This window comes from Chrysemys picta, chromosome 10 (assembly GCF_011386835.1).
Source record: "Chrysemys picta bellii isolate R12L10 chromosome 10, ASM1138683v2, whole genome shotgun sequence".
Lineage (NCBI taxonomy): Eukaryota > Metazoa > Chordata > Testudines > Emydidae > Chrysemys > Chrysemys picta.
Genome location: NC_088800.1, coordinates 16,564,248 through 17,140,963, shown reverse-complemented (window position 1 = coordinate 17,140,963; position 576,716 = coordinate 16,564,248). Strand labels below are relative to the sequence as shown.

Genomic DNA, 576,716 nt, shown 5'->3' with positions numbered 1-576,716 from the left:
TCACTTAAAAACTACTTGCTTACAAAATCAGACATAAAAAGACACAAGTGTCACAGCACACTATTTCTGAAAAATTGCTGACTTTCTCATTTTTACCATATAATAATAAAATAAATTGACTGGAATATAAATATTGTACTTGCCCTGAAATGTATAGTATATAGAGCAATATAAAAAGGTCCATTATCCATATGAAATTTGCTTGTACTGACTTTGCTGGTGCTTTTTATGTAGCTTGTTGTAAAACTAGGCAAATATCTAGATGAGTTGATGTGCCCCCTTGAAGACCTGTGTACCCCTAGTTGAGAACCACTGAACTAGACCACACAATACAGTAATTTTGGTAAAGCTGCAGTCTTTCAGTGCTTCCTACAGTAATTCATTTTTAATGCCATAAATACTGAATACAAGGCAAATAAAACTTGGACTGAAACCTCCAACCTCTTGAAAACATCTTAACAGAAACTAAAAGCATTTGGCAAAAGGTCCTTTTGTAGATTCATAATACAGCTACTGACCTAACTCTGACCCTGACCCTGGGAAACAGGGTCTTCTTTGTGTGGCCCCAAAGCATTGGCTTTGTTCCATAGTGCCACCTTCATGGAAATGTCATGCCCTCTTGTGATCAATGAATGAGTTTGGAAAATTTCAGCTAAAACGGTTCAGCCATTTCCAAGAAAGAGGCTAGGGAAAATATATTGTTTTGCCCATGTTAAAACATTCTGGTGATGTTTTCTTTGAAAAGCTCTCACAGTCCCATGTTTTGGAGCAGGGGCTCGAAATTTGGCAGGGCGGGTGGCCTTTGTGGCAGGAATGTGCCTTTTGTTGACCCTGTGAAAATCTGCCTAAATTTGACGAAGCTATTATAAGCCTTTGAAAAATTGCATTTTGCACATGTTCAGTAGAGACCTTGGATTTTAGCAGCTGATTTCTTTGACTGCTAAATAAGGGACAGGCATCACCTACTGAACAATGGAGAGATAAACACTGTTGAATAGTGCTCATTAAGTGAGCAACATCCATCTTGTGCACTGGATGAGGCAAGTGTCCTGTGGGAAAAATAGTATGTGGTCTAGATAATACTTAGTCCTGCCATGAGTGCAGGGGACTGAACTAGATGATCTCTTGAGGTCTCTTCCAGTCCTATGATTCTATGATCGTGTAATTTAAGTTTGTATCATAAAACATGTGCACAATGGGGCCAAATTAAGGTTACACAGACAATCTTAATTCTGGCATTTCCTCACTTTTTTTTTTTGAATGTTTGACTTTTCAACCTTAATATTCTTTTAATGTGTTTGTCCGAGTGATACAATGCACAGTACGCATAGTATCAGGAACATGACTAGTTCATATGAGAAATGTAGTACCATCGGGAGGCCACCTCTGTTAGTGAATGAAAAATGCCCTTTTAAGAGTACAGTAAGCACATAATGGAGTTTTATTATTTGTTCAGATGTTTTTGATCAACTTTGCCACAAACTGCAATTACCGTACAGAATCTGCACTTTATAAAATGTGCAAATGATAATCAGGTGTGCGAGGGGAAAGGATGATCTTGTGGCTGAAGCACAGGACTGAAGATCAGGAGCCTGGGGTACTATTCCTTCCTGCCTTCCTGTAACACCTTGGGCCAGTCACTTAGCCCAACATTTTCCAAAGTGTGCAATAATTTTGGATGCCTCAATCTTTAGGTGTCTCACTTGAAACCTGAAAGAGATCTCAAGCTTGGCAATCACAAACTGATGACATGATTGTTAGAAGTGTGAGGGCTGAGTATTCCCACTAAAGTCAGTGGAAGCTGCAAGTGCTCAACATCTCTGAAAATCAAACCCTGTAAAAGGGGGATGAGATTTCCCTGCCTCCCATGGCTAAAAAAATGGATGCTAGTAATGTGCTTAAAGATCCTCAGAAGGATGGTGATGTATACATGGACATTATTTATTATTTTTACTATTGTCTTGACTCAACTGGGCCCTGGGGAAGAGTTGTGAGTGATTATATAGCTTCTATTTTACAGCCCACAGCATTTAAATGGATTATGTATAGCAGTACTGCGCACTGTACTGGATTTTCATAGAACCTGTAAGTTTCATCAGAATTCCATTTTTATTAGACTTGGAAAGATTTTATTTTTAATGTATTCCTATAGGTCACGAATATTTTCAATTTTGTGTGTGTGTGGTGTGTGTTTTTTTTTTTTTTTTTTTTTACAAAGAAACAAACACCTTGGGTGTTAATTCTTTACCAATTTAATGAAAGGAATTCAAAGAAATATTTCATATTTCTTTATATTTTGTATTAAAGCATCTTGAATCATGCACTGAAAGCAAGCCAACACCCACATATGCATCACTGCCCCAGACTTAGCATAATCAAAGTACGGGCCTATAGTCCTTAAATTTCACTCCAATGTGTTTTCATGACTTTGGGCCAAATCCTGGTCCCACTGAAATTAATGGTATTTTTGCACTGCTAATGAGCTCACGGTTTGGCCATTGTTTAGGATTCTTATCACTCTCAAACACCACTTTTTTTCTAAAGCTTTTCCTTCACACATTTTTGTCAATAGAATTTTCTACCATCTGTTTTTGGGTGGAGTGAGAAGTCAATTAGTGATTAAAGTATCTCCCAGTCTATCTATAATTCAAGCTCAAAAACATGCGATTTGAAGTGTCATTGAGTTTATATGCAAATTGTGACCAGTTTAAGAGTATGTTGAGTGCATGTGGTGACACAGCTCCAAAATGTGACCCAGCACTGCCCCTGCTGTATCTGTATTCCAGGGGTTCAGTGGCATGCCAAACCATTTCCACTAGGTCCAAATCCAGAGGTCTGTAACAAGAAAACACATCTTCTTAAGCAGAACCATAAGGAAATACCTGAGTCATATGGACAGTACTTATATAATACATTTTACTGAATAAAAATGCTTCCTACTTAAGGCTAGGGAACATTGTTTATTCAGAGTTTTTTATCCAGTTTATTTCTTCAGCTTTGAACCCAATAAGAGTTTGATTTGGGTCAGTACTATGTAAGCGCCCCCCACCCCCCAAAAAAAAAGTGTGCAGGGGGAATTATATATAGATTACAATTGTTAATAGTGAAATACTGTGGCATTCTGGTAACACATTTGTGCTTACAGTATTTTTTTTTTTTAAACTTGCATCTGTTTTGAAGAATTTGTACTCAGATACCACAGTGGTGGATGTAGAATAAGCATCTGAAGAGAACAGAAAAGAGAGATTCCAAAGGAGGGACTCGTGCTCCTGAATGAAGGCACAGATCATGATTTCTGTGCTATAATAGATTAACATAGGTGAGAAAATCATTACACAAGATATGTACTGTATGTATTTCAAGCAAGAGAAGAGCTTCAGGTATTCCAGAGGACTCTAATTGTATATAACAAGTGCTTACGTTTCTACTTTACATTACAGTGCTATTTAGAAACAGTCTTACAAAATGTGCTCCAATCTCTTGGACAGATCATCAGAGTATGAGTTGCTTTATCTTCCATTACTGCATTTAGTGGAGTGGCCATGGAGAGGACTTGTTTTTTTCACCTCTGATCCCTCTGTTGGAGAGGAAGATAGAGGTCTGATTTCCGAATTGCAAAGCTTGTGTGAAATGCAAAGCCCCCAGGGCTCAAATAGCTGCTTGCTTTCTTGTACCTAAAGCAGACGGAGTGCTATCAAAACTAAACGTTACAACCACATCCTTTCAGAATTGCACCAAATATGAATTTCCAGAGGGTGCTTTAGCTTTGGTTTCTGACACATCTTCACACCATTTCTGCGTTTTTCTTGTGCTGGCCTCCTGAAGCCTCTCAATTGCTGTTGTGGATGATGGGGTACATCCTGAAGAACAAAGCACAGTAGTCATACACTGCTGTGTTGTGCAGCCAAAATCTGATCTCAAACACTTTGTGCAAAGATTCTATTCTAGCCCTGGAAGAGGTGACTAGCTAATGACACACCCAAATCCACATGCATTTCCTAATCAAGTCTGTGATAACTGATGTCTCAACAACCTTTAAGCTAAGTGACTTGTGCAAGTGGCAGGTTTAGAACTCAATGGTCCTAGTACAAGGCTCAATACATTAGACTGCACTGCGTCTTTATTAGGAGAGTGAGGCACTGAAGCTGAGTGACAATGGACCTGTAGCACGAAATGTTCCCTTGGATTGAACATCCAGCATGAGGCTATTTAGATAAAGAACAAAATGTCTTGTGCTTCTATTTGCTGTATTTATTAGGAAGGAAGCCGTATGGTATTTAAAGAGCAGATGGACTCTCTGGAAATAACGTTGCTTGTATTTTTCCAAATGTCAAAGACCCTCCAAACCATCAAAAGACTACATTGCTTTTCTATGATTCTTATCAAAAGGTTGAAGAATTTAGCACTTCCTCCTTTCTCCAACCTCTCCTTGTTTAATATTAAGTTTTATTGACAGGAGGGTTTCAGATTTTTGAAAGACAAGGTGGATTTTCCATGCACTGATGTGGAGCAAATCCAAGAGCAGAAAATGCCAAACTGTCCACACAGCTCTAATGCAAAGCAGCCTGTAAAGTTCTTATCTTTCTCACTAGGTGAGCTGTAAATTTTCCACATTAATCATTCCAACTGAAATGTGTTTAGTACCTTGTCTTGTGTCTGAAATCAGGGACTTAAAAAAATAGTCTGGAAGGGGGCTAAAGCTATGGGTTTGATTTTGGTGGGTCAGACAATACTAACCCAAAGTGAACAATATATATCATTTGACTACCTCAGTTGTTTAAAATTATATCCCAGTTAACTCTTCAACACAATTCCCTCTTAGGGTTGCCAACTCTCATGGATTGGCTGGGAGTCTACCGGAATCGGCATAGATCTCCCAGTGGCTATTGAAAGCAAGCTGGGAGATTTTAATAGGCCATTAAAAGTCTGGTTGGTGGCTCAGCAGGGCTAAGGCAGGCTGCCTACCTGCCCTGGCTCTGCGCAGCTCCCAAAAGCGTGTCTGGCTCCTAGGTTCAGGGGTGGCCAGGGAGTCTTCTGCATGCTGCCCCCACCCCGAGTGCTGACTCCGCAGCTCCCATTGGCTGGGAACCGCGGCCAATGGGAGCTGTGGGTCAGTACTTGCAGGTAGGGGCAGCGCGCGAAGCCAGCTGGCTGCCCTTGAGCCTAGGAGCCAGAGGGACATGCTGGTCGCTTCCGGGAGATGCCGGAGGTAAGCGCCGCCTGGCCGGAGCCCATATCCCTCACCCTCACCCCCACCCGAGCCCTGAGCCCACTTCCTCCCAGCCCTTGCATCTGAACTCCCCTCCTGCACCCCAACCCACTGCCCCAGCCCTGAACCCCCCCTCCTGCACTCTAAACCCCTCAGCCCCAACCAGGAGCCCCCTCCCTGCATGCCAAACCCCCCAGCCCCACCCCAGAGCCCACATCCCCAGCTGAAGCCCTCACCACCTCCTGCACCCCAACCCCCTGCCCTAGCCCAGAACCTCCTTCCACACCTTGAACCCCTCATTTCTGGCCCCACCCTGAAGCCCGCACCCCCAGTGTGAGCCATCACCCCCTCCTCCACCCTAACCTCCTGCCCTAGTGAGTGAGTGAGGGTGGGGGAGAGCGAGTGATGGAGGGAGGGGGGAATGGAATGAGCAGGGGTCGGGGCCTTGGAGAAGGTCAGAGCAGGGGCATGGCTTCTGGGAAGGGGGGGGTAGGGGACGGGCAAAGGTGTTCGGGTTTGTGCGATTAGGAAGTTGGCAACCCTACTCTCCTTCCTTTTCTCAAGAAGGGTTTCAAATAATCAGGGAATTGATCTCCTTTTCTAATGTCTGAGTATAGAGTGGTGTGTTTTGTTGTTTGGTTTTTAAACTACTTCAGGACCTAGATTTGGAAGAGATTTCCTGGGTCACTGAGTCCAGTCTTCTGCTATCAAAGACAATCTTGTCATGTAATAAAACTTGAAAATGTTATTCCCTTTATGAGATTTCATAAAAAGCAGTCTAATGAAAAACAAAGCTTATTATGTATAGGTGTCTGGGGGCTTAATCCCCAGTTGGTATCTTAAGGAACATGGACACTTTCCTTTGTCCTTTCCTATCCTAATACCAGCAGGATTAAGTATTTCTGGAGGCAGTTAGCATCTGGCACCCAGACTTTTTAATAAGCTAGAAACAAGATTGGAGGAGTGGGGTGAGTGCCAAAATGTCTACATTACTTTTGAACCACCCACAGCAATTACTTGAGGTGATTTGTCCTATCGTTGGTCTAAAATATGTCTTTCTTCTCCAGGTATTTTTTGTGTGTGGGAATTTCAAATTGACTTAAAATATGTTGACAAGCCATTTCAACTGCAATCTGTTTTAACAGTTCCATTTAAAACGTAGTCTCCTGTGTTCTGATCCTCAGTTATCCACATCTTCCATTTTCATGGTATGCATTGCAATGGTCAATGAATCTTGAAATAATCAGAAATGAGATTCAGCTTTTTAAAAAATGTTTTTGTTTATGCAACTGAGGACCTTATGGCATGGGCTATAGTACAGGTGGGCACTGTGAACAAAGCTTCCCACAGCATAGCTGGATCAGTGCACCCCATTCTAGACTGTCATTTTTCCATACTCAACTATCTGCTTTCAGTCTGAATTTCTTTTGTTTTATGTTAATATCTTAGGTTGTGATCTCTGCTCAGGGAGAGAGGGGTGAAAGGGAGCTGGTAAAGCTGCCACACTCTCTATCCATCCCTGGCACAGGTTAGAAAAGCTAATCTGCTCCATCTGGCAGTGGTTCCCCAAGGGCTGAATGCCAGTTGAGGATAACCACAGCACACCATGTTCTGGCCACATTCCTCTCCATTCTTAGAGTCCCTGTGGCCACCAGAATATAAGTTAAAGGTGGTGTAGGAAGTGACTATACTGGTTGGTTGCCCCCTGGGGTGATCTCTATGCTATGAGTATGTCCAGAAGCTGACTTGGAAGGGGACTGAGTAGGCATCACTATGGTAAGTACATTCAGCTTAAGGAAAAAACAACGAAGGGGGGGGGGGGAAAGTAAAGGCTTCCTAAGAGATTTCAGTGATAACATATAGCTCTTTTATGCTTGGCTATTTCATCCGCAGATCAAAGCAGAGTAAGTTTCATGACTTCTACTTTACAAATAGGGAAACTGAAGAACATAGTGTGTGTGTCTCCTCTATGTAAGCAGTTGCAATCTGAGAACAAAATAGCAGCTGTCTCTAAATCAGGCAAAAAGTAGTAATTAAAAAATATCAAGTTATTGCTCTTTTAAACTATGTACACCACAGGTTACAGCTCTCATTTCTATCTTGGACCTTCTCCTGTACCAATTGTATAACATTGTGCTAATTTTGCAATATACACAGGGTCTGCAGGAGAAAAGGCTGGATATTGAGGAACATCAAAGACACTTAACTGGTTGTCTGAGCTATACCCAGACATGAATATTAAAATCTGGCCCTGGAACACAGTCAGTTCCCATGGTCCAGGGAATAAACTGATCATTTGGGTAAAGGAAGAAATTTGTCGTCTTTTGACCACTGCTATGCACTGAGCAGATGTTTTCAATGATGTGTCCACACTGATGCTAAGGTCTTTATCCTTGGGGGGAGGGATAGCTCAGTGGTTTGAGCACTGGCCTGCTAAACCTAGGGTTGTGAGTTCAATCTGTGAGGGGGCTACTTAGGGATCTGGGGCAAAAATCAGTACTTGGTCCTGCTAGTGAAGGCAGGGGGCTGGACTCAATAACCTTTCGGGGTCCCTTCCAGCTCTATGAGATAGGTATATCCTGAGTAGCTACAGTTAACTTAGAACTAAGCAGTGCTAGTGAGTAATTTAAATTGTTCCTTTCACTTGTCTACACTGAATTTTGCCTGTTATGCTACCCAGTCACCTAACGTATTTAGGTTCTTCTGAATTTTCTCAGTTTACTGTAGTTCTGACTAATTTAAATAATGTATAATCTACATACTTTGCTAATATCACTGTTTACATTCTTAAAAAATGTATACTATTATTTATTACAGGAAAAAGTGTGCCCTACTTTGATATAATTTAAGTTGATAAAAAATTAACTTATTTTGGTTCCAGATACTGTATAGAAAAGCACTAAGAAACCTGGAACAGTGCACAGTATATTCTTCCAGTTCTTTACTGAAGCAATTTAGAAACACATTCTTGGAAGTTCATTTTTCCAGTGGCTGTTTTAGAATTAAAATGTTTGTTCTCTTTCACATGTTAGTGGATAATTTCACATTGGAGTTTAGTTTTGAGGACTACGAGTACTCCTGTAGGTCATTCAGCTGCTTAACAGTATCAGGACTTACATTAAATGGTAGCAAGGACTAACCGCACTAAGGGGTTAACTTTTTTGTTTGTTTCATGACAGAGGGTTCCTAAAGGTAAAATATGCTATATTATTTCTTCCTATGTAACTTTTTGCTCAAGCCAATGTATGCTCCTAGTGTTCCACTGCATACAAGGGTCTGTAAGGGAAATATCATACAGTCTGACAACTTGGCTACCTCCATCAAGAGCTTTTTTGCTGTAGGCATGAAAAATCAATCAGCTGAGATCACCTTACTGCTTTGGCTGACTGGCAGCAGCAATTAAAAGAACTGCAACCATTATCAACTCCTAATGCTGAAAAGACCATCAGTGCCAACTCCTACTGAAACTATTGAAACAAACCACTTATTTGCTTGTTAGTTCTAGCATATTCTTAGCTATGATTATGCAGATATAGGGGCCAGATTCTGCTCTTAATATAAATCTGGAATAACTTTAGTAGACTTTCACTGGTGTACTTGGGACCATAATTTGGCTTACAGTCTTCATGAACATTTTAACTAGATTTTTTTCATGTTCATTGTCCCACTTTGAATGGAACTGACGCGTAGTTGGAATTGACAGATAGCTGCTCTTTGGACTTTAGAATGATATCCTACAAGGTTTGTAAGTGATGTAAAGATGCCAAGGGTTAGCTGTCCTTAAGAGTGAGATTTACAGCCCCAAGGAGTGAGATTCAAGACCAAAGACTTTCCAGGTGGTGGGTTAGGTCGTTAATTAAGTCAGGGGCTCTCACCTTTGGTCCTTTAGTCCAGGTTTTTAGTCCAATCAGCACAGAATAGTTTGTTTTAAAAGTTACACTGCTTAATACTGTATATGAAACACTTAAATGTCCTAATTCATACTAAAGTCTAGGGCACGTGATAATTCTATATGCAATGCAAACCAGGGGATTTTAATAAAAAAACAAATATTTGGTGGTGAGATCAAAAACCTGGATGGTTGGAGATCCCCGAGGACCAGAGTTGTTTACTCCTGGTATAGGCACACAATCAGTGGACGGAACAAAACAAATCTTCAAAAATAAACTGTTTATATAAACCTAATAAAAAGAGAACTGTTTTAGCAATACAACCATGCTTATTTTGCATATCATCTTATCATAGTAATCATCCATTTGGAAAACAATTTACAGTACAAATTATTTGGTTTGTATATTATTGCTCATATTACATTTAGAGCAAACTAAAATAATCAGATTCCAAAATAAAATAAATTCATTTAAATTAAAATAAAACACAACCAAACAATACATTAAATGGATGTAAAAATAACTAAAGTTGTTAAAATGGAATTTAATTAATTTGAAGCTAACAATCCATAGATAAAGGAGTCAGATTCCACATTTCTTTTAATATCTAATTTGGTTTCACATTTTCTTCATATGCTTTGTTATATTGCCATGTGGCCCTCTTGTCTGTTTTTTATATATATATAATATATATAAAAACAGACAAGGGGGCCACCTGTATAGTATAATATATAGTTTATATATTAAACTTATTTTGGTGGCTCAAACTTGAAACATAGCTGAGGATTTGCCAGCTTCCCTTGGATAATAGAGGACTGTCTCGTCTAGTTCATGGTTTGGTCTGAATGGTGTCTTAGTCTTTCGAACAAGACTGAACACTCTCTTCTTCTGCATGTGAGGGGGGTAAAACTAAGACAAGCCTGGCAACCCGGATTGGAACTTGAGAAGACCACTAGGGCTTTTGACATTGCTAAGATATGCCCACACAGTGTCCATCCTGTCTTGCACAGTAGTGTCAATTTGTAGTGCTGCCTCATCCCATACACGCTGTGGGATATCTGATTTCTGCATCAACTGGTAATCAACTCCTCTTGCGGCTTCTCTATCTCAGATAGAGATTGAACATGTGCTGGTATCTGCCAACAAAGTACTGCACCTGTTCAAACGTGTAGTTTCCCCTTATATCAAAGTTCAGAATGCTGCCATCTTTAACATTTCATCATTCAAAGGTTGCCTCACACATGCATACTTGGCTACACTAATGTAGAATACTCTGGCTGCACAAAGGAACTTCCCTTTTGCAACAGGACTAATATCCCCTTGCTCTTCCAATTTCTATACAACCTGTTTTGTGACCAAACCTGCAAATACTGTTTTGTCCCTTTCAGTGCCTGAGTAAAAATATTTTAAGTCTTTATATATTTACTCAAAATGAGTGAGATAAACTTAGGAATGTATGTCAGAGTGACGTAGCATTCTAATGAGTGAGTCTCACACCCGATGAGTGAGACTTGACTTGATGATGCGAAGGTTTTCTAACACAAACTGGGAAACCTCATTTGCTGCTGTGCTGGTTCCCGTCCCTCCCGCAAATTTGTTTTATGGTCAAGCAGTGAGAACTTGGTGCTTAAAAGTTATTTGTATTGAACTTCATGCAACCTCCCACCCTTTTAAAAGTATATTACGTCAAGTAAACGGGATGCTGTTTAACCTAAGATTTTTTTTTTCCTTTTCCCTTCCCTTTTACTTGTGTATCATTTTGCATTACATAGCTACACCCACTAAACAGGACCATACTAGCATTATTCTGCCAAAGTGAAGACAGTGGTGGCTTTGGGAGGATTTTGACCTTTAGAGTCTCTCAAACTTTCCTTGGGGAAGCAATAAGAGAGTTGTATTAAAGCGCAAGTCTGAGCCCTCTGTCTCCTTCCTCTCAACTTACTTTTTCAGTTGCCACTTTACAGGACCAAAACATCTTTGTTTTAATCTTGTTTTACTCAGGACTCTGGTGAGCTGTTCATTGGGAAATCAAGCTCTTGACAAGCTGTCAGGCTTTGGTTCACCTGGAAAAGCTTGGGAACACTCTGGGTAATAGTGTTTGACCCCTTCTTCAACATAGGAGCATGGAGAGTTGTGTGCAGAAGGTACTACTCTGAGATCCTGGGTGGAACAAACCCTATCCTTATTTACGTTCAGGAATGTTTTAAGACAAAGAGGTGCATGGATTATTAGAGGTCCATGGAGCACATGTTGGTGGAGACTTGGTTGCTTGTCACTGTTTGTTCAGAAGGTACATTGCTTTAAAGACTGTTTTAAAAACTCACAACGTTATTTCTATAATGCAATGTATTACTTTTCCATGTAAACGTGTGTGTGTGTGAGAGAGAATTTTAATATAAAGTTGCGATGCATATTATTAATAAAGCAAAGTTTCCCAAACTTAAATTGTAAAATCAGTATTTGGACTATTGGCTATTCTTTGAGGTATACAGTTTTAAAGTGTGTCTTGGAGTCACTTTCAAAATTTCTGAGCTGTATTCTTTTGCAAATGACTTCAGTAACGTGGTCTCTAGGTTTGATGAGCAATCTTGGAGAGCTGGCTGTCTTATAGGAAGAGTTTTCTAAGTTGTCACCGCTTTAGTATGAATGGATCTTGAATTCCAATGTAAACTGAGTTCAAAGATGATATATAAGCTTTTGAAAGGGGCTTGTTACATTTTTCCCATCACAAAGAGCAACCATGTACTTCACCTGAAAGGACTTAATTTTAGATTAAAGAAAATGAAGGAAACAAGAACATCCCTTTCACGAAGATGTTCGTATGTGTCTTCTCCAAAGTTGCTGAATCTTGCAGTTGTATTGTGAGTCTCATGATATTTGGTGTTTTCCTTAAGGATCCAGATCCTGGAGTCATGAGATTATGGCAGAATCTTGGTTTTAATTTTGTTAAAAGTAAGTTGGTTTTTGTTTTTGTTTTGTTTTGTTTTTTTGTTTTTGTTTTTAGCCCTCATGCTTATCAGGAAAAGGCTGAAAATGTATGTGAACCCTAAGTGTTCAAAAAACAGAAGGTAAAATAAGAACCCCAATTTATTTTCAAAATCCCATGATTTTAAAACTAGTTTCATGCAAATTAGACTGTCCTTAGCTGCAGCCACATTATTCCAATCATGGTCCTCTTTGAGAGAAGACAGTCAAACTGGACTAGATTGTATTCAAATGTCTTTTGGGAACTACATTGAAACCACTAAGCCTCTCTCACTTTTGACCTAAGCTAAAGTTGAATGTACATTTCTGGAGGCAAGAGGGGAGTAGTGTGTTTCAAAACACTTGAACTAGACAGTCTGCAAGAAATACAGGCTGAACGTTTTCTATGAGAAGCTATTGTCATACCACAGCGATGATTTGTAAAGTAGTTTGTCTTTTTTGAAATCATAATAATAAAGTCAAAACTGACAAATATCTATGCTTGAGGACTGTGGACCAATGTATTCATTTTTATAACTGCTTTCAGACAACATTCTAAAGTGTTCCCTATTGCATCATCTAGTTGGCTTTTTTTGGTTTGGATTTGTTTCCCCCTTTGGCTGCAGTGATTTGAAGTTAATGGAAATGCAATACTTATGAAAATATTCCATGTCTGAACTTAACTGGAGCACTCCTCCCAGACTATAATAGTACAGTTTGGGGGAGAGGGGAGAAGTATGTTTGTTTCTGATGTTGTGCTGCAGTTTGTTTAGAGAAGTACTAGCCATCAAATACTTTCCCCACAGGCCCCTCCAACATACCATGGAATCACAAATATATGGCTGGAGACTCTGAATTGTGTCACTAGACATCATTGCTAGAAAAAAAAATCTGTCATAAAGTGAAGGTTTTGTGAACATGCAGATTTCCTATGTCAATGTGGATGTATTGAATTCCTAGCAAAACTTTTCTTTGGAAAATCAGTATTGCAAATGGTCTTTTATTGCTTTTAATGATATTTAGCCAATGTATAGTTTAGTTTCTCAGTTAAACTGCACTGTCAGAAAAGGCTAGTTTTTCATTATCCAGCTGTTCCAACTGTGATCCTTTATAATGTTCCCAAAGTCCAAATGAGCGCAACCTGCATGGTTTTGTTTATGAGGAATAATAATGACCTCCCCATATAATAAATGCAAATTGTGACTAATTTAGTATGGATAATATAAAAGAAATCACTTACCATTTTTGAGCTTTCCCCCCCTCCCCCCTTATGTTATCTCACACTTCTTGGAGTGTTCTGAAGATTTCTTTAAATATAAAAATACAATGTAATCAACAAAGCTTTAGGTTTGTTTGAACATTGCTGGCAACCTATTGATGTCATGTGAAAGAATAATGGTCCTCACCAGCCAAACGCTTTAGATAGCCAATTTCAAAAGAGCTGAGTCAGTGTACTGTCAAAGTTCTTTGACTTGTGTTTTCTATGGTAAGATTGATACTACTGCAAGAACATCAGCTGGCAGATAATGCTATATCTCATTCTAATGTCAAAATATGCTACAGTAGGTTGCAGTATAAACATGTCAGCGCAATTTTGTCTGACAGACCCTTTAACTCCTGGATAATTTTAAGTACTTTAAATTAAACCCAGGGGAATTACTGTAAATCTTCACCTAAAAAGTTGCAAGCTATGCTACAATCATACTGACAACAGCTTGAAAGACTATAAATGAAAACACAAAGAAACAGGAAATAATTGGTGGTTTTCTAAGTAGTAAGCAGGAAAAGGAAACTATGAAAATAAACTAAGAATTTGATTATAAGTTTTGCCATTAAGTGCTAATAGCTAATGTGTTTGAACTTGATCTAGATTTGTAAACGGAAGCTATTTGGCAAACACAATTTCCCATTTGGAAAATGTTCTTGATTTTTCAATTGTTTTGTTCAATGCACCCCACAAATTGACATGAAACAGTACCAAAATTCTGTTAGAGCTTTAGCACACTGAGAACTCAGTGTAGCCAAAGGAATCATTAGCTACCCTTAACAAGTGCAAATAGGAGAGGTCACATTCCTGACCTGGCAGTCTGTTTTGGAAACCAACCAACCTGCTTCTTGGCAGGCTGTCCAGTAGGACAGCTGGACCTCCCTATCGTGAGCTGTGAAACTCCCAAATTGGATAGAACCTTCCCCGCATCAGCAGATACCCATGGTAAATATTACAAGTGTTGGTGAATCTACCAAGGCCAATCACACGACAGCTTTCACTCATTAGCCACTGAAGCCAGTGGGAGTCTCTCCATTGATTTCAATGAGTGCTAGTTTGTGGCCTAAAGCTGTAAAAACCCTAGTGGTAAATAAACACACTTAAACATAGAAAATAGTCTCGGCAAACTGTAGCTGGATCAAGACAGTGTGAAGTGAGTAGGTAACTGGAAGTGTGTCAACTTATGGCAAAAAGAGAGGCAGCAACTTCCAAACAATCCCTTTTGGCTCCGCTCTTTGCCTCTAAAAGCCACAGCCTAGAGATGTCAAATATGGCAATCTCAAAACACACAATGGAATCTTCGTATAACTGATCATGTGGTGCATGCTGCCTCTGATGCACCCACACAGCATTTTGATAAAGTAGTACACCATTAACCATATGAACAGAAACCCGTCTATCTCTACTTAATTTTAACAGAATATTTCAGAAATATGACAGCACTGAATGTGCCCTCATGTGCAAGCGATTGTGCTGCACAGCCCCATCAAGTAGTGTTGTGTGGGGGCATGTTGCCTCCACATGAGCCTTGAGGAGTATAGGATGACGGTAGCTGATGTCACTTTTACCAAGGGAGCAGAGTCTAAACACCTTTGTGCTTGGGATACAGTGTGAAGAGGTAGAGTGTGTTAGGCATCCCAACTACAACACTAATCTCCAATAGTCTCTGCACGCAAAAGTCTTGTCAATTCTACACAATTTGACACAGGTATATAACTGGTGCACTAGCGGCAAACTGTTCTTTGTAAAATTCCCTAGTGGACCCTGAATTCAAGTGCTGCTCCAAGCCTGGGAGTGCAAAAAAGTGAATCTTTACTATTTTATGCTCCCATGAAGTGGCTGGGCACAATCTTGTCTTAAATGTAGATGCACAATATGACCTAAAGAGTCACCCACATACATTCTATGATTACCTTACAAAAAAAATCTATTATTTATTACATCATTTGACTTTAGACTACCCTGGCGTGATCCATTTCCTTCCATTAAGGCATTATCTACTGAAGTCTTACATGCATCATAAATGAAATATTGATTTTTTTAACATCAATGGCTTTACTTTTTTTCATAAATAATTCCTATAACGCAAAGATTTATTTTAAACCAAAAAAGAAAAAAAGGGGGGGGGAATGCTATTTAACAATAAGGCTTGGACTAATTGTTAAAATGTGATCACATACATCTGTACCTGTAGGTCCTGTGTGTGAGTGCATATGTGTGGTTAATATCATTGCAGGTGTGTAATGATCACTTAAGATTCGTCACTGCAAAACTACAAATAATTAGGCAGTCTTGGATATTTAATTTAACCAAATTAAAAAAGGGAAAATAATTAGAGATTATAGATTTGTTCCCATAAAGGTGATTACTTTGTACTAAATGCTTCCAGTGTATGAAATAAATGTTAACATGTAATTATGCAGAGCAATGCAGGATAATATCAATTCATTTAGCAATTGTTCTGAGGCCAGTTTTCTGCATAAAGCCTGAAATTCAAACATTTTGTTCTTTGATTTTAAAACTTTGCTTTGAGTATCCAAGACTTTTTTTTTTTTATTGCTTTAAAAAGATGTTTTAATGTCACTGCTGTCAAGGTTGTCTTGAAATAGTCATTTGCTTTAGTATGAGTTTCTTCTAATTGGGAGAGAGAAGATCAAATTAGGGTCATGCAGAAGCTTTTAAATTGGGCATGGAACAATTATTTTTGAAGAGTCTGCACTTTCATCAAGTGACAGGGATTATGGTCCAGGTTGATAAGAGAAAAAAATCAATTGAGATCTTTTTCATGTTTTATTGCATTAAATTGGTCTTCATTAAAGGAAGAATTAATTTTATGGCAGCCACCACTGTAGAGTTGCGTCTACAGGGGAAAAGTAGAGTGCAATAATGTTGACAGATTTACCAAGCTACATGAGTTGGAACTTGTTACATTTTGTGAAACTGATCTTGTATTCAGTTCATAGATGTATTTAATGATAAAATATCCAAGGATGAAGAAGCTACTAGAAATGGATTTGAACTGATAGATCCTGCTATGCCCTTTTGCTACTGGTGGCCTGAATAAAGATTTGGAAATACTATAGTGATGGAAGAAGAGTTTGATTGACGTTCATTTTTATTATTCACGCTACATGTATATCCTAATAACTCTTTAACTACAGTGTGTCTCTTCATACTGTGCTTTGTACAGGGACCTAAGATCAAGGCCTAGACAGAACTAATTCACAGGCTCCTACGCCTTTTGGAACTTTTCAAAATCACACCCTTTGTGTCTGGCATTTATGGAAATTGCTCTAATGTGGTTGTGGACAACAGTCCATGTCTTATTGGAATATTATGGTTCCAGGCATAGTGTGTTTGTTTGTTTATTTATTTTTTACGTTACCTCCCAACTCTTCATTTCATATAAGAAATCAGTACATTATAGATTTTTTTTCCTTCCATTTTATCGTTTTCCAGGACACATTTTTCTGTGGTCGGTTAAGGGCTAAGGTTTGCTACCAATTTTTATACAAAATTGTTCCTTCTTGTTTTGGCCTGTATATCATTAAGCACCAACTGCTCCATGTATCTCTAACATCAGATTTAAGAATGCTATGCGTTAAGATCAGATATTGGATACTTGGACAGAAAAACAAGAATGCATCAGGCTCCCCCCTCCCCTCCCCCAACTGCTCAGTTCATAAAATCTCAGGGTTGAAAGGGACCTCAGGAGGTCATCTAGTCCAACCCCCTGCTCAAAGCATGACCAATCCCCAGACAGATTTTTTTTGCTCCAGATCCCTAAATGGCCCCCTCAAAGATTGAACTCACAACCCTGGGTTTAGCAGGCCATGTTTTTGCATTTAAAGCTGATTTTTTTTTTTTTTTTTAAACAAAGGAAGTATTATTTGTAGTTTGTTTCTGGTCACCATGTCCTTCAAGATTGTTAGAACTAGTAGATCTCATCCGTTCCCATGTAGTTTTTATTCTTAAATTGGAAGTGGGAAATAAGCTTTCCTGTGTTTTCTATTCCCAATTATTTTTTCTGCTTTGAATGAACTAGTCATTGAACTTAACTAGTTGAATAAAAATGAAATGAAGAAAAAATTCTGTTTGTGCCTGCAGAAGAGACAGCCACTGTCAAAAGCTGGTTTAGCACTTCAGACTTGGGTTTCAGGAACTTAGCCAGTCACTTCTACCAGTTCAGTGGTTTGACTGTCATTGAAACTTTGGGAGCAAATGTACTGCTTAAAATTAGTATTTTTATTTAATACAGTATTAGGTCTAATCTTACTAAAATCTAACATAAATTGTCCTAATTTAATGTAATTTTAATTAGGTTTATTTTCTAAAAGAAAAATATATTGAATTTATGTTTAAAAATCCAATTTAAATAAAAATTGATGTTTATTTTGTAAAAATATATATATTTGTATTCATCCTAACATATGTATGGGTCACTGGTTTGTACCAAAGAAGATGGCACTGCACTGGCTCTAGTACACCTGTAGTAGATGTGTCCAAACCATCAGGGTTACTGGAATACTTGTTTCACTTGAGAAGACTTTCCATACTAATTTAATCAAAGGCTCACAACTTGCTTCACTTGCTGTTGCACAAGTAGTAGCTGTGTTCCCTGAGGCTAATATGGAATTGCTGCATTCTGGCTTGTGATAGACTTTCTATTTCCAGACAGATTAAATCATTAGCTACAGCAATGGTGGAATGGTTAATCTAAAAATCTTTGCTTGCATGGTACTGTAGAAGTGAACTGAATGTGTAGCCTTAAATAAGCTTAGCTTAGTTCCTGTTCCAGTACTGGCTTGGCTAAAAGGAAATTCCCATTTGGCTCAACTGGTAAAGCTGCCTCTTAAGGATTATAAAGATCTCAACGGTGAATGATGATGTCTGGTTAGGGTCTGTTTCTAATAATTGCTTAAATTCACTATGTTTGGCAGACACAAAATTAGCAGGATAGGCTCCAATATGCATCTCCCAACAGGAAAGTGTATATGCTGAAATAGAGCTCTCTTTAGCACTCATTACTGTGGTATGTATATACCTCGCAAATTCTCAGTTAAGGATTGCAGCTTCTTGTTCTTTCCCTCCTACCCCTTGTTTATAGGAATATTTTTTTAAAAAAACAAGGAAAGCTAAAATGAAGAAATTAGTTTTTTCCTGTTTGTTCTGAAGGTGATGAAATTCCTGGTCCAATCTAATCCCTTGCAGAAGTGAATGCCACAGTGGTAGACAACCTGCTGAGAAAGCGCTGTTTCCCATACTCACGAATATCAGCCTTGCGGCTGACAGCTTGATTGTTGAGGAATGCAGCTATCAAGGGAGGCCATTGTTGCAGGGAGAGGGGCAGTCTTTCAGGTGGTTTAGGACAAGCCTATGGAAGGCTTTGAAGATTGAATAGAATTCATCGTTTCAGTTCTAATCTTCAATGGAAAGCTTTCAGGGCCATGCATGGAGCCCTTGGTTACCTGTTTACTAAGTAGGCAGACTATATCATTCAGAACAAACTGGAGTTTTGTCAGAGTTGGTGTGTTAATTGCTAGGTAGAATGTGTTGTAATAATCAAGCCTAGAGGCCACACATGCATGATCACTGTGGCAGAGTCCAAATCTGATAGGATGGAGCTTAGTTTCCTGGCCTGTCATAGTTGGCAGAAGGCATCTTTGGGAGGCACAGCTATGTGGTTATTTAATAGAGGTAAGGAATCTCTAAGAACTCTGTGGCATCTTGAGAATCAAAGAGTAGACCTCAGGAAAGATGGTTATATCATGTGGTGGTGGTGGCGGTGGTGGTCTCTTTTCACGCCAGCATCATTTCTAACTTCCCTGCGTTCAGTTTCAGCCAACCGCTCTTCAATCAAACGCTGCTATTGCTGAGCACTGAGGTAACAAAGATGGTGCTGTTGCATTTGTTTTGAGGTATAGAGCTGCTGTTGTCTCATAATCCCGCTAGTGGCTTCACATAGATGTTGGCGAGGACTAAGCCTTATGGAACTCCCTAAATCAGAGGCTGGGGGCAGATAAGCATTTGCTCATCAGGAGCTTTTGGGCTCAGACTGAAAAGAAACACCGGAAGGAAGTTGGCTGCATTGAGCAATGTGTTTTTTTTTTTTTTTAAGTATTAGTCGGCCTATTTTGTGGTGTTAGTGGGCGGCAGGTTTCCCGCTTCAGAGGAGGAGTTAAAAATCTCAGTTAGCATGGTCCCAGATGCACTTGAGTGGTTTCCCTCCCTCCCCCGCGAGCTTCTTTTTTTATAAAATTTGTCCCTGTCATGTCGCACACTCTTTTGTCTCCCCCTAGATAGCAAAATGCAGCCACTGCAAGCCGCGCCGTTCATACACGAATACATTTTTATGCCATCTCGGGGCAGGCATACTTCCAATTTTACAATTAAATACAAAATTTATTTCCATACTATTTCCAATTTACCTCCTTCAAGACCAATCAAAGGAGATGCTCAGATCCATTAACTACTTCCTTTTTCTTATTCTGCAAAGAGCAGCTGCCTCCACAGCTGAAATGAAGAATCAAGGTCTCCAGCAACTTGGGCTTCAAGTCTCCCATCTCCCTCAATGTTGACAAGGGCTCAGATAGTGGGAGGGGCACAGCTACAGCTGAAAATGCCTCACGAGTAGACCAAGCAACTCTGATAGGGAGGTAACTTGTCCCTCTGGTGGAGAAGTGTTATTACTGATGAAGCACAGAGGGAGAATGTGATTTGTCCAAGTTTACACAGGAAGTCTGTGGCAGAGCTGGGAACTGAACCCAGATCTCAAGTCCCTTAACCACAAGACCGTATTTCCTGAATGGGGTGGGAGGAACAGATAAGGGAGACTGAGACAGGGTCTGTGGTAGGGAGGGCTGGTGAGCAGGACTAGGAGGGCTGATTCATGCTCCCTTTGACTCCTTAGCCCTGCTGCCCATCCACTCCTGCTGCTGAACAAGTCTGGCAAGTCTGAATCCCTAGTTTTTCATGGCCCCTTTCATTCTCCCCTACCTCCATTCCACAGTTGGGTGCTTCCCTCTCCCCATACGTTTACTATCATTTTTATTAACATTTTGTTTTTCTTAACAAGGGTTTCAAAAACCTGGAGGGTGGCTTGTAAGAGAAGACTTTTGATCAATCCTGGTCTTACCTAAGATCACTAGGAGCAAGTCTTCTACCCCGAAGCCCAACTCTGTCTTGGTCCCCTTTTCTTCAGTGGGACCTGTTCCCACATAACTATGAGTAGAGAGAACAAGTAATTTTCTGAAGAACCATCCCTCTGTCATAACCTTTAAAGTGTTCCCTGGTCCCAGCCACCATGGGCAGCCAAAATGGTTCAACCACAGAATGTGAGGGACCCAGATCCTCTCTACTCAATAAGTGTGGTATATGGAGTAGATCAAGAGAATATGATGGCCAGATAGTATGTATTCTAAATTACATGTAAGGAAATTCTTGAAGAAAATTCCTTTACTACCAATAAAATTAATAGGAAAGGTAAAGAAGAGTAGAGCACCAACACAGATTTATTTAAAATCCAGGTTCCTCTGAAGGCCAAAATAAACAAAGCAAAAGGGTAATAATTGATTAAAATTTCTTGTGAAGTGGCTAGTGATTTTTGTGTGCTTCCAATTTTGGGCTCCCAGCTTGAGACATCTTAAAGTCAGAAGTGCTGAGCTCCTACAAGTGAGGCACCTGAAATCATAACCACCTTTGAAAATCTTGACCTAAATATAACCAAAGAAAACCAAGTTGTCAGTAGGGAGCAGAGAGAAAATACGTATACATGTTAAAATGTTACTTTTGGTATTTAACTAGAATCCCAGACCATGATCTGGGAGACATCCTGGAATACTGTACAAGTGTTATTCAACTCTCTGTTCCATAAGTGATTTACAATGACTATTTGGTACTGTTCACATGTTAAAGAGGTGTTACACGCTTTTTGATTTTTATTCTGTCCTCTTAAAAAAAGATGAAATTTAGCATTTCATATAAATTGCCCTTGAAAAGTAACTGTCCTCCCATTATGTAACTCTCAGAAACCTTAGACAACCTCCAGCTCAGAGGGTTGCAGTAATTATGCTAACCAGCCAATAAAAGCTTCCATTTACATGGTCTGTCTACAGCCTTGATGCAATCATGCCCAGCCGCAAAATACATGTAGCAATTGAAAACCCAAAGCATTCTTAGAATCCATTGACTCTACTCCCTACTGCTGAAGAAACATTCTTCCCCTGCAATACATTTTCCTAACCATTTTGGGACTATTGAGATATACCCTAGAGTCAGTTAAAATGATCTCCACTACACTAGACTCCAGCTTTTAAAGTGTTGTCTAATAATACACGTGAGCAGCACGTATCTAGATTAATTATGTATTTGATGGTTTTATGAACCAGAATTTATATTCTCAGCATCTCAATTCAGAATGGAGTTCTCATTCATTTACTGTGATTTCATTTTACTAACAGCCCTGTGCCTGAGCCATTTTTGAGTACTATACAGCAGTACTATATTCCACTCTAAAGAGTGGGGAGGAGGGCACTTTTTGCATTTGAGTTAGTATGTTAGAGGTGCTAGGTGCAGGGGGGAAAAGTGCACTTAGTTCTGCGTAATACAAGAACCATGTTACTAGCAAAATGTACAGAATGTTTATACATGCAGCGTTCAGTTCCTATAGCCTCATTCCTCTGTGTTTCCTGACTCCTTTTGTCTCCGTTCCCACCTTAGCTTTCTAACAATTTAGCTATGAACCTACCACTGGACACTATTAGAGCAATTATGCAGTTGTGGCTGGACCATGAGATCTGAACATAGACCTAGTTTGACTTCTATATTTGGGGGGGACAGAGGGAGGACGCATGGGGGGGTGGCACATGAGGTCATGTGTCCCCAGAGGCAATGTGTGGGGGGGGTGGCACGTGGGGTCACATGCCTCACAGAGGTGACATGTGGGAGGAAGCATGTGGGTTCACGTGCCTCCCCAGATTTCTGCCTTCCATTTAGCACGAGGTTTGAAAACCACCGCCTCCTGTGCTAAATGGAAGGCAGAAATCCAGGGGGCTGGGAGGGGGGACATGACTCCCGTGGTCCGTCCCCCTGCATTGCCTCTGGTTTGGGGGAGAAATGCCCCACCATGGGGTCCCCCCCAATCTCCCTCCCTGCATCTGAAATAACACTACAGTCAAACAGCTGAGTTACAAAGAATGGTGGAAGATGGGCCACAGCTATACGAGGAAGTAGGCTTCTGTATTCTTTGTAAATTGACAGAAGAGAGATTTAAATTTAGATCTGCACTTCAAACCAGACTTGTGTTGCTTTAAAAAGGGGCAGTTGGCAAAGAACAACAAATGTTGCTTTGTTTGAGTTTTTAGAAAATCCCATGGTGATACCTGGGATTATATTATACAATGCTGAAACAAGACTGAACACATTTTTACATGGCTGGATCATGATGGCTCATTATTGTGAATGTCACAAGGGATTATGAGATGGAAATTGATGTTCCTAGTTCTCGTTTTATTTGAGGGCTGCTGGAAGTTTAATTTAGTAGTAGTAGCATGTGATATTAGCCAGACAGAAATAATATATTACTTGGGCATAATTTGTGTTTTTTAGAGGTAGTTGGAGAGATTAGATATCACTTTAAAAGGGACATTTCCTGAATAGTTTAGAGAATGATTCACTCTGTCTTTTTAATAGAGGTTTCTACATGGGACATGTGTTACTTTACACATCAGATATACAGTGAATCTGAGGTGGTTGTAGTCAATATTTTTTCTAATGTTTTGGGCATTATCTAGTATACGGTGAAGTGTTTGTTCAGAAATAGTTCATTAGACTTCTGTGATCTCTGGCATACTATCCTCTTATGGGTTTACAACTATCAGTCTGGTCACTTTGTTCTACAGTGCAAGCCTGAGAATTCCTCCAAAAAAGTGTACTACAGAAGCAGCAGGAAATTCCCACACGTAGGGATAAGCAGTAAAAGATGTACTGGATTCAGAGAGATCATTTCCTCACACTTCATTCTTTACATGACTTTTTCTGGGGAGTGAGAGTCAACCTGAGACTGGATTAATTTATACCAGTGAGAGATAGGGGAAGAGATAGGAAATGGGGGCTGATCTAAACTGAAAAGTTGCATTGTCATAGCTAAATCTCTCAGGGGTGTGAAAAATCCAACCACCTGAGACATAGTTAAGCTGACCTAACCCTTGGTGTAAGTAGTTGATGGAAGAATTCTTCCTTTGACCCTAACTACCGCTTCCCAAGAACCCCTCCTGTCTCCAATGAAGCACTAGAGTAACGCATTGCTGCTGTGCCAAATTTAGACCTCTGGGTTCGATTCTCAGATGGCACAAATCAGCATAAGTCCTTGACTTCAATGGAGTTAAGCTGATTATACCAGCTGAGGATCTGGCCCACAATTTTTAGATGTTTTGTTTTTTTAATTTTTTCTTAAGCATCAGCCAAAAATTTGAAAGTTTGAATTTAACAAGTAAGGTCCCATCACTTTTAAATGTTTTCGATCCATCACTGAAGTACCCTAACTATGTAGCTGACATGGAAATCCTAAATGCCCATACCTTAAAATGCAGTGGATAATTCCAAATGTAAAGTGACTGGTGACATTTGGCCTTTTGCTGGTTTAAAAATAAATAAATCTCTCATATTTCTGAGCACCTCATCTCTTCTCCTCTTCTTCCTTTCAATAGTAGGCCTGGCTTTCAGTCTACTTGTGTGTGAAGTTCAATCTTCACACTCAGTGCTCTCCACAGGGCCACAAGTTTTAATCCTCATTTCTCCCTTCACCCCTTCTGTTCTTAAAGTCCACCCAAAATTTTCTCCTTACTGCTTCATCCTACTGATCCCTTCCCACTCCCATTTTTGCGTTGCTTGACATTCCACCCTTGTAACAGCCTCTCAATTAATGTGCGACAAACACCAACACGTTCCATCCTCCAACTCTCATTTGTGGTATTCACCCTATTAAAGAGGCTTCAGAGAGGGCAGCATTTGGGATCCAGTGCCATTGATTAATGTGGCTTTCTGGAGTCTGAGACGTTGCTGGAGTGTTAGAAAAATATCTCTCTTGAATATATCTTAGATCACTTTTGGCTGAATTTTTCCATAACAGAGGTTATTAAAGAGGAGACAAAAATGTTGACATGTTTTTTGTGAATAAATTTAATTAAGCAAGGTTTTTTCTTCAAATAAATTGTTGATGTTTGCATCCTTTCTTCTGTTGTAGTCGGAATACATTAAACGGTGCCAGGAAGAATTCTAAATAACAATTACTTTTCTTGTAAAGCATTTTTTAAAGAAAGGAAGCTTGGGTTAGACATAAAATGAAACATTTAATGATTTATGCCCACAATAATCTTTAGATAGGCTTTTATTAAAATCATAATTAATTCATTACTACTTAATTGATACAAAAATACAGATGTCACCATTACTATCAGCACTGGGATGCAGGCAAATGCCTTGTTCTAGCAAATAAGGGACCTGTTTATTCCATACTTTTGTGGCTTGTGTAGTCATTTACATCAGCACAAAGTCAGGTAAGGTGCTACTGCTCTGATACGGGAACATTTTATACCCTTTTGTACAAGTCAAAAATAACTGCACAAGATGTGAAGCAGGGACAATCAAACCCAATATGTTTGATAAAATAAACAATTAAATCTGTTTGGCAGCACAGATTATTTTTTAAGATTTGTCTTGCACAGTAGTGTTGAAATGTTAGGTCTGGTCTACACTTAAGTCAAGTGGTGCTCAGGGGTGTGAAAAATTCACCCTCCCCCAAGCATTCTAGCTATGCCAATCGAAACCCAGGTGTATCTGCAGCAAGGTCAATGGCAGAGTTCTTCTGTTGACTTGGCTACAGCTGCTCAGAGAGGTGGATTACCTGTTAGATGAGTTTCTGTGCTGCACTTCAAAGGCTTTGCTGATACAGGGGAATTGCTATTATGGAATAGCTACCCAGGTGAACACTGTATTCTGGAATAAATCACTTTTATTCTGGAATAGTGTGCTCACACAAGAGAGTTGCACCAGAGTAGCTATTCCAGAATAGCTATGCCGGTCAATTTCCTCTGGGTGGACAGACACCTAAGGCACAGCCCTAAAGTGGCTTATAACCCTCTTTGTGCCCTCCCAACCCCGGGCTGCTACATGGCTCCTCATGTAATTTAGACAGCCCTGGGGATATGTCTAAGTTATGGCAGCCTCTCTAAGCTACTCTATGGGTAGCCATGCTGCCTGGAATCTCTGCAGCACATTGTACTGTGGTCTTATGGTCAGATCAAGGACTTTTAGAGTTCCCTTTTGGGGCTGGGACTCTTTTACCTGGCGTAGAGGGGCCACAGCAGAGGGGCGAGGATCTCATCCCTGAAGTAAGTAAGTAAGTAATTAAAATCCAGTATTGTTGAAAAGGTATGAATACTCTCCTAGATGGCACAGTTACTGACGCATGGTTCACAAAAGGTTTTTTGTGCCCAATTATTACATCTGGGGGAGAGGTGAGCTGAACAATCTGGTTAAAAAGTCCCTCCAGCCTGATCTTAATTTATATCTCAGGATTTCACCATGTTAATGGTGTGAAATGGCAGAAGCCATAATGATTGTTTCATCGTATCCTAATCCCCCTCAACCTTTTCAAATAAACACTAATTCTACTTGATTAGATTTTTTTTCAGACAATGCAGTAACCTTCTTTCTCTTTAATCCTCAAGGACGTTGAATTGAATTCTTAAATGGTCTAAATTTTCAGAGGTGACTAAAGATTTTTTTGAGTATCTGAGGTGCCTTAAAAAAGGGTCTGATTTTTTCAGAAAGGGTAAAGTACTCATCCTCTGAAAACCAGACCCTTTTAAGATGTATTAAGCTAGGCACCCAAAATCACCAATCATTTAAGAAAATTGTTATTGATACTCACCCCTTCTTGTCAACTGTTGAGAATGGGCCACATCCACCCTAACTAAATTGGCCTCGTTAGCTCCGATCCCCGACTTGGTAAGGCAATGCCCATCTTTTCATGTGCTGTATATTTATACCTGCCTACTTTTTTTCACTCCATACATCTGATGAAGTGGGTTATAGCCCATGAAAGCTTATGCCCAAATACATTTGTTAGTCTCTAAGGTGCCATGAGGACTCCTAGTTGTTTTTAAGAAAATTGTGTGTGTATATGGGCACACATTATTGTTCTATTGTGTGTTTGGAGTTGTGAGGCAGTGGTGAGGAGATGCCCCCTGAAAACACTCAACCTTATACACTGGCAACACAGGCTCTTATGAAAAGCCCTGCAATAACTAACCAAGTGTACACATACAGGGAGGAAAATCAGATTTTAAACTTCTAAGGAAAAGTTATAAACAGTGCATAAGAAATCCATTAAAAATGTTTATATCTTGATATTTTCTTTTTAACATGACACCTTAATAAATACACATTCCTTATTAAAGCATTTGGTGGGGTGTACACTGAATGAACAAGGAAGATGACTGGGGATTTCTAGCTGGTACGGCTAGTGCCATATTTAATGGTGTATAATTGACTTGACCAGACAGCACTGTGTGAATTCTGTCTCTGCACAGTGCAGCGGTGTAGCTGTGTGGATTGAGAGAGAAAACTGGGATAAAGTAGGGGACTCTGAGGAATCAAGAAATAAACAGGTGTTAAAAGTAGTGAAGGATAATGGAACCAATAATGGTGTGTTTCCAGACACATTCTTTACAAGTGGCAGCTTGGAAATGTAGGTTTATAAAGAAACTGAAAAGAATATTCTGGGGAAAAGGTCTCAGCTGTTAATTAGCTATAGAATTTCAACAGTTTGAACTTGTGAAAAGCAAGGAAATGTCTTCACGAGGCCAAAGGAAGAATTCATTGTCTGTTAATGTAACTGACCTTGCACAGAGTTCAGAAACCTTTCAATACCCTGTTCAGGAAGATGAATTAAAAAAAAAATGTTATTACTACTGGCTTCCTGGGAACGGTTCTCTGTGTTTGGATTGACTGGGTCATGGAGGGTAAAGACTTTAATACACATATGGCTAAGGCATTATCTTGATGCGAACTGTAAAGGGACTTGCTTCATGAGAAGATGCTAAACAAATAACACAGGCAGGAGAAAAAAATGTACAACGTAGCTGGATCATTCATTAAACAGGAACATTAGATCTGAACATGGCATGAAAGTGGGACATCATAACCTAAAATGGGTCACAAGCTGTGGAGGAAGCTAGGTCCTTGAAAGAAAAAGATCTCATCTTGTTTAGAACAGAGCAAAAGAATTTGTATCCATGATAATTCAATCATAATCTAATTTGAGAGCACAAATGTACTCTAGCTACAGGAAAGCTTAGTGAAAACAGGTCAGCATATACAACTAAGGAAACTTTTGTGAGCTATTGGGGGTCGGGGAGGGGGGGTCAGTAATGCAGAAAACAGTCCTCCGTGCCATTGTAAATATTCCACAAATCAGGGGAGAAACAAGTGACAGAGTATACGGAAAGTATCCCTGAGGTAGCATATAGGAAACTGAGAAATAAACTGTCTTGTATTATAGGGTTAGAATAAGAGCACTGTTTTGGAATTGAGAGGAACAGAATATTAAAATAGAGGTATACATTAACAAAATGGCTTCTTTTGACTGAATTTGGGATTATGCACAATAGTTTTTTTCTGACAATCTTGTCATATTAAGTGCATCTGCCAGGCCTAGAACTTAATGCTGTCTGTTCTTAATAATAATAATACTCCATACTTTTCAAACAAACAGCCATGACAGGTAGGTAGGTTTTATCCCCATTGATGCGGAAAATTCGGTAGGGGGGTTAGTGATTGACCTAATGCCTGGTGGGGAGTCGGTGCAAGAGCTAGAGTTAGAACTCAGGAGTGCCCGTCTTGCAGTCCTGTACCCAGGGTAGGTCTGCCCCTCTGAGAGGAAGGGATGTTGATTCTATTGGAATCTGTGTAGTATTCGCGAACTTAAAAATATACACATAAATAGAAATATTTAACAACATCGGGGGGGGGGGGAGAAATGGGCTACAGACTGCTCTTTTTAAAACTTTCAATTTCTTCTGTGTCAGATTTTAGCAAATTTGAATAATCTTTTACTTTTAGTTTTAATGATTATTGCTTCTGGTATTGTATATTACAATAACGTGAATAACGCAGTGACTTTTTTCAGTCGTCCTCTTTTGCTCTTGCCTTGCCCCACTGAGATCACTGTTAATTAGATACAACAGTATATCTAATAGTATCTTGATCGCTGTTAATATTGCTGAATGTGGTGTTCAGGTGAGTCCAAATTGAGAACATACTGAGAATTTAAATAGTAAGACAGATGGTCCGGGGAGCAGATATTAATGTATTATGAAGCACTGTTGTCTGACTTATTTTTAATAAGTAACTATGTCCCTTTGTGACAATGGAAGGCTTTCCTATATACCACCAGCCACTGTCAAAATGAAGTTTGTGAAGTCAGCTCATTAGACAATGGACCTGCATTTTCCTCCTTCGAGTGTTTTAAAAATAAAGAACCACATTGTGTTATATGTGGCAGACTTTCAAAATATCTCAAAAATGAATTGCCTTTTTCCTTGTGTCACACAAGATGTGGATATACATCACTGCTTAAAGATTGGTGATCAGATTTGGTACAATGGGATGCACAGCTAAAAGTGCAACTTGTTTTTGTGATAGTGCTGGATTGTGAAAACTGGCAGAAACACCCTAAGCACATTTCAGAAGCTACTGTGGTCTATAGCTTGTGGAAATTGGCATAGCTCCATTGGAGTCGATGAAGCTACACCAGTTTCCATCAGCTGAGGATTTTGCTGTGCATCTTCACGTGTTAAATGCACGTGTTCTGTGACACTCTGATGGATAAGGTTTGTTTATGTTCAGACTATGATGAATAAGGTTCTTAATTCATATAGAGATTATCCATCATTTGCTTCCTTCTTAAAGTAGATGAAGCTGCGTACTCCATGTGGGTGTATATGTCCCATATGCTGGAGCCAAAGAACTTTGCCTAGCAATACCCATAGGGGTGGCACTCATGCCCTGAGGCCATAGCCCCGTCCCTGGCTGTATGAAAGTGGCACTGCTCCTATTGTCTCAGTTCCTTCTCACTGTCCAAGGCGAGAATCAGAGCTCTTTATGGGGTCTTCACCTCATATTTTCACTCTGTTTTCTGAGAACTTTTATATAGTAGTAGTACCATTAGTTTAGAGTTGGTAGTTAGCTACTGTGTGTGATGCCCTCACTAGAGTTAAGAATTGTCATGTAGGAGGGGCCATCCCCAAAAGCGACCCCCACACAAAGGTGCTCATTGTGTCTGTGCGAAGAACACATGAATGAGAGGTGTGCCATCTACAAATCATTCACAAAGAGAACTCTGGTGCTGGGAATCTCGAGCAGGCCATGAGGCCTGCTTCGGCACGGAGGCCCTCATCTGATCATCAGTCGCCTTCAGATCTGGCAAATGCTGCTGCTCTGCGCTTGGGCTCTGGCATTTCCCCCAAGAGGAAAAAGAGCCATTCACTCTCCACTGGTGCAGTGAGAAGGAGGTCCCATAAAATGAGTCAGGACTATTCCAGGGCTCAGGGAGAGGACTCCTATTTTAGGAGGAGTGCTGACTGGCATCATACTCCCTCTGACGCATGGGATGGAGCAAGTCCGATACTGCACCAAGAGCAGCAAGGGCCCATACTGTCAACTTCAGTTCCAGCCGTGGGACATCTGTTGAGTCAGGTACCAATAACATCAGCACCAGTGCTGACAGTCTTTCACACCAACAGCATACGAGGCGTCATCAGACCCGGTTTGCCTCTCGATACCAGATTCTCTGTTGATTCAGGAGTTCTCCAGTGCAATGGCTTCTACTGACTTGTCCTCTGTTGTGTCATTGGCACCTTCTAGCCATGTCACAGAGCTACTTGGTCCACCAACACCGCAGCTCGTGCTGCCTGGGCTGCAGACTGATGTCAAGGCTAAGCCCAGCACTGAAGGACCCCTCGACACTGGTGCATCCTTTGCCACCATCATTATCTTGGTGGCAGATACATCATCAAGTTCGGTCACAGCGTTGGTGCCAATGCTCTTACCCCATCCCTTTACAGGGATCCCTCTCCTGAGACACTGCTCCTTGAGCAAGTTTAGTCTTTACTGGTTTGGGGGGCCAGAGAGTTCCCCCTGCAGCACTGGGGCCATGGGTTCTATTTGCAGTATTTCCTGGTCCCCAAACCCCAGGGAGGGATGAGACCTACCCTTGGCCTCCATGATTTCAACAAATACATCAGATATGTGAGATTCTATTTGGTTACCCTGGCAACTATCCTCCCTGCCTTGAATAACAACAACTGGTTTGCTGTCCTCTGCCTGCAGGATACTTATTTCTCCATAGCAATCCTCCCGAGCCACAGGAGGTTCCTCAGAGTTGTCATGGCTGGCAGGCACTACTAGTACACAGTGCTGCCTTATGGCCTGATGGTTTTTCACCTTAGCTGGGAATTGGCACTCCTGTATGCCTTTCATCCAAATTCCAATCATCCTTCAGGTCATTCTCAAGCTGAACTTGGACTGTATCAAGCTCATTCTTATTGTCTCAGACACTCTGGAGCAAGGTTGGTTCTCTGACCTTCTCAAGTTATTAGATTGGTCTTCCATATCCCTTCCTCTTCATCCTGAACTCCTGACTTTGCATCACAATTAGGTTTTGCATCCAACACTCAGTTTTCTGCATCTCACAGTGTGGATGCTGCCATGGTGAGATGCGGTGGAGGAATGATGATCAGAGGTGGTCCAGCAAGTCTTGCTCAATAGTAGGCCAAGGGGGAGTGATTCTCGGTATAGTTAGCCCAGGAAATTAAATTAGCTTGTATCAAGGACATCTTGGAGTACCCGTTACACCATCAGTCTTCTGGTCTTTCACTTAGTTCATTGAGAGTCTACCTGGCAGCAATTTTGGCATTTCATCCACCTATCCATAGGAAGTTGGTATTTTTCAAACTCCATGGCAAAGAGGCTCTTCAAATATGTCACTCGTTTCCACCCACCAATTAAAAAGCTGGTTCCTTTATGGGACATTAATACTGTTTAGCGGCTCTTGTGGGACCTCCATTTGAGCCTTTGGCAACTTCTTCTTGCTCCCTTCTGTGTCAGAAAATTGCTTGCCTGCTGGTGATAACATCTGCAAGGAGAGTGTGCAAGTTGTAGGCTTTGATGGCAGAGCCTCCTTACATGCAATTTTCCAAAGAGAAAGTGACTCTGAAGTTGCACCCTAAATTCTTATCTAAGGTAGGTTCCAAGCTTCACTTGAACCAAGTTGTATATGTATCAGTGTTCGTCCCTCAGCCACATTCAAACACAGAGGGGAGCAGTATCTTTTCATATTGCATGTCAGGCGAAGTCTGGCTTTTTATCTAGATAGAACTTTCCATTCCTCACCTCTCTGTTTTTCATATGCGGCCCAAAAGAAGGGTCAAGTGGTTAACTTCCTTTATCATGACAGCACACAAAGTAGCCCAGCCTGTGCCTCCTCAAGGGGGAACATTCCACAAGAGCTCATGAGATGTCAGTGGCATTTCTAAATGACATTTATATATTGGACATTGGCAGGGCTGCCACTAGGTCCTCTGTGCGTACCTTTGCAAATCCCTCTGCCATTACACTGCATCCAGATTGGATGCAAATTTCAGGAAGGCAATCCAGCAGTTCTTCTTTAAATAGACTCCGAACCCCATCTCCTGTGAGTACTGCTTGCGAGTCACCCACATGGAATACCTGGCTGCATCTACTCAAAGGGGGGGGAAGGTTACCTACTTGTAACTATCGTTTGTTGAGAGGTGATGCAGTTGTGTATTCCATGACCTGCTCTCCATCCCCTGTGCATCAGTCTGTACTTCTGCTGTTCAGTGCAAAGGAACCGAGGGGGTCAGGGCAGTGCCACCCTCATACGGCCAGGGGAGGGGCTATGGTCGCAGGGCTTGAGCACCACTCCTAGGCAAAGTTCTTCAGCTCGGGTGTATGAGATGTGTACACTTACCTGAAATACATATCTGCATTGCATCTTGTAGCTGTTGTTCTTCAGATAGGCAACTGTTGTTTTTTTTCCTCATCAGCAGAGGTGGTCAGAAATGGAAAGTATTTTCCATGAACATTTTTGAAAGAAATGAAATCTTTTAATTCTTTTCATGTTCAGTTTCCAAAGGCTGCAAATGTCTGTTTAAATGGTTTTGCTGAAACAGAAAATATTGAAGGAAATGAATAATTTCCATGAAAACGTTCACTCTGAAAAAAAGGCTAATTTTCATTTAAAAAAAAAATTGCAAACAAAAAGGTTGAATCATGATCAGACCCATATAAGCCTCTGACATAAGGCTGCTATTTGTGCATGCCTTCTTAGTAATACTTATTAATTTGAATAGGTGCAAATATTAAACTCACATAATATCCCAACCTGCATTATCTGTGTGGTCTCATAAATAAAGCTGGACATTAAGAAGCTGGCTTCAGAGAAGTAGTGTCAGTTTCCCCATTGATGAGCCATCCCTTGTAACTCTTAAGACATATTTTGACTTCCTGTGTATTTTTTAAAGCATTCTAAATAAAAAGTTCTGCACATTTATCTCGGATGAAAGCCCTATATAAATGTATAGGCAAAGTAGTTACAGCTCCTGACAATGTGCCAATATAGCCCTCAGTGCTGTGAAGGTGGACACCACAGATCTCACCCTTAGGAGGTCTTTCTTTTTTTGTCTTTTGCTTAATTTAATCAAAGCAGTTGCACTCAGATGGCTGCATATTTTAATGACCTTTTCTATTTTGTTATTAAAGTGAGAAAGTACTTCTGCGTTTACTTTTCCAGCTGAACACAATAATATAAAACTAAGTGGCTCTGAACATTTTAGACTTGAGTGAATGTCCATTCCTGCGGGTCCTAGAAATGCATAAGGGAAACAGCAATCTGCAGAAGCTGTATATTTATTCTCTACAGTGTGGCACTATAGAAGTCTTTTTTGCTTGCCTTTTACTATCCATCTCCAGCAAACATATAGTCACTGGTCCATTCTGTTGATGCATTGTGCATTTCAGTGAGCTTCTGGAGAGAGAGAGAGAGGGAGAGATCATATTACAAAACTATATTCAACATTTGCTTATGAAGTTAAAAATCTGGAAACAGGATCCTCCTCTGGGTTATGGTTTTTGATTATATCTCTCTAATTACACACGTCTAGTGAGATTACATCACACATTCCACAGACATGACCAAAATGTATGGCTCAAGATCTAAAAGATAAAAACTATTAATACAAAACTTAACTGCAGAGTAATGTCAGAAAAAATTGGTTGAGTCTTTCAGACTAACCACAGTTAGGTCCAAAATAGAGGGGGAAATGCAAATTTTCCCTCGTGCTGTAAGTGCCCCATTTTACAGATGACTCTATGGGCCTTTTGAACTGCTTTCTGTACCCACTGAGTTTGTAGATACACTGGTCCTTCTGTGGGATCATGCTAATAATGGGTGTGGTGATGGTTCGGGGGTGGAGGGGTGGGACAGAAATTGCTATGGGATTCAAAGGACTTAGAATTGCTGCAGTTTTCTTTCGTATGTTCTGTAAACTCTACAGTCATGAATTTCCAGCTGTTTTGCCACTCAGCTCTCAAACTATGGTATATAGTATCTTTTGTACTGCTGGGATCAGGAATAAATTGATGCTTCAGTTGTAAGATATGCCTTTGGTTTTAGTTCTTGAGCTGACAGGGAAAAGGACAAACAACCTAATACAGGGCAATCTGTTTAGGCTGTGCAAACAAAACAATGTGTGAGAAAATAAAATAATCAAATGCTGAATTTTAGTAGTAGGGAGGTGAACATAGTTTTAACCAATTGTTTTCTTTTTATTCTACGTGTCATATAAATAAATTAATTAGACATATTCTATTAATTCTGGTCTCCTTAGAGGCCTAAAGTTAGGTCACTAAATCTATATTGAGGTACCTCAGTGAAAATGGCCTGATTTGTGGAGATCTGAGCAATTGTGGGAACAAATGTTAGAAAATGTAAGTCTATAAATATGAGATGAAAACAAGAGGGCTTGAGTATTGGAGAATATCAAACAATGAGTTATGTAAAAAGCCCAAACCATTTGGCCCAATTTACTTATGGGGACTCCATTTTGTTTAAATAGAAAAATAGGCTGAACCATAATACGATCCAATCAATTCTCAAACGTCTCTTCTGAAAACACTGTATTTGAGTGTTAAAAAAAACAAAAAAACGAAGTTTAAATGGGTTCATTTTACACTGGTCCAACATAAAATTGGCTAAGCCAACATTAATAAAGTGTCTGTCTTAAAAATAAAAGCCATAAAAACTTTGAGCCACGTTCCAACCTGAATTTTTTTTTTATGGTCGTTATAAAGTCTGGAAAATATGGGTATGGAATGGAAACACTAATGCTACCTTAAGTATAATAGCATGGCAGTGCTGCTATAAAACATGGTAGAATCTTAAACAATACAGTTAATACAGTAAGTCTGCCAAATCCCATTGACTGCAGGGGGTCTTCCATGTTTGGCTGTCTCTCAATTTCACATTAGACACTTTAAATGACTGCATCTCTTTCCAGTTTACAAATGACTGCTGGGCATCTAGTTTTTCATAATGTTGACTTTAGCATTCTTCGGCGCTCTTAACATATTCTTGATTTACAGCCATTTTATGACTGCAGTGAATTGCCACAAATTGGGGAAAAATCTCATAAAATGACAAAGAAAAACATTCCTGTCTCACAGTATAATCAGAGTCTTGGTATTTTTGCTTTAGTATTGTTTTTGTTTGTTTTCATTTCCCAAGGTGAGCTTTAAAGCTGAACAATGTATTGGGCTTGATTCTCAGTTACAGTAAGAGCCCTTTGCACTGTTAGGGTAGCTTAAATGAGACATAAATGGTCTCCTGAGGGCGCACCCTGTGGAGGGACCCTCTGTGGGTGATGCAGAGCCAAAATAAGGGTTCTTTGCTAACCTTGTTCAAAGCCCTTAGGCAGTGTGGTGGTGTGACCGAATGCACCCCTGTATTAACACACTACACATCACTGTAATAAACTTTGTACAAAATATGCCTTGTGAGGTATCATTTGGTCAATAATATCATAATGAACTGTGTGTAGCAACATGATATGTAAAGTTATGAACATACACTGAAGTTATGACTGAAATGTGTTTACCCATTCCTCAGACTTGTCTGGTAAACCAGTTTCTTGAAGACAAAGTACAAGCTGATGCCTGTATCCAGGTGTCAAAGCTAACTGGCAATCACCAGTCAAGTGACCATTCTTTGGCGGGGGGGGGCAGGGAAAGATGGATTTTTGCATTTTAATAAACAACAACATGGGAACCTCTTTACCCATAAAGACCCCATGTATCCATTCTCACAGCTGGAAGGAATGTTATCTAGAGGTAACCCTCAGGAAAATGCATTTCAAATGGTAATTGGATTATAAAAGGGACTAAGGGAGGGACAAAAACACTCCAAGTATTCTGTCTATTTCTCTCACTCTTTTTCACCTAAGAAGCCAAAGGAACCAGCATGTGGACTTTCGAAGGTGTTCTGACCTAAATTTGGACAGCCGTATTGCTGGGAACACGTGATAAGAATTTCACCGTGAACCAAGTCTAGTTGAAGTTTTAGTTACTAGAAAGCATTTTCTTTTATTTCTCTTGTAAATATTTCTAATTTTAATCCCTTGTACTTACTTAAAATCTCTTTGTAGTTAAATAATCTTGTTTTATTATTTAATCAAAACTAATCCAGTGTTGTCTCTAAACTGAAATGTGTGAGTAACTCCATTTAATGTAGCAGACTTTTGTATGTTAACCCCTTACAGGGGCCAGAGACCTCCAGATATCTGAATGGTCCAGGAGAGGGCTGGATAGTGCAGAACACATCATTTTTTTGGGGGGGGGGGACTTGGGACTGGGAGTTTGTTGGGGTCGCCCTGCAAGTGGTAACTAAGCCTGGTAGGCTGCAGCTGTACACAGACACTCAGGATGTGACCGGCATGCTGTTTGAGAGCCCCAGATTGGGAGTTACAGCAGTAAAGTATTGTGTCTAGGGCAAGTGGTGACACAGCCCTTTGCTGGTCTGGATTGCACCCTGGAATGTCATAGCTGGGGATGTATGGGTAGGCCAAAGATGAGATGAGTGGGATTGCTGTGTACTGAACTATGCTATTTCCTGCTTCATATGGCCCATGGGGGGGCTGTAGGAAGAAGACTGTATATTAGAGCAGCTTTGAGGCTGGTCTGACTTACACCAGGGCCCGGACAGATCCCCAAATGGCCCCAGAATATAGGAAGTACAAAGATGGCTGAAAAGTGGGTTCTCTTTCCCCCTCCCCCCCATGCAGGAACAGAGTAACTGAGAATCAGGGAATAATTCCAAATTATTTATAAATCCAATAATGTGACACATCCTGGTTTTTCGTGCACCAGCAGCTAGTTCCTGTTACTGTATGCATTTCTACATGCAGTTATTGCCGTGTCCGAGCTTCATTGCCTGTTCCTTCTTGTTGCCCGCAGTTTAAATCTTGCTGCTTGTTGTATATTGCGGTTTAGAGTTTTGTGTACATGTATATGCATGCATGGTTTGTGCCTGCATACGTACCAAATCTACATACACAAGTAAGGCTGAAATTCTGAACCCAGCCTATAGCTGGGTAGATGCATGGAGCAGCTAAAAGGATGATTCTCTCCCTTTAGTCACAGAGCTGCCTTATCTGTAGATCTGGTAGTCCCCTAGGAATGGAACTTCTGTTATGCAATGGGATGGTGGTAGATGTTGAGGGGAATGCTGCGTAGGGTGACCAGACAGCAAATGTGAAAAATGGGGACAGGGGGTAACAGGAGTCTATATAAGAAAAAGACCCAAAAATTGGGACTGTCCCTATAAAATCGGGACATCTGGTCACCCTAATGCTGAGTGGTGGGGATTCCTAATCTGTGCAGGAAGGTGTGGGGCTGGAGAACTTGCTGTTATGTAGATTCTTCTTTCCACTCTCTCTCAAACATGGGGGAAACCAGGAAAGAGTCTATGGAGACTCATGGAAGAGGGAAAGCTGCAATGAGGCCTAGGCAGTGGGATTCCTACCCCTGCTCATTAGCCCAGCAACCAGTCCAGATTGTTGGGCCAGAAACTGGCTCAGAATTTGGGCCCAAGTTAAGAGAGCTTTTGCAAGTGACAGCTATGCTGAGCAAACCTCAGAATCATAGAATATCAGGGTTAGATGAGACCTCGGGAAGTCCTCTAGTCCAACCTCCTGCTCAAAGCAGGACCAACCCCACAAAATCATCCCAGCTAGGGCTTTGTCAAGCTGGGTCTTAAAAACCTCTAAGGAAGGAGATTCCACCCCCTCCCTAGGTAACCCATTCCAGTGCTTCATTACCCTCCTAGTGAAATTTTTTTTCCTAATATCCATCCTAGACCTCCCATGCTGCAACTGGAGAGCGTTGCTCCTTGTTCTGTCATCTGCCACCACTGAGAACAGCTGAGCTCCATCCGCTTTGGGACCCCCCTTCAGGCAGTTTAAGGGTGCTATCAAATCCCCCCTCACATTTATCTTCTGCAGACTAAATAAGCTCAGTTCCCTCAGCCTCTCCTCATAAATCATGAGCTCCAGCCCCCTAATCATTTTTGTTGCCCTCCGCTGGACTCTCTCCAATATGTCCACATCCTTTCTGTAGTGGGGGCCCCAAAACTGGTCAAAATACTTCAGATATGGCCTCACCGGTGCCAAATAGAGGGGAATAATCACTTCCCTCGATCTGTTAGCAATGCTCTTACTAATGCAGCCCAATATGCCGTTAACCTTCTTGGCAACAAGGGCATACTGTTGATTCATATCCAGCTTCTCGTCCACTGTAATCCCCAGGTCCTTTTCTGCTGCTTAGCCAGTCGGTTCCCAGCCTGTAGCAGTGCATGGGATTCCTCTGTCCTAAGTGCAGGACTCTGCACTTGTCCTTGTTAAACTTAATCAGATCTCTTTTGGTCCAGTCCTCCAATTTGTTTAGGTCAGTCTGGACCCTATCCCTACCCTCCAATGTATCTCTCTCTCCCCCCAGCTTAGTGTCATTTGCGAACTTGCTGAGGGTGCAATCCATCTCATCATTCAGATCATTAATGAAGTTGTTGAACAAAACCAGCTCAAGGATCATCCCCTGGGGCACTCCACTTGATACTGGCTGCCAACTAGACATTGAGCCATTGATCACTACCCATTGAACCTAATGATCTAGCCAGCTCTCTACCCACCTTATAGTCCATTCATCCAATCCATACTTTTTTAACTTGCTGGCAAGAATACTGTGGGAAACTGTATCAAAAGCTTTGCTAAAGTCAAAGGATATCATGTCCATTGCTTTCTCCATATCCACAGAGCCAATTATCTCATCATAGAAAGCAATCAGGTTGGTCACCAAGGACAAGTCATGCCTGAATCTATGTTGACTGTTCCTAATCACCTTCCTCTCCTCCATGTGCTTCAAAATGGTTTCCTTGAGGACCTGCTCCATGATTTTTCAGGGGACTGAGGTGAGGCTGACTGGTCTGTAGTTTCCCGGATTCTCTTTCTTCCCTTTTTTAAAGATGGGCACTATATTTGCCTTTTCCCAGTCGTCAGTGGAAGGTTCAGTGGAAGTCCGAGTTATTTGACCCTCTTAAGTTTGCAAAATTGGGCTAGAAATCTCATTAGAACAGACTTTCCTTGGGGTATTTCCATAGCTTCTACTCTTGGTCTTAGCCAGAAACTGGAGGTGAAAACATGGACACCAGAGGGCTACTTATGTGGACACTTCACAACTCTAAATGTTCCTTCTAAGCTTGGTTCTAAAGATGGCGGAGGCTGTATTTGTAGGATGAGGGAGGGAAGACTTTCTTATTTGATCACAAATGGGTTTCCCCCATTCCTAATGAAAATTTATTTTCACCACATGTGAAAGCTGTGAAGAACATCAGGCAAAAAAAGCAAACTTCACTTGTTTAACTTGGTGTGAAATTTAACTTGCAGCTCCATTAGTACATCAATCAAAAGTTCACTCTGAGAATTTAGAAATCCATCTCAGGATTCTTGAAAGATTATATATTGTTTTAAATTGTTTAGGAAAAGGGACTTTGAGGCTTTTTTAGTATCACTTGTAGGGACTATTATATAATCAACTTCAGTAGAATATATATCATGGATCCACTTATCATGCAAAATAGATTTTAAAAAAATCCTTTCTCTCTCCTCTGTTTTTTGAAGCTTGACACATCTGACTCCCATTTTACTGTCTTTCAAGGAGGACTTTAAATTTTGTAGAACTTGAGAAATGTATTTTGGAATATGTAAAACATTAGGTAATTGACTAAATGAAGGCCTGATTCTGAGCAAATGTAGACTGAAGTAAATTCACTGAAATCAGTGCATATACACTAGTGTGAAACCAGAATCAGGCCTAAATTAGGGTAACTTTTTGTATGCCTGGCACTAAAGGGTATTCAGTTGTATAGCCTACTGTACCTGTTCATCAGTGGAGATGGGAACCAATATTTTTATTAGCTGAGACAGTAACTTGACCTCAGTTTTGCAAACACTTTGACACAGAACTAAATGTAATGCATGTGAGGCTAATTGAACCACTCACACACATGAAGTTGTGTGCAAGTTTTTGCAGGGTTGGTGCCTTAAATTATTAACCAGTGTACTGCTTCAGCAAATTATCCAGAATACTTGTAATATTTTTGAGTCTTCAGACGTTGTCAGCGTAAAAGCAAAGCCATTTTTTCAAGAATTATGTATTCTATAAAGGTTGGAGGCATATGAGAATATAAATTCAAAGCTGTAACAGCATTTATTTAGTTGGAAGACAACAGTAAGTGGAATGTTTTTAGACAAATGGTTGAAGAAAACCTTTTGACCTATAATACAGACTACAGTTCCAATCCAAATTTATGCCCTGAGCCTTCAAACACTTTCTCACGTGGTTAATTTTACTTACATGCTTAAAGTTAAGCATATGTGTGTTTTCAAAATCGAGGCCTTAATTATATTTAAAATTAGATAAAGCTTGGGAAGACTGGATAACTTAGGCATTAGGAACCATTTGTATTTCTTCACATTTAAGGCAAAAATACACGTTTTGTGGGTCCTCAATGCAAATATTAAAATCATAATTGATCTGTCCAAACTGACCCCAGCCCACAAAGTATAAATTAAAGAACCATCTGGAGTACAAACTTCTCTTTCCTCCAGACCACTCAAACTCTGCACAGAGGAACAATGCAGCATGCCCTAAAGGTCAACACATGTGGCTATTTTGGACCATGTGAGACAGTGAGTTTCAGGACCCATTTTGGGAAATGCCCTGTAAATTGTCCTTTCCCTTTTAGGCCCAGTTGTTGACAGCTTGAGTGCCTTTGCTGATTATAATTGAGGCAGAATCACATGAGAAGAGAGGCATCTCTGTAAGACAGGTCCCACACCATATAGGACATGGTCACTGTTGCTCGTTGATCACCTGAGAGTCAGCAATATCCCAGCTGGCAGGAGAAGAATGGGGAGGGAGAGCCTGGACAGACTGATCTGAAACTGTTGGTGTTGCAAGCTTCCGTCCCCCATGACTGCTGGTGTTTGGGGTAGGCCCTTTGGTCCCACAAAGAAGCTCCAGGGCTTCCCCTAAAAATCAGGTGCAGCTGCCCCCAATACCATCCAGCCAACAGGACCCATAACGAAACCCTCCAAACTGTGACCCTGAGAAACAAGTGATGGGAGTACTCCTCCAGGCACCCTTGATAGCAGTCTCAAGAGGCCAACCACTGAATGGGCTTCAGAGCTCCAGCTGAGGCAGTGACAGAGTGGTGAGGGGAAAATTTGCATTTCCCCGAGCAATAAAGTCACCTTAAAATGCCACACTGTTTTTAAAGTGTAAGAATAAAAAAAGTATCTAACTGTTAAAAAGGCAAGGGCCCAATCCAACAAAAATAAGCTTTCACAGCTAATGATTTATGTTAGCTCCCTGGCCCTTTGGGATTCCACTGATTTATAGACTACTCCCTCTTTGGGAAGTCCTGTCCCCTTGCTACAAGCTTTGGAATGTTAGAAGAACTATTGAATGGCTACTCCTGGCCAAATCACTCCACCCAACCCAGTGGGCATATATAGCAGTCATGCTCTTGGTAATGCTTTTGGGGGCCGGGGGGGGAAGAGGCAGATGAATGCAGGGGCAGATTCTTCCATAGCTGCTTGAATATCAGTCAGTCCAGAGAGACTTTTAAGGGAACCACAACCTATAGGTATTGAGCTCTTCCTTGGCTGACAGAGCTATGCTAGAGTTAGGCCAGAGGAGGAAAGAAGCATGTGATTTGAAAAAAAAATGAAGACCGACTAATTAATTTATAAGCAAGGGGTGCAGATAAGAGGAGGAAAGAATGATCGCACTCTTTAACCTGCTCTCAAGAGTCTTCAATGATGGAGGGGGAGAGTTTTGGAATAAAAACGTAAGGTGAAGTTGCCTGACTTCCAAGCAAAGCTTTTATAGGCCAGGTTCTGGGCCAATTATTTCCTAAATTCATAGTCACATCATGGAATTATTAAGCATATAGGGTGCTGTTGGTGTTATATAAATATTATTGTTAGCCCAACACCATGACTCGTGGCGCTGGTAAAATTACAAGGAGACTTGAACTGCATGGGAACTAGATATCTCATTTGCAGGAGTTCTCCTCCTGCCAGGCATTGCCACAACCCTTTGGTAAAGAAGAGATCTGTTTCGTTTTCTTTGGGGCACCTGAAGCAGGTCAAATATACCTCAGATGTGGCTGCTCCGGTGCAGTCAGCATTCATAGCCGTTTTGCAACTTGAGCAGCTTAGATGAAAAGTAGGTATTTTGAACTACATCCAGCCCCAAAGGTTTAAAAGAAGAGAAAGAGATGAACAAGAGAAGAGCACATATACCATGAAGAGTGCATGCAAATATTGTGTGTCTGCATGTTTTGATATATACACACCTAAGACTTAAGGAGCCAGATCCTACAAGCCTTCTTGCACCTGCTGTTAGTCCAGTTGGACCACTAATTTAGTGTGCTACTCAATTTATTTCTTCTTTCTAAGAGTTCCTGTGATGGAAATATTTTATCCTACTTTTACACTATTATTTGGTTTATAACTGATGTTTAATATCTGAGCACTTAAATATAAGTAACAGAACAGCAACACTTATCGTTTTGTTTTGCAGCATATGAAAAAGAATCCATATGAACTGTCAATAAACCAGCCTATTTCTTTGCACTCTGCTCTTACTAGACTCAACCAGCAGATGCAAACACAGTGCAGATAGTTGCAGTAATTATGCTACCCAGCTGATAAAAGCGTCCATTTACATGGTCTATCTTCAGTCTCAATGAAATCACTTTCAGCTGCAAAATGCATCTAGCAGTTGGAAACATGGAACATTATTAGATTCTATAGACTCTGCTCTCCACTGCTGAGGTAACATTCTTTTTCCCTACAATCATTTCCCCAACAATTTCAGTACTATTGAGATATACCCTAGAGTCAATTAAAATGGTCTCCACTAAGCTGGGCTCTGCCTTCTAAAATGTTGTCTAAGAGCACAAATGTAGACTGCAGTTACTTCAGGACTACAGTGTATTTGATTTTTCCAAAACATGATTTACACACTTGGAGCCCATCTGTCTTTATCTGCGTTGAGTTCAGGTGGTGGGGGGAAGGGTCAAAGTGGCTCCTTTCCGCTCCCCTAGTCCTGAATCAATTGGAGACCAAAACCGTTCCTACCATAATTTAGAGTAGTTATGTTGTCTGTAGCCAGTGGCTGAGAATCTGGTGGAATGCATGTCTCTGGTGTGTCCCCTGTGCCCAGGAGGGTACACACATGGCATAGATGCAGCTACACAGACATTAAAAATCATGATCGATTCATAGCTATGTCTGTTAAGAGAGGAATTATTTAAAGTGGTACATTGCGGTATAATTAGGAGCAATAGGATTTAAATTTAAAGGGAAGATTTATATTGAATATCAGGAAAAGCTTCCTGACAAGGGAATTGGTGAGACAGTTAAAAGTAGACATGAGAAAATACTAGGAATGTATTGGAGGCGGCAATCCAGCATTGTTAAGAAGATAAACAATATGTCCTAACAAGTCTTTGCCATGTGTAATTTCTGGGGTCAGAAAGTAGCTGAACTGTTGTTCAATATAATTTTAGGGATTGGTGTGTGGGTAGCAAAACAGGCAAATAATATACTACAACTATTCAAAGATTTTGTCTCTATCGGTTTTAACCCTCAGGCATGTGGTTGCCTTCAAAAATTATGAGTTGGCCTCTTGTGGTCATCAGTTCTTCTTTATGCATAAGATAACTTCCTTTACCAATAATATATTCATTAAACTAAGCAGGAACTGTGACAAAGTGGGAATCCTCTGTAATATTTTTTATTCCAATGTGTCCCTCTGTTTCCCTCTGTACTTTGCTATGTAGTAGGCGCATAAGGGCTAAAATGCTCTTGGGGCAGCCCAGGAGACATGGGGTGTGCCACCTAGCTGTCTAGGGTAGAATGAATGCCTCGCTAAAGAACTAGTTGAAACTGATCCATGTAAACAGAAGACCTAGAAAGACAATAGGAACCCCAATGGCCAGGATATTCACACCTAGAAACCAACATCCAAATTAGAGATTTTCCCCACCTCTCATCAGGGAAGCAGAGGAGAGTCCCTAGCTCAGAACAAAGGGGAAGAGGTGTCAGGTAATGGAATTAAGTGTTGGCCTTTGGGGGAAGAGAGGCTCTCACCCTGGACTTACAAAGAGCCAGATCCAGAAAAGGAATCCATAGCAGGTATTCTGGGTTGGCCAGAATGAATTATGTCTTAACCTTTTATTTTTCTATGCTAACTTAAGGACTTCCTGAAGTTGTGTTCCACTTGACTAATAAACCCTACTCTGTTTTGAAAAGGCTGCCTGGTGTCACAACAGATAGTGGCTGAGGTGCTGTGACAGAGTGTGAAAGTTTCGGACCCGGAGTCTGTCTCAGCTAGACAGTCAGTTGATGGGCAGAGCTCATGGTCTGAAGCAGGAGTGCTGGAGCTCAGAGGCTCAGTCTTGGAAGTGGTGAGGCTGCGTGGCCTGAAGGAAGAGTGGGACCCTTTGGTGGTCTGCCACATAGAAAGGGCTCATCCACGGGACTGTTTAAAAGTTGGCTCATATCACAGATCCAGTAACAGGAACAAATAATAATTGTTAGACTTGGTCAGGTTTTTGAGCCCCAAATAGAAATTATTTATGGCTATTTTCTCATCGTCTTTAATTTTACATCAGTCTATGCCCAAAAGAAACTGGCAGACTTCACATTTTTAATTTAGATCTTGAAGCTCTGTATTAGGGCCTGATCTAGGCTCTCACTGACTTCAGTGGGCTTTGGATCAGGCTCAAAAAGAGGTTATTGAACATTTAAATTCCTTCGGTTGTCTGTTTCCCTCCTAAAACACTTATATGCATGGCCACTGTATTCACTCTGGGCAGTGATTTTTGAAGGCTTTTTTTTTTTTCTTCCATTCAGGGGCCAATTAGTTTTGGTTGGCAGTTATATGTCTGAGATTTTACAAGAGTTACACCCATGAGGTCAGCTGTCTGCATGGGAGTGGGGGAAGGGAGCAGCATATGTCTTAAAGAGAAGAAAAGCATCTCTATTGTCTTCTAATGACCCTGCACTTGAGTAAATCTTTATTCAAAAGCAGTTTTCTGCATCTTTTTCTTGTTTTAATTTAAAATGAACTCGAAAGAAATGCAGAGAAATTAACCTCATGATTGGTAGCAACATGGCCTTCTGTCCAATGAATGATAGTAATAATTTCCACAGATTTGGGCTATTTGACTGTACTCTTACTCTTGTCAGCGACAAAGAAAGGGGAATGCCATGTGCTGTGGAAAGCACTTCAGATATTTAAACTATCTTCACTGCATGTACACTACAGAAAAACACTGCATAGAGTAACAACAAAGAGTCTGGTGGCACCTTAAAGACTAACAGATTTATTTGGGCATAAGCTTTCGTGAAAGTGAGGTTTTTACTCACGAAAGCTTATGCCCAAATAAATCTGTTAGTCTTTAAGGTGCCACCAGACTCTTTGTTGTTTTTGTAGATACAGACTAACACGGCTACCCCCTGATACTTGACAACATGCATAGAGTAAGTGTACTGGTGTCAGGTTAGAAATTCAAACCATTAAGGCCATGTCTACACTACCACTTATGTCAACAAAATTTAAGTTGCTTGGGGGTGTGAAAAAAACAATCCTTATTAGTGACATAAGTTTGGCTGGCATGAGTAATAGTGTACGCAACGCTATGTTGGTGGGAGAGCTTCTCCCATCGACATAGCTAATGCCACTCGTGGAGGTTTTTATTATGTCGATGGGAGAGTTCTCTCCCATTGGCCTAGAGTGGCTATGCAAGTGATCTTACATCACTGTAAGCTTGCTAGTGTAGACATGGCCTTAGAGAGATATCCTCTGTCATTTGATTTATAATACTACCTTTACATTCCTATACATTATTGCATCAAAGCTCAGTAGCATTGTTTAAAACTGACATGTTAAGAAAAAAAAGATTATGAATCCCAGATAGCCCTCAATAAATAATAATAAGCTAATATGTAGATTAGGATTTTAGTCATCAGATGTTTTTTTTGGATTTGCCTCCACCTCTGCATGTCTGAATGTTGCTTTATTACATAGGCCAGTGTCAGATGCAAATTGTTACAATAAATATTTTGTATCCACATGTAGGTTAATTTTACTGTGGGTGATAGTGCTGAGATTTTAGCAAAGTAAGCCTTTTTTTGTTTCTTTATCATGTATAAAGAAGGTTTGAAAGAAAAGAAAAGCCTGTTTTACCTCTGAAAAATCAATAATATGAAGTTTGATCTATCCTGAGCTTGCTGATGACTCTTTGTGGAGAGAGAAGGCAGTGATGTCTACAAAAACATTGATAATGGTTAGGCTATGGGTGTGCTGAGACCACAGTTGTATCATGTCCAATATTGTGTCATTACTTTGTGCCCATCCCATTCTGTATCCACCCACTATGCCTTGTCTTATATTTAGATTGTAAGCTCTTTGGGACAGAGTCTGTCGTTTTGTTTTGTGTTTGTAGAGTGCCTGGCACAATATGATGAGCTCTCCTATCTTAACTGAAGAAACCGGGAATGAAACTTTAACAAAGACATCCATTCTCTGAAATGTTGATTATCCACTGGAGTTGCATAGGCATTAACAAAAAATAATCAGGGTTGTCAGAGTTTTAGTAGTTCACCAGTCGTCGTGGAGTGTTCCAGAATAGACAAGTTCTGAATTTCTAATGTGTATTTAAAAAAAAAAAAGAAAAGAAAAGCACAACCCTAAGTTTTGATACCTTTGCAGGTTACTTTTATTACTCGAGGCTATCAAACATCAGTATTGTATTGTTAAATAGCAGCGTAGAAAATGGAGATCAGATATCTACCAGTGAGGAGCAAGGGGACAAATAAACGGCAAGAGTATGAAAATTGAGAGTCTGCACAATTTTATGTATAGACCTTTTGCAATCTTACCTCAATTCTATAAAAACTAGAGGGATCACGTTTTCAGTATCTCTAAATATTTAATTACTATCAAAACATTAATGGTCCATTTCTAGGAAATGCATTAGGCTTCTATCACTGCAAGTTGTAGTGCAGTAAATTTGTCAGAAAAAACCTGCTGTCTACTTTATTATTTTGAAACATCAAGCTAAGGTTTGTTATAAGTATTTCCTGATGTAGTTTTTACATGGTATAAAATGTTTTCCTTTGCTCTTGTGTCTTAAAATGAATGGCTTTGAAGTCGGGGGCATGAATAGAGACTGTAATAATTGTTAGCAAAATGCAGGGGGCCATAGCAAAATCCAGTCACATAATTTAGATTTCAGTTCACTGGAGTAGTAGGCATTAGTTTGGGATTCCTATGCACATGCATCAACTGAATTGACCCCATCTTTTTCTTCTGCTCGAGGCATTTTTCTTTCCTGTGTAAAAGTCATAGTTAAAGCAAAGAGCTACCTTTTGTTTTCTGCATATTTTTAACTTTAGAAATGCTTTTCACAGTGACTTAATGGAGTCTAATGAGCAATTAATGGCTTTAAAACCAACAGGGCTCCTGGATTGCTCAGTAACCTGAAATTAATTATTTATAGCAGCTTTCAGTCCTCCATGTTGTCTTTCATTTCAAAGGTGGTATCTATGCCACTGCAGTTTCCCAATCAACAATTGGCCTAGAGTCAGATTCATAGACCTACTTCATCATAGTATAAAGATATGGGCAGTTCACATTTAATTATGTTGGAAGAGATAATACAGTATAGTGTAACTGAGTTACCTTGCCCTCAGAACTCAGACAATTGACATGCAACCCAAGTCTTGTCTTTAGTTGCAATTTATCTTGAAAAATGTCAAGATAGCTTAAATATACATAGTGTTAATCAGCAATTTAAGCAAATGAAGAAATCTTAACTTAGAAAAATTCCGGTTTTCTTTAATTAAACTGTTACGTGTCCCTCATTAGAGAGTCCTTCTGGCTTACAAGGAGTTGAAGAGCTTATCAAGAGAGATGGCTGAGGCATTATCTAACCTGTTCTTTAATAACTGAATTGATAAGACACTAGTGGGAATGGTGTAAAGAAGTAGTTCTGCAAATTGCTGGGGGTCAGTGAGTAAACCATGTCATCTCTTTGGTGACTGCTACTTTTGTTCTTATGATTCTCGCTGTACTATGCTGAAAGGGACAATTCAAAGTAGTAATAGTGCTTTGCTATAAAGCAAAGATCTTGCAATATATTAAGTCTCCAAACAAGAAGGATCATTTCACCCACTTCTGAAATGGTACAATGTCTGGGGTGAAATGCAGAACCCAGTAATGCTACAGGACAGATTGACTGGAAGCTCTAAATGACATTTCGAAAGGGAAGTTAGGGAATCAGGCAATGATCCTCTTGCCTCTGAGTCAATAATGAACTAGTAGCCAAGGACTTTGTTATCAGATGCTATATCATTTTTTGAATGATATTAGGTATCAGTTCATAACTGCTGAGGGCCTAATTCTACATCAGTTATGTTGAGTAGTACTCAGTTATGTGAGTAGCAAACACTGTTGAGGTTTACCTGCATTACCTAGTTACTCGTTAGGGGGTTTCCCAGCCACGTTCTAACTTAGCCCATGGGTTCTGTTGGGATCACAGCATCAGTTGTTCTTATGAGGTGCATAATTCAATAGCTTTGCAGATGTTTACTTCTGAAATTGTGGTTTTTTTACAGTACTTTTGAACATTCTTGTTCCTCTATTTGCTGGTGTTTCCCTTGGGCATTATATAACAGTGAATTATTGTGACTTTACAGCAGTGTTTAGAGAAACATGTTGATTATTTTAATATGACACTTAATAAGAAAAGAAGGTTGAAGTGGTTTTTTAGAAATCCTTTACTTCTAATACCTTACTCCACTCTTAGAAATCTTATGTGGATATTATTAGTAATATGAATTTTGATTCCTTCGTTTAACTACATTCCCAATGATAATGCGGTATAATAACCAAAGAAGGCTGTTCCCACTCTGATATTTCAATTTAACATCTTAATTGCTTTGCCTGTACAAAGCAGCTTGAAGGATTGTGGCCCAAAAGATAAGCACATTGAAGACAAGATGTGCTGGGAAATCCAAAGGTGAGGAGACCACACATGTATTAGTGTTTACAAGCTATAAACTCACCTCTTAGGCCTTATGGAAAAAGTGGGTATTGACTAAAGAGAGAGAGGCAGTATCTTGGTGAACAGAGATGAAGAGGCAGCATTGAGTTAATTGGCATGCAGGAGGAAATCACTCTACAAAATTGCATCGGTACTCTAGATTTGGAAACTCATACTGGAAAAACAATTGTGAGGGGTGGTGTTGATTCCAGAGTCTGATGCTTTCGATCATTATTTGAGAAGCACCTCAATTTAAACCCCCGTATCTTACCTGCTAACCATGGCTCTGACATTGTGGTGCCTCACAGCTGCCCCTATAATATGGTTACAAACTACAGTATTTTTGAGCCTGTTTTACAAGAGATGAAAAACTGGTTCTTCGCATTTACCCCTTTTGAGGGTGACCTCCCGCTCTGCTGTCTAAACATGTGGCACTCTCACATGATGGTGGGGAGCCAATAAACAAGGTTTCAGTTTTCTGACAACAATCTTTTGCTTGAGCATCACAGAAAACTGGGGGTGGAAGTGGGAGGTCGGTATAATGACAACCCCAGATTTGTAATGCATTGATATACTCAGCTCAACATAGGCTTTTGTCCTGTATTATCTAGCGATGAGAAAGGTGATAGAAATGAGAGACTTGGGACTGCCAAGGACTGGATATTTTTCATAGTCCACAGGGCTGCCCAGAGGGGGGGGGCAATTTGCCCCGGGCCCCACAGGGGCCCCCACAAGAATACAGTATTCCATAGTATTGCAACTTTTTTTTATGGAAGGGCCCCCTGAAATTGCTTTGCCCCAGGCCCCCTGAATCCTCTGGGTGGTCCTGATAGTCCAGTGAAAGGTGATTGGCACCACAGGGCACCTTCTGTCTTTGCTGAATTGCTTATTGCTTGAACAGAATATGTATGACTGAGAGATACCCTGACTGAATCCCAGCTTAAGGGCAGGATATTGCAGAGGGCACAAGAATCTCTCCCGTGGTGACTAGGGTTACCATATTTTGTGCCTCCAAATGGAGGACACTCCACGGCCCCCGGTCCCGCCCCCAGCCCCGCCCAACCCCGCCCCCTCCCCAAAGTCTCCGCCCCCTCCCCTGCTTCCAGCGAATATTTGATTCGCGGGAAGCCTGAAGCAGGTAAGGGGGGTGTGGGGGGAGGAGGCGCGGCCCAGGCTGGCCCCCCGGCGTTTCCAGCCTGGGTCGGCTCGGGCCCTGGGGTGCCGGCCCCGGCCGACCACCCCAGGCCCGCCTAGCACTGCCGGCCCCCGCCGGCCCGGCCGACCCGGCTCCCCGCCGACCCGGCTCCCGGCCGACCCGGCTCCCCGCCGGCCCGGCTGACCGACTCCCCGCGGGCCCGGCTGACCTCCTGATTTTCCCGGACATGCCCGGCTTTTGGGGATTTCCCCCCGGATGGGGATTTGAGCCCCCAAAAGCCGGACATGTCCGGGAAAATCCGGACGTATGGTAACCCTAGTGGTGACCAATCAAATGTGTTGCTGGATTACTGGTGTCAAGGTGGGCTGAGTATTGCTGGACATGGCAAAGCTGTCCCCCAATCGCAGATTTTGGGCCTTTGCCATATTCATGGGACCTGCCATTCATTTCCTGAGGTAAGGGAGTAAGAAATATTTTCCTTAGATGGTATCATATTGCAGCAAAGCCAGAAAGGCATTGAAGGCTGTATATCTCTGCCATAGTTCATCTGTTAAAGGCCTGGGGATTTTTTTGGTAAATCCTTTCTAATTTTGTCTTCCAGTTTAAACGCTCTGGAATTCAGTGTAGATGCATTAACTCTAAGGTGGAAATCCATAACAAATGCCAGGCGGTGACTAAGGAATTTAGCTAGGCTACTGGCTAGGCTCCTCTCTCTGTCTTTCCAATGTCTGTATTCTGTCAAAAGGGGATTCTAAAGCTTTACTGGCTGAAAGAAATTCTGTAACCAATTGGGAAGCAAGCATCTGCCATGGAGGGCCAGCTTGCTAGACCTCATCAGATTGTGAAGAAGTTTCAGCCTATTTGCACATCACTCCTCTGCAGGCTTATTCCAGAAATCCCAATGATGAATGTGTCAAAACCTACTTTAGTTATCAAAGTAAGTGGGTTATGGAGACCTATGGAATGCCCCATTAAGCATAACCAAATGAGACCTGCTTTCAGTCTTAAATCTCTCAGCAGGTTACTGATAAACCGGACAACGGTACTGCAGTGTTTTACCTAACTAGAATGAACTCCTATGATGTAGTAGCAGTTGCTCTGAGGTGGATGCTGCTATTACAAGTTGGGATTCAGAATTCCGTTCCTCAGTCCTGCACTATTGGAGTCTTCCCTATGTCCGCCCATGTATTTCCCCAGGTTTGGCACTGAATGAACATTTAAAAATATTTTTGACTGTCCTATGCTATTATGGAGAACACACTGCTTCCCGCTTTTTTGAAAGACATAGTGAAATTAATTTTTAAATGACTAAAAAATCACCCATGTTACTGTCCATATTAATCGGCAGCAATTTATAATTAAGTCCACTAAAATTTTACTGCATGCTATATAAGAAGAGCTGGAAGTTAAAGCTAGACAAATTCAGAATGGAAATAAGGTGTAAATCTTTTAACAGTGAGGATAATTAGCCATTAGAACAATTTACCAAGGGTCGTGGTAGATTCTCCATCACTGACAATTTTTAAATCGAGATGGGATATTTATCTAAAAGATCTGCTCAAGGAATTATTTTGGGGAAGTTCTATGGCCTGTGTTCTACAAGAGGTCAGACTAGATGATCACAATGGAACCTTCTGGCCTTGGAATCTATGAATCTATGTAACCCAAACTATAGTGGTTTAACATCAGCATTTAATTTTGGAATATTTGTGGCAGATTTAAGTTTTCCATTTGCTAATCTCGGCCATATAACTTTTTTTTAAATAATGCCATGGTCATTTTGTGGAAAAGGAGCTCATGAAGTTTCACTCTTATGAATTGTCACAAGAAGATTTAAGTGAGTCAATCTCTTTCCTATATAACCATTTTCCTATTCATGTTTGGTATCAAAGGAAAAATGACTTTAAATCAGTCTTTGTGCTTGAGCTCGAAACATGACTTATTTGTCATATACAGCCTATGAAAGTGCTCCAACTAAATGCACTTTTCTACTTCATGCCTTTTCTAGAGGACTCAGAAATTTATTTCTAATGTTTTCTAACTGCTTTACAAAAATGAAAAGAATAATAGACGACAGGATGGAAGTCATTGTGCTATAGCAGCGGTCGGCAACGTTCGGCACGCAGCTTGCCAGGATAAGCACCCTGGCGGGCTGGGCAAGTTTTATGTACCTGCTGACGCGGCAGGTTCGGCCGATCACAGCCCCCACTGGCCGCAGTTCGCCATCCCGGGCCAATGGGGGTGGTGAGAAGCGGCGCAGACGAGCGATGTGCTGGCCACGGCTTCTCGCCGCCCCCATTGGCCCGGGACGGCAAACCGCGGCCAGTGGGGGCCGCGATCGGCCGAACCTGCTGCGTCAGCAGGTAAATAAAACTGGCCCGGCCCGCTAGGGTGCTTGCCCGGCCCGCCAGGGTGCTTACCCTGGCGAGCCGCGTGCCGAACGTTGCCGACCCCTGTGCTATAGGGCAATTCATAGGAGATGGGAAGAAAATGTATTATTTTGGATTTTCTGATGGCTGCCAGAATTATAACTGATATAGGGCCTGACCCTCCTAACACTGAAATCAATGGCAGCACTCCCAATATCAGGCCCATAATAATTTGCCGGTCTTTTTGTCTGACCCAAGTGCAATGTAAACTCCTTGGGTCAAATTATACCAGATTAGTATAGGTTCCCTAAAAGAAGCAGAGGTAGCAAGAAGCAGGGCCGCCCGGGGGGTGAAGGGGAGGGGCAAGTGGGGCAATTTGCCCGAGGCCCTGGGCCCCCGGCGGTCGGGGTCTTCGGGGGTGGAGGGCCCTTCAGTGCTGCCGAAGACGCGGAGCGACTGAAGGGCCCTCCACTGCTGAAATGCCCCGCGAGCCCTGGACTGGCGCCAGTCCGGGTCTTCGGCGGCATTTCAGCGGTGGGGGCCCTTCAGTGCCGCCGAAGATGTGGAGTGACTGAAGGGCCCACCACCGCCAAAATGCCGCCGAAGACCTGGACCGCCGCTGGGTGAGCATAAGCGCCGCAGCTCCCCCACTTTGCCCCAGGCCCCCTGAATCCTCTGGGCGGCCCGGGCAGGAAGCTCCTTTCTTTCAGCACATATATGCAGGAGCAGGAAGCAAGCTCAGGGCTGCCAAGTGTCAAACATCTCGTGTGACACGTGTTCCAGCATCCCATATGAGAAATCATGGATCCAGCTGGAATGCAGGAATGGCCTGCAGTTGCTGTTTCTGGCCATCAGGGGCCACTGTGGAGTCAGCTGACCTGGAAGGATAATGGCCCCTCTGCCTCCTGTCTTGCTCCGCCTCCTGCTGGATCCAAATGGGAGGAAGAGCAAGTGGTGACAGCAGCAAGCTGAGGAAGCATGGACAGAAGCTAAGAGATTGGGATATCTAGGTTCTTCTTCGAGTGCTTGCTCATATCGATTCCAATTAGGTGTGTGCGCGCCGCGTGCACGATCGTCGGAGAATTTTCTACCCTAGCAACATCCGGTGGGTCGGCTGTGGAGCCCCCTGGAGTGGCGCCTTCATGGTGCTGGATATATACCCCAGCCGACCCAGCGCCCCCTCAGTTCCTTCTTACCACCCCTGACGGTCTTTGGAATTGTGGAGCGCGGCATAGCTGTTCTCCACTCTCCCTAGCTTATCCTGTTAATTTTGTAGATAGATGTAGTTATAGTTGTGATATAGTGTTAGATAGTTATTCATCTTCGTTTTAAATAGTTGTAAATAGTTAGCAGGGGTTAAGGGGGTTGTTCTCCCCCCTTTTCCCCCCGGTGCATAGCCGGGCTCATGCCCAAGGCTCCTGGCTTTAAGCCGTGCGCGTCCTGCGCCAAACCTATGCCTACGAGTGATCCGCACGACTCGTGTCTGAAGTGTCTAGGAGAGTCCCATCAGACAGATAAGTGCAAGATCTGTAAGGCCTTCAGACCGAGAACCAAAAAGGAGCGGGACTTTAGGCTTAGGCAGCTCCTCATGGAGGCGGCACTTAGCCCGGATCCTCCCTCGGCGCGCCCAGCCCCAGCACCGAGCGCCTTGGTGCACAGCGCCCCTGCGGCACCAACCGGTACTGCACCGCGGGCAGAATCAGATAAGGCCTCCTTCGGCACCGTGACCGCCACAGGGGCCTCGGCACCATTCCCTGTCTCCGGGACACAAGAAATCCCACAAGGCGCAGGAGACTGTTGTCCTGCAGACGCCAGCTCCCGCGGTGCCGGAGGTAGAGCCGCATCCTCCTTTAGAGCGCCAGAAGCAAGTACCAGCTACACCGTCGACTCCGGCACCGCACCCGTTGAGTCCAGTGCGGACTGGCTCACCACCTCGGTTGGCGGTGGAGCCTTGTCTCCCGTCCACTCCGGAGACCTTCGCGACGGCGAGAGACCTTATCGCTCTCACGGAGCCGGTGCCATCTCAACCACCAGCACCGTCGGCTCCTCGCACAGTGCAATCCAGGGGCAAGCCTGCCCTGCTACGCCCGCCGTCTCCGGACATGGACTCACGGCACCGCTCCAGGTCTCGGAGCAGGTCCCGACGCCGCTCACAGTCCCGGCGCCGACTATCACCTCGGCACCGGTCGTACTCGCGGCCGAGATCCTCTTCACGGCACCAGTCTACGTCTCGGCACCGTCAGGATCATCGGTACCAATCGGACTCAAGACGTAGTTCTCGGCTCCGGTACGAGCTCTGCTCCACTTCGAGGGGCCGCTCCCGGTACCACGTCTACTCGCGGTCGTCGTCTTCTAGGTCCAGATCCGGATCTCAGCACCAACATGGCCACCGGCACCGATCCCAATCCCGGTACCGCTCACCGGCACCACGCAGGGACCGATCGCCTACGGACCAGCACCGGTCGGCACCGTATCATACCAAGCCAATTCCAGCTCGTTCGGCACCGCCTTGGCCCTCGAGATCAGCGTCTCGCTCCTCCGACGGGGCTTCGAGATCAGCGTACCCTACTCAGGCCCAGGCTGCTGCGGCTGACTTGGGCCACTGGCAGGAGGCGGCAGAGGACCCTGTGCAGGACCCTACGCATTGGTCTTTCTGGACCCAGTGGGCATATCACCAGGTGCAAGGGGCTCCACCATCAGCCTCTCGCTCGGCACGCTCTGAGCCCAGAATCCCAGAGGCCACCATCTCCCGTCCTCCCCCAGGGGGCATGGAGGCTCCCGTGCCTACACCGCCTCAGGCCCTGGGTCCAGGGGCAGGTGATGCTCCGCTTCAGGGACCCTTAGAACAGGACCCTCCATTAGACCCCTTGATCCCTGAGGCATCCTCCTCATTTTCCCCGGATGAGGCGGTGGTGGGTACAACAACCTCGGGCCCACCCCCGATGGATCTTCATGCCCACCAGGACCTATTACGTAGGGTGGCGCGTAATATGGACCTCCAGGCGGAGGAGATAGTAGAGGTGCAGGACCCGGTGATGAGCATCCTCTCGGCTGATGCCCTATCCCGGGTGGCATTACCAATAATTCGGACAATTCAGGCTAATGCCACTACCATATGGCAAACTCCTGCCTCTATTCCACCCACAGCCAGAGGGGTAGAAAGGAAGTACTTCGTCACTTCCAAGGACTATGAGTACTTATATACTCCTCCCCCACCGTGTTCACTAGTGGTGTCATCTGTAAACGCAAGACAGCGTCACGGCCAGCAGGCTGCAGCGCCCAAATCGAAGGACGCTAAGCGCTTCGATTTGTTCGGGCGTAAGGTGTACTCGACGGGAGGGCTGCAGCTCAGAGCGGCAAACCAGCAGGCACTCTTGAACCGCTACAGCTTTAACTCATGGAACTCCATGGGGAAGTTCAAAGAGTTGGTTCCCCAGGACTCAAGGGAAGAGTTTGGGGCCTTAGTGGAGGAGGGTAAGAAGGTGGCGAGGACCTCCTTACAAGCCTCATTGGACATAGCAGATTCGGCCGCCAGAACGCTGGCGTCAGGTATCGCCATGCGGCGAGTTTCCTGGCTCCAGGTCTCGGGCTTGCCGCCAGAACTGCAGCAGACCCTGCAGGATTTACCTTTCGAGGGCCAGGGGCTGTTCTCAGAGAAGACAGACTCTCGGCTTCAGATCCTCAAGGACTGGAGAACGATCACGCGCTCCCTGGGGATGCATGTCCCAGGGCCCCAACGCAGACCCTTTAGGCCCCAGCCTCAAAGGTTCTACCCTACCCCGCCTCGTCCGAGACAGGACTTCGCCAGAAGGCGGGGACGAGATGGTAGGCGAAGGTCGACCGGCCCTCAACCCGGTCAGAACCAGGGCCCGCCTAGACCACCTTCAGGTCCTAGGCAAAACTTTTGAAGGTGCGGTTGAGGACGGCGCCCCAGCCACTTCCCAGGATCCATCTCCCTCCTTTCGGGATCGCCTCTCCCGTTTCCACCGTGCTTGGTCCCTCATAACATTAGACTGTTGGGTCCTTCGCACGGTGGAGAGGGGTTACGCTATCCACTTTTCTTCGTTTCCCCCCCCCCACCCCCTTTCCCCGTCCCTCTTCAGGGACCATTCTCATGAGCATCTCCTTATACAGGGGGTTTCTGGCCTCCTATCTATGGGAGCCATAGAGGAGGTGCCACCAGAGTTAAGGGGCAGGGGGTTTTATTCCCGCTACTTCCTGATCCCCAGGTCAAAAGGGGGTCTGTGACCCATTTTAGACTTACGCGGACTCAACAAATTCATAGTAAAGTTGAAGTTCCGCATGGTCTCCTTGGGGACCATTATCCCTTCCTTGGATCTTGGAGACTGGTTCGCCGCCCTCGACAAGGACGCATATTTTCATATAGCGATCTATCCCCCTCACAGGCGCTTCCTTCGATTTGCGGTAAACAAGGTGCACTACCAATTTGCAGTCCTTCCTTTCGGCTTGTCCGTGGCTCCGAGAGTGTTCACAAAGTGTATGGCTGTCGTGGCAGCATACCTTCATCGACAAGGGATACAGGTGTTCCCGTATTTAGACGACTGGCTGGTACGCGGCTGCACCAGAGAGCAAGTTCAAGCTCATGTCCACATAATAGTACAAACATTCCACGAGTTGGGCATTCTACTCAACAAAGAGAAGTCCACTCTAGAGCCAACCCAGAGGATAGAATTTATTGGGGCAGTCCTAGACTCCAGACTTGCCAGAGCTATTCTACCAGACAATCACTTTCATACCGTTACAAGCATCATTCGAGGGCTCAGGGCCTTTCCGATTACCACAATAAGGACGTGCCTGGCCCTATTGGGTCACATGGCCTCTTTCACTTATGTAACCAGGCACGCCAGACTTCGACTTCACCCACTGCAGGCCTGGGTATCGTCAGTGTACCGCCCTCATCAACACAGCCTAAACATGGTGGTCACGATCCCGACCTCGGTCCTGGCCTCTCTCACTTGGTGGCTGGACCGCAAGGCGGTTTGCGCAGGAGTGCCATTCCACGCCCCTCAACCCTCCCTGCACCTGGTCACGGACGCCTCATCTCTAGGTTGGGGCGCTCACCTTGGAGAGCACCATACCCAGGAATGTGGACCGCACCCCAACTAGCCCTGTACATCAATGTTCGAGAGCTGATGGCGGTGTGCCTGGCCTGTCAGGCGTTTCTCAGTCTCCTACAGGGCCGTTGTGTGTTAGTCCTCACCGACAACACCACGGCCATGTTTTACATCAACAAGCAAGGAGGAGCCCGGTCGTCGCTTCTATGCCAAGAGGCCATTCGCCTGTGGGAATTCTGCATCGCCCATTCAATACATCTCACGGCATCGTTCCTTCCTGGAGTCCAGAACACACTATCGGACCGTCTCAGCAGGTCCTTCCAGACACACGAGTGGTCGATTCGCCCGGACATCATCTATTCCGTCTTCCAGAGGTGGGGATTTCCCCAGGTCGACCTGTTCGCATCTCGAGCCAACAGGAAGTGCCACGCGTTCTGCTCCCTGCAAGGGCGATCTCTGGGCTCTCTGTCGGACGCGTTCCTTCTAAGCTGGAAGGACCACCAATTCTACGCTTTCCCTCCATTTCCACTGGTCCACAGGGTACTGCTCAAGCTACGCAGAGACGAGGCACGGGTGACTCTAGTTGCTCCGGCTTGGCCAAGGCAGCACTGGTACACCACGCTTCTGGAGCTATCGGTTCAAACACCGATGACGCTTCCCCTGTGCCCAGATCTGATCTCTCAGGACCACGGCCGACTATGTCACCCTGACCTACAATCGCTCCACCTCACAGCGTGGATGCTCCATGGCTGAATCGGACAGAGCGGCAATGCTAGCAGTCCATCCAACAGATTCTGCTGGGAAGTAGAAGACCGTGTAGAGGGCTCACTTACTTAGCCAAGTGGAAACGGTTCTCCTGTTGTTGCGAGCAATGAGCCACGCCCCCCTTGCAAGCGCCTATTCCTCTTATTCTTGAATATCTCCTATCCCTAAAACAGCAGGGCTTGGCGATATCTTCGGTTAGGGTTCACCTGGCCACTATTTGGGCATTCCACCCAGGAGAACTCACTTCCTCGGTCTTCTCTAATCCGATGGTTGTTAGATTCCTCAAGGGCTTAGACCGACTGTACCCACAGCAACACCAGCCCGTTCCGACGTGGGATCTCAACCTGGTTCTCTCAAAGCTCACAGGGCCTCCGTTCGAGCCATTGGCTACCTGTTCACTCCTGTACTTGTCTTGGAAGACAGCCTTCCTTGTAGCCATCACTTCAGCAAGACATGTTTCTGAACTCAGGGCGCTTACGTCTGAGCCTCCATACACTGTGTTCCATAAGGATAAGGTGCAGCTTCGCCCCCACCCTGCCTTTCTTCCCAAGGTAGTTTCACCTTTTCACGTGAACCAGGATATATTTCTCCCGGTCTTCCATCCTAAGCCACACGCTACTCGTCAAGACCAGCGTATGCGTTCCTTGGACGTACGCAGGGCCCTGGCTTTCTATATTGACCATACAAAGCCGTTTAGGAAGACGACACAACTCTTCGTTGCAGTGGCCGACTGGATGAAAGGCTCACCGGTCTCCTCACAGTGCCTGACCTCTTGGATCATGTCCTGTATTCGTGCTTGTTACGACCTGGCCGGTGTCCCGACGCCGAGCCTCACCGCTCACTCCACGAGGGCCCAGGCCTCCTCGATTGCCTTCCTGGCTCAAGTCCCGATCCAGGACATTTGTAGAGCTGCAGTTTGGTCGTCAGTCCACACATTCGCCACTCACTATGCGCTGGTACAGCAATCGAGAGACGATGCTGCATTCGAATCAGCGGTTTTGCACACAGCGATGTCTCACTCCGACCCCACCACCTAGGTAAGGCTTGGGAGTCACCTAATTGGAATCGATATGAGCAAGCACTCGAAGAAGAAAAGATGGTTACTCACCTTTGTAACTGTTGTTCTTCGAGATGTGTTGCTCATATCCATTCCAAACCCGCCCCCCTTCCCCACTGTCGGAGTAGCCGGCAAGAAGGAACTGAGGGGGCGCTGGGTCGGCTGGGGTATATATCCAGCGCCATGAAGGTGCCACTCCAGGGGGCTCCACAGCTGACCCACTGGGTGTTGCTAGGGTAGAAAATTCTCCGACGATCGTGCACGCAGTGCGCGCACACACCTAATTGGAATGGATATGAGCAACACATCTCGAAGAACAACAGTTACAAAGGTGAGTAACCGTCTTTTCCTCCTTAACAGTCGATAGCCCAGACACCTAGCACCTTCCAAATATGCTCCAGCATCCTCCCATCTACCTAGTACTCAAGACATTTTCCATCCCACACCTTCTGAGGTGCAGCTGCCAAGATTTATGCAGTTCCATGCCCTTACCCTGGCCCATGGTGAGAGGAGGAAATGTTGGCCAGAAGCTGAAATTTATGGCTACATGCAAATTATTTGCAAAAATGTAAATTAGCTCTTTAAATAAATGGGGGAAGGGAGTGGCACTATATGTGAAAGAAAGCATAGAATCAAATATAGTAAAAATCTTAAATGAATCAAACTGTACCATAGAATCTCTATGAATAGAAATTCCATGCTTGAATAATAAGAGTATAATCATGGGTGGAGCCCCACTTCAGGGAAGCTAGCTCATGGCTCCGCCCCTTCCACCCACGGCCGGAGCCCCGACACCCCCTTCCCCCCCCACATGGCCCAAGTCCCCCTCCCCTCAACGTGATCAGAGGGGCCCTGGGCTGGCCAGAGACCCCGCAGCCACGCCTCCCCTCTGCAGATACCAAGCTGCCCTGCAAAAATTCCAAAGCTCTTTTCTTAGTCTCTCTTCCAGAAGAAGAACCTGAGCTTTTGCTATGCCCCATGCAGGTTCCAGGGTGGCTGAGGAGGCGGTATGTGTTACTCAGCATCCCGGGTTCATCAGTAATCTCCTTGGAGACCAGGGAGATTACTGATGAACCCAGGAAGCTGAATAGCACATACCATCTCCTCAGCTGCTCCAGAACCTGCATGCGGCATAATAAAAAGCAAATTTCTCCCTCTCACCCCTGCAACTGGGGTCCCACAGCAGCAGCTGTGCTAGGGGAGACAGAGGCTCCCCTGACCTATTATACCCACTGCCCATGAGTATAATAGTAGGAATATACTACTGATCACCTGAACAAAATGGTGATCATGATTGTGAAATGCTCCAGGAGATTAGAGAGGCTATAAGAATAGAAAATTCAATAATAATAATGGGGGGTTTCAACTATCCCCATATTAAGTGGGTACATGTCACTTCAGGATGGGATGCTGAGATAAAGTTTTAACTGTTTCTTGAAGTCATTAAGAGAAGCAATTCTTGATTTAGTCCTAAATGGAGCACAAGATCTGGTCCAAGAGGTGAATATAGCTGAACTGCTTGGTAATAGCGACTATAATATAATTAATTTAACATCTTTGTGGGTGGGGAAAATACCAAGGAAGCCCATCACAAGAACATTTAACTTTCAGAAAGGGGAACTATACAAAATGAGAGAGCTGGTTAAATGGAAATTAAAAGGTACAGTCACACGAGTGAAATGCTTACAGGCTGCATGGAAGGTTATAAAAAACACCATAATAGAGGCTCAAATTAAATGTATACCCTCAGATTAAAAAACATAGAGGACCAAAATAGTGTCACCAAGACTAAACAGAGTGAAAGAGGTGGTTAGAGGCAAAAAGGCATCCTTTAAAAATGGGAAGTCAAATCCTACTGAGGACAATAAAAGGAGCATAACCTCTGGCAAGTCAAGTGTAAAAGTAGAACTGGCCAGGCCAAAAAGAAATTGAAGAGTAATTAGCAAAAGAAACAAACTAACAGCAAAAACCTAAGTAAATCAGAATCTGTAGGGCCACTGGACAATCGAGGTGCTAAAGGAGCACTCAAGGGAGTAAAGCCTGTTGTGAAGAAGCTAAATGAATTCTTTGAGTCAGTGGTCATTGCAGACGATGTGAGGGAGATTCCCACATCTGAGCTAGTCTTTTTAGGTGACAAATCTAAGGAACTGTCCCAGAGTGAGGTGTCACTAGACATGGTTTTGGAATACCAGATGGAATCCCAAGAGTTCTGAAGGAACTCAAATATGAAATTGCTGAACTACTAACTATGGTATGAAAACAGTAGCCTGATATCATGAATATAATAAATTAGAAAAGAGAGGCAGGTATACGAAGGTTTATTTTACAAGGTATAGAGTTAAGCCAGGGGTCAGCAACGTTCGGCACGCGGCTCGCCAGGGTAAGCACCTGATGTGCTGGCCGCGGCTTCTCGCCACCCCCATTGGCCCGGGACGGCAAACCGCGGCCAGTGGGGGCCGCGATTGGCCAAACCTGTCGCGTCAGCAGGTAAATAAAACTGGGCCGGCCTGCCAGGGTGCTTATCCTGGTGAGCCGCGTGCCTAACGTTGCCGGCCCCTGAGTTAAGCCATTGTAATTTTGATTAGGAGGTTAAAATAACCTTTTATGTGATCAGTTTCTTGTAATTTATTTTATTAGTTTGATTATCTCCCAGTTATTGGCCAACTGCTGATCCTATTGAAGTCAGTACAAAAATTCACACGGACCTCAGAGGGAGCAGGAGTGGGTCCATTATGAGAAAGTGATGCTTGTTGACATTAATATCTTTGTCCTCAAGCTATGAAAGTACAGTCTGTATAAAGACTAATAAAACAATTATTAGGGTAGTGGCATGTTGTCATCCACTAATTCCTTTTCTCATAAATGCAAAGATCAGACTTCAAGGATCTTTCAGACACTTGGTGGGTGTATTTTGATCAAAGTTTCATGTATCAGCTAACGGAGTCTCTGACATAGATCAAGTAAACAAATCTCTCTCTTAATTTTCATGTGCAGTCAGTCTGTTTTCATCTACAATGTGTGAAAATTTTCAAACAAGCTTTGTACATCTCGGGTTTTGTCCTTTTATACCCTCATCTGTATATTCTGATTTCTGTAGCCTCATTCAATACAGGCCTTTCTGGGGGGGTGTAAAGGGAATTCCCTTACTGAAGGTTATCTACGGAGCATTGTTTGTTTTAATAAACTGTATGTAGTGTATTAAGAATTGAAAATCTAACCACAATTCATCTGGGTTTGGATTTCATTAAAATTTCAGAGCTCAGAGAAAGTTAGTCAAAAGGTTCACCAACCTTATTGAATATTCCAAGTGAACCTGGTTTATGTTTTGTATCACCTAAAATTCTAAGCAACTCTTTAAAAATGTGCCTGTTATGACTTGTTATTTTATCAGTCTTTGAGAGAAGAGATTCTTATAGTTATGAAATCCTGACTGTAGAGAGCTCTCCACTTGCTTGTATCATACATTGGATTCAGACACAAATTGAAATCTGAATGCAAATCAGAATTTGAAAAAAAAAAATGAGGCTTTGATCTTGTGGACCTACTAGGCCCTCTACCTCCTCCAAAAACGTCTTGAGAAACAAGATCTTGTGGCTACAGACAGGAGTGAAATGCTCACTCCATTGAAGTAAACGTCAAATCTCCCATTGACTTTAGTGGAGCCAAGATTTCACCTATGGGCTCCTTTATTCCTGTCTCTGTCACTGACCTGCAGTGTGACCTGGGACAAGTCACCTCATCTTTCTCTGCCTCTTTTTCCACACTTTCTCTCTTACTTGCATCCAGCTCTTTATCCCTCCAAAATGTAGAGTCTTGGTATTTTTTTAAAACTTCCTAGAATATATAAAAATTGTACAATAAATTGAATGACAAGAAAAACATTAGTTAAGGGGGTAAAAAATCTGAAACCAGGAAATAAGCTGTTACGATACACATTCCTTTCTAAAGACTGTAAAATAAAGTCTGAAAGTTTGCATGACAGATTAATATGAATATACGAATGCGGTTCTTCAAATGATTCTTGGTTGCCTTAAGAAAATAACATAGTGAATGGGGACTGGATGGCTCTTGACTGGTAACTGATACAAAAGGCCAAATTCCTCTTAGGTATTTCAGTGCAGTTACACCAGGGATGATTTTGATGCAAAGATTTTTATATCTAGGAAGTAGTATTTCAAGAATGACTTGCAGATTTTAGGATAACTTGACTAACAACCAGAAACAATATATAAGGTTACAGTACAGTAAGGCTACAGTATGGGAACAAATCTACATGGACACACCCCCAGAACCCCGACCAGGGGTATTTTATCTGCTACCCAAAATCCATAAACCCGGAAATCCTGGACGCCCCATCATCTCAGGCATTGGCACTCTTACAGCAGGATTATCTGGCTATTTGGACTCTCTCCTCAGACCTATGCTACCAGCACTCCCAGCTATCTTTGAGACACCACCGACTTCCTGAGTCGGAAACTACAGTGCATTGGTGTTCCTCCTGAAAACACCATCCTGGCCACCATGGATGTACAAGCACTTTACACCAATATTCCACATGAGGATGGACTACAAGCTGTCAGGAACAGTATCCCTGATGAAGCCACAGCAAGCCTGGTGGCTGAGCTTTGTGACTTTGTCCTCACCCACAACCACTTCAGATTTGGGGACAACTTATACCTTCAAGTCAGTGGCACTGCTATGGGTACCCGCATGGCCCCACAGTATGCCATCATTTTTATGGCTGACTTAGAACAACGCTTCCTCAGCTCTCGTCCCCTAGTACCCCTCCTCTACTTGTGCTACATTGATGACATCTTCATCATATGGACCCACGGAAAGGAGGCCCTTGAAGAATTCCACCTGGACTTCAACAATTTCCACCCCACCATCAACCTCAGCCTGGACCAGTCCACACAAGAGATCCACTTCCTGGACACTACAGTGCAAATAAGTGATGGTCACATAAACACCACCCTATACCGGAAACCTACTGACCGCTATACGTACCTACATGCCTCCAGCTTCCATCCAAGACACATCACACGATCCATTGTCTACAGCCAAGCCCTAAGATACAACCGAATTTGCTTCAACCCCTCAGACAGAGATAAACACCTACAAGATCTTTATCAAGCATTCTTAAAACTACAGTACTCACCTGGGGAAGTGAGGAAACAGATTGACAGAGCAAGATGGGTACCCAGAAATCACCTACTACAGGACAGGCCCAACAAGGACAATAACCGAACACCACTGGCCATCACATACAGCCCCCAGCTAAAACCTCTCCAGCGCATTATCCACGATCTACAACCTATCCTGGAAAATGATCCCTCACTCTCACAGACCTTGGGAGGCAGGCCAGTCCTCGCTTACAGTCATCCCCCCAACCTGAAGCAAATACTCACCAGCAACTACACACCACACCACAGAAACACCAACCCAGGAACTAATCCCTGTAGCAAACCTCATTGCCTACTCTGTCCCCATATCTACTCTGGCGACACCATCAGAGGACCCAACCACATCAGCCACACCATCAAGGGCTCATTCACCTGCACATCTACTAATGTTATATATGCCATCATGTGCCAACAATGCCCCTCTGTCATGTACATTGGCCAAACTGGACAGTCCTTCCGCAAAAGAATAAATGGACACAAATCGGACATCAGGAATGGTAACATATAAAAGCCAGTAAGTGAACATTTCAATCTCCCTGGTCATTCTATTACAGATTTAAAAGTCACTATCATTGAACAAAAAAACTTCAGAAACAGACTTCAAAGAGAAACAGCAGAACTAAAATTCATTTGCAAATTTAACACCATTAATCTGGGCTTGAATAGGGACTGGGAGTGGCTGGCTCATTACAGAAGCAGCTTTTCCTCTCCTGGAATTGACACCTCCTCATCTATTATTGGGAGTGAACTCCATCCACCCTGATTGAATTGGCCCTGTCAACACTGGTTCTCCACTTGCGAAGTAACTCCCTTCTCTCCATGTGTCGGTATATAATGCCTGCATCTGTAACTTTCACTCTATGCATCCGAAGAAGTGAGGTGTTTACCCACGAAAGCTGATGCCCAAATAAATCTGTTAGTCTTTAAGGTGCCACCAGACTCCTTGTTGTTTTTGTAGATACAGACTAACACGGCTACCCCCCGATACTTGACACAATGTATAAGGTGTAAGTCTATTGATGCTGCTATGATTTAGCCTACCTCTATCCTCAATCTCTGCAGCTAGTTTTTACCTCTGTGTAAGAGAGTCTCTGAGAGTCAATAGAAAGCATGGCACTGCAGAATATGCGGCAACTTCAAGTGGTAGAAAAACTTTAACATTTAAAATGTTGATGATTTTTTTTTAATTGAAGTGAAATTCCCAACCCTCTTTTTTTTTTTTGAAAAAAATCTACTGAAATTTTATTTTGTTTCTCAGTCACTGTTAGTGGCAACTTTAAACTTCCTGTAGAAACATAACCCTTTATAGTAATAGGTCACTAGTTTGAAAGTGATGATTGGACGTGGTGATTATCTTTTGATCACTCTCTGGTGGCCTAAGACTTCGGTTCTGGTGGACAGATATTGCCATAACAAAAACCAATGTGGCTGAAACTGTTTGGCAAGCCTGCTAATAAGCAGGGAGGACAAGGACTTAAATGGGCTTGAGGAATAAGATACCCCCTTTGTCCCCTAAAGGTGGTCCATCTTGTGTGGAAGTTTGCATTGCTTTTAGCTTTGCTGTTTTTGTTGTGTGAGGAAAGATAGAAGACTTCCATTTCCAGACTGTCAGTGTGACATCTTTCACGAGCACTAAAATTCACTCAAGGCCAAACAATTAAAACCAGACTAACACAATTTATGCTGACATAACTGTTGTTATGTTTGCATCCATTACACAAGGGCCAGTAGGGACCCCTGCATGAGCCCCAGGAAGTGAGGTCAGAGAGTGGGGTGCTGTTATAGCCTTCCCCTCCGCAACACCAGACCAGCTGCCTCTCTTCACGGGTCCTCATAGCTACTGAGCAGGCAAACATCCGGAAGAGTGGGGTATTGATATCCTTTCTGTACCCAGTATGGACCAGTTACTTCTCTGGAGGGAATCTGTCACACCCCCTGCTTCTTCAGGTGATGTCACAGAATAGGTGTGGTGGTTATAACCAAACCAAGGACCTCACCAGGAGGTGACATCTGGGAGAGAGCAGCATAGACACCGACTCTGTGGGTGCTCCGGGACTGGAGCACCTACGGGGAAAAAAATAGTGTGTGCTCAGCACCCACCAGCTGCAGCTGTTTGATGGTAGTGCACCCAGTCCGCTGTTTGGTGCCTGGGGAGAGCAGTGAGTGGACAGGGCCTTAGGGAGGGGATGGGTGGCAGTGGGGCCTGGGGAAATGAGGCCTCAGGGCAGAGTGGGGGATGGAGCAATCCTGGGGAAAAGGAAAACTCAGCGCCTGTGGTGGGCAGGCTTTATAACTGCTCTCTCTAGAATGGGAGAGCCAGGCTCTATGCGTTAGTGTAGAAACAGCCCCAGAGATTGCATTTTCATTAGCTATTTTTATTCTAAACATGTGAATCATCTGTTCCAAGATGATTTAAAATTAAGCCAGTTGTGAATATTCCTTACTTCAAGGGGAAGGAAATAGTTGAGTTAAACAGGCTTTTGTTTAAATCAAACAGCTGACAGACAATAACATTTGGTGTATATGTCTCTTACAGGAATGTTTTTCAAGGGCTCTTTGTTACATTAATTGCTGACTAATCTATTATGTCAAGCTCATTCCCAGATGAGCTTTTCTCTCAAAAGTACGTTTAGAAAGGTTAGTTCAAAAGACTCTTTGGGAGTATAGATTCCCAAGTTTACAATACAATGCATACTGCCTAGAACAGACACATCGGTGCTCCTTACTTTTGTTCACTCCATCTAATGTCCCAGTTTGGCAGACAGGCATTGAGATAGTCTGAGCTACTAGAGTTTGGAGAGAGTGAAAATAGATTGTAAAAATAAGAGGCTACTTGAAATCCTAGGTAGTAACCTGTTTCTTTATACTATGTCTAACTTTGTATTGTCAAGTCAGATGGGAATTTCTCTTCGCATTTCTTATGTCATTAAACTAGTGTTGAATCTCAAGGCATCTATTTTTAAAACTGTTTAAAGCTTATTTGGCTATGATTATACAATAGAACAGGGTTCGGCAACGTTTGACACGCGGCTCGCCAGGGTAAGCACCCTGGTGGCCCGGGCCAGTTTATTTACCTGCTGACGCGGCAGTTTCTGCCGATTGCGGCCCCCACTGGCCGCGGTTCACCGTCCCGGGCCAATGGGGGCGGCGGGAAGCCACGGCCAGCACATCCCTCACCCATGCCGCTTCCCGCCGCCCCCATTGGCCCAGGACGGTGAACCGCGGCCAGTGGGGGCCGCGATCGGCCGAACCTGCCGCATCAGCAGGTAAATAAACTGGCCCGGCCCGCCAGGGTGCTTACCCTGGCAAGCCACGTGTCAAACGTTGCTGACCCCTGCAATAGAATCTCAGAGTTACGAACACCTCGGAAATGGAGGTTGTTCGTAACGCTGAACAAAAAATTATGGTTGTGCTTTCAAAAGTTTCCAGCTGAATATTGACTTAATACCACTTTGAAATTTGACTATAAAGAAGAAAAATGCTGCTTTTAACTATCTTCATTTAAATGAAACAAGCACAGAAACAATTTCCTTACCTTGTCAAATCTTTTTTAAACTCTCCCTTTTTTTAGTAGTTTACATTTAACACCATACTGTACTGTGGGTTTTTTTGTCTCTACTGCTGCCTGATTGTGTACTTCCGGTTCCAAATGAGGTGTGTGGTTGACTGGTCAGTTCGTAACTCTGGTGTTCCTAACTCTGAGGTTCTACTGTAGAATCTACTGTACTGGTCTTACTCTTCTGGGAGCTTCCCAGCAATACCTAAATACATTCAAGATTTCATTATTGCAACATAAATCTCTATTTCTTAACAGAAAGGGTAATACCATTAACGACAGTACAAACTTTCAAACCTGTAGTTATGTTGAAGTACAAAAGTATACAGTTTAAAGCAGTGGTTCTCAAACTGGGGCCGCCGCTTGTGTAGGGAAAGCCCCTGGCGGACCGAGCCGGTTTGTTTACCTGCCGGGTCTGCAGGTTTGGCCGATCGCGGCTCCCACTGGCCGTGGTTCACCACTCCAGGCCAGTGGGGGCTACGGGAAGCGGCGCGGGACAAGGGATTTGCTTTCCCTACACAAGCGGCGGCCCCAGTTTGAGAACCACTGCTTTAAACTATATACTTTTTTGGGCTGAAAGGTAGAGGTGGGTGAGTACTTTTGAAAATGGGCTGATTATATGCCTGTATTTTTAAATGAATGAACTTGGGCCATGCTTGTGTCCCTTTTGAATTTGCTTTCTATGAACATTTATGCAATCGAGTTGCACTAGCATGAACGTTAATGGAAAGCAAATTTCAAAATCCCATTCATGATTACTTACAAGAACTGAATTTGAAATGCAAATTGTCCTATTTGTAGGGGGGAGAGAGGGGATCACCAAATGTCAGAAACTTTTTCACTAGATGATGGACCAATATTCCAGCTTTGGTACTTGAGTCTGATGACTTTGATCTCATCCTAGTTCTCACTGTGTGTGTCCCTGCCCAAAACAAAACCCTATTAGCAAGGTGTAAGAAAGGGCCTCAGAAATGGTTTTCAGACAGTTCATATGTGAGACAATGGTGTTCTGGTTTCATTTCCTGAAGGAGGCAGATACTGATATTCCAGTAGTACAGGATGGTACACAGATGTAGGAGCAAACTATTTTTAAAACCATACATTATGGAATGAAGCCCAGCAGGTAGGAAGGTGCCAAATGATTTTGAAAACGCATCTTACTTTCTGTGCAAGCTCACACATTTAGCAGGCTCACGGTATGAAAAGTGCTCCTTATTGGAGAAAGTCAGACCCTAGAATTTTCAGCATAAGTTTTCTGTTCCTGAACACACATCTTTATCCCAGTTGTACCCCTTTTTTTATTTTTTAGTGTGACATCTTTTTATCATTGCAATAACAAAGTGTTTGTTTTTCTTTGGCAGTCAGAGAATGAGCAAGTAAAGCTATGTTAACTGATAAGCGTATGCTGTTCTACTTTACTTGGTACACACCCTCAGCTATCCTGTGGAAGGAGTCAGGATTGCTTTTGGGGTCTGAGCCAAAGCCCAGCACAGCCAATGAAAAGTCTCCCATTGACTTCAGTGGGCTTTGGGTCAGTTCCTTGGAGCCCAGTCTGCTTTCATACGGACCATCATCTATTGTGAGGTGATACATGTTCTTTATTATTTGACTGGTGCATAGATAGTTGCTATATTTTAAATGCAATATGGTTTAAATAAAGAATTAATTTTTTGCATTTACCTGAACCTTCTCCTTTCAGGTATGTTAATCACAAGTGAACAGTATACGGAAAGAGATAAACAAGGACAGTGAGGCTCAATGAAATAGTCGTGGGGGAAATAATTTAGGAACACGTCTTAGACCTACTTTAAGTGGTGTGTACACATCTGTTGCATGTCCAAAATATGTGCATTTGACCCCACATATTGTACCTCTTAAATATTTTAGATAGCCAATTCATTTGTCTCTACCAGCTCTGTCTACTCGACCGTCTGTATTCAGAAGTCCCCCAGTCATCACATCCCTAACCCAAAGCATTGTTTAATTTACCACCTGGAAAGCCATTCCTTCTAGAACATATACAGCTAAGAAATGTGTGTTTTATTTTTTTCTTTCAGACAGGAAGGACACAATTGTCTGAGGATACCTGTATTACAGGCAGAAACGCTCCTAATGTCCCAGTCTGGCAAGGTGCTGTGCACCTCCACCTCCTTTGTTCAGTTTGTCAGTGAGTCAGAAGACACTCAAGGCCTGATCCAGTATCACTGTTATCAATGGGTGATTTGATACTCAGACCTTTGCAGGATTAGGCCCTCAATGAGACGTTGCTTTGGAGTAATCCAAAACTTTGAGTTTGGTATAAAGACTTAATTAACTAGCCCATGGGTCTGAGCTTTTGGGGCTGCCTTTTCATTTTAGTCTTTTTATTATTATCTGCAAGGCTTGTGTGAGCTGTATGATCTGCCGACCAACAGATATTTGAATCTTCATTTAAAACTACGTCTTATTCCCTTCAAAGTGTATCAATATATATACAGCTTCCATACAGTGGAGATATATACAACATACACCCACACTCTTCAATAATGCCTTTCATCTGAGTATCTCCAAGTAGTTTACATACATTAATGAATTAAGCTTCATGATAACCTTATGAGGTAGGTAAATATCTCTTTCCCTTTTGGGAAATTGAGGCACAGATTCACACAGCAAATTAGTAGCAGAGAACCCAGATCCCTGACTCCCCCTCATGGACCTTAATCATTAGAATCTCTCAGTGTTGAAGAGTTTGTGACAAGTTACTGTTTCCTATATACTGTGTTATAAATGATATTTCTGTTACAAAATTAGCCAGGGAATCTCTGATGATTTATGGATTTCAGCTCTTAGCCAAGTCTGGGAAACCTTGAGGTTAAAATTAGGGAAGAATAATGAGTGGTTTTATGTAATATGGCCATGGGGAAAAATATATAAAGATCATGAAAGATAATAGAAAATAATTTAAAATGTGGTCAAATTTTACTTAATCAGGAAAAACAAACTCCTTAAAAGACAAACCTCAAAGTAGGGTTTCCTTCTTTGGTTTCTTCTTTTCTTCCATTCTGAAATATATTTATACATGACTTATGACCTAAACTGAATATACACTGAATATGATGGACTTCATTCCATTGGTGGAATACAGACTGTGGGGCCCTCAGTAAGTTAGGTAGTGCAAACCACCCATAGACCCCGCTCTCTGGGTGAAGCTTGAAGGTGGATGAGACATAGCAGGAAGTGGGGAAGCCAGCCAGGGAGACAGCTGGGTCAAGGAACTCCGAATATGTACTGATTCAGCACATCCCCCAGGCATCTTCTGCTGGCCAGGCTCATATGATGCCCTAGCTAGAATGTAGAGGTTCTCCCTTACATACATACTTGTCTTGGGAATGAATGTCTCCTCAGAGCAGCTGCTCCCATGGGCACAGGAGTGTGTACATCCTCTGCACTGCAGAGTTAACTCAAGCTTGATATGGGTGGAATTTTGGGTGGAAACTTTTAATTCTTTTTAAGAAAATGGGAATAAATAAATAGCTGTACATAAGGCTTTAGAGAAGTCAGTATTGACAACAGTTAACTAATTGGGTCTTGAGCACACAAACCTCATATCTGCAAACGAATGGACCTGTTTTTGAGACAGAAGGTGTCCAGCAATGCTAAACACCAACACTACCCCCTCTTTTCTGCTCTCTCCCCACTCCATCCCCCCCAATTCCTTCCATACAGGAAGTGATGGGAAATGTGGGTTTGTGGCATGGTGACTTAGGTATCCTATCCCTAGGTTGAACATTTGGGGGCTCCATACTGTAACATCACAAATAGGCAATAGTTTAAAGGAGGCTGTGAGGTGCATTTAAACATGAGTAACAGCCAATAGCATTCTAGTCAATGTGTGTCAATGGATTAGCAATCCTATTAAGCAATATAGTGAAGTGTGTGGTGTTGATGATCTGATTACCAGTCAGCTGTTAACAGGCTGTAAAATCATTCCCTAAAACAGTTTCTCCATGGTGACCACAATGTGAGATGTGGGCCCTCAGTTACAGTGGATAAAACTCCAGCAGTCCCCTTGCTGGACCATACTGTGTATTACTCCATTATTTGCTAGCTAATTACTTGGTGGGGTGGGGCGGTGCTAGAGAGGGGCTCCCTTTTCCAAAATTCCCACACTATTTTGAAACAGCAGCTATTCTGGGGGATATTTCTGTGTGAATTTCTGTGAAGAGGGATATTACTTGTCTCAGATTCAGGAAGCTGCAGAGAGAGAACCAAGGCCACAAGCCCTGTTTTCCCTGTCAGGAGTAGGAAACCAGGCAGAAAGGAGTTAAGTGGCTGGGGGATCGGATGCAGCTGTGGCTTGTGTAGCTACAAAATCTAACCGACCGGCATAAAAGGAGGGAAAGGAAAGGAGCAGGTAGAGTGGAGGAAAGCAATGGTTGAAGCTGAAATGAGACTGTCCAGATATGGAAGGACTTTTTATTTGGACTTGTTTATACCCTGGAATAATGGAGAGTGTTGGGGGAGGGGGGAGCGGTTTTGTGTTCGGAGAGGAATTGTTCTCAGTGCTGTTAAGGCATGTTGTGACTGGCCTCACATTTTGAAACCCCTGAGTATTCAGGTCCAGGCACAACACTAGCCATTGCTAACTATTGTCCCAGTCTTGCATTTGGATTCTATGGGACTCCACTGAAATCAGAGGCTCAGTGAATGGGTGTATGGGTCTGCCACTGTATTTCTCAGTGCGGTATTTATGCCTAAATATGCTACAACATGTAACTTTCTACCAGTCACGAAGCTGAGATTGAGGCCAGTCTATGCTGTAGCTGCTTTCAGGAATCCCTGGTAACAGCCCTTTTATGTTATAACTAGTAGCTGAAAACCCATGCTGTTGCACAGGTGTGGCAGTTGGGCCAAGAAATCCACCATCTGTACAGCCTCCCTCAAACAATCAATTAAATTGTTGCATTATAAATTAACAATAGAGTAAGAGAGGTGATTGACTCAGTTACCTCTGATCATCACAATGGTCTAGGACTCTTGGCATGGCATAGATACTTGCCTTATTGTAGCTGTACACTGCATGGGTGTAATTTGTAAAGTCAAAATGGCTGAGAACTAAAAAACTGGGTGGTAACAGACCGCGAATCCCAGTGATGATTGAACCTGCTGATATTCTAAACAAAAAGAGCTTTCAACCACGTTGGTAGCTGTTTTCGTCACTTCTTATTGACTCAACAGTCTTTCTATATTTTAGAGTGACAGGTAGAGAGAGAATCCTGGTTTCATATTACAAAATGTTACTACTTCGGATGGAGGAACTACTTGTTTTAAGATAACTAACTTGAACCTCAACCTCTTTCTTTGAACTGGACCTAAGCCTAACCTTTTATTAAGAGATTTAGTTAAAGAGACCTGCCTCACTCTGCTGTTCCTATTTTCCTCCAGTAATCTCCATAGGTTCCCTCCTGTTCCACTGTTATCTCTTGCCCCTACTTTGTTTCATCCTTCCTTCTAGTGTGACCCTGTTCATACAAGCTTCGTCTGTGTAATTTTCCACATACATATGGTTGTGTCCCCAAATATTGTGGGAGTAATAAAGAAGTGGCCCATTATGTTGGGTATTTGGGAGAAACCTCACTGAAGCTGAGGGGCATAAACAATGCCGTTCATTTAGGATAAATGTAAGGAATAAAGGAACCAGATAGCTGAAACAATAGGAGCCATCCAAAACACAGGCACGTGGCAAGGCCTGAATAGAAGCTGAACCATGTGTTCCAAAGGGGTTTCCCTAGAGACATGTATAACAAACACAGGGACTGAGGCACTGATTGGTGGAGCTGTTTGTTTGAGGGAAGCAACAGAAACACACAGAAGGAGCAAAGAAACCACAAGACACATCCAGAGAAGGCCTGGTAGTGTGACCCTGATTTTAAAAAAAGCGGGGAGAGAGAGTTTTTGGGTAAAGTGCTGGCTGAAAGAGGCTTGGAACTATGAGCAAAGAAACTACTTCCCATTGTTTTGATTCCTCCAGTGTTCAGGGATACTGGATTTTGTATGTTCTTTGTAAACAGAATTGCATCAAAGAAATATCTCAATGCTATCATCACTTTCTCCTCCTAATGGAAACAATGGCTAGACCCCGAAAATTGGCTAACCGCTCAGGTGCAGGCCCATTACAGTTCTTCCCTAAGGGTCTTCTCAAAGTGGTATATCACAGCATGACAAGGCAGAGAATGCACATATTCTCCAGTGAATAAATTGTTTTTTCCTTTGTCTCTTTCAGATTCTTGTCTCTTTTTTTTTTTTAACAGCTTGCTCTGTATTTCAGTAGTTGCCATGGAAGCTAATAGTTTATTGAACTCAGTAATAGTTGTTTTATAATTATAAATCCAAGTAAGTTGTTGGCACATTTATTTTAAAACATATGCACTGATTCCTTGTATGTTGATCTTCCTCCAGAATGGAGCAGTTAAAATCTTTGATTTACATCTCCCAGCTCCCAACTTTTAGCAAAATCAAGCAAAGCAGTCCAATAGTAAATCTTCAAATAAGAGGGAGAAGTCCTGGGTTCAAGTCCCTGCTCAAGAGTGAGGATGTGATCTTGGGTCTCCCCCAGTCCAGGTGAGTGCCCCAACCACGGGGCTATTGGATGTAAAGCAGGCAGAAGGGCACCTCCACCACCACCACCTCCATTTTTGTGAATGGTGCTTAAGTCCCCTTGCGAATCTATCCCCAAATGCATTTTTAGCAAATAAACTATTTATCCACTTTTTTTTGCCCAGTTCTACTTGAAAGACTCTTCTTTTCCATGTTGCCTACAAAAAATCTGACAATGGTTAGGCTACCGGTGTGCTGAGACTGCTGTCTGTCATGCTAACCAATATTGTTTCCCCATTTGTCTGTCCATACATCTGTTTCTTTTCTTATACTTTGATTGTCATCTCTTTGGGGCAGTAACCATGTCTTCGTACTCTGCGCAGTGCATAGCACAATGGAGGCCTGGTCCATGATTAAGGCTGTTGGGTGCTATAGGAATACAAATAAATAATAATGAACAGAGTAAAATCTTGATGTGGTCAAAATTAGGTTGTGTGCGCAAATGACAGATAATATTCTTTTCCTGAAGGGGAATATGTTCTAATGAAACTAAGTGCTTGATAGATAGGAAGCTGGAAGTTGCATATTGCATAATAAAGGTGTCTGAGCATATCCTTTTCATAGAAAAATTTCTTAAGAGCCCATGCAAAATTTGTTTTGCATGATGACTACATGATACACTAATCATCACACACCAGATGGTTATTTAATCATTGCAAAAATGTCAATCTAAAAGAAGCTAGCAAAGCCTGGGAACTAGGTTTTTGTGACGTCACAGTGTCTCTCTGTCTCTCTCATCCACAACTATTGCCAATTTTTAGACCATTCCTGGTTGTGGCAGGGCTCCCTCACCTTCTTGTCTGTCTTTCCAGTTTCATTTAAAGTTTTGCACAGCTCTATGCTACTTTAAAATCAAGTTGTCATAGGACCAAATCCTTCAGTAAGAGCCACGTGGGAATTGGGACCTTAGTTTTTTATATTTAATCTCCTGGTTTATGTAAAAACAAAAGATTTTTTTAAAACATCCTGTGCTTAATTGCTAGCATTTAAATGTTCCCAGTTAGGCTGTGGGTTAAGTTTACACATTTTCTTCTGTTCCTGTTCGGGTGGAGATAATTGTCAGTCAGTTTACACTGTGACTGTATCTTTGCATTGGAAAAAGAACTTAATTCTTTTAAAAGGTTGAGATCATAAAATTTGCAGATTATTGTAGGATTTGGCAAAACTGCAGTAAAGAGCTGACTCAGTGCAGTTTTATTGCACTCATAATTTTCCCGTTCTCTCTAGTGTTAAGTCTACACTGGGGGTTTGGGGAAAGATGATTCTACTGGGTGTGTAAATATCATATTGAAACAATTTCCCGCATGTTAATTGTCCCAGCAACAGTCTGAGAACTAGAGTCCCTGACCTTCCCTTGCTATAAGGGAAAGCAGCAGCTTGTGCATGGACGGCTTGAGTAGGGAGAATACCCATGTAGTGGGTAGAACCTCATTAGGCTGCCAAACTCTTAGCAAATGCTATCACTTTAATTCCTCAAACTGGCTGCACAAATGTAACACATACTAGCCACCGAGCATATTGGCACCATGATAACCAGTGAGGCTCAAACTGTGGACCATTTGGCTCCAGAAGTATATATTCCTACCTACTCCCTCAGCTCAGAGAAAATAATAGGCTGTATAGCACCAACCACTAGAGGGAGTCATGACCAAACACAGTAAGTCAGTTTTATTACATACTACCCATTAGACAAGTTTGTCCCATGTGTCTGAGTCGACACAAGTTCAAATCCCATCTAAGGCGGCATTTTGTCATGAAACATGCCTACCTACTTTCACAGGCCCACCCATGCAATTTTCATTGCAGGATCATGGCCATCAGTGGGAATTTAATTTTAGACCTTTAGCACTAAAAGCAAAATCCCTTGTTCTTTACTGCCTCTTGGCCTTTATATGCTAGTAGGCAGCAATTTGCAGGTGTGTATGTTACTTGTGCGACTTCCAAGTCCTGTCAGTTCCCCAAGTCTGCATAGTGGAGTTGCATAGCCCTCGCTGTGTCTAAGCCTGCCGTGGCCAGAGAAAGGTAAGCACAGTTTATGTCTCTGAGGGGAATAGAAGCACTAGCGTTCCAACAAGGCAAAGAGATGGGGAAGCTTTTTAAAGAGCTACTTTTCATTTCTTTTATGGCAATGGCAATGTTTTTAGAATTTTTTAAAGCTTATGTGATCCATAGCGTTGGCAGCTGAACATCTGAGTCTGCCTTTGCTCCTCCTTAAATGTCTTAGGTCTTGTCCCTTGTCACAAATAACTAGACGTATATTCTATTACTGTCATCCAGGCCCTGACTCAGACTATCTTGTTTGTAACTATATTAGCTCAGCCCTCTGCTTTCTATTATCATACACAGCAAGGAGAGGGCTGGAATCACAACTGCATCTATTCCATTACCCAGATATCTCATTTCCTTTCCAAGTGCCTTTTTGGTTTCATTAGCACTCACTTTCTTCCAGGGCTTTCTCCTCTAGTGACTCCAAAGTATAGTTTGCTCATGTTCCATTTTAATTTTGCAGTTAACGTGTTTGATTGGAAAATGTTTTTATAACCATTGCAAGAACATGTAAGATAAAGAGCACAAATGATGGGTAAGCTTATTCCATGACGTTTGGTTAACTGAAGATAAACGAATTTATTATCTTGCAATTAGTGCAACTTGTATATTTAAATAGATTTCCAGCAAGTTCATCAAGTTCAGTCAATCTGCTTCCCTTGATGACATGTTTCAATTTACTCTACTTTAACTATGTCTTGAAGGTGCTTTTCTCCCCCTGCTTTAAACCGTTAGGGCAGGGGTGGCCAACCTGAGCCTGAGAAGGAGCCAGAATTTACCAATGTACATTGCCAAAAAGCCACAGTAATACATCAGCAGCTCCCCAGCAGCTTCCCCCACCTGCTCCCAGTGTCTCCCACCCACCGGCAGCCCCACCAATCAGCGCCTCCCCCTCGCTCCCTGCACCTCCCTTTCAGCTGTTTCGTGCATACAGGGAACTCTGGGAGGGAGAGGGAGGACTGAGGGCATGGCAGGCTATGGGGAGCGGGCGGGAAGGACTGGAGTGGGGGGCAGGGCCTGTGGCAGAGCCAGGGGTTGAGCTGAAAGTTGGCACCTGTAGCTCCAGCCCCAGAGTCGGTGCCTATGTAAGGAGACGCATATTAACTTCTGAAGAGCCGCATGTGGCTCCGGAGCCACAGATTGGCCACCCCTGCGTTAGGGGATATGACAGAGTAATGGAGAAAAACCTATGGGCAGATGTAACTGTGCCTCAGTGAGTCACAACTGAAGATGCCAAATTCAGGACAAACTGCTGAGAAATAGGGCAGATACATCCCAAGACTGGTGGCTAATCCCCCATAGTATATACCAGGGGTTGGCAACGTTCGGCACGCAGCTTGCCAGGATAAGCACCCTGGCGGGCCGGGCCAGTTTTATTTACCTGCTGACACGGCAGGTTCGGCCGATCGCGGCCCCCACTGGCCGCGGTTCGGTGGCCCAGGGCAATGGGGGCGATGAGAAGCCGCGGCCAGCACATCGCTCGCCCGCGCCGGTTCTCACTGCCCCCATTGGCCCGGGCCGGCGAACCACGGCCAGTGGGGGCCACGATCGGCCGAACCTGCCGCGTTAGCAGGTAAATAAAACTGGCCCGGCCTGCCAGCGTGCTTACCCTGGCGAGCCGCGTCCCGAACGTTGCTGACCCCTGGGATATACCAAACCAGCAACAACAGTAAACTCCTATTTCATCACACTGGCTAACAAGAAGACATAAAGGCAGTTTCCTCAGACATTACAGTTCTTATATTACCACCAAAAACACTGGATTCAGAGATGAGTGGTTCTTTACAACCAGTCTAATCAAATAAAAGGTTCTTCTGATTCCAAAAGACCAGCCACACACCCAGGTCAATATATAATTTAGAACTTACTGAAAAATCACATTGATGCCAATCCTTTAGTATCTAAAATCTAAAGGTTTATTCATAAAAAGAAAGAAAGGTGAGAGTTAAAATTGGTTAAAGGAATCAATTACATACAGTAATGGCAAAGTTCTTTGTTCAGGCTTGTAGCAGTGATGGAATAAACTGCTGGCTTAAATAAAGTCTCTGGAGTTTATCCACAGCTTGGATATAGGTCATTCAGTCCTTTGATCAGAGCTTCAGTTTGTAGCAAAGTTCCTCTAGAGGTAAGAAGCAGGATTGAAGACAAAATGGAGGTGTTTCCAGGGCCTTTTATAGCTTTTGCCATGTGGAGGGCATCCCATTGTTCTTACTGTGGAAAATTACAGCAACAATATGGTGTTTAGAGTCACATGGGCAAGTCACATGTTCAGTATTGCAGGAAGCCATTACCTACACTTCAGACAGCACGTTTACATGATGATCCACTCAGTGTAGATGGGCATCTCCCATGGTCCATTGTCAACCAAGTGTTTCTTGATGAGTCACTTAATTTGAGTAGTCCCTCCAAGATGTGCTGGCTAGCTACCTTGTGGTAGTACCCCAGGTACCAACCTTTGAAATCCAAGCATAGAGCCAATACTTATAATTTCAAATACAAAAATGATACATGCATACAGCTAGCATAATCATAACCAGCAAATCATAACCTTTTCATAGACACCTCACTTGACAACCTTTGTACAAGATTTGCTGCAAATACAGAACAGTGGTTGCAACAATGTTCTATATGGTCATATTTTAATCAGATAAAGGTCACAGCAGACTTTTCAGATATTGGTACCTAAAATTGTATGTAAATCTATAATTAAGCACCTTAATATATGACCGGATTTTGAACTGTGCTGAGTACCTGCAGCTCCAACTGACTCTACGCCTCTGAAAATTAGGCCACTTATTTACCTTAGCAGCCTAACTTCAAGCACTGAAGCTGGAAAATCTTGGTCTACATATATCGTATCAACAGTTTCTTCCTAGAGAAATTGATAAAATTTGATGTGACCTTCTCCATCTCTCTTGGCTTCCTTTTCCTTTCCTCTCTGGCTTCCTTGTTCCCTGTTGCAGATGCAAAAGTAGGTCATCTGCTCTCCTCTTCTCACCCTTCCACTTGCCCCAGTGACCCCATCCCATCCTACCTCCAGATTTCCCTTGAGCTAACTCTCTCTACCTCCATTACTCTTCCCAAACTTTCAGTCTCCTCTGGCTCTTCACTACAAGCATATTTCAGTCTCTCCCATCTGAAAAAAACCCACCCTTGCTCCACTCGCCTATCCAACTACCATATCTCTTCTTCCTTTCATGGCTTAACTCATTCAACACAGTTAAAACTTTTACTCCTGTGGCTCCCTTGACTCTTATCTCCTGTGTCTCCTCTTACTCCTCTAATCACTCCTTAGTATGCCTCTCTATCCTTCTTCCAACTTTCTGTGAAGGTTTGTGATGTGACAGAGTAGTCTGCCCTCTGAAGGGTAGTGGTGCCTTGTAGTCAGCCCACCCCATCTTGGGGCTTGGCAGTTTAAGGTTTGAAAGATATTTTGTGTGTGTGTGTGTGTGTGTGTATATATATATACACTAGGGGTTATTGATAGGGACGATGTGGTCCTTGGAATGCGTGGTGCTTGGGGGGAAAATCCTAACAATGTATCTTTGAGCCCAGGGTCGGGAGCATTTCAGAGAGGGCAGGGCAAGGCACCCCTCTCCCCCCACCAACTGAGCTGAGAGAAGATCAACATAAATGCTGCTCCCTCCCTCATACAGGGCAGACAGCAGCAGTAAAAGGTTGCCTATTGGATCCTCCTAGCCTGAGGATTAATTGAGGGCAAAGGGGCCACCTGAGGGAGAAGTGGCTAAGGATTTACACCTGGCTAAATTATAACCCAGCCCCAAGGTAGACAGCTGGGAGTGCCTGCCATAAAGAGAGACAGAGTGTCTGTTTCATTGATGTATACCCAGCTCCAGGAGGAGGGTTGGAGCTCCTGCCATAAAGAGAGATGGGAACTGGTTAACTCATGATCTGGTTTCAAAGAGGAGAACTGGAAGGGTGACCTAAATTCCCTCTAAGCTGCATGGCTGCGCAGGTGCGCAGCAGGGAAAGGCGCCTCTCCCCCAGCCCCGACTGCTGTGGCAAGAGAGGGCTGGGGGGAATTCTCTCTCCCCGCCGCAGCACCAGGGCAGCCTGCACCCAAAGCCCCTCATCCCCAGCCCCACCCCAGAGCCAGCACCCCCAGCCAGAGCCCTTATCCCCCAACCCTCTGCCCCAGCTTTGAGCCCCCTCCAATACTCCAAAGCCCTCAGCCCCACCCCCACCACACATCACCTACATATTGGTGCACGTAACATTCATTCTGCACATGGATGTAAAAAATTTGAGGGAACATTGGGGGGTGACTCCTGTTTTGAGGGAGTGACCATTTGAAGCTCAATCTCAGCTCCAGGAAGGGGTTTGAGGGGTCTCCTGAACCAGGACAAATAGCCAACCAGAATTTTTACAGGGACCCAAAGCATGGTGCCCTGAGGCAACTAACAAAGTAAGTTACACTTTGGAGAACTTAATCAATCAGATCCCACAAAGCGGGTGCAGGTTTCCGAACCAACCCAAGTCTGGTGATTGATTGAAAGAGCCTTAGTGGTGTCAGCGCACCAGTGGGGCCATAAAGGGGTGTTCTGCAAAGGCTCCCCCCGTGACAGGGTTCCACGGGGCTCTGACCTTGTACCCTTCCCATCTCCCTCTACACCGTATCTCTAGGTAATCTCATCTGCCAACCCACATTCAATTATCTATGTTGACAACTCAGATCTACCTCTCTGCTCCAGACCTGTCTCCTTTTGTCCTGTCTGTCTGATATCTCCTCATGGATGTCTAGCCATCAGCTCAACATAACTAAACCAGAGTTTATGGTCTCTCTCCCTTCCTTCCCCACCTTAGGCCCTCCCTGCTGCCTACTTTCATCAATCACTCTGAACAACACCATCATTCTTCCTAAATCTGGTTGTCCTCTTCAAATCTAATTTCTCTCTAGCTCCTCACATCCAGCCCATCATAGAAATGTAGGGCTGGAAGGGACCTTGAGAGGTCATCTAGTCAAGCCTCCTGTGCAATGGCGGGACTAAGTATACCTAGACCATCCCAGACAGGTGTTTTTCTTACCTGTTCTTTAAAAATCCAATGACAGGGACTCCACAACCTCCCTTGGAAGCCTATTCCAGTACTTAACTATCTTTGTAGTAAGAGATGTTTTCTGATATCTAACCTAAATCTTATTACTACTTGTCCTATCACCAGTGGAGGGGGAGAACAATTGATCACTATCTTCTTTATAACAGCCATTAACATATTTGAAGGCTGTTATCAGGTCCCACCTCAGTCGTCTTTTCTGCAGAGTAAATCTGTCTAGTTTTTTTAGCCTTTCCTCAGAGCTCAGGTTTTCTAAACCTTTAATCACTTTTGTTGCTCTCCTCAGTAATCTCTCCAATTTGCCTACATCTTTCTTAAAGTGTGGGATCCAGAACTGGACACACTACTCCAGCCGAAGCCTCATCACTGCCGAGTGGGGGGAAATTACCTTCTGTGTCTTACATATGACATTCCTGTTAATACATCACAGAATATCAGCCTAAATCTTGCAGATGTCTAAGACTTGCAGATCCCTTTTGCATAAGATGCAGCCTTTCCTATCTGTCCACCCAGCTAAAACTCTCATCCAGGCTCTCATAATCTCACATCTCAATTATGACAACATTCTTCTCTCTGGCCTTGACAAATGTCACCTTACTCCGCTCATATCCATTCTGAATGCTGCTGAAAAGCATTCCCATTTTTCTTAGCCTGCTGCTTTGGCCAGATCACCCCACTCTGCTTCCCTTCACTGGCTCCCCTTTCTGGATCACATTAAACATAACCTACTTGTCTTCACCTTCACAGCCTATCCCCACCCCATCTATCATTTCTCATTCACTACTGAGAGGTCATTTCCCACCTCTGATTGGCCAGTGGTGCCAGCCTCCATCACTCACTTGTTAAATTTTCGAACAAGAACTTTTGTGTTTTCTCCCATGCTGCACCTCATGCTTGGGAGGAGCTCCCTGTAAACATCTGCAACGTGATCTCGTTATCCTCCTTCAAAACACTCCTTTTCCATGATGCCTACAAAAAACTTAGCAATCGCTAGGCTGCTGTTGTGTTAGGACCACTACCCACCATACTGCTAAATATTGACTCATTGGACTCCTCTGTCACTGATCTGTTAGGGCTCCCCCTACTGGCAGATCACCAGGTTGCCGCAGGGGGGATCTAGACACTGAATCCCCTGTATATTTTAAGCTTCTCTTGGGTCTCAACAGGCTGCAGCACTGTTTCCTCTCTTGGCTTCCCTGGCACAGTTCCTGGGTACTGACCCTCAGTCTGTTGCCCCTTCATGGAAATGGAGCCCCGCAGCCCCATTGCCTTGGGCCCCCGGAACCAGCGCTGACCCCCAAGATACCCTTGTGCACCCAAAAGTGTTAGCCTTCTGGTTTACCCCTTTAAGGGGATATGCGGTAGGGGTAGCATATAACACACACACACTTCACACAGAATTCTAACACATCATTCCTCTTTACTTCATTCATCATGAATACACAGATCCATTCAAAACTAACAAAACACTACACACATTTCCCTCCCTGTTTCCTCACCACTCCAGAACATTCTTTGGGCTGGGGGTCAGGTTCCTCTGTAGAATCCAGGATCCTGCCCCTACTGCTGCATGACTTCTCTTCCAAATCATGAAGCCTCCCTAGGTCAGGTTGCTTCTTCTGATCCTGGCCAGTCCATCTCCTTCCTCTCTCCTGCCCAGAACTTCCTGTATGTTTCTCTGGGACTGTTCCCTGACCCATCCAGCCTTTGTGTTTTCGAAAGATTAGCATTGACATCTTGGTGTCTTTGTTCTGCATTTTGGGGATTTCCTCACTTTTCATATCCGTTCCCTGCAGACCAGCTTGGTCAAAATGGTTTCCCAACCCTCCTTAGTATAACTATAGTATGGTCAAGACACCGTCATTAAGTACTCCCCATTATCCTCTGTCTGAGGAAGATGTGACACAGCCTTGCCTGCAAAAGTGAAATCCATGTACACAATACAGCATCTTTATAGTATCAACCAGAATTCATTGGATACCCCAAAACATCATAATCCTGTTGGTCTGTATCCATTTGTTGTCTTATATCTAGACTGTAAACTCTTTCAGCCAGGGACTGTCTTTTTGTTCTGTTTGTACCACACCTACCACAATGGGGTTTTGAGCCATGACTAGGGGCTCCTATGCACTATGGCAATACAAATAATAAAGACAGTGAGAGCTACAGTGCTGGAGCCTTAAAATTCCACTTTTCTTACGGGGGATATTTATACCTTTCAGTGTGGATCCTAATAAATAATACTGAATTTCTGTTAATATAAGAAAGGTCAGGCCTGCCTTTCATGTAGCATAGGAAGATTTGATAGCTCCAGGTTCATAGGAAGGAGTGGAGTTAAAATGTGTTATTCTCAGTGTTGCACTCTGTCCGGTGGGAGTAGCACTAGCCATAGCTATGCCGTTCACCCACGAATGACCTTTGCTTTTCAAACAAAAAATTTTGGACTCTATCCTGGGAAGTATTTTGCCATTGATGCTATAAAATTGAACGCAATATATTAAAGGTCTATCATCACTTGTAGCTAGGGATTAGCATGATGACTAACATGGCTGCCATAGTCCTGGCTGTGCAGGGATTTTTGCGATGGGTGTATCATGCAGACTTTACATATACACCCTCTGTCCCTTTTAAAAAAAAAATCTGTGTCTGTGCAGTGCTCAGAGGTTTTACTAGCACTAGCATGTATGCAATCATTAGGCCTGATCCTGTAAGCTACGGAGTGCCTCCTGGAAGGTGCTGTGTATCCTTGCCTCCCATTGAAGGAGCACAGCACCTTGCAGATTTGGGGCCATAGACTTTATTATTGTAAATGTTCACATTCATATGTGGGTTTTTTCCTACTAAGGCCTGGTCTACGCTAGAACTTGTATTGGAATTGCTAAGTCTCTCAGGGGTGTGAAAAGTCCACACCCTTCAAGGACATAGCTACAATGACTTAACCCCTGGTGTAGACAGTACTAGGTCAACAGAGAAGTTCTCCTGCTTACTTAGCTACCACCCCTCAAGGAGGTGGATCACTTACGCCAACAGGAGAACCCCTCCCATTGGCATAGGTGGTGTCTACGCTGAAGTGCTTCAGCAGTACATCTGCTCGGCTGTAGTGTTTTAAGTGTAGACATACCCTAAGCATGTAGTGAGGCCTGCTTCCGTTTCCATTGCCTTCTTTGGCATTGTACCTTTCAACTTCATGAGTGCATTATTGGGCTCTAAGTGGGCAGGAGGATTCACCAACTCCTTCCCTCATTCTAAGCTCCACATTGCAAGTGATCAGTTGTATGAGACTCTTTTGCCTTTCATCAGCATGGCTTGTTGGGTGAATAGTGTAGATCACTATGCAAGGGGCCAAAGTGATCACTTGTTTCATTCTTAGTCAGAAAATCTCCTATAGAAGAGGAAAAAAAAACACACTTGCTGTTTGTGTGAATCATTTCATTATAGTAAAGTTTAGTTTATTGAAATGAATACCTGCTGTAATAAAGAATAGATTTACTATGGCTCCTCAGTTCTCTGGTTATATAAATAGTGAAGCCCTTCAAAACACAACCCTGTTAAAAGAATAATCCTTATAATCCAAAGAACTATCTTTGATTAGTCTTGTAAATGAACCGTGTCATGTGATGTGATACACTAATGCTGTAACACACTAACCTTTTAATAAAATGGGCAGTGTTCTTGATAAGCTAATGGCCCCAAATGGTAATTAATACACTAAGTCTTTGCATTTAAAACATTTCAGATAATTCCAACCCCACCCCGTTACCCATTTTTAACAACATAGTTTCAGATATTTTTTTCGTGTCTAGTCAATTTTATGGTGGCATTTCATGTTGAGCAAAAACTTCATGTCGTTTGTGATGAATATGAATATCAGTATTTGTGATGGGTTGGACTCCTTGAGATGCCACCTGATGTGCTGAGATACCACTGAGTCTACCTGTTCTGCCAGCATGGGCCCCCTTTAACCTGTCTTGCTGAGCCAGGCTATTAAAGCCTCCTCCAGCACACACACAGGCAAGGCCACACCCAGCTGCAGTTCAGCTCTGGGAAGACTCAGTTTAAGGGACTTGACCCAGCACACAGATGTCCACTTCCCTTGTAGTGTAGACCCAAAGATATATTATGAAATCTGTCTCCTCCCTCACTGTGGAGGAAAGTATGCACAACTTCTACCCCCGGCCCTCAGTTAGAAATTACAGAAACTGGTTTAATAATAAAACAAATTTTATTAACTATAAAAGGCAGATTTTAAGTGGTAAAAGGGATAGCAAACAAAACAAAGCAGATTACCTTAGTAAATAAACAAATGCCGTAGACTGAGCTTAACACACTAGATGGGTAGGATACAAATTAACAAATTCTCACCCTGAGTGATAAACAGGCTGGCAGATTCTTACAGCACAATTTGCCTTGCCTTTCCCAGCTTTTCTTACACAGGCTAAAGATTTTAGCCTGGGACCATCGCTTTTCACAGTTCAGTCTTTGTTCCTCCGGTGTTTTCAGGTGTAGGGAGAGTGAGGACCCTTCATGTTGTCATTGTCCCTCTTTTATATCTTCCCCCCACTTGCTGGAAAGCTTTTTTTTTTTGCTGTGATCTGTGTCAAACAGTTCCCATTGTGTAGAGCTATCTCTGAGAGGTTTCTATTGCACACAGTTCCTAGGGTAATCCTTATGGTTGTGTGCATTTCTTCAACAAGCGACTAACATTGTTTGGCCTCATCCAGCGTTGCGCATTTGAAATATAGAGGAATGGTCAATATTCCTAGCTTCAAATACAAAAATGATACATGCATATAAATTGGATAAACACATTCAGTAAAGTATAACCTTTCTAATAATATCTTTCATGAGCCATCTTGCATAAAGTACATTTCAGTTATGACATATCCATAACATAACCATATTTCCATGAAGAATATGGAGTGCAGCATCACAGTATTAGTATCTGCTTTGGCTGGGAGATGGCAGAAGGGGGAATTCTTTCTGGATTACTGCAGAATAATAATAAAAACACTTTTGAGTTTTTACTTTACTTTCCTCAAAGTTATAAATGTTTCCACAGACAATGGTCTGATTGTTCAAAAGAGGCAGCTTCCCAGGTAACTTTAATTTCAAATCCTTGCCTGCATAATTAAAACACAAACTTGAGACCTTTTTCTTCAACACTTCCATTGTCTATTTCTCATTATACTTCTTGATGAGATTTTTAGGCTTCACAGAACACCGTCTAGGCAGCTAATCCGATGCAGTGCTAAGATCACAGCACTTCTTGTGTAATTCTTATTAGGTTAATCAAGAAACTTACTGAAGCAGGAGGTTTTTTAAGGCCTGCCAAATTTGAAACCATAGATCAAAGTTCATAGCCCTCTGACCCTTTTGCCCTAACTTGCCTCAACAAAGTTTGCATGAATGGGCCTTATTGTGAATATGGCAGCATCAGAGGGCCTGTACATTTGTAATTGTTTGGGCTTAGAAGAGGCACTGTAATGTGACAGATGAAATGCATTTCTTCTTCTCTTTCTGAAGTCTAAAGGTTTTCACCTCCATTGCCTATACAAGTGCAGTGGTGATCACAATAGCAGTTAGGTGATCATTGTTCCTGTCAGGCTGAGCCCCAAGTTTTATGACAGAATGTAATTAAATGGCTCAGAAGGCAACATTAGGAAAACAGCAGCGAAGAGCAGGGGAAAGCTTAATTTCCATATGGTCAGCCAAGCAAGAACAACGCCAGCATTGTGTCCTGGAGTAGACAGATTAAGCACTATTAAAGAGATGTCTATTCTTTACATTGTCTATCAAATGCTACTGCACTTTTTGATTGCCCTTCTTCCCGGTCAAACCCTCTCCTTAACCCGAATGTTTTTACGTGGCAGTAGTTCTTAGCCTTAATAAATATTTTATGATCAATTCCTAATACATAATAACCCTTATTTTCAATAGTAACACTGAGTTTAAGGATGGAAATCAGTCAGTTTAATTTACCGAAGTTTGACCCAGAAAAGCTTAGGACATTTTAATGGGTTACCTTCACAACATTCTGATTTACTACTTCCTTTTTTCCGAGCGAATTACGAAGGTAAATGCGGTCAGCAACGTTGGGTTTTTTAGAGGGATTCGGGCAGAGAGGGCAATAATTGCCTTTCTGAAGAAGAGCTTATATTCTCTACAGCTTTACTTCCTCGTCTGTGTAGGTGAAACTATGCCCTCACTTATTTTTAAAAAATAATTCTCTTTACAAAGATATCCAGGGAAATGTAAACCAACCACTAGGATTCAAATTTGTCACTGTGATTTTTTTCCCCCTAAAGTTCTTGGGTTATTAATGGTTTTCCTCCCATGTGACACTGGTCCCTTGATTTTTAGATGTTCATAAAGTCATTTACAGTTATTGTACTGATAGAAAATGATGGAATGACCAGTGTCTCAGGGCCTGGTACTGCTACCATTGAAGTCAATGGGAGTTTTGCAGCTATAGGCATGATTCATTGTCTATGGGAGATGAAGGATATCTTGGTCTGCATCCCTGCTTGGACAAAAGGGTGAAGGAAAATCTGTGTTTAGATGCCTGGTCTGTGATGCAAAACTAGAGAGGAAACAAGAAAATAGAGCAACAGAAGGTTTTTTGTGAAGAGTTAAATTGGAAGCAAGGTACTTAAAAATGAATTGTAATACACCTCTACCCCGATATAATGCTGTCCTTGGGAGCCAAAAAATCTTACCGCATTATAGGTTAAAAGCACGTTATATCGAACTTGCTTTGATCCGCCGGAGTGCGCAGTCTTGCCCCCCCGGAGCGCTGCTTTACTGCGTTATATCCGAATTCGTGTTATATTGGGGTAGAGGTGTATTTATTTCCAGAGAGGCTAATTCAGAAAGTCAATGTTGATCTGACACTTCTGGTGATATTCTTATGGTGTTTCCATAACGAAGCATGTGAACATGCTACCAAACCCTACAGGTGAGTTATTAAAATATGAGAAATTTTGTTCGGATTAGAATTCTGTTAATTAGAGAATTGATTAAGGAAAGCAAGATGTCCAGTTATAAAGTAAAGTTAATAAAGCAATTCTGGCAGTTGTATTCTTGATCTCTTTCAAGAGTTTTCTTACTCTAAAGTATGGAAGAAAACAAAACACAAAGTTAACTCTTGTTTGTTAAACCTAAGTTGTTCAGTTGAAATGATCCTGTCTGTGCTTAAAACGTATGACATGTAGAGGGTTTAATTTAGAATAGGAGTACACGCTCTGCAGGGCCGGCTCTGGCTTTTTTTGCCGCCCCAAGCAAAAAAAAAAAAACATGTGGAGGGCGGCCGGAGCCAGGGTGCAAATTTTTGGTGCCACTTACTTGGTGGCTCGCAGCTGCCTCTCCCAGCTGCGCTGGCTAGCGGGACCCCCTGCGCTGCAGACGTGCTCCAGGCAGCGGAGTGCGTGCCCCAGCTAGTGGGAGGGAGGGGGGGAGAGAAGGGGGGCGGCCAGGGCTTCCTTCAGTCGGGGCGCTCGCATCTCGGCCTCTCCCGCCGCTCCCGCCTGCAGGTGAATTGAAGGTCAGCGGGGAGGGAAGGACGCGGGCTGCCAGGCTTGGTGCAGAGCTGGCACCGGCTGGGGCAGACGGCGCGCGCAGCCCGCTCCCAGCAGGGCGCTCCCCTACCTCCACGCCGCCGCCCCCTACAGGGCAGCCGGAGCGGCAAACCAAAAAAAAAGGGCGGCCGTGCCACCCTAGGATTGGACAGAATGCCGCTTCTTAGAATCTGCTGCCCCAAGCACGAGGTTGCTCGGCTGGTGCCTGGAGCTGGCCCTGATGCTCTGAAGACTAGGGAGTGGGTGGGTTTCAGACCCTGAGCTCCAGCCTGAGCTGCAACATCTACATGGCTGTTATCAGCACGGTAGTCCAAGCCCCACCAGCCCAAGTCTGTTGACTGGGCTCTTAGACTCTCAGCTGCTTGGCTGGGTAGATGTACACTTAATGTATTTAAGGTCTAGAAGACATGACCTATGATAGGACAAGAAGCAATGGGGTTAAATTGTGGCAAGGGAGGTTTAGGTTGGACATTAGGAAAAACTTCGTAACTATAAGGGTAGTTAAGCACTGGAACAAATTGCCTAGGGAGGTTGTGGAAACTCCATCATTGGAGGGTTTTAAGAACAGGTTAGACAAACACCTGTCAGGGATGGTCTAGTTATTACATAGTCCTCCTTGAGTGCAGGAGACTGGACTAGATGATCTATTGAGGTCCCTTCCAGTCCTATACTTCTGTGATTCTATGTATGATATAGGAAATTTGCAAGTTAAATACCCAGTGGTGTATTTTTTTTAAATGTTATTACTACATTGACTGTTGTAAACCACTGGAAGTGTTAATCCTATACATTCTCAACAGGAAAAGTAAAAGAAGGAAGTAGCAGAAATGTTATTGTCGTGGTCTTAAACTCTTTCTCCCCAACTCACAATCTTGACTGCAGCTGACCTTTAAAATATATCCTTCCTGATTGTTATAACCAAGGCATTTCCCCCTATATATTAAAAAAAGGAAGTGTGGGCTTTATTTGATCTTCAAATGTTGACTATAAAGATGCTTTATTATTAAACGGGCAAAGTTTATTATTACATTCAGTTACATTAACTAGAGTGTAATCTGACCAGTAAGCTACACACACATGCTGTCTATGTCCATTTAGGAAAGAGTATATATAGAGAGGCACATGTCATACCTCTCAGTAAAATAAATGAGGCATAGCTTCTTATTTATGGGGTTGAAAAATTGGAGGAGACAGTTAAATCTTACTGTCAATCAAGCTCATTTAAAAGCATCAGCCGTCAGTATTCTGGAACCAACTTGTATTAAGACTTTTTATCCTTTTCCTCTTTATATACACACAATGCCTAGACACTTTTTAAACAAACAAAAAATACTTTCCTTATTCCTTGCCTTATGTTTCCTCACCAATAATAAAATAAAGAGAGACTTGTTCTGGGAACATTATTAAATTACTGTCATTTTCACAGTTGTAATTCCATTGCTTTTTATTTTGAATATATTTTCTCACTTGCATAGCCAGTTGAGCCAAATGGGATTTAGCGATTTACCTCTGGAAAAGTAAATGGCTTAATGTTCTTCTATGGTTATCTTCCCTTTCAGCTTGTGGGATATATGCTTTACCTTCTGCCCGCTTAGTGCCCTGTAGATAAATGTGTACAGAGTTTCTTTAGCTGTCACACTGATGGATGGGTGGGACAGTAGAACCTGCTCAGCCAGAGCAAGTGGGAGACTTTCCGATTCATCACTCTTCCTGCTGTCAACACACTGATCAGGGCTACAGAGCGGGTCCCGACTTGTCTAGGTCACAGAGCCACAAGAAAAGCCATTAGTTTTTCAAGGATATACATATTTTAGTCATAGGATATTTGACACCTGTGCTGCAATTCTCCAATTCATTACATCAGAATTTTATTGTGTGTTCTTTTAAAGTGGGGGCACTGTGCTTAGCTGAGATTGAACCACATCAGACTGAATTATTTTTGTCATTATGATCATTTATAGTAGCAAAGAACAAAGGGTAGTGTTTCACGAAAAGGAAATTGGGGAGAATGGTGTTTGCTGACACATGTGCAATGGAGGTGGGAGTATATTTCAGCAAAGTGGTTAAGTACCACTTTCTTTAGGATATATTCTGAACAGCACTAATTTGCTAATAGCTGTGGCCAACTCTGGATAGTTTCTGTTCCTTTTCTTGGTTGAACTAGTGAGGGTACTCCTCTAATTCAACAAGTCCAGGCTTGTATTTATGGAGTGAAAGTAATAAGCTAAATCAGAGTTTTTGTGCTGGCATACTGAGAAAATACAGGCCTTAGTCAAATATTATATATGTAACTGTAAATCATTAAATTATACAGCCAGTTTATGGCTAGAATTTCTGTGCACGAGCACCAGTCAAGCTAGTCTGCACTGACTGCGTCTTCATTGCGGAGCTAGCTTGATTTGTTACTTGGGCATTGTCCCTAAATCTAGGGTGACCAGATGAGAGGAAGAAAATATCAAGAGACACATGGGGGGAGGGGGGTGTCGCTGGCAGAGCAAAAAAAAAGCTGAGTGCTGCCCAACACACAAAACTTTCACTCTACTTTTTAATGGTATTTCAACCCATGCTAGCTGGCCTTTCTAGGCATGTGGACTGAGCCTGAGTTTTGCTCTGTCTTGGGCTGGTAACCTACCGACTTAGCCTGCTCACTGCAAAATCACTTGGGTATAGGCAGTCCTCCAATATTCTCCCTGAAGAAGGACAGACAAGTTCTCCCACAGTTCATACAGCAGCTCAACTTACTGCAGCAGAAAAGAACCCTGTGATACACCACTAGAAGTCCTCATGACACACATGGGTGAGTGCAGCATCAGCGAGGACACAAACTTGGGTTTGCTTTGCAGTGTGACTGCTTGCACCAGGCCTAGGCATAACTGCAGTGAGGACAATTTGGACCAAGAACTCTACCTGATGTAAAAATATCTTCCCCATCAATATTTTGAACTGTTTCTCAGCCTGCTTATCTCCTAGGCTCTCTTTAGGTCCCATCTCTTCTCATTGGCCTAGATCTCCCATTTCTGCCTGCCTCGTGTATTCTAAATTCAGTTTCCCTGTGGTCAATATTCTACCAGACTAATCATTCTGCACTGAATTCCCCACTCCTCTCCCACATGTATAGGAGATAGAATAGCAATGACTTGTAACCAGATTAGTTTCTTGTGTTTACAGACAAGCTAACCTAGCTGCAAGTCTGCTGCAAACTCTATGAATAATATTTTACAAAAACTGAGTTATATTTAGCATTTCAATGCTATTGACAAAGAATGTTACAATGGAACATCAGGAAGGTGTATGCAATGTATATATTTCAGAGTAAATGTCCTTGAAGATTACCATATTTATTGATGCTGAAATGGAAATAATACTGAAAAATTCATGGCCTTTTCTTACCTTGCTACCTTTGTGACACAGTCAGTTCTATGCTGACAGAATAACGTGGTTCTTTGTAGTCAGTATAAGTACAGAAATGTCAGTCCTCCAACATGTTAACATTTGAATGATCTGTAACTACACTCTGACACAGTGAGCAGGTGAGAGTTCTCTGGCTGCAAAGCCCTCTTAAAAATCTGTTTGCTACACATTTCTGCTAGATCAAGGAGAATTTGCTTTTATAATGACAGGTTTCAGAGTAGCAGCCGTGTTAGTCTGTATCCGCAAAAAGAACAGGAGGACTTGTGGCACCTTAGCCCACGAAAGCTTATGCTCTAATAAATTTGTTAGTCTCTAAGGTGCCACAAGTCCTCCTGTTCTTTTTGCTCTTATAACTTTACCAGTAGATATGTGTAATGAAGGAAAATCTTTGCTAACTTTCTATATTCATATTTAAATGACCAGTTAGATTTATCAGGTTTATTGTTCAGTGAAATTTTAATAGGTATGCTCTGTGTGTGTGTGTGTGTGTGTGTGTGTGTGTGTTAGATATATATGACGGCAGCTTTCTAACGCTTTGCATGAATTAAGCTTTCCCTCCTATTCTATATTTAATAGCATAGTTTTTGCCATCTTTTTTTTTTCTACAACGAGACAAATCTATGGCTGTATTCATGAATACTAAACTGCTCACACACACATGCAGTAATCAAGACCTCTTCTCTAAAAACACAGGCAAGCTACCATTGCCACTTACGACAAAGGACGACAATCTAACTATAGCAATAGTAAATCTTTCCCATTCTTTCTCCAATGGAAGATCTTTCCCATTCTTCCTCCAAACCACTCCTAAAGCCTGCTTGTTCCTTAAGGCCTATATGTACTAAAACCACATCAACTCTACTGTCCTCTACTTCTACTGTGCTCTAATACTATAGTGTATTTAGGCTGTGCGGTCGTTGTGATGTGGACTTTGATGTTTTGCAATGTGTATAGAAATACAGCATACAACTGCATTGTACAAGTTGTTCGGGAATAAGCAGGACATTTGGGCAGCATTTGGTTAGGAAATGTTTGGGGCATATTAGCTGGATGTTTGTGCTAAAATGCTTAACAAAACAGTTAATGATACAATTGAAATTCAGAGATTTACAATTGCTCCTAAGTGCCTAAGTCATTTTTGAACAGGGGGCTCTTGTCACTTAGGCTTTGAAAATTTTATCCCCAATCCATTGTAGTACTATCGGTTAAACCGTATGAGATTGTCATCTGGACTACAGAGATTCTGTGAGGTTCTGTGGAAACTGATAGGATTTCTCTATAACTGTTTTGACTCAGTTGCACTTTGATAATGATATTTCTACTTCTGCTGACTTTTGTTGTTATACTTTAAATCAGCCTGGATTGGTAGGTGGCACTAGGACGGTGCATAATACTCAGATAGTTAGGGTTCAGGAGAAGTAAGGCCATTTCTACACTACCACTTATGTCTGCAACACTTATGTCGCTCAGGAGTGTGAAAAAACATAAGTGACATAAGTTACACTGGCATAAGTGGTAGTGTGCACAGCCCTATGTTGGCAGGAGAGCTTCTCCCACTGTCATCGCTACCGCCACTCTTTTGGGGGTGGTTTAATTATGTCGACAGGAGAGCTCTCTCCCGTTGGCATAGAATGGCTACACGAGAGACCTTACAGTGGTGCAGCTGCATTGGTACAGCTGTGCTGGTGTAAGCTCTCTAGTGTAGATATAGCCTAATTCAGCTGAGTGCCAATCTCCTTCGTCATATAACGATCCTGGACAATTCCCAAAGAAGCACTGGTATTTGTTTTGGGGGAAGTTGTTAATTCCCTAGTAGCTTCTACGGATAGAAGAAGTGCATCACCTCTCCTCTTGTACCCACCCACCCCAAACAGGGGAAAGAAGACCAGAGAGGGAATTAAGAGCTGTATTGAAGGAGGACTGCTTCTCCTTCCCACTATCTTGAGCGTTAATATTGGAGTTAAACACCTGTGCTTCTGAAGATAGCAGATCTCTCTCTGCATTCTTGTTTATCTGAGTAATGCTGTTTATTTTGTCTTTGATTTTAAAGATTTTTACTAGTAATCCTTAGCTCTTCAATTCAAATCACTTTACAGAGATAACTACGTAATCCTTATTGTAGGCCTGTAAGGTAGATAAAAATGTATAATTATCATCTAATTACAGATGCAGAAACAAAAAGTATGTCTGCATTTGCTCTGGATGTCTCTAACCCTCTGCCTGCCAGAAGCTTGGATTGGGGGAAGGGATGGATCACTCGATAATTGCCCTGTTCTGTTCATTCCCTCTGAAACACTTGGCACTGGCCACTATCGGAAGACAGGATACTGGATTACATGGACCATTGGTCTGACCCAATATGGCTGTCCTTATGTTCTTTCTTCCAGCTGGGGGTGTAATTCCCAGCCCGGGGTGTAATTCCCAGCCCACAGAGACATACCCGCACTAGCTTAATCTGTGGCGGCATGAATGATGGGAGGGGCTAGCTGCCCCGAGTGCAATCCCATCTGAGGCCGTAGTGTGGGGATGTCTCGTTGAGCTGGGAGTTACACCCCCAGCTCAAAGTGTAGGCTATGGTTCTGATCTGCTCCAATTTACAGGGTGTTTTGATATGAGAGGCAGGATTAGAAATCTGGAATTTCTGGCTCAGAGTCCTATGATCAGATTGTTTCCCTTTCAACTGAGTTTTGAGTCTTTGTTTAAATAAGCACAAAAGGATGCATGTACATATGTTGCAATCTTTTTATATCATGCAGCAAGTTCTGGAGCAAGGGTCGGCAACGTTCGGCATGCGGCTCACCAGGGTAAGCACCCTGGCGGGCCGGGCCAGTTTTATTTACCTGCTGACGCGGCAGGTTTGGCCAATCGCGGCCCCCACTGGCCGCGGTTCGCTGTCCTGGGCCAATGGGGGCGGCGAGAAGCCGTGGCCAGCACATCGCTCGCCCGCGCCGCTTCTCGCCGCCCCCATTGGCTCGGGACGGTGAACCGCGGCCAGTGGGGGCCGCGATCGGCCGAACCTGCCACGTCAGCAGGTAAATAAAACTGGCCCGGCCCGCCAGGGTGCTTACCTGGCGAGCCGCGTGCCAAACGTTGCCGACCCCTGTTCTGGAGGAACAAATTCTTTAGGAAATATTTAGATACATTTGAAAGTCAGCACTTCCAATTTTAAACCAATTACACTTGCAAAATGACATTCAGACAGATGATACTCATTCTTGCATGCATTGTACATGTCAAGGCTCCTGGGACGTAAGGTGACAATCTGGCTGGCTGGTGTTTTTCTCCCTCTATTACCAGTCTCTCAAATTGTTATATCATCCACCTGATAGAGAAGTTGGGAGTTAGTTAATGTTTAAGGATGGCTGTGAGGTCCTGAGATGAATGGTGGTGTCTTGATTTTGTAGGAAGAGCCACAGGTGTGCATGGATCTTCGCAAATACATATTCCGACATAATCCTTGCACTGAGGAGTTTTATCATCTAATTTAGATGAATAAAAAATTGAATTAAAGGAAAAACACAAAGTGGAAGCTAGCTGCAGCCAAAGAGTGAAAATAGGCAGATTTGTAACCAGTCATTAATGGACAAGCAGAAGAAAAAGGTTTTAAGAGATGATTTAAGAGGTAAGAGTCCAACACATAATTGTACGGTATTGATTATTATCTAGAGATTGGACCATTTTACTGAACCAAGACCCTGGGGCTGTGCAGTTATAAACTTAAGGTGTTTGGAACCTAGATCTGAATTTTTCAGCTTTGTTCCAGCTCTGTTTTTATCAGTCCGTGGTAAGACCTCCACAGCTACTAGGATTAAAGCTGTTACGAAAATGATGATGATGCAATTCAGTGTACTTTTCAATGTGTCCAATGTGTCTAGATGACTGGTAACAAACTCTCTGCCTGCTCACGAATCCCTCTCCAAAGCACTGGTATGACCTTCACAGCAATTAATATCAGCCACTTCTCTATCACTTTAAATTTTACCTTTTATTTTAAAAACCAGAGACTGAACCCACGCTGGGGGCCAGCTGGCAGAGTTACATGTGCTCAAACCTTTCGCCTTCAGACACCAGAATTTAAAGCCAGGTTAAAGTCACAAGTGACAATGAGTTTGGACCCATCCAAGAACTCCTTTGTTCACACCACCAAACCAGCGCAAAAATTGGCATAGTATCGTGCATTTGGCAGTCTCTGCTCAAGAGATACCCTTGCTATTACAGTTCTGGTTATCTCAGGCCAGATACGTTGGCAGAGCTATATGTAGTGGAAGTTTGCTCAGCATCTTCCCGTGCTACGCCTGGCTCCCGTCACTGCTCTTAGACTCTCATATTCGTGATGATTAAATTCTTCCACAAAATTTAAAAGCAAAGAAGATTTTTAACAGTTGCATTTGATTTTCGCAATTTAAAAAAAATGAAAGCGGAAAGCACTGCAAGCTTGAGCAAATTGCTGCTTCCAGCAGCTTGTCTTAGGCCTCCAATCCTACCGTAAGCTCTGTACAGGCTCACTCCAGGAGCGATTCAGAGCCTCATTAAAATGAAAGGGTCTCAAAGCAGTAGGGGGGACCAGATGTCCTGTTTTTAAAGGGACCGTCCTGTTTTTTGGGACTTTTTCTTATATAGGCGCCTATTACTCCCCACCTTCTGTCCTGTTTTTTCACAGTTGCCATCTGGTAACCCTACAATGCAGGCCTGGAGGTTTGAGTGCATAGAGCTCACTGGAGGATCTTGGGTCTTTGATTTTAACTTTCACTTCTTATTTAAAAAACTAAACTAATATAATTGTGAATCTTCCAGTTTAGTTACACTAGGGATTCATTTAGCCCAATATAACACCGTTGACATTCAAGTCAGTGGTGTGATGTCAGGAATGAATTAGCATCATCAGTAGAAAAGGGAAGGTTGGGCAAGACCATCTTAAAGTCTGCATCGGGCTCCCTACAAATGCTGGCATAAGGATTTCTGTAGCCTCCCTGAATATGAACTCCAAACTTGTTTTAATATCAACTTCCAATTGGGAGGCTCCTGAGAATTGAATCCACAACCTAACATATGGAGACGCTATATAAAAACTCAGTGTAAGTCTTTTTCTGTACTGTTTTAAACAAGTTGAACATGTAATAGTTGTCGATCTTAAACCTGTAGAGGAGTAACAGATTTGACTCTCAGCTAGTAGAACTGGCCCAACATTAAACTGTGTTAGGGAAATAATTTATAAAATGTCTAAGGAAGTCGTCCCTGTGGAAATGTCTGTTAGTTGGACTGTTGTAGCTTGCTTTCTGGGAGGGAGAGGGGGAGAGAAATTGGCAGGATATTTTTTTTCTGGTTTTGAGAATCAATTTAACTGCTTAGTGGAGAACATATTGTGCTTGATCTCTATAGAAGTGGTCTGCACAGATATAAAATATGTTAGAAATGGCGAAACCTACAGCTATTAAGGATGACTGCATTGATTACTATACCAGCTAGATTCACCTTTTGTACTGGGTGTTGAGATATCTGCCACACCTAAGGTGGAAAATTAATTCCCAAGACTTTGTACCTTTAGCGTATTGCAGTGGTTCTCAAACTTTTTTTTTCGCGGACCACTTGAAAATTGCTGCAGGTCTCGGTGGACACTTAATGATCTTTCCAAATGTTGTTTGTACCACTAGCTAACTATTGTAAAGCACTTAGGATAAAAGCACTTATAAAAAAACCCTTAATAATAATTAAACCACAGTTTGAGAACCTCTGGCATGTTGTAATTTGTTTCAGGGGCAAACACAGCCTTGCAGTGTTCAAAATAGATTGCTGAATATTCTCAATGTTTCTTCGGAAACATTTATTATGGTAATTGTTCTGGAATATATGAATGTGCTTATAATAACTTTTGCTTTATATGCTTTATTTCCTTTAATATTCATGGCAGTATTTTAAAAATTGTGTTGTATGTTTAACTATTTCAGGATAAATATTAGTAACACACATCCCATATCATTCTTCAGTATCCAATTAAAGTGTTTGGAAACCAGGGCGGGAATATGAATCATGAGCAAGAAAAGGAATGTCTCAGAAAACCTGCATTCCCCCCAATACTGTGTATATAAAAACTCCATTCCACTCATTCCAGTGCTTTCTTGGCATGGAAAGAGATCTATCATGGCACATCTCTCAATAATGAGGGATCCCCATCATATACTCTAGAGACAGATAGTGTGTGATCCACTTTCAAAGAGTCTACTCTTGACAAAACTAGCTTGATCCAAATGTGTTAATCGAGGAAGAAAGATTCTGCACTAATTTGACTAGGATTTCCATGTCAGAGGAATTGGTCTTTATCTTACTTGGGACTTACTACTGTAGTAGCTTGTTTCAGAGAAACTAGGACATTCTTAACCATAATTACTTCATAATTACTTAGCTCTAAAATGGATATCTAGCGATGACCACCATGTACTGGGGCTCAGGTGCTATAGCTCATTTGGTTCTCCTGCAACTGTTGCAAATCCTTTGATCTCATCTACCTGTGTATTGCCACGGACGCTGTAATAACATATGACCATAACTATGCTTGTATTAATTGCACATTTTAATCAGTGTTCACAATGTGTTATATGTGCTTCATTTCCAACATGTGTTGGACCTAAACGCGGGAGATTCAACATACCCACTTATGGAAGAGACACAGCCATCTGGTCAGTGATTTCAATCCAGTGAGACTGAATGAGTCCAACTCCTCCCCCCCCCCCACCAAACAATGGATCATCCCTCCTGGGGGCTTCCTTTTGAAATAGACTCTGTGGATGCTCTGGTAAATCCCAGGAAAAACCCACACCAGGACCTGGACCCTGAAACAAAGTGAACTGCTGAGCAGTATGATAATGGATGTATTCTGGAACAGCAGGGCCTCTCCTTCTACTTATAGAAACTCGGATATAAACTCACAGAAGGAAGGCAGGTGGGCTAAAAGAACAGTGGGTCACAGGAGGATCTCTGCTTTCCCTTTGTTCAGTTCTATTCCTGTAACCTAAGAGGAAAGCTTGTCTAACTTAACTGTTATTGTGTAGATGAGCCGATACATTTCACTCAATTAGTTCACAGCATGCCGGGGGGGTCAATTTACAGTGCACTAGCTTGTTGCATGGACCCTGCTACTGCGCACTAAAAGTTCCATAGTGCACTTTGATCTACAGAAGTACATCCAAGTGCACTATGAAACTTCTAGTGTGCAGTAGCAGGGTCCACATGGACATTTACTGAGTAGAAGACTAATGTGCTCTAGATCAGGGGTCGGCAACGTTCAGCACGCGGCTCGCCAGGGTAAGCTCCCTGGCGGGCCGGGCCAGTTTTATTTACCTGCTGATGCGGCAGGTTCGGCCGATCGCGGCCCCCACTGGCCGCGGCGAGAAGCGGCACGGGTGAGCGATGTGCTGGCTGCGGCTTCCCGCCGCCCCCATTTGCCCGAGACGGCGAACCGCAGCCAGTGGGGGCCGCGATCGGCTGAACCTGCCGCGTCAGCAGGTAAATAAAACTGGCCCGGCCCGCTAGGGTACTTACTCTGGCGAGCCGTGTGCCGAATGTTGCCAACCCCTGCTCTAGATTCAAACCCTAGGTTGCTATGCACTAAGTCTGTGTAGACAAGACCTAAGATTAGGTGAGACTAACTATGCGTGTAGGCTCTTTGTCATTTTAAAAATGTTTCTCTAGTGTTTTATTCAACTGCCAAATAAAAATACTTTGTTTTAAGAATGCTGTTCAAGACTTTCAGACCCCTAAAATTTATGCCAAATGTCACTTGTATCTGTGAAGAGAAGATCAGAAATACTCACTGCCATGGTGCTCAACCTGCATTCCTGATTCAAATTGCCCACCAGACTTCAAATCCTAGACATTTTCTTAACTGGTTGCCTGCAAATGAGAACAAGCTGTGTAATGCATCTGGCCCCACGGTTGCATCCTGACTTTCTCACTAGTTGATCTTTATGATTGGGATGTCTCATGATACATTTCTAAAGAAAATGGGAATGGGTTTAACTTTTAGCAGTTATTCTTTGTTCGTGCTACTATAGCATAGTCTAGATCAGTGTTTACCAAACTTGGGACGCCACTTGTGTAAGGAAAACCCCTGGTGGGCCGGGCCAGTTTGTTTACCTGCTGCATCCGCAGGTCCGGCCGATCGCAGCTCCCATTGGCCGCGGTTTGCTGCTCCAGGCCAATGGGAGCTGCTGGAAGTGGTGCGGGCCAACGGACATGCTGGCCGCTGCTTCCAGCAGCTCCCATTGGCCTGGGGCAGCAAACCGCGGCCAGTGGGAGCCGTGATCAGCCGAACCTGTGGACGCGGCAGGTAAACAAACTGGCCCGGCCCACTAGGGGCTTTCCCTACACAAGCGGCGTCCCAAGTTTGGGAAACACTGGTCTAGATATTGCTGGTAGCTTTTAAAATAGTGTTCTGAAGGTTAGAAATGGAACTGCTTGTTTCATTCTTACTATTAGCAACTTGATGGGAGTTCCCATTTATCAAAAACCTCGAATTAAAATGAAAGTCTACCTGAAATCAGCTTTTGCTAGGTAGACCAGTTTTACAACTATCGTAACTTTACCACATCTGTTTGACATCTTAACAACAAAAACTCAGTACTTAAGGTGATGGTGCGACCTTAAAAGAAAAAACATATGGTAGTGCAATTCCAGTGACAATGGTGTGGGACTCGAGAAAACAAAACCTGATGGAAAGAGAAAGTAAAACATCCCTTAATTCAACTTTGAGAGAAATGTACATGGTCACAGATAAGGAATGGATTTATTCAGGATTTTATAAAGCCTCCTGTTCATAACATATCCCTTTGGAATTCTGTGCCAAAAAACAAATATTCTGCGCACAATATTTTAAAATTCTGCAAAATTCTGCGTATTTTATTTGTCAGTAAATAAATGTGGAGGCTCCATCATGGCATTGGGGAGTACAGGCCACTGGCTGCATGGAAGTGGGAGATCACTCTGCAGCCCCCTCCCCCAGACATGGACTCAGGGGTGAGAGGGTTCTGCGTGATGCAATCTGGGTGCATGCGGCTCGGGGGCGTGTCTGTGCATCCAGAATCCCCCCACACATAGAGGCTTATTGGGGGGGTTCTGTGTTCAGAAGGATCTGGATGCACAGGGTCTTGGGGGTAGGGTTGCCAACCCTCCAGGATTGGCTTGGAGTCTCCAAGAATTAAAGATTAATCTTTAATTAAAGATTATGCCATGTGATTAAATCTCCAGGAATACATCCAACCAAAATTGGCAACCCTACTTGGGGGACAGAGGGGAGGATCTGGATGCACAGGGGCTCGTTGTGTGTGGGGGTTACAAGTGTGTGTGTGGGGGGGGGAATGGGATGCTGCAGAGGGGGTCTGGGTGTGGGGTGGATCTGGGTGTGGGAGGAGGGCTCAGTGCGGGGTCTGGGTGCAGCTGATTGGTGCTCAGTGGGGTGGGAGTCCAGGTGTGGGGCACTCATTGGGGTAGTCCAGGTGTAGATGGGTGGGGCTCATCAGTGTGACTGTTCAAATGCAGGGGGCTCAGTGGAGGGTAGTCTAACTGCAGAGGTGGGGGTCCAGATGCTGGCGGGCTGGGCCTCAGTGGGAGGCTCTGGGTGTGGAGGGGGTTCCAGATGCAGGGGATGAGGCTTGGCAGGGTGGGGATTTGGGTGTGGGGAGTTTGCTGTGGGGAGGGGGTGGTTCTGGATGGGGGGGTGAGGTTCAGCAGGGAAGTCTGGGTAAGGGGGGGGTCCAGATGCAGGGGGGTTGGGTGAATGGGGAGCAGCTTTCCACACAGTGACCCCTCCCACTGTGGCTGAAGAAGCCGGGCAAGGGGTGCGCAGCCAGGGGAAGTTTCTGGGGTTGGGTCTGATCTGGCCCTGGCAATTCCTTGCAGGAGAAGATGGAGTCTCGTCCTCCACAGCCCAGATGGGAATAGCAGCTGAGCCTGGAGCAGGGTAGGAGCCACTGTCCACTCTGGCTCAGTGTGGGGTCTCAGCCCCGGGGTGATTTACCTCTCTGCCGGCTGCTCTGGGCACCCGAAAAAACAAACCGACGCTGCTGGGGAGGAGCCCGTGACTGCTTTTGCGGCTTCCCTTTGCTTCCCTGTCAGAAATCATTTTTCTGTAGAGCAGCAAAGAAATCTGCAGGGGACATGAATTCTGCATGCACATAGTGGTGCAGAATTCCCTCAGGAATAACACTGCATTGCACATCATTGTCTGTAGTCTCCTTTTGACCTGTGTGCAGACAACACATATCCCAGTGCCCTAGTACCTTATCTGGTTTTAATGCAATGGCATATATCACGTGTACTGATTGATTAGGGGCACTGATTCCGGTATCATATTTGTCAGACAAAAGCAAAACCAATGAACACACTTGTTGCTGTAATTGTACATGTTTCAACAGAGCTTTAGGGCTCCAAGAAGATGATAGGAAGGGCTCTGTGAAGTTAGTTTGAAATAGAGATGGGCCTGAATCAAAGTCTAGGTATGAGCACCCTCAGAATTTGGGGTGCTATAATCTGGATCTGAATTTGGCATCTCTAGATAGGTTTCATCTTGTTAAAGATGTTCTGATTTCCCTTTAATGGGGCAACTGTCCTGGGTTAAATAATCCAACATTAGACTCAGAAAGATTATGTGTGTGGACTGGGAAGGTCATGCCCTGAAAAATAAGACTGCATTCTCTGTTGATTGGAACAAAGGGATAAGAAGTAACTATTCTGGTTGGTTCTGTGTAAGACCTTAGCTAAGTCATGTGACCTTGTATCTGAATCAACATAGCTGCAAAATTAGGGAAAGGAGGACTGGATGTTGCAATCTATTTTGAGCTTTGCTAGCTTCATTTACAAAAATGTTGTCAAAGATGTGAATGGTCCTTTTAAAAAAAAAAAGCTGGAATCATTGCTACAAAAAAGGCATTCATTGTCCTTAAATATCTAGGAAGGGCAGTAGAAAGAGGACTATCATAATCACATCAAACATATTCCTTTAAGCTTTTGATTTAATCTTTTGTCTTTAAACTTCTTTTGAACAACAAAAAATCCACTTGACAGGAAACTCACAATATGGCTTATTTGAAAGAGACAGGCAGTCAAATTTCAATTTTTTATTTTAATTAATATGACCACAAAAATCTTTTGTACACACACACACACACACACACACAAAAACATAGTGAGGTGACTGTGGCTGTTAATGATCTAAGTGAGCAGAAAAGTAAACAGGATGTGCCTCATTTCCCCTTGATGAGCTTTGCTGTACAGAATCCTGGAATTTGCCTTCAGGTGAAATGCCAGTGATTGTGCTTTTTCTTGGGAGAGCCACTTCTAATTAAACAGCATACAACTGAAAAATCTTTATTCTGCCTTTGAGGAACACATGAATATCAATTTTCTGTCCAGCAGTAATGCTTGAATAGTGTCTGATGCATGTTATCTGTATGTACAATATTTGCTGCAAGTTAGTGTTATGTAGATAATAGAAAATCATAGCATCTGCTCAAATCAACAGATCAGAGTTACAGAAGATGATACTCACTAGTTAACTTTTTTGTTGCTTTACTTTCAATCTAGATAAGGCAGAAATAATGCAGGCCTGTTATTTAGATAGTGACATGTAGGATCTGCCTAACAGATCTATAAGAACAATACCTTTGAGTGAAGGTAGCACCTTAACTCACTTAAATAACCAAATCCAGCCCTAGTATAAGTAGATGAAACTCCCATTCAATTAAATGAGTTGTATCTGCTTAACCATTACTGAATTTAGTATGTTGTCCCATGGTATTTAAGAAGTTAAAGCTGTTCACTGGTATAAGAACCTGGGAGAAATCTATGTATAGTTCAGTTCATAGGCAAGTAGAATTGAGGCTAGAGAGAGGCTCAAGGTGCAAAATTTGGACCTGGATTAAGGAATATTCAAATATGGGTTTTGATTCAGTTCACTAGAAAGAGAGACGCCATTCTGAAAATCAAATGCACTGCTTGGTTTGAATTTTCTGTATCCCCCAAGATTTGATGGTGTTCAGATAAGAGTTTGGTTTGAGCTCATCTGTTTACATGGTGTGTACACACAGGTTGGAAACCTGCCAGATATGTGCTGGGTGCCCTTAGATACTGTTCATTCTGTGGCAAGCATGATCCACTCAGCCTGTATCCCGGAGTAAAACTATGAGATATTGTATGATGATGAATATCATCATCAGACTGCCTGCCTTCCTTTTCAACAACACTGTCAGCAGTGGACAATGTTTATTGAATTTATGTTGAAGTTAAATTGAATGATTCCTCCAATACCTCTTGCCCTGCCTTCAATGGGGAAGTGATTCATTATACCAGGGGTTGGCAACGTTCGGCACGCGGCTCGCCAGGGTAAGCAACCTGGCAGGCTGGGCCAGTTTATTTACCCGCTTTTACCTGGCAGGCTGGGCCAGTTTATTTACCAGGTTCGGCCGATCGCGGCCCCCACTGGCCGCGGTTTCGCCGTCCCGCGCCAATGGGGCGGCGAGAAGTGGCGCAGGCGAGCGATGTGGCCCGCGCCACATTGGCCCAGGACGGCGAACTGCGGCCAGTGGGGGCCGCGATTGGCCGAACCTGCCCCGTCAGCAGGTAAATAAAACTGGCCCGGCCCGCCAGGTGCTTACCCTGGCGAGCCGCGTGCCGAACGTTGCCGACCCCTGCATTATACTAAACTGAAAAATGCATGGATCTAAACCACATTGCCCTATGTTAAACTTAGCCATTTTGCTTTTCAAAGGCTTGTGTGGATCTTTTCTTGTGGTTGTGATCTTTGTGGACTCTCACTCCTTCAAGTTTTACTTTAAGCATCAGATTCAAACAAATTCCAACATCCAAAACTGAAAGTTGGTCAAAGCTGCCAAATTTCCCCTGGCTTTGTTCAAAGTCACAACATTTTACATGATTGATGCAAAATTATAAACTGGCCCAGGCTTGTTCAGGTGGGCCACCAATTGCAATGCCACAATTGTGTGTGAATCAGCCACAAATTCATCACCAGAGATGAATTTGGCCTATTTTGGCCTAAGCAGGAGGGACTTTTAGGCACTTAACAGTGAACATAGTTTGTTTACAAATTGTTGGACATGATTTACTGTACAGAACAGCAATGAGATTATAATATTGGAGCAAGATTTTTCAAAAGCAACTGGTGGCTGTGGGTGACAGATTGAGATGCTTTAAAGGAGCCTGATTTCAGAAAATATTGAGCATTCATCTTCTGCAAATCGAGCTCTTTTGAGTTTGGCAAGGCACCCAAAAGTACGTGTCATGTTTGAAGGTATTGGCCACTGCATATAACACACATGTTCAATTTCATATAACATATTCAATTAAAATGTGAAAATGTTGAGGCATTTTTTCTTGTAATTATTCGCCAAGTAAATCATGATCTTGGTTGTAAAATCTTAACAAGTTTTCCTTGTAATGACATATGAGGAGACATGCTGGGTGAAGGCATGTTTTCTCTCTGTATTTAGTAATTAGGTAATGGTCACAAGAGAGTACATAACATTGCAGGTCTTAATGTTTAAATGTAAAGTAGGTCAACTCACTGCCATGCATGCAGTCTTCCAGATGTTCCATATCATTTTAATTGTATTTTATTAAACTCTTCAGATGGTTTTGTTACACTGGCATTAGTCAGACATGATATAAAAGACCAATAGCTGCAGTACCCCATCCCAATGCAACTGGTTTCTGTGCGTTTAAAATAACCCCAGAAAGTAAGTTTCAGTTGCAGACAATGTGGAGCAAAATGTTAATTTGGAGAATGTGTTCCTTTTGGCTTTGGTGGAAGGATTTGTGCTATGTGACGCTGTGTGTGTGGGGGGGGGGCGTGATATTCACTAATATGATCTTAGAGTTGTTAGACTTATCAAATATTCTTCTTGCAAAAAACACTTTTCATGCTTCATCATATTTGTTTATTCAGTCTGAGTTTAAGAAACAGTAAGATTCCTGGGTAATATCAAACAAGCACATATACAGGGAAGACATTAGTGATATCATTCAGGTATCTATAATTTAAACATCAGATAACAGTAAAAAAGCAGGGTTTCAAAGTAGGGGTTTTTTTTTATAGCATTTGTATTTTTAAACACACTTGGACACTGAAAACACAACTCTTTCCATACCAATTTTGCCTCTTCCATTTATTCCACTCACTGTCGAAGCACACATTTCATATATACTGTGGTATCAACAAACCTGGCTCATTTTTGTTTACTCTCATGTCTTTGATCCATGGATATTGTTCTAAACTCTCCTCTGGGACACAGAGTTCATTAACTGACAGGGGGCTCCTTTTATTGATGCAGTAGTAGCAAAGCACAAAATATTTAAAATGGCATGTAAGTAGTGTAGAGGTGATAGATATTTTGAGGAGATTTTTAATCTGGAGGACATTTTCCTCCAGGTTACAACCAGTTCAAATCTTGAGCAATGTTGTGTATTTGGTTGTCATGGTAATAGAAATTTGTTGTTGCTATGGCAACTGAGTTAGATTATTAGGGGATAGCCCAGCCAGTTTTGGCTGGTTTGGTTAGTTCGGTGTGTGGTAATAAATGGCTGCTTTTAAGGTTCACAGCTCTCTGTGTCTCAAGTGAATTCTTCCTAAAACTGCTGCCCCCAAGGATACAACAGGCAAAAACCACTTTGTTGGTGTCCCTTTAAGACAAGCATAAGGAAATTTCAGTTCATTTTCTGGCTAGGAGATGTCATTTTATGAAATCCAACCAACGAAAATAAACATAGATGAATGGATGGAGGTTATCTTCCCAAAACGCTTGGATCGGGGCTAGCTCAGATGAAACTGTGCTGATTACATGTGTTGTAATCTGTTACAAGGAAAATTTTGTTTAGCACAGAGGAGACTGCTTCATTTATGTGGAAAATAAAATCTAGAGATGGCCCAGATGTAAATTGTATTGTATTCCAATCACAAAGTTCAAGGTGGGAGTTGTTAGATAGAAGGTTCTGAACTGGGTACATATCTAGAAGAAAGATTAACAAGAAATTCAAACAAGTGTACCGAGTCAGTTCAAAGCAAGTAAAATAAAATCTCTCCCAGCAGTCTTGACTGTAGATAGTTATTGAGATTAGATACTGCTGTAGCTTGCGGCAGTCATATCAATGGTGATGTTTTCAAAGACTTTGGCCTTATTGTCTCAATAGTCTATATTGGGTGTTTCTCACAGGAGCAGCAAAAGTATCGTAGCACAATTTGTTTAAGTGGTTCAGAAAGCAAAAAATCGTAAATGTTTGTTTAGACGATATCTCTAATTTTAAAATTGTCTGCACTGCTATGAATTAAATTGTTTTTCTAACAAACTAAGAGAAAAATCTTGGCACCATACTAAACCACAACACTTAACATAATTAACTCAGTGGATTAGCAAAATGGTGTAGTTAGCACAGCATAAATGTGTAATTTGGTCTATGCTGTACAAAGGAGTATAGTATAAAGAACCCCTCTCTCCTCCCCTGAGCAAAACAGCAACAAAAAAAGAAAGTGTCTCAAAAGTACATTTTGTATAATTTGAACAAAAAGTGCTGATTGATAACAGAGGAAATTTAATATTCCCAGTTTTTGGCTCACTATCTTTGTAGTAAAGCCAAGCTCTTAGAAATAGTTAATTATAGGTTCAATAAAAATATTTAGATGACAGCTTGTAAGCATTCATCATTTCTATGCATAATATGTTACAGAATTCTTGTTTCAGTATGTAAAAAGGAAAAAGTTAAGATGAACAAGTAAGAACAGATCTGAAATCTTTTAAAATTTCTATCAGCAAAAGCTCTTGAAATACAGGACACTTTTTTTTTCTTTTAAATTTAACTATCAAATGTGAATTAGGGCTTCATTGCACCTCAGTCAGCATACATTTCTACAAAGTGGCACTAATTGTGTTTGCAGGGATCATCTGAGGTATGATTAAGAGGTAGAAAATGTATCTTTCTTGCTTTCGTTAGCAACCAAATCTGGCTATTGGTTAAGTTTTTAAATATTTTTGAACTACACTGCAGTATAATTGACAGTGTTTTATCAGAAAAATCCAGATTTTTATTTAACCACAAAAAGGTATTTCACTGATTAGAATTCAGACACTAAAATTAACATCATGCCCGGTGTGGCTGACTATTCCAGATGTTTAAGCCTGCAACAAATCACTACCATGTTGTCTGTGAGCAGCATGTTGCAAAATCACTGTTGAATCCGCTCGCCACAATTAACTAAATATTATCCGTATCCTGTAGGTGCTTTGCAAACCTTAGAAACAGAATTTATCTTTACAGCTTCTCAGGTAGTTTCTCAGTTGCTGCATGTTAGTGCTTGCTGAGATACTGATGTGGCTGGCTTCAAACGGAAACAGCTGGCGAGGATTACCTTCCTCCAGGCTGTCACGCAGGCTTTTACAACTGATTTCTGGCAGGGTGAGGGACTGTGTTACACTGCGCAGCCAGGGAAGATGCTGACATGGCTAATTCCCTTCCTTTTGTGGCTTTGCTCGCTCAGTGCCAAATGGCTGGAGTTGTAAAGAGCTGCACTGTTTGCAGAGCAAATTATTCCATTCAAGCCTATGGGTTGCTGGGGATTTTAAAGTGGTTTTCTAGGGACAGTAGATACTTAATGAGCAGTGGTGGAAGGCAGATTCTATTTTGGAAGTATAATTTAACATGTTTATTTTCATAAGGTGCGTTAACAGATGTGCATTTGGGAAAACAGGCAAGAAAATAACTTGCCCTCAGCTATCCAAAATGGCCCATTTCTTGACAATGTTTTAGCTTTTTCTTATCCAAGAATTTTTAGCTCACATGTTTGCAGCCCAGGCCTGTTACTGTCCACCAAAAATATTGTTTTGGCAGAGCTCTTGCTCTATGTACTTTATCAGCAATATAATAATGGAGTACTGCAAACAATTTCAAAGAGGTTAAAGCGTGTGATTGGGCCATCTACATATGTTGTAGAATGAAAAAAAAAAAGGGCTACCAATTAGGGAATTTTAGGGAATTTCCCTTGAGAATATTGATATGATTCCAATCTACCCCCATGCATCAGGTATATACATGAGATTGTGTACTTAGGATGGGAATTTGGGTATTTGAATGCTCAACTGGCAACATTTATCATCTCAATGCATACTAGTCACAGTCATTTTGTTCCTAATCTTCATATAGGGTATAATTTTGCAGCATTTGCCATAAAGAGGTGTTTAAAGTAGATCTGGAGAAAAAGGGTTTTAAAAAATTGAATATTTGTTTGAATTTTCAAACTCTATTCCTTTGTTCCTGTTCTCATAAATTTCAGACGTGTAATGGTGAGTATTCATAGTGGAAAACTAAAGTTATGCTGATCCATGCATGGACCAGAAACACACCATGTGACCCATGAGTCCAATCAGAGCAGCTCAATTTTGAATATTGAATACTTGCAGTGAACTGTCTGCAAAGATGCAGATCAAGGGTTATTTGCGGAATGGTTCAGCAACTAATTTTGAGTACTACATTTTGAGAACCAGTCCAAATTCTCTGAACAGAGAGAGGAAAACTCATCACATTTTCGCTTCACCCGAGATATAGGTGTAACTTTTGCTTAACTCTTACAATAGTAGGGTTACCATACGTCCGGATTTTCCCGGACATGTCCGGCTTTTGGGGGCTCAAATCCCCGTCCGGGGGGAAATCCCCAAAAGCCGGGCATGTCCGGGAAAATCGGGAGGTCAGCCGGGCCGGCGGGGAGCCGGGCCGGCGGGGAGCCGGGCCGGCCGGGCCCGCGGGGGGCCGGGCCCGCGGGGAGCCGGGTCGGCCGGGAGCCGGTCAGCTGGGCCGGTGGGGAGCCGGGCCCGCGGGGAGCCGGGTCGGCCGGGAGCCGGTCAGCTGGGCCGGTGGGGAGCCGGGCCGGTGGGGAGCCGGGGCCGGGAGCCGGGGGGTGCGCCGGGCCGCCGGGGGCCGGCAGTGCTGGGCGGGCCGGGGGTGGTCGGCCGGGGCCGGCACCCCAGGGCCCGAGCTGACCCAGGCTGGAAACGCCGGGGGGCCAGCCTGGGCCGCGCCTCCTCCCCCCACACCCCCCTTACCTGCTTCAGGCTTCCCGCGAATCAAATATTCGCGGGAAGCAGGGGAGGGGGCAGAGACTTTGGGGAGGGGGCGGGGTTGGGCGGGGGTGTGGGCGGGGCTGGGGGCGGGGCCGGGGGCCGTGGAGTGTCCTCCATTTGGAGGCACAAAATATGGTAACCCTATACAATAGGCATAGAAGCTATACACTTGCGGATAACAGAAAAGGTCTACAGGGGGGTGGGATAGCTCAGTGGTTTGAGCGTTGGCCTGCTAAACCCAGGGTTGAGAGTTCAATCCTTGAGGGGGCCACTTAGGGATCTAGGGCAAAATTGGTACTTGGTTCTGCCTAGTGAAGGCAGGGGGCTGGACTCAATGACCTTTCAAGGTCCCTTCCAGTTCTAGGAGATAGGATATCTTTTTTAATTTTACATGAGCTAGTTACTGGAAATGGTTACAAACACTTGTGAAGAGATGCCTCAAAATTTATCAGCATATTTTGTATGGTGAGGTGGAAGTAACCTTGTATGGAATTTAGATGATGAGGTGGAAGTTGGGATCTCTGTCACAAACTGCTATATGTAGTCTTGAACCAACAACCTGGACTCAAACACACAGCTCCAACTTTGGGTACATTCTGATCTCATCTGGTAAAAGGACAGTCAAAAGCCTCAGATCTCATTGTGTTCAGAACAAAGTATATAACTCCTTCCAATTTACCTTAAGGTAAAGAATGTATTTTCTGGAAAACTACTTGCGTTTCTCCTGTTGACCCATATCCCCTAAAAAGAAGACTCTGGCCTGCTGTTCCCTTATGTTTTGGGCTCAGCTGTCCCAGAATTTCCTATTTTGGAAAACAGAACTGATGAAACATAAACCCACTCTTCTCTCTCTCCCCCCACCTCCCAGTCCATGATTGCTGTAGTCTTGACTCACTTAGGATTAGAGCTGGTCATAAATTTTTCAATGAAATGTTTTTTGGTTGGGAAAGTCCAGTTTTAACTAAACTTTCCTCAGGTCCAGGATTTGCCCGGGGGAGGGGGGGGAATAGAGAGAAATCTGCTCTGCGGGTTAAGGCACTGATATGGGAGACCTGGTTTCAAGTCTCTGCTCTGAATCAGGACAGGGAACATGGAACTGAGGTGCCTGCAGAATCCTGTAAGCAAAAGAGTGGGGAATTCTATGTTTCTATATATTGATTGCCATTTGCCTGCTAGGCTTATTGTTTAGCCAATACTTGGATGTGCTTGTTTGGCTCAGAGTTAAAAGCAAGCATTAAAATAAATAATATGAAAACACCCCAAAAGCACACACTGACACATTAGTAGTAAATTTAAAGTGCACCCAGTGTGAGAGCCAGGGAGCTGCTGGAATGAAAGGTAACGTTCAAAACAGGAGCCTAGCTTCATGATCTCATCCTAAACATAACTTTGGGTTTGTGTGTGATTCAAGCCTGGGGCTGGCTGGATGACATGCTTCAGTGAGGGGAGACTGAGAAAGGAGAGAAGTGGGGGAAGGAACATGCATTGAACATCAAACCACTTAAAAAATCCCTTTGATCTGGAGGGGCGGGGAAAGAGCACTTATCATGAGAGTGTGAAGTGGGGAGAACAACTACATCTTATAACCCCAAATAACCAACTCTTTCAAACTTTGTGGTTATGGTTACCTAAGAACATACATTTTCCAAGTGTTGTAAAAATATAAATATTTTTACTATTGACTTACCACACTTTGTTTTATAAGCCTCCAAATTAGCACTTGTAAGTCATAGTTCTCCTCTCCACTTTCATTAGTTACCTTAAGTGTGATGAATTTGGAAAACTTTAAAAAAAATCAGTTATAAAACCAAGCTTGGTTATTAAGGTGAGTTTTCATTGCCCTAGATAATTCCCTCATTAAAAGATACAACCTACCCTTTGCCAAAGTATTTGGATTCATTTCAACACATTTTTCAGAAAACCTCAATTTCTTTTATGCTTTTAGATCCTTTGCAACAATAGGTTGTGTCATCCAACCCATATCATGTATAATGGCATATTACTGAGGCCTTGGCTACACTCGCGGATTCACAGTGCTGCCGCGGCAACGTTGTGAAGCGCGAGTGTAGTCGCGCTGCAAGTACTCCACCTCTCCGAGAGGAATAGCTTGCAGCGCTGCGAGCGAACGTGCAGCGCTGCAGGCGCTGATTACACTGGCGCTTTACAGCGCTGCACTCGCTGCGCTCGGGGGGTGTTTTTTCACACCCCTGAGCGCAGCAAGTGCAGCGCTGTGAATTGCCAGTGTAGCCAAGGCCTAACAAGGCCAACATAATACAAAGGAACATGCCACCATGTGGTATGTTGCAGAGGAAATGGGGGGAAACTTACTGTTCACTGTCAAAGTAACTCTGGGTTCCTTCCTGAAACCTATACTTATTGAGGTTCTGGCACTATATGAACTTTGCACTTTTTAAAGGGTAAGAAGTGTTACAGTAGAACAACATTTATTCCAGTTAAAAGGCTCTTTTTTAAAATACAAATGATTAAATTAGGTAAATTAGGTGCTGCCTATATTGTGCGTGCAAATCAGGCAGTTATATGCCCGATGGCCTGATTTGTGCATAGCAGTGCCTATTTATTTGTGTATATGCTTCTAGAGGATCAATCAGTAGCACACACAAAAGTGAGCACGCAAAGCCTGAAAATGTGACTTAAAAAGTTAGCATAAATCTTCATATAACTGCAGATAAATGATTTAATCCAACTAGCCATAAGAAGGGGCCTGGTGTGTAATAGATTCTGTTACTGTAGGACTAAATATAGGGTCTACTGTGGGTCTAAGTGTGACTAAGATCATTCACAAGCAAAATGAATTCGGTCACCTCAACCTAATGGATTTTTGCCCACACATAAAGGCACCATGCATGTTAGCAGAATTGAAAATCTCTGCTCAGGAGAATCCTGGAAGTGGCGTGGTGTTGCAAATAAACTGCCGTTGTAAACGCTGTGCCTGGCAACTTGTGGTATGCTTCACTAACTACTGTTTGTTTGGCAGTACTATTCTCTCTTACTTTCTAGATTAGTAAGAATGTATTCAAATCACTAAGAAAAAAAAATCAATAATCACGCTCTGGTTTAGACTTTGCAATAATTTTTTTCTAATTCATTCAGAAAATATTTTCAATTACTTAAATGTCCATTAAGATGATAGAGTGCTTTCATCAGAGGGTATATGTACATTCTCGCTCCTCTTCCTATTCCCTTCTTCACACTGTATGGATGCTGTGGAGTAAGAGAAGACTGCATATCAAGTTGTGAAAGAGACTGAGCCTCTCTTGGCTCGATGCAAAATGTTATCCTGTGACATTTGAGCACAACATAGTGCATCTTGTCATTAATCTGCAGGTTTTGGTTCAATGGTCCTATCTAAATATACGTCTCTCTCCCTAGAAAATTAACTGGGTTGGGCCCAGATGGGGATAGGTGTTTATTTTAATAGCTCCAGACTGTAATGTATGTTGTATCCTCTCTGGAAGACTTGGCTTAGCTCCTGAGAAGTGTACAGTTTTCACATTTGGAGAGAGGAATAGAATTTGGCTGCAGGAACTGTTAAAAATGAAAAGCAACCCAACCATTATTTATAACTAAAGATAATTATTTTGTGTAATTGTAGCCGCAGAGCATATGAAGGTAGTCTCCCTTGTGCTATGTCTTGATCACAAGCATCTGCCTCGCTCAGTCAATAACTTCCAGTGTTCTGAGCCAGCTTGTTTGGATTTCACCTATTGCTTTATTGTGGCCTATCATTTTATTTCTTCATCATGTTCTGTTCCTTTGGAGCAGCTGTAATTGTGCACATCCTGCTACTAGGGGATGCACGAGACTGCTGCTCTATGCCTCAAGAGACTAAGAGCATTCCTGGTACAATATGCGCACCTTCTGAAGAGAGCCGCAGCTCACCTTGAACCCAGATCATTCCTATGGCAGCATGCAAAATTACTGCTCTGGGTGAGCTGTGGTGGCAGCTGTCAATTTCCTCTTCATTCGCTCCTTTGCACCAGTGACTTTTGTGGGCATCATGCCAAGATGCCCTGTCTCCCAACAACCAAGGATTAGCTCATTCGTTAGTCTGGCTCTTTCCACCCAGTTGTGAATTGTTCTTTGGGTGTCGAGCGTGAAGACTTCAAATGGAACCATTTTGGGTTCCTCTAGTGCAGTGCTCCCCAACGCAGTGCCTGCGGGCGCCATGGCGCCCACCGGGGCATTTATGTGCGCCCGCCTACTGACAAGGGTGCGCTTCCGCCAGACAACCCGCTGCCGAGGAGTGCGGCCGCCAGACAACCAGCCGCCGATACGCTGCCGAGAAGCAGTTCTCGGTGGCATTTCGGCGGCGACACTTCTCGATGACGCCGCTTCTCGGCGGCATTTCGGCGGCTGGTCGTCCGGCGCCCACCACACTCTTCTGGGAACATGAATATGCTATTGCAACAGAAAGGTTGGAGACCACTGCTCTAGTGCCTATCCACAACCACCACAAATGCATACTTGATGTGATGAGGACATAAGATTGTAAGAGGAAATGCTGACTGATTAAAGACATCATTTCTGTTTATAACTACTACGTTTTTTTATTACAGGATTTTTTTGTTCAAAAACAAAACAAAACAAGCCCTTATTACAAAAGCAACTATCACTGAGAAGAATTAGGGCTATTTCAAGAATATTATTTCAGTGCTTCTTGCAAGTGGGTGACTTAGGGAGGGGGTTGGGAGCATACAGTGGCTAGACAGGCCATTAAATTGGTACTAAACACTTTTCCATATGAAGGAAGTCCCCTTCTGCCAAAATCCAGGAGCAGGGGGATCAATTTCCATGCAAATGCAGCTAGGATGGTGCTAGATAAACTTTGAAAAATTGAAAGGTCACTGGGGTTAGGGTGCAGGCTTCAGAACTTGTCTGGCTCGCTTCCTTGTAGACTCATGGAGAGTTGGCACGCTGAAGCTGCATGACGTCCTGCATAAACATTCAATCCTACTGACCATTTTTTTCCATAGCACTAACTCACTTAACAGAAAAATATATAAAATGGACCAAAGCTGTTTTATATCACTTTTCATCATACAGAGCTGCAAAAGGATTCCTGTAGTGTATTTTAAAAAGCGGGGAAAGAGGGTGATGGCTGATTGCCAAAGTACTTGCATAGACTCTCATTTCAGTTTACTTCCTAAAATAGTGTTGAACGCAATTAGGGACACCTCTGAGTCTTTGATAAAGCACAATACACTGCCATTTATTTTCAGCTGGATGATCTCATGGAAAAGATAAATAATGTGAATCCTCCAAATCTGGTAGAGATGGAAAGAAATGCTAAGGGATTGATTTAAAACCCCAAATCAAAGAAATATTAAAGAGCTGGCTAAGCCCCCAAAGCAAAGAAAGTCTGAATTAAATAGGACTGTCAAGATGGAGATGATTGGTATAGAACCTCAGTAACACTGGTGCTTGGCCCAGCTTGAGGGAGAGCACATAGCCACTTTTCCACACTCCATGACTCCACTCTTGGTGTCACTGGTCCATTTCAGGTTCCAGAAAAACTTAGAACAACCTCAGGACTGCTTTAAACTGCATATGGCAGCAAAAACCACCATGGATATACTCTGTCTATTGGAGATTGCTGGAGCACAACAGCCATGCCCCCTACCTTATTACCTGGGGGTGGGGGTGGAGGAAGGGTGGATACATCTTCTCCAAACCACCCTGGGATTCCCCTGCGGTGGCAGAAGTCCTAGCTGGTTGGATGCTGTAGCTCTCTGCTTGCTGAAGTAAATAGTGACCAAATTCTATATACTGTAGCTGTTGGAAGTCTCCTCACCTCCATTTCTCATACGTAAGGTATTGTATTTAAGTTTTTTTTTTTTTTTAATCTAAACTAAGGAGCTGAACTAATCATGCTCATTTTTTGTGGGTGGAGTGCGAGTCTAAGTTTCTGCATGAAGATCAGTACAAGCTTAGGCTCCAAACTTGCATTGGGATCTGCCAGTACAGAGCCCTCTGCTCAGGCAGATCACCATTGATTTCATTGGGAGGGGTTTGCCTTAGCCAATAGTATTGTGATATCAGGGGGTTAATCCAAAAGAGAATTTGGAGCCATACACACTATGACACTGCACCCCCTATTCATCATAGTGATATGATATATGATATGATTATGGCATAATTATGCATTTTGTACAAGATGGGTCATGTAAGGTGTCATTAGAAAAGTTAGGATTTGCTGAATATGATTATCCTATTTGTATGCATGTATCATTTTTATATCTAAAGTTATAAATATTGACTATACATATGTATTTCAAATGTAGTTACACCTGGGTAACACCCACTAGGCAAAATGCTTCCAGTCTGAATAGCTGGTTGTGAAGGGCCTATTCAAGGTAATGGGCCATTAGGAATAATAATAGGCCTTAGGAGAAGCTTATACCCCACCAGGTGAACCTTCCTGAAAACACTCCAGACAGCCTGTAAGTAATGGCTGCTATGACTTGGCAAGGGCATGTGACCAGGCCACATGACTCTGGACTCTATCTTGGGACTCTTATATTTTTCCACACATTGATCTGGGAACCAAGGTTGTAAACAAAGGTTTCCCACCATTTGAAAAAGCTATATAAGGCAGGGAGTGACATCATGGGTGGTTCTTCACTCCCCACACAAGAGGACTCCTGAAAACACCTGAGGGATTAAGGAATAAAGCCTGAACTGGGGGAAGTGCTGGACCCAGGCTAAAGGGATTTCTAGTCTGTGTATGAAAAACCTGGGGATTCCAAGCTGCAAAGCAAGTGCAGGCCGTACCTTGAGAATCTGCCAGGGTGAGAATTTGCTAATTCATATCCTATCTTTCTAGTATTTTAGGCTTAGTTTAGGGGCGGCCGGAGGCTTTTTTGCCTTGGGCGACAAAAAAGCCAGAGCCGGCCCTGGTTGTAATCTAAACCAGTAAGTTTGGAGCGAAGTGTTTGGGAATCTTAGCTCAAGAGGCTGTTACATTTCCACATTGATGGAGGGGCAAACTCTATAAGCTTATGCTGTACAGTTCCCTGTGCAGCGCAAGATGGTATTATTTTGGGTTTATACTCCAGTGCAGGTGTGTGTGAGTGCCTGGGGAGCTGGTGGTTATCTTGGTTGCAGCTTCTCTATGGTTGGTTCATGCAGTGGCTGGTCAGAGAGCCTGCATGTAACTGCAGCTGGGTGTGTCTCTACCTATGTGAATGCTAGTGGAAGTGTGGGAACGGGTCTGCAGCTTGTCACAGCAGCAGTGTGAGAGGGAGCCCAGGCTGGTGAGTCACAGGGCTCAGCAGTACCCCAGTTCCAGGTGGCACCCCAGGGGGAACCCGTCACACGCACACTCAATGGAGCAGCACCGGAGTCCACATTGTTGTTATAGGCCTTGATGACACTTCGGGAGCTGCCATTCTGTTGTTTAAACATGAATTCTACAGTTACTTCAGAAACTCTTTAAACTGTTTTATCATCAACACAACGGACCATTGGGGCGCATCATGGCTCCTGCAGAACCATTTGTTATTTGTGTCAAGTCCTAGTTTAGTTGGGGACTTTTAGACCTTGTCTGCACTATGAAACAGCACCTCTAAATGTTCTGCAGCACACTGGTGCTGAATTCTGTAGCAATTCTGCAGCAGGGTGAATGGCCAAGAAACTTATTAAGAAACAGAGGCCCTCTGGATTTTAAAACAACCATGAGAAGCCATGATCTCCATTTTAAATCTAATCTAAATGACTGTACTTCTAACAGCATGGTGTCTTCTAACATCTTGCTGGGACCTTGGTTCTTCAATGAATTAAGAGGAAGAGATTGATTCAGTAGGCGACTAACATCAATTCCTGCATCACTTGAGTTTCTCTAGAGATATCCCATCTGAGTCCAATGAAGTACTACTTAGCATGTGAGATCTGACTAGATCACAGCTCAAGGTGGTGTGGTTATAGACCAGATACTGTATTAAGAATAGAAGAGAGACTAACAACAAAAAATAACCAATGAATGTGGCCTTGGGGGGATCAGAGAGAGCAAAGAGGAATGACTGCAAGACCTGACAAAGGCAACCAGAAAAAAATTAGTACTTTGTATTGGAAATATGAAAATAACCTTGGGAGATAAGAGAACCCACAGCACAGCAAAGAAATATGGATAGCAGAGTTCAAAGAAGAGGAGCTGAGACTGCAGAAGCTAGCAAAATGCTCAAAAATGGCCAGGAGCAATAGTCCATTCTTAATTGTATCCAGTTAGAGGGAGCTGATGAATCAACTCTGTTCCAAAGTTTTTATTTATTTATTTAAGAATGTGAGGAGTTTCCTGCTGTTCTTACTGGAGATTGGATCCAAGATAACAGCTAGAGTAAGGAAAAAGATATGCATGGGCATTTAGGAGAGAATCTCAGAGGAGGAAGAAGAGGTTTACCACTTGATCGTGAGGGAGAACAGACTGGGGATTTGGGGAGAAGAGCCAACACAGAAAGAGGGGAAGGGATCCATGTCTTATGGCAGTTCTGAGAGGGGAGGGGATAAGCAGAATAAATACAAGAAGATAAAAACAACAAGGAGTCTGGTGGCACCTTAAAGACTAACAGATTTATTTGGGCATAAGCTTTCGTGGGTAAAAACCTCACTTCTTCGGATGCATCCAAAGAAGTGAGGTTTTTACCCACGAAAGCTTATGCCCAAATAAATCTGTTAGTCTTTAAGGTGCCACCAGACTCCTTGTTGTTTTTGTAGATACAGACTAACACGGCTACCCCCTGAAACAAGAATATAGTCAGTTTCCATTACAGCATAGAGAGAACTCATTTCCATGTTCTCATTTGAGCTAAAACCTATGTTTATTTATTATGAATTGTAGGTACAGAAAAATCACACAGCGGAATCCAGACCATTCCATCAGGTCGCCAAAAGGTCAATTGTCCAGTGAGTTACAAATGTTAATTTCTTACGTATTGGATAGGACATCTATAGTTAGAAGTAATTAGGTACTCTAAGGTCCTCAGTTCTATTTATCTGATTTAGCTAAGGAAATTGCTTAAGGTGAACAAGTGAACTCCAGGCAACAGCATTGACAGTAGTGCTGGTTGGAGACTGACAGTTCCGTTTTGAAACTCCTTTCAAGGTTTCAACATTTGTTTTCAGTCTGATGCAGAATGAAAAAAAAAAACCTTTTGAAAGTTTTTGCTAAATGGACTTTCATTGAAACATCTGTTTTTTGGAGTAAAAGTCTCTCTCTCTTTCTCTCTCAAATTGACCAAATAGTCCACCTGGGACCTCAAGTATTTTTTAGTCAAAAATATTGCTGAAGTTAATATGTCTCCATGAAACTTTTCAGTTCACTTTCCATTGAAAATGTTCAGACCAGCTCTAATTGATAGCCAAGTCTATTCAAAAGGTGAAATATTAAATAATATGTAGCACTCAAGCCGAATGCAAGTGACCATGTCGTCTTCTAGCGGCTGGCCCCAGTGAGACGAAGAACCTGCTACTTAAAGCTAATAGTGTTACTCTTTAACTGAAGTAAGGTGTGCTTGTGGCTTTGAATTGAAGGTCCTGGGTTTGACCCATATAAATGCAGGTTAGGTTTGTTACAAATATATGCTGCATTGGTATTAGCAGCAAAGAGTCCTGTGGCACGTTATAGACTAACAGACGTATTGGAGCATGAGCTTTCGTGGGTGAATACCCACTTTGTCAGATGCATGTAGTGGAAATTTCCAGAGGCAGGTATAAATATGCAAGCAAGAGTGAGTCAGGCTAGAGATAACGAGGTTAGTTCAATCAGGGAGGATGAGGCCCTCTTCTAGCAGTTGAGGTGTGAACACCAAGGGAGGAGAAGGTATTAGTGGCATCTCAGGGTGATCCTCCCATGCTAAATGAGTATTTAATAATGCAGCACTAAGTTTTATTTTTCATTCACTATGTCTGCAAACATCCCCCCTTTGGCTGTGTAAATTCACAATGTCTAGAACCATGCCCATATAAAAGTAACTGTCGAGCTTTTTCTGTCCAGAATGAGATGGGCTGAAACAGATGCTGAATCCAACCAGCCTCCAATTTCTGTAAAGTTTGGAATCAGAATAAACCTTGTGGATCAGGCCAAACTGTTGCTCAAGCATGTCTTATTCTACCTACCTTATATAAAATATACATTATCCCTACATTATTTAATATTTATGCATATTCTAGTTTTATAATTGTCTCAATTCCCCTCGACACACACACACACCTACCTTGCTGGCAAGTCTGTTTTTGAATTGGAGAGAGTTTCTCTTGGTTATTTAACGGTTCTGAATTTATTATTAATTATTCTAACTTCTGAAATTAATTACTTCACATGGAGTAAACAACCTTAACAATGGAGTTGCTGGGATATTCTTCCGTAAGTATGTGTCCCTATTTTATAGCTAATTGAATTGGTTTCTAATCCTTTCAATAGGTATCTTTTAAAAATAGTGTTGTTGTATAATAGTTAACAACATTTGTTATAAATGAAAATAAAGCCAAATCTGCTCTACTGTTCTTACAAAAGATTGGTTTGTGTGAAATCTAACAGTTTATTTGGGGGATTTCAATCTAAAACTGCTCTGAAATAATTATTCTGCAGTAATTTGGGAACCAGCTGTAACAGAGAAGCTACTGCCTGCAGAGATGCTGAACGAGATTTAAGTACTATGTGCTTGCATTTTCATTCCCAGCCTCTGCTTCATTAATATATTAATCTCTGGAAAATGCTTGGAAAATACCCTAAAGTAGCAGCCTCTTCTTTGTTTATGTTTAAAAGCTTTGCATCCATTCTCATTAATACTGTAATGGAGAAGATGCACCGTTCAGTAAATGAATTGAACAGAGGCTTCTGCAAACCAGGAACAGATTGCAGTTTTCCCATTTCTGTCTCCTTTGTTTTGTTTTTGCTTGTAAGGGATTTAAATCCCAGATCCTGGGAATAAAGTTTTAATCTCCTTTCTACAGTAAATGTGTTCCCTGGTAGAAAGGAACAAAATAGAGGTAGGTGAATATTTCAAAAGTTCTCATAAACCCTCAAACAGGGGTGAAAGTAACTTAAAGGACTTACCGGTACTCCGGAGTCCTTAGGAGGGGGCAGGGCCTCTACCGGAAGAGGCGGGGCCTTTAAATACCGGGCGCTTTAAATCAGGATTTAAAAGGGCTGGGACTGTGGTAGCAGCAGCTGGAAGCCCTGGGCCCTTTAAATCACCCCCGGAGCTTCCAGCTGCAGAGGCGGCTGGGAGCCCCAGGGGTGATTTAAAGGGCCCGGGGCTCCGCTGCAGTAACGGCAACTGGGAGCCCCTGGCCCTTTAAATCATCTCCAGAGCCCCGCCGCTGCTACCCCAGGGCTCCAGCAGTGGGGCTCGGGTGGCGATTTAAAGGGCCCTGGAGGGTAGCGGCAGTGGGAGCCCCCAAGCTGCCGCTACCACCCCGTGCCCTTTAAATCGCCCCCGGAGCTCTGGGGTAGCAGCAGCAGTGCTCCGGCGGCAAGTTAAAGGGCCCGGGGCGGTAGCGGTGACCAAGCCCCTGGCCCTTTAAATCGCCGCCGGAGCCCCGCCACCACTACCCCAGGGCTCCGGCAGGCTCAGGGGATGATTTAAAGGGCCTGGGGTGGTAGCAGCTACCGGAGCCCTGGACCCTTTAAATCGTCCCCGGAGCCCTGCTGCCAGAGCCCTGGGGAGGCGGCGGCAGGTCTCCGGCAGCTATTTTAAGGGCTGGGGCTGTAGTGGCTGCTGCAGCCCCAGATCCTTTAAATAGCTGCCTAAGCCCCGCCACCGCTATCCCAGGGCTCTGGGGATGATTTAAAGGGCCTAGGGCGGTAGCTGCAGCAGGCACCCCAGTCTCTTTAAATCGCCGCCCGAGCCCCACCACCGCTTCCCCAGGGCTCCAGCAGCAGGGCTCTGGCGGCAATTTAAAGCGCCCAGGGCTCCAGCCGGGGGAAGCCAATCCGCCCCGGTACGCCGCACTGGCTCTTGCCAGCATGCAGTACCAGGGCGTACCGGCTTACTTTCACCTCTGCCCCCAAATCACTTTGATGGAACTCATGACTGTTCTTAGTCCTTTTCCAAGAACATTCATGAACGATATTTATAATTCCAAGACTGTTCATAGAAAGCAAAAGTCTTGTGAGGTCTTGAGCGAATATTTATTAGCCTGAAGATATATGCTGGGAAGTGTTCACATTGTCCTCTTGGAAACTCTAATTTTCCTTCTTCATAAAAGTTTCATTCATCCATCCAGGGAATGCAGACAATACCAGGTGACTTACAATTGTACATTGCACAAATAGTTGACATAATTCAAGCAAGTAGTAAGCAAACAAACAATCAGATGAAATATGTTTGCATAAAGCATTTTGCAAACAATTCTAAATAATACATGCATTGTAAAAATGAGTCTGTTTCTGGATAACTTAGGAACAAAAAGAAGAGCTGAATTTATCAAATAAATTATTGCTATAGTTTGCCCTGCTTCAAAACCAGTCCTGTGAAAAGTATACTATATAAAAAAATTAGATTGTATGACCTTCCAGACTAATCTGTGAAGAAGAGATCATGTTGCAGTGGAAGGTTATATGATTTTTTTTCTGTTTCGAGCATTGGTTTCTTCATTGGATAGTGACCCAAGTCATTTAATCTTTGCCTTAGTTTCCCCATATTTAAAAGTAATGCTTACCTAGCAGGGAGATTGTGAGGATAAATTCATGTTTTAAAAGAATTTACAGGGGAAAAACCCTATACATGGGCTAAGTAGAAATAGAAAAGAAACCAGGGTTTCAAAATGCAAAGAAAAAAGACAATGGGAAATGGGGGATCAGAAAAAAAAATCATAAGAAGAAAACGAATGAAGGGATTAGGAGAACATGGTACTTCTTCAGAATGAGGCTCCTAATATGCATTTAATTAAGAATTAATAAAATAGGATTTAAATGTATGTAAGCTAAGCACAGTAGAACCTCACTACTTTGCACTTCAATAATTAAAAAAATGAGGCTTCTCCCTGCTTCCTAGCAATAATTGAATAACAGATGCTGTAGTGAGATCTCCAATTACTAAGGATACATTTCTGTTGCAAAGCATACAACAATGTGGTTACAAGTATATGAATTTACAGTATTATAAATAATGAAGACTGAGCTACCCTTATTAAAACACAAAAAGTACATTTTGTGATGCGTTATCTTCACAATCTTACTCTTCACTTAGGAGCTGAACCAGGTCCCATGGAAGTCAATGGAAAGACATCCACTGACTCGAATGGAAATTGATCAGGTCCGTTTTTTGCTAATTTGCAAAAATCAACAATTTACAATCAGTTCCTTTCATTTAAAAAAAAAAAAGTCTAAGCATATCTGACTTCAGAAGCTAACGAAAGTGGATGGAAATACTTTGGAACGTTTGTTTATTCTTTTTGGGTAGGTTCTGGTCAGCCGTGATGGGTAATTATTCATCAGAACAGAGGGCCCTGTCATAGAAATTCTTGCACGAGGTCAGTTCTATCATTGTTGTGGTTCACTTTGTATGTGAAACTGCTCAGAGAATTCATAAGATGCTGTGACCTTAGGTATTAATGATAGGCTGTTTTGGATTACTTTTCCCTGGGTGTCATTTTTCCAGGGTGAATCTCAATTTACTTCCTGCACATATTTTTGATCTCTATAGGTCTTTGGGGTGATTTTTTTTTGTCCTTGCTGATGTGTACAAAGTATCCCAATGTCATAATATATGGAGATTTAATGTATTGTTTATCCCTTCTGTATACCACTATATCTGATACTTCATTAACATTTGTTTACTACAGTCCTTCAGCCACTTTTTAGTCCATTTGTTCATACCTTTTATCTAAAATATTCTCAATTGTTTCTTGGAGGGAGATTTTTAGAGATTCCAGCAAATGTATTATTAAAATCTAGATATATCTATTGTGTCTACTCATTCATTAATGCTGTAATTGGATCAAAGAGATTTGAATGGCACAACTTCTCTTTATAAACCCAGCATATATATTGAACAAGTATTTAACTACATTTCTTTTCTCTTGATGTCAGTTTCATTATTTTACCTTGGGTCAAAAAGCCAGCCTGAGCATGGTTTTCGAAAACAGTTTGGAACATTGTCCATACTGGTGGCCAATTTTTGTTCAAAACTGGTTTAGGGGCCAGCCTCGGCTGTGTTTTGCAACTGTCCTTAGACACAGGTCTGTCTTTCTCCAATGAGACAGTCATAGTGGGCAACCAAAGGTCAGCCAAAATGGGGAGATGGCTTAAAAAAAAATCATGTGCCAGTCATGAAAAAAAGTGCCGGGATGAAGCAAGGGAATTCATTTAATTAAACAAGAAGTTTCCTATATGTGATAAATACTGCATGGCTATGTCTGGCTACTAATCCAGTTTCACCATGCCTCCTAAATACATTGAGATTGCATATCCTGCAGTAATGCCCTATGCACATTTTGAATTAAGCCTCTTGATGAGCACATCCTCTTCAGGATGTATTGGTTCATATCTAATCATTGGTGAGAAATTCCGGTATTAAGAAAATCTAACATTGATTCCTCACAGGGGCATGCATCTTTCTTTTCTTGCACATTCACTGTTTCTATATCTCAGTCATAGATTTCTGTGCTTCCCTTTGACTTCATACATCTTGCTTGCACACACATTGAATTTAATAACTACAGAGATGATGCTTAAGGCTTTTTAATGAGAAACAGCCTATTGCTTCATATGCATATCAAAATTAAGTAAACAGGACACTTTGTCTCAAATCAAGATGTCCCAGTTTGTATCAACCCCAATTCCCTGGCTATGTGTTTAGGAAACGGTGTCTATTCAGATATATATGAAATCCTAGAACATAGATCACTTGGGCCAAAATTTATCATCTGCCAGGTGATTACACTCTTTTTTTTTTTTTTGTCCTCAGCAGTGAGTTACCCATGCATAGCTCTGGGCAGAATGTAGCCTATATATATTTGTTCATCTCCTATAGTATTTTTTCACATTTATTTAATCAAACAAATACTTATCTGCAGTTTTCATTCCAGATCTTAAATCTAGAGGAGCTGGCATTTGCATTGTGCTTCCAATTAAACAGAAATTAGCATGAACTTATGCTCCGTGGCTGATGTTTAATGTATGTGAAATGAAATGGTATTTTGATAAACTGACTCCGAGGATTGTTATGACATTCCTTGTCTGCATCTTGCAATGTGTTTAAACTACTGTAACGCTGCATGATTAACAGTTTGTTCTATCTTTTACTGTACCTTTCTGGCACTGTTGAACTATCCTAGTCAGATTACATTTTAAAGAGAAACCTGTATTTAAAAAAACCCAAAACTAAACAAACAAAAACAAACCTGACATGTACAGTCCAACATAGTTTAGCCAGTGGTGGCAAAGTAACAGGGGTGATTGACATCGTCCCATTGCATATTGGTAAATTATCCTTTTTTTAAATTTTAATTAATGTTGCACTTTTATTTAAACAAGGGAAGTACTCAATATAGATGGGAACCAAACCCTAGACCTGAGTCCCGCCCCCAAATTTTGGAAGAGTTTGGATTCAGTTTCAAACTTTGACTGTATTTCTCTAGTGCTGCCAAAAACAAAGCAAGCCCAATACAACAACAAATCACAAACAACAGGACCTGGACAACCCCAGACGTGGATTAGATTAATCTCTAAATACTACATGCAGAACAAGGCTACCATGTATTCTTGAGTATTGATCTTTTAATTCTTTGCTACTAATTCCAGCAGGTTCTAAACACATAAACTTGCAAAGAGAGTTGTCTTGCTTTCCTGTAATGCAGAGCTGATCACCGTAATGTAGAACTAGTCAGAAAGTTTTTGATAAAATGTTTTGTGCCAGAAAATGCTGATTCACTTAAACCAAAACTTTTAGCAGTTCAGGGTCTGTTTCAACAAATTATTCAACTAAAAAAAAATTGAAAAATTTCATTTTTCAGTTTTCCATCTCAAAACAACTTTTGTTCAAATATTTAAGCTAATTATATTTTATTAACAAAAGAATAATAAATGGTCAAAATCAAAACAAAAAGGCTTCAAACAAAAGCTTCCATTAACTTAAGCAAATTTTTTTCAGATTTTTGGTTCACAGAAATTTTTAAGATTTTTGGCTTTTTGCCCTGATTTGGGATGGGAAAATATTTCAAAATCTCAAATTTCTACGGGATGGGAAAACCATTGTTGTCCAGATCTGCTATAATGATCTTTAAATGCGATCATAGCACTATATCTGAGGCAACATGGAGTTAATTTTTAACTGCATAACATGTAATTAGATAAATAGTGGTTTTGCCTTTGTTTTTATATCTTCAGTTTATCAGAGAAAAATAATCGAGTGGGCCCTTTCATGTCATGTGGGCTTTGTTTCCATTGGGTTTTCAGCCTCCAGTGTAGCTGCACCCATGCAAACCCTACTGTAGACACAGTCTATGCCAGTGCCGTACATTTCATACCAGTGCCATTTACACTGTTCTCAAACCCAGCAGATGTTCCACAACTTTCAAACTTTGCTGCTGTTTTTGGATGCCTTCATTTGGAAATTCAGAACTCTAGTAAATTGCACTGGTACAAATCATTTCTGTGCTAGGGGCTCACACTGATGCAGCTACGACAGTGAATTAAAATCCCTGTGTCAATAAGGCTTTGAAGCAAAATTTTCAGAAGTGGCTACTGATTTTGGGTGCTCAACTCAAGATACATTGAACCTGATTTTTCTGAGGTCCTGAATGCCCATAACTTCACTTGAGGGTCAAAGGAGCTGCAGGCGCTCAGCACCTCTGAATATCAGGACTGCATATCTCAAGTTGAACACCTTCATAATTAAGGCATCCAAAAATCAGTGGCCATCTTTGAAAATTTGATTCTGAAGTGAGTTAATTGGGCACTGTACTCATGAAGGGAGTATCATCTATTGATAGCAGCCTGGGCCCGGCAATTCTAAGATTTATTCCCTGTCCTGTCACTGATTTACTGTGTGATATCAGAGTAGCAGCCGTGTTAGTCTGTATCCGCAAAAAGAAGAACAGGAGGACTTGTGGCACCTTAGAGACTAACAAATTTATTAGAGCATAAGCTTTCGTGGACTACAGCCCACTTCTTCGGATGCATATAGAATGGAACATATATTGAGGAGATATATATACACACATACAGAGAGCATAAATAGGTGGGAGTTGTCTTACCACCTCTGAGAGGCCAATTAATTAAGAGAAAAAAAACTTTTGAAGTGATAATCGGCTAGCTTGATTATCACTTCAAAAGTTTTTTTTCTCTTAATTAATTGGCCTCTCAGAGGTGGTAAGACAACTCCCACCTATTTATGCTCTCTGTATGTGTGTATATATATCTCCTCAATATATGTTCCATTCTATATGCATCCGAAGAAGTGGGCTGTAGTCCACGAAAGCTTATGCTCTAATAAATTTGTTAGTCTCTAAGGTGCCACAAGTCCTCCTGTTCTTCTTTGTGTGATATCAGGCAAATCGATTCCACTTTGACCTAGTTCCCCATTTATGAAATAGGGATAGTGCTTCCCTGCCTCAGTGAGGGGCGAAAAGGTTTGAGGTGTTTTTTAACTACTTTGAGATCCTCTGATAAAAGGTGTTGTATACGTTGCATATAACTCTTGCTCTGATCAAGACCAGGAAATAGCCAGTTGTTGTTGCTTAAGTTAAGACATATTTGAATATTTTATACAGTGTGAAAGTCAGTCTCTCTCACTCTCGCGCTCTCTCTCTCTCTCTCAAAATAAGAAACCACAGAAATTGAAAAGAAATCTTTTATGTATCTGTGCTTTGTATCCCGGGAAAATAATGTTCAGAAGGCTGGTGTGAGTGTATTAATGCAAAAATCAGAATAAATGTTTTAATCTTAGGTAATACAGAAAATGAGGGGAGATTCAGTCAAGACTGACAAAGTAATTTCTCCTATTTTACCCAATATTTTTTCTTTTCTACCACAAGGTTTCCAACAGACTTTTTATAGCTTATCACAGATAATTTAACTTACATCTTGAAAACTTTTAAAAAACTCCTAATGCCTGACAGAAGCTTGTCTGTAGTTAAGATCTTTTACAGACTTAGTTTCAAACTGTAATTAAAGCGTGGTGCTAGTTCACCAGCTCAGTAATCAGGACTTCTGTTTTTTCTTTTTCATTTTTTATTTCCAGGAATGATCTTGAAATAAATTACTTTGCATTGATGACAAATTCATGGGTAAATGAAAGTGTCAGGTTCCCTGCCACCAATTTTCAAATGCCTTGTAATTAAAAAAGCAGAAGTGCTTGTAATGTCAACGATTAAACAAAGATAGGTGGACATGTCAGCATAAGTAGTACAGTCTGTGCATGCAAGCAGTGCAAGGAAACAGAATTTAATTCCATAAAATCAGAATTCTTGATCCAAAATAATTTGATTTTTAATTTCAACTCCTATTGATGTTTTTCTTGGCTCTGCTTAAAAAAAAAAGTTGTGGGGGAGGAGGGCACTATGAAAATGTTTATCATGTTTTATTGGCATACAGCCCTAAAATGGGATCACTTATTTTATTCCTGCTTCAATAGAGATGTGTGAGGTAGCTAATATCGAAGACTGTTCACACATATTCTAAAAGGATGCCTGGAGGGCTACGGCTAAGCTTATTATGGTACGCAAAATGACTGCATCCTTACTCCTGGTGCAAATAGTTTGAATTTGTTGTTTTTGACATTGCAGAATTTCTTTCTCTTTATGGAATATCCTGCTTCATACAAGCTGGAAACTCATTGCAGTCGCGGAGTTTTCTCTCCCTTGATGTTGCTACTGTGGGATAGGTCTTTTCCTAAGTGCGGTACATGTTATGAAGATGTACTGCATCTTTTGCTGTGCTAAGCACAATCAGAGTATCCCTAGGTGCTAAACATGTTGCCTGACTGAAAGGGGAGCTATTAAATCCAATTTCTGTTTATTGCAAATGAGGGAGTTTGGGGACCTCAAAAAAGCCTCTGGCTCTTTTCCAGGTGATTAAATCCATATTGTTACATTCTAGATGCCAAATTAATCTTTGGTAAAACTAAATACTCACCACAGGGAACTAGAGTTTCATAAAATTCAAATCCTATATAGTACTCTTCAATCTGCAACAAGGAAAAGGTAAGCACTCTTCATTAGTGATGAGCAAAATCTCCAGAGTGTCTGTTCAGAAGCTTATCTACAGTTATCTGGTATGGTACGTAAGCTAAAATCTTGCCAGATCAGGCTGTCACCAGGTACTAGCTGGTTTAATCTGGGTTAGAATTACTGTACCAGTATTATTACTATTGATAATCATGTTTATTATGATAGTTCCTAAAGACCAACCAAGAATGGGGCCCCGCTGTGGTAGGTGCTGTACAGAAAGCAGACAGTCCCTGCTCTGAAGAGCCTCCAATTTAAATAGACAAGACACCCACAGGGTGAGGGAGAGGGGGTACAAGACATAGAGTGAACAATGTGATGGGAGCAAATGTCAGGTTAGTTTCATAATTATTTTCTTTTGTGTTGGGAGGAAGCTGGGTTTAGTTAGGAGAGGATAATCTAAATGGAAAGAAAAGTGGGGTTGAATGGAAAGAGGGGACAGGGCAAGGGAGAAGAGGAGAAGCAGGACAGGTGTGGAGTGTAGTATAGGGTTACCATTCGTCCGGATTTCCCCGGACATGTCCGGATTTTTGAGCTAAAAATAGCGTCTGGGGGGAATTTGTAAATGTCCGGACTTCCCCCCCCCCCCCCGCCCCCATGCAGAGCGCGCGTGGCTAACAGGGCAGCCAGCCGGATGGTGCCACTTACATGGGGCTCCGACTGCCAGAGAAAGCCCCTCCTCCCCCCTGCAGCAGAGCTCACTCCCTCCCTGCATTCGCAGATCGCTTCCGGCAGTCTGGAGCTCCTCCCCCGCTCCTCCTCCCCTGCCAGCCAGCGTGCCGGGACGAACGGCTCAGGTCCTTCCTGAGCAAGTTCACAGAGACATTAGGCGAAGGACAACAACAAGGGGGCCAGGGGATCGGAGAAGGGGCAGGGAGGTTTTGGATGGGGCAGTCAAGAGACTGGAGGGGTCGGGAATTCGGGGGGGGGCTTTCTGGGGGAGGGTGTGGATAAGGTTTTGGGCAGTCAGGGTACAGGCAGGGGGTAATGTCCTGTGGGGCAGTTAGGGAGGGGGGTCTTAGGAAGGGGCAGTTAGGGGATAAGGAACAGGGAGGCTTAGGTAGGGGGTGGGGTTCTGGAGGGCAGTTAGGAGCAGGGGTCCCAGGAGGGGGCAGTCAGGGGACAAGGAGCGAGGGGGGGGAGGGTTGGGAGTTCTCCGGGGGGGCTGTCAGGGGGCAGGAGTGGGGAGAGGGATCGGAGCAGTGAATGGGACAGGGAGCAGAGGGGTTTAGACGGGTCGGGAGTTCTGGGGGGGGCTGTCAGGGGGTGGGGAGTGGTTGGATGGGGCGTGGGAGTCCCAGGGGTCTGTCTGGGGGTGGGGGTGTGGATAAGGGTTGGAGCAGTCAGGGTACAGGTAGGGGATAGGGTCCTAGGGGGCCAGTTAGGATGGCGGGAGGGTCTCAGGAGGGGGCAGTCAGGGGACGGGAGGCTTAGGTAGGGGGTGGAGTCCTGGGGGGCTGTTAGGGGCAGGGGTCCCAGGAGGGGGCAGTCAGGGGACAAGGAGCGGGGGGGGGAGGGTTGAGGGTTCTGAGGGGGGCAGGAAGTGGGTGGGGCAGGGGCGGGGCTAGGGCAGGACAGGGGCGGGGCTAGGGCGGGGCTCCTCCCGTCCTCTTTTTTGCTTGCTGAAATATGGTAACCCTAGTGTAGTAGAGACCGTGAAGAAGAGGGTTGGACTTTCAAACAGCCAGTCAGCACAGAGCAGAAAAAGTCCAATCAAAACAGTAGAAAGTTGTCAATGTCCAGTGGTCACTGCTTGGGCTGCTTCCAGCAGCTCCTACCAGCTGGAGTCTCCGGCTGATTCCTGTCTGCAATTTTTCCCCAAGACCACATGGTGGGGGGAGGGAGGCACCACTTGAGTCCTAGTGCCCCCAGATTTGGGGAGTGGCGGTACTTCCCTACACAGTTCTGGGTACTGATGATGGTGGTGGTCCCAGCTAGGCCTTCTTTTATTTCCTCCTCACACAGTGTAGCAGTCCGTAATTTGGCAGCTCCTACTATTCTCTGGTCTTCTGGTTCCAGCACTGTATTATTGGAGAAAAGTAGACTACATCTTGCTCTGTTTCACAGGTATTTTCTAAAACCTATCCCCTCTCCTGCAGCTAGCCCAAACAGGCATAATATGAATGATGTGAGGCATTACTGCTCCTGACCTGAATATCTGATATCTTGACTATTTCCCACGTTTGTGTGGGTTGTACCTATTCTGCAGTTTGCAGTGCACAGACTTTGCCTGGTTTGGGGCCCAGGACAAGGTAGGGACACCTGGCATTTAGCAACTAGAGCTGACTGAGGAATGTAAATACATTTTAAAAAATTATGAAAAATTTGAAATTTTTGAAAAACTTTGACCACTCTATGAATTGGCCAAAAACCAGTAAATGTAGTCATGAAAAATGACTGAAAAAATTGTAGTTGAAAAATGTTGATCAGCTCTATTAGTAGCTGGTGGGACAACTGTCTTTTGAAAGTCCCAGTGGACGAGTGCTCAGTTGCAGTCAGGGGACCCAGACAGGTCCAAATTTTCAGAATTCTTGCACTGTACATCCTGAGCTTTGAAACTTCCCCCAAATTCCAGAGTATCCATAACTTGAGCATCCAAAATTCACCACATTTGAAAACTCCCCTGCACATGCTCCTTAAGAACTGCTTACTTAAGTACATAAAAACAGTCATACTGGGTCCGACCAATGGTCCATCTAGCCCAGTATCCTGGTCTTCCAACAGTGGCCAATGCTAGGTCCTTCAGAGAGAATGAACAGAACAGGTAATCATCAAATGATCCATCCCCTGTCACCCATTCCCAGCTCCTGGCAAACAGAGGCTAGGTATACTTCAGAGCATAGTTTTGCATCCCTGCCTGTCCTGGCTAATAGCCATTGATGGACCTATCTTCCAGGAACTTATTTGGTTCTTTTTTGAACCCCGTGATAGTCCTGGCCTTTGCCACATCCTCTGGGAAAGAGTTCATCAGGTTGACTATGCACTGTGTGAAGAAATGCTTCCTTTTGTTTGTTTTAAACCTGATGCCTATTAATTTCATTTGGTGACCCCTAGTTCTTGTGTTATAAGAAGGAGTAAATAACACTTCCTTATTTATTTTCTCCATACCATTCATGATTTTATAGACCTCTATCATATCCCCCTTTAGTCGTCTCTTTTCCAAGCTGAAACGTCCCAGTTTTATTAATCTCTCCTCATATGAAAACTGTTCCATAGCCCTAATAATTTTTGTTGTCCTTTTCTGTACCACTTCCAATTCCAATATATCTTTTTTTTTTTTTTTTTTTTTTTGAGATGGGTGACCAGCTCTGCATGCAGTATTCAAGATGTGGGCATACCATGGATTTATATAGAGACAATATGATATTTGCTGTCTTATTATCTATCTCTTTCCTAGTGACTTCCAACATTCTATTAGCTTTTTTGACTGCTGCTGCACATTGAGCGGATGTTTTCAGAGAACTATCTACAGTGACTCCAAGATCTCTTTCTTGAGGGGTAACAGCTAATTTAGATCCCCTCATTTTATATGTATAGTTGGGAATATGTTTTCCAATGTCCATTACTTTGCATTTATCAACATTGCAATTTCATCTGCCATTTTGATGCCCAGTCACCCAGTTTTGTGAGATCCCTTTGTAACTGCTTTGGACTTAACTATCTTGAGTAGTTTTTTATCATCTGCAAATTTTGCCACCTCACTGTTTACCCCTTTTTCCAGATCATTTATGAATATGTTGGACAGTACTGGTTCCAGTACAGACCCCTGGGGGACAACACTAGTTACCTCTCTCACTTCTGAAAACTGACCATTTATTCATACCCTTTGTTTCCTATCTCTTAACCAGTTACTGATCCATGAGAGGACCTTCCCTCTTATCCCATGACAGCTTATTTTGCTTAAGAGCCTTTGGTGAGGGACCTTGTCAAAGGCTTTCTGAAAACCTAAGTACACTATATCCACTGGATCACCCTGGTCCATATTCTTGTTGACCCCTTCAAAGAATTCTAGTAGATTGGTGAGGCATGATTTTCCTTTACAAAAATCACGTTGGCTCTTCCCCAACAAATTGTGTTCATCTATGTGTCTGATAATTCTCTTCTTTATTATAGTTTCAATGCATTTGCCGGGTACTGAAGTTAGACTTATTGCCCTGTAATTGCCGGGATCACCTCTGGAACCTTTTTTTAGTAATCTTGAGGATGTTTCACCTCTGTAGAAAATATTCTCTTATTTTTACTCCACAGTCACAAGTCCTGGGACTTATCATTGGTTCAGATCATTTTCTTTATCTACAGAACTTTTGAATTAATACCTGGGAGATGACTAAACTTCTTTTCTGCATGCATTAAAACTCCTCTTTTCACAAAAGTTAATATTCTTTGCCCTTTCATTATTATTGTTACCCTTGCTGCACCTTTTCTCCTCTGCATAACTGGGTGTATTAGTCTGAAGTTGACCTATGATGATAAATCCCTTGGAGAATAATAAAATATTATTTCTTGATTTGTGTGTGTGTGTCCATAAGTTGAAGCACATGCCAACATTCTATTTGCCGTTCTTGATGGCAAACAGACTGCTTTTTGAAGCGCTGTACCATATTTTGCCTGTTTAGTATACTTTCTCTCTCCATAGTCCAGATTATCTTGTCCAAATGGGGGCAGAGAGAAAAGCTGACTTTAAACCATTTTTATGCTCCTTCAAACGCAGGGCTTTTAGAAGCCTAAAAGTTGCTCCAGCATATGTCTGGCTACTTGGGTTACTCCCAGCACCTGGGGATCAGCTGGGGACTGGAGTGCCCTGCCACACCTCTCTTCACCCAGTCATGTTCCCTGTACCAGTAGCCAGGGGGAAGCTAGTGTAGGAGCTGCTAATGCAGCCACATGCCACTCTGATTCCCCTGCATGTGGGGAATTCTTAGAGCAGTTAACCTGATTTTGAGACTGCTTTGCTGTACCGGAGCAGTGCAAAGAAGTTGCATCACACAAGTGAGTTGGGCCCATTATGCTTTACAAAAATTGTTTACACCCATGTTTGTTCAAATGCATGAATCTATCTTCCAGTCTTAACCTGCCAGGTAAATTTGGAATTGATCCTTTTTTTCCTCCACATAATTTGCTGTTCCACTCAGTTTAGCATCCTCTACAAACTTGCATACCTGTGTTGAATGATGTACACGCTGAAGAGTAGTATTATTTATTCAGTGCCCTAAGTTAGCTAGGCAGGTCACAGAAAAATAACATAGATATTTCTCTGCCTTGAAGAACTTCTAATCTAATTGTGACATGATGTACAAGTAGGTAAAGGAGAGGCAGTGCTGTCTAATAGATAGGGCACTGAATTGAGACTTGGGTGACCTGGCTTCTGTTCCTAGCTCCACCACTGACCTGCTATGTGCCCTTGGGTATGTCACTTTTCTTCTTTGTGTCTATTTTCCTTCCTATCTTTTGAATGTCTGGTCTATTTAGACTAAGCTCTTTGGGGGAGGGCCTTACTATGTATTTGTAAGAGCAGAATAGGTACGTCTACCAGCAAAGAAAAGCCTGTAGCTGGTCCATGCCAGCTGACTCAGGCTTGGGGGCTCTGTCTATGGGACTATTTCATTGCTGTGTAGACTTCCGGGCTCAGGCTGGAGCAGAGCTCTGGGACCCTCCCACTCTGCCTGGAAGTCTACACAGCAATGAAACCACCCCACCACCCGAGCCGGCTGGCATGGGCCAGCTGTGGGTTTTTACTTACTGTGTAGACATACACAATGACTCCTTCAATCTCAGTTGGCACCTACAGGCACTACTGTTATACAAATAATGGGAGCAGCAGGAAATGAGAGAGAGAGGCTGGTAGGGAGGGCACAGGTTACAATAATAAGGTAATGTAGTTACTCAGCTTTATGGGCCTGCCTTGATGTTTTAGCAATATATGTATGGTATTTTACACCACACATCTATTAAATGTACACACACATTTTAACAATGTGTACATTTTTCTCTCAAATTTAAACCCACAAATCTTAGTCAAACCGATTCATCTCCATGCCATATTCCACCCCAAACCTCTCTTCCTCCAAACACCTCCCTGCCTGCACCAGTTACTCTTCCTTCAACAAGCAAGAAGCTCACCCGTGTCATTCCTGACCCCAGAAACACTCTCAGGGTTGCCTGCTACTCCAGTAGCCACAGGTCCAGTCTTTCTCTTCCTGGGTCTGGCTCTGCCCCCAGAGAGGTGGACTCTTTCTCCATGTGATATCTAGGGAGTTGGGGGCAGGGAAGTCTGGAGCCTGGTGCCCTGGGTAGCTTTTCTGCTGGTGTCTTAAGTGTGGGGGGAGGCCTGTGTGCTGGCTTTATCCCCCAAAAGGAGGACTCCTGCTCTGTGTGGTGTCCATTGTGGTGATTGTAGGATGGCATGAAGCCCGGCCTCCTCTCACTGATGTAGTCTTATGTTTCATTTTCCTCCTTAATTGCAAACTGCTTTCTGTCTGCTAGCTCAAGCATTAGCCATTCAAGAGCTAGCCAGACCTCTTCCATGTCTTCCTAGCATTCTGTACTGTATTAATCTCTTTACAGTAATGTTTCAAATGCCGTTTTGTAATCCAAGAAGATTATGTTCTCACTGCTTTACTTGTGCCTCTTCTGAGTTATCTCGTCAAAAATTCCATCACATTTGTGGGAAGATATTTTTTTTCTTAAACAGTTTGAAGCTAATTTTATCAGCTCATATTTCTCCAGATGGTTTGTGATCTCATCCTTTATTAATGTGTCTATGACCTTGCCTATCACCAAGGTCAGATTTACTAGTCTGCAATTTCCTAGATTCTCTTTCTCAGTAATTAGAGCTATGTTTGCTTCCCTCCTCCTTGGTACCTCTTTCCTGTCCAAAGTATCGTTAGGAACCACTGTTCTTCTACTTGTAATTCATTCTACTCTGAGTATTAGGAATCTAGATTGAAATAATTTCATCTCTGGAGCTTGGTTTGTCTGAATTTTAATTCACACATTCTCTCGGGTATGTCTGCTCTTGCCCTTAGCTTTTCACTCTTCCTCCCCTCGATCTTATCCTCATACTATCTTGTGCAATGATCCTTTAGGACCACACAAGTTAAACAGGCTCAGGCTGGATCAGTACTTTAAATGAGAGACTCCCAAAGCACATCTTGGTGCTGTGGTAAGCAATGCCGGTGATTCACTAAGTGATACTCCCCTCCCTGAATTAGTATTGAATCTGTGCCCTGGCAAAGAGCTAAGAGGCACCATGTGCCATCTTTCAGATGATGGTTTCCACAATTTATAGTTTAAGATCCCAGGTCTCTTTTCATGAGCGATGGGGTGTTAACCTAGTGTCCTGGTTAAATTCCAACTGAGGTCATTAAAATTTTCCTACTTAAATTCTCCTTGGATTTTTCTGTTGGACACAGTATTCTTCTCTCTGTCCTAAACTTGTATAGTGCAGCTGTACCTTGAAAAACTGCTTCCACATCCCCCCCTATTTCATCAGAATCTTAGAAGGAACGGTAGAGGGTGAACCCCTGCACCAAGGGGTGAAGATTTTGTATTTTTCACTGAGGCTTGACTTATATAGGAAGGGGAGGAGAGTTTTGGTTTAGCCAGGAGCTAAACTACTCATTCACAGAGTTAATCACCCTCTATCTTTAATTTATTTCTGTCATTTTCAATCCAGGCATGGAGAAGCTGAGACCTGCATTCTTTACTATAGGTCTGATCTTCCTTAGGCCCAGATCTAAACAGGGTTGCGAATACTGGTTTTACTTCTCCAGACCCAATCAAACAACTTTGGAAGGTGATTCCTTTCTGGCCAGGCTGCCATGTCTCTCTTTAGTAAAGCATCAGTTGTTATTACACGAGAGCTTGAGCACACTCCGATTTTACTTTCCTCCCTTTTGGAGGATCTCTCTCTGTCTTAGGATTCAGTCAGTTATCCTTCCTTGTTACCACTGGGACAAATCATTCATTTATCTTGTCTGTAATGTCTGTCTCTTCTGTCAGTAGCTAGCTGTGCTTTCTCTTACTGCCTCAACTGACCCCTTATTCCTTAATTGCTGAAAAACTGAGTGTCACTGCTGTGGCATGGCAGTCTTCTCTGTTTCACTCTCTGCCTCTCCTTATTTACCATTCTTACTGTCTCAAGTTAATTCCATAAACTGTACTGTCCCCTTTTATATCACATTTGTCTTCTGCCTCATACTTATTCCTTATTCTTTTTCCAATTCCCCCTCTTCCTCGTCCTGTTGCTGCTGTATTTATAGATGGATGGCACATATAACCTTAGGCCTTGCAGCCATTGCTTCTCTTCTCTTGCCTACAACTTGAAAAATGTACTTTGCTGAAATGCATTGGGATAGCTCTTTCTGTGCACTTCAGGGCAAATCAAAGACACAAATCCCATTACCATTAATGAGGGGCACATCTAATGTGCCATGCAACCCATTCAACATTTATCCCATTTTGTTCCTCATTTTAGGTCACAAATTATCCCTGATTATATTATGTCCCCTGTTGTATCAGTGCTGTTCCACTTTTATTGCTCTTAGCAAATCCGCTGTGTTGCAGGGAACCCAAATAAAGGCTCAGCTCTATTCCCTTTAAAGTCCAATGCAAAGCTTACATAGACGTTGATGGGAGCTGGATCGCGCCACAAAGTTTCCTCTTTTTAGCCTGCATCTTCCCCACCTTTTTAGGGTGGAATGCATCTGAGTGTTGCAGATGTACGTGGGTGGGGTGAGGTTCTGTGGTTTTGCAGGTTTTTGGAGCACTGTTAGGGCCGTTGTCACATTGTATTACCAGCTCTCGTGTCCAAATACTGCACTTCCGGTGGGTCAAAAGCTTAACCCCCCCCCACCAAATCCCTACTAGTAAGATATAAAAATGCTGCTGATTGCCTTCTGACTGCCACAGTTCTGCAGCTTAACACATGGTATCACAATACAGTGGGAGCAAAAGTCATCCATAAATCTTCAGGAATAGACACAGTAAAAGCATTTGAGCCAGCAAAGAGTTACCTCTCCAAAAGGCAGTAGCTAGATGCATGGTCATAACTCTTTGTGGGATTGGACCCACTCTTTGCACTCCCATGGTACTTTTCATCTTCAAAATGCCTTTCTAAACACTAAATACTCCGGCTCCTAAATGTTCTCTAACATCCCAGCCACAGAATGTGTTTATCCACTTCTCTGGGGTTTACCTTGGCTGCAGCTTGGAGACCCTTGAATGGCTTCCTGCCCTGTAGATATTTCACAGCTATCTCTGCCCATGAGTCAAAATCAGCAAAACAAAAACAAAGGAAACCACCACCAACAGCAACATAAAAAAAAGGCAAAACATCCTCCCCTGTGTTTTCAAATACACTTTGTATGTGGCAAAAAGAAAATTGAGCAAATGCTGCTATTCTTTTTCAAAACCACAAAGGCCAAATTCTACTGTCAATTGCCGTGGTGTAAATCCGGAGTAAGTCCACTGATTTCAGTGACGCTACTCCAAATTTACACCACTGGAAGTGGAAAGAGAATTTGGCCCAAGATTTTAAACATGACAGTGTATCTTGGCCTATGGAGGAGGTGTTAGTGTTCTGTAGCATCTTTGATTGTTACTTAAAAATGTCTAATGTGAAATAGTTCTGTTGTTATATAACATACCACACTTGCTTCAGTAAAATAACATTCAAGCTACACTTACTTTGAGGTGCCACCTGGCATCTGGTAGCTGAATCTGGTGCAGGGTGCGGTGGGGGACAACTGGATAGAACTATTTCTCATTTTCACACCTGTCCTCCTTCAAGTATATCTCCCACTGCTGCAGCGAGCGATGTAACCCTGGAAATGAGAGGACATAATTTTCCTGCAGTTTTTGGTTTCCATTGCCAATTGCTGTGCCTCTCCCTCATCCTCTTCTGTGTTCCTTCTCTCCGCTGAGTCCTCCTTTCCCCTTCTCCAAATCCATTGCCCGCCCTCACCTTCTGGTTTACCAAGTGGCACAGCCACAACAGACAATTTAGATTTATTTTGGGCCCAGCTCAGTTCCTGGCAGGAACATAGGGAAAAGAGGACAGGTGTGTGAATAGAGATAGCCCAGGCCCACTAATGGTGTAGGATGGGTGAATGTAGTAGCAAGAAGGATGAGGGATACAGTAGTGGGAGAAGTGTGCTGAGTTGGCCCTGCATGCACCAACCTGGAAGGTGTGCATGTAGCTGCTTGAGCCCTGCAGCTCGTAATATGCATGCAGGACAGGCAGCTAGCTATGAAGGGTCAAAGGAACAGCCCAGAGTTGGTGAGGTAGGTGAGTTGCACCGCCTCTACCAAATGCATCAAAGTTTGTGGCGTCCCACATAACATTGGATGCTGGACAGAGATGGCTTCAAGTATCTCTTCCAGCTTCTCCTTTTAACTGTGGCTTGGGGCAGAGAATAAGGAAATGATGATGTCACCAAATGAAATTTTTTTCTACAATAGTGCCACCAGATTCTTGTATCATTTAAATGAGCATGAGATGGTAGGAGTATGGGACCATTCCCATGCATGCTTGATTTCCATGGCTTATGGCCTGCCTTAACTGTTGTCGATTACTGTCCTCTTCCTAGCACTGGCTTACAAGGCATTCACTGTTCTGCTGGGGATACTGTCAACTCCTGGCCCTCTGAATACTAAGTATGTAAAACAATTGACTTCCTTTTTTTACTTTTTCTTTTTTTAGAGGGTTTTTGTATTGATTTTTCAGTAAGATTACAGGTGTTACTCTTGAGAGCAAGAGAGAAATAAAACAGTTCAGTAATAACTGTGATGGGGTGAGGAGAGAAGCCTAGTTTAGCAGAAGAAAAATATCCATGTGGTTCAACAACAACCTTTCTTCAAGTCTATTCATCCAGTCCCTTTCTCTGAACGATTTCGCCTCTTGATCATGGGGCCACACCTCCCCTTGCCCACCTACGATGTGCAGCCCCAACATCGTAGTTTGTGGCGGTCAATTTATTTTCTCTTTTTCATTTCTTCCAATGGAGGCTGGGGTTGGAAAATGGGTCTGCACAACTCACCATATTTGGAAGTAGTTGACGTCTTTCAGTCACCAAAAATGAACCCTCGATAGCATTCGTTCTTTTTCTGAAACTGTTGTTGAATCACAGTGGTCATCTTCATCACACCTGCCTCTCAAACATTAAATTGCTGTGTCACTGACCCTTCTTCATGGCATCCTATCAAGATACTTGATTTCAATTAAATTACTAATTATCATACATGTCATATTAAATATTTAGACATTTGAGAAACTGTGGCCTTCAAATCCTATCTAATTCTTTTACTAGTGTTTCAGTTTTAAATAGTCTGTTTCAAGTTGTCTTCACCCTTGGTTATTTTTGCAAATACCTTTGATGTGGGTTGATTATTAATCCAACCTGACTTTGAAATGCAGAAAAATGTGTCCTCTTAAAGCAGCTGGTTGGATGGTGTGAAGAGTCTGAAAAGGTTGCTACAATAATGGTTATGTTATAAACTGCTTCTGTCTGTTATTGGTATGTATGCTGCTCAGGGATCTGTAATCCAGGGAATATTTGACACAACTGGTTTCTTCAGATGATGCTGTTTATTGTGTTACGGCCTACTCAGAAATTTTATTGTGAGCATTATTGGCTTGATTGACTTTAATGGCTCTTTCTGTCGTATCAGTGGTTGGTTGTGAGGATTTGCTGTATTATGTGCATGCTGCTGTGTGTGCAAACAGTATTTCTCATGTTCAACAACTAGTGTTTAAACCTCAGTACTATAGCCTCTTTAATTTACATTTTTAAAAGTAAATAAACTTACTCAAAGGCACAATGGACTAATATATATTAACATTTTACACACAGAGAATATGTTAAAAGAACAGAAGTTGCAAAGTCCAGCATTCAAAAGTTCAAAAATACCAGAATTAAGGAGGCTATGCAATGTTAATTTGCTCCCCTGGTACATTGTGATATCATCTTTAATTACATGATCTCCTGCTATTTTATAAGGTATGCTTGCCTTATTCAGTGCACAGGATGGATGGAGTTTGTGGCCAAGATGGTAATAGAGTTTGTATAAATATCAAGAAATAATAAGAATCATTACTGTGACCACTTCTCACGACTGTGTTCTCTGTACAGAGGTAGAGGCCCCCTCTCTAAGACCCCAATTCTGCAAAGACTGAGTAGTCCCACTGATGTGTGTAAAGTGAAAGCACCTGTGTACATTTTTGCAGGATCAGGGTGTAATTGTGCATAACTCCCAGGCGTATCAAAAAGCGAAGCCCTTCTACTTTTGCAGATGACCCACAGAGAGCATGATTAGTCTAAATCCAATGCTACAATTTTCTCAGTATAGTGTGAATTTCCCTCATTCTTTGATACTGAACCAAGTTGTCTTCACACTCGATACTTTTAATAAAAAAAGTCTTAAGTAGCATTGTGTTCTTCACACAAAATGTTACTTCTAGAAGTTGCTAAAGGCTGAGGTTGTACAGTAATACAACTGTGTTACAAAGTAAGTAATTAAGAAAGTGAAAAAAATAGACTAATGTGCTGTCACCAAAATTTTCACACTTATAATTATGGGGTATGAATTTACATTCAACTTAGTCTGAAATTAACACTGAAAAGTTATAGATATTATAGGTATTTAAATCTGCACCTGGTATCAAGAAAATCTGTGATTCATTGCTTGCTGAAACAATTCATTTCCATCTACACTTTTCTAGTTTTGTTTGGTAAGTGTTTGAGTGACAAGTGATTGCAGAAACTAGAAGGTACTGTACTATGCAGCATAGTGAAGAATTATGAAAATAAATTTAAAAGATTTTTATATGGGTGTGATGGATCCGTTCCCTCCCTCCCCCCCCCCCCCCCCCCGGGTGCCACCTGGAACTTAGGTACAGCTAAACCCTTTGTCTCACCAATCTGGGTTCCCTCTTGCACTGTGATGTGACAAGCTGCAAAACCCTCCAAGCTTGCACTCGCACCAACATCCACATGCAGGGGCCACACCCAGCTGTGTTCATGAATGCTCTGGCCAGCCACTCATGGAAGTATAGAAGCTACAGCCAAAATACTCCCAGTTCCCCAGCCTAAGACCCCTGGTCAGAACCCGACCAGTATGAATTTATTACCCAGTCCACCACTTCCACAAAGGAAAGTGGATGTGCACCAACTCTTGTTCATGAGCTGAGATTTATCCCCTTTGTACTTCAAACAATATATTATATTATATTATATTATATTATATTATATTATATTTATTATATCAGTGGTTCTCAAACTGGGGCCGCCACTTGTGTAGGAAAAGCCCCTGGCGGGCCGGGTCGGTTTGTTTACCTGCCGGGTCCGCAGGTTTGGCCGATCGCGGCTCCCACTGGCTGCGGTTTGCCGCTCCCGGCCAATGGGGGCTGCGGGAAGTGGCGCGGGACAAGGGATTTGCTATAATCAGTAAATCAGGCAACAGTTTGTAAGGGTAGTGCTTTGCCCCATTGTCGTTGACCAAAATTTCCCTTTCCTCCCTCCATTGTGTTGAGTGCTGTGCATTGCATGGCTGTTGTGCTGGTTTAGGTGGATGTTCTAGCTTGAGAATAGCTTTGAGATCCTCTGGGATAAAAGGGCGTCTTTATTCTAGCTGCAGTTAATTCAGAAGGAAATTTCTGCCCCACCCCTGTCACCACTGAGCTGAACTCTTTTGTCTCAATGACCAAGTTTCCTTCAGTAACTAGGAAGGAAAACTCAGTCATAGCAATACTTTTTCCATCTAGGCAGCAAACCATTTGCTTCTGAACTCTTTCTGGAATTAAAGTTATGACCATCCTGAATTTCTATACATGAGACTCAGAAGAAATCCTTTAAGGAAACAGACAGTTACTGCATTTGAGTGTTTCAGACACTTTATTTAGCAGTAGGAATAAAAGTTCCTTAGTTAAGCTTTTCAAGAATTCACCTATTAAATTTCTCTTGAGGTTTAACAAAAATGCCCCGATAAAGTTTTTCCCCTTTTCATTTGTTTCTTATAGAAATAACAGAAGATAACATATATCATATGGAAGGGGCTAAGATACTATGGCATGGGTGTAGTATAAGACTACAGAGGGACTGAGTCTCATTAGTCATGTTTCAGACCTCTGAAAGAAAGGGTGACAAAGATTAAAATCCTACCCAGTCATACTCCCTGTTATATAACATATAATTATACTGTAGAAGTAATTCTAGGATAATGTACTTTATGGTCAAACAATATGATTAGTCATAAATTACAGTACACAGGATGTGCCAAAATATGCCAAGTTGGTTATTACTACTCAAAACATAATGTAAAAAGTGAAAAATGGGGAGAATTTTGTTTCTCTTTGAGATTTTCTTTCTTTTGTGAGTGTCCCCAACCAAAGAGAATAAGGAGGATACAAAGGGGATTGCTCTGTCTTGTTTCATCATTGGAGCAATTATATTTACTATAGGCAAAATCTGAAGTTATATAGTACTTAATATGTCTGTAGCCAGGTACCAAGTATTATTGTCCCTATTTCAAAGATTAGGCTATTGAGGCTCAGAAAGTTTGTCTCCTTCCTGGGAGGCATTATGGTATTCTGGCATAGATTTTGGCCTTGGCGCCATGATATGTGAGGTTTAATGCTTACACTAGGTTGCCATGCGATTTTGGATGTATCACTTCACCTCCCCGAGTCTGTTTTCCCACCTGTAAAATGGGTCTAATGATAATGACTTTCCAAAACTTACTAATGCTTGAGAACTGTGAAGTACAGTGGTCATACTTATGCATTTTTCAGTTTTCCCAGAGTCAACGTTCTCACTTTACTTAGTATATAGAATACTACAAATGTTAAGCTAATGTTGTTGTTTGGTTATCTAAAGCAACTGAGGTTTTTAAGTGTAACCGCTATACAATTAATACCAGTCAATGCCAGAGAAGGGGGAAAACTCTGTCCTCCTAGTTCCTAGCCTCTTGTTTAATTCTCTAGAGTATGTGTCTTTTAGATATCATCACTAATCCTTTCACAGTGTGACCTTTTTGAGCAAAAATGGCTCTTGGAATTTTCATGCTTGCAAATTTTCCTACAGAAGTGTATGTTTCCTTTTTATTTATAGGCCTCTATCCCATCTCAAAATTTCATGAAAACTGAAATTTTAGGATTGCTAAATCAAATCAAGTTGGTAAAAAAACAAACAAACAAACAAAAAAACAACCCAACATGAATTAAAAAATAAAACACACAACTTCTGGTATTTTATATCACACCAATTTTTGTCCAGTTCTACCAAAACCTTGTTGAAATATCATCAGGCTCTTAGGTAATTTTAGTAAGAGAAGAATTAATTCATTAATTACCTGTTTGTGAAGTCTTTCACAGTGTACGCAATTGAATGATACAGGGCCCAATCCTACATACGCTGCTCAATGTAGTACTTACTATTGTGACTGAAATCAGCAGTGTTTGCACAATTGAGCTCTTTATTTTGTACAATTTATAGTTCTGGTTGGCCCAGTTCATTATAGTTTGTTTCCCTTACCAGACTAATATTGGGTTCAAATGTTCACTGTAATGTCAGGGTCTAATATTTTTACTGGTTTTCAAAGCTAAGCATTGCATAAATTAGTTATAGTAAGAGGGATTATTGTGGAATGTGATATAATTGGCAACTTATTGCTGATGTAGGAGATTCATGTTAGTCCTATAGTAATAGTTTCTTATAATTGGAAACACATGTGTTTTCTGGTGTCTAGACTTGGGAACTTTCCCAGGAAGAACTTCCAGGTTTTTATCTAAGTGTAAAAGACCATATGACTACCTATAAAAGCTGTAGACATGGGAAATAAGTAAATGTTGCTGGCAAACATAACAGTTTTGTAAATTTAACTTTTTGAATTATAGTACAGTCCTTAAATATCTGAGAAATTATTAGACCAATTTTAATTTGGTTTGTCTGGCTGGTATTTTACCAATACATTTCAAGCCCGCATTTCAAGCATTGTTTGTCTTTACCTTCTCCGGGGTTGCTCCTTACGCTGAAAATAATTTAATACAGATATGGGCAGAGAGTTCCAGATTGAGCCTGTATGTCTAACAACTTTAGCTATTTAGTGTGCCTAATTTAATTACAATAATGCATTATTTAACTAAAACACAAAAACAGTTAGACACTAATACCTTTATTAAACAGAGTTCTGTGAAATCTGGCTTGGTATAAGAAGTTACATAGCACCACTATCTTATCCATCCATGGCCAGTAGACTGATTTCTGGAAGGATCTCAGAAAGGAAATATGGCTGGAAGTTGTATAGCCTATCAAAACATGCTGTGAACTGGTCCCACAGTTTGCCATCGAGCATGGTTCTCATGTTAAAATATCCCTGGAGAAGGAAAGCACAGTTGGCTATCCCAGCATGAGTGCTTTGCAAATATTGTCCTGGAACTGGCTCAGCCTATGACTCACAATGAATATTTTCAGCTTTGGCTCTCAGTATACAATAGGAAACACAAAAGAAATTCAGTTATTCACTAGAGCCTAACAGAATATGACTTAATCATCAGACTTCAGACAGTGAGTGTAGAAGAGCTACATTAAAGGTTGTCAGAAGTCTTCTGAATCTCATGTACCATACGGTCTTTTTTTCATCCTACCTGTTATGATAGCAAAAAATGACGTACGTTATTTGGCTTCTGCAGCCAAGTATGTGGTTCAAATTATTTTAGCAGAATGCCTTACAAAATCTGCTTGCCTGCCTGTCTCAATCATTTTCTTAACTAATTAGGAAAGTCTGCCAAGCCTTGTTGGGCTAAGGTACTAATTGTTCTCAAGCAAATGTTTCTATTTTACACCAAGTTAGGAAGTGTCTGTATTTTAAGTGACTACATGCCAAGATTCCAATGCAGTCGGACCTGCTTAGTTTATCTGGATGTCTAAAGGACCAAGGAGATAACAAACTTAAAGGCATTATTTTCCAGCAAATGAGAACCTGAAGCTCCTGTTTACTCTTCAAGGGAATAGTAGTCTGATATTTCTCCAGTTCAATTTCCAAAGCAGAACAAGAGGAGCTGTAATGCTATAGGAAATACTATTTCTTACAATATTTCTGGTTCTGATGGTTCCTTGATTCTGTCTCTATGAAATTGACAAAACTCCCTTGACTCAGTCATAGCTGTCAAATCTTATCTAGGTTTTTATACCATACTCATCACCATGCTATCTGAGCATTTAAAGGGAGGCCACCTGAAAACAAAGTCTCTGGAAATCTTTCAAGAAAGCTTATTTTAGCAACAGTTCTAGTCTAATTTTGCAAACGGAAGAAGTTTGGAAGATTTGGGATAACTATGTGGATCCTTCTCCAAACCAAAGCACTATGCCTACTTCTGCAAACTACTCTTCCCTACTCATAAATAGTTCTAACATTCTGTTGTTTAATGCTGTTAACATTAATTTAATACCTATGGTAGGACGTCTGTTCCATTTCAATGTGTGTTGCACAGCAGAACTCTGATTCTGAAACATTGGTGCAGAACTGATTTATTCCTGACTGTAGATTGCAGTCTGGTCATTCAATTTGTACGTAATATAAGACATGCGCCTATCAACTCTCTCTCCTTTTTTACTTGTATGTTGTATTTCTTTTCCCGACTCTTCGTCAGTCTTTGGTCTCAATCCACAAGTTGTTCCACTGAGTCTGTGCAATGTCTTGAATTGGGGTCCATGCGCACTCATGGGTACAGGGGTCTGTCAAAGTAGGAGAGCAGGCAGGATCAAAATCTTTGTCAAGAACTGTCTTTGGAAAGTGAGTAGCACATTCTTGGTGTTAACAAATATAAATAAATAAATAAAATCTTTTTTGTTTTGTTCCCCAAGTAACATGAACTGCACCAGGACTTATTTAACAAGGATAATTGCAATGATTTACTCATGATGTTAAGCCTAGATTCTGCTTCACAGAAATGTGTTTATTTCAAAATGCCAGACCAAGTTTTGTTTTATACAGAAAATTAGAATTAATTAACCACAATCACAACAGAACTTGAAATGTTTTATTGCTAGATCAGTTTCACACAGCCATCTGTGCTATGTAAGAGAATGTGCCTAAATATAAAGGTATTTGTCTACTTGAATATTCAGCTGCAGAAGAGGAACTGGACATGTATGTGTGTTTTTCTTTGAAAATACCCCACTTGTGGTAAATACCAAACTCAGTGCTTGTATTTTTTGTCACCAATTGCTTGCTGCCTTGGTTTACACATATTGTTTTAATCACAATCAGTCTCTGCATTGTGCAGTGTGGCTTATTTCATGAAATTTACATCTTGGCTAAATTATTTGTAAGGATGAGATGTACTGTATGATAAAAAAAAAATACTAGGAGCCAACTTATTTTGGGGGTGGGTGCTCTGGTGAATAATCTCTATAAGAACGTGTCGCTTGAGGACTCTTCAGAAATTACAGCTTGGGCAGAACATCTGGTTAGTGGGTTTGGCTGAAGGAAGCACATTACACCACCACTCCGAAGACTGGCTGGGCTCCCTATTCATTAGGGTGTACCATTCCAGATGATGATATTGATCTGAAAGAGCAATATTAGTTTGGGTCATAACTATTAAAGTGATGATATCTCTCCCCATGTTCTACTGTGTCACTTCAACTAAGATGATGCATGTAAGCTGGACTCTCATGATCCTCCCAGGGACAGATATGCTGGCTTTAATGCACTTTGCGCATCAGAGCAGCAGAATTCCAGCCCAGGATCTGGGACTAGATCACATTTGTTCTTTGATTCATGCTTAAAGTGCAATTTTTGTATCTTCGACTTTTAATTAATATGGTGACCAGCTATATTACAGCAGTCTCAGTACAATGTTTATAGTATGTAATTTCTTGTTAGTTAAATAGTCTATCAAAAAATCTACCCCAGTTATAGATTAAATATTACAATGAGCACCATATACTTACCAATATGCACATTAGATGTTCTAGAATGGATTCTGCTCTGTTACACTGGTGTAGATATGCAGTAACTCCGCTGAACCCAATGGACTCAAGACTTTGGTCTCTGTATCTACACTAACTTTTTATGGAAATGATCACAAATGACTCAATTCTCCTTTCTGTGGCTGGAAATCAAATTTTATGGATGATCCCTGTGAGAATAATAGATCCAGCTGCATATTTTCCTTCTATGTTTGTTAGCCTTTCTACTTTTCAGTATCTTGGGTTTTACAGGCAACAGCAATGTAAACACACTCTCATCTCTTTCAATGAAAAGACATAAATTCAGTCCAAGAATCTTTCCTATTTTGTTGTATCCATTCGCACAAGTTTTTTGCAATGCCAATCCAGTGGGAGTTACACGTGTAATACTCTAATGTATCGACATGAGCTCTGCAGCAATTCACAGCATTTTAACCGAGCAAATATTGTGATATAAAACCAGATGCTTTTCTTTTTTTATGATTCATTATGACAATTGTGTCTACTTCTCTGTAGATTAATTTTTATTTTACTATGTGGATTTCTTTAGGAAATCTCTGCAAAATTATTTCCTGCTGCATTTTTCACATCGGGGACCAAAATGTGTATAGTTAAAATGATTTGGAAAAGGTTTCCATTTTATATTCATGCTTCAAATGCAGTTCATTAACCCAAGCATTTCACAGCGGTTTGGTTGTTTTTTTTATATGCTCCTATTATTAGCATAAAAGCACATTCCATTTATTTATAAAATCACTCAATAAGGTTAATCATTTATTCTACCCTGAGTTGTACAACCTCGTGAACAAACACTATGAAGCGTGCTTAATCAAAAGCACTGGTCCAAATGTTGTCCTCAGTTACACCAGTGCAGCCCCATTCAGGGGTGCTGGAACGATTTGTATAGTGGGGGTGCTGAGACCCATTGAACCAAACTGTAAACCCTGTATATGATGGAAACCACTTCAAGCTGGGGTGGGGGGTGGTAGCACCCCATCACCTCTAGTTCCAGCACCTGTGGCCCCATTGAAATCAGAATGGGGCGTACTGAGGCAATTACATTTCTTGCCTTCAAGACCTGACATATAATATATCTTATTCTGTTTAGCAAAAGGCCATATAAATGTGGGGAGCTACATACATTGATTTTTTTTGCTAAAGTTATGCAGGAAACTGCACAGAAATGATTTTATAGGCAGACAGTCTATAGTTGATGCTTTGATTTTAACTGTAACTAAGCCTTTTGTGAGTGTCATTGCAAAGTAAAGTTTCTCCTAAATCAATTAGATTTACTCACAGGCAGTGCTTAAAACTGTGTCACAGAGAAACAAGCTGGTGCATTATCCTTAAAGAAAGGGGGGAACTTAACTCCAATCTTTACCTGGCAAAAGACTGGATTAATTGACCTGTTTGTTTTTTTCCTATACTAGCTATCCATTGCTAATGCTATCTTGGTGGGCAGGAGCAGCAGAAACTTCCTAAAAGTGGGGGGACCACTGGTGCCCGAACTGTGGCCCCACCTGCCCTCGTGTCGCCCCTTCCCCCAAGGTCGCCCCCCTTTGCTCTTCTCCACCTTTTCCCTGCCCACCCCCCGCTCGCCCTTATGGTCTGTAGAAAGTGGGAGGGCCCATATGTGCCAACTCCCCCTCTTTCCCCTGGGTGCTTGACCCCCCACTCTGACCCCAGCCCCGCCCCCACTCCACCCCTTCCATGAGGCCCCATCTCCATTCCAACCCCTTCCCCAAAGTCCCCGCCCCGTCCCTGCCCCTATTCCAACTCCTTCTCCAAATCCCTGCCCCTGCCCCGCCTCCTCCCCTGAGTGCGCCACGTTCCCACTCCTCCCCCCTGACCTTCCCAGAGCATGCTAACGCTGCCAAACAGCTGTTTGGCAGCGGATAGGCAGGAAGCATTGGGAGGTAGGTGGAGGAGTGGGGACGCGGCGTGCTCGGGGGGGAGGAGGAGGTGGGCTGGGGGAGAAGGGGAGCTTGGCTGCCAGTGGGTGCAGAGCACCCACTAATTTTTCCCCGTGGGTGCTCCAGCCTCAGAGCACCCCTGGAGTCAGCGCCTATGGGAGGGCCATGGCCACCTGTCACCCTCTGTTGTGTCGCTCCTGTGGGAAGATATATTTCTAGAATGCAAACTCCAGACATTTATTGTAGTTCTGTCTAGTGAGGAGCAGCCAGGAAGTTCTCTGAGAGCAGAGAGAGTCTGTAGCTAGCTGCCAAAGCTGAGCAGACCTTAGAGATGTTCCTCTGTAAAGCCTGTCTTGTCCCTAAAAACTCAATGCACAACAAGAGCCCCCTAAGAATGTGGGTAGACCTCGTAACTGTCTTTGTGCATATATTGTATCTGAATTTCAGAAGAGTATAAGTGAACTTCGTAGCGTATTTAGCTATGAACAATAACTGCTATTGTAACGCTGACAGACATAAGAATGGCCATACTGGGTCAGACCAAAGGTCCATTCAGCCCAGTATCCTGTCTGCCGACAGTGGCCAATGCCAGGTGCTCTAGAGGGAGTGAACCTCACAGTTAATGATCAAGTGATCTCTCTCCTGCCATCCATCTCCACCCTCTGACAAACATAGGCTAGGGACACCATTCCTTACCCATCCTGGCTAATAGTCCCCATCCCCAGACCCCAGTCATAGGTAGGTGGGATCGAATCTGGGACCTGTGAAGCTTAGCGTATGAGCCTCTACTGTCTACTGCATGAGCTAAAAGGCACATGGCTCTTAGCTAAAGCTGTAGTAGACTCATCAATCTCTAGGTGCCAGTAGAGGGGAACAGAGCGCCACACCAAGCAGGCATGGATTGCATTAGGACTTTGTTTTCTGTTTGCTGCACCTTTCAACCTCTCAGGATTCTTCAGAGATAGACAGGTAGGGACAGATTTTCAAATATATGTAGACAGGTAAAGATGCATCTTTAGGCATGGCGGGGGCTGTCCCCAAGGGTCTCACCTGTTCTTCACTGGCCAACTATTTATTTTCAGCATATCAGTAAATTCTGTATACTTGCATGAAGTAGTATCCACAAGAGGAAGGAGCATAGTATATGTAGGTTAGCAATAAAGTTGCCCTTTGGAGACAAAGAATGTGAGATTTGAGTTTTTAGGTACATGAGTGAACATAATACTAATCTAAATCACACTCCTAGTGATGGAAAAATGGAGCAGTTTCATGCTTCTGGAGAGGGAGACTGGCACTCTGCAAGCAGTAGAGAAAATACTTTTTTCTGTTCTCTAATCTATCAGAGCGAGCAGTTGCTGTTAGACTTGGCAGACAACATGCAACCTAAAGGGTTGTGAAATTTATACCTCTTCACCATGTGTCACTAAATGATGTAATCCAGTAGGGCATAAATATGAAAAATCATTGTTTTGTTAAAGTCATTTTTGATGTATTTTGCTATTTCATGATTGAGTGAGCCACTAACGTATGCTGTGCATTTTCAGAAAAAGCTTTTGTCATTAAGGTATAACATTGAAATTAAATATACTGCTTTGTTGACCCATGTGCTCTCCAAGCTATTTCAGCAAAAATCCACTGTTTCCATTTAGTAGTTTTATGAAGCCCGCATCCCCAAATTTCAGACCTTATTCAGCTTAATGCACAGGCTTCACTTTAAAAATGGATTTGATTACAGTATATAGTTGAGTATGTTCTTCTGACAGTATAGGCTTAACTTTCAAATGTTGACACTACACTACATTAAACAACTACTATTCTGCATTTGAACAGCCAGGCCCCAGCTGTGGAGCCTAAAATGGATATTTGGTTACTGATAGAAATTCCCAAACATGGAACTGGCAGTTAATTCTGAAAGTTGGTTGTGTTCATGAACGTGTGTGTGAGAGAGACTTTAACCGGAAGTGGTGCGATTTCTTCTGTTGGACAGTTTGTTAGTTTCTCCTTTTTATATGGGGTTACATGTTTTGAAATTCATTTTTGATTAATTATGGTTTATTTGAAAAAAATGTACAGCAGTGCTTTTTGGATTCAGTATCATCAAGAACTTCAATATTAATTTGTGCATGTGGGCAAGGCACTTCACAGTTTATGGCAAAATTAGGTTAGCTTTATCCGTATTGTATGTGTTACAGCTATGGAATACCCAACTAAATCTGATTTGCTAAACTTCCAGCCAACAGTCATTTTTTCAAAATCATATGTTTTTGTGGATTTTATGTTACTTAAGAATTAGTTTGTGCTTCTATCATTAACCTAACTAGTAGGGATGCTTCTTGCAAGCACTTCTTAGGCCAGTTTCTTCCACATGCATTAGTTCTCCTAAAACTTGCTGCTAATTACGGTGCAATTAAAGCATATTGCACAGACACATTTAGTCTGTCATTTAACTTCAGATTAACAGATTTTCATACATATGAAGTAGAAATAATGCTCCAAGGATATGCAAAATAATCTTCTTTAAAACATCAATTATTTCTAAAAAGGGGGAAACTTCTTATAAGCTTTTTAATGTAAATTTGAAGTGAATTTAAATGCAAAATCTGTAACTTTTTAAAATAATGTGATAGCCCCCAAGATGAGCCAAGCAAATTAAATTCAGTGCTGCTGTCTCTTCAGGGCAGCTACTGAGCTCCTGTAAACTGGGGTAGTTCCATTGAAATCTGTGGAGCTGTGTTGATTTACAATAACTGAAGATGTGACCCGCCATTCTTAACTTTCCTCTCTACTTGTCTGTTTAACAGTTTGAGGGTCCTGTGTGTTTGTGGGTGTTTCCTGCCTTTTGTTCCTGTGTGTGACAGCCCATTTGAAACATAGCATTATTAAAGCAAATAGGTGCAGTGATAAAATACAAGCTAAATCATCTTAAGTTTATTAACTACGTTGAATTCATGCTGAAATGATCTCAAAGTCAATAACTGGCAGAGGGAAAGCAGAGCTACTCTATAAAACAGCCTTTCTTGTTTCATAGACAGAATCCCTTACTCAGCACTGCAGTTGCAGAAAGCATCTGGATTGCAAGGCTATGACTTGAGAATATCTGGCGCTCTTGTTCAATGTTCATATACTCCTGAGGCTCCTGAGATGCTCAGTTAGATGCTACTGTCTGATGTAAAACTGCTTGATGCAGGAAGTAAATAAACGTACGTAGGCATAATTAACAATAGTAGGCTACACTTTGGTAATCATAGGCTCAGATATGGGGATGCATCTTCGCTTGTTGAAATTACATCTCTTAATCCAGCACTTGATGTGTCATTCAACTATGGACTGAGTTAAATCTAAAACTTGAATTCAAAGTGATACCAGTAGTGTAAATTGTTATACTCCAGGAACCCTAGTCAGTTAAAAATTTAAATCTCTAGGTTTGGGGGAGTGCGGGGTGGAGAGAACCCAGGGTCTTAATTCATGTGACTCAGGAAAACTTGCAATCCCAGTCACCACAGGTAAATTAGGGGAAACATTGATTTAGAAAACATGTGCTGTGCTCCACTGTAGAAATCTGGATTTCATACATAATTTTTTTAGCACACTTAAGTTGATGCTGACTAGTGCCAACTAGAAGATTTAATAAAGAGTTTAACTTTATGCAGCTCAAGCCAGCTCTGCAAACACATGCTTTCCTGCTGAGATCAGAATGAATATCAAGTGCAGTATGCAAGAGCCAGACTGTACAAGCAAGCTTGTCTACATGGATCTCTCAACTGACTTCACTTATTGTTGTGTTGGGCAGAGTTCCATGACTATAATCACTGCGAAGAGTGTTCACCCAGAGCTCCGTTCCAAACCTCATCATACTTGTTACAATGTCAAATATTTTAACATACCTCTTCATCTGCAAGCTGGCCTGTTCAGTAAATTGCCACATTTACCTTCCAAATTATAAACCTCCTGCATACAATAAGATGGTCAACACATCTTGCATATGATTTTATATTTCTTACTTGGGATTTAGCCACAACCAGCCCTAAAACATCCTCTTAATAAAAAGAGTGCAAATTAATAGATTATGTAAGAGTCCTGTATTATGCATCAATTCCCTTTCAGGATGCTTTCTAAAATCTATATTTGGACAGTTTGGGTTAATACAGAATGAGTTGAATATGATGAGGGAGTTGGAAATATGCTTCTCTATTTTGAGCCAAGAGTCTTTCTAACTTTTTTATCTAGTGCTGTATGTTGATGAGAGAGGACTGAGTAATGGCAGAACAATACATCCTCCCGCAGCATATTGAAGCCAACTAAGTCCTTTGTTCCTGGCCCAGAAGGGACTGGGAGCCCCGTGAAGACAGTTTGCTGGCCTCCTGGAGGGGAGGGCGTGCCTCCTGTGGGTCTGGGTGGTTCCAAAGCTGCAATGACATGCTCCCATGGGAGCCATATCCACATCTGTTTAGCCAGAGAAACTGTGTGAAGTCCATAAAAGATGAGGAGCCTCCCATAACCATGGCCATACAGCAGCCACTTGCTAAACTCAAGGAAATCCTCCTCCATTCCCCAAAAAAATGACAAGGAAAAAGAGCTTCTGTTGTTTCTAAAGAGGCACAAGGAGTTAAAAAGTATCTGGCCTGGAGCACTTGGTCAAGAAGGTGTTGGGGCAGAAGGATGTCTATTCCCAAGGTGCTAGTGTAAAGGGAACAGGGGAAGCCTGGCGATAGCAAGTAATGGCAGGAACAGGGGATCTCAGGTTACAAGTATTCTAAAGGGCTGAGAGAGGAGAAGAGGTTCAAAGAAAAGGGACCATCACTGACCATGACAATATGAGAGAATACATACACAATGTAGCATGTCATAATATTTTGGATAACTCTACCAAGTCTGATCGAGCTTTCTAGGTTGGAATAAAAGGGGTGATGACTCTGGGGTTTTTTTTTTGTTTTGTTTTGTTTTGCTGCAGGTATGTTTTCATCTTTACTCATTAAGATGAATTATTCAACAATTCAGAAAGGGGCAGACCACCAATAGGCCTGAAGGTAACAGATCCAGGGCAGTCCCACTGCACATTACAAAGGCTGGGTACCAGGAACCTGCCTGGGATTTCTCATTGTGAGGACTCATTTGCAGAGTTACTGGAATAGAAGAATGAGAGTGGGGTGTCAATTTGTGTGCAGATCATTTAGCCCTCTCCTATAGAGGGGGATTATACCTCATCTGAGAGCTACTTCAGCCTCCAGGCTCTAGCAGTGTTTGTAGAACAGCTCAGCTTCTTTGTCATGGCTGTGGAATATGATCTGTCCCCAACTCCTGCAGAGTTCCTCCGTTGTCCGTGTTACACAGATTTGGAATAGGGACTAGGATTTGGCCACAAAAGAGGATTCTGATCTATCTTTCTAAGATGTCATGACATTGTACTGGAAAACTGTTATAAAAATGCCTACCTGTTTCTTTTCATTGCTCTCCCTCCAGGTGAAAAAGTTGACTTTACAGTTTCCAGTAAGAAGGTCCAGAAGATTGACTGACTGTAAAATCTCAGACTTGTGAACCACATTTTGAGTTCTGTGATAAAGCAAAAACTTCATATTCAGCAGTATACTTTTACTGTACATTATATAAGCCCTTATATTGCTTCTTTAATTAGTCTGTTCACCATACGGACAAATGCAGAATACGTCTGGCATTGGCTTTGCAGCCCTCTTTTCCGGTCATCTTTTCTAGTCTAAAATAAATACAGAGTAGCAAACCAAGTACACTCCATTCAAAGTCATGAATAATGCAACCTCTTTAATATTTGATGATACACAATTACTAATACAATATAGGTTTGGTTTGTCTGATCTCTTAGATATAAAACCTTTCTGTTCTCCAGCGGTGTTATGTAATTGACATGTTCTCAGCCTTGTCACATCCGTGCTAAAAGCTCCACTTTAGAATATTGGAAGTTCATGCAAGAACATCACTGGGCTGTATAAATAAGTCTTGGCTAAAAATGTTGTTAACCTGAACAATTCCCTTGTGAAAGAAGAGGAGGCACTGAGGCTGAATGAGGCGAACTCTCCAAAATGAAATGTCCCAAAGAGAATTCTCTGGTATACAGTTGGAACTCAATAGGTATAGAATAGATTATATTTCAATCCAGTTTTTTTAACATGTCCATCACATGGTATCTGAGTTCCAAGAAATCAGGGCTGAAATGCTTATACATAGACATTGCAAAACACTCTGATATTTAAACAAAACATTGTTATGGAAGGCCTGATGCCTTGGGGTTATGATAAAGGAATACAGAGCCCTTCACTTATACATCACTTGTCTGAATCTGGCCCTCATTGGGAGGAGCCAAATATCATTAATGGCAGGCAGTTTTTTGGTCACCTATGTGACTTGAATTAGTTATTTGGATTAAATTCTAGTGGACTGTGTTGTATGGATATTGATCTCAAAACCCCAAACAGTTAAAGGTGTTTGTAAACTTTCTCACTGTCCAAAATCAAACAGTGATCAATAGGTTTGGGGTTATTTTTAAACAGAGCCCTTGGTTTTCCTCAGTTACTTGGCAAACACCCAAAAGCATTCATTCAAATTAAAAGTTTGATTAAACACAAGAAAGAACAAGAAATCAAAACAGGCATTTATATTGAAAGTTGGTTGAGTGATTACACAAAACAAACTTTGTCAAAGCCTTTAAAGCCTTTCTCCTTTTGGAGGCAAAATACCGGAGTGTCTTATCTTCAGAACAAGCTTTCTTTGATGAAAAGTAAAGAGCTGCTTTTACTCTGTCCTGATGCATAGGGGGCATTTACTTATCCTGTAACAGACAGATAGAGAAGGTGGAGGAGAGACAGGGTAGAAAAGATGGGTGAAATATGGCTTTTATTGATGTTTTTGGAACCCCTGACTGCTGGTTAGTTATGAGTGAATGCTTTGCTTTGGCTGCCAAGTTAGCCATGACACCTGCTGCTTGGACCCTGGTTTACGATCTGGTTCAGGAGGTCATCTGACTGGATCTAGTCTTTCTAGACAAGGCAGGGTTGGGTGAATACAGCATAGTTCACTCCGGGATTTAATAAAAAGCTAGGAGGAGAGGAAGGGAGGCAGAAAATAACACAACTGCCAATTGGATATTCCCACGGATGGGCTGAGAGCTGGCTGTCATGATAATGTGATGACTTTCACCACTCACAGGTGAAAACAAATTTCCTTGAACAAGAGCAAGGCCAGCTGGCCTTCCTCTTAAGAGGAAATGAGTCAAGAGATGAGATGCAGGGCTGGCATTTCGGGAGAGGAGCGGCGATTCAAAGTGGGATGGAAGAGGAGAGAGAGCTGAAGTGATCCGAACTGCATGTTTGTTTGTTTTTAAAAAGTCTCTTTTTAAGGAACCCAAAAAGGAAAAAAACAGGCATCCTAGTTCATATCCCTAATTATTTTGTCCACCAGTTAGTCCTAATAGCCATCACACCAATTTTGGTCTATCAACTTCTGGTTCCGCATCTTTCTTTTACCAAGCATAATTTCAACCATTTTTTGGATTATATCAACATGCCCTTTTTGGTTTAAACTAATCCAGCTTCTTTGTCTGGTTCTTTTGTACTTGTTGCAGTGTTCAGTGTTGTAAATAACTTGACCTGTTTTTCATGGTTATTGTAACATCCTATGAACTTGTACATACTTTTTATATTTGGGGTACACTTTGTAGGCCCAATAATCACAACCACCCCTGTCCACATCACTAGAACCACTATTTGCAGTTACAACAGGGAGTCAGAGGATTGAATGAGCTGTGGTAATTCCCACTCTTTACCCTTCAGGGAAGTCCCTTCTCATCTGGACTGAGTCACCACTGGAATGTTTGCATTGCTGTTGCCTGTTCTGAGGATAACCAGAGGAATTCAGGCTCCAGGACTGTAAAGTTGGCACATTTCTAGTACTTAATTTATGTTATCACGAAACAATAATTGAGAGCAAAACTGATTAAATCCATTTGGGAAAGGGATGTGGGAAAACATTTAACTATGTTTAAACATGGCTAAATTTAGTTTGAGCTTCTGAGGGGCAAGGGTAGGAACTCACAACCTCATACCTCAGCTTCCTGATTTTTCCTGGCTATCCTTTTTCTGAATGAAGTTTTAGGATGGATATGACCAAATGCACTCCTGTATTCACACCCTACATACTATTGTAATAACTTGTGTACAAACTACATCTTGTGAGATATCATTTGAAAATTAATAACTCACTGGTCAATAATATGCTGGTGAAATATATATATAGCAACATTATAAGTAAAGTTATAAACATAAGCTAAAATTACGACTGAAATATATTTACCAGACAAGTCAGAGTAAATTAGTTTCTCAAAGACAAAGGACAAGCTGATGCATTTAGCCAGGTGTCATCAAAGTTGATGGGCCATCACCTATCAAGTGACCATTCTTTGGCAAGAAATGGGGGCGGGACCAAACAGATTTTAGCTAATAGCATGCAACCTCTTTCACCAACCTTGGCTCCATTCTCACAGTGGGAATGAACTTTATCTCACAGTAACCCTCAGGAAAATGCATTTCAAAGGGGGATTAGACTATAAAGTGAGGGGCAAAAACACCCCAAGATATCTCTCTCTCATCTCGCTCTCTCTCGCACCTAAGATGACAAAAGGAAGCAATCATTAGATTTTGGGAGAGATCCTGTTGTTGGGAACCTGTGGTAAGGTTTTTAAGCTTGAAACAAATCTAGTTTAAGTTTTAGCACTAGAAAGCACTGTATCTTTATTTCTTCTGTAACCATTTCTGACTTTAATGCATTGTACTTCTCCTCACTTAAAATCTATCTTTTGTAGTTAAATAAAATTGTTTTATTCTTTAATCCAATGTTGTGGTTAAACTGGGCTGTGTGGTAACTCCATTTAAAGTCAAAAACTGGTGTCTATTGTTCCCTTACAGGGGCCATGGACCTAAAATATCTGAACTGTCCAGGAGAGGGCTGGACAATGCAGAACATGTGTTTTGGGGGGAAATTCGGGACTGGGAGTGTATTGGGTTTACCCTGCAAGTGATAACCAAGGCTGGTGAAAACCAGGACATGACTGGAACATGCTGGCAGGCTATGGCTAAACACAAACACTCAGGGTCTGACCTGCATGCTGGTAGGCTGATTGTAAGGGGCCCAGGTTGGGAGCCACAGCAGCAAAGCATTGTGAGGCACCCCAGGTTACAGGACAAGGGTGACACAGCCCCACGTTGGTGTGGATTGCACCCTGGAATGTCATAGTGGATATTAAGTGCCTTTGAGCAAATCAAGTTAAACACATGGCATCAACAAGAAAAACTGCCAAACAGCCAAATTACAGATGGATAACAATAGTTCTAGAGTGGCTGTGAAAAAATTGGAAGATGCACCTTCATTATAATGTTGAAAGGGTGAAAAATCTCATGTTTTTCTAAATAATGGGGGTGGCATTTGTTTAGTGGTGCACTGACAAAAGGTGATTGTGATGATGAACGTGATAGTGCAGCACAAGTTTCAATGTGAATTTCTAAATCTTTAACTGGTTTTGCTCATGCACAGAAATAGAAATGGTCAGAGTAACCTCAAAGGTTTTGTCACTGCTAATATATCTGATCAGTAAATAGAACAGATATTTTGATAGCCCGCAGATCAAGTGTCATATTTTCTAACCTAGACACCAACAGAGATGTGAGTTTACTGGCATAATGGTGTTATTCCTATACATTCTATTCTGTGTTCATATGACTTACATCTGTTCCCTTGACCAGTCACTTTAGTCATATTGCCTTGTACTGCGGTTGGGTCAGATCTCGCAAGACAAAGTGATTTGAGCAGGATCCATATTTTGATGGTAGACATCCAAGCGATGTCTGGGTGTTGCAGGAAGTGGTGTTGGTGATTCAAGATGTAGCACTCTTCTTATTGGGTCATTACTGAACTAGTGTCCTGGAATGCTGTCAGAGGGCTGTGTTGTTGGAGGCACACTCTTTCAGATGAGATATACACAAATTTGGTTCTGACCACTTGTGATCACTAATGATCCTATTGCACTTTTTGTAAGAATTAAGGAGATCATCCATGGTTTCTTTGCCAAATTCCAGCTTAGGTGATGACATTCTACTTATCTGTATCTCCCCTCTACAGTTTCAATTGTATAAGATACTCTTCATATGCTGTCCTAAACCATTGTGTAGTTAGTGTTCAACAGTTGTCATGTTTCATCTCACTGGTGTGTGAAGTAGACTCTGCTTGTATATCCCTTACCCAGTCTTATTGGAGTGTTCTGACTGAAGTTCGTTTAATGCTTGCAAAGAGCTTTGAGATCCTCTGATGGAAAGTGTCATGGTATTTATTACTTTGGGGAATTGAGCCACGCTGCAGCAGATTACCAGGTGTCGGCTGCATATTCAAGAAAGACACAGCCATTGAGTGGTGACTGGCCAAATATTAAAGCATATTTAAGCAGTTAACAGCATTTCTAATCCTGTACTACTTCTCTCTAGATGTACATTTCCTGCGTATTACACAGCTGAGACTCAAACTAGGATCCATTTTGAGTTACGCTAAGCCAATTTGGGTCAGCTTGGAATCACGCTTTGCACCAGAACATAAAATCACAATAACTCCATAGACTTTTGAGAAACTTCTTCCAATACAACTGTGTTCTCTGCTATCTTCTAACTAGAGATGGCCCACGCAACAAAATTTTGGTCTGCAGCTAAACTTCCTGAAAATTTGTGGGTGTTACGATCTGGGGCTTTGCTTTAGGCCCATCTCTTTTAATGAACATGCTATCTTGTTATCCACAGCAAATGTGAAATAACCCAACGTGAAGGTAGACCCTCCCCAGGTCATTCTAGGAGTTACATCTCTCCAGAACCTTCTGAAATCCCTCAATTTAAGAAACAAAGAAATGAGGGACTGCAGGTCTCCCTGCCCTGTAAATCTGAATTTCATTGGTTTTGCAGATTTAAGTCAGAGCCTCATGTGAACATTACAGTTTGTGGTTTAGCTCCCTTTGTTTGGTTTATTTTGGTTTACAGTCAGTATTATTTTTTTAAAAAAAAGAAAGCATTAACCAAACCCAATTGGTATGCACATATTTGTGTGTGAGGGAGTGTTTTGAGGTTTTTGTGTTTTACTGTGACAATTTGAAGCATGAGATTAGTTGGCAATGAGTGTTCTGCTAACATATAAACAGCTGTATTAAAATAACATTAGGAGACTTTTGACAAAGCAAGAAAAGGAATATGATTCAAATGCAAGACTTGCAAAACACACCAGAAAGAAAGCAGAATGTCTGATGCTGGTGGCTACAGTGTATTTTTCCCTCTTAGTCAAATTCTATCACTACAAGGAAATAGTTACAGTGGAGGAACATTCTTGGTACTTATTTGCTAATTTTCACACACAATTCTTGCAGCTTTGTGGAGTGGCTGGAGAAGCTTCATAGTTGAGATTGAAACTAGTTTTTCATTATAAAGCCAATTTTTTAATCTCCCCTGCTGGTAGCTTTTTCCCAAAAGAAAACAATCTCCCTGAGCTTTTACTGGTACTTCTCATCTAGTGCTGAGTTTATCTGATTTTTACCAAACTTCCCAGAACAAGATTTTGTTATGCTGTTTCAACTTTAGCTGTAGTTAGTTTAAAAACACTTTTATGGCTTCTCCTTGTGTCCCTAAAATGGCTTGGCCTCGAAACACTAAATGTATTTTGCATAGTTGTCTTCACAGAGGTAAAATTGCTTTGTAGTGTTTGGGGGAGGGATAAAATGGTATATAAAAAGTTTTTAACTGTATAAAGAATAGATTTTACAGTAAAAATATTTATAAACTATAAAACTGAACTACTTCTGACTTCAGCTGGTAGGATGAGCCAAATGTTGGAAAGGTGAGGAGAGAAGAGGACAGGGAGAAATGTGATGGAGCAGGTGAGTCTAGGAATGGGCACAGGGGTTGGGTATGGAGAAGAAAACATGGACTGAGGGATTCATGGAACTGTGCTTTCTGGTGTTTGCAGATCTCTCCCTCATTCTGAGGCACATGGAGGGATTTGTGACAGTGATGGAGCATTGATGGAGGGTTTACAAAGGTTGTTTGCGGTCCCAGGAGCATAGGGAAGGGTAGCGTGTGAAGGCAAAGAAGAGAAGGCATGGAAGGAATATATGGCATGCAGGGCCGGCTCTAGCGTTTTTGCCACCCCAAGCACAAAAAAACGCCCCAAAAAGCTGCGATGGCGATCGCCGGCAGGTTCTTTGCTCTCAGAGGGAGTGACGGCCCCGCCGCCGAATTCCTGCTGGACGTGCCGCCCTCCTCTTCATTGGCCGCCCCAGGCACCTGCTTGCTACGCTGGTGCCTAGAGCCGGCCCTGATGGCATGAGTAAAAGGGCTACCTCCTTTCTACATGTGGAATGAATTCAGACTGTGAAGTAAAGCTCGGCAGTGCAATCTGGAGAAAACCTTGCTCTTACAATTCACATTTTTTATTGAATTATATTCTTATTTCATTTACAATATTGATTAATCGCATGCAACAAAAACCTGTTGGACTAAGTCCACTGATACAGTTACACGTTTTTCTACAGACTGTCTCCTATTTGCAATCCTCCTACCAGCTATACACATGTTGAGGCTTCTCCATACAAATCATCTTTATCTTTTCCCCTCCAGCTACATTAATGTTACTAGGCCTATCAACCTATGTTGATTACATCCAATTATCTATAATGCTTATTGTTGGCATTAGTGTATATCACGGGGTTTTAGTCTGTAAAATCAGTAACCAATATGCAACTCCTATTACTAAATAATAAATGAAATATAATTTACAAATGCTACTACCCTGTTGGAATTATGAGTCATATAATTTAAAATAAATTTTAAAAAATCCTTTTTGTCCTCTCAGATCCCATGACTTTAACTTCTCCGCAATAGCAATATTTACAGGCCCCTGCCGCAGTACTGCTGTAAGAGCCAGGGCTAAGTGGTAAACATAATGGGTCAACTCTACATCTTCTGTTAAGGGTTTTCACTAAGAATGTTTTCATACAGATGTGTCAGTTAAACATGGCAGGAAACTTTTGTTTAGCATTCGGGATGCAGTCTGACCTTTAGCAGGGGGTAGGGGATGGTATTTCCCTTGAAGATTTTTTTTCTCTGGGATTTTCTGCTCTTACATACTGAGTGTTTAGAATGCCCCACTAATGTAAAAATAAATTAGACCAGTCAGTACCTTTCATGGTTTATTATATTACGGGCAGCCTTTGTGAATCATTTGGGAGAATTGTTCAGACAGACCTGCAGTTATAGAGGTAAATCCTCCAAAGCCTACGGCATGTCTAAGTTTAACAGGTTTTGTTTTTTCCTGACAAGCACTTCAGATATCAGTGAGTTCACACACTTTTCAAAATGGAGCTGTCACCACCTCCTTCTGTCTTCTCTTACCCCATGGCTTTTTCTCTTTAACCTCTTTCCTCTGAAAGGAAGTGATGTGAAATGAGGATGCTAAAGGGTACATTGATTCGGATGTCTCTGCCATCATAAGTCTCTGTCCTTATCCTATAAAAGGAATTGCCAGTGACTTCTAGGGATTCAATAAAAAAAAAGGGACTAAGTATAAATTACTACATTGAACCTTGATTGTGATTGGGCTTTTCACCAAATGCCATTTCCTGACTGTTTCTATGCTGTTCCTTACATTCTGATTTGATGAAGAAAAGGGGCTTGATGAAGGAGGAAGGGCCTTCTCAGGCAGATGTGTTTTGCAGGATCCGGCCCTCATAGGAGAAGTTAACTTTTCTTCAGCACTCTCTCGTGGTGAATAATTCTAAAAGGGTCCCACCTGGATATTAGTTAATATACACACTCAACTTTTTCAGCATAAAAAAATCAGGCAGTCTTCCAACTCAAAACAAACTGCTTTCTTGTAGTATTTTCACTGGGCATGGAGGAAAACCTTGCAGAGGCTTTTCAGTCATGCAGCACTACAAATATCAGTCCTATAGACTGGTTTTATTTAACATCCTTAATAATCTAGAAGGAAAAATAAACAGCACTGTAATGGAATTTCACAAAATACATTAAACTTGGAGACAGGGCCGGCTCCAGGCACCAGCGCAGCAAGCAGGTGCTTGGGGTGACCAATGGAAAGGGGTGGCACGTCTGGCTCTTTGGCAGCAATTCAGCGGCGAGTCCTTCTCGGAGGGAAGGACTTGCCGCCGAATTGCCACCGAAGAATGAAGTGGCGGCGGTAGAGCTATGGCTTCCCCCCCCCCCGCCACTTGGGGTGGCAAAAACGCTGGAGCCGGCCCTGCAAAGAGGAGTTGCAAATATCTATTTGGACAGGATCTAATACAAAGGATCAAGAGAGACTTTTGAACCAGTTTTAATGCATGTGGCAAACAGGGGTGGCTCCAGGCACTAGCGCAGCAAGCACGTGCCTGGGGCTGCAAGCCGCGGAGGGTGGCATGCTGGTCGCCATGAGGGCGGCAGTCAGGCAGCCTTCGGCGGCATGCCTGCGGGAGGTCCACCGGTCTTGCGGCTTCGGTGGCAATTTGGCGGCGGGTATGCTGAAGGCATGGGACCGGCAGATCACCCGCAGAAACGCCGCCGAATCCGTGTGACCAGTGGACTGCCTGCAGGCATGCCGCCGAAGGCTGCCTGACTGCCGTGCTTGGGGCAGCAAAATACATAGAGCCGCCCCTGGTGGCAAATAGTATTCAACCAGATATAGAGCTAATGGAATACTACAAATAAATTGTTAGAAGAAAAGCGGTAACAGATGTCAAATAACACATTAATTTATTTCTGTATGGCCAGCTATAGAGACCGATGACCTATTGAAGAGAGACCCTAAAGAGTGTTGCTAGAGAAGTGTAGGGTTAAGGTGGGAATGGAAAACTGGTTTCTGGCCAGAGAAGGATACTTTTGGAGATGCAGGAAAAGACCAGATTTTGCCACATGCCAAATTAATTTTCTTTTTGTGGCTAAATATATATCAAATTATTTGTATTCCTATTCAGTGCAAATTATCATGTGTTGATCTAGACATCACCATAGACTTCATAGTGTTTTACAAAGGTGGGTAATATCCTGTTTTGAAGATGGGGAAATTGAAGCACAGAAAGATTAAATGACTTCCCAATGTGTGTGTTTTTTTTTTTTTTAAGGCAAGCCATTGATAGAGCTGGGAGTATGCTGCCTTTATTACAGAGGTGAAAATATGTACAAAAATAAGAATGGTGCTATTCTTGATCTCCTACAATATTGCAATGGTTAAATATTATTCTCCCAATGGAGCAACTTCAAGGACTGTAGCAAAAACCATTTGTTTCAAATAACTGTTTTGCCAAAGTCCCCCAACTAGCAACAGCGAACAACCCTGACTCTGTTTCCAGGCTGATAACAAGTCTCACCAGTTGGCAGTTTGTTTTCCTGCAGTCTAGCCTGACTGAAAGAGCACTTGATTATTTAGAAGGCAGTAACAGGCACAAGTATGTAGCTGCTGCTGCTTCCACTTTCTTTTCAACAGAAAAATAGAAAAGCAGCTGGAAAAGGAGTGGTGGGGATTCCCTTCTCTGCATTCTCTGTGTACTTCAAATTTCTAATGGGCTTGTTTAAATGACAGAGAATCAATGCATTTGCCACTTATCCAGGGCAGTATTCATCCTAAAATCGACAAAGAAAGAGAAAAAGAAATTCTCCCTACCCAGTCATTCTCTTTTTTCCCCTAGTGGCCTTTAGCTATAAGTATTAATAATAATAGTTGTTGTTATTCATTTTCTTGTGAGGTCCAAGAGGAGGTAGGGAGAGAGGGAGAGGAACCGACAAGACAGGTGCCAAACCTAAATAATCTAATTTGCGTAACTTTTTATTATGTCCAGTGAAGGCAAGGGAAGTTGAGGGAACTCAGTACCTCACAGGAACAGGCCCTTATGAAGCTTTATAGGGCAGGGAATTTATCATTTTGTATTTGTTTATAAAGTGCCACATACACGTATGGAATTGTGGAAATAAGCCATCGTTTAAAAAACAGGTTGGACCATCTGGTTCGGTGCAAATGAGTTCTGACACAGTACCAAGAGTCTGCCCATTTCTAGAACCAAACTCAAAGTATCTGTGAAATGAGGATAATATTTAGATTTGGAGTGAAATCTTTGGGGCAGGAATTGTCTTATTTGTTAGTTGTCCTTGCAGCTTCTAGCACAGTGGGGGCCCTGATCCTTGACTAGAGTTCCTTGGTGGGGGCCTGCCTCACAGAAGTAGTATGAATTTGACTCAGTGATAAAGGGCTATGGAAGTGCTAAGAGGTGTTATGAGATGCTGCTGCTATGTTCTTACAGAGAGAGAACTGGCAAAATATTTGAGGAGAGTCCGTGTGGTATTTCCAGGAATCAGAAAGCACCAAAAATCTTGAGGAAGCTTCCTTTCTTGAAATTATTCTCCAAACTATGCAGATTCAGTAGTTTTCAGAACAGCTTTAAGGAAATATCAACTATAGCCTGATTCTCAACTGGTATAAACCAGCATGGCTTCATTTACTTCAGGTGGGCTAGGCCTGTTTACATCAGCTGAGGATCTGACCCCATAATTTTTCTGTTTGTCTGACTCTTAACCAAACTATTCACAACTCTCCTTTCACGATTATCAGGTTCCTTTTCCAGTCTGTTAGCCGATACGACAGGCAATGCCTTCAGTGAATGATCTATCCCTAGATTCTCTGCTCTCTCTCTCTCTCTCTCTCTATATATATATATCCTTGAAATCCAAAATCAAAAGTTCTCCTTTTAATGATGTTTTCTAGCATCTCTGTAGTTTTTGTGCAAAAATCCCTTCTCTCCAGCATAATACGGACTTTATCTGGGCAATCCATTTTAGCAGTGGTTTAAATCAAAGGTACAATCTTTTTTAACTGGCTCCTACAAAATCCATTTTAGCTCCTCTACTGCTGGTTCTCAGTGTGAAAGAATCTGTTTGACTGTCCATTTCTTGGAGAGCTTTTAATGTTGTTTTTAGATTTATACCAGGAGTATTTTACCAATAAGCCTCTTCATCTTCACCACTAGAATGATTTTCAATGAACATCCAGTGGTTTCATACTAAGCAGTTTCCTTTAGCTTTTTTCTCCCTAGGGAAGAGTGCATTGAACGGCTGGAAGTGTCGGTAACCGCATTAGCTAAAACCATTTTAGTTGCTGCAGCCCTAGGCATATACTGCCCTTACTCGTTTTCCTCTTCCTCACTGCTTCCCCAAAAGTCAGGGAGCCCGAGAAACTTCCTGTAGCCAAGTAGGTCATAAAATACATTATGGACCAATACTCTGCTAGTGTAAATGGGCACATTTCCATAGATATCAGTGGGGTGTCACCATTTAGAGCAGCAGAAAATTTGGCCCCATGTATGCACAATAAACAGAACTGAAAGAGAACAGTGAAGCCAAGAAAAGGAAGGGAAACTTGAGGGTCTAAGTGTATTTGTGGCATCCTACATTGTTTTAGCATAATTGCACTGAAGTTGAAAAGAACAAGAAGCAGGAAGCAGGCTAGAAGCAGACATGGGTAATGAGTGGTCCCATAAGCATCTCAACTCCAGAAGCTCCTCAATTAATCCAGTAAATCAATATCTAACTAATAAAGACAAGGATGAGACCAAACACGGGGGGCAAATTATTCCACATCGTCAACCTACTGAGGATTTCTTATCTTCCACTGAAGTATCTGATATTGACCACTGTCAGAGACAGGTTACTGAGCTAGATGGACCTGGGGTCTAACCCAGGATGGCCATACAAATTGCCATATGCTGGACAAAGTGTCACTCCTGATGATCATATTAAGGAATTTGCTAATATGTTTGCCTGGAAATGTGAAGAACCAGTCTTTCTCCAGGAAATGGACAAAGCTGATAGTAACCTGTCACCAATTTCTTGTTACTGTTTAGTTCATTTTTTGTTCATTAATATAGATTTGTGCAGTGTCTAAAAACATATTAATCAGTTGGTGAGAGACATTTTGCAACACAATACCAATTTTGTCAATTAGTTGAAGCATAATAAATGACTAGTTAGGGAGAATCCATGCCCTTTTGTTTTGGTGTGTTTTTCAGGTAGTGTGATGATTTAAATTCAGAGCAGTGGATGCACAATTCACCATGTTACACAAAAGATATCACAGGTTATTCCTTGAGGTACATGTGCTGCTTCTATTCCCCTACCCAGCCCCTACTACCTTGAAGAAAAGAAAAATCAAGCTTTTAAAAATTTGAATTATATCAAACATGATGGGAGACTTGATAGGTAGAGTGATGTAGACTTAAAACCCCTGCTGGCCTTGAACATAAGATACTTTAATACTGAGACCAATGTACCTAACAGATGTGCAGACATTTCTAATTCACAGATACCATTTTTTAAAATGGTATCCTTTTTTAGATTATATTTCCTGGGCTATCAGCGTGGATCATCGTCTCAGTAAAGTTAGTTATTTAATGCCAGGGATAATGGGTTATCAGACTACAGAGTTACTTTAATAACTGGTGATTTTACTACTTTCTGGGAATAAAAGAACAAAAAGTGGTATAATCTTGTATTTTCTGCCTTATTTTTCTTAGCATCCAAAAATGTGAGGTCATGCAATTCCCATGGTGACTATTTTATTAAAGAGAGTAGTGGGAAGTTTCCCCAAAAAATATTGTAGCCATATTTCTCTTTTCATGCTGTGTTGAAATGTGCCTTGCTATTGTATGGACAATTCCTAAGAAAACAGAACTCTTCTGTATGAGACTGTTTAGAGGTGGAGCACTATCCTTCAGTATATTCTCTGTGACTCTAAGATCAAGTTTGGAATGGAAATTATCTATTCACTTTCCTCTGAGCTTAACATTTCTAATCTTCATTTATTCTGGGGGGCAGAGGGGTTCCCTTCAATTTGACAAAAATGTTGTTGTTCATTCCACTGGGCAGTGAAATGATAAGCAGGAGAATATGACTCACAGAAACACCATGACACAATTTCTTCCCATCTTTTTCCTTGCTCCTGAGGAGTAATAATTCCCCTTCCCCTCCCATCTGCTGTGAGGAGGGAGTGTTACTCTTATGTTCCAGGACCCAATGTCTGAGTAACTTGCTTAGGAGATATGGGGAGGGCAGGGGAAGGGCGGGGGAAGGGTTCTTACTCCCTCATAGTGGTGCGCTGGCCAAATATCAGTCTAAATCTAGGTCGCTTCTTAGTTAGTTATTCCAGTTTGTAGTGTATTCAGGTGCAGTTTCTATATAGTAGTATGAAAATGAGTTTCTCTTAAGTTAATAAAAATTAAATCCTTAGCTCGACATGAATATAAAATAATGTTCCTTTGGTGTACTAGCTCAGGGCAGATCCTTCCATCCTTATCCACACTGAGTGATACCCTACCCCATGAGTAGTTTTATTGGAATCAGTGGAGCAAATTGTGAGTAAAGTATGCTATATAGCAAGAGAAGGGCATCAGAATCTGACCTTGTGTTTGTAAAATGCAAGTCATTTTAGAACAGGGGTTCTCAAACTGGGGATCGTCACCCCTCAGGAGGCTGTGAGATTATTAGGTGGGGGGGTCACGAGCTGTCAGCTTCAGCCCCCAAACTCCACTTTGCCTCCAGCATTTATAATAGTGTTAAATGTAAAAAAGTGTTTTTCATTTTTAAGGGGGGGTCGCACTCAGAGACTTGCTGTGTGAAAAGGGTCACCAGTACAATAGTTTGAGAACCACTGTTTTAGAAGAAAAGGAAACCTGTGTAGTGCTACTTGCATACTTATTTCAACGAATAAATGGTTGTTTAAAATAAATATGAGTTTCAGCATGCTCTAGCCAGTGAAATAAACAGGAGTGAAATTTTAAAGGTTAAAAAAATTGTATTTCTAACAGGTAAAGATTTTAAGTTGCCATTCATTGTTTATGAATACCAAACCTTTTTTAATATAATTTCTGCAAACAGCATTGTGTGGATTTTTGTGTCCCCTGGGCTATCTTCCCTCATTAACTTATGTCCTAAAATTCATTCATCTCTGTATGGCAAGCTGTCAAATGGTTATGTAAACTCCAGAAGATAGAACAAGTCTTTTAGTGGCACTCGTGACTCTGCAGATAGGATCTCATCTTGCTTATCCGCAACCTGAGGCAAGCTAAAAGGCCATACATTTGCAGCAGCAAAAACGAAGATTCAAAATTACTTTTCCACAGCAGACTTAAGTAGAGAGAGACCAGAGTGCTGCAGGATTAAGTTCTGCTGCTTCCATGCATACTTCTGGATAATGTATTTGGGGAATATCAGATTCTTAATAACCCGGAGCCATTAAGAAGGATTCATGCACATTCAGGCATGCATAACTAATTCATACTAATACATTTATGTGCACTCTCATAGAATGATAACAGGTTGCAAGTTATTAGTGGAATAAATGAAATTGGTGCTTATACCATGTGTTGTCAGCTTCTCTATAATTTAAAGCTAGAACATTAATGTACAAAACTGGTTGAGAATTACTATAAATATTGATAAAATGCTTGTATTCTCCAGCACGCATGTAATCTTTCTTAAAAAAAAAAAAGAATTTGTCTGTTTGGAATCTTTCATCATGTCAAATGATGATTTAAAGTTTACAATTCATGGCTAAATGGCTTCTAAATGGAGATTGGATCTAGACTGCCAAAGTTGGCATGAGAGATTATTGTAAGCAGAGATTCAGTGGAAGGACTGAATCCATTTTAGTGTTGCTGTTGCTTATTGCTGAATTCCTGCAACATTATTAGACAGATTTATAAATGTTTCATTACTGCAGGCTTAAAACAAAAACTAGGGCTGTCAAGCGATTACAAAAATTAATTGTGATTAATTGTGTGATTAATCGCGCTGTTAAACAATAATGAATACCACTTATTTAAATATTTTGAAAAATGTAGACAACATCCAAAATATATTGATTTAAAGTATAACACAGAATATGCATCCGAAGAAGTGGGCTGTAGTCCACGAAAGCTTATGCTCTAATAAATTTGTTAGTCTCTAAGGTGCCACAAGTCCTCCTGTTCTTCTTTTTGCGGATACAGACTAACACGGCTGCTACTCTGAAAGTGTACAGTGCTCACTTTATATTTTTTATTACAAATATTTGCACTGTAAAAAAACAAAATAAATCCTATTTTTCATTTCACCTACTACAAGTACTGTAGTGCAATCTCTTTATCATGGAAGTTGAACTAACGAATGTAGAATTATGTACAAAAAATAACTGCATTCAAAAATAATGTAAAACTTTAGAGCCTACAAATCCAATCAGTCCTACTTCTTGTTCAGCCAATCACTCAGACAAACAAGTTTGTTTACATTTGCAAAAGATAATGCTGCCCATTTCTTGTTTACAATGTCAGCTGAATGTGAGAACAGGTGTTTGCATGGCACTATTGTAGCCGGTGTCACAAGATATTTGCATGCCAGATTTGCTAAAGATTCATATGTCCCTTCATGCTTCAACCACCATTCCAAAGGACATGCATTCATGCTGATGACAGGTTCTGCTCAATAACTATCCAAAGCAGTGCAGATTGACTCATGTTCATTTTCATCATCTGAGTCAGATGCCACCAACAGAAGGTTGATTTTCTTTTTTAGTGGTTTGGATTCTGTAGTTTCCACATCAGAGTGTTGCTCTTTTAAGATTTCTGAAAGCATGCTCCACACCTCATCCCTCTCAGATTTTGGAAGGCACTTCAGATTCTTAAATCTTGGGTTGAGTGCTGTAGCTATCTTTAGAAATTTCAGATTGATGTCTTCTTGTATTCTGTTAAATTTGCAGTGAAAATGTTCTTAAAATGAACAACATGTGCCGGGTCATCATCTGAGACTGCCATAATAGGAAATATATGGCAGAATGCGGGTAAAACAGAGCCAGATACATACAATTCTCCTCCAAGGAGTTCAGTCACAAATTTAATTAATGCATTATTTTTTTAACAAGCGTCTTCAGCATGGAAGCATGTCCTCTGGAACGATGGCCAAAGCATGAAGAGGCAAATTAATGTTTAGTTAATCTGGCGCATAAATATCTTGCGACGCCATCTACAACAGTGCCATGCGAACACCTGTTCTCACTTTCAGGTGACATTGTAATTAAGAATTGGACAGCATTATCTCCCGTAAATGTAAACAAACTTGTTTCTCTTAGCGATTGGCTGAACAAGAAATAGGACTGAGTGGACTTGTAGGCTCTAAAGTTTTACATTGTTTTGTTTTTGAGTGCAGTGATGTAACAAAAAAAACCCCTACATTTGTAACTTGCACTTTCATGATAAAGAGATTGCACTACAGTACTTGCATGAGGTGAATTGAAAAATACTATTTCTTTTGTTTATCATTTTTACAGTTCAAATATTTGTAATAAAAAATATGAAGTGAGCGCTGTACACTTTGTATTCTGTGTTGTAATTGAAATAGATGTATTTGAAAATGTAGAAAAACATCCAAAAATATTTAATAAATTTCAATTGGTATTCTCTTGAATCGTGATTTATTTTTTTAATCGCAATTAATTTTTTGAGTTAATCGTGTGAGTTAACTGCGATCAATCAACAACCTTAACAAAAACCCTTTTCCTTCCAATTCAATGTTGGGGAGGGGTAGTTGAAGTAGTATTCTGTTTTTTCTGCATAAATGTTTCTGTATTTTAAAATCTAACACCTAAAAAGGTATCTTTCAAAATCATGCTCATTTATCTCCATGATGTGATGGAGACGTTTCAAGACAGGTAACATTCAGCATGTCAGAAGGGCCATATGCAACAACTCTTCTCAAGGATATACAATGGTCTTTTGAATGTTCTTCCTTTTCATGATATCTCAATTAGAGATCATTCTATAATTACAGTTGTGAGTTATCATGTAGTCAAAGTTTCATCCTTTCCACTGTAGTCACTGGAGAACGTAGATCTCTGCCATCTTATTTCCCATAGGACTCATGGGCTGATCAGTGAAGTCTTTTTACTTAAAAGTCCTAATATAGTCCAGAACACACCTGTTTAAAAATGCTCCATAATACACTGAAAATATGTTTTGATTTTACTGTCATACAGGTAATCTCCTACAGCTTTTGCAAACTTCTTTCTATGTTTCATTAATGCTGGCTGGTAATGAGACTGCTACCCAGATATGTTGGACAGGACGCCAGTAATGAGACTGTTACTCAAGACCCGTTGAACTTACTCTGAAGGTCAAACAGGACACAAAGTATAATTCCCAATCATTCAAGTGTTTTTGTCAGATTTGTTACTAATAGCCCAGCAACTATGTGACCATGAGTCTGATTATCAGGAATTGTTAAAACTTTAATTCCCTTATATTAATCTTTTTGATGTGTGACAGGAGCAACACTGGCAAATATTGCCAGTAGCTGTCAGATTACATATGCACTATGAATGTAGTCAGTTTAAGTGCAGGACTGCATCTCTCTGAAGATCTTAGCATCATGTATTCCAATTCAATTTATTTTTATATCTCATCTTTCACACACAGTTTCTGAAATGCTCAACAGTGAGAGATAGAATAATGAGATAATGCTTTACAGAATTGTGAAAAGTGACTTGCATACAGATAGCAAGGCAGAATGAGAAAGGTGGAGATGGACTTGAGCAAAAGAAGACAGAACTGTACCTTAAAAGCAGCAGTAATACAAGTAAGCATTCTTGCAAACTAATTACCTAATTATTCAAGAAAGAGAAGAGAAAATGTGAGAAGGGTATATTGGTTTATTTTCAGTCATGGGTTAAATCGAAGAATATTGTTAAAGGAGGGCTTCAAAGAGAGAGGTTGAATAAGTGACTTGAAGGAATGGGGAAATAAAAGAAAGTGAAAAAGGGGATGGGAGCGGGTAAAGGGAATTTCAGTAGCCAAGTTGGAAAGGGATAGAAGCATGAATATGAATTTCTGCAATGTTCTGGAAACAGTCGTAAGCTGACTTTCAGACACAGGAGGGGAAAGGGAAGTGCAGGGTTAAGGGTGTCTTAGGCTTCTGGTATCTGGAGGTGTAAAATTGAGGTCTTAATTGAGGAGAGTGACAACAGAATTGGAGAGATGGGGCAGAGAACTTTTCACCCAGAATTCAGAGTAGCAGCCGTGTTAGTCTGTATCCGCAAAAAGAACAGGAGTACTTGTGACACCTTAGAGACTAACAAAAGCTTATGCTCAAATAAATTTGTTAGTCTCTAAGGTGCCACAAGTACTCCTGTTCTTTTCACCCAGAAAAAAATAAAAAACCTTCAATCTTTGAACCAGTCTGTAGTAAAACCAATATTCTGTACCCAGGTGCCAATAGAGTCAAGACAGTGAAATATACGGAGGATTGAGAGATAAGATAGTGAGTCAGAGAACTGCAAAGCTGTATGTTAACTGCATAAAAGTAACAAGAGAGGTTGCAACTACAGTAATAGTGAGAAGATGTCCTAGAGGAAGAAGATAGAGAAGAAAATAAAGCCAAATAAAGTCAAGGACACAGCGTCTTAAGCAGTGAGGAGCAGAGAAGATATAAAGCCTGAAAGGTATGAAAAAGGTTTAAGCTGTGAGAGGAGATCACCAAAGAAGCTGTCTCCTTACTTACAGTGTTCAGGAAGGACAGAATAAATGATCAGTATTGTCATACAGATAAATTAGCCGAAGAGAGAACGATCCAAGCCCAGTATAAAAAAAAAAAAGCAGGTCCTTGATCACCTGAGGAAGAGCAGAAATGTGAAAGAGTCAAAAGCTTGTGTGGAGAGAAGTCAGAGAGGTCGAGCTAGGAGAGAGCGTCAGAAAGCTGGAGAGGCCACCTTCCCTAGAACGTACCAAGGAATAATCCTTGAGAGAGGAGATGGTGAGCAGCAAGCAAAGAAGGGTGTTTTCAGGTGGTTGTGATTTTTCTCCTCATCACATGGAGATGACTAGGGCAATAATGTAAGAAACAAAGTTAGGGAAGCAAGAAATGACATGTGAGATTGGGGAGAGGAATTTAATGAGAAGGTCAGACCTGTGGTAGCAGTAAGGAGGGGAAGCAATCGGTTCAAAATGGTAGTGACAATTCTTAATACCTTAAGGTGTGAAAATTAAAAGAAAAAAAAATCAAACACTGCCCCCCAAAATCCTTAATGTTCTAAATTCATCCCTGCTGTAACTCCATTAATTTAACGAATGAATGGAGTCATTGATGAATGATCCAAGGTATGAATGTTTTATACTGGTGAATTCGCATCTGATTTGGCCTAAAGCAGGAAAAGTAAAAAGTTGTTTCTCTTCTAATGTAGCATAGTTGAATATCTGGTGTATCTTCTACTAGAAGACTATATCCTAATGGGTGCAACTGATAAACTAGGAAGTCTTTTTCTACCTCTTGCCATTAAGATTCATACCACTCTCTATCCATGAAGGATAATGATGGTTCCCCTTTCACTTTGTCAGTTGACTCTCAGGTTCTTTCTACACTAGTGTGTGTTGTGTGTTTGTTTTTTGGCAGATTTTGCCACCACTTCTAACACTAGAGCAATTCTGTCAGTGGCAACAATGAACAGTGAGAGCCAAACGGTAGAATGGGCTCCACCACTAGCATGTCATTTGGACCTGCTTGGCTTGGCACAAATTCTTGCAAAAAATCTGAGTGTCTGGCAGAACAGAACAATTCTCTGTAAAGGTTTTGTGCTATTGTACAAGGCATTGGTAAGACCCCATTTGCAATACTATGTACCATTCTGGTCACCCATGTTCAAAAAAGATGAATTAAAACAGGAACAGGTGCAGAGAAGAGCTACTAGGGGAATGGAGGGCCCCTCTTAGGAGAGGAGACTGGAAGAGCTTTGCTTGTTTAGTCTAGCAAAAGGAAGACTGAGGTGGATATGATTGCTTTCTATAAATACATGAGGGGAGTAAATACCAGATAGGACAAAGAACTATTTAAGCTAAAGGACAATGTTGGCACAAGAACAAATGGATATGAACTGGCTATGAACAAATTCTGGCCAGAAATTAGAAGGTTTCTAACCATCAGAGGGGAGAGGTTCTGGAGCAGCCTCACAATTGGAGTTGTGCGGGCAAACAACATAATTCATTTTAAGAGACAGCTGGACAAATTTATGAATGTGATTGTATAACAGGGATGCTTGTGTTGGTGGTGGGCAAGGCTCAACAGCCCTGGGCTCACTTCTGGTTTATGTCTTATGTTCCTAAAGCTCATGCTTCAGGGTTTCATCCAACCACTGGCAGGGGTCTGGAAGGGATTCATTCCCCCATGTATTTTGGGAGTGTTTTTTTTAATCTCCTTCCACTGAAGCATCAGTGATATTGGGAGGGGTGGGCTAAGGCTGTGAGGTGATATGGACCATTTTCTCTCTCAGGTGCTTGGTTGTCTGGTTCTTGCTCACATACTCAGGATCTAATTGATCGTTATGTGTGGGGCTGGAAAGGAATTTTCCTCCAAGTCATATTGGCAGTGACCTTGGGCTGGGGATTACTTTCCTCTGCAGTGTGTGGGTGTGGAATACTTGCCAGTATTATCTGGGCATATTTCACTAAATCATTTCCTTGCCATTGTGGGGGACCTTGAGTATTGGTGCACCTCGGTCCTTCATATTCTCTGCGGGTGGCAAATAGTAGTCTAGCCTCTTGTGGGCAATTTCAGTTTTTGGGTTTAGTGTGCAGGTACTGGGTGGTCTGTGGTATCCAGAGGTCAGACTAGATGATTTGGTGGTCCCTTATTTCCTTAAACTCTGACTCGATAAGCCCATCTCAGCTGTGAAGTGCATACAATCCCTTGCTCACAATGATACGTAAACGATACGTAAATGATACGTAATTCATATAATTAATACAATATGGTCTCCCAAAGATACTGCAGAATGTTGTCCTGTCATACACTCATTTTTGCTTCCTGCCCCATAAGCTTTATTTTCTTTCAGTTAAGCACTTTGATTTGCTCATCAAGTCTCTCCAGGGAGGACATCCTTCAGTATTTCATGTAAGCAAAAGATAAGTCTGCCTTTCTTCATTTGAGACTTTTTGAAGCTGCCCATGGCTATCTGTGAAATCTTTCAGCCATTAAGGGCTTGTCTTCACTACCCGCCTGGATCGGCGGGTAGAAATCGATCTCTCGGGGATCAAATTATCGCGTCTTGTCAGGACGCGACAATCGATCCCCGAATCGATGCGCGTACTCCACCAGCGCAGGTAGGAGTAAGCACCGTCGACGGGGGAGCCGCGGCGGTCGATTTGCCGTCATCCTCACAGCGGGGTAAGTCGGCTCGGATACATCGAATTCAGCTACGCTATTCGCGTAGCTGAATTTGCGTATCTTAAATGGATCCCCCTCCCCCCATGAAGACCTAGCCTAAGTATCAGTTATACCTCATTGCTGGCCAGTGAGGTGGATTTCACCCAGCAGAGAGGTCTGGCTAAGGATGTCTTCATAAAAAGGTCCATATAACAACCTTTGCTCAGCTGCCTCTCTTCTCTCCATCTATCATGCTGCAATGAGAAGTGACTGTGAAAATTAATAGGCTTTGATATTGGTTCCCCTGACTGGCATATGCTATATTGGTATAAGCCCAGTTATATTGATAGAACTCTATCTACACTAGAGCTTTCACCAGCATAGTTCTGTCAGTGAAAAATCACATCCCTAACTGATACAGCTGTGCCAGTAAAACTTTTAAGTGCAGACCAAGCCATAGATGTAAGCGTGCATAATATCTTTTTTGGCAACAACAGCAATTGCTCTTATGGAAAATGTTAGAGAGCTTATTCCTTCACTCTCCCACTTCCCTGGTCCTTCTCGTGTGAACAGAGAGCAACAATACCCAAAGTCCGAAGGTGCAAACAATTAGATGTTTATTGGGGTGAACTTCCAGCAACCTTAAATCCAAGTTCCTTTTTCCCTGTTTTCAAATCCCAACTTACTTCCTGTTTGCCCCTAATTTATATAGTAATATTCTTAGCTATACCTTAGCCAATCATTCTACTGAAATTTATCCAACCAATCCTAACATATTGTAACATGATTAGCTAACCAATTATATCCCACCACCTTAATTAGTTTACACCCAGCAAAATTAATTATACACCAGACAGAAACAATCACAGAATCAGACAGAGACCATGCAAATAAACAATAGCAAAGTGGGAACAATAACGACAAAACAATACAGAAGTGAGGATTTCACAAGTACATCTATAAAGACATAAGGGTTTCCCAGCTGTGTCTATTGATAAGTGAGTTCTTACCAAACAGAAAACTATCAAACTAAATTTCCTTTTACATCTTCTAGGCTCTTCCCTCTCTCTGGAGGTGATAGATTGGATCACCTTTCTAACAGTCCCAGATTGCCTTATTTCACTATGACTAGTTTGGAATGTGAGGATGTGACCATATGCTTCCCAGATTATGGCTGCTCCCACTTCTTAGCCAAAGGCCTTAGTTTAAAGACAGGGCGTCAGACTGTCACAGTGATAGAAGGCCCTTACACAGATTCTTTCTTTTATACCTCTGTAACTAGCTAAATGATAAACATATACCTAAGTTCTTAAAGTATAGGCCTTTACAGACAGGCCTGAATATCTATATCCTAACAGAAAATAATGTCAAGAAAATAATTATGGCTACATATTCAAAAGTGATGTTGGGTGCCCCCAAACTCAAGATACTTTAAGGGGGCATGATGTTCAGGGGGGTGGATATTCAGCCCTTACTGAAAATTAGGACCCTTTAAGAGTGTCAAGTTGGATACCCAAAATTTGAAGCAACCAGAATCACTTGTGGCTTCTGAATATTTGGGCTTTAATGTACTTTAACTGTCTTTACTTGGATGCATATTTTGTCCTTTTGGGGGGGGTAGGGGGAGAAAGATTGTCTAGTTTTGCTCTTCATTTCCTTCTCCTATCTGTTCTGTTTCTCTCAGCTGGAAACAGACCCAGCACCACATGACCAGAAAGGTCTCTATGGACTACCACCAAAGCTCTGTAAAATGTAGTTTTGGGACCTCAGCCCTTGTCCAATCAAATTGTTAGAAAACACAAGACATGCGGGTAATGCATATATGTTACCTCACTAATTGACCAACACTTATTCATAGACAGTGGTAGTGATTCCATGCAGATGATAGTTGGAGGTGATTCCGAGATGGTGTGGATGATTTAGTTGGGGATTGGTCCTGCTTTGAGTTGGGGGTTGGACTAGATGACCTCCTGAGGTCCCTTCCAACCCTGATATTCTATGATTCTATGAGATTTATTCAGTTGTTAATTTTGGATAAAAAGCAGATGTCAAATAATGCAATTTCATGTTCAAAAGCTATCCAGAAAAGATGCAGCAATTCACAGTAAGTGCACAAGTAGGAGAGGAAAATCAGTCAAGCTACAATACATGGACCCCTCAGGTCCAGGTGTCTGTGCAAGCAAAGGAAGAATATGGAAATCCCATTCAAAAAAATTGGTATATGTTGCTTTGTCCTGTTATCTGTTCAGAGTTGGATTTCAAGAGTGCATTTATGTTGTTCTGGAGAGATGTGTAACATGTTCACAATACATTGCCTTTACTACACCTCTTAAAATATGCACATGTATTTTGAATACATACTTTAATGTTGAGAATAAAATGTTACAGTATCTAATTACAGCAAAAGGCATTATATTCCTAACATGCCTTCATATAAATTAACTAGCTGGAAATCTTTATATGCCACAGTTGTATTTTTTCACCTGAGTTTGATGTAGCACTGTAGTATAATTAGAAAGATAACTGGAAATGCTAATATATTACCTAGTCATAAAAAATCAAACTATTAATATTGTTACTCTAAAAAACACAACGACCCTCAACATATAAGTCTTGACATGAATTATTATTGTTTACACAGACCTCCCACCAGTCTGTTAAGTGCAATGTGCCACTCCGTTTATAGTCAAGCTGCTTGAGACAAATTGTTCTTTTATGTACACAACTGTGCTATAATGCAGATTATGGAAGTAACAGTGCATAAATAAGCCCTACTTTTTGCTTCTCTTCATAATGTCATCCACTTTCTGAAAGTAGAGAATACTTTTGAAATGCTAAACCTGTAATTTATCTGTGAATCCTGGATCTTTCCTTTATCTTTTATCAAATGGCTTTGCTACAGTAACAGTGCACCATGATCAGAAAGATTTTATCACCCTAAAACTACACTAAATGGTTGAGCTAAGTTGGACTCTTGCTCTATGGCTAATTAATAAAATATGAACTTAGCGCACACTAATATTGATTTCCCTGGAAAAGACTCTGCTGCTATTAGATAATGATGGTGCATATGGACAATGGATGACTTAAAAGACCCCCTTAGCTCTTTGATCTTCACACTGTACTTTCAATAAGTTCTCCAAATATATCTGTAGGTTCCCTATCTGATCAATTGTGCTATGTCTGTATTATGTCTGTTTTGAAAAGTAGGTTGACTTTCTCTTGATGTCTCGCTGAGATAATATAGGTCAACTTGTGTGACTTAGAGGTGAGAGGCTCGGTTCAAAAAAGCAGTGATATAGCCTCTGATAGTCAAAATCAAAAAGATTCCTTATGTACCTTGAAATAATAAAGTCATGCTTTAATGATCTAAGAAGCACTGCAAATGAGCTCTTCTGAAAAGGGGGTTAGAATGTGCCTTATCCATCCACCATGGCACAAGAAGTCCTAGCCTTTCTGCACCCTGGTACCACTAGTTCAGAATCCTGTGGAAAAAGAATTCTGTGTATCACTGTTAACTTTCCATGAGCATGAGTCACAAGTGGCAGCTAGGGCCATGTAATAAAAATTCCCACTGTAAGCAAAAAATCATGTTTATATGGTTTCTTGGGAATGCAAAATATTTTTGCAGCTTTGCTTCATATTTTGCATTTGCTTTTGTGAAGAAAATAAAATGCACATTTCCCCAGGTATAAATTGACATTGTACTGCCCATAATTTGTCTTTCTGCAAAAATGGTGGCCTTTCACAATGAGTCAAATTCACAACTAGCTGTGGAAAGCTGAATTTTTACACGTGAATAAACCTGAATTGAGTGGTAATTTCACAGAGCTCAAGTGTCAAGCCCAGCCTCTCCATCTTAAACACCATCATTTCAAGTGCCAACTTCTACCCCTTCCCCATTCTTATTTCTTAGTTCTAATGAGTGTTGTCACCAGATCTCCATGCATTGTAACCATCTTCTACATAACTCCCACCCACTCCAGCATACAGAAAACTTCCTCTAGCTGATGAGGACAGGAAAGCACTACCAGTTCAAACTTCCTCACTTGAGGTGGGTGGGAAAATCCCTCATGCCCTTCCTTCACTGCTGCAATTAACTCAAACCAATGCAATTGCTAACAAGTATGTAAAACATTCTTGTACTTTGTGGTGTAAAATGATGTTTATTTCAGACTATCCAAGTAATTTATTCATAGTGTTATAAAAAATCAATCCAGCACACATTAAATGGATTAAAAGCCGGTTAACTGATAAATCCCAAAAAATAAATGGGGAATCGCCATCCAATAGGGGTGGTTCTTGTGAGCTCTTTCAGGGATCTGTTCTTGGTCCAAAGCTATTCAGTATCTTTATAAATTATCTGGAAGAAAATACAAAATAATTGTTGGTAAAGTTTGCAATTGACACAAAAATTGTGGAGTGGTAAATAATGATGGGGATCAGGGAAGCTAAACAGACTAATCTGCATCATTTGATAAAGTGGGCTCATTTGAACAATGTGTTTTTAACACAGCCAAATGTGAGTTTATACATTTAGGAACAAAGAATGTAGGTCACACTTATGAGATGGGGGTTGTATCATGGAAAGCAGCAACTCTCTGGAAAAAACTTAAGGGGAGTCATGGTAGGTAACCCATTGAATAAGAGTTCCTAGTCCGATGCTGTAGTTGAGGTTCAGAGCAATCCTGGGATATATAAGCAGGGGAAATCAAATAGGAGTAAGGAGGTGGTACTTGTGATGCTTCCTGGGGGCACCGAGGGCTGTGAGACACCTTGCTACCACTTGCCCTTAACATGAGGAAACCTTCTCTGTGCCTGCTGGGGATCAGCTCCTTGACTCCCCCAGCCACAGGCAACACAAGCACTTCTCTCTAGACCAATGGAATCCCCTCTCTTTAGGTTAGTGATAAGCACACTCCAATTCCTGAGCTCTCTGAGCATCTCCCTGGAATGTCCAGCCCCTGTTCCACTGGACACTCAGTTTTCATAGTTTCATTGCTTCCAAAGAAGCAGGAAACCTTACCTTCTCAGTTACACCTCAGATCATTGCTCCGCTTATCACACAGCACTTAGGTATGTTTATAGTGATAGCAAGTAGAAGTATTGGAAATAAATGATTACATATAAAATAAAAACCATAACACAGTCTAGAACCTAGAGTTATTTAACTAGATACTTTCAGGTTTTATACAGCAATGCCAGGGTTGGCTGTGACCCTCCATTTCATAAGACAAATGTGCATTTAGCTTACCTCCTTGGTGAAGGATCCAGGGTGTACCTCTGCACCTCCAGACATACCCCAACAAAGCATTCTCATTACTCATAAACCACATCTCCTCACGCTGTTTATTTCTTCCTGTAAATTTCCTCTCTTAACGAGCATTTGGCTCAGTATGCAAACAGGCATCCATTGTGAGACATGAAAGGCCCAATACACACATCACCAGACACAGAGAGTCTGTTACCTCCTTTCTAAAAGAAACCTGTCTGATTACCATATTACCTCCTGATTACCTACCTTAAGAACATAATTTTCAGTATAGACACACAACTTCTTAAATATTATGCATGCATACATGTTGCAATCATTATGATGACCAGTGGGCTACTGACTCTCGATAGAGACCTCACATGCCACCATTTAGTGAATTATTATGCACCCCTCTGACTGAGGGGATCCCTGTCAATACATTCCTTGTGCCCTCTGACAGTTGGCACTAAGAGGTTCCTGGGTCACAATATTACCTCTGTATTCTGCATTAGTGAAATCATTACTGGAATACTGTATCCAGTTCTGGTATCCACACTTCAAAAATGTGCTGATAAATTGGAAAGGGTTCAGAAAAGAGTTACATGAATTATTAGAGATCTGGAAAACCTGCATAATGGTGTGAGATTAAAGAAGCCAAGTCTATTTAGTTTAACCAAGAGAAAGTAAAGAGGTGTCTTGATCATGGTCTACCAGTACATACATAAAAAGAACAGGAGTACTTGTGGCACCTTAGAGACTAACAAATTTATTAGAGCATAAGCTTTTGTGGACTACAGCCCACTTCTTCGGATGCAGTCTCTAAGGTGCCACAAGTACTCCTGTTCTTTTTACGGATACAGACTAACACTGCTGCTACTCTGAAAGTACATACATGTAGAACAGATTTCTGACAGTACACTGCACTTTAATCTATCAGAAAATGAGATCCCATGGTTGGAAGCTGAAGTTAGACTCATTCAGACTAGAACAAGGCATGCATTTTTAACAGCGAGGGTAAATTAACCATTGAAACAGCTTATCTGGGGATGTGATGAATTCTCCATCAGTTGAATTCTTTTGATTTGAAGGAAAAAATACTGGGTATCTTTCTAGAAGATGTTGTAACTCTTACAGAAGTTATGGGCATGATGCAGAAATTATTGGATGAGGCTCTTTGGCCTGTGTTCTGCAGGAAGTCAGACTAGCTGATCATCATTGTCCCTTCTAACCTTAAAAATCTATGAATTTAGAAATAAACATGTTTCATAAACTTGAAGTGGTTTGGTGTATTATCTGTGTCTGATTTATGTTTAAGAATGAATATATGTAGAAGAGGCTTTAAAATGCCAAATCAAAACGTTTAAGTGGCCCAAAATTCTGTCATCACCTTTTTTGCAAAGCTGGGAGCTGAGGCTGAAAAAAATCTAACCGTGTCCCATTCAGCAATTTATTCTAGTGTACCCCAAATCCCCCCCATACTGCTCTTCTAGTTTAAATAAAACAAACCTATCCCTATCTTTCTGGTGCCAGTGGTGACCAATTGTAGTCAACCTTATCACATACCCCAGAAGGGGAAATAGAACCTGGTAACGTTGAAGGTAATGCTGGCATGTTTCTGTTTCTTGCAGTGAAGGTTTGGCTCAAGTACATTGATCCATTGAAATAAAATCTGATAATACACCTATGCCTGATACCATACAAATAGCACCACAGTGTGATTATTTCACCCCTAAATTATGGAACAGCAATGCCATTTTTTTGCATTGTAGCCTCCTTCCTAAAAGACTCATTTCATGGTCTCAAACAACTACTCATGGGGTTAAGCTGGTTGAGTGACATGCAGATGACACATTTTATGAAATGCCATTTTGACGTAGTTAAAGAGATTTAAGTATTGGCAGAGTCCATATGTGGTCATTAAGAAGTCTATATTGTGTAACTTACTGAAATGGTAAAACCATCATGTACATCATCACAAACTAATGTGTCTATAATATGGTTACATACTTGATTGTTTTAATCCTAAAACAAATGGGAGGCGAGATTCGCCTTCCTCTGCAGCATGTGGGTGCACATCATTTGCCAGGATTATGCGGGTATATCTCATTTAATCTTTTCCCTGCCATTGCAGGGGCCTCGAGCATTGGTGCACATTGGTCCCTCCTATTCTCTTCCTGTGGCACAAAATAGCCTTAGTTTCTGGTGGGTTGTTGTGCTTGCTTTGGTCTAATTTGGTTGTTGGGTTTTGTGTGTGAGTGCTGGGTGATATTGGTGGCCTGTGATATACAGCAGGTCAGACTAGATAATCCAGTGATCGATCCTGGCTTGAGACTTTGTCTCTATGTAAAAAGGCTGCTGAAAGTTTTCAACACCAGTTTAATATTTATTATTATATAATATTTATTTATGATTATATAATATTGTTATATATTTATTCCACAAATTGAAAAATGAGATTGGCTCAGTCTTTTTGACTATTTTTATAAAAATATTGTAAATTTATCTTCACATCCACTGATTATTAAAATAAATGTAAGTTGCTACACGAAGCAAGAGTTATTGCTTAAACCTGAACACACCAAATCACCCTAAAATAGTATTAGCAAATAGGGAAAGGTTGTTTTAAAGACTTTCCTTTAAATCAAGGTTTCATCCAAAGTCTCTCTATTCTTTGGAAATGGATTACAACAAACACATAGCATATTGTTGTCGTAATCATTTCAGCTACCACTGAACTGCAGCCATCCAACTAGATGGACCATAGGTATGACCCACTATGACCATTCTTATGTTCATCTCTGGGGTGGAAAGTAGCAACTCTTATTATTCACAGTAATTGGATAAAGCCATTTTAGCACATGAAGTGAAGAATACTTAATTGTATTGAAACTGTAGAGGGAAATATGACAGAATGTATTTACTCTAAGTGATATTTGACAAGGACACTGAGGTTAGCAACTCTACTCTTGAGAGGGGGAAAAGTGCTAGGAGATCTCTCACTTCAAGTGGCAAAGGACCTTAGTTGTACATCTAATTTCAGACAGCATCTCCAGCAGCAATAGTTCCTTACAATGTGCTCTTGCATTGGTTCAGTACCATCTCAAAGGGAAGAGTGCCACCTACTGAATCTCCAGCACCACTTCCTGCAGCACCTAGGTTTTCCATAGCAGTGTCTCATCCAAAGATGGAGTAGTACTCGTATATACCAGATTGCTTAGTGTCTGAGATTTGAAGAGATCAAAGCCTGGGGTGCATGGCTGCATCTATTGATGCAAAATAGGCTGAGGTTACTGTACCGTGGCACATAGATGTACATTAAAGGAGGTAGGAATCCTTTATTGGCTTGGGTGTTGGAACTTGTAATTCAAAAATGCTAATTATAATAGACTGCAATAAAAGTAAAATGAATAACTCCCCATGTAGCTTTAGTGTTATCTGCCCTGGATTTGAACCTTTCATTCCTATGCATGTTCAGATACATTGCTACTATACTAATAATTAATGTAATATTTCACTTCTATTATCACAAAAATTAGAAATGTCTTTTAAAAAATTAAAGCAATAAAACTTTTCATGCTTCCGGGTAAACACTCTAGTGTATTTCAGAGTCTCTCCTGCAAAATATTTCAATTATCTGCCCATAAATATGGATGAAATAAAAAAAACCTCATTTATATTTGTCCCATAAACTCTTATAATCATTCCAGCATGACTAAAAATCATGACTTTCTTTATGGGATTCTCTTCTGACAACTTTATTTGACATAGTATGAAAAAAACCCTCCTGCCTTTGCCCACCCCAAAACCAAAATTGGCCACCTTTAATTTTTCAACAAAGTTAATTAAATCTCATACCATGAACATGCTGGTTGAACCTCCATTAGAACCTCTGAATATATGTTCAAAATATATAGGTTTTATTTTTTCATTGATCACCTGGCTGATACGATGAGTGTATTAACTGCATAGAATTAAACCAAGAATTTCGAGAATACTTGACCCTGTGCTGTATGAACAGCATATGGAAAAAGGATTATTGAAATGATGATTACAGTATGAACACACACATTTACTTACTGACTGAAAAATAACAGCGTATTCTTAGTAGAGAACTACTTAGATTTTTACCACATCCTTACTAATGTCAGAAATGGGGCAGGACTTTGACACAGTCTCCCTGCCGGGCCTAACAACTTGGGTTCTTTCTCTCCTGCGGAGTAACTCAAAAATGTAAATAAATTGAGTTAACTCTGCAGAGAAGACATACCCTATAGTTCCTCGTGGTTTTAAAACCAGTGGGATTTTTTTTAATAAATTCCCCAGTGTAGACAAAGCTATTCTCTAGTGCACATTTCCGAACACACACCTCTAGATTTAACACTGAGCTGGAAAGACTTGAATGGAAAATACCATGCATGTGGTCCAGGTGAGGTCGCTGTCGGAGGCTTAATGGTTGCATTTCCTCTGTCTTTGTTTAACTCTGTGCAGCATTAGCACTGCAATAACATAGTTTTAGGAGTTGATAGCTTTAAGCACCTTGAGGATACTCTAAGGTACATCACCATTTTTATTTTTGAACTGTATCAGAATATGTGTGGGGAGAGAAATTATTATTATTTGCTTGGTCCTCCTCCTTGTTCTCTCTCTCCCCCCCGATTCTCCACTCTCTGACCCCGTAAGCACACGTTCTCCCTGACTTCACACTATGCTCCAGGAGAACCATCTGATTCCAATGTGGTGGTCACCTTTACACCACCTTTCTGCTTAAAAGCACCAACTTTTGGCTCCCCATTATAAAGATCAAGCCTCCAATTCAATGAGGTGCTTAAGCACATGAATAATCCCATTACTTCAGTGAGACTACTTACATGATTAAAGTATCAGAGGGGTAGCCGTGTTAGTCTGGATCTGTAAAAAGCAACAGAGAGTCCTGTGGCACCTTTAAGACTAACAGATGTATTGGAGCATAAGCTTTCGTGGGTGAATGCCCACTTCGTCGGATGCATCCAATACATCTGTTAGTCTTAAAGGTGCCACAGGACTCTCTGTTGCTTTCTACATGATTAAAGTTAGGCATGTGTTTAGAACTTTGCTGAGTTGAGGCCCAAAAGGAAGCTCTTCATTCATGACCAATAATTAGCTAAGAGGCTTGTCTCTAATACTGACTTCTAGGTGAAATTTGCTGATGACTCTCTTTTTCCACAAAGGTCCATGTTAGGAGCTGATCCTATGTGCAAAAGAAATTTGGTGATCCTGGGTGAGATCTCTCATGCGTATTTTTGTCCTTTTCTCACATCGTTTACTCTCAAGATTTATCTTTTCTGTTTATCACAAATAAATATGCGGGTTGCTAGAAGTGCTTTTTATATGTCAGGCTTGTTATTGTATTCAGGAACAAACTGATGCTTTATTCTATTTCGCAGCAAATTGTCACTGAGTATAGACTGCACAGAGCATTGAGTTTCATGTATTTTCTTTGTTTCTTTGCAGAAAAATGAAGTGACAGGTGCTTAGCCTCATTTTTCATGCTAGCTTTGCCATGCCATTTTCACCAATAATGAAGGCAGCTGCCAGAGCTTGAGGAAGTCAGGCGAAAAATTCAGCTGGCAGGTAGACCCAGTCACTTTAAGAAATGTAATCTTATGTTAGCAGATGGTAATTAAAAGGCAGAAGAAATAAAATTTTGTCTCAGTTTTCTGCACTGTTACATCAATTAAATCTGCAACTGAAATGCAAGCAGAAAATATAATTTATTTTCATGTGGCTACACAACATGATTGTGTTCAAATCTAATTATTTGTTTGCAAAAACTGCGGCAAATTTTAATCGAAGCAAAATAATTAATGATTTCCAAAGAAAATGTATAACTAGACATTAAATCTGCAGTCTTTAGACCTTGCATGTCCTAGACCTATCTAATAGCATTTCCTCCTTATTCTTCATTTACTGGAAATCCAAAGTTTAGGTTCAGAAATCAGCGATTTATTTCCAATTTGCAGTAATATCAATTACAATCTTAGCAGTCTCAGCAATTCTTGGTCTAAGTGGAAAACTACTCTACATCAGGTCTCGGGGGCCCTTCCTGTTAAAGGAAGAGATCCAGAAACTCCAGGACTGAACCTGTTCACATCTGTCATAATTTGCTGGCAAGAGCAGTCAGAATCTTGCAGGAAAATAACTTTTTGACTCAGACAAGAATTCTGAAAACTTAGTAATTCTTAACATGTATTTGTCTTTATGAACGCAACTAGAGTCATGAAAAACATGTGCAAATCTAGAAATCTGCAAATCAGTTGGAGTGTGAAATAATTACATAATTAAAGCTCATTATGTTATTGATGAAACTGAAATGGTGCTGAAGTTATGTCACTCTTTCCATTGCAAGCCCTAATTTGCAGGGGTTTATAAATTAGTCATAAAAATTCTCACAAGCTCAAAATTTACCATATGAAACCTGTCGGGAATATTTTTTTTCTAAAAACCCGTTTGGTCATTTTAAATCTGTGCATATTTAAAGAAAAAAAGGGTCTGTGTGGCTTCAGATGCTTATTTTGTGTTTCTACAACTGAAAGCAGCTTTGCTTTTGGTGCTGAGATCTTATGTCCTTTGAATGTACCTGGTGCAAAATCTGCCTTAAACCAAAAGAAAAATGACTGAGATATTTTTGAATTCCCGTGTTCTCTGGACCAATTCCTGCTACAATCAAAGATAACAGAAGTTTTGTCTTTTGTTTTGAATGGGATCAGGATTTAGAAATAGTTTTGCAAACAACATTTTGAAAGTATTTTTTTTAAGCACAATGGATGGGCTGAAATGCAAATGATTGAGTAAACAGATTTTAGTTTAACAATTGACCAGCAGTGTTACAATCTAGTCCATCTGATAAATACCTGTACTAAAATAGATGTATAATAAATTGAATGATTGAGTTCATGTGATGAAGAATGTACATTAGCTTTGAACTAAAGATCACATTCAAACCATATTTTCCTTCAGTATTGGAATGACTCTCAGTGATTAAAATCTTTGAATTTGGGAAATTCTACTTGGAAATTCATTCATGCCTCATGTTGAATGATACACATTTTGTTGAAGAAAACTGAAAGGGACCGCTACATTTAATTAAGTTAACAGTTAATAAGGAGAGAACATTACCCCCTTTTTTTTGGCCAGAAGTCGATAATATTGGTGTGAACCAACAGCATGATCTCTGGTTGTGAGAGATGGACTGCAACGGTGGTCTCTGTTTATGAAAGGTTGTACGGAGGACAAGCATTTGAAGGCACTGAATTTCTTTGGAGACAAGTTACCTCTAGTTCGCAAATTCTAACATAGGATAGGTTAGCTGTGAGTGAAAGCATAGCCATCTTAAAGATGTGATGTATGAGAAATGAGTTTGTGATTTATTTTCAGCTGGTCTTGGTGGATTCTCCATTACTGACAACTTTTTAAGTTAAGATTGGATGTTTCTCTAAAAGATCTGCTCTAGGAATTATTTTGGGGAAGTTCTATGGCCTGTGTTATATAGAAAGTTGGACTAGATGACCACAGTGGTCCCTTCTGGCCTTAGAATCTACTGTTGAGTATGTGTCATAGTCACAAGCCTGCAATCACAGTTGCCATTAATCAGCACGCTATTGATGGTCTTAGCCCCGAGGCCAAGCAGGCAGTGGAGACTGAAATACTTCTTAACCCTTGGCGTGCTCCCTTCATGTCAAGGTTAGGGTTCATTAGTAGGGTAGTGTGAGGAAACATAAAGAGAGGACCTTGGTTTCCAGAGGTCTCAATCTTTCCCAATCACATTATTTGCTAAAATGTCTTGGCGACAGCTAGAAAGTGCTCTGTGGACAAAACTGAACAGGTATGAAGTGTGGCACATCTCTTGTAACTTTTACCGTGTTCAAGCTTTGTAAGCAATTTCAGTGCTTATGTAATGGCACCAGCCAATGCTGGGTGCGTTGCAGGAAAGTGTTTGTGAAAGGCATTTAGGTTTTTTTTTCCTGTCGTCCTTGTAGTCCTGACCTGCAATGCCCTCATTATTCCGGGCTTGGATCTTTCTCCAGCTGAGACTACTATTCTTCCCAAACGGTGTGGTTCTGGAATAAGGACAGATGTTCATTAGAGCTTAAGAGTGAGACCACGTAGCTTGTTTACCCCAGTGACCTAAGACAAGATTGAACCTAGGACTCTAAAGGTGAAAGGATAAGGCATAACCCATCCTCCCCAACTCTTAACTTTTAACTTCCTAGCTTTTGTCATTACCTTAATGAGATTTAAATGCTTTTGTATTTCATAGATTACAAATGGAATAAAGGAATAAATGAGCCAAAGAAAATGTGAAAGAAATCTTCCATAGCAGATCTGTTACATTGGGTTGCCCTTGATAATGTTACTATTTTCCCCACCTTCAACAGCCATTGTAATTTGGCATCTAGAAAGATATTCTTGCACGGCGAACCCCTTCTCTTTCCTTAGACCCTAAACATCTTGTCTCTAATTTGCTCAGTCAATGATAGCCCCAGACGTTAGGTCTGGAAGCTATGTCTTTGGCTTTCCCACACGTACAAGTGTGTAACCATCTACTAACTCATGGAACAACCGGGGCTCCGTTGTAGTTCATTGCTGTACACGATGCCAGGGCTTGCTGCCTTTGTACTCAAACCAGTGTCCTCCGGGAGTATGCATCAGCTCATATTCTGAAATGGGCAAAATTGTTCAGAGTGGGATATTCCAAAAAATTAATGTAGGTTCCCATTCTAAGGATTTCATGCTGAGGAAGGAAATAGATGAATGATTAGCTTGGTGTCTTCTTTCACCAAAAAGCCAGGGAAGAAGCGAGAGATCTGGAAAATATGAAAAGCGAAACAGATGCAGTTAATATTTTAAAGAATATGGCCAAGATTTTCAAAAGTGACTCAGCGTTTGAGTGTTCACACTGAGAGTAAAGTGGGCCTGATGTTTCAGAAAGAGCTGAGTTCCTGCCCTCTAAAAATCAGGCCTCTTTAAAATGTCTCCTGTAGTTCACCCAAAAGCACTAGTCACTCTTGGCATCAGTATTTACAAACCGTGGGGACTCTTACTTAGGAATATTGCAAGAAAATCCTTTCTCCACCTGCAGTTTCTGAAAGACAGAAGTGTTGGCAACAGTGAAGGAATGCGGTTGGCAAATCAATTCAAAGGTGTTAAGGAACCAGATAAAGAGGGGGGTAAGGTAGAGAGTAATTGGAATTCAGTTTGACATTTTCTTTTACAACTCTTGCCCTCAGTGAGTTCAGGCAGGAATAGTAATTTCTCAGCACTGTGTCAGGTACATAAAGAAGTGTGACAGCCCTCTCTGCTAACTTGAACTGCCTGCTAGACATTTTTATCATTCATTCATTATTATTATTTTAACTAACTATGAGCCTGATCCTGCTCCCATTGAAGCGGAATGGCAAAAATCCCACTGCCTTCAAAGGTGCAAGCTCAGGTCGGATGCTCCCAATTGCTGTTTAAAGAAGTACAAGTGGCTGGCTGTGGCCATATTTACATTGTGGAGCTTGGGATTTATGCTCTGATTTGTTAATGAAGTGTGTGAGAAGGTAAAATAGTAGCTGCTTTTACGCTGAGAAAATGAGTTTGATGTGATTTTGGAGTATTGATATTATTCATTACCAGATGTAGCCACTCCATCAGCATAATAGCTTTTCTTGGACAGTATTCTGATCCAGTGGATAAACTTAAATAATTACTCTGCCACCACACTAAAAAAAAAAAACCCTACTCATCTAGATTCCTTGATTTCTAATTTGTTCAAGCTGATAGGAAACTGATAGGCCGGAGTTTCAGTGCCTCTGACATGCTATCACTCAGCAACATTCAAATGCAGAATATTTTAAAATCAAATCCACAAGCCAGCACACTACTTTGAAGAAATGTGTCAACAGATGCTGTCAGCTCCTTGCCTCCTGACAGGCTGTGCAGACTTCAAAACATTCTGAGCTGTAGCTTGTCCATCAAATCAGAAAATGTCTTTTGTGGGGCAATTGATAGTTATTTTTTAAAAGGCCAGAACTAGACAGTAATTGTAGCTAATGTTTAAGATCTGCTGTCAGTGCAGGGTGCAGAGGTGAGCAAGTGAAACTTCATGCAGGGAATGAAAGCAGTAGCATTCTTGCAGTAGAAGGAACCCTGCAGACAGTCACACTTTATTAATTTGAATTCAGATAGGGATGAAGTGTCCAGAATGGCTAATTGAAAACTGTTTTTCTTCCCCAGCCCTGGGAATGGAGACAAATGCTTTAGAGAGACGAGGTGGATGAGATAATCTTTTACTGGACCAACTTCTGTTGGTGAGGGAGACAAGCTTTTGAGCTTACACTGAGTTCTTCTTCAGATGCTTTGGAGCAGTTGTGCTGTACATCACTGATCTTGATGGTTCTTTCTGCTCTCACTGTAGCATGTAATTTTCTCGCTTTTCACGAGGCACAGCATTGCAAAGCCACAGATTCTGTATTATGAGAAAATTCTTTGCTCACAAGGTACTTTTAGTTGCCGTTATCTTCGGTTCTTGTGAGCTGGCTTGGCTGGGTAGAGTCAGGTGTTTCTGGTTTGCACTGAAAGGGAAGATAATACATGGAGTTGCTGGATTCAATTGGTTTAATATTTTGCATGCCAGTTTAATAGATTGTTAGACTGAAATATCTTGTTACAAGAGAAAACATGGTTAAAAGTTAAAAGAAATTCTGTCTGTTTATTCCACAGACTTACATATGGTATCTCGCACACTTCCATGTGCTTTTCTTATCTGGGGCCTTCATGAATTCATAAATATTGTTCTGTTGCCAATGGCCTAACAACTATGTATTTCTCATGTACACAAACTGAAAGGCTGCTTCCATTAAGGTGACACAAAAATGGAGGTAAGAATTCATTTTTAAATTATTTATTGCAAAGCTTAGTCTTGAGTTAAAAGATAAGACGATGAAACTGTATACTTCCAAGAATCCCAATACACATTTAAAATATGCTTTGATTGCTATCCTTTGTTCATAAGTTAAATCTGATTTTCCTGTATTTCATAATAGCCTATACTTTTATTTTTCCTGGCAACAAAATTCCTGCTGTAATGTCCTTCAGTTAGTGGAAGGCAGAATGCTCTCCCTGAGAGAGAGAGAGAGATTAATTTGTTTCACTGGAATTTCATACTGTCGGATGACAGTCTTCTCTGGCACACATTAAGTTCACCACAGTCAACAGTATACATGAAATCATAATCAAAGACAGATGCCTTTCCCTGTTATAAATAATCATTGCTTCTTGCATAGGCCAGGAAAAATCCTTGTTTAGACTGGTCTGTCTTACTTTCTTGGACTTCAGTATTTCCCTTGGCCTTCCCCTTTTTCATCTTTTCTCTGTCTCTAATTCTTGATATTTGCCTAAGGAAATAAAAGGAATGGGAAAAGTATTTCTTGGCACTCTCCATATTCTCACTGGATTACCCTATAGCGTGAAATTAAATACACATGACATGTAAAAGGGGAATGGCCTTTAATTTATAGAAGAAAAACACAGTGCAAAATAAATCTGTGCTTTCCTGTTTGTTCGCGTGTTTGATGGGAGCATGTCACATGCTCCTGCAAAACCAGTCTAAAAGCTCTTTGTTCAGAGTAGGATTAATTTTTTGGAACCAATGAAATATTTCATATAATATCAAACAGCAAATGATACTCTTTTAAATTGGTGATCAAATTTACTTGAATTCCAGCAAAAACAGTATATTACTGTTTAATAAAAATATTTTGTTTGCTTCTTGTACAAGCCACGATCCTCCAAGTTAAAAATACCTTTCAGATACAAATGAGCTTTGAGGGCATACAACACCAAGTTGGAAGCACTCATCTTCTTGCTGGACTGGTCCCTAAGTGGTTTGTAAATGAGAACATTGAGTACTGACTAGAACATACATGGTAGCACCCAGTATAATTAAGGTGTCACAACAGTTTTCATGCTAGTCCCAGATTTCAACTTTCTGTAATTTTGGCCTTTTGAGTTAAAATTCACCAGCTTTATTTTCTATCTGAAAATACATTTTATTTTGAATGTCTGGGCAAAAACAGCCCAGCTATTTTTGAGTCTAGGAGCGAGGGTGGAAAGGGGAAATACACCAATCTCGTTTAAAAAGAAAAGAAAATAACAACAAACTATTGTGACCTAATTATGATTAGCTTGACAACTAAAGCAGCAAGAAGCCCTCGTTGTTAAGTTGTGTCTTTGAGTGATTGGTGAAAATTGGTTTTGATTTGCGCTTTGAAAACTGCATGTTGCACATGCGCAATATATTTTGCATGGGGTTTTCTGCTAAGTTTGTAAAGTTCACAGCTAGGAAAGCTGCACTATGCATGGCTAGCTCAGTAACACAGTGAAAACTGTACTGAAGGTGTGTATAGTGAGCCAAAGGTTCTTTGGGGCAAAGTTAAGGTTGCATATGCATTTCTTGACTTTCGAGTGCTTTATCCAGGCAAACTTAATGTTCTCTTAACACAGGGGTTTTGGACAGGATTTTATTCCTGGAGTGAAGCCTGTGGGCTATGGAGAGATTTCTCTGCATCAGTTGTGCATTGTGAAGGGTTTCTCTGTGCCAGTCTCACATAGGCTGGCCAGAGAGTGACAGTGGAAATGGTTAGGGGAAGAATTCACCATAATCTATTACTATATCTTGGGCAATAGCACAAAGCAGTTGTGTGGAGTCTGTGCTGCAGTTCTGCCCCGGGCTTCAGATTGGGGGTCCATCCTCATCCCCGTGACCCCACTTACATCTATATAATCTATAAATCTAGATTTTTTTTTTTTGCTGTGTCTGAGCAGGTAATTCTGTGTGGCTGTTTCACCTCTGCATATTGCATTCTGGGCTCCCCACTCTTCATTCTCCATTCTTTTGGTCAGTCCTCGAAATAATAATGATTGGTCTTTGACTGCTACACAACCAACATTTGGAACCCTAATCTTTTTAAACATCTAAACACTATCGCTGACAAGCCCTTATGTTCTTTCTAGTTGTGGGATTCTGGGCAATGGCCTGTCATTAAAACATAGGCAGTGTCCTATGGCTTTGCAGGGAGGCTTGTCAGGCATGCCTAGTACGTCAGTTTCACTGTTCATTGATTTCGTCACCAAATACCATGCTGCCGAAATGTCTACATGCTCTATGCTCTGACACTGGTAGAACTGAGCTTGGTACTGCAGAAGTAGTAGGTGTGATCATGTTCATGCCATCCATCCATCAGTGCAGCTTTCTGCTGAGAACAGTAATTTAATAATGGCCAGCAAGATGGGGCAGTACAGTAACTCCTCACTTAAAGTCGTCCCAGTTAATGTTGTTTCATTGTTACGTTGCTGATTAATTAGGGAACATGCTCATTTAAAGTTGTGCAATGCTCCCTTCTAATGTCGTTTGGCAGCCGCCTGCTTTGTTCACTGCCTGCAGGAAGAGCACCCTGTTGCAGCTAGCTGGTGGGGGCTTGGAACCAGGGTGGACCGGCAGCCCCCCTATCAGCTCCCCCTATCAGCTCCCCACTCCCCTAAGTTCCCTGTGCTGCAGCCGCCCAGCAGGCTAGCAATTGCAGCTGTCCCTCCCCCACTGCCATGTGCTGCTCCTGCCCTCTGCCTTGGAGCTGCTCCCTGAGCCTTCTGCTTGCTGTGCAGGGGGGAGTGTAGGGGCGGGTGGAGGGAGGGGAGCTAATGTCAGGGTGTCTCCCCTCCTCCCTGCTCCTACACCCCACTTACCCCTTCTTCTCCATATGGAGCAGGGAGGGGACACAGATGAAGAGAGACAGAGAGAGCTTGGGGCAGCAGCTGCTGTCTCAACTTCCTGATCCACTTAAAAAGACAATGCACTTAAGAGTGGGTCAGCTTACTTAAAGGGGCAGTGTGCATTTCTCTCTCTCTCCCACACACAAGGTGTATGTCCGTCTCTGTCTGCTATGCTATCTGCCCTCCCCTCCATTCCTGCTGCCTTGTAGAGTGTGAGGCTACATTAACAACAATGTGTTAACCCTTGAGGGCTCAGCCAGGTGCTAGTTCATCATTTAGCACAGGGGTTCTCAAACTGGGGGTCAGGACCCATCATGGGGTCACAAGGTTATTACATGGGGGGTCGTGAGCTGTCAGCCTCCACCCCAAACCCTGCTTTGCCTCCAGCATTTATAATGGTGTTAATTATATAAAAAAAGTATTTTTAATTTATATCGGGGGGGGGAGGGGTTGCAGTCAGAGGCTTGCTATGTGAAAGGGGTCACCAGTACAAAAGTTTGAGAACCACTGATTTAGCAGTAAGGCATTCCCTGGGAAATATCCCACCCTCTTCCACCCTCTAACTTCACCACCTCAATCAAGCTTCACAATCATCATAGCTGTGAACAGTATTAAATTGTTTGTTTAAAACGTATACTGTGTGTGTATCTATATAATATATAGTTTTTTGTCTGGTGAAAAAAATTTCCCTGGAACCTAATCTCCCACCCATTTACATTAATTCTTATGGGGAAATTGGTTTTGCTTAACATCATTTTACTTAGTCGCATTTTTCAGGAACATAACTACAATGTTAAGTGAGGAGTTACTGTAGGTTTTTGTTTTTAAATCCCAGCAGGTTAGCTTTCAAAAAATGGTATTATAAACTCCAAGTTCAGCTGCTGGTCCCCTTCTAAGAGCATTGGCCTTCCCCTCCCACCCCTTCATTTCCCCCCCGCCCGCCCCCTCCCACACATATATTAAAGGTCAGTGCTATACATGATAATTTGAGTGCTGCCAAGTGCTACTTTTCGGGGGGAAAGGTGGAGAGGGTGGTGTATAAAAATAGCCATCGGGGGCCAGTTACCTGATTAATTACTGGCACTCTTCTGTTTTTCCCCAGAGGGAAGGAAAGAAAGAAATTGCCAGAGGCAGATGTCCCTTAGTATTTAGAGTTTCTTCCTTTCTCAGGTCTTTCTCCTATGTAAAGGCACATAAAAATATGATTAGGCAAAGGAGGGCTTGATCAGTTCTGCCCTTAAAACATACACTCAAGCTTGTCAACAACACCTATTCATATTAATGAAACATTTCACTGACTCAAGTTCCTTAGCAGTACTCCTTTGATTTAATATCCAGTTCAAGCGGACAGTTCAGATACCCGATAAACACCCACTCCTGGCATAAAGATGGCTTAACAGAACCCATCTCCTGAGAAAGCACTACGAATAGGTGGACTGTAACCAAACTGGCTCTCAAGATTTCAGTGAGTGGATGTCAGGGCAACATCTGCTTTGCCTATTATAATTTTTCATGGCGCTCTGCTGCTACAGGAATCACTTAAGGATATAATAATAGAATTCTAATGAACTGACATACCCTTGGCAAGATTTTTTATTTCTACTGCAGACTGAAGAATCTGCAGGCATTAAGCTTACCTATATTTTTCTCACTATCTAAGATACAGTTGATTAGCTGTGCAGAGCACATATAAGCAGAGTACAAATCACAGTATATGTACGCAGTCAGGCACTATCTTTTACAGCATGTTCAACTTTGACACCATTCTCTGATAATATAAGTCCAGGGACTATGAGAATGAGGACCAAGCCAAACATGAAATTATTGCTGAAATTCCTGCTGTATCTGAAATACACTGGAGACTTTTCAAAGGCTTTATATTATTAAAGGGCATATTTCCTGATAGCTGATATTCTATGTTTTGGGTAAAGTCATGGTGGAGGTGTCAGCCTGAAAAATTGCCTAATGTATATTTATACCCATTTAATCTTCCATTGGACAAGTGGGCCACATATCATTGATGAAATGAATGTAGTATGTGACTCGCCAGCTTTGCCTGATGTAGCTTAATCCTATGTGTAGGTTTACAAAACCAGTATATGAAATAAGTTATCCGGAGGAGTTGTCCGTGTGGGTTGTTTTTGGTGGTGTTGTTTTTGTTTAGACTGCTGCTTGAATTCTCTAAATCCTGGTAACAGTGGGAAACTAGAAGGCAGACTGGGGCAGTGACAGTCGATGGCCATTTGGCCCCTTGAACCAAGCTACTTTTGGGCTAGAAGAACTGCAAACACTTAGGCCTTGTCTATACGCAAAAAAATGCACCACTTCAACTAGAATCAGGTTTTAAATCTATTTAGTTAAACCAGTGTACCCTAGATATACTTAAATCCATTTACTTTTAGAGTTGTATCTTAAATCTGGTTGATATGGTTTTAGTTTAAATCAATTACCAAATTAAGCTAAATTGATATAAACCAGTTGTACACTGAAGGAAGGTCTACACACACTTTGAACTTAAATCATTCCTTGGTTTACTGTTATTTTGGTAACTGAATGACAAAAGCTAAATTAATATAAGCCAGATGTAAACACATGCAAGGGTTTGCTCCGACTTAGCTTAATTGCTTTTAAAACCTGATTTTAGTTAAAGTTTTGTCTGCAGACAAGACCTGAACCTCTTACTCCTCGAAGTGATCTATCCCAGTCAGGGCTAGTGTAGGGCACTGCACTGCTGCCAATTCAGTCTGTTCTGTGTATAAATGCAAATTGCAGCCTCCAGAGCTGTCAATCCAGCACTGTTCATGAGGGCTCAGAGGTTGTGCATTCATCTTTGTGCATCTCTACTAAATTTGCCTTCATTTTGACTGATGCCTTCTAGTCACTTGCAACTAAATCTCTCTAATTCCTTCTTCCCGTCAGCTAATAGAGGATAGCTCTAAATTGCAACCTAAACGAGTATGTGTTTTCCATCTTAGTACATATTACATCAGCAAGATGCCCAGCTTAATCTTACTGATCAATGGTGAGGTTGTTTGCATGAAGATGTGTGAAGAAACCCATTTATAGGTTTGTGCAGGATAATGTACTGTTTAGAATTTCAAAGGCAGTGCTGTCAATTGCAAACTCACTATTAAAATACCAATAAATAGAAAAGCCCACAGTGATAGCACTCTAGAAGAATCTCCAATAACTGTTATAGGCATTAGGTTAAATCACTTACAGGATTGAGCAAGGCCTGCATGACTTGGTTTCTGGGAGGTACACATACTGACCCTAGCAAGGTCCGTTTGCAGGCATTAGTACCAGGCCAGCCTCTACAGCAGGGGTCGGCAACATTTTCGGGCCAGTTTTATTTACCTGCTGACGCGGCAGGTTCGGCCAATGGGGGCCGCGGTTCGCTGTCCTGGGCCAATGGGGGTTGCGAGAAGCTGCGGCCAGCACATCGCTCGCCTGCGCCGCTTCTCGCCGCCCCTATTGGCCTGGGACGGCAAACCGCGGCCAGTGGGGGCTGCAATCGGCCGAACCTGCCACGTCAGCAGGTAAATAAACTGGCCCGGCCCACCGGGGTGCTTACCCTGGTGAGCCAGGTGCCGAACGTTGCCGACCCCTGCTCTACAGGTTCACCTGGAAATCAGCCTTCTCCGGCACATCTCATTTTACCTAAACCTCTCCTCCTGCTCCTTACCTTTTAGGCTTTGTAGGAGGATTCAACTCCCTGTTATGGCTAGATTGCCTTCTCTATGGCTCTCTTTAGGTACTGAGGTGGCCCTTGCCACTTGCTTCTTGTCTCAGCAGACTTTATTGAGGCTTCCAGATAGGCTACTGCAACTGTCTTTTTCAGTCTTTAAGAGTCTTCAAGGAAGTAAGAGTCTAGGATTATTCTTGCTAATATGTGTTAGCAAGGAAACCCTATTTTCCTACCTACCCAGTGCAAAGGAGAAGATTCTACCTTTCTGTGATTGATACCATTTGCGCTTGACTAGTTCTTCAGTCCCACTGCCCATTTGGGGAGGGGAGGTAGATGTTACCAAATGAAGGTACTCCTGGCTCCCTGAAAGCCCTTTGTGATGATTGGGTGGTCCTTCCTCCTGGCCCTCCCAGGAGTTTACTGAGCCACCCAGCATCCCCTGAAGAGCTCAAGTGGATGGGTGTCACCTGTTCTTAGTAGGGAGTGGGAACAGGGATCCCAGCCGCCCAAAGATATCTACTGATAAGTGTCAGAGTTACGGACCCTAAGGGTCGGTGGAGTATTTGCCAAGAGAAAGGACTGGTGAGTGCAAGTCAAACAGAATTCACCATTGTGTGTTTGAGCAGATCCCCACATTCACTAAAAATCCTGATTCCAGGTGGCTTTAGGTTCTATGTGAATGTTTTTCACCATCACAATATCTCTGTAGGTCAGCCACTATGATGAAAGACTATCATACACTTGAACAGGTCTGAATTTCCATTCAGGAGGGAAGGAATTTGTACACAACCCATCCGGCAGCACATTAGTGTGTGTCAAAGGTATGTGAATGGATTCGGGGTGATCAATGACTTGGTGTTGCCTGGAGTGGCTGATTACTCCAGGTCCATTTATAAATCACTGTTTAAACAATAGCCATTTTCAGGAAGGTTTGATCTTAAAACAATTAGGTGGATGTTGCTAGAATAATGCACTGCCACGGTAGTTTTGCACTGCGCTCTTGAGACTATGATGTTCAATTCTTGCTGGAAGAAACCTCAGTCTTTGCAGGTACTCTAACTGACATTCTGAAAGAAATGAAATGAGTGGTAGAAGAGGATCAGGTTATTCCATTAATTATTCTGTCTCACAGACTAACAGCTAGTCCCTGTTCAGATGGATTCAGACATTTTATATGAGCCACATGGCTGCTTTCTAGGTATTCCGTTACAAGATTCTGAAATAAAGTTAATAACCCCAGGTTTAAAACTCCATTGTGTGCTCAGCTTCTTCCTTTCGGTTTAGTAGCTGAACAACTTTGGAAGGGGCCTTGTGCTTCTTTAACTTAAAAGCGCTTGCACACAAAGATGGAGGCAGGATAATTCAACTAGTGGCACTCTTGCCTCTGAGCAATGACTATCAGTCTCTCACAAGTACCTGGCTCACAGCCAGTAGCAATACTGCAGTGCAGGGCTCTGACTGGCCTGTTAGGGTATGTCTGCACTGCATGCAGTTAGACACCCGTGGCTGGTCTGTACCAGCTGAGTTGGACTTAATATATATGGAGATATACCTATCTCATAGAACTGGAAGGGACCTTAAAAGGTCATTGAGTCGAGTCCAGTCCCCTGCCTTCACAGTAGGACCAATTTTTGCCCTAGATCCCTAAATGGCCCCATCAAGGATTGAACTCTCAATCCTGGGTTTAGTAGGCTAATGCTAAAACTACTGAGCTATTCCTCCCCCCAGAACTTGGAGAACTTGGACTAAGGGGCTGTTTATGGATGTTCAGGCTCGGGCTGCAGCCTGAGCTCTGCGACCTTCCCATGTCACAGGGTCCTAAAATCGGGGCTCCATCTCGACCCTGAATGACTACACCACAATTGAACAATCTCTTAGCCGAGCCCCGTGAGCCCACGTCAGCTGGCATGGGCGAGCCACGGGTTTTTAATTGCAGTGTAGACATATCCTAAGTAGTGCTATTCTTCAGGGGAGACCTTAGCTGAAGTCCCTTCCTCCCATTTTTGGTGGAAGTGTGAAGCTACAGCAATATTTCTCAGAGTGGAGCATAATCCCATTGTTCTAGCTAACGTCCCCCCTTTCATCAATAGAAGGTTTTAATGATCAAGGAGCTTTGTGAGCCACCCTGAGTGCATAATAGCTGCCACCTTTGCCTGGTTAAACACTGGCAGGGCTAAATTCTGCCCTCAGTGGTAGCCTTACAAACCCAGTGATAAAGAAAAAATTTCCAATTTTTTAATTTGGAAAACCATTGAAGTCAGTTGGGTTACGTGGGTGTGATTGGGGGCAAAATTGCAACCCCAGTGTTTTACATGGTTTGTAAAGTAATCTGAAATACAATGTAAAAGTACATCTTAAAAGAACAATCTAAACTGTCATCTTCTAAAACTACTAGGCTTTGCTGCATCTCTTTCATTTTCAGGATTTTTTGTTGTTGTGACATTTCAACTACTGCCTCAGAGCTCTGCTTAACAAAGAGATGCCTTAGCCTATTACCTTTCAATGAGGCAAGAAGGTGAAAGTGGAAATTAGCCCCATACAGTACGTTTCCATACTTCTCCTAAGAGACCAAATGATAGACTATAATGTTGTAGCAGTAATAGCTGAGGGATGGACCGGCAGGCGCTGTTGCTTGACATGACTTTGACAGCTGGCAGGCTGTTTGTGTGAAGAGACTGCTGTCTACCATGCTGACCAATATTGTCTCATTGTTTACTTGTACTCACCTGTCTGCCTGTATACATTCATCTATTGTCTCTTGTCTTATACTTGGATTGTAAGCAACTTGGGGCAGGGACCATCTTTTTGTTCTGTGTTTGTACAGTGCCTAGCACGGTGGGATCAGGTCTATGACTAGGCCCTTAGGCTTTGTGGCAATACAAATAATAAATTATGCCTCCAGAAAAGCAGTACGGTTTGACACTGAATCAACCAGAACTTCTCTTATTGAAGAAAGCCACCTAAAATTGAACAGTTTTCTAACTGGAGTTGGAAAAATGTCAGTAGTTTGTTTAGGGATCTGTTCCTCTCCTTTTTGCAACTACCATTGAATGAGAAGTGTTCTGCTGTTAATACTTCCTGTCTTGTCCCAGCCACTATTTTCTGTTGTATATTATTTGACGTTAATTTTTTTTAAGACTCGAGTTTGCTTCCTATGTTGTGTGCATAGTTGATGGTACCAACATGTTTTTTGTGTGCATAGCCTGGCTTTGCATATGCATGCCAGGCTTGTGGGCACTATTGCTGAATTGTGGGCACTACTCCTACTCCTAAATTAAATTAAAAATTCTGCAACAAAAAAATAAAAATTCTGCACACAATATTTTAAAATTCTGCAAAATTCTGCATATTTTATCAAAATAACACAATACAATCACACCAGTTTCAATTATTTTGGTTGTTTATTTCAAAATACCTGTCAGCAAGTATGTCTATAACAATACAGATGACAAAAAAGATTCAGAAAATGTTTTTTGACAAATAGATTCCTTACTAGGCATATTAATACAGAACTCTGAGTAATAATTCAAGCAAGCTACAATACAGAACCATGTTTCCCACAAAGCAGTTCAAAGGCTGTGGGGAGTCAGGTGAAGCTGAGGGAGAGGAAAATAATTGCTGGGAAGGAGCCTGGGTGTGAACTTGGAGGGTTGTTGGGTATGGGTGGGAAAAGTATGGAACAGGGTTCTTTGGGGAGGGGGAGGGACTGTTAGGGAGCTTCCCCCATGCAGACCCAGGTTGACCCCCTAGCCTCTCCCATTCAGTCAGGCACATGTGTCCTTCCACCTCCACTCAGACATCCACTCCCCCATCTGGCCCTGCACCACTTCCCCATCCCCATGTATCTCTGTGCCCCCACTCAAACACCCTCTGTCCCTATGTAGCTCTGCACCCGCTCCCCCATCACCATGTGGCCCTGTACCTCCACTCCCATTCAGCCCCTGCCCTAGTCTGTCCTGCCCAGCACTCTAAACTGTCTGTCTCCCCATAGCCCCTGTCTCCTGACCTGGTCCACTGCAAAAAAGTCTCTGCAGGCTCTTTCTCTTCCCTACCTGGCTGGGAGCTGCTGCTGTGTTCTATTGCCACATTGCCCTCTTGTGGGCAAAAGGTGGAACTGCAGCAATTTTTCAGCAGAAGCTTTTTTTCTGCCCCAAAAATTAAAACTCTGTGCGGCTCATTAATTATGCATGCACGCAGAGTTCCCCCAAGAGTAGTGGGCATTCAGCTGCTTGATTTGAGCAATGAAATTGATGTCTGCATATACGATGACTGCATTGCCCTCTTTGTGGATGCAGTTGGTTGCCACAAGTACTCCTTGTTCTTTTTGCTGAATAAAGTAGGTGTACCAAATCCAAGATCAGGGCTGATAACTTGACCTTGAGTGTCAAAAAATCATATATTTTTGTATTGTCTTGCAGTAGCATCCAAAGGCCTCAACGAGGCCCCTGTTTTACTAGACACTATGGACACATATAGTAAAAAAGACAGCATTTGCCCCAAAGAGCTTGCCATCTACCCATGTGACAGACAATAGGTTGAGAAAAACAGACAAGAAGGACAGTAACTTTAATAGAACAAGTTTTTGAAAATAACTTTATAAAGGACCTCTCTCTATCCCTTGATCTAGGTTCTTAAACGGCTTCCACCATCACAGTATCTGAGGGCCTAATTAGCTTTTAAATATCAAAATAATCATCACTTTCTCTCTTTCTTTCCCCATAGTAGGAGTAAATATATTCTTTGGAGTATTTGGAGAAGGGGTTGGCTTTCTGTTTTGCTTTAAATTAAGCACATTTAAGATATACGTGAAGAAATGAATCTTGCCTTTTAGTTCTGAAAGTGATACGGTCTGGGGTCATTTTTCTCTCTTGTGATATTTAATTCCACAGCTTCCATCCAGCTCCCGAGAAAGCTCTGTCTCATGTGCTCATGGGTTAACAGATTCATTTTTCATTTATTGGTTAGGAGTTTCATTTTCCCAATGGGATTTAAATGTTGTGGGAAGTCAGAGCCAGGAAGCATTAGGGCAAAATTTTCAAAAGTATGCAAGGGACCTCTGAGTCCCATTGCAAACTAATAGGACTAGACATCAAAGTCACTTAGACACTATTGAAAAATTTGCCCTTGGTTTTAAAACAATTATGTCTACTATTCTAAAAGAACTATGTACAGGCAATATCGTTCTGTAGTCATAGTGCCACCTGCAAGCATATGTCTACAAATATTAAGCTGGAATTATGGGCTAGCAGAAGTGATATGTAACATTCATGCACGAGCAAGACTCACATCTTTGGGTAGAATTGTGATTCAAAAATGTTTGTTATAGTATAGCACAAAAGCAATGGCTGTACATGTACAATGTGAACTACTACAATCTTATTTTTTTAAATGGGACCATGGGGCATGACAGTGTTTTTCCCCCCCTCTATATTCTAGTCTGAATTATTTTCCCTTAAATTTCATCAGCTATTGTTCATTTGTTTGTTTTACCTTATACAGATGTAAAAGGTGGTGCAGAATTCTGATATTACACTAACTTTAATATCTACCCTTAAGCTACACTATTGTGAAATCCAGTGGGTGCTGTTTAAGCACATTTTTTACAAGTAGATGTGTAGTTATGGGAATGAGAGAGTGTTTTTATAATAGCTGGGGTACTTCAGGTTTATAAATCTGGAGTTACCCCTTCAGAATCAGCAATCGGCTTTTTGGATCCTATTTTAATTCAAGGTTTTCATTAGCAGGTATAAAAGGCTGCTGGGTTTATTAGCCTCTTAGCAGAGGGATTTTTTTGTATAATAAGCAGGTTGTAATCTTTTCTCATATTCTAATTTTGGTTCTTTTTTCTAAATAATAGCAAAATAATAACACACTACAAGTTTATAGCACCTCATCAACTTGGGGCCTGTCCAAACCCCTTTGAAATCCGTGGAAAAACTCCATTTTTCTTTAGCGAGCTTCGGATAACGCCATTCTTTGGGGCATAAAAAAATGCAGACTTCTTTTGACCTCTCACTACTGCATCTTTAAATCTGGATAAATAGAAACTTGGTTTGTAAATCTTAGCAATGGATCTATGATTAAAAGAAAACAAAACAAAAACTCAAAAGACCCAAAATACTGTACTATAGAGGACATAGACTGGCAGAATGTACTACAGGTAATAGTAAAATGTGAAAAATATGACAAACCAGATCAACTGCTACTAAAGCTATATCTAGACTAGCAATTGTATGTGTGTCCATGTCCGTGGCTGTGCCATAACCCTCCTATTGTCCACATCTAAACTCCACGAGCATGTGCCTGAAGGTGAGTAGAGGTCAAGAAAACTAGCGTGCCTGCGTGATGTGGATAAGTACCAGTGTGTGGTGTGGCCAGGGATAAGAGGTGTGTACTAGGTCTTGAGTTTCAAAAGTCCTCCACCCCCATTCCCACAGTTCATTGACACTTTTCTTCCTGAGCCTTACCCAATCTATAAAGGTCTCTGTCCACCTGTTTTCATTGGTAGTATTGTAGAGTTGCCAGGCATCCGGTTTTTGACCAGAATGCCCTGTCGAAAAGGGACCCTGACAGTTCCAGTCAGCACCGCCAACCTGGCTATTAAAATTCCGGTCGGTGGCGCAGTGGAGATTCGGGGCTAAGGCAGGCTCCCTACTTGCCCTGGCTCCTCACTGCTCCCAGAAGCAGCTGCCAGGTCTCTGCAGCCCCTAGGCGCTGGGCTGGCCAGAGAATGGGAGGTTCCATGCACTACCCCCACCCCGAGTTCTGGCTCTGCAGCTCCTATTGGCTGGGAACCACAACCAATGGGTAGTGCGCACTGCGCAGAGCCACCTGGCCACACCTCTGCCTAGAGGCTGCAGGGATCTGGCAGCTGCTTCCTCGGAGCTGCGGTAAGCACCGCCGGGACCCCAAACGCACACCCCATACCCCAACCCCCGGCCCAGCCTGGTGTCCCCTCCCACACCCCAAACCCCTCATCCCTGGCCTCACCCCCCCGCACCCCAACCCCCTGGCCCAGCCCAGTCCCCTCCCACACCTCAAACCCCTCATCCCCAGCCCCACCCCAGAGCCCCATTTCCCCACACCTCAACCGCCTGCCCCAGCCCGGAGCCCCCTCCTGCACCCAAACCCCTCATCCCCGGCCCCAGAGCACCTACCCCATCCTGTACTCCAACCCGCTACCCCAGCCCGGTGAAAGTGAGTGAGGGTGGGGAAGAGTGAGCGATGTGGGGCGGGGTGGAGCGAGAAGGGCAGGGCCTCGGAGAAGGGCAGGGCCTCGGAGAAGGGCAGGGCAGGGGTTTTCGGTTTTGTGTGATTCGAAAGTTGGCAACTCTACAGTAGTGAGCTATGCTGACCACATCAGAACAGCTTGCTCTTGCAGTCTTTTGATCAATACAAGCGAACATAGTTCCTGTTCCAAGAGCTGTCACCAGGTTCCACCACCACCTGCAGCTGCTGGTCAGTGTGTGGTCAGAGTACTCCGTCCTTCATGACTTTGCCTGGAACAGCAGGAACATTCACCTGTGCCGGAAAGTTTCAGAGAGGCTAGAGCAGCTGTCTTTGACATATCAGAAAGTTCTACCCATATTCCACCTAGCAACACTGCATAAGCATCTGCTCCATGATCAGGAGCAGAACCACATCATCATCCCAGTTTGGCAGGGGAGGAATATGATCAGGAACTGCCTCCCCCAGATGTTTGAAGGTGGGAGACAGTACCAACCCCCCTTGCAAAGCGATTCCTAGAAGGCCTCCCTGTGATGCACAGAATCCAAGGATACCATCCCTGAAATGGTACAGCTAATATTACATAACAAGAGCAGCAGTGTGGGTACAGATGTATGGTGGATACACCCATGTCCAGCACAGCATATGTGGACACTTGGCACAGGTATTTGGAACATGCACGAGCATGTACTGGTCCAGCAACCGTGTATGCATGCCAGTGTAGGAACTAAGGATATCATTTATAATATGGTCAAAAATGCATGACAGAATCCAAAATTCATAGGAGGGATCTGAAATGTATTACAAATCAACTGGGTGAATATATTGTAAATGAAAGATACAAAACTATTAACATTTGGATGAAACTTCTTAGCCAAGTATATTCACACCTTTTACAAAACAAGTTATTTATAAAAGAATAAATAGTTCTTTCAGTGTTTGCCTGAAACGTTGCATCCTGAATGCTGATTCCACAGCTGCTCTAAAATTCATCTACATTGACTTTTTCATCAGATTTTTTTCTGCATATAAAAACCGAAGACATTTTATCTTTAATTTGAGACCGTATGGAGTAACTAAACAGCTATAAATAGGAATCCTGAAATGATGATGACACCCATGACTTAAGGGTCAAAATATCATAGCAGGAAGGCTTGAAACGTTCAAATCTTGGCAGAGTAACATCTTGTCGCATTTATAAAGATAGTCCCCAGAATGGTAACTTGGGGGTGAGGAAGGAGGCCAATGATGAAAGCAATTAATTCTCTGTCTGGGTCTCCAACTTCAAACAACTCCATGCTTTTATAACCTGTGAAAATTGGGAGTGCTACTTACACTCAAACCTTTTCATCTGGCAATGATTATTTTTAATGTACTTGATAGCAATTCTGAGTTTTATTAAAAAGACAGACTGTCATTTCTAAAGAGGAAATAGCAATAAAACATGTACATCTCCTGTTTTGTGTAACCTAGGCCTATTTTGCTACCTTGTGTGTTTTCTTTCTTTTTTGTCCCCATTATAATTACAATTAGTAGTAACTGGAGTTTAACCAAAGCTGAACCTTCTTGCATCTGCAGACAAACACGAATTTTCAGTCATGTTGCAGAATGGGTTTTCTTAGGCTGGGCAAAATAATGTGCAAGATCAGCATCAAGACTCTTCATAAAAATATGAAAAAGAGCGATCACCTTATTCCACAGGTGTCCTGTCACTATACATTTACTGCAAAGATCTCTGTTTCCAGACAGTTTTGCCTTTGTATTTGGTATCATAAGATTATGCAGAACAGCGACTATCACTGCTGTGCTGGTATAAGCTTAGCAAAAGGTTAATGCTGCATTAAGCTTGGTTGAATAAGGCATCCAAGGTCCATGAGGTTCCAGAAGTTCCCCCTGTAGACTGCTCCTTTGTTGTAAACTTTATGCACAGCCCATTGGTTTGTTACAGAGAGGAATAATAATAATAATAATCAATAATAAACCCTGCCCACACAATGTTACTGATTGAGCCATCGAAATCGAAATCACGTAGCCATGGGAACTGCTGAGACACCATGAGCTCACTAGGAACAGGGTCCTTTTCCTGATCTTTCCGATTAGATTGATGCTGCACTTGTTCAAGTTAGTGAAAGGAAATGAGAAAATATATTTTCTTGAGTGTGTCTGGAATTCATTGAACAGCAGAATACTGCAAGTAGCATTTGTGGTTTTTCTTCCAAAAGTGTCTGGAGTATGCAGTGATCCTCAGGCTGAATCACAGGAAGAGACTGGGGGGAGAGGAAAAGTGTTTACAATCAAATATCTACAGTATGACTTGTTCAAGTTTCCGGAATGCAAAAATATTTTGTTGATGCTTACATTTTCTTCCCTGACTATTGACTTCTGTTACATATTCATGAGGTTCCTGGACCTGACTAATTTGGAGAACATTTTATTTACATGGAAAATTATAAGTTCTCTCAGCTCAGCTGAAAATGCCAGTGCTCACAATTGTTCTGCTTCTCCAGAGTTTGGTGCAAAATTATTTTTATAGGGAAAAATCTTCCTCCGTGTCCTTATTTCAGGCAGGACTGTTAAAATCGCTCCGGAGGTTACGCTTTCTATGGCTGTGACACTATACAAATTCCACACTGGGCAGGAAAGAGCTTATGAGCTGCTATGAGCTCAGTCAGCCCTGGCCTGCTATACCTGCAATAGGTGTCAGGCCTGGAGGGAGGGGTTACAAGGGAAGAGCACATACATTTCAATTGGTATTCTATTGTTTAACAGTGTGATTAATTTTTTTAATCATGATTAATTTTTTTGAGTTAATCACAAGTTAACTGCGATTAATCGACAGTCCTAATAATATTTAATTAAATTTCTAAGATATTTTATTAAATCTATAATTACATAGTAGCTAACAATAGAATCATAATAAATATTTATAAATAGATCCAAAAGAGAAAATATTTTTGGAGGGAAAAAACAGGATATAGGTATCAAGTATCAGGGGGTAGCCGTGTTAGTCTGTATCTAAAAAACAACAAGGAGTCTGTTGGCACCTTAAAGATTAACAGATTTATTTGGGCATAAGCTTTCGTGGGTGCAGCCGAAGAAGTGAGGTTTTTACCCACGAAAGCTTAGGATATAGGTATGTAGAAGACTTTGACTCTCTCCGTTTATTTTAATATTGCATCAGTCCAGCAGTACCAGATAACATTTTCTATTTCATTTAATCCTTTCATTATTTATTTTAAATAGCTGTGGGACTATCCTCTCAAATCATGTGCCAATTGTTCTGCATATCAAGTCATATTTTGCTTTTCATATTCAAACTGTTTAGTGTTTGAATCTTTGTTGTTGTACCTTTCCCCTCTTCAGCACTGATTTAAGTGTTGCATAATGAATATATTCATCTGCTGGAGAGCATTTTATTGCATTTCTACAGCCTATGGAATAGTAGAATTTTTTTTTTTTGGAAATGTGTGACAAAAATTGTCTCTCATAAAAATTATTTTAGTTGTACATGTTTTTACAAAGGATATTTTTACAGTTTGAATATATCACTGAAAAATTGAGGGGTGTGTGTGGCGGGAGGGTAATCAAAAAGATACGTGCTTTATTTTAGTGGCATAATTGGGAGTGACACACCCACCTTCAAAAAATATTAAGGGAAACTGCCCGCAGCTAAAGTGCATAGAAAACTGCCCTTACATCTAGAATGGCTGTTTCCATTTTACCCCCATGAAGTCACAAAAATATTAGAGACACCGAGTCAGTCTGTCAAGCAAGAAATAGTCTATTTTGATACTACTGTATTAGCTGATCCCTGTTCATTCAACCCAGAGAAGCACTATCACTTTTATTCTGTTGTGTTTGCACATATTCCTGATTAGGCATTCAAATAAAATCTAAACACATGAAATTTGCATTACTATGAATATATTTTTGCATGAAACCACCCAGTGATACAGAAAGTAATTGATCCTGAAATTAGATTTCAAATACAATTTATGAAATTAAGTCTCTTGAAAAATCTTTTTAAAAAATAAATAAATCAAATCCTATCAGTAGGACACCAAAATAACCACACTTAAGTCTGGTCAGCTTAAGAATGCTGCCTCCAGCAACTCTATTATATGCCACATTTCATCTCTTTTGAATTTTACTTCAATTAAATGCTTCATTTCCTAACCACAGATACATTATATCTATAATCAATTTTTAATTTAAGTACGTTCTAATACATTTTCTGTATTACAAGGGTTTCATTTTTTCCTTCCTTTTTTAAAATCAGATTTGTGGCTCTTTTGGAGAAAATGGAGCTAATATAATGGAAGTTTTTCAGTCTCTTTCCGATTCATTATTTAATTAGTCATTTAGGGCCAGATTGTAAACTTCTTACAACCACAAGCATGATAAGTCCCATTGACTTCAGTTGGTCTGCTCATGTAATTACCTGCTTACCAACAGAAGTAAGGGGTTCACAATATGGCCCTGATAGGATTATTGTTGCTACGTTTTTTTAAAGGTATGAAACACTTGTAAGCAAGAGCATTCTGAATAGTTAGACATGGAGTTGACATTCTGTATACTTTGCATGCCATGGAGGCTGGCTTCAAATTGACTCTGTATAAAGTTGTGCAGAGAGGAACTTAGGGGAGGTGCCCCCTGGATGTACTCTTAAATAGAACCATTGGCTGCACACAGAAGAAACGAAAACAAACCCCGCACCCATACATAGGTGATGAGGAGAGGCAGCAGCTACGGAAGAGTTGCACGGCTGCTCCATGGTGTGCTTATGGGTTGGGATAGGATTCTGTTCTTCCAGCTTATTTTCACACATCCACACTTACATGCTGATTTGATGTACTATTAGTGTATAATAGATTTAAAAATCGGCTTGCCGGATCATTATATAATCACTATTGACACAATGGGGAAGACTAAGAGGCAAAATATGACCCTTTACTGGGAGCTGCCATCAGTTCTCCAGTATCTTCAGCTCTCCCAGATCAGAATCCACTGGCCTATGCACATCTTTCACTTGTGTATGATATAGCATGCCCACTCTATTTAACACATGCTTTACAGTTTACATTTTGCAACATTTCCCCCCAACAAAAATAGTAACAGACCTATTTTTTGACCAGCTTCCCTACTCTGCATGCTGTAATTTTCTTGAAACATGGAGCTAGAGATATTTTCCTAACAACATTTGTCACCATTTCAAAAATCATCCTGGAGAGACAGCAAAGTGGCTTTGCGAGAGAGAGTTTCTGTAGCCCTTGACTGTGGTGTGAGAACAAATTGAACAGCAAGAGTCAGTTAATTTCAAAAAGGACTTATTTAGGTCGTACGCACTGTTCCTGTAGATCTTCAGTGCTTGAATTCTGGGGCATTCTGTAGAGACCATTTAATAGGAAAAACATATGACCCAATGAGCAGATGGTCAAAGCAAGCTTTTAGATGGGGTTATCAGTCACCACCCAGGCGCATACTTGCATCTACACTTCAAAGCCAGCAGAACTTTTTAAAAAAAGTTTCTGTAAGATACATGGCTCCTGTTCTCCTGCAAAAATCGTGTAGCACATTAATCACTTGCTACAAAAGAGATGGCTTTTGCATCAGTGAATGACATTAAGCATCAAGTAGCATTCTGGAAAGCAACAAGCCTATCTTTCCAAGAAACATCTGCTACATGCGGAAGGCGTGTAATGAGTAAGTGTGGTTATAGTGAAATAACCTTATGGCTCTAGTTGGGTTTTACTTTTCAGTCCCTTTAAGAGTGAGATAATATTCCAAATAACACAGTTTGTACATTTTTTTGAGCTTCCTTGGGTGAAGTACAAAATGTAATTGTAGCAAAAGAAATTTAAGATCCAGCAGAAATATATTATTTCCAAAAAGGATACTATTTTAGATTAACAAAAGAATAATTTTAATATACATTGAGTTTAAAAAAATAATACCCAGAACCCAGTTTGTCATGAATGTTAATGTAAAATTAACTTTTGCCACTGTATTAATTCCATCCTCCCACTTAGTCTCTGGAGTTAGTTTTGACAGATATGTAGATTTATTTAAATGCTGTATCAGGAATCAAGTAATCCTTCTGACATAGCTTTTTAAATTAAAAATGTACATATCCATGACCCACAATTGGGTCAGCCAATGCTCATCAGGTGATGGAGGACACTTTTGCTAGTTTGCTTTGTTCCATGTGCACTATTTATAGACAAATGGCCTGATTCTTGTCCCTCTGGAAGCTAACTGGAAGATTTGCCTTTGACTTCAGTGAGAGCAGAATCCAACTCTGTAAGAGGCCTTTAGTGATATGTATTATTTAAGTTAAATCTCAGACAACAAAAGGATCTTGCTTTATTCTTACTATCTAACAAAATCCTTACAACAGACTTTCTTCCTTTAACCAAGGCCATCCAAGTCAGTGTTGTTGCACACGAGCAACTGAAGGCAGAATTTGGCTCATGCCGCATGAAGAAAGGCAAGGGACAGGTAAGTAGCATTAACCAGAGCTGTTAGGTTCCAAACACAGACTGGAAGAGTTGAAATTTCCCCTTTTCCACCCTCTCCTCCCCCCCCCCCCCCACCTTTTACTATGACACGTGTTTTGGCTCGTGTTCTCTTTATCTCTCCAGCTTCCAGGGTTTGCCCATCATCTTTCTTCCTTACCCCAGCTCTTCAAATTGAGACTGTATAAACAGGAGGGGTATAAACGGGGATGGTTGGTGGTAGGGAAGGTGAGAGGGTTGGGGAGCTCAGATGAGAGGGGGTGATGAGCACACATAGGGGTGATTGGCAGGTGGACTGAGGGAGAATAAGATAGGGGTGCCTGTCTGTCAGCCTCATGTTTTCCCCTTCTTTGTGTGCAGGATCTGGGGGGTCCAAGGCCCTCTTCCGTTCTGTCCCCTATAAGCTGGGATGTTGGGGTCCCTGCCTCCCTGGAGTGTCTGAGCCCCTCTCCCTGTTCTTCCATGTGAGCCTGGATCTGGGCCTGAGTGAAGGGTGAATTGAAAGTAATGCAAATTTAATCTGAAATCCAGAAAATAAATAGTGAAGATACACAACACCCCTGTATCAGGTGGGGGACTGGCCAGAGTGGGGGGCTAGTTTGGAGGAGGGGAGGAGTGAGTGGGCCTGCGGCATAGCTGGGGAAACCTGGCTGAAGCAGGGGCAGGAGTCCCACCTGGGGGTGGTTAGTAGGAGCAAGGGGCCCAGCTCAGCATGCACCTTGGGCTACATAACCAAGGTAGTTTGTGGCCCTCCTTAAGCTGCTGCCTGTGATATTTATTTGCCGAAGCATAGGGCAGGAGACCACAAGGAACAGCTTCTTACATGTTAATAGCTTCTACTGTACCAACTAATGTCTTAATGAACTGGAAAGGGGAGGGGAGCTGGAAATGGTGGGGGGGGGGAGGAAGCTACGTGTTGTGGGGGAGGAGTGAAGAAAGAGATACTGCAGTCTTCTCTCACACACTTAAAGTTACTGTAACAACCATGTAATAAAACTGTCAAGGTTTGGGACCTCGGCCATGGATGAGATTTCTCTCAGCCCTGTTATCAACTACCTATTGCAAATATTTCAAAGCATGACCATCATCCCCATTGCACTATAACAAAATTTATGGAGTGGGGATGATCGCTGAGTACATAGCAACCCTGTGGCCATCTGGAAAGACCACTAGACTAGGACTATTCCTAGCTCTGCCATTGGGCTGCTGGGGGATCTTGGACAAGTCACTTCAGAACTCGACGTTCTGAAGGGCATAAGCTGTCACTGGGCAACCTTAACTCTGTGTTAACAAAGGTTTGTTGCCATTGAATGAGTGAGTAGTAGAGTTCAACACCCACCTCCCCGAGCTTTCAGACAGTCTGTGTGGGAGGAATGGGCTGGTGAATCTCCTACATTACTGGCAGAGTTGAGAGAAGACAGAGGACAATATTGTGCTGACTTTGTGTCATCTTTTGAAAAATTCACTCTGTTTACTTTCTCTCTGTGCATGTTTCTTGCATGCTCCCAAATTTTTGTTGTGTTGCCTTTTTATACAACCTTCTTCCATTTCCCCTCTTTTTTGCTTTATGATCTTTCCAGTATCTTCCACTTACTCACTGTATGGATTTGAGTCTATTAGCTTCCCTTTGCCTCAGTTTCCCCATCTGTAAAATAGGGATAATGCTTACATATATCTAGCTGCTCCACAGTTGAGAATTAATTAATGTTTGTAAAGTGCTTAGAACATATAAAGTACTAGATATTATTTTACTTTATTTACTATTGACCCCTAAGGACTTTATTGTAAACACTTCTTTCTATGCCTGAGCCTATCTATATCGAAGTATGTGGAGTTTGAATGGATCTGAATGTCACAAGGACAAAAACCTATCTTGGCATATATCAATATAGGGAAAGAGCACCTGAAGAAATGGCATGTGTCAGTATTTCACTTATAAAAATCAGAAGTAAAAGAAACAGAGAACAACAGCCACTTCAGTTCATAAAGTGACAATTTAAAATATTTTTCATGTTATTCCAAGATTCTTCTCCCACAGGATCTAGAAAAATGTGCTCATATCCTGATCACATGCAGGCAACTTGTTAGGTTGGTACTATATAGAATATACACAATTGTGTTTCATTATAGTTAGTACAAGTAAATGGAAAAGAAACAAAACATGTAACAACATCCAAATAAATTTCACAACTTTGTTACTAAATCTAAAGGTGTCATTTTCTTTCATAAATAAACACTGCAACAAATTCATCTGGAAAATTTGTTCTAATTACTATATATAAATGACTGTAATCACATTTACGTTTATCTTTCTTTAGCAACTTTTAATACCATAATTTTGGTGTCATACTTCTAACAAGGGATTTAATTTCTCATCTTAAGTAACTTTAAAATTAGTACAACTCTGTGAATCTAAGGATACATCTACACAGGAAAAAAATGGCAGAAATTCTCAGAGCCCAGGTCCGCAGAGCTAAAAATAGCCGTGTTAACATTCAGGCTAAGGATGGAGTCCAGTTTCTGAGACCCTCCTTCTCCATCCTGAGGCTAAATATCTATACTGCTATTTTTAGCCCTGCAGTGTGAGTCCCGCGAGCCAAAGTCAGTTGACCCAACTCTGAGACGTGCTGCCGCCAGTCATTTTTTGCTGTGTAGGCATACCCTAAACATGTATTGCCCGCTATGGAAAAATGTGCAAAGGATATCAAAATTATTGTACATATACATGTAAATCAGCTGCATGTGCAAATTCACCTAATTACTGATTTGTGTGCAACTGTTACCCAATTTTTGCACATCATGATAATTTCATATACAAATTTGAATGAATATGGCTACCCAACTTCAAAAAAAAAATTCTCCCATTGCCTTCCCTAGTCTAAAATAAAAAACTAAATTTCCAATTTTTTCAAAAGGGGAGGATAAATATGTGTAAGATATTGTAAGCAATGTGGGTAACTTAGTAGACATTCAAGATACAAGGACTTTACAAACCCATTTTTTCTGTTGCTTTATAAAAACCGTAACATTTATCTAGGCATTGAACATATGCATACAGAGCACCTCTTTAGAGAAACTTGCACATGTTATCATGGGCATTACAAGTCTTGAAAAAAAATTCATATGGCAGTAAAACTGCTACTATTTTTCCATATATTTAAGGGCCAGCTGCTATAATTCTCAACTTGTGCTTTCATTGAAATTAACATGGTCTTTTATGAGACAAAACCACAGATAAAGGATTCTGTTTTCTAATTTGTCCCCTTTCTTGCTGCTGCTGGGAGAGAGAGGAAATGCAATGCAATGGTGGCTTCTGAAATATAATTAAATTAGGAAATAAATTACAGGTGTTTACCATGTTGTTGTTGGGTTTTGCTCTGATTTTTGTTTCTTGGGGTAAAATATAATGCTTCCCCAGTCTGAAGTTGATTCCCTTACTTAATTCTGCATTTGCTTAAATTCAGTACACTTCTGACATTGGCCATATGAAATAATTAGTGAAGTAGTGGACTACTGTTGGTTGATTATACAATGGTGTATTGTGTTGTCCAGTAAAACCTATTCCTTACTTTATCTGAATGACTTACTCTGTTCTTGGAAAAAAATTAAAAATAGCATGTTACAAAAAGTAAGGTATTGTGATAACCTTTTAAACCCCAATCCTGCAAACATTGAGGTACATAAGTTTGCATGTGAGTAGTCCTATGGAACTCTGAATGTGGGAAAGTTACACATATACATATATAAGTGTTTACTGAGCAAATCATAAGTGGCCTTCCCCTAGCCTCAACAAATAAATAAATAAACAAAAAGAGAGCACACCAAAAGATTTTATACACAAACATCAAATGGACTTTTTTTTTTTGGTCTAAGTAATCCCAAATAAGGATTTAATCTAGATTGAACTAAGCAACTGTTTCAGATTTTTTATGTAACCAGTGATTATTGAAAATGTTTTGAATTTAGTTCTTTAGTATTGGTAAATATTTTATGTAATTGATAAAATAATTTTTCTCAAATGGACTACAGAATACTCATGACTTCTTGGACACCATCAACTGAAGGTGCTCATTGATTTTGTTTTCATATTTACTGTATTGCTCTGTGGTTCTTTCCTTGAGATCAATATAATTGAATCTTCTACTTTCCTTTAGACTTATCTCCGTTTTACATGATTTGAGTCAAAATCTTCATTTGATCTTCTAGCAATGAGAAAGTTAACCCATTCACCTCACTATGAGGTCTCAACAGTACCTAACTTCTATATAAATTGTTGACAGATGGGTTCCAGTTTTGGTCACCCGTGCAAACGGGGTTAACTAAGTGACAGATACATGGATTCATTTTGAAATTTTTAATCATAGCTTAACACTTGTCAGCTTCAAAGTATACACTGTTGGGAAATTAGTGTCCTATAATGCGATATAGCAATTGTAAGTCTGCAAAGAAAACAGATTGTCTAATTTTTCCATAGGTCGGGTTAACTGTCTGGACAGCTGAGAGTCAAGCCTTCAGGACACGCTGCTTTATTTGATTGGTCTCAGTCTTGATCTGGCACATGAAAGGAAATGTGAGGAAGTTTCAAGCACAGATCATTCTGCAAGTCCAAAGATTAGGGCGAGGTCAAGTTCACTTGCATTTTCACAGTGTCTCATTACAAGCATAAAACAAAGTAGCATGTAAGCAACATGAGGTTTATTATAGCAATGATTTAACTTTCAGGAGGTTCACATTGCTGGAATATTCTAATTTTCTGTTTATTAGCATCAAAGAAACCTACAATAATAAAGAAATGGGGAAAAATAATAATTTTGTATGTTTTCAATGTCATTTTCCCCCTCGAAGTCTGAGATGCAACTTATGCATACTTTACCAGTATTGTATGTGACTCCAAAATAGGCTTAACATTTAGTAAGGAGTATGTAATTTATTCATGTTACATTAATTCAGTCCAGAACATTATTGTAAATAACCTCCTCTTGTAGTATCTTCTAAGCCTAAGATACCAAGGCTATTGCAGGAGTCTGTGTGGTAGGGAATGTTGAATTTTCAGTGGTGTCCACTGTAGTTATGAAGCTTGGTGGGTCCAGTGTGCAATGCTTAATGAACCTTTTCTTTTTTGCTTTGCTTTGGGCTCAGGATTCATATGAAGCAGAAAGTCAAAGGGCAAGTGTGGGGGCGTGAGTAAGATATGGGCTTAGGCATAGTCCCCACACTGAGCTCAGTGAATCTGAAGCCCCAGTGGGTATGTCTACACTGCCATTAAAAACCCGCAGCTGGCCCGTGCCAGGTGACTCAGGCTTGTGGGGCTCAGGCTAAGGGGCTGTTTAACTGTGGTGTAGATGTTCGGGCTTGGACTGCAGGCCAAGCCCTGCAATCCTCCCACCTTTGCAGCATCCTAGAACCTGGGTTGCAGCCTGAGCCTAAATGTCTACACTGCAATTAAACAGTCCCTTAGCCCAAGTCAGCTGGCATGGGCCAGCTGTGGATGTCTAATTGCAGTGTAGACATACCCATAGACACCTATTCCCTTATTCTGAAGGGTGCATAGCAAAAAGGACATGGTAAATTAAATGTGTGGGAGATATGGCCTTTTGTGCGACCCTCAGTACTCCAAGTAGTTGGAATACACTCTCCTCTTTGGCCTTAACAGCTGTAATTATGCAGGAGTAATTATGTGGGTACACAATAGCCTGTTTATCTGTATGGCACTGAGTTTCCCCTAAGCTCTCTGTCACTTCTTATCTTGTACTTCAAGGGTTTGAGCCAGTGCCAATGGGAGCCTTGCCACTGACATGGATGAACATATGCATGACATTCCATACCTGTACTCTGCAGTACCAAGCCCCAGGTATCGCATGATTTCCTCTTTAAGCCATACATCGGGCCAAGGTTTACTTTAAACTCAATCCAGGCTCACCCAAAGGTTCACAAACCTCAGCAAACCTGTTGGTTAGGGATGAGTCCTTACTTACCAGCCAATCCCCCTCCTCCCCACTCTGTGCACTGTGGAAAAATTCAGATTCCAGTGTGAGGGCCAGATCCTCACTTGGTGTAAATTGCCTTCCTCCCATTGAATTCTTGACTTGAGTTTTGCATTAACCATGTTTTAAAAACATTAGTTGACATTTAAAATGTGTGCATTGGCATTCAGCAATGCTCTATGAATACCTGTTTTTCCTAAGGGCGAGTTGCTGGTTAATTGAGCTCATCATTAGGCCTCTCTTTAAAATTAGTTGGCTAATTTAACCATGAGCCTGTGTGTAAACATGGTTCTATTTTTTCCCCAGTACAGTATTATGAATGAGGAATATATCTGCGTGTTTGTGTCTAATAAAACAATGCTTCTTTTTCTTATCATATAAAAACACATCACAGATAAGAAGTTGCTCAATTAAAAAGGGCTTGATTTTCGCAAAAATAGAAATGCAGAACACATGTGGTCAGTCCCCTGCCCTATGTTACACCTATGCAGCTCCGCTGAGGTCAATGGATTAACTTTTTGAACTCTTCACGTACAAATGTGCATGTGAGTGATTACCATGACCATGCATGTGATTATAGGAAATGTCATGCAAATGCACCTAACTGGTAAAGGTGCACATACACTTATTGCAGTTGTGCATATAACTGCCATACAAATGATGAGGATGCAAAATTTTACAAATCTTAGCCTATATTGTTTAGTAGTGGTGTATAGCCAAGAAAAACGTTTTAAGTTTCCTCAGCCATTTTAACCATGGCCAACTTTTTATTTACTATTCCCTGAGACCTTGGAATATAAGTAATGCAATTAGACTGGATGAAACATCTTTTTTTGAGGTCTTGGAACGTCATGATTCTAATGTTGGAAGTTGTTCCTAAGGTTTTACATTTCTGACTTTAGCCTGAAATTAACATGATGGCTAGCCTGAGATTTGGGAAATGGAATAATAGTTGGCCCTTTATCATTGAGATACTGATCATAAATGCCTCTGAAAATTTAAGAATATAATTTTGGACTATCCTAATAGCTACCATTCAAATTAATCCACCATTCTAATCACAAAATAGGATTCAACATGTTATGTATAAAACCATAATAACAGACATCTTTCTAAATTCTCTTTGGATCTCTGTACACAGCAGGCAATTATGATGATGAAAATGCAATGCTCAGAGTGAAATAAGTGCAGTGAATATTATGTTGTGTTGGAATATGGAAACATTAAAGAGCATAACATTGATCTCCTGTTAATAATCATCTGCTCTCGTATTTTTATTTTAGTAAATTGTTTTATTCCTGCCTTTTTTTTACATAAACGTTCAGAAGGGAATGTTTAAAAAACAGAAGGGCCCAACCATGTGAGATACTGATCACTCTTTCTGACTGCGGGGGGAGTTGAGCACCTCAAGGAACTAAACACTAATTGCAAATCTCTCATGTGGTTTTGGAGGATGATTTTATGGGGAGAAATTTAGGGGAACATAGCTCTTTCATTTAACACCAACAGCTTTTCTATCTATTAATTCTTCTAGAATGGTACTGATCTATGATAGCGATAGATTATAGTAGGCATTCTGTGCCTTTCTTTTTTATGTTGGTCTCATCATATTAGTCCTGTCTTCATACTTGACTTTATGTCCACATAAAGCTGACCTCTCTACCCAATTTATCTGGGCTGTCTACCCTCTATATCCAGTCTACACTGAACAAGTCAATTTGAATGGGATAAGATCAGTGAGGTGGGGATACTACTCCATTCTCCTTCCTGATGGTATATATAATATATGAAAACATCAGAATTCTAATTTAAACTTCGATCTGCAAAATGGCACATGCTGTGTATAGCAACTTCCCCAGAGAATAGGGTGATCCCCTATACCGTATGTTAGTTTTCTACAGTGGCTCAGCTTGAAATTATTCTTCTCCATTGTTGGTCTCCAGTCAGTTTGTATGTTCTCCTTCCTTTCCATTTCACTCAGAGAAGAGTGAATATTTTCCCAACCTGTGCTGCCCAGATTTCAACTTTGCCTCCTTATGCCATTGCTATTAGAACATTGGTGCAAAATGTAGTTTTAAGGAGAGGCAATTTTCCTCTTCATGACAGTGTCTAATCTTTCAAAGGCTCTCCATCAACGCTTTATTCATGTCTTCAACTCAGCTTTGTGTTTTGGAATAACAAATCAGTCGGACTACTCTCCAATTCTTTTTCCATTTGCCATGGTTGTTTCTTACTCCACATTTGCATTAACCATGATTTTGATCTTTGCTGTCTATCTTCTTGAAGCTTCACTGAGACATTCCTGACTCTTACCTATGTGAACTGCTTGACCACCAAGTTTTCTTGTTAAAAGTTTTTTATTTCAAAGGTGGTAAACAATGCAGTTTAGCTACTGTTATTATACATAAATGTAAATAGTTAGGACCTAATTCATTTCTCAGTTACACCTATGTAAAATCTGGAATGACTCCATTTGTACTCCAAATTTACACCAATGTAACTGAACAGAATTTCAGCTTTTTAGAACACAACATCAGGCTATTATCTGTTTGTGTAGTCCAGGATATCTCCTCTTCTAGTTCTCAGTTATAATACTGAATTGGGGGTGCTGGTAACTGAAAATTGCCGGTTAACTAAGAGGGAGGGAGTTTGGGTGTGAGAGGGGGTGCGGGGCAAGGGGTTGGGACACAGGAGGGGTTTCTGGGTGCCATATCCAGGGGGCCACTCACCTCAGGTGGATCCCCTCAAGCGGCAACCTGTCCCGGATACTAATTTATATCCGCTGATATAAATTTGTATCCACGCAGGGCTCTGAGTATATCTCTGTTTTAGCATAGAGTATAATTAATGTTGTGCTGTGGGGTAGTGGTTTAGCTCTGTAAGATATGTAAACTCCATACTGCTTGAAGTCTTTTGTGTATTCCCTCTGGTACTACAAATATAGTTTCCCAGAACTGTAGCTATTTCTATTTTAAACTCCATTATTTAAAGGTTTGTATTTCCGACTGCATTTAGGTGATCCCATGAGGGTTGCCTCACCTTTGGTTCCTCCTAGGACTCTAGACCATTTAAAAGAGTTTAAAGGGGGACTTTGCTGTGGATGAAGACTAGTTAGGCTGAAATGTGGGATTTTAGGAGGTGTGTTCATTTCACTTTGCCATTGCTGCTGGATCATAGGAGTGGACCCAACAGCGCGAGTGGAGAGGAGGTATACTTTGAATGCATGGCCCTGCACTTCTGATCTAATCCTAGTGTTGGCAGCTGATAGATTTTTCTATAGTAGTGTTGGACAGGGAAGTCTTGTATGGGGCAAAATGTGGGTTTGTGTTTCAGTGCCAAATTCTGTGAATCTAAAGGAATCTAAATGGGGATGTATCACCTTATACGGGCCCCTCAGCGTGAGAGTTGGACCATCTTAGACTGTTTTAAATTCAGACTTATACATCCACTTACTGTGGTTACTTTCGCCTGCCTGAGAAAGTGCTTCGTGATGCTCACACAAGCTTGTCTCTTTCACCAACAGAAGTTGGTCCAGTAAAAGGTATTATGTCACCTACCTTGTCTCTCTCCTATCCTGGGACCAACATGGCTACAACAATGCTACAAACATCCACTTACCAACACATAGTTAACACTATTTATCCATCACTTCTGAATTTGGTTTGGATTGTTCTTTTAACACATGGCAGCCAAAACAAGTGAGCAGGCCTCATTAATAAACATATATAAAAGTTATATTATGTATCAAAACACTATACCAGATCTGAGAACTGTTTTTAATGCATTCTTTTACTCCATAACTAAAAGGAGTATAAAAATAGCATACTTGGGGTTGCAGGGTTACACTATTAGGTGAGTTTCACGGCATCTCTCGAGCCCTCTGCCTGAGTCTCTCAAATCCCTCTGATCATCTCTTTATCCTTCTGACTGCATTTTTAAGCTCAATGGACTGTGCATCTCAGTCTCTCTGCTAATACCCGTTATTCGGGTGTCGTCCCTCACCCCCTCTGGCACAATGACACTCAGAACTAGCCTAACAGCCAAACGATGAGCAAGGAATTGTAAATAATGGGCAGGACTGAGGGAGAAATCTGGGGGTGGAGGGAAGGGGGTGTTGGATAGTAGTTCTAAGGCAACAGTGTAAATGTCTAGCCAGACAGTCCAGAACCACTTTGTTACATTACTCTGCTTCATACCCTGCATGTCAGGTTAGAATTGTGTCAGGGATGGGTCCTGAAAGCTTAAGGAGACCAGGTATCTTTTATGATAGAAGGACACATCAGAGTGTCCTGCCCCCCTTAGGCTCCAGTCCTGGCAGCTAAGTTCTAACATTTTATAACGATGTATAAGTGAAATAATGGAGAATATCTCTAACATTTTTGCTGCGTTTTTTTTTTTTTTACTTTGGCTTAAATTATTTTGAGTATACTATAGATCCTAGAGCACTCTCTGATCTTAAATCAGGTACCATCTCTCAGCATGCCTGTTGCTTCAGCCCAAACTCTACACACTCTGATAGCAGATTATTTGAAGATATGCAAAAGCATTTGAGGACAGACTTTTTTCTTCTAATCAGCATTAAAGCTTTAAAGTCTTAAGCACCTGCTCTGATCAGAAAACAGTATCTTATATGGAAAGGCTGTCTCTTTTTTTGTTTAAAAAAACCCAGCTTTTCCTCTATGGCTGGAACTGAGAGTCTGAACCAATGGGAAAGATTCTCACTGACTTCAAGAGCAGGCGTGATGGAACAGTTTGTATAGTGGGGGTGCTGAGAGCCATTGAACCAAACTATAAACCCTGGATATAATGGAAACCACTTCAAGCCAGGGGGTTCAGCAGCATCCCCCACACCCTTAGGGTATGTCTACACTTACCTCCGGGTCCAGCGGTAAACAATCGATCTTCTGGGATCGATTTATCACGTCTTGTCTAGACGCGATAAATCGATCCCGGAAGTGCTCACCGTCGACACCGGTACTCCTGTTCGGCGAGAGGAGTACGCGGAGTCGACGGGGGAGCCTGCCTGCCACGTGTGGACCCACGGTAAGTTCGAACTAAGATAGTTTGACTTCAACTACGTGAATAATGTAGCTGAAGTTGCGTATCTTAGTTCGAAGTGGGGGGTTAGTGTGGACCAGCCCTTAGTTCCAGCACCGATGTTCAAGAGCCTTTGGATTAACCTTTAAATTAGCATGTTCTTTGGCCGGAATTTAGACAGCTTACATTGAAGCAGAGAGAATACTGCAAGATGCTGCCTGGTCTTAAGAGCTATAAGGTCTAGATATACCAATTAAAAATGAACTGTTGAGAAAAAGCTATTGATGGGACATATTAAGTATTAAATTATATTTATATAAGGCCTTTCATTTGAGAGGATCTCAAATCACCTCAAAATTTAGTAAATCAAATTTAGTTTGTGCATGTTTATAGATACACAGATATCTACAGTGGGTGGGTGTGTAATACATCCTGGATGTGTTTATTACATGCAAAGAAAGAGCTGCAGAGAATGTGGATAAGTTCACTTATTTAAATGCTGCCCTCCCTGGGATGGAAAGCAACTGCTGTTAAACAACACGTACCAGTGCTACACAACAGTTTAAGGCATTGTTGAAGACTTCTGTATCTAAATTGAACTAAAAGGAAGCAGTACATAAGCAGAAATATACTTCCCTTTTAAAAAATGTACAGTACTTAAGTTTTCTAAAGTCATCTGAAATAAAAGTAGTATAGTTTAATTAATAAAAATGATTTTATTAATAAAATCTTGCACATCTTTGTCCTTGTCTATTGATGTAGCCCAAAGCATCCAGAATGATCCTTATTTTTATCAGGTTAAATGCACAACAAAAATGGGGATTAAAAATTAGTTTTCACTCTGGTATTAACTTTTCTGGTAACTGGCCCAGATTAGAGCCTGCTTAATAAAGTCTTCATGCTTATGTTTTAAACATTGAATACTGTATATCCTGCAGACCAAGAGATGTGCAACTACAAACAAACATTCTATACTGACAGAATTATTTGTTGTTAATTTTAGATGCGTCTCTGCAGTGATGGGATTATCAACATACTGACAAAGGATATTTATAGTGCTTTTGAGGACCACTCTCTTTTCCAGCTCTCTAGTGCCATCTTGAGTTTGTTCTACTTAACAGAATATTCCAGTAGCAAATTTCACTAGTTGCAGCATAATGCATACACAAGCAATGGAAAGATAGTCCTCTCTTGCTGGCAAGGTGAAGAGAAACACAATTACTTAGGCTAATCAAGACTATACAAACTACAAAGAACTTTAGAAAGTGTTGATTGGGCAACAGGATGTTAGATTAAATATGTTGTAGACAAGTACAGTGTAGTGGGTGTGAGCAGGAGCAACTTGAACTCCTGGCACACAATAATGAGTTCTAAATAAAATGTAACAATCGGCAACTCTGTGGACTGATCAGTGAAAACATCTGCTACATTGGCAGTGATGGTCACAAAAGCAAACAAGATTTTAGGATACATGAAAAAAGGCTAATACATTGAAAATACCATAATTCCATTATACAAATAAATTGATGCCACGTGACTGCATAAATGTCCTTCATGGAGCTTTTACCCCCTCCTCTGAAGCAACTGGTATTAACCACTGTTGGAGAAAAGAGTAAATCATTGGACTGATCACGCATTGCAATTCCTATGCTCCTAATTATTTATTAAATAAAATCCATGCATTTCAAAGACACTTGTGGAATATGACTGCAGAAACCATGGTGCCTGATGTATTACAAGCATGCATTCAATATTTAAGCTGAAGCTTATATGAGTAGTTTTAAAATAACCTCCTCCTTCTCCCCCCAGTTTTCCATATTTCTGTTGATAGATTTTTAGCTTAGAATTGTTCTCTCTTCCTTTTCCTTTCTACTGTTTTATTTCATGCTCTCTTACAGAAATGTTCAGTCACTATTCAGTGCTCGATAGATTTTGTGAGTAATCCGTTCCCTGGGCAGCAGTAATATGATTATAAGGCCATCATTACCACTAAAATGATCAATGGTATCTTCCCCTATCCTTAACTGTCAGAGATATACTACAAAGATCTTACTGAGTGCTGTGCCTCTAATAAAAATTCTCAGTCTGAAACCCACTTGCTATTATGGCAATCTCCACTAAAGAAGCAAAGTACAATATGGAATGCATGCTTATGCTGTCTTCCCATATTTATGTATAATATAATGGCAACTTCTAGTGCTTCTCTTTCCCCTCCCCACATCTTTTGGAGTGGTTTGTAGCACTAGCCCTGTACTGTAAAGGCTCATCTCAGGGCTTATGTTGTCCCCCCTTCCCCCCCCACACACACACACACCTCTGCACATCCCCAGAGGGGCTGATCACTTTCTAGCCTGAGATGAGCTTCTCCAAACGAAGATGTTAATTTTGTAATACATTGGAGTCTGTTAGCTCATATGATTGTTGGTGAGCAATGATCTAGCATAGAAATGCATTGGAGGTGCCCATTAAATCCGCATTCAGCATTGGTGGAGTTGACCTTTTCAAATGACATTCTCTGAAGCGGTCATCTCTGGAAGGGGGTATATCGGGGTTTGAGATCACAGCGCTGCCTTCCGTATGTAATTCTGGACAGTTTCACATCTGGGCACAGGGGAATTCTTTTGGAAACGACATGGTGCTGCCCACCAAGTTCACAATAGTAACCTTTTCACATACATACCAATCTCTGAGTATAACACAGTTTGTCAAACAAGTTCATTTAATCTCATCCTCTGTTCTTGGTGCCAATTTGTGTGCCTGAAGCAATGGTTTTTTGTTTCTTTCCAAAAAATGTTCAGTGATTTTGAAGATTACTTTGGTGTTACAGTTGGGGCCAGTTTGTTTTTACTTGGTTTACATTCCCCAATAACTATAAGCAGAAATTCATATGGATACTATAAATCATTTCCAGATAGTCTGTAGGTTGCTTGTTATTGCAAACTTATGTGTATCAAGGAACCATTGCACTATTTAAACTGTGCAGTGTAGCTAAGCAAATAAGGGAAGAGATGGGGGTTGTCAAACAGGCATCATTGTATTTGTCTGGGACAACCTAGAAAGAAGGAGCAAAAGAAGAGAGCCACTTTCTGTGCACCATTTCCTGGCCATTTTCCAGTGGGAGTTAATGCTAACTGTGTCATTGCCAGCAGGTGGACAGGGCAAAGGTGAGGCAACAGTTAATAGAAGTCAAACTGCCAGGATTAGTGATGTATGGGGAGTAGATACAAGGAGATCTGTAGTATTTCCCAGGAATTTCAGGACATTGTGTGGTTGGAAATCCACAACCCCCATCTCTTCCGTAGGCCTGCAAACTTACTTATTTTTGAAAGGATGACGACTCTGGGTAGTTCACCACATCAAGTTTACCAAATCACTTTCCCCTCTTGGTTTTTTTTCCATGTGAGGGATCATGGAATCATAAAATATAGAGTGGGGAGGGACCTCGAGAGGTCATCTAGACCACCACCTCTGTGGAGGCAGGACCAAGTAAACCTGCACCATCTCTGATGTGTGTTTGTCTAACCTGTTTTTAAAAACCTCCAGTTGTGGAAATACTCCAGCTGAGGCCTCACCAATGCCGAGTAGAATGGACCAATTACTTCCCATGTCTCATATGATACTTCTGGTTAACATGCCCCAGAATAATATTTGGCTTTTTTGCAACTGCATCATACTGTTGGCTCATATTCAATTTGTAATCCATTCAGATCCTCAGATACTTTAGTTCATAGAAATTAGGAATGTGGAAAGACCCATTACATGTTTTAGGCCACTCCTTGCCAATTCAGGATTATTCCCTTAAGTATATTCCCTAGGCAAAGTGGGACATCCACTACTGCCTTTAAAAGACACATCTTTAGAATTCATATAGATGTACATAAGAACGGCCATACTGGGTCAGACCAATGGTCCATCTAGCACAGTATCCTGTCTTCTGACAGTGACCAGTGCCAGATGCTTCAGAGGGAATGAACAGAACTGTGCAATTATCAAGTGATCCATCCTTGGTCATCCAGTCCCAGCTTCTGGAAGTTAGAGGCTTAGGACATCCAGAGCATGGGGATGCGTCTCTGACCATCTTGGTTAATAGCCATTGGTGGACCTGTCCTCCATGAACTTATCTAATTCTTTTTTGAACCGTTATTCTTTTGGCCTTCACAAAATCCTGTGGCATGAGTTATACAGGTTGAGTGCATGGTGTGAAGTAAGAGCTATTTACCTCTCTCCATTCTGAAAACTGATCCTTTATTCCTACCTTTTCTTTCCTGTCTTTTAACCAGCTAACTGATCCTTCTCTCTTAACCCATGACTGCTTACTTTGCTTAAGAGCCTTTGATGAAGGACTGTGTCAAAGACTTTCTGAAAGTCCAAGTACACTGTATCCTCTAGATCACCCTCGTCCACATGTTTGTTGACCCCCCCCCCTCAAAGAATTCTAATAAATTGGTGAGGCATGATTTCCCTTTACAAAAGCCATGTTGACTCTTCCCCCAACAAATCATGTTCATCTATGTATCTGATAATTCTGTTCTTTACTATAGTTTCAACCAATTTGCCTGGTACTGAAGTTAGGCTTACTGGGCTATGATTGCCAGGATCTCCTTGGGGGTTGGACTAGATGATCTCCTGAGGTCCCTTCCAACCCTGATATTCTATGATTCCTCTGGAGCCTTTTTTAAACATTGGCATCATATTAGTTATCCTCCAGTCATCTGGTACAGAAGCTGATTTGAATGTTAGGTTACATACCACAATTAGTAGTGCTACAATTTCATATTTAAATGCCTTCACAACACTTGGGTGAATACCATCTGGTCCTCATGACTTATTACTGTTTAATTTATCAATTTGTTCCAAAAACCTCTTCTATTGACACCTGAATCTGGGATAGGGCCTGAGATTTGTCATCTAAAAAGAATGGCTCAAGTGTGGGAATCGCATCCCCTGTGGTGCAAAGAACTCATTTAGTTTCTCCGCACTGGCCTTGTCCTCCTTGAGTGCTCCCTTTAGCATCTCGATCGTCCAGTGACCCTACTGATTTTTTGGCAGGCTTCCTTGCTGTTGGGTTTTGTGTCATTTGCTTTTCAAATTTTTTTTGGCCTGCCTAATTATACTTTTACATTTCACTTGCCAGAGTTTATGCTCCTTTTTATTTTCCTCATTAGGATTTGACTTCCAGTTTTTAAAGGATGCCTTTTTGCCTCTAACCACTTCTTTTATTCTGTTGTTTAGCCATGTTTTCTGGTCCTCTAACTGTGCTTTTTTTAATTTGGAGTACACATTTAATTTGAGCCTCCATTATGTTCTTTTTTAAAAGTTTCCCTGTGGCTTGTAGGCATTTCACTCTTGTAGTTACCTTTTAATTTCCATTTAACTAGCTTCTTCATTTTTGTATAGTTCCCCTTTTTGAAGTTAAATGCTACTGTGGTGAGCTTCTTTGGTATTTTCCTTCCAACAAGGATGTTAAATTTAGTTACATTATAGTCACTATTACCAAGCAGTTCAGTTATATTCACCTCTTGCACCAGATCTTGTGCTTCACTTAGGACTAAATCAAGAATTGCCTCTCCTCTTGTGGGTTCCAGGACTAGCCTCTCCAAGAAGCAGTCATTAATGGTGTCTAGAAACTTTATCTCTGCATCCCATCCTGAGGTGACATGTACCCAGTCAATATGGGAATAGTTGAAATCCCCCACTTTTATTTAGTTTTCTATTTTTATAGCCTCTATAATCTCCCAGAGCATTTCACAATCATGATCACTATCTTAGTCAGGTGGTTGGCATAGGTGCTGGAACTAGAGGTGCAGGGGGTGCTGCCGCACTCCCTGGCTTGAAGTGGTTTTCATTATGTATAGGGTTTACAGTTTGGTTCAATGGCTCTCAGCACCCCCACAGCACCCCTTGTGAATGGCAGTATATTCCTACTGCAGTGGTTCTCAAACATTTGTACAGGTGACCCCTTTCACACAGCAAGCCTCTGGGTGCGACCCCCCCCCCTTCTAATGAAAAACACTTTTTTACATTTAACACGATTATAAATGCTGGAGGCAAAACGGAGTTTGGGGGCGGAGTCTGACAGCTTGCGACCCCCCCCCCATCCCCACCTAATAACCTCATGACCCTCTGAGGTTTTTTACCCACGAAAGCTTTCCCCAAATAAATCTGTTAGTCTTTAAAGTGCCACCAGACTCCTTGTTGTTTTTGACCCCCAGTTTGAGAACCCCAGTCCTACTGTTATACTCTTATTACACTGCTCTACAGCCAAAATGCTTCTGAAATAAATGTAGTCAAACTTTACTAATTCTGGGTCACTGAGAACGAAAATGATGCTTAAAATTGTTGATTGGCTCTAGTTTTCAAGATATGCTATTGGGTCAGTATATACGACCCTTGACTTGGGAATGGCATAGGATAAGTGAGTTATAAAGGGAAGGGATCTCAATTTAAACCAGAAATGACTGAAATACATCTTTGACTGGATCTATGAATAAATCTATGACTGGGTTTGGACAGTACTTGCTTTTTAGGCAAAACAATGAATGATGCAATCTGAAGCTGGTATTGCGTCATACATGATATGAATTGCATCATGTTATTCCTAGAAGTCATGGATGATGCAATCATAACGAAGCTTACATCACTCTGCTGAACAAATTGCCCTATATCAGCTCTAGAAATCATACAGTGTCATGCTCTCTTATTTGTCAGTGTTTGATTTTGCAAAGGGACACATTTCTGTTTAGCCAAAGTGAGCAGAGATGCCCCGTACTTGTGTGAACAGTGCAGATAACTTCTGCTATGTTTGTGGTGAAGTGACTTTTGCATCACAAAAGCGCAGTATAACCACTATGGTTAAGAAGGCCTATCACCTTTATTTTGGCTGCAAAGTTGGAGATCAGGACAAGAGGTGGGCCCCACACATATGCTGCAACACTTGTGCAACAAATCTTCGCCAGTGGTTGAACAGGAAAAGGAAATCTATGCCTTTTGCAGTGCCAATGATTTGGAGAGAACAAACAGATCATACCAGCAATTGTTACTTCTGCATGGTGCCTCCAGTTGGGAAAGGTGTGTCAAAGAAGAAAAAGTGGACTGTGCATTATCCAAACATTCCATCAGCTATACGCCCAGTACCCCACAGAGAAGGATTGCCGGTTCCTGATGCACCAGAATCATTCTCACTTGAGTCGGAAGAGGAAGAGGAAGAGGATAAAACTTCTGGTCCTGAACCATCAATGTCACAGGACCCACATTTTCTCCCATCCTCCTCCTCTGAACCACACCTCATAACACAAGGTGAACTGAATGACCTTGTCAGGGATTTGGAACTACCCAAGAGTAAGGCAGAGCTGTTGGGCTCCAGACTACAGCAGTGGAATCTCCTGGCAGGTGATGTTAGGGTTTCCATGTTCCGTGACCATCAAAAGGATCTTGTCCCATTCTTCTTCATGGAAAGTGATCTTGTAGCCTGCAACAACATCAATGGTGTGATGGCAGCCCTCAACATCGTTCACGATCCAGATGAGTGGAGACTGTTCATTGATTCATCGAAGACGAGTCTTAAAGCTGTTTTACTGCATAATGGCAATGTTTTGCCATCAATTCCAGTTGGTCATGCAGTCCATATGAAGGAAACCTATGACAACATGAAACAACTTTTGAGGGGAATAAACTATGACCAACATCAGTGGCAGCTTTGTGGCGATTTGAAGGTTGTTGCTCTCTTGCTTGGTCTGCAGACTGGATACACAAAGTACTGCTGTTTTCTCTGCAAATGGGATAGTTGTGCAAGAGATTCCCACTACATCAAGAAAGATTGGCCACTCCAACAGTCATTGGAGCCTGGGAGGAAAAATGTTCAGCATCCACCACTTGTTGAATCAAGGAAGATTTTGTTACCACCCTTACACATCAAGCTGGGTCTGATGAAGAACTTTGTCAAGGCCATTGACAAAACACAAGCAGCTTTCAAGTACCTCCATGGAAAATTTCCAAGGTTAAGTGAAGCTAAGATAAAGGAAGGTGTCTTTGTTGGTCCTCAGATTCGTGAACGTCTTCGAGATGATGCATTTGACCATGCACTGCATGGCAAGGAAAAGACGGCATGGAAAGCCTTCCAGTTAGTGGCAATAAATTTTCTCGGAAACAACAAGGCAGACAACTACAGGTTGTTGGTGGAAAACCTCCTCAAGGCATACAAAAGCCTTGGTTGCAACATGTCACTAAAGATACATTTTTTGCACTCTCATCTAGATTTTTTTCCACCGAACTGCGGAGCAGTGAGCGACGAGCACGGCGAGCGATTTCACCAGGACATTGCAACAATGGAGAAACGCTATCAGGGCAAATGGAGCCCATCAATGCTTGCAGACTATTGCTGGACAGTGACAAGAGATGCTCCATTTAATGAATACAAGAGACAAGCCAAGAAGCGCCGAGTAGACACTGAATAGGACTAAACTATGTACAGAATAGTTTTTTGCCTTTTGTTTCATAATAAATTTTATTTATATAACCCTTTTGCTGATTTTTAAAGTGTTACATAAACAGGACAGGTGAAATATTATCATGTAAAGCAACCATAAACACATGAAAAGACCTAAGTTTACAATTTATGATTAAAACTCTACTATCTACACAATATACATAGACATAAAATGTAAAAACTTAAATATCTTAGAAACAGTAGCCAATCAGTTGTTTTAATTGTCATATTTGAATTCAGCACATCAAAATACATAATAAATAGCACATTTTATCCCTGAAGCAGATGACTTCTCAAAAATTGTAGACCAGTGTTATCCAAGCATGGGAAAAATATGGTATACATTTATTTTTTGACATGGCCAGAACCCAATTTTAATTGTCTTTCGCAATCAATTTTAAAAAATTGCTCCTAGAGTAAGACCTTGTTAGCCAAGTTTTATCCAAGGCAAATTTGTAAACAGCCATATTATATTACCCAGAGAATAGGAGTTTACAATGGAAACATTGACTCCTCCCCCCCCGGAACTGATGTGAATGGCATTACTATAATTTAATTACTCTTCTTTTCCTTTCTGCCACAAGGTGTGAAATGTTAGGTTTATACCTTATGAGAGCACAAGCGATCATACCACAGTACTGATTTAATGGGTGGTAAATGAATTCATTCACTATCCAATTACATTCTGAGAGTGTTCGCTTTAACAGGCTGACTACTTTGCTAATTTATCAGCTAATCACTACAAACACATTTGGCCTCAGTTCAGAGACTGTTGGGTCCTGAATCGCACGCTGGGACTAATAGTACTGAAAAACCTGACATAATTCTGCCTAATGAAATTAGTGCAATCCTGACACACACAGCTGGGGACAAGTTGGAACAAATGTTTGTTTGTCCAAGGTCATGAGTGTCTCCCCGCACACGTACATGCAAGAAAAGTTCAATATTGGTATTAATATTTCATAATGTCCTTGCCTAATAATTGTAACTAAAAACACATGACAGGATGGAAAAGTCAATTTTCATACAAACAGAACAGTCTTGCACTGACTCAGAGGGAGCGTTTTTTGTTTTTGATTGGATGAGTAAAGCATATTTTCATTGTGATGAATGCAGGCTAGTAGGCATTGTGCTTGGACTGGTATATTTTCCACAGATTGAAGTATGGCTTTGTGGTAAGACACTGAGCTGTGATTTAAGAAATCTGAGCTCAGTTCCTGGCTGTGGCACAGATTTCCTCTGGGATCTTGGGCAAATCACTTCAGTTTCCCACCTGTAAACTGGAGATAGATAAAGGATGAGAAAAAGCAGCATGTCTGTCTCGCTTATTTAAATTGTAAGCTCTTCAGGGCAGGGAGCTTTTTACTAGGTGTTTGTTCACTGCCCAACACAATGGGGCCTTTGTCTCATTTGGGGCCGTTGGTTGCTACTGCATTATAAATAATTAATAATCTTGCCAGGCTACAAGAGTGCTATAATAAGGATAGCCATTGTAACCTTGTTTGATACAGCCCTATTTATGGGGTACATTTTAAAGGGGTGGGGCTAGAGCAAGTGTTTTATCTGGGAACATGATATGGTCAATATAAAAACTGGTGTTAAATGTTGGGCTACCCACCAGTGTGCATTCTTTCTGGAGGAACAATAGTGCAAAGCCATATATTTAGAGTTTGATAACTAGAGAAAAGCTGCACACAAAAAAAGAAAGCAGGCTTTGGTAAGCCTCAACAATTAAGCCACTAAATGAAACAACTCAACTAATAACATTAGGAATAACAGATTGTTAAAAAGGGAAGTGACAGGATGGATGAGATGTAGCAAACCTGCAGTGTGGCTCCCCTGCGTCTACTGCCCCGGCCCTTTAAATAGCTGCAGGAGCCCTGGGGAAGCGGCGGGGCTCCGGTGGCTATTTAAAGGACCGGGGCGGCAGAGGCAGCTGGAGCCCCGGCACTTTAAATAGCCCCCTGGGGAAGCCGGGCCACCCCGGTACGGCACACCGGCTCTTGCTGGTACGCTTGGGTGCGGGGCCCGATTCAGGGGAATTGGTTGAATCGGCCTAAAGCCGGCCCTGAGTGTGGTGTTTGAGCAGAGACTAAGGAACAGCCTTTTAGCCTTTCGTATCGGTGGGAAAAACACAGCCTACGCTACAACAGCTGTAGCATATTCAGCCTTCTGACCAGTGTGAGTTCTCTCTGCCTTCTGTCCCAGGTTGCTGAATCTACCAGTTGCTTAAGAGCTGACCACATTTCTTTCTGACCATTGAATTGTTTAAAAGTTTTTCAGGTTCCAAATATTCCTTAGATCTCTGGAAGATGATGAGATGATCAATCAGGAGACTGTGGCCAGATATGAGAGATTAGACAAGCGCCATGGTAGCAACAGAAAGAGGTAAGCAGATCTAGCTGCTCTGGAAGGTTCCCATTGACTTCAATGGGCATTGGATCTGGCCCCAAGGAGAAGGGAAAACACACTGACCTTTTTTCTCTCAATGCAGTAGTTATTAAAGGTCCTCCAATGTTTGTTTCTTTTCACTGGGGAGTATAAAAGACAGGGCCAGCTCTAACTTTTTTGCCGCCCCAGGCAAAAAAGAAGAGCGCCGCCCCGCCGCGCCGTAACACCCTTCCCCCCCCAAGTGCCATGCCGGGCCACCCAAACCTCCGACCCCACCCCACCCCCAGCGCTGCGCCGGGCCGCCCAAACCCCTGGGCCGCCCAAACCCCCGGGCCGCTCAAACCCCCGCCGCCCCCTCGAGCACCGCGCCAGGCCGGGCCGCCGAACTGCCCCCCAGTGCCGGGCCACTGAAACCCCTGGAGCGCTGCGCCAGGCCACCGAACCACCCCCCCAGCGCCGGGCCGCCCAAACCCCGCCCCGAGCGCCTCGCCGGGCCGCCCAAACCCCCGGAGCGCCGGGCCAGGCCACCCAAACCCCCCTCTCCCCCCCGAGCGCTGGGCTGGGCCGCCCAACCCCCCGCCCCCTCCGAGTGCCGCGCTGGGCCAGCCAAACCCCTGGAGTGCCGGGCCGCTCAACCCCCCCGAGCGCCACGCCGCCGAACCCCCCGCCCCCAGTGCCAGGTCGCCGAAACCCCCGAGCGCCAAGCCGGGCCGGCCAAACCCCCCCAGCGCCGCGCCCGCGCTGCCCGGCCGAAACAAAAACAAAAAAACACCACGAGCGCCCCCTGCCACCCCAACATTGGCCGCCCCTTCTAAGGTGCCGTCCCAAGCACGTGCTTGGTCAGCTGGTGCCTGGAGCTGGCTCTGATAAAAGATTGTCAAATTACAAAGATTTATTTTAACAAAAAATGCCGGGCAGCTATTTTGCAAATTTTATGAAAACCAAAGAAATGACCTAGCAGAAATGTATTGATATCACTCTCCATTAATGAAATCTTGCAAGCTACTAATGTGATTACTGTTTTTGTAGCATATTCACTGAAACGGTCACAAATGGGTACACAATAAGATTACAAATGTACATAGCACAATACTGCTAATGCCATCAAGCCTGCTGAGCCACTTAGAAATGTTATTTTGCTTTTCTGCGCCGTTTAAAACCAGGTAATAACTCAGAAGATGAAAAACTAGAGTGGCATAGGGAAATTTCTCTGTTACCACATGGGCCATTTGCTATTCATCTCTTGTAAGGTAACTTTTATTCTTAAAGGGGATCCATTTACCTGTCCAGTGTACATTGTATAGGTCTCCGTCTTTTCACAATTATTATTTACAGTAGTCCCTGATGAGTGCTTTCTGAACTTTTGGGGTGCATTTAAGGAAACATGGTCCCTGATCCTGGAAGCTCACAATCTAAGGAATTCATAAGATAAGTCACTGAACTTTATTTCCTTGTACCAATTTATTAGATGGCACCTTATTGTATTAATTAATGTGATTATTAGAGCTGGTTGGAACATTTTCAAAGGAATCATTTTTCATCAGAAAATGCAGGGGGGTTTTTCAGAATGGAAATGTTCTACGGGACTGTGTAGCTTTTGAGAAAAATTTCAACGAAGTGTTGAAATCATTTCAACTTCCTGAATTTGTTTTGATGACATGTTTTGTTTTTATAAGGGAAACATTCCACTTTTACCTTATCATTTTGTTTCATTGTGGCATTTATATTACAATATTTATTTTAATATTATGTTTAATATTGTTGTTTCGACATTAAAATGAAACATTTTGTCTTATTGTAATGAAATATTTTGACATCATTGAAATACAATGTTTCAATGTTTCCTAATTTCCTAAATTTTCAGAATTTTCATTCCATGATAAATTTACAGATTTTGAAATGTTGGCATTTCCTAAAGGATGGAAATTATTTTCTCTTCAATTCTAGTAATTTTTCTTCCCACCATGTCTATCTTTTCAAGTTATCATACAAGAAATTATATTTATTGTTTTTAAGAATGGGATTTAATACTATACTGATGCCTTCTGTACTATGTTTGTTTAAACAAAATATAGAGAGAAGCTTGAATCATAAAATCAGGTCCAGATTTGTAGCTTTAAAAAGTTTGGGAGTGTTCAGATTGAGGTTTTAGGTTTTTAGACCCTTCTCTAAAATATAGGATGGAATTGCTAGTAACTTTTTGGATATAATGTTAAATAAATCTTATTTCAAAACCAGGCTATTTTCAAAAAAAGAATGTCATCACAGCTGACAATAAGCATTTTTTTCTTCCCCAATAGCTAATTCCTACCCATTCAGATAAAGAGAACTAGCAAGACTATCTTCAGTAATGCCAATGATATTAAACGATGTATACAATATTTGTTGCCAAGAAAAAAAATAAGGACATAATTAGCATTAATTGCTTAAGCAATATGATTCTTTATGACAGCTACAATATTTAGGAAATTATATATAGACTAAACAGGGTTTTTAAAACCTATGAGACACCAGAGGAAAAATGATCTCCTAAAATTTCATTGGAATTCCTTTCAGCTAAGAGCAAATGTAGTATTAGTCCAATATGGGTGCACCACATCTTGCCCTTGCAAGGAGGTGTACTTGGTGCTCTTAGCTCTTTTCCATCTGCCAGTAAGAGCTGACTGACAGACAGCAAGCATTGTGTCTCTCTTTCCTACCCTTTAATCAGGAGGATAGAGGTAGAAGTGGGAGGGATGATTTGGAGAGGGAATAAATGAGAAGAATGTAGAAATTTGGCAGTAGAAGAAATTAATATTCATAGTAAATAGTTGAATTATATAATGGAGATGCAAGTATAATGCATCTATATCTTGTAATTTACTAAAAAAATAAAGAAAATAAATCCATCCCATATTTATAAATTGCAGTATCCTAAAGTGAACGTAGTCAGCTGAATGTTCTTATAGCCAAGCAGTCCTTGGCCCCTTTTGCATTATCTCACATAGGTGTGCAGTCACAATTTTCTAATTAGACATCTGAACTCTAAACAAGCCTACACAACCTTCCTTGTTCTAAGGGGCCATCTGCATCATGGTCCCAGAAATCAGTGGGATTTAAACATTTGCTTAAATGCTTAACTGAATTAGGGCCTATAAAACCACTATGTTGGGGAACCAAATTACAATTCATGTTTACATGAGAGCTCAATCTTGTGTTATAGATAGTCTCCTCCCTCCCATTCTATTTTAATTTTGACCCATTACTATAGTGTTGGTGTGACCAAAGCTGCAGCAGTTTTGGGGATATGGTGAGGTCCCATGCGTACAATGTGATAGAAATGTGGTTTAATTATTTTGGGGGACAGCTATGTTTGTAACCGTGGGCCCAGAGGGTTTAACCTACACAATCTTGTCAGGCAGACTGCAGAGCGCCATCTTCTTATAATTGGTACTATAAAATCTTCCTATTTTCAGTGATGCTCATCACAGCCCACTTCCAAATGTGTGAAATTGTTGTAATAAAAATGCAGACACATGGAAAACGTTTAAAGAGAATGAGGGTTAGATGTTTCTCTGATCAGCAGATTCATTGACAATCTTGGTTGTCTTTCATTAGCACAATTATGTGTGTCAGGGAAGACAATATATCTTCTATAGAAGGGAGAGAAAAGGATCTTGCCAAAAGAACCTCCTCATACTGTCTGGTATTTATGGAAATCTGCCAGAAAATAGCTTCTAATCCACATTCTGTAACTATATATGCGCCTAAATTCTTGAGAAGATAATCAGATGTCCCACTATGCCTGGGATAGTCTAAGAGATTGCTGACCTTATCACTTTTTTTCAGTAGGGGAGCGGGAGTGGGTGGTGGGAATATGAGGGCTCCCGCTGAATTCTCCTACAATATAAATGCTCTGCTTTTAATGGAAATCTGCCAGAAAACAGCTCATTCTGTATAGCCCAAGTTCCTTAAAAGAAGAGCTGAAAATACCAGATGCTCCAATTTGTCTTGGATTTTCTCATAGCTGCTAACATTGGTGTTCCGCTTGGTGGAGGTTTAGCCAAATAAGGGCTGGACTGTTCCTCCCTAAATCCACATGCAGATACCGGCCCCCCTCATCCCTGATCAAAATGAATAGGCCAGCAGGCAGGGCTCTCTGCACTTGGTTTTCACAGAGAGCCATGCAAGGGAAGAGCTGGGTGTGGTGTCATTGAATGAAGCGCCACCATGGTCCCAGCACATCCCTTCTCGCTCCTGACACACCCGCTATTCTGAGAGCTTGGGAGAGGGTGGAGGCAGCCAGTCCAGGGTAGAGCTGACTAGAAAGAGGAATCTGTTTCCATGAAAAAATGTGCAGTTCACAAATGTCCTCCTGAACCAGGATGAAATGTTCCAATGTGAAATATTTCACAGAGAGGGTTTATAGAAAAAATCTATTTTGGAAGAACTGAAATGCAATTTTTCTGCTTCTCAGATGCCCACCAGGACAGCTGCTGTCATTTAGGAAAAGGGCAAGAATCTGGGTGCCAGAGAGGCGAGAGCCTGGACACTCAGCCTCCCCTGGAGCTCTGGGAGCTAGAGAACCCAGGTGCCTGGCCTTTCTTCCTCCCCTCACCGTTCTGGGGCTGGAAAGACAGAGCCCAAGCACTCAGCCTTCAAAACCCTCCACAAAAGCTTTTGTCAGTGTCACTGGCAGAAAGTTAAATTGATGAGCCTCCCTGGGGGCAGCCAGCGAGCCATTAGTTTTCTTTTACCCAACAGAAAATCACAATTTTTCAGAAAAACTGAAATTTTCGTATTGGAAAATCATTCCGACAAAAATAAAAATGTTTTTGACTGGTTCTAATACAGGGGCTTGGACCTGGAATACTTGCACCAGATGACACAGACGACGCAAGAATTGCACCATCAGGTAAAACAGACTCCAGTGAGGAGTGGCTGGAATCAACACTGATATCAACACTAGATACTGCAATGCCATTTAAAATATACCTGTCCTTGGCATCAGTCGCTTGCTCACATAAAAAGAAAGTCTTAAGCACCTAATCTGTCCTTGATAGCAGATTTATGAGTCTGGAAAAGTGCTGGTAGACAGTTGTTGAGCTGTACCAAAGACATCAACATTCTTTAGGTTACTTTCAAGGTATACCTTCAGTATTTTTTTATCTAATATTATCCAGTGTCTTGTTTTTAAAAAATGCTTCCTGCAGGCAGAGTGATTAAAATGGTGTTCCTGTTGAGCTAGGGATTTAACAAACTAGTTTTGGACAATCTGCTGTTTTTAGCAGCACTTTCTTCAAATTTTGAAAGGTAGTCAAACGTAAATGTGTACAGAAATGTTAAGATGTTGATCATAACTATTATTTTTTCATTATTTGTATTACAGTATTGCCCAGCCAACATTCATGGCCTTTTGTGCCCTTTGTACAAACACATATTCCCTGATCCAAAACCCATTGAAATCAATGGAAGAATTTCCATTGATTTCAAATAGCTTTGGATCAACCCATAGTAAAGAGACCAGTCTCTAACCCTTATAATGTACAGTCTAATTAGACAAGAGAGGTACATTTTTGAAAACATCTATATATGATGTAATAGCATATTACTTCTATATTTTTCTAAATATGATATAATGAAATATGTCATATATGGTGCCTGAATCAGTTGTCTTTTTCATCAGTTTGATACACACACACATTTATGTATTTATAAAATAAATAGCTATCAATAGGATTTATGTGTTCTCTGTAATAATAATTTAACACATAAAAGGATTCTTCCCACATTGAAAGTAGTACATTGACTTTAATCAATCTCTGCAACATAAAAAGCTTCCAGTTTTAAGTGTGTTTTTGTTGTGGACAATGTTGCTTATTTCTTGACATATAGTAAAATATATTCCTCCTCCCAATAGATCTCCTAACGTTCCCAGTGGCTAAAGCGGGACAGGTCCTACCCATCAGGGAGCTGGTACTGGGTGCTGCCCCCGGGGAGTGGGAGATCCGGGTTGCGGCAGATAGTTGCAGAGGAAGCCTGCCCGGCACTCATCCTGCAGTAGCAGCACCTGTCCTATGGGGCTGGCTAAGGTCTACTCCAGTGTTCTGAGCTCTTGCTGCTGGGCACAGGGAGGGCAGGGGCTGGGGAGGAATAGGGGGAGTCCAAAATGAAATGAAATTTTAAGTTGAAACTAAGTGAATTGTGTCTTCAAATCAACACATTGATTTAATTTCAAAATGCAAATCAAAAACAATGTGGTTAGATTCTCCCAATTGGAAAATAGAAAAATGTTGTCAGCATAGATATTTTCTCATGGAAATGGAAAATTTCAAGTTCAATTTATTTATTTTTTACATGAAAATTAAGAATTTTTCAATCTAAACGTTTGACCAGCTGTACCCCTAATATGTTAATCACAATACTGTTGTACAGCCAGCCACTGTGCCTGGGACCTGGACCTGGGACCTTGGTGTACACTGAATGTTCTGCGGCTATTTTTGCACTACTAATAGAGTGATATAATTTACACACTTTTAGAAACTCCACTGCAGAATTTGCTGCAATGTCCCTAATGGGTGACAATGAAGCAGGTGGGGGCAGGTGTATCTAATTTCAGTGTCTCCGTTCGGTGAATTCATATCTGAGCATGTCTTTAAAAGACAAACAAGACATGCCTACATTCAGATTCTCATAATAGCTTCAGAGATGGTTTCAAAATCAGATCTTTTTAATGTACTCACATGGTTCAAGGCAATGTTGCCAACTCTCACAATTTTTACACAAGTGATGTGATTTGGGCTGGGGCTGGAGCCAGTCTTATGATGGCAGAGAAGTTTCAGCCCTCTAGCGCATGTGAGCCCTCTGATTGGCTGATCCAATTCCCATCTCCTGGAAGAGCTCTCTTCTCCCCACAGCCCCAGTAGCATCGATAATTTTGATTTTACAAACTATGTCTTTGGTTGTAATCTTATAGTCTCTGCAGCCACCTAGTGGGCAGTCCAGGCATATTCACTGAGGATAGTACTAAAGAGAAGGAGGAAGGACCTTTCTTTCTGTAATAAGCGTGACACACAGTGACTGAAGTATTGGCAGAACCAAACCAAAACACCCAACTTTATTTCCTTGCCACAGCCACCTGACTTTGATCAGATTCGCAAAGGTGAACACCCTTGTTATATGGGTCAATATTTACTGACTGTCGTAACTACTGTTACCATAAACTTCTAATACCAATTTCTTCCATAGCAGCACATTGACTCTTGAAACTCAGCCATTACTCTTGAGCTAAATCTTTGACAGGCCTTGTAAAGCTTAACTATTTATTTTAAATTGATCCAGACTAACCTGAGTTATAAATTTTCATCTCTCTCTTCTCCTTCCCCTTTCTGACACATCCTTTCTTCCTTCCTTCCAGTTCAGCCAGATTGCTTTGATTCATATATCCCACCTCTCTTTCTTCTAACTGCTGCTCCCCCTCCCAACTGCCAGCAAACCATGCTCATACTTTCTCTCCAAACCCTCTGTTACGGGATAGGTTTCAGATAAGGCCTGGATCCAACTTATCCCTTCTCCAAGTGCTGCCTTATAAAAACAGGCATTCTGGAATTTGTAGTGCCCCAGAGGATCATACAACTACAGCCTACAAAAAGGTCTTCAGGGAAAAGGATCCAGCCTGTAAAACAGCTGCTTGTTGCTAAGTGCAGGTAAAGGCCCAGGGAGACTCTGAGACTTTCCACTGGAAGATCTGAAGGGAATGAGCTCTGGCTGTTATGTCTGTCCTAAAAAGGAGCCTTGGAGATGGGCTGGTGACCAGAAGTTGAGAGAGGGCTGGGGAGAAGACATAGAATGCTCGCAAGCCAGGCACTCTAGGAAGTGGTCCTGGGAAGCAGAGAAGCAGGCATCATGGAGTATGAGTGTTGACAGCTGCCCAAGTGTAGTGGGTGTGATATTCTGTACCTTGGGGGAATGCCCTGTAACCACCATGTTCCTCATTTATATGTGATTGTGATCTTACATATAAAGCATGCCATGTGAGGTATCAGGGGAAAGGTTATGATCTGCTGAAAGTCATTTCTCTATCCATATATGTATATCATTAATGCATATGAAGTTATGAGAATTGTGTTGTATGGTGGTCACTAAAACATGCTGTAAATTGGGGAATCAGCCAGATATTAGCTCCCCAGAGGCAACAGAAAGGAAAGTAGCCAACACCCAGGCGGCGTGTTAAACAACCCATCAACAACCATTGTCCAGCAAGGGAGCTACAATTCAATGACTCACCTGCATGAAGCCACACTAGGGGAATTGCTCAACTTTGCCTGGAGACTCAGCAATGCCCCCAGACATGCCTGGACTTGTGTTTTTCAAACAGATGGACTGAGGGTATAAAACAGACACAGAGGCCACATGCTGGGCCTTTCTCCTTCACCCACCTATGCTGCAAGCAGCAAGGGCACCCTGAAGACTCCGACTGAGGGGACTGGCCCAGATTTCAAGGGTGAAATCTGTGTACTAAGGACTGCAGTATCCAGTGGGGTGAGAAAAACTGCTTAATCTAGATGTTGCCCAGTTTAATAGGGTTGAGAGTATAGACTGCATGCTCATATTTTATTTTACTTTGGTAACTAACTATGACTTTTTGCCTAGCACTTAATATCACTTAAAATCCATCTTTCGTAGTCAATAAATTTGTTTTACTGTTTATCTTTACCAGTGAGTTTGTATGAAGTGTGTGGCAAATCTGCTCAGGTTTTGCAAAGTCTGGTGTATGTCCATTTTCCATTGATCAAGTGGTGAACCAATTAATAAATTTGCACTTCTCATCTTGAGGTACAGTGCTGGGAGCTGGGGGGAGGATTTGGCTCTGGTGTCTTTCTCTGTGTGATGCATGAGTGGCTCTGGGAGCATTCATGCAATCTAGCTGGCTGTGGAGTTTCCACATGCTGTTGTGCTGAGTGATAACAGCACCTAGAGGGGTTTTCTGCTGGTCACTAGCAAGGTATTGTAAGAGACATTTCAGGCTGGAGAGAGTTCAGGGGACACAGCGGTCCCACAGTCCCAGGCTGCACGCTGGGGATCCCTTCACTGTGGGTTTCCGGGCTGGACCATGGTAGGAGAAAAACGCTTATTGGCTAACCCCGTGGTGCATAATCTAGGTATGCAATGAATGTATTGCTTGCCCTACGTGGCTGCACATCATGACCTCACATGCGCTGTATGTGTCTGCATTTTGCAAAAATGTGACCCATTACCAAGACCAGATGACTCCTTTCAGCATCCCTTCTGCTTCTCAGTTTTTCACTCCCAGTACAAATCAGCAAGGTACCCAAATTACCACTATTTAGATAGTTTTTATTTCTCTTATAGCCCAGTCATACTAGATAGGATCTGTAAAACACTGATGGGGCATCTAAAATGCGAACCCCACTGCTTTTCAGCCATTTTCAAAGAAGTTCTCCATTTCCCTCTGGGGAACTGGCTCCCCTAGAAGCATTGTGCTGGACACATAGAATAGAATATCAGAGTTGGAAGGGACCTCAAGAGGTCATCTAGTCCAACCCCCTGCTCAAAGCACCTCTGGTAATAATTCAGTTGCTCAAGAAAAGATTTCACAAATCTTGCTCATTTGGGAACTCTTTAGGGATCTTCTCCTAGGCCAATGGTCAGATGGTGGCCTGTGTGGAAACTGTTCCATGGTGATGTTGGGCCCCTGCACTGTATAAACTTTCCTGGTTTATCAAAGGAATGTTCACAATCGAGAACCAGATTATAGTCTGCACCATCCTCAGTGCTCAAGGCAAATGGCTGTCACAAGAATCTCATCACAACAACTTCCTGTAGTGGCAAGCAGTTAAAGGAAGGATTTTTCTCTCTTCTCCTAAGATTCCCTTTGGATCTGGTCACCATTGAAAGTGACAACAGAACCTATATCACATAGCAGTAATGCCAGAGATGAACAAAAAAGTGCCCCAAAAAATCCTAATTGAAGCAAGGCTCTCCCAGATCAAGAAATTGTGTTACTTACTTACTTACTTATTTATTGTGTTTCACTCTCTAAACACTCAACAAGTATGATCCCTGTTCAAAGCATCTCGCAACAAAAAGAATTTAATGACCAAAACCAACTGCATTTAGGCAAAAGAGCAAGACTGGTTGACTGACTAAGCAGCTGCTGGTTGGATACAGGAGAATGAGATCTAAATCAGTGAGTTATTGAGTAGTTATCAGAAATGTAAAGACCCTGTCACTCATGGTTTTCCAGACTCCCACAGATGTCAGTTCAACTCTTTCCTTGGGACCTTCTATGCCAGGGCCCTCTCAAGCACTCATGCATTGAGCACCTGAAGCTCTGAGCCTGGAACCTGAGGGGTGTACCCGCCTTACGTGTGGTACTACAGAGAGCTCATGGACTGTCTGCTCATGCCTAGGAAACCATCCTCTAATCTGGGCATTTCAAGAGATTCTGAGATCTTGGTACTTGAAAGGACCAAAAAAACCTGTTTGTTTCAGGACCAGGGATATACTGGAGTTCCTTCTAGATGGGTTTTGACTGGGTATGAGTTCTTGCTTCCTGAACATCCAAGTTTCAGTGTTAGGAGCAATGTGGCCTATTTCTTCCCATTCTGGTTGGTTGGTCGATTGGTTGTTAATTTGTTTGGTGATTGTTGCATCCTCACATTCCTTTGTTCTTTAAAGTTGTGTCCTGCAGACCAGGAGACCACTAAAATAATTTGATGCCACAGTCCACCACCAAAAACTACCCCCCCACACACACACACCTTTTCTTTGGCTAATAAATGTAGGATAAAGTTTCCTGCCTGGAGATTTGTGAAATATTAACCATGACTATTAATCAGAATTTATTGTTTTGTCTTCTGGGCCATGGTCATTGACTGAGAGCTGGAGATGTAATCAGTATTCTGAACAGCATCCTTGCTGGCATTTCACTGAGAAGCTGGAAAAAGAGGAAGAACCTAGTCAAAATGGATCAGAGAGCACCAGGTACCCACTCCCACTTCAGAGCAGGTACCATTATGGGTAGGAAAGGAAACTTTACCTTTCAAAGTCATTTGATTCATAACTGAGCTATGATTAATCATGTTAATTTTAAATACTTTAGAAAAATATTGCAATTATGGGATGCCATCCCAAATAAGAGAGGCTAAATGCCTTCCAGATTCCAACTGCTTTGTCACTGTGTATGTCTGGATTAAGCTAATGCATTTCCTTCTCTGAGAAATGGATGTTGCTAATCTCACTGATATAGTAGCTTCATATTAGATCATGTTACAGATTCTAAATCAGATTACACCAAAATCAGATTAGTTTCTGGTTTTTAAACAAAGGAGCTGAATGTCTGTATTTCTGAATTTGTTGTGTTACAGCTCTTGTCTGATTTCTCTACCCAAGAGAAAACAGGCATTCAACATTGCATGTATCCCCGTACAAAATTTTAGTAGAGTAGATTTTCCATATTAAGTGGATAGTGGATTAAAGTCACAGTCTGGGAGAGAGGTATTCAAAATACTCTGCCACTATAAGGTCTAAAGTAGCTAAAAGTTTCATTCACCTTCTGAGCACACTGCCATAAATATTTTGTATAATGTACTGTTTGCACTCCAGGTCTGCTTTATACTCCTCACCACTCATGACAATCTGCCATCCTAGGCAAAACTTCAGCATGCCCCTCCCCACTCTCGCTCACCCTTAGAACAGAGGTTTTCAACCAAGAAGAAATGTTCCCCCAGAAAGTCTGGGGGTGGTGGTGGTACATCAAGCCTTCTGATGGTTCCGTGGTCATGATAGAAAAGGGGGGAGGAAGAAGGCACCAGGTTGCAGTACCATTCACTCAGGTTTGGCCCTGCCACCTCTACATCACACACGTTTTCTGCACTGAGTATATATTATTATTATTTATATATTTTATAGATCTGTACTCCAAAGAGCTTACCAATGTCCTCCATCAAAAGAGAGGGAAGTCAGGATCTGATATTCTTAATATTTCTAATATTAAACTAAAAAAAAACTTTTTGAAGAGAAAACAAGGCAGCCTATATACCTAATAAAAGAACAGAAAAGGCCAATAAAATGTTATGGGATGTGTGTTTGCTTCTGTTTTGTTTGTTTGCTTCACATTAAACATAAGCTCTAGTTCTGGTAGTTTTCTTTTGAACTAACTGTCCATCCTCTTTAGATGGCGAGTTTAAATGCTAGTCTGACATTTAAAAGTTACTGGACAGTCACATGAATTTTTTTGTGCAATTAATATTTTTATCCTCTTGTCAGCCTTGCAGTGCATTTTGTACGGTAGAATTATATTGGAGCTGCAAAATCATAGTTGGAGTCAGGCTGCTTGCTGCCAGCAACTTACAGAAAATGAGTAACAAGGAGAAATAGCTATATTTTAAAAAACTAAACTCAGTCTGGTTTATTGGTGTTTGAATTAACCATACATCATAGCAGGTATTTTATGTACAAAGAAATCGTTTTGCCACATGGTGGAGCTTTCTGCTTACTCTACAGGATCAGAGACTGTCAGAGAGCAAAACAAGTTGATCATTTCTCAGAATTGTTTATGTAGCTGACTGATTTGTACTCCAAGGACCTTCCCAAAATCCTCCAGTAAAAAGAGATAAAAATGTAGAATTGACTATGGAGACATATGTGTGACAGGTTGGACCACAGAAACCCCCTTGGGAGCTGCCACCCGATGGGCAAAGACTACCCCTGCTTCTGTTTTCCCTGCCAGCTCAGGACTCCAGCACCCTGTCTTGCTGAGCCAGACACTCCCGTCTGACTCCAACACAGACCCAGGGTCTGAATCACTTGTCCCAAAGCTGCAAGTTTACCTGAAAACAGCTCACAGTAGTGTGCTGTCTTTAGCACTCAGATGCCCAACTCCCAATGGGGTCTAAACCCAGATAAATCCATTTTACCCTGCATAAGGCTTATGCAGGGCAAACTCATAAATTGTTCGCCCTCTATAACACTGATAGAGAGATATGCACAGCTGTTTGCTCCCCCAGGTATTAATACATACTCTGAGTAAATTACTAAATAAAAAGTGATTTTATTAAATACAGACAGTAGGATTTAAGTGGTTCAAAGTAGTAACAGACAGAACAAAGTAAGTCACCAAGCAAAATAAAATAAAATGCGCATATCTATGCCTAATCAAACTGAATACAGATAATCTCACCCTCAGAGATGCTTCAGTAAGTTTTTTCTCAGACTGGACACCTTCCAGGCCTGGGCACAATTCTTTCCCCTGGTACAGCTCTTGTTGCAGCTCAGGTGATAGCTAGGTGATTCTTCATGATGGCTCCTCTCTCCCCTTTGTTCTCTTCCACCCCTTTATATATCTTTTGCATAAGGCGGGAACCCTTTGTCCCTCTGGGTTTCCACTCCCGCTCACTGGAAAAGCACCAGGTTAAAGATGGATTCCAGTTCAGGTGACATGATCACATGTCACTGCAGGACTTCATTACTCACTTGCCAGCACACACATATACAGGAAGACTCACAGGTAAATACGGCCATCTGCAGACAATGGGAGTCATCAAGATTCCAAACCATCCTTAATGGCCCACACTTTACATAATTACAATAGGCCCTCAGAGTTATGTTTTATATTTCTAGTTTTAGATACAAGTGTGGTACATTTCTACAAATAGGATGATCACACTCAGTAGATTATGAGCTTTGTAATGATACCTTACAAGAGACCTTTTGCACGAAGCATATCCCAGTTACATTACATTCACTTTTATTTTTATAAAACCATATAGACTGCACAACATCACAATATGCATCTGTGCCTTAATGAGAAATCTGGATGGCTTTTAGACCAGCAAATATTTACGTGGATAAAATGCTCTTCAGAAAATCTATCCATGTATTTATTTATGAATTACTGCTGCCCGTGACAGTAATATCTAAGTGCTGATCCTTCACAATCAATGGAGTAGAATCATAGCCAGAACTGTTTCTCATAGTGAAATGACTAATCAGCCTACACTTGGCTGGGGCAACATTTTTAGCCAAACCCTTTTTTTTATTCCAAAACATTCAAATTCACCAAACAGTTTAATTGTAAACAAAAAAGGCCACTTTTCATTTTGAAATTTCCTTGAAAAAATTTAATTATTTTTTAATTTAAAAGGTCAAAACATAATGAAATACTTTGTAAACTGATTTTTTTAAAAAATTTAATGTAGAAAAATTAATAAAAATCTAAAAAAAAACCAAAATCCCAAGCAGAGGTGGTTGATTTCTACCCCTGCAGACCATTGGTGTCTTTACTATGGTAGATTTAACAGAAGATTCTGCAAAAACAGATTTTTTTTTCCTAAATGTGACCCAATTGTGGCACGTATCATGTCTTAAATAACTAACTCACTTTGTCTGAGTAGGGTGCCTTAGCTCTGATCAGGAGAGACCACCTCCAATAATTCCTTAGCTTTTCTGTTGATACTGGTAACAAGGCCACATTTATGCTATGGACATTTGCATCCTGTGACAAAGAATCTGACTGCCAATTTATTTCATATAAATTAGCATATTCTAATGCCTTTCAAGCAGCTGGATCAAATCTGATACTGTGGCATAGAGAGGGAAGGCTCTGTAGAATATTACCTGTCCTCTCAGCCATCCAACCCATTCATACATATACATTCATTTTTAAAAATAAAAATTACATATATCTTTCTCCGCCGTAGCTCCTTGACACATAGCACACAAAATCACACCTTAAGAAAAGCCTCCTCTTCTTCACGACTCAGTTTGCACAGCACCTGACTCATATCACGTTGAGGGGAAAGGCTCAGGTCACTGCAACAGATGCAGATACATTGAAAAATAAATTGCTAATTCATCTTCATTAACAAAGAAGTCCTTCCAAAGTGGATGCAGAGGCAAACAGAGTGTGTGGCATTTGCACAGATTTAGGGAATATCTGTGTTTGTAACGACAGAAGATTCATTACATGATAATGGAGCTAAAAGTCCAAAGGAAAATCGTTTAATTGGCAAAAATAAAACTAGAGGGCCAACTTTCACTATTTTTTTTTTTGGTAGATTTGCTCATTGACATATGGTAATCTGATCACCTTAGTGCAAGGGTTCTCAAACTGAGGTCGTGAGGTTATTACGTGGGGGTCACAAGCTGTCCGCCTCCACCTCCAAACCCCACTTTGCCTCCAGCATTTATAAGAGTGTTAAATATAAAAAAAAGTATTTTTAATTTATATGGGGGGGTTGCACTCAGGGGCTTGCTGTGTGAAAGGGGTCACCAGTACGAAGGTTTGAGAACCACTGCCTTAGTGCTACGGGTGGCATTCCTACAGGGCAATGAGTGCTAGTCAAAAGGGAACAAATTACATACACACCACTACACGCTTTACAGTTGTGGTCCATCTTTTAGCTTCTTTGTTTAAGAGAACAATGTATTCTAGTTTAGAATGCAAATTTCAGGGCTTGTCTACAAACACAAATTGCACTGATTGAATTAAATCAGTTGCTAAATTGATTCGTAGTTAAATTATGTGGGCACCTTAAACTGCTTACCAAATTAACCTACATCAATATTACCTACTCTTAAATCAATTGAAAGTTATCCACACAAGAGGGTTGCACCGATTTAACTAAATGAAGTTAGAATTTGATTTAATTAAATCAGTACAATTTGTGTGTAGATTAGACCTAGGTTTTATTTAAAAAGGAGGCTCCAGAGGGGGAGATATCTTAGCAATCTTAACAAGAACAGTGAAGCTGTTTTAAACAATGTATATGGAAGCTACCATAATATTTGGCAGAAAAGAACAACAGAATTGCATGAGAGTAACAGAAACAGGAAATGATAACCATAAACAAAAAATGAAACTGACCAGTCTAGTTTTATAACTCAGTATTAGAGCTGGTCAGAGAAACTTCGAAGGAGCCATATTGCATAAAAATATACAGTTCTGTCAAAATCAAAAAGCTTCAGAAAATCAGGTCAATTTTGCTGGAATTTTGGTTTAATTTTTTTTAATGTTTTGAGAACATCCACACATTCCCTTTCAATATTTTGGGAATGAGATATTTTGATTTCTTGTTTTGAATTTTTATTTTGCATTATACTATAATACAATATAAAATAAAGTCTAAATTGATTAAATCAAAATAAAACATTTTGAATAACCCAAAATTATTATTATTTCATATTTTCCTTTGTGGAGAATTTTAAAGTTTTAGTGGTTGGTTTTTTGTTTTTTGTTTTTGGTAAGTTTTTGCTCCGATTTGGAATGAAGCCAGATTTTGACATTTGAAAATCCTTTGCGAAATAGAATTTTTGTCCTCTGCACAGCTCTACTCAACATACATGAAGAACAAAATGTTAACTAAAGCACCTAGAGTGGGGACCATTACAGATGTTTCGCTTACTAATATATTATTCTAAAATAGGGAATTATCACAAATACAGTAAATATAATAAACAGTAAAAGAGAAGTTAGTAAGTGTGCCCATTGTACTTTAGGAGGAAAAGAAGCATGTATTTAATGTGGCTAATACATTGGGCTAGATGTATGGAGATACTGAGTCCCATGGTATTTCAGGCTTAGCCTCTGAGTTGCATGTGTGACCTTGGGTATATCACATAACTGCTCTGTGTTTCAATTTACATGTCTGTGTAATCTGGATAATAACAGTTAAATTAGGAGTGCATTAAGGCTTTCCTTAGTATTCATAAAGTACTTGAGATCCCCAGGTGAAAGGAGCTATTTGAAGCATAAAGTATTATTATTTAAAATTCTTTAGGTTTTTTAAGCCCACGCTTGACACGTTATTTTTATTAGTTCTTTTTTTATAATGGTTGTACCAATGGCATAATGGCATAATAAACACACTTTACAAGAGATGGATAAGGAGGAAATTCTCATTGACAAAGTGAAGCATAAAAAGACTGATCATAAATTATTACACTTTGACAGCCTTCTTCACTGCTGTCTAAAGAACAGTACATACAAGTTCAAAGCAAAGTGTAGATCTGATCCTAATCCATTGAAATCAGTGGCAAACTTTGCATTGACTTCAATGAGATCAGGGACACGCTCTAGAGCAGGCCTGCACAACATGCGGCCCGGGGGCCACATGCGGCCCGTGTGGGCTCATTGTGCAGCCCGCGGGGGTTGAGTAGATGGGCTCACTGTGCGGCCCGCGGGCGGAGGGGGGGGGGGTGAGTAGACAAGCGGCGGGTGAGGGAGGGGGGCTGAGTAGGTGAGCGAGCGGGCAGTGGCAGGGAATGAGTAGGCGATCCGGGAGGGTGGAGGGCTGAGGAGGCGAGTGGGCGGGCAGTGGCGGGGGGTGAGTAGGCGAGCCGGGGCAAGGGAGCTGAGGAGGCAAGTGGTGAGTCGGTTGCTGACCTGTTCTACTGATCTGGTCTTGCTTCCATCCCCTCTCCCAGGGCCGGCTCCAGGCACCAGCAAAACAAGCGGGTGCTTGGGGCGGCACATTTCTAGGGGCGGCATTCTGGCGCCGGCCATCATAGATGCCGACTCCGGGGCATGGGAAAAAAGTGCCCTCGCTGCCCCAGCTCGCCTCCGTTCCGCCTCTACCTGCTCCCCTGAGCGCGCCGCCACTGCTCCACTTCTTCTCCCTCCCTACCAGGCTTGCTGCGCGCGAAACAGCTGTTTTGCACAGCAAGGCTGGGAGGGAGGAGAAGCCAAGCGGCGGGGCGCTCGGGGGAGGCGGCGGAGGTGAGCTGGAGCGGGGAGTGGTTCCTCTATCCCCCCGTTACTTCCTGCACCCCCCCACCTTAGCTCACCTCCGCTCTGCCTACTCCCCTGAATGCGCCGCTGCTCCGCTTCTCCCCCCTCCCTCCCAGGCTTGCCACATGCAAAACCGCTATTTCGCGCAGCAAGGCTGGGAGGGAGGAGAAGCCGAGCGGCGGGTGCTCGGGGGAGGCGGTGGTGGTGGAGCGGAGGTGAGCTGGAGTGGGGAGCAGTTCCTCTAACCCCCCCATTACTTCCTGCGCCCCCCCACCCTAGCTCACCTCTGCTCCGCCTGCTCCCCTGAACGCGCTGCTGCTCCGCTTCTCCGCTCTCCCTCGCCTGAGAGGGACGGGGGAGAAGCAGAGCGGTGGCATGCCCAGGGGAGCAGGCGGAGTGGAGGTGAGCTAGGGCAGGACGTCACGGGGGGCCCGTAGGAAGCAATGGGGGCGAGAAATGCGGCACACCAGGGGAGGAGGCGGTGCTGGGGATTTGGGGAAGGGGTTCGGAAGGGGTGGAGTTGGGGTGGGGCCGGGGGCACGAAAAAGAAAGGGGAGGCGGCCAAAAATTTTTTTGCTTGGGGCGGCAAAAATCCTAGAGCTGGCCCTGCCCTCTCCAAGCGTTGCAGCTGTCCAGAGGTGCCTGCCTTCCACGCCTTCCTCATTCACACCTCAGTCATTCAACAGGGCAATCAATTACAAAGTGGGGGGAAGATCTTATTCTACTTCTAGCAAAAAGACATTTTTCTTTTACCTTAATTATACTACCTTAGGGGCCGCTATAACATATTACCGAGGTTCAATACTGCTGTTTCGGTGGGGCGGCGCTGGGGAAGAGGGATTAATTCCGTGGAGCAGATGGCGCGCGGGGGGGGGGGGGTGTGGCGGCGCTGGGGAGGTTGTTTCCGTGGGGTGGGCGGTGCTGGGGTGTGTGTGTTGTGTTTCGGGGGGGCTGGGTGGCGCTGGGGGGGGGTTGGCGGTGCTTGGGGGGGTTTGGCCCTCAGTTGTTTTCTTTGGCGTAATATGGCCCTCGCCGTTTTACGAGTTGTGCAGGCCTGCTCTAGAGTTCACATTCTAGTGAAGAAAACTATTGTGGGTGGCAAAATTGTATTGAGAACTCCATGAATTTCAATCTACTGCATTCCCAGTTATCCATTCTACCGAGAGGTGGGGTCTTCCATCCTGCAGAGGGGACATGAGATAGCCACATGGATGTCTCAAGATCCAAAGTGAAATCGCATGAATGATCCCTGTTGCTGTTGGAGAAAGGATAGAACCAGAGTCTCTATTTATATTGATTAACTGAGTCTACACTAGGGATTTGTACTGGCGAGCTATATAAGTATAGTATACCTGTGACTAAAAACCAACTGTGAAGATAAGGCCTTACATAAGTTTCAGCTCTCCTTAATAGGGTGCTATATGACTTATACAGGCTTTTACTGATTAAAGAAGTTCTGTGGTAAAATAACAGAGATGCACAGGATTTTATTTATGAGACTTGCATTGATTTTAATACACTGCTTTAAAAATTTATACCTGACATAAGAAGGCAATAGTCCATTCAAAATTACAAGTTTATTTTCTCCTGCCCAAATCTGACCTGTACTCTCATTTACCCCATTGCAGGGTTTTGTAACAAATGTAATTCATCCCCATTTCAGCCATCTTGGCTTTCTGGCTAAGATCATGTATATTGTCAGTTTATTATCTGTTGTATCCTTCATTGGGAGACTTTTGTAAGGGGAATGGGGTGAACTTAGTGAGCTCTTAGATACCTGGAAGCCAGGAAAAGAAAACACCTATCTTCAACACAAGACTAGAAAAAACATTTGCATTACACATGTATCCCTTTTAAAATGTGTCCTCTGCATTTTAAAGGTCTTGCTCAGTGAATTCCATGATTATTGAATCATAAATGCAGACTTTTATATTGAAGTTGTGTCACCACTAATTTTCTCCATGCAAAATCTATTTTGGATAGATGAACTTTATTGCTAACCCTTGTTAATGCTGTTATTTGTAGCCCAGATCTCCCATAATAACTTCTTTTAAATAAATATGATGTTAAGTTAGGGTTAAATATCATGCTGTACCTTGAAAGGTAAAAGGGGAATGAATTAATTTGGAGTTCTTCCAAGGACAAAAATGTTGTTATACATCACTGTAATGTGCCTTCTGTTCAGATCAATCAAATCACATCCATTTGGACTACTCCAAAGTGAGAAATAATTGTCTTTTTCTTTTGAGAATTATAAAAAAAAATATGAGAAAATCTAGTATGTTGAAAAGTTAAAGGTGTGCTAATGGATTATCAAATGTCTCATTCAAGCTTAGTGGAAATGTTTTCATTGGGAAAACTCAATTTAATGCAGCATAATATTATTTGATGATACATTTTGAAGTCCATATAATGAGGTTTAAAAGCAAAGAATGAAAGTCCCTTTGGAGCAGTCTGCTAACAGTGATAGTTGGAAATAGCCATAACCTTATAACTTTTTGGCTGCATGATGCGATAATAATATAATTGTGGGGCTGGGTGGTATGGTGATATATGCTTCATTTATATCCATTCTACCAAGTGACATTTATTGAAAACTGACTGTTGAACTGCTTTCCATGTCGGTTGCTATCTATCTGCCTTGGTGCTTTTGGAGATGGTAATTACATTTTGCTTCATTTCCTGTATAATTTATGTGAAAAATCCTTCAATGGCAGGGAAGTACAAAGCCCAGACAATGAGAACATGACACTGTGTAAGATTGAAGGTGGTTGTTTGGAACCAAAGATAGAAGCTGGCCGTGACTCCGGCAATTTCAAGGTCATCCAGTGCAGACAGAGCCCAAGCAATGCAGCAGTTTTGTGACTGTGGAAGCTAAAAATGGTTTGCTACTTCTATAAACATTGATCTTTTGTCATTCTCAGAAATTAAGGTGTGTCTTATGGGGAGAATAATTAGAGGTTATTAATTTTGTTATGTCTAGTTACCAGGACATTTAGAGACTAGGATATATAGATAAGGTGTAGAGTGATTTAAATATTTTTAGTTCCAGAGTTTAACATTTTGTTATATTGTTTTGTTTAACCTCTCATAATTTTTTTCTTTTGGCTGTTTCTTGATGGTGCTAGCCATTTTTAAAAAATTAACAAGTATTTTAGTACCAAATGATTATTGCCGGGGGGGGTTTTTTAGGAATTTTTTCTTCCTAAATCTTCATCCTTCTGGCTTCTCTCAGCACTACTCAGGTGTAAAATGTTACAGTTTAGCGATAATAAGCTGGGTTCATTTCTCCAGGAAAAAAACAAACCTCTCTTCAGCGGATGCTTTAAAAATTGTTCAGTGTTTTTCTTCCGAAAATATTAGTTCTGTCTACTAATGACATTGCTGTTGATTTCCATAATGACGTGTGAATAGTAGAGGAAGGCAATCTGCAATATGTATCCATAATCTGTGTTTGGAGACCACCTAGCACAAAGAAGTCCTGATCCATAACTGGACTCCTAGGCTTTACCCACAATGCACATAATAAATAATAATAATAGCATTGTATACAATAAATAATGCTGGGCTAGATTTCCCCTCCTGAATTGCTGGTGGTGGATAACGCCTCATTTGTAGAGAAATAATTTAATTGTCTTAATTCATTGTTGAAGGCCTTTTTAAATTGTGGTGCACTCTGCCTCTACTGAATTTTAATACTGTGAAAATGAACTGACTTGCTGCTAAAAACAAGGAACACTGAATGTGCGTATTGTGCAAAGGCCCTTCCGCATGTCTGCTCAAGCCCATGGCTCCTGACCTGAAAGAGACACTTCCTTAGCATGTCCAGATCAGAATTTCTCAGTCAAGCCAAAATGTTGTATGAGTTTGACACAATTCCTTGTTAAGATGTTGTGCTATATTAGGTGTGAATAATTTCCAACACGATATAATAGAATACTGCCCATCATGTTAGAAATTAGAGACATGATTGAATCAGCCCTCCTCCCCCAGGTCTGAATATCCCCAGATTTGTAGTGTTTGAAATCTGGAACTAGAATTTGCAAAAGCCCACTATGTATATAGTAGTTTAATCCAAAGGCATAGGTCTGAACACCTCAGAACCTTGAGATGTATGAAGCTTGAATCTACATTTTGTGGGTTGGGCCCATCTCTATTTAAAAGTTACTAAAGGAGAAAGCTGGTAAAATCTGCAAGAATTATTTTCTTATTCTTTCAATGCATCTATTTTTCTTAGTTTCTCTTTAAGACACCCAATGTCTCCTTAAGTAATACTTACCAAGGAAATAGTTTTTCACTTGATTAGCCAGGCATGTGGAATGTTCGTTTCTAAAGCCTTTTCCAAAATATTCACTACAGACTCTTTAAAATTAAGCCCTTCTGTTTCATATTTAATGTTTCTTATCAATATTTCAGGACACTAGGATTCTAACGAGTCATCTTGCAACTGGAATAATTGGAATGCAAATTATATCATTTCATTTCAGAGCTGAAGTTGATTCTGCACAGATTATTGTTGAACATTATAAAGACACACTCCCCCAACACAGTGTTTCAGATTTATTGCAGAGCAGAGAGCATCCTCTATTGAATTAACCTAGATGATCATCATCATTCATGGGCCTGCCAGACTTTCTGTTGCAATTTACTACTTTCATTTTGTTGCATTTGATTGTCCTGTCATTACGTCATTTATTACATTGCAGATGTCTAACTGTACTTGGTCTCAGTACTGGATGATTTCCATCATCCCTGTTATGCATGTGGTGGCTTCGCAAAAATATAATATCAGAAAACATTTTGAAATCCAAAGCACTGCAGAGTAAAGTAGAATAGCTCTGACTCCAATACACTGAACTTCTGTATAGGGCCTCTCGGACAAGGATCTCAAAGTGGCTTACAAATATTAATTAATTAAATCCTAACCCTCATAACAGCCCTGTGTGGGATAAAGTATTAGGCCCATTTTACAGATGAGATTAAATGATTTGCGCATAGTTCAACAATGAAGCAGTGGTACAACATGGGTTAGATACCAAGTCCCTAATTTAGCATGATGTACCACATGAATAAACCCCCTGGGTCTGTGCAGAGGCCCATTGAAGTCAATGGGGCCCCACACCGTGCCGGGGTCCACCCCACTGTATTCTTGAGGAAGCAGATAGCAAATGTTTACATTGTGAGCAGTATAGTAGCACAGCTATGGCACAGTAAGTGTGCTGCTGTAGCACCGTAGTGTAGATGCATCTAACACCAACAGAAGGGGTTTTCCCATCCCTGTAGGTAACCTCCCTCCCTGAGCTGCAGTGGCCAGGTCGACGGAAACATTCTTCCACTGAGCTAGTCGTGTCTACGTCCGAGGTTAGGTTGGCACAACTGCAGCACAGATAGGATAAAAACTGACTTGAACTGAACCACAACCAAACTTTCTGAAGCTCAAACAAGTCTGGGTTAACTTCACCCCTCCCCACATTATCCTTCATTTCTGCAGGTCTTTACACTTCCTGGAGCTGGCCAGAAATGGGAAAAGACAAGTCTGTTAATTTCACGAGAGGCTGTGCTCACAAGATTTCTAGGGCAAATCTGCAAAGTCAAGATATTCAAAGGGTCAGAAAAGCATCTAAATGTTTGGCCGCTTTTCCCAACCACTGAATTTCTTAAGGTTTTTCCCCCTCACTAATATGCTGATTATTTTTTTTTTCACTGCATCCTATGTCTGCCTTGTAATGATTCATGTTAGCTAGAAAATAATTTGGTTAACATGCTTTCAATGAAGTCCCTGGTGAAATTAATATGTTTGTAATATACTTAACACATTGATGTCCTCTGAAGGACAGGCAGACTGGAATCAGGCAGGGTGGAATCTTATACTAAGTACCGCTTCTCTAATGGCAACAGTAGACTGCCTGAGGCAATAATGAATCAAGCTTTCTTATAGTTCATAGTTGCTCCTCTTTCCACCACAGCAGACAGTGCTGAAAGTCACAGAGCCCAGATTCTAACCTGTGGGGCCAAAGCTAGGGCGTATTCAGAGAAAGGAACTCACTTCCACTGAAACCCAGGCCAAGTCAAAGTCTTTTCATTTTTAGCACAAGATGCAAGACTCCACTCTTTCTGCATGTCTTCTCCTCACAGCTATGTTGTGGAATGGGCACAGCTGCATGCCCCAGAGAAAGAAGTCACCCGCATTACTTCTTTTCAAGTAAGTGGCTTTGTGATTGAGAGGGAGTGCTTGAAAACTGCAACCTTCTTAAATGAGGGACTTGATGTATTTATGGCATAAACTCACATAGGGCTAGACCCTGGCATAACATCAAAGCCCTGCTCCAGTAGTCAGGCAGGCTGTGCCCTCATGACAGATCAGCAGTACACCCACATGTGTGAAGAGTGGGTGGGGCACTCCTGTCACGAAGTCCCGGGCGATGCTCTGGAACTGCTCCCCACAAAGCCAGTCAGGACTTTGGGGAGCCTCCTCTCCCTCAGAGCAGACCGTCTTCAGGGCAAGCTCACACGTCTTCACCTCCTGGGTCTGACCTTGGAGCATTCAGCATATGCCCCTCCATGCGCTTCCCACAGCGAGTCTGCCCAGGCGGGGTCCTGGAGAAGCCAGAGGTCCTGCACGCACCCCCACTTTGCAGTCAGACATGACTCTTGGCCAGCCAGTAAAACAGAGGTTTATTAGATGACAGAAACACAGTCTAAAACAGAGCTTGTAGGTATAGTGGTGAACGGGACCCCTCGGCCGGGTCCATTATGGGGTTCAGAGAGCCAGACACCTCCGTCTGCACTCCCTTCCCCGTTCCCAGCGAGCACCCCACTGAAACCCCCTCCAGCCCCTCCTTCTCTGGGCTTTGTCTCTTTCCCAGGCCAGGAGGTCACCTGATCTCTTTGTTCACCTTTAGCTATTTCCTTGCAGGGGAGAAGGGCCCTGGCCATTTGTTGCCAGGGAGACAGTGTGTCAGTGATTTATGCACACTGGCCTTTATCCCATCACCTAGAGACTTAAGAAATGCATAGGGGAAACTGAGGCACCCACACAGTATTCAGAGGAAACATTAAGAACAGTCTCACTTCATCACAACCCCTACTTAAGCAGAAGAAATAATCTCACTGCACTGGTTATTTATGGTGCATAGCTGTGCTGATTGCAAAGGGTTGTTTGTGGTCAGCTAACACACCTCACTCGAGGCACTGCGTTACATCATTGTAATTTGGTCCAGCTGTCCCAGTCAGCACAGTTTGTTAGGGATGGCAGCACTGACTACCGCTTGCTGGTGTCACACAATCTGTAGAGAGGGATTATTTGCAATAGCACAGTGTTTCTCAAACTGGGGCCGCCGCTTGTGTAGGGAAAGCCCCTGGCAGGCCGGGCCGGTTTGTTTACCTGCCCCATCCGCAGTCTGGCCAATCGCAGCTCCCACTGGCCGCGGTTCGCTGCTCCAGGCCAATGGGGACTGCTGGAAGCTGCGCGATCCGAGGGACTTAAAGAAATTCCCCCCAAAGTTGTCATATTATCAGTTCAAAAGGTTAATTTTATTTCTACAAATCCTGTAACATATTTTGCTGTCTTCCTTGGAGAAATTAACCTTGCCTAAAATAAGAAAACATTGGCCACTAAAGTTGATGGGTACTGACTAGAGCAATCAAAAACTAGCAGGTAAAATTCATAAGAATTTTTGCAAAAAACATTTTCTCATCTTTTTGTTGAAATTAAAAATGTCAATACAAAATTGTGTTGACATTTCTCATTCTTTGAAATTTCTACCAGGTGTAAACTGACCCCATCATATCAACCCAGACCCATCTCAGATAAGAGAACCAAGATATAAAGAAGATGGACCAATGACAATTTACACCAGCTGAGTATTTGCTCCCAATTTCATACCAGAATTCCTGTGTCATATTTATAACACATAAGATGACCCTATAATGTTTGTACCTAAGAGCAAACTTTCTTTCTTTCTTTCTTTCTTTCTTTCTTGATCAACTGTATTGTCTCCTAATCTTAGCCTCAACCTGCCCTGAAAGTGAGGCCCCCCCAAATTGTGTCTCTGAGTTTTTCGGTGAGTTCATAGTAAATAAATAAATACAATTTGCTTTGAGTGTAAAGTGCTTTGTGCTTAGCATGTCTCAGGCTGCTGCTCAATAAAAATGCACAAGGTGCTCATTTTCCAAGCTTTTGAAATATATAGAAAAGTGTGGACATACCACAGGGACAGAGCCATATAAGAACTTAGAAGGCTAGATAGACGCAAACCCTGATTTTATGGAGCTCTTGGGGAACATCTGTAACCTTTGTAAAATTGCAGGTTGAAATAACCAGGCGCTTCAATCCTGTGAACCTCCTAAGCATAGAAACTTCACAGGGAGTTAAGGGCTTAATTTCAGTCCTATGGATCTCCCTAAAACCAAAGCTTCACAGGACTATGCAAACTCAAGGAACATAACCTTTTGTTAACCTGGAATTTCAGCTAATCAGGTTGTGTTGTTTGTATTTGTAAATATATGAAAGTTGCTGCATGACAAATAAGTCTCCCTGCCATGCACAGATAGCAGCAATTATGTGCATGTGTTAAAGGGTTAAAATGCTCTTTGAACCCTGAGGATTATAAAATATTAAAACACCAATTAGAATCAAGTATATAATCACTGTAATATTCACAAGAAAAAGAATGAGTCAAAATGCATTTTTGGCTGAAATACAGCATGTGGGAGTTGGTAGCTGGATTTTCTGGCTGTTAACCTAATGGGTACAAAAGTTAGCGAAGGATTCTGCTCCGAGCTCTGAATTAATAGTTCTGTTTTTAAAAATAGAATCACAAGAATGGTGGACAACGGTTGAGTGCCACCAATTCGTCCAGTGAGTGCTCTGTGCCTGCTTTCCAGTCTCTCAGAAAGCGCACTTTGCATCCCAGGGTATAAGACAATTTCACAATTCATGACTCTTATTGTCCATTTTTGTTTGTGCTTTTAGCATTGAGTAGTAACTTCAAATGAATGTCAGTAATCTAACTCCAGCACTAGCAGCATTAGAGTTATGCTATGCTAAATTGTCTCCTTGTTTTAAGATTAGACTTCAAGGGTCTTTTTGTAATGAAAGGGAAACTAATATCCTTCCTTTTGACAAGTTAGGAAACATTAGCCAATTAAATCTGTTTATAAAACTCCCCTGCATCATTCTCTCAAGCTCTGTTTTTCATTAGCTCAGCAGCATACTGTTGCTGGCATATAAAAGGACATAGTTTTATTCATGAAATGAAAAAACCCTAATGAACTAATATTAAACCTTAATCTTTCTTGTGTAATTCCCTAAAGTGTAATCTAGGGCTTCTGGGAGGCCATCTTAAGGTGAACGTTGGAAGTCTTGCCAGGAACAGCAGCACGGAATGAGGGTCAGGCAGTTTCTCTGCTACCTGTTAGTCATCACTCGTCTTGAGTAGAAGGATGTGAGGCAGCTAGGTACCATGAATAAAACAGCTGCCCTTTCAGTCAAACATTTCCAGCGACATCTGAAGATGTGGAGATATAAAGGGCCCCAGGCGGTCAACCAAAATTGTGGTAAGTTAAGTGTGGGAGCAGAATCCTTTTGTGGGGAAGGGTAGCTTCTGGAAAGAGGAGAGATCCAGCAAAATTTCACCTCTACTGACTGAACATGCCCTGGTGGGAGTGTTAATGTTTTAACTTAGCCTTGAGTTTGCAGCCATTGGCCTTGCTTTTCAGCTGCTAGTACGGTCACAGCATGTAGCTTCCTGACATTGCTTAAAACTACATCACTCAGCATCACTACTCTATGTCTACTACTGAGAAACAAAGTCAATGTACCATAGTAATCCTCATCCTTCCTTCCCTGTCCCCTCCCTACTCTCTGTCAGCCTGATTTAGTGTGTCACTTTGACTAGTTAGACTGATTGAGGCAGAGAACATGTCCTTCTCTGAGGTGGCTACGTTAGGTTCTATTGTAGTATCTTACCAATGAGTAGATCGGTTTCAAGATACAAACTCTTTCTTGAGAATGAAAACTATGTACAGCAATCAGGTCACAAAACTTTCTACTACGCTCTAGCTGTAGCCTGCGACTTTGCTGTCCAGGGTTTTTGTGTTGGCTCCCCAGCAGCAAGTGTGTCTCAGGAAACTCAAAGACCACGTGATATTGTACAAGAAGTGTGGCACCTGCTACTCTCTAGCACATTTTAGTTTAATGGTAAGGTTTATCGCAGTTCATGCATATTAGCCCCCATGCTGGGCATTTCCTATCCTCATGCAAGTTGCCACATCCCTGGCATTGTTTCCTGCTTTCCGTGTTTCTGTCCTTGTCCATTTTAATTTCTGTGAACTTCTCCCTGGCTGCTCTAACTGTTGTACAAAAAGTCATATCCTTTGTGCCTTTCTCTAGGCCAAGGATCGGCAACCTTTGGCACGTGGCCCATCAAGGTAAGTCCCTGGCAGGCCAGGACAGTTTGTTTACCTTCCGTGTCCGCAGGTTCGGCCAGTGGGAGCCAGTGGGTGCTGGGGGAAGAGGTGGCCCAACCCGCACCGTTTCTCGCAGCCTTCATTGGCCTGGAACAGCAAACGGCAGCCAGTGGGAGCCATGATTGGCCAAACCTGCGGACACTGCAGGTAAACAAACTGTCCCGGCCTGCCAGGGACTTACCTTGATGGGCCGCGTGCCAAAGGTTGCCGATCCCTGCTCTAGGCTTTCTGTTTGTGCACATATTCACCTTTCTAAAGTCAGATTCATCTCCTTTAGTCATTCATGGACATTCTTATTGTTACACCCCAGATCAGTCTGGTCTTTAACAAGCGAGTCTGATTTAATATTCTATATTCACAGGATTGGTTTTTTTTTTTTTAGTTATAAGCCTGTGAGAAACACCTCTATAGAGGACACAATGATCCGCAAACCTTTTAGTTGTTTCTGCAAAGCTTTCCTCTCTTTCCTCACCACCATCTGTATGGGATGCATTGCATACATCTCACACTTTTGTCCTTGCCACTAGCAGCAGAGCAATATTTTGCTCATGCTCCCGTTTGCACCCGTGGCTTTCATAAACCTTGAAGCATTTCCAGATACATTCTGCATTTCCGCTGATTCTCCGGCCTGGTGCGGGAGTTACTTGCAGTTGCACAGGCTGTAGCATCCACTTCAATATTACCCCTCCCACTGGGGCTTCTAGTATTCTGTTGTAACTCCTGCCTGCTTGGTGTGGCGCTCTGTCCCCCTCTAGTGGCACCTAGCCCAGTTAGAGATTGATGAGTCTGCTACAGGCTTAGCTAAGTGCCATGTGGCAGTAGAGACTCAGACACTAAGCTTCAGAGGTCCCATTTTCGACCCTGCCTACCAGGGTCTGTCAGCGTTACACTTTGCCTTCCACCGCTGGTGCCATGTAGTATCTTACCGACGAGCAAGCTATATCCTTTACTGAGAACAGAAACCAAGTACAGCAATATGGTAACAAAACTTCCTACTATTGACTGGCTGTAGCCAGTGACTGCCCTGTCCTGGACTCCTTTGTTTTTGCTACCCAGCAGGAAGTGTAGCATCTGTGTTTCCTGGAGAACTTATCCTACAGCACACTGTTAACCAACAGTTCTCTACCAAATGCTATTTGCTGCAGTGGTCTAATGGGCTGAGCATAGGGATGTGAATAGAGAGCCTGGCATCTATTCACCATTTCTCTGCCACTAGCTTCTTTGCTCCCTCCTACAAATCTCAGGGTATGTCTACATTACCCGCCAGATCGGCAGGCAGCAATCGATCCAGCGGGGGTCGATTTATCGCGTCTAGTCTAGATGTGATAAATCGACCCCTGAGCATTCTCCTGTCGACTCCTGTACTCCACCTCCGCGAGAGGTGGGCAGTTAACTCACTGCAGTGAAGGCACCATGGTAAGTCGATCTAAGTACGTCGACTTCAGCTATGTTATTCACATATGTTATTCACATAGCTGAAGTTGCGTAACTTAGATTCTCTCCCCCCCCCCCCCCCCAGTGTAGACCAGGCCTCAGTGTTTGAGAGATGCTTTAAAAGTAGAGTTAGCTTTATGAGTCTGAGCCACACCCAGGGCCAGTTTTAGGAGCAGTTGAGCAGGGTAGTTATCCTGGGCACCAGTTTCCACTGGGCACTGCCATATCGCTGAGCTGCTGAGCTTTCCCCCCACCCCCCTTTGCTCCGCTGATTCACTGGCTGTTTTGTTTTGTTTTTTGCTGAGCCACTCGGGGGACTGGCACTTTCTGCACTGACTGGCAAAACAGCTCGGGCAGCTCCTGGCTATACCACACATCCTGCTGAAGTAAACTCCTCAGCTGTACTAAACTCCCAGACTTGAGTCAGCTCCTTAAAGCTAAAGCAAGACCCTGGCTAGTCTGAGCTTCCAAACAGTCTTGATACTCTCAGGGCAGGAGCAGGTTCCTGGTTAAACCAATGTTGCCAACTCTCACAATTTTTCACAAGTGATGGGATTTCAAACTGGGCTGGCACCTGTCTCACGATGATGTGAGAAGCTCCAGCCCTGTTGTGAAGTTCAGCCCTGCCAGAAGCCAACAGAGTATCTCTTCACCACTTGCCATTCTCACGATGGGGGGGAGGGGCTGGCTTAGGGCAGCTCCTCCCATCCTGTGAGCAATGGAGATGGGATGGCACCTCTGCTCCTCCCCCTTGCAGCACCCGGCCTTGGAAGGGGGGGTGAAGAGCCCCCGGAGCTGTCTCCCCATCCTGGGAAGGAGAAGAGGGGAGCCTGCTGCAGTCCCCCAGGTCTGGGAAGTGGGGGGAGGCATTGAAGAATCCCAGGAGGACCAGAAGTGAAGCTGGGGCAGGCGCTGTGTGGGGACAAAACTGATGGGAGGACTGGAGGACATGATTAATTGTTGGGCAAGGGACAAGCAGATGTGCAGGAGAAGTTCAAAAATCAAAAGACAGATCCAAAACACAATGTAATTTTAAATATATATATATTTAGTGATTTTAGGGGGGCCAATCACATGATTTGGTGAGGGAACTCATGTCTCTTTGATCTCTTGAGGTTGGCAATACCGTTAAACCATGGTTCCAAACTGCAGGGAGTTTCTCTAGGCTAAAATAAGCTTTTCTAATCTTAGTCCTACCCACTAATGGGTTCTGGCCCATCAACTCCTTCCACCTAACCCAAAAAGGAGTCTCCCAAGCAGCTAGCAGCAAAAGTCACAGTTTTACCCAACTCCAAGAAAACGCCGCTAGCACACTACTCCACTGTAAAGGTGTCTAAATTGCTATTATTTCTGAATAAGGGAAAGAGGAAAGGAGATACTCACCATGTAGCACAAATCCTGTAGTTGGTTTCTATTTTCCTATTCCTGTTTGGTCCGCACTGAAGATTTAAAATGTAAAAATCATCCATTTACCTTTACACAAACCAGCAGTCTGGGCCTCCACTCGCCTTGTGAAGCCTGTTCTATCACACTGACTGTCAAACTTAAAAACCCATCTTAACTATATAAATCAGCAAAATCATTTGAGGATATGTTCTTCTATGGGCTCTGGATCAAGTGTCAAGTAAATGGAAGGACTCCCATTAAGTGGATGGGCTTTAGATTGTGCCTGAAAGGAGCTGACTGGCTAAAGCAGTGTACAAATGGCAACATATGCAAATACGAAAGAAACCTAATGTCAGTATTTCCTGATAGTTGTATGAAGTAAAGTTCCAACAAATGTTTAACAGAGTTTGTTCGTTTGAAATCTTTGCTAGTGTGGTTTGACGTTAAACCTCATAGGTGTTTTGGGGTGTACTGTGTAATGTGACTATTTGTAGACATATATTTGAAATTTCTCTCATTTCAGAAGATAGGTTTTATTGTGTTATTCAAATTGTGCTCTGTCTTTTGCATACCTTTTTGAAAGCACCTCTACTTTAAGTTAATGTGAAACAAACAGAGCATTTAGGTCATGAATTTCAAAATCCTAATCATCAGAAGTAGTGCGGCAGCAGTTGGCTATATCAGTATACTTCACAGAGGCCTGAATCACATGTGACATGAAATCAAGCATTTTAATTTCTTTTTGATGTAGTTATCTAAGGTGATCGGCTTGAAATCTATAATATGCTGCATGGAGTTTTGTGGAGGCTTAATTAAATTATGTTGGTAATGTGCTTTGAGAGACATATAAGTTCAAATATTTTAATTTTCAAAATGAGAGCAATAGATAAATATCAGAATATAGCTGGAATAAATAACACTAATGGTTTTCAAAGGCTCAGCTTGTGGAGGAAGGGGGCGCTATTCAGCATGAATGAAAATGGCAGAATCTGGCTCCTAATAACTAATCACTGACCAAGATGGGCAGGCACATGACTGAACATAACATAGGAAATATACTTGAACTGACTTCTTATTGCCCTTAAATCATAAAATTAGAGGCTTATCTCGCAGCACTACAAACAAGTAGTTGCTCAGGCTCATTTGCAATAATGTTAATGAGCATAAAGGATTTCATGGGCTTCTCTGGCATTCAAAACAGTCCTCTTGTTTGTTCATTCCAGCTGGGAGGAGGTGATAATCCTTCTAATGGCAGAAAAAGGAAGTGTGTGTTTCTGTCCTGATATACCCCTGACTCTTGGCTGCTTGCTTTAACCTGATTTATGTTCTGATACATAGCTATGTAGTCAGGAGATTTTGTTGTGTTGTGAATTAGTAGCCAAAAAGCATGCTGTCCCCAGGCTGGTGGATTTACGTGCAGTACACATGGCTTGATGTGTCAGAGTTCTAGCAGTCTTTGTTTTAGAGATTTCATTATCGAGAATATTAAAATGTAGCATAAAGAAAGTCAATATAGACCCCTTTTTGGAGGTGCGGTGGGAGGGAAGATTATAGGAAACTAGCAAGCAAAATCCTAGTCCTCCAGCAGGCTTAGAGGAGGTGTGTATCAAAAAAGGAGAGTAGCAGTTTTCTACTTTTTGCATAAGGTGAATTTATTGGGGCCAGCTCTGCCCTGAGTGTCTTCACAACACCTGGGTGCACCAATGTGCAGTAAAAACCAAAAGTGCAGAAGCCACTTTGAGTTAGCCTAACATGCGTCATAAAAGGCAGATTAAAGGGGATGGAGTGGCATGTAGTGGAGTGATTTTACAAGATTTGGCCCTGAATGTGGACATTTAGTTATCCCATGGTGGGGATCCAGTTTGTGTGTGTGTGTGTGTGTGTTTGCTGATTTTCATGGGAGCTCCACACAAGAAGCAACTGTGGAATTGGGCCTCATTGTGGAAGTTTTTAGAGCACAGTCACGTCTTTATCAAACCTGGTCCTTCCCTGTCTGCTAAAGAATGTACAGTGAATTAAACCAAACTCATTTAAATTAAACCACAAAACCTGCTGAGTAACCCAGTTACGGACAATAAATTATGAAGCCTGTGACAATTTAGCATTTTGCTTACTTAGCTGTGTGCTGTGTTATGTTTATAACAATGACCATCAAAAAGTGACATTTCTCAGCAAGCCTCACACTGTAGATTAGTCGACGGCATGAACGAAAGCAGGCTCCATGCTGTACTCTGCAGCAAATCTAGTGGAGAGAACTTAATGTTCTGTCTTGTCAGAGGATGCAAATAAAACTTAAATACCATGGAACGTTGATTTATGCAACTTGAAGCCTTACACCCCATCTCGTACAGAGCTTTTATGGAGAGAAAATACTGAGTTAGGAACCAGACGTATCTTTTCCTGCGTTGTTGTTTTTTTAAGTGGAAGGGCCAAATTGTGTCAGTAAAATCTATTGATTTCAGGGCCTGTAGGTTGTAATTTTGTTCTCTTTTTATAATTTGACCCAGATCCTCTGCCAAGCCTCAGCTGAGTGCAGTTCAGGAGAAAGACCATCAAGGAGCTATTTACAGCTCTCAGATCCTGTGGCTAGTTTTTTCCCCGGTCCTTCGCTCCGAGCGGGAGTGAGGGACCGTCTGCCAAATTGCCGCCGAATAGCTGGACCTGCTGCCCCTCTCCGGAGTGGCCGCCCCAAGCACCTGCTTGCCAAGCTGGTGCCTGGAGCCGGCCCTGGCATCAGCTATGAAAGCTCTTCTCAAGATGGTGGCTCTTCCGTGTCAGGGGAGTTCCCATCAGGGGAAATGCAACCAGGTCCTGCTCCTATTGCATTGCTGGAACAGCACAACAGGATTGGCACAAAGTGCCAGCATTTGGTCCTGAGTTCCCACCCATATTAGGCTAAATTGTATCAGGGTATAAATAATGGGCCCCATCCTGTTCGTGTCAAAGTCACTTTAAAATCATTTTCAATAATTTTGTAAAAATTGTAAAATCTGTCAATATAATGAATAGCACTGCTCTTCCAAGTGTATGGTTGCCTGTGACAATAAATGAACTGATCATCACTGTGATGAAAACTATGCCAATACAAAAAAATTGTAAATCAGGTAAAGCACAATGTATTTGTACATGAAACGTGCACTAGAAGAGCAGAGTGCTATATAGAGGAACTGCTTTTTAAATACAATGTAAAGTGGGTAAAAGCTGTGGTTATGGAGGTTTGGTTTTCAGATCTGTCTTTGCCAGAGCCTGGGGTTTATAAGGTCTTGATGTTCTTAAGGCAACGGCAACATCCCCATCTACCCACCCCCCTCCCCAGTTATTTATGCTCTGGGAATATGAATCTATTTTAAAACATGGTGGTTCATTCCAATTGAATGGGTAGGTTTTCAGAGGCTATTTTAGATTCAGTTTATCATGCGGGAATGTACTACATAAAACATTGTAGCACATAGGGAAGTCCAAAACAAAATCATACATGTGAATGCCCCTGAACATTGGGGAAAATGCAGCCCCAGAGTTAAACTTTGTGACTCAGGCCTATCTGTGGTATCCTGCCACCCTTGGAAAAACATTAAAAAATGACACAGTGGGGAGAAGGGGAAATCATTTATTTCTTGAAAACATTATACTGATTTCTGTCTAAATGTAAATTCTATATGGTTCTTATATAATGGTAGTTCTTACATTATGTTAGCATTCAAGCACTTCGCACTCTTTAATGGATTTATCCTCACAATGCCCTTGTAAGTCCAGGCAGTGCTGTTTTCCTCATTTTACAGATGGGGAACCAAAGCACAGACAGACTTGCCCAAAGTCATACAAGAAGTCTGTGGAGGAGCAGGGACTTAAACTCAGGTCTCACAAGTCCTAGGCTAGTGCCTGAACCATAAGATCGTTTCTTTTAAAGCAGACATACATTCTCTACATATCACATAGACAAAATCAGTATCATGCCTTTTAAATGTATTTAAAAACTGGCTCACTGATAGATCTCAACAAGTAATTGTGAATGGAGAATCTTCATCAAATGACAGTGTTTTCTGGTGTGGGACCTTCTCAGCCCTGTGATAATCAATAGCTTTAGTAATGATTTGGAAGATGTTGCTTGTAAAGTCTGAAGATTACACAAAGATTGATATATCTTGACTTTAGTAAGGTTTTTGATACTTCTCATAAACAAACTAGGAAAATGTAACCTAGATAGAGCTACTATAATGTAGGTGTAAAACTGATTGGAAAACCGTCCCCAGAGAGTAGTTAGCAGTGGATCCCAGTCACGCTGGAAGGGCATAACAAGTGGGGTCTCACAGGGATCAGTTCTGGATTCAGTTCTGTTCAATATCTTCATCAATTATTTAGATAATGGTAGGGAGAGTGCACTTATAAAGTTTGCAGATGATAGCAAGCTGGGAGGGGTTGCAAGTTCTTTGGAGAAGAGGATCAAAATTCAAAATAATCTGGACAAACTGGAAAAATGGTCTGAAATAGGATGAAATTCAATAAGGACAAATGCAAAGTACTCCATTTAGGAAGGAACAATCTATTGCACACATACAAAATGGGAAATGACTGCGTAGGAAGGAGTACTGTGGAAAGGGATCTGGGGGTCATAGTGGACCATAAGCTAAATATGAGTCAACAGTGTAACACTGTTGCAAAAAACCGAACATCATTCTGGGATGTATTAGCAGGAGTGTTGTAAGTAAGGCACAAGAAGTAATTCTTCCGCTCTGCTCTGCACTGATTAGGCCTCAGCTGGAGTATTGTTTCCAGTTCTGGGTGCCAAGTTTCAGGAAAGATGTGGACAAATTGGAGAAAGTCCAGAGAAGAGCAACAAAAATTATTAAAGGTCTGGAAAACATGACCTATGAGGAAAGATTGAACAAATTGAGTTTATTTAGTCTGGAAAAGAGAAGGCTGACGGGGGACATCATAACAATTTTCAGGTACATAAAAGGTTGTTACAAAGAGGGATAAAAATTATTATTTTTAACCTCTGAGGATAGGACAAGAAGCAATGGGCTTAAATTGCAGCAAGGGAGGTTTAGGTTGGACATTAGGAAAAACTTTCTAACTGTCAGGGTGATTAAGCACTGGAATAAATTGCCTAGGGAAGTTGTGGAATCTCCAGCATTGGAGATTTTTAAGAGCAGGTTGGACAAACACCTGTCAGGGATGGTGTAGATAATATAGTCCTGCCATGAGTGCAGAGGACTGTACTAGATGACTTCTCGAGGTCCCTTCCAGTCCTATGATTCTATGATAAGATTGGTGGAGCTGTAAATAATCACAGCTCAGTTACACAGAACAAACTGAATTACTTGGTAAACTGTGCTCACTCAGATAACATGTGCTTTATTACATCCAGATGCAAAGTCATACATCTAGGAACAAAGAATGTAGGTCACCTTTACAGGAATGGGGGGCTGTATCTTGTTCAAGAGTGACTCTGAAAAAGACTTGGAGGTCATAGGGACATCTAGGTCAGCTGAAGATCTGGAAGAGTGGTACGCTGTGGCACTGCAAAGCAGCTGGCTCTGAGGCTGAAAATCTAGCCCCCATATTCTCAGTTTATCACAGTTATAAGAAATCAGTCTAAATGTGCTACATTTGTTGCAATGCATCACTTGCAATGCCTTCCATCTCTTTAAGTGCTCCTCATCACACTCTTGATTTGTGCTGAAAGAAAAAATGATTTCTAAGTCTGCAAAGCAGAGACACTGTAGACAGCCCCTCTATATTTGTTCTTCATGGTGCTTTGACCCAAAGGAATTAAGGTAAGGAGGAGCTGAGATTTATCTTCAGTACAATCTTCAAGCACTGAATTCTCCCCAGATACGTGTAGATGGCTTTCACAGATGGTACTCGAGGACTATACCCCTATAATCGCGGGCGCTTTTCTAGAGACCTGTGTCCTGTGGCTATTAATGCTGTAACCCTGGGATCTCTTGGTGCCACATGGCAGAGGGCACCAGAGTGCATCAGGAATTCCCCTGGATCTGGTATCCACATAGTAGTTCACCAAAGAGTATCATGAAAGGTGTCTAATGAAAGCCTGTGTCACACTGGTCTTCATACTCAGGGTAAAATATATGTATGGATAATATATAAGAAGTTATGTGTGTATACTGAAAATTATGTTCTTAAGGTCTGCGACTTGGGGCTAGTCACCAAAAGGTGAGACACAGGTTTCTTTCAGGCAAGAAACGTTTATTTATCTGTCTATCAACATATAAATTGAGTATTGTATGGTTCATAATGGGCACCCATTTGCAGTCTGAGCAAAATGCTAATCAAGTAATTGCACAGTCTCCCGGGTTGATTCTAGACAGAAAAACACAAGTGAGGGTGGGGATCCTAGTTTTAAATGCAGATAGTGGATTTTGGGACTATAACAGGACCGACAGAGCAGGACTCTGGATCTTTCCACCGAGGAGGCAAGAGGACAGTGGGCTTATTTCATGAACGGAAGACCACAGCCAAACCTGTTTGTAATACACTGGCAGAATTTAGGGTGAGCTTTTGTTCTCCATGACATGACGACGTCTTATTAGTTAAGTTTAGAGCAGGGGTCGGCAACCTATGGCACGTGTGCCAAACACGGCACGCGAGCCGATTTTGAGTGGTACGCTGCCTGCCCGGTGAGAGGAGGACGAGGGGCAGAGGGGCCGGAAAGCGCCACGCTGTGGGAAGAAGCGGGGAAGGGGGGAAGCGTGGCTGCCGCAGTACCAAGCTTCTGCCTCCTGCCCCGGCAGGGGAGAGCGTTGGGGGGGGGGTCCCGGCCCCCAGCCCCACTCAGCCCCCCCGCCCACCACTCTCCCCTGCGGGGGCAGGAGACAGAAGCTTGGTCCTGCGGCAGCCAAGCTTCCCCCCTTCCCCGCTTCTTCCCACAGCTTGGTGCGTTCCGGTCCCCCCTCCCCCTCCCTTTCTCTGCCGGCAATGGCCTTTGCGAGGGGGGGGGGCGGAGCAGAGCCGAGCGGCAGCGTGCTTGCGGCTCCGTAGAGAACACAGGGAGAGGTAGGGATGGAGCCTGGGGGAAGGGGGTGGAACAGGGCATATCCCTTCCAGCCCCCTGCCCTGAGCGGCTCAGGGCAGGGGGCTGGGAGTACCCCCACGAGCCAAGCACCCCAGCCCTCTGCCCTGCACCTCCACACCCCCCTCTGCCCTGACCTCGAGTTGCCCCCAACACCGAGCCTTCTGCCCTGCATCCCCCCACACACCCCAGCCCTCTGCCCTGACCTCGAGTCACCCCCAACACCCAGCCTTCTGCCCTGCACCCCCCCACACACCCCAGCCCTCTGCCCTGACCTCGAGTCCCCCCAACACCCAGCTTTCTGCCCTGCACCCCCCCACACACCCCAGCCCTCTGCCCTGCACCCAGCCTTCTGCCCTGCACCTCCACACACACCCCAGCCCTCTGCCCTTACCCCTGAACCCCCCACACATCCAGCCTTCTGCCCTGACCCCTGAATCCCCCCACCCCCCGGCCTTCTGCCCTGAACCCCCCACATCCCCACCGCCCTCTGCCCTGACCTCTGAACCCTCCCCCCACACACCCAGCCTTCTGCCCTGCACCCTCTGCCCTGACCCCTGAACCCCCCCCCCCCCAGGTCTGGGGTCCCAGCTGCCAGCCCCTTGCCAGCCGGCGTCCCGGCCACAGGCCCTACTCAGCCCACTGCAGGCCTAGGTGAACAGAACCCCAGGCTGGAAGCGGGCTGAGCAGGCTGGCGGCGTAAGATCAGCATTTTAATTTAATTTTAAATGAAGCTTCTTAAATATTTTGAAAACCTTGTTTACTTTACATACAACAATAGTTTAGTTATATAATATAGACTTAGAGAGAGACACCTTCTAAAAAACTTTAACATGTATTACCGGCACGCGAAACCTTAAATTAAAGTGAATAAAAGAAGACTCGGCACACCACTTCTGAAAGGTTGCCTACCCCTGGTTTAGAGTCTAGAATGCATGCTATGATTTTGTTTTATTTGTCACCCTTTGTTGCTAATATTTCTGCTTGCTACCATTTGAATTTCTGTTCTTTGTTAAAAAAAAACGTATACTCGCTTCCTTTACAAACAAATCTAAATACTGTGTCTTAAGCGGAGCTGTGTTCTGTGGTGTGCTGGTCCTCTTTGGGAACAGAAGATCTAGGAATTCCGTGTGTGTCCAGTGGATCGGGACTGGGCACTCTAGAGCAGGGTTTCTCAAACAGGGGTCGCCGCTTGTGTAGGGAAAGCCCCTGGCGGGCCAGGCCGGTTTGTTTACCTGCTCCGTCCACAGGTCCAGCCGATCGCGGCTCCCACTGGCCGCGGATTGCTGCTCCGGGCCAATGGGGGCTGCTAGAAGCGGAGGCCAGTACGTCCCTCAGCCCGCGCCGCTTCCAGCAGCCCCCATTGGCCCGGAGCAGCGATCTGCGGCCCCTGGGAGCCGCGATCGGCCGGACCTGCGGACGGGGCAGGTAAACAAACCGGCCCGGCCCGCCAGGGGCTTTCCCTCCACAAGTGGCGACCCCTGTTTGAGAAACCCTGCTCTAGAGGGATGGTTGGAGGACCTGGGGTTGGTGTGTTCCTATCGTTAACCTGTAAAGCAAAAGCAGGGCCAGTGGAGGCCTGGGAGGCAGGGCTTGTGTTGCCACAGGCTGGTGGTGTTGGAGAACTGACACGCAGCAAGCAGAGACAGGGCTTTCACGTGGTAAGGTCAAGTAGTAGCGAGGTGCCTCGTAACTGTGGTTACCCCCAGGAAGCATCACAAATGCCGTGTCATGTTTGTATGATATATTTACATATATGTATTGCACAATGTACTTGTATTAATGTATGGATTTTGTTAGGCTTGCTACTGTATCCTAGGTCTGCGCTGATATGAAATTGAATCCATTGGGTCCATGATTGATGTGATATGTGATTCCAGAGGTTAAATATCAGAGCTTACTTTGAACAAATAGGCTAAATAAAAGGTGTGATCCTAGATTCCTGAGTAAAGCCCTAGTCATGACTCTGTAAGGGGAGGGCGAGACAGAATCCTCCCTCCTTCCCTAGTTGGCAATTTCAGGGCATCCTTCTGCAGCCACTGCTATAGCACACAGGCTGTTGTAACAGCCATGCCCACTGCACATCCAGCGACCCATGTGCAGGGGTTTTGGCCAATGGATCCACATACCTGTCTAGGTCTATCCCACAACCACCACTACTGTGATGACATTAGCCATAGGCCATGTTTGGTAGTTTTCTCCCAAACTTTTTCTGAAATCGTAAGGGGGCGGAAAGAGTGCCTGCTGTTTACAGAGGCCTTGATCTGCTGGGGTCCCCTGCTTTAGAAGTCAGTTTAGTCACTGCCTAAGGCTTGTCAGGCTGGTGAACCAGGAAATCCTCTCTCAGCTGTTTCTAACAAATGCCCTACAGACTTCTGTGCTTTGGCAGCTCTGCTCCACAACTCCCACCCCCAATGGCTGTGTTAGCATGATGGGTTTTTGCAGCCTGGAGCCCAGAAGAGAGGGCGGATTCTTCAGTAGACCAGAGTCTATTTCCATTTTGCCCAAGTCTGCCCCAATGGGGAAAATTCAAGATCCATAAGTTATGTGGGAAAACGAGATCATATTTTCAGCTGTTAGTAAAGACAAAGAAAAAATTTTGACAGCTCTACTTTGCCCCAGGTCTTCTTGCAAGGTGGTGAGGCAGAGACTCTGGCAGCCTGGCCCAGTGCATTTCATTGTATTACTCAGATGTTAATATGAACTTGTGCTTTCATCTCAATGCAGTGATGTGGGTTCTGGTCCTTTAAGAGGGTAGTCTACACTGCAATGTAAGCCCAGGGTTAGTAGAAGCCATTTGGTTAATGAAAACCAGGGCTTCAGGTGAGGCTTGAACTCACAACTTCAGCATGTCTCTACTCAGCACTGCTCTTTAAGTACTAGGGGGTAGCCAGTTGAGCCACTGGAGCACCCTCAAGTTAGCAGATCCTGGATTTGTTAACCTGGGACTTGTGCATCTGCACTCATTTGTAACCCCCAGGTTAGGAATTGTTGAACCCTGGGTCCCAACCTGAGGCTTCAGCATCTGCACTGCATTATGCAGGCCTGAGTCCAACTACCTGTATCCCAGACTTCCTGGCGGCCTCCCAAAATGTGGCTACTTTAGCCCTTTGTTCATGATGCGAAATGGAAAAACTTGACTGTCCACCAAACTTGACTGTCCAGAGGACACAGAAAGTCGGCCCGTGGGATTGTAGAATACTTTTAGTGGACCCCCAGAGCATGAATCCAGTGGAGCTGCATCTACACTGCAAAGCAACAGGGCTTGAACCCTGGATCCTGGCTTGACTCAAGCTCGGACCCTCCACCGCTGGGGGGCTCCTGGGGTCTGAGCTGAGAGTTAGCACAATTTGTGTGTAAACAGATGGGGTGGAAGTGGTTAGACTTGAGCCTGAGTTTGAACCCTGGGCTTATATTGCAGGGCAGACATACCCTAGAGATTAGTCACTATCATACTTGGCAATGGCATCTGTGCTCTGGATTTTGGACTGCAGGATGCCCAGACACACTCTGGGAAGCTACGTAGAATGCCCCAAGGATACCAGACTGAGCATCTTGTGTACTGCCACTTTAAGACTATCTATGCGTTGCCAGGTTTCAGGTCTTTCCCACTCTTAGGAGCACCAGCTGCAGGCGAATAGTGTTCTGCTTCAGCAGGGCTCGGGAGTCATTCTGAGCTCTCTAGTTCTAGATAATAAAGTTTGCTGTTTAAGGTACTTCACCTGAGAGCCTAAGTCTTCCTTCTAGCCTTCCAGAATGCCATCTGCTGCAGCTGGGTCTAACACAGCATCAGGTATTGCCAGAATGACAACAGTAAGTGGGTCTGCTGCAGTGAAAACTACGAAGTCCTGCAAAAGGCACAAAAGTGTGAGGCAGCATGCCAGCATGTATGCGTACAAGGAGCCACCCCACAGGTGAGAGATTTTCTTCTGTTCCACTTGTAATGCATATTAGATAAAACTATTATTGATCTGGGTGAAAAGAGGCATCACCCCTCTACATTTTCTGCTACAATCTATCCAAATGATGAATAAGAACATGAAGAGATAGAGGGAACCTTCCGTTATATTTTTCCTTAAATCCTTTTTTTTCCTTGTTCCTTACAGGACCAAAATCATCTCCAGTGAGGATTTATTTGAGTAATTCCAAAGGTGTCCCATTTTTCAGCAAAGCTGCAGGGAAGTTTTAGTGGGTGGCATTCCCAGCAAATATAGGAAGCTGATATTAAATTGTTGGCTTTGTTTCATGTAGCATTGCAATTCTGTTTATATTGTTTCTAAAGGAAAATCTTAATTGCTGGAGCTTTTAGACGCGGTCCCCTGTAAGCATGAGCATTGCTTGTTCTTCACTTACAGTATACAGTATGCGTTACAGACGGGAACTGAGATCCTTGGCTCCACTGCTTAATTTGTAATGAAAGAGGTGTCGGGGCTCAAGTAATTTTTTTACATGCATAACGGATGCAGCAAGCCCAGAGGTGCCAGGGCTATGAACTGTCAAGCCTAGAGGTGCCGGGGCTCAGTCCTGGCAAGCCCTAGCACAAATTAAGCACCTCTTAGCTCAACAAATACACTAACAACATCAGAAAAAGATAATTGTCTGCAGAAACCAGTATCTGGGTACATGTCTCATTTTCAGGGATGTGCTACTCTTAATGCTCCTGTAACGGGGTCCCACAGTTAATCCCCAATACTCGCAGTGTGGAGGATTGAAGGGCTAGAGCATTCTAGGCATTTGTTGTCATCATTTTAACAAAGAGACACTGTATCCTAATCACAATCAAAGTAGAAGGTAGTGCTGCATACGGCAAATACATTTGTATTAAGTGCACTTGCTGGAAATGTTTACATAGCACTTAGTTCCTGAAAAATATACTGAGTGTATGGACAGAACAGCATGGTGTTTGAGCTGAATGATTTGAAATGTGGGGAGCTGGAGGGTTTGAATTCCTGCTGAGGGATACAGGGGTACTCCAAAATGCCTGACACTGCGTGCAAGCTGGTGCATTCCAAAGGCAAAAAAAATTGCTCTTCAGAAGTATTTTTCTGAGCTCCAGGGATAAATGTCATCTCTAGCAGTGATAGTCTAGGAGTAGCCAAGGAAAGCGGTGACTCCAACTACAACAGAGAAATCAGTCCAATCCTTCCTCCAGTTTGGTGGACTCCTGTTTTTATGCTGTTATAGACCGGATTGTATGTGTGTCTATTCTTTGCTATAGTTCTGAATGGGAATAACTTGTTTTGTGTTTGTCCCCCATGGGTGTGGGTCTCTTCAGTAACTCAGGTGATGATAATGGTGATTTAAATGCGGACAGCAATGACCCAGAGCAGATCTTCCAGAATATACAATTTCAAAAAGAGATCATGGCAAACATCCGTTGCAGACCATGGCCCATGAGGCAGAAGCTGAGGGCACTCAGGTAATAGAGTTTTCGTGGACACTTTCAATCCCACCATTTATTACTGCTTTTCCAAGTCTCACAAATTTGTTAACCTAAATTAGGTGTGAGCATAGGAATGGTTTGCAATTGCTAGAAAATCATGCAGCAGCTATCTTCCTACTACATCATAGAGTAGTACAAGGCTGGGAATCATAAGATTTTGAAAATTTAAAAGCTTCTAAAAGTTGATTACAGCTCATTTTTGTACGTGTTCATTTAACTTTGGATCAGGCCAGAATAGCTTTGTCTTTCTCTTTGCCCAGCATCTACGGGGTGCTGTAGGTATCACACAGCTCTTCATTCTTTACACTTCAGCCTTGTTTTGGGCTCCAAATTCAGAATCTTTGTATTGTTGGTTAGTGGTGATCAGAGCTTTTCCTGAGCCATTTGGAATATTAAAACTATTAAATGATTCTGCATTAGAATGCTCAGGAAGGCAGGGCCGCCCAGGGGGGGAGCAAGTGGGGCAATTTGCCCCAGGTCCTGGGCCCTGCAGGGGCCCCCACAAGAAGGGGGGCTCCCCCCCACCTCCGCCTTCCCCCAGCGCCTCAGCGTGCCACATCCAGGAGCGGCCCTGGACAGAGCTAAAGCGGCGTGGCACCAGCGGGGCCTGAGCTCCTCCCACTCAGAGCCGCGTGGTAAGGGGGCGGAGCTGCAGCCGAGTGATGGGAGCTCAGGTCCCGCTAGAGCCACGCCGCTGCAGCGCTGTCCAGGGCCGCTCCTGGACGCGGCGCGCTGAGGCTCCAGGAGAGGGGGGAGGCGGGGGTAAGCGGCATGGTAAGGGGGCCAGGGCCGGTGGGGTTGGATAAGGGGCAGGGAGTCCCGGGGACAGGGAGGGGGCTGAGGTTTGGGGGGAGGTCAGGGGATGGGGAATGAGGGTTTGGATCGTGGACATTCCGGAGGTCTGTCAGGACTCGGCGGGGGCGTGGATAGGGGTCGGGGCAGTCAGGGGACAGGGAGCAGGGGGGGTTCATTGGGGGTGGGGTCCCGGGTGGTGGTTGGGAGGTATCGGGGGGGCGGTCAGGGGACAAGGAGCAGGATGGGTCGGGGATTCTGAGGGGGGCGAATCGGGGGGCAGAAAGTGGGTGGCGGTCAGATAGGGGGCAGGGCCAGGCTGTTTGAGGAGGCACAGCCTTCCCTACCCTAAAGCTCATTCAACAGTTTGAGGCTTGCAGACAGCTATTTAACATAAAGAGCCAAGCTGTTATCTTTTCCCTTAGGGCTACCATCCCTTTCACTTCTCAAATGCCAAATTATAGTCTACATTTAATTTCAGTGCCATAGGGAGATTCATGTCAGGGGAGGGTAACGTCATTTAAAATTAGCCACTTTAGATTAACAGTGGTAGAGCCAAGTGAGCCATGGGGGAGGGATCACATGAGAAGAGCAATATCCTACATCACCTACCTCCTTCCCAACTCTACCGAGGGAGATCCCCCCTCACCTGCATTCCCCGAGGCTCCAGAGGGGTTAATTAAGTGGTTCTCAAACTTTTGACCCCTTTCACATAGCAAACCTCCGAGTGCGACCCCCCCTTATAAATTAAAAACACTTTTTTAAATATTTAACACTATTATAAATGCTGGAGGCAAACCAGGGTTTGAGGTGGGGTCTGACAGTTTGCGACCCCCAGTAATAACCTCGTGACCCCCTGAGGGGTCCTAACCCCGAGTTTGAGACCCCCCCTGGGTTAATTTAATTTTAGCAATTTAATTTAATTTAATTCACATGTATGTGCTATTTTGAGCATTTCAGTTTTCACAGCATAGGCTCATCCCATATTCTGGAACAAGCTCAAATGCTCAGTTCATGGAGTATGTACATAGTCTATACTAAAGACAAACCCAGAGTAACCGTCTCCAGTTTGCGAGGGACCCCATGGAGCAAGTCTCTAGGAAACAGATAAATTCACGGAGGTTAAGTCCATTAATGGCTATTAGCCAGGATAGGTAAGGAATGGTGTCCCTAGCCTCTGTTTGTCAGAGGGTGGAGATGGATGGCAGGAGAGATATCACTTCATCATTACCTCTTAGGTTCACTCCCTATGGGGCACTTGCCATTGGCCACTGTCGGTAGACAGGATACTGGACTAGATGGACCTTTGGTCTGACCCAGTATGGCCATTCTTATGTTCTAACTTAAATGAATCCGAAGTTATGGAAACAGATATCAGTCAAGGAAGCCAGCAGAGTATTAGAAACCTGGAAAAATCTCTGTCTGGATGGGCTCAGGCGTTTGGTCACAAGCTGAGGTGGTTCAAAAGTTTTGGATTTTTTTTAAATAGAATTTTTCATTGTTTCTTTAAACAATCAAACACAGCAAGCCGCAAATATTTGGCCACACACTTCTGAAACAAACCCCAAACCAGATTCAGGTTTTGGCAGACTAATTTCAGCTTTTCAATTAAAAAAAAACACAACAAATTTTGAAGGAAAACAGACATTGTCGTGATTTTGTCTGCTTTTTAAAAACCCCTAGTTTTCAATCCAAAAAAAGTGTTGACGGAGAATATCTGTACAACCCTTTTAATGAGCTTTAGTGCCTTTTAGCACTAGCTGATGTGGAGAACCAGTGATACCTTGTAAAGGTGACTTGAAAAGAAGTTTTCTCAAAAATGAGTTTGTGCCGAGATGCAGAAGGTATTTAAATGTTTATTTTTCCCACGGCCGCCCGGGTGGGGGGGCAAGAGGGGCAATTTGCCCCGGGCCTCACAGGGCCCCCATGAGAATATAGTATTCTATAGTATTGCAACTTTTTTTTATGGAACGGGCCCCTGAAATTGCTTTGCCCCAGGCCCCCTGAATCCTCTGGGCAGCCCTGCAGGAAGGACCACTGTGATGTCACCATATGTATTGTACATTCTGTCAAAGATACTCAACAATATGTTATCAGCTAAATTCTGTCCTTGTGCTCTGTGAAACACTGTCAAAAACAGCACAACTTCCCACTATTCAGGAAGGCTGTGTTTGAAAGTAATGAGGCTTTGTTGGATGAGGAGACAGAATTTGGCACTTCAGCTTTTAAATTATGTTTCAAATACCAGAGACTAGTACCCATGTTTGCAGATTAATGAGGTACATGTAGACTGTTCACAGCATGCAATGTAGTATCATCGTGACCATAAAGTTTAAAGCCATAAGTGTTAATTGTTCGAAATTTGAAACACAGTATGAAAGTTCATAACTTTCTCTAATATCTTATCTAAACAGCATCAGTCTTTTCACTGTGCATTCAATTTGACTTTTTTTTTCCTTTCTATGAAATCTTTCCCTTGTCACCTCACTGTGTCCTGGAATGGCACTTTACTAACAAAGAAGGTTCATCGCTCAGGCCACCTTTGCCTTGTCTTGGGAAGCAGAGGGAGACTTTTCTCATATCCCTGGAGTGAGAACCCATAATTTGCAGCTAAACCCAAGCCGCCTTCATGGATGTGCAAATGCCCTGTTCCTGCCCTGTCTGATTGCCTATGGCCCCTATTCAGCTCCCACAAAAGTAAAAAAAATCCCATAACTTTAGTGTAAGTATAAAATCATAGAATATTAGGATTGGAAGAGACCTCAGGAGATCATCTAGTCCAATCCCCTGCTCAAAGCAGGACCAACACCAACTAAATCATCCCAGCCAGGGTTTTGTCAAGCCAGGCCTTAAAAACCTCTAAGGATGGAGATTCCACCACCTCCCTAGGTAAACCATTCCAGTGCTTCACCACCCTCCTAGTGAAATAGTGTTTCCTAATATCCAACCTAGACCTCCCCCACTACAACTTGAGACCATTGCTCCTTGTCCTGTCATCTGCCACCACTGAGAACAGCCTAGCTCCATCCTCTTTGGAACCCCCCCCCCTTCACGTAGTGGAAGGCGGCTATCAAATCCCCCCTCACTCTTCTTTTCTGCAGACTAAATAAGCCCAGTTCCCTCAGCCTCTCCTCATAAGTCATTTGCTCCAGCGCCCTAATCAGGCCCGGCTCCAGGCACCAGCGCAGCAAGCAGGTGCTTGGGGCGGCCAACGGTAAGGGGCGGCACGTCCGGCTCTTCGGTGGCAATTTGGCGGCGGGTCCCTCAGTCCCTGCCACCGAATTGCCGCTGAAGAATGAAGCGGCGGCAATAGAGCTGCCGCCGATCGCGGCTTTTTTTTTTTTTTTTTTTTTTGCCACTTGGAGCAGCAAAAACACTGGAACCAGCCCTGCCCCTAATCATTTTCACTGCCTACTGCTGGACTCTCTCCAATTTGTCCACATCCCTTCTGTAGTGGGGGGACCAAAACTGGACACAATACTCCAGGTGTGGTCTGGAGTAGGATTAGGCCTTTATGCATATCTTGTCCAATACCTCTGATTAAAATGTAACCAGTAGTTTAATATTAATCAGTTGCTATATTGATCAACCCCATGCTTTAGACTATACTTTCAGAAGAAGTGTTGGTATCCACATAAACTGAACTAAATGAGGTATTATATTGTTTTTACTTTGAGACAATTTAGGTTACATTATTACAGAAAAATTCTAGAAACCAGGGAGCAGGGCACAGGAAAAAATGTTACTGAAGCTCTCCCTAAAGTGAAAATCTTACATTCGTTTTGCAAACTGTTGGGATCTGATCCTGTGGTTCTTTCTCAGACAAAACTCCCATTAATTTTAAATTGTTAGCAATACTCTTATTTTAAGTAAAAATGAAGTTTTGCCTGAGTAAGGACTTCAGGATTGGGCAGGTAGTCTGTTGTGACAATATTTCCCATTACTTGGCAACTTTCATTTATGTGTGGTATGGCCCAAGTTCAGAGTGTAATAAGATTTTTGGTTACATGAAATAAAGATTTTGTCTTCCTCTGCAGACAAGCTAAGGAGATTGTGTTGAAATATGAAGGCAGGCTCACTAGAACAAGAGGTTACCAAGCAGCTGGTGCAGAGGTACGTCTGCTTTTCATTAAAACTACAGCTCTTTCCTATAACAATTATCTGGAATTCTCATTTACAGAAGTACCTATTTTCTGTGAAACGCTGCTCCCCAGTTCAAGAACTGTGTGGAAGAAAAATCCAGTTATAAGCTTCTTTTTTCTATTAAGAATTTAGTAATTACATTTTTGCAAACTAATTTGATGTATGAGGGATGAGCCTCGTTCCGGTAACGTGAGTATTTTTTCTTTTCAAATACTCCAGCAAATAATGTGTGTCTGCCAGAAGGTTGGTGATGGGAACAGGAGCCAAACAATGTGTATTCTATAAAGAGTTGTTTTGCTGAAGTAGGGGCCCAACTACAGTCATTTAGTATGAGAAGTGTTTCTGCCTTTTTGTTTTCAAGGTAATGTTATGAACACTTTTGGTAGAGATCCTGTGGAAAAATAGTATGTGATCTAGGGTTACCACCTTTCTAATGGCTGGTAACCAGATCCCCGAGGCCCAGCCTTTGCCTTGCCTCTTTCCCCAGGCCCCACCCCTGCTTCGCCTCTTCCCCCAAGATCCTGCCCCCGTCACTCACAGGGTCTTCACCAGCACAGCCGAGGCCACCTTGCCTGCCACCTGTGGGCTGCACAGGGCCATGCGCCACCGCCAGTTGCATGAGCAGCCTGGCTCTGGAGGTGGCAGCAGCTGCTGCTGCATTGCCTCCTTCCTTCCACTTTGGTTTGCCACCTTTTCCACAGATTAAAAAGAACAGACATCAGGGCTTGTCAGATGGCATCCGGGGACTGTGCTGAAAACCAGACAGGTGCCAGGCAACCCTAATGTGATCATGTAATTAAAGACTATCATAATGCATACGCAGAAGGGGACTGAATTAAGGTTGCACAGGCAACCTCAATACTGGTACTTCCTAACTTTTTGAGGACTTGCATTTACAAACTTAATAATGTGCTTGTACTGTACTGTACTGTACTGTACTGTGGTGTGTGTGTGTGTGTGTGTGTGTGTGTGTGTGTGTGTGTGTAATAGAATATAAAATGCAGGATAACCAAACTAAAAATTGTAAGGCTAAATATTTATCTGTTGTTCTATTGACACATAAACAACAGTACTTTAGCTTTGCTTATATGTCATCAGAAACAGTTGATAAAAAATACAACCTTCCTGGATAGTGGAAAGTTGTGTTTTATTGGTCTGTCTGTGGGGGCGGACCCATGCACACACACACATTAGGCATTATGAGTGAAGTTTTGCCATTAACTTCACTGGGGCCAAGATTTCACCCGGTTTGAAAGATTTGAGTGCCTAAGGACTTTGAACATGTAGACACCTGCTAAATTGTACAGGTTGGACTTGTTATTAGTTAATACTTGCTATATTGTAACAAAATTTTGGCTTTTGCTTTATACTTCACAATGCCCTCAAAATCTGTGGGTATCTCATTTAATTATCCATTTTGTGTGTTTTTACTTGTCTCTGTTCTGAATACATCTATATATTTCATAAGTTCATTACCAGTAATTATTGTGTTTGGCGTAATAGTATCCCCTAAGCTTTCCGGCTATGAATTATGGAAACTAGAAAGTCCTTTTTTTTTTTTTTTTTTTTTTTTTTTTTTTTTTAAGGGTTAAATTCAACAGCACAAGCTAGAGAGCTGAATTGTTCTTTAAACTAGGAAGACAGGTTTAGACAGTTTTTTCCAGAAGAATATTGACTGATGGCGCATTTGGCAAATCATGAAATACACAATAGAAGCATTACACCACCAGAATAAGCATTCACTGGTTGAATAGCCTGAGAGTAGGATACTTAATTAGCAACTTGTAAGAGTTTACTAACCCTTCCATAGGTTTTGCACCCATCACCCTAGCCATAGTTTAAAAAAAAAAAAAGAGCTGGCAAATGGTATGTTGTATTATTTTCTAGCAATGAGATTAAATCACTTCTAAAGTATTGTTCATTATGATTAAAACTAATAAATCAATGTTTGTTCATATAAAAATTACCCAGAGTCTTGACTATGAAGATGAAAATTATTATTCCTTTTTAATCAGGTGATCAGTATGCAGGACTAGAAGTTATTTTTTTATCAATGCTACTCGAAGCTTTTTCAGATTGACATCCAGATATATATCATTTATATGCCCGCAGTGCAAACTGTACACGTTGTTTGATCCCTTTTCCAGCCTTATGAACACTGCCTTGCAATTAAAGTAGCGACTTTGGTGCCGTTCATAGCATCTGTTAATTCTTGCAATAACACCTTAATAGCATCATAAAAATTAATTAACTTTGACCACGTAGATTGATGCATTTATTAATTAAAATGTAAGTCTGCTTCTGCTTTGGCTTTAGCAGATTAGACTATTTGTAATATGTTGATATTGCCATTTGCTAATATATATATATATATATTTTTTTTTTCAAAATAACTAGATCTACTGTAAATTTGTGTTTAAAAATGACTAATGTACATAAATGTTGTTGCCATCTTGAAATTCAGTAATGAACAGAATGTACAATATTTCTCTACTTTTTACGAAACAGAAGCAGATAGCATAAGAAAATCTCTATGAAATTATCTTGAATTACCTGATAAAATACTGTACTTGCATGTAGTCAATTTACAATAGATAGTAAAGTTACTATTCATTTCTGCATTAAATAAGAAAAGTTATTATAATGTTTTGTGAGTAGAGGTTACTGGCATGAAATAATCTGAGTGCATATTTAAGGTTATATTTTTATTTCAAGGACTTTCAAAATTTGTCCTCAGTTGTGCACACAGTCACTTGTGCATTCTCATTTGCACATGCAAATGCCATTGTGTGTGAAAAATCTGTCTATTGTCTATTAAAATAATTAGGCACACACAAATTAGAGGCTGAGTTGAGGTCCCTTTGAAAATGTGTCCAAAGCGCTCGAAGTAAATCCTCAAGTATAGTGTTGTGACCACGTGATTATGCTGCAGTTCAGTATTAATGATCACTGTCTCTAAGAAGAATTAGGACTTGGCTCAGAGTTACTTGCTCTTATACATTTGAAATTAGGTGTTATGTATTCGTTCATTCATTCAATAAGAAATCTGGTTTCTTATTCAGTAGGATTCCTTAATAAAATACATAAACACTGTGATAAATGCTGGCTTAGTCTGGTAATAATTTCTGAATCTGTTTAAAATGCTTTGTGCTCATAAATTCATCTACTCTTGCATTCTCTGTCTGATGCATACTTTACTTCACTTAAATATTCATTTTCCTTGTCACAGGTTTAGTTTATTCTTATCTTTCTTATTTCTTGTCTAAGGGTCATAGGGTGCCCTCAGTCACTTTTGTGCAACTCTCCTTGAGTTTATCCCTGAGGTTGTTCTGTAGATGGAACTTGAGCTTGAGAGAGAAAGCAATGTTTGCATCTCTCCAGAAGAAGAGTCTCCACAAAGTAGGAAGAGGGGGGAAATAAGGCATGATCCCCTACATCAAAGCAAAATAAATCTTTCTTGTTCTGTTGACGTACATGTTCCACAGCAAAGCTCTTACAGTGTAGGAGATGTAAGTGTAACAATTCTTACCAGCAGTGAACTTGGAATCTTGAGCACTGAAGCCCAAACCTATACCATTTGAGCTAAAGGAGTAACTGCATTAGCTGAAAGCAGAGGTAGGGTGTTATCCTCAGTGTGGGCATAGACTTTAGAGGTATGTTACATGAAGAATTCCTTTCAACTAAGAATGTAACTCTTATGCAAAGCATTAAAAGTTCTGTGCTACTGTTAATATATACAGCTTCAGACAAATAATGTGCTGATGTATTAAAATATATCTCAGGTATATTTTAAATGGGTCTAAATTTAAAATATATTGTATTTGGTTGTTCCAGATATAAAAAGAGTGGCGGAAAATGCTCTTTGTATGTATTCTCTTAAGATCATTAAAACTTCTCTCTTATATATGCATGCGTGCTTTAGTGATTAGAGCAGGGGTCGGCAACGTTGGCACGCGGCTCGCCAGGGTAAGCACCCTGGCGGGCCGGGCCAGTTTTATTTACCTGCTGACGTGGCAGGTTCGGCCGATCACGGCCCCCACTGGCCGAGGTTCGCCGTCCCGGGCCAATGGGGGCGGCGAGAAGCCGTGGCCAGCACATCGCTCGCCCGCGCCGCTTCTCGCCGCTCCCATTGGCTCGGGACGGCGAACCGCGGCCAGTGGGGGCCGCGATCGGCCGAACCTGCCACGTCAGCAGGTAAATAAAACTGGCCCGGCCCGCCAGGGTGCCTACCCTGGTGAGCCGTGTGCCAAACGTTGGTGACCCCTGGATTAGAGCATTCACTTGGGAGTTGGGACTCCTGGGTTCTGTACCTGGTTCTCTGACTTCTGGAAAGTTTCTGAACTGTCTGTCCCCCCCACCATGACTCAATTTATGTATCTTACGTACCTCACAGGAGTGCTGTGAAACTTCTTCGTTGTTTTTTTATAACATGCTTTCTGATACTAGATGAAAGATGCTACACGTGGACAAAATACTTTCACACCTTTTTGACAACTATTGCTTTATGTGCAAAAGTTACAAATCTCTTATTTCTGTGCCCTTTTCTTAGCTCTGGAAGAAGTTTGTTCGGCTTGCATATAACTTTATGGTAATCTTCATTCCTTGGGAAATGAGAATAAAGAAAATAGAAAGTAAGTATGGAGAATTACTGGGATTGTGCAATGCAAACCATGCTAAAATACTAGGCTTAAGGGTTATGTTTGAACTCACTGAATTAGTGAAATATATAATAATATTATAAAAACATTAAAAGTTTCATCAAAGTAGTATGGTTGTCATTAAAAAGTCAACACATGTATTACTCTTGGTGTGTTAAATACCACATTTGTTTCTCAATTATAGTCTTTAGTGATACTAGTATAATGTTACTACAGTGTGGCAACTGTAGTTTAAAAGGCCCTGTAGCGCTATAAACTGCTGAAGTATTTTTGCAATACAGACATAGGCCCAGATGTCTGTATTGGGTCTGGCCCAAGATGTGCTCAGCACAGGACATGGAGTGGGAAAACTGGATCAAAGCCATCTATCCAGCCATCTGGCCTCTAATATAATACTCTGAAACCTGATATAATTTAGACAGTGGCAGTTCAGGCCATATTTCCTTTTGACTCTTGTCCATCCCTGACCTGCCTCTTACATCAGCAAGCTGGGAGCAGATGTCACAGAGCCAGCTATGTAAGGGAAATTCTCCTAAAGCAGAGAATCTCCACTTGCCCTGTTAGAAGCAAAGGGAATGGAGCTGGGAGCCGAGACCTCACATATAGTCTATATTTAAAAACTAAACTTTCCCTCCAGTGTAAAGTGCTTTGAGATCTATGGATGAAAAGCACCATATAAGAGCTAAGTATTGTGACTGACCACCTTTAATAACTATATTAAAGATGGTCAAAAATGGAAAATATATTTTCCTGACAATGTTCACATCTAGCTTTAATCTTGTTCTAAATGGAAGGGATTTTTCTGTACTGCAGATATTTTCACGTGGATAAAAACAGCTCCATAATTTTGACAATTTATTGGCAACTACTGTATTTATTTGGCTGTAAAATGAATGTTCAGACCAGACCATTCAGACTTTTTACACTGCTCCCTGTTTGTATCAACTAAGGGAGCCAGCAGTGTATGTACCAGTGGGCTTTTCCTGCTCCTTCCAGATGACAGGCGAACTTTCTCCCTGTCTACATGGTGTAGTATTCCTTCCCGACATGCAGTGAGGGCCTAATACAATCTGCCTCCACCCCACACACCTCGTTGTTAAAACCCTTCTGACCTTCTTGAAGTTACAGGCACCCAGACTGCCCATTTATCCGCTTCTGCATCACCTTAATGACCAACATTGCTGACCCAACCAGTCGTGTGCCAGGCTCCCTGCTCCCACTTACGTAATGGAGATTGTGGATGTCAGTCTGAGGCCCCATGTGACTTGCTTTGCACAAAGCCTGCAATACTTAGGACCAACTGTGATCATGTGGACAGTGATGGAAATCAGAATTTTTGTGTAATAAAATTGTAAACAAAGAGGGCCTGATTCTCTACTCCTTAATGATGTTATGAATGATGAGTAGTTCTGCTGTAGCCAATGAAGATGCACTGTGAAAATCAGAATTGGAACCACTATTTTCAGTCCAGACAAAATCAGGAGATACTAGAAATATCACATTTTAAAAAGGACTGATCTTATTAAATTTCCAGCCTGGTTTGCAGAGCAAAATGGTTTGCATAAACTTAAGATGAGAATTCTTAGATGCTGAACTAAACAGGTGAGATTAACTACTACTAATAGCTACACATGCATTTTGATGTAAGTTTCTGTATAAACAGCAAATAAGAAGCTATGTATAACCTGAACCAAGAAGATTCCTGTGATCATAACCACTTCACTTGTAAATATTGTTGTGATTTTTAAACCTACGAATAGCAGTTTATATTACAGTTCTGTATTATTGATGTTATCGCATTTTCTCTGTCTTGATCTGTGCATTGCAGAGAAGGAAAAGTTGTTGTTTTTTTAATGATCAAATAATACTTCATTAATAAGTGATACAGCTTCTGATAAGCTTCACAGCTGATATAAGTATTTCCTGTGGTTTCAGGTCATTTTGGATCCGGAGTTGCTTCTTATTTCATCTTTTTGAGATGGCTATTTGGAATCAATATTGTGCTTACCATAATGACAGGAGCATTTGTGGTCTTACCAGAGGTTAGGACATATCTCCAATATCTATAGAAAAACACTGACTGTAGCATTTCCCTTCCTGAATTAAATAAATGTTCTGCTCAAAGGCATACATGATTTTTTCCGAGTGTACAATTTAAATGATTTAAAATACTTTCCTCTGAGCATTATCCTGCCAGAGGAGGAGAGAAACTTGCCATTAATGTCTCAGATGACATTTTACCAACATACCACTGTAATGTAGATGTTTTTGATTGCTGATATTAGGGACCCAATCCTGCAAGGTGCAGAGCATGTGTTCAGCACCCGAAGCGTCTCTTCGCTTCATCTGGAGAAATCGGTGCTCAGCATCTTTCAGTTTTTGGCCCTTAGAGCCTGATTTTCAGATGTTCTGAGCATCCACAACTCTGTGACACTTCAGCTGGAGCTCTGTGTGATCATCAGTGCAAACCAGGCCTTTAGTGTCTATATTGTCTTATGTATAAAGAGAAAAAGTCTAGCACACCAATCTAGTATAGTAGGAAGCAGGTTTTACTGTACATCAGTGTGATAAATAATCTAAAAATGTATCTTCCCCATACATTATACTGTGCTTTAATAGCTCTTATGTCTATACAGTAATAACTTACCTAAAAATTAGACTTCAGGGACTAAATTCTGCCATCAGATAGACATGGCCAACACCCATTGACCTCAGCAGGAGTTGAATGCAGAATTTGTCACTACGCTTCTAGTTTAGGAGAATGAATGACAGTAATAGTACTTCTGATACTTCCCCTCAGGTAGGCAGTTTGTTGCAGCTTGTTCTGGGCTGTGTTCAACAGACCATGTGGTAACACTGTCTGCTTTACACAGTTTTTAAGACCTTTTCTCTCTTACCAGCTCCTGGCAGGAGCGCCATTTGGAAGCACTATCAGCAAGACGATCCCAAAGGAGCAGTTTGCATCAGCACAGGACCTGGACACCATCTGGTCACTGGGGGCAAGGCTTAAAAGCACACTTCATTGCTTTGTTGCATGAATTCTTCGTGTGTTAATTTAGTCAGGTGTGGGTGCTGATGTTGACTGTATGTTGTCTTTGCAGGGTTATCTCCAGTACTCTGTTTTATTCTATGGCTACTATGGCCGAGATCGGAAGATTGGGAAAGCTGGGTATCGGCTGCCCCTGGCTTACTTCCTTGTTGGAATGGCAGTATTTGCTTATAGCTTCATCATCCTCTTAAAAAAGTAATGTTTCCCTTTTATTGGTGTTTGCCCAGAGATATATAGTCAGGCCGTTTGAATGATATATTCTTTCCCCTTCCCTCAAAGAGTTCCTCCTGGATTTAATTCTGTAATTCCTGTATCGTATTCAAGCCTGCTAATATCAGAGAGGCATCTTTACTGGTAGATTAAGGACAAGACCGGGATCCAGGAACTCCTGAGCTCTAATTGTAGCTTGTTCTTTTGCTGTCACTTACCCTGTCTCCTTCAGCTTCCCTGTCTATAAAATGAGGGTAATGTTTAGCAGCCTCTAGTGGTGTTGTGAGCATTATATAGTTAATGTCTGTACAGTGCACCGAAGATGTAGGGCCTGATTTTCACTGAGGACTTTATCAGGCTTCCATTCTTCCAGAACAAGTATTATGACAAGAAACTTAAATTGCTACCTGTACATTTGCCGTACTACGATTCCTATCCAGTTAAATACAAATATAAGAATGCTGTCATAAAAATCTTCATGTTGCTTGAACTGGTACACTGCACAGTATTCAAACGTGGGCCTATTTATTTCCTTTGCTATTTAGGTAGAAGGACTGGAAGTAACATAGGCAAGACAGCCTGCCAGTGCTAACCATAAATCTAGAAACGTGCAGTACTTAGTGGGGCAAGGTCACTTTATCCTCTCTCCATTCAGTTTCCCTTCCTCTCAGGGTAACTAATTGTCTGATAAGTTGCAGTCCAGGAGGATTTTTAGTATGAGCTGTAATAGCTGTGTCAGCCACAAAAACTATCACTCCTTTTTCATTAGATCTGTTATTTTAGGTCAGGATGGTCATTGTTTTGGACACTGGTTCACACACTGATTACACATTCAGGTTCTGGATGAGGTCTGCTTTTCTCTACCTACAAAGGGTGCCGCCTTAGGTCATTGACTCTTTGTTTGCCTATCTGTTGTGACCCTTCTTCCATTTCCTGTCTGAGGTGAAACAGTTCTTATTAGCCTCTGGTAAGCCACACCAGATGCACATTGTATTGTGTTATGTGGAACATCTGTGGAATAATATATAGTCATATGGCAATGGTAGACCCATATGGCTATTACATACACAGATGGGCCACATTTCCAGAGAAAAGGAGGAGGTGACTGAATTTCTGACTGCTATGCTGATCCAATGAAGATATTTGAACCAACTATTTGCTGTACAGTAAAATTCTACCTATAATTATTTTCTATGATACTTAGAGAGAAACATGGTCTCCAGGGCTGGCACCAGGCACCAGCTTAACAAGCAGGTACTTGGGGCGACCAAGGGAGAGGGGCAGCACCTGCGGCAATTCGGGGGCGGCAGGTCCCTCACTCCCTCTAGGAGCGAAGGACCTGCCGCTGAACTTTGTTTTTTTTTTTTCCAATTGCCACCAATTGCTTGGGGCGGCAGAAATGCTGGAGCCGGCCCTGATGGTCTCATTTAATGTATTGTACAGTACAAACTCATATTTAATATTCTGAAGAAAACTGAGCACAAATATCTTTGATTAAAACAATATAATTTTATTTTCATATTGTTGGGGTAGTTTTTTTGTAATGATCACCTAACTCCTTTAAAGACCTGGAATTGATTTACGAAGGTCTACTCATCTGAGATGGGAGGGCTATTTTTTAAAACAAGGTTTTTTAAAACTAGGTTTTTCATCTGACTATCAGTTGTCTTTTTACTGTGCCATCGCTATTGTTATCTGCATTCATAATAAAGGATAGCCATCGATCCTGGGTAAGATCATCACATTTTTGCCAAGCTATCTCTTGATCATAGTGCCAATGTTCTTACCTTGCCATGACACCTTTCCTCCAATCAGATCCGACACAGAGGTTTTAAAAGTGAATTTTGTTTGGTGAAAGGTATAAGATGGACAGCCCTTGAGACTGAAGTCTTCTATCAGAAACAAGCCACAGAGGGTCCTGTGGCACCTTTAAGACTAACAGAAGTATTGGGAGCATAAGCTTTCGTGGGTAAGAACCTCACTTCTTCACTTGCATCTGAAGAAGTGAGGTTCTTACCCACGAAAGCTTATGCTCCCAATACTTCTGTTAGTCTTAAAGGTGCCACAGGACCCTCTGTTGCTTTTTACAGATTCAGACTAACATGGCTACCCCTCTGACACTATCAGAAACAGGCAGCAGTGCACGTTTTCCCATACTATCCAACCAATGTGCTTGAACTCTGAATTAGAATGTGCATTTCTAGGGACAAGGAGTAATTCAGTCCCTGTATCTTTCTCTGTTCTTAGGTTCTCTATTGAGATTGCCAACAAAGATACCAGTTAATTCCAATTTTGGTCATTTTTTGTGGTATAGACACCTGTGAGCCAATTCCCATCACATAAACCGTCACACGTTGACAACAATTAACATTTATTATTATTATTCTTTTCCAGAATGGCGAAGAACTCAAGAATGAGTCTAGCAAGTGCCTCTGATGAAAATTACACTTTCTGCTGGAGAGTGTTCTGTGCTTGGGACTATTTAATAGGAAATCCAGAGGCTGCAGAAAGCAAAGCTGCTGCAATAGTTAATAGTATCAGGGTAAGCAGCGAGACTCTGAGGAAAAGCATAGTTTAGGTCAGAGAAGGGCAAACTACAGCCCACAGGCCACATCCGGCCCGTGGGACCATCCTGCCAGCCCTTGAGCTCCCAGCCGGGGAGGCTAGCCCCCGGCCCCTCCCCTGCTGTTCCCCCTCCCCCGCAGCCTCAGCTCACCGTGCCGCCAGCGCTCTGGGCGGCAGGGCTGCGAGCTCCTGCCGGGCAGCATGGCGGCCAGTCCTGGTGCTCTGAGCAGCATGGTAAGGGGGTGGGGAGCAGGGGGGTTGGATAAGGGGCAGGAGATCCCGGGGGGCAGTCAGGGGATAGGGAGCAGGGGGCATTTGAATAGGTGTGGGAGTCTCAGGGGGCCTGTCAGGGGGCGGGGGTGTGGATAGGGGTTGGGGCAGTCAGGGGACAGGTAGTGGGGGGGGTTTGATGGGGGTGGGGTCCCAGGGGGCAGTTAGGGGCGGGGGGGGTCTCAGAATGGGGCGGTCAGGGGACAAGGAGCAGGGGGGGTTGGATGGGTCAGGGATACTGAAGGGGCAGGAAGTAGGAGGGGGTGGATAGGGGGCGGGGGCCAGGCTGTTTGGGGAGGCACAGCCTTCCCTATCCGGCCCTCCATACAGTTTCGGAACCCCGATGTGGCCCTCAGGCCAAAAAGTTTGCCCACCCTTGGTTTAGGTCTATTGCTTTGTAAATAGCAGAGTGATTTTTCATCCATTCCATTCCATACTGTTTCTTTCCTGTTGTGCATTGTGTTTATTTCTGACTCTGATTACCTAGCAGAGGGCTAGTATCAAATATCTTACTGATGCTTCATGCACTTGATCTGTGTGCCCAACTTTCACTGATGACATGAGTTATGGTTAACAGGCATGATATGTCACTTTGTCACGTGACACTTTTTTCAACAGTGTCATTCCATTTCATTTATTGTGTGATGTTCCAGCAGCAACATCTTAATTCCCATTATTACATGTGTTATTTGGAGTTAAAAACCTTGAGACAAATTCATCCTTGGTGCAACTCTAATGAATCTTTGAAACAGGATCCTTTTAGTAACCTGATAACATGCATTTATATTGTACTTTCATCAAAATAGTTCAGGGGCATTTTATAACTAGATCAACATTAAAAGCTGCATTAAACATGAACCCTTTCCATTTAGATTTTAAAAAATAGACACAGCTTTCCTAATATCCAGAAGTAATTGATTCTGTAACCTTGGCACATCATCACTAAAAGCCCTTTGTCCAAATGACTCCAAATTGTCTAGGACAAACCAATAAATAGTTTGATTTGTATCTCAAACGCTGGGATGACTTATGCTGATATTATTTTGTAACATCTACATGTGGCTGTTATGTGCCTCAGGAGAAACACGCAAGTGATGTATGCAGTGTTGTTGTAGCTGTGTTGGTCCCGGGATATTAGAGAGACCAGGGTGGGTAAGGTAATATCTTTTAATGGGCTAGTTTCTGTTGGTGTCAGAGACAGGCTTTTGAACTACACTGAGCTGTTCTACAATGGGAGCTCAAAAGTTTGTCACTCTCACCAACAAAAGTTGGTCCACTAAAAGATATTACCTCACCCACCTTGTCTCACCCACCTTTCTCTGAACAACTCATGATTTAAGGGTCCTATTCTGCATTAATATCTGCTAGTGGGGACCTCAGCTGCAGTCCTATTGAAGCAAATGAGACAACACAACCCACAGGTCCACATTAATGAATCCTAGAACAGGACTGGGATCTAAACAATGAACATATTGGAAAGGAGTGAATAGCATACACCAGGAAAGAGAGGGTGATAAAGTTCTTGATGTCTTTACTCCCTCCAATTCTCCTTCACTAAACCCACAGCATGCAGCATGTTTATTAAGTAAAGAAGCACAGAGCCGCATGTCAGCTGTTCCCCAATGCAGTGCAGGATCTGGCCATTTTAACTTTTATGGTTTGTAACAGGTAGAGGAAATGTTTATTGATTTTACTGAATGCTGCTAAAATGGTAATTCTGTGTTTCTTTCAAGGAAGCAATTTTGGAAGAGCAGGAAAAGAAGAAAAGCAAAAACTTGTAGGTATACATGGCTCAGGCTATTTTCAAAACTACTGTTTAAATGCAGATAACACAGTGTTGACTTGTTTGTTTTATGACCTAAAAAAAAAAAGCGGGAAACACCTACTTGTGCAAGATGGCCCATCTGTAGCATTTGCTGTGTGACTCTTTTCTAGGGCTGTAACAATATGCTTACGGATTATTGCAAACATCCTTGTGCTTCTCTCACTTGCTGGAAGTATTTACATCATTTACTTTGTTGTGGATCGATCCCAAAAATTAGAGCGTACCAAAAAGGAACTGACGCTTTGGGAGAAAAATGAGGTACAGTATGTCAGCTGCATTTGACCTCTTTGTTAGTCTGTAACTGTGCATTCTGGTTAGAGTTCTGTGTTCTGCAAAGTCTTCACAAGCCTCTTGGCTAGTTATAAATTACTGTTGATTTTGCTGATATCTGTCCTTAGTATGGGGCCAAACTCTGCCCAGCAGCCCCTCAATGGATATAGAAGAGGCATTGGCTTACACCTGGTAGTAAAGTTAAACACACGCATAATTGTTTTCAAAGTCAGGGCCTTAGGGGAGACCCATGAAGGAAGTGTGTGTAAACAATTGATTGCACTGGAGTTTTAGGGTGGCGGGAATAGGTCAGGGGAGACATGGGGATGGAGCTTCAGCTCAGGGCCGCCTGGCGGGGGGGGAGGGAAGAGGGGAAGTGGGGCAATTTGCCCCGGGCTCCGCAGGGGCCCCCACGAGAATGTCGACGGCTCCCCCCCCGCCTCCACCTTCCCCCATCCCCCGGCGCCTCAGCGCGCCGCATCCAGGAGCGGCCCTGGACAGAGCTAAAGCAGCGTGGCTCCAGTGGGACCTGAGCTCCTCCCGCTCAGAGCCGCGTGGTAAGGGGGCGGGGCTGTGAGCTGCGGCCGAGCGGCGGAAGCTCAGGTCCCGCTAGCACCACACCACTGCAGCGCTGTCCAGGGCCCCTCCTAGACGAGGCGCGCTGAGGCTCGGGGAGGCGGGGGTAAGCGGCATGGTAAGGGGGCCAGCGCCGGGGGGGTTGGATAAGGGGCAGGGAGACCCCGGGGACAGTGAGGGGACAGGGAGGGGGCAGAGGTTCTGAGGGGAGGGCGATCAGGGGGGTTCGTGAGGGGTGGGATCCCGGGGTGGTGGTTGGGAGGGGCTCTCGGGGGATGGTCAGGGGACAAGGAGCAGGATGGGTCGGGGATTCTGAGGGGAGCAGTCGGGGGGGCAGGAAGTGGGTGGGGGTCGGATAGGGGGCATGGCCAGGCTGTTTGAGGAGGCACAGCCTTCCCTACCCTAAAGCTCATTCAGCAGTTTGAGGTTTGCAGACAGCTATTTAACACAAAGAGCCAAGCTGTTATCTTTTCCCTTAGGGCTACCATTCCTTTCACTTCTCAAATGCCAAATTATAGTCTACATTTAATTTCAGTGCCATAGGGAGATTCATGTTAGGGGAGGATAGCTTCATTTAAAATTAGCCACTTTAGATTAACAGTGATAGAGCTAAGAGAGCCATGGCGGAGGGATCACATGAGAAGAGCAATATCCTACACCAGGGGTAGGCAACCTATGGCACGCGTGCCGAAGGCGGCACACGAGCTGATTTTCAGTGGCACTCACACTGCCCGGGTCCTGGCCACCGGTCCAGGGGGCTCTGCATTTTAATTTAATTTTAAATGAAGCTTCTTAAACATTTTAAAAACCTTATTTACTTTACATACAACAATAGTTTAGTTATATATTATAGACTTATAGAAAGAGACCTTCTAAAAATGTTAAAATATATTATTGGTACACGAAACCTTAAATTAGAGTCAATAAATGAAGACTCGGCACACCACTTCTGAAAGTTTGCTGACCCCTGTCCTACACCACCTACCTCCTTCCCAACCCTACCAAGGGAGACCCCCCCCCCGCCCCTGCATTCCCCAAAGGGGTTAATTCAGTGGTTCTCAAATTTTTGTACTGGTGACCCCTTTCACATAGCAAACCTCTGAGTGTGACCCCCCCTTATAAATTAAAAACACTTTTTTATATATTTAACACTATTATAAATGCTGGAGGCAAAGCAGGGTTTGAGGTGGAGGCTGACAGCTTGCGACCCCCAGTAATAACCTCGTGAGCCCCTGAGGGGTCCCAACCCCGAGTTTGAGACCCCCTGGGTTAATTTAATTTAGCAATTTAATTTAATTTAATTCACATGCATGTGCTATTTTGAGCATTTCAGTTTTCACAGCATAGGCTCATCCCAGATTCTGGAACAAGCTCAAATGTTCAGTTTGTGAAGTATGTACATAAGCTATACTAAAGACAAACCCACAGTAACCGTCTCCAGTTTGTGAGGGACGCCATGGAGCCAGTCTCTAGGAAACAGATACATTCATGGAGGTTAAGTCCATTAATGGCTATTAGCCAGAATGTCCCTAGTCTATGTTTGTCAGAAGGTGGAGATGGATGGCAGGAGAGAGATCACTTGATCATTACCTGTTAGGTTCACTCCCTTTGGGGCACTTGGCATTGGCCACTGTCGGTAGACAGGATACTGGGCTGGATGGATCTTTGGTGTGACCCAGTACTGTATGGCAATTCTTATGTTCTAACCTAAATGAACCCAAAGTTAAGGAGACAGATATGAGTCAAGGAAGCCAGCAGAGTATCAGAAACCTGGAAAAATCTCTGACTGGATGGGCTTAGGCGTTTGGTCACAAGCTGAGGTGGTTCAAAAGTTTTGGCTTTTTTTAAGCAGAATTTTTGTATTGTTTCTTCAAACAATCAAACACAGCAAGCCGCAAATATTTGGCCACACACTTCTGAAACCCTAAACCATGTTCAGGTTTTGTCAGACTAATTTCAGCTTTTCAATTAAAAAAACCACAACAAATTTTGAAGGAAAGCAGACATTGTCATGATTTTTTTCTGCTTTTTAAAAACCCCTAGTTTTCGATCCAAAAGAAGTTTTGACGGAAAATATTTGTCCAACCTTTTTAATGAGCTTTAGTGCCTTTTAGCACTAGCTGATGCTGAGAACCAGTGACACCTTGAAAAGAAGTTTTCTCAAAACTGGGTTTGTGCCGAGATGCGAAAGGTTTTTAAATGTTTATTGTTCTCAGGGCTGCCTGGGGTGGGGGGGGAGTGGGGCAATTTGCCCTGGGCCCCACAGGGGTCCCCACGAGAATATAGTATTCTATAATATTGCAACTTTTTTTTATGGAAGGGGCCCCTGAAATTGCTTTGCCCCAGGCCCCCTGAATCCTCTGGGCGGCCCTGCTTCAGCTACATGGATGCCATACACAATTACCACCTCCACTGTATAGCGAGGGGTTCTTGGTGGCCACTTAATGGGAGTGCAGCAGTTCCTCAGGGCACAGGGCCTGCAATTCTCCTTGGCCCTTACATGGCTGCAGAAAGAGGCAGCTCTCTGTGCACCCACATAAGAGCCAAGCAAACACTGGTCCATGGGCAATAACAACTATTTGAAAAGCATTAGCTTGAGGATAGCAACTGACGAGTGAGATCGGAGAAGAACACTATCTTCAGATTTCTTATTGTTAATATAAAAGTAATACTTCTATAATAACATAAACTATAATGTAGTTACTAAGGTGGGAGGAATGGGTTAGTGCACAGTACTAATAGAGCAGTGCTGTGTGGGGTGATGCTGAGGTTGTGAGTTCAAACCTCACCTGCAACACAAATTTGGGGGGGAGAGATAGCTCAGTGGTTTGCGCATTGGCCTGCTAAACCCAGGGTTGTGAGTTCAATCCTTGAGGGGGCCATTTGGGGCAAAAATCTGTCTGGGGATTGGTCCTGCTTTGAGCAGGGGGTTGGTCTAGATGACCTCCTGAGGTCCCTTCCAACCCTGAGATTCTATTCTATGATTCTTAGCAATATTCCAGATCAAGAATTCTGGGTCACAAATGTCCTTACTCTTGTCAATGACACATTTAAAAGTAGAATTTGCTGAGTTATCGCAATCACCACTAAGTATTTCTAGTGCATCATCAAGAGTTCAATCAGCAAGCAAACAATTCTTCAAGTACCAAAGGCGGCTACGAAAAAGCATCATAAAGACTGTCTTTCTATTCTGTAGGTGAGTGTCGTTGTTTCACTAATTACTATGATTGCACCCTCTGCATTTGAACTTGTGGCAGCGCTAGAGATGTATCACCCTAGAACCACTCTTCGCTTTCAGCTTGCCAGGTACAGGGCATATTCAGTATCAAAGCAATTTTTGGTTTGTTTGTTTGGTGGGAGGAAAGAAATGTACTGATGACACATTTTACTTCAGCCAGTGTAGAACATGAATAGAAGTCTTCAGAATAACCCTGCTGGATGACTGTGTCCCATATACTATGCTTGTTGTTTTCAGGGTTCTCGTTTTATATCTGGGAAACCTCTACAGTTTAATTATTGCTCTGTTGGATAAAGTGGACAGCATGAGTATCGCTGTAAGTATTGCTGGTATTATTATGAGTCTTAAAACTAGCTACTTTTACACATAACTCTTATTGTAGAGCATATTTAAAGTCCAAAATAAATTGGTTTGAAACCAAAATATACCTATTAAAATATAGTGGAACTCTGATTAGAAGATCAGTTGTGGTATTCATTTATAAATCTTTTCAGTCAGCTAGAAATTCAGATCCATAGGGATGCTGATAAATAACACAAATAGATAGCCATTCTGTGCATCGTTTAACTACTTTGGTAAAATAGGTCACCATTTTAGGCCAAATATTTCAACCTGGTATAAAATCAACTTCCTGTTTTGTGCCTACAAAACTAGTAGATCATTTGCACATACAGATCAGGAAATTGGGTGCCTAGCCACCTAACTCGTCCATGAAATTATATGGCTGAGCACATAAATGGGTGCCTTTGCAATTTTGGATGCATGGACATCTGCACGGTTTTGCAGGCAGATGGAGACCATAGCTGAAAATGTAACACTTAGACATTTAGATTAAACTTCTGTTCTATTCTTTCAGGAAGCTGAAGCTAACAGCAGTGCAAGTAACTGGATAGATTCCACCACCTTCTTAGCCACCAGAACCCTTCCCGAAGAAGACAACTTATCTACAACTATCCCTGATATAAGAATTAAGGGAAACAGCACATTGACACTGGAAAAGAGTCATACTCAGAACTATACAATACCTGTCATGCTGGTTAACAAGACAACTTCCTATCCCTACAGCAGGCAAAGTCAGAAGGATCAGTGCTGGGAAACGTACGTTGGTCAGGTAAGTCCCTTTTTTCCTATTAAGAAAAATAGACCAAATACGCTGCTTTGCTTTACTGACAAATTAAAAATCACATGGTGGTGTTATATTCCTTTCCAGAGACCTTATCAAGGCCAGAACTAAGAATATACAGAGTGACATGGATCTAAAATAAGTAGTACCTGTTGTCTCTCTCTGACCAACCCTCCCATTCAGTTCACTTGGTAGAATTTCTGCCCCAGTGACAGCCCACCTGATTTATTATTTATATGCCAGATTCATAGATAGCGAATCCAGCTGTTGAATCAGATTTGACTTAGCCAAGTTAGCAGGGGCGGCTCTAGGCACCAGCGCAGCAAGCGGTTGCCTGGGGCGGCAAGCTGCGGGGGGTGGCGTGCCGGTCGCCGTGAGGATGGTAGTCAGGCAGCCTTCAGCGGCATGCCTGCGGGAGGTCCGCCGGTCCTGCGGCTTCGGTGGCAATTCAGCAGTGGGTACACCGAAGGCACGGGACCCGCAGAAATGCCGCGGAATCGCAGGCGTCCCGCCAAAGGCCGCCTGACTGCCGTGCTTGGGGTGGCAAAAAACATAGAGCCACCCCTGCCAGTTAGTGTGCACAAGTGTGGGGGCACAGAATGGGGGCTCTCTCATCCAAACAGGGCATCTCTGAGAATGCAGAAGAGCATGAATCCCCCTGCACTCAGTCACCACCACAGCAGTGTCAGGGTGGCTGGTGGAGTCCCTGCAGGGAATTCCCCTCTGGTATTTGCAGCCCTGCTGGGTGCCTGACAGAGAGACATTAGTGGAAGCTGGAATGAGTAAGAAAATCTCATAGAAAACCCCGGGTAACCATTGCCACTTCCTTTTTTTATTTAAAATCTTGAAAATAAGACGAGTGTCAGACCCCACCAGTCCTTGTTCAGGCCTCATAGTTCGTAAGTGCCTACCCTACTTGGGCAACTGGCATTCCCCTGGGGCAAAAGGAATCCCTGGGTGGCATAGAGGGCATTTTTGGACAGTGCAGGACTGGGAAGAGGCAGACCACAGCACAGCACACTGATCTGGTGATGGAGGAACAGTCCCTAGGGAACCTCTGTAGCTGTTTCAGACATTAGGAGACTCTACATTTGACAGGGGTTGGTCTCTAGTCAGACTGAGGGTCAAATCAATGGAAAGATGGCTTGGAGCCCTTCTTCCTGCTCCAGTCCCAGATCCTGCATTGAACACAGCTCAGCTAGACCTGGTGCATCAAGCCCATAGGGGTATACAACTGTTCATATCTTGTCTCTTAGGGCTTGTTTACACTTACCAGGGGATCGATGCATTGGCAATCGATTTAGCGGGTCTAGTGAAGACCCGCTAAATCGACCACAGATCGCTCTCCCATCAACTCCTGTACTCCACCAGATCGAGAAGAGTAGGGGGAGGAGACGGGAAAGCATCTCCCATTGACATCACATAGTGTGGACTCTGCAGTAAGTAGATCTAAGCTACATCAATTTGAGTTACGCTATTAACGTAACTCAAATTGCATAGCTTAGATTGAATTTCCACTGTAGTGTAGACAACACTGAGCAACCAACCAGCACACACTCAGGATACTGAGCGCACATTGCCACTAGAACTGTGTGAAAATTTTGCAACAAATTGCCCTATGGGCAAAATTTGCATATTTTCAAATTTGGGAGGGTGTGTGTGGGGGGGGTCGGGAGTTCCACATATCAGTGGCAGTGCTGTGAAAGTTTGTCCCTGAGCCCTGGTTGGTTAGGGGATGGACCAAGGGGAGGATCTGACCTCTCCGCCACTTTCTCTGTCCACTTTGCAGCAATGAATGTGGACGTTATTATTCATTATGCTTTGACAGTGTTTCGGTGTTGTGCAAATGTCCTTTTCTTTCCGAGTTTATATTCTAAAGCCCTGATCTTGCATTCACATCTGCACTGGAAGACCTCTGCAACTGTGCACAGACTCAGAGATCTGCCCGGACAGATCTGAATGGAGGATTGAAACCTAAACCAATCATGTGATTGTGCACATGCACATTGTCCCATGTCTCTGCATGACCTATTCACTCTGTTCTTGTAAGCCAGAAGGGAATTAGATGCTTTTCCAGTATTTCAGATAATAGGAAACGTGTTTTCAGACCCCTGCCAGTTCATCAGTATAGAGGCAGGTGGGGGGAGAAGAGATGTACAGTGTTCAGATGTGCTGGTTATTGCAGAAAACCATCTGTCCTGAGATAATGGTTGTTGGTAGATTGCCTCTATGAGAGGCTGGGATTTGAGAATTGTTTGTAGCCCTTATTTTGGATTGCTGATGATGGAACAAATACTAAGGAGAAATTTGAACTAAGTCCACTCCACCCACCCACCAACCCCAATAAAGGTAATTTAACTCCATTATGTCTCAATGTGTTTTGGTTTCAAAGGGCTTCATTTATCAGTGCCATTTATCCAGTCTAGTGACCTGAACCTCATTGGGTTAATGGGCCTCTGCATTGTTTAGCCCCTTGTTCAAAAACAACATAAGAAAGGCCATACTGGATCAGAGCAATGGTTTATCTAGCCCAGTATCCTGTCTTCCGGCAGTGGCCGGTGCCAGATGCTTCAAAGGGAATGAACAGAACGGCAATTATCAAGTGATCCATCCTCTGTCATCCAGTCTCAGCTTCTGGCAGTTAGAGGCTTAGGGACACCCAGAGCACCAGGTTGCATCCTTGACCATCTTGGCTAATAGCCATTGATGGACCTATCGTCCATGAATTTATCTAATTAGTTTTTGAACCCAGTTACAGTTTTGTCCTTCACAACATCCCTGGCAACAGGTTCCACAGATTCACTGTGCGTTGTGTGAAGAAGTACTTCCTTATGTTTGTTTTAAACCTGCTGCTATTAGTTTCATTGGGTGACCCCTGGTTCTTGTGTTATCTGAGGGGGTAAATAACACCTCCCTATTCACTTTCTCCACACCAGTCATGATTTTATAGACCTCTATCATATCCCCCTTAGCCATCTCTTTTCTAAGCTGACCAATCCCAGTCTTTTTAATTTCTTCCCATATGAAAGCTGTTCCATACCCTTAATCATTTTTGTTGTCCGTCTCTGTACTTTTTCCTATTCTAATGTATCTTTTTGTGAGATGGGGCGACCAGAACTGCATAGAGTATTCCAGGTGTGAGCATACTATGGATTTGTATAGTGACATTATGATATTTTCTGTCTTATTATCTCTTGCTTTCCTAGTGGTTCCTAACATTCTGTTAGTTTTTTGACTGCTGCTGCACATTGAGCAGATGTTTTCAGAGAATTATCCACAATGACTCCAAGATCTCTTTCTTGAGTTGTAACAGCTAATTAGACCCCATCATTTTGTATGCATAGTTCGGATTATGTTTTCCATTGTGCATTACTTTGCATTTAACAATACTGAATTTCATCTGCCATTTTCTTGTCCAGTCACCCAGTTTTGTGAGATCCCTTTGTTACTCTTCACAGTCTGCTTGGACTTAATTATCTTGAGTAAATTTGCAATCTTTGTTCAACCCTTTTTCCAGATCATTTATGAATATGTTGAATAGCAGTGGTCCCAGTACACTTCCCCTGGGGGATGCGGCTATTTATCGCTCTCCATTCTGAAATCTGATCATTTATTCCTATCCTTTGTTTCCTATCCTTTAACCAGGTACTGATCCACATGAGGACCTTCCCTCTTACCCCATGACTGCTTTGTTTGCATAAGGGCCTTTGGTGAGGGACCTTGTCAAAGGCTTTCTGAAAGTCCAAGTACACTATATCCACTGGATCACCCTTGTCCACATGTTTTGTTGACCCCCTCAAAGGATTCTAATATATCAGTGAGGCATGATTTCTCTTTACAAAAGCCATGTTGACTCTTCCCCAACAAATCATGTTCATCAAGCAAGAACCCTTTATTTAAAAAACAACAACAAAAATTATTGAGTTCTTTAGCCTGGTTTAATCATCTGGGGCAAAATTCTCCTCCTGGATTTGTCTGGCAGATCTCTATTCTGATATTTTCCTTGCCCTATATCAATGTTTCCCAAACGTGGGACGCCACTTGTTTAGGGAAAGCCCCTGGCGGGCTGGGCCAGTTTGTTTACCTGCCGCGTCCGCAGGTCCAGCCGATTGTGGTTCCCACTGGCCACGGTTCACTGTTCCAGGCCAATGGGAATTACTGGAAGCGGCACGGGCCGAGGGACGTACTGGCCACTGCTTCTAGCAGCTCCCATTGGCCTGGAGCAGCAAACCACGGCCATGGGAGCCGTGATCATCCGGACCTGCGGACGCAGAAGGTGTGACGAACTGGGACTGTTCTTAATGTGGTCTCTGAATGCTGAGTGGGAAGCGTTGGCCTGGGAAGGTTGCAGGGGAGTTTGGCTGGGACGGTCTGCATTGGGGGATGGGAGACTGGCCTTGAGGGAGCATACCTGAGCATGTAACATGGAGGGGGGTTGGAGGCCAGGTGACACCTCTGCCCGGGAAACTGAACAAAGGCTGGGGGAGGACCCGGCAAGAGGCTGGGGGAGAGACACTGGAGGGAGTTAGAGTTTCAGGAGCTGGCTGGTGTAATGGAGGGGAACCCAGATGGGGCTCTGACCCCCCAATGGGGCTGTGGTGCCCCTGGGACCCCAAGATGGACCTAACTGAGGGGTCCTGTTGTCTGTACCTGCAAGACCTGTCTTGGACTGTGTTCTTGTCATCTAAATAAACCTTCTGCTTTACTGGCTGGCTAAGAGTCATGATGAATTGCAGGAAGCCAAGGGTGCAGGGCCTTGTCTCCCCCCACACTCCATGACAAGAAGTAAACAAACTGGCCCGGCCCAACAGGGGCTTTCCCTACACAAACGGCATCCCAAGTTTGGGAAACACTGCCCTATATGTATGCAGCTCCCATTGAAATCATTAGGACCTGCAGTCTTGTAGGGTGAGGAGAATATTCATGTCATAGTGTGTCACCTGGCCCGTTTAGTGTAACTATATCCTACAGGTTCTATTTATTATCTTGTGTTTGGGGGCAGTTGAAAGATTTGGATGATTGGAGTTCTTAGAGGAATGAGGTAGTTATTTATAATTGGTTGACTTTTTAAAAAAAGTATATATGTATGGGCCAGAATTGTTTGGGGCTGGAGTTTTCTTGTTTAATTATGCGTTTGAACTGTGTATTTTTTAAGACTCTGTTAAAGTCCCATGAACCTTGGATAGCCACTCGCAAATACAAGTTATAATAATAAATAGATCCAATGTGTCTCTTTCAGAGCACTGTGATCTTATCCTTAACTGGTTATGCTCTTGGTGTTAAGAGGCAGTATTTCTCAGCACTAATCAAATATGCATTAAAAACAACCATGTACAGTAAATCCAGAAGCATGACTGCATAGCAGAAGTGAAAAACTTTGTTAGTTAATAAAGATAACTTTTCAAAATAGACAGATTGAGTCATTAAAAAGAACATTCTAATCCACAATGACCGGTACTTTATCTGATGCAAGCAATAAGCAGCATAATGAACACTGGCACCAGACGTTTGCCCTTCCTGGAACAGAAACATGTAAAGAAACATTAAAGTAGGAAAAACTAATTGAAGGGTACATTATACATTCAGGGTATGTTACATCAGGATTGTAAGCATGAGTCAAGTGCAAATACGTCTAGAGCTTTATGCAAATCCTTTGCTTTGAACATGACTCAATAGCTTGGTACCAACTGTGTTTCAGGAAATGTTGAAGCTGTCAATTATTGACATGATTTTCACAGTGGCAAGCATTCTGCTAATAGACTTTTTCCGTGGACTATTTGTCCGATACTTAAGTGATTGCTGGTGCTGGGATCTGGAAAGCAAGTTTGTAAGTATAGACTTTTATTTTAGTAAAATCATTCTAATGAAAATTGGACAGACTTAGGCCCTTGTGTTGATCAGTAGCTTCTTTGGCAACAATTAGGTTATCCATATGGGCACAGCAAGCCTACGGATATATTTACACTTCAAGCTGTGGGTGTGATACTTGCACTAGCACTGCTCAAACTAGTGCACTAAAAATAGAACATTGCTATGGCATGAGCAGCGGGAGGGGCTAGCCACCCCGAGCGTGTGCCTATCAGAGATGCTAGGTTAGGTACTCAGGGAGGCTAGCCACTTACACTGCCGTGGCTAAACCCTGAGCTAGCTCGAGTATGTCTCCTTGAGCTGGGAATCACACCCTGAGCTCGAAGTGTAGACTTACCCTAAGGGTGTAGGGAGGCTGAATTTAAATTGGAGGGCACAGAGCAAACAGTGAGGCCTTGGCTACACTTGCAGCTGTACAGCACTGTGAGGTAAACTTGTCTTCGTGCTAGGGTGACCAGACGTCCCGATTTTATCGGGACTGTCCTGATATTTCCTTGTTTGTCCAGTGTCCCGACTGACGTGCGGTCGGGACACTGGACAAACAAGGAAATGCTCCAGAGCCCGGAAGTGCTCGCACCCCCCCCCGCCCCGACCCCACCCCCTCCTTCCCCAATTGGCTCCCTCCCCGAATCCCCGCCTCTTCCCCAGGCTCACCATTCCTCCTCCCTCCACAAGCGCTGGAGGGAGGCCCGGAGATGCTGGGGAAGCGCGGGGCTGAGGTGAGTAAGAGTCCCCGAGCAGGCAGGACTCAGTCGGGTGGTAGGGAGAGTAGGGGGGCAGCCCACGGGGCCAGGCGGTGGCTGTTCTCCCCCCCTGGGCAGCGGGACTCGGGAGCAGCCGCTGCTGCAGCTCCCACTGCCGCGGGGGGAGGAAGCGGCCGATGGCCAAGCTCGGCGGCTGCGGCTCTGGCGCCTGGGCCCAAACCCCTTGAGCCCGGGCCTGCTGCGGGGACCCAGTAGCGCGCACGCTGCGCCCAGCCCCTGGCCAGTCGTGTCTGGACTGCCGCCCAGCTGGTGCTATCCCGCGGCGGCCCCGGAGTGGGGGCATTGGCAGCCCAGCCCCGTTCATTCCCCTGTGGGACCTGAGCGGGACGGGGGGGCTGGGGCCTGCTACCCCCACTCCGGGGCCGCCGCGGGATAGTACCAGCTTGGCAGCAGCCCAGATGCGACTGGCCAGGGGCTGGGCGCAGCGTGCGCGCTACTGGGTCCCCGCAGCAGGTCTGGGCTCGGGGGTTCGGGGGCGCCAGAGCCACAGGCGCCGAGCTTGGCCATCGGCCGCTTCCTCCCGCCACGGCAGTGGGAGCTGCAGCAGCGGCTGCTCCCGAGTCCCGCTGCCCAGGGGGGGAGAACAGCCACCGCCTGGCCCCACGGGCTGACCCCCTGCTCTCCCTACCGCCCGACTGAGTCCTGCCTGCTTGGGGCCAGGCGGGACTCTTACTCACCCCAGCCCCGCGCTTCCCCAGCGTCTCCCGGGCCTCCCTCCAGCGCTTGTGGAGGAAGGGTGTGTTTTTTTTTCTTGCCCCACCTCCCCGCCACGCCCTCCCCCCGCGTCCCGATATTTGACTTGGGTGATCTGGTCACCCTACTTCGTGCAGCTGAGTAGGGAAAAGTGCTGCAGTCTGTCCACACTGACAGCTGCCAGTGCAGTGGTGTGGCCACACTTGTAACATTTGCAGCTGTGTTGGGAGCGGTGCATTATGGGCAGCTATCCCAGCATTCATGTGGCTGCAACGTGCTTTTCAAAACGGGGGGGGGGGTGGATTGTGACAGGGAGTGTGGGGGGAGAAAGAGTACTTTTTGGAGCATGTCAGCTCTCTATTTTGCAAGTTCCGAACTCCCGGCCCCCTGCTCATTCATTCACTCACTCAAAGCAAGCTGCAATCCGATTGCTTTTCTCTCTGGTACGAGCTTTGAAACCGGCACTTCCACATTCCTGCAGCTGGTCACAACAATGGAGAGGATTGGCCACTTGACAAGATGATTAGTACAGCGCTGCAAGCGTTTACACTCACACCCGTGAGTAGTAGCCACTCCGCTGCAGCTGTTATTCCTCTCGGAGATGTGGAGTACCTGCAGCAGTGTACCCAGGGAGATACAGCGCTGTAAGTGCCCTGCCAGTGTGGACAGGGAGTGAGTTACAGCGCTGGGGGAGGCTTTACAGCGCTGTAACTTGCAAGTGTAGCCAAGGATTACTTCAAGCTCACTGCCAGTTGTGGCCAAGGCACAGACTCCCACATCTTTCTCATAATGAGATCATGGATCAGTCCTACAGTCAAAGATGACTAATCGATGGACCTTTTGAAAATGGAGAGAGTGGGTGGCTTCTAACTTCCTCTCCAGCTATGACAATGCCCCATGAGATATCAAGTGATGCAAGACACAATAATTATAAGCACACAATCCTGAAAAATAAAGATCACAGTAAGTAATGCTTGGCTAGGGAGCAGCTGTTGCCATGAAATCCTGAAATACAGTCTTGTCTTTAGCAGCTAATTTAAAGAGTGGAGTGGAGTGGAGTACAATTAGCTTGAGTGTCCCCACCCCCAGGTGCAGGTTTGACTACATTCTTACTGCATGTCAAAGAGCGATACTTACACTGGAGATTTCAGAGTGCAATCTATTCCATGCATTTATACAGGCTCATATTTTAGATAGTAGATATTAAAAATATTGAAACAAGTTGTTCACCATTCATTGTATTTCTTGTAGCCGGAATATGGAGAATTCAAAATTGCAGAGAATGTGCTACATTTGGTCTACAACCAAGGAATGATTTGGTATGTAATATGCATTTTTCTTGTCCTTGGTTGGTTTCCAAGATAATTTATTATCTAAACCTCAAACTCACGATATATCCAAATAGGAGTTTAGTAAAGGAGCATTGCATGATTATTAACATTATCACACTGATACAACATGACAGGTTATTTAGAACTACTCATATACCTTATTGTAACATAACTAAAATTAATCGGAGGCGTGTTGATTACTTTGAAATTACATATTTCTTTCTAGGATGGGAGCCTTCTTTTCACCCTGCCTCCCAGCATTCAATGTTCTGAAGTTGATTGGGCTTATGTACCTGAGAAGCTGGGCTGTGTTAACATGTAACGTACCACATCAGCAGGTTTTCAGAGCTTCAAGGTTAGTTAAAATAAAGACAATATTCAATGTAAGGAAAAGAAATGTATTATCTGACTGTAAATGAAATGAGTAGCCTTGCATGCTGGAAATAAAAAGTAAAATTAGTTTTAATATATTAACTTTGAGGCCTTCAGCAAAAATCCGTAAAGGAAAATATAGTTAGTGAAGAGAGGGAAGTAGAAAGCAGCGTTGTACTGGAGAGAATTAGCATATGAAAGTGCATCACAAGGGCATAAAGGGAACTGTGTAGCTTGGGATTTGGGATTGTACACAGAACCTTTCACTTCGACATCACAGGGTCAAAGTCAGTAGCAGGGCCGGCTCCAGGGTTTTTGCCGCCCCAAGTGGCGCTAAAAAAACAAAAGCCGCGATCTGCGGCGGCAATTCAGCGGGAAGTCCTTCGCTTCGAGCGGGAGTGAGGGACCGTCCGCCAAATTGCCGCCGAATAGCTGGACGTGCCGTCCCTCTCCAGAGAGGCCGCCCCAAGCACCTGCTTGGCAAGCTGGTGCCTGGAGCCGGCCCTGGTCAGTAGTGACCATAAGTTATTACTGGATGCCTGTTGAGATTTGAATCAGGCCCTGTAAGAGTAAATCATATGGAGTATCCAGTTTATAGAATAGAGTAGAGTAGATGAAGCTTATACTATCAGAAATAATGCTTCTGCTGAATAGCCTATACTGGTTTCGAGAGTAAAATAAGCTATACAAGCAAAAGCATTTTTACACCAATATAACTCTGTCTACACACTAGAGCTTTTATGGGTATAGAAACATTGCAAAAAAAAAAAAAATCACACTCCGAAATGTCACTGAATTCAATCATTCAAGTAGCTGTTTGCAAGATCGGTGCCTTGGTGTTTCTTTATGTATAGAGCCTACCAAATTCAGGGTCCATTTTGGTCAATTTCACAGTCATAGGATTTTTAAAATAGTCAATTTCATGATTTCAGCTATTTAAATCTGAAATTTCACGGAGTTGTAATTGTAGGGGTCCTGACCCAAAAGGGGTTGTGAGGGGCAGGGGGGTCACAATATTATTGTCGTGGGGGGGGGTGTTGCGGTACTACTACCATTACTTCTGTGCTGCTGCTGGCAGCAGTGCTGCCTTCAGAGCTGGGCAGCTGGAGAGCAGCGGCTGCTGGCCAGGAGCCCAGCTCTGAAAGGAGAGCTGCCACCAGCAGCAGCAGCGCAGAAGTAAGGATGGCATGGTATGGTACTGCCACCCTTACTTCTGTGCTGCTGCTGGCAAGGCACTGCCTTTAGAGCTGGGCATCCGGCCAACAGCTGCCGCTCTCCGGCCACCCAGCTCTGAAGGAAGTGCAGAAGTAAGGGTGGCAATACTGTGACACCACTCTAACTCCCTTTTGGGTCAGGACCCATAATTTGAGAAATGCTGGTCTCCCCCATGAAATCTGTATAGTATAGGGTAAAAGCACACAAAAGACCAGATGTCTGTGGAACGTTTTTCATGGCCATGTATCAACTACTGTAACTTAAGCTATACAACAGCGTTACCCTGTTACTTTTTTTCCTCAAGAATACCTCAATTTCTTGCCAAAAGGTAAATAATTAAGGATTTTTTCAAGTCTTTAAAACGTGAAAAATAACACTTTCTTAAGATCTAAAAATAAATGAGTACCCAAACCTTCATAATTACTTTTTAAACTGAACTTTGAAGCAACCTCAGTTTTTGCAGTGTGGATACTATAAATAGTTATCTGGAGAGCAGAGCAAATAGAATTTTGATCATTAACAATCTGCACAAGGCCAATGTGTACAGACTGCCCAGATTTATTTCCTGATCATAACGGAAAACAATATTGAGGATCCAGAAGTGTAGCTCTTGCACTTGTCAGGTTGATGTGGATTTGTATCTTGCACATTGGCTCTGGTTGTTTGTATTGTTAATACAACATGAAAAATGTTGTTTTCTTGCAGATCTAATAACTTCTACTTGGCTATGTTGCTGTTTATGTTGTTCTTGTGCATGTTACCAACAATTTTTGCTATTGCCCGATATAAACCATCTTTAAGCTGTGGTCCATTTAGGTAAGTTGTACTGAAATAATAACTGTAGAGAGTTGTTAGTTCCCTTGTCTCAGTAAATTAAACAGTTTTCAATGGAAAGATTCTGGATTACTGATAATTAAAAGTTAATTTGGGACTATGGTATATATGGTGTCCTACTTATGCCAAAAATGTCTAGTTCAGATTCAAATGGTGTTAAACTACCTGAATATATACAGTGGTATCTGACCCAAGTCTTTTCATCTGTTTTATCAACTGCAGACATTTTGTCATTATCTGCATTGTTCAGTTGTCATATGTTTGCGTGATGAAATGCAATATACTACAACAGTGGTTCTCAAACTGGGGTCGCCGTTTGTGTAGGGAAAGCCCCTGGCGGGCCGGGCCGGTTTGTTTACCTGCCGGGTCCGCAGGTTCAGCCAATTGCGGCTCCCACTGGCCGCGGTTCGCCGCTCCAGGCCAATGAGGGCTGCAGGTCCCGTGCTGCTTCCCGCAGCCCCCATTGGCCTGGAGCGGCAAACCGCGGCCAGCGGGAGCCGCGATCAGCCGAACCTGCGGACCCGGCAGGTAAACAAACCGTCCTGGCCCGCCAGGGGCTTTCCCTACACAAGCGGCGGTCCCAGTTTGAGAACCACTGGACTACAAGTCACAGCATTTCTGAACATCAAGAACAAAGTATCTCAAGTCACATACCCTCAAATTGAGGCACCCAAAATTGGGGAACACATGAAAATTCTGGCCATATTTTAAAAAGAGATTGATCCCGTTCAATTTTTCCATTGATTTCAATGAGAGCTGGATTAGTCATAATGGTCTTGCATAAAAATATGCTTTATTCAATCCAATATTACTTTCAAATGATAAATGGTGACAATTTTCTTAGAGTTAAATTTAACTTTTTCCCCCTTAGTGGACAAGAGAAAATATATGATATTGTGTCTGAAACAATTAAAGCAGATTTTCCTGTATGGTTCAACACAGTGATTAATTATATCAGCAGCCCTGTAGTTGTCCTCCCTGCATTATTACTTCTATTGTAAGTATTTTACATTTCATAGTGATATTACTCTGTATCAGTACTGTATCTATCTGTAAATAGTTAAATCTTAATAGTGGGAGAAAAATATTGCGTGACAGTAATTTTATAAAACCTATTGGAGAAGTCTTGTTGAATTTATGGATTAGGGATCAGTCGGGAGTGGCAACACGCTTAAAGCATAACATCAAATGTTTAAGATAAACACTTCCTCCTTCCATTAGTTTCACTGGAGTGAGTCCTGTTAAATATTTGATGGCATGATATGGCCATTTGATTTTCAGATTCATATGAGCCAATCTATGTTAGTCTTTAATTTAAGCAACAAGACCTGGCACAACAGCCCTTTATGGGTCCAGCAAAGGCCAGTAGGGATAATTAAGTGTTGAGACACAGCTGACAACCCTTGCCAACCACCTGGAATACTGGGTTTGCTCTCCCAGTGTTCAGTAAGGTTATTACTTGCTGTCAAGGCTTGGCCTAATAGTAGTTCTACGAGCTTTCCAGACCTCTGTTTCTCTTTCAGGAGTGTCTCGGAAACCAATTTTCTGTTTATTATTGGTCAGTAGTTCAGTATATGACTGCACACAGGGCTCAATCTGTCATCTATAGAAGCTACCTCAATCATCCTGATTACTGACAGGATAAATTAATTATCAAGGCCTGCTCTCAAATGTTAATTTAATATAGTTTTCTGCAGTCTCTCCAGTCCTTTCCACCCCACTCCTTAAATAATCACATCTGGGAGCTGATATTTATTTTGAGCTGTTTGAAAGATACATCACTTTCACAAAATATCATTCAGTCCATATTTTCTCCTTTATATTGGATATGTTCATTTCCTATGATCAGGCCTGGAAAAAATTAACCTGTTCACTTCATTTGAGCCAGGCAGATGGGCATTTCCTAATTCCTCCACTGTTCCCTTAAAGATCCTTTGTACCTTATCTCTGTTACTGTTTTGTTTTTTATCAGTTTCCACCTAACATCCTCATTTGATTTAACTCTATGCAGTCAGGCAGGATAACAACAAGCAGGTAAACTGAGGTGCATATGATATTCATAAAAAAAACCCCTCATACACACATTCTCCACAGAAGGTGAGATAGATGTTGAGAAGAGAAATAGCCATTGCATAGCAAACACTTCACAATGTGCAGAAGCATTATATTATACTAAGTTGCATTGTGTATCAAATATGCAAACCTACTATGTTTTGTACGTTGTCCTCAAAGCTGCTGCTATATTCTGCCCATCTCCACAAAAAGAACTTAGTTCTGAAAGCTAAAAGAGAAGGGGGGAGGGAGTGAATGCCACAATGTGTATTATTTTGTTTCTGAGTGCAGTACTCAGAATGAAGGTCCAGATTCTCAACTGGTGTGAATCAGAACAGATCCATCGGGCCCTAAAATGTTAAACAAGAGGGTGGGATTTTTGAACGTGCAAATAATGCATGCACAATTGGAAATGTCTGTTGAAAATTTAGTTTTTAATGTCCCCTATCTCTTAAGCTGTGAAATGCCAAAGAATTAACTGTTCGACCTTCAAAAAGCTTGTTTGTCATTGCATTCCTGTCCCAATGCAAAGGAAAAAACTGTGGAGAGGAACTGAAATCATATTCCATTTCTGTGACATGTGAGCCTTTCTGAAAGAAAATTGCTAGAAACGTTTCAGATGTGATTCACAGATAGCCCTGTGTTCCTCTCTTCTAGCATGCTAATTTATTACCTGCAGAGTATTGCAAGGTCATTAAAATTCACCAACAGGCAACTGAGAATGCAGATCCAAACTGTAAGTACTGATTGAAAGCATTTATTACACACTCCTTGGTGGCTTTTCACAAAGCATTAACCTTAATTAAAATTCTAAAGTTGATTTAAGTGTTTTGCAACATAAAACTAATCCTGTATTCATACCTCTTATTTGCTAACTCATTTGCTTTCTAACATACAAACTACTAGTTAATCATCCCTATATCTATATATATTTTAGGAAAGAACCGAAGACAAGAAAAAGGTGGTTCACATAGCAGTAGGTAAGTTGGGAGCTTTTATAAATACATCTATAAAGAAAGCATTTGGCCATTTTGATCTCTTGTATGCACAGTAGGTACAAATAAAAAATATATTGTGTATTGTATAAACCTACTACTTCTAGTGTCAGTTTTAGCATTAGCCTAGCATTCACTGTAATTGTTTTTATCCTATAAGGTGATTATGCTATGAGGAAATTATTATACATTTTACAACTGATAATAAGTGAAATGTGGATCTCTCAAAAGACCTTCTAAAGGCTTTAGGTTGCCTAATCAAATTAAAATCATGGGGCCAGATTCTGCTCTCATTTACAATAGTGTCAATCTGTAGTAACTCATTGATTTAAATGGAATTTCTGTGGATTGACACTGATGTAATGAGAGCAGAATCTGGATCTAGATGGAATGTTCGGTTTCACCTTTATCTACTAATTACTGTGTAACAAGGCTGATAGTGTTCAAACCTATACATTCATGAAATCCCTCATTAAAAAATAATTTTTACTGGGCCAAATCCAACAGAGCCATAAATGGTGGTATATGCTATTTGTTGGGTCAGAAGTAGGCATGTAATATGCAGCAATAGTATACTATTTGTAATAGAGAATGTAGTATACAGTAATAGTTTACAATTGGTAGTATACAGTAAATTACACCAATATCGGGGGGGGACGGGACAAATTCAGCTCTTGGCATTGGTGCAACTGCCACTGAAGTCCATGGAAGCTTTGCCCACATACATTAGAGCTGAATTTGGCCCCGCTGCTGTTAGTAATGGTGCAATATAAGCGCAACTGATGCTCTTCGGAAGAGACTGCTTTATCTTACATCCTCCAGTTGGTTTCTTTTCCTGTAATCCTCATTTCATGGATTTGGTGTGTAAATTACACTAATTTTGCATATCTACTAAATGACAAATCAGTGCAATTTACAATGCTTTTGCCACTTTCAACAATTTTCTGATCAACAAGTACCTGACATGCATTGGGCACCATCTATCCACCCGGGTTCTTATAGGGACTCGGATCACCACACCATCTCGGTGCTCAGTGCTCATCTCCTCTGAATTTGCCCAGAGGATTCCATAGGAGTGCCAGCCATTTACTGCAGGCTGAAGTTGAGCCAATGTGTTTTCCTTCTTAAAGATCTGCCAGCTCAAGTTACAATCACTCTCTGCTTTTTCTAGCCAGTATCCAGAATCTAGAGGGAAATGACAAAAGACCAGAGCAGGAGAATGACCTCCCCCATCAGGAGTCCTCAGCTCGGTCATCAACACCCCGTAAGAATGGCAGCGTCTTGAATTTTGAATCTCCAGTGACCAAAGGCAGCAGAATACAAACAATCTCACAATCTGTACCCCAAGCTGATGTTGCTAGGCCAGCAAATATAACTCCAACAACTTTAACACCAACTACCTCTGTTCCTAGCATACAGAAGCGTAGAACTGAGCAGGTTGCAAACAGGTGAGGCTGTCTCCTAGTTCTGAAATGAAATATATTTCAATATTTCCATGAAATACTTGTTTTTATTTACAAAATTTGTGTGTCCAAATTAACTCTTGTCATGAACAAAACATTGGCAGAATAGTTTTTAAAAGCAGCTTTGCTCACAGGCACTTGGCTACTATGGAATGGTAGCAATCACCTTTGATTGCTAGAGTGGATTATAGTATTTTTGTGCGGATATAGTTTAGAAAGTTCCTACACTTGTTTAAAGTAAAGATAAAACCCTCCAAATTACACTGCATTAAAAAGCAATTCAAATAGGATATTCTTTTCACAAAATTGACAAATATAGTAAAGGTGAAGCAACATGTCAGAGGATTATCTAAGCCTTAACGAACATTCATTGAGTTACATATTTTGGATGGCTTTGTGGTTAGGGCACTCGCTTGTTGTTTAGGATGTCTGAGCTGGATTTCTTGCTCTGCCACAAACTTTTTCTGTGACCTTGGGCAAGTCACTTAGGACCAGATTATGAATGAAACTCACATTGTAGATCATTTGCTCACATGAGTAGCTCTTTGACTCCAAAAGGACATCTTTGTGTAAGTAAGGGATTCACAATCTGTCCCTAAACCTCAGTGCCTTAGTTTCCCCAACTGTTTAGAAAAATGGGTTATTTACCTTAATTGCAGGACTATTTTGGGGATAAATATGTTACTTCCTTTTTTTTTTTTAAAGGTATTCAAGTGTTGTACATGGAAGTGCAAGTGAGCTCTGTAAAACAAAGCCCTACACTCCTGTGACTTTCAAAAAGCGTGTTGAAGATGTTCATTCTGAGCCTCTCTTTAGGAAAGGTATCCAACAAGTAAATCCAGACACTCTTGGGGCGGGAGCTCCAGCTTTTGTGGGACGCAAAGTGCCCACCACAAGGTATTTTATTGTTAACGAACATGAATCCCGCAAAAAGTTTCTCCGTTCCACTTCCCGGCTCCCAAGGCATTTCAGAATGGAGGAGTCAGGAGACATAGTTGAATTATATCCAAGGAACGTAAGAAGATATGTGGTTCGAACACCACACAGGACATACTCCCCTCACTTCAGTGAAGAGGAAGAGGAGGAGGAGGAATTAAGGAGAGACTTGATAAACAGATCCTACCGTCCACGCTCACTCTCAGATCTTCGCCCAGGTCCCCGATTTTACATTGGTGAACGTGTGGACAGTCAAATCCTTACTGGCAAGGATCTAGCCAAAGTGCACTACAGATCCTGGGATGATGGCTTTGAGCTAGAACGAGATAGGCCCCCACATTCCCACAAAAAGTCACACATGAAACATGTGGATCTTGATCAGCCCTATCCAGAGCATCATGTGAAACCTAAATCCAAGCATAAGCTCGAACAATCTCTAACAGAGTCGGATTCCATTTCCATTGGATCCAGCAGCGATCAGCAAACCAGCAGCAATGATCAATACATCCAAGTCATTCATAATAAGGAGAAATATCTGAAATCTGGGGCAAAGTTTACCAGAAAGAAACCAAAGGCTAGCGTTGACCTAAAGATGTCTGAATCTAATGAACTGATATGTTCAAATGTCTAGGAAAATGCTCCCTCTGTTTTGTGTTATGAACATATGTATTTGTAGAGACCTTTCAGCTGCCATTTGAACCAGAGAAGACCATTGAAATATATCAGAGGGGTAGCTGTGTTAGTCTGGATCTGTAAAAAGCAACAGAGTCCTGTGGCACCGTAAAGACTAACAGATGTATTGGAGCATAAGCTTTCGTGGGTGAATACCCACTTTGTCAGACACATGCGTCTGACGAACAGGGTATTCACCCACGAAAGCTTATGCTCCAATACATCTGTTAGTCTTTAAGGTGCCCCAGGACTCTTCATTGAAATATAGTCTTCTGAACTACAGTACATACAACTGTTTGAAGTGGATAAAGCATTCTTTATCTGTGTGTTTAATTTTAATTGTACCCAAGTTTAGTATCACATCACAGCGGCATTACAAAAATCTGAAGAGAGAAGTATTTCTGCATTATTGCTCATTACTATACAGTAAAAATATATTGTAAAAATAAAATATATGCATAGAGCACCAGGAATAATTAAACCCATGCAAAAGTATGTCAGGGGCAGTTTATTTTACCTTCCTCTAGCTCTCAAATATGTGCATAATCTTCCCAGTCCCAACTGAAGATGCCATAGTTTGAAGAGGTCTATGTTATCCTAGAAAAAGGATAAAGTAAAGGGTTCTTGCTACAGTACATTTTATAGTTGTGTGGAGTCTAGCAGAAGAAACCTGAGCTGGAACAGAAGTTATGAGCTTGATTCAGAGGTTACTGGGTGAGGTTCAATGGCTTGTTTTATGCTCTGCTCTCTCACACCCACCCCTCTCAACCTCCCTCTCTCTCTCACACACTCACACTGTCACACACACCCCTCCCTGTCTCTCTCACACACCCCTCCCTCCCTCTCACAAACCCACACCCCTCCCTACCCCTCTCTCTCACACACCCCCACACACCCTCCCTCTCAGCACTGGGCAGCTCGGGAAGAGGGGGCAGGGCGCTGTGCCGGGGGCGAGCAGAGCAGCCGGGGCCGCGCGGTGGGCGGATGGAGCAGCCCGCAGGCGCCGCGCCGCCCAGCTGGGGCGCTGCTAACCCCCGCCGCCGGGAGCGGAGGCTGGCGTTGGCGGCCTGGGAAGCGCAGCGGGCCCGTGCGCTGGGGAGGCCCGCCCAGGAGCCCTGCGTCCCTCCCAAGGCACGGGCAGCTCCATCAGGTGAGTGGGAGGCGCTGGGCTCGGCCTAGGCTGGGAGCTCCTATCGGCGAGAGCCCGGCCCCCTGCGGGCGGCGGCTCCTCCTCCAGCCGGCCCGGTGCAGCGGAGCCGGTCGCTACCATGGCTTACGAGGAGCAGGTCCGCTCGCTGGCGGACACCGTGCAGCTCTACCGGAAGGACCCGAGCGGCTGGCGGAGCTGTAAGCGCACGGTGAGCAGGCCGGGCCCGGGCTCCGGAGCGAGTCCAGTGGGGACATGGCAACTAGGCTGCCCCGGTTCCTGTTCCTCCCCCGGGGGAGGGCAAAGCCGGTCACTGGTGTGTTCATCTGGGCGCTGCAGCAGGAGGGTGTTGGGTCCCCAGGGTGCCCATTCAAACCATGGCCGGTCCTGCGGGGTGCTCTCTCGCTGGTCTTCCGGGAGTGCCCATCACCCTCGTGGCTAGGCGCCAGTGATAAGCAAGGGTCCATGGGGAATTAGTAGGAGGCGCTCAGTCCCCTGCAGAGTAAGGCCCCGAGTTGTTTTTCCAGCTTTCTGACTCTACTGGCAAAGTGTTAGCAGCTAACAATGATCACAACTTTGTTGTGACAGTTCAGACTTTTATACAGTTCAGCTGTTAACTGTTGTCTCTCTGGTTAGAGACACTGAGGTAGGATTTGTAATTAAAATCTTTGGAAGTTATTGTATTTGTCAGGCCTTTAAATGAGTCAGTAACCACTGACAAAGAAAACTAGCTAGCACAGTTGTCAACTTTCACTTGGTAAATAAGCACCCCGACTTTCACAATAAGCCAAAAATCAAGCGAATCCCATTTCAAAACAAGCCAATCCCTAAGAACCCCAACACTCTATGTGACTAGATCCCCCTGGTGTGCAGTCTGGGATGATGGTGGGGCCACTGTGCACCATTACTTCCCACCTCCCCCCCTTGCCCCTGCTTGCTGGGAGCTGATCAAAAAAAAGACGGAACAAGCTACAAGCCAAACAAGCTATAAGCCAAAAATTAGCCAACAAACAACTCACAAGCCAATTAAGCCAAAAACAAGCCCAATTTCTGCATTTTTCGTGGGTTTGGAATGTGCTAGCTAGCTGTGGCAAAGAGTTTAGCCTGTTAATTGCTACATCAAGTCTGAAGGCTGTCTTCACTTATTTCACTTTTGATAGAATGAAGTTTCAATTTATTGGAGACCATCAACTGAGTTTTCTGGCAACATGTAAGTAAGGTATTCCAAAATTACAAGGGGGAGAGGGGGTGTCTGTGTGTGAGCGAATAACTCTTGTCTGTTGTTCAGGAGAAAAATTCAAAGGTAATTTTAGTTTCATGTTTGTTTTCCTACAGATACAAAGGAGATGGAATTGTCTCTGCGAGTCCTGAGGCTGTCTGGGAGTGCTTAAAACCAGAAGCTGGTGGACTTAGAACAAAGTGGGACCAAAATGTGAAGGACTTTGAGCTGATTGAAACTATTAGTGATGTAAGTTCCATGAAAATGATAAGGAGCATTGTGGTTAAAGTCTCATCACATAACAGATCTGTTACAAAAATCTGAAGAGAAAATTATGTGCTCATTACTATAAAAATATATCGTAAAAATAAATAAAATATGTACTTGGGTCACCAGGAATAATTAAACCTATGCAAAAATATGTCAGGTGAGGTTTCAGTCAGAGCGGAAATGGACCCTTATGTTTTCAGTCACATTTTTAGTGCCTTATACTGTATCTTACAGTGTATACATAAACAGATATTTACAAGAGCCTAAAGAAGGTATTGCAGCCTGGTGTGTGTATCTCACTCACAGTCTTAAATCACTGTTAGAAATTGGTAACCAGGAATTCTTTTGTTTTGAACAAGCTGTACAAAATCGTTTTATTTTGACAATGTAAATCTCATATGATTTAAAATGTTTGCATGTATTTACACAATACACTGTAACCCCTTTAAATGAGTAGCTATAGCCTGTTGGCTAAACAATACCCACTTTATAACCATTCTAATTTCAGAACTGACTCCAAAGTTATATTGCTTTATCATGCTAACTCTTATAAGTGTTCATAATATTTTAAACAATAGTTATCGGTAAAAGAAGGTAATCTTAAAAAAATAAAATACACAAATCTGTGTTTCACTAATGAAGAGTTTTATCATGACCCAACAAATGCAAAGTCATTTATATATTTAACTCAGCCTTTAGTTCAGGCATTTTGCCATCACAGCACATACTGCATTGAACTCATCCTGCCTTTCTTCAGTACCTCAAGCACACCAGCATGAGTGCAGGGAACGTTCAATTGGATTTCAGAGCCCTTTATTTTTATCAGCTTGTGAGAATCTTCAAGTTATTTAGAATTAAATACAAAAAGATACATTTGTAAATCACATATGATAGAGTCTTCCATTCTGTATTTACAGACTTGTCCGGCTTATATAACATATCACCAAACATGGTGGAGCAGATGTTTAGATACAAGGGAACTGTGTTAAATTTCCTGTGGGATAACAAGTTATGCACCAAGTTTGATGTAACAAAGTTATTAACTGAAATTGGAGTTTGTAAATAACTACATCTATGAGTGTATCCATGGGTGACTCTCTTCTTAAAGAGCATTGTGTTGCTTGTTCTTATGGCATTGGATCCACCTCTCATCACTGTATTTTTCCCATCAAAAATGCTCTTCAGTCAAGACTCTTAGCTGATACATTTATTCATGCTGAATAGCAAGTTATTCCACAAATTCGTGTAATTGAAATAAATGGCACTGCTTGTCAAGTAAGCATGAGAAAAGATATCACAATCTCTCACTTACTATGTTAGAAGCACATCACTGCATTTATATGTATATATACAGTGATTTAATGCTGTTTTGTATTTTGTAGACTATCTCTATATGCAGAACTCTTACCCCATCAGCCTTCATGAAGATTATTTCTCCTAGAGATTTTGTAGATGTGGTGCTAATTAAGCAGTATGAAGACGGGACTATAGCATCTGCTGGTAAAATATTTAAATTTCCAATCCATTTATATTGTATTGTATTATATTTTATATTAACAGTAAGTTAGTGAATATAACTGAAAATCTTTCAGGATATATTCTTTTTGTTTTTCAAAATATATATATGTTGGATATACAGTAAAAATCTTGGTCAGAAGATGCTTAATCAATACTTATTAGCAAGTATTAGTGCTTAATTACATCATTATCATCCTATAGAATATCAGCAATATTTACACTCTTCAGTGAATGATTATACTGTTTGCCTATCATTCCTTTTCATAGTGTTCTTCTGAGAAGGAATAGATATTTCAGTTAGTATTCAGCTGGGTACATTTTTTAGAACTTGTAGAAGTGTCTAAGAAAGTCCCTTCGGAAGCATTGCCTCTGAACACTTCATAGGATGTACTGAAAGCTGTTAAGTTTTGCTTAACTAAAGACCGTGAAGAGATTTGCCCATAGAGCACCCCAACAATGATTAGTTTTCCTGCAGAGAGCAACTATTTCAAGCTTCTGGTACTATGTGCATATATTCATCTTTCTTTCTTCCCGTTCATTTACATCTTTCATTAAGTCTTAAGTCAAGAGTGTCAATGCCCCACAGTTCCCTCTTTGGATCACCAGGCAGGAATCTCGAGAGAGAGAGAGAGAGAGAGAGAGAGATTATGCCTTCTCAAAAGACCAAGAGAGGAACATCTTTGTGAAATGCATTTATCTTACTTTTAGATTAGCATGCAAGCAACTTAAGTTACTATTAAAACACTGGGTGCCATAATACTGTATAAGCCCAATAAATGTCTTTTGAAGTGCCTTGGTGTACAGTCCATACCAGCAGAAATCATTCCTATAATGCATGCAGTACTTTGATTCATAGATTTGATGGCCAGAAGGGAATATTATTTTTATGGAGATATACCTATCTCATAGAACTGGAAGGGACCCCAAAAGGTCATCCAGCCCCCTGCCTTCGCTAGCAGGACCAAGTACTGATTTTTGCCCCAGATCCCTAAGTGGCCCCTTCAAGGATTGAACTCACAACCCTGGGTTTAGCAGGCCAATGCTCAAACCACTGAGCTATCCCTCCCCCCAGATAGCCATGTTATGATCACCATGCATAATACAGGCCAAAGAACATCAACCTCAAGAATCTTTGACTAGCTTTCATTGTAAATGCCTTTCAGCTGGTGGTGTTTACTGTGGCAGAAAACTTTTACTGTTAAAGTGATTTTTTTTCTTATAGCAACCAATGTGGAACATGCACTCTGTCCTCCCCAACCAAGATACGTGAGAGGGTTTAATTATCCCTGTGGTTGTTTCTGTGTACCTGTTCCAGGGTAAGAAGTCTATTTGAATATTACATATGCTGTACTTGAAAGTCCTATCCATAGCTATCATGTGTATGTATTAATGTGCACCATTCAAGAGAGAACCCTCTGGCAGTTACTGGTTTATATCTGGTTGTGGCTGGTAGACGTTGTCATTAAAACTGAGTGATGTTCAATGCTCCAGGTGAAATGAGTTAGTCTCTTTTTTCCATTTCCTAGTGGACATCTGTTAACATTACAGAAACTATCATCACAGTGGGTATCCTTGTTGGCATTCTTAGCTGAGAAGCCAAGGATTAAGAATCTGATTCAGTAGAACACATAAACATGTGCTTAATTTTATGAGTAGTCCCACTGACTTCAGAGGCAATTCACATACTTAAAGTTCAGCATATACTTAAGTGCTCTGCTGAATCAGGGCCTAAATTAATTGGGAAATTTACTATCCTTTCCTTGTAGGGGTAGGTAAAGGCACATTGATGGGTGAGTAATCGGGAAGTTTGCTTTGTGCCCATTCTATGGAAAAGGCATAGAAATATTTATCCATAGATAACACATCCCAAAGATAAGAAATCTTATAAAGTCCTTAATATTTTACACTTCTGGTTGTAAGATAACTTGCACTGATGTTTTGTTTTCTCAGGGAACCAGACAAGACCCAAGTCCTCACTTTCTTTCAGACGGATCTTGGTGGCTATCTTCCCCAGACTGTAGTGGACTCATTCTTTCCAAGCAGCATGGCTGGATTTTACAGCAATCTGACCAAAGCGGTAAAGACAGTGAAAACTTGAGAGGCATTTTCTCAAAGGAAATCCGAGTCTCATTGCTGGGACTTAGAAGGGAGGATAAGAAAGGCTATTATTGCTGGCATAACAGATTAGATTAAGATAAAAATGGAAGAAATGATGGGATCAGAAACCGACCTACAATGCCTTTCTAACAATATAGATATGTAGGAAAGTTGAAGTGGGAACAAAGTCGCAAAGTCCATTTTTAATATAGGATTTACTATTTTTGTACCTGCCTTTCTGTTTAAAAATGCACTACCTTGTCATACTGTATTTTTGTAACTATTAAAATAAGTGACATTATTTCAGCAACTAACAGTATTCTAGAGGAAGTTCTGCTGCCCCCTCCTGGAGCAAAAGCCACACTTCAGGTCTGTTTATGATCATACTTCATCAGTGTAAACCAGGTTACTCCTGAGGGAATTCTGCACCAAAAAATTAAAAATTCTAAAAATTTATGCACACACTATTTTAAAATTCTGCAAGTTTTATTTGTCAAACAAATGTGGAGGCTCCAGCATGACAGTGAGGAGCACAGACCACTGGCTGCACAGCCTCCCTCCCCCATCTCAGGACACTACCTCGGTGGTAAGGTTGCACTCAACCCTGACACAGCATCAGGGCTGGGCCTGCCTCAGAAACACCCCAGGGCCCTGATCCTCTGTGCCAGATGCACCAGGTGTGGGGCAGGCAGGCTCAACCAGGCAGGATCTAAGTGTGGAGGGGCTTGGTGTGGGGTGAGAAGGTTCTGTATTGAGCAATCTGGGTGCAGACTGATCAGTGAGGGGTCTGGGTGGGTGGAATCTGGATGCAGAGGCTCTTGGGGGAGGGGGGGGTTCCAGGTGCAGGGGCAATGGGACTCTGCAGGGGGTTCCAGGTGACGGTGGTTGGGCCTCAGTGGAGGGTCGGGGGGGGGGCTCGGCGGGAGGGGTCTGGGTGCTGGGGGATTGGGGATCCAGGTACAGCTAGCTGGGGTTCAGTGGGGTGGGGGGCTCGTCGGGGTGATTCAGTTGCAGGGTGGTCTGGATACAGGGGGGCTCTAGATGCAGGGGTTTAGGTTCAGCAGGATGAGGTTCAGGTATGGAGGGCTGGGGGGGATCTGGGTGTATGGGGTGAGGATTGGCGGGGGGGAGCAGCTCCCAGTACAGCAACCCATCCCCCGCAGCTGAGGATGCTGAGCTTCCTACAGCCAGGGGAGGTTTCTGGCGTGGGTCTAGCAGCTGATTCCGGTGCAGGGTAGGAGTCACCATGGTGATTTACCTCTCCACCAGCTGCTCCAGATGCCTGAAACGATGTGCCTGCACTGCTAGGGAAGAGTGCGTGACCGCTCTTGCAGCTTCCCTTTGCTTCCTTATCAGAAAATCATTTTCTGCGGGGAAGCAAAGAAATCTGCGGGAGACATGAATTATGCATGGGCGCAGAATTGCCCCAGGAGTAAAACCAGGAGCAGCTCTGCTGAAGTCAATGTAGTTCCACCAGTATAAGTCAGATCCGAGGGAGCCCGGTTATATCTCAGATTCTACCTAATGACCCATATGAAACAATGTTCCTTTCTTGAAGGGGAAGAGCTAGCTCTTTTGCTGCTTACATCAGTATAGTTTGAGATATTACATTGGGACCAACACAAAAAATGGGGTAGACCACAATGAATAGGGTAGGTGAGAACGTATGGCCCACTCATTCTAGACTATAAGGGCCTGATTCAGCATGTGCTGAAGTCGGACTGACTTCAGTGCTAATGTTAAGCATATACTTAAGTGTTTTGCTGAATCAGAGCCTAATATCCTCAACCAATTCACAGATCCCTGGGCCTTGTCCTCTCCCATCATCCCCTCTCTACACAAAAATTCTGATTACAAATGGTCATACTGCACTGACATAATGGCAATAAATAAAGAGATGTATTGAAGCACTTTACTTGTCATTTTTCTAACTGCATTTGAAATGATCATGCATTTGAACAATTTTCCAATATGTTGTTCAAAGTGTTGTGAACTTGTGAAAAGTCCTTTCTGTAAAGTGCTGTGGACTAATCTTGACTTGCTTGTTCATAAAAGTAGGACCTTCTTGTTTATGTCTCCAAGACTGACACACCCCACAGCATATCTTAGGAAATCAGCTATTGGTGTAATATGCAGTGCAGTATGTAGCCATCGAAAATATTTATGTAGCTGGTTACTTAGGTAATGTCAGAAGTTATTATAAACAGCATACTATTCATTTATCCTTTTATAAAAGAAAAAATGATAATTTGTGATTGAGTTGCAAACATGTAAATCAGGTTGTAATTTTCATGCTTTTACTTTATTAAGTATTTATTTATGTTAATACATTTAAATTTCTGTTCTTGTGTTTGTTGCATATGTGGTGTGGTTTGTGGGACATTTATGTACAAATATTTCCACTGTAGTTTTTAATGTATATAATAGAATTTTAGGGAAGGGGGGTTAAATTTTAGTCTCTTTTGTGACTGGCGTTTTTAAAACTTGCCAGTGTGTGTTGCAAATTAAATAAAATATTTTCTGTTTCACATTTTTGTTCTTCTGAAATATCCTTTAACTCTGTCATAGTGTCCCCTCAACTCCCATTGCCAATGAGACTCAAAGGAGCTCTGCACCTTTCAAGATTGCTCCGTGCTCTGTTGGAGCTTAAGGCCAATCCTGTGAGGTTGTGAATGCCCTTAGCTACTCGGACACTATGGAGATGGCTGCAGGATGAGTCCTTAGGTAGATATTTTAGTGAGGGGGGGAGAGTACTCAGCATCTTGCAGGATTGAGCCCTTCAGCTTTTGTCTAGTCCGAGTTTTTTGGATTTTTTTGTTTTTAACGTAGACTGCTGCATACTGCAACTCTGAAGAATGACAAGTGATTTTTGTGAGAGAGTGGTTTGGGCGCCTGTCCTGCAAAGGCTTAGGTTCATGCTTTAACTTTATGCACAGTGAGTGGTCAGTAGGACAACTCAAGGTGTGTAAAGTTAAGTACGTGTGTAAAGTTTTTGCAGGATGAGGGCCTTGTGTTGTTCAAGCACTCAAAAGATCAAGGGTTTATCTAAACCTTAGGCCTGATCCAACCACCTTCACTCATGCCTGTAGTCCTTTTGAGGTCAACGGCATTACCCATGAATAAATATTGGTCAGAGGGACAGAACCAGAATCTGAACAATTTAAAGGATTGGTCCTGTGATGTGCTGAGCACACGCGGTTCAACAAGATCTGAGGGTGTTCAGCCCATCGCCGGACTGCTCCATGAGCCCTCTACTCTGCCAAAGTAGGCTGGAAATTTGTAAGTACAGGCTGTCTTGTAAGATTTCTGGGACTTCCTGCTTTGGGAGAAACTGGAATACTGGGAGACACTTCTGTTTTACGTGGTACATTGACATTTCCGTTTTTGGTGTCAGCCAGAACCAGGAAATGCAGAGGTTCAGAAACCTAAAAGACTGGTAGCCAGGAGAGGAAGGAGCAGGCAGGTGATCTGAAATTATTACAACCTTTGAAAAGCTTGGTTGAAGTTTTGGATGATTTTTTTGTTTAATGACTAAAGCTGATGCTATGCAGGCCGCCCTGTACATGGACTGTTATCTAATACAATCTCTCTCTCTCTGCCCTGTACAAGGACTGTTATCTAATACAATCTCTCTCTTTCTGCCCTGTACAAGGACTGTTATCTAATACAATCTCTCAGTCTTTCTGAGCAAGGCTGTGAAAACCCACAAAAAGAGTTTGACCTGGCTTTTGCAGACTTGAGCCAGAACAGAGCTAACGAGCTCAGGGCCTGCTTCACTGGACAGCTGCTAAAGTGATCATTGATTCAGATTTTTCATGTTATCTGTATCAGTGGCTCTCAACCTTTCCAGACTCCTGTATAGGAGTTTGATTTGTCTTGCGTACCCCCAAGTTTTACCTCACTTAAAAACTACTTGTTTACAAAACAAACATAAAAATACAAAAGTGTCACAGCTCACTATTACTGAAAATCTGCTGACTTTTTCATTTTTACCATATAATTGTAAAATAAATCAATTGGAATATAAATATTGTACCTACATTTCAGTGTATAGTATATAGAGCAGTATAAACAAGTCATTGTCTATATGAAATTGTAGCTTGTACTGACTTTGCTAGTGCTTTTTATGTAGGCTGGTGTAAAATTAGCCAATATCTAGATAAGTTGATGTACCCCGCAGAAGACCTCTGCATATCCCTAGGAATACGCATACTCCAGGTTGAGAACCACTGATCTGTATGGACAGCTGCTTTTAAAATTTTGATCTTCCTGTATACACACTGTTGAAATGATACTTACTTAGAAGTGGCTAACCAGATGAGATTTCACATAGAGAGAGCGCTAAACAGGAAATTGTAAAATATATACTGTGCAAAAAAAGGTAGTCATGGCTTGACTAGACTCTTGTATTGCTTCTCTTCACATTGCCTATTGCTACAACATTTCTTTTGACTGTTGATTAAAGAATAACAATTGCTTTTGTGCTTTTCAGGAATCTGCCCTTTAGGATTAACACCGTGGTATGTAATAATCAGTGATCTTAATGTTATGTCCCTATATTAACAAAGCAGGTCTGAGGAGACCAAAAGGACCACAGGGCAAAGAGGCATTGTCTTGACCAAACTAAGCAGCAACTTCATCTGTCATAAGACAGCTCTTTGGAGCAGGGACTGTCTTTTTGTTCCGTTTGTACAGCATCTTGTATAATAAGACTCTGGTCCATGACTGGGGCTCCTGGGTGAATCTGATAATACAAATCATAATGATAATGCAGTGCTAGGTGCATGTACACAATAAGAGACTTGTTTTGAAAATGTGGGGCCAATAAAAATGTGCAAAAACTTGTCTCAGTGTTTAAGGCCGTTGTATATTTTAAAAATAACAAAACCTTAAAATTGTACTAGCAGTGGTAACAGTGGAACAATCCATGCTTGGTGCTGCCGTCAGCAACATCTCTTTAAACAAAGAGGGGGGGAAATAGTTGGACTGTTGAACCACCGATTCCAATGCTCTTAGGGCTTTTTTTTTGTCATTTATATTGATTATGCATTCGTTTACTGTATCTGAACTAGCACGAATCACAGAATTTGTTCCCTTCTTGTCTTTTAGCACAATAATAAATTAAGCAAATAAGTTAGTTTCATTAACTTTCTGTTAATTTAAATTCTATTATAAGTGATAGAAATACATGGAGGAGATCAAGGAGGTAATATCTTCCAGGGTACTGTACTAGTAGGTACTGAAGACTGGTCAAATCTTGGGGGTACTTACAAACCTTGACAAAGATGCTGTAGTACACTGTTTTGCACAGAACTCTCCATTTGAAGCAATGGCATGCCTTGTGTAACCATCAGTGCCAGATCTGTCCCCAAGGTATTTAGTATTTCCAGTCACCAACTGGCTCAATGAGCCTTAAATCCCATAATCAATCACTGATATTTTCATTTAAAATACTAATGCAGTGATGTTAAAAATTACACAAACTATATATTCAGACAACCAGGTTCAGTTCTAAATGTCCTCATTCCTCTGGGCCAGATTTTTAAAAGTATTTAGGTATTGCTTTGCTCAGTGTTCAGGGCCTAAGTCTCATTTTCAGAGGTGACGTCGACACTTAGGGACCCATTGACTTTCAATAAAATGTGACTTTTGATGACTTAGGCTCCTGAATCATGTAGGCATTGCAGCACTGAGCAGAGCAATCCCTGAATGCCTGTCAAAATTCTCAACCCTGTACTGAGGATATTTTTAATTCACAACACAATGCCTGGGTATGTTTCACAGTAAATACTGTGCTGCGGTACAATGTTCTTCAGATGCATGTGCTCAATTCTCGCTCAGACAAAGGAGATTTGCATTTATATTAGCTTGATTCTCTACTTCGTCCGATTTAGGGGTGGGGGCGCTGCAGAGAACTAGTCACTCCTTGTTTCAGGGCTGCTTGGCCACTGAGCAAATGATTGCTGTCCAGTGCAACTCTAACTTATGTGTCCGACTGTTACACCAGGGGAAGATAAGATGGAGCTCTGCTACGCCCTGTCCCGTCCTCTCCTCTCCCTCTCGTGACCCCAGAATACCCCCAAACATCCTCTTTTCCCCCTTACAATGGGGGTGTGGGGCAACTGGTGAGGAGGAAGCAGAGCCAGCTTTATGCTAGCAAAGAATTCCCCTTCTCCACTGGGCGGCCCTGGCTCCTTTGTGCTGGATAGAGCCCATCCTTCTTTGGCTACTTGCCCTGTCTTCCTCCCTTCCCCATGTGCTGGAAGCTGTGGGGAGGGAAATTTAGGAGCCAACCATTTCTATTCTGCACCCACCGAGAGCTACCCTATGTTACGGAGTCCCCAGCTAGGGTTTGTGGTCAGTCTCTGGAGCAGGACTGAGAATCTGCCTTAGGGTTTTGGCCTGTTTCTAATTTTCCTTAAATTTGGTGGTTAAATTAACTTTGCACGCTACTCTATGACACCATCAAATTGATTTACATGGGATAGAGAGTACTGCAATTTTCACACATTTTATTACACTCATTATATGAAGACCCTTTTTTAGTCTTCTACAGTTTTCAACAGCTGCTTATGAATATTGTAAAAGGAGTTGTGAGCATTTTATATCAGTCTCTTATTCCAGACAACTTGCTTTGAGGTTGCAAAGACATCTGTAAAACTTGCAATATGATCATCTGCACTTTCACAATATCTCTGCTGTGTTGGTAAATGGCTTTAAGTAATGAAATGTTCTGGGTTGGTTTGTTTGTTTGTTTTAATACTGGCAGCAGTTTCATTCTTCTCCTTGCAAAGTTTCAGATGATTTGGTGGTAACAGAACTTGGATTTTTCCTCTTGATGATAGCAGTGATGGGCCCATCAGGTAATGCCTTGATGATATTCCAAGCTTCAAAACGGGTGAGTCCTTGCATAACAATTGTGTGCACTTGCAATAGCTCATCGCCAGGCTGAACAGTGCTGCTTTGTTCTGATGCAACTCCTGTGGGGAGACAATGAATTTACTTCAGTTCTTTTGTGTGGGGAAATCTTTTGTTGTTGTAATTATGGATAGCTGTACTAGGACGTTACATGGAAGATGTGCACATCTGATGCACCAAGTATTTGCCACAGTGCAGATGTAGAGACCTCCAAACCACTGAACACATTGTGAACAAGTGCCCCCTTTTTTCATTTCCAGGAGGTATAGCAAAAGTGCACCCTGCATCTTCTGAAGCCCTCAAATGGATTTCAAACCTTTCTGCTGACTTGTAAATGTTGCCATTTCCATGCAAAAGAAGAAGTGTGTTTCTGTATAAATGGTATAAAATGCATCTGGTCTAATTACAGAGCAAGGAGTTCATCCCGCACAACGAAATGTAATGCTGCAGTTTAAATAAAAATTATCATGGACTGGATCCTCACCTGGTGTAGATCAGTCAATGGAACTACTCCAGTTTACCGCAGCTGAGGATCTGACCGTGTGTGTGTGTGTGTAAATAAATAGAGAGAGAGAGAGAGTGTGTTTAAACACCTCTACCTTTAAAAATCCTGTTGATGATGATGGGTTTATCTCCGTGGATGGAGCCTTTCCCTCCTTCCAGACTGAATCCTAAGCCAGCAGGTGTCTTTTCCAGAGTTACAGTGCAGATTGTGTCTTCAGTTGCTGGAAAGGAATAGAATGGTATCAGGAGGGGTACAAAATATTCTGAAAAGTGAAAACATCTGAACAAAGAATGAGTTTTTGTTTGTTTAATTTTTGTAGGTAAGTAAATGATAGAGCAAAACAAGGCAGAAAATGACAATTTTCTTCATCTTTTTGCTCACTGTAAAGTTGTTAATTGCTCCTACAGAAGGTTATGTGGGAGGTGGGGGGGGGGGTGTATTTTTAGTGTATTGAAATCTGAGCCGAATGAATAGGTTGGATTTAATATAAACAGCATTTGCTTGAATTACATAAACATGCTAGAGCCACATTAACATTTCCATATACTGTATATATTCCAAAATTAAGTGTTCAATACAAGTGACCTGATGGTAAGATTAAAACTAATATTACCTAAACAGCCAGTAATGTTTATTTGGGGTATGTAAATATGATTACAAAGCTCTGACTTCTGAAAAAAAATCCTAAGAATGAAGATGATTCTACAAAACTGTATGTCCTCTATATGTTTTGAATATAGCCAGCTGGTGTGCTGGAGGCCAGCGTATGATTTAGGTAATCTGGAGAAAGTATCCTTTCAAATAAAATATTTTTCACAACACAGGAACTTTTAGGGGCTTGAAATGAAAGTTCATTACTACTCCCATGAGTAGCCATTACACATGTAGTTAATCCTGTTAACTATGCTTGACATTATCTGAATTTTTTTAGAGCTCCATTTTGAGGAATCTTACTTTTTGGTGCAGTTTAGTGAATTATGTAACGTGTGTATATATAACTTCTTAGTAAAACTAACAGACCTATAATATCTTTATTTATTGCATTTTCCCAGCATACCTTTTCCCCACCAATATTAATTGATTTTTTTCTTCATACACAGCTGAGCCCCAAATCAGCATCTATCACATAATTATACAGAATAAAATAGCATATGTTGTTTTACATGAAATTGTCAATATTTTATGTTACAAAATTGCAACTCTGATTTATACTGAAGACTGCATAGATTTCAATCTGTAATTTCATAATGATTATTTATATATACACCTAGAATCTTGATTCAGCTGATAGATTTTGCAGGACTGGGACTTTGGACAGCAGAGAGCAGTATCAACTGAGTAACAGGTTGTTTAAAGCCTACTTCTTGGATTTTTAAACAGTTGTACAACTTTTAATCACAACTCCAAGATTTGTCTAGCTAAATCCCATGCAACCCTTTGTAAAGGGCAAGGATTCTGTGGTGGTATATAAATATCTAGATAGGTAGTGGATGTGGTTTATTGCAGGTGTAAAGTACTCACTAGCTTCTGTTGAGGTTTCACTTTCTGTAGAATACGTAGTAGAGTCAACTGAAACATTAAGACTTTTTTCTTCCTCTTTAGCTTTTTTAGTCACTACGACGGCTTGCCTTGGCGGCCGAGCCTGGCGCATGATCGCCAAAGCATCGTTGTGAGTGGCACCTTTAAGAGACTTCCCATTAATGGATAAGACTTCATCTCCTTTCTGGATAGTTCCTTCCTGAGATGCTAGTCCATTAGGAAATACTCTGTGAACCTATTAGAGACCCCAACCGCCACAAAAAAAGAGAAGACGTGACTAAGTCTCACAGTTAGTAAACTTGAAATGTGACACATTTTCATTTCTTAGCAAGAAAGAGAGCTGATGGCTCATGGATTGTAATTGTTGTGGTAGAAGCTTATTAAGATACAGGAGATACTGGGTGACTTGTAGCTGGTACCACCTTATGCTATTAGCCATCAGATTTCACAGAGTCTAACCAGGTCAGTCATCTTGTCCTGAACCTGCACCATTGACTTAAAAAAGAGAGAGAGTCAGGAGTCTGAAAAGAGGGATTGGTTATTTAGTAGATGACCATCTTCCTCTGAGTCCATGCTGAATCTATGCTGCAGTAGGTACTGTGCTCCTGAAGGCCTTCATCACTATTGATGATTAAATATCCCATTGCACTTAAAATAGGCATGCTAATCCCAGTTTTCTGGCAACATTTCATTCCAGTTTGCTAATTATCTTCTGCCACCATAAATTCTTTTCCATTTCCTGCCCTTTGCTGCTTATGTAGGGTTGCTGGGTACTGTTAAGGAGCTATATTTTTTAAAAAGGAAGTTCTGAAAAAATGGAGTGGCAAAATTAATTCCATTTTTCTTTTTGTCACTCAAACTTTTTCAAAGTTTGAAAAGTTACAGAGTAGGAAAAGGAAAAGATGGGGGGAAACCTAGATATTGTTTGTTTGTTTGTTTGCATAAGGTGACAAAAAGGGGAAAACCCAAAAATCTGAAAAAAAATTGAAAACCGAAATGAAATGACATGAACCTCAATTCAAAATTAAAATTTTGTTTCAAAATTTTCCATTTGAAATATTTTTTTGCAGAAAGTTTTCATTTTTGATGAACCCCCCTTTTTTTTGAGAGAGAGAGAGAGAGAGAGAGAGAGAGAACACTTTCCAGTTGAAACCATATTGTCCAGCTCTAATTTTTTATTATTTCCTTATGTACAGACTATCATTCCCACCATATGCTTATTTTCTCTAGACTTGAACTTGCCCAGTTTCTTTAATCTGTCCTCATAGGTCTTAGCTTCCAAACCTTTTCCATTTTTGACATTCTCTTTTCAACCCATTCCATTTTTTTGCCACCTTTTTTTAGACTGATTGTTTATTTTGGGAGTATTTTATGAGTGATGCTACTTACAGTAACAACTTTGTTTTCTAGATCGATTCCTCCTGCCAGGCTGAATCCAAGACCAGCATCTTCTTCTTTATGCAAAATTGTAACCTGAATATCATCAAATTGCTAAACACAGAAAAAAAATAATTTCGGATACATCCTACTATAATTCAAGATTACTAGAAGATCTGTATATTTTCTTCTGTATCCACTGTGTATTCTGCAGTGGCACTTAGATGGCTAAGACAAACTCTGTATTTGTTTTTATTTAATGGGCTAACTTCACCTGGGTATCATATCTTATGAATGAGTTTGTGTCTAAAAGTTTTGCTGCTTCAGTGAATGGCTGTAAATTACAATATATTAAAGATCACTGATCACTACTGAAATAGAGAGAGAAAATATTATTGGCTCAATGGTGAGAACTATGTACATGGTCTTCTAACTGTGAGAGGAAAAAACTTTTGTTATCTACAACTCATCCTACTCAATGAATAATGGTCTGTGGCTCAAAAATGACTTCTAAGCTGGGTTGCTATTTTTAATGTACATTTTGTTAAAGTTTTAATTGTAACAATAGCCTGGAATGAGCTGTTTCAGTCTGTTACCCTTTTAGATTACAGGGGAAATTCCTTTTTTTTTTTTAGTAGCACATACTCCGTGTTCTTAAGGATTCAAGTATAACACTCTTTCTTAAGAGAAACTGATTAATTTATCTTCACTTGTCTCATAACAATGTGCTTTTCTGTAGCTGGATGCATAGCTTGGTGGACAGGCCACTGAACTAAGCCTAGATTTTATTCTCTGTGCTTCCTCTAATTATATGATCTTGACCAAGCCATTTAGACCAAAGTCTTCAGAAATGTCCGTTGCTATTGATTGCCCAAATGAGAGACAATTAAGGCCTGATTTTCAGCTCTTCTGAGCTCCCACAACTCCTGTTGAGTGAAATGGGTGTTCACTGCCTCTGAAAATCAGGCCTCTTTAAGCTATCTCTAGTTGGGTACCTAAAATTGGTGCACACTTTTGAAAACGTTGGCTTTGCCCTCTCTGCACCTCAGTTATCCCATCTGTAAAATCGAGCTGATAATTCTTAGCCATCTTTGTAAAGTGATTTGAGATTTATGGCTGAAAGAACTGAGCGTTACTATTACATATTAATATTGGTGTTGTGTTTGTAAGAATTTCACATAGCAAAAATTAAACACTATTTTTTCAGAATAGCGTGTACAGAAAAGTGGACTTACCTTTAAGGTAGCCTCATCTAGTGATTTTACTTCTTCTATAAGCTTCTTTAATTCTTCAGGGGAAAGCAGAGAGATGACTGACTGCCCGGACGCACCAGATGCTTGAGATGAACAGTGTTCCTGTTTCTCTTCCTCTTTCCCTCTGTCTGTTAAACTCACAGTATAGTCTCTCAGTTCAGAGAGGCTTTTCCATTTTGAAAAGGGAAAAAAGCAACATTAATTTGTGATAGCAGCTTCCACACTGTGGCACAGAACAGGCAATTCTGGAATCTTCATATTTTGATCATACTAGAGTTTAACGGGTAATGGGCCAAGTGGTTCAGATCTCTATTTATTTGTTCCCAGTAATGCCTACTGTGTAACATACCAAGAGGTGGCAGGGTTGCTGCCTCAGTAGGGTGACCAGACGTCCCGATTTTATAGGGACAGTCCTCATATTCGGGGCTTTGTCTTATATAGGCACCTATTACCCCCCATCCCTGTCCCGATTTTTCACACTTGCAGTCTGGTCACCCTGTGCTTCAGTGATGACACACTTGTGTGAGCATTCACATGAAGGAATAAGAGCTCTCTTGAAACTTTGCCCCAACTCAAATTGAACCTTCCCTGGGCATTGGAAAAAAGTTCAGATAACTTTTTTTTTTTTCTTTTTTAATGTGACTCCAGACTTCCTAGTTATACCTGGGATTGGAAACGGGTAGCAAAAGTACCACACTCTTGTAATTATATCAGACTCTTGTGAGAGAGATTGTTTTCATTGTGTTTCAAATTTGAGCTAGGAAATACCCATCCCACTTTTGCAGTTACCAAAGGTTCAGATGCGTACCTGAGAGTGCAGATGCTTATCCAAACCATAACCCCAAGGCCCATGACATTAATTCATCACAAACTATAACCTTTGTAAAAGCTGTTAAGCACATAGCCTCCCCCTCTTTATTTAATGACACTGTCACATCAAACTAACACCACAGAGGGCATGTCTGCAAAACAGAGACTAGACTAAAAACATTTATGTACAATATATTTTGAATTACATACTGGGACACCCTTGGAGAACAGGAGGCAAGGTTTGGGAGGTTCACGTCCTGCTTTTAAAATAACTTCCCCCACATTTTAATTCTAGTTTATTTAGCTATTCTTTTCTAGATTCCTCACCTGGTTAGATATTTATAAAATATTATGAAAAAATGGTTATTAAAAAAATCTAATGTTGATAACCTGAGCAGTGCAAATCCTTAAGAGGCAAGACCTCTCTGGGGACGTGCAATGCATTGTTTTGGGGAAAGTATGGAACCCGTGCTGGCTACTTCATCTGGTGTGGCAGCAGTCAGACCTTCTCCTTTACTGATCCAAAAAGACCATCAATGCGCTGATGTAACAGCAGAACTTGGCCTAAAATGTTGGCAAATTGGTAGCATTGAAATAAAGGGGTAGGAGCAGCTGTATGGACTTACACTTAAAACTGCCCCAATATTGGGATTATCAGTTTTGGGTCCATTCTTCTGGCTCCAAACTATGGAGAACCTAGGGATATTGTTCTGTGGCTCAAAGAAGCTGGCAGCATAAAAGCTTAAAAATCTGTTCTCAATGGCAGCATGCATTCGACTGATCCTTTACATTCCTCTGAGGAGTTGTTAACTTTGTCTACACTCTAAGCAACCTATACTCCTATCTAAATTGCCTGAGGTGCAAATTGCTTTGTGCAGTGTGTGGGGAACTTTAATATGGTATCTTACTTAAGGGAAAATCCAGTGTCTGAATGATGACTCTCACTCGTAGATGAGGGCGGGGTCCCATTCTCTTCCATGGCGTGCGGAGATGATGTTTCCAAAGTGCTCCATGGATTGTTCCCAGAAAAGAGCGGAGACTGAGGAAGGCAAAGCAAAGATTTCATTAAAGCAGATGACACTTGATTGCTGATGGCATAGATTTTGCTGTATTTTTCATCATTTGTCTTCATCATCTCACAAGACTGGTTAGCAGTCAGGGGGAAGCTTCGTGTTCTTTGGCTCTGTGCTTTTGCTACTGGACAGTGAAGTTCAGTGGCTTGTGAAGACAGTAAATCCAAGGAAATTTCAGTACTTGTGCTGTTGCTTCTCTTTGGACTACAAGCGAGTGCCTCTTTGGGAGAGCAGGACCTATTTAGGCTCAGAGTCTCGACTGTAACCACAGATGGAGTTGATTGTAGTTGGCTGTTATCAGAACCTTCATTATAAGTGGCTTGGTTTAAATGAACTGCGGGTGATTCTGGCTCTTTTGGGCTGGGAGAAGTTTCTTTCTGGACTGATGGCTTTGGGCTGGGAGAAGTTTCTTTCCAGACTGATGGCTTTGGGCTGGGAGAATTTTCTTTCCAGACTGATGGCTTTGGGCTGGGTTTTCTGTTTCCTTTTTCAGGTGACTGAGGAGCACTGAAAGTTTCAAAGGAGTTTATTCTCTGCTTTATTGATGATCCTCTGGGTGAGGCCCGGGATATATTGGACCCCCGTTCTTTGCCAGAAACACTCTGGAGATCAATGGAATTTTGATCTGCCCGTGTGTTGATATCTGAATTTCCTTTCTTCAAACCTTTTAGACTTTGGCGAAACCAGGCTGGTTTAGGTGCTACTGGAGGGCCCTTTTTCCCAGTGTCACTTTCATCTGATTTGTATCCTTTTGAACCGTCTGCATCTGCTTCTGATTTCTGCAGCACTACCTCTGGGCTGCTGGGACTTTGATTTTCTTCATTTGTGTTGTTGGGGTCTAAGTCTAAGTGACTGTTTTCTTCACTCATAGTAGGATTAAACAAGCTTTTGATGCAATCAGAAATTCTAACCCAAGGGTCTTCTGCTGTAGTATCAAGACTGTAATCTACCCGTGGTTGTCTTCTAAGTACAGGCCTTTGTATTGATGAGATAGGATTCCCTGTGTTGTAGAAACAATTATTATACATAAGCTTTCTTTTCATTCCCTCCATATATCCCTTTCCATGCATCGCTGCTGCTTCACTGCCTGTGGGCTTCTCTACACTCCAGCCTCCAACAGGTTATTTAAAGTTACAACTCTCAATCTAAAGTTCTGCTTCATTGTGGCAGAAGCCGTCTTGTGCTGATACTGGATTTAGCTGCAAACCCAGGCTCTTCGGTGCTGGCTACTTCCCTCAAGGGACATGTAACCTCTGCAGCTAAGCCTCTCTCCTGACATACTGAGACACTGAAATCATTGTACATGCTACAGCACTGTCATGTTAAAATATAAGACTAAAATTATCTCATCTCAACTACAGCAGATTGAACTAGCTGGAATCGCAGCAGATAAAAAAAGTTATTCTTCCCTTTCTGCATTTTAAAGCAGGTTCTTTAAATATTCTCTCTGAGACCTCTCTTTGATTGATGTGTCTACATGTCTCTCCAAATGGATCCGTGCACTTTCCTAGTGTATACCATTTTCTCTTTGATGTAGGATGTTTTCTATATCATGGACTTATTAAAACTCTTACTGACTATTGGTGCAGACAGGACAGTGGTGAAGATTTGGGGGTTTTTTATGAAAATTTATTTCAGTATAATGAAAAGAATAACTGCTCAGGAACTGTTGCCATTTTAAATACTACTAGCTACCATTTCACTTCATTTCACGAACAGAATCAACAGTGCATCAACTTCATGTCAATTATCTATATTACATGCTGTTCAGTTTTGAAACTATAAATCAAAAATGTCATGTGGCACATGCTAAAAATAAAATTCAGTAACACTCAGTTTTTAATATAAACAAATAAAGTATCATCTGAAAACAACTAGTGATTCTTGTACGCCTATTACCACTTATTCTCTTTAATAACAGACAATCTATTCATCTTCTTTTGGTGTCGTTCACACTTTGAGTCAGAGATAGTTAATGCACAATTGTGTAGAAATTTGTCTGCTCACCCAGTAATTTACCGTTTTGCTGCAGTCTGTTTTTTAAAGATGGAATTGAAATGAATGCAAAACCATTAACCCTGCTAAATATTTTATGCACTCAAAGAGGTTGCTTTTGAAGCAAATGGATGAAACACCTACCTAGGTTTGCTTTCCTCTCTTGGTCTCTCTCTGCTGACACTTCAGTTGAGTATTCAGCACCTCTTGGTGTTACAGAAGTTGCAGAGAGACTGTGTGTTATAACTGTTTTATTTCCCTGTAGCAGCAGGTCTCCTGCTTCCTGTGGAATAAACAGGAAATAGAACTATGTCAAAACGTAATCACACAAACCACATTATATATGAGATGTAGAAAAATGCTCTTCATTTTCTTGTTTTTAATCTGAGAATAAATATTAAACAGCAGTAAGACTGATTTATTCTGTGCTCCAGGAAAGGGAGCAAAATATTTTATGTATGCATGTAAACACATTGGAAATTTTTTTTGTTAACATCTCAAATTTTGATGGATTGTGTCTGTTGTGTACCACAACAAAGCAAGATATTGGCTGCTACAATTTTAGACTTCTAAAACCAGCCACACAGTAATCTCTTGCAAATCAGTTAAGCAAAGACAGAAAATGAATTGTCTAGTTTCTGTCTTTATTTTACACAGTGCTTTTCTTTGTGGGTCCTTTACCCCCAAACACAAAATTGTAATGAGCCCAATTCATGGCTGGAACTTCAAGACTTTACCCCCTTTTGTTCTTGGTTGGAAATGCAGAATGAGGGGTTTTGTTTGAGGTCATAGTCGATGCTACTGGAGGCAGCCATTTGCAGATGCTCTAGAATTACCAGATTACTATGTAACTAGCGTCCCAAAGTTACCATCTGCCAGAGCTCCAGTGTTACTCACAGGAACCATGAACAAGCAAGAGAGAGAAATTCTGAAACAAAAGTGAGATTATCCTGTAAACATCCGACTACCTGGCAACTCCTGAACATTCTGACAGTGATGGGATTAGCACTTACTCCTCACTAATCCAGTAAAGAGTTTACCTCTGTCAAATCCCTGATCATTGCTGGCTTTGGTAGTCTCAATCTGGGTTCATTTTCTAATCACCTTCTGGATGGCAGCACCTTGTGTTCAGTCACCAAGAACAACTCCTGTCTTTTTAATATGGCGTTACCTTAACTCGCATCTTAGTGTGTGCTTATCCCTCACGTGAGACCACATGATGATAGTGCAAATGGTTAGAGTAGTAATGAATGATTTTCATGGGGACAGAAAGTAAACAATCCTGATTCAAATTCATTTTAAGCATTCTAATGCAACTAGCTTTGCATCTTTCTTCCAGTTAGGAGCCTGATCTTGTGTAACACTGCACAGCCAGATCTTCAATTGAAATGAAATGGGAATTCTGGAACACACGATTGGATCCAACTGACCGTGTGCTCCTGGCTGGTAGGGACGGTATCTACTTGCATATTGACACAGTGCTAAGTACACCGCCAGTGCTTTATAAATAATAGTTGTGGTCTGTAAAATATTACAGTTTAAAGCACAGTCAAAATTTTAAATCAAATAATTTTGGCTTGAAAAAAGTAAGCTCACAATCTGCGGACACCGCACACGCAACCGGGGCCAGTACTTCTCAAAGTGAGCAATACGATATGTTTGAGAAAGGAAAATAGAGAAGGGCACTAATAAATCTTTCGCTTAATTATCTGAAATCCATTTTGAAAAGTAGTAACCTTGTTTTCTATGCAGCCAAGGCCGGCTCTGGCTTTTTTGCCGCCCCAAGCAAAAAAAAAAATCAGGACAGCCAGAACGGCAAAGCAAAAAAAAAAAAAAAAAGCGGGGGGGGGGGGGGGAACCTGCGATGCGGCCAGAGTGGCAAAGCAGGGGGAAAAAAAAAACCTGCGGGGCGACTAGAGCCAGGGTGCAGGGTGCCTCCCTGCGCTGCAGACGTGCCCCAACTAGCGGAGGAAGGGGTAGGGAGCTGGGGGAGAGAGAGAAGGGGGGCGGCCAGGGCTTCAGCGGGGCGCTCGCCATGCCAGGAGGGCTCCGCGCCACTCCGGTCGGTGGCGAGGGAAGGACACGGGCTGCCCTGCCGGGCTTGCTACAGACTTGGGGCAGACGGAGCGCACAGCCTGCTCCCAGCAGGGTGCTCCCCTCCTCCGTGCCGCCGCCGCCCCCTATAGGGCGGCCGGATTGGCAAACCAAAAAAAAAAAAAAAAGCGACCACACCGCCCTAGGATTGGGCGAAATGCCGCCCCATAGAATCTGCCACCCCAAGCACGAGTTTGCTCAGCTAGTGCCTGGAGCCGGCCCTTTATGCAGCCCCCTGCCTAAGAGACATCAAAAGTCTTTCCGAGGAATCTTTCTTTGACTGCACTAAATTTTGCTTAGTGCATATTGATCTCAGGATTTCTTTTGTTCCCCTTATCGCTGCAGAATCACACTTGCAGCTTAATAGCCAAGAATTGCATTGTTTCTCAGCTCAAATAATTACTTGCTTTAAATGGGACCTCGAGAAGCTGTTTTTCCTTGTCTTAGCTGTTTTCTCCAACAAAGCTGATTTTCTAGTAGCTGTTGAGGTGCATGCATATATTTCTACTGCACTCCATCTTAGATGATAGGAAAGAAGTCTTCTTATTTTAGATGCTAAGCAAAAATGTCCTTATTCGTTAGCTTTATGCTATACTTTAACCAAGGCCTTTACTGTTGTGTGGGTTTATTTTCCTTGATAAGCCTTGAGCTAATGGTTGCTCAGTTTTGCTTGTTTCACCTGGCACTAAATTCTGTTAATTTCTACTAGCCTATTACTAAACCCTGGGTAAATGGGTTCCTTTTTTTAACAAACCACAACTCAGTTTCCACACACACATCACAGAACTGTACACACTTATGCAAATTTGCTTCTCTGTTTCTGTTAATTCTTTTGGGGGTAGGAGGGATGTACATCTAATTGTGTAGGGTAATTCACCTAATTTTAAAAGACTTCAAAAGAGCTAAATTAATCAACAAATAGGAGAGAGAGTCCATGGTTACTTTAACCATATAGCTAAAGCATTTAGGCCTTGTCTACATTAGGGATTTTGGGCAAACTGTTCCCACCGTTACTAATACCAGTTTATTTCCTCCAGTGAGCATGCTAGTGCGGTGACTGTTTCACATTCTTGTTCTTGTAGTTTACTGATCTCACTATTTATTGAATGGCTTGGATCTGAATTTGGTGTTGTGGAGTTAGGGAGTAACTATACTGACTTGACAGTAGAAGTGGTGCAAACTATCCCAATCCTAGCCTGTAGCCCACTGGTCTTCCCGTTTGACCAGAGACTGCCAAATGCTCTACATGGTTTTGTACCAATGAGGGATGTTCACTAGGGGACTCCAGGGAGAACTTCACATTCATTCTCACTCCTGTCTGAGTTTAGACTTGAACACAGTTTTCCAGAAGTGAAGTACAAATGCATTACAGCATTCCTCTACCTAGTGTCCCTCATTTGGGGGGTCCTATTTAGAACTAAGGTTCAAATTTCACTAAACAGATAACATATCACTTTACTTTCAAATATTCTAAAAGAAAAAACCCTGCTGTTTCTCCTAAAAACCCTGAGAACTATGCAGGATTTACCTGAACATTAGCAGAAGATGGGCTCCCATCATCTTGTAGCATAGGTTTCCCTTTCACGTCTGTGTTACACTGCTCAGTGTCTGTGCAGTCTTGTTTAAAATACTTCCTTGGTGGAGGTTTGGGCTTCGACGATTTAGGTTTTCTAACAAGAATCTCCGTAGATTTTTTTATGTTCTGAGAGGGGTGGCCTGCTTCATTGCCAGTGGGAGGGGAATGGTTCTCCAAACTGGTTCTGGACAATGAATCCAGCAAGCCAGGCAGTCTGGTAATTGGTACATCAATGCTGTGTACTTTTGCCTTCAAGTCAGCAAGCTGGTAGGGGGTGCCATTACTGCAAGATGACCTGAGGTTGTAACTACTGTCACTGCTGGAACGGGTCATTAGCTTCTGAGATCTGCGGCTGCAATAAGCAGTGTTCTTCTCAATGTGTTTTTCATGCTGGTATCTGCCATGCCAGCTAGTTTCCAGTCTTTTAACACCTGTATCAGCAACATGATTAAAATATATAAAATGCAGCATATATATTGATGAAAACACTCAGATACATTCAAAGCATTTACTTCTAAGGGTGTTAATCAAATCCACTGTAAAAGTAAACCAGTTGAGTATAGCAATCTGATCAGTGTACCACAGCGAAAAGGTGGGGAAGCATTTGTGGAGGTTTTTTAGATGAAGGAATCATTTAATTATTGGATACAAACTGTACTGCCCAGATATACTGTTCTGTATAGTTTGCTGTTGGTTCAATCTATTAACCCTGTTTGAGAAAGAAAGGGAAGGCAAAACATATCTCAGATTATAAAGCATTGCGATAATAGCACTCCATTCTGGAACTTGGAAAGTTAGCCCTAAGGGGAACTTAGTGTGCCTTTGGCAACTAGGGAAATGGGATGCTCATCCCATCCATGGATAGGCTGCATGTTACACTAACACCGCATTCTTGAGCTGCTGACATTGGGTCAGATAGCTTCAGCCAGTGACGGAGTTAGAAAGTCTGAACAAGCTCCAGAGGAAGTGAGCACAAGAAAATGTAATGGTTAAGAAAAGTGTGAAGGGAACGTTATCTAGCCTGTTTCTGACAGGAAATAAGTCAGAAATGGAAAGTGAAATCACAGTGAAAAAGTTTCAGTGGTGCAATCCCACTAAAGTTTACAACCATGCCACCTTTTTGAAAATTTTACCCCTTGTCACCCATGCTGTAACTCGGGCCAAGCATCTGCGTCTATCCCTTTAAGTCAAGGATGCAGCTCTTCCAGGAGCCCATCAATGTTGCTCCATCAATTGAACAGAGAGTGTTACTCAGCATGAGGATGATAGGGCTGGGCACTGTGCACCCCTAGAGCCAAACCTGCTACCTCTGCGGCGCCCCCAGTGTGAAGAGCAAACCTAAATTCAGTCCTCTCAAATGGCAGCGTATTGCTCTGGCTGTTCTTACCAGAAAAACAGAACATTCTTGTGAAGCGCATTAGAGGCTGGTTTTAGTTGTGAGAGAACAGAGGGGCGGGGTGTGAAATACTGAATACAGCAAGAAGAGGGCGGGAAGCAAGGGGGGGGCCACAAAGCATCAGCTTCACTGGGGTTGAGTCAGGGCCAGCTCCAGACACCAGCTGAGCGCAAGCTGGTGCTTGGGGCGGCAGATTGTTCAAGGCGGCATTTCACCCAATCCTAGGGCGGCACGGCCGCTTTTTTTGTTGTTGTTGTTCCGCTCCAGCCGCCCTGTAGGGGGCAGCGGCGTGGAGGATGGGAGCCCCCTGCAGCAAGCCCAGCAGGGCAGTCCTCGTCCTTCCCTCCTCGCCGACCGGAGGGGAGCCCTCCCGGCAGGCGGCAGGAGACAGCGCAGTGGGAGGGAGCCGCATGGCAGCACCCCCGCTGTCGCCCTGGCTGACCCCTTCTCTCTCTCTCTCCCGCCCGCTCCCTCCCCGCCGCTAGCCAGTCCCCCTGTACCCACGCTCCGGCCACGCCACAGGTGTTTTTTTTTTGCTTTGCCGTTCTGGCCGCCCTGTTTTGTTTTTTTTTTTTCCTTGGGGCGGCCAAAAAGCCAGAGCCGGCCCTGGGTTGAGTCTCAGAATGTTTGGGGTATGTCTACACTGCAGCTCGGAACAAGCCTCCCAGTCTGGGCAGACAGACTAATGTTAGCAGGGCTAAAGCTAGCATGCTAAAAATAGCAGTGCGGACATTGTGGCTTGGACAGAGACTCCGACTAACCACCCGTGCTCATCAGCACCACACCGAGCCCGGTCTCTGCCCAAGCGGCACCATCCACGCTGCTGGTGTTAGTGTGCAAGCCCCCACAATGCAAGCCTGTCTACCTGAGCTGCAGTGTAGACATACCGTTGGAGGTCAACCAGGTGTCTTGAGCTTTTTACGCCATTCTCTGGCAGTATCTCTCAGGATGGACTTCAATAATATAGCTCTATGCCAGGGGTTGGCAACCTTTCAGAAGTGGCGTGCCAGGTCTTCATTTATTCACTCTAATTTAAGGTTTCGCGTGCCAGTAATACATTTTAACATTTTTAGAAGGTCTCTATCTAGAAGTCTATAATATATAACAAAACTATTGTTGTATGTAGCGTAAATAAGGTTTTTAAAATGTTTAAGAAGCTTCATTTAAAATTCAATTAAAATGCAGAGCCCCCCGGACTGGTGTGAGTGCCACTGAAAATCAGCTCGCGTGCCGCCTTTGGCATGCGTGCCATAGGTTGCCTACCCCTGCTCTATGCTCTTTCCTCCTTCTTTCCCTTCCACTCCAGGTTACTTAACTAGTCTGGTATCTCTGTCAATACTAAGTCATAATGTCTCAGACAGCTGAATGAATTCCCTTACCTTCAGTATTCCATTGTTGCCTCTCCCTTCCAAATCTGTTGTTTTCCACAGCTTGTGAAACAGCTTCCTTTAGCTGCTGTTCGGATACCTATAAAATATCGTGTCATTCTGGGTCTTGCAAAGCTCACCAAAAGATTGGTTCACCACACAACTCTTCATTCCTGCAAACACTTTCTCACAAAAATAGTCCTTACTCAGGCAAGTGGCCTCAATGAATTTAATAGGCCTAAGCATGTGAGCAAGGATTACATGCATGAGGAAGGGTTTTCAGGCCTTTAATTAGTAATATATATTCAGAACAGTTGAAGCCTCTGTATTGACAATCTAGATAAATGGGACATTTTTCAAGAATAAAGGGTAGTTTATCCATTGTACAAGATGCACAATTCTGGGGTTGCCATTATAAGGTATCTGGATGGTGTATTTTTTTGGTGCACAAATTAACCCAAATAGGTCCAACAGACTATTAGAAAACATTTCTGAAAAAAAAAATTCCCATAAGGACAAAATATTTCTTTCATATCACTCAATATAATAGCAAGAATTGGCTGGGCAAAATTCAATCAAATCAAAACGCTGACTTTTAATTACATTCTGGTAGAGAGGCTTAAAATCAATACTATTGAGTTTCACATTCTATTCTTGGTGTATATTTCATCTTTCCCGGTTCTTACTCCTCAATGAAAAGTTTCATTTGAATGAGTTTCAGATACTCTTGTTTTCTAAGAAGCATATGTTGTATATCATTGTTCCTGAAAACCTGTTTCTTTACCTTGTTTATTCAAAGCACATGAACTCTCATGTAAGACACCGTTTCCACTGATCCTTGCACCGCATATATCTCTATACATAAGACAGCACACTATTTTGAATTTAAATATCTTGGGTTTGTACCTAATCCTATATCTTAGGTAATACCAAAGGTACTGCATGTACATCGGCACATTATTTGCCAAACTGATTTATACCAATTCTGCTACCCGTATTAGTGTTAGTTTGTCAATATTTGCTTTATTCAAAGTCAGAAAAATGTGGAATGCTACCTGTGGATCAGGGTGTCGGCTAATAATAATCTGCACAGCACCAGGACTGCAGTGGCTTAGAACAGCATAAACTTCATTAAGTGTCATATTTTGGACTGGTGCTTCATTAATTTCTATGATTTCATCTCCACACCTACAAAGGGATAAAAAAAAATAATCTAGCAAGAGGAGCAGACTTTACATTGTTATTTCTAGCGTATTGTTCCATTGTGACTGTGCAAGAAACATACATTCAGGTGGTTGAGCTTTGTTATGGTCACAGATTAAATTAGTGTGTTTCACTGGGTCCCTTCTCAGAAAATGGAAAGGGAATCAGCACTGAGACATGACATTTCCTCATTGGTGCATTCTCCATAAATCTGAATTCTTTGCACTTCCCACAGTGCACGTTTTGTATTATAAATGGCAGGACAGACAGAAAATGACACAGAAGGCTGGCCTGTTGTGTACTGTTTACACCCACAACTTCCTTCCTGCCTATAATGTAGCATTTCACTTCTAGTTTGTGAAAAGTCTACTACTTGCACTGAAAGGACAGTAACAGTGCCTGAGAGAGAAGCTGGCTGAGGTAATATCTTTTATTGGACCTACTTCCAATGAACGATATTACCTCACCCACTTGGTCTCTCTAATGTCCTGGGACCAACAACACTGCTCCATTATACGGTGTCTGTCCTTTATATTAAATACAGAAGAGTAATTTATTAATAATCAGCTTTTAGATACTAATTATTGGAAGCTCTGTCCACTGTTGAACTCTGAGTCTTTCCTAATGAAATTCCAACATGGCACAGCTGGGTACTATTGTGCCCTCTCTCCCCTCCGTCCCAAACACGCACATAGGTGCTGAGCATTTCAAAGTTTCAATCCAAATGTTGCAGAACTTGCGGCATTTTCAGCTGAGTTTCCAGGTACATTCAGGGTGCAGAACCGGTGTTAAAACAAAAATCATTTGAGTTCTGCACAACTCTAAATACACACAATGTACCTGGTCCTCCTAACGTTATCCTCTGGCGATGAAGCTCTGAAATCCGATGGGATAAAATTCTGTTGGTGTGGAAGGTCCCAGATGCAGCAAAGCTGTATTTCTATCATATAGTAGGGGATAGAATTTTGGGAACGTGTGCAAGACCTCTGCAATGCCATCTGCACCCGGGAACACTCTGGGTGCACACAAGTATTGGGGATGGGATGGGAAGAAAGGGGCAGAGCCAGTGGATCAGTGACTATGCAGATCCTCTAGTCATTTCTCCTGGAGCAGGGGAATAAACTGGCTCCAGAAATGAGAGACTGGCTCCTTCCATCAACCCCATCTAAAGACCCATGTACTCAAAGCCCATTTACTTGAACTTTGTGTGGGAGAGAGGGCAGCGTTTGGCCCCATGACAGACATTGTCAATATTTAGGTCAGTCTTAGTTTGATCCTCAATTTTCTCATGTATCTCTTTTCATTCTCCGTTCCTTATTTTCCTGGATTATAATTTCATTTCTTGCCAGTTTATACCCGTGCCTGTATATTGCAATACTTAGCGTCCTGCTTGGAGAGATGAGAGATCCATCTAAGATGACAGAGCTTATCTGGCAGGGGAATGTGAAACTTTCATTCTGAAAGGTTCTTTGATAAAAAAACATTCAACATACCTGAGCCTCCCATCCATATGAGCCACGGAGCCTGGTGAGAGGGTATGGATAAATATCCCGGAAATGCACTGGGCGTAAGGAACACTGCACAAACCAATTCCTAGGCCAACGCCAGCTTCTGAAAGGGTCCATCAAAAAGATGCATAAGAAATACGAACACCAAGATAATTTGGGAGTACTGTTTCTAAACGAGAAACATCTCTTGCAGCTGAAGAAGTGGGTTTTTTTACTCACGAAAGCTTATGCCCAAATAAATCTGTTAGTCTTTAAGGTGCCACCAGACTCCTTGTTGATTTTGTGGATACAGACTAGCACAGCTACCCCCGATACGGTTTCTAAATGGTGACCTCAAAACACGCTTGTTGAAAACAGAGCCATATCCTTGCGGTTATGCATTTTCCACATGCAAATGCACATTTTTTGCATGTGTAAGGCGAATGCACACAAATGTTGCTAGCCACATTTGAAAATTTAGTTCACACATTCATTGTTAGCGTGTTGCAGATACAGTACAATGCAGCTTTATTTTGCAAAGGCTCTGTCATGCAAACTGTATCCCAAATCATTTTACAATGAGAAATAATAACAGAGAGCAGGAGAAAAATGAAGAAGGAAATGTGGTTGTGTGTAGCCTGAAATTGTTCTCTTTTTTGTTTTCTGTGCAAAATACCTTTAGATTTGTAAGAACTCTTCCTCTTTAAAGAGACAGCAGCCATTGAGTTGATGCAATCTATTCAAGAGATGAGGCACACTTATTTACTTTTGTTCTCTGTTTTGGTGCATCCTGTATTCTAAACTAAGTCATTCTTTCAATGTATGTGATTGCTTTTTGTGTCTGGAAAAACACAGCAGTTGGGGGAAGAGACAAAAGAAATGGCTGTTTTATAAAGCCATGAATTTTCACACTGAAATAGAGTTTGTATAATTAAGAATGAGAGTTGTGTAATGTGCTTCATTAACTGAGTTTGAACGCTCAGTGAGTGGTGTCTCAGAGGGATTTGCCTTGTAAACACTTTCAATTCTTGTGAGGAGAACTGAAAGTGTCAATCTAGTGCCTGAGTGGAACAATGGGTGGAAATATGGTAGGTGAAAGACAACAATTGATAGATAGCTTGGCAGGATATCATAGCAGGCACTGAGTCTGTATTAGGTGAGTTGGAAAAAAAATCTGTGCAAGTTGGGGAGGAATTAGGATAGAGTGAGGACAAACATGCAGAAAGTAAATGAGCCATCAGTTTGTGAATCAAGTCTTGTTCCGTGTATTCCTTGTTCAGTTTATTTTAGCACTTACCTTTGTTTAAGGAAACTTCCATTATGACCCTGTCATTGGGCTTTGTGGTGCTTAATGAGACGGCAGCACTATCTGAACTGAAAGAGCTGTTTTCCTTGGTTATCCGAGTGCTGGAACTCAGAGACCGACATAAGTGTGACGACAGGTAGCTAGAGGCAGAATAAGGGGTGCTAAGGCTTGTCCTGACCGTAAGAGTGAGGAGACCCTTTTTGGCCTGCTAGAAAGAAAAAAAAACAATGAGTGGGCTGAGCTCACGGGCACCTTTTGTATAAAGATAGAAATTGTGCTGTGAGGACAGTGCATAACCTTGAATTTTTGTAAAGCATCATAATGCGTTAATCCGTACATTGATTCTCCGTTCAGTTCCAGAATTTCATCACCTGTTTTAAAAAGGAATAATTAAACTGTGTTACTAATTGCTATTACCCAATTGTGTGAGCAACAAATAGCCAAGAACGATCATGCCTTGAATGCAGTAATGCATGGAGATGAAAATATACTACCTACAGCACTGATTTCAGTGGGACCAGACAGAGCCCTTTAGTGAAATTAAAATGCTGCTATAAATATTATGTGCTCTAAATCAAATATGTGAAAATTAAGTTAATGTTAGACTCCTCCCCAATACAGGAAATTATTAGATTTTTACATTTTCAGTATTGCCAACTCTCGCAATTTTATTCTGACTAGATATTTTGAGTTGAGGCTTTTTTCCCTGCTTCATGAAAAGAGAGGGTTGCCAACTGTCTAATCACACAAACCCAAACATCCTTGCTCCGGCCGCTTCCCAGAGGCATCGCCCCTCTGAGACCCCGCCCTGCTTACTCCATCCTACCTCCCTCCATCGTTTGCTCTCCCCCACCCTCATTCACCTTCAACAGGCTGGGGCAGAGGGTTAAGGTGTGGGCTCTGGGCTGGGGCCAAGGGATTTGGAGTGTGGGAGGGGGCTCCAGCCTGGGGAAAGGGGTTGGGGCGCAGGAGGGGGTGCAGGGTGCAAACTCTGGGAGAGAGTTTGAGTGCTGGAGGGGGCTCAGGGCTGGGGCAGGGGACTGGGGCATGGGAGGGGGTGAGGGGTGCAGGCAATTGGAGGGAGTTTGGGTGTAAGGGGGGCTTCGGGCTGGGGCAGGTGGTTGGGTTGCAGGAGGGGGTGAGGGGTGCAGGCTCTGGCTGGGTGGTGCTTACTTCGGACAGCTCCCAGTCAGCGGTGCAGAAGGGCTAAGGCAGGCTCCATACCTGCCCTGGGTCCCGTGCCAGTCCTGGAAGCGGCCAGCACGTCCCTGCAGCCCCTGGGGGGGGGGAGGGGACAGAGATCGCCGCATTCTCCCCAAGTGAAAACTCTGCAACTCCCATTGGCGAGGAACTGCGGCCAATGGGCGATGTGGGAGAGGAGCCTGCCTTAGCCCTGCTGCACCACTGACCGGGACGGGAGCCACCCAAGATAAGCGGGGCCAGGGGCCTCCGCGCTCTGCCTCCTCCACGCGCTGCTCCAGGAGGTTCTGAATGCTGCCCCTGCCTACAGGCACCACCCCTGCAGCTCCCATTGGCCGGGAACTTTGGCCAATGGGAGCTGGGAAGTCAGTGCTCAGGGTGAGGGCAGTGCGCGGAGACCACTGCCCCTACCCCCCAGGGGCCGCAGGGATGTGTCAGCCACTTCAGGGAGTGGCACGGAGCCAGGGCAGGTAGGGAACCTGCCTTAGCCCCGCTCTGCCACGGACATTTAGCGGTCTAAAATCTCCTGGTTTGGCTTCAGTAGCCTCCGGGGAAATAGAGCCCAATTCCGGGAGACTCCCAGCGAAACCTGGAGGGTTGGCAACCCTATGAAAAGAGGATGAAAAGCTGCCCACTATCAATTTTTCCCTTTGTCAAAATGGCCCCCATCTCCTAGTACCACCCTTAGGGCTGAAGCCAGAAAGATAGAGTCCATCTGCATGTAACAATAAGGCTACCCATAATAGATTTGGCTACCACCTCCTGTTTTGAATCAGACTAAGGCCATTCCTACAGGCAAAATGGCTCCCGCTTTATGGTGCAGGGAATTAGACAGGACATATGGATTGCAAGGGGCAGCAGAGACACTGTGAAAAGTGGATGGGGGAGGGGAAGCAGGGCATTGGCTACAGCAGACGGCAGATTTAGGTGTTCAGGGGGACATGGGGGTGCAAAGGACAGTGACAGGGTGGGGGATGGAATGGCAGCTCCCCTAGCTTGGAGTAATGATGGGTAAGGGGAGTCCCCTCCAAGCAGCCAGGGGAAGGCAGTGTCACCAACTCTCATGAACTGATCATGAGTCACAGGATTTTGGCGACTGTAGGAGGAGCTGTTCCAATGATGGGGGGGGGTCTTGCTGATGATTTTTGATCCCCTGAGGTTGGCAATACTGCAGGTGAATGGCTAAAAACTTTGAAATTTCACTGAAAAATGGGGGCTAGGGGGAAATAGCAAAAATATTTGATTTCCCCACTCCAGTTTTCTGCCTAGCTCTATTTACAGTGGCTAAAAAGGTAGCTGGTCACTAGTCTCTCTTCTGAAATTGTAAACAGAGGAGCCAGGCCAGCTAGACTATGGATATTTGTCATGCAGGTGATGAAATTAAACTACCATCTCATTTCACAGCAGTCACCAAACAATCTTCAGGAGAAAACAACTTTCATTCACAACCAACCTGAGCTGGCTTTGATCCTTACATCACCAATCCCACAACCAATCGGATCCTCTTTTGATCTACATTTTAAATGTTTTTATTGCTTCTGTACTAGAATTTTTTTAACCCCAAACAATCATTCTAAATATTTTTCATAGTAACTTCCTACCTTCTTGTAACCTTCCATCAGCAGCAGCAGCTCCACCTGGAAAGATGGTCTTTACATAGATACCAATGGGCCCATAAATGCTGTCCTTCCCTCCAACAATACTGAAGCCCAACCCCTAAATTATGAAAGAGAGAGAGAGAGAGAGACCATGTTTATTTCTCATAATGGTTGCATTGTTTTCCCTTCTGTACTAAAATGCTACATGGGCAATAACAATTAGCAAAATTGCATGATGGACATTAATATGTTCATTACAAGATTTAAAACAAAGGTGGATATAGTGATCCCCAACTTAAGAACTTAGAATGTATTTAACTGAAATTTTCTTTATAAAAGTCACAAACAATTAATTTGAGACAATATATGTGCTGCAATAGTAACGTGTAATGATTAGAGCATAGGACTAAGTCCCATGCTCCTGGCTCTGCCACTAACATAATGTGTGGCCTTGGGTGAATCATTTAACCTCTTTTGCCTCAATTTCCCCACCCATAAAATGGAACTGATATTCACCTCAGAGGGATGTTCTGAGACTTACTTCTGGGGGAACTCTGCCACATTGCTCAACTGCAGAATTCATGTTCCCCACAGATTTTTTTTTAATCCACAGAAAATACATTCTGCCAGGGGTTGCTGTGACACCAGAACAGAGGGAAGCCGGTTCACCAGCCATAGGGAGGCTGCCAATAGGGAGGACAAGAGGCTGCCTTCCTCGCAGCACCCTGCCTGTGGGGCCAGGTGAGGAGGCACAGGATATGCTTGGGACAGACAGAGCAGGGCAGATGGGGCTGCTGGGGTTCTGGGATTCTGAAGGGCTAGTTGAGGGGGACAGACTGGTGAAGGAGCTGAATGGGAATGGGGGTGCAGGGCCACGAGAGGGTGGGGGTGGCTGAGTGTGGGTGCAGGGATAATGGAGGTGGGAGGTGCACGGGGTGGTTGAGTGGGGGTGTAGGGACACATGGGGACAGGGAGAGGAGGATGCAGGGCCACATGGAGATGCAGAGAAGGGGTGGCTGAGTGGGGGTGCAGGGACACATGGGGATTAGGGAAGATGTGCCTGACTGAATGGGAGAGGCTAGGGGTCAGCCAGAATCTGCATGGGGGAAGGTCCCCAACTCCCTAACAATCTCCCCCCCTCTCCCCAAAAAAACTGTTCCCTACTTCTCCCACTCACATTCAACAGCCCTCCAGGTTCACTCCAGGCTCCTTCCCACCAATTACTTCCCTCTCCCTCAACTCCTCCATTACCCCCGACTCTCCCAAACCCTTTGCACTGCTTCTGAGGATGGAGGGAAATATGTTTCTGTACTGTAATTTAAATGAATTATTACGCAAAGTTCTGTATTCATATGCCTAGTAAGGAAACTATTTGTCAAAAAAAATTTCCTGAATCTTTTTTGTTGTCTCTGTTGTTACAGACATACTTGCTGACAGGTATTTTGAAATTGGTGTGATTATATTGTGTTATTTTGACCCAAAAAATGCAGAATTTTAAAATATAGTGCACAGAATTTTTAATTTTTTGTCATAGAATTCCCCAAGGAGTAGAGACTGTACTTAATTAATATTTGTAAACCAACTGGAAATCCTTGGATGAAAAGTGTTATAGAAGTGCAAAGTACTACACGCAGTGGAGCCCTGATACATGACTAGGGCCCCTAGGTGCTACCATAATACAGATGATGATGATGATAATAATTTATTTTATTGAACTCCACAGAAGGACTTTCTGATAGTTGTCCCTACATCTGTACTAGACATTGTTATTTAGAAAGAGATCTTTATTAGAGAATTTACAGGCCTAAAAGGCCTGTGTTTAAGTTCTAGCTTCCATATTTTATGCATCCCAAGTTACAAATGAAAGTCAGTCAAAAAATAATCATATATGCTAATACAAATGTGTGGCCGGACAGAGAGCAAGCACCCCTTTGGCATTTTTATTTGTAAGTGAGAGAGCAATTGCCTTTTCTCTGTCTTATTCATAGATTCATAGATTCTAGGACTGGAAGGGACCTTGAGAGGTCATCGAGACCAGTCCCCTGCCCGCATGGCAGGACCAAATACTGTCTAGACCATCCCTGATAGACATTTATCTAACCTACTCTTAAATATCTCCAGAGATGGAGATTCCACTACCTCCCTAGGCAATTTATTCCAGTGTTTAACCACCCTGACAGTTAGGAAATTTTTCCTAATGTCCAACCTAGACCTCTTGCTAGAGATAGTCTTTGTAAATCTAAGTTTTGTTTTTGTGCACGTGTACATGATTTTACCAAGGGTCTTGCTTATGTAACTATGCTTTATCACCGACTGCATCTTGTGGAGTTTCCAGGCTTAACAAATCAGGATGATGCAAGCTGCAAGGCATAGTTTAACTAGACGATATAAACAAAGCTAGTAATATGTTGCCATGGAGAACATGCTCTAGCTAATGTGCACACATGCAATTCCCATTAGCTTCAGATAGGCACGTGCATGGAGCGTGAGCCCTCACTTAGAGTTCAGGAGGTGTGCTATGAATTACTGCAAAATCCAAATCAAGCTGAAGACAAATTACACTAAAGAGCCAATCCTGCAAGGTGCTGAAGTCCCTCAATTCCTATTAAGTCAGTTGGGAGTTGAGAGCAGTCAGCACCTAACAGGATAGAGTTCAGCTTTAATCTTGCTGTGTGAATGTTTGGTGTTTGTGAAAGGTGACAAATCAAAAGGTTCTGGAGGCTGCAGTCCTTTATTTACCTGGAGGTTAGATACGGCACAGGCAGTGCATTCTTCCCCACACTGCCAGTCCACCACTGTCTCTCAGCTCTGACTTGGAGGGAGCATCTCTAGAAGGGAGAGGCTAATTCAGTTGCCAGACCCCATTCAGTCAGTGCCCCTCATTGCTAAGAAGGATGCCAGTGAAGGATGTCAGCTGTTGGTGGGGATTGTGTGATATGGACATATGTCCATTAGGAACTGGCCTGTGACCACCAACACACAACACAAACCACCAAACACTCAGCAGAGGATGGTGATTTTTAATCACTGGCTGCCCAGGCCCAGATTGGAACTGGCAACCCAGAGGTGAAAGGCTCACTGTCCCGTTACCAGCCTCCCTGCACCATTCACTCCCCATTTGATACGTACACCTGGGAAGATGACTAGTATTCTGTTTATAAGCATCTCACCTTCCCTTGGCCTTTCATCAAAACAATGTTTGATATTACGGAAGCCTGTGAGCCACAAGACGCATGCGTTAACTGAGCAGTGCTCAGCGATCTAGAAGGTCTTGAAACCGTCTGCAAAGAGAAAAATAGTTTTAATGCAGTGCCAGGCATTTGTTGTACATACCAGATGAATATGTGCAATTGCTCTGTGAGAGTATAGTCTTAATGGAACAACAGAGATCCCACAAGCGGAATGTGCTGGGTTTTAAAATATTTGTTTGCATGATTCAGATAGCTCGTTTATCCAGGCAGGGGTGGCTCTAGCTTTTTTGCCGCCCCAAGCACGGCAGGCAGGCTGCCTTCAGCGGCATGCCTGCAGGAGGTTCCCGGTCCTGCAGATTCGGTGGCATGCCTGCAGGAGGTCCACCGGTCCTGCGGCTTCAGTGTACCCACTGCCGAATTGCCGCTGAATCCGCGGGACCAGCGGACCTCCCGCAGGCATGCCGCCGAAGGCTGCCTGACTGCCGCCCTCACAAGGACTGGCAGGGCGCTCCCCGCGGCTTGCCGCCCCTGGCACGCGCTTGGAGCGCTGGTGCCTGGAGCCGCCGCTGTATCCAGGAACCAATGGGCTACAGAATTGTCTGGAACATGTCCTGGTACTTTAGCCTTTTTTCAGATGCATAGGATATTCAGCTAAAACCCTGAGGTCCTTATAGACTATGGGCTTGATTTTGAACTTGCTTAAATCATTTCTATGCTTGTCTAGCTACAGTGATCCAACCAGATTTAGAATCTAGATCCTAGAATAGAATCTAGACTCTCTAATAGTATCTATTATTTGAGTCATATTATTTGTGTTGACATTTGATATTCCCATGCCAGAATTCTGTGTTTGAAGTCTTTAAACCACGATTTGAGGACTTAAATAGCTCAGACATAGGTTAGGGGTTTGTTACAGGAGTGGGCGGGTGAGATTCTGTGGCCTGCGTTGTGCAGGAGGTCAGACTAGACGATCATAATGGTCCTGTCTGACCTTAAAGTCTACAATTCTATGTTTGGACATTTGGGTCACGACAAACACTGTTGTGTAAAGGCCTGAGTACAGCACTGCGAATCCAGATCGTCTCCGGATTTCTATTCTTATTATTTATTGCTATTACTGTAGCACTTCAAGGCTCAGTCTAGTCATAGACAGGACCCCGCTGTGCAGTCCTGACTTTGCCATTGACTAGCTCTGTATCTTTGTCACCATTTTTCTACCTGTTTCCTTTGCCATCAAATGGTGAAAATAATATAGACTTATCTATAGCATCTTGGTTTTGTACAATTATTAGTTAATGCCAATATAAGTGCTTCAAGGATGTAAACAGCTATATACCGGGATTAAGTAGTAGTAGAGAATTCTTCCAAACAGTGAAGGAAGTAGTTCCGTTTTGCTTGGATATATTCAGTGAGAAGCTGATAACCAATTTGCAAGTAGTCTGCTTCCTTCAGTTTAATAGATGGTGGATTTCTTAATTTGTTTCCAGCCCATCAGGCACGACCAATTTTAATATGAGTCTGTATCTATAGAGCAGGGGCGGCTCTATGTATTTTGCCACCCCAAGCATGGCAGTCAGGCGGCTTTCGGCAGCACGCCTGCGGGAGGTCTGCTGGTAACGCGGATTCAGTGGCATACCTGCGGGAGGTCCGCCAGTCCTGCGCCTTCGGCGTACCCGCTGCCGAATTGCCGTCGAAACTGTGGGACCGGCGGACCTCCCGCAGGCATGCCGCCGAAGGCAGCCTGACTGCCACCCTTATGGCGACCAGCAGGCTGTCCCCTGCAGCTTGCTGCCCCAGGCATGCGCTTGGTGTGCTGGGGCCTGGAGCCGCCCCTGCTATAGTGATATACGTGTAAGCAGGGTCTGAATGAGCTCTACCCTGACATCCAGTGATGACCTGGGGAGAAAGACGTCAGGGGCAGACCGTATTTGCACAAACACACCTACTCTGCCTAGGTGTTCAGCAGACAGAGCTGCTTTGCCAAAGTGATCAATTTTGGCTGGTTTTGGGTTACAACCCACTTTGAATGCAGGGGTATCCTTATTGTATGAGTAAAGGGCAGCAGAACTTAGGTTCAGTCAAGGCATACAGTACTAACTTGCTAAGCAGGGGGTAAGGATGCCAAATCCCACTAACGATGAGAGCGGATGGGGACTGGTGTTCCTACCCGACGATGTGCGTTCTGCCTAAAGAGTCCTAGCACCATTTGACTCTCCCCTCTTCAGTGTTTAAAGACAGAGCTGATTGGACTCAGTTGAGAGGCCTTGTTTCTGGTTCAGTGATTACTAGAGCTGAAACCACTCATGAGCAGGTCTAGGAGCTAAGCTTTGGACGTGGTGTGGGGACAGGGTTGCAGTGAAAGACATGAAGAGGGAGCAGCACCAAGGTTCCCTGCTACCCAGTGAAATCACTAAGAGCTGGACTAAGTTGGGGAACCCCAGAACACGGCAAGCAGCAGTGGCAGTGATGACAGTGGCAGACATGAGTGGTGGCAGCAAGCGGCCAGCAATGGCAGAGATAACAGCGGCAGCAAGCGGCGAGCATGGAAGAGATAGCAGGAGCTAGGGCATAGCTTGATGCCCTGCCCCCCCCACCAGGGGTGATGGATGGACCCACGTGAATGCACCTCTGAACTCCCGGTCTTTGCTGACTAAGGACAACCAACTGTGAGTGGGGAGCAGCAAAGGGAAAGGGGAAGGGCATGTTGAAGGGACGTTCATTCGTCGGAGTTTCACACCACACAGTGGGAAACTGAGGCAAAGGACACCGCCCAACGTACTGGGGGTGGGTGTTTGTTTATGGCTACATGCTTTTGAGTGGTGGTTGTGGTGTTTTCTCAAATGAATGCTTGGTTCCCTTGCCTTTTTAATACAAGTTTTTCTTTTGTTATACACAGACTCAATGCTTGCAAGTGGGGACATATTGCCCCTTAGAGGTGCCCAGGGATGGTGTTTAATTTTCCCAGATTACTGCATGGGGACTCAAGCCACTTCTGTTTTGTGTTGTTCAGAGGAACCCCTAGATATTGAACCTTGTTGCTGCTGACTCCAGCTGGCAGAAAGGTTACATACATAATGAAGACTTCCTAGATGAACATTAGCACGAAGCTCATTTAAGCACTGAATCAAGTTATTATCTAATGCTAAGTATGCATGAAGTTCAGCAGCGCCAGAAGCATGTGCAGGGAAGCTGAGAGTTCTGATTTTCTACAAATTTGTTTATGCAGCGATGTGAAACTAACAGCTGCATGAGGATCTAATGTATGGAACACCCATCAAGCATTCAGCTTCTGCGTCTGTCAGGAAATGAGGCTTGATTAGTACATGAGAATAAGCTTATTTGTGCAGTACCATAGAGAGAGTTAAGAATGTGAAGATCTGGGAGATGGCTGTGCAATGCCAAAAATATACTCAGTGAAAGGTACATCTCTGTCAAAACCCTGGGCGGGCCCATCTTCCATTAGGGACCTGAGATATGTGCAAGTTTATACAGAGTTTGTTGAAATTCATGCCCCTGAGGAAGGGCTTGTGTAAGGCTCTTCAAGGTGCAGAAGCATTGCAATTTCTATCTGTGGCCAGCAGGATGGATCAGCCATTCAGGGGGCCTCTTCTGCGAGGGGGCTATGGGGGTGAACAAGGAAAGGAGCAACAGCATCCACTCTCCTGTGGATCCATTGTAGCTGGAAAACATGGATCGGGGATGATCGGGGCAGCAGCTGGTGGAGAAAGGACAATGGAGGGGCTGTGCTGTCATAGAGCCTTTCCTCCTTCTCTGGACCTGCACCTCACACAGTCAGTTCAGTGTGGCTTTGTGCAGGTGTGTGTGTGTGTGTGTCGGGGGAGAGTAGGCAGAAAATTCACCATGGGGAGGTTGAGGCAGCACAAACCCTTTCACTTGGGATGGCCCGCTGGCAGGGAGCATGGCTGGAGTGACTGAGAGATGCACTGATTCATTGTATCCCCAGTGCAGTCTCCGAGACAGGGCTCCTAAGGCGGGAAAGTTTGGGCAAGAAAACTAAGTGCAACTTAGCTAGAGTGTTCTTGTTTGTTGAGCCTGATGAATGTAGTTTTCTAGTGGTGTGTGATTTCCTGTTGCACTTACCGGACCTCTTCCTACTGAACAGTCTAGCTGCTGAGAGAGTGACTTCCGGTTACTGTAAAGAGAATGGGGCTGTCTGTCTCTATATGCTGCTGATTTCTTTGTCACTCGATAGTCAATTTCCCCTATCCAGTAAGGATTTACACCTACAGGAGACAGAAGGCATGACACCGTATTTTTCATGAGCATTAACTTCAAACACTTCTGCGTCAAACACTTGACCAGGTGCTCAATAAATTCCGTTTAGAAACATTTTTCAAGTTGTAAATCTAACTGTCCCAGGCAGTGATGGGATTCCCTGAGCCACCATTAGGAACCACACCTCACAAGCTTCAGTTGCACCCAGTGACTTCACATGATCAACTGCTGGGCACACACAGCTAATAGAGAGAGTTGTGCATGGCAGACACACGGGGCCTTGTTCAAAGACTGCCTGCTGCACACACATTCCATTCACTTTTATGCACAAGCTTCTGCATCCATAACCCTCTCTCTCCATATCAGGGGCTCGTTACAAGGGAGCAGCTTAATTGCATCACATGCTGCACTGAGAGCAAAATCACATTACCCCGAAGTATAGAAGACATAGAGACAGTTATCACAGAATCAAAGGAGATACAGATGAAAAGACCTGTTAGCTCAGCCAATTCCTCCTTCTGCCAATGCAGGGTGAGACTATTATCCATATTTCACCACTTTCCTTGAAAGACTATTCCACAACCTAACAGACTTCACTGTTCGGCAGATTTTTTTTTTTTTAGTTGTTACAGGTTTTCAAAAGACAGTAGGCTGGATGTGTACTTTTTTCCACAGCAAAACCCTGAGCGCAAGGTCCCTGGTTGTGGAAAATCTGCCCACTCATGCACCGTGTCTATGCCGCTCTGCTCCACTGAGGGACTTGCACCCAGCCTGTGCTACCACAGTGGTGCTGACCAAGTTGTGGAGGGAGGGAGAGAAAGGAGGGGATGTGCTGACTCAGCATATCCCCAGGGCAGCCTCTGCCAGTGTGGGAACCTATGAAACCCTGACTCCAAATTCAAGCTCCATCCTTGGGAGAAACAGCTGAGAAGGACAGTGGTACAGACACTACCTACACTTCCCCAGAGGTGAGACCCTCTAGGACAGAGCAAACCCAGCTGTCTTAGAAGGGGGTAATCAGGCCCAATCACCTAATGCTAGACTATGTGTCCACAAAGGGGTTCTGCTGGCATAAGCCATGAGGAGGAAGATCAAGCAGCTTGTACCTGGATAAGGATGGCATTTCTAGCCGTTACAGACTTTCACAGTTTGAATCACTGGAGTATATTTCTGTTCATGTCACCAATGCCAGACAATCATAGGAGGCCAGAACCTGATCCAAGCTTTCTGGCTATAATAAACTGCTGCATCAGTGACCACCCTCTGGCCTATGCCACGTCTACTAGAAGGAATATGCAGTGCTGGGGGACTGGGCAGGTAATTCACCTGTTTAAAACTTTAACATGCTGACATACAGCGTATAGGCTTGGGTTTTCTGGCTGTATCCTGTTTCACTACTGCTACCCTTGCTATATTGTTTCTATGCTTTCACCTATGCTGTGTACAGGCACATCTGATAAGGATTTCATTTTATTACAAGCTATTTCAGCTACTGCACCTCCTCATAAAGTTTCTTTTCTGGCTGTTTATATCTGTCTTTGCATTTCCAGGGTGCCCATTGCCACGGTCTCTGGGCAAAAGTGAACCATCTCCTAGAGACTCAGCTAAGTTGTTCGTTTTAACTATTTCACTCGAAAGGCCATGCTGATTACACTCAGTGGAAAACAGACAACAGCATTGTGAATAATCATCTCCATATGACAAATATTTTACCAATGAAGCACATGGGGAACATGTATCTTTAGTCTGTGCATTTGATTAGAGAATAGATACTGTATTCAGCCCATCTGAGTACCCCGAACAATATTATTTTTGTTTCCAGGAATTACAGCCAGAACTTGTATGCAGTTATTGCAGTCCTCTCACTTCTCCTAAAAGACATTAAAATGCAGAAAATCTTTCATTTTTTGGAAGTAAGGGCTCGGTTTTAAAACTTTATGGAAAATGATAAATTCAGAATACACTGTCAGAGAAGTAACCATGTGTGATGTCTGTCTGTGTACAGACAAAGAAAGGGAGAGAACATCATAATGTAGTTCATAAACTCTATGTCCAGATGTCTCATTTAATGCAAACATTTAACATAGCCTAACACTAAAACTACAGCACAGAAGCTAACATTGAGTTAAAGCGACATTCCCAACATAAAACTGATCCATTTAAAAATGTCACTGCCCCTTTTACTAACAACACTTGAGAGTATGGAAATATCAATAATAAAGATCTAATTTATTTCTCAGCATTTATGCTGCTTGTTTCCTTTTTGCATTTTCACTCAATCTCTCAAAGGGACCTTCGAAATTGAACCTACAAATCAAGCTCATGTGCAGCTTTGCACACAAACACAGTGGGTGAAATCCCGGTCCTACAGAAGTTAATGAGAGTTTTGGCATTATCTTCAGTGGAGCCAGGATTTCACTTGTTGTTTACCAGCATACATCAAAATGTCAGACACACAGTGTGTATGTGTATGCACAAATAGCATGTGAATGAAATAGGTGTGCCCATATTTGTGACTACAAATCAGGGAGGCACACTTGTAAATTTTACCCTTATTAAAGACTTGTTTATAGTCAGTTGTAATACCTGTTTCTCAAGTACACCTCTACCCCGATATAACGTGACTCGATATAACACGAATTTGGATATAACGCGGTAAAGCAGTGCTCTGGGGGGGCGGGGCTGCGCGCTCCGGCGGATCAAAGCAAGTTCGATATAACACAGTTTCACCTATAACATGGTAAGATTTTTTGGCTCCCGAGGACAGCATTATAATGGGGTAGAGGTATATTGGTACATGTTGCCACTGGGAATTATAACACTTAAGAGGAATGTTTAAATTAAAAATTTTTTTTAATTACAAAACTATTTTTGTTAATGTTAACTTTAGTAAAAATCAGAGCTTCCTCCCCCCTCCAAAAAAAGTCTGAACCAGTTCAGGGTACCTTTAAAATATGCAAAATGGTGTGCATGTGTATGTATATACATAATTTTTATGTACAGGGATCATGACTGATCAGTATGTATGGATATCTGAATCCATTCTTTAATACTAGCTTTTCATGCACCATGAGTCTTACAGAAAGAAGAAACTTTAGCTAAAACCCTCCAGAGTAAAGATTGGCAAAAAAAAAGCTGTTTCTTTCAACATCATGATATCGTAACCTGAGAAAGTTTCATGCATTTAAATTTCCCAAGAGAATATATTTCCTCTTAGAAACTTACTGGTTGAATTACTGCGAGTCCTTTGGCAGCTGGCTTTAGTGTGCAGAAAACAATTAGTTTGTATTTCCAATTTAACAGGCCTTTCATTACAGACACCTGTTGAGGATTCCTGAAAAGAGACCCAGAATATTTTAAATACAAATCTGACCAGCTATGTTTTTACTGCGAGTGCTAATCCCTTCACTAAGTGCAACAACAAAAAACATGGAAGTTAATCTCCATTTAAAAAAAAAATTCTCACAATTTAGTTTGCACAAACTTCAGCCTGGATTTTAACTTGTATCCCAGAACTTGGGGAGGAAAGCAGTTTATCTGGCATAAATGGAATGATTAGGGATGGTGGTTCTAAATGATTTGTTTGATAATGTTTCTTTCAAAACATCAGAAATAATTGTAACGTACTGTACCTGAGAACTAGTATGGAAATAAATGCAGTTTAGAAGTTACATTCAAGATGCTAGGTAAAAAGTGAGTCTATCTCCCTCTTCTTCCCCCACCCCCAACAAACGTACAAGGATATTTTCATTTCTTGGTAAACTCTAGATATGCTGGTCTAAATATCAGGTGTGACTAGTGGTTTGGTTTTAAAGGGGCCTGATTTCTGGAGGGTAGATGATTAGCACTTTCTGAGAATTGGGCCCTTTCAAGGAGTTCCAAGATAGGCACTCAAAATCACTTTTGGGCTAGTGAGTTTGATGGGAAAAATAAATGATTACACCCAACTAAGAACCCCACTTTAAGCATACGTTAAAAATAACGAGTTCCATCCATCTATGGATCTAGGCAATGCAATTTATTGCAATTAATAGGATGTATTGAGCCCTATCAATTCTAAAAGAATGATAACTGTTGGCAGTGTAATCATCGTATAAAAGAGTACTAATTGCATGGAAAAACCTCTCTCTTTCTCTGAGTTAAATCATTGGGAAAATAGCTATGATAAAATTGCATGTATGTGACAAACTATCACTTTGCTAAAAAGCCAAGCCAATTTTACTCAAGGGAATCTTGCAGGGGTTGGGGAGGCCACAAAATGATATAGGAGCAGGGTCTATATGTCATAAGATGTTGAGAGCCAACAAAAAGATGTAACTTACTTCTTGAAGTCTAATTTTAGTAGAGCTGTTTGGAGGTATCCTATCACAGTGAGCCAATGAACGATAACTTTCCTCTTCAGCAGCAGGTGGCGCCATTGCCAAATCATAAAAAAATATGTTTTCTTTCCGGCTTGCTTCCCCTAGTGAATTCTTTAGAAGCACAAAGAAGAGTCTGAAGGGTGCGTTGTGAAACTGATTTTATAGCTTTTGGCTAAGCATTTCAGAATCTCATTTCAAAAATGTTTTCTATTAACTTTTAGTTTTGTTTTTCAGCCAACATAATGTATGTTTTAAAGGGCACAGTGGGGCCTACCCTGGCTGAGGTTGTTGGGTGCTACCACAATATAAATGTTAAATATAGTCTGCCTTATAAAACGTAAGTCCTCTTTGATTTTGAAAGGAAAAATAAATAAACTCCTGGTTAGAGTCTAACAGACCACAGGGTGAGGGACAATGTACAGTATGAAGATGCTAAAAAGAGGCACACTCTGGGCAGGACTGCAGACTTCAGTTCTCATTTCTCTAACTAAGCCTGTACTGGCTACGTGAGTTTCCTGGGCTCTAGATAACTGAATTTTTTTTTTCGTTAACATTTAGGTCCCAATCCAGCAATGAACACCTAGGCAAACACCATTGACTTCAAAGGGGCTCCATGCAGATGCAAGGCAGGGAAGTACCCCCATGGAACTCATTGCAGGAATGGTGCCTTAGGGCTTGTCTACACAGTGCTTCAGTCTGTACTAGCTGAGTATAAATTCTAGTGCAGTGGTTCTCAAACTAAGGCCGCCGCTTGTTCAGGGAAAGCCCCTGGTGGGCCGGGCCGGCTTGTTTACCTGCTGCGTCTGCACGTTCGGCCGACCGCGGCTCCCACTGGCTGCGGTTCACCGCTCCAGGCCAATGGGGGCTGCAGGAAGTGGCGCGGGCCGAGGGACTTGCTGGCCGCCCTTCCTGCAGCCCCCATTGGCCTGGAACGGTGAACCGCGGCTAGTGAGAGCTGCAATCGGCCGGACCTGCGGATGCGGCAGGTAAACAAACTGGCCCGCCCCGCCAGGGGCTTTCCCTGAACAAGTGGCGGCCCTAGTTTGAGAATCACTGTTCTAGTGTGCCCTAGTGTATTGCACACTAATTGGCCCAGGTGTACCCTGCTGGCGCACACTAAAAGCTCCCTAGTCTGCATTAATATAGTCCCGTTTCAAACACTGCTACCTTAATGTGCACTAGACTGTGTCCAGTACCCGCTGTCTTCATGTAATTTTTGCCAACATGCTATTTGCTTTTATCAAAAAGTGAATGCCCTGTCCAATCATTTATTCTGAGTCCTCCTACAAATTATGGAAGTAGGGTTTTAAATTAAATGAATGCATTTATGTAAAGTGTAATAAAGCCTCTGGCTTAATTTTTTTTTTAAAGCCTTTACACTATATGGCAGATTACTGGGAAAGCAGCAAGGACTAAATTAGGGAAATACAACTGGCACCACTCAGATGTGTGCTTTAGGGTAGATTAAAACCATGAGAACTGGATCCAAATGGCCCACCCACAAAAACTTCCAGTGAAAATTGTTTGTAATACTCCTTCCTCACTGTCCTGTTAATGGTACCTCGTGCTCTCCGATCCCCACGGCAAACCCTAGCACTCTGTAGCAGTGGGTCCCACAGCTATAGAGCCTTGGATCCAAACTTGGTGTGTCCTTGGCCCTTTCCCAGCCCAGGTCCTGGGTTCATGGATCTTCCCTTCATCCTCTCTGGCTTTGGTCAATTTGTACATAGAAAACACACAGTGGTGGGCTATGTGCTTATGAAAGGAGTGATTGTATAGTCCCAGCTAGAATTTCCAACGGCTGATGGCTCCCCATAGTCTCTGTTTGTCCTGGAAGAGCTACACTGAAGGTTAGCAGACTTAGACCACATGAGGTTTTGGGGTTTGTCAAGAAGAGAAAAAAATAAATGTTCCAGATGTTCAGTGCACTGATCTCTCTTGTCTTTCAGGTAAATGCTGTTGAAATACCATGGAGATGTGGGGTTGGCCACAGCCCTCACACTTACCTTGCTAGCAATCACCAAATTCACCAGGCCTGTTGCTGATTGAATGAGAGATTCAGCCTCTTTGCTGGTGAGCTCTTTAAGTGATTGTCCATTTAGTGTTAACAGTTCATCCCCTGGGCTTAGACGACCATCCCTTTAAATAACACACACACACAGTATTAGAGACCCAGGAATAATACAGCATAAATGAGATTGTTCTTGGTGTCTCGCCCGCAAAGGAGCCACATGAAATCTCTCCTTTCCCCTGCCATCTTGAACACCCTGATGCAGGGGCTGGCTACAATCACAGGTGGCTCCCTGCTAGCACTCCTTAGTGCACAAGACATCCCAAAGAGCTCCCTCTTCCCCCACCAGTCTAAGCTGTGCAGAGGACTGTATACTGTGCTCTCTTAAGAGAACTCAGGGCCATAATGCCTTCCAGTACTTCTGGTAGCATGGTGGCCCTTACCAAGGGCTATTAAAAAGAGGGCACCATAAATCTTGTACAATGCACAAGCTAACATCTTTCTAATCAATTATTTAGATAATGCATAGAGAGTACACTTAAAAAGTTTGCGGACAATACCAAGCTGGGAGGGATTGCAAGGGCTTTGGAGGATAGGATTAAAATTCAAAATGATCTGGACAAACTGGAGAAATGGTCTGAAGTAAATTGGATGAAATTCAATAAGGACAAATGCAAAGTTCTCCATTTAGGAAGGAACAATCAATTGCACACATACAAAATGGGAAATGACTGCCTAGGAAGGAGTACTGCAGAAAGGAATCTGGGGGTCATAGTGGATTGCAAGCTAAATATGAGTGAAGAGTGTAATGCTGTTGCAAAACAAGTGAATACTATTCTGTAATGTTGTAAGCAAGACACAAGAAGTAATTTCTCCACTCTACTCAGCACTGATAAGGCCTCAGCTGGAATACTGTGACCAGTTCTAGGTGCCACATTTCAGGAAAAATGTGGACAAACTGGAAAAAGTCCAGAGGACAGCAACAAAGATGATTAAAGGTATAGAAAACATGACCTATGAGGAAAGATTGAAAACATTGGGTTTGTTTAGTCTGGAGAAGAGAAGGCGGGGGTCAGGCGGACGATAACAGTTTTCAAGGACATAAAAGGTTATTACAAGGAGGAGGAAGAGACATTGTTCTTGTTAACCTCTGAGGATAGGACAAGAAACAATGGGCTTAAATTGCAGCAAGGATGGTTTAGGTTGGACATTAGGAAAAACTGGAACAAAGCACTGGAACAAATTGCCTAGGGAGGTTGTGGAATCTCTGTCATTGGAGGTTTTAAAAAAGGGTAGAGAAAAGCCTGTCAGGGATAGTCTAGCTATTTCGTAGTCCTGCCTTGAGTGCAGGGGATTGGACTAGATGATCTCTCGAGGTCCCTTCCAGTCCTACACCTCTATGATTCTATGATTCTATAATCCTTATTTGCAATTAACATTGAGAAGAGTTAGAGCTGAGCATGGCTGCATCTTTTATTTCTAATATGTGTAACCATTTCCTCAGCTCAGTGCAATATAAGATGTTTCCTGTGCATCACTGCGTTCCTTTGGATTTAAGATCTTAAAGTGCAGCTAATGTCAGAAGATGGATCCTGCAAAAACCATCAAGTTAGTCCATAATAATAACTATAAACCAAGTACCTGTGGGCAGCACCCCCGTTGATCACTTGGCTGACTGTGAACCCTTTCCCAAAAGAAGTGCAGTTGGAGGTTCTCGAGAATTGGATCCCCAGGCCATCATTCCCAGTGGCTATACAAAGCCTCCGGATGCAGCCATCCTGGTTCAGGAAGATGAAGACAAAAACTCTTTATTGCATCAAAGTAAATATGCAGAGAATATTTAAGTTATTTACAGTTTGCTTTTTTTTTTAAAGCATCAATTTTCTTGGTCCTAGATCCAGATTATTTCTAAGCACAAGAAAAGTAGAAGCTGAATGCAGCTCACTTGTGAGTAGATGCTGTTGTGTGAGACAAACATCTCAAACAGTTCTTCTCCATGGGACTGCAATGGCTTCTGATTACCATTGGAAAAGATTATAGTACGACGTGTTTTGCCATGAAGAGGCAAGAGAGCAGCTGACAGATTTTGACAATAGGGATGTGTGAGTTTTTTGCAACTAGAAGGGAAGGGAGAGACAAAAATAGTAAGTTAAAGACACTGGGACACATTTATACTTGAAGTCAGTGGAGTATTTTCCCCTCTGTTTTATTGATACAGTTAAGTGTTTTCTCCTTACTACATTACAAGTGGTTAATGATCCTGAAAGAAGTATCCACCCACCCCGGGGGGAAGAAAAGAGAAAGAATGAGAGATTGAATTCCAGTAATACATTATAATATTCAACCCCTAGTGGCAGTAGAGTTAAACTGCCATTTTTATTTTGTTAACTTGGCTTTATGCACTGCTAAGAAACTCATGCCAATACAAGGCCAAATTTTGCCTATAGAAACATACATGAAAGTCACTCTTGCTTCCAAAAACTGATGTGGGATCATAGGGTCTGGTGAGATTCTTGCACTAGGTTCATGGCCAAATACCTACAGCCTGGTAAAGCTTTTGCAGTTGGCAATGCCATGGGCTGGGACAGCTAAGGATAAAAGCGGTAGTGGCCGTATGGTCTGAGGAGGTGCCCGAACAATGTTTCATTTTATATTCAGAATTCAGGCTTGGATCTTGCAAACCTTTTCTCACGTAAGTACTTATTCCCATTAATAGCCCCTTTGAAATGAACAGAACTGCTCACATGAGCAATGATTCTTCGTACAAGTCAGGGCTTACAGCGTTGAGCACTTAAATTTAGAGGATTTTATTTTTTGACACATTGGGGCAAATTTTCAGCCAGTCTCAAGCTCCACTCTATTCAGAGACACCTCCTCCCATTGAAACCCACATATGGGTTCCCCAACTTGTGTACAGGTCTTAGATCCCCATGCTGCAAGGAGAACTGTTTGATTCCCAGTTGGGTGAGTGGAGCTCCATGCAGGTGGCCTCATGGTTTTCTTTGCAAGATCAGAAGCTTAGACTGTAAATTCTTTGGGGGCAGGGATTATCTCAATATATGTTGTCCATATATGCAATGGGGACACTATCCTGACTCAGATTTCAAGGCAAGCGCTACTGTTATTTAAATGTCAAATAATAATAATAATAAGAGGTGATTTGGATATTTTTCTGGGCACAATCATTTGCATGCATTAAATTAGTGAGAATGCAAAAATGGAAGCTAGTTCTGTTGTGTGTCTCACAAACACTAGAGAACAGCTATAATTTTTGTTTTAAATCCCTTTTTTAACCCCATCAGGCTTGGTTAATTTTCAGTTTAGCTCTATCTGTCAAACACATTAAAAATTAGTTTTTGTTGGAGGGATGTGTAGCAATTTGTATGTGTTGTCATCATTTGCAGTTTTGAGTTCCGGATATAGATCATAATATTAATATCCAAGTTATAGCAACATGACATAAAAGCTGACCTTTAAAAAATAAATATTAGACTGGCCAATGTTACAGCAGCCAATTTGTTTGGGCTTTGCTCTTTAATGTCTCATTTCCTGTCTCATGTATTATTTTATATATAAAAATGCTCTACTGGTGCTTCCAAGAGCAGAGCAGTTATTAGTTTTGCCCCTTACTTTAATGTGTCCTGTTGGTTTTGTTAGGTGACTCATAGTTCCAGGCCTGGCAAATGTAGAGAACTTGTTAAAATAAAGTTGGCAGGTTTGCTGGGTGGGCAGGTGGGTCCCTCCTAGGGCACCAGACCTAGTCGTTACTGGAACGTATGTTTAATTGTTTAATGCATGTCGGTTGCCAATGAATAAAAAAATCTTTCACTTATAGGCAGCTTTGCCATACAGAGCTTAAGGAATCTGGTGAAACATGTATTTCACATCTGTTCAAATTTTATTGACCCCAAGCATGCAAATAAAATGAAGGCCTTTCAATAGTGCACTGTTAGTAAGATTACATTTAAGCAAAAAAATCTCAGTCTGAAAGAAAAATCTGAATCAAAGGAGTATCGCAAGATCTTTTTGGAAACTTTTGTGTATAGAGTCAGCTGATCTTTCGTGCTTTTCATTTTACGACCAATTTTCTTCATTCTTGTCATGCCAAAGGCCAAATCTCAGGATATTTTTATCTCTGCCATTTCGGAGATTTCCTTTTACGTCATTTTCTCATTAGATGTTTCTAGCTGAGAGTCCTGTCTTGAAACATCTCCTTCCAGATGCTGTTTTGAAATAGGAGTAACCATGACTTCACTGGAAAACTGAAACACTTTTGTGCACTCCGAATGTAACTCACAATAGTTAGATTGTCTGAAATGAAATACATGGCTGCACATGGATGGTTTGAGGAAGGTCTGGTAATCACTTAACCAGGCATATGATGATAACCTGATTGACTCTGTTTAAAAAACAGTAATAACAATATAACAGTGAGCGCAACTATTAGGCTTCTGTGTCCTGCTGAATGCTAAAGAGCTGTGGTTTCTGAGTCAATGACCGATTAGGAGAATAGAGCCTTTCTGAATTTTCTTCCAGAAAAATTGTATTGTGTCAGTTTTGAAAAATAGGGCCAGAGGCCTCGCTGGTGCAAATCAGCAGAGCTCCACTGATTTTGATATGTTCAGCTGAGGAAATGGCCCTTTAAAAACTTTTAGACAAAATTCCATTTATTTTCCTAGCATCTGTCTGCGAATTCCCTTTGCAATTAATAAAGGTACCAGCTGGTACCTGTGAAAAATCCATGGGCTAGTGGAACTGTGCCATTGGAGGTGACCACCCTACTCCTTCCCTCTCTGTTTTACCTTCTTCTTGCCAATTGCCCTCCTCCTTGGTAGTGAGATGATGAGATCAGTGGTACATGAATTAATCGGATGATGCAACAGGTGGAGCATGGGATTCAGGTTCCCACAAAACCCTGGCTATAGCTAGTTGATGGATAGAGAGACAGGTAAACAGATCACACAGTATGAATAGATCTGTCTATTCATCAACTATCCTTAGCCGTGTTTTTTTATGGGAACCTGCCCTACCTGTTGCATCACCCACTTCCTACATGTCACATCACTCAGCAAGTTTAAGAGATAACCTGTCTCTGATCTCACAGTCCCATTTCTGGGAAAGGCAGAAGGGAGAGGACGGAAAGAGAGAGAGAGCACAAATGAAGAAAGTGAAGGAATAAATACAGCCTCCCTCCCAACCAACCTTGTCCGGCTGTCATGCCATAACCCTGTTTCTGAGACATCACAGTCTTCTGCCATGGAAATTGTCCCGTCACAAAGAATGGGTCAAATCATCCTCTTCTGGAAAATGGGAAGTTAACAAAAAATACACCAGGATGATGATGATGATGATGATGATGCAGAAAAAGTGAGTTGTTTTTTCTCTCAGGCATGAGAGATCGAGGGCCACATGGAATATGCCAGGGGTATGGTTCTGGAACCACATGGAGCCCTATGGTCCACTGAAAATCCTGACTCCAGTCTTTTGGCGGTTGGGCAGGAAACCTGCCCCTCAACATTGTACGCTGTCCTGGATACCCCCTCTCCCTCAGGAGCCTTATTGCCGTGGGTACTATTACAGTGATTGGGTGTTACATGCCACTGCCCAACGTGGGTGAGGGTGGCATGTGCAAGAGAAGCCACATATCATAATGTAGTGCTGCCAGAAGCAGGAATAAACTAGATGGGGATTACTGCTTGAAATTGCTTGGGTGCCCAAAAGACCATGCCAGCTATGGTGGATGTCCCTGGTCCCACCCATTCCTCCCCATGACCGACTTTGTTTCTGATTTCTCAGTAGCCCTATCAGATATACCCTCCTTCCACAACTTTTGCCTCAGTGTCAGTGCACCAAGCGTCATCAAGAGCAGAGAGGCTATAAAGCAGATCGTCTTATTTACACACCAGCATCCTTACTGTTTGGTGCACACACGAAAAGCCAGGAAGTTACTTTGAGCAGCACATGACAGGCGAACGCATTCAGATTGGAGCATTCTTTCCCTGTTATCATCCCACTCAGGGGTAAGTTATGATAGGCTACCAGCCTTTGGCTTGACACTCCATTTTCTTTGTGATTTTTTTAGCCAAGGTCGCAGTAGCTTGAGTCGTCTGCACTTTTAAGTATTGGATGTGTTGAAAGATCACAGCACACCCAGTAGAACTTACTTAACAAAATCCTTAACTTTTGTGACACATAGAAAGAGAATTCCAATGAGTGAGAGAGGTCAAAATAGCCCCTATCACTAGCCTCCCAAAGCTGCATTTCCAGACAGCTACCGACCAGCACAATATTTAATGCTCTTAGGATTCCGTTGTCTGACATCAGAGATTCACCAATCCTAGACTTTAAGGCCAGAAGGGCCCCTTGCGATAGTTTAGTCTGACTTCCTGCATAACACAGGCCATAGGATTTCTCATAGGACCCATCCGAATGAAGATCGAGGTGCCTTCCTTTCTTGGTGAATACTGTTAAGAATACTCTGAATACTGCCAGACTATTCTTGCCATGAGAGTTGATCAAAAATAAAAAGATTATGTAGGCATCTAGAAGATTTGGAAAGCATTTTCATTCCAAGTGGACCAATTTTCATTTTCCAGACAACTTTTTGTATGGATGTATATTTTTATAGCGATATAGGGAAGTTTGTCTCAGACAATATCAAACTCACTTAGAACATAGCTTCATGACAACTACAGAGTAATCAATGAGGAACCTTTGTTTCACCCCAATCTACCCATTGGGAACATAGAATTGCATACACCCCAGTTTAATCGCTGAGCATGCATTCTGAAGTTATGCATCTGAAGAAGTGAGCTGTAGCCCACGAAAGTTTATGCTGAAATAAATGTGTTAGTCTCTAAGGTGCCACAAGTACTCCTGTTCTTTTTGCGGATACAGACTAACACGGCTGCTACTTTGAAATCTGAAGTTATTAATGCTTTATTTGCTGGGTTAAAATAATCCCCAAAATGCATACTGGGGACTAACTGTGCTTTGAATGTTCCTCCTTGAAAGCAAAGGCAAATGGTTTAGAACCATAATGTAATCAGAATGTCAGAAGAAGTTTTCCATGATATTTTCAGTTTGAATTTACATCAAAGTGTTTATTTATTTTCATAAGCAGAATAAGTGTCCCACAGTGAGACTGTTACACAAGTTACAGTTCCCGGGATTCATTTGAAACTCAGCCACCCGGTATCAGTTATCAGAATTGTCACAGTAGACCGGAAATATTGTGACTTTGCCTAGAAATCAGTTATGAAGCAAATCTAATACACATGTCAGCGTGGTGAAGACTGGATGCAACCTCACACCTAAATGCTGTGTTTTCTGCACGATTGTTGCTTTAATGGTACAAATCACTAAGGTGGAACTGGGATAATCTACATTGGCACAAGTCATTTGTTACACTAGCACCAGTGTCTGCCCCAGGAGTTGCACTGGTGTGGTTACACCAGTATTACCACACTGGAACAAAAAAAATGTCCTTAGTTGCCTTGTGCTCAATTTCTGTTTGTTAAATAAGATTCTCAAATGAAAAACACTTTAGAAGAGCAAAGTAGTAGTAGTGTTCTTCTTAAACTCTGAGGATAGGACAAGAAGCAATGGGTTTAAATTGCAGCAAGGGCACTTTAGGTTAGACATTAGGGAAAACTTCCTAACTGTCAGGGTGGTTAAGCACTGGAATAAATTGCCTAGGGAGGTTGTAGAATCTCTATCATTAGAGATTTTAAAGAGCACGTTAGACAAACACCTGTAAGGATGGTTTAGATAATACTTAGGGCTGGTCTTCACTACGGGGAGATGGCTGCTGCTGCAATCGATGCAGCAGGGATCAATTTAGTGGGTCAAGTGAAGACCCGCTAAATCGACCGCAGAGCGCTTTCTGGTCAACCCTGGTATTCCAGTTCTTCGAGAAGATTAAGGGAAGTCGACCGGAGATCGTCTCCCATCGAAGCAGTGCAGTGAAGACACTGGGGTAAGTTGACCTAAGCTACGTCAACTCCAGCTAAGTTATTCACGTAGCTGGAGTAGTGTAACTTAGGTCGACTTACCCCAGTAGTGAAGACAAGCCCTTAGTCCTACCATGAGTGTAGGGGACCGGACTAGATGACTTCTCAAGGTCCCTTCCAGTCCTATGATTCTATGATTATGATGCAAGTTACATACAATTCTCAGGGTCTTAGTAAGCTGTCAGTGTGGCCCTCCAGACCATAACAAACAAAACAAGCCAGGTCTTCCAGGGATCAGAAGTGTTGCCTTAGTTTCCACACTTCCATCTATTCACAGCTGCTCTGTTTTGACAAGCGACAAAGACCTTTGTAGTACTTTTATTATTCTTGTTACGATCACTAGTTATCAAAATTATTTCTATGTAATATATAAATTATAACTGTAATCAGATCATGGGACTTCCTATGATACGTATTGTGTCGATACATAGAACTTGCCAAATATTTGCAACAAGAGTACCTGAAACTGGTTGCCTGAAATAGTGATGCTGGAAACACTGTGTAATTTAATCACAGTGTGAACACTAGTGAATCATACACAATTGCATCTGAAGAAGTGAGGTTCTTACCCACGAAAGCTTATGCTCCCAATACTTCTGTTAGTCTCAAAGGTGCCACAGGACCCTCTGTTGCTTTTTACAGATTCAGACTAACACGGCTACCCCTCTGATAGTGTGAACACTAGTGAATCATACACAATTAACAGGGTAAGGCTCAGACAGGAACATGAATTCATCCACTGCTGGGCCTGGAAGGAACTGCTCTTTGAGAGTTCAGTGCTCTGGATTTCCATCTACATCTGGTGCATCCGTACGCAATGAACAGTAAATCATTTAATATGTTTTTAACTTCTCCTCCCCTCCATTGTAGGTCTGTGGAGGGTGTTCGCACCTTCAGTGTCATGGGCACTAGGCATAGAGCTGCAGGTATTGCAAGGCAGAAAACTGATGGAATTACACAATAGTCTGGCACTGTGTGCCCCAGTAATGTCACAGAAAAATGGATTCTGATTCCCTGAAATGAGAATGGGCCATGTATTGACCAGTGAATTTCTGCAGCTTATTATAGAGAGGAATAGAGAGCCTGACACACTGGGACCTGAAGAAAATCACCGACTCTTTTCTTCTGGCTATTTGAGGAGAGAGGTTTTAAGAGAGGGCCAAGTACTCTCTAATACATGCTGCACGAAGGAGCCGGTTATGATAGACCTGTGTGACATAGAGGGGATGTACCGATCACTTCATTGCATATTGCAGAGCCTCAGCAAGATGACAGAGAAGGGAGATCAAAGTACATGATGCCAGCATCTCTGCTCTCATAGGAGGAGAAATGAGGACTTGATGGCATCACCATGATTCCACCCTGTATACAGAAGGTTAACAAGTGCCACTAGGGGACACTTACATTGCTAAAGATGAATTAATGTGTAACTGTTCTCTAGCGGCAGTAGCTAACCTGACTACTGTAAATTCAAGGCACCTGGATGCTCTGACTTGACTATCTTTGGTAAAATGGTGAGAAGTCATATGCTGGTGAACCTGGGGCCATTATTGGAACTCAGAGTGCTTTGGGTTTGTGGATGGACAAGCTGCAACAGCTGACAAGCACTGTGCAAGGAAGATAGAGAGGAATCCTTTGGCTGGCAGAGGCTAGCAGCCTCCTTTCATTTGCAGAGTGAGCTCACCAGCCAGAATGTGGAATGTTTCCATGCTGGAGGAAGGGTGTGGTTTTGCAGAGCTCCATTGTGATTGGGTGTCTTTTGGGGCTGACTCAATTTGTCATTTTTTTTCTTTCCGTTGGAATGCAGTAGAATATGGGGGGGGGGGCTCCCTTTTGAGACTGAAATGTTGTGCACTATATTCTCCTGATTCCTTTTTTGTCAAGTTTGGGCTACGTGCTGTGATCATTAGAGAGAAGCTTAAGCGGCATGATGTAGGTTTGGATTCAGAGTTTGAACACCATAAATATTAGTTGATGTTTGGATATGAAGTTTTGATTTGAGCCCATCGCTAAAGAAGAGATGCGAAAATGAATGGAAGGAATATTTAATACAAAGGAATCAGTTCCCTCATACAGGACAATATTTGCATCGCTAATATGAATATGATGTAATAGGTATTAGGATACCATGGAGGTGACCAGCTATAAATTACCTAGGTATATAATGTATATTTAGTTCCTGTCACCAAGAAGGTTCTCAAAGTGCTTTAGTCTTTACTGGCTGAGTGACAGACTATGTACTGTGTGTATTAGGAGATGCTTCACTTACGCCTGTAATGCAGCCACCTCTGGGATGAAACAATGTAGCTGCTTAACAGCAGAGAGCAACAATATACAACACCTTAGGACAGAAAGTGGTAAAATATGCAGCATCCAACTGAAATTGTAGGGGGAATTTATTATAGGTATCCAGAATGTAATCACGCAATTTGAAAAATGGCCAGAATGGTGAGGCTACTACATTTCCTCTTGATAAAAGCGGCATCAGTTTTTTAATGACCAGAGGGACTTAGGGTCTCACTTTTATATCTGTTAAAAAGGTGACATCTCTAGCAATGTAGTCTCTAGCACCCTTCAAACTCAGATCATTTGCCTACTGGATCATCTGAGTTTCCCATAGTGCTAACCCAGCTGCGCCTCACTTAGCTTGTAAGATGTGACAAGATCACTGTTTAAAAAGGACCCCGGCATTTCGCGAAGCCTGAGCTCGTAAGCTGGAAAAGTACGCCCCCCTTAGCTGACACCCTGTGAGCGAAGGGCTACGAGGTGCAGATGGACGCCCTGATTGTCAGAGCCCTGGGCGCCTGGGACCCCTGCAACAAGCGTGTGCTGCGGACCTGCGGGATCGGTCGACACTACGCACAGCTCATGCAGCGCCTCATGGTCTCAGACACCATCTGATGGTCCAGGGACATCTACATCGAGCACATCACCGGCCACCAACAGTACCAGGAGGCGTGAGCCAGAGTGACATCGTTCTCCCACTATGAGAAAGGGACGAAGTGACCTTCTCCGTTGGATCATATGAACTGGAACCATAAACTCCCTGAACATTAAATCTCACCAAATGAGGGTCAATCCATCCTCATCATCATATCCACTCATTATACTCCACACCCGAACATAGCCACCCTATGAACTTCATAGCCTCATATCTCAGTGCCTGTACTTTGACCCATCAACCTTTTACCCCCAATCGGGGATATTGCAGATTATGTATTCCTTATGCCACCTGATCTTAAACCAAACTTTGAACCCTCGATAATCTGTACGTTATTCCCTGATAACCAGAAACGTCTATGCTCAAACTCTGTTCACTTTTTTTTTAACATCATCTTAATAAAATTTTTAAATGTTCTGTACTGTAATGACAGCTTTCTATTATGACAGCTGATCTGCTGCATTCCAGGTAGAGTGCACCTGCTGTGCTTAACATTCCACTGACTTCAATGGCCTGTCAGTCAGCAGAGTGCAGTGGAGAGACCCTGTAGCCCAAGAGGGAGTGTAATACGTTTTGTATGCTATTTATGCGGAGTTGGAACACTGCTGTCTCATGATCTCTGAGAATCAGTGGGGTATCTTCTGTGCCCTGAGATTCATGAAACCATTGTAACATACAATAAAAAAGAGTCAGTGAATTGCCTACCTGGATGAAGAACTTTCTTCTCATATTCTTGCAGCTCTCACTTGCATCATCTTTGGGCTGGATCACGTTGGTGATCACAAGAGGATAAGGAGTGCTGTCATCCCGTTCTGAACTGCACAGCACTTGTAGTCCAGGGCAACTGTCAATTTCCTCTTGATCCCAATTGGTAGAAATCTCAATGGGATCAGGGCATTTCTCATCTGGACTCGACCCATCATCAGTATTCTTGGCATTACAGAGTATAAGTGATCTTGAAATGGAGCGAAACTTTTTTGATTTCCTGCTCCCAACGCTGCTCTGTCGATCCATCTTCAGTGAGCTGGTGATGCTGCCCTTTTTCCTCTCATGTTCCCATTTATGTGGCATGACAGTGTCAATAACTGTCTCTAGTCCTCAGCAGCTAAATATCTTCCTGGAAGAGAAATATAAAAAGTGAGTTATAATTTGCCTCGTCCTATTTCCCCTCCCAATAACCTACACTACTGAAAAGTTGTGATGAACAAACTGAGTCAACAAAGCCTTTCAGTCTGCTAACAACCATGTGATGTCTTATGACTTGCAATGTTTATTTCTGTGAAGTGCTCTACTAAATTCTCCTTCACCTTTCATTCTCTTCCCATGCTCTCCAAGCACAGAGGAGTGCTTTTAACAAATGTTTTTGAGGCTTCCGTTGTGTTGCTTCTTCCTGGTTTCTGCTGAATTTGCAGGATGAAATCCCAAATTGAAAAGAAGATACACAAAAGCACTATTCTATCCTTCAAACTCACATAGAAGGAGAGGCTCTGCTTGGAGCCTGATTTATGAAAGCATTATAATTCAAATAGGATTAATCAAATTGTTAAGGTTAAATTCTCTGCCTGGCACATCTGATTTGTAAGTGGTTTAGCTAAAGTAGATCTTGGCCATGAATAAGGAAGGAATGTCAGGCTGGAGTGAAACACATACCTTTGGACAGCTAAGCCCACTTAAAAGACTGTGTTTAATTGCAAAAGAGAGATCCATTGAAGCCGTTTAGATGTGAATACCTGATTAAGGATTGAACCTCAGAAAAGAATACAACTCCAGCGTATTAATGCAAAAATAACCCATTAAAGGAATTATTTTTTCCACTGTATGTTTCTGCGTACCAAATCAAAATAAAACAGAGCAGAAATGCCACAGAGTAGCAATGTGATATAAAAATGGGTACTTTATAAAATGAATATTAAGTAAAAGAATAAGCATATTAGAAAAATTAAGAAAAACTGGTCAATAAATTTTCAGCATAACCATCTTCCATCATAAAATGCAAGTTAGTTGAAATTAAGATGGTTTTCAGGAGCATGTTGATTTTTGATGGGTGAAAGTTTAAATGAATTATTCTGACTTTCTCATTTCATTTTGATAAAGTTAAAACAAAATGTTTCAATATTATCATCTCAAGTAATTTCATTTATACTTTTATAGTATATTACAGTATTAATTTGAATAGTATATTTAAAATTATCATAGAATATCAGGGTTGGAAGGGACCTTAGGAGATCATCTAGGCCAACCCCCTGCTCAAAGCAGGACCAATCCCCAATTAAATCATCCAACCAATTTTTGCCCCATATCCCTAAATGGCCCCCTCAAGGATTGAACTCACAACCTGGGGTTTAGCAGGCCAATGCTCAAACCACATATATTTATTGTTATATAGTATTATGTTTTGACATTATCTAAATGAAATGTGTTTACCCTACTGAAACTAAATGATTTTACATTATTGAAATAAAATGTTGCTGATCCTAATTTTTTTGGAATTTCCCATTTCACAGAAAATTTTGACTTTTCATTCCAATTCTGAATGAAAACAAATTTTGAAATGTAGAAATTTCCTACAGAACAGAATTTTCTGGCCAGCTCTAGTAATAAAGTTATGCAATTATACAGGGTTTATTCCTCCTGTTTTTCTTTCTTTTGATCTGTTTATTAAAATGCACAGGTCCGGGAAAGTTATGGAATGCAGTTTACATTAAATTGAAAAGCATATTTAAAATAAATCTTTTCAAGTCTGTAGCTTTGACCCATGCAATTTGCACAATATGCTTTAGACTGGGATTTCTTTCTTTCTTTCTCTCTCTTTTAGTGACTCTAGTGCTGGTTAAAGTTGTAAAACTGTCTGGAATATCTGGTTAACCCCAGAACAGGTACACCCTGACCAGGAAGAAAAGTGCTGAGAGAGTGGTTCAATCTCTATGTTCCATTCAGTCCTTAGTATCTCTGAGAGTGCTAGCAATGGTGCCAGGTAATGATAATTATGATGTGATGAGTTGAGGATTTTGTTGGACATTTTTCAAAACAATGAAGTGTTCATATTATGAATGTTTAATAGCACAAAGATCATGGACAGTGCAATAAAGCACAGACAATGTATGCACAGGGAGATGATACTGTGGGAATGCTTCTCAGCGGGCTTAGCTTCACTGTTTACAAGCACAAACTGCACTTGAAGAAAGGTGCAAAATTTGCACCTATGTTTTTTGTGTCAGTAAATGAATTGTGGGTGTAAGTCATAAGTTGCATGTTACAACTGAGATTTCTACTCACAGCTCTGTTGGCAATGCAAAAATGTGGATGCAAATTTTGCATAGGCAAATTTCAGCCGCAAAAGGGAGACCAGCCACCTGAAAATGTAGGCTTGTAGATTTTACATCAAGCCAGCTCCACTGTATAATAGAACCCCACAAGACAGCCTCAGAATTACATTCCTCTCCTCTACCCCTCCGACAAATACCCATAGAAACCAAACCAAACCAAACTGAGGAAAAGAAGGAAAAATGAATACGGTAATGTGTAATAGGGAACCTGAGCAAAAGAGCTATATGATGGGAAATATGTAGCTGCTAGAGGAGTACAAGATCCAGTCTGCATCAAAGTTTGTTTAATTTTGTAAAAGAAAAACAAACACTGCACATAGCCTTTTCATGAGAAGCAAAGAGGTCCCTTTATCCGTCATTGAGAAGTATGCTAATACATACGGTGCCTTGAAGAGGTTCAGGCATTTTGATAGGTGATACTCTTTTATAAGAGTTTAGGATAATTTATTTTCTATCATACTACTAATAATATCCTTCTGCTTCATAGTGTCTTTCATCCAACTGGATCCCAGAATACTTCACAAATTACATACTAGCACTAGGTGAGAGATTTTCCAAAGGAACGTTCTTCCATCAGAAAATGCCGATTCATTGAAATCAAAACGTTGTGTTGGAACGTGTCGATTTCAATGAAAATTTTTATGGAAACCTGCCTGGTTTCCTGCCAGCTCTTCTGCCCACCTCCCAGCTCCTTGGCAGCTCTCCTGGTGTGCTGGCACAGAAACAGGGCTCCCTGGGCTTCTGGTTTCAGTTTTGAAGGAATCTTTCAACGTCTAATCCTAATGCAGGGCTGTACCTCTCTAGTTTCCATTTTTTGTTGAATGGAATCCTTCTCTCTGAATAATCCCAGTACCTGTCTCCTCTTATTGCTCATAGTTTTGTCAAAAAGCTGAGTGAAGTTAACAAGGGTCTGGTCAGTTTCAGGGATGTTATTCATAGGTGGACAGTAATGAAACTGACAAGAATCATGATCATTTCAGTTAGCAGCTGCTTGGGAAAACTAGAAAACGAGAAGCCAGGCAGAGGGAGGTACTGGGGTTATTCATAGAGAAGGATTCCCCAGGCTCTGAGCTACCAAGGAGTGTGGGGAGCTGGCCCTGGAAATCTTTGAAAAATTCCATTTCTGTTCTTCCAACAAGGATTTTTTTTGCTGTGAAAAAATTCATAGATCTGATTTAAAAAACAAAAACAAAAACAAAACTGCTCCAGGGCAAGCCCTGACTCTTACAACATATGACAAAGAAAAAAAAGGCCTTGATTTAGAAAAGCATGTGCACAAGACCCAAACACATGCTTAAAGTTAAGTACATATGTAATTGTTTTGTTTTGTTTTTTAATGGGATGCTTTCCTGCCTAAAAATCCCCACAAACAGTAGAACATGTGGAACTCCACCCACGTCAGAATAAAAGAGGATATTTAGGCACAGCTAGATAGGCATGGAGAGGCAGCATGGTTGAATGGATCAGTAACCTGTGTTCTGTTCTCAGCTGTGATGCTGACTTGCTGGGTGGCATGGGGTGAATCACTTCACCTCTCTGTGCCTCTGTTTCCCCATCTGTAAAATGAGGCTAATGATACTCACCAGAATCCTCTATTTGTAAAGCAGTTTGAGTTATACGGATTTAAAGCGCAATGTTAATCATAACGTTAACAGCCTAATGCATATTCAAATAACAAGAAAATGTGCACATTGATCTAATTAAGTATCACATCTGCAGTTTGTATTACACTTTTTACATGGGATAATTTGCATTAGTTAATGCTAAATGACGCCCACTCATATTATTGTGTAACGTCTTTTGGGGGTTGTTTTAGCTTTGTTGGTTTTGGGTTAAATAAGACATTTTCATTGCTGCTCAATTTATACCAGCCCCTGGTGTAGAAATCACTCCAGCTGCTACTTTTTGACATAACAAATCCCCATTAGGACCTCAATATGTTAAGAAATTAATCTTGAAAAACTCATGATAAAGGTTACATTTCCTGTAAGCTTGAGGGTATTTGAACGGAAGGAAGGATGGACCTTTTAGAACAGATGAAAGACAGAAAGTGGGCTTGGGTGAACAGTATGATTGATAGAGCTATGGGAATCTCAAATCCTGCTCAAGTAGAGATGCAGCTAGTCCAAGTGCATCCCCATAACATGGGCATAGGAAGCAGTGTGTCTAACCTGCTCAGGAGTGCAAGTAGGGTGGTACGCTCCAGTACGCAGCACCAGCAAGAGATTTTTAGTGGGTACGTTTTAGAGTAGCAGCCGTGTTAGTCTGTATCCGCAAAAAGAACAGGAGGACTTGTGGCACCTTAGAGACTAACAAATTTATTAGAGCATAAGCTTTCGTGGACTACAGCCCAGGTACGGGGTACCGGAAAGACTTGGGGAGGCTAGAACCCCCCCCTCTGTAGGGGGTGAAATTGCACTATGCTCCTTAAAGGAGCAGAACGGGGCTAGGGAGGGCATTCATTCTTTATATGGGTCTAACAGCACAATACATATGCTAACAACCTTAAACAAAGGCTTTGTTTAAGTTTGTTAGCATATGTGTTGTGCTGTTAAGTTGGTCAGGAGTCCTCAAGGGGGGAATGGTAGGGGGGACGGAAGTTGTTTAAACAGTGTTTAGAGTTACCATATTTTGAGCCTCCAAAAGGAGGACACTCCACGGGGTCCCGCCCCCAGCCCCGCCCCAACTCCGCCCCTTCCCTAAAGTCCCCGGCCCGGCCCCCGGCTCGGCATCGCCGGCCTGGCTCGGCACCGCACCGCCGGCCCAGCCCCCGGCCCGGCCCCCGGCTCAGCACCGCCGGCCCGGCCCCACCGGCCCCCGGCTCCCGGCCCCCGGCTCGGCACCGCCGGCCCCTGGCCCCCAGCTCAGCACCGCCGACCGCCGGCCCGGCCCCTGGCCCAGCACCGCCAGCCCCGCATGTCCCGATTTTCCCGGACATGTCCGGCTTTTTTGGGATTTCCCCCCAGATGGGGATTTGGAGCCCAAAAAGCTGGACATGTCCGGGAAAATCCGGACATATGGTAACCCTAACAGTGTTTTTGATTCCTGCTCCAGCCTTTGGACTATGAACATTACTGATGGAAGCATTCTAACCAAGAGACTGGGAATTTTAAGGTAATCTGGAGCCTTCATATTTCCTTGATCTTTTGCAGATGGATTTATGAGTTGGATATAGTACAAAGACTGTTCTAGCCTCATTGACTGCTGATTTTTCTCTTGCAATGGACAAAGATCAGATGTCTGCTGACTTTCTCACATGAGTCAGCAGCCTTTGATACCTGTGATATAAGCAACATAGCCCTTGCTTGAGTGGTTTTGTTCTTTCCCCTCCAAATGTCAAAGCCTGTTCCCATTGAACTCAATAGCAAAACTTCTTTTGATTTCAATGGGAACAGGGTTTGGCCCCAAGAGATCAGAGAATGTGATTTTGATCAATTGCTTCTCTGTCCAGAGACAGTTCTCATGCATGTTCTGCCAGGCTGATTTTGATTGCCGCTCCTGTATGTCATGCTGAGGAAAATAATAAAACAATTTGGGCTGTAGTTCTATCAAGATTCACATGGCACACACAGTTCTATGCCTCTTTTCCATCAAACCCAGGTGCTGCAGCATCTTTGCTTTCCTAGTCCCTGGCGGAGAGCAATACTTAGGCCTTGTCTACACTGGTTACAGCACTGAAACTTTCTCGCTCAGGGCTGTGAAAAAACACCCCCCTGAGCGCTGCAAGTTTCAGCGCTGTAAAGTGCCAGTGTAGACAGTGCACCAGCGCTGGGAGCTACGCCCCTCATGGGGGTGGTTTTTTTACAGTGCTGGAAGAGCTCTCTACCAGCACTGGTGCCGCGACTACACAACCACGTTAAAGCGCTGCTTTAAAGTGGCTTACTTTGGTAATGAAGACATACCCTTAGATAAAGGTAAGCTGGCGGAAGTGTAGTTTGGATATAAGGGAGGCACTGATAGTGTGTTAAGGGAAAGTGGGGTGATTGTCCTTCCTATCCTTTTATTTAAGAAGTTTTCAATTTGAGTTGCTGCTGGATCCTCAATGACACCTTGAAATACAGGTGGCATCAGGGGCTCAAAGCATCATCTTACAACTGCATCTGTTTAACAGATGCAGTTGTAAAATTTTAGACAGGTAAGGGGGGTGTTGGAGGGGACAGGGAGAGCGTGGGGGTCCTGGGCAGGGGGGGGAGTCACATGGAGGGTCATGTGGGCGGTCACAGTGTCCCGTCCCCCCTTGTGTCCCTCCCATGAATGCAGTACCGGCAAGAAATGCTTTCTACTTGCACCACTGAACCTGCTGTATTTTTAGAATGAGACCTGGGAATATGCATCACAACTTACCTCCGGATGTTCAAGGCCTTTCAGATGAGATTGGTTACCCTTACAATGTGGAATCAGTGCTTCCAGGAACTCCTACGGTATATTAACAACAATAATATTAGAGATAGGTCTGAACCAAAACCTGAGATCTAAACAGCTCTGCACTAGGGGACAGTTCAGAGGCAGACAGCATCTATTGTTGAAGGGTTTCAGTGTTTTAAAATATTTACTAAACCTCACCTCCCCCGAAGAAGTAGTTAATTAAACCGAACCTTTCTACAACTGGGTAAACTGAGTCATGGCAAGATTAATGGCCAAACTGGTGCACCGGAGGAGGGCCCACCATGAGTGAGGATGAAGTGGGCAGCAGATGCCCCTTCCCTGCTCCAGCACACCCAGACAGCAAGCAGCCATACAACTGCAGCCCCTGAGCACAAAGGGGAGAACATGCCATACTAAATGCCCTGGAAGGGGCCTCTCTCTACGAAGCTGGGACTTGGGGGGGAAGTGTATAGGACACCTACTGAAAGAGGCAGGACATGTTGCATAAGTCCCACTCCCGCATCACTTCTTAAGCCTGCCTCTGCCTTATGCAGAGATAACGTCTCCCTTCTTCACTGCATGGACAGTACAACCACAAGTCCCTCCATCCCCAGTGCTCCTTTGTGTCTCAAGACCAAATTGAACCCTACAAGACTTACCCAAGATCACACAGCAAGTCAGTGGCTGAGCTGAGGATAAAACCCAGGAGTCCTGACGACTTCCAGTCCCTTGCTCTAAGCACTAGATCATGTCCCTACTCCCAGCTTTTACCAATGCAATGTTGTCTGTAGAGCTGCTGTATAAGTGATACAACAACGGTAGGAGGCACCAAAACCTCACTCTATAAGCTCTTTAATACAAATGTCCAGAAAGCAGCAATACAAGTGCCAGAAGATCTTCATGAATCATCGCCATCTTCCACCAAATTTAATTCAGTATATTGTGGGAAAGGCCAATTATTTCAGAGCCAGCTCCCCAAACCATTTATCTTTCCCTTGGTGCGCTTGCTGCTTGTCATATTCTCTGGCCATTCCTGTACCTCCAGCCCTCCTGATGGAAGCTGTCTGTGGTTTGTAACTCAAACCAAATGTTACTTCTTTTTTCAAGGGTTCCCCCCCCCCCGAGCTTTATGTTAAAAAGCTCTCTGTCTGTCTTCTGTAAACAATATGCATAATTTTTGAGTCGCATTCATTTGGTTCACATTTTTGGTTGGATATTAAACCAAGCATTTACAAACGTAAATAATTTGGAATCGTTCCCGGACGGAATGGGAACCCTCTGCTGTTAATGAAACAGTGGAAAAGTGAGATCTATTCTTTAATAGCAAGAACACGAAGGCTTTACATTACTTGGTACTAACAGCATAAACTCTTGCATCCTATTTTAAATCTCGATCCTGTGAGCTTTATCAGTTTTGTTACTGAGCTTTACCATAAACATTGAATGATCACAAAAGTCTAGGGCTTCCAGCCAAGAAGGAGAACTACTACCTTTTTGTTTTGGTAAAGAGCAAAGGCATTTTGGAGTCCTGGATTTACTGGGCAAAGTCTGTAGTAATTATAAAATAAAAAAATAATAAAGAGAACTTACAACAGAGAGGCAGAAAAACCTGACTCCTGCAGAAGGCTGTTTTTCTTCATAGGCCTGGCAAAAAAACAGTGAATAATTGAAAACACACCCTCACTATCACATGACTTAGTTTTAGTAATTCAGTTCAGTATATTGGAATGAGACTATTGTTTCCTAATTGACCAAAATGTCAGCAGAGATAGATAAACAAAACCAATGAGATACACATTCAGGAAGATTGTTTCTGACTCTCTTGCAGCTGTTCAATGAAGACAGGCTTTCCAGGATTTTGTCATTACCTTCTTTTGAATAGCACCTGGATGTACTGGGGCTTTGAGCATGTTACACCTCTTGAGGAGGAGGGGAACCAAGCTAATCGAATGCAGGATTTCCTGTTGCTGGCCAGCTCAGCCAACATGCTTCTCGTAATTTTCAACAGTTATGTTACATGTTAAGTCAATAGGAATTTTAGAGGCCACTTCCTTTCCAGAAGCAAAAACAATATGGGACCCTCCAAATATTGATTAACAGAAGCCACTGTGAGGCTGAGTCCCAATTCCCTCTCTCAATTCTCCTCTTCCTCCAAAGGGGATGTAAACTGAATGGTCCATACGACTAGCATGTTACTTTTGCCTTCGTGCTGGCTCAGATGCATTGGCCAGCGCTGGGGGAGACGCCAAGTCCTGAGCCAGCTTTCCCTGTACATGCTGTACCAATAAAAATACCCAATGGCCGAGAGAGCTGATTTTTAAACACTTATTGTTTATTTGATACAGATTTTAAATAGCAAAGCTTATTTAGAGGCCTCATTTTTCTTCTAGACCCTATGAAATGTACATAATATCAGAGCCAGAAAAACAGAAGCCTGAATTACCCTCTCGCCCCTCAGTGTGGTCCCTCAAGCTCACACTGTCACTGCCCATGACTTATTCTGTGGATAAATACTAGCGAGGACTCCACTGCTATCAGTCTAACACTTAAATGCCTTCTCCAAAGAGAGGTGTGATTTGAGTTTACAAAGTTACTGTGAAATGGTACCATGTTTATTGTCTGTCAATGCCTTTTAGATCAAAGCTGCTCCATGTAGGTAGGAAAAAAGGTTTCTTTAACGTTCAGCCCTGCTGGGCTCACATGGTGGAATGTGAAAGTCAAGCTGAGGTCTCGCCTGTCTGTGCAACAGCCCCAATAACCCTGGCCCAACTTTATAGGTGGTGCTAACTCAAAGTTGAGGTGTTCATCAAGAGAAGAGAAGCACCAGCTTTGCTTTCATGTAGCAGAGTAAGTTCGCAGGGCACCAGTTAGATAAAACATCTATTCACGTGTAAACGAAGCAAATTTGATCTGGAGTCACTGAAGGGCAACAAATATGGAATGCCACAACGCTACTTTAAAGTCTCATGTTGGAGAAGACCCATGCTGACTAGTGGACACTGGACATCAAATTTCTCTCCTGTAAAAAAGTAGAATTAGGGAACTTATCTTTCCTATTATTTAACCAAAAACCACGATGCCCTGTAATACCTAAATCCTTGCTGTGGCGTGGGCAAAGTGGGCTTAAATAGAGGGATAGCAGCAGCTTCGGCTGTAGTCAAGCTCAGCATACAGTACTAGAGATATGAAAAATCAATGAAGAAACTAACAAGTTACACACAATTTCTCATGCATTTTTACAGCATGGTGCACATGTGCTATTGTTTAGGGATGTAGAACTCATTCATGCAAAATCTGAACAGTCTCAACATTTTTCTCCAAACACAGACCAAAACGGAATCTTTTCTGAGGCTCCAAAACATCAGAAATCTTTTTTTCCTTCCTTTTTCATTTTCACACACCAGTGCACTTCCTGACCATAGGCCAAATTCTGGGGTCCCTAAGTCAATCGGAATTTTGCTCAGTTAAGACAGGCAGAATTTGGCCTACTGCCAGGCAGCAGAAACATAAATATCATGAGAGAGGCTGTTGCTCATGCTATTTCTTTCCCATCCCTTTTTAATATAACATTTGTTCAGTGCACAGTGGTGATCGGAAAAGTGAGCTGTTAGACTGTACAAGGATAAGGATAGAAAATAATACCAGAGTTATAATGCCATTGTATAGCTTGATGGTATTTCCTGATATTGAATCCTGTGCTTGGGTCTCGTTACAGCATCGTAAAAAAGATTATAGTGGGAGAATGGCACTGACATGAATTCTCTATGATGGGAAATGATGAGAAATCTTTCAGTACAGAGAAGGCATGAAGAAATAGTGACATGATACGCGGTATATAAAATAATTAAGCATATAAAAAGGCCGCTGAGTGGATCCTATTTACTCTTTCTTGGAAAACAAGAGGAATGAAAAGGTGACAAATTTAAAACCAATAAATGGAAACAGTTTTTTTTATACAAAGCATAATTAATATGTCAATACCAAGGGTGAAAATTTAGCCCCTTTGAAGTCAGTGGGCAGTTTTGCCATTGATTTCAATAGGGCCAGGATAACACCCTATGAGTTTAGTAGATTTTTTTAATTAGCTGTTCATAGGATCAGAACTAGCCAGTTACAGTGGTATAAAATATGTAAGGGCTAAAAGGAATAACAACCTCCTTGCCTTGGAACAAAAGCAAGCCTTGCCTGCCAAGGTGGGAAGACATTCCCCCCTGGGCATGTTATTTCATAATTGTCTCATTATGGAGATTAGCCACCTTTCTGTGAAGAATCTGGAACGTGTGCCTTTCTCCCAAACAACTTTTAAATGACAAAGAGCAATTTCCTTTTCATTGCTATTGGGCCAGGCCTGAATTAGGCACTTTTGCCTTGACTATTGCAGCCTCTTCTGCACTAGCCTCCCCATATCCCACTGCTGCCCCCTCAGTCCATCTAAAAAGTAGTGATATAAAAATTGGCAGCCTGTATCAGACCAGTCCAATAGCCTGTTGCTGACCGTCTCTAGCATTAGAACAAGTAAGCTGCACTAAGCAATTCTGGGATCACATGCGTCCAGGAAGTTTCCTAGTCCCTCATTAGTTAGAGGCTGGCTGAAATATGAGGGCATATATCCCTTCCAAAGCACTTCTTTGTTTTTAACATTTATTATTGTGACTGGATACTCTTTTTATCAGAGAAAAGTGCAAAACCCTCATGGGTGAACAATTATTGTATAGCCTGCCCATCAGGCAAATTCCTTCCTAATACCTGTTGTGACGTTGCACCCCATAATGCTTTATAGAAATATGCTTATGAGTGTAAATATGACATAATTGGAATATGTTTTATGCTAGATATGCCATGAAACATATCTTTGCAAAGCTTATGTTCTACTGAATGTATTCATCCTATTCGTATGCATGTATCGTTTTTATAGCTGAAGTTATGAGCATTGACTCTATGCTTGTGTTTACAGTGTTTGCTGTAGAAAGCACCTAAGGCAGATTTGATCAACATAGTATGAAGGGGTTATTCAAGTAAATGGAAGTACTTGGCTAACAATGGACCTTGATAGATGCCAATCCACATCTGAGCTTTCCTGGGAATGTTCGGGCTAAAATGGGGGCAATGGCTCGGCCTGTAGAGAACTGAGTCATGCATGGACATGTGACTTGCCCATGTGACTCCAAAGCTCCATCTTGTAACTGTGATTCTTCACAGGGGGAGAGAGGGGTTTCCACCCATGAAAGAGAATATATAAGCCCCTGGAAATCCCTCCATTTTGTCTTCAGCTGGCTCAAGAGATAGCCTCTCCACACCAACGAGATGTCTGAAAGAAACTGGAACAAAGGACAGTAACTGCAGGAGTGTGAGTGATTGCTGGACCCAGAGTAGGAGGAAGTCTAATGTGTAATAGAAGCTTATTGGAACATCTTTGAGGGTGAGATTTACTTGCATTTAGTTTCTTACTGTATTAGGTTTAGACTTGCGTGTTTTGTTTTATTTTGCTAGGTAATTCACTTTGTTCTGTCTGTTATTACTTGGAACCACTTAAATCCTACTTTTTATATTTACTAAAATCACCTTTTACTTATTAATTAACCCAGAGCAAGTAATTAATTCCTGGGGGAGCAAACAGCTGTGCATATCTCTTCTATCAGTGTTATAGAGGGCGAACAATTTATGAGTTTACCCTGTATAAGCTTTATACAGAGTAAAACTGATGTATTTGGAGTTTGGATCCCATTGGGAACTGGGTAGCTGGGTGGTGGAGACAGGAGCACTTCTTAAGCTGTTTTCAGTTAAGCCTGCAGTTTTGGGGGGACGTGGTTCAGTCCTGGGTCTGTGTTTTTAGCAGGCTAGCTTGTCTGGCACAACCAGGCACTGAAGTCCCAAGCTGCCAGGGAAAATGGGCTCAGAGGTAGTCCCAACACATCGAGTGGCAGTTCCCAAGGGGGTTCTGTGACCCAACCCGACACACCTGTCACTTGGTGGTTTGCTTATGCAGTGAAGTATGAGAAGAGTTCTCTCTTCCAAACACACAATGAACCCTGTGTACTAGAACTATAATTTGCCCTTTTTTTGAATCCTACTAAGGTCTTGACGTCAATGAGAGCCAGTGACAATGAGTTCTACAAGGTGATAATGCATTGTGTAGAAATGTATTTCCCTGTAGTAGCTTTAAATTCTCCGCCTTTCGGGCTCATTCAGTTCTTGTATTGTCAAAAGTATTGTTCTCACCTCCAAGTCTTTGTGGAATTTTGCTTCCACTTATCTTTGTACTCATTTCATCCTGTATCCCCACTTGCTCCTTCACCTTTCTCCTTTTCCCTCCTTCTTTTACTCTGAGACTCACCCTTCCTTCCAGACCATCTTGTATGGTTGGAGAACCCTCCCTCTTCTTCAGATCCTTGAAACCCACCTCTTTTGTGAAACCTTGCTACCTTGAGCCTTACCAATCGCATCCAGGCCTCTTGTTATTGAACTGTTGCTCAGTGTTGACCACGTGTTGTCTTTGCCTGAATTAGGTTATAAGATCCTTGGCATATGGATCTTGTCTTTCTGTGTGTTTGTGCAATGCACCATGTATACTTACGGTGCTGTATCTGAGTGTTAGGTCTTTCTCTGGTGGACACTGTTACTTGTGTTTTAGATGTACTATCTACAATGCTGTTTTTATGGAGCATAACATTTTCACTGGAGAAGACGGTTGCTACCAGAAGAGCTCATCCCACACATGAGCTTCTGCCCCACCTCCAGGCTAGATAATGCAGCCCTGGGCGAATGGGTTAATGATGTGTTGGCCGTGCATGCGACTGAGAAATACAGCAGTGACTGTTTGGAGACCATTGACTGTGTGGGATGCTGAGAACCATGGCATGTGGGGCATGGCAGGAATGTTATCCTATTAGCACAGTGAGGGTTGTTGTTTAAAGAATTATTTGTATTTATTTATAGATCATGTGTAAGAGTTTGGAGGTGGACAAACGAATGCTTGCATATATAGTATGGCTTAGTGCTTGAAATCACTCCAAGTCATTCATTTCATTTAGATTCATTGATTCCAAGGCCAGAAGGGACCCTTGTGGTCACCTGGTCTGGCCTCCTATATAACACAGTTCTAGTCACTGGTAAATAGTTGGGTGCTGAATGTAGTGTCCAGCTATTTTGCAAGTAATTGGCTAGCATCATAGAGTATATAAATTACTGCAGCTCCAGAACAGTAATAATTTATGTGAGCTCTCCTGTTTGGGGATTTTCTGGGTTTTTTTTATTTTATTTTTTATGACTTTGCCTCTTTATTCCATATTTCCAGTCACATAACGTTGCTTTTTCATCTGACCTTGCTTTCCTTTTGATTTATACGCCCCTGAACGGCATACCAAAATAAAGGGCCCTTGAGGTGGAATGAAAGGGGGATTATCAATTGCCAACAAATGTGATTTATCAGGAAAAATTATAGTGTGAAAGAAAAATGAACTTTCTCTATCTGCAAAATCACATGAAAATGGTCTCAGTATTTTTTAAGGCTTCAGTATAAAAGTTGCATTTAGGGCCAGCTATTTTTACATTTTATTGTAGGTTCTGGGCTGGCTTCTGGCACCTTTACTGATGTAGAGTTAGTCCCTTACTCCTCAAGCAACCCCATTGGAATGTCTGGGAGTACTCAAGAAGTGAAGACTACTCCACATGAGTGAAGGTTCCGGAATCTGCCCTGCTCCAGAGCTCACAGATATCAGTGGAAAGATTTCCATTGGCTTCAATGGGCTTGGATCAGACACAAACACAGGTAGTATGTACTACTGTATTTTGATTGGAGGATTTAAAAAATAAAATTAGCATTGTCAATTATTTCCACCCTTTGGTGAAGAATTATGCAATCCCCTGCCCCTTAAGTATCTGTAACTAGGTAAGATGAATTTATTGCATCTGTGGGAGCAGTTGTTATTTCAGCTGCAAGGGCTTAGCAGCAGTCACCTTTTGAGTCTCTGTCATCCTGTGTGCTTGGCAAAGGTAATTTAATTTAGCTGCTCCTTCTCTGCATTAAATGAGTCTTGAAACCCCTTCACATTTACATTGCTTTCCTTTCTCTCCAACACCACGATAGCCATAAAGAGACTTGAAGTGTATGATTTTTATTTGTGGTGTCAAAGATTTCAGTGGCTGGTTTTCTTACCAGCTAATTTATTCAATCTGATCACCTCTAACGCCAACTGGTATCATAATACATAACACATACATACCACACTTACATTAAAGTTAACAATATTGGCTATCAAATAAACAACTGCATAATAAGGTGCAGAATGTTGTGACGTGATTGCTTAGTGGTAGTGCTGGCGACAGGGACCGCATTACAACAGTGCTCCTGAGATTCCATTGGCTTCCGATCTGCTCCTGGTTGCAATTGATTATGTTGATGTTAATCTTTAAAGCCCTACATACTTTATGTCCTAGCCTTCAAGTGACTGGCTCTCTCCCATGCACCACCATGACATTTGAGATCAGCTGATGCATTTGTGCTAGCAGTACTGAGATTTCAATATATCAAAGCTATTGGCAAGGAGTTCTGAGTTGAGGGTTCTTGACTTTGGGAATTGTTTTTCCCATTGGTCCAACAGATCCTGAGCATAAATTTTGGGGCACAGTAGAAAGTCCATCATCAGTTTACATAGACTTGAAGAGTGGGAAGTGGTATCATTATACTTCCTTTACTGCATGAGCCTACATGGTAAATACACCTCTACCCCAATATAACGCTGTGCTCGGGAACCAAAAAATCTTACCGTGTTATAGGTGAAACTGTGTTATATCGAACTTGCTTTCATCCGCTGGAGTGTGCAGCCCCGCCCTCCCCCCCACCCGGAACGCAGCTTTACCGCGTTATATCCGAATTCGTGTTATATCGGGTCGTGTTATATCGGGGTAGAGGTGTATTTTACAAATTTTGTATTGCTATGATGACAATGGTTTAAACATTGAAAACTATCAGAGGGGTAGTCGTGTTAGTCTGGATCTGTAAAAAGCAACAGAGAGTCCTGTGGCACCGTTAAGACTAACAGATGTATTGGAGCATAAGCTTTCGTGGGTGAATACTCACTTCGTCAGACGCATCTGACGAAGTGGGTATTCACCCATGAAAGCTTATGCTCCAATACATCTGTTAGTCTTAAAGGTGCCACAGGATTCTCTGTTGCTTTTTTTGAAAACTAAACAATACTACTGTGTACTTCTACAGCAGCTTTCATCTGAGGATCAAAAACAAAATGGGTATGATAAATCTCTTTTAACAGACAAGGCATAGAGAATTTAAGTCCAAACTTTACCAAAGTGTCCTCTAATTTTGCATGCCTAATTTTTAGGTATCCACTTTGAGACACCTAGGGTCTGAGTTAGGGAGCACCCATAACTTCAGGGGAAGTCAAAGGGAGCTATAGGTGCTTGGCATCTCTGAAAAATCAGGAGCTAGTAACGTTATCTTAAGCTGGAAATTCAAAACAGGGGCCCATTTTGACAAATTGGTACTAAGTGACAGCCCAAGATTACCAACCATATTCTAAAAATATCTTCTTATAAGGTGTAAATGGACACATAGTATCACTCTAAAAAGTAGCGAGCGTATATACTGTAATATATGCGCGGGATAGAATGATGCAAAATGCAGCAGGAGTAAAAACATTGGTGCAGATCCCTGGCTAGAGGTGAGGAAGTAGGTGCAAAACTGATGTAAAGAGACCATGGTGTGCAGTGACAGCGCCCCCGTGTAAATTAGAGCAGCTGTTCAAACCTATGTTGGGTGCTAACAGACTCTCAAGGCCAAAGCAGCAGCCAGGGATTAGTACAGCATAATGGCATTCTGCCCCCAGCTGTCTTTTCCAACAACCATAACCTCTCGCTGGCAGCAGGGAGAGATACCAGAGGAGCCTCTACATTGACTCTGCACCACCAGCGAGTTTCCTTTACACCGGGGTGATCCTCCTGGCACTGGATATACCAGCTCTGCAGCCACTGCAGTTCTGCCAGTATATAGTTAATATACTATTCTGTATGCTTCTTCTCTAGATTCATATTGTATGAAGCAGTTACTAATAAGACTCATAATAAATGGAACTATCAAGTGAACACTGTATTAATAATATTGGCCAGGTTCCAAGTCTAGGGATTTTATTTATAGCATATGGCTAAACAAATATGTCTCCGATTTGAGGCTGAGATTCTGGACCAATTTACCGATTTCCTGCATCAGATAGCATTGCACTCTGATTCAAATAAATGGTACATTTGGACTTCTTGCTTGGAAGTACTCTCTGAGAGTGTGATGGGTTATCACATTAAGGTTTCATTTTAAAAGGGTTGCAAATATGTGGCAGGATCAGCTTTGTCCAGTTCTCACTGAGGCTAAAATATGCTTGTATTTTTCAGCATAGTTTCTCTAAAGGAAAATAAAATCTTTAAAAATGTAGACTAGACAGTTGAAATGAAATAAAGTTCTGAAATGATTCAGAAAAAGGCACCGGGTCTTAACAACAGCTTAACAGAAACCCCCCTAACCTTTCCTCTAAATTCTACTCACTGCTCACTACCAGTGAGAGAGATGATTTATAGATTTGCAAACTCATTTACATAGTGGATGATATAATTTTTTATTTTGTTTCTATTCTATTTCTCATAGTATTATAAGCTTGAAGAGGCCTTGACAGATAAGGAAAGCTTCTGTTGTGGGAAAGTCCCTACTTTTAAATATGCTTATCTGGGAAAATATTGTCCAACAAAATAAGAACATCCGATTTTGCAGGTACTGACTGGCTAAATATACATGTTCCTTTTTTATCATGTGAATACTAATCAAACAACAAGCAAAGATGAGCAGCTATATCACTCCAAATTCCCCCTATCACTTTAAAATGAGATATTCATTATAGTGAACAGATAAGCAAAAGCACAAAATTCACACAGGAAGAATTGCTCCGGGCTTTACGTTTTATCTATTTACTCGTCTCATTTAAATTGTCAAAGAAAAACATTTTGAAAATTAAACATATTTGCATCTTCAAACAGCAGAATAAACACTCCTGAGACCCAAACAGTTAGGTATAAATATATCACTTACCATTGTCAAATATCAAAAATATCTTCTTATTTAGGATCATTATTGTAACACTTTGGATGTAAAATTTGCAGCGGAGTCACTTCATAGTATGTTAATACTTTACAAAATAAAAAATACACTGTAAGTCCAGGGTGTTTGGGTATTTGTAAGTCCTAAGCATGCAAAGTGACTACTCAATATAACAATTTTTCCCCGGCAGAAAATGCCTTTGCTCTTTGCCAGCAAATCTTTAATGCTTTCGACTGGGTATTTCCAACTACCGCCCTACTTGCTAGGCAGATGTGTATAAAGGAGATGTTATTTCACTGAATCAACCACTGAGATCGTAACCCTTTTCCTGTACCACAAACAGAAATGTAAAACCTCAATCTTTCCTTTGGACTTTAACTGACTTGACTCTGTTGTAAGAAAGCAAATGCAACTACTTCAAGGTCTCCTATATGGAAAATGTGTTAAAATGTTTTAGATCATCTTAGAGCTTCAGCTTCCCACTCCAGCCACTCATTAGTTAACTGACCCTTGCTGTGTTTATGTAAGTGCAGGGTACAAATACAACACCTAGACTCCTTGCCCAAAGTTGAAATGATTAATTTATTACTCTTTTTACAAAACACACATCCAGAGAAAGAGAGACAGAGAGAGAACACACGGTTCTCTTTTAACCTGAGTGAAAACTCCTTTCATAAGGTCTGAAAGGGCTTCAGGAGGCTGTTCTTTGGGAAATAAAGTCTGTATAGTGGATAGCAGAGTTTGGCTCAAGAGGAGGTGGCCATCAGCCTAAAGCAAACAACGGGAGCTGAGACTTTCCTTTGTATGAGAAGAGAGAAAAACTGATCATGATAAAGGAGGTGCAAATGTCATTGTTATCATGTCCCTACTGAGAGGGTTGTTTGGTTGTTTGTTTTGTTTGAGACAACTGCAAATTCTCCTGTCACTTTAAGGGTTACACAGTCGGTCAGTTTTTATTCAGATGCGCTTTTGTGTGAGGGGGAAATAATTATTCCCCCCAAATACATAATACTGAGGGCTTTTCATCTTCAGAGCACTTCACAGTTATTAACTAATCAATCCTCATCATAACTACCAAGGGGAAAGCAAGACAGAGAGACAAAGGGCCTTTATGCTCAGCCCTGAGTAAAGAGTGGTATATAGGACTGAGTCACAATTCCTGCCCTACTCTCTTCTGGCTCTGGGGAGATGGACCAGCAAGATATTTCACCCTTCTTGAGGGAGCAGCTTACTACCCTCTTGTGCCAGCTATGGCTCCATCCACAACATGCCCTCTTCCCACCCACCTCCGCTCCTCCCCGTGTCCCAGACTCAATCCAGTTAATTCTAAAGTAGCTGCATGGAGAGGGCCTTTTCTCTACCCTACTCCCCTATGTAGTCACATTAAACTAGTCAAACTCTAGCCCTAACTGACTTGTTTAAGACCACAGACAAATTCAGTGTGTCTGGACTAGAATTAAGTCATTCCTTGCTCTCAGTCCTATGCTCAAACCACTATTCCATATGCTTCTCAAGAGAGGGGCAATAATTCCATTTCATTGCATAACTTTAATTTTTCCTTTCCATTTTATTGGGTTTAGGATGTATTAGTCATGTGGCAAGGACACAGCCTGTCCCTGATCTGAAACAAGCCTAGAATACAGCAAACCTCCGGATCAACAAAATAAAGTTCACAGAAGAAACAGTTAAACATTCTGACTGGCTTCCCTCTGTCACAGAAAATGCTAAACACATTTGTAAGTTATATAAAACTGCGTTGATTCATATTTTCCCCTCCCAGTTTCATAGCCTGGGGTGGCGGAAGGACCTTATGGCATCCTCCAGGCACTCCAGGACTTGGTAATAAAAATAAAAATCCTCGGCAGAAAACAACGCTGTCTCAAACCCCACCCACCCCACTGCTGGACAGATTTCCCATTTTCCTCACTTATTCTCAGACTAAACAATGTTAAATTTACAAATCTGACAGCTATTTACTGTATAGCAAACGTTATCTACTGCAGCAACAAACAGGTGGGTGGATATTGCTGGCTATAAGTCACAGCACAATTTTTCAACCAGGCCTGTGTGGTCATTAGCCTAGAAGCTGACTACCTGAATTAACACCTACACCTCTACCCCAATATAACGCTCTCCTCAGGAGCCAAAAAATCTTACCGAGTTATAGGTGAAACTGCGTTATATCGAACTTGCTTTGATCCGCCGGAGTGCACAGCCCCGCCCCCCAGAGCACTGCTTTATCACATTATATACAAATTTGTGTTATATTGGGTCACGTTATATCGGGGTACAGTTGTAATATTAACATAAGGCCCCATAACTAGACACAAACTGAAGCCTCAAGCTTTTCATTTTTCCCCAGGCAAAACCGTCTTTGCTTTCAGTTTTTCTAACTTACCATTAATAACAGTTATTAATAATAATGACAATACGCTTCACTTTTCATCCATAGATCTCAAAGTGCTTCACAAAGGTGAGTAAATACTATTATCCCCATTTAAAAACTGGTAACTAGAGGTGTAAAGAGATTACGAGCCATATTTACAAAAGTACCTAAATTTTGAGTGCCTCGGATTTTAGCATCTTTTTAAAACCTCGCCCTTTATAGAAGTTTGTCCATGCCTTTAATAATTTTCATTGCCCTTTTCCAGGCCATTCCTATATCTTTTCATAGATAATGTGACCAGAACTGAACTCATTTTTTAAAAAAAAAAAGAGAACGTACTATTGATTTATTTTATGGTGTTCTACTATTTTCAGTATTTTTCTCTATCCAGTTTTTAAAACAGCCTAACATCTGATTTGCTTTTTTTGACCACTGCTGTGCACTGAGCAGAAGTTTCCATTAAGCTGTCCACAGTAACGCCTAAGTATTTTTCTTGAGTGGTTAATTTAGAAACCATCAGTGTATATAAGTAGTTCAAATCATTCCTCCCAATATGCATTACCTCATGCCTACCTACATTGAATTTCAACTGCCATCTTGTTGCCCAATCCGTCCCATTAAGACTTTTCTAGGTTTGCCTTTCCAAAACAATTATCGATTGTCTACAAATGTTGTTGTCTGACTGTTTCCCTTGACTACCCCCCGCCCACATACACACACACACACACACACACACACATACTTACAGGCGCACATTCCAGATAACTGGTGAACATATTAAATAACCCCAATCCTAGTACAGATCTTTGGGGCATCCCCTTATTAATACACTTCCATTTTGTAAATGATTGTATAGTCATACTCACAGTTTTCTAATTATTAACCATTTTCTAGTCTATAGTAGTAAGTTATCTCACCCTACGGTAACTTCGTTTCCTAAACTGCCTCTTGTGAAGGACTTTATCAAAGGCTTTTAGAAAGTACAAATAGAAGAACCAGTAGGTAGAATTCTTTCGCCACTATTCTGTTGACTCATTCAAAGAACTCCAATAAACTGGAGAGGCAAAACTTTCTTTTACTCATATAAGCAGAGGGATGGGTGTTTATTATAAGCAGGAGAATATCATGTAGAAATAGGGAAGTGTCATTATCACTCAACAAGGCATTAGTTAGACCATACTTTATCCAGTTCTGACGTCCACACTTTAAAAAAATTGGAAAGGATTCAGAATTATCTGAGGTCTGGAAAGCATGCCTTGCCATGAAAGATTAAAGAAACTCAGTCTATTTAGTTTATACAAGAGCAGGTTAAGAGGTAACTTGATCCCAGTCTGTAAGTACCTATATGGGGAGAAGATTTCTGATAGTAGAGGTCTCTTTAATTTAGCAGAAAAATATAAGTGTTCCAATGGCTGGAGGCTGAATCTTGACAAATTCAGATTAGAAATATGGTCCAAATTTGTAACAATTAGAGTAATTAACCATTGGAACAACTTACCTAAGGATGTGGTGGATTCTCCATCGCTTGAAGTCATGAAATCAAGACTAAATGACTTTAGAAAAGATATGCTTGAGCCTGAACAGAGCTTGTTGCAGGAATTACTGGGTGAAAGTCTATGGCCTGTGTTATGCAAGAAGTCAGACTAGATGATCATAAATGGTCCATTTAGACCATAAAGTGCTATGAGCTATGCTGGTTTCTCCCTATCGTATCGTGTTCATGTATGCAATTTTATATCTTTAATTACTGTTTCAACTCATTTGCTTAGTACTGAGGTCAGGTTCACTGATCTGTAATTCCCAGGTTCACTTCTAGCACCTCTTGTAAAGATAGGTGCAATGCTTCTCAATGCCTCTGGAGCAGCAGCTGATTTTAATGCTCAGGTTATTACAGTCTGTTTCCTCCTTGGCAGAGCGACTCCTGTCGTCCCCAAGAAACCACTAGGAACTACTCTGTTCTAAAGGGTTAAAACTCCTCAGATTTGGCAACAGCCTTTGGGTCAAAATATGACAAAATTGCCTCCTGAGCCCTGTTCATACCTCTTTTAAAACTGACCCTGGGCCCCAAGCAGTACAAGAGATTCTCTTGCCCAGCTGTACATAGTTATTTCAGGTTGATACTACTACTATTATTATTTATTTAACATTTCTGTTGAGGTAGTGCTGAAAGGCTGCAACTAGACTGAATCCCAGTATCCCATGTACAAACATGTCATAAATTACTGTCTCAACCCTAAAGAGCTTGCCTGGATATTTATTCTACTCTGTGCAATTTGCCACAGTACCTGTATGCGTGTGTTTTTATAGCAGATGATTCCACAGTAATGCGGTTAAAGCTCTTGTAGTCATTTGAGCTGGAACATATTTCAGTTTGATTCTTTACTGAGAGGATTCACTTCCTTCAAAACCCTGCAGCTTTGGGATTGGAGGGTGGGAGGATGCTGTTTTCAGTTGATTCTCTAAGTTAATCGGACAATGGAACTGAGAAGTTGGCCAAATTGGGCAATGCTCTTAATCTTTTTGGGGAAACAGATTTACCTGGCTAAGGACTTGTGTTCTCCGCCCATCTGAAGCCATCAATTGTCATTTGTTAGGTGTGGGTCTGATTATCCTTTAATCTGCAGGCATTACATAGTTTTGGTCATTAAATAGGGATGTAAACAAGATTTAATTTTTATTTGGTTACCAGTGGTTTATCACATTGGGATTCTTTGGGATGATGGGAGCTAGATGACTGCAGGCTATTATTAACTGTCATGCTGCTCCCTTTTTATGCCTGAAACACAAATTATTAAGGTGAACATTTTTATTGTGTTCAAGGAAAAAAAGAATTAAAACAAGAAGGCATCCTGGTCTGGTTTTAAAGGAGAATGGATTTGTACCTAAGACACTGGAGAAATGATCATAGTTCATTCCTACAGGGAAAGTTACCTTACCTTCATTAAGCTCTTATGGTCAGCGTCATCTTTATGTTGTCCATGTTGCTGATGGAACTGCAAGTTTAAGCTATTCTGAGCAGCTTTAATTTGTGCACTTACGTTCGAACATTTTGTGTTCACGCCTCCTTCAGAATGTCTCCTCCCCCCTTTTCATGACTCTGTCAAGTTTTGGACTCCTTCATCCCACCCAGCCAAACGTCCTCTTGAATGTCAGGCAAAATAACCCCCGCTGCTGAATACTCACTTAATGGAAGTGACACAGGAGTATCACCGTTAGTGAGTTACTCAGTTAATTTTGAAAAATTGCTCTCACCCAGCATGTTAGTGTGCTCTGGGTTTCATACAGCAGCTTTAAAAAGCATCTCAAGTCTCCTATGGTTGCAGATAACTTGTTATTGGTCATTATACCAATTCTGAATTAACATCTTTATTTACAGAATGAGCCTTGTGTTATTGCAGAAAATCCAAGTGTCATTGCAGGTTACATGGACTGAACAAAAAAAACCTTCACTGCTAGTTGGCCTTATATAATGCTTAACTTCTGAAGCTAAACAGCTTACAGCAGTGTTGTGTAAGAGACCTAATGTTCAGTATAAATCAACTTTTCCTGAATTCTTTTTGTGATGAATGAATGCTCTGTTCTGAAAAAATAATTGCCTGCAGGGAAAGGTTGCATACATCCCCTCTGTAGTGCAAACAGCTGGTCCCCAAATCCTTGTAAGTTAATTTCATAGAGAGCAGGAATTTGTGTTGGTGTTTCAGTATGTTATGTAAAGTCCAGTCCTCTGTTGAAGCCATTCACTAGTTCCAAAGAGTCTCACTGTTTAAAATCAGTAGCACTTCAGGACAAATTCCGTAACTGCCTAACCTGGTACCCTCAGTTAATATCTGTTTATAGAATAATTAGCACAGGGAAGAGGGAAATGCTTAGCTGCAAACACTTTCAGAATGCTTCACAAGTTGCAATGTAGCACTGAGAACAAAAAACCATGTTCTGACAAAGGTCTAATTTATAATAGTTATTCAGCTGACAGCATGGACCTGTATAAAGATGTTAGTGTGCATCTGAAAAAGGAAGAACACCTGGACAAAAATAGAAAAGATCCAGAGTAGGGTGACATTTTTGCCACTATAAAAATCAGCCCAAATCATCAAGGTTTACCTGCTTTCAGGTCAAAATCACTTAGCTGGCCACAAATTGGCCCACACTGGCCAGAAATTTGCCAGCCTTGGCCCACATTTCAGGTTTGATACATACCTGTATGTCATTAGGAAGATTTTGAACAGCTCTGTCTCATTGGCAGAAGAGTCTCATGAGCAACACGAATCTTTAGGGAGGGAAAGCAGGAATGCTATCCCAGCAGTAGTCCACCTAAATGGGAATGCCATTTAACAGTCACTTCTCTCTTAGGTGTGGATTATTAACAATAGTGATGCTCCCCCCCTCCCCCGTCCTAAGCATGTCCTGAAGGGACTTATCACATTGAATAGTTTAGTAGGGGGAAAAAAGGCAATTCATATACTGGACCCAATTCTGGGCTACTCCTCAGCACCTTCATGATGCTCTGGTGAGCAGGACTGGAAACCAGCTGGATTTCTCCACTGGGAAATACTCCTGACATAAAGAGGATCCCTCAATAGTGTAGGGCTGACAGAATGACCCTATGCTCCCCCCTTGCAGACCATGGAGCAGGAGTGTGCTAGGGGAAAAAGCAGACCCTGGAGCAGAGTGATACTGGGGAAGGAGAGCATGAAGCTAGAGTGCCCTGTGCTTGGGCTATTCTTCACTGCCATATATTCCTTTGGGGACAGTTACAGCCTGGGAATAAATCAGACTAGCCCCAGGGCTGCTCAAGCTTACATTGGGAGCCTAAACTAGCCCATGACAGTGTCAGAATCTAGGAAGTGTAAAGGTGGCATAAAGCCACATTTCTGCCCCCTCACCCCATCCTTCTACAGGCACACCAGACTCAAACACAATCTAGACTCAGGATCTCTCTCTCTGATACACTGATTCCTAAGGTTTCCAAAAGGAGACATTAATGTTTTCAGAAAAGAGAACGGAAATTACAACTCAAGGGAGGGAGAGAGAGTCTTGCACACGTGCACCCGCACACGTCTAAACCTCAGATTTTTGTTGTGTCAGTGTTAAAGTACCTACTCTCCCAAACTATCCACACATCCCAAAATATGCTTGCTTTCTTGTGGTCAATTACACTCACTCCTTGCAAGGCTACAGTACATCTTGGGTGTTCTGTCCAAGGCTGACACTGCCAAAATTGTCAGCAAAAAGACAGGAAGAGACAGAAAAACTTGAACTGGAATACAAGAGTTTTTAATCTTTCACCCACTACTGAAAGCTGCGGCTGCAAGAGGAGGAAGACCCAGACAACCCAACCAGGAGAGGTAGCAAGAAACCAGGAAGAAAGGATAGAGAATGCTGTCTGCAGTGGATTTCACAAATTGCCATGTTTAAGTCTTTTAGAGACCCTATAATAATAACTTGCATGCTGAATATTGTTTTAAAAGGTTAAAGGCTTGGCAACGGTTGCCAAGAAACAAAAGCCACTAAAGCCTTGATACACCTCATTTCTTAGCTACTTTGATGTTGCCTCTACTGTGTTTGTGTGTTGGAGGGCTCTATAAGAACTATGGGTCAAATTTTCAAAAACACTGAAGTGTCATTTTCAAAAGCACTCAGGAGCCTAACCTTCATTGAAAGTCAGACTTCGTCTACACTGGCAACTGAACGACAAAACTTTTGTCTTTCAGAGGTGTTAAAAAAACAAATCCCTGGAAAACAAAAGTTTTGCCAATGACAAGCGCCGTTGTGAACAGTGCTTTGTCGGCAGGAGCGTTCTCCTGCTGACAAAACAAATGCTGCTTATTGGGGGTGGAAGTTTTTTGTCGGCAGGCGAGCTCTGACCTGCCGACAAACAGCAGCTACGCTGTGTGCCTTTTAGCAGCACGGCTGTAGCGACACAGCTGTGTTGCTTAAAGCTGCATAGTGTAGACATAGCCTCACACACTTAGGTTCCTAAGACATTTTGAAAATGGGACTTATGCGCCTAAGTTTCTTAGACATTTCTGAAAATTTTACCTATGACTATACACATATATAACCATATGTGACTCCTATTCCCTTTGGTGGCATTGTCACACTCATAGGGACATCAGTGTGGTTTTTAGCCTCCCATTAACATCAGTGGAACCGGTGGAGCCAAATCTCAGTACATCAACTGAGAATTTACCAGCTGGTAGTGTTTTATGTCAGGCTTTGTCTACACTGGCACAACAAGGCACCTGGATTGGATGGCATTCATACTGAGATGCTTAAATATGGAGGCGAAGACGTGGAATCAATCATCTGTTCGCTGTGTAACAAAATATGGATAGAGGAGAAAGTACCAGAGGAATGGACCCTCGGTATCATAATCAAGTTACCAAAGAAAGGTGATCTAAACAATTGTTCAAATTGGAGGGGAGTAACACTTCTATCTGTCACAGGAAACGTACTAGCAGCAGTCCTCCTGAACAGAATGAAAGGAAAGATGGATACCATCCTACGTGAACAACAATCTGGATTTAGACAAGGGAGATGGTGCACAGATGCTATTTTCACCCTGAGACGGACTATTGAGAACACAATTGAATTCCAAGGCAGCCTTGCCATTAATTTTGTGGACTTTCAAAAGGCATTTGATAGTGTAAACAGAGAAACAACGTGGAAAATTGTGGAACAATATGGAATTCCAACAAAATTAATCAACATTATGAAGGCATTCTATGCCAACTCAAAATGCTGCATGAAAATTGATTGAGTAAGCCATTCAGCATCAAGATAGGTGTCAGGCAGGGATGCATCCTGTCTCCTTTTTTGTTTATGCTAGTCATCGACTATGGATTAAAACAATGTGACAGTGATACATATGGCCTAAAATGGAACAATTTAAGGGTATTTCATCTAGACTTTGCTGACGACATTGCTCTTATCAGTGAAGATGCCAACGGACTACAAAAATGCACAAGCCAACTAAAAGAAGTAATGGAGAAGATAGGTTTGAGATACAATGCAAAGAAATGTAAAGTCATGTTAATGGGGACTACAGGAACAGAAATCAAAATTGAAAAAGAGAAACTGGAGAAGGTGGACAATTTTATGTATTTTGGAAGTACCATCAGCCAAGATGGTACTAATTCTGAGGAAATAAGAAGAAGAATTGGGAGGGCAAACACTGCATTTGGAAAAAGCAACAGAGGGTCCTGTGGCACCTTTAAGACTAACAGAAGTATTGGGAGCATAAGCTTTCGTGGGTAAGAACCTCACTTCTTCAGATGCAAGTAATGGAAATCTCCAGAGGCAGGTATAAATCAGTATGGAGATAACTAGGTTAGTTCAATCAGGGAGGGTGAGGTGCTCTGCTAGCAATAGAGGTATGAACACCAAGGGAGGAGAAACTGCTTCTGTAGTTGGATAGCCATTCACAGTCTTTGTTTAATCCTGATCTGATGGTGTCAAATTTGCAAATGAACTGGAGCTCAGCAGTTTCTCTTTGGAGTCTGGTCCTGAAGTTTTTTTGCTGTAAGATGGCTACCTTTACATCTGCTATTGTGTGGCCAGGGAGGTTGAAGTGTTCTCCTACAGGTTTTTGTATATTGCCATTCCTGATATCTGACTTGTGTCAGGATAAATGGACACAAGTCAGATATCAGGAATGGCAATATACAAAAACCTGTAGGAGAACACTTCAACCACACCTGTCTGTTTGGTGCGCCTGGCTCTGTGTCAAGATTCTAAAGCAATGGGTGCAGTCAGGCCTTCTCAGATGTCCAGAGACGCCTGGGCCACTTCCAGCTTTTGAGGCCCCTAGCAATAATAAAAATAAAAAATGATGACACAAATAAGGCACCAAAAAAAGAGAGAGACATAATTTGAATACTAATTTTTCTTTATTAAACAAATGCTTTTTCTGTGCAAATGCACTAATTATTGAGGGGAAAATCTAGCTTTCGTGCAATGTCACAGTTGATATTAAGCATGGCGAACCCATTCAAATGCTCTGGTCCCATAGTTGAACGGTGATAGTTCTTTACCTGCTTCAACACGTTGAAGGTGCGTTCACCTGAAGCCAGTGATGTGGGCAAACTGACAAAAATACGCAATGCAATTGTGATATTAGGAAACACCCCAGGGAGTCCAAGTTCGAGTATTTCTTGAAGCAGTTCCTTTGGCTTGCAATCCAACTTAAAGTTTGTGGAATATATATGTTTGAGGAAGATGACCTCGTCACTGAGATCTTTTGAGATTTCTTTGTTGTACTGTTGCTGAAATTGTTCAGCTGCAGAAAGTAGATCTTCATTACTCAGTTTGCTGAATTTCCAAAGAAACTCCAAAAGGGTACCAATTAGTCACAGTGACTCAAAACAACGTATAAGACCTGACTGAATAGAGTCAATGATGACAAGGAAGACATTGACCCTATAGTGCTGCTCGGCATTGGATTCAGTAGGTAAGTTACGATTGGTGGAGAACTCAGTATATTCTGTGCTACTAATTTGGACTCAGTCAGGATTGCATCCCATTGTTCACGAATCTGCTGAATGTCACTGATAAGTCTTTCAATGTTATCCCTCTCAACATCAAGCGTAGCCAGGGCTGGCTCCAGCATTTCTGCCATCCCAAGCAAAAAAAAAAAAAAAAAAAAGCCGCGATCGGCAGCGACAGTTCAGCAGCAGGTCCTTTGCTCCTAGAGGGAGTGAGGGACCTGCTGCCCCCTGCCGCAGGTGCCGCCCCTCTCCCTTGTTAAGCTGGTGCCTGGAGCCGTCCCTGAGTGTAGCATTGAGTGCTTCAATTACCAGATGAGTTTGGTGGATCACTGTAAGTAGCTTCATCCACAAAGATGACATCAGAATGCATTCAAATTTGGACATGTGCAGATTCAGAGATTCAAGCTCATTTAAAGTCTGTCTCACTGAATTCAAATGCTGCGCAACTGGTTGAACACCATCAATCCGCGCAGACCATCTAGTTTTGGACATCCCATACAGTGAAACAGGAAGATACTGCTTCAGAATTTCCCACCTTTTTGGACTGCTAGTGAAGAGATTGTACATTTGCTGAACAGCTCCAACGTAAGTAATTGCCTCCTTGCATGATTCAGCGCAGTCAATGCCTACAAGGTTTAGTGTGTGGTTTCCACAGCTGGAAAAAATAGTTTGAATTATGCTCAAGCAGAACTGTTTGTACACCTTTGTATTTCCCAAACATATTAGATCCACTGTCATAGGCTTGAACAATGCAGACTTGAAAATCTAACTTAAAACCTTCTAGAATTGCTAGTACTCGAGCAGCAATTTCTTTTCCAGTTTTTCTCGTGAAATTATCAAACAAAATAAACCTTTCTTCAATTGAAAATGTTGAGCTGTCTACAATCTTAACATATCAAATAACCATAGTAGTCTGTTCTTTGTGAGAACTATCTGGAATGGCATCAACAATGATTGAAAAATACTTGGCATTTTGAATCTCATCAAGAATGATTGTTTGTACGAATGACCCGCATAGCTCAATAAACTCGTTTTGTATGCATGTGGAGAGATAATGGACTTGCATGCGCTTTTGACTCTCTTGCGATTCTCGAACATATTTAACATGCTCTGATAAAAGTGGGTCATATTTGCTGAGGAGCTCAACTATGCCTAGAAACTTTCCATTTCCATGATCACCAATACGTTGACTGAAACCAAAGAAAGCCAGTCCCTGCTCAGAAAGAAAAAGGATGACATTCAGGATGCGCTCAAGAAGTTTTTTTCCAATTATTAGTTTCTGTAGAGAGTTCAGTCAAGAGTAAATTCTCAACTGAACTTTCAGCTGATGCTGCCCTACTGGCTGATTTCCATGCAACACAGTTTTCTTTATGTGATGTTGAATTCTCGTGTGATGGTATTCGGTCTTTTAATTTCCTCCAGCCTCTGTTGATGCGCCATCCTGATTGATCAGAGAGAACTGATGCATTTGCAGCACTTTTGTTCAAAATGAAGCCTGGTGCACAGTACAGAGCATACGTACTCCAGCATAACTAGTCTTTTGTGCAGGTCAGATGAGTAGGGAAAGCATGATTATCAGCATCTCATGGAATGTTACTTGGAATTTCAAAACAACTAATTTGAAGAAAAGATTGCATTTGGGCAGCATTGCTCTGGTCAATAATTCCAATGTCAGTCACAGTCAAACCTGTAGTACTCATGACTTGCTCTTGCTGTGTAAGAGCTACATCTTCCTGTTGCTGTTGAGTTTCTTGATCGTACACAGGATCTTCTCCTGCATCTGTTACTTTTGGCACATCTCCTTCCTGACTACTGTTCAGGTATTGGCATTGAAATATCACCTGTTGCAGTTGTGGAGTTTTCATTATTTGTAGCATTGTTTTTTGGGTAAGGTGTGTTTTCCAGTGGTTTGAGAAATGAAGTTATTGGCTTTGAGCTCTTAGCTGCTTCTTCACTCCATTGTTTTTGCCGTCTCTTGCTCGCACCACTTTCAAATCTCCTCTTCAGAGTGATCTATCTGATCTATTTACACCTGAAATGTTCTAAAGTAAATATGTAGCCTATCCACACTTGAAATATTCTGATGTAAATAAGTATCTTATCTACACTTGAAATCTTCTACTGTAAACACGTACACAAATGCTAAATGGTACACAAATGCTGAAAAAAGACTTAAAACAAAGGAATACTAATTAAGACCACAAAATGAAACAGTCAGACAGGTTATTATCCTTATCACTGAATCAAAACTCAAGCATGCAAGGTATAATATAACAGGCTGAGCTGAAGACAAAGGGATGACATATATATATAGTAAACACACACGGATACAGACAGAGGGATAATGTCCAAAAATTTCAAACGTGTGTCCTCACAAAAGTCACTGTACAAGAGTGTCCTCACAAATTTTCACCTTGAATCTGGGCCTATAGACTACGAAAGCGTAAGATGATGGCCAAGCTACCACGCTAGGGCTCAACCAACCAACCAGTCACCTTTTTTAGCTACCATATGAAGATAATAATGAGGAATTAGCATACATAAATAAATCCTGAGTCAACTAGATGTAAAACTATAAAGACACTAAAATGTAACTATTCTCAATCTTTCAACATGCACCTGATCCAGCACCAGCCACTAGTAGTGGTTTATTTATATAATCACCTGATCTGAGAGGACACGTTCATCACGGTCTAATCTTGCGCCATCAGAACCGATATATTTTTATTAATATTTATGAACATTTTTAACTCTTTTTAATATGACAAAATCTATATCTGTCAACAAAAAACCAAATCACATCTCTTATTTGCTTAAATTTGCAGCTCTAGGCTGAGAGTGTGTGTCACATTATGGTCTGATAGGGATGCACATAAAAACAAGTTGGGAAACTTATCAAATGCCAAAAAATTAACAGGTGTCTAAATCTGAGGCTCCCTTTGAGCTTGAGGCCTCCTGGCCTCCCCTCTGATTGGCCCTGTGTGCAGTTAAAAAACAAAAGACTCAACCCTCAGAATTAAATAAATAACCTTCTCCTTGGAAGAAAAAAATCTAACCAGCGGGTTTTCTGCAGCATGGGGTCAGCAGGTAACTCTCCTTCCCTCCCTCTGCACAAAAAGAAGCCAGAATGTTAACTATACATGCCAAGTGTGCATGAAGAAGCAAGCCCACCATCATGCAAAGAAGTCTTCATCACGCTTGTTCAGATTTTGAGTCGATATTGAGCCATATAACATTTTAAATTAAAGCCCTATATATTCACCACCACAGAGATCAAAATACAAGTGTGTGTGTTATTGAACACTGAGTTTTCCCAGTGTATCAGATACAAAAATACCTATTCTAAGTAGGATTATAGAGTTTTATTGGAAAAATCTGCAGATTTTTAATAATCCCCAAATATCTCTCTAGAACTAAGATTGCTGTATACAGAGTAGGTAGTACAGTGGCCCTAAAATAGTTTATGCTGTCTATCATATATTGCAGCTAGGAGTACTTGCTTCTATGTTTAGAAAATAAAGGAAACAGGTCCTAAAGATACCCTTTCCTATAAACTTGTTTTAGTTCTTAATTGTTTTCCATTCCTGTTAGCTGTCTTTCAGAAACTGATTTCATATGAATGGTTTCAAGTGTCCTTATGCCTAGTTTTGCTTCCTAAAAATTAAATTTCATGTTCTAAAAACAGGACACAACACTCTGGAAACACCTAATAGCCTTAATTCAAGCCTGTTGTAACTTGATTAAGTTTTGTGGAGTTATATATCAGGGATGATTTTGATTAAAATGTTTAAAGCAGTTCAGATGGACTGTTGTTTTTATTAAAAAGGTTGCCATCTTGTGACCAGTGTTGAGAACTGTATGATTATACTAAAATCTTAGAGAAACTCAATTTTAAAAAGAAAATAAGATTTTTAAAAAGAGATTAATTGTTTATACTATAACATATCATGATGCCATTACATTATAAAAATACTGAGTTAAATTGTTGTGGATTCATCTGTTAGAGTTATAGCCAAGGTAAAAATGTATGCGACTGGTTTATGCCTTGTGAAATTCAAATTCTTCCCTGTAATAAAGCACTTGTTTGTCTTTGTCTAACAATATATTATGTTAAAATAGGTTATGGTTTTGGATTATAATTGCAAACAGTAAAATGCTTTTATTTTTAGCATGTGTAAGCACTGCAAGCAACAACTGTAGATTGATTAAGGCGGCAGGAGAACTTAGAGGCCCATTAACCATGCACATTGTTACCACTAAACCACCAGAGCAGCCAGATCTGTTTGTTTACCATCTGCCATTTGGCATGGTCATGGGAAAAGGGCAAAGGGCAATTCTATGAACAATATATTTGGCTTATTGTGGCAGCAAGAGAACATCCAAAAAAGTTACACAGAAGACAACCCATTCAGTCAGTGCTTATTTTTATTTACTTTCTTTTTAAAGTTATCACTGTACCTACAAGGACTGGAATTAACTACTGTATAGAACAGAAACTCACTAGGTACTGTAGACCAATAGATTTGTACACAAACATCAGTAGTTTTTCAGCTTTGCAACAAGCAAATGGATGATCAGTTTTTCTTACTTTCATAATTTTTTTGTCTTTATTTCTTGTTCTCCAGGAAGAAGAATTTGATCATTTATATTGGATGCAAGCAGTGGTTCAAAAGTCCTAGGCACTGGGTTTGAATCAGACAGGCTCTAGAAATACAGCTCGGAATCATGACAGGGTCAAATCAGCCCTTGCAGAGTTCCTTGAAACTTATTTTGGTAAAACTTTAAAAACCAAGGGCTTATCTGAATTGCTTGGACATTAAAGATTCCTCGCCATTTTTATAAGAATAGAGATTTGTCTTGGTACCTTTGGCCAAAAATTTCCTTCCCTTGTTGTACACCAATAGCCTGTCAGACTGCTGCTGCTCATCCATCCCAGCCTTGTAATTCTGGAGAAAAGCTTGAATACTTGATTCCTAAAGACTCAACATCCAAAATGGCAATGCTGTGCTAGCCAGAGGAAAAAGTGAGCTCAATTGACATAAGGTTCTCTGAGTTGGTCTTTACATGTCGAAGATTCCAATGACAAGCTGGCATGCCTTTGGCTTTTAATGTTTTGGAAACTACCATATATCCATTATCCCTAAAAAGGAGACAGTGGGTTATTTTAAAAGAAGTAGTTAAATAAGTTCTTAGGACTGTTAAGGAAAAGCCATTAGTGTTACTAATTTCTGACACATCTGTTACCATCAGTGAATATCAAAATGGGAAAAATCAAGCCTTGCTTGGTTAAGAAAACTCCTGGAGCTGAGCTTGTATATGGATCACCAGTTTTATTGACCAAATTCTGTCTTCAGTTACATTTAAGTGAAACCCCACTGACTTCAATGAGGTTTCCCAGTGTAATTAATGGCAGATTTTCATAACTGCTTATAAAATAAATGAATCTAGGGTTAAAAATAAAATGTGAATAGAGAAAGTGTGAAGTGCACTCAAAGCTCTAATTATCATCAAAATTAGAATTTCCATTTTGTAAAAGCATAAATAAAATGAAAGTTTTTGACCTTGGACTATTACATCCTATGTTCCTGCATAAAGTTCATTCTTCTCTCTCTCTCTGGTCTCCTCTGAGGGAGGCTTAGGTCTGTCAAACATAGTAATTCCATCATCACTGGGATTCGCAGTTACTATTATCCAGTAATTCTTATCTTCTTCAGCTTTATGGGAATCCAGATAGGTGTGACAAATGACTTCATATTCCTTTCCAAAGTATGACCTGTCAAGAGAAAATAGTAGCACGGCTAGATATAATGACTATATACTTCATGCTCTCTGTCTCAGAAGTTAACGGTGAGTCAATATAAACTGTAAATTACTCCTCTAACTAATTTGCAAATACCTTGTCTCACATAGTTTTTGGTTTATTAAGCCATATTATTCATGCATTTTAAAAAACTTTATTTGTCAATTATAATTTTAGAAATCAAAAGCCAAGAGGAAAAGTTAGCAATGATCCAGATTCACCCAGCTAAATCCCAAAGCACTCCAGGGAGTATTCATTCATCCTGAGGAAGAGCAAGTGTTGCTGCTGCTGCCTGCCTTCCTTCAGAATTTCCACTGGTGAATGGCAACTCTTTTTAGTTGGCGTGCTACAGGTGCCCCATTGATATAGGATTGCACTGAAAACACCCAGTTCCCCAGCCAACTCTACCGATTTTGGGTGCTGTGCTGGGTTACTACAAGCTCCCTGGCTTTCACCATTTCAACCTCACCCCAGCAAACTTTCTGCCTCAAAGGCCTCCATGAGGGTCTGATATAGATTCTGAGCTGAATTTTGTTTGGAATTAAATGAGAAAGAATTGTTATACTCATTAACAATGTAGAGTCAAAGTACTAATTCAATGCGGGAGTTACATTCACACCTATATATTAACTTGGTTTTTGTGAGAGAGTCCCATGTATCCTGCATGCAATTTCCTGCATTGTTTTAAAATATATATTTCTGATCTATGACACTTCCTCATACCCAATTTTCTGTACAAATAAAGGACTACAATTGTTCAGAATATTCAAAGGGGGAACTGAACCATCCAAGAAAGAGAGAAGTCTGGAAATCTGAGGGGAAAATGTGAAAAAGGTTGAGCTGATTGATTGCAGACCCAGGGTAGAACTAAATTACAGCCTGACAATAAATTGAGAGTGAGTGAATGTGTTCTGCACTCTTTTTGTTTTCCCACTAAATGTGTGATTAGAGCACTTGTCTCATTGCTTATATTCTTGATATACTGAACTTGTACATCATTATATCATGATTCATGAAAAACATCCCTGATATTTATATTGTCATAAATTACACTTACCTTATCCAATAGTTCCTAGGAACTGCTAAACCCCGATTTGTATGGCAATGAGTGATAAGGACTTTAGTATTTGCCTAGAGAAAGAACAAGAGAATCTTTTTCACAGACCTTTTAAAGACTGTTGTTAAAACGTCTTTTTGCCGTGCAAGTGAAATGTTTTGAGTTAGTGAATATAACATGTTAAAAACACAAGCTCTGATTCTGGGCCGCTTTGTACCTCATTGATACTGGACTGTCATGGGCTCGTCCAGCCCGCAGTGTAAATAAGCTGGTTTTACCATTTAACTGCAGCGATCCCCAAGGGACATCCAGTAGCCCACAGTAGCTGAATGTATAGCATTCTGGCCACTCCCACTCATAGAATCATAGAAGATTAGGGTTGAAAGAGTCCTCAGGAGGTCATCTAGTCCAACCCCCTGCTCAAAGCTCTCTCCTCCAATACACTTCTTCCCTTCATGGGCATGCCCCAGTGCTGGGCCCGTAAAAAAGAGCAGTGTAAAGCCAGGGAATGGTCCTATGCTACCAGAGGAATCCCAGTTTCACTTGGTGTTTCCTGGTGGAGAGATCCTTCTGGTTTCCACAATAAAATGTGCTGGGGCACAGTCTAGAATGGGGGCCTCTGCATTTTTAAAAAATAATTTTTTACTGTATTGTTACATTTTTGCAAAGAGCACTTTTAATTTATTTTTAAAGTACAACAGGATTGATCTTAAATTAACCTGTTTAAAAATATTTTTAAAACTGCCATGAAAAGAGAATATTGTCTTAATCAATTACATAATTTTAACCAGATTTTGAGAGTCAGAAGCTTCATAGACATATATTACAACAGAAGTAGTGCTGGCAGTGGAGGAACAGTTATATTTATAATATAATATCATTACTTCACATTTACCTTGAACTATAGAGGTCTTAACTGAGGGATCTCTAAGCATTTTAGAAGCATTAATTAAACTTCCAGCACCTCTGTGAGGTAAGTTTTACATTCATGTTACATATACACACTGAGGTTAGCAGCCATATTTTCAAAAGTGGCCACTGATTTTGGGTACCTCCATTTTTTGGAGCTCTGTGGGCCTTATTTTCAGAAGTAAAGAGCAATCACAGCTACTATTATTAGAAGTGGAATTGCAGATACTCGGTGCTTCTGAAATTCAGACTGTGGGGGTTACAAATTCAACTGCAGAACCCGAGGCACCCAAAATCAATGGCCACTTTTTAAAATTTTGGCCAAAATATTTATCCTAATTGCACAGCAAGTCAACCCCAAAGTTAGCACTGGAACCCAAAAATGCTGAATTCTAGCCCCCTGCTCTAACCATTAGCTATCATTTGCAGACTGTTTCCCCCGTTTCCCCCAGTTATGTATGGATAATTTGCTTTTCACCATGACTTTCAGAATACTGTAAAAAATAAAATGAATGCAACTTTTAAAAAATGGTTTATCGATAGCATTAATTAAATACTCTTAACATTTACTAGGGTTTTACTTTCTATATAATTTCTTACAGGAACTGGAAATCCTTCATATTCAAGACGCAGCTGTGGATCCAAAAAGGTAGCTTGCCAGCAAGTCAGATAGGAGAGCTCATCTGTCAAAAACACTTGCTGAAGGTATGATTTTTTAGCAAATCTCATAAATGATTTATGGTCACTTGCAAGATATAACTGTAAATGGAAACATACATGAATGGCAATGTAAGTTTAAATGATTAAACTACTAAGTTACTACAGATAAAAGAACAATTGTTTGTGTTAAGCAATGTCACACAAATTTATATAAAATACTTTTAAAACACTCAACTAGTTTTTAATAATTGCTTACAAAATTGATTGTTTTTGAGCATGAAGACTGTTTTATTCCAGAATCAAAAAAAAAAAAAAATTGGTGAAGAAGAGTTTTATATCTGTGCAAGCAAAGAAGTGTAAGACCAACATGAAAGAGTATACAAAAAATGCCTGTACAAACATGGGGTTACCTTTATGCTTCAGAAGTAGTACTGTATTTCTGTTGTTGAAATATGTGCTTCTTCTGTTAGGAATGATCCAATGCTCACTGATTTAAATGAGCATTGGATCGGACCCAAAACATACTGCAGTTATAAAAAAGAAACTGTTTTTTCAACACTAGGAACAGATTCTTTGTGAAAAGTCAGTCAGTCAATTCTCATGAATTCAAAACTCTTAACTATAACAGACGCTACATGATTGATGAGCTTATGAATAGTGTGCTGCATTCAAATTGAACAAGTGACTTCAAAAAGAGCGAGATTATAGAAGTTAATCACTGATATATAAATGAGATCTGCATTCCAAAGGGTCACTGTGATAAGAAAGACACAGGCAAGGTTGCTAGGCCAAAAAAATCTATCAGTGGTACCTATATGGCTTTATACATTGTCCTCTGATGCTGCACTCTTCCTGTCTTCTGAACAGACACGATATTAACATTTCCTAGAATTCTGCTGCCTTACTCAGACTCAGACACTAACATTTTACTTACTTTAAAAATATATAGACTTTCATTCACAGGTTCCAGATTTGCCAAGTCTCTTCCATTTTCAGGAGAGAGTCTCTTGTTCTCAATTCATTTAAAGGCAGAGTTTAAAACATCCACCTTCCTGCATTTTGTGGTGTGTTTCATGAGATATTTAAAATGTTCATCTTTTTAAAAAATATCCCTCACTCAAATCACCTGAGTTTGATAGTCCTGGACTGAATTCCTGACCCCTAGAAATTTGGTAAAGCTCTCTGAATAGGTGTTGCATTTGAGACAAGCCATGATAAGGAAATGCAAGTAAATATTTGTTTTAGGGGGATTTTTTAAATCCCCAAATAGTTTATTCATAGAGGATGGTGATTTGGCTATAGGGTATCTTCTATGCAAATGTTAAATGTTTTAATATATTGATAGCTAAACATATATGCTATGAATATGACCAAATGACAGTCACACTGCTACTGGCCATGAGACAGGGAACCACAGTCTTATCTCAATTACACTGGTGCAAGTGCAGATTAACTCAGTGTGGTTGCTCTGGATTTACTCTGGATTTAACCTAAATCAGAATGTGACCACAGGTCTGTCCTGCAAAACTGGTATGTCTGGCCATGTACAATATGACACATTGAGTGCTCTACAGTATATAGCTTATCCCCTCTCCTCACATGAAGTGTTCCAGGTTCATTCTTTGCTTAGTAATAACTATTGCATATTTTATTGCACAAAAATAGAATGCAAAATATGTACAGTAACCCAACTAACAGTATCAATATATACTACAGTTTTAGTTTACACCTGTGTTGACTTACCATTTGATCGGTAAAACCGCCTGTTGCCCCAAGACCAAAATTCTGCCCAAATCTAATGGGTTCACCCATCGAATTTCCTTCAACACTGTTCACATAGGAAAAGAACCATATAAATTGAAACATGCCATATGCATTGATTTGTGTGTGTGTATATATGTGTGTGTGTGTGTGTTCAGAATTACTAATTATAGAAGAGGCTGGTGTCACTGCTTATTATTAACATTGCTATTAGAAAATACATTATAGAAAGAGTTGGAATTTAAATAATTTACTACATAAATATTTAATCCTCAGAGTGGAAAATTAGGCTCGCAATGCTATTTTTCAGCTGCATACATTAAACACATAGGCTGGGATTTTCAAAGGAGTTTAAAGGAGCTTGGTGTCCAAATGCCATTGAAATTTAGAGGGAGTTCAGCACTTAATTCCCTTAGGCTCCATTGAAAATCCCATTCTGTATGTTTAATTCATGTATCTGAAAAATCCTTGCCAAAAAGCAAAAGGAGTGTTTCCCTGTAATTTATCATGTTGTTTAGTTTTCATATCGATTTATCATCCATTTCAATGCAAAAAATAAATGTCTGCTAATGAAATGTCAAAGTTGAGAATTTAAATTCAAAAGTCAGGTTGCCATAGTAATAACCATAACTCATTTCCTTTGATCATAAGTATTATTCTGCAACACTGATGTATTTTGTTAAAGGGGCACTGCTAGGCAGTGGTACAACCTCATAAAGAAAGAGGAAACTGAAAATGCTTTAGTCCTGTAGCTACATTTATCAGGGCAACATGTCCCCATCATCCACTTCAGTGGTTATGACTAGGCTATAGATTAAAATTGCATCGTCTTTTCCCTTATCTATATTACCAATTCTGAAATAATTTTAAAAATAAATTTAACTTTACATAATTTATGCTGTTTATTTATTTTTTTAGATTTTGGTGAGTTTACAGATCCAGGTGTCTCTAGTCAAGGTCAGCATCTAGTTCCCTTCCATTAGCACAGTGATACAACATTTGGCTTTTAAATGCACAGCAGGGAATGTTTAAATAAATAAAATAAATATTTTTGGAGTTTCTTTTTAGTTCATGAAAACATTCCTATCTACACAGAAGTGTAGGCTCTATATACACATATAACAAAAAGAAAGCCTCTACCCCAAACAGTTTACAATTGAAGTATGCCATCTTTTCTAATATTCTCAAGAACTATCCAGAGATACTGCTCAACTTTTAGAATGTCAGGGCAAAGAGGCACCCTTTGCTCTTTTATGTCCTTGCACAGAAGAAGGAAGTATGTAAGATTTAACTAATTCTCATAACATCCATGCAAGGTAACCAGTTATGTTTGTAAATGCTTTGTTAACTAAAAATATTGCTCTATGTCAATAATAAGCTGTAGAGTTTAGTCAACTTTAACATATTTGTTAGTTTATGAAAAAGAAATACAGTGAGCCTGATTCTGCTTTTGCACCAGATTTATACTGATGTAATCTCATTGATTTATTGGAATTACTGGATGCACACTGGCATGAGAGCAGAATCGGGCCTAATGTGTAATAAAAATTAAGCCATTAGTATGAAATCAATAAAATGTTGCTCTGCACATTGATTTTCACAAAATAAGATCAAACCTTAACACAAGGGTTTAACTACTACTGAATCTACTGAATGCAAGACACCAAACCTTAGGATACGAAATGCATTTCGACCAACAGGGTTCACACTTTTCACTGCACTCAATCCACACGGGACTTGCAATGACTCAGATGTATGTACTGTTATATCATCTGGATTAACGGCCAAAGTTAGATTGCCACACGCTGCAGGGTAATTCTCCGTAGGTGATTTGTTGTTTTCAGGGCTCAAAAGCATCACAGTGTCTCCAAAGTGAACAAATCCATCTTTCGAAACTGATAGTTGCATCTAAGTTAAAATATACATAGATTGGTATAGACTGTTTCAATTTGTTTTAAAACTATTGAAATTATTGTAATGTATCATATAGAATGCTAAAACATAGTATTCTCACTACACAGATGCTAATGATTCACTGAAACATTTTATAAGTGGTGAAGCAGAATTGATGAAAGGCTAAGAACTCATTACCTGCTTTAAAAGATTATTTTTAAGTCTCTTTGATTTCTGTATTAGAAGTTCTCCTTTTTCTCTTTTATACAAAAAATCTTTCAAGAGGTCCTGTTTAAAAACAAAAGTGAAAAATTAAGCATAGTATCCAGCATTTTAAAAATCATCTTGGCTTTAAATGCAATTTAAATATTTTTTTAAAAGGGCCCCATATAGGCGGAAATCCATGAATAGGTGCCTGTGGCAGGTGGCTCACAAATATTCCAGGAACCTGAGTCTGATCTCACACTAGTTTTACACTGAGGGTAAATCCATTAACTTCAATGGAGTTACTCCCCATTTACACCAACGCGTGGTCTACTCTACAGTGTACTCTAGCTTACGTCAACATATCTATCGGCTTGTCTCCACTTACTGGGGGGGATCGACATGTGGCGATCGATCCACCGGGGGTCAATTTAGCGGGTCTAGTGAAGACCCACTAAATCAACCACCAATTGCTCTCCCGTCCACTCCGGTACTCCACCAGAACGAGAAGCATAAGGTAAGTCGACACCGCTATAAATTGACCTAAGGTACATCGACTATTCGATAATATACTATATACTATAATATAATATAATATAATATACTATTATTCATGTAGCTGGAGTTGCATAACTTAGGTCAGGGGTCGGCAACGTTCAGCATGTGGCTCGCCAGGGTAAGCACCCTGGCGGGCTGGGCCAGTTTTATTTACCTGCTGACGCGGAGGTTCGGCTGATCACGGCCCCCACTGGCCGCGGTTCGCCGTCCCAGGCCAATGGGGGCGGCAAGAAGCGGCGCGGGCGAGCGATGTGCTGGCCGCGGCATCTCGCCGCCCCCATTGGCCCGGGACGGCGAACCGTGACCAGTGGGGGCCGCGATTGGCCGAACCTGCCGCGTCAGCAGGTAAATAAAACTGGCCCGGCCTGCCAGGGTGCTTACCCTGGCGAGCCGCGTGCCGAACGTTGCCGACCCCTGACTTAGGTCGACTTAGCCCTGTAGTGTAGACCTGCCCTATGTAAGTGTCTACACAAAAATTTCGCTCACACTGCCATAACTGCCCATCTACGCAGACTTCATAACTCCATCTCCACGAGAAGCATAGAGTCAATGTCGATGTAGTAAGGTCAACGCGGCGTTAGTGTAGACCAGTGGTTCTCAACCTGCAGCCGGCTTGCAGCCCAAACAGCACACACAACATCCTCCAGGCCATACAGTAGTGTTTGTATATAGATAGATTAGATAGAGATAGTGTTGATGTAGCCCATATAACACATAGAGAAGTGTAAATAGGTTGAGAACCACTGGTGTAGCAATATCCATAAGGGACCAGCTTTGGTGCCCCCTGGAGTGGCACTCTCATGGTGCGGTAAAGGGGCGCTGCCGGCCCTCAGTTCCTTCTTGCCGGAAACTCCGACAGTGGGGAAGGAGGGCGGGTCATGGAATGGACATGAGCAACACACCTCGAAGAACACCAGTTATGAAACAGGTAACTGTCTTTTCTTCTTCAAGTGCTTGCTCATGTCCATTCCATATTAGGTGACTTCAAAGCAGTAGCCCTGGAGGTGGATAGGAGTTCACGGATGTGTAGATTGCAACACAGCTCTGCTGAATCCAGCCTCGTTCCTGGCCTGCTGAGTGATGACATAATGAGTGGTAAATGTATGGACAGAGGACCATGCTGCAGCTCTACAGATGTCCTGGATAGGGATGTGAGCCAGGAAGGCCGCCAAAGATGCCTGAGCTCTCGTTGAGTGGGCTCTGACAATCGGTGGCAGCAGAACCCCCGCCAGGTTGTAACAGGTCCTTATGCACAAGATGATCAAATTGGAAATCCTCTGTGAGGACATTGGATGACCCTTCATCCTATCCGCTGTAGCGATGAAGAGTTGAGTCAATTTACGGAAAGGCTTGGTACGTTCTAAGTAAAAAGCCAAGGCCCTCCGGACGTCCAAGACGTGAAGACACCTCTCTTCACTTGTCTTGTGCAGTTTGGGACAGAACACCAGGAGGAAGATGTCCTGGTTCATATGGAAGGTGGAGACCACCTTTGGCAGGAAGGCCGGGTGGAGCCACAACCGAACCTTATCTTTGTAAAAGACTGTGTACGGGCGGTTCTGAGGTCAAGGCTTTAATTTCTGAGACCTGTTTCACCGACATCACCGCCACCGGGAATGCACCCTTCCATGACAGATGGGAAAGGGAGCAGGAACCCAGCGGTTCATAGGGCGGGCCAGTCAGCCTAGAGCAGACCAAGTTAAGATCCCACTGCGGGATGGGAGCCCACACCTGCGGGAAGAGTCTCTCCAGTCCTTTCAAGAATCTGACCGTCATGTCATGGGAGAACACCGTCTGCCCTTGGATCAGCAGATGAAAAGCAGAGATGTCTGCAAGATGCACTCTAATGGAAGAGTATGCCAGGCCCTGGTTCCTCAAATGGAGCAGGTAGTCCAGGACAGCCTCTATGGAGGAACGCAAGGGAGAGATGCCCCGTTCGGATGCCCAGCGGGAAAACCTCGTCCACTTGGCCAGGTAAGTCAGTCTAGTTGAGGACTTCCTTCTTTACAGGAGGACTTCTTGGACTCCTTCTGAACAGGTCCATTCCTCCGGGTTCAGCCATGCAGCATCCATGCCGAGAGGTGGAGGAACCCGAGGTTGGGATGTAAGAGGTGACTGTGGTCCTGAGACAACAGGTCTGGTTGGTTGGGCAGAGGTCAGGGAGGGGCCACTGAAAGGCTCATGAGTGTGCCAACCAATGCTGGTGAGCATAGGCACTGACTCCGTGGGTGCTCCGGGGCTGGAGCACCCACGGGGAAAAATTGGTGGGTGCTTAGCACCCAATGGCAGCTCCCCGCCCCGCCCCCCCATTCCAGCTCACCTCCACCTCCGCTTTGCTTCTGCCTCCTCCCCTGGGTGCACCGCATGCCCACTTTTTCCCTCTGGCTCCCAGTGCTTGCGCCGCGAAACAGCTGATTCACGCGGCAAGCGCTGGGAGGGAGGGGAGAGGAGGGGGAACGCTGCGCACTCGGGGAAGAGGTGGGGCCGGGGCGGGGATTTGGGAAATGGGTCCAATGGGGCAGGGAGGGGGCAAGTTGGGGCAGGGACTTCGGGGAAGGGGTTGGAATGGGGGCGGGGAAAGGGTGGGGACGGGGCAGGGCGGGGCCAGGGAGCATGAGCACCCACCGGTGCTGGGGAAAGTTGGCGCGTATGCTAGTGAGGCCATGCCGGGGCGATCATGATAATCTGCGCCTGGTCTCTCTTGATCTTTGCCAGAGCCCTGCTGATAACTGGAATCGGAGGGAACGTGTACATCAGGCTCCCCGACCACAACAGGAGGAAGGCATTGGACCACCTTGCCCGACAGGTGGGGCAAGAAGACTCCGCACGCCAGCCGGACTGCTCGGAGGTCTTTGACATCCCCTGTGTCTGGAGGTTGCTGAGATGTGCCCCCCAGCCGTCTGACACCAATTCGATGGAGTGAGCAGGGTTGTCAAACGGAACCCCCTCCAGGACTGTCCTGCTGTCAGTCCAGCATATCAGTGAGATAAGTATCTCCTGGGGAATGGTAATGATCTCCAGGGGGTTTCGGGACTGGGAATAGACTGTCGCCAGCCATTGTTGCATGGGCCACATCCGGAGCCTGGCATGGCAGACCACATAAGTGCACGCTGCCATGTGGCCCAGCAGGTGCAGACAGATCCTGGCTGTAGTCAGAGGAAATGCGGAGACTTCCGCGATGAGGTTCGCAATCGTGTGGAACCTTTCCAGTGGCAGGAACGCTCTGGCACAGGCAGAGTCGAGGACCGCTCTGATGAACTCTATCCTCTGCACTGGCACCAATGTTGACTTTTTGTCGTTCACCAGTAGGCCCAGAGAGCAGCACATGGCTTGAAGCACTGTGACATTCCTTTGGATGTGAGACCTGGAGCTGCCCTTGAGGAGCCAGTTGTCGAGGTACAGGTCGATTTGGATACCCCGGCGCCTGAGGTAAGCTGCTACCATCGACATGCATTTGGTAAACACCCTTGGTGCTGTCACCAGGCTGAACAGGAGGACCATAAACTGTTAGTGGTGGGGCCCCATCACAAACCAGAGGAAGTGTCTGTGTCCTTGAAAGATCGCTATATGGAAGTATGCGTCTTTCAAGTCGAGGGTGGCATACCAGTCTCCCGGATCCAGGGAGGGGATAATAGAAGCCAGAGAGACCATGAGGAACTTTAGCTTCTGTAGGTACTTGTTGAGGTCTTGCAGGTCCATAATGGACCGCAAACCGCTCTTGGCCTTTGGGATTAAAAAGTACCGGGAATAGAACCCCTTGTTCCTGTACTCGAAAGGAACTTCTTCCACTGTATCCAGCTGTAGTAATCCTTTTACCTTCTGTGCGAGGAGACTCTTATGAGAGGGGTCCCTGAAAAGGGATGGGGAAGGCGGGTGGGAAGGGAGGGTAGAAAGGAACTGGAGGGTATAACCCCGTTCCACAGTGTTGAGGACCCAGCGCTCCGAAGTTATAGCGGTCCACGCCAAGAGGAAAGGGGAAAGGCAGTCGGAGAACACTGGGAAAGATGGATCCGGGGAATAGTCTGGTAGGGTGCCCTCAGGCGCACCGTCAAAATGACTGTTTGGCCCCTGGCTTATTATGGGGTGGAGCCCAACGAGTGGAGGCGAATGGCTCGGGTGGCACTTGTAACCTTTGGCTCATTTATGGGGCTGGTCCTGCTGAGGCTGGCTCCCCTGGCCCTGAGGCTGCTGTGTTTTGAATCGCTTACGCACCGGGGCTGGGACGTAGAGACCCAGGGTTTTCAGGGTTATGCGGGAGTCCTTAAGGCCATGCAACTTGCTGTCTGTTTGCTCTGCAAATAGGGCCCTGCCATCGAAGGGCAGGTCCTGCAATGACTGCTGGGTGAACAACCCAGAGAGGAGCAGCCAAGAGACTCACCGCATGGAGATAGCGGAAGCCATGGTGCGGACAGCAGCATCAGCAGCACTGGACGCTGCCTGGAGGGCTGAAGCCTCGCGCACCGGAGGGGAATGGGATACCAAGGCCGCTGGCCTCTCTAAGGCTCCCAACACCGATCAGGCAGCCTGGGAGAACCCCCAGGATTCCACGGATACCATGTAGATAAATCTCTGATAATTTTCATATGACTTTACATTGTGCCTCTTCATATAACCTTGTAGTCGGTCTACCCACATGTGACCTCTGTTTTCATGAAACTTTGTATCAAAGCCTAATATAGAAACCTTGTACTGATGAGCCTTGGTGTATGGAAACTTTATATCAAAGCCTCATGTAGAAACTTTGTGGTAAGCCTTGGTATAATGTTATAGCCCCTAAGGATAGTTAAAGTAGAAGAAAAATGTCTTTTTGCTACCAGTAGAACAAGATCTTCCCCCCCTCCCACTCTTAATCAATTGCCCTGTTGAATGAACGAGGTGTGAATGAGTAAAGGCTTGGAAGGCAGCACCTCCAGACAGCTGCAACCCTTGGAGAGGGGATGGAAGCCAGACCCAAGGATAATAAAACTTGTCAAGTGGGCTCATTAAAGAAAAGCAGACATACTGACGGCCTCAGGGGTTAGAAGCAAGCACCTTCTTTTGGAAATACCCTCTTTGCAGCATTGGGACAACACCCAGAAGGAAGCAGCACAAAGGACCAAAGAACACAGACACAGATTTTGAATCTGGTACAGATTTGCATGAGAGGGAAGCTGCTATAAAAGTGAGATGTCTTGCAGAGGACCCCGGGTCTCGTCTTGTCAACATGGGAGCAACGATCCAGATCGGCAGAAGCCTGGCTCCCCCCCGCTCCTCCATCTAACTCACCTGGCCAGTGAAGTTAAGGGGAGCAACTAATTGGTAACAACAACAAGACAGTGTATTCGTGTGTGTGTGTGTGTGTGTGTGTGTGTGTAAGTGCATGAGTGTAATATATATCATATGCATATGATACAGTGTTAATTAATACATGTATTACTAATAAATGTGGCGTTTTGCCTTATTCCCCCAAAAAGATCCTGTGCAGTACTTAAAGTACTGCAACCATAGTACTGGCCACTGCACTTGGGGCCCTGGGACGGGTTTCTGTGCTGATAATGTAGTCAGAACCACCGGTACCAGGGCTTGTCCCACAGTCAGGGAACCTCACTCCAAGCTGGAGCTACAAGCAGAGCGGTCAGTACCAGGCAACCAGGATTGGGCTGAGCGGTGGCTCTTGTCCAACTGGTGCCGGTTGCTGCATCCCGAAGCCGACCTGCTCGAGTGAGACTGTCTTGGTTGGGCTCTCGGGGACCTACGGCGTTCGGCAGATCTTCTTCGGATGCCTGGTGAGCCACGGCTCACGCTACTTGACCGGTACTGGTACGTTGAACGGGAGCTACTACAGGCCGGTTGCTGGGACGATCGTTCTGAGTAGGGCAACCTCCTTCTTGGAGACAGACGATGACGGCCTGGCGATCGTCAGTCTCTGGTGTCCGATCAGTCCCAGGATTGGTCCTGGGCCCATGGAGACTGGTGGGGCTGGTCCCAGAATTCTTGACGGGTGGCGCATGCCTCAGAGGGTCGGCATCTATCTACCGGCGAGGTACACCTCGAGTCCCTTGATTGATGCCCCCAGTGCAAAGAGGGCTCTGCTAAGCCTGCCTCTCCAGTCCTGAGGCATGATGGCTTCAGGTGGGCAAACGCTGGTGGGACGTCCCTCTCGATGGGGATCGGTACCGCTGAGGCAGGGACATGCAAAGGTCCCAACACAGGTTTTCCCCGAGACTGGGGGGTACCACGGGAGCCGGTGTGGGTGGCACGGGGAGCATCAGGATCTCTTGAGCTGCTCGAAGAGCTTTGAGTATTGATGGCACCTGAAGCTGGCTAAGGCCTGCACCGTTACCTGGGGTCGCAGGAAAAGCATGGGATGGGCTGCACCGCTCGACTTGAACTGGGCCCCAACTTTCTGAAGGGGGTGTTGAGCTGCCCAGCACAGGTCATGGCTCACTCCCAGCCCTTTCCTTTCTCTTACGGGAGGTAGGAGATCTTCCCCTCCCAGTCTTTTTTGGCTTCTTCCCCAGAGCTGTGGAGGGGGATTGGTGCCGGTTCATGGACGGCACCAGCGGAGCACTGCGCACGGAGGCCGCGGTACTCGGTGCAGAGTCAGATCGCTGCTCCTGTGCCGGAGTGAGTGCTAACTCCATTAGGAGCGCTTTCAGCACTCTTCATCCTAGGTTTAAAGGACTTGCAGATATATCACTTGTCACTTATGTGCCCTTCGCCTAAGCACCTTAGGCAGCTGGTATGTGGATCACTCACGGGCATAGGCCTTTTGCAGCGATTGCAGGGCTTAAAGCCTGGGGACCGGGGCATGCCTCGTCCCCTGGCTGAATCCCGTTTGGGATTAACAAAAAGTTGAGAACTACTACTAAGGGTAACTAAAAAACTACTAACTATATCCAACTATATTACAGGTTTTCAAAGTTCACAAGAACAGAAAACGAAGCCAAAGCAGCAGATGTTTCAGCACCGTCACTGGCGGCAAGAAGGAACTGAGGGTGGGGGGAACCAGCAGCACCCCTTATACTGCGCCATGAGGGCGCCACTCCAGGGCATGCCAGAGCCGGTCCCCTATGCACACTGCTGAGGGAAAAACTTCCGGCACCTAATATGGAATGGACATGAGCAAGCACTCCAAGAAGAACTGTTACTGGCTTTCAAAAGCCGTCCCCCCGTGCCCCACTCTGAGTACAAGCGGTACAAACTCCTGGTGAGCACTCGCACTGCCGACACAAGGAGCAAGCCGGAATGAAATGGGAGTGAGTCTCTGGGGTTCAGTGGAGGAGGTCCCCCCTGCACTGGCAGCAGCGCCTGCATAGGACCCACTAGCCCAGTAATTCTCAAACTTGGGCCGCCGCTTGTTCAGGGAAAGCCCCTGGCGGGCTGGGCCGGTTTGTTTACCTGCCGCGTCCGCAGGTTCGGCCAATCGCGGCTCCCACGGGCCGCGGTTCACCGCTCCAGGCCAATGGGAGCTGCTGGAAGCGGCGGTCAGCACATCCCTCGGCCCGCGCCACTTCCAGCAGCTCCCATTGGTCTGGAGCAGTGAACCACGGCCAGTGGGAGCCGCGATTGGCCTGGAGCTGCGGACGCGGCAGGTAAACAAACCGGCCCGGCCCGCCAGGGGCTTTCCCTACACAAGCGGCGGCCCAAGTTTGAGAACCACTGCACTAGCCCCTTCCCAGAGCCTGAGTCACAGACTTGGATGAACCTGATGGCCCCAGACGCCATTGGCAGCGAGCGCCCATACGCTCTAGGGATTAAGGAGCTGGGCAGCTGCTACCAGGTCTCCTTCCCACCCCTGGATTAGCAACCAGGCTGCCCCCTCCCCCTAGGATGCCAGCCTGCTTTAGGGTTGGTGCTGCCCAACCCAAGGGGGGTCGTTGCTGTTGCTTATGGCGTGGGGCGGAGGGGGCGGTAGAGGGTGCTGCCCAAAATGCGGGCGGGGCGGGCAGAAGGAAGGCGGGGCCGCCCCCAGCCCGCCGGAACGGGGGGGGGGGGGTGGTGAGGGAGAGGACAGAAGGAAAGCCCGCCGGAGGGGGGAGGATCCTAGGAAATGGCAGCTGCTCAGGTACCTCCTCTAAGTACGTGTCCTCGTTCCAGTTGGCGATGCGCACCCCCGCGCTGTAGGGCTTGCCGCTCAAGCTAGCCCGGCCGTTCATGTTGGGGGAAGGACGGGGTGGGGCTCCGTTTGGGGGGGTCAATAGAGGAGTCGGCTCCAGGCAGGCGTCTCCCAGCACGCGCGCCCGCTAGGCCGCTGAGAGTTTACTGGTTGCCAAGGGAACGGTTTTAGCTGGGGATTGGATGTTCTCGAGGGAAGAGTCCGCCAATGAGGGGGGAGGGGCGGGGGTTTCTCTGCTTTCCCGGCGCTCCCGCAGCCTCTCAGTGCAGCTGGCGAGAAGGAGGGCTGGTGCTGGGGTGGAGCCAATCCTCCGCCTGGGGGAGCCTCCCTGAGGCCGGGAAAGGGGTGGGTGGCCCCCACCTCGGCCCCCATCTCAGACCAGGGGCGGCGGGGGCTCACTGCAGCGCTGTCACTCCTGCTCCCCATGTATCTGGCTGGGGCATCCCCCAGGCAGGCTTGTTTAGCTGATGTGGCCAAAAGAAAATAACTTGTCCCCAAAAGTTCCCAGGCACAGAACTCTGGTGAGCTGCCCCTGGCCTGTACCTGCCCCCAGCGTCTGCAAAACACCCCCACGCTGCAGCCGGAGCAGCCCCCTGCTCACTGCACCAAGGCACTGGCCTGCAAAACACCCCCACGCTGCAGCCGGAGCAGCCCCCTGCTCTCTGCACCAAGGCACTGGCCTGCAAAACACCCCCACGCTGCAGCCGGAGCAGCCCCCTGCACTGCACCAAGGTACTGTTGAGCTGCGTAGCTGTTCACCCTGTCTTTTCACTCATTTCTGAGGGCTGTTACCGGAGTCGCTTGGAGCATTTTCTCTGAGAAATGTTTTTTACCAAAAAAAGAAAACAATTGTAAAAACGTGTTCAAAGAGATTTTAATGAAAGCGTCGGCTTTTCAATCAGCTCCAGGTATTATGGACTGTTGACAGCTGTCGGCTTCTGGCGGTCAAGTTCTCCTTACTACTGAAAAGACTCTATAGATGCCTGTGATAAACTTGTTAAATATGCCTTAGCTAGATTGCTCTATCCTTCCTTCCACTGATCACACTCTCTTTCCATCTCTAACCTTGTTGTTCTTTAAAGTTTTTCTTCTTCATCTGTCTATGTTTATATTAAGTTCATGTAACTTTCAGAATCCCTTATAAACCCAGATAAATATGAACATTCAGAATTATGGCTGAATCTCCCTCTTTTACTCAATTGTGCCAAGGGACTGATGCACATATGGAGAGCATGGATTGATATGTGGGGGACTTTGTGTCAAATTTTGCTGACAGATTTCACAGCTTTATATCTGACATTTTTCTGTACTATTCTCAGTTGATACTCCCATTAAAATGACCCTTAGAAAATAGTTTTAAAGTAAAGCTTTAAGGTAAATTCTCTATGATGTAATCCGTTTGTATTGATTAAACGGGAAATGTTAATATGTAAAACAACTATATAAGACTAATACTGTATAAGGAGATCTAAGAGTTCAGAAGTATTAGGTGACTGACTTCCTTTAAAAAAATGTTTAGGTTTGTGATGACCTTAGATTTGAAACAAAATGATACAGAGGAAAGAATAGGAAAAATGATATAAATCTGGTTATTTGTAGTCTAAACGATTACCAGACAGCCGTGAAATTGATTTTATAGTGAATGAATGTAAGCAGATTTTAAACTGGACAAATTTTAAAGAAAATATTTCTCTTCATATGGACAGCTGGTCTTCACGTTAATGTCAGCTATAGAATTGATAATAGTTTTATAGAAAGAGTGGATTTTTTTTCCCCTCTAAGCCAAAACTAACTTCCTTCCTTATTGCTTGCTTTCTTATTTAGCATAAACTAAGGCCTAACAAGACAAAGTAAAACCCATTCTTGTAGAAATAGCTCCCCTCTGTGGCCATTTCTGATCAATGAAATTTTCATACATAACTGAGGTGTTGTATTGACCCTGAAGTTAGAACACTGTCCTTTTTTCTGTTGTTTAATTTAAATAGGCGGGAAAATGTCATTCATTTTGGCTCAGGACCAATGACCAACACAGATTTTAGAAGCATCACACGTGATGTGCAGCCTAAAGTATTTGGATTCATACAGCTTTGATTAAACTCCTGCTTCACTAATACACCTCTACCTCGATATAATGAGACCCGATATAACACAAATTCGGATATAACGCGGTAAAGCAGCGCTCCGGGGGGGCGGGGCTGCACATTCCGGTGGATCAAAGCAAGTTCAATATAACGCGGTTTCACCTATAATGTGGTAAGATTTTTTGGCTATCGAGGTAGAGGTGTAATTTGTTGTAAGCACTTAATGCAACATGTATTTTGTTAGCTGTTTTCACAGAACCAAAGGCTTTAATTAGGTTTGTTTATCATAGTTTTACACACATGCTTATGTAGGTATATAACATTTTAGTTATAAGCATGTAACATAGTAGCATTTAGATTTAATTTTTCTTATCTCTTTAATGTGCAGTGCTATGAAATTTGATATCTTTTGTTTTGTCGTCTTTTTTCTTCTCAGAATTAACCCTGTATTTAATTAATATGCATTATTGACTATTATAAAACCATACAATGTTTTTTCCAGAAGTTGAAGAATATATTGGGAATTCAGCCAGCTGTCATAGTTTTAATACGTGTCAGTTTTGGAATGTTATGTGGTTTCTCTTGGATTATGTTTCTTTTATACAAATATTATAATTTGCATATGTATGTATAAATTACACAAAAAAACAAAGTAAAAGTATTGCTGTACAGAGAAAAATTTGACTATACCCAATATGAGTCTTGTCTTGCCACTTGGAAATTTTTCACTTCTAATTTCATAATATCCTCTGAAAAACAAATAAAAAGAGCTTATTAAAAATTATTCAGTTTATAAAATGAATGTCTTTCTTACAACCATGGCTAAGGGCATGACATGCAAATTACCTTGATTTTCTTGTTATGTGTTAAACAAAATGCATCTAATGAAAAATAGTTTATGAATTATTAAATACTTTGTGTGAAATCTTGCCTCCTCCCATTGAAGTCAGTGGCAGAACTCCCATTGGCTCTAGTAGAACCAGGGTTCCACCCTGTATTTGCAGAAGGATTTGCCAGATTGATTAATTTGTCAACATAATTAATCGGACTTGGGGACATGTGTGGATTTAGGGGAGCATAGAATATCAGGGTTGGAAGGGACCTCAGGAGGTCATCTAGTCCAACTCCCTGCTCAAAGCAGGACCAATCCCCAACTAAATCATCCCAGCCAGGGCTTTGTCAAGCCTGACCTTAAAAACCTCTAAGGAAGGAGATTCCACCACCTCCCTAGGTAACCCATTCCAGTTCTTCACCACCCTCCTAGTGAAAAAGTTTTTCCTAATATCCAACCTAAACCTCCCCCACTGCAACTTGAGACCATTACTCCTTGTTCTGTCATCTGGTACCACTGAGAACAGTTTAGATCCATCCTCTTTGGAACCCCCTTTCAGGTAGTTGAAAGCAACTATGAAATCCCCCCTCATTCTTCTTTTCTGCAGACTAAACAATCCCAGTTTCCTCAGCCTCTCCTCATAAATCATGTGCTCCAGCCCCCTAATCATTTTTGTTGCCCTCCACTGGACTCTTTCCAATTTTTCCACATCCTTCTTGTAGTGTGGGGTCCAAAACTGGACACAGTACTCCAGATGAGGCCTCACCTCTGTATCCTATCTCTACCCTTCAGCGTATCTACCACTCCTCCCAGTTTAGTGTCATCTACAAACTTGCTGAGGGTGCAGTCCACGCCGTCCTCAAGATCATTAATGAAGATACTGAACAAAAACGGCCCCAGGACTAACCCTTGGGGCACTCCGCTTGATACCGGCTGCCAACTAGACATGGAGCGATTGATCACTACCTGTTGAGCCCAACGATCTAGCCAACTTTCTATTCGCCTGATAGTCCATTCATTCAGCCCATACTTCTTTAACTTGCTGGCAAGAATACTGTGGGAAACGGTATCAAAAGCTTTGCTAAAGTCAAGGAATAACAGGTCCACTACTTTCCCCATATCCACAGAGAGTTATCTCGTCATAGAAGGCAATCAGGTTAGTCAGGCATGACTTGCCCTTGGTGAATCCATGCTGACTGTTCCTGATCACCTTCCTCTCCTGCAAGTGCTTCAAAATGGTTTCCTTGAAGACCTGCTCCATGATTTTTCCAGGGACTGAGGTGAGGCTGACTGGCCTGTAGTTCCCTGGATCCTCCTTCTTCCCTTTTTTAAAGATAGGCACTACATTAGCCTTTTTTCAGCCATCCGGGACTTCCCCCAATCACCATGAGTTTTCAAAGATAATGGCCTAATGGCTCTGCAGTCACATCCGCCAAATCCTTTAGCACCCTCGGATGCAGCGCATCCGGCCCCCATGGGGTTGTGCTTGTCCAGCTTTTCTAAATAGTCCCGAATCACTTCTTTCTCCACAGAGGGCTTTTCACCTCCTCCCCATGACTGTTTCTCATTCTTAGTTCTACATGTAATAAACTTCCTTTAGTAAAAAGTACTCACCATTTTAAATGTGCTAGAGAAGAAAGATCAAATTGCATTATCATAAGAGGGATGCCACTCCAGCTTTCCCCTGCTGTCACAAAGTTAGTCCTTTTTCTCATCCTCATCTTTTTGTTAATAAAGAAAAAAACTTAAAGGAGAGCTAGATGGTTAAGGGGATTTAATATGACTGATAGAGCTTTCTATGGTACCTGTAGGCCATTAGTGTGACTACAGCCCAGCTTGGTTAGGCATGAGGAAGGCCCACATATTTAAAGCTATTTAGGCATTGTTGCATTAAGCACTGCAACAGCTAACTAATTTAGGACTCCAAATCTTATTTTCAAAAGGGATTTAGACACTTAGGAGTCTAAATTCCATCAAGACTTGGGCTAGCCCCCCTTCATAATTACCCAGGATTCCAGCAGGGCTTGTAGGGCCCACGCTGAGACCCATACTGCCACAGCATCATTGCTGTGGTACTTGAACTAACTAGATTAAAGCTAGCTCAGATATTTCTAGCTCCTTTGTGATTGCATTGTTGACAAACCCTAAGTCTGGCGAACAAGTCTGCATTAGGAGTTTGCATTGCTGTAAGTCTATTGATGTAGATATAAGAGTGGGAATTTCCTTAGTGTAGATTTGGACTAAAACATGCATCGCTGCACCAGTTACCCAGCTGCTGTTTTTAAGTCTTTCTTTGGAATTGAAAGAACCTACTTAGAGGAAAAGAGGGCAATTTGAACATTCTAGTGGTATGCTGTACTGCCAACTATGCTCCAATTCTAGAGCTCCAGGTGGGTCAGGTTACTCAGTCCTCCTTTATATTTTCATTCTAGCTAGTCTCTCATTTAAACCTCCTCAGAACATGTCTATCTGAGACAGTGGATGTGACGTTGCACTCCATAATGTTTTATGGAAATATGCTTACAAGTGTAAATATGATGTAACTGGAATATGCTTTATGCAAAAGGTCTCTTTTGGTATCATTACAAAGCTTATAATCTACTGAGAGTGTTCATCCTATTTGTATGTATGTATCATTCTTGAATCTAAAACTAGAAATATGAAGTATAACTCTGAGGTCCTATTATAATTTATGCAAAGTGTGGGCCATTAATGGTGATTTAGAATCTTGATGGCTCCCATTGACTAGGACAATTGGTTGTAAATGGCTCTGTTTACTTGTAAGCCTTCCTGTATACCTGTGTGCTAGCCAGTGGGTAATGAAGTCTTTCAGTGACATGTGATCATGTCACCTGAACTGGACTCCATCTTAAACCTGGTGCTTTTCTGTTTAAAAGGAGGGGTGGGAACCCAGAGAGACACAAGATTTCCGCCTTGTGCCAAAGATATAAAAGCGGGTAGAACAGAACCAAGGGGGTTGCAGTCATGAGAAAACCCCTAGTTTCCACCTAAGATGTCTGCTGGAACTAACAAGGATTGTACCGGGGAAAGGATTGGGCCCAGACCTAGGAAGAAGTCAACTCTATGAAAGAAGCTTATTGGAACATCTCTGAGGGTGAGATTTGTCTGTAATCAGTTTCTTAATGTATTAGGTTTAGACTTGTGTGTTTTGTTTTATTTTGCTTTGTTCTGTCTGTTATTACTTGGAACCACTTAAATCCTACTTTTTATACTTAATAAAATCACTTTTGTTTATTGATAAACCCAGAGTAAGTGATTAATATCTGGGGGAGCAAATAGCTGTGCATATCTCTCTGTCAGTGTTATAGAGGGCAGACAATTTATGAGTTTACCCTGTATACACTTTATACAGAGTAAAACAGATTTATTTGGGTTTTGGATCCCCTTGGGGACAGGGTGTCTGGGTGCTAGAGATAGGTGATTTACTGAGCAGTTTTTGGTTAAAGTCTGCAGCTCTGGGGACGTGGACCGGACCCTGAGTCTGGGTTGCAACAGGCTAGCATGTCTGGCTCAACAAGGCAGGGTTCTGGAGTCCCAAGCTGGCAGGGAAAATGGGCTCAGAGGTAATCTCAGCACATCAGGTGACAGTCCCAAGGCGTTCTATGTGACCGAACCCGTCCTAGTGGGTATATCCACACTGCAGTTGAGTAAGTGGTTACAGCTTGGGTAAGCATACCTGCACTAGCTTCAATTGAGCTATCATGGCTAAAACTAGCAGCATGGGTTTAAATGCAGGCTGTACAAGCCTGCCCAGAATCCTGGGAATGAATTCATGTTGTTAGCCCATGCTGGGGATCTGTGCTGTCATCTCTTCAGTGCTATTTTTAGTTGAGTTTGCTAGATTAAAGCTAGTGCAGGTGTGCCTAGCCAAACTGCAGTCACACCTTCTATGCAGTGTAGACAAACCCAGTGTTTAAAATGGGAATGCTTGCTATTCAGTATTTGAAATTCAGGTTGCGTTGCTTAGTTGTGATGGGTCAATTTCTGCTACTTGACTGGATGAACATAACTCAGGAGATCTTAAAGAAGTGCCCAGGGTGCTAAATCTCTCAGGGAAAGTTGGTAGATTAGGAAGAGGTAGCATATAAACAGGATTAGGGCATTTTAGACCATTTAAAATCTTTTTATTTTTGGGCCCTACTGGACTTGTCCAAAGCATCCTTCCTAAAAATATTAAACTGGCCATTTTATTGGTTAGGTGGGGGATTTACATTTAATTTTCATTCGTAATTGCAAAGGGTATGATCAGAAATGTCTCATTGAAATGACTCTTTGCCAGGGCTCTATCAAAGGATTTTTTTCAGTAATGTTCCACCCCATTTAAAATATACCAAGTGTGCTGCATTTGATGAACTACACATTTCTGTCATAGTGCACAATCTCTGACACAATGTAACTATGTGTGAGAATGGGGTGTGGCCCTATTTATGAAGAGTGGCAGTCAGGTCATTGTCTGTCTTGTTTACTGATCTGTTTTAAAATTTGATTTCCATAAATACTCATGCTTGGGAGTTTGACATTCATTTTGGTTACCAAAAATATTTATGCATGAGAGTTTGAACTTTGCTTTTCGCTAGCAGTTGTGCAAGTAAAAAGCAATCATTTGAATGTTTGCAGAAAGCAAGCACTAAACTCTGATTTCAGCTACTCTTGCTTTAACTTTTTGGGCTTGTTCAAAAGTGAAATTCTGGGAATCTGAACTGCGTCTCTTGAAACTGAAGAATGATATTTTTGTATGGCCCCCTGTGAACCAAAACTACTGAATTTCTTCCCATTTCAGTGCTTAACAACAAAAGCACTTAGGGTTACCTTTTCTTGTCCTTTTCAGAATCGCATCTTTACTTGCTGTTGTAAATTGGCTCTGAGCCTGAGTCTCAGCATGGCAATGATGCCTGCCCATTTTCAGCTATCATCTGCCTCCAATGACAGGGTTTACAAACTTCACTCCAAAGACAAAATTCACTTCTTGTTCCCTTCTGGAATATACACCGGACTGTTTTGAATCAGAGTAATTGTAGTTTTAAATAACAGTAGAGGTGCATGTTAGTGCATCCTCAAACCTTTGCAAAATTCATTCATGTAGAATCTATGTATGTACTGAAGAGGGCCTGTATCAGAGGTTTACATGTGGTGCTTCTGCTTTAGGGCTAAGGAAATGTTCTGAATCCAAATACCTTAACTGGGCCCAAACTACTTTACCTATTATACATAAATGGAACAATTTAAAAACTATTATAAAGGAACAGAAACTGAGCTGTGTATTTATGCTATAGAACAGTATTTCCCAAATTTGGGACGCCGCTTGTGTAGGGAAAGCCCCTGGCGGGCCGGGCCGGTTTGTTTACCTGCCGTGTCTGCAGGTTCGGCCGATCGTGGCTCCCACTGACCGCGGTTCGCTGCTCCAGGCCAATGAGAGCTGCTGGAAGCGGCGCCGGCGATCGGCCGAACCTGCAGACACGGCAGGTAAACAAACCGGCCCGGCCCGCCAGGGGCTTTCCCTACACAAGCGGTGTCCCAAATTTGGGAAACATTGCTGTAGCACATGAATCAGTTACATCTTTTTAGTATAAGAAAATGGAATAGCATCAGACTCTTTGTCCTAAGGGGAAAAGAACATGTGTACTGTAATTGTTTTTCACATCTTCTGCCACCATTGTACTATTGATGATTTGGATTTGGATGACCTTTCTCTGGCAGTCTATCTATGTCAGACATCACGGGCTACAGAAAGTATTTTATATGTCTGAAAATTCTGGCAACAGTTCTAACTTGAGACTCTGAACATTTCAATATTTCCCTGTCCCTATTGGTTAGTAAGCAAACTCTTCTCAGTTGATAGTTTCTGTTTGACTTGTGAGAGAGAGAGAGATTGTATTTCAGTATAATGTGGGGAATCCAGGAATAGTCTGGAGATAAATATAGTGATAAATGATCTCAATACAAAAGCCCCAAATGGTAAAGTACAGTATACTTGGAAGGAAGAAACCAGAGGAGTGTGAGTACAAAGTGTTGTACAGAAGCAGTGCTCTTCTGGAGAGCAGTATCAGGTTTTTTTACAGAATCTTAGCTTTAATTAAAGAAAAATACTTTACCCTTAGGCTTATGAAGAAAGCCATTAGAATGTTAAACCACTGCAGTGTTGTCAGAGAGAACACCTGAAAGAACAACTCTAGTTGGTGTGAATTGCCCCGGTTCATCTCATTTGGACAATAACTCTGAAACCTAACGATGACAATTTAAAGATTAACATTTTTAGCTTTTCATTTTAGCAAAACATCTAGTTATTCTAGGATTGTGAAAATTGGGTAGAGTATTCTGACAGTTGAAAAAAAACTCCAGGCCTTAATTAATTAATTTTTTTTTAAAATAAGTTTCTCTAGAGAAGAAAGAGGATCCGCGTGGGGGAAGGTGATTGAGGTGATACAGTGTGCATTGCTTTTCAGTGCTCCTGAGTTGTTGAAAGCATGTGTAAGCGGGGTCTGAATGAACTCTCCCCTGACAGCTAGTTGGGGAGCAGGAGAGACTTCAGGAGCAAACTGTATTTATATGCACATAACTACTCTGCATAGGTATCTAGAAGACAGGAGTTGAGTAGCTCCAAGTGATCAGCTTTGGCTGGTGTTGGGTTACAAATCACTTTAGTACTGAATGCAGGGATAGTGAAATGTTGTTATCTTCATTGTATGACTAAAGGGGAGCAGAACTGTGCTGAGCTTCTCCCAATTGAGGGGTCACCCTCAGCTGAAAGGAACTCACTAAGCTTGGGGCTCGAATGCCAGACTATGAAAGTAAGAGGGGTGGGGAGTTGGGAACAGTTGTCCCAGCCAAGAGGTCCCTGGTCTGGTTTAACCTGTCCCACCCCACTGTTCAAAGATAGAGCTAAATAGGCTTCATTAGGAGCCTTTTGTTATTTTAAGTACTCAGTAAGAGCTGAAATCAGTTGTGGTGGGGCAGTGTTTCTGCCCAGCCTGCTGAGAGCTAAAAATCACTAAGAGACTGACCTACAGAAGTCACAGAGAGAGGTAGGTGGCAGCAGAAGGTAATTGACGGGTGGCTGGCGGGAGCAGCTGGCAAAAGTAGCAAAGCAGCGGCTGGCGGGGCGGCCAGGCGGCAAGGATCAGCGGTTGTGGGGGCGGCCAGGCAGCGAGGAGCAGCGGCTGGTGGGGTGGCCAGGCGAAGCAAGTGCAGAGCAAGCAAGGTGCCTTCTTCCCCAGGTGGGAAGTGAACTCACACAAATGCACCTCTGAACCCTGGGTCCTCACTGACCAAGGACAACCACTGTGAGTGGGGTATGGTGAGGAATCGGGGGGGAGCACACTAAAAGAACTTTTAGTTGTAGACAGGGCAGGCTCAACCATTTTTGCCACCCCAAGTAAAAAAGAACAAAAAGAAAAAAAAGCCACTCGGACTGCTGAAGCAAAAAAAAAAAAGCTGCCCGGACAGTGCCACCCCAAGAATGGACAGAATGCTGACCCTTAGCATGTGCCGCCCCAGGTACATGCATCCTCCACTGGTACCTGGAGCCGGCCCTGGTTGTAGAACACCAGAACATGAGACAGAAGACTCTGCCCAGTGCACTCTGGGGTGGGCGTCCTGTTTTATATTTATGAATCCTGCTTGTGGCCTTTCCCCTAATTGATAGTGGGTGAATTCCCTCCTTTCATTAAAAATTTCTTCTCTACACTCAATCTCTGTGCTTGCGAGTGGGGAAGAGTGGCCTCTCAAAGGTGCCCAGGCGTGGTGTGTAATTTTCCCAGGTTACTGGGTGGGGTCTTGAGCTGGTTCTGTGTTGTATTGTTGAAAAGGCACCCCTAGATATTGAACCCCTGGTTGCTGCCAGCTCCACCTGGCAGAAGGGTTACACATGTATGAGTTGGATATCTTATTTTCCTAGTCACAAGATGGCTACGAATTATGGCTAATACAAAGGCCTGGTCTACACTATGACTTTAATTCGGATTTAGCAGCATTAAATTGAATTAACCCTGCACCCGTCCACACAACGAAGCCATTTATTTCAAAATAAAGGGCTCTTTAGATCGATTTCTGTACTCCACCCCGACGAGCGGAGTAGCACCAAAATAGATATTTTCATTTCGAATTAGGGTTAGTGTGGCCGCAATTCGATGGTATTGGCCTCCGGGAGCTGTCCCACAGTGCACCATTGTGACCGCTCTGGACAGCAATCTGAACTCGGATGCACTGGCCAGGTAGACAGGAAAAGCCCCGCGAACATTTGAATTTCATTTCCTGTTTGCCCAGCGTGGAGAGCACAGGTGACCACAGATAGCTCAGCTCATCAGCACAGGTAACCATGCAGGACGATAATCGAAAAAGAGCACCAGCATGGACCGTACGGGAGGTACTGGATTTGATCGCTATATGGGGAGAGGATTCAGTGCTAGCAGAACTTCGTTCGAAAAGATGAAATGCCAAAACTTTTGAAAAAATCTCCAAGGGCATGATGGAGGGAGGCCACAATAGGGACTCAACTCAGTGCCGCGTGAAAGTCGAGGAGCTCAGACAAGCCTATCAAAAAACAAAGGAGGCAAACGGTCATTCCGGGTCAGAGCTGCAGACATGCCACTTCTACGCCGAGCTGCATGCAGTTCTAGGGGGGGCCGCCACCACTACCCCACCTCTGACCGTGGATTCCAAGGCGGGGATAATCTCATCAGCTACACCTGAGGATTCTGCGGACAGGGAAGAGAAGGAGGAGGAGGAGCTTGCGGAGAGCACCCAGCACTCCATTCTCCCCAACAGCCAGGATCTTTTTCTCAGCCTGACTGAAGTACCCTCCCAACCCTCCCAAGCCAATACCCAAGACCATGACCCCATGGAAGGGACCTCAGGTGAGTTTACCTTTTAAAATATAAAACTTGTTTTAAAAGCAAGCATTTTTAATGATTACTTTTCCCTGAGGACTTGGGATGCATTCGCGGCCAGTACAGCTACTGGAAAAGTCTGTTAACGTGTCTGGGGGTGGAGTGGAAATCCTCCAGGGACATCTCCATGAAGCTCTCCTGGAGGTACTCCAAAAGCCTTGCCACAAGGTTTCTGGGCAATGCAGCCTTATTCCGTCCTTTATGGTAGGACACTTGACCACGCCATGCTTGCAGCAAGTAATCTGGTATCATTGCATTACAAAGCCTGGCAGTGTATGGTCCCGGTGTTTGCTGGCATTCAAGCAACATCCGTTGTTTATCTCTCTGTGTAATCCTCAGGAGAGTGATATCGCTCATGGTAACCTGGTTGAAATACGGGAATTTAATTAAGGGGACAGAGGTGGCCATTCCTACTGGGCTGTCTGCCTATGGCTGAAAAGAAATCCTTCCCTGCAGTTAGCCAAGCGCGGGGGGGGGGGGGAGGGGAGGGGAGGAAATGGCCCTGAGCTTTTCACGTTTGGTTAGCAGGGATCTTCCCTGATACCAGCCACGCGGTGGGGGGAGGGATAAAGCGATCATCCCAGAGAATTGGATGGTGGGGGGTTTAGTTTGTTTTCTGCTGCTGAAGGTTAACAGGAAAACCACAGCAGTCAACGGGCTTTGCTTGGTATGTGGGAAAGGAGGGCGCAGAAGCCGAAAGACAGTGGCTTACCATGGCCACATACAAGCTGAATTCTGTTGCCCGGACTTGCGTCTGTGATCTCTAACACCAAAGCCACAGGCACTCAATATTAAGATGGAAAATGCGACCTTGTACTGAAATCACATGTGCTATGTAATGTGAATAGTGTTGTTCACCATGAAAGAGTATAAGCATTGTTCTGTAAAATGTATCATTTTAAAAACTTCTCTCCTTTTTTTCAACCCTCCCTCCAGCAGCTGCAAATTTTTCAAGCCTCCCTCCTCTGTCCCGAAGGCTATCTCAGATAAGGCGGCGGAGAAAGAGGACGCGAGACGAGATGTTCATGGAAATAATGGAATGCACCCGCAATGAAAGAGCTCATTTGAATGAGTGGAAGGACATGGTGTCTAAATTTAGGAAAGATGCCAGTGAACGTGAGGTCATGAGGGACGCTCGAGATGAGAGGTGGCAGGCTGCAACGCTGGGGCTGTTGCGTGATCAAACGGACATGCTCCGGCGTCTGGTGGAGCTTCAGGAACAGCAGCAGGATAACAGACTGCCGCTGCAGCTGCTGTATAACCTCCCTCCACCCTCACCATGTTCCATATCCTCCTCACCCAGACGTGTAAGAACGCGGGGGGTGGGGGAGGCTCCGTGCACCCTCCCAGTCCACCCCAGTGGACAGTCCAACCAAAAGGCTGTCATTATATTGAATTTTTTCAGTGGCCTTTTACTTCCCTCCTATCCTCCTCCCAAACCTCACCCAGATTACCTTGTCGGTTCTCTCCCTATTTTATAATCAATTAATAAAGAATAAATGATTTTTAAATGATAGTGACTTTATTTCCTTTGAAAGCAAGCTGGGGGAAGGGGGAGAGTGGGTTCCTTACAGAGAATGAGTCAATAAAGGGGGCGGGTTTTCATGAAGGAGAAACAAACAGAAATTTCACACTGTAGCCTGGCCAGTCATGAAACTGATTTTCAAAGCTTCTCTGATGCACAGCGCTTCCTGGTGTGCTCTTCTAATCGCCCTGCTGTCTGGCTGCGCGTAATCAGCAGCCAGGCAATTTGCCTCAGCCTCCCACCCCACCATAAAGGTCTCCCCTCACTTTCACAGAGATTGTGGAGCACACAGCAAGCAGAAATAACAATGGGGATATTGGTTTGGCTGAGGTCTGAGCGAGTCAGTAACGATCGCCAGCGACCTTTTAAACGGCCAAATGCACATTCTACCACCATTCTGCACTTGCTCAGCCTGTAGTTGAACAGCTCCTGACTCCTGTCCAGGCTGCCTGTGTATGGCTTCATGAGCCATGGCATTAAGGGGTAGGCTGGGTCCCCAAGAATAACTATTGGCATTTCAACATCCCCAACGGTTATTTTCTGGTCTGGGAAGTAAGTCCCTTGCTGCAGCCGTTTAAACAGATTAGTGTTCCTGAAGACGCGAGCATCATGAACCCTTCCCGGCCAGCCCATGTTGATGTTGGTGAAACGTCCCTTGTGATCCACAAGTGCTTGCAGCACCATTGAAAAGTACCCCTTGCGGTTTATGTACTGGGTACCCTGGTGCTCCAGTGCCAAGATAGGGATATGGGTTCCATCTGTCGCCCCACCACAGTTAGGGAATCCCATTGCAGCAAAGCCATCCACTATGACCTGCACATTTCCCAGAGTCACTACCTTTTGTAGCAGCACCTCAGTGATTGCTTTGGCTACTTGCATCACAGCAGCCCCCACAGTAGATTTGCCCACTCCAAATTGATTCCCGACTGACCGGTAGCTGTCTGGCGTTGCAAGCTTCCACAGAGCTATCGCCACTTGTTTCTCAACTGTGAGGGCTGCTCTCATCTTGGTATTCTGGCGCTTGAGGGCAGGGGAAAGCAAGTCACAAAGTTCCAAGAAAGTGCCCTTAGGCATGCGAAAGTTTCGCAGCCACTGGGAATCGTCCCACACCTATAACATGATGCGGTCCAGTCTGTGTTTGTTTCCCGGGCCCAGAATCGGCGTTCCACGGCTATAACCTGCCCCATTAACAGCATGATCTCCAAAGCACCTGGTCCCGCGGTTTGATAGAATTCCATGTCCATGTCCTCATCACTCTCGCCGCCGCGCTGCCGTAGCCCACTCCTTGCCGCCTTTTTTGCAGGCTCTGGTTCAGCATAAACTGCATGATAATGAGCGAGGTGTTTACAATGTTCATGACTGCTGTGTTGAGCTGAGCGGGCTCCAGGCTTGCCATGGTATGGCGTCTGCACTATTCACCCAGGAAAAAGGCGCGAAGCAGTTGTCTGCTGTTGCTTCCCTGGAGAGGGGGGAGGATATACCCAGAACCACCCGTGACAATGTTTTTGGCCCCATCAGGCATTGGGATCTCAACCCAAAATTCCAATGGGTGGAGGAGACTGCGGGAGCTATGGGATGGCTACCCACAGTGCAGTATTCCAAAAATCGACGCTAGCCCCGGTACATGGACGCACACCACCGAATTAATGTGCTTAGTGTGGCCGCATACATTCGACTTTATACAATCTGTTTCCAAAATTCGAATTATATAAATTCAGATTAATCCTGTAGTGTAGGCATACCCAAAGTGTATTAAGAAAGATATTTAAATTACCTGTCCATAATAAAAAGATAGAATAAAAGCTTTATAACCACCTACTGGGACCAGCTAAACTCCTGCAGTTACTACACCGAGGAAGTGAAAAACAATCCCTTTGGACTAGGGATGAGAAAATCCACTTTCTGGCATTTATTCCTTTGAATATCTGTTTTGGGGAGAAATATCATTCTTGATAAAATATATTGGTCACGTGTCCTCTTGTTTGCTCTTCCCCGTGGAAGTCTGAAACCGTTTTCTCTCTGCCCCATAACTGGAGGAAGGCGCTAAGTGTAGAATGGCTGGGTTACGGGGTTTGATTTTAGATGTCAGGATACCATTCTGCTGGATGAACACTTCATAATCCTGAGACAAACAAGTGCTGGTACATGGGTTTGTGTACATACTGTTCTCATGTAAAATGGGCAGCTTCCACAAGAGGGTGTCTATACACCCTTGTGAGCAGGAACAAATTCTGAAAGGACCAGCACAGAGTATTTGATTTCTGTTGCATAACAGCATAGTGAACTTTGGATGTATAAGTTTCATTTAGGAATAAAGTGCATGAAAACAAAATAAAAACACTGGGGCAACACCAATAGTAACAGAGTACAGCTTCCCCTCCACCACCACCAATGACTCTGACAGTAGTAAGCATTGTCAATAAAGTAGACATATTTGACTTAGAAGACACTGATACAAGTATAGTCCCGCGCTGTGCTGTGTGCACTGTCATTGTTTAGACCCACTTTAGGAGAAAGCAGATGAACAAGAGGTGAAATTCAGTGCAGGGCCTATGCTTGGACACAGTCCATAAGAAACTGTATTAGATATTGGTTGAATTAGGAGATTTACTAAGAAGTATGGTAATTTCGAGACTGTGACTCAGTATGAGTAGCTTTCTAGCTAATACTTTATCCAAGGATAGTGAAAACCTAATTAGCATTCAAAAGAACCTTAAACAAAGGAAGGCCTGGGCGGTAAGAAATACCAACACCTCTTGTGTTCTTCAAGTGCCAAGGAAAAAAATCAAAATGATTGCAACACAGCATATGTGTAATACTAAATACACACAGAGAAACAGGGTGGATAAAAATCAATGATTTAAAAAAAAATCTGGTTGTTTTTTTAATTTAAATCAGATTTTTTTGATAATGCTTTTTGAGGAAAAAACCCATCTAAAGATATATTATAGCTCAAAGATATCTCATCATGGAATAGGGATTATAAATTCTAATTCTATAGTATGAGACAATATATTCATGTAATGTTTAAGAAAAGTTTTGTAAACGAGTTCCAATAGTTCATGGATTAGGGACCCAATTTTATGGGGTTCCAGGGGCTTCTGTATAGATTATTTAGCTTAATCTTTCTATCTACCCAATGGGACTCAATGCTCAGTCTAGAACAGGGGTCATCAACCTTTGACATGCGACCCATCAGGGTAAGCCACTGGTGGGCCAGGCCGGTTTGTTTACCTGCAGCGTTCGCAGGTTCGGCCGATCGCAGCTCCAACTGGCCGCAGTTCACCGTCCCAGACCAATGGGGGCTGAGGGACGTGCTGGCTGCTGCTTCCTGCAGCCCCCAGTGGCCTGGAGCGGTGAACTGCGGCCAGTGGGAGCCGCGATCGGCTGAATCTATGGACACCACAGGTAAACAACCAGCCCAGCGTGGCCCACCAGGGGCTTACCCTGATGGGCCGCATGCCAAAGGTTGCTGATCCTTGGTCTAGAAGATACCATCAGAGATGCTTAGTTTTGCTGTTGAAGAAAAAAATCCAGAATATATAATGTTGTTTTAGTTAAATAAAATAATTTAAATGTCTGTCTGATGATGTTCTCCTCCTAATACAGCATGGCAAGAAAATCCTCCAAATATTAATGATTAACCTGTTGAATTGGACGTAGTTCACCTCCCAATGATGAAAATAGCCAGGAAGGATGGCCCCATTTGAGATCTCAGAAACTTTTGCAAAAGTGTTGCATTTCATGCTTATAAAATGCTGATAGGACTCCATTTTAAATCAGAATGCCAATGGACATTTGTACTGTTTTAATAACTACTCCTACTACTGTACATTATGCCAGTCTAGTGTGGTTTATTCACTACCAAGAGTCAGGGCTTTGGAGCTGTGGTCTGGCTCCGCTCCAGCTCCAGGCAAAAACCTGCAGCTCCACTCCTCCAGAGCTGCTCCGGGCTCCAGCTCCGGGCTCCGCTCCAAAGCCCTGCCAAGAGTCCATGTTGTCATTATTACACACATCTGGGCAAGGCAGCAAGGGTTGGGGAGTAGAAAGTGATGGTGTACAGACTCTGGAAGGTGAAGACAGGTAGTTTGAACATGCTGCCAGAGGCAAGGGGAAATCAGTGGATTGGCTTAAAGAGGGGAGTGAAATGTATTAGATGTCATGCAAGGAAGCTGATATTCACAGCAGCATTTTGGATGCACTGAAGAAGAGGATTAGAGGCAGGGACACCAGGAAGGAAGAGGAGGAGGTGGGAGAGAGGAGAGAATAAATGCTCATTGTGGTGCGAGGGACAAGCCATTGTGAAAGCTTATTCTTCAGGTGATCTTTATAAAATTAAATTTGCCAAAACATCCTTTAGCTTGGGAAACAATTTATATAGCTGGTCACACTAATTATTCCTAGAGATTTGTTGAGGTATGAGTGGAAAATATTTACTAGTGATGGCCAGTACTGCAAACTAGCGTTTTAGTACTGAAGTGTAATTAATGCCAAATGTGTCATCATGTCTTGGTCATTGAAAGGAATTTATCACGGATGTCTACAGACCATTCTCAGTGAGCAAAATACCACATCACCCTAGTTAGACACATTTTAACTGAGCACTGTGGTTAAGCTATATCAACAATACTTCCATTCTCAATAGTGTGACAAAAAGAATAGAACAGTTGTGTAAAAGTTCTACACAAAAGGGGAAGCAACTATCTCCAATGGTTTGCATTTTTTGTTGGGTAATATCCAGTGAAAAACAAGTTGACACCACTAGCAAACAACAAAGATATTCAACACATTGTTGTCTTCAGTGGGCCTGTGCTAGTTTGTTTGGTGGTGATGGTTGTTTGCAAAAATTGCCCACCATTGTTAACACTAATGCAGCTCCACCAGTAGTAGTAAACCGTGCAAGCTCTAGTGTAGACAAAGCTCCTGTGGCTGCCAGTATTTTTAACGCTGTCATTTAGACCTGCACTGAGCTGGGAAAGAATCTGCAACTGTGCAATCCCACATCTGTCCAAATTGCTCTGAAGGAGGTTGACATAGCGAGGGATGCCACTGTGACTAGCATGTTCCTGAGAAGCTTTGAATGCTGTTTATGAAATAGACCTAATATGTGCTGTTTAACATCTCTAATCAAAGCTATATTTGGCAGACACTGCATATAGTGTAAATAAAGTGGGACTAGAATAATATATTAATCCAGTGTGTCTCTATTTCTTTCCCAAAAAGGAAATAGCGCTTTCCTCGAGTCCAAAGTTTCCTGACTGCTTGGAAGTTCTGACAATATGCAAGTCTGTGTAATGTATCTTCCTTAATAGGTGTATTGCTTGAAAAAATATTATTTATTTATATTGCAATAGCACCTAGACACTTCAATTTGGGATTAGAGCTCTGTTGTGGTGTAGGTAGTGTAGACACATACAGCAAAAAGACAATCCATTTCCCCAAAGAACTTACTGGCTTATAGAGAACATGCTGATTTTCATCATAAGACAACAGAACAGAGCTAATTTATAAACTTTTGATATATATGTATATCTTTCTTCTTTTTAGCTATTTGTTTATTGACATTACTCTTGTGCTGATTACTATAGTAATGACAAGTCTTGAGTCTTTTCATATTTTGATCGTTTGCTGTATCAACAAAGAAAGTATAAGGGCTGTGAGTTCAGGAAATTGAAAAACAGTCTTTTAATTGTATTAAACCCTTCTTTTAACCTTCACTTGAAACATGAAAACCACATATTCCCAGCATATGAGGGAAAATTGTAAAAGTCGCTAATCCATTCCATCAGTTTTTTCTAAGGTTAGAATTTATCAGCTGCTGGTTTCGGTGATTCCTCCTTTAATAGTCCTGTATGGTGAATTAATTACTGGTTTTGAGAATTAAGTAACTAGTGTTTTTTACAAGTCTATCATAAATTACCTAGTTTGCCCTAGAGTGATTTACAGGTAACAGGTCCTTTGGTTTTGAAATGCACGTCACTGAAAGACTGGTTAGAGTCTTATAAGCTGTGGTTAATTATAGTAAGGTAGACTGTGTTTAGTGCAAGTAATTGCTGTGAAACATTTCCAGTATACTGCCTATTGCTTTTTCCTTATTGTCTGGATATTAAGATACAGTTCACCCACTAGCTGTATAATATGTTTCTACCTCTTGCAGCCCCACTTATCCCCCCCTGTGGTTTTTTTATCCTGCTTTATTATGGAACAAAAAACCCACAGGCGACTGAATGATATATAGGATTGACAATGGGGCCATTATCTATTGGTCCCCTGTGTTTTCAATTCAAGACTGTCAGGCCAGAGCAGATGTAAGGGCGATGAATGGGAAGGCAAGTTGCACTACTCAGCCATATCATCTGATAGTGCTGAAAACTGCCTGATTTATGGGATTGACAATGGACTACATGCTCCAAATATCAATCTCATGTGTCGTTCAGTCCCCTGTGATATTTTTACAGAGTGTTCGCGTCTCAGTCACTGGTTCAGATTTGGGCCATGTCAAATGACAAAATACATGAGTATCTGATGTTGTTCTTTGGCCTTTGTAAAAATGAGTTGGTGGGCACTGTCCAGCTCCAATAGGACAGATTTTCTTCATCGCAACAAACATCATCAAAGTTAGCACTCTTACTAGCAGTCTCAGTCGAGGGAGCGAGCATTAACTGAGAGCAAAGGTGCTGGTGTGGGAGAAGTGTACACTACCACTGCCTTGCTGCATGTGTTAAAGGAGAACTTGAGCCCTAATGCTATATTACCAATATCTTTCACCAGCACTTACTTCACTCAGAAACATTTAACTCCAGACACTGAGCAGCCCAATTTAAAGAAACCTCTGTTTACCCTCCATCTCTGATCACAGCATGAATGTGCAGGATTGTTTACCTCAAGCTGCACAGCAAGTTAGGGTTTTTTTTTTTTATTATTATTTTGGATTATAGTTAGACTGAGAAAATCCAAATGCTCAATTTACTGTGTGATCCAATGTAAACAAACCCAGGGTACACACATGCTATGAAAGCAGATGATGCACATCCACTGATTTATTTATACTGGATCGGGCAGTAATATGAGTGTCCTTTCCGAAGCACTATTTTTAGCTACTGAAAAGATTATTTTTTGAAATCATTGTAGTTGTAAAATGAAGAGCTTCTGGGTAGATCTGTTTTTTGTATTGTTAATTTTGACATTGTCTCTTTATGTTATAAGATGGACCTTTGCACAGTTTAACCAGGGAACAGGGTACTGTCATGTGGCTTTTGTGCCTGAAGAAAGCAAAATAGGAATTCTATGATCTATGTCTTTATATTCATTGTAGTGCCACACTAAGCCCTGGTCTACACTACGAGTTTAGGTCGACTTTAGCAGGGTTAAATCGAATTAAGCCTGGACACGTCCACACGACGAAGCTCTTTCTTTTGACTTAATGGGCCCTTTAAACCAGTTTCTTTACTCCACCTCCAACGAGGGGATTAGCGCTAAAATCAGCCTTTGCGGATCGGATTTCGGGTAGTGTGGACTGAATTTGGCGTTATTGGCCTCCGGGAGCTCAGCTATCCCACAGTGCTTCATTGTGACCGCTCTGGACAGCACTCTCAACTCAGATGCACTGACCAGGTAGACAGGAAAAGCCCCGCAAACTTTTGAATTTCATTTCCTGTTTGCCCAGTGTGGAGAGCACAGGTGATCACGCAGAGCTCATCAGCACAGGTAACCATGATGGAGTCCCAGGATTGCAAAAGAGCTCCAGCATGGACAGAACGGGAGGTACGGGATCTGCTCGCCATATGGGGAGACGAATCAGTGCTAGCTGAACTCCGTAGCAGTAAACGAAATGGCAAAATATTAGAAAAGGTCTCAAAGGCCATGAAGGACAGAGACCATAACAGGGACGCACAGCAATGCCACGTGAAAATTAAGGAGCTAAGGCAAGCCTACCACAAAGCCAGAGAGGCAAACAGAAGGTCTGGGGCAGAGCCGCAAACATGCCGCTTCTACGCGGAGCTGCATGCCATTCTAGGGGGTGCAGCCACCACTACCCCAACCATGTGCTTTGACTCCGTCAATGGAGAAACACGCAACAGGGAAGCGGGTTCGGGGAACGCGGAAGATGATGATGATGATGAAGACAATGAAGATAGCTCACAGCAAGGAAGCGGAGAAACCAGTTTCCCCAACAGCCAGGCTATGTTTATCACCCTGGACCTGGAACCAGTAACCCCTGAACTCACCCAAGGCGTGCTCCCAGACCCTGAGGGCACACAAGGGACCTCTGGTGAGTGTACCTTTGTAAATATTACACATGGTTTAAAAGCAAGCGTGTTTAATGATTAATGATTAATTTGCCCTGGCAATCGCGGCCAGTACAGCTACTGGAAAAGTCTGTTAACGTGTATGGGGATGGAGCGGAAATCCTCCAGGGACATCTCCAGAAAGCTCTCCTTCATGTACTCCCAAAGCCTTTGCAAAAGGTTTCTGGGGAGGGCTGCCTTATCCCGTCCACCATGGTAGGACACTTTACCACGCCAGGCCAGTAGCACGTAGTCTGGAATCATTGCATAACAAAGCATGGCAGCGTATGGTCCTGGTGTTTGCTGGCATGCAGACAACATCCATTCCTTATCTCTCTTTGTTATCCTCAGGAGAGTGATATCATTCACAGTCACCTGGTTGAAATGGGGTGATTTTATTAAGGGGGCATTCAGAGGTGCCCGTTCCTGCTCGGCTGAACAGAAATGTTCCCCGCTGTTAGCCACGCGGTGGGTGGGGGAGGGGTGAAGGGATCATCCCAGAGAATTGGGGGGGAGGGGTGTGGGGGGGGGGTAGTTGGGTTTGTGCTGCATGTTAACCCGGAAACCCCAGCCCCTCCTTTTACATTGCAAACCCATTTTAAATGGCCAACCCAACGGGTCCTTGGTATGGGAAATGAGGGCGCTACTGTTTGAAACCATTCCCACATGTTATGAGGGTTAAAAAAGCCAAAAGACTGTGGCTTACTGTGGCTGCCTGCAAGCCGAATTCTGTTGCCTGGCACTGCGTGAGTGATCTCTCACAGCAAACCGGCAGGCCCTCAATATAAGAGGAAAAATGCGACCTTGTAACGAAAGCACATGTGCTGTGTAATGTGAACAGCAAAATTTAACGTGAAAGAGTGTACCCATTGTTCTCTAAAATGTGTCTTTTTTAACCACCTCTCTGGTTAAAACCGATATCTATAAAACCGGCTTCTATAAATTCGACCTAATTTCGTAGTGTACACATACCCTAAGATGCATCAGTGAGGTAAGCATTGAAACTGGGGGAGGGTAGGAAAGAAGAGACAGGAGTTGATTCAGCATAACTATTCTTCTAATATCATAGTGTGGGCAGTTTGGATTTAAACAATGATCTTGAACCTCTTCTTTATGATTCTCCTTTATGGGCAAGCAGCAAGCCCACAATTTTCAAGATTGGGGTAGAAACTCCTGGCCCCCTGTGACGGGTTGGATCACAGAACCCCCTTTGGGAGCTGCCACCTGATGTGCCAAGACTACTTCTACCCCTGCTTTCCCTGCCAGCTCGGGACCCCAGCACCCTATCTTGCTGAGCCAGACACTCCCGTCTGCTCCAACACAGACCCAGGGTCTGAATTACCTGCAGTGTTGGAGCAGACGGGAGTGTCTCGCTCACCTCAGTGCTGGGGTCTCGAGCTGGCAGGGAAAGCAGGGTGCTCCCAAAAGGGGTTTTGTGATCCAAGCCGTCACACCCCATTGAAGTCCATCAGAGTTTTGCCATTGACAAAATATTACAGGGGACTGTCAGCGGGACCAGGATTTTACCCTGCGTGCCTAATGTTGGGTACATAAATAACTGGTTTGATTTTTCAAAGGTGCTGAGCACTCACAGCTATGTCTGTCTAGTGTGCATGTAGTATTTGAACACATGGATATTTGAAAACGGTCATGTTCACAAACAGGCAATTAGTCAATTCTATTTTTGAATCCTCCTTCAAATAATTACTAAAAGTCAGTTTTGTTGTCTCCTGATAGAAGAGCAACAGCTACATCTGTCTTTGCAAACTCATTTTGGCTATGAATTTCCTCTTCAGCAGGAAGTCCCCTGTAAGAGGAGTCTCCCACCCAGTCATAAAGTCGGGAAGGGACACACCCGACCTACCCAAAACCACTGGACTCAAGTATGTTAAAAGTTCAGAGTTTGGAAAGATAAACATCACAAAGACACAATGGAACTCTCATACTCCAAGATTCCCATATTCATCACTCATTGCCATTCTCATCATTCCGCCTCCCCTCCCTGTTTTATGGTGCAAAGGTTATTCTTTTAAATAGGAAGAAGAGAGCAAAATTTCACTAATGCAGGAATCAATCACTCTGTGCAGAAGCTATTTTTAAAACTGTGTTTAGGATAGCACACACTTTTTTCCTGAAACTTGTTCAAGATCATCATTCCCATGACACAACATTGTGTTTGTGCATGTGTAATTCCTTTACTGTGCTTTAGAGTTCAGAGGGAATATTCGTTCCATATGATCTGCCAATTGCTAAAATGATCATCATGTTGTCATTCTAAACCATAAAATGAAACATCACAAATTAGTGCTTACAAATTAACACCAAAGGCACAAACTTATAACTGGAAATGATGTGCAATGCTGGAGAAAAGCAATTTTCAGATAAAGTTTCTGAATGTGGGGGAAGGAAGCTAATATTTATAGGAGCCCATATGTACGACATAAATAATATTGAAAACATCTGGGGGCATCTCCTCACCTGATGTAAATCATCAGAGCTCCACTGAAGTCAGTGCAACTGTGACGATTGACACTGACTGAGAATCTGTCCACTAATGTTGGGAAAAAAAGTATAGACTTTATTTTTACAATGTAAGTGGCATACAATAGAATCCTATTATTAGGATTCATTTGTATGCCATTTGCATGTACATGATCATTAAGGCAATCTTTGTTTTATGTCCAATGATCAGTACATGCAGAGTACAAACATGGGACTTTTCAAAGCGGATGTATGTGTTGCAGCAAAATCTCAGTTTTACGAGACTGAATGAATTATACTAAGGCAGGTCAGCCAGGTTACAATTGGCTCCTTACCTGTACATATTGGCAGTCAGCAAGGGATGTCATTCTTTCTGGCTTCTAAGAACAGAAAAGAAATTAAAGAAATTACTTCTAATCTAGTCTTTGCACCCCAGAAAACCCAGTGATCAATGTAAATGAAGGCAGACACATTGGCATGAAAAGGAACTCTCTTACTGGAAAATAATTTTTAATCCATAGTCCCAAATTATCCCTACAAGGGGCGATCAATAACACTGAACTTCACTACTCTGTTAATTAAAAAGGTCGAGGATGTGCCATGTCTTTTAATATAAAATCTGTATCTGATCTCTCATTACAATCCCCTCCCAATTTGCCCTCAAACCTGCAGATCACAAGCCCGCTTTGGAGGTCATATGTGATTTTTCATTTACGCCTCCTCTCGTCTACCATTGCAAAAGTTACTAAATGACTGAACCCTTTTTGCTGGTAGCATGCTGAGGAAGCGGCATCCTGATAGGAGAAGACAACCCGGAAAAGAGGGGATGTCTAAATGCTGGCACCTTTATGGGGATGGTCCAAAGCCTGCTCAAAATGACACTTGGGTATGCATGAAACAGCCATTTGTGTGCTTATCTGCTGATCCAGATGCAGGACAGAGTCCTACTTAGATGCCCTGTTTGGAAACTGGGCTCTTGCAAACATTTTTGTAGAAAGGCTTATGATCGTGAGCATTACTATTAACAACCAAAAATCTCCATGACTAGCTAAGCTTTTTCTGCGTGTGCCATCTTCACATTTTTGTAATGTTTCATATTTGTTAAAGAAAATTCATATTTCTAATAGGAAAACTACGCTTTAACTTGGACCTTTTATGTTTCTGTTTTGTTACATCATGGCATGGGTTAGTGTTGGTTTATATTTTCAGCATTTGCTTTGTGGTTTTAAGACTGTTCCATAATGGCACTGTGCGTAGTGCTTGAACAGATATATAACTTGTATCTTCCTTTATGTTGGCCAGCTCAGCCCCCTGTTCCACCCCAACAGTATAATTTCTGGGAAATTATCCTAGCAGCAAATATTTGCCATGAATTAGTAATCCATTTTTCAAGCCAGTATTGAGTTTTGTGCTGGGACACCTGTTGGAGCTTGGTATTGTATATACATGGCTAAACAACTGACTGTTGCCCTCTAGCGGTTGATATAAGGTTTGATGATGAAACAGTTCAACAAGACAGACCTCAGTGTTAGTGAGTCATATTGGGCATTAGATAGAAATTCAACAACCATCATTTAATCCTGTCATTATTAGATGGACTTGCAGCCTTGAGAGAAGGGGTATAGACAAGAAGGTAGAGAACAAGTGAAGAGAATGAGGCAACTTCAAGCGGGGGAGAGGGAGGGAGGGCTTCTCTTTTAAAATATTACCAAGGAAAGAATAAATATGGATTCATATATTTCTAAAAATAGATGTCAGTCTGGTCTCTGTTGCTTTTTTCCCTTCTTCTTTCTGAGCTTTAAAAGACATAATGTACTCTTGGCTGTATTTTGTTGCACAACCAACTAAGCAAACATGAAAGTAACAAACAGTCCCACCTCCACCTCCCAGGTATGTTTACACATGCAGGAAAAAATCACCTGGTAAAGTTCATACCATAGTGCGGTGTTTCCCAAACTTGGGACGCCGCTTGTGTAGGGAAAGCCCCTGGCGGGCTGGCCCGGTTTGTTTACCTGCCGCATCCGCAGGTCCAGCTGATCGCGGCTCCCACTGGCTGCGGTTCGCTGCTTCAGGCCAATGGGAGCTGCTGGAAGCGGCGCAGGCCAAGGGATGTGCTGGCCGCCGCCTCCAGCAGCTCCCATTGACCTGGAGCAGCGAACCGCGGCCAGTGGGAGCCGTGATCAGCCGGACCTGCAGACGGGGCAGGTAAATAAACCGGCCCGACCTGCCAGGGACTTTCCCTACACAAGCGGCGTCCCAAGTTTGGGAAACACTGCCATAATGTTACAATTTATTTATACAATCAAGGCAGTGTGTAATGCAGCAAGGCTGTTGACCAGGGATTGGCAACCTTTGGCATGTGGCCCATCAGGGAAAGCCCCTGGTGGGCTGAGCCAGTTTGTTTACCTGCAGCATCCGCAGGTTCGGCCGATTGCAGCTCCCACTGGCCGCGGTTCGCCGCTCCAGGCCAACGGGGGCTGTGGGAAGTGGTGGCTAGCACGTCCCTCGGCCCGCACTGCTTCCCGCAGGTCAGGTCAGACCCATGCTTTGCATGGCTTAATTAAAGCATCAGTATTTTAAAAGAAAATAATTGTATGCAAGATTTTCTATCTTTTTTTCCCCCCCCCCCGCTATCCTTCACACCCTCAGGTGCACAGGGCATTCACCAGATTGCACCATTTATATTGGTATTGTGCTGATCTGTTCTGGGTTCTGACTGTCTTGTTGATGGATTTGGCTTCTTTCTCTATTATTCTACATCATGCTACTCTAGTTGCCCTCTTTTTCTCTTTCCGGGTGCTGTCCATATTATCACTTGTCATGGAAGTCATATTGGTGGCATCTTTAAAGCATGTCCTAAGTATGTCCATATGTCCATAAAATGATAGACATTTTAACCCAATCACTGACAGTGACTCACATTTGTTTTGTACTTGTGTGGACAAAGGAATGGGGGTATGGAAGGAATGATACTTGCAGCGTTGCTGTAGTCTGCTTCTAATATTAGAACGGAGTGAGCAGTTCACTTCCTGGAGACGTCAGCTAGCTTTGTGTTCTGCAGCTTTTTTCACTGGTATCAGACATGTGGAATAAATTATTATTATAAATTGCTTGTTAAGGTTGAGTACCACCAGGATTTGTAATACTTAATCCTTTTATTCCAGTGGCCTGTGAAGTCTGAATTAAGCAAAATACTGTTACATCACTGGTTTTCATTAAAATTAATACTCTTATGTCAAAGTATTATTTAGTGTAATTATGGAATGTAACTTTATATGTTATAAGCTTTAGGAACATGGTAGTTGTTCTTGTGTACTACGATAGTGCACTGGGGTTATTCTGTATAATTCATGGGCACCAAAAGTGATATTAGAGAAGTTAAGGTTATAACAAAGGTTTCATTGTATAGTGAAGCTCTTTTAGTAACTCTGTTGACTTATTCTGTATTTTCATGATGTGATGGGGTGTACCTGGTCTTTGCTGCTCCCTGCAGGAGGCCCCACAGTCTTGCTACACTCTGCCCCAGAAAAGGAGCAGCAAAGGTAGGTCCTCCAGGCCTGCCTGTTGAGGGCTCCCAGGGCCTAGGTAAAAGGAACTGCAGGGTCTTAGCAGGTCAGTTCCTGGCTGGGACCGTGGGGTGGAGTACGGTGCAGTGCAATGCTACTCTTTGGCCAAAGAGGCTTGAGTTTGGTTCTGGCTGCATCTGCATAAGCTGGGAGAGAGAGGACCTGAGAACTTTATCCCTGAGGTAAGGGGGGAAGATAAAGGGGCCAGGTGGGAAAAGGCCCAGGTAAGAAGAAGCAACAAATTGAAGTGAGCACTACGTTGCTTCTATTTATAGAATCCCTGGTTTGGAACCCAGAGGAGTTGGTGGGCGGGCTGACTTCCCCCGCTAGCCACTGGTGAAGTGATGTAAACCCTGAAAAGGGGACCAGACTCATTTGAATGCCTGAGCTAAAGGCTGAATTTAAAGAGTCCAAAGTTGGGGCTGAAGACCCTGGTGAGGGCAGATAGACAGTTTTGTTGGGCTTGTATGATCCCAGAAGGGGTTCATTTGGACTTTGTGACTTGGGCCGAGGGTCAAATCACTGAAGATCCCACCAAGATTAGCTGACAACCTACAGAGGGCAGCAGGAGCAGGAAAAGGACTGCAGTACTGCATTCAGCTGCAAAGATGTGCTCGAGGTGAGTGCCCCCGTTACATATGGGTGTACCTGAAAGCAGAATTTACTCCCCCGGGTCTCTGTTTTATGGGTAATTTTATTTCTGTTTCCATATTTATTGGCTTCACCGATTTTCTTGTTTTTGTCTTTTTTTGCATTCCTTTAACTAAAAATAGATTTATTTTAAAATAACATCTTGCAGGATTTTCCTAATGATCCTTTCTGTATTTAAAAAACTAACAACAATGTAAAAGCAGATTTGTTCATGTATATAAGGCAGTACTGTTCTTGCCAAGAGGCTGTGCATCACAAGGCGTTTTAATGCACAGTGTCCATTGGGAATCTGTCATTCCATCACAGCCCATATACACATTGTGCACTACTTAATACATGCAGAAATCATACCCCCAAATGGCTCCTGTCCCTATGCACGAGGACTACTATGGGTTGAATGTCCTGTGTGTGATATGGAGAGGAACAAACACACAAATTTATGGCCAAAATAGACTGGAAGGAGGCGATTGGAGGCTACACACCCTGATGTTGTTTGGGGTGGAGACTTTATTTTCCAATATGTCTGTACAGCACCTAGCACATCTTGAATATAATTATTAATAAATTCCCACTGCTCCTGAGCTGGCAGCAGCTCCTCTATAGCTATCTTTGTGTAGGTGAGACTTTGTGTGTTTTGGGGGTGAATGTGGCTGAATGGAAGGAGTTGGAGCCAGGAAACAGGCACTGTAGAGTGTTTTGGGTTAATTTGGCCATATTTTACTAAAAAAGTCTATTTTGAGGTTAAAACACTCTGTTCTTGTACTCAGTATGGAGACTGAAACCCCAAAGCATGATCTTTTGATAGTTTAATTAGAGAACCCCTCTTTATTCAAACCGTTTACAACCAAGAATTCTTGGGTAAAGACAAACAAAAAATAATGATAAGAAAACAGGAAAGAAATAGATTAATTTGTTTTCTGTCTGATGGTTCAGTTCCTTCATTCTTCAGCTATCTCTTCCTCTTGGATAGCAGTGGAGGCAGCGGCTCAGGTGTTGAGAATGTCAGATCCAGTTAACTCTCACTGCTGTGTGCTCTTTTTAAATCTGCAATACTAAGCAATTGTTCTCTGATTCTTACAGAGTTCTAAGAATATTAGCCCAAGTGAATTGTTTCTGTTTAAATCCAGTAGAGACCTGGATAGGTGTATTAAATGTATGGCTACAAGACCCCAGCAGCATAAATCCTCTAGGCCCCAAGCCAGTGGGTTTTGTTTTGGGAGGTTTTTGTTTGGGGTTGTGGAATCTCAAAAAGAAAAATAGGACAGCCTCAGATAATGGAGGAAAAAATGTAGCTGTCAAAGAAAGAGAGAGAAAAGGACAGAAGGCCGTTTTGTGGATCCTTGGGACAGCAAATATGTTCCTTGTTTACATAGTTTAAGGTACATTACAAACATTATTTTTTGGATAGTTGGCCAAGCAACCAAAGGCCGTACTTGATGATGTTTCTATTTATCTGTATGTAACATGATGCTTTTGAATGCTTCATCTGATCCAAATTCCAAAACGTCATGGATTTCATCTTTAAAAAAAAAAAAAAAAAAAAAAAAGAATTGGAAAAAGTACAGAGAAAGGCAATAAAAATGATTAGGCGTATGGAACAGCTTCAATATGAGGCGAGAGGGGAAAAAAGACTGGGCCTGTTCACCTTAGAAAAGAGATGACTAGGAGGGGATATGGTAGAGATCTATAAAATCAGGAATGTCGTGGAGAAAGTGAATAGGGAAATGTTATTTACCCCTTCATGTAAACAATAACCAGGGGTCACCCGTTCAAATTAATAGGCAACAGGTTTAAAACAAACAATAAGAAGTATTTCTTCACACAACACACAGTCAACTGTGGAACTTTTTTGCTATGGGATGTTGTGAAGGCCAAAAGTATAAATGGGTTCAAAAAAGAATTAGACGAATTCATGGAGAAGAGGTCCATCTATGGCTATTAGCCAAGATGGTCAGGGATTTAACTACATGCTCTGGGTATCCCTAAGCCTCCAACTGCCAGAAACATCTGTTTCTGACAGTGGCCAGTGCCAGGATACTGGACTAGATGAACCATTGGTCTGTTAGTCTTATGGAATGTTTTGGGCATCTGGTTCCTGGCATGTGGCAGGAGAGAATGGCGACCGGGGGGCAGCGGGACAGAACCCCTGGCATCAGGGAGAAGGTGTAGGGGTGTAGGGACTCTCTGAAATAGAGAGAACTGGAAGGTGGCACACCAGGAGATTGTAGGGGGAATGGCAGGAGGCCTTTGTGTGTGCAATGAGTTTGGTCTACAGTAGCAACTAAGAGTACGTCTACATTGCTGCTGGGAGCATCCTTCACAGCCCAGGTAGATGTGGATGTTGCAGCATGCATGGCTGCTTTGGCTAGTTGCCCATGTCTGACTCCCTGGCTGTGGGCTCAGATGGCTAGCCCAAACCACTGCCCAGGTCACAATGTCCACACTGCTATTTTTAGCACACTAATTCAAGTAGAGATAGCATGAGTCTGTCTGCCTGGGCTGGAGGAGACACTCCCAGCTGCAATGTAGACACACCCTACATGTGCAACCCTCTAATAAAGTAAAGAGCACTAGCCATGGGTGTGTTGAAGACAGTGAACATCAATAAAGGAGTCTTCTAAAATCAGCAAAACTCCTTTTACCAGAAGTCTTTTCTTTCTCGCTTCATTTAAATTTAACACTGCTGACATGTCCCATTCATCTCAACATTATCTTGTACCTCCCTCCCACCCCACCCCCCATGAGAGAACTGATGCAGAGTGTAGTGCCTGTAAATCCAGGGAAATATAATGCTGCTTTAAGCAGCATTAACTTTTGCACTACAGCTCCCTTTCCTGTCCCACACTGCCTCATTGTTGGACATAACCACAGCAGGAATCTTAAAGCAGATGGGTGGAATAAGGGGGCCCAGGACAACATGCAGAGGGATAGGTATGCAGAGTCCTTCACAGATCTTGGGGTTCTGAACTCCTTCCCCTTCCATGCCACCTTTAATTCTCTTCCTGAGTGAAAAAATGTGTCATATTTGCTGCTGCATTGAACATGCTGATATTTTATTGAAACTTTTTCCTTTTGGAGCATTTTTCTGTAGAAGGGAATGATGTGACGGGTGTGCTCAGCGTACAGTATAAAGAGTCACTTAATATGAAGCGCCATTGGCATCTCAAGCACTATGTTATGTTAGAAAGTGGGGAAATGATTCCTTTAATGCTTAATTTTTGAAAAGTGTGGGAGGTTTAGACCGTACTCCCATTAAGTCACTGAAGATCAAGTGCAAACATGATCAAAAGCCATTGCCACATTTTAGATCAGTGGTCCCCAAACTTTTCCTCTCACCCCCCACCCTTACCAGTAATATAATGTGTCCGCACCCCGCCCTTCCCCCAAGCCAGGAGTGGAGCCGGGGCCAGGAGCAGAGCCACAGCTGGGAGTGGGGGCCAGGAGCTGAGAGCAGGGGCTGGCAGCTGAGCCATGGCTGGGAGCAGGGATGCTGCCAGGCCTGGGGGCTAAGCTGGGGCTGCAGCTGCGGCCAGGGGCTGGCCTGGAGTGGAGCTGGGGGCAGAGCGGGGCTGGGTGGGGCTATCTTCCCGCTCCCTCATGGGGGCTGGCCCGGCCCACCCAGGTGTTCCTCCATGCCCCCCAAGGGAGGTGTGCCCCACAGTTTGGGGACCACTGTTTTAGATCTACATTGGCAAAGGCAAAAACATTCATAGTTAGGGCTGCCACTGCAGCCTTAACTCATTCCACTGTTGTTAGGTATGAGAGCACATGTGACACATAGCATCATACACTGATCTCCAACTTCTGCAATACCTGCAGTCATAATGGGGTGCAATGGTAGCCCTAGTTCGGAGTGCACTTCTTGAATGTGGGGTTATAAGAATATTTCACGTCAGGGAAAGAATTACTGCTCTAATGTGATGTGACCCTCTCAGCTCCTATTAATGTAGGTGGTGCAGCTCACTGACCATTCTTACAAATATTTCTGCCACAGGATTTAACATCTGCTGGACTATTCTTGCTGTTGGTCCCAGGATTGAACCTTTCTGTGATGATCTTCAGAGCCCACATTTGATGAATTTAAGGTACTGAATAAAACTTTGGGTTAATTTTATAAGGGAGGAGGGAAGGCTTATTAACAAGCCAGTACATGCTTTTATGTTCTGTTCCCTTTCAGCTGATTGGTTTTACCGTGGACAAACCACCAAGGGACCTATATGAGGGGCACCATTATATGTATCTAAATAAGAATGGTGATTTTATTTGACGCTATTACATTGAATTGTGATTTTTGCCTGAAATAATATTTTGTTATTCATCTGACTGTAGTCAGGACTGCGTTTTGCTAATATTAATGTACCACATACATTATTTTGCTGTTAATTGTGAACAGGAATGATCAAAGGCTGAGACAATTTACTCAATTGCTGTCACTGTTCACCCACGTTAATGATCAAAATACAATACACAGAATGCTGCATATATAAATGAGTACAACAGGAAGGATTAACTATATAATTAATTAACTATGGAGAATTATCCTTGACCGAGAATGTTTCTAAAACATACGTGTAAGAGTAGGTAACCACTGAACGTGAACGGCATCCTGATTCTTTAATCTACGCCTGCTATGCAACAGAGAAGCAGGGGTTTTACTTTTACTTTTTGTGAATGCCTCAAGATCTGAGCATGCTCTGTTGAGGCAGGATACAGAGCAGACTGCAGCTCTGTTCTGTGTCTGTTAAGGAAGTGAGCCCCACCTCAGCTAAAATGGGCAAAACATCCCTGGTAAACAGACCATTGGGCAGAGCTTTTCACAATTAGCAATTACTCCATAAACCCGAGCTGGCCACTGCCCAACTTGAACTGAATCCTTATCCTCCCACACCATTTTGTTTAGAAACTATTTTTATTTTTGAACAATAATACTCACTAGCAACACCCATCCTGAAGGACATGGCCTGTTCTTACAGAAATCCCAACTCTTGCATAAATTAGCAATTACCATGCCATCCCTTCTAACTGAAGTGAAACAGGTTTGTAAATGATGAAAGTCAGTGACTAATATTTAATAACCCGTACATTTTAATTAATGAAAAGGGAACAAATTGCTCTACAATGCCGTATTGTTAAGCTCTACCCCACACAAAGGGTTCCTTCCAGTTGTTATGACAATACCTTCTTCATGATGGTGTTCTGGAAGGCAAATGAGTTGGAAATCCATCAATCAGGGGACAGGCTGAAACCTCCAGAAATCATTTCCATTCCCATATTGGACTCAAACTGAGTCCCAGCGACAAAAGGCGAGTGTTTTAGTGTTTTCAGTTTCTGAGAGTGGGATCATGCCGTAATTTCGTTCTAGCAGCTCATCTCCTTTGTCATCTGACTTCAAACTAAGCCTTGAATCCTGCTTCAATAAGTGCTTAGAGCAGGGCACAAGGGTGGGGTGTGGGAGATTTGCGAAAAGCTCTTTGCAGCATTATGAGCCTGGGCTTACTTCCACACTGGCTCAGGCCCTGGTATAATTTAGAACTTGAGCGGGGCTAATTTAAACTCTACCAGCTGCCTCTGGCCCCCCGGGGCCAGTCCGTTAACTGGGGATTGTCAGAGCCCTGTGGTGCAGCAGCCACATGACTTACACCGGGGAGAGCATAGCCAGTTCTATACCACTCAGGGACTCCCCCTCACCAGGACACTCATTAACTGCCTGTTTACACCATGTTTCTACTCTCTTTGTGTTGTGGTAGTGGGGCCAAGGATCTGAGATATGTCCTATTAAAATGGAAAGCACAATACGTGTCAATAACACAAAACATTCTGAGCGATATCGAACAAATTTAAGGGTAAGACTGTGAGAGTCAGGACTGCGTGCATGAGGAAGACTGCTCACATAGGATCGAGCCCTAGCAAGGAACTAGGCTTTGAGAAGCAGAGAGCAATACGAAGCTATAAAAGGTATAAGTTAAATACAAGGGAGGAATGGACAGTTGAGTCAACAATCCAAATTTAATAGAAATTTCTTATCAGTGCAAAGTACAGGACTGTGAGTTCAGTTTTTCTGTAAGTGTTTGATAGTTACATCTTTCAAACTCATTTTGGTTTTGTCATCAGATTGTTACATCACGTCTTGGAGTTTATCTGACACCAAAGGAACTAGTAGCAGAGGGGTGTGTGTGTGTGTGTGTAAAGCAGGTGATCCCTATGAAATTTTAGAAAAGTTTGCACTGTTAAGATTAAAATGATCAGTCTTTCATTCAGAGCAGTTGAATGTGCAAATAACAGATTTAAATAGTATCAATTTTTTCCTCAGGGAGAGAATAACAAGACAATTATGAAAAGAATATTTCACAAGACAGACTAGATCCAAAACTCACAGCAAAGTGCTGGAGGAAATAGTGTGGGGAGCCATCTTTAGTTCTTGTATAAATGTCCCAGAATGAAAAACTTCTGGTCTGATGTTAGAAAAATAATCCAAGAGTTATTTTAGGAATATAGCCTCCAAATTCCTACTTTTAAGGTGTAAATCAAGCAAATGTCTGGATTCACTGAAATAAAACAATGATACTAGTAGATAACTGTTCAGAATTACTGTGACTGTGGCCAACAAATGTATTTCATCACTATGGTTGCAAAAACAAACACCAACCAAAGAATTGTAGTTGACGAGAATAAAATAAGGGAAATGGAACAATTTTACTGCCTGGGTTAGATTAACAACTGAATTATCTGAGGAAAGATGAACAAAGTGGGGTGAACTGGGGTGAACTGGATACAAGTACATCATTTGATTCCTAACCTCAGACCTCACTTGGATCCTCCAGTCTGAAACCACCTCAACCCCATATATGAATGGTGGATGGGAGAGAGTTGGCTCCAGATCTCTGGCTCTGAGCTCAGCTCTACAGTTTGGGGTGTAAATTAGATCCAAAATTGGAAGGGACTTGTTTTCTACGTCTGGTTCGGACGCAGCCCAAGGCCTTGGCTACACTTGCAGATGTACAGCGCTGTGAGTTAAACCTGACTTCGTGCAGCTGAGTAGGGAAAGCGCTGCAGTCTGTCCACACTGACAGCTGCCCAGCGCACTGTCATGGCCACATTTGTGGCAATTGCAGCGCTACTGCTGAGGTGTATGCTGACGAGTCTCGCCAGCACGTCACGTTTGGCTGTCGAACTATTCCTTAAGATCCAAAGTGACAGTGAGAGTGAGGGTGAGGAGTCCGACGATGCTGTCGAGCCGCGTAACACGTACGACACGAAATTGCTTGTGGCATTCACGGACATGCTCAGCACCATGGAACGCCGCTTTTGGGCTCGGGAAACAAGCACCGAGTGGTGGGATCACATCGTCATGGAAGTCTGGGATGACGAGCAGTGGCTGCAGAACGTTCGGATGAGAAAGGCCACTTTCATGGGACTGTGTGAGGAGCTCGCCCCCACCCTGCAGCGCAAGGACACAAGATTGAGAGCTGCCCTGCCAGTGGAGAAGCGGGTGGCTATTGCAATCTGGAAGCTGGCAACTCCAGACAGCTACCGGTCGGTCGCAAACCAGTTTGGAGTGGGAAAGTCGACCGTTGGAATCGTGGTGATGCAAGTTTGCAAGGCCATTAATCGCATCCTACTCAGAAGAACCGTGACTCTGGGTAATGTGCAGGAAATAGTGGATGGCTTTGCACAAATGGGGTTCCCTAACTGTGGAGGGGCGATAGATGGGACACACATTCCTATTCCGGCACCACCCCACCTAGGATCCAAGTACGTTAATCGGAAGGGGGTATTTCTCTATGGTTCTCCAGGCGCTTGTGGATCAGCATGGGCATTTCATTGACATTAACACAGGCTGGCCCGGAAAGGTGCATGGCGCACGCATCTTTCGGAACACTTGGCTGTTCAGGAAGATGCAGGCCGGGACTTTTTTCCCAGAGTGGAAGATCACGGTAGGGGAAGTTGAAATGCCCATTGTGATCCTTGGAGATCCCGTTTACCCGTTAATGCTGTGGCTCATGAAACCCTACACAGGGAGCCTTGACAGCAGCAAGGAACAGTTCAACTACAGGCTGAGCCGATGCCGAATGACTGTGGAGTGTGCCTTTGGCCGTTTAAAGGGCCGCTGGCGATCTCTGTATGGGAAGCTGGACTTGGCCGAAAACAGCATCCCCGCGGTTATATCCACGTGCTGTGCCCTCCATAATATTTGTGAAGGGAAGGGTGAAAGCTTCACTCAGGCATGGACCTCCGAGGTTCAACACCTGGAGGCTGAATTTGCACAGCCAGAGAGCAGGGCTATTACAGGGGCCCAGCGCAGGGCTGCAAGGATTAGGGATGCCTTGAGGGAGCAATTTGAGGCTGAAAACCAGCAGTGATATCTGGTGCCCTGCACGGGAGTTAAGTGCAGTAGTTCCAATCTTTAGGAATCAGTGTCTGCTTAGCAGACAAGCAGACTTGCAGTGCCTGTTTATTTCCTGGGCTAAGGAGTCTTTTACTTTATGCAATAATAAAGAATGTTTTCAAAGCCAAAGAATCCATTTATTGAAAAGAAAAAAAAATTATTTATTGAAAAGAAACAAGGGGGTGGAGTGGGGAACAGTACAATCACAGATTCGCATAGGTCCTGTCTGGTGTGCTGTGCAGTGAGTGCTGCACTTCAGGACAGCTATACTGCATGGTGATGGGGGTTGAGTGCAGAGGGTAAGGGTCGTGGTTTTCAGGGCTGGGTGGTGAAGATACTGGTGTTGGAGGCAGCGGGTGGCGTGAAGAACACGGAAGTTGGGGAAAGTGGGTTGGAGGTGACAGTGGGGCACAACGGAAAGAGTTTTGGGACAAGGGCTGTGGGGGGGGGGTGGCGTTTGCGTTTGTGGTACTGCTCCTCTTTCTGCATGGCTACCAGCTCCTGGATAGCATCTGCTTGGCGCTCCAGGATGCTTATGAGCCTATCAGTGCTTTGCTGCCGGTGCGCAGTGTTTTGCCGCCGGTGCGCTGCGTTTTCCTGGCGGATCCTGCTTTCTCTCTCCCTCCAGTCCTGTGCTTTCTCATTCTCTTTAATAGATTGCTGCATCACTTCTTGCAGCATGTCTTCTTTGCTTTTTCACGGTCTGTTCCTGAGTCTTTGCAATCTCTGAGTAGGCGATAAGAGGGACGGCTGAGGTCTCAAGGTTGATGCAGCTATATAGGCAAAATGCAACATTTAACAGAGGCAGCATTGTTTATACCAGACAGAGTAATGATTCCCCCTGCACTTAAGGAGTAGAAAACACACAGGGTCTACACAATAGCATAATTTTCCCATCCGAAATAGAGCACGCATATCCCACGGGAGCCTCAAAATGGTGAGTAAGGGGGACTGATTGTTTCTGGGTTTCTGTGCCTTGGGGAGAGCCAACAGCTTCAGGGGGCACCTACACTGAACACTGTCCCAACATTTTCCACAGGAGTTCGTCCTGGACGATATCTCGCTGCCGAGGGTGACCTGGGAAGCAAGGGAGGGTCTTCTACTGCAATGCGGCTTCCACCCTGGCCCATATGCAGCTTGCCTGTGTGCAGCAATGGTCCCCCCGCCCCTCGCGGCACAGTGGCACGGACACGTTAGCCTGGCTGGGACAAGGACCACGGTGGCTCTCTCGATAAACCTGCGCAAGCGCATTGCACACATTCTGGATGAGACATTCGAGGAGATTACCACGATGTGATAAACCACATCAATGCACTATTCCGCATCTAGGCATGCATGCCTAACCCTCCTCTCCCAAAGAGCCCGCACCGAAAAAATTCCTTCCCGAAAAAAAAAACCGCTTACCGGGAACCTGCTCTTCTGTTTGTCCTCCACCAAGTACCGGCCGCTGCGACTGGCTACCTTCCTCCTGGCTCGAGAAGAGCTCCTGGCTGCATGGCTCCAGGGATTCCGGGGTGTCTCCATCCGGCCCACCACCATCACTCCTGTTTTCCTCCTCCTCCCCCCGCCACACCGGCTCTGAAGTGTCCATGGTGGTGCTCAGAGTGGAGGTGGGGTTAACCCCAAGTATCGCATCCAGCTCTTTGTAGAATCAGCAGGTCGCGGGGGGAGCACCCGAGCAGCCGTTTGCGTCGCGGGCTTTGCGGTAGGCACTCCGCAGCTCCTTCACTTTAATCCTGCACTGCAGGGCATCCCGGTCATGGCCCCTTTCCATCATGTCCTTTGATACCTTCCTGAAGGTATCATAATTCCTACGGCTGGAGTGCAGCTGGGACTGTACAGCTTCCTCCCCCCAAACACTGATGAGGTCTAGCAACTCGCCAATGCTCCATGCTGGGGCTCGCTTGGCGTGTGGAGGCATGGTCACCTGGAAAGATTCGCTGATAGCACTCCACACCACACCAGGCTGAGCAAACAGGAAGGGGATTTTTAAAATTCCTGGGGAATGTAAAGGGTCGGTCACATGGTTGGTTACCTGAGGCCAGGGCAGTAGAGTTTGAACTGAGGACCAGAGTGGCTAGAACCGGCATTGTGGGATACTGCCGAATAATTCTGGACGCCATTCACAGTGCATTGGGCGGCCACACTGGCGCCGCAGCGCTGCAGCGGCAGCACAATACTCGCTATTCCTCTCAGAGAGGTGGAGTACATGCAGCGCTGCAACCACGGAGATACAGCGCTGCAAATTCCTTGCCAGTGTGGACAGGGAGTGAGTTACAGCACTGGGGGAGCCTTTACAATGCTGTAACTCACAAGTGTAGCCAAGGCCCTAGATGACAGAAATTTCTTGAGAACACCTGAGCTCCTGAACCTTCTGCCATTCAAACTTAATTACACCCCTAATTAACCAAGTACTAAAATACTGTACTGGTAAGAAAAAGTGTAATTTTTCTATAAAGCATAAATAGAAAGATTTATTGTAATTATTGCAAACAGGGATTTGAAAGAAAATAAATAAAGGTTAAAAATGAAAACAAAATGGGAATAAAGAAAAGGGTTAAGAACAAGGAAAAAGAGAAAAAGTCAGATGCGGATGCGAAAACAAAAATCCCCCATAAATACCAATCTCAGTCCCCTGTCGTCTCTATCTGTATTTGTCTGTTTGGGGCCCAACTCAGCAAACCCTTGCTTGTGCAAGTTCTTGCTATCATGAGTAATTCCACTGAGGCAAAAATCTCTACGTGACTATTCCAACCTCCTCCTCTTCAGCCTTGATTGTGCAAAATGCTTCTGGTCAGATCATCTTCCTGGCTCATCACTCTGACTGCTTCAACAATTCTTTCCATTACTTCACCAGCTACCCACTCTCCACTGCATCAAATACAACCTTCCTTCCTTCTACCTTTATGGCTGTTCATGTCTTAGAGCCATTAGGGTAGATGGGAGTTATGGGACTATTAATCTATCCTGAACTAGACTGCCACCTTTGCTCCATCAACCTTCCCAGCTTTTACACCCACCAATCAGCTTCTCCTTTCATTGCCTTCTCCCATATCATACCTTTATGCATAAAAGAATCCTCCCCCGTCCCCCAAATCCATAAAGTTACTACCTCATCCTCACTCCCAACCCTCTTTAAACCTTGCTTCTGCCACGATGCCTAGGAAACCTGACATCTGATCATAAATGCACTGTGACTACTGCTTTACTGTACAGTAGGCATTTTGCTGACACCTCGTCCTCCTGTCCCCATCCCATCTGTTTTGTCCACCTGTTTCGTCTTGTCGTAAACCCAAAATTTTAAGCTCCTTAGGGCAGGGACTGTCTTTGTACTTCATGGCTGTATGGCACTGTAATACATAAAGTGGGGGGATAGCTCCCTTTGATGGACACCCACCCAGCCAGTTAGCTATAAAATCCGTCCTGGTAGCTGTTCTTTACTTGCTTTACCTGTGAAGGGTTAAAAAGCCCCCACCAGGTAAAGAAAAAAAGTGGGCACCTGACAAAAAGAGCCAATCCCAACTCTGTCACTCTGAGTGCAGAAATGGGGCCTGCAAGGATTTTAAAAATTAATACTAGCCACTCCAGGCTTGTATTAAACTCTCAAGGTTACAGCTTTTCTCTGACCTTGGCTTGGTAAACGCTGCCACCACCCAAATTCAACAAAACCCCCTTTTGAACCCAGGAAGGAGCACTTGGGAATTCCTCCCTGTGGGGTGCACTCAAGCCCTTTCACCCCTCCTTCCCCACAGGGAAGAGCTGAAAAAGGAAACAGGTTTGGATTTTTGGTGTCCTAAGAGGTTTGTGCATGTTGTTTGATTATCAATTTTAAAAAGTTCTACCTTCCCATTGGTTCTTTTGGTCAGGTGCCCACTTTTTTTTCTTTACCTGGGGGACTTTTTAACCCTTTACAGGTAAAGCAAGTAAAGAACAGCTACCAGGACAGATTTTACAGCTAACTGGCTGGCTGGGTGTCCATCAAAGGGAGCTGTCCCCCCACTTTATTTATTACAGGTGCCTAGCACAAAGTGGGGTCTCCTTCCTTATTAGAGCCTCAAGGCACTACTACTATTATTGTAATACAAATATATTATATTGGTACACTCATATTTGCATAGGCACTGAAATCTGAGGGTGATTGGGTGCAGTATAAAACCTAAGCAAACAGAATAGGATAAGGACCAGTTTGTGAGTAATCATTTTCAGGATTGCCCCCTAATATTGTAAGATCTTTATGGCAGGGATCTGTCCTCTCACATGTTTGAAAACTCCATGCACGTGTATGGCACTACATAAATTACAAATGCTAGTTATTGTTAATATCATGATACCTTCTTTGACTCCTATGCTTGGCAGAAATAATCAAATAGATAGCACTTTACATTTTCAAAGCCGTGTACAAACAATTACCGATATTTCTTTGGCAGGCAAATAAGTATCTGCATCCCCGTGGTACAGTTGAGGAAACTGAGACAGGCAGGTTAGATGATTTGCATTAAAAGTAGCAGAGGGGGGAATAGAACTGAGAAGTTCCTGGCTTCCACTACCATGCTTATTGTTCTAGACTATGCTCCTGCTAAAGAAAAACATGATCTTTACTCTCTAGACTTACACTGAAACTAAGTAATACAGATGTACTTTAAAAGAGACTGTGGATTTAAGTAATACATTGATGCACTTCCAAATATTTTTGGCACCACTCTGTTTAAAAGTAAAAGATAAAGTTCCATATTTATATTACAGTTTATAGATAGCCATAAACTTTACTGCAAATGTTTCCTCGCTGGAAAAGAACTTAAGTTCTAATCAGAGTTGCATAAAATCTAACCTACCTCATCCAAATTATTTTGTACTGAATGGTGCTGAAATATACTGAAACTAACAACTTTCAAATAGTTTCTCTACTTTGACTGTATATTTTATACGTTTTTAGAAAAGTAAATCATATAAAAGTATTTCCCCCCTGTCAGCAATAAAATGATATCATAGAGAGAGAATGTACACAGTGCAGAAAGTGTCCTGCTAGTTTGTATTAGCTTCCCTGGTCAGACACATCCTATGTAGCACTAGTTAAGATTTACCAGTTTGAAAATAGACAGGCAAAGAGTTCATTGTGGCAAGACATTTCTTTGCAGCATTCTTAGGAACATCCTTGGAAGATGACTACATGGTCATTGTTAGTCAGACTAGAACTGTGGTCAAATCTGTCTAACTATGATATACCCCATTAAAAGAAAACATGGTAGCTGATAATGCCGGGCACTATTATGAATGGTCTCTTACAAGCCCCACATCCACCCAGACAGACAGAGAGGTGAGAGCCTTCCTAAGAGAGATGGGAAATTCACCTAGTCATGATGGAAAAGACAGACCCTTTGACAACAGGGGAAAAATATTTTATTGTATACCGGGAACCAGCCTACAAATGATATTATGCCAATTTCAGTCCTCTGCCACTGGAATGCTCTTCACAAGGTTCACTTCTATGGGACTCTGATTCTCTGGGACTACTGTTTCTTGTGTTAGTGCTATAACATATCACACTAGAAGGTAGGGGGAGGGATAGCTCAGTGGTTTGAGCATTGGCCTGCTAAACCCAGGGTTGTGAGTTCAATCCTTGAGGGGGCCACTTGGGGATCTGGGGCAAAATCAGTACTTGGTCCTGCTAGTGAAGGCAGGGGGCTGGACTCAATGACCTTTCAAGGTCCCTTCCAGTTCTAGGAGATGGGATATCTCCATTAATTTAATTTAAAGCACACTCCTTTCTTTCCTTTGCTGAAACAAAAATGGATTATTCATAAGGGTGAACTGAAAATCTCTGCATAGAGAGAGGTCTGCACATATGTGCACATAACTTCCAATAGTGTCAGTAAGAGCTGTGTGTGGGAATATTGAGTGTCTGTAGGGAGTATGAAAGGCAACTTCAGTATTCCTTCCCCCCCTTGCTCTCCCTTCCTGAATACAGTACCTGTGCAATCCCTTCTGAAATATATGCAGAGTATTGTAGGGTGTTAAATAGGTTTTATTTTCATTTTGTGGATGGACTAAGGCTGTTGGTTGACTGACTGCTGGACACAGCCAAAAGAGGTCTCTGTTGGTATCCCTGTTGCTAAGATCTCGGTCCTTAAGCCCTACATTTCCTGCATAAATGATTGTAGCCCTGGAAGGCTAATCTTGTCCTGCATTTCTAACCCCATTAGTAAAAGTTTGAACAACAGCGCATTTGTGTGCTGCTGGATGGTAGACAAAGCCTGCTCATACGGGTACATTGCTCATAACTTTTTAGAGCTCTATGACAACATCTAGCCAATGACAACTGTGCAGGTGTCTAAATATTGATGGCAGTAAGGCGCCACTAGTATTGATATAGTTAGTGGGGGTGGGTTGAAAAGAGAGGGAGGAGATAAAGGAGAGAAATGAGTAGAAAAAGCTTCTTACGTCTGAACTGTGAATTTTCTAAAATATACCAACTCTCTAGCGTGAGTTGTGCTGTGCTGATGGACTGGCAGTGACACACATACAGCTGTTTTTGTCTGGCATACAGGTGTTTAACTTGGCATCTGCTAGCTAATCATCAGGCAGCCAAAAATTTTGAGGGGATCACCATGTTTAACAGAAAGTGGTCCTTGTCCTTCTCCATAACAAGCTCGGTACATGTGCTGGAGCTGCCGTTTCACTTTCTCCCCACTCACCTCCTTGACTTTATCTCACTGTCCAAAAACCCAACCCTACTTTGTAACTAAGCAGCAGACTGTTAGTGAAGGATTTAGATAGAAAAGGGGTGTTTATAATCACTTGAGATCTTTATTTGGGGGTCTGGGCTTTTATCAGTTCATTCAGTAGAAGTGGAGAGGGAGCAATGATAAGCTCTTGATGGTACCCAATATTCTGATTGTTGGTTGTTTTTTTCAGGAGCCGGTATTAGCATTTCGTTGTTCTTCAGAAAGTTCCTTTTGTTCTGAATACTCTGTCTGATTGGTAGAATGATGAGCAACAACTGAGGGTGTGTGTGTGTATGCCCCTTTGATTTGTTTGAGAAATCGAAAGAACAACCAGAACCTGTAAGATCGGGATAAAAGGTAGTCACTTCTTTCCATAGAAAGTGTTCATCTGTATGACATTAAAACTTTCACCAGAGGCTAGTAAGAGTGTTTTCCTTGGTATATGATTAATCGGTGACAATTTATTTTGATGATCCTATACATGTAACTTGTATCCTATAGAGGAGCTTTGGTGCTTGGAGTTTTATGGAAACAAAAAGAAATAATATTCATCCCTCCTTTCTTGCTCATGCAATTTAAAGCATGAGCCAGAAGTATATTTCTTAATAAAACTCAATCCTGTTTCTAATTCTCCCCTGGACTTTTAAATATTACTACTGTGAATGTAGCAGCCCATTTCCTCCTCAGTGATTTTTCTTCTGTAGACTGCACGCTCTTTGGGGAAGACAATTTGCCTTGTCTATGCGTCTGATCTTGCATTCCCTGAGCATCCCAAACTCCCAGTAATTTGGAAAGGACATGATGGATCTGATTCTTGGCTGTGTTAGATCTGCTTGTGCTCCAGAGATACACAGCCAGTCTCTGGAAGATCCCTCAGCATAGAGGAGATGGAAGGTGAGACTTCCACAAAAGGTAGACTATATAAGAAAAAATGTGCTTTGATAGTTTGATGCTGAGATGTAGCTTGATTTGTATGTGTGTTGTGATGCAGTAAAGTGAAATCTTTATGATATTTGTCTGGGCACTAGACTGCGGACATGTCAGTACTCAGACAAGAACAAAAAACAGTTCTTAATTGTGTTTTAGGATGTGTACTGACCTTGCGGAGTAGAGGAACTCTCATTCCGAGGAGATGGGTGTCATATAGCAACCTAGATCACTAAATGTCAGGTATAAATAATGAGTGAAATGCAAAATCTCTGTCTACCCAGAATAGAAGGTTGAACTGAGACCTGGTGTAAAAAGATGCAACTCTGGTAACTATTTATACCAGGCCTGAATCCAGCCTGGAGTGATTAGACAGTAGTTTACAATTCCCTTTTGCTTTATCTGAGTATTATCTGTTTATTTAAATTTGACGTGCTCTTTTTCCTTACATAATAAGAAACTGTAACAGTAAAACTTTTCTGTGTGCTTAATCCACAGGAGTGGTTTGGAAAGTATCTTGGGTCTATACAGTTCAGAAGAGCCACTACACATAATGAAGTGCTGGTTGCAGGCACCTGTGTTCTGTAATAATCCCTCAACCAACAATATGGGTTTAGGCCTAAACAACCAGTGTGGAGACTCTGAGTTTATCAACTTCTGCTTTATTCAGGCTTTTCATCAGCATGGGGTTTATATCAGCAACAGTGTCCAACCTCTATGTAGCCCCTTATTTTTAAAACTATTATACAGAATTGTACAATAAAGGTGTCGAACTCTACAATTTACAATAGTGTCACTGCACTGTTGTAAACATTACTCTGGAATACTGTAATTTTGTGTGTATTGTTGGCAGATAACATTAGGGGATGGAATTTGTTTACATTTAGGATGGGCAAATTCATTTTGCTGTTGCTTGAACATTGTTGGTTTGCATTCTCCTTAGGAGAGACTGTGAAAGTGGGCAGTAGGGAGAAAAGAGAAAAAAAATAATGAAAAAGGGTGGAAAATGGAGCCAAGAAAGTGCAGAGTGGAAAATAAATCCAGTGAAGTCTGTATAAAGGAGAAAAGAGGGAGAATGAGAAACTCTAATGCAAAAAAATACATGCACCAGCCTAGATTTTAGCAGGTGGTCTGTGCCCTTAATTGACAGCACAGTTAATAGAAAAAATCCATGTATTAAAAAAATGGAATCACTTTTTAAAAGAAATATGGATTTAAATTATGGAATAGCCAGATTCTGAATCTTCACTATTTTTATGAACTCCGAATATAGTTTAGACTTTTGCAAAACCTTGACATATAATTTTAACAGTTTTGTATATCTTTGTTTCTATTGTAGTTATAACAACAGCTACTGAAACACCTCGAAATCCCATAACCCTCAACCAAAGAATGTGCAATTTAATGGATAAAGCCATCTGCCTTAGGATTAGAATGCTGGTAGATTTATGTTTTTATTCCCATGTCTCTGCGTGCCTTTTTTTCCCCATGTGATTTGGATGACTAAATTTTTATCATTTAATCTGTCTCAAGTAATATGATGACCTCTTTTGACTTTCAAGAAAGCAGAACTGTAGCTTTAGCCTACTCAAATATGATGCATCTGACTAAAGCATTTCAACATCTTCATTTCCAATGTTGTGCTTTTAAAAAAGGAAATACGTTCTTTTATGACATTTTGGACACAAACAGGGGCTTGCATGAGCAAGTAAATGTGTTTTGTTTGATCTCTGTAGCTGTTACATGACACAGCTAATTAGAGCAACACTGTGACTGGCAAATGTGATGCTGCTATGTAATAATATAAGAATACTGCTATAATAATTATATTAATACTGCATGTGACCTAGTCAGTGAGATTGTTAATGTTTAACTATATGGGTTTATTAGACATTCTTATATGAACATATTGATTTAGTGCAGTGGTTCCCAAACTTGTTCCGCCGCTTGTGCAGGGAAAGCCCCTGGCAGGCCGGGACGGTTTGTTTACCTGCCGCGTCTGCAGGTTCGGCCGATCGCGGCTCCCAGTGGCCGCGGTTCGCTGCTCCAGGCCAATGGGAGCTGCTGGAAGCGGCGACCAGTATGTTCCTCAGCCTGCACCACTTCCAGCAGCTCCCATTGACTTGGAGCAGCGAACCGCAGCCACTGGGAGCCGCGATCGGCCGGACCTGCGGACGCGGCAGGTAAACAAACCAGCCTGGTCTGCCAGGGGCTTTTCCTGCACAAGCGGCAGAACAAGTTTGGGAACCACTGATTTAGTGTAACAGTGGACCGTTGGAAAAACAAATAGGAAAGCAACACAGTGGCTCTAAATAAGTAACCTTGGAACAAACACTTGGAGGCAATTACAAGACAATGGCCCATAAACTCCAGCCTGAAGTTGCACAACTGTTGTGTGAGCTAGCAGATCAAAGGACTATCAGCAGTCAAAAAGTGACAGTTTCTGGGAAAAGGGATGTGATGAAAAAGACATAGTGGCCTATTTTGGAATATGCAGACAATCTTGCAGTTTTTAAAGGAGACTTTCCCTCAAGCAGAGAGAGAACTGGTTTGTGAAACAATGAGGGTTAACTAGAAATTGAAGTGTGTTTCATAGAAATTACTCTAAAAACCTTTGCAATGTAATGCAAGGTATCCTTTCTGTAGTCTCTTCTAAACCTTTCTATAGAAAGGGTATAATTTTCATTGTTTACTTAATTCTTCAGGGTGGTTCAAAAAAGCAAGAGAATATAATCGCCTAATAAATTCTCTCAGACTTTTCCATAGGAGTTCAATGTCACTTCTGGGCCATTATTAACAAAGCACTTGCTTCCATTACCACTACCCATGCCTCTCTGTTCTTTGTTCCTATCAGCACTCCCCATGTATATCATGTTTTTTCCCAAATTAGTGCATACATGGGTACATTTTCTGTAGCTCTTTCAAAATTTGGTCCCTAGTTGTGCAATATTCATATTTCTCCAGTTGTCAAAACAGAGGATCATGATAAAATATTCACTTTACTCCAACACTTGCCAAAGATGCCAAGCTATAATAATTTTTGCTTTGTTATGATACATTCCATCAGAAGATCTTAACATGCTTTACAAACACTAATGATTTAGCCATCATAATACTCCTGTGAGCTGGTTAAGTATTATTATCCCCACTTTACAGATGAAAAATGGAGGTACCAAGAGATTAAAACCCACATCTTCAAAAATGGACATTAATTAACAAAGTTAGAGACCACTTTTTTTAAAGTTTGGGTGCAACTGACTTTGCCATTGTCACACAGGAAGTCCAGCAAAGTTGGCAAGTCAAGATAGTGATGTTACTTACAGAAAGCTCCTTCGTGTGATGATGTTGCCAGTACATACCTTTTCACTCTTATTTATAATACAGTGTATTCGAGTGACATCTAAGAAAAGTATAGAAAGTACCTACCTTTAAAATTTCAACAATAACAAGCTGGGTGTGGCCACTCTAAAACTGTAGCTTGTCAGATGCTTATGAGAAGGGAAGGGTGGGAAGGCTTTCTGCTTACCAGTTTCACGGTCTAGTTAGTAAAAAAAACATCTGACACCAGTGTGGCCTGAAAGACACTGAGAATGGGTGGGGCTAGAGCGATTACAATGAATAAACTGTGTTAGTAGGATTTGGAATATAGTCCTTGAACAAAACATTTTTTTTTACTCGCATAATTTACTTAATGTTTGAGTAATTGTGAATGACAACTTTAGAATTGTTGCCTGCATTTAAAAAAAGTTAACTATCTTTAAACTCTTCTCCCCCTCCCTCACCCCTCAGGAGCCTTTGAGGCTGTTCCCTTAAAGCTGATCCTGAAAGCTGCTGCTTCATACTTAATTTGCTGCGCTTCAATTGGACATTGTGACAGTTTCAGTGTTTATGAACAAGACTGCTATTTACAGAAACTGCTGCCTCCCATTTGACAGCAGTTAGATACTGAGAGAAACTCACTGACAAGTGGGTAGTTCAGAGACAGAAAGAGCAGATTTTGCACATGGAAAACTCCCTGGAAAAGAGTTTACAAAATGGTAATGATCTGAAATTTCTTTGAAGAGGGATTTTAAGGATCTAAACCATATGGCTTGACCTGAAATCAACTTTGTGGAAGTGAGAGACATCCTAATGCTGGAAAAATATAAAAAACATCTCACATATAGATCCACCCACTCTTCCAGTAACCCACAAACCCAGAACTGTCTCTCCAACTTATGAAGTCACCTGGAACTGGCACTTAGTTTGTTGAATTCTCCTTTTATTTGGGTTTGTTCATTTAGTTCTGATTCAAGATGAATTCAAGCATAAGGAAAACATAAAATGATGGCCAATGTTCTTTACTGTTCTAGAAGGTTCTGTTTAAAAGACTTCTACTTCAATCTTATCTAGATTAGGAATTTGATTCTGAGAAAAGGGAATATTTTCTAGGTTGTGTGGGGTGTCTGTAGACTCACCATTTAAAATATACATTGCTTTACACAAACTTTGAAGGTAGGAATTTCTTTTAGTTAACCTGCTATGGAACAGAATAGTCACTCCTCAAAAACCCTACAAGCTGGTTGCAGCAAGCCCAACACCTAAGTGGGTTTTGTCTGAGGACGTTCAGCACATCTCATTTGTTCAAAAGCTGACTCCATAAACTTATTGTTTCATTTTATTTTTCCTAACACGGGGTGTGTGTGTGTGTGTGTGATATCCTATCTCAGTGTAATCTCAAATCTTCACCCTGTTGCCAGTTGGGCATTTAGGGGGTCTGAGCCAAAGCCCTTTGAAGCCTACTGAAAAATTCCCATTGGCTTCAGTGGGCTTTGGAACAGTTTTGAACAGAGCTCAGCTGGTGCTTCAGATATAAGGAAAAGATAAGGTTATAAAAGAGAGAGTTAATAACCAAAGAGGTGACTATGATTCTCACTTTGCAATAGTGAGTACATCTAGAATAGAAGGCATTGTTAATACAAGGCTGCTACTGCTGCTGTTACTTGTGTATCTGGATTGGTACTACCAAGTAAATACCCTACTACAAATAATATAGTCCGTGCTGGTTGTCAGCCTGAGAAAATTAGGAATATTGCTGAATGGTACAGGTAGCTCCACTCCCCCATCCATCTTCTCCGTTAATCAAACCAGGAAGAGATCACGCCCTTTCGCAGAGAGAACTAGAACTAATCACTTACAGAGAAATTAAACCCTGCAACCCTTTGTTCCTGTAGCTCCTGATCGAGAGAAAAAATATCCTCAGCCTGCTGTGGAGAAATGTAGCGAGTCTGAAGGTTGGTAGGAGACTGAGAGAGTTGGTCATATCTGAGTGACTTCTTCATTAGGATGCAAATGCGGCAGGGTTCTATGATTGGGTAATAAGTGTTTGGTTATTCAACCTAAAGAAGATACCGTCAGTAGCTTTCAGAACAAAACAGATACACACTGTCAAGAGGAGAGCTGATGTGGAATGTAATGGTGAGTCTAGAGCAGGCAACACTGTAGAAGACCTAGAAAATAAGCTACATTTCAAAGTCATCCAAAAAGGTGCAGAAAGTTTGACTCATCATTATTTTTAGGCTATGTCATTCTTTTCTTAACCCATCACTGGTGTCACAGCAGTCTGGCAGGGTGGTTTTGTTACACTGATCCAGATGCTTATCTGTTTGCTCAAACTGCTAGGCAAGCAGACATCTCAGAACAATGATGTGCATCTAAGCAATGGAAAACCACTTTGGAGGGGGGGAACAAAATGGTAATAAAGACTCTGGGAGGCAAGGAGAAGAAACATGCACAAGAGGCGGCAATGCCAATCTCTGACTTAGGGATCAACTGAACTCCGTCCACATTTGTCCCCCTTGCTTGGTTATGCTTCTGAAAGTGAGAAAAAGTTATCCAGACAGTTGAACAAATAAGTTGCAACTAATAATTTACTAGACCAGTGGTTCCCAAACTGGGTTTCATGAACCCCTGAAGGTTCGCGAAATGATACAGGGGGTTCTCGGGAAAAAATTCCCTAATGGCGGACAGAGCTGTCCCTAGGGACCCTGGGTAGCACGGAGCCAGCAGGCCAGAGCCCCTGGATTTCCAAGAGCTAAGCAGATCAAAGCAAGCATATTTATCACACGGAGAAGATTTAAACTTCAAGACTCCTTATAAGAAATGTAAAGGGAGATGGATATTTTTTGCTGTTTTTAAAATTAAATAGGCAGCTAGTATTGTTTTTAAAATTATTATGAAGAACAAGTTTAAGCTTTGTTGTAACATGTGTTGTTTGCCTGGACTGCTCAAGATCTGAATGCTTGTGTAGGAGGAACTCTTTGAGTTGGCTTTTTAAATCCCTTCATGCTGTTTCATATTTGATACTCCTTGATGAAACATAGGAGCCTTGTCTTATAACAGGCTTATTCAAAGTGATACAAGCTATGAAAGTGAGATCTTGGAAGAGTGTTGCCGTTTTCATAATGTAATAAAAATACTGTAATGATAAATAATAATAATAAATAGTGTGTAATAAGCATGTCATAAAAACAAATCTTGTATTTCCAACATCACTGCTTTTATAATTTATACTCGGATAAAGGAGGAAATCCCTAGAAATATTCATTTTTAGGAGGGGGTTCACGAGACTTGACATTTTAATGAAAGGGGTTCACAGGTTGTTAAAGTTTGGGAACCACTGTACTAGACAAATTTAGCTGCTTCTTCTTTCATGGAATAACTGCAAGATCACAATTTCCTGAATTTATTAACTAACCAATACATATCTTTTCAAATTTGACTCTTTGGAATTTGAGCTGTGATTGGTCAGATGAGTCACATAGAATTATATGTTATCTTATTAGACAAGTGAAGAAGGTTTCTGTAAATGTTTATGTATATGACTTTGAAACTCATTTGCCCCAGATGTTTGTGCCAGTAAAATTTGATCACTTGAATGCTCACGGAAAAATAATACAAATGGAGCAAGAGAATGGGTGAAAGACATTAATTAAAATTCAAACTTATTAGTGGACAAGGAGTTAGAGATGATTCAGAGAATATGATCTCATTGTTAAGGCACTGAATTGGGACTCAGGAGATTTGGCCTTAATTCCCTGTTCTGCCACAGACTTTATGTGTGACCTTGGGCAAGTCACCTAGCCTCTCTGTGCCTCAATTTCTTACATTTAAAATAGCAATTGTAATGTCTTTCTCTAGTGCTTTGTCTTGTTTGTTTACAGCATAAGCTCTAAAGAGTGACTGTCTCTTATTATATGTTTATACAGTGCCTAGAACAACATGGCCCAACCTCTGGTGGAGCCTCTCAGTGCTATCATAATGCAAATACCATAATATAGATTATAAATAACGATTATCCAGTCCTACTTTCCTTTGGTTTCCAGGCAAAGTACGTAATGTGTGTGTTTCAGGAACACCCAACCCTTTTTGTCCCATTCTCCCACCCTCAATAATATAAAAATGCAGATCATGTAATGCCCATTTGGAGTCAGATGAGTTTGCAAAATACACTTTCACTGTCTTGCTGGAATTTTAAACACCAATTTAGGCCTACTTGAGATTGAAAAAGAACTCCCCAACGTGAGCTTCCTTAAACAACTGGGATTTGGAAGTAATTTCTCAAAATAATTCTAGGTCTAAGGGAAAAAACATCAAAGGTGTAGAAAATGCTGTTCTAGGCTCCGTTAGGGTGTTTAGCTGCACCTTTTTTGCTAGCTTGTGCCTTTCTAGTATTGAATTTGCATTTGAAAAAAGAGAAAGAGGGGAGAAAAAATTACCTTGCTATTACAAGAATATTAGTGCTGTGTGATTTACTGCACATGCATGTCAAAGTGAAAGCAATAGATGCTCCTAAATGCAGGGCCGGTGCTACCATTAAGGCAAACTAGGCGGTTGCCTAGGGCGCCAAGATTTGGGGGCGCCAAAAAGCTGTGCCCCCAATTTTTTTTTTTTACAACATTCCTACGCCCCCTCCCCGAACGCGCGGTCGCCGTTCCACTTCTCCCGCCTCCCAGGCTTGCACCGCCAATCAGCTGTTTGGCGCCGCAAGCCTGGGAGGGGAGGAGAATTAGAGCGGGGGTGGCGTGCTCGGGGAGGAGGTGGAGCAGAGGTGAGCTGGGGTGGGGAGCTGCCACATGGCTCTCCAGGGTGGGGAGGGAGCTACTATGGGGGGGGCACCTCAGGGCGGGGGGGCTGCCACGGAGGGGGCACCTCAGGGCGGAGGGGGGGTCGGGGAGCTGCCGCAGGGCTGGGGGTGGGAGGGCGCAAGGTGGAAGTTTCACCTGGGGCACGAAACTTCCTTGCACCGGCCCTGCCTAAATGTCTAAGCATGGGGGGCACTTCCTGTCAAATTCTTACAGTATGACTGGATATATGATTAAACGAAGACCTTTGTTTAGTAAATATTAAATATTCCCTAGTCCTTTATATCCTGTTGTCATTTCCTCTGCACAGCTTACAGCTGTAGTTTCAAGCCAATGCGCCGAAGTCCTCTATTAAGCATGGTTTCATAATGAGTATATTTAACCATTTTAGCATAGGTCTTTTTTCTGAGGGTATTTCTCTCTGCAATGTTCTTGGCTTGCTGTTGCCATCCTGAGTGTATAAAACGAGTTTGTATTAATTTCTTCGCCTTGAGCAAAAGGTATAATCAATCATTTCATTCATTATACATCGAAGAAGCCTGTATGTACTGTAGTGTAGAAAAAAAATTAGCCAAAGAACCGGGCTGATATTTAGTCATATTTTGTGGTTTTGGAAAACCACAAACTCTAGGGTGGGGATATTCATTGTATTAAATTAACTATTTTCTCACATTTTAAGAGGCAGCAGCTTGAAACACTGTGATCTAGAAAACTATTTACACAACTACAAAGCAGTTACTCCATTTGTTTCACTGGGCCTTTGCCAAGGATATTATCCAACGTACCAGGGGTAGTATTTGAATATGTGGTGGAGGGGGGTTGGTAGAAAGAAGAGCACTGATTGTATTGCATTTCATTCTTGTAATTTTTGAATAAGGGGCAGGGCGTGTGGGTGGCCGCTTTGTATTTATGCTACATTGAAAATGAAATAACTTTGTTATGTGTTGTTTCCCACTCTGTAGAAAACATACAGATGAATAATACTGACCCAGTGTTAATCACCGGCATTTGTTGAAGTGAACAGTGAACAACCCTCTGTGTGAGAGAGTTCAGTTGCCCCATCCATTCAGTTCTCCTCAGTGAGTATCAGTTGGGAGGGAGAGCTTGGTGAGGCTGATGCCTGTCGACACTGAAACCACCAAACCCATTCACATAAGCCACCGAACGGTTCTCAAACAGTCACAACTTTTAGTCATGCACAGACCACGTGAAAGAACTCACGCTATTTTTGTTTACTTGGCCTGCTTTCCATACTGTATATCATAAGTGTATTCCCCAATCTCCGATGCAAACAGCCCCAGATTGAGAGAGTATTCAAAATCCAAACCCACCTCAAGGCTTCTCTGTAACTTGTGCCAGCTGCCAAAGGCTCCAAAATGTCATTACAGCAGCCAGGGACCACTGGGGTTCAGTCGCGTCCTGGCTATACTCCTCCTTCTTTTCAGCCACACTCCCTAAAACAAGCATAAGGGGGTGTATGAGGCATTACAAAGGCTCTATACTGCCTGAGGATCTCCCTACATTGGCTGATCCTCCTGGGATTGGTTATGCCGGTTTTAGGACTGCTGAGTGCTGCTGCATCCTAGACGTATAAGGTCAGGGAGTCGGTCTGTAAAACACTGCTAAAATTGTTCTTTTACTAGTGTGGTAAAGGAAGGATGTTAAGATAAATTAACACTAAGAGAGAAGTGATAGATGTGCTGTGGCAGGGTATCAAACCAATGATTATCTGAGTCAGTTTCCAATTAACCTTATAAGTGTAAAACCTCTTTTGAAAAATTACTTTAAAACTGAGATTAACTCCTGGGAGAAGTTTGGAATTTGACCCCTTTTAATAACTTTGATTTTTTTTTCTTTTCTACTTCAGTGAACAACGATGTTGCCAATAAATACAGTAATCTGTGTTTTCTGCCAAAATACTCCATAGAGTGTTATCCATCTTCAGTTCTCTGTTTAAAAATGAAGTGAACTGAAATTAAAATAAAGACGGTCTAGGACATTTATTTCATGAATAGGCGATCTCCCAGGATACATTTGGAATTAAAAACTTCTTCATTTTTGCTTTTTTTCCCCTCCCCATGAAAAATTGTTCTCATTGATTCATTTATACAGCTAATTATTCCAAAAAAAGAAAACTTCTAAAGGTAATAGCCCAGATCCTGGACAACAGAATGTAGCCCAAGAACGTGTCTACTCTAGGGAGTTGTAGCACAAAATTCCCACCAGTGCTACCACTGGTTTAGCTGCACTAATGGGCACCCTAGAGTAGGTAGGATGGTAGCAGTGTTAGCACTGTGTCAATAAATCCTTTACAAAGAAGGCGCTGTGCTGGGGTTCCATGCAGGAAGGGGGAGCCCAGGCCATGGAGCAGCATGGAGATATTTTCCAATACTTTGGGGCTGCAGTAGTTCCTGGTGCTCTGCCAGAGGCAATGATTGGAGGATACAGCATTCCTGTTTCCATTCCTTCCCCCAGCATGCCAGTACCCCGGACACTTCCTGTATGAGAGTGCATAGGAAGTCCTTTGGAATTGGACTACATGGCATGCAGCGATATATAACCCCAGCATGGACTCCATAAATCCTTCCTGCCTGCAATGGAATTGCACTGGTCTCACTGCATTTGAACCACAGAACAGAGGGGAGGGGGATTTGTCCCAAAATTAATGAAGGCCATATAATTTAACAACTTTAAAAAATGTCTGGGCATGCTGTGTTTAAGACAGTAAAAATGTTGCACTTAATTAGTGTTAGGATTTGAAAATCAACATTAATACAGATTTATCATTGGGTCTGAGTCACTGCTGCCACTGTCACTAAGTGTAATTACCTACATAATAAGAAGACCACTTCTTATGGGCATTCCCTTCCATTAATTGCATAGACGCTTTCAGCTGGACTACTAGCCCAAAGCAGGTTGAGCCTTACAAAAGAACAGTAAAACCTTGTGCAAAGTAGTGTAACTCCACTGTTAAATTCCATTAACTGTTGTGACCTGTTGAGCCTATTTCTTGGAGAAAAGTAATCATGTTGTTTGCTAAACAAGTATTCCTATTTATAGGGAGAATGATAGAACTAGAGTTGGGCCAAAATCTGAATCCGAGTTGGGATCTGGATTTTGAACTTTCCCCAAATTTGGGTATGTTTGGTAGAGTTGGGAGGTTTCAGATCCTTCTACAGAAAGAAGTCCTAACTGAAAGTTCAAGTCTGGGCTCAGATATGGAGTTTAAATAACTCCCCAAATTTTGGAGGGGAGTTCAGACTCAGGATTCCAAAACCACTTGTCTGAGCCAGTCACATTTCCCCAGATTTAGAAATGTCATTTGGATCTGTCCAAATTAAGGGCCAACTCCTGTGGTTCTTACTCAGGGGAAAATCCCACCTAACCATTGCCATGCCAGGCCTGAACAGCAGTCAGAGTCTGCTCTGTTCTCGTCTTCACACTGATAGTGGGACTCTCCAGTCCCTGTTCCTCTCAGCAGCTCTTTCTGTAGCTGCAAAGAGGGGAAATTTATGGTGGAGCAAGGCCTTGACTAGAGGGTCTGTGACTCCATAATTGGAGGAGTGCTTTGTGACCAGCAATGGGAGGAAGAGGGCAGCTTTCCACAGCCCAAAGCCTATTTATTCAGACTTTCCCCAAGAGACTAGGATTTGGCCCCAGTTCTTGGAGGATGGAGCCGGGGCCAAGGGGAGGGGTAAGTATCTTAACCCTAGTTTCATAAACTTGTAAGATTATTTTTAACTTTATGTACCAGGAATTAGTGTTGGGAGGAGGTTGGGGGCTGGATTAGGTTCGGTGTATTTACATGCTAGCTAGCATCTTGTCACTAACCTTTTATGATTCATCTTGGTTGTTTATGTGAGCTACAAACATTCAGACCAGAAAACTAGACTGCAAGTAAAATGGCCCTTCTTACAAACACCTCTATACTATGTCCACTCAGTGCTCACCCAAATGACATAGCTTGGAGCTGTCTGGGGCACTCAAGGTTGAGAGTCCATGGTTCAACTTCCTGGTTTGTCTTGGAATGAGACAATGGTTTTGATACATGCTGAAAATATTTGCAGCTCTTTCTGGCTCGTTTTGACACCATGTCTCCACACCATCTTTCCTTCACATCTCCTCTGCTGCTGAGGGGGATTATAGCGGCTCTAGTCCATTCGCTTCGTGCCCTCTGCACTATTTTGTACATCTTAGCCACCCTTACTGTGACCAACACCCCGTTCTCCTCTTCTGGAGACCAAGCAGATTGAGGGGAGCCCATTCAAACCCGTGGACTCTGCAACAACTGGTATATGGCTTTCCCGGGAGCCACAGGATGTTTCACTAGGCTGGTGAGTGATGTGGGCTTGTACCAATATTTTTAAGCATTTGGACAATAGGATTGTGTATGATTGTGCATTCAGCTTTTGAAATGCATGGTAACTTCGTGCTGAAGATACTGCACTGGAGCCTTTCCAAAGCCTCCAGAATTATAATGAGGTCCTGTTGTTAGGGCAGGACATGCAGATTAATAGAACAGACTTTTTTTTCTTTATTTAAGACCATTTATATTTAGCTCTCTCTGTGTTGTGTGGTCTACCCACCTGTTCCAGCTGTACCAGCACTATTTCTTTTAGCATGCAAGGCTCAAGGTCACCCTGAGGTTGAGCTCGGATCATGGTCAAGAAATGTAAACATGGATAAGCCATGTGATGTGAACTCACTTGGGAAAGGCCATGTGGTATTCCTTCCCACCCCACCCCCAATGACTGTCCATTGATTTTTTTCAATGAATCCTCTGTGATAATAGAGCTAAGCACAGCATGTGTATAAAACTGTAGTTCACAGCTTGTACAGTGAAAAAGCCAAAGACTTCAATTCTTGGAGTACTCAGCACACTGGGCCAGGTTGTTCTAATGTGTATGGACTACCATTGGTCTCTAGAGCCCAGACTAGGGTTTGCTGGGACTCAGGGACACCCCAGCCCCATCCTGTACCACTCAACGATCCTACTATATGGGGAATTCTCCTATAGCATTAGGATAGCTTTCCACTAGCAGAGGTAGCATAATGTTATGGTCCATGGTGAGCAAGCTGCCAGTCACCTCTTCAGTCTGTGTTGCCAACCCCAACTGAGTATTTTGTGGCTGGGCTACATCTCTGTTTGGACACCTTGTAGCTTCTGTCCCAATAAAGTTTTTATTTCCAGATGAATGGATTTTGCCAGTTTTCAAGTCATCTCTGTCCTTTCTGAGAAACTTCCAGACCCTGTTTTGGCCCTCTTCTAGTTGTTCTGGGTGTTCTACCCCACATTTAGTGCCTCCTGGGCAGCTTTGATTTCTGCACACACCTCAGCTGTTTGTTTTACCAGAATACCAGCTCACAATTCCTCTCACTAGAAACTCAAGCCCACTTTTAACACAAGTAGTGCCCCTCAGCTGTACAGTGGTAGGATTTGGGGGGCCCTGCAGCAAGTCAGTTTCTGCTGAGAGAAACTATGTCACAGAGTCAGGTATTATGTACTTTATTTGCACCGTGTACATGTTCTTAGCCAGGCTATGCAAATGAGCCCTGTTGTTCTTAAACCAAGGTAGAACCAATCACACCCAAACAGCTCTGGATATCTGAGCTCAGACTCTCTGAACAGTCACCAGGAACAGGTGCCTCCACTACTGTGTCCCCAAGTCTCCAAATATTCTCCTAACTGCCATTGAACCTTCCCCCCCTGGCTTACTTATCCTCCAGTCAGGAGCCAGAGAGTAGCAGCAGATTCACCCCATTGCTGCTACTACCTATTACCGCTCAGCAGATTCACTACATAAGGTATAAGAAAGTCAGGGCATACATATAAATGAGGCCATCCTTAGTTTCCTCACATTAACTTCAGGAAAGTTGTTTTCAGTGCTGTCCATCAACAGAGATGGCATATGTAGTATGTTATTAAGCAAATATGTCTGAGATAAATAAATCAGATACAGCTCACTATATACACATGGGACCTCATTTTCAGAGGTGTTGGGCACTAGCAACTCCCACTGTCCTCCACTGGAGTTGTGTGTGCTCAATACTTCTGAAAATCAGGCCCCCGGAGTCCAATTTCCAAGCCTGGTTGCCAGTTCCATATGAAAGCCCTTAAATCAGCATGTAGGTACCTAAAATAGGTGAGTTTTCAAATGCGGAACTGGGCATCCTAACTTAAATCCCCAAATTTGAACACTGACCACTGTGATACATTAGGGCTGAATTTGGAAGTGGGTGTAAATTCCATTACTTGGCTCCGTGTATGCGACAGTCAACTGTCTGGATTGTTTGCAGTGTTGTTGCAGTCCTGTTGATCCCGGGATAGGAGAGACAAAGTGGCTGAGCTAATATCTTTTATTGGACCAATATCTGTTGGTGCAAGAGACAAGTTTTGAAGTTCCACAGAGCTCTTCTTCGGGTCTGTCAGAAATGGTATTTCTGTCGGCAGTGGGTTTGTTTTATTTTACAGTAGACCGCTCTCACCCTCTTTCCTTTGCTCTCCTACCCCTTGCATTTTTTTTTTACCCTTCTCCTCCCCCAACCCTTTCCCTCTCTATTTTATCATAACCACTTGTCATCATTCTGGATTACTCTGCATTGGGGCTTTTGTAACTGATGGCCTCTCCTGCTCTGTTTCCTCTTAGGGCTTGTCCTACACAAGGAAGTTAATTAAAGATTAAAGTAGGATATGAATTCAAAGAGGAATTTTAATCTACTTCCAAAGTGGATTAAACTAATTCAGAATAAAGCACTCTTATTCCGGAATAAGAGCACCCAGACAGGGAGTTAATTAGGAATAGCCTTTACAAATATATACCAGAGAGAGAGAGAGGAGTGGGAAAAGAAAACAGTCTTCAATTTTATTTCAAATGCCATGGAGCCATTTCCTATAGTACAGAGGGAATGAGAGCTTACTACAGTAGCACGCCGGACATACACTGCATGTTTTATGTCTATCAGTTTAGCCAATTACACTTCCAGATGACATGTTAATGAGACTTTTCTGATGAGTTAGTTGACATTTTACAGATCAGGGGAATGTTTGGTGATACAATGATGGAATTTTCACATGACCCAAAGTTTCATTGCATCATATAGTTAGCATATAGGCTTTCACTGGGGACTTTATTTGTTTAACATATTAATGATGAACAGCTGGTTGCATTACAGCCCTCGGTGTCAGAATGGATGTAGTCAAAATATGATGTTAGTCTAGTCTGAAACATCATTACATTTTTGTAGATTGGCCAACATATATTGTGAGAATGAGCAAAACAAGGAGATGACATTGCAATAGTGGAAATAAAATGTCAAACATGATGAGAGTCTGAACAACATGTAGAAGAAATGTTGGCATGAAAGGTGTAAGAAGGATTTAACTGAGTTAAGGAATATAGGTTATAAACACATCCAGTTTCCAAGACTGTGTTGCAGCCTAACGTGACTTGAAGCTAAGAGTTACATATGCAATATTGTTCACATCATTGCTTTGATCATTATGGTTTGACTTGCCTGAAAAGACCCTTGTTAAAAAGTGCCAGGTATTAGCTACTTCCTATCTCTGTGAACTTAGGGCATGGCTATACTTTCAGATGTAGAGCGCTTTGAATTAAACCAGCCTTTGTAGAGCGCAGTAGGGAAAGCGCTGCAGTCTGTCCACACTGACAGGTTCAAGCGCACTGGCGTGGCCACATTTGCGGCACTTGCAGCGGCATTGGGAGTGGTGCATTATGGGCAGCTATCCCAGCATGCAAGTGACTGCAACGTGCTTTTAAAATGGGAGGGGTGGGGTGGAGTGTGACAGGGAGTATGTTGTGTGTATGTGGGGGGAGAGAGAGTGGGTTTTGGGGGGGCTGAGAGCATGTCAGCATACTGTCTTGTAAGTTCAGACAGCAGCAGACCTCCCCCTCCCACCCGCCTCTCTCTCTCACACAGCATTCCACAGTAATGGTTTGCATGCCGGCTGTCAGAAATGGAGCTTTGAAAGGGCATTTGCGCATTCCTACAGGAGTTCAAAACAATGACAAGAGTGGCCACTTGACTTAAGGGGATTATGGGACGTTTCCGGAGGCCGATCAGAGCGCAGTAACGCAACACCTCATTCACACTGATGCCCGGGCGTTGTGGCCAAGGCGCTGCAAACGTTATTCCTCTCGCCGGGGTGGAGTACCAGCAGCGCTGTAGCCGCGGGGTCAGAGCGCTCTATGTGCCTTGCCAGTGTGGACGGGTAGTGCACCCGGGGCTCCTTTATTGTGCTGTAACTCACAAGTGTAGCCAAGCCCTTAGTGGGGATACTCAGCCATTCCTTGCTCCCAGCATCCCACAGTGTATTTGGATTGCACTACCTGTGGCCTCTTTACACCAGCTCCGCCCTCCCCCCAAACACATCTATGAAAACATCTTGCTGCCTTAGTGAGAACTGTGGTCCTCCGCCACCAGTTTTGACTTGCATAACAATGGTGAGTCTGGAACCACTTGCCATCTGACATTATTCAATGTACATGAGAAGAAACTTCATTTTAGAGTGTGTGGTTGTAAGTGGTTAGCGCAGGGGGCGGCAACCTCTGGCATGCTGCTCGCCAGGGTAAGCACCCTGGCAGGCCAGGCCAGTTTATTTACCTGCTGACGCGGCAGGTGCGGCCGATCGCGGCCCCCACTGGCCGCAGTTCGCCGTCCTGGGCCAAGGGGGGCGGCGGGAAGCCGCAGCCAGCACATCCCTCGCCCGCGCCACTTCCCGCTGCCCCATTGGCCTGGGATGGCGAACCGCGGCCAGTGGGGGCCGCGATCGGCCGAACCTGCTGCGTCAGCAGGTAAATAAACTGGCCTGGCCTGCCAGGGTTCTTACGCTGGCAACCCACGTGCCAGAGGTTGCCGACCCCTGGATTAGCGTAAAGCATCCATCAGTCCTCTCATTGTCATTGATTTGCTGTGTTTCTTTGACTAAGCATCTTGGGGTATTGTGACAAAGTTCCTCCTCTATCTTGGTGGGTCCTGCGCTTATTGGCAGATTTTCTTGCCTCAAAGATTCACCATGTGGGTTGGGGAACAGCCCAGAGACCTTCCCCTCTGGGAGAACCCACAGTCCAGGTCAAGTGGAAGGTTTGGGGGGAACCCGGACCCGCCCTCTACTCCGGGTTCCAGCCCAGGGCCCTGTGGATTGCAGCTGTCTATAGTGCCTCCTGTAACAGCTGCATGACAGCTACAACTCCCTGGGCTACTTCCCCATGGCCTCCTCCAAACACCTTCCTTTATTCTCACCACAGGACCTTCCTCCTGGTGTCTGATAACGCTTGTGCTCCTCAGTCCCCCAGCAGCACACCCTCTCAGCTCCTTGCGCCTCTTGCTCCTAGCTCCTCACACTCCCACCACAAACTGAAGTGAGCTCCTTTTTAAAACCCAGGTGCCCTGATTAGCCTGCCTTAATTGATTCTAGCAGCTTCTTCTTAATTGGCTCCAGGTGTCCTAATTAGCCTGCCTGCCTTAACTGGTTCTAGCAGGTTCCTGATTACTCTAGTGCAGCCCCTGCTCTGGTCACTCAGGGAACAGAAAACTACTCATCCAGTGACTAGTATATTTGCCCTCTACCAGACTCCTGTACCCCACTGGTCTGGGTCTGTCACAGTATGTTTACACTGCAACCAGGATGAGTGTGGGATGTTACACCCCATATTCTTCATAGAAATATTATGATATGAATATAACATAACTAAGTTGTATATTTAATGCAAGATGGGACTAGTGGGATATCATTGGAAAGGTTATGATGTACAGAATATGATTATCCTATTTGTATGCATGTATCATTTCTGTATCTGAAGTTAGGAATATTGACTATATAGCAATTACAACTGGGTGTGTATTTTGGGGAACGCCCACCAGACAGTAAGCAATCAGCCTGAATGGGCCATTAAAAAGGACAATAGAACTTTGAATAAACTAATCTCCCACCTTCCTGGGATGTTGCTTTGACATAGCAAGGTAATGTGATGATGTCACCTGGTACGGAGTACCACCTTGGACATTGCTGGTATTTTTTCACTGGAAACAAAGGATTCCTCCCTTTATGTAAATTCTATTTAAGGCTGGGAAGTAAGTCAATCAGGGCTCTTCTCCATTGCCTCCCCACCCAAGAAGGAAGACTGCTAAAAACACCTGAAGAAACAAAGGAACTAAGCAGGGGAACGGCAAGGTCTGAGTGCAGGCTGAGATAGAGGTCTAGTCTGTAAAGAGAGAGAACTGGAACTCTGAGCTGCAGAAACTCTGCAACCTGCCTAAAACAACATTAAGGCTTTGTCTACACTACACAGCGTTTAGCGACATGGCTGAGTCGCCACAGCCGTGCCGCTAAAAGTCATGCAGTGTAGCCGCTGTTTGTTGGCTCTCCTGCCAACAGACAACTTCTACCCCCAACGAATGGGGTTAGCTTTGTCAACAGGAGAGCGCTCCTGCCGACAACGTGCTGTTCACACTGGCACTTGTCATGGCAAAACTTTTTTTGGGGGGGGGGGAATGTTATCACCTCTGAAAGACAAATGTTTTGTCATTCAATTGCCAGTGTAGACATAACCTTCGGGTGTGCAATTACTATTTGTAACCTGTTTCTTGAGTGTATTAAGCTTAGTTTGCGTGGTTTGTTTTATTTGCTCAGTAATCTGCTTTGTTCTGTTTGCTACTCCTTATAATCACTTAAAATTTACCTTTTGCAGTTAATAAACTTATTTCTTGTTTATTCCAAAACCCAGTTTGTGCAATTCATATGGTGGGGGGGGGGGAAAGGGGGCAAAAAGGTGTGCATATCTCCCAGCACATTGAGGGAGGGGGTGAATTTCATGAGCTTACGCTATATGGATTTCTATACAGCACTGGTCGCAGACTCTGTGATTCTACAGTTGGGTGGGGGGGAGTGTGTGTGCATGTGTGTGTGTATGCGCGTGCGCTGGAAAGGGGCTTGAGAGCCAGTCACAGCAACACAGAGTGAGGGAAACTCAAATGAGAAGGCTCAGTGGCACCCCAGAAAGGGGGGATCCAACCCATCACAATGTGATTGCAGCACGGGTAGACATATCTGAGCTAGCTTAAGTGCCAATAGTAATCAAGCTGCAGCAACCTGGGCTTCAGCACAGGCTGTACAAGGCCACCAGGACCCTGGATACATACCCGAGAGCTGGTTTGCTCTGACGTCCATGCTGTTGCAGCTTCACTGTACTTGTGCTAGCTAGATTAAATCTAGTGTAGGTATGTCTACCCATGATTGCAGTATAGATATATCCTTAACTAACCTTTCTAAACTCTGATTATCTATTAGTAAGATGAGTTTAAGCACTATTTGCCTATGAATTTCATAGGAGGGATATAATTCTCTAATACATTCTATCGGATGATTTACAAATTCTGTTCAAAAGTTACCATTCTCTGTTCAATTCTGCAGGAATATATAATATTACACAAGTTAGAGATGGGGGAGGGAACTATAAAGTCATCCCCTGCCAATTCAGGGAATTCCCTAGTGCTTAATCAGTCTATGTTTAAAAGTCCTAATTGAGCTGGGCTTTTCCTACTTCCCATAGAAGACTATCCTGTGACCTAACAGAGAACATTAGCAGGAAACTTTTCTTGATGGTCAGCCTAAATTTTCCCTTAATTTCATCCTGTTGCACTTATGCCCTTGTAAGCACTTAAGTAATATTTTTTTCTCGTGGTGGTAACTGTCTATATACAAGTATTTGAAGGATGTACTCTTGCTCCTTATCATTCAGCTTAGCTATATTCAGCTCTTCTAGCCTTAATAAAATGCTGTCAGATTTTCTGATGAAAGGTGCTCTATAAGCCCCAATGGTGAAAGTCAAATAACAAGAAGTTGCCATGCACTGTCAGTTTCAGAGGAAAACGTACTGAAATTAAAAAATCCACAACATTCAGTTATATGTTAGAATTAGAAATAGCAGTGAATAGTGTTTTCTAGGAATTTTCCTCAGCGACTCTTTTGCTGGATGATGATAGTTTGGGGTAAATGCTGCCCTCGGTCCACTGAAATCATATATATGCATTTGTATGGGGATTAGAAAACTGGCTGTTTTCAGAGACTGACCATGTATCTATTATCTACAGTATTTGACTTAGGGACTGGGCATTGAGTGCTGTTAAGATTGTAGTTTTATTAGGCAAAGTTTTCTGAGAATAATGCTAACTCCACACGGCATTGTACCACTAACTGGCAAATGTTGGCTTAGAAGCAGACTCTGAAATGTAAAGCATTAAAGTCCTGTCTACCTTCAGCTGGAAAACCACATTCACTCCTTTCAAGCAAGGGCTAGTTCAAACACAAAGCTATGCTTAAGCACCGTTCTGCCAAGAGGTACTAAAACGGTTTCTTTAGCTACTGTAGACATGACCAGAGTGTGTGCTGAGGAAGGTGTGGTTGTATATTTGGTGTGCTTTCTAGCTGATGGAAGAGACAGAGAGAGCCACAGATGGAGACTGTGAAAGAGAAAGGAAACAAAACATAAAATATAGGATTAAGCATGCTGGGCGTCTTGATTGGAATGAGTGACTTCAAACAACAGAGGTGTGGTGTTTTATGTTGGGTAAGATAACAAAAAAGAAAGAGGACACAAGTATAATAAAATGTTTTCTGCCTTCAGAAGAACTGACAGCTATTTGGTAAAGCTTTTCCTTAGTAGGGAATGCTTCAGTTAATAATAGAGTAACAATTGTGATAAAGACCATTTTCAAATCCTCAAACTTTCTGACAACTTCTCCTTTTGAGATGTCTGGTCTCCATTCAAAAGGTGATTTTTATTTATTTATTTATTTATTTATTTTAAGGGAAAGATTGGGCAAAATAGCTGTAGCTTGTTGTGAATTGGGAAAAGACTTTTTTTTTCCTGCAGTGGAGATATCTGTGTAGAAGAGTGGGTGGCTAACTAAAAGCAGCAGAAATTTGGAACTTGGTACGGATATGGTCACTAGGGCCTACGTTTTGATTAAAAATTGGTTAGAAGTTATAAATCTTTGAAATACACAAGGATCCATAAGGATGTATAATACAACTCGGTTCTAAGGTTGAGAGTTTGGATATGTATTTTGTGGATGCATCTTCTCTGAAGCGTACACTTATTACTGTAGGTCTCTAAGCACTAGTCGACCTTCCGGACTTGAACTGGCTTAAAAGCTTATACAGATTTCAGTGTTTTTTTTCCACTATGAAGTGGCTTTGGCACGTTTTGCCTACATGGGATAAACAAAAATCCCACTCACGAGCCTTTTGGTTCTTTAAAGAAATCTCTAGCAAATTAGTTGGGTAAGAATGTGGTAATTCAATGTTGTAGTTGCTTAATAAAAATAAAAAGGCCAAGAAATGCAAAATTAGGTTTAATCAAAATAACGTAGCCTCACTGAACATATGAATTTTCTATCCCTACTTTGCTTGTTAAAGGAGTAGCTTAAAGTGTTTCCCAAACTTGGGACGCCGCTTGTGTAGGGAAAGCCCCTAGCCACCTGGGCCAGTTTGATTACCTGCTCTGTCCGCAGGTTCGGCCAATCGCGGCTCCCATTGGCTGCGGTTTGCTGCTCCAGGCCAATGGACGCTGCTGGAAATGGCGGCCAGTACGTCCGTCGGCCCACGCCGCTTCCAGCAGCTCCCATTGGCCTGGAACAGCGAACCGCGGCCAGTGGAAGCTGCAATCGGCCGGACCTGCGGAGAGAGCAGGTAAACAAACCGGCCCGGCCCGCCACGGGCTTTCCCTACACAAGCGGTTTCCCAAGTTTGGGAAATACTGTCTTAATACATTGCTGTCTAAAAACATGCATCAGAAAACACAGATCTACTTCCACTGGAACCTTAACTTTGTAGTTCCTGATAGTTTGTGATTATTTTTTTTAACTGTGCCACCTTAACATTGTATTAAATCCTAATTCAGCAAAACACTTAAGCAAGCACATGCTTAAATGCTTTGCTGAGTAGGGAGGGACTTGAGCATGTGCAAAAGTGACTTGTTGAGTCAAGACAGTATTTTCTCTCTCTCTCTCTCTCTGATGTATTTGAGTAACATACATAACCAGTAATTATCACTCCAATCCTTAGTGGTCTGGCATTTAGCAAGTGTTCTGATAACTAGCTGAGTCCTCACATCTACTGGAAAAATGTTCATAAGTTATAGCTGTAACGCTAACATTCCGCTTTACAAGCAAAACATTTCATAAAACAGAACGTGTGAATCTTAAGCCTTCTCCTTCCATCGTAGCTTTTCTCCCTGGACTCCAGAACCTTAACTTATTTTGAAAAAGCAGATGCCACATGTATAAACTGTGGCAGATCTTTTAATTATTTGTAAATGTTACACATTTCATCATTGAAAGAGCTGTACCAAATCTTTATACAGGATATTGAACTGAGTACTGCTAAGGGAAAATGATCCATCTTCCCTATACAGAAGGCATTACATCACAGAAGGGATGGAAACAGAGAGCTCTGAGGGACTGGGATAGGCAAACTTTCCTCCTTTTACAGGAAATGGGTGAAGCCTTGCTTGAAATTATTACTCAGACGTTTTGTGCTGTGAAGGAAATGTCTCCTGATAGCACAAGCTATTGGTTTCCTGTTGTGAACTAACAGTTTTTGGCATAACCAGGAATGGACAGGAAGGGCAGATGATTGGGGGTCACTTGGAGATCCTTGTTTTAATGACAAGTAAATTGGAAGAAATTTGGGCAGCAAAGACACTAAAATGAAAAGAGGAGGATCAATTGCTGATTAGTAGGACATTGCTGTGGAAACAAACAATACATCAAGTGCTACCAGGCTTGTCAGAAAAGCAGGTGTGACACTATTGTTTAAAAGGAAGTATACTGTGGGAGAAATCCCTTTGTATGCTCCATAATTAAGAGCCTGATTCAACAAAATATACATCCGGTTTCCACACTGAGAGGCAATTTTTGGAAGTTTCCACAGATGCTGGATTTTTTTCTTCTTTCAGTGGGACCCTACAACTGAGGCACTTGCAAATGCCATTTTCCAGTTGTAATATATAAATAGCACTGCTATCGGTTCCCTCCTCACTTGATCACCTTACTTGTTGTCTTCCGAGGCTGGAGAAAGGGGTTGTGCACGACCTTTGTTTTGCCTAGGATCAGCTAGTTCTGGATGGCTATTTGGTAGCCCATCACAGGGACAGAAGGGAGAAGGCTTTGAGCCTCCCTGATACTGTGTACTAGTTCAGCCTCCAGTGCTTGTTAAGGCATCTCTGAAGGCTGTCCTGTTACCTAAGCTACCCTAGCCATATGGGCACTGCAGCAGCCTCCTGAACTGAACTAAGGGTCCTGTGTGAAGGGAGGAATGCACAGCTGGCTATGCACCTGCCAGAGAGGCTCCCTTTGTCGGGGTATACTTCAGAGCTGCCTTAGCCCTGTTGCAGCAACATAGTGCAAAATAGCCTCAGTACAGAGGCCGTTTCTCCCTTTCGGGACTAGTCGTATAAGATGCTAAGCACCCCCTGCAGCCATTGGAATCCTGCTTATAGGAATGAGAGCTGAGGCCTCTCCCAGGACTGCACTTTAATTAAACTACAAGTAAGGGACATAAAATCAGGAAAAATTGTCTCAATGTACATCTTTAAACAAAACCTTATTTATTTATTTTTTTAAATAAGTGAGCAAATTCTCTTACATAAAATAAATCTGCTCAGTTTTTGTCACACATTTGGTGGTCACAAATTTCATCCTTGTGAAAGCATTATTTTGATTGTGTGGAAATTCAGTTATAGAAAACTGCCTCTTTCACAGAACTAAAATGAATTAAAAGAGCTAATCCATGTGTGCTGACACGGAAACAAACTTTCCGGAAGTGTTGGTTGTTTTTATGGTGCCAAACGCTTTCCTTTTGGATTTACTAAAGACAGATCTACAAAATCCATGTACAACAACATTTCTGCTTTCTGCTCCAAAAAAACACAAACTTCAGTCATCTTTGAATCATGCTCTTTTTTTAAAAACATCTCCTTTTAAATATTTTTGTTTCCATTTCAGACTGCCAGCATTTCCATGGAAACCCCCAAAAATAAAGACTTTCCCAGCCTTGTGAGAACACACCTGCAAGAACCAGAATCACATTTCGCCTTTGGCCTCTCAAAAGTGACACTCCTCCATTTTGGTGTCACCTAAGGACATTTGTTTTTACACTAGGTATGGATATGTGCTCTCAACATTTGCAGAAAGTATATATTAATTTAAAATTGCTATCATTTGAACTCTTGCCATTGAGTAGTAACAAATGTGTTTTGCTATCCAACAACTCTCTCTTTAAAATGTTACTTCATTCTCTTTTTAAGGGAAAATAAATAAACAAAAGGAATTGCTCTAAAGACCACAGAGCTGAGGTTTGCAGTCCTGAGATAACAAAACTAAGGATCGTTAGAAATAAGAATTGTGTTTAAATCTTTTTAAATTGCTAATCTTGTACATATACGTTTTTAGATACAAAGCCAAATTTTCAGCATCCCAGTTTCAAATTTTTCATGCCCAACCACTTTTGCCATGTGACTACCCCATACGTAAAGAAAACTGAATTGTCATGTGCAAAATGACTGCACACCATTTTTTCCTCCACGTGCCTACTTTTTTCCCCAAACACAGTCAGTTGCGGATGCAAAGCTGGATTCACAAAATCAAAGGCTGGCTAAAAATTTGTCCTGTGAGGGTTTTGTTTGCTATATATCAAAGCAGTTGATTTTTACATATTTCTAAAGGTACTTGTCAGTACTACAGCACTAAGGAGCAACCTTACATTAACCAAACTTACAAATGAGCACTAAAGGAAAGTGGGGAGATTTTTTTTGCTAAGGAAACCTTCTCCAAGGATCCCTTACACAGTGAGTTAAAAAAGAAACGTTTTAGATAAGACAATCTCCAGGTGTATTTCTTAAATTAACTCAATAGTGGCAAAGTAAATACTTTCAGAATTATTTCCATGAGTATTTGGTCAAATAAAACAATTGAACTGAACTCAGCCTTATCCACACCCCCATTTGTTTGCTTTTCACAAATATTCTAACAAGTGAGTTCAGTGGCAAGATTATCTGAGGTTACCTTTACTCACATTGAATAGTGAATCCATGAATAATCCTACTGAAGGTAATGGGCTGCTTTGTGAAGAAAGGCACTACTCCACATAAGTAAGGATATCAACAGCTGCCTCTACATTAATATTAAAGAATATTCACAGAAACCAAATTTTGATCTCAAACTCTTCCAAACTGTATAGATGCAACTACATAGAACTAGAGAGTACAGATGAAATTTTGAACATCAGATGTAGTGAATGGCTGACAAGCAATCTGCGGGCTCAGAATGATTTGCACAAATTATTTGGTGAATAATTTCAAATAATAAACTAGAGAAAATCTTACGGTGCTTGTGGGACAATCCACAAGCAGAAAAACATGCTCAATTCAAATGTTATTTATTCACTCAGCTATACTTTGATAACTAAGAGTTACTCTCTGATAATGTTTGATCTGGTTGAGTGCATTTAGAACATAAATTTACACATACACTGAGGCCTAATTGTGATACATCCATATACAGCTTACTATTATGTATAAGAGAGACAAGGTGGGTGAGGTAGTATCTTTTAGTGGACCAACTCCTGTTGGTGGAAGGGACAAGCTTTGGAGCATGGAACGAGAATGCCCAAGTTAAATACAAGGTGGGACAGACTGTTTAAGAATAGAGGGTTCATACATGTCGTAGGAAACCACTTAAAATGAAGTGGGCAATTAACATCTCTGCAGTCATAGGACTCTGAAGGGTTTGTAAGTAGCAGGGTGTGTTGCAAATTGTTGTAATGGGCCATAAAACCATGGACTCTGTTAAGTCATTGGTTTTTAGTGTCCAGGAGAGTTATGAATTTAAATTCCCAGGCTTGTCTCTTGAAGATGTTGTGCAGGTTTCCTTTGAGGATGAGGACTGAGAGGTTAGATATGAAGTTATTGCTTTGTAAGAAGTGTTTGCCCATGGGTGATGTGGTGTTTTTGTCATTTATAATTTTTTACAACATGCCTTTCAAGATCCGTAAGTCCTACACATGCCTATCACAGTAAGTGGTGTCTCTGATCCAATGCATCAAATGCCCCAACAACTCCTCTATGGGTGAAACCAATTACTATGCTCTCAAATGAACTCTCACCAAAAAATGATAAACACATGTTTTGTCTATCACCCGTGCGAGAATACTTTTCACATAGCGATCACTCCGTATCTGACCTCTCAGTCTTCATCCTCATAGGAAACCTGCACAACACCTTCAAGAGATGAGCATGGGCACTTAGGCCTGATCTACACTAAAAAATTAAGTTAGCTTAACTATATCGCCCAGGGGTGTGAAAAAAATCGACACCCCTGAACAGCGCGGTTAAACTGACCAAATCCCCAGTGTAGACAGCAGAATTCTCCTAGCTACTGCCTCTCTGGCAGATGGATTACCTATACTGATGGGAGAATCCCTCCTGTCAGCATTGGTAGTGTCTATATTGAAGTGCTAGAGCCATGCAGCTATGCCACTAAAGCATTTCAAATATAGACAAGCCCTTAAATTCATAACTGCTGGACACTAAAAACCATGGACTTGAGACAATGATTTTATGGCCCATTTCAAGACTCTGTAACATACCCTACTACCTCCACTGTCCTACCCTCCCACTACTACCTCTCCATTTTCCTATGAGTGCAGGGGTGTTACTTGCCCACTTCATTTTAAGTGGTCTCCTACAACCTGTGAACCCATTATGTTTAACAATCTGTCTCCCCTTGTATTTTGCTTGGACACCTCCGTTACCTTCTTCAGACATGAGGAAGAGTTCTGTGAAGCTTTAAAGGTTGTCCCTTCTACCAACAAAAGTTGGTCCAATAAAAGATATTACCTCACCTGCCTTGTCTCTCTTACATCTCTCAACATAGCTACAACGCAACCACAAAAAAACAGTCACACTCAAGTGTGCTGTTGTACCATCTCAGACTGATTGCATCAGGGCTGGACTTGTCTGATACTCATATGAGAGATCTTCATGAAAAATACAGGTTGATGCACAAAATGGTGTTGATAATTTTAGATAAGAAATCTCAAGGTCCTGAGTACTTGCAGTCCTTAAAGTTCCTAAGTCATTTTCTACAAGAACAGGAATGCAATCCTGGCCAAACTCCAGATCACACACTTATACATTCTATTTGCTGAAAGTCCCCATACAGTTTCAGTATGCTTCACTTCCTGTCCTAAGTAGCTACTTATTTAGTGTTGCTACATGGTGTTTAATTTCTGCTGTGGAGGTTGGTGGCATTTCAGTGGAAGGTGAAGGGATTCCTGTACATGTATTCATACATAAAATGACAATTTCAAAGTTGTTCTGATGTATGTTTATTGCAGTACTCCTAAAGATTGATTAGTAAATATGGTAAAACTTGAACATCAACATAGATGGCAGGTGGAGTTTTACGACAACAGCAATTAGAGTAAAAGGAAAAACGATACAGCATTTGAGTATGGTACTCCGTTGGAACAGATGAAGTAAAATCCACATGCAGAAAATAAATTCACATGGGCTAAATCTTTCCGGGGGCGGGAGGGGGGGAGAAATAAGTTTTATAGGACGTTGTGAAGTTAGTGTAGATTTAAACTCCATTATAGTAAAATTGCAACACTCTACATTAGCTCTATAGTCTTCCTTCGACTATGAAAATCAGTTATTTCATTTGTGCGTGCTTGCTGCAGCTGACATTAAACAGCAGCACAATACAGCTCCAGTTCAATAGTGAGAGACTTCAACTGAAAAGCATTTGTTTATATGTTGTGATTCACTCGGTTTCAGTGTCACGGCACTGGCATTTTGAATAGGAGGTTTGTGTTCCTTTTAACGGTTTACTTAAACAGGAGAAACAGCAAGAACTGTATCTGGCCACCTTTATGTTAATAATACAACTGGCATATGCTACGTTTTCGGTACTGACATTTTGTACAAGGATATGTGAGAGGTTGGATTGCCACAATGGTTGCCATTAAAAAGAAACCCTAGCTGACAATAGCTCATCTTAATTAATTAGCCTCTTAGAGTTGGTAGGGGAACTCCCACCTTTTCATGTTCTCTATATGTGTGTGTGTATATTATATATATACACATCTCCTCACTATATGTTCCATTCTATGCATCCGATGAAGTGGGCTGTAGCCCACGAAAGCTTATGCTCAAATCAATTTTAGTCTCTGTACTCCTGTTCTTTTCACTTTTGCCATCAGTCACCACAACAGTGGTATCCGAGAACAGGTAATAATAGAATAGAGTGGTAACATAGAACAGGAAATAAGCATACAGAAAAACTCCGGTGTCTGTGGGCAAATGTTAATGTTTTAAATAGCCACCCTTCAAAACAAATCAGTCACTTTGGTGACTTTCAGTACAATAACCTCAAAGTTAAGATTGATATAAAAGTGAAAAAATGCCAGAAATTTTCTAGCCATTCATGTACTGCTCTGCCTTTCAGGCTCAAACTGGGTTTTGTTTTGTTTTGTTTAACTCTACATTTCTTTGGTTTGGGTGGTTTGTATCCCAGTGTGAACTAGAATGACGAACTGCAGCCCTAAAACAAAAGGCCCCTTCTACTGACCTTTACATTAGGCCTTGAATGGCATTTATAACTAGTTTAGCTTTCCGTCCTAGTTGAGCTGTACCTGGAAAGGTGGCTGTTCCTGAGTGAGCCAGGATAGTCTCCTCTCACAAGAGGACTTCAAAGCCAAAAAATCTGTCACTTTACCTTCCATTTCTAATGCTGTCTTGAGGGAGAGAATTTTTGATAGAAAACTGCAGATCTTAGAGCTTGATGTATGAGAACTGATCAGTGCTCCATCTATTCCCATTTCCTGTCTCTGATATTGACCAATGCCACATGCTGTAGAGGAGGCATCCCTTGCCAACCCCTCCAAGCCTTCCAGCTTGTGAAATACTGTACCCTCAGGGATGAGCCATTTCTTCTTGATCCCAGCTGGTCAGTAGTTTATGCCCGGATGCAGAGGGAGCGATAGCCCTTTAATTTATTATTGCTAGTGATAATGTTCAGATGCCTCTATTTTTATTCACATAAAGGTCAAATACTTTGAATATTACTACAAGTATTTATTGCAATAATATTCTGCAGCAAGTTAGGTTGCAAGGAAAGCTCCATGAGCCCGTAATAAGTTTTCAGAGGGGCTTCCTGAGGAGAGAGTCCCTGACTTCCGATTCCCTCCTCACATTTGGCCAGAGGGAATCCTCTGCACATGCAGCATACCATGGGTTCACTGTGGGCACACAGCGTTCATGGCCTTCGCTATTTAAATTGTACCATGCAACAGCTGCACATAGGGCTCAATTGTGCCTGATAGACACAATAAGGGGGTGTGCAGAGCTCCTTATAATCCTCTGAGAAGGACTATACTTGGGAGGCTCAATACTCAGAACACCTATGAAAATGCAGTATGCTACTCCCTGCATATCCATCCGGGAGACCTGTATCCTTTGGGATGGCTAGTGCCTTCAGGGGCACTCCATGCATCAAATGGGATTCCAGCTTGACAACTGTATTGATTACCTCTAGGTGCTGACATTTGGCCCCTCTGCATGTACTGTTGCTCTCGCACATTTTTCATCTAGATGGCTTTTTTTTTTTAATATGGAGATATACCTATCTCATAGAACTGGAAGGGACCCTGAAAGATCATTGAGTCCAGCCCCCTGCCTTCACTAGCAGGACCAAGTACTGATTTTGCCCCAGATCCCTAAGTGGCCCCCTCAAGGATTGAACCCTGGGTTTAGTAGGCCAATGCTCAAACCACTGAGCTATCCCTCAGTGATTGTGGCAGTGACTCTGGCGGCTCCTGTTTGCTCTTCTAACAATTTCTGTTCTCTAAGGAGGGGTCCTAGCTTTTACTGTCAGACTTTTTTTGCTTCATGATCTCTTTAGTACAGTATTGATCTATAAAACTACATCCCCCTTCCTTCTTCGTGGCTGTTTCTCCTCTGCTTTTAGTAGTTTTAAATATAACAATTATACCTTTTGATCATACTTTTGACAATCACTCACCCAATTCCTCTTTAAGTAACCCTCCTTCCCCCCAGCCAACAAACTAAAGGAAACAAGTGTTCATGGTCCATTTGCTGGAGGGTACATGCAAACTAAGCATAGGCGTGCACACACAGTCACCTAGGGAAGGCAAAGTATTTGTTAGGAGAGTTATCTGTAAAACACTACCCATCTCTTCCCCAGGAGACGGTGTGGGGAACTCTTCAAGCATGGTTGGTTTCCATTGTATCTTATAGTTATGGCTGTATCTTTGATATTTTGTCAGGCATCTACAACTGGGGCCAGCCATCATCGTGTATATTTTATATTAAAAGAAGAATCAGTCAGCAAGCGCTGCTAGATTCTATATAACTATCCAGAAAAGGCTGGTACTATGGAATAAGTAAGCACTTTTGAGACTTTGTTAGTCTTGTTCTCTCAAATCTCCCCATGTCTATTTCTGATCCCAACCCTCTTGGAGGCGGGACAGGGGGAGGAGGAGTTCCCCAGTATGCCTGAAATATTGAACTACTCCCAAGGGACAAAACCTAAACAAACAGTATCCTGCTGCTTGTCACACCCAATCCTTCCCTAACCTAAACAGCCACTGACCCGCTTATCGCCCTCAGTCAACAACTTTTTGAAGGTTTTATTGTGAGAGGGGAAAGCCTTTTACTGCTTTCACTGGTTTTATTGCTACCTCTGTACATTACATGCCTTAAACGGCCAGCTGTGTGTGCTTGCCATTTAGAGGTAGGCATGCACAGAAACGGATGCTAAATTAGTCAGTTACTGCAATAGTCTTAGGACATCCTGTGTTGAAGTGGGGGGGGGGGGCAGGGGGACAGAAATCATGACAGAACAACCTTTGATTGACATACTTCCCCTTCTTGGTACATCCTGTCCGTTCAAATATTACAGTCAGGACTAAATCCCACCTCTATTTTGAACTGACTGGCTGAGCAAATTTTCATAGGCAACCAATCACTAATGCATTCTTTGGCTCCTGCAAGGTATCCACATCACAATGGAAACAAACCATGTACCTCTAATTCCAACTGCTAACTCACCACAAAAGTAAACAGGGATTGACAGCCTTAATATGAGACACAACAAGAATTCAGGACTAGCTGTAATATGAGACACAACAAGAATTCAGGACTAGCTGGAAAAAAAATGATGATCACTTAACACAAAACAAAGTTCTTGAGATCAGATATCAGATCCTTGAATGCGATCTCCAATAGTCCCATGTCAGTCTTTCGAGAAGTGCACCAGCCCCTCCCCCATCACACAGCTGTATTGAGCCTATGGCATTTGAATTCAGTTCAGAGCTATTTTCAATAGGGTTACCATACGTCCGGATTTTCCCGGACATGTCCGGCTTTTTGGGCCTCAAATCCCCGTCCGGGGGGAAATCCCAAAAATTTGAACATGTCCGGGAAAATCGGGACATGCGGTGCCAGGGGTGCTGAGCCGGGGGCCGGGTCGGGCCCGGCGGTGCTGGGCCGGGGGCCGAGGGTGCTGGGCTGGGGGTGCTGGGCCGGCGGTGCTGGGCCGGGCCGGCAGTGCTGGGCGGGCCGGGGGTGCTCGGCCGGGGGGTGGCCCGGGGCCGGCACCCCAGGGCCCGAACCGACCCAGGCTGGAGACGCCGGGGGGGGCCAGACTGGGCCGCGCCTCCTCCCCCCACCCCATCCGCTTACCTGCTTTAGGCTTCCCGCGAATCAAATGTTCGCGGGAAGCAGGGGAGGGGGCGGAGTTGGGGCGGGGACTTTGGGGAAGGGGTGGAGTTGGGGCGGGGCCGGGGCCGGGGCCGCATGGAGTGTCCTCTTTTTGGACACTCAAAATATGGTAACCCTAATTTTCAAGGTGACAAGAACTTTTTCTACCCTATTATCAAGCAGAAGTTCTTAGCATTGTATAAAGCCTTTTTCACCTGTGGCTCTTAAAGCACTTCATAAAAGGTGGATAGGCAGAGCCAGGTTTCAAGACTCCAAGTCCTATGCCCAATCCACTAAACCATGCATTGCGGACACAGCAAAATATGCATCATGTGTGAACAGTTTAATAGCAAATGCAAATACATATTTTAAATTTCATATCAATCCAATGGACTAAAACAGGAGTGCACTGTCGTACTAGATAATTAGCAGTTACTTTTTAAAATGTGTGTATCATATATAATGTCCAGCCATGTTTGTAAAGCGCTTTGAGATCCATGTACAAAAAGCACTATTTAGTATATATGTGCAAGAATAGGAACATCAGGAGAGATCAGGGAAAGGTGGGAGGGTGAAATTCACCCAATACAGATGGACTGCACAAGGCCCTAAATCCACATAGCTCCCACTTAAACCCTTAATAAAGAGCTTACATGGGGTGCGGTCCTTCTACGCTGAAGTAAATTTCATCCTTACATTATTTTTATGGTCTAGACTGAAATGTGAATAAAACATAACAAAAGTTTACTGTTCCTTTGGCATAAGGAGCTGAACTTGGAACAAACTTGGTTAAACGTATGTAACCGTAAAAGGGCAGCTTGCCAATTCCTGGAGAGGAAAGATTTTTAAATAGCCACTGCACTATAGCTCTGGCCTACAGAGCAAATAGTGTAGGCTGAATTGACTATGATCTTCAGGTCTGAGTGCACAGTAAATGGACTTCACGCGCCTTTCCAAGTCACCTCCTGTGCCCTGAACAGACAGGCCCGAAGTGAAGTACTTCCCCCCAACCCCTTAGGGTTGTGCAAACCCGTGCTCTTAACAGTAGCTAAAGGAGAAAAACACCTACCTCCACTTCACTGCAATTGAGGAAAGAATGGAAATGAGAAACTGGTAAGTTGCTGAGGTAATTTTGCATACAAAGCAGCTTCCAACTCTCTTCACTGATGATTTTTAAGAGCAAAATTTTTTATTTGTGTTCCATTAAAAAAAATTGGCCCACAAGTACTCGCTATATACACAGATGAAAGCAGCAAAATGCCTTAAATGACTTCAGCAGGAAACTACTGGGAAGAGGAGTGGCGTGTTTTCTGACAGACCCATTGCACATTTCTAGGAAAAACTTTTCAAGCTCTGTGTCCTGAAATGAAACAGAATTTTACAGGACTGCCTCACTGCAGAGGTTTCCTACAACACTCCTTCCCTGGATCCCAGGCTATACTGTCCTAGATGAACGCCTTTAAAACACACCCCAGCATCAATGGTTCAGAAAAAAAGAGATAGGAAGAAAGCTCTAAAGACAGCAAGTTTAAAATCAGCACCAACAGGACCAAAACCTGTCTCAGATAAAATGCGTATTTTGTTCTGCTCACATTCCTAAATCCCCCTCTCACCAGCCATACACACGCATACTCTCCTATGAAGTGCTCAGTGAGCTCAGAATCTACCCACATTGTAGTGATGACAAAGCATGAGACTACTGCAGTCTCCATGATGGAGAAGCTGAGTAATAACTGACTCCAGCCAACTAGATCACTGGGGTGTAAGGTCATCCTGGAACTCTATTTCCATTATTTCTTCTGGGTAAATTGCTCTGGGAACAATCCTCTTTTCTAGCATAACGTAATCAAGAACTAGAAAGTCACTGCCACTTACCACAGGGTTGCAATTCCTGGCCCGACTGGCTGCGTTGGGAATTTAAATGATGTCTCCACCCTAGCAGCATGTGGAACCAATGTAATGGCTAATACAAATCAGGCTTAAAATGGAGTGGTGCTGCAGTTCCTGCTGTTTTTGTAAGCCAGCAAGAATGATTTTTGGACAAAACCGTAAGCATTAAAGGGAACAAAAAAAAAAAAAAATCAGCAGAAGTGAGGAATGGCTTCTAATCTAACAATATACACCAAGGAACATCCTAGTGACCAAAAAAACAACACACAAAACAACCCACCATCAGTAGGCTGTATTACATAATACCGTGCTCAGGAGCAAGTCAATGAAAAGAATGCAATTTTTCACCAATCCTTGATTATTTTGTGGGGGAGAGATGTACAGTTCTTTACCTGCATTTTAAACAATGCTCAGAACCTGCTACATCCGAAAAGGTTAAGATATGTGGCCTAAGGGTGAACAGTAGTGGCTCACCAGTGAACCTTTCACTCCAGTAAGTGAGGTAGTTTCTTGATTCTAAACTAGGTTTGGCTAAAAGTGTTGTCAACAAGTATTAACGGAGCTCCACAATACAGTTCCCTTGTTCAGCTGTGGACCACATTTTCCTGTTGAACATATGCCAGGTCCCAGCATTTAGTGTGCCATCTTGACCCAAGCTAACTCTGGAAGAGCACTGAGTCTCCAATTTGCAGCTCTAGATCACACAATGAGTCACAAGAGTTAACACACATATTAATTCTGCCCATTAAGAAATGAGCATAGATGTTGCCTTTCCCCTAACTGCCAGAGACAGTCTTTCTTTGTTACGTATGAAGTCACTGGCAGGACATGTTGAGAAAAACCATTCATGTTATTACTAGAGTTGCCTTTTCAAAACTCTCTGCCTATGCACAGAAGTCCTCAGTCTACGGCTAATGTAAAGCCATACTTTTAGCATGTCATTATTTCTCCATTGTCTCCCTTCTTCCTGGGCTTCCTTTAGCACAGTTCTCCCACTCACGGGTAACTGACTAGACTGCCACCAGGGCTACGTGCCTGATACAGAATCCTGCCTTGCAGTTGTTGGCTCTTTTGGGTCTCATGGATAAGATGTGATTTCTGGGCTTTGGAACAAGTGACAGCCCTTCCTTTCATTCAACATATTTGGAGAGTACTATATCACAGAACACGTTCGATTCGTGTTAGATTAAGTACTGCTGAAGGGGTTAAACTCCCTTTGACAAATAGATCTCCAGCTCTACATTAATCCAACTTAAAATTACATGTTTCTTACATGTTCCAGGAGCAATTCTCAAGGGTCTATTTAATTGTACAATGTAGCATTATGAAAAGTCCTGCCAGTTTTACCTGGCTATCTCTACTCTGTCTTTTTAAGAAACATTTTCTAGGGACGATTTGGCCAATCCCAGGCTTCCTGGGTCCCTATCCCTCCTGCGTATGGTCTGCTATTCCCCAGGGAGAACGTACCCTTTTGGGGCCACAAGGGTGTGGGGAGTGAAGCTTTAATCACAGGCCTCAGGAAGGACCACAACACCCCAGCAGCCCAAAATGTTCCTGACTAGATTCCTCCATGTCCCTTCTGCAGGAATATCTTCAGACCATCTCCATGCCAGTTAAGTGGAACCCCGGCCTATACACTGCTTGCTGGGATCATAGGCAAAGCCAACACTTTCAAAACTCATCCTCCATCTCAACATCACCAGTAAGGACTGAAGGTCAGTGGTGAAAACTATGGGCGAGATCATTGGTCCCCAAACTTTTCAGGGTTGCGCCCCCCCCCCCCCCCACACACACACCCTGTCTACACGGAGCCGGGGACAGGCGTGGGGCCATGGCTTGGGGGTGAGGATGCAGACAGGGGTAAAGGGGCCGAGGCTGGAGGTGGGGCCAGTGCTGGGAGCGGGAACGGAGCTGCAGCCAGGGGCCAGGGCCCAAGGCTGGGAGTGGAGCAGGGCTGGGTGGTGCTCCCTCCTTGCCCCTGTGGGGGCTGGCCTAGGTCCAGCCATGCCCCCCTCGAACGGTCTTCTGTGCTCCCCAACAGGGGGCACACCCCACAGTTTGGGGACCTCTGGGCTAGATCCAGTCTCACTGAAAACAATGAAAGTTTTGCCATTGACTTCAATGGGTACAAGACTATCATGTAGGCACAAGGCCGTTAATTTTTGTTTAGGTAATGCCAAGGGTTAACAAAGGGAAGTGACTGGCCTTGACAACACACACTCCCACTCAAAAAGCGCCCAAGAGCATTTTATAATTCCACAAACAGATGGGGAAGGGTAAGGAGGTTGAGGGAAGCTCTTACAAGCAGAGGAGTCTGGAATTCCTTGGGATACATGGAATTTTTTCAATCAATCTCAATAAGATGCAGAATGCATAATCCAGCATTAAAACACAAACACTACACACACTAAACCTGTTCAAAACAGAATAATTCTAGGTAGAAATCACTGCAAACTAGATCAGAATGACTTTTTTTTGTTTTTACTGAATATACTCCACTAAACATTAATTCCTAAATAGCTGGAGAGTGGGGGATGAGACAGTGATGCACTCTCAGGAGGTTGTGACAAAAGGAAACAGTTTAAAAATAATTTGCTTCAGGCTTGAAAAAGTCCTAAAATAGGCTTCTACAAATGCAATGACCATTACAATTATTAAGCTAAACCTCTCATCTTCTGACCTGGGTAATTTTTTCCCCCAGAATTAATCTTAGTAAAAATGATTAGGTAGGGTTATTTCGCCGTGAGTGAAGAGGATTCAGATATGATGTGATTGAAGTATTTAAACTAGATAAAGACTTTTTAGAAAATGAAGCCAGGTGATCTATTTGAGGTCAGCAGACAGACTAGAACTAGAGGACAGATATAAGTAAATGGGGAATGTATATAAAATGACTTTAAGGAAGTATTATCTTACTGAGTGCAGTGAGTAAGTGGAGTTAAGCAGTAAGTATATGGCCCCTAGTATGTGAAAGGGGTATTAATTACTTTTGAACCCTTCGCTCTTTCTGAGGGACCAGGAGGGAGTGTCTCACTGATCATGCTTCCCCACTGCAACTGGCAATGGGTTTTCTTTCAACTTCTGGCACCAAAAAATAAATAAATAAAAATAAAAAGAGAAAACATTACATTTTTTATTTAAAAAGTTGTCTAGACTAGAGATAGTAATGAAACAACCCTTCAGCTCATTTCTTTCTTCTGATCCTACATAACCACACTATATGGAAAAAGCGGCATTTATTTATTTTTTAATTGGATAAATCCAGGTCTTACAGTATTTTAAACTTAATTATTCTATAGGAGTAAAAAGGGGTTTTATATAAATGAAATAAACTTCTGAACTAGGGCATCTGAAAGTGTCTCTTTTAGACTTGTCCTAAAATATTTTTGATGCTTTATTCCCTGTCTATATTTGTTTCTACCAGGGTACCGCACATTATTAGATTCATTTTAAAAACAGTGCAAACAATCAGAACATCAAAGGGAGCAGAGGATATTCAGCACCTTGCAGGACAGGCCCCTGAGCGAGTTACTTAAAAGGGATATAATGTGAGCCAATGACTGCAATAGATACATCTTCCTTAAGTAAAACAAACTCTTACTATAACAGTCTCTCAGGGGAGGGAAAAATCAAACATAGTTTAAGTTAAATGAGCACAACAAAGACGCAATCGCTAACATAATATTCCTGAAAAAAGAATGAGAAGTAGTTGTGGCACCTTAGAGACTAACACATTTATTTGTGCATAAGCTTTCGTAGGCTAAAACCCACTGGAAAGGCTTTGAAAAATCCACTATTTGGCAACTCATATTTTTATTAGATGGATATATTAGTTTAAAAGATATCTGTCTACTCAGCAAACCCCTCAGCCCCATGTACTACATTGCAAAGCATATTTATCCCCCAAAGAGCCATTCACAGACTGCATTGTCATTTTCAAAGGAAAAGGAAAAGACAAAGGGTTTCAAAGATATTTGAGTGGGTTATTTCATCCCATCACTACAGAGCAAGTGCAGCATGTGCTCTCTGTTTTAGAATAGAATAGCACAGAATACAAGATGTAATTAAAACATTTCCTTTATCAAACGAGCAAGTTCTTATAATTAGCAGATAATTCAGGCTTTAGCTTTCTTGTCTTATTCAAGGAAAACTTTCCACTAAAGTCAATGAAGAATTTTGTCTGTGTAAAACATGCAGGATCAGATCCCTGTGTGGAAGTTCTCAGTATTACAAGTACCGTACCTACAATTGCGTCTGCACAGGAAGACCCATTGTGCCCACACGGAAGACCCACTGAAGTCACAACACACTTTTGCAGATTATAATACTAGCCTCACATAAATCAATCCAAGCAGCCTATCTGATCTTTAGTTGTGTTATGCCAATAAACTTAATCCTGTGTAGTAAATAACATGCACTTTCTTCCTTCATATCCAAACAATAGATATGTTAAACACACACCCTACACAACCTTCACGCAGGGCTTCTGAAAATTAAAATGAAAAGAAAGTGTTTTGGGACTATTTATGATAGTGTCCTTTAAAGACTGCTAGGGAAATGGATAATTACACAAAGCACTTTTTTCCTAATTGGAAAAAAATGAAGACAATCTTGAAAAACTACTCTCGAAATTCCGTGAGATGATGACATAGGCAGGAGCTAAGAATGTTTGCTCCTGTAAGATTTTTAAAAAAACAAACCCAAGTGAGCAGATTTCGAGCCCAACACAGAGATCTATTAGGAGATGCAGCAATAAACAGAAACTGTTGTTAGACTTTACAAGGTGGTATAGATCCAGGCACTGGTTCTCTATTATTGAATTCAAAGTTCAGGATCAAGTCAAGATAAAAAGCTTTTTGGGATACCCAGCCCCTTAAAAATGTTTGTGTAAAGTTATAGTTAGACAAAACAAAAAAACTAAATGCTACATAGCCGGGACATCTGCACTTGAAGCTTCAACATCAACAACCTTAACTTAGTGACTAACACCCATCTTCTCTCCACCTGCAGGCTAGAGATCCAACCCCAAACTACCTCCTCTACAAAACAGATGAACCAACACCAAAAAAGTTGCCACATAAAAGAAATGTAAGTCTGCTTTGTGTATCGGAATTGCATTGTTATTGGCTTTTGACATACTACGTAAGGAACACTTCTAGGGTATACTGATTACAGGAGAATTTCTATTCTGCATTTTGGAAGGATGCATGAGGTGGAATCTGGAACCAGTACATATGGAGCAGAGGTATACCTCCAGCCTGATCTGGATGGTGTAGTCTCAGACCATAATCTGCAGGGGAAATGAAGTACCTAGGAGCATACAATATAGGGAGAGTGCATGGAGTACAATGGAGTCTCTGTTCCACATCAGGGTGTTGTACTGGGCATGGAAGATGGAGGAGGTGAAGCCTCTGGCTAATAAATGAATGTAATATGCAAGGTGCTGGCATGTGAACCATGAGAAGCAAGTGGGGTGGAGCAGTCAGCCAGAAACAGAGCATGGGCAGGGGCAGTGCCACTGACCCATACTGGAAAGCCGGGATAGTGGCCAGGAATACAAGGGTAATTTACAATGGAAACTTAATTGCAATTGCAACACAACCTTGTAGTGTTTTGTTTTTACCACAACATTCTGTTAACTTTTTTTAAAAACCCACATACTGTCAAACTTTATCACAGAATTCATAGTTTTTCTTCCTTAATAGTCACATCACATTCCCATGCCCGCCGATCTCAAACAACTTCATCTTAATCTTGCTTGTTAAGAATTTTCAGATATGTCTTTCATTACCAGAGCTAACAAATATTACAGACTCTAGTGACATAGCCAGCAGAACTTAAATTGGTGTTATTTCAAATACGATTCTCGTGATTTCACAAAACTCCTCTGGAGCCACTCTTCAGGCCAATGGAGGGCCAGTCTAGCCACCCAGGCTCGGCCAGCCAGACCGAGTCATCGTCAGTGCAGCAACGTCCACTGTGTTGTTTTTGTCCGCTAGCTCAAACCCTGCTAGCAGGAGTCTGTCTAGCCAGGTTGGGAGGCTCACTTCCAGCTGCAGTGTAGACATACCCCAAGAAGTCACAAGTTCCACAGACATAGACTGTTAGGATAAGCTTCTCTAGGATGGTGTTCACAGAATTTGTTTACCAGGTTTCTGATAGAAGTTATAGTACAGCTCTGTATGAGTGCCTGACAGAATTCCCACCATTAATTGAACATGTGTAATTTTAGTATACTAGTCCAGGGCACAAGTTCTCTTTAAGGACTTATGTATAAGGCCAATTTCAATTTTACAAAGTAAACAATTTTTTAAAAACTACAAGAAAAAATAGTTCACTTGCACATCAAAAACACACCCCTATTTTTCTGTGTCCCATAATTCAGACGTTATTTGTCCAATTAACTTCCAACTTAAAAATTAAAAACGGGCTCACAATTTTTTTTTTTGGCCAGGCACATAGCAAGAGAAGTTTCACTCTTAGAGGTGTCCTAAGCCAGCAAAAAGGGGTCAAAAATATGGCCTAAAATTAAAACGTTCAGTTTTAATTATGGAGTCGCTACTGTGATTCTAATATTGTAAAGTCACATTTATTCTGTGGTAAATTTTTAATGAGATCAATTTTAACATCAAGGTTACAGATTCAAGCACACAAGAGGCAGGATATGCAAAAGTTAAGCTTCCCATAGTAATCTTAACTTGCCACCCTGCACACCCAGCTCTGTGCAACTCTTCTAAAAGGCAATCAGGTGGGGCATGTTCAGAGTGCAAAACTGAGCCCCAGACACATTAAGGTTACATTGGTAATTCAAGAGAGTCCACATGTAATGTGGACAAATTAAAATCCTAGCATACTGAGAAAAGTCTTTATGGGAAATGGCAGGTTTTTACTTAGTACATCTGCAGCTGCTCTAAAAATACAATCCCAGGGACCTACATGCCTGCTGCAATACCTGTGAGATGATTCATGGCCAATGGATCAACATAATAATAGATTCAGTGGTCACCCTCTTACAACTTTCCCTAGCACCTTCTAAACAACTTTCAGGGATGGACTTGGTATACATGGTTCTGGCTCAGCGTGTGGGGATGGACTAGATGGCCTCTAAAGGTCCCTTCCAGCCCTATGTTTCTATGTGGAGATCCTAGTTCCACTGCATATGGGGCAGAGAGTCCCACAGTACATTCACTCCACAGCCATCTAACTCCTTTCAACAGACCCACTCAGGTTCTGCTGCTTTAGGAACCATCAGCAGCCCCTGATGAATGAATATTGACCAAACAAAAATCAAGCTAACAATTCCCATATAAAGAAAAAGGTACCATCCACTAAAAGCTAAGCAAAGGCAAATTAACATTGGTCTGGCATTATTGCTGATGATCCACTGCACTAGTGCCCCCTGTGGTCCTGAATGACTGATCACCCCAAGAAATAAGCATTTGAAAGAGTAGGAGGTAAAGGTGGTTTCAATTCCCTTGATTTTAGGGCTGTCTAGATACTGGTCTGTTCTCTAGTGTAAATTACACTGACTACAAATGACCTCGAGGGGCGATTCTGGCACCTGGGGATCTCGGGGAATGGGGGTGCCCAGGCTAGGCCTCCTTTATCCTGACCAGACCCCAAACCTTCAGTCAGGAAGATGGGAGACATAAGAGCTGCTGTGGCAGTTCTAAATAATCCAATATGGCTAATTAAGCTAATTCAGGACTGTTTTGTGATGCTGGAGCTGCACATGCAGCCTAACATACCAATGTACCAGACCCTATGAATTATTTAGAGCAATACCAGCTGCCATATAGTCCAGACTGTACTGGAGTTTCCAGTTTAAGCCCTGATCCTGCAACAGGATCTGCAAAGGGGAATCTCTGAGCCTGTGCAGAGTCCCATTGATTTCAGTGGAACTCTGTATGGGCACATAGGTCTTGTGGCTCTTGTTGCAGGACTGTCCCTGATCTGTGCTTTTTAGGATTCTGTGTATTTATTGACTAGACCAGTGTTAGGAAGTGCCGTTTCCCTGCCTTCCAAACAAACGTGCCTGAAAGACAACTATCAAATATTTGCGTACAAACAAAAAACCCAGAAAAAAACAACTACTTTGAGACATCCTTGCTTTCAATCATTTCACCTCAAACTAATTCAATTTAAAACTAAGCAAGTTGTTAGTAATAATCACTTTTGATAGTTTGGGGAAAAAACCTTCAAAATATTTAGCTTTCAAAAGTGTTTAACACCACAAACCAAAAGAGCCGCATCTGGCAACCAGCAGGATTTCAAAATATATTAAATGGTATTTACATAAAAGTGAGGCTGTCAATACAGTATGGCAATCACAACTTTTACAGCCAGGGAAACCTTTAACATAAAAGAGAAATTATAAAAATTAAATTAGAACAGTATCAAGGGTCTGGCAAACCACCAAAAAGCCAGGAAATTCTGAGTTAATGCTGACACTCCATTCTTGACTGTGTCTAAATATAGTACCATGTAGTGTATTGTATGGTAGAAATCATTTACTGCTCAGAGAACTTTGCAATCGTGTGATAGACTACGGCATGTTGTTAATATGAGTCTGAATCTGTGTCCATACATTTTCTAGCTCGGCAATATAAGCCAGACTCTTGATGTTATTTTAACATAGTTTGTGAAAACAACATTACTAAGAATATAAATAGACATTGACTTCAATGAGCTACGGATCAGGCCCTTAATGCCCATAGGAAGCCTTTCAAAAGCATGTATAGTTATGCTGATTATTAGGCCAATTTATACAAATTCAAAAAGGTCTTATAGAAGAACTCTTTACACGATGTATTCAGGGTCAACAACTTCCTACAAATAAATCATAGAAGTTTCTTGGGGGAATCTGATGTCTTAAGGGATCTATAACGAAAGAAAAAGCCGTTCACTTAGTAGTCGGCCAGTTTGATTTTTGGCCCAGAGTGGGAGTTACCCAAAAATATAGATGTTTGGTGGCCTACGTCAAATGAATGGATGGTCTCAGTCCAAATTTCCGACAGACAGATGTCCATGTCACCACTGAGAATCTTTGCTGGCTTCTCAGCAATGAGCCAAAGGATTTAACTGAATGAACCGGAGATCAATCTAGGAGGTCTGTGGTTTGGTATCACTGTTCTGTGGGAAAAGGACTTTTGTCTTCCTAGCCATAAATCTCACATTTTTCACAGGCACTAAGCTAACATAAAATTTTAAAGAAATCTAAGACACGGGCCCTTCTCAGACCCTTCCACTTCTAAAGCCCTGAGAGCCAAAGGTAGGCTAGCAAAGACTACAATTTCTAACAAATCGTCCTGTCAGGGTAACAGTGTTTGCCACCCTCACATAATGGTGTGGCCCTCCAAACTTGTGGATATCCTGAGATCCTCAGGCAAATTCCACAAATGTGCCATGGCTACTCTACAGGCCCCTTGTTTCCTATGGCAGCACAGCTCCCAACAGCAGCCAGATGTACCTAATCCAATCCTTCCATACAGAGAGCAATCTGACAGCTTGGAAAGGGCATCCGTATCATTTGCTGGATCAGTCCCAGCATTAGCTAGCATAGGGAAATTCCTGGTGGTTTACAGGAGATATTACCCCTGTGGAGCATTTCCTCTTTCTTGGCTCCACCCCTTCTCTAATCAGGCACACCCCCTAACACGGCTCAGGCCCTTCTCCCTCTGACAGAAGTCTGGCCAAGAGCAGGTTTTCTGCCACTTTGATCATTTCCTGTAGCAAAAAGTGATGGGGATGGTAAGACCCATTTCCCCCCCACCCTCCTAGTTTTGCAAATAGCAAGGATAGCCTTAAATAGTCAACCTTACTTACTTTTCAGTTATACTTTTGGTGGCTAGTTTACAGGTTCTCCTGCAGTCTTTACATTTTTTGAAAACAATAAGCAAATTGCTCTTAACTTCTAAGCCCTTTCAGTTACTTATTTAGTCAAACTGCATTGTAATGGAGAAACAAACAAGGTAACCGTCAACGTACAGACAACATGAACGTGCTTTTTTCCCCATTAAAAAAATATCTATTTTTTTAAATAAACTGAATCCTCATTTGGTGGCAATAGTGTTATTTTTGGCTGACATGATGCTCCTTGCACAGTGAACGTCAAAAAAAAGGGTTAACCCTTTTATTCAGTGTACTAGTAGAATAGATCTGCTACAAATGGGACATAAGCGGCCTGAAAAATTAAGTTTGCTGCTGTCAAATAACATTAAGGCCCTGATCCAGCAAAAACTTTCACACACCTGACTTGACAATGAAATCAACAGCACTACTTGCTTGCATAGGTCTAAGCACACGAGTAAGTATTTGGACAACTGGGGCCTAAAGTATGAAGTACAAAATCAGGTGATAATCAAAGACCCTCTATAATGGCTCTCTACCTACAAAGGTGGAAGGGAAAAAAACAAAACAATACCACCCTCACCACACACACCCATATAGAAATATTTCCTTCTATGACTCATTTTCTCTGACTTGGAAAATCCAAAGTGTATCAACAACATAAATATATTGCTGGAATACTTCCTCCTATACCAGACTTGACTATTCCATGATAATTATCACAATACATATTAATTTTTTTATAAACATGAGGCTAAATCTTTTTTTTTAAATATTCTACTGTAATTATATCATGCTTTTTCCAGTTGAAAAGCTGCCATTTTTTTGCTTACTCATTAACTCCGTGCCAAAAATATCTGTTTGTATCAGTTCATATCAAAAGTCTTTTTCCCCCCCAGTTTTTTGACATTCCAAGTGTGTGAATACATTTTCAGGGATATACTCTGAACTCAATCCATAGGCATGCAGTTCCCTTTGTCATCAGGGGAAGTTCTGCTATGGAACGAAATCAGTACATGGCCTACCTTGAGTATTTTGAGAGGTGTTTAAATCATTTGTTTTTAAATTTATGGTAAATTACTTTCGCCAAGTTACTGATTACATTTTTTTTTAAATCTCCACTAATGAAAATCATGACCTTGACAACTGTATTTCTCAGATTTTATTCCCAGGTTTCATTTAACAGTGAAACATAATTCACGCCTCACAAGGAAAAGTAATCTAGAGCAGCACATTTTACTTCAGAACTTCTAGAAAAACTAAATTCTGAAGTAAGTTACATCTGTACATCAGAGAGTGGGGGAAAATATGTGGTATTATTGTTAAAACCAAAGTAATATACTAAACCACTCAAAAAAAAAAAATCTTACCACAACAAAATCAACACTATTGTGATTAATAATATATTGCCTTTCATATTCAGAGGTAATAAGAAGGCTTTACTGAGTTTCATGTAACCTCACTAAAAACATATAAATGCATCAAAATGAGTCTAATTATACAGCAATACCAATAATTATTAAATTCACACATCAAAAGACGCAGTAGGACATTACTTTTCTGTCAGTTACACTACAGAGCTGCCCTTCAGAATCCTTGGCTTTTATATTTGGAAGCAGGTCTGGGAAATTTAGGTCATAGCAAATTAAAATAAATTAGAGCTAGATGATACCACCTAGATACATGCACAGAGGGGACCCTCCGAAAGATCTCTCGGGGGAGGGAGAAGCAGGTGGAGGTAGTAGCTGCCTTCACAGCACCATTCTTACGGATCCTACAGACACCTCTCACTTAGTCAAGGGTCTGTGCTAAAGAAAAGGGTGGCGCCCACTCCTCATCCCCTATCCCTCCCCACAGAAGTTAGGCAAAAAAAGATAATATCTGCTGAGACTTATCTTTTCCACTGAACATCTCTCCTTCCCGTCCTCAAGGCAGCTGTAATCAGGGGGAGGCCCTGGTAGCTTGGTTTTAATGGAGACAGGCTACTATGAAGACAAGGAAGGAGGGGCCATAGGAATCACTGACAGTGCAGTGGCACAGCAACTCCATGTAGATGCCCCTGGCCTGCTGTGGTTCCCAAGGGCCTCCAAAACCATTCCTGAGGAAGACAAACCTTGCCATCCTGATGGGAATGTGCAAGTGGGGAATCTGTGGGAATCCTCATGGAGATTTCCTCCAAGGGAGTTTCCTCCTGTGGGCTCTTCCTGTGGAAGAGGATTATCTGAGCCAAAGGGTACCCATATCGGCGGGTAGCAATCGATTTATCCGGGATCGATATATCGCATCTCGTTAAGATGCGATATATCGATCCCTGAACGCGCTCACCATCGACTCCGGAACTCCACCAGAGCGAGCGGCGGTAGCGCAGTCAACGGGGGAGCCGCGGCCGTCGATCCCGCGCCGTCTGGACCCTGGGTAATTCGATCCAAGATACTTCGACTTCAGCTACGCTATTCGCGTAGCTGAAGTTGCGTATCTTGGATCGACCCCCCCCCAGTGTAGACCCAGCCCAAAGTTAGAAAGTTACGCCTGAAGAAACTGGATCAGATTGCATTAAGAGCGTTTACACTAGAGTTATACAGATGCAGTCACCTATACCTGTGTTGCATAAATTACACAGAATAAATTAGTAACTTAGTGAGGAACACACAAAGGCATTAAATTCAAGGCTGTGCCTCCAAAAATAAAATTCCTAGCCACAGCGGTTGCTGAATTCAGATTAGTTTCAATGAGGAAAATACCCTAATTTCAGGATCCATTGAATTTCAGTAAGGAAAAAACTCTAGCAAACATCCTTCCAAACCCAATGAAATGCTGTACAAATAGATACATATAATCTCATCTACAAAAAAGTTCAAACTGTTAGGGCCTACTGAATCAAGTGATCTTTTTCTTATGTTTGAGGTTAGGAAAATAAAAGCACCATATCTGCCACCAGCCTTTAAACAGTGCTGTAATAGGAAGACACTTCAATAGTCTAGGACAGTTTATATTCTAATGCAGACATCAGCTTTACTTCTTATTAAACAAATACAATAGTTTATAGCAGCGGTCCAAAACATGGTAGTAATATTTTTTAGGTGCAGTTTTAGACAATTCCTGTAAAATTCTATAGTACTGTTTATATGCCAAGTCTAACTTCCACTGCTGGACCAGGCCTTCCTAGGTAGGTCTCTTAGTCAGCGACCCTTTAATTGTACCCGCATTATCAAACTTGTTATAGTTGACCTCTGTCGAAGAATTACAAATGCAAGTCTTTGTGGGATCATAGGGCCCGATCCTGCAAAGCTTTATGTACAAAAGCAGGCCCAATGAAATCAATGGGACTTCATCTGTAGGTAAAAGTTTGCAGGAATAAGTCTTCCTACCAAAACTCACAGGCTTAACATATTAGAATCCATAATACCAACAAAAGCTAAAATACACAGTAAAACTTCTCAAATACTACATGAAATGTACTTAACTTGACAATATAGATTTGCAAACCCTCCCTGTGCCACCCAGAACCAACAACCACTTCTTTACAAGTGTGTGATCTCTACACATAGTACGGTCCAGCTTTTAAAAAAATAGACTAATTCAATGGATTCTCTTTTGGGGGGAGAACAGGAGTGGGGAAAACAGGGAAAGAAAAGTATTTGTTAGAATAAAATAAATTGAATTCAAGTCTGCATGCTGCTCTGTATAAATTACAGTTGCATTTGTACCACGCATTCCCTGGGGAAAGTGACATACAATGCAAACAGGCCTAGTTGTTCAATTATTCAGGTTTTAAGAGATTCACAGAAAGACATCTGAGAAACATAACATTTTAATAGATGAAATAAATACTCCAGTACATGCAAGATAAAAACTGACATTGGAAAAAAAATTAAAAATCATTTTAGTTATAGTGTAATTTTTTGTTTGTTTAAACACTCACAGTAGCTTTTCCCCCAGTTTGGAAATCAACACTTGGAAAACATAATCACAATCTCCACTCCTGCACACCAAATGCACTTCTCTAACCTAACACTTGATTCAAAAGAAATTAGATCCCCATTCTCCTCCCCCCTCCCGAAAGTAGCTACATCCATCATCTAGGTGGTGTTGGTTTGTTTTTATACGTGAAAACTGAGGTAACTTCTTTTTCCTGCACAACTGAACAGTGGAATTTAGAAGGGAAATTTTGGAAGACAAGACAAGACAAACTTTAAAAACCGCACCCAGCGCGATTAAAGCTTTTTAGATTCCCCCACCTCCTCAGGTATAAAACTTTTTTGATTACCTTTTGTTTGTATATAGACCTTATTGATTGATGGAAAATATATTTGTGAATAATTACTCAATTACAAAAATGCCTAAACTGGCCACTAATTAGTCTGACCACCTCTTCTTGCGTATATATAGTTTAAGTATGTTGCTGCTGTGTTCCCTCACCACATAAAATCAAAGGATTGGGCTCATCTAAGCAAATTCTTTGGTATACAAAAACCAGGACTTGGGGAGGTGGGATATTATTTTCCTTTAGCAATGACTGAGATCTAAACGGGGGGGTGGAGGTTAATTCACAGAATTGGAGTTCACTGGCGGTAAAGTCCTGGGTGAAGATCTTTCTCTTAGTGCCTGAGATAGCAGGTTGCAACCTTCTGAGACGGCGCAAGCCGAGTTCCTCAACCTTTCCCTGTAATCTGTCATTTTGGTGCTACTTTCTGGGTGTTGGGCTATATCCCTGAGGCATTGGGTCAGGAGCACGCAAGCAGATACCACGCTCATGGCCCCTCCTAGAATGGCAGTTTGCACAGCTTTGCCCTCTGGATTAATGGTGGCAGCTTTACCCAAAAACTGGGGCTCAGTGGCAAAGCCCACCAGAGCATGGACAGATTGCACCAAGGGTCCACTGAACAAGACGCACCGGTTCCTGGTCAGCTCACTGGGTGAAGTCTTGACCTCCTTGACACATGCCAGGAAGGCAGAGGCGCTGGTGCTCATGCACTTGACGCTGAGTTTGAACTGCTCCTTGGCAAACCTATCCTTGGATTTCTCACTGGCCAAGACACAGGCATCTGTCAGGAATTTCAAGTTCTTGGACATGTTCTGGGAAACCTCCAGCAGGAGCTGAGGGCTCATGTCTGGCAAAAGGGTGTTTTTTAAGATCCCACAGCCATGCTCCACCTCGTGCCTGCATCTGGTCACCTTGTAGCGATCCACCAAGCCGGGCAGAGCAGGCTGAGCCCCTGGTGTCTCCACAGCAGCCAGGTAGGCAGCATGGGCAGAGCACTCAGTGAGGGAGACCACCAGGTTCCCCATATCCACCAGGCTGTCCCCCACTTCCCCGAAGCGCCCCATGTTGAGCTGGCTCTGGACATCGTGGGTCAGGATGGAGAGCCCCTTGGTCCTGGCAATGATCGTGTCCCTGCACTTCTCGAAGGACTCCCCGAAGACCGAGAGGCTCTCGGTGTTCACCGGCCTGGTCTCGCTGGACAGCAGGAGCAGATCCGCCACCAGTTGCATCTTGATCTTGCAGTGGTCGCAGATTGAGACGAGTTTCTTCCTCTGCAGCGAGCTGCTGCTGGGGACGGCGCTGCTGGACACCTCGCTAGTGGACTTGCCAGAGCCACCGCTAGCCATCGCGCCGGGGGGGCACTCGCATGCCTCTTGCGACCCCACTGCCACCGCCTCTCCCGCCGCCCGAGCAGTCCCGACTGAGCCCGGCAGGATCTCTCTGCCTTTTCCGCACCATCATTCCATTAATCTCCGCGAGTAAAAAAAAACCCTCTGGGCGCCGGGGCTGGGGCTGCTGGGAGTGGGTGGGTGGAAAGCAAAATCCTCCGCACTTGCTCAAGCCCCGGCCTCTCCCCTTTGCAATGCACTAGCTAGACCTCCGGGCCAGCGGCGGGCTGCTGCTCTGGGGGAGCCACCGGGTCCCTTCCCCGCATGATCTGTTTTTTGTATTTATTTTGCACGCTGATCTGTGCTGTGGTGGTTGGTTTGCTTCCCGGCAGCTGGATTTTTGCAAAGTTCCCTCTTCACGGTGAATACATGACGGATGCAAACCAGTTGACATGAATTAGAAAAGAAACATCCAACTTATTGCCGTTTAACTCCTTCAAAAAAAAATCCCACTGGTCCGAAAGGAGGCGACTGCGAACCATGTGCTCCTCCTTTACATGTCCCCGAGAAGTCAGTCGCAGGCGGCGGCAGACCCGCATCTCCTGGTATCAGGAAGCACAGCCGAGGGTGTGGCCCGGTCGCTCTGCACGAGCCCTGCAGGAGCTGGGCACAGACTTAGTGTTTGCGCTGCTGGGATCGCGAACTGTTTGCACACACCCCACCTCGGTGCAACGGGAGGGGGGAGAGCAAAAGAGCCACCGGATCCGGCTGCTGGCGGGGAGGGAGGGATCCTCTCCCCTTCCCTCTGCGGCTGCCTCACGCCTTCCTGCCTTGCTCATGCATCCAGCCGCCCCGAGCTCGCTCCCTGCCGCCTGGCTCCATCCCCGCCTCTCTGCGGGCCCTCCGGACGTGGGCGCATCCGATCCGACTTCGCCCGGCTCCTCGGTGGCCTCTTGCTGCCGCGGCACGAACTTAGACTCTCCCCGCAAACAAGGGTGGTGGCTCCGGGCTGCAGCAGCGGCAGATGCTGCGACCCGCTCGGCCTCGCTCTCCTCCTGCCATTTTTCTGGCTGAATCACCAACTTCCCGGGGGGAGGGGGGGGGGAACAACCCTTCGGCCGCCTTCTCTCCTCCGATCCCTCTGCTCGGGCCCTAAAACAAACTACTGGGAAGAGGCGGCTGCTGCGGATCTGCCAGCCAGACGCTGCATGGCTCTAAGGGAGGCTGCTTCGCCCACTCCTCCCCCCCCACCTCCCCGTTGCCTTTGCTGTAACCTCACTTAAGCCTATAGAAATCTTTTGTGCGGTGTCACCGCCCTTCGTTCAAATCCTGCCCTCCCCCTTCTGCGCTCTCCACGCCCGCTGCTTGACGCTCCTCCCAGGGAAAGGGGGCAGCAGCGCCTTGCTGTGGCCAGCCCCATCCCATTCATCCGCCTGGCTGCTGCCCCGGCGGCGCGCTCTGCACAGCAATGGCTCTAGGCGCTGCTGTTTTTAACATCTCTCCCCCAACCACCACCTCCCCGTGGTCCTGTGCCTGGGTCTTTTGCTGGTGCAAACAGCACGGATCAGTCTATCAGGAGCTTCTGTGGCTAGAAGCAGGTTAGCGTGATACGTAGGGAAGGTGATTCCAAAGGTGATTGATTAATAAATAAAAACTATCTCAAATAAACAGAAGAGGGAGGAGATGAAAGGGACGGCAGAACACAAGGGAAATAAAATACACAAGGAAAGGGGCTTGCCTCACGAGATCAGCCTGTATGGATTGGCTTATGGTGCCTCACTGACCAATTAGGTGAAAGCACATAATATGCAATGCAGTCATATTAGTCGGAGATGGAAAAGATATATTTGGGGGGGGACATTCCCACACCCACACGCAAATTGACCAGTTCACAAAGACTACTGTGTCAGATGAATATATCAAAGGCTCTGACACAGCTACATGTAGAGTTCCCTTGCTGCAGATTTCCATGTTGGATTAATTCTATCTGCAACTACAGTACTGCTACTCTGAGTAGGAATTTTTTAGTGTGAGTTTGATATACCTATTAAATTCCCAGCATTATCGCAACTTGTTCTGTATTATACAATGAAGTAAAATACTTTGCGCAAGCATGGTCTAAAGTTTAATAGTATATCAGGTTTGCAATATAGAATGCAATTTGTGAATTAGTAAAGTGCAATAGAGGAATCTGGTTCATAGTTCAGTTAATATTGTAATAATTTATTGAAAACTTTTCATTGTGTTAGCTTGTTGTAATGGGTCGGCCCCTGTCAAGTCAGTTTAGGACCCAAACTTAGTTTTTATAAAAGGTAGGTGTTGTAAAACCAAATATAAATAGAAAAAATAGAGTGTATTTATAATGCCAATTATTACCTTTTTCTGTTTATATCTAAACTTTTCCCTGCACTGTTTGCAGTGGCCTTGTGCATTGGCCGAGGCAGGGACAAGTTTGAATCCTATTTTGGTCTGGTGTGAAAATGAATTTTGGTGCTCTCCTTATATTTGTGCACATCACATTGTAAAGATCTGTTGATATCTGTCAGAACTTTTTCACTGGGGAAGGCAGGATCCTGCTTCTGATGACTTTAAGGGTTTTTGGAAGGGCTGTGAGAAAAAAACCTCTTTCCTGGCTGATTTCCCTTCCAGAACTTATCAAGGGCAGTATAAGAAGATTCTTGGCATAACATCTCATCCAATACAAGAAAGTTTTGGAGGCAACAGAGTTAAGTCTTAAATAAGAACAAATGAAAATTACTTATTTTAAAGATACAACTGTTTGTCATATTTAATGGGACATTTCCATAGAAAATTTACATTTCAGTAAAGTGGTGGTGAATGATGCAAAATATTAGAAGTCCATAGGTCTGATTCTCAGCTATTACACCATTTTTATGCTAGTGTAATTCTGTTGAAGTGAATGGATTTCCAGCAGCATAAAACTGGTCTAATGCAATCACAGAAATTTAGGGTTGGAAGGGACCTTGGGAGGTCATCTAGTCCAACCCCCTGCTCAAAGCAGGACTAATCCCCAGACATATTTTTCCCTAGATCCCTAACTGGCCCCCTTAAGGATTGAACTCACAACCCTGGGTTTAGCAGGCCAATGCTCAAACCAGCAATGTAGACTCAGGCCCAGCCTGTGATCACGTTATGTTTTTATATATTTTGCTGCTGCTGTTAACTCAGCAAAGCAAGGGTTAAATAGTAATATTAATCTTTTGACTTCTTTCATATCACTTTGACTTTCTTATAAGTCAAACTCCCTGTTACATATGTGTATAATTTATTTCGCAATGTAACGATGGCTACCGAATACATAAGTCTAACTCAATACATGGGGCCTGATTCTCATTTACACTGAAATCCTTTACATTTATACTGCCAGAGTGGTGTGGCCTTGGTTTAAAGGCCCATGCTGTACATCTGCATTCTTGATCCAGCAGTTTTTACCAACTGCCAGTTACTGCTTTTTAAAATGCTCTATAACAGGGGTGGCCAAACTTACTGACCTGCCACGCCACATATGACAATCTTCAGAAGTTTGAGAGCCAGGGCACACCTGCCAGGAGTTGGGGCTTCAGGACCTCAGGAGGCGCTTGCCGGGGCTTGGGGTTTCAGTCCTGCTCCTGTGGGGCTGAAGCCCTGAGACTCCTCCTCCCCGCTGGGCAGAAGCCCTTGTCTCACCATGCTGCTGCAAGGCAGAGGCCCTGAGCTCCCCAAGGGTATGCGGGGCTCCAAGAGCCACACTTTAACTGTTAAAGAGCTGTGTGTGGCTTGGGAGCCACGATTTGGCCACCCCTGCTCTATAAAATTGATTTCAAAATAGTCTGAAGAATAAGAATCGATGGCCAGATTCTAAATTAGTTTATATTTTCAAATATTTCCAGCCATACTCTTATAGGAAAACCAGATATTTTCTGTACCAAGACGGGCACCTATTATTTAAAACTTAACGTAGGTAATTTGTTGAGGATGACCAAGGTTGAAGAAGGCTTTGAAAGCTCATCTTGGAAGCTGTTTAGTCTCTGCATTGGCAGAAAGAACTAGTAGATAACCTATTCGATCTTTTCCATCTCTAGACTCCGTGGCCCCAGTTCTCCATTATATTAAGTCTGCTTTGTGCCATTCCTCTGGGCCAAAGCAGACAGATCCTTGGGTTGGGTAGAATCTCTGTAGCATCTCCTATACCACCTTTCCCCCCAGCTGACAGTACAAGGGACATGGCTGATCTTTAAAATCCTGACAATTCCTAGCTGCTGGAATGTCCCATGGGGCCATTAGCAACCAACACAATTTAAAGCAGACAACCTTTAGGCTTCACTAAGTTGCCCCAGAAGACTGGACCACTGCTCACTAGCCCCAGGATTGGTGATGAGCAAAAACAGCAAATGTTGCCCTTCAGTATGTTGTTGATACTCTGACTCTATATTACTATCTGTCCTTTACAGTGTATTTTTCCTCCCCAGTGACAGTTGGTGTTCTGCTCCTCTGCACATGAAATGTATGACCGTGACCTAGCCATGTGATTTGGTTTATTGCTAATCATAGAGCTGGGAGAATTTGTTTAGTGTGTCCTCTAATTTCTATACTAGGACATGCATAAATCTCTTGAGGCATCTGCTACTGAATTCTTCCCACTGATGTGCTGCATCAGTGCCTCTGTACGCGCCATATATTCTGCATCACAAGCCAGATAGAGCACAAGCATTGTAGACACAGATTTCGATTGATCTTGCGACAGATTTGTTTGCTCAGATTTTCAGCAGTTGACTCAGTGCCCTATTGGCCTTTTTGACTCACCTGATCATTTTTATCTGAGAGTGATGTGAGCAGGATGAACAACAATTCTGAAAGCAATTATGTTAGCAGGATGCACAACGTTATGAAAAAAAAAAAGTGTGGCTGCAGAGCTGGTGGGGTGTGTTTTGGGTGTGTCCAGAATATGGCAGTTCTTCACCCCTCGATGCACCCTCTCTTCATAGTGACAATGGTGGTTATTATAGCAGTTTTAGGGAAGGTCATAATTTGGGTCTAAACAATGTCTTATTTTAAAATAAAGTTAAGACAGATTCTCGACAGGTATTAATAGGCTTAGCACCAGTGACTTTAGTGGAGCTACACCAGTTTACACTAGCTAAAGATCTGGTCCTTACATTTTTAGGATCCAATATAGATGTATTTACATTGTTTAATATTAAACTTTTAAATGACTCTGTAGTGTCTTTATTAGCTCGTTAGAAAGATCTTTACAAAGAGAGCCTCTGCAGATCTGCTGGGCTCCACAGCTGCAGAGTTCAAAGAGTAACTCTAGGATATTTTTTAATAGTCTGTCCAACAAACTGGTAAACAAAGATACCATACTTCCTATTTTGTGCTTCCTAGCTTGATTATCAGCCATGGAAATCAGGTGGCAGTGCTTGACTTTCAAGAGATTCCACTGAGTATGTCTGAGGCTCAAACCACTCTCGAGGCTAAAAATTGCTTGCATTGCTACATTGGAAGGGATTAAAAATGTTTTTTTAATATGGATTAGCAGTGCGTGGGAGGCTGACTCGTGTGAGCTCTTCTCTTTGGCCACTTTCATGCTTCTCTTTCCTTGTGCTTAATAAAACAAAAATGAAAAGCTTTAATTAGTTGGGTGGAGTTTTGTTTCCTGAATCTTTCGATCATGTTATAAAGTTAATTTCTCTAGATCAGCTTGGGCTTCCATATTGCAGAAACTTGAACTTTTTTATTGCTTAATAGAAATGTTGTGAAAGAAAGATTGATTTGTCAGTGTGACAGATATGGAGATGCTATTTAATAATCTAAGAATTTGATGAATTGTTCCCTGGTCAGTGAGGGGAAGGTATTATATATTAGAGTATAGCTTATAAGATTTTCCTGATTGAAAGCACTCAGCTAGTTTAATAGGGGGCTGTGGGAAGAAGAAATAGGAAGGCAACATAATGGCTCCCCAGATAAGTAACCTCTGACCAAACACTTGAGGTGGCAATTACAAGACAATGGCACCAGGAGCCAGATTGAAATTACACAGCTGTTTTGCCAGGTTGAGAAGTAGAGATCAAAATGACATTAACAGTTAAAAAGCCCTTTTCAGGAGAAGACAGGAGTGTGTGTGTGCGTGAGAGAGAGAGGATTGTCAGAAAGACAGGCTAACTGACACAGAGAGAGGGTCTACAGAGCAATCTGAAAGAAATTGGCTCTTCCTAGATCCAGGAAATGGTAAGCCTTAGGGAAACACAGGCAAACGTGTAGACTGCTTTCTTGTTTTTAAGATCTGTTTTCTTTTAAATACTTTGATTCTAAATAAATAAAACTTTACTTTAAGAAAGCTGTCTAGTCACTGGTTACAACTGTCATTGCTCCCTGAGGGAACACAGTGCCAGGGTCAGAGCCCAAGTCAGACCTGCCGAAGTAATCATGGTTGATACACCAGGGACTACAACTCAAAGCCTGTTTTGAGAGCAGGAGAATCCCATGATTTCATCCCAAGAGACATGATAGCCCAAGTCCTGAGACCTGGATTGGGGGTGCACTCAAAAAGACCAGGAGGAGTCAGAGACGCAGTTAAAGTGGTAACTATGACAGTCAGCAAAATACAAATAACACAAATGTTATATCTTTGCACAAATTTTATTTTTTCATATTTTAAAATAATTTTATGTCTTTAGTTTTTGGCATAGTAGCGGTGTTCTTTTTTTTTTTTTTTTTTTTAAGACCTGATTTTTCACATTTTGAGCAACGTTAGTTTCACACTTATAATCAAAAGTTCTATATGTGACATAAGAAAAATACAATTAAATAAAAATACCAGTTTCTCCCTACTGTTAGTGTGGGTCTTTCACACAGCAACAGAGAAGAGAAAAATATTTAATTAAAAAGAAAATGTAGCTATCAAACTGCTCTGCCACTCTTTGGAAAACTGGAGCATACATTTTCTATGCTGGCCCAATCTGAGAGCTCTAATGGCCTCCACCTCATGTTTCCATCTTCCCTCCCTACAAGCTATTTCATGAGGCTAGCACCTAGGGCTAGGCAGAGGGCAAAGTGGCTCCTTGTGGCCTCTCTCTTCTCTTCGTACACTCAAACATGGCCAGACACAATCTAGCATGCTTGTAGACACAGACTGGTTTGAAATTTCAAAGCACTTTATAGAGTTGTGAATACCAGATTGATAAGAATGGTCCAACATAAATAGGAATCCCAGACCTTCCCTTAAAACCCTTAGGTCTGTTTTTGTTAAGATCAAAAGTGTTCTGTACAAAATGTGCAGAGGCCCACCCTTCCTGGATTGCACTTTTGGTAAATGGGTTGTGTCCTGCAGCTGTACAGCTCTGAAAGTTTTTTTTTTTTTAATGTATATCATCAGACTGCTTTAATAGATGTTTTTCACGTGATCACTACAGGAATTCCCCAATCCTACAATCTCCCCACATTGTGTGTGTTCTGTAAGGAGAGCTGCTAATAATTAGATGTACCTCATTCTGGCACCTTAACTCCCATTGAATAGTAACTTACTCTGCAAGTAGTCGTACTAAAAATCAGTGGGAGTCCTTGCAAAGTAAGGTACTACTTACTCTGAGTAAGAGTGCCAGAACTGGACTGTAAATAACCTAAAACCAAACTGAGACTCTAAAATTAATTTAACTTGGAATGGGAAATTAGACTACAAATGGAGACCCTAGGGGAGATGCATGAGCCTCATCCAACATTCATTTCCCCTAATTCTTTCCTAACATGACATCTGAATCTATGTGATCAATATGTAGGTATAATCAGTGAAAATTTGCAGTTCAAATAAAAACAAATTTTACAGTGAGACTAACATCAACATGGATATTCTACAGCATTGCAGAGATTAAAGATAACAATGTCTAGCCCTACTGGAGCTGACTGAATAATGCAGCACTCAGACAGAATTTATATCTGTGGAATATGTGCCAGTTGGTGAAACCAATGGATTCCAGCAATAAAACTGGCACAGCACTTCCCCCAAAAGCTCAGTTTAGTCAGTCCGGATGCAGTTAATTCATAGTGTCATTATATACATAAAATACATGACTGTGTATGTATGTGTATGGTTAATTGTAAAGATATGGCCAAGTCTAAACTCCAGATCAGTATAGCCCTGAATTTTGGAGAAGTCAGTGTCTGAATCAGAGCTTCATGGCTGGCTCAGACTATGACCTAGATCCTAACCAGGAGAAGTTTGGATTCAGTCCTGAATTTTGCAGCTTCAGCCTATATCTGGGCTCTGGCTAGCTGTTCTCTAAACCTAACCAATCTACTTAGTGTGTATTCTCACTTCATGAGTGAAATGGACTCAAGGCTCCTGACGTGATACTGAGGTCATGTCTACACTACAAACTTTTGCTGCTGCAAGTTATATTGGCCACCACAGTTTATTGCTTGTGTGCATGCATACTTGGCTCCCCGTGTTGATGTCTTTTAGGGTCTTTTGATGTCTTTTAGGATGTTTTGGCAATGCATGGTGGGTCAGAAATGTGCAGGGGGGACTGGGAGCAAGAGGTTAACTTCCCAGCAAGCAACTTTCTCCATCCCATAACATCATCCGTATCCAATAATTAAAAAAAACCACACACACACATCCATGTGACCCTGCTTGTTGTCCACCATCTCTGACAGAAGCTCACAGCTCTGAACTATTATCATGAGCATTGCAAGCACAGGATGCATGATCCTCCAGCATTGCTGTGGAACATAGTGAAAACCAATTCAAGATTGTGGGTAACATTCACAGAGCAGCTGCAGATCATGGAGTGCTGCTTCTGGGCCTCAGATACGATCACAGACTCCTGGGATTGCATTGTAATGCAGATTTTGGCTGACAAGCAGTGACTGCAAAACTTTTAGATGCATAACTTCCAAGGCCACAATCCTGGATTTATATGCTAAATTTACCTCAGCCCTCCAGCTCAGGGACACCAGAATCAGAGCTGCATTGACAATAGAGAATTGAGTGGTAACTGCACTGTGGAAACTTGTAATTTTGGATTGATTCTGTTCAGTGGGAAAACTTTCTGGAAGTGGAAAATCCACTGTGGGGGCCATTAAAAGTCTCCTGTTATGCAGCACTGTGACTCTTGGCAATGCAGGACATAGTGGATGGAGTTGCAGCAACATGGTTCCTGAACTGCAGTGGAGCAACAGGCAGCACATGTATCCCTATTTTGGCACTGGACCAGCTTGCCACAGAGAATGTCAACAAAAAGGGTTACTTTTCTATAATTATGCAAGCACTGGTGTATCACTGGCAATGCTTCACCCACATCAGTGTTGGCTGGTCAGGGAAGGTGCAGGATGCTTGCATCTTTAAGAACACAGGACTGCTCAGAAAGCTGCAAGCCAGGACTTCCTTTTCCAACTAGTGGATTACCATTGGTAATGTTGAAATGATAATGGTGATCCTGGTGGACGCAGTCTGCCCTTGCTTCCCTGGCTCATAAAGCCATATACTTGCCACGACAGCACCGAAGAAAGATTCAATGACCAGCTCAGCGGGGGCAGAATGACAGTTGAATGTACTTTTGGTAGAATGAAGGAATGCTGGCACTGTTTACTCAGAAGACTGGATATCAATGAAAAAAATATCCCAATGATTATAGCTACCTGTTGTGTCCAGCACGGTATCTTGTGGAGCAAAGGGGAGAAGGGCGCAGGTGAAGCAGCTATCTGCTGAGTTCAAACAGCCTGACACAAGGGCTATTAGAAAAGCTCAATGCAAAGCTATAGGGCTCAGGGAGGCTTTGAAGGAGCACTTTAACAGCAAGCCACGGTAATGTGTTATGGTGGACTGTGATCTACCTGGCCCTGCAGTTTTGAGGGCGATTAGGAATTGTGTGGTGCTTGGTGTACATCTATGAATATATCTAGGGTTACCATACATCCGGATTTTCCCAGACATTTCCGGCTTTTTGGGCTCCAAATCCCCGTCCGGGGGGAAATCCCAAAAAGCCGGACATGTCCGGGAAAATCGGGACATGCAGGGCCGGCAGTGCTGGGCCGGGGGCCGGCGGTGCCGAGCCGGGAACTCGGGGGCCGGGCTGGCGGTGCGGTGCCGGGCCGGGGGCTCGGGGGCCGGGCCGGCAGTGCGGTGCCAAGCCGGGGGTTCGGGGGCCGGGCCGGCGGTGCGGTGCCGGGCCGGGGGCCGGGCCGGTGGTGCGGTGCCGGGGGCCAGGCCGGGGACCGGCAGTGCTGGGCGGGCCGGGGGTGCTTGGCCGGAGTCCCGGGGGCCGGGCGGGCCGGGGGTGCTCGGCCGGGGGCCGGGCCGGGGACCGGCAGTGCTGGGCGGGCCGGGGGTGCTCAGCTGGGGGCCGGGCCCGGGCCGGCACCCCAGGGCCCGAGCCGACCCAGGCTGGAGACGCCGGGGGGGCCAGACTGGGCCGCGCCTCCTCCCCCCATGCTGCTTCAGGCTTCCCGCGAATCAAATGTTCGCAGGAAGCAGGGGACAGGGTGGAGTTGGGGCAGGGACTTTGGGGAAGGGGCGGAGTTGGGGCGGGGGGCGGGGCCGGGGCCCCGTGGCGTGTCCTCCTTTTGGAGGCTCAAAATATGGTAACCCTAACATATCACTGTCAATGCACCTATTCATTTTGTGGTGCTCACTGTACATTTAGGATTATTACACTGTTTGTCACTGATCCTATGAGTTGTCATACTGTACAACAGGGGTAGGCAACCTATGGCACATGTGCCAAAGGCGGTACGCGAGCTGATTTTCAGTGGCACTCACACTGCCCGGGTCCTGGCCACCGGTCCGGGGGGCTTTGCATTTTAATTTAATTTTAAATGAAGCTTCTTAAACATTTTAAAAACCTTATTTACTTTACATACAACAATCGTTTAGTTATATATTCTAGACTTATAGAAAGAGACCTTCTAAAAACGTTAAAATGTATTACTGGCACGCGAAACCTTAAATTAGAGTGAATAAATGAAGACTCGGCACACCACTTCTGAAAGGCTGCCGACCCCTGCTGTACAATAAAGTGTAAATGGGGGCTTTCAGTACTACCCGGCATTCTGTAGCACATGGAACAGAACTTAACAAGGGGAAACATCCATTTTGGGGACACCCCTACAGCAAGCATGGCTCTCACTGGTCAATATGTGTGAAGCTGTGGTTGTCCTAACTGTCCCCCAGTATGGAGTGAGAGGGATGCAACCCCTGATGCCACGTGGAATATTGAGGGGGATGTAGGGAGGTGCTAAAATTGTGTTATCCAGGGATTGCGAAGGGGGGCGAGCCTGTGATTGTTGAACCTGTAGGTCCACAAGAGTCTGCAGCATCTGTGTTTGCTGCTGGAAAAGCCCCATTATGTCCTGGTGAATCTCCCTCTCCTTTTCCTGTTGGAACTCCTGGGCCTCTCTCATGTCCACTCTTTCCTTCGCCATATGGTCTGCAATATTCATCCTCCAGGCCCTCTGCTCATGGTCTGATGAATCACTGGCTTGTAGGATCTTGCTCAACATGTCATCTCAAGACCTCTTCTTTCTCCTCCATATCTGTCTCAGGCATTCCAGGAGGTGTGGAGGGGGAACCCCTCAAGGCCACTACAGCAGCACCTACAGACAAAACACAGAGGGGTACCATTGTCAGTATAGTCACAATGGAAAGTGAAAATTAAGATTCAGAACTCCCTTCTCTTGCTCCCCTAAAGTTTTATGCTTATTAACAAGACATGCCTATTGACGCTTTGCATGGCACCAATCACAGTACCAGCCATGGTAAGTATGACCCGCTAGGGATGAAGGAAATGAGGAAAGAATGTTCAAACTGCATGAAACTATGAGTATAGGGCAATGGCATTGATTACTGGCACCATTTTCCACAAGCAGTGGTGATTTTAGCAGATATCTCACTTCTGAGTGTAACAAAGGTACAGAAAGCACAGCTGCTGCTGGCATCCCGAAGCCATCCAGACTCAGATTCTGCTAGCCTGTTTATTGCAATGGTGCCTTCCGGAGTTATTGCCGACTGGTGTGGGAAAGCATCCTACCATGGAGGAAAAAATAAGGCTGCCATCCTTAGGAACCTTTGTGAAAGGATTGCCAAGAACACGAATGTTTCAAAGATCTTTCAGGATTCAAGGAGCATAAATTGTGTACATAAATGAACTGCTCCGTATCCCTCCCCTCCTCGCCTAAATCTACAGGGAAATAGAATGCAGATAACAACTCTACCTTTGTTGTACTGCTATCTTTTCTAGTACAAATTAACAAAATGTCGATAGCTGCGTCCTGTTAAGTTGGGAACACCATTATTGTAATGGGAACTACTCGTATACACTTAGCTCAAACTTCCTTCCCTGCATCAAGCTCACCTGTGCTCGACTGACTGGACTGCGGTGGAGTCTCAAACAGGTCCTGGCTTGCAGCATAACTGGACCCCCAGTTGCATGTCCTCCAACTACTACTTCTTCCTCCTTCTCCTAATATTTATCCAACAGCGGGAGCGGCGGACCAAAGCGCTGGCGGTGTGGTGAGCTGAGGCTGCGTGGGAGGGGGCACAGCAGGGGAGGGGCCAGGGGCTAGCCTCCCTGGCCAGGAGCTCAAGGGCCAGGCAGGACAGTCCCGCGGGCCGTAGTTTGCCCACCTCTGTTCTATGGTATATATTTAGGATTGCATTATTCTTGTTTTCCATGAGTATCACTGGGGTAGGAAGAACCATAAAGCTCACAAACATTCCCCTTGCTAAGGCCCTGATCCTGCAAATGGCTTCATGCAAGCCATAATTGATTTGAGTGAGGTTCTTCACACATGGAGCCAGTTGTAAGATCCTAGCCTCGTATAAGAAACGCTCCTTTCCCTGAAATTCAGAATACAACATACAAAAACTTTAGTACATTTAGAAGGAATGCATAATATTGTACACTGTAGGATATTCAGAACCATCTGCTCACCTGACTCATACAAGTAGTTCCATTTAGGTAAAGTGAACTACTCATGTGAGTAAGGCAAGCAAAACTTGCATGTGCAATAGGAGCACCAGAAGACAAAGTAAAGAGGGGTTTTTTGTTTTTTTTTTTTTTCAGGGAAAATGTGTTATTAGAGACAATATATCAAATTAGAAACTTAGTGGTATGTATTTTTTTATTTGCATACACCAAAATCAGAAACAGAGATCCAGCTTTCTAAACTTTGAATATTTAGTCTGTAAATGTGAACGTTTTCAGTAAATGTAAACATCTTCCAGCAGTAAGAATGTTACCAGAATCATCTTTAATAAAAGCAACATTAACTATGGCAATCTGATATACCAGACCAGATATTAGATACAGTGCCAAATCCTTGAACAAATATGTTAATTAATAATGTATGGAACAGCTTTGTGAAATGGCAGCTAATTAAAACACTGCTTTGGTTACTGTTCATTTAATAAGCTACAGGAATAGGCTTATGGTTTAACAGCTTCCTCTTTCTTCTGCACATTTGTAGTAAAAATGTTAGAAAATGGTAACAGATTATATGGTTTTTACAGCCCTAGCTGAGCACACCTTGGCAGACCAAGGCGGCTGTAACTAGGGTGACCAGATAGCAAGTGTGAAAAATCGGGACAGGGGGTGGGGGGTAATAGGCATCTATAAGAAAAAGCCCCGAATATCCAGACTGTCCCTATAAAATTGGGACATCTGGTCACCCTAGCTGTAACAGACCCAAGCCTTGGATTGCATGGGCTCTTAGATTTTTTGGGTCCTGAACAGAGGCCAGTCACTGCCTTAAACTCCAGACTTCTGGGCATACACTCAGGCACATCCTCTATCCAGCTTCCTTTCCTGTGATATGGACTCCAGTCCAGCGGCCAAGGTCCTGAAAGCAGTGCTGGGTGCTGGCCCTCTCCAAGCTGCCTTAGAAGCTATGGCCGCTCATGGTTTCACCCTTCAGAGACTACATGGCAGTTAAAGCAAGTCCTCTGCTACAATTGCATGAGATCTCTGGGACAATTCCAAAAGCCAGAGGATCTCCAACACTGGGAGCCAATCCTTACAGCATGGACTAAACACATCTGCAGTATTGCCAACTCTCATGCTTTTGTCATGAGTCTCATGATAATTATTGTAAAAGCAGCAAAGAGTCCTGTGGCACCTTATAGACTAACAGCCGTATTGGAGCATGAGCTTTCGTGGGTGAATACCCACTTCATCGGATGCATGTATCCGACGAAGTGGGTATTCACCCACGAAAACTCATGCTCCAATACGTCTGTTAGTCTATAAGGTGCCACAGGACTCTTTGTCGCTTTTACAGATCCAGACTAACACGGCTACCCCTCTGATACATGATAATTATTGTTTTCTTTAAAGCCCCAGCTCCTGGAGTCAAGTGGATATGTGATTTCAGCCTTCCTTCTTAAAGAAAAAGTTTCCAGCCCTCATGGTTGCAGAGAAAGCTTCAAAATGTGACCCCAGTGTGTCCAAAAGGCTCAAAAAGCAGAAGGCAAATAAAAAGAACACTAAATCTATTATTTTTACCTAATCTCATGATTTTAAAGCCAATTTCAAGCTTGACTTATGACTTTTGAACATTGGGGGTTGGCAATACCCCATCCGTTCATCCTCCTGAAGGAAAGGAAAGGGGAGCAATCACTTAAAGATGTGAAAAGTTTACATTACTTTTTGAACGGTCTTTTCAAACCTGCACTGGGTTACGCCCAGGCAATCCCTTGGCCTCCAGGAGGGCTTGAGCTGGGCCTACGCGTGCAGAGGCTGCCCCCAGTGTCAAGCCAGGCTGGGAATGGATGTGTGACGCCTTCCTGTTAAAGGTGGGGCGGGCGGGCGGCACTTCTGGCTTTGGTCTCCCACCCCTGACCAGTATACGGCCAGCCCCTGCTGCAGCTTCCACACACGCTGGTGGCAGCTGCTGCCCTACCCCCATCCCCCGCCCGGATCTCAGGCCGGGCCTTCGGGCAGAGGCCGAGCCGCTGTTGCCCCCGCCCCCGGAGGCAGGACTCGGAGGAGGCACCTCCTCCCCGCGGAGCCCGGAGAAGATGGCGGCGGCCGCTAGCTGGGCCCGCCTGGGCCTGGTGCTGCTGTTGCTGGTCGCGGCCGCCGGGGCTGGCGAGCCGGAGGGGAAGCGCCGGGCCCAGCCCGCCAAGAAGAAGAAGGACATTCGGGATTACAACGATGCGGACATGGCGCGGCTGCTGGAGCAGTGGGAGGTACGGGCTGGGTCGGGGACCCGCGGCGCCCCCCGCTCAGCCCCTGAGCCAACCCCGCCGAGCTCCCCTCAGTCCCCCACCGCTCCCCGGTGTCCACGTGGTGCCCCCCCCCCCCGCTCAGCTTCCCGGCCCCCGCTTAGCCCTGAACTGAGTCGACATGTGCTCCCCGCTGGGGCCCCCAATGCCGCCTCCGGGCTCTCGTCCCCGCCCAGTCCCCATTGCTATCCGTTCCCCTCCCGCGCCACGGGGCTCCGCGCAGCTCGGGCGCGGCCGACGGGAGGGCGCGCTCCTGCCCCGAGGGGCGGCGGGACACTTCCCCAAAGCTGCTGTTGGAGCCGTGTCCGCCGGGGCGGGGAGCGCGCTGGCTAGTCCCGCCGTTGTGCGCGGGAGAACGGGCCGGGGTTCCCCTGGCAAGGAGGTGGGGGGCGAGCTGGGCTAGGGGGGTCGGGGTTCCCTTGCCGACAACCTCCGTCAGGTAGATGCGATAAAAGGTTGTTTGGGGGGGTTGATGGAATAGGTAGGATCCTAGTCCCCGCATGACCCCCCCACCCCCTCTGCCTGAAACCCCCAGTTACAGTCTGGGATGAGTGTAAGTAACCCTGGGAGTTGGCAGTTTGAGCCCTGTCCACTTTACCATGGCCAGAACTTGATTCCCTCCCTGCTTGAGAGCTCTGCTGTGGTCAAAGCTAGTGAGCAAGTGGATAGTTACTTTGTGAGATTGTGAACAGATAAATGGTTTCTACTAGGTAGTTGTGGTGGAGAGCACAAATTAAGGTACCACATATCATCAGTTACTCAGTTCAACTAATTGTAGCCCTCTTTGTTCTCCACTGTCTCTTCCCAACTAGACTGACTTTCAAGCTAGTTACTATTTGAGGCCCCAATCTTGAGGATATGTTCTACTCATACATGTTAACAACTTCAATTATGAAACAGAACCAGATGGTATTCACCCAAGAGTTCTGAAGGAACTCAAATATGAAATGGCAGAACTACTAAGTGTGGTATGTAATCTATTGCTTAAATCAGCCTGCTACATTAGCTATCCACCAGTCAGCTGGTAAAGGCCAATTTTTAAAAAAAGGCTTCTGAGGCGCTCCTGGTAATTACAGGCTGGTAAGCCTAACTTCAGTACCAGGCAAATTGGTTGAAATTATACTAAAGGACAGCATTATCGGACACACAGATCAACACAATTAGTTGGGGAAGAGTCAACACACCTTTTGAAAAGGAAAATCATACCTCACCAATGTATTAGAATTCTTTGAGGGGGTCAACAAACATGGACAAGGGTGATCCAGTGGATATATACTTGGACTTTCAGAAAGCCTTTGACAAGGTCCCTCACCAAGGGCTCTTAAGCAAACTAAGCAGTTATGGGCTAAGAGGGATGGATCAGTAACTGGCTAAAAGGAAACAATGGGAAGGAGTAAATGGTTATTTTTCACGATGGAGAGAGGTGAATAGCAGTGTCTTCCAAGGATCTGTACTGGGGCCATTACTGTTCAAACATATTCATACGAGATCTGGAAAATGGGGTAGACAATGATGTGGCAAAGTTTGGAGATGATACAAAATTACTCAAGAGAGTTAAGTCCAAAGCTGACTGCAGCGAGTTACAAAGGGATCTCACAAAACTGAGTGGTTTGGGCAACAGAATGGCAGGTGAAATTCAGTGTTGTCAAATGCAAAGTAATGCATGCTGGAAAACATAATCCCGGCTATACATACAAAATGATGACTGCTAGATGATGGGATGGATCACTCAGTAATTGCCCGGTTCTGTTAATTCCCTTTGAAGAATCTGACATCAGCCGCTATATGAAGAAAGGCTACTGGGCTAAATGGATCATTGGCCATACTGGGTCAGACTGTTCTTATGTTCTGTTTACTTTCCTTTATTGCCTGTTCCCTGTCTCCCCATGAGTCCTTCTGTCACTACAGTCTCTTCTATTTCTTTTCTCCCCATCTGCTGCCTTTTCTATTTGTCTCTCCCAAATGCCACAGAACCTTCTGATTCCATTCTTTCCCCTATGGTGGTTATTCAGAATGTTTTGTTCTGTTTTTGAAAGCAGCAGAGGTAAAAATATATCACTTTTATCTATACCCAGTTACACAGGGTTCCAAGTCAGAGTGTGGGAACTGGTTTTTGCATGTGCCTTTTGCACAGAAGATTTTTGCAGAGAAGAAAAAAGCCACCTGATTCTGCTGAACTGAGTATTTTTGTTGAGCAGTTTCTGGACTTCACATTCTATGAACTGGCACTAAGGCCTTGTCTACAGGAAAAAAGCATTGTATTAGAAATTGTTACCTAATATGTTTTAACTAAAATGATGTTAAAACATGATTTAACCCTTGGTTTAAAATGATGGTAATCATGACTAGCTAATATGTTTCCTTGTAGAGAGCCTTATTTTTTTAGTAAAAAGCAACAGAGGGTCCTGTGGCACCTTTAAGACTAACAGAAGTATTGGGAGCATAAGCTTTCGTGGGTAAGAACCTCACTTCTTCATCTTGCATCTGAAGAAGTGAGGTTCTTACCCACGAAAGCTTATGCTCCCAATACTTCTGTTAGTCTTAAAGGTGCCACAGGACCCTCTGTTGCTTTTTACAGATTCAGACTAAAACGGCTACCCCTCTGATGCTTATTTTTTTAGTGTTTCCTATCTCTATGGTAACCAACAGCAAGGATTGGAAAGTGGGAGTCACACCCTGCCTTCCCAGGGGGCTGCCAAAAGAGCGCACAGGCCTTTTGAGGCTGAAGTATTTGTAAGAGGGCTATATGTGCACTCTCCTCCTCCTCCTCATGTCCCCCTGCCTTCGCCACCCCCTCCCCCAACCTTCTGGGTGACGGAAGGGAAATTTGAAGTAGTTGTAAATGTGTGGGATGAGAAAACTGGAAGTGTCAGATAAAGGGCAGGGGAAGAAAAGGAGAGTTATTACAGAGCATGTGATTGATAAAAATGAGACCATATGGAAGAATGGTTGTGGTGTTAGGAGTCAGGAAGTATTAAAATTCAAATCCTGGCTCAGCTACTAACTTACTATATGGCTTTGGACAAGTTACTTTACCCCCTACCTCAGTTTTCCCACTTGTATAATGAGAATATTTGCCAGTCTCTCGGGATGTTGAGGATTAATTCCTGATTATTTTAGGATGAGGTCAAACTTTATTTAATAATCTACCACAGGGGTCGGCAACGTTCGTCACGCGGATCGCCAGGGTAAGCACCCTGGCAGGCCGGGCCAGTTTTATTTACCTGCTGACGCGGCAGGTTCGGCCGATCGCGGCCCCCACTGGCCCCGGTTCGCCGTCACGGGCCAATGGGGGCGGCGAGAAGCCACGGCCAGCACATCCCTCGCCTACGCCGCTTCTCGCCGCCCCCATTGGCCCAGGACGGCGAACCGCGGCCAGTGGGGGCCGCGATCGGCCGAACCTGTCGCATCAGCAGGTAAATAAAACTGGCCCGGCCCGCCAGGGTGCTTACCCTGGCGAGCCGCGTGCGGAACGTTGCCGACCCCTGATCTACCATATATCTTTTTATATACACAGGGCATAATCTTCAACTGTTCTGAACTCATTCTTGACACAGTTGAGGGAGGAAGGCAAAGTTACCGCTAAGCTGCCTTTATGCCTGCCTCAAACCTGCGAGCACATGGGACGGAATCAGATATGTAATAGTTAAAGGAGTTTAAGGGTTTTTAATTTATGCTTTTAATGGCTCCAGGAGGAGCTAAAGAGGGCAGTGATTGGCCAGCACGCATTGTGCTCAGGCCTTGCCCATTATACTGGGGGGGCAAGTAGCATAGAGCACATTACATTTTCTTTATGCCACCCAAGGGTTCCCATATGTCAGGGTAATCTTTAACAGCCCCTCCTCCACGGTTGCTTTCCCTCTACTTTGTATAGCCTGAAGAGCATAAGAGAGCCAGAAATGGAGCCAGAATTCTTTCCATGTCTAAAACGTATGTTCTTTAAAACCATTTATTATTGCACTAATTTTAAACTTTGGCATTCCCCAGGCTTGGCTCAGAGCTAAAATCATAAACTACCATAGTTTTTTTGGCTAATTCTGTAATAGAAATATATACAATACAGTATGTGGAAATCAATAACAGAGTGAGTTCATTTTAGGAAGGGGTGTGTGAAGAGAAAACAGATGAAGAAATGTATGGGTGTCCTTTAATCCATTCAGTACTTTCTTTGTGAAACTTCATGTTCATACATGCCTGGCAGACTTACCTATTCATTTTAAACTGAAAATCACTTATTTGTCTTGCTTTCAGTTATTAGTTTTGGACTTCACACAGTACAGTAATACATCTCTTTTTTATAAAGCTTTCTGAGAGGTCTTCAAGTGAAGAAGTGCCATGTAGAGAAGCTGTCAATCACTCCTTTTGATGGAAGGTTATACTTACTCAAACCAAAGCAATACTACTTTGAGGAAACGAATAAATGTTCATAGCCATTCAGCTAATTGATATCAATAGGCATGTGTTGTTATTGCTGTCTTAGCCAGTTTGTGTTATGTATAAGGATTAGTTGAAACTTTGTATTCCTAGCTCCTCTTTTCACAAGTACAAAATAAACTACATTTGTGTGGCTTAAACTAATTTTAGAATAGTACTGAGAATTGCTTTTCTGTTTCCTAAAAGTTTATTTCTCAGTAATATGCTTTATGCTTTCACAATACTTTACAAACATGGCCTTTCTCAGCATCCCCAAAACATGTTATTCCCAATTTTCAGGAATGGGGACTAAGGCAGAGAGAGTAAGGATGGGATTTTCAGAAGTGTTTGTGATCTTTTTCCCCATGCAGTTTGTGCTAGTAAGTCACTTACATGCTTGTGAAAAATCCACCATAAATGATTTACTGAAGGCTACACAGTAAGTTGGGAGCAGAGCTGGGAGCATAGTTAGAATTTCTGAGCTCAATCCACTAGACAGCTATTCTCTCCTCTCCTCCCTTCAGCCATGCTTTGTATATACAACTCACAAAATTTCAATCAAAACCAGTTTGCAAGCAGTGAAGAAGGAAAAGCTTAAATACCTATTTAAGAAGTAACACTGTAATTCCCCAAAGTAAAAGACTGCAGAACAACGTTGTGACAGAAATTCAATTTAAAACCCTAGGTCAGTCAGTAAAAAAAGCAAACTCCACTTGTTCTAGACAGGAAAAGAGCTGCGGCCATTCATCCGAACCAGCATTGTCTTTTCCTGTCTCCATCATGTGGTCGGAGGATACCTGATTTATAAGCTGGTATAGGGCATGGTGTAGAAATGAAGGTAAATGTACAGGGGGCCTAAATTAAAAAAAAAAAAAAAATCAGGAAGAGTTACTAAACCTTAAGGGGGGGGGTGTACATGTACATTGCAACACTGCTTTTTGTATGTTCCACAAAGTATACAAGGTGCATTGAAGTGTTTATTGCTTCTGTGTGTCTTGTATAAACGAGTATATAAAGCAGGGCTGGGCAAACTTTTTGGCCCGAGGACCACATCTGGGTGGGGAAATTGCATGTAGGGTCATAAATGTAAGGCTGGGGTGTGGGAGGGAGTGCGAGGTATAGGAGGGGATATGGTGTGCAGGAAGGGGTTCAGGGTAAGGTGTTGGGGTGGAGGAGGGGTTTTGGGCTCAGGGAAGGGGGTTGGGGTGCAGGAGGGGGTGCAGAGTGTGGGGAGGGGCTCAGGGGATTGGGGCGCAGGAGGGGTGTGGGGTGCGGCAGGAGGTTGGGGGCTTAGGGCAGGGGCTTGGGGTGCAGGAGGGGTGTGGCAGGGGTCTCTGGGCAAGGGGTTGGGGTGTGACAGGCAGCTCAGGGCAGGGGGTTAGGGTGCAGGAGGTGCTCGGGGTGCGGGCTCCCTGCCTGCTCTGGCCCCATGCCGCTCCCGGAAGCATCTGGCACCATGTCCCTGCGGCCACGGGGGGGGCAGAAGGCTCCATGTGCTGCCCTCACCTGCAGGTACCCCCCAGACGCTCCCATTGGCCGCGGTTCCTCATTTCTGAGGAGACGGAGCCTCACACGGAGCCTCTGCCCCCGCCCACCCCAGGCGCTGCAGGGATGTGGTGCCGGACGCTTGCGGGAGCACTGCGGGGCCCGTGGTGCCACGGGGGTGGCAATCCTGCGGGCTGGATCCAAACCCCTGATGGGCCGGATCCAGCCCGTGGGCCGTAGTTTGCCCACCCCGATATAAAGCATGTGGATGATGTAATTTAAATTGGCACCGAGACAGTGACATTTCTTATGTAGTATGCAATGAATGGGTCAATTTTTGTTTGTAGTTTTGTACCCTTGTATCCCCATTGAAGTCAGTGGGACTTCAGGGGGGTGAATATGGGCAGAATTCTGCCCTAAGCATGTGGCATATATAAGGTGATGGGGGAGGTGAGGAAGGATTCACAGGTCAGTAAATATCACTTTAAGAGTTGGAGCAGTCTCCCAGTAAAGAGTTCAGGAGATGCAATTTTGCTATATTGGTCTTTATTTTGGAATCCTCATAATTAAATCAAACACATCTTGCTTGTTATCACAAGCAGTTTCTAATAATTTTCTAAACTAAACAGTGACAAAGGTCAAAAGAATAGTTTTGCAATAGGTTGGAGTTTATATTGAGGTGGCGTGTTAAGTTCAGTGTGTAATTTAAAATCTGTTTGTTTCAAAACAGAAAGATGATGACATAGAAGAGGGAGATCTTCCTGAACACAAAAGGCCATCAGCACCAATAGACTTCTCCGAAATTGATCCAAGCAAGCCTGAGAGTATCCTGAAAATGACAAAAAAAGGGAAGACTCTTATGATGTTTGTCACAGTGTCAGGAAATCCCACTGAAAAGGAGACTGAGGAAATTACCAGCCTGTGGCAGGGCAGTCTCTTCAATGCAAACTATGATGTACAAAGGTAAACGATTGTCTTCAGAATTCTGTATGGCTTTGACAGGACCCTGATGTTTCTTTCTCGAAGTGTTCTTCAAAGCTGTTCTGTTTCTCTCAGTCCATTTCTTTGCTCTCCTAAATCACTGTTTATACCTTTTTAACCTTCCTTCAAGCCTCCTTGGTAGTAATGTGGTCAGGTATACAAAGCTTTTTAAGACTTAAGGTATATCTATACTATAAATGTGAATCCACATTTGAGGTTGACTTACAGCCACTGCAGTAATCTCTGGGTGGTGCATGTCCACACTACCCTCCTTGGGTCGGTGGTGCGCGTCCTCACCAGCAGCGCTTCCACCAACCTAAGCGGGGCAGTGTGGCGAACTGAGAGCCCAGTCTCTCAGCTCCGCTGGCAGCTTCCTGCCAGTAGTACCCTGAGTGGGCAGAGAGCTGCCCGGACTTCTTGCCCTGGCTTTCAGACGGGAGCAGGGTCCAGCTGCCCAGCTCTCCAGGGGAGCAGAGGCTTTTTTTTTCCTGCGTGAAATTGACAAGACAGCCAATGTAAGGGACGCAGCCTCTACACAGACACTGCATCACCCTAACTACACCGACTAAGGGCACGTCTTCACTACCCGCTGATTCGGCGGGTAGCAATCGATCTATTGGGGATCGACTTATCGCGTCTAGTGAAGACGCGATAAAATCGATCCCCGATGGCTCTTCCGTCGACTCCAGAAATCCACCGTGGCAAGAGGCGGAAGCGGAGTCGACGGCGACGCGGCAGCGGTTGACTCGCCGCCGTCCTCACAGCCAGGTAAGTCGACCTAAAATACGCCACTTCAGCTACGCTATTCACATAGCTGAAGTTGCATATCTTAGGTCGACACCCCCCCCCCCCCCCCCCCCATAGTGTAGACCTAGCCCAAGCCTTACATCTCCCATGGAGGTGGAGTTATTATATCGGTGTTGTAGGGCACTTTCATCGGTGGGAGGAAGGCTGTAATGTAGACATTGACATAATTAGGTTGACATACGGCCGCTTAACTGTATAGTGTAGACCAGCTCTTAGTCATAGTGTCTCTATGGCCTAGCCTTTTTCTAACTCAATCCAGCCATCTGTCTTTTTAATTGTAATTGTTTATGTGCTTGATGAGAAAGTATTCCACCTGGAAGTCTGTGTCACCACTAAGCTTTTAATTCCTTTTACTAAAAATAAACTTTCAGAGATCCTTTCGAAATCGAAGGATGATAGATTGCCTGTGCTGGTGAGGAGGCAGACAGAGTTCTGTTGCTATATTGATCTTACATCCAGTAATGGAATACTGTTTATTTCTTTTTATGTGAAAGAGATTTAATGCATGTTGGCAGTTTATTTATTAGCTACTTAATGGAATCTTGTTGTAATATTTTTCATATATTCTTAAGTATTCATCAACTACATTTTTGAAACATAGGCAGATGTGTCTTTCTGTGGCTTCCTTGAAGGCACCAAGTCTCTACACAGCCAAAAACATTAGATAATTTAATGTCCTGGTTCTTACTTAGTTTTTGAGCTTTATTCTTCACTTTCCTCTTTGCTTTGTTTTATACATATTAATGAGTATTTATTGTAAGTCAGGCTACATTTTAGTTACAAGTATTTTTAGTAAAAGTCACAGGCAGTAAACAAAAATTCACGGCTCGTGACCGGTCTCTGACTTTTACTAAAAATACCCATGACTAAAACTTGTGGGGGTGTGTTTGCCTACCTGCCTCCGCACCTCCTCCCCCCCCCAGCAGCAGCAGACTGAGTTTGGGTGTGGGAGGGGGCAAGGGGTTGGGGCCTGGGATGGGGTGAGGCTGGCTCTGGACGATGCTTGCTTGGGGGGGCTCCCTGGAAGTGGCGACACCCGTCTCGCTCAGCTCCGTCCTAAGCAGGGGGGCCAGGTAGTTCTGCGCGCTGCCTCGGCCTGCAGGCACTGCCCCTGCAGCTCCCATTTGCTGCGGATCCCTGCCAATGGGAGCTGCGAAGCCAGAGCTCTGAGCCTCCGCCTAGCACCTGAGCGAGGGCGATGTCACAGCTTCTTGGGAACCCCCCCAGGTAAGCGGTGCCCAGAACCTGCCTCACCCTGTCCCGTGCCCCAGCCCCCTGCCCCCTCCCACACACAAACTCTGCTGCTGGGCGCGCGGTGACCAGACTGCCCCAGCAGCAGCCGATGCGACTGGCACAGGAGCTGCCTGAGCCAGGCACACCGGCCGCTGCAGAAGTCAGGGAGGTCACGGAAAGTCACGGAATCTGTGACTTCTGTGACAAACTCGCAGGCTTAGTTATAAGATATCAACACTTTTATGTGTAGCTAATAGCAGTAGTTGTATAACTGCAGATTTCCTGGCGAGACTAATAAGAAATTGTACTTGCTGCCGTGGTGTGTGTTTGGGTTGAGCACGATCTGCTTTTTTAAAAAAGCAGATGTACCACTTAATGCTACTAAGTGCACCCTGCTCTTGGAATTGCTCTAAATGAAACATAATGTTTTTAGCACTTCAAAGACCAAATGCTAATTGACAGTATTTTTTCATCTAGGTTTATTGTTGGCTCAAATCGTGCCATCTATATGCTACGTGATGGGAGCTATGCGTGGGAGATCAAAGACTTTCTGGTAAATCAGGAGAGGTGTGCAGATGTAACTCTAGAAGGTCAAGTGTACCCTGGCAAAGGAGCAGAAGAAAGTGAAAAAGTAAAAAATAAAACCAAACCAGAGAAAACTAAAAAGAAAAAAGATGCAGACAAGAAATCGAAACCCCTCAAAGAAGACAACCGAGCTACCAAACAGAGAGAAGATCTATGACAAACAACTTAACCAGACTGAATATAGTAAATAGAAAATTAACACTTACGTTGTTCACAGAGGAAACCAACTGTCTCTAAGTTTTGCAGCCTTACCCATACAATTTCTGGCTATTTAGGGGTGTGTAGGTGGGAATAAGAAGACAAAGGATTACTGGGTTTAAGAGACTGTATGTTTAAATGCACCAATTTACTTGTTAATGTTGGGCATTTGCTTAGTAACCGCAAAGTTAACGTTTAATGTCTTGGGATTGCCTACTTTAGATAGCAACTTTTTTATGTTTTACTCAATTGGTTTAAGGTTAAAATAGGCACCGATGCATCTGATGTTATGGACTTTGTTCATATGATGAGAAAGGAAGAAGAATTGTGATCCTTACAGTGCACCAAAGTTAATATGTAGTAATAGTTGGCCATTGTGGTTAGGTAAGTCAGTTATGTCAATGATTCACATAGTCACTGCTAGGTAGTAGACTAAACTGGCACAGTATGTTCCTGGCAGCCATTATAAAGACTCTGCTCAGTGAGTAATATTCGCTATAATTTTAATGAATTGTACTCTGATTTCAGGCAGAGTACACCCTCAGAGGACCACAGCTGGCATTGAAATAGGTGCTTGGATGCATAATATAAGATAGACAAATACAGAAACTGTTTTGTTTGTTCTCTGAATCGGCAAAAGCAAGGAGATTCCCAGGACCCGATTCTCTAGTCATCTAGATCTGTGTAAATGAGGCATAACCCTATAGGCATCAGTGGAGTTACAATGCCAGTTTGAAAATGGTCTAAGTGAAAGAAGAATCAGGCCCTTGGCCAATCCCCAAATGTATTTAGGTGCCTGACTCCCATTGAATTCAGTGGGAGCTAGGTGCCTAAATACCTTCGAGGATCTGGGCCTTGGTGTGTAAACTGCCAGTCCAGTTTTTGTTTCAGCAAGCAGAGTTCTTACGGAGTAAAAGACAAGTGAGTTAAAAGAGAAGCAGCCTTAACTCTGAATTTGATTTTTATTGGTTTGAGAGCTTTTATAACTCTCTCTATAACTATTAATTGCAGTGTGAGGAAGGAAAATTGATGTACTACTAGCCATCTAGGGCCTGACCATTCTGTCAGTTACATGCTAACGGCTCCCATTAAAATGAGTTATGGGGAGAATTTGTTGGTTTTTAATACTTGGTTCAGTCTACTTGAATACTTCCTCATTAAAATAATTAAATCAGTCTCCTTTTGCAACAACCATAAATGCTGGGAAAGTTGATTGCGAGTGGGGGTGGAGGATTTAAATCCTCTTCAAAAGACAACTTGTTTAAATAAAAGTTTTTTATTCTAACTGTGTCCACATAAATGTATGTCTTTGAAGTTTTTCCTCAAATATGTTGAGGAATAAATGCATAATGACCCAGAGCACACACCGATTTCAGGATGAGAGGCACAGTATTAGATACCTGTTTGATATTACTGAAATAAAGTTACTTTGATTTTTAAGATGCCAAAATTCATGTGTTTTTAATAACTAAAAGGTCCTAACTTGAACCATAATGGTTAATCTTTTTACATTGAAGTATTTTGTAAGTGGTTGACTTAGTGAGTGTTTCAGAATAAGAATGTAACTAAATTTGTACACAAATAGAACCTGGTTTAGTTTGTTGTTTCAAAATTCACCTTTTACAATTGTGGGCATGATATGTTCATTTCAGTAAATTTATCTTTGGACACAGGCTAATCCCTCTCTGGTTTCCATAATTACTCACAAGTAAAGACTATTATGTTGCTGAAACATGCAGGTATTAATATGTGTATCTTCACTCTTCCCCTTCCAGGTCTTTGTGTGAACTAAAGATTAGATTGTAGTAAATTGCAGTCGAAAAGATTGCTGTAAATGTGTATCTGCCCAATACTCTGAGTGAAAAGCTATAAAGCATTTGTGTCTTGGGGATTAATTTTATTGCTTTTCTGAGCTACTATTCATGGCAAAGATACAGAGCAGTTCAGACAGTTCTGTGTAGATATTTGATATTCAGAATGTTTTCTGCTCTTGTAAACACATTGTTGTTTCATCTATCATTGATGTGTTGCTTGCAAGTACTCATTCTGCATTGCCTTTATTTGGAGTATTGTGTCATTTTTCAGGAAAGAATCACAAGCAAACTCAAATAAAAAAAACTGTAAGATCCAATGTTTCTTAGTGTATAACAAACAAGTTATAATTTACCTTGTAAATTATAGAATACTCTTAACACAGGCCTTGAATCCTTTAGAAAAGGATATTTTAGTATGGATATAGAGACTTTTAACATGGCTATTCTAATCTCTGAGGAGACTACAGAGTATTTCAATTGTATAATATATACCAGATGCATGCTGGAACATTTTATCCAGTTTGACAAAAACTATGCAGTATGATTCAGTTCAAGCACAAAAATGCAAATTTTAAAAATATTACAGAGACTGTAAAAACAACTAAGTTGTGTGAGGGGAAAAATTAAAAATTAAAACTATCCAAATACAGCTTACAAATGAAGTTCAAGCCAACATTTTAAAATTTGGATGTCTAAAGTTAAATATCTAAATCCATATTTAGGTAAATAACAGTAGCCTGATTCAATAGTGCTAAACGCTCAACAGCAGGGGTCTGTCTAAAGTGGGGAAAGATGTAGTTTTATTTTAAACCTGACCTAGCTAACATAATTTGAAACAACACTTACTTAGACATGAGCTGTTAAACTGTCAGCATTAGGTGCTAAATTGTGTTTCAAATCATGTTTTCGAGCTTGATTTTTATAATAAATATATAAAAAAAATTAAAAGCATCTTTTTTTCCCTAGACAGACTTAATAGGCATATAGCTGACTATTAATTAGTTAATGCTTTTTGATACTCAAATAATTAGAAAAGTATATGGTATTATATTCACCCAGATCTCCTATACTCTATTTTTCTTAATTCTCTTCTTCCCACACATTCCAAGGCCAACAGATAGTGTTATGCCTATTAATGTTACTTCACTGCACCTCTTAAATCTGCTATGAATGCCATGATCCTATTGAAAGCACAGAAAATTGTCATTTTGTTTATTGTCTTGACTGTTCCTCTTTCAATTGTTAGGATACTAACTAGTATCTCTAAAACAAAGGTATAGGGATCGGAAAGGAAGAGGAGAGAGCTGAGTACTTTTAGTTTTGAACGCTGTCCTGCCAGACTGCGGGAGTCCTGCGTTTGTTCTGGATGTCCATTTTCTTAAAGTGGAATTAAAGTTCTTGCACACAGTTCACCTGTATGTTTTCTTTCAATGACACTTTTTGAATTGGATGTGACCTTGGGACAATGAGCAGAATATGTGTAATGAAGGGACAATTTATAACAGTGGCTGAATATCCTCAGTGAAGATGCTGTGGAGCAGTGAACTAAGCAGGAATCCAAGCCAACTGGTGGATCCCAACATGCAACTGTTGGAGGGAGGGATAGCTCAGTGGTTTGAGCATTGGCCTGCTAAACCCAGGGTTGTGAGTTCAATCCTTGAGGGGGCCACTTAGGGATCTAGGGCAAAAATCAGTACTTGGTCCTGCTAGTGAAGGCAGGGGGCTGGACTCGATGACCTTTCAAGGTCCCTTCCAGTTCTAGGAGATGGGATAACTCTGCATTTGATATGCTGCTTTTAAGCTTAAATGGATGTCTGAGACAAGGTTGGCAGGTTTTGGCTACCGGCACAGCTTGTCTGGAAATATTCCCTGTACAGCCAAGCGGGTAATGTAATATGTATGTCAGTGATCCACTTTAGAGAGAACTCTGTATCCTGATTTTTTTCCCCCCTCCCCTATTTTCTTGTTTACACAGTTGCATAAAAAAATCTGTGCTTTCATCAAAGCTAAATTGTTGCCTGCCTGCCTTTGTAGCAGATGTGCTGTAGCAGCGACACTGCAAAAAGTTTTCCTTGAAAGTCTAACATGCTAGTATAAATTATTTCTGTGGATTGCAAGTTTTACAAAAGCTAAATGTCATGCCTAAATTAGCCAACTTTGGGGTTATACTACCTAAAGGTTTGTTATAGAACCTTTACAGGCAAACTATATTGATCGTTCTAATTGTATGGTCAGCTTTTACAGTACTTTATAGAAACACCATGATGAACTGTTTTATCTATTTCAGTGAGCATCATCATTATTCTGAAACTTCCTGGTTAGAAGTCCAGTACAATGATGCAATTTCCATTGACAGAGGACTTGATCTTGTTTCCATTTGTTTCAATGGGAGCTTTGTCATGGACTTCAATTGGAGCAGGATTGGGGCCCCTCGCCTCCCACAAAAGAAATGCTGAATGCAGCAGCTCAGTTGAATGCCAGGGGCTGAACTTTTAGAGAAAGACTTTAGCATAATGCTGAAACACCATTGCCTATGGAGAAGTAGGTGGTGGTAGTGTTTACACACAAAATATTTCCAGGGCAGCATTTGTTGAAAAAATCGTTATATACAATGTAATGAATCATTTTAATAAAACTTACTGTAAAACTACTGTCTGTTACTAGCCTGTTCTCCTGATCTGTTGCACAGTACTCTCCTATTACAAACCATTTGCAGACAAGGAAGATGACTTCCCATTTCTTCAGTAAGTTCTCTTTAGCTTGTTTGTGCATTTCCTTACACTTCCATCTAGTGGTATAAATAAAAATGTTTTAAAAATTCGACTAACTCCATTAAAATAGAGGAATCTTATATCTCCTCTACAAAGAGTAATGTTGGCTTCTGCCCCCCCCAAAAAGACTTCTTCATCAGTGGCAGATGCAAAAGGTATTTTCTTAACATGTTGTCTTCCATTTTTAAACTTTCAAAATTAAACTCTTAAAAACTCAAACGTTTTACAAAGATTAGGAGGAGCCCAATGACATCAGGCTTTGGATGGTGACCTATGATGATGGTCCGTGAACTTAAAGAACATAAGAATGGCTATAGTGGGTTAGAGCAATGGTTCATCTAGCCCAGTATCCTAACTTCCTACAAGGGCTAGTGCTAGATGCTATAGAAGGAATTAACAGAACAGAGCAATTTATTGAGTGATCCATCCTGTCATCCAGTCCCAGCTCTTAGGGACAGCCAGAGCATAGGGTTGTGTCCTTGACCATCTTGGCTTACAGCTATTGGTGGACCTATCTTCCATGAATTTATCTAATTTTTTTTAAATTCAGTTATAGTTTTGACCTTCACAACATCCCCTGGCAATGAGTTCCAGAGGTTGACCGTGTTGTGTGAAGAAGTACTTTTGTTTGTTTTAAACCTGCTGACTAATAATTTCATTGGGTGACTCCTGGTTCTGTGAAGGGGGAAATAACACTTCTTTACTCACTTCCTCCACAACATTCATGATTTTATAGACCTCTGTCGTATCCTCTTAGTTGTCTCTTTTCTAAACTGAACAGTCAGAAATGCCTTAATCTTTCCCCATATGGAAGCTGTTTCATCCCCTAATCATTTTTGGTGCCCTTCTCTGTACTTTTTCCAATTTTAATGTTTTTTTTGTTTTTGTTTAGATGGGGCAACCAGAACTGCATACTATTTGAGGTGTGGGCATACTATAGACTTATATAGTGACATTCTATTATTTCCTGTTTTATTATCTATCCCTTTCCTAGTGGTTCCTAACATTCTGTTGCTTTTTGACCACTGCTGCACATTGAGCGGATGTTTTCAGAGAGCTATCTACAATGACTCCAAGATCTCTTTCCTGAATGGTAACAGCTAATTTAGACCCCATCATCTTGTGTATATATAGTTGGGTTTATGTTTTCCAATGTGCATTATTTTGCATTTATCAACATTTAATTTCATCTACCATTTTGTTGCCCAGTCACCCAGTTTTGTGTGATCCATTTGTAACTCTTTGCAGTCATCTTTGGGCTTAACTATTTTGAGTACATTTTTTGTGTCATCTGCAGACTTTGCCACTTCACTGTTTACCCCTTTTTCCAGCTCATTTATGAATATGTTGAACAGCACTGGTCTCAGTACAGTTCCTTGGGGGAACCTGCTATTTACCTCTTTCCATTACAAAAACACCATTTATTCCTATCTTTTAACCAGTTACTGATCCATGAGAGGACTTTTCCTATTATCCCATGGGCCTTGTCTACACTACCGCGGTAAGTGGACCTCAGTTACGCTACTCCAGCTATGTGAATAACATAGCTGGAGTTGACGTAGCTTAGGTTGACTTACTGCGGTGTCTACACTGCGCTGCGTCGATGGGAGATGCTCTCCCATTGACTTACCTTAATTGTCTCGTTCCGGTGGAATACCAGAGTCGACTGGAGAGCACTCTGCAGTCGATTTAGCTGGTCTTCACCGGCAGCATCGATCCCTGGTAAGTGTAGACATGGCCATGATGGCCTACTTTGCATAAGAGCTTTTGGTGAGGGACCTTGTCGAAGGCTTTCTGAAAGTCCAAGTGCACTACGTCCACTGGATCACTCTTGTCCATATGTTTGTTGACTCCTGCAAAGAATTCTAATAGATGGTTAAGGCATGATTTCCCTTTACAAAAGCCCATGTTGATTCTTCCCCAACATGTGTGTCAAAAAAAAATTGCTGTTAGTTTTTGTGTCTTTTGCTAATTGCTCTTCAAATTCTTTTTTGATTTGTCTAATACTTTTATATTCGACTTGCCAGAGGTTTTGTTCCTTTCTATTTTCCTCAGTAGGATTTGCCCTTCAATTTTTAAAAGACTTTATTTAGCCATGGTGGAATTTATTTTTGGTACTCTTTTACTCTTTTTTTCATTTGGGGTATACATATAGTTTGAGCCTCTACTATGGTGTTTTTAAAACTCTCTATGCAGCTTTCGGCATTTCACTCTTCTGATTGTTCCTTTTTATTTCTGTTTAACCTCATTTTTGTGTAGTTTCCCCTTTTTGAAGTTAAATGCTACTTTGGTGGGTTTCTTTGGTATTTCCCCTCCTACAATGATGTTACATTTAATTACACTATGGTTGCTTTTATCAAGTGGTTCAGCTGTATTCACCTCTTGGACCAGATCCTATGCGCACTACTTGGGACTAAATCAAGAACTGCTTCTCCCCTGTGGGTTCCTGAACTAGCTACTCCAAGAAGCAGTCATTAATGGTAATTGCAGAGCCATTGGCCATTATCTTTGAAAACTCGGAGTGATCAGGGGAGGTCCTGGACGATTGGAAAAAGGCAAATATAGTGCCCATCTTTAACAAAAGGGAAGAAGGAGAACCCGGGGAACTACAGACCGGTGAGCCTCACTTCAGTCCCTGGAAAAATCATGGAGCAGGTCCTCAAGGAAATATTTTGAAGCACTTGGAGGAGAGGAATGTGATCAGGAAGAGTCAACATGGATTCACCAAGGGAAAGTCATGCCTGACCAACCTGATTGCCTTCTATGATGAGATAACTGGATCTGTGGATATGGGGAAAGCAGTGGATGTGTTATTCCTTGACTTTAGCAAAACTTTTGATACAGTCTCCCACAGTATTCTTGCCAGCAAATTTAAAAAAGTATGGATTGGATGAATGGACTATGAGGTGGATTGAAAGCTGGCTAGATTGTTGGCCTCAACGGGTAGTGATCAATGGCTCAATGTCTAGTTGGCAGCCAGTGTCAAGTGGAGTATCCCAGAGGTGGGTCCTGGGGCCGGTTTTGTTCAACATCTTTATTAGTGATCTGAATGATGGGATGGATTGCACCCTCAGCAAGTTCACAGATGACATTAAGCTGGGGGGAGAGGTAGATACGCTGGAGGGTAGGGATAGGGTCCAGAGTCACCTAGACAAATTGGAGGAATAGTCCAAAAGAAATCTGATGAGGTTCAACAGGAACAAGTGCAGAGACCTGCACTTAGGAAGGAAGAATCCCATGCACTGCTACAGGCTGGGGACTGACCAGCTAAGCAGCAGTTCTGCAGAAAAGGACCTGGGGATTACAGTGGATGAGAAGGTGGATATGAGTCAGCAATGTGCTCTTGTTGCAGCCCAATATGCCGTTAGCCTTCTTGGCATTAGTAGGAGCATTGCCAGCAGATCAAGGGAAGTGATTATTCTCCTCTATTTGGCATTGGTGAGGCCACATCTGGAGTACTGCATCCAATTTTGGACCCCTCCCCACAGAAAGGATGTGAATAAATTGGAGAGAGTCCAGTGGAGGGCAATAAAAATGATCAGGGGGCTGGGGCACGTGACTTATGAGGAGAGGCTGAGGGAATGGAGCTTGTTTACTCTGCAGAAGAGAAGAATGAGGGCGGATTTCATAGCAGCCTTCAACTACCTGAAGAGCGGTTCCAAAGAGGATGGAGCTCGGCTGTTCTCAGTGGTGGCAGATGACAGAACAAGGAGCAATGGTCTCATGTTGCAGTGGGAGAGGTCTAGGTTGGATATTAGGAAACACTATTTCACTAGGAGGGTGGTGAAGCACTGGAATGGGTTACCTAGGGAGGTGGTGGAATCTCCATCCTTAGAGGTTTTTAAGGCCTGGCTTGACAAAGCCCTGGCTGGGATGATTTAGTTGGTGTTGGTCCTGCCTTGAGCAGGGTGTTGGACTAGATGACCTCTTGAGGTCTCTTCCAACCCTAATCTTCTATGATACTATGATGATTTAGAAATTTTATCTCTGTGTCCCATCCTGAGGTGACGTGTTCCCAGTCCATATGGGGATAGTTGAAATCCTCTAGTGTTATTGGGTTTTCTGTTTTTGTAGATTCTCTGATCTTCCTGAACATTTCACAATCAATCAGCTTTCTGGTCAGGTGATTGGTAGTATATTCCTACTGCTATACTCTTATTCAAGCACGGAATTTATATCCATAGTGATTCTATGGTACTGTTTGATACATTTAAGATTTTTACTAGAGTTGACTCAGTTTTCTTTCATATTAGTGCCACTCCCCTACAAGTGCAAATTACTGTCATTCCTATATATTTTGAACCGTTATTACCATGCCCCATGGATTACCATAACTCCACCAAGTGTCTATTATATCAATAGCCTCATTTAGTACTGGGCACTCAAGTTCACCCATCTTAGTATTTAAACTTGTTGCATTTGTATATGAGCACTTGTAAAATTTGTCAGTATTTAGTTGTCTGTTTTCATGTGATGCAATTGAATGGGATTCTTTCATTTGTTTCTTTTCAGCTCCTACCTGTAATTTATCAACTTTTATCGTCTCCTCTTTATGAGGTTATAGAATATCCCCTTTAATCATCTCCTAAAGGCGAGTCTGTCCGAATTGTGTGCTTCTCCACACTTACTGGCTTCCCCGCAGCCTTTAGTTTAAAAACTCCTCTAGGAACTTTTTAATTTTACATGCCAGCAAGCTGGTTCCATTTTGGTTTAGATGGAGTCCATCTTTCCTGTATAGGCGGCTCCTTTCCACAAAGGTTCTCCATTTCCTAATACATCTAAATCCCTCTTGTGAACACCATCATCTCATCCATGCATTGAGACGGGCAGTTCTGTCAGTCTAACTGGCCTGCACGTGGCACTGGAAGCATTTCAGACATGGGCGGCTTGTGGACCTTTGGCTGGGGGAGGCTAGCTCCCAGTCTTGGAGGCCAGGGCTGCCCGGGGTAGGGGAGCAAGTGGGGCAGTTTGCCCTGGGCCCTGCGAGCTGTGGCCCGGCGGCGGTCCGGGTCTTCAGTGGCATTTCGGTGGCGGGGGGCCCTTCAGTGCTGCTGAAGACACGGAGTGACTGAAGGGCCCCATGCCGCCAAAGACTCGGACTGCCCCTGGTTGAATACAAGCGCCGCAGCTCCCCTGCTTTGTCCAGGCCTCCTGAGTCCTCTGGGCGGCCCTGTTGGAGGCAGGGCAGGCGGGTGGTGCTCACCCAGCCCCAGAGTGCTGGGAGGGCAGGTGACATGGACCCAGTGGCGGGAGGACAGACGGACGGCAAGGCCTCAGAGTGCTGGGCGGCCGCTGCAGCCCGAGCCCTGAAGTTCTGGGAGGGTGGGTGGCATGGCCACAGCCCCAGAGTGCTGTGTGGGTGGGCGGCGTGCAAGGCCCCAGTGCCAGCCGCAGCCCAAGCCAGGGCCACTGCACAAGGGAACTGGGATGAGTGGGCCAGAGCAGGAAGCAGGAGGGAGCCTGGGGGCGGAGCATGGGTGGGGCCACACCGGGCACAGCCTTCCCCAGCCTATGATACCCACCGCCCATTATTTTAGATAATGTTACCATGGAGGTCCTGGCTTTTAGCTAGTACTAAATTTGTCCCCCTCGAACTTGTCTCTTACCTTTCCCCTGTGTGGGGGGTTGTTGTTGTTTTTTGTGGGGGAAGAAAGGGGAGGTGGTGTTATTGATTCTCTTGCTTATGAATTGTTTTTTTAAACCCCTGTTCTCGCTGAGTTATCCCCATCTCCTTGTCAAGGGATAAGGGAATCAAAGGATGGAGGCTAGAGCCTCCTTAGGAAGCTCTCCACATTGCCTAGCAGGCTGCTAGTCGTCTTAGCGCAAAGAGCCCGGCTGCCCCCCGTTCCTCCCGAAACAGCCCATATTATAAAACTGCAATCAAACAGGCACCCGGCAAGCAAGCTCGCAACAAACACACCTCACATAGTGGCCCCCTCCTTCACCGGGAGAACTCCCTCACAAAAGTCTTGTTTGCTGCTCCTGCTTGCTAACTTTCCTAACCCCCTGCCCCAAGCTCTCTCTTCCCTGCCACCCTCCATTTTCAGAGGTGCTGAGCACCAACAATTTCAAGTCCATCTTGGGAACTGAGGTCATCTACACCCTTGAAAAATTAAACCTTAGTTGTGTCCAGTTGGGCACCCAAAAAATGGAGGTACCCAAACTTAGTGGATATGCTTGAAGTTTTGCTCTTAAATTGAGCCACGGAAAGGCTAACTTGCTTTCTGGAGTAAAACAAGGCATAAAAGTGCTTACCTACTCACCAGACGGGTGTTATATGTCAACTTCGCTATAGACATTTTTTTGGCTGTTGTCTGGCAGTGGCAGATTATGTATATGAGAGCAGCAAGGGTCAAAGCAATATAATTTAGCATTATTTAAATGCCTATATTTTATTGGATAAAGTATGTCACAATTTAGCGCTAAGATTGTAGTTCAAAAAGTTATATATTTTTTCCTGTTTCTCCATTTTGGTTCTGTGGGAAGCTACTGAAGTTGGAGATATTGTATCTAACTCTGCCTTAACATGGGCATAAATTGGGAGTAACTCCATTTCAATCAATGGAGTCACTTCAGTGTAAAATCAGAAGTGGGCCCAGTAGCTACTGCTAATATACCCCAGTAGCAATCTGAATTCCATTAAAGGCTTTCTGAACAAATGTACTTAGTAATAAGTGATGAATTCAGGCTTTATTGGGCATTTCCAGCTCTTTTGCTTCAAATAGGTTGTGGTGTGCTTCTAACGATTGATGCTTAGCAAATATTTTATGCAGTATGCATTTGGGAACATAAGCAGCTGTTTCATACAGATTTATATTAAGTACACTATGACACTTACATTTTACAACCGCTAGTGATGATAAATTGTCTGAGTCCACCATTTTGAATTTTAGCTTAAACAAAATATAGCATGGGCGTCATGCAGTAGTAAAGAGGGGAATGTAGTTAGTGCCAACTGGATATTTATATATAATATAGTGAGAGTCATGCTGTTCAGCCTGATGTATTTTTTAATCACCATTTGCCAGTAGCTAACCCTCAGAGAGGATTGCTTGCATTATAAAAATAAAGGCCCCAAATTTTCAAACCCGCCTGTTTACAGTTAGGTGGCTGAATCCATCTCTTGGCACCCACATACAAATAATCTGTTTTTCAAAGCTATGGTGCATGTAAATGTTTCCTGCTTACAAATTCGATGCAGTTCTCATCTCCTTCAGTAGGCTTTCTGCGTGCTCAGCTTACCTGAGAAAATTGGAGGGCCTTATCTTTAGATGGCTAAATATGGTTTTAGGAACATCAATTTGTGCACGTGGCATAGAACGTTTTGGCACCTCTTTACCCCTGGGTGGCATTTCACCTTTGAAATTGAGCTCCGTGTGGCTCGAAAGTTTGTACCTTACACCACCAGAAGTTGGTCCAGTAAAAGATACTAGCACACCCACTTTGTCTCCCACTGTCAGGGCCCTCCCTAGAGGGGTGCGGGGCCCAGGACAAATCAGCCCATATGACACCCCCTTAACATTATTTTTATACGGGTGAAATCTGGTGTGGGGAGGGGGCACCAGTGCTGGCGGGCGAGGGAGGCTGGAGAGTCACAGAGTGGCACTGTGCTAGGGCAAAGGGGCCCCTTGTGCTGGGGGGTAGGGGGGGGTGTTCCTGGAAAAGGGAGGGGTGTGGGATGGAAGGGCAATGGATGGGGTCAGCCTGTCACTGGTGTGTTCCGGTGGCCGGTGCGGCAGCAGGCGAGCAAAAAAAAGAAACACAACGCATGCGTCCCACGGGTGAGTGCGGGCCTGACCCCTGCTGCTGGTGCCAAGCTCCCCCCTGTCCCCCCCGCCCGCTAACCACCCAGGCTAGCCTGCCCCCCCCCCCCCCCCGGCATCCCTAACCCACCCCCACCTCGGGCCGGCCTTGTTCCCCCCACACGACACATGCACATTGAAGCGCGGGGCCCCCCCAAAACACAGAGAGCAGTCACCCCATTCGCCATACCCAAGGGACGGCTCTACTCACTGCACTATCCACTGTTAGCTGGTTATCGTAAGTGTTACAGGAGCAGTGTGCCATATAGTTCTGTGAACTTTAGCCCCTTGATTAGTTAGGCCTGGATTCTGTGGTGCCCCCAAGCTGCACTTGACATAGGACCAGGGTAAAGTTAGCAGGGAGTACACAAAAGTGACTTTACACTTGGCTGCTCTAAGTTGGCTGCCCTATCCAGGGCCCTTTGGCGCCATTCTGGTAGCTGGAGATTGCTGGAGTTTAGCAGTACTCGACTCACATGCTGTTTTCCTCAGCCATGCCCCCTAGTGGTGGAGGACAAGGCCATTGAGCTGCCACATCAACCTTATGCCAGTAGCAGGGGCGGCTCTAGGCACCAGCGCAGTAAGCGTGTGCCTGTGGCGGCAAGCCGGTGGGGGGGCGGTGTGCCGGTCGCTGTGAGGGTGGCAGGCGGCTTTCGGTGGCAATTCGGCAGCAGGTATGCCGAAGCCGCGGGACCGGCAGATCACCTGCCAAATCCACGGACCACCCGCAGATACTGCCGTGCTTGGGGCGGCAAAAAACATAAAGCCACCCCTGGCCAGTAGCAAGTTCCCCCTGACCTGGGGAAATCCTTAGAAGGCTGGCTAAGCAAGTTTTACAGCTCCTTTGTCCCTTGCAGGTATGCATACACTGCATACTTTTTTCAGCAGCATGTGGCGTACATACCTGCATAAATGCCCCTCCCCTGCCCAGATATAAATAGTTGTGGAGCTGGTGAGGCAAGTAGAGGAAAGAGGGATCTATGTGAGTATATGCCCTACACAGCTCTCTACTCACCCAAGTCATACCTCCCCAGCTACACTGCTCCCCTCTGTAGGAAAAGACTTGCCTAGCCAGGAAAGGCTGCGCCAGCTCCCCACAGCGGGAGCTCTTCCCAGCCACAGGGAAAGGCTCTGGGAGCTGATGAAGATTTTCCCCAATGTATCCCCCCACCAGAATTTTTCACAGAAGCTAGACACAGAGACGGAGTAAGATTTATTGGGCCCTGAGGACAAAGAACATCTTCCTCTCCGCCCCACCCCCACGGGGCCCTGCTCCCCACAAGGCCCTGACGCCTGGCCAGAAGCTGGAGCAGGGCCATTGTATGAGCTGCCCAGGGAGCCCGGGGCCACTGTGGGGAGCCCTGGACCTCCACCTGCCCTGGGGGGCAGAGACACAGGCTGGGGGCTGCTCTCAGGCTCCCCAGCCCCTCACTCAGGGCAGGTGAAGGGTCCAGGGCTCCCCACAGCGGCCCAGGCTCCCAAAGGTGATGGGGGTGGGGGTTGTGGCTGCACATTGGTCACCTGAGGGTGTGACCTGAAGGTGACAGGACCGTTGGGGTGGGGACTGAACAGCGGTCAGGATATGGCCTGCCGAATCATTACTTCTGATGCTGCTACAAGGCTGGGCATGCCTTAGCATAACTCCCAGCTCCTGGGGAGTGTTAGCTATGTGTGCCACTGAGACGATGAGTACAGGGCCCCGTGAGATGGTTTGACAGTCACTCACTAGAGCAGAGCTGCGCTGTGAGTCACTGTTTGCCTGTGCTATGATGGGGAAGCCACAAGGGCCTGCTCAGCTGGGGCACAGGGCGGGCGCTTCAGCCCCTGATAGCGAATACCACGCAGGGACGGGGTAGGAAAGCCCTCGCAAAGGCTCCTCCCGACCCTCATGCTGCTTGTTCTCAACCTCTGCATGAGCCGCTTGTGCCCAGCTGAGGTGCCAGTGCCAGGCCACGGCTGAGCACTTCCACAAAGAGGCAGACTGTTGTTGCTTATGGAGACCACAGTGTCCAGCAAACCCTGGATAGCAAGTTTGGGGTCTGGGAGACCTGGGAAGGAACCTGAGCCCAGCATCTCCAAGAGGACAATGGGGTGAACCCTGGGGATGGGGAGCAGAGGGGAAGGTATCTAGGCCCAGGGGAGGAGACTCTGGAGGTGGGGCGGGAAGCCTGGAGGGTGGGAGGAGGCGGGGAGGGCTCTGCGCTGTGGTGGGGGGAAGAGGTGCTCAGGCCAACTTGGGGTGGAGGTTTGGGCACCCTACCACTGGCTAGACACCACACTGTAGCCACCACAGTATGGATGCAGCAAGCATCCCATGGCAGTGTGTAGCTACACATAACCTACATCCCACCAACAGTAGCGTGTCATGTAGCTGTAGCATCAGAGCGGTGCAAAGGGGCTATGGTGCACCTGAAAAATCTGCCCCCTTTGTATTTTACATACATTATAGGAAATGGTGTCTCCAAAGTGTAACATACACCGTTTTTCTCCTGTGTTAGCAAAAGGCAGGGTCAAATTCCATGCCGTCCAGTCATGTTGTTGGCTGAACTTGCAAGGCTTTCCACTCATTGGACGGCATGCCTCGGCCTGCATGTCTGTAATGTACTGGTCAACTTTTGACTGGCCACATCTGATCAATTCCAAAATTTCAGAGGCTATGCTAGGCATCAGTGGCCAGAACCCTAGTGATTTGGGAAGAAAGTGGGCACATGGAAGGGGGGAGGGGCTTTCAAGCCCCTGCCTTCTGATTAGCACAGACCAGTTTCAAGCACGCTGCAACTGTCTATAGAGCAAATTAAACAACAAACTGATTGATGGCTCCCATGCATGTCTTTGAACATACCCCCCAGCCCACCCTGAAGAGCGCTACATGCATGCCCTGCTGGCAGCAACCAAATAGCTCCGCCAGTAGGAACAGTCCTTCCCAGGGCCGGTGCAAGGAAGTTTCGTGCCCTAGGTGAAACTTCCACCTTGCACCCTCCCCCCAGCCCTGCGGCAGCTCCCTGCACTGAGGCGCCCCCACCCGCGGCAACTCCCCCCCCCCCTGGGAGCCGTGCGGCAGCTCCCCACCCCAGCTCACCTCTGCTCCGCCTCCTCCCTGAGCATGCCGACCCCGCTCTAATTCTCCTCCGCTCCCAGGCTTGTGGCGCCAAGCAACTGATTGGTGCTGCAAGCCTGGGAGGCAGGAGAAGTGGAGCGGCTGTTAAAAAAAAAAATTGGGAGCACCGCTTTTTGGCGCCCCCAAATCTTGGCGCCCTAGGCAACTGCCTAGTTTGCCTAAATGGTAGCACCGGCCCTGGTCCTTCCTTCCTGCCTCCCTCCTAGCTCCCGGTCTCCTCACGTCAGTGGCAGGGTGGGAGAAGAGACAGAGGGCATCAGCCTGAGCCCAACCCTTCCAAACTAGAGGGAAGAAAGATATTTGGGAGAGGTGGGATCCCCTGAATTGGTGGGGGAGAAGGATTTGGTGGGGAACAGAGCCCCGGCTGTTGGGAGAGGAACAGAGTCCCTGGCATAGTGGGAGACCTTGCTGTGCAGGGGGGATGGGGAACAGAGCCCCTGGCAGGGTGAATGGAGGACCCTGCTGTAGGGGGAGCACACAGGACCCCTTGCAGGGAGGAGTTGGCGCGGGGGGCATGATATGGGAGAATGGGGGCTTACAGCACCCCTGGTGGGTCAAGGGAGCTGGGGAACCCTGCTATGGGCAGGTGACACAGACCCCCAGCCAACCAGGCATGGGGGCATTTCAGTAAGACCATGAAACAGAGGGGGATGGGAGGGTGGCACACAATGAGCTTGTGGAGGAGAAATGAAGGATTGCCAAGAGCCCCTGATCCATACAATGAGCTTGGCTATAGAGTGTGTTTGGTTCTGAATACAATTTACCACTAAAAAGGTAGACATTCCCCTAGTCCACTTGCAAATGTATGGCACCTTCTCATGTAGTAAGGGGTGTTTTTTCACCCTTTTTGGGTAAAATGTAACATGAACTCATCAAAACAGTAGGAACATGTTTAACTAGGACCAGGACTGTAGCCAGAGCACTACTCCTTAAATGAAAGGCCTTTAAGCATTTTACAGTTACAGGTAGTGTAGCAGGGGACAGATTATGATGCTGCACTGTAAACAGAAGGAGTGTTTTCTCTCTGTACATTGTTTATTCCTAGGTTCAACATCAGCCAGAAAATGGGCTGATCGGGTAAGACTATTTGTTTGTATAACGTTAGGGTTACCATATTTCAACAATCAAAAAAGAGGACGGGAGGAGCCCCGCCCTAGCCCCGCCCCTGTCCTGTCCTAGCCCCGCCCCTGCCCTTTCCACTTCCTGCCCCCTCAGAACCCCCAACCCCCCCCCCACACTCCTTGTCCCCTGACTGCCCCCTCCTGGGACCCCCTGCTCCTAACTGCCCTCCAGAACCCCACCCCCTACCTAAGCCTCCCTGTTCCTTGTCCCCTAACTGCCCCCTCCTGAGACCCCCCCACCTGTACCCTGACTGCCCAAAACCTTACACCCCCAACCCCCAGACAGCCCCCCCCCGAACTCCTGACCCATCCAACTCTCCCCCCTGCTCCCTGTCTCTTGACTACCCCCCCCCCCCGAACCTCCCTGCCGCTTCTCTGGCCCCTGGCCCCCTTACTGTGCTGCAGAGCGGTGCGCTCGGCAGCGGGGGAGGGGAGCAGGGTCGGAGCTCCAGACTGCCGGAGACCGAGGCGAATGGCCAGCCGGCGATCTGCGAATGCAGGGGGGGCGGGGGAGGGAGGGAGAGAGAGGAGGGGAATGGTCTCAAGTTTCAGGGGAGAGGAGGGGGAAGTGAAGGAAGGGCTCTGGCTGCCGGAGCCCGTGCGAGTGGCACGATCCGGCCGGTTGCCCTGTAAGCCGTGCACGCGCTGCATGGGGGGAAGTCCGGACATTGACAAATTCCCCCCGGACGCTATTTTTAACTTAAAAAAGCCGGACATGTCCGGGGGAATCCGGACGAATGGTAACCCTATATAACGTAACTGTATCATAGAAGGGCATTTACTGCACTTATCGCAGCCAGTAAGTCCAAAGGCATAATTTAAGCTACAGAAATATGTCCCTCTCCATGCTGACCAACCCTCAAATAACCCCACCAGATCCTTTGCCTTAACTGCATCTAGGTCTGTAGGAGTAGATGTCAATATGAAAGTTGCTGTAATATGGCAGTAGTGATAAACTCAGTCAATTTCACACACTGGGATGAGGAAGTCAACCTGAGGGTTGTAACATGGAAGAGTGTTCAAGACAGATCTGAAGGCCAGGTCTGATTCTGACTTTAGCTGTACATTGAAATGCTGGAGATGTACCTCACTTAGATTAAAATAATAGAATTGAAATGTTTACCAACAAAAGGCTGGAGCAATGATAAGTCTCCTTTCTATGAAGTACCATCATTTTCAGTTTAAAATGGACTGTCTTTAGTTTTGAAGTGAGAATAATTTCCCCGCCCTGTTGTATTCCACTGCACAACAATAACAAAGAATAAATGAGTGGCATTGAATCTTGTACTATGAGCTTATTGGCACGAGCTCTTCGCTTTACAACTTCACTTTGTGTACCCCACACACCTTCTGGGTGTAGTGTTCTGTCCCATCTATTGGGGTGTGGTTGGGGGGGGGGTACGAAAAAAAAAAAGAGAGGGAGACTGACTGCTCTACAGTCTTAGTTAAGTGCTTGTTGGCTTTTAGCTCATGCGGTAGAAGCTCATACACTAAGCTCCAGCGGTCCCATGTGCGATCCCGCCCAACGATGACCAGGGTCTGTTGGTCTTACATTTGCGCCTCTTGGCAAAGCAGCAAAACTTTTGATTCATGTTTTTAAATGGCCTTCTGCAGGATGATGTTGAATCCCTGTCATTAGTGGGTTTTTTAAAAGAATAGGCTAAACAAACGTGATCTAGGTCAGTGGGGTGGGCAACCTGCTGCCTGTCAGGGTAAACCGCTGGTGGGCCGTGAGACCGTTTGTTTACATTGACTATCCGCAGGCACAGCTGCTCCCAGTGGCTGCGGTTCGCACGGCCCCACTGCTTCCCCACTGCCTGGTGACTGTTATGGTGATTTACACCAACTGATGATCTGGCCCCATATTATCCAGAACTCATCATCGGTGATCCCTCAAAGTTGAGGGCAATTGTCTTTCATGGATTGTCCATTTCAAGTTAACTGTGGGACAACTGATGGCTGCTGAGGCCTATTCTAGAGCCACAGACTCTACCACATTGCAGGCAAGTATTTCCGAGCAGGATGGGTGAACATGCAATGTTAGTTTGAGCCATGGCGTGCTCTTTCTGTTGCTCCTGTTTTACCATTACAGGTAGTCACATCTGGTGCTCAAAGTGCCGAGCTCCCTGCCTCAAGCAATTCCTCCAGTGTGTCAGTCCGGGGCTACACATTCCCATGAGTTAATGTCAATATTACATTTCATCGTATTAGCCTTGAAGACTTTTTTGTAGTGTTTTTTTATGCCCTCCTCTAGCATATTTGCCTTGGCTGAATTGAGACTTGAGATCTTGTTTTGGCAGTCTGAAATCAGGCATCTGGACAATATGACCTGCCCAGGGAATTTGATGATAGCTAATCATCATCGCAATGCTCATGATATGGACTTGCAAGAGGACGCTGATGTTAGTGCATCTATCAGCCCATTTAATTCAAAGCATCTTACGCATACAGCATTTATGACACTTCTCCGATGCCTTAAGTTGTTCGTCTATATTGTCCACATTTCAGCCCCATACACTAGGGCTTTGTAAACCACAAGTTTGGTTTTAATTATGTGTTGCAATCGTCAAACACCCTCTTTCTCAAATGACCAGAAACTCAGCTAGCACATTTGAGCTGGTACTGGATTTCTTCCTCAATGTCAACTGTCTGTGACAGGTGGCCTTCAAGATATGGGAAATGCACAAGGTTCTCTGAAAGGTTATCATGGAGCTGTGTTGCTGGTGCTGGAAATTGTGTACCAGGAGCTTGCTGACAGAAAACTTTTGTCTTCTGAATGATGAGTGTCAGTCCCATTTTCTGCTATGCTTCAACAAAGACATTGATGATCGCCTGAAGCTCTGTTTCCGAGTGAGCACACACTCCAGCATCGTCAGCATACTGAAGCTCGATGACTAGGATCAGCAGTGTTTTGGTTCTGGATTGGACGTGGCCCTGGTTGAACAGCTTACCATCCATTCAATAGATGTAGCTACAACTACATGTGTTCTATATACACAGGTGATGGGATAAAACCAATTTCAGTTTCATTAGCCTATGTACAGCTCTAGGCTGTACACTCTGGGCTAGATCCAGAGCGGCATTGGAACACAAAGCTGTCCTGAAGCCAGCTTACCTGGCTCCTAGAAGATCCCAGGGTAGAGGGGAGCTCATGGGGTGAGGTGGCAGGGGAATAGTCATTGCAGTCACTTCTACACTACTGCTCCCGCCAGCCCTTCAGCCAACACAGGGGCTAAGGGACAGGGGGCACAGCAGAGGTTCCTGTTTCAGCAATCCACAGCTGCTGGACTGGTGCCGTGGGGTTGTCAGCAGCCAGTACAAATTCCACTGGCATATCAGCCTTGTTAAACATGACACACACAGTAGGCAGTACAAAGTGCAGCATGGGCAAGACACTTTGCCCAAGGAACCCTGGGCAGGAGGGAGTAGCAAAATAACCAGGTCCCACTGTTACAGCCTCTAGAGCTCATGCAGGCAAAGAGAAGCCAGGGGGTTATGCCCTTTTGTTGGCTTGTGTTACAAGGAAGGAAAAATGCCTTTTCTGTATTTGCTAGTGAAGTTACTTCCGAATGAGCAGTAACCGAAAGTGAGGCTGCACAGAGGATGCTGGATTGTGAGCAGTTTTAAACCCATTATTCTCACAGGGGGTTATAAGAGGCCTCACTAAAGGGCATAGTTCTTTGCCTTTCTGTCAAGGATCAGCTAGTCAGTCTCTCATCTCCCTTCATTTCAAGTTGCCAACAATCCCTCTGTTTTCCCATTGCATAAGAAAAATCTAAAAGAACAACAAATGCCCTAGAAAGTGGAATTTTTTAAACAAGGCAGATGCTGCCAGTAAACAAAAATAATGCAACATGCGAGGCACTGGAGCCAGACTAGGAACATTCAGCAAATATGTATGAAGTGAAGTGTTACAAAGTGCTCATTGCCCCAAAACTGGATTAAGTCAGGCTACAGTTTGCTGCAGGGTGTGAAACGTGCAGAACTTTTTACAATGGCCCTCCCATATCCACGTCCCCTTCGCTTTTATACCACATTGCAGGCATCAGTCTCTCAAGCCAGATCAATGAATGAAATCCCAAAGATGCTTCAGGTTCCATTCAGTGTCTCCTTCCTTTGGGGATTTAAAGGCTAACACAGTACACATGAGGAATGTTCTGCAAGAATGATGCATGAGTGCGTCCCTTCAGAAGGAAAATAATGGCTGGATGTGACCATATTAAAATGACTCCAATGTCAGATTTTTTTAAACCCACCCCTCTCACTCATCTTTACAGATGGAGTAATAAAGGAATAATAATATTGCAAGCTTGGGGAACACTTGAGAACATAATAAATAACAAAACTCTACTTACCACTACTTCCAGTTTCTTTTAAAGACATCAATGTAGCACTTTCTCTTGCTACGGAAGGGATTTCAAAACAGGTAACAGTTATTCATTTCGCTTTCGTCTTGTAATCTGTTAAAGGAATCAAATAGTTACATCTGCTAGGGTAATCCTGCAAACCCTTGGAAAATAATGTTTTGAACTGCCTAAATGGAATGTTAAATAGCCACTAGAAGGCAGTCATGTATAAGGGAAAAACTTCAAAAGCAGATTACTGTACCAGATGTCTCTGAACCGATTATGCATGGCGCTCAGAAATCTAATTCTACAGTCATGAGTTGTTAGGATCCTATCTTGTTTACTGTAATTTGAAATAATTGCTTTATGGGAACCAGGAGCTTTCATAGCCAGTCAGAAGGGAAAAAACCCGCATCTCTGTCTTGTATTAATGTTTTGCAGAAATACTGGTAACTTTTCAAAGATTGTCAGCCTTTTAGCTGGGCACCTGTGCAGTATCTGATTTCAGGCAGAATCTCTGAGGTGCAATTGCTAAATCGGTGGACTAAGTGTGAACATCTGTTACCAGGTCTAACATGCTTATAGACATGAAAACATGTCCATAATTCCAAGGTAAAGCCCAAGGCGAAGAATGCTGTCTCGGGATAATAGTCTCCTGTTAATCAGCAAAGCTGAAGCATTTATGGAAAGTAAATGTGTTGCAGGCAGAAACCAAGTCATGTATTTCTGAATCAAGAGCTATTAGCCCTGTGACAGTCTTTTATCCCATCGACTCTATTTCTGTTCCAAATGGTCACAAGGACACTTGCCAAACTTGAGCACTGTGATGGTCAGTGTGTACATACAGCTTAGGGATGTGCATGTACACTTTGAGGTGTGGGGATTTGTGCTTGTGGGTAGGGGAACATGATGCTTCAACAGTAAACCAGTTTCACTAAGAATCTTTAGTGCAGCAGCCCTGTTAAATGCTGGGCAACATGAGGCCTGGGCTACACTACAAAGTTGTGACAACCTAACTTTACATGTTTCAACTTAGTTATGCATGCGTCCACACCTAAATTTGTCTCTCGTCAATGCAGCAACCCTCTTACAGCGACACAATAACACCACCTCTCTGAACGACACAAAACCACAGTCAACCTGCTTCCATCGAAATAGTGCCAGTGTTGACACTGCATTACCCGTGTCAACCGTAACAGTCCTCCAGCAATGGTCCCACAATGCCCTGGCCCTGCAACAGGGGCCACTCCAGTCACAATTTTGAACTCCACTGCTCACAGGTCACGGTCAACAGAACCCGTCCCACTCCCAATGCTTTAAAATCATAGAATCATAGAATCATAGAATATCAGGGTTGGAAGGGACCTCAAGAGGTCATCTAGTCCAACCCCCTGCTCAAAGCAGGACCAATTCCCAACTAAATCATCCCATCCAGGGCTTTGTCAAGCTGGGCCTTAAAAACCACCAAGGAAGGAGGCTCTACCACCTCCCTAGGTAACGCATTCCAGTGCTTCACCACCCTCCTAGTGAAATAGTGTTTCCTAATATCCAACCTGGACCTCCCCCACTGCAACTTGAGACCATTGCTCCTTGTTCTGTCATCTGCCACCACTGAGAACTGCTGAGCTCCCTCCTCTTTGGAACCCTCCTTCAGGTAGTTGAAGGCTGCTATCAAATCCCCCCTCATTCTTCTCTTCTGGAGACTAAACAATCCCAGTTCCCTCAGCCTCTCCTCATAAGTCATGTGCTCCAGACCCCTAATCATTTTTGTTGCCCTCCGCTGGACTCTTTCCAATTTTTCCCCATCCTTCTTGTAGTGTGGGGCCCAAAACTGGACACAGTACTCCAGATGAGGCCTCACCAATGTCGAATAAAGGGGAACGATCACGTTCCTCGATCTGCTGGCAATGCCCCTACTTATACAGCCCAAAATGCCGTTAGCCTTCTTGGCAACAAGAGCACACTGTTGACTCATATCCAGCTTGTTTTGGAAATGCCTTTTCCTTGGTGCCCACCTTGGTGAGCCATCCAGCCATGCTGGCTCCATGCATACAGTGAGCTACACCTCGACGTGTTCCTGCCTGAAACAGGACAGAAGTCCTGTATCCCCTCAGCCTGTGGGAAGACAAGGCTATATGAGCCCAGCTGCAGAGCAACCAAAGGACTACAGATAACTGTGCAGCTTGCTCAGGGGATGCTACGCCTGGGGCACAACAGAGATGAGCCTTAATGCTGGATGAAAGCCAGGGGACGTCGGGAGGCATAGCAGAAGACAAGGGAGGGCAATGACAAATCTGGGGCCACCCTGAATACCTGCCGCTTCACCATGAACTGCATGCCATACTTGGTGGGGACCCCCACCAACACCCTGAATGCAGGGATGCTGAGAGCCATTGAACCAAACCATAAACCCTATATATAATGGAAACCACTTCAAGCTAGGGGAGTGGGGCAGCACCCCCATTTCCAGCTCCTATGCCTGAATGTGACCACAGACACTTGGCGAGGGCTGGGCGAGAAAACCCCTCCAGTGCACAGCGAGGAGGAGGGGATATAGTAGGGGGCACAAACAATGTGACGACCCTGCAGCGCTTCAAAATTCTGCCAGAATTGAGCCGGTCCTGTCAGGTGAGTACAGCTGAGCCTGGGGATGAAGCGGTAGGGAGCTCGGGTAGGTGTATTGAGGCACTAGTTCTTATCAGCATGTTTGTTTCCCTTTTCAGTGCCTTCCCCTTCCGCTGCCTGCGCGCGTGTTTCAAAATGGTGCCCATCTGCTCATTCAGAGAACAAAGGTATTGACCTTTCATTTGTCACTTTAGTTTTGAAAACAGCAGTACAAAGACAATTAAAATGAATACATTGGCAGGTGTGTATCGCTGCCACTTCATTGAATTATACATGGTAGGAAATGAATTTAAAAAGTGTAGGGTAGATTAGTCTGAATTACACAGTTCAATACAGATCATTGTCCTATGCTCAGCTTGAGCTAGAAGCAGCAGTCACTTGTGGTGGGTTGGTCTAGGCAGTGTGGGAGGGAAGTCTCCCCAGGAGGAGTACAGTACTTTATTTATATGAACAGGGATGTCCCTTTTAGCCCCTTGAACAATCATGATGAAACTTTCATGGAGCTACTCTCAACCCTTTCCCAAATGTTCCTAGGAATGGTGGCCTGGTTCCTGCTCCCACAGTAGGAGACATTCCCATGCCATTCTCCAATGTGGGCCACTGGCATCATTACAGTAAACAGGACAAGAGCATATGGGCCCCGGTGGCTTTGGCACATCTGTAGCAGCTGCTTTCTTTGGGCCTTTATCACCCTCTGGAGTGAGATAGCCAAAATCACCGCTGCCTGTGAAAATATTGGCAATATTCAGTGCACGTTCCCTATATGCATACGCAGGGCGATCCAGCACCTAAACCTCCCTTGCAACAAGTCCCCACCCTTGCTATGCCATACTCACCATGGCTTAAGCTGTAGAGCAGTGCTGTCATGAGCTGCTCCAAAGCTAATCTGGCACTTCGAATTTTTTTTTTTTAACTGAAGAGCTTTATGGGGGAAAATGTCAAGACATTTTTCTGTTATACCTGTAAATCTAACGCTGTATCTGTCTCTTTTTATCAGCATCCTCAACTGATGGGAGGTGGCCCTTCCATGCCTGCTGAAGGCCGGACCCAAATCAGGCCAAGAAAGAAGCGGACCAGGGAGGAAATGTTCTATGAGCTCATCCAGTCCTCTGCAGTAACTGACCATGACCACAGGGGCTGAATGGCCCAGACCAGGAACAGAGAGAGCAGATGCTGGAGGAGGGCGTAGCGACCAAGAGATGGCATCCGGAAGTGCACCAGCACATTATGGCTGTGCTCAGGCAAGAAACGCAACTGTTGCAAAACATTACGGAGGTAAGACTAGGTTGGACAAACATCTGTGGTTTACTTGGTCCTGCCTCAGTGCAGGGGGCTGGACATGATGACCACTCAATGACATTTTCAGCCCTACATTTCTATGATTCTATTATTCTAAATACCCAACGACTCCTTACACAGCAGCATTTTGATTCCATGGAAAACTCCATGGTCACTGCTCCTCATACCCCCCTGCACAACAGGTGGCAGCAAGGCCTGAACCCTTACCACTGCACAGCAGCGGGGGAACAAGGAGAACTATGATTACATCTACATTGACCTGTGATAACTACAGGATCAGCCATCAAGCCCAGTGCACTATTTGTTTTCACCATGAATGAAGCTCTTTAGTATGGTCAGTGATGTTTTCTTATGTACTTTTTACTTGTTTTTGTGATAAGTATCGATTTTCAGCTTGTTTATTTGCCCTTCAGGTTTGTTGCTTGTTCATTTGCACACAATAAAGTTTTAGTTTTTGAAAGCCAGAGTATATTTATTTATTAGTTTGCAAAGCCCCACCCGCTCATACACACGATTTATAACAGCCGTCACTCCATATTTAATGTCTTTATACACGGAATCAGACAAGTGCTCAAAAGCATCACACAACACTACTGTGGCCAACTGTTAAAATGATCTTTTGAGGCCTCTGTCAGCCAGATAGCTTCACAGTTGGCTCTTCTAATTGGCCTTGTGTCTGGCTGTTCAAAATCAGCAGGCAGCCGGTCCACCTCACCCTTCCCCCGGCCCCTTGCTTCCCAAATATTACATAAAACACAACACGCCGCAGTAATGCTAGGAATGTTTGTCTCACTGAGATCCAAGCTAGTCATGAGACATTGCCAGAGAGTTCAAAGTCTATCAAGTGCACATTCAACTGTCATCCTGTATCTGCTCAGCCAGTAGTTGAATCGTTCCTTGGTTCTGTTGAAGTGGCCAGCATACAGGTTCATGAGCCGTGGGAGCAAGGGGTGGGAGCAAGGGGCATTTCAGCATCACCAGTGGTAATATGCTAGTCAGGGAAGACAGGCCCTACTTGCAACTTTGGGGAAAGTCCTGTGTTTTAAAGATGCAAGAATCATGCACTTTCCCTGACCAGGCCACATTAACAGCAGTGAAGCATCCATGGTGAGCCACTAGCACTTGCATAACCACGGGAAAATCCCCCTTTTGGTTTACATGCTCTCTGGCAAGGTCTGGTGGTGCCAGAATAGGGCTATCCCCCACCAGAGTGCAGGACCCCCCATTGCTTCAAAGCCATCTCCTGTTTCCTGCATATTGCTAAGAGTCGCAGTCCTGTGCCGCAGGAGACACTTAATGGCCTTGCACCTTGGATGACAACAGCCCCCCACTGTGGATTTTCCAACTCCAAACGTGCCACGTGGCAATCCTGTGGTGCAAGCTTCCATAGCACAAGCGCCATTTGCTTTTCCAGTGTTGATGCAGCTTTCATTCTGGTGCCCCAGGCTGGAGGGAGCTCAATACACAGAACCAGCAATATGGTCTTTCGCATCCGAAACTTCTGCAGCTACGGCTCTTCACACGATGCTGACAAAAGACAGTCCCTGCCTGAAGAGCTTACAGTCAGAGTGTAAGACAAATAGTGAAATCAACCAAGAGGGGAGGTCTGGAGGATGGGGCAATGGTCATACAAACACAGTCACTAGCTTTGTGCACAGTTTGAAGGGTTAGGGTAGGTGGCTTGCTTGGCTCAGCAGCAGTAGTCCTGGCTCAGAATTACACTCTCATAAAATCTCCATTTTTCCTTGGGCGAATGTAGGCTTCTTAAGCGTGGCACGTCTCTCTCTCCCCTGTCCCATCCTCCAAGGATGGAGGCCCAGCTACTTTCAGTTCAAAAGTTCAACTACGTCCACACTTCCCAGAGCGCCTCTTGTTTCTCCTCTAGTGCCTTAGTTGTCTGTGGTTTCTCTCGACTCAGGCTTATACAGTCCGTTGGGGTGGTTTTTTCCAGGCTTCAGTTTGTCCTTTCCCCCCTCTTTCTCTGGATTCCAATTATGCTCAGGGCCAGGCTGTTCTTCCCAGCTCGGCTTCAGCTTTGGCACCCTGCCGTTCTCCATTGTATCTGGGGTTTATTTTCTTTCTTCTTCGACTCCTCTCCCAGCAGAGGCTTTAATTTTTCACTGTCATGTGCTTAGTAGATGATTTATTCCTGGTCTCTTTGCTTTACATCATGAGACCCGCTGACAAGATCTTGTACTGCCTTTTGCTTTCATCAAACACTTTCAAGTTTTTCCCTGTACATTTCCAGCTAGTCTTTCTGGCTCTGGATTCGTTTCGGCACTCGTTCCTTCTTTCTCCACTTGCCTTCGGCGGCTTTGTTTTCATCCGAGCCGCCTGTTATTAGCGGCCAATGTCCTTTCGTGCTCCAGAGTCCCCGGTCCTTTTTATACTTCAACTTTTAAAAAAGGCTCTTTCCAGGCTCCCAAATGCCAGGACAGGCACCAGGAGCTAGGGGTGTTGGAAGGCCTCCACTTTACACTGGAAGGTGAGTTTGGTATTAGCAGGCAAGTAGTTCAGCTGAGTTAGAACTGGAACAGCTTTGCTTAAAAGTGAAAAACCTATTTATATGTGCCCAAAAGATGACCAAAGATTTTTTACTAAAAATAAAGGCCCCAGTTCTCTCAGCCAGCCAAGGTGGGCTTGGCACACGCCCAGGAGGAGGGCAAACATGGCCTAAAGGCAATGGTGCTGGAACCTCAATGGCCACGCTCCTTACTTTTTAACATG

At 42.8% G+C, this 576,716-nt stretch overlaps 6 protein-coding genes and 2 long non-coding RNA genes across 13 annotated transcripts; 4 read left to right on the top strand and 4 right to left on the bottom strand.

The window, feature by feature from the left end:
- Positions 1-189,211: 189,211 nt before the first annotated feature.
- On the top strand, positions 189,212-320,748 carry TMC3 (transmembrane channel like 3). The gene is made up of 30 exons (XM_065559335.1): positions 189,212-189,334; positions 194,468-194,625; positions 214,848-214,928; positions 236,727-236,839; positions 238,178-247,828; positions 260,663-260,775; positions 262,342-262,636; positions 263,889-264,131; positions 278,644-278,810; positions 280,172-280,315; positions 285,169-285,244; positions 289,824-289,905; positions 291,868-291,974; positions 292,833-292,931; positions 293,034-293,176; positions 295,586-295,733; positions 297,760-297,803; positions 297,962-298,109; positions 301,894-302,003; positions 302,173-302,251; positions 302,792-303,046; positions 308,757-308,885; positions 311,635-311,702; positions 311,941-312,069; positions 314,007-314,117; positions 315,007-315,132; positions 316,845-316,923; positions 317,125-317,167; positions 318,354-318,630; positions 319,351-320,748. The coding sequence occupies exons 9-30, from the start codon at positions 278,653-278,655 to the stop codon at positions 320,210-320,212; spliced, it is 3,417 nt and encodes a 1,138-aa protein (XP_065415407.1). The 5' UTR covers positions 189,212-189,334; positions 194,468-194,625; positions 214,848-214,928; positions 236,727-236,839; positions 238,178-247,828; positions 260,663-260,775; positions 262,342-262,636; positions 263,889-264,131; positions 278,644-278,652; the 3' UTR covers positions 320,213-320,748.
- Positions 320,749-320,962: 214 nt separating this feature from the next.
- Positions 320,963-329,032, top strand: STARD5 (StAR related lipid transfer domain containing 5). 2 transcript variants are annotated; one of them, XM_065559334.1, is made up of 6 exons: positions 320,963-321,403; positions 322,561-322,610; positions 322,736-322,868; positions 324,272-324,389; positions 325,630-325,723; positions 326,358-329,032. In XM_065559334.1, exons 1-6 carry the CDS (start codon positions 320,978-320,980, stop codon positions 326,503-326,505), a joined length of 969 nt encoding a protein of 322 aa, XP_065415406.1. In that variant the 5' UTR covers positions 320,963-320,977; the 3' UTR covers positions 326,506-329,032. The 2 variants fall into 2 exon arrangements, with proteins under 2 accessions (XP_065415406.1, XP_005301775.2); XM_005301718.4 differs by having other exon boundaries at positions 321,312-321,611.
- A 3,967-nt stretch (positions 329,033-332,999) lies between these two features.
- Positions 333,000-399,003, bottom strand: IL16 (interleukin 16). Of its 4 annotated transcripts, none has more exons than XM_042856678.2 (24): positions 398,734-399,003; positions 389,235-389,288; positions 387,624-387,695; positions 380,659-381,070; positions 370,642-370,778; positions 368,996-369,128; positions 366,951-367,100; positions 365,854-365,962; positions 362,494-362,636; positions 358,372-358,482; positions 355,205-355,319; positions 352,701-352,774; positions 352,395-352,611; positions 351,104-351,221; positions 349,463-349,595; positions 348,420-348,507; positions 345,597-346,075; positions 342,119-342,257; positions 339,815-340,979; positions 338,079-338,262; positions 336,856-336,957; positions 335,449-335,701; positions 334,022-334,147; positions 333,000-333,792 (listed from the first exon to the last, which is right to left on the bottom strand). In XM_042856678.2, the coding sequence occupies exons 4-24, from the start codon at positions 381,022-381,024 to the stop codon at positions 333,722-333,724; spliced, it is 4,413 nt and encodes a 1,470-aa protein (XP_042712612.2). In that variant the 5' UTR covers positions 381,025-381,070; positions 387,624-387,695; positions 389,235-389,288; positions 398,734-399,003; the 3' UTR covers positions 333,000-333,721. The 4 variants fall into 4 exon arrangements, with proteins under 4 accessions (XP_042712612.2, XP_023963306.2, XP_023963307.2 ...); XM_024107538.3 differs by having other exon boundaries at positions 333,000-333,484; positions 398,734-399,000; XM_024107539.3 differs by having other exon boundaries at positions 333,000-333,484; positions 352,395-352,608; positions 398,734-399,000.
- Positions 399,004-414,021: 15,018 nt separating this feature from the next.
- On the bottom strand, positions 414,022-430,727 carry CFAP161 (cilia and flagella associated protein 161). Of its 2 annotated transcripts, XM_065559337.1 has the most exons (8): positions 430,505-430,727; positions 421,893-421,982; positions 421,471-421,709; positions 419,784-419,868; positions 417,981-418,139; positions 416,472-416,545; positions 415,176-415,387; positions 414,022-414,754 (listed from the first exon to the last, which is right to left on the bottom strand). In XM_065559337.1, the coding sequence occupies exons 1-7, from the start codon at positions 430,589-430,591 to the stop codon at positions 415,192-415,194; spliced, it is 930 nt and encodes a 309-aa protein (XP_065415409.1). In that variant the 5' UTR covers positions 430,592-430,727; the 3' UTR covers positions 414,022-414,754; positions 415,176-415,191. The 2 variants fall into 2 exon arrangements, with proteins under 2 accessions (XP_065415409.1, XP_005301769.1); XM_005301712.4 differs by having other exon boundaries at positions 414,022-415,387.
- Positions 430,728-430,789: 62 nt separating this feature from the next.
- LOC122174322 (uncharacterized) lies at positions 430,790-502,430 on the top strand. The gene is made up of 5 exons (XR_006175980.2): positions 430,790-431,283; positions 462,876-462,966; positions 476,256-476,356; positions 484,002-484,118; positions 499,066-502,430. It is a non-coding gene; the product is annotated as an uncharacterized LOC122174322 (long non-coding RNA).
- Positions 502,431-522,377: 19,947 nt separating this feature from the next.
- On the bottom strand, positions 522,378-525,633 carry TLNRD1 (talin rod domain containing 1). Its single transcript, XM_005301716.4, has one exon. It carries the CDS (start codon positions 524,190-524,192, stop codon positions 523,125-523,127), a length of 1,068 nt encoding a protein of 355 aa, XP_005301773.2. The 5' UTR covers positions 524,193-525,633; the 3' UTR covers positions 522,378-523,124.
- A 13,389-nt stretch (positions 525,634-539,022) lies between these two features.
- Positions 539,023-551,224, top strand: MESD (mesoderm development LRP chaperone). The gene is made up of 3 exons (XM_005301717.5): positions 539,023-539,355; positions 546,020-546,252; positions 548,788-551,224. Exons 1-3 carry the CDS (start codon positions 539,185-539,187, stop codon positions 549,050-549,052), a joined length of 669 nt encoding a protein of 222 aa, XP_005301774.1. The 5' UTR covers positions 539,023-539,184; the 3' UTR covers positions 549,053-551,224.
- Positions 548,905-570,216, bottom strand: LOC135973909 (uncharacterized). The gene is made up of 3 exons (XR_010590967.1): positions 568,835-570,216; positions 555,309-555,531; positions 548,905-553,695 (listed from the first exon to the last, which is right to left on the bottom strand). It is a non-coding gene; the product is annotated as an uncharacterized LOC135973909 (long non-coding RNA).
- Between the last annotated feature and the right edge of the window lie 6,500 nt (positions 570,217-576,716).

What these genes read in the sequence shown, in the direction of transcription:
- TMC3 (XM_065559335.1), top strand. Translation starts at nt 278,653, where the DNA reads ATGCCATCTGCTGCAGCTGGGTCTAACACAGCATCAGGTATTGCCAGA. An exon ending in TTCATCATCCTCTTAAAAAA is followed by an intron (nt 293,177 to 295,585) that starts GTAATGTTTCCC and finishes ATTCTTTTCCAG; the next exon opens with AATGGCGAAGAACTCAAGAA. An exon ending in GGGAAACGTACGTTGGTCAG is followed by an intron (nt 303,047 to 308,756) that starts GTAAGTCCCTTT and finishes ACTGTGTTTCAG; the next exon opens with GAAATGTTGAAGCTGTCAAT.
- STARD5 (XM_065559334.1), top strand. Translation starts at nt 320,978, where the DNA reads ATGGCTTGTTTTATGCTCTGCTCTCTCACACCCACCCCTCTCAACCTC. An exon ending in GGCACGGGCAGCTCCATCAG is followed by an intron (nt 321,404 to 322,560) that starts GTGAGTGGGAGG and finishes CACTTTTGATAG; the next exon opens with AATGAAGTTTCAATTTATTG. An exon ending in ACTGAGTTTTCTGGCAACAT is followed by an intron (nt 322,611 to 322,735) that starts GTAAGTAAGGTA and finishes GTTTTCCTACAG; the next exon opens with ATACAAAGGAGATGGAATTG.
- IL16 (XM_024107538.3), bottom strand. Translation starts at nt 381,024, where the DNA reads ATGCCACATAAATGGGAACATGAGAGGAAAAAGGGCAGCATCACCAGC. An exon ending in GAAGAAAGTTCTTCATCCAG is followed by an intron (nt 370,779 to 380,658) that starts GTAGGCAATTCA and finishes TTCCTGAACCAG; the next exon opens with GATGGCTGCATCCGGAGGCT. An exon ending in CATATGGATGGGAGGCTCAG is followed by an intron (nt 349,596 to 351,103) that starts GTATGTTGAATG and finishes ATCCCTTTGTAG; the next exon opens with GTGTGGAGATGAAATCATAG.
- CFAP161 (XM_005301712.4), bottom strand. Translation starts at nt 430,591, where the DNA reads ATGAACGGCCGGGCTAGCTTGAGCGGCAAGCCCTACAGCGCGGGGGTG. An exon ending in GCGGTTTTACCGATCAAATG is followed by an intron (nt 418,140 to 419,783) that starts GTAAGTCAACAC and finishes TTCCATTTACAG; the next exon opens with TTATATCTTGCAAGTGACCA. An exon ending in CCTAGGAACTATTGGATAAG is followed by an intron (nt 415,388 to 416,471) that starts GTAAGTGTAATT and finishes TTCTCTTGACAG; the next exon opens with GTCATACTTTGGAAAGGAAT.
- TLNRD1 (XM_005301716.4), bottom strand. Translation starts at nt 524,192, where the DNA reads ATGGCTAGCGGTGGCTCTGGCAAGTCCACTAGCGAGGTGTCCAGCAGC.
- MESD (XM_005301717.5), top strand. Translation starts at nt 539,185, where the DNA reads ATGGCGGCGGCCGCTAGCTGGGCCCGCCTGGGCCTGGTGCTGCTGTTG. An exon ending in GGCTGCTGGAGCAGTGGGAG is followed by an intron (nt 539,356 to 546,019) that starts GTACGGGCTGGG and finishes GTTTCAAAACAG; the next exon opens with AAAGATGATGACATAGAAGA. An exon ending in GCAAACTATGATGTACAAAG is followed by an intron (nt 546,253 to 548,787) that starts GTAAACGATTGT and finishes TTTTTCATCTAG; the next exon opens with GTTTATTGTTGGCTCAAATC.